The following is a 483,202-nucleotide window of genomic DNA, read 5'->3' on the forward strand; positions in this document are numbered from 1 at the left end:
ATGTCTTGATCCTGTAATATCTGTTAATTGTGACCATTTCCATCAAAATGTCATTTATCCACACATTCATAAGGATGTAATATCCTACAACTTGCATAACTGAGGTAGAACTAAAATAGCTTATCTTATCATCTGGTTCTGTAACTATGCAAATACCTACAGCAAATGTGCCATGATGGGATCATCATGGTGGTAAAGTTAATTATGCACATAACTGTTTTCAGGATCAAGAGACTAACGTGTAAAAACATAAACAATTTTAGATATTTATCTTACTTTTAGCTATATTTACTAGCTGTGATTTTTTGTGTTTCCTTCAGTAAGCACAGGAAGAGTAGACTAATAGACAGGTTTTCCTTTTGTTTCCAGTTTGTTTCACCTGTGGTTCTCATGCATTGCCAGCAACATTCCTTGTTCCCTATGGACAATGGGAGCATGAGGCTGGTCAGACTGGGAGAGCCAGGAGGGGCGTCTTGTCCAGTACCCACTCCTGGAACTGTGACTAGCACCAGGGGAGTCAAAAGGCACAAGAACCTCTTGCTAAGCAGATGAGCGCTCATCTGTGCCCTGTGTTGGAAGCCTCCTTTGTTTGTTAAACAGAGATATTGGCATGAAAGCTGACACACTATGTTGAACATTGCTTCTGATGTTTTTTGGTCAATGCTGTTCCGGGTATTATTGTTACCTCCGCACAGATCTGCTAACAGGCTAAATTGCACTATGGGGAGCTTTTTGGTATGTCCTAGGAGCAGCTTTTGTGCTGCTTGATCTCACCACCTCCAGCTCCCTGCAAGGCCCATTTCTCTGATGTTACAAGATGGAGAGAAGCAGAGCTCCTGCAGTGGCCCTGATCCATCGATACCTCGGTTGCATCCACCTCGCACCCCGCTGCCTGCCAGCCTGGTGGCTTTCCTGGGAGGGCAGCTACTACATGGGCTAAAAGCCACCTTTATTCTCTTTCCGTCCTCCCGACCTCCTCTCCCTGCTCCATGCTTGCCCATGGAAGGGCCACGCCAAGCCGTGCAGCCCTGGAGGACCAGAGGAGAGGCGAGGGCATCAGAGGACCCCTCATCCCCACCACACATCCACCAGCCATCTCCTTAAGAAACGGCTCCTGCTACAACCGCTGATGGCAAGGCGTTTTTCCCCGTGCCTGATCGCACCCTCAAACCGTCGAAAGGAGCCTGCGGGGGGCCCGTCAGGCAGCCGGCCGAGGCCGAAAGCCCCCCGTGCCGCCCGCCGCCATTTGGGGCCCGGCCGGCGGCGCCGCCTCAGGCCTGGGCAGCGCTGCCCTCTGCTGGCGCCGCCGCGAACGGCCGGCAGCGGGGCGCCATGGCCCCGCGCCTCAGGTGGGCCCCTTGCAGCCCTGCCCAGCCAAAACCACGAAGGGTTGAAGGACGACGGCTTGGGTCGCTGTCATAAAGCAGCTTTTCGGTGTTTCCCGACGGGAGGGCACCCCCCCCGTGCCCCCTGCCCCAGGCACGCAGCCCGGACGTGCCGTGGAGCTGCCACCGCCCCGCTCCGAGGAGCGCGGTTAATGGGAGAGCTCCGTCATTAGGCAGAACCCCTAATTTGGGGGTGGCGTAAAGCGTTTTCCCATTCCTGTAGTTAACCCGAAACCCCTAACACGTGCACTGCCTGTCTCTGCGGAAAGCTAGGCGTATGTGGAGAGTTGCAGTGCTCCACCGAGACCTTGGGGAGAATTTGTCAGCGCAGGACCGTGGACGTACACAGGGCCTGTTTCTTATTTCTGCCTCGAGCAGCCATTTGTGGCAGTGTCAACAGAGCACAGAGCTCTGCTGCCCGCATTTTACAGCACCAGCACGTTTGTATGTGCGAGGTGCAGGGAACTTGCCGTCATTGAGACCGATCCCTTCTCTTCATCTTCTGAAGCAGGGCTTTGGTTTTAACCGTATCGCTCCCTGTTCTTGTCACTCTATTTGCGGGGTCCCTGCAGGTGTGAGAATGCTGCATACCTCCAAAAAGTCAGATAACTTCTTCAGCCAAGTCCATCATCAAGGTTCCTGCCTTGCCTAGGGCACCTTTCCCTTCCTATGCAGAGAATAAAACAAGTGGAGAGAGGAAAATCTTTTTTTTTTTTGCCCAGCTCCAGCCTGGGGTGTGACCGCAGGAGCCACCAGTGCATTAAAGGGAGATCAGAGGAGAAGGGGAAAAGAGTCCTGCATGTGGTACACTGCTCCTCGAGAGCATCCCACAGCCCTAACCTACGGAGTGGTGAAAGAAATGTTCACCATTCCCTGCATTTTTATTTTCCTTCTCAAGGAACTTCATATAACTGGAGAAGGAGAAGAAAAACAACCTTCCTAGGTATTATTTCTGTACCTTAATTTTTATTTCAAAGAATCCAATTTATTTAGCAGCAATACCTGAGATTACACTCACCAAGCAAACTCTCAAAGGAAGCCTCACCATCTAGGTGTATTTTTCATTATACAATAAACTCTGAACTCCACCGAAGGTGTTTTCTCGTAATGTTAAACTCAGTGCCTGACAATTATTGTCCAGCTCCATTTGGTGCCAGAAGTGCATTCAGAGGAGAAGTAATAAATCCTTTCATGCTGTTTAATAAAACAAGAAAATGTGTTGCTCACACTTGGATGCTAGACTTTATTACACAAACACAGCTAAAAAAATAAATGGAGTATTTCCTGTTTAGAAGTGCCTACAAGTCACATGATGTTGATTTTCTCCAGGTGTTGCAATTCTAAATGAAATTTTCACTTAAGTTTTTCTTAAAGAACTAAGTGAGTTATTTCAAAATGCAATAATCAACATGTTGTTAAAGGTGCAAAACCATTGTAAAAAAAAAAAAAAGCACTAAATGTACTGCAATGAAATTAGATGTGGAACGTGATGGTTGCCAAACTATACAAGATATTTGTGAGATACTTTGCCATCCACTTGAGTGCTTCTCTGAGTTTCCACACAGGAAAAAAAAAAAAAAAGACAAAAAAGAAAAAGAAAAAAAAAAGAAAGAAAGAAAAGAAAGATCCTACAAGGTCTGAGAAATCCTTTGAACTCATCAGTTGATTTTGTCTCTTTGTAGGGAGGTGGAGTTATTCTCCACTCTGGTGGCCTGGTCTTGGTTAAAGGCATCACCGCTATTGTAAAATAAATGCCTGATAAAAATAGATGTCTACAGCAAGGTGCTCAGCACTAAGTGGAAACAGGTCCTTAAGCAGGATTGTTTGATCCTTCATTTCCACAAGCTTAAATGAAGGAAAAAGTCACCCACACATTGTCTTTTCATAGATAAATCCTATCTTTTCTACACTACTTTTACTTGCATAGCCTGTGTAAATGATCACTGTGTAGTGATGCCATGAGGGACGTGACTAATATCAGTCACACACGCTTCATTCCTCCTCTCATCTGCTCTCTGTTGAAAGACTTGTGTGGGTTGCTCTTACCCCTTTGGGGATCTGGGGGTGGGGGTGCATTTTGAGGTGCTCAGTAGTCTGTGTTTCTGTAGATGACAAGGTTAAAAAGTGCTCCTTACATTTGGAACAAGAAGCATTAGGAAGGAAGGACCTTTCATCTTTCTGGAGTTTCTCCCACAGCTTCTGGACAGCCACCAGAGTTGGGACTTCTTCCCAGGGCAGCCCTACCTGCAAGCTAAAAACTCCATACACCGGAGAGACAGCTCTCACCCCACAACTGTGGAGGGGTCTAGATGAGCTCTGGGCCCCAACCATCTGTTGTACCCATTGTAATTTTTAGATATGCTATTATATGAATTTAGCACTGCATCTTTTGGATTCAACAGCTGAAGTTGAATCTTTCCTCTGTTAAACTTGTTCCTGTCTTTGCCAGTGCACAGTGACTGAGCACACTTATTCCAATGCTGTTAATGGCTCCTGTTGATGCTTCTCTTAGGAAAAATCAGATCTCCACCTTTGGGTGGCTACACCTTTTCTACAGAGACCAAAAAAGCCTGCATAGCCATAGGAGGCACTGGTGCTGTGAATCTCAAAGAACACTCTCCTTAAATATCCTCCAGAAATTCTCCTCTATCTGAAGGAATGACTGCGAGAGACATGGTTTCACATACAATACAACATATCAGAAATGACTGCTGGGGTGAAAAAGTTTCCAAATGACCTGAACTTTGTAACAAGCTGTCAGGGCGCATGAGATTTCCTTATCAGCTTGGCTGACTGGAGCTAGTACCCTCACCGAAAGTGGTGGGATCAGCCCTGTCCGCTCACCCCTCTGTCTTGTGGGCTACTGTCTGCAGTTGCATGGCTGTGTAGTTATATGAATCAGAGAACATACCCATCTGAAAACTATTAAATTTTTTTTCTTTTTTCTTTTTTTTTTTTTCATCCAGATCTGTTTGCTGATGCAACTGGCCGAACAGCCAGATGATTGCTGTGTTAGGAAAGCATGGCAGGGGCAAGAGGTGGGACGTGCCTTTTTAATAACAGTGCAATCATCAGATGGCTGAAAGTGCTTGTGAAACCATCTCAGAGAGTTTTGCAAGATTTAGCACTATGTGCATCTCCCTACATCCTTTTTTCCCCAAGGTCTCAGTTCAACATTGCATTTAGATGACTGAATTTTGAGCTCATGAGTGTTTTCCAAGGAAATTCATATTTAATTTCAATTTAATTTTATTTTAAACTTAAACTTAATGATAAGCATAGATCTACTTGCATGTGCAAAGTTAGGTATGTGTTCATGTTCTTCGCTGAAATGAGAATATTTCTCATGAGGAATGTCATAATTGCATGTATAGAAAGGAATTGATTTTTCCTAATGGGTGTGTTGGTGGGAATGCATCTTCCAGTTATGAATTTATTTGTCTCATTAGCTGAGAGATGATTTATTCATACTTTCTCATTACTGACAGTGGCAGGTTTCCTCCCACCTGGATGTAACTCAGGGCTCAGAAGTTTCCAGCTAACTCACTGCAGATTTAGTGAAACCCTCCCTTACCAGAGTTGGTCCTACAAAGTGCTTGTTCTTGCTTAAAATTTTCCAAACTCAGCAGACTCATGTTTAGGCTCTGTATTTGAGATCCTCAATGTGCTTCAGGGGTAGTGAGCTCCCCACGTCATTTCCAGTGAGACGGAAAAAAAGGAAAGTTACATGAGTGCGGGGAGCAGGAAGGCACAAGCACAGCTCTCAACGTGTCTTCCTCACCATCAACGGGATCTCAGCATGATGCAGAGATCATGTCTTTGTCCTGGCGGGGCTCGATGAGAGCAAGTGAGGTAGGCAGCAGTGACAGTAATAGAAAAAGAAAGGTGAAAAGACTTGGGATTTAAGAGGGATTTCAAAGACACTCCAGGAATACTAAATATTGGGTATTACGCAATTAAGTGAAACCTTCTGCTGGTATAAAATATATTAAAGAAATCAGTCTGGGTTGAAGTGTGATGCCATGCTGCTTACATTATATATGAATAGTAATTGGAAACAGGACATCTGCAGAAATTAACCATTAACTGTTGAGCACTAAAATCTTTAATTGAGTTTGTAAGCCCTTAATGGCACAGTTAACCTTAAACATAGCTCAGTGCACGCACTACCTGGTTAACACTGGTTAATAACTCTAACAGCTGATAATATTTCACACCCATGAGAGCTCCAGATTAGCAAGAGACTTGGTGGAATGAGCTCAGCTCACCACTCTTTTGGACCACAGATATAACAGCTTAACCTTTTTGCTGGAATGAGTCTTTTCAGGTTTTCCTCCTTCCAGAGCTGCGTGTGATGAGAGCACCCCTACACGTATGGTGCTGTGAACTACAGACACCGCCGTGTCCTCTGAGCGAGTCACAGCATGGCAGCAAATGGAAACAACATGGGTAGTGGTGGATAAATCCTTGACAGATGGAAAAAGTGGCTGTTCCTTGCTGTTTCCTTGGCAGGGAGTGATGCTGTGAATAACCCAAGGAGGGCAAATCTACCCCAAGGTATCGATGGGAGATGGCTATGAGAGATCTAGGCTGTGAGGAACAGCCTGCCAGGCTGAGGAGTGATTTGGAAATGTTAAAATACCACCCTCGACCATGAAGCCATGTGCCAAGCAAATCCTAGGAATGTTGCAGCCCAGGAAGTCCGGTTCAGGACATCAGATTTCAGGAGTGTGGGCAGTTTAGATGGATTGGTGCAAGCAATAGAACTAAGGAACAGGTGGAAGCAGAGCTGTTGAAAAAGCACCTCTTTGCCAGCAAAGCAAAATACAATTTGACAAGGGGATCCATGGGTGTCACTTGGCACTGTCAGTGCTAGGTTTCCTAGTTCAGAGGCTTGTAAACAAGGAGGAGCTTTGTTACTCGCAACTTCTAACACATTTCTAAGCAAGTTAAATCCAAGCTTGTTCCAGAAGCATATGCGAAAGAAAAAAAAAAAAAAGGCAAAACCTCTGGGCATGGGTAGAATGATGCTTTAGATGAGACTCAAAATCCCAACACATTCCAAAACATTTTTTTTACCATCTGAACAACAAACTCTATTGCCAGGAAAGACCGATGCAATTCAGGCGGGAAGCACCGGATCTCCTGCCAGCTGCAGAGAGCCGTACCACGTGTGTGCCGCCCTCCTCCAGAGCTGGGGGAGTCCAGCTGACGTTGGCTTGTTTTGAGGGCACCCTTGCTCAAACACGGGCAGAGCTGCCATGCTCTGCCCTCACTCCCTGCTGACAGAGCTGGCAGCGGTGATGGGAAACCCCTGCGGCAGAGCTGCCTACGTCCAAATGTCTCTGCAGCAAGGCACGCTTCGTAAGGTGGAAAATATGGGCCTGTGACCGGGAAGGAGTTGAACAGCACAAGGAGAGAGGCAAACAGACCTTGGAGTCTGTGTGCTTTGTGACTTGGGGCTCCTGGAAGCTATGTCTGTTACTCTGTGCAGGGAGTTCCCTGAATTAAAAATTGCCACCAGACGGAGGACGTGCTGCTGAGATGCTGTGCTGCATTTGTCCTGCCCGTACAGCCTTCCTGACAGCACAGCCCGAGGACACTGATCCTCGCCGTGCGCTTTTATGGCCACGACCTGCAGCGTGTGGCCACGGCCGGGCAGTGAAAACCACCTTCTTCCTCAGCTCACTCATTTTCCGTAATGAGGCACAAAAAAATCATGCTTAATTGTATGAATCCCTACTTGTAACGTTCATCAGCTGTTGTGAGCATCACAACAACTCTGGCAATAAATAATTTTTAAAATAAATAAAATGAAAAATATATATTTTTTGTATGCTTTTATGGCTCCTAAAGCCTCACCATATGCAGGTACAGGTTGAACCTTTGAGCCAACAGCTGCCTCAGAAACCCACTTTGCCTGTCCCTATACAACAGGAATCCTCTGACCTCTCTTTTCACCTACAGAGAAGTTTTCTGACCATGATAAATAAAACAGAAATCAGTGCAAAGTGGGGTTTTGCGTTTAGTGCAGATCTCCCTCCGACGCAGAGGTTCAGGCCCTCCAAGGCCTCCGTTTTGTCACGTTTTGCAGATTTGTCTCCCAGGCACCCTCAGCCTTTACTGCCGCTGACATTGCTTCCTGTGGACTTGCGGTACCTGCCGGTGCCGATCTCTTTGCAACCATTATTCCTTTCCTATTTTCCCATGTGTTTTTACGGCAACTTGTGCTGATTTTCTAGGCTAGCTGGGGTATCTGGGGCTGCTTTGTGCCTTTGTTGGATGTTTTGTTTTTCTTTCTTTTTCCCTAATGGCAGTGACTTTATTACATCCCAGCCTGTGTCTCCAGGCCTCATGCTCTGGGATTCCTGTTTGGTTTCCTCGCGGAGCAGCCCTTTTCCCTTACCATTTCCCTGATGCCTTGTATTGCGTTTTTATTACAGCAGAGGCTGTGTCTACGGGTCCTTCAGGCTATTTGTTCTGAGACTTTTATTGGATTCTCAATAAATATGTTTGCCATTGGGGGTCCTTAGCTGGTTTCCTTACCTATTTTATTGAAGCTGTGCTTCCAGACAAAACGTTAACCAGCTATTTCAACAGCAATCTGGTTTCTCTTCTGAGCCCTTGCACGGTTTCTTACATGTTTGCCTTGGCTGAGTTACATCTCCTGCTTTTTTTGATGTTTCCCTCACATTCGGGGCCTTGTGTGCAGGCAGTCTGGGTGTTTTTCTTCAGTCGTCTCCATTTGGCTTGGTAGCACAACCGAGCTCTTGTGGCGAGTGGCAGGTGGAAGGGAGAAGACCCTCTGCAAGACTGAGAAACCCAAGATTTCAGCGAGTCAAAGAAAGGCAGATCATAGGCCTGCAAAGAGCTGCTCCTTAGGAAGCTGGCAGGATGGGTTTTGCTTGGGATAGGCCTTGCTCCACGGGGGTACACTGGGAGTGAAGAAAGATGGAGTTGGTGTCTCACAGGCTGTAGATTTGTCATCCTGGGGATTATCTGTTGGGGACACACCATGGTGTGACCTCTCAGGTACATCAGCGGGGTTCGCAGTTCCCTTTTCCTCCCTAAACACAACAGTTGCACCCATGCACTAGTTCCTCGTGCAACGAGGTGGAGAACGTCTACTGCTCCCTGGGAGAGAAATCACACAGCCTGAGCTCAGCTCTTTAAGACTTCAGAGAATCCACACAGGAAAGAGCCACTCTAAATGCTTTAACGGCAGGAAAATGTAGATCACAGTTAATGCTTTATTAGACATAAAAATCTACCTATCATTCAAGTTGTCTTTCCTAAATGAGGTACATATCCTGTGTGTAATAAAAGGTAATTCCAACGAAGCTTTTTCCGGTGCTAAGGGCATTTGTAAAGTCCTCTCTCCTCTCACAAACACATGCTGCAGCTTCAGTCTAACTCAGTTAAAAGAAAAAAAAAAAAAAAAGCAAGATGCAATTTCACCTGAAACCAGGATTTGCTTCTTCTGCTGCTGATAGACATCCTTGACTTACTGGGCGATCTGACTGAACCATACCCAGGTCCAAAACATGACTGGAAGGATCACAGGAGTCACAGCTAGACACAACTACTGGGACACCACCCCTTGGGGAAATGCTCATTAAAAAAAAAAAAAAAGAGTTGTTTTCCTATTTTGCAAACAAGAAAAGAATTTGAACCAATCTACCTACAGAAATTAAAACAAGCTGGAAATACCTAAATTTTATCTGCTCTATTCAGATCAATGTTGAGAGCTTCATGGTCAGCTGTTAGAGACTGCTTGGCCCAGTAAATCCAAGGCTCTCGAACACTTCCTCACAAGCCCTTTCCTGCAGAACCAGCGGGGTTGGTGCTCGCTTCCCCCAAGTGACCCAAAACCAAGCTTTTGCCTCCCACTGGGAGGGCCACGGGCTCTGGCACAGCAGAGGAGGTGACCAGGAGCCATCCCAGGCACCTCTGTCCCTAGAGCATGAACTGCACGGCTCCCCAGGATGGTGTTGGTTCAGGAGGGATACTGGGCTCAGGAAAAGCTCTCCCACCCTCAAAATTGGATTTCTTTTGAAGGACCCATCACACCAGCCTTGTCATGCTGGTCCTCGAGCTGCTGGGTAACTCCAGGCACAGCACGAGGTCACTCCTTGTCCCTCTGTGAGTGAGGACAATGACACAAACCTCGAAGAGGATCTTCTGTCATGTTCCTTATTGTTTGGAGAACCAGAAATATCTAACATAAATTCACACAGAACAGAGTAAGCCCATCTTGCTTCACGCTAGAGTTTGGGGAAACCACAAAATGACAAGGATAACATGCCTTCCTCCAGGCTGCACAGACCATTAATAGTGCTGGTGTGAATGTGGGACGCTGAATATTTCAGCACAGCTGGGGAGGCTATCATAACTGATAGGTTATAACAAGAAACATCTTTTAAAAATTATCAGAACTACTTTCTGCATTTCTGTGACTCTTTTGTTGCAAAGATTTTTGTTTCATTTTTCTTTTTCTTTTCTTTTACTTTTTTCCTTTTGTTGCAAACGTGCAGTTGGAAGATGCATCACACGTCTTGGTGTGGTGTTTCATACCCCTGTGGGACTGAACTGCCTGAATGCTTTACAGTAAAAATATCTCCCCCCATACCATTACGGTTGACTAAAATGTGGGACAAAATAACAATAGCAATTTTAATTTTTGTTAAATGAAAGCAGGTAGCTCTATTCTTAAGGGCACAGCTCCCATTTATGAGTTATTTTAAGCAAACAAAAGGCTCACTCTCTAAGCCAAAAATAGTGGATATTTTTTTCCACTCTTAACAAAACTATAATCTTTTATTATTGTGGCACTTAATGTATCACGAAGCAAAACACTCAAATCCAAATTTAGGTATCAGACACCAACATATGTACCTGAACCTGAGGCTCTGAACTGTGTTTATGTAACATCTTTCTGCAGTGACCATTCCCACCGCTTGGACCTCTGTGTCCGGAAAGTGTTGGGACGGCCCAGAGCTGGGATGCCGACTATAACACAGCCCTGAGCAGCTGCTGGGAACGGCTCAGGAGTGAGGGCTGGACAGGGATGTCCCCCCTTAGGCCCTGGGCTGCAGCCACCTGCTTTCACGCTCGGCTGTGACATTGCCCTCAGTGCCAGAGATTTGTCCTGCAGACGTTTCATTTGCTTGTACAGACACAGTCAAAATGCTGAGCATGTTCAACTTTGAAACATGGGCATAAGTCCTTTTGGGAACGATGGCTTCTAGTGTTCTTTTTTTTTGTTGTTTGTTTGTCAGGAATTACTGTTACCTGACTTCAGTCTAAGCTTACTCCCTATCAGACACCAAAGTTTCATGATACACAAGTTGTGCAGTGGTACAGCCAGCTGGGATGACTCGATTATGTTAAAATTCTGCAGACACGCTTTGAGAGCTGTTTCAACCTTTTTGAGGTGTTTTTCCTGAAGTTCAGTTTTCTTTTTGCTGCAGATTTCTTGCAGAAAGACACTTCAGGTGGTGTGAATTAGCCTAGCTCCAGAGGGGCTTGGTCTCGAGACATGTTGTTTGGTGCCTTTGTGGCCTCCATGAAATCAATAGCAAACCTCAGATGTGTTTTAGCGAGGGAGGGAGCAAGTCCAACACCTCCATCACTGGGGAACAGGAAAGCAATTCTGAAAGAACTCTAAGTTTTGCTTACTGAAGAAAATTTGACATGAACTACTGAATAGGCAGAGTCCCATAACTAAAGGCATCCTGAAATGCGATAAGGCAGTCAGAGGAGAACTTACTGCTTTTCAAAAGAGCACACTGGAACTATACAAGCAGAAAATGTATTACTTGATAATGGATACGCTTTTTGGCAGAAATATCGTGCGAGTCTACAAGGTCATTTATGTTCTGCAATAGTCGCTTTATAATGAAGGGGAAAAAACAGTAATTAGATCCCCATGCTTCAGGAAGGCAACAGATCCCTCTTTACTGGAAGATTTCAGATTCCTTTATCCTCCTGTGAGTCTCCAAAATCCTCGCGTTTCTGTTAGATTGAGATTCTTCTCCTTGTCCCTTCCTCCTTTTTGCCCACAGAAAGAGGCACACTGGACTTTTATCTGCTTTTGTCTGAGCCGAACCACTCGATTTCGTTCTTGTGCAGCACCAGCAGCTGTGCGTGACACTGGGCGGTTTCGGAGCGCATGGGAAACGAGGAGTCCATCCCACAGATTATCTGTGACACTCTCAAGAATTAAAGTAAACACTGCTATTTCAAACAAAAGAAGAAATAGCAGCTGCTTTGGGCTGGTTGAAACAGAAGAGGTTTTGCAGGATGTGATGGAATTTAAACACAAGTGTTGCGGGCCTTGGTGTGAGAGTGGTGAGGGAAACGGAGCCTGCCCTGGTCTCCAAAGGAGCACGCACAACCCTGTGTGCGTCCACACATGTGCCCCAAAGATCTTCCTGTAGCAATGATACATGCTGGAGGTATGAACTGGAAACCTGACTGCATGCACAGTCAGCAGCCGGGCCCCTCCAAGGAGGTCTGACCAGCCAAGTCCTCTAAAAATAAATAAAATAATAACATAAATTTGGATAGCCTCTTATTCTGCAGCTTGTAGTTCAGTCCCAGCTGCCCCTTTCTACTGAGTGGATGGCCTCGTCGCGAGGGTTCCTGAGGACCACAGCTGCCCCTGACCAGGCCATGCCTTGCACATCTCGTGGGCTTCTCCGCTTGTGAAGCTGCCCAGTTTTTATTCCTGTTGCTTGTGTGCCCAGGCTCCTTGCAAGTAAGATACTAACAGTGTATAAAGATGCACATAAAAACAGACATGAATCCATTGCTTCTTGCATGAATTTGAGCAGAGGGTGAGCAGCATGGCATGCACGCTAAAGTGTGATGTTTTTACATGTTAGGTGCTTGTTAGATGCCAGCAAAAATGCTCTGGTTCTCTCCCCTCTCCAATACCAATGGATGTGCACGAATACAAACAAGAGCTGCCTGTGCCCTAACACAACTAGCCTTGACTTTGTAACTTGACAGTTACAAAGCTGCCACTCCATTTGTCATTTACCCTTTTGCTATCCATATGTAAATGTTATTTTATTTATGTATTTATTTTAACCTTGCTGCTGCATCTTTCATTTATTTCCATTTCCTCATTTTGACATCGGATAGTTTGGGTTTGGAGCAATTTTTGCTTTTTCTTGAATTTCTTTTAAGTTTTCTGGGACCAAATTGCCACCCTGTGTAAACAAAGTGGTAATGCTGAAGTGCTCATGGGTCTCATCATCTGCTCCAGCTTTTTGAAGTGCAACGAGCGTGGGCGAGACAGAGAGGGACAAACCTACACTGCTTTTATTTAATAAAATCGCCTAGTCTCTGTGTACATCAGGAGTATCACGGACTATATATGCTATATACAGAAATAGTATGTATGCATATAGTATATATAAACATATATAGGTATGTAAAAAAAAGCTTGTTGCATAGATATGGTTGTCCCAGTAAAAACAAATTCCTGCCAATATGTCTTAGTTCTCTACCGTAAAAATAAATTATGTTGTTACAAGGATGCAGTTTTGCTGGCACAAACCATATCCTGTCACCGAAGGTTTTGCCAGTAACGTATAACCCCAACCCAAAAGCTGTGCTCAGCACCATGGCACTGTGCAAGGCATTTTGTCTGCTATCTATCTGAAGGCATGAGCAAAAAAGCAATACAACCTGCAGCGACTTCATCCCTAACGGGCTGAGATGCTCTTGTCGAAAGCAGCCATGTAGGGGTGTGAGCAGTATTAGGCTAACTTCTGCCCCCAAGCAGGCCCACCCGGCTTTCTCTGCATGGACGAAGAGCTGCGAATCCTCCTTTGGGGGCTGGAGGCTGGGCTGCTGGCACTCGCCGTGCCTGGTAGCCCCATGTCGCTCCTCAGTTTGTGCCCTGTGGCACCCGTGCAAGCCAGGGGGGCCCGATGCACTAGGAGGAAAGGGCTGGTGCCGGCAGGGGAGTTCACACTATTTTCCTCTTCTGCATGATACCATTTTATGAAGGAGCCCAGTACCTAGTGCGGAACACAAAACCTCTCAGTGGGTACCTAACTCATGGTCAACATAAAGGCTGGCCCTGCAGGCCGCCGCAGGCCGAACTGACTCCTGGTGCGGCACAGCAGCCTCCTGAAGCGGCCCGGGGAGGAAATCCGGCAGCCACAGAACTAACCGGCTGCTCCTGAGGGCCTGTTGCTAATTACCATTACTGGTTGTTAACAGCACTAGAGAAATATTGAGAGCGCCCTATATATAAAAATATTTTCGTAGTGGCTAGGGTCATAAATGACTGTACTAATTTCGGCTAAAAAGCAGAAGCCGAGGACCGGTAGGTTTGCCTGGGGGCCCCGTGCGGTGCCGCGCAGATCAGGCCGGGGCCGCTGCAGCCTCGAAGGCACCGTTCGGGGAAGAAAGGTGAGTGCTGGTCCCAGCCTGCCCAGCCTTCCCCTTGCACCTCCAAGTTATCTGCAGCAACCTTTCTTCCAAGCTAAACAAAATCAGGGGCTTTTAGGAACTTAGAAATGTCTGCTTAATTTCAGCGCCGATAAGCCCCTGCTCCATCTCATTCTTAATGTATCAAAATTAAATGTTTTAAACATATTTATCTAGTTGCTATGGCTTTGCCCGGTGTGTCAGACACTTTATCCATCATATACGACAATTGAATAATATTTTTATTTTTAGATACGGATCGCAGATCCTTCTCATCATACTGGTCCCTCCCCCTCCTCAGCCTCAAGTTTTGAACTCATTGGAAAATCTGTTCCATAATATGGTGGGTAAATGAATTACAGTCACAGATGGCCTCTGGAGATTTCATACATGCTGCAATTCATTTGTTCAGGAATGAGGAAAAAAAAAAGACCCCTGTCTTGTGAGGGTATTATCGGAGACAGCAGATCAGACGCTGTAATGCTGCCTTGCACTCTGGATTCTCCCCATTTCCTAGGCTTTTATGACTCGGCATTTGCTATTCCTGGGTTTGAAATTTTGTAAGTGGAAAGTCAAATTCCACAATGAAAATGATTGAATGCACGGGACTGCAGCATTTAGAAGTTACAATTTATTTTTACAGTCCCAAGTGAAACTATTGTGTGCTATCGCAGAGAGATGCTCAAGAACTGCAGCCTTCTGCTGGGCAGTAGCAATTAGTAAAAAGAACTTAAGTCGCAGCTGACTGCCGAGAATTAGTCGAACTCTCAGCCTGCCTTGAGATCCTCAGGAAGAAAATGATAGGAAAAAATAAGAAAAAAAAATACAGAAAGCAGTATATAATTTTACTGCTCGAATGTCTTGCTCAGTGTAAGTCATGAAGCCTATTTGTAGGCAAGCAGTGGGGTCAGTGCTGGCTTTTGCCTCAGAATTCAGGCCAGCAGCTGCAGGAGGAAGGGATGGGATGTCTGATGCATCAGGAATAGGGAAAAAATTCATCCCACAATAACTACAGAGAATTCAGCCCCAGAGTAAAATCAACAAAAATTTCTGTTTATGCAATGATAAAAAAAAATAGTACTACAGAGTAAAATTTAGTGTGTTTAAGTATCTGCACTGACACACTGTCACCCCCTTGCAGAGCCAGGTTGGGAGTGGGAATACTCACCTTTTCTGAATATTTAGCCTTTTCTGAGTGACATTTTGTACCTTACAACCCCCTGAGATTAGGCCTGCTGGATGAGTCAGCCTGATGGGCAGCTGCGGGAAGCCTAATGAAGACATTTTACCGAACATCGGGTAAAACAGCTGATGCTGCCATTGACGCGGAGAAGCAGCTGAGAGGCCCCTCTCTGTGCCTGGGCTTGCTTTGGATTTGGAGAAAACCACCTGAAGTCTTAAACTTTGGTCTATGTATCTACGAGCAGGTGCCTAAGGGGAAGCTGCGCACCCCAGCGGGGTTCCTGGCCTCCTGGGGACCCCACACAGGGCTGGACATGGGGACAAGCTGCCTATGTACTGCTCTCCTTCACTCGTGCACCTCATCCGGATTGGGCAAAATGGGAGGTTAAAATGCTGGTGGAGGTTAAAGCCGCCGTGCTTCCAGCCAGAGACAGCTCCCTGGGCAGCTGACAAGCAGTCCGCGTCTGCTCCCCGTCTCTGTTTGCACTTCATCGAGTTATCTCCTCGCAAGCAAAGAAATCCCAGCTGATCGAACAGCATGTTCATCATCTGGATTTCCCCGGTATCTCTTTCTGTATTAATGGTGCCATAAAAAGCCCACCAGAAAAGCTGACGGAGATCTGTTCTATCTTCCACTAAAAGCTTTTGCAGAGCCACTTTCAGATCTGAAGTGAAAACCAAACCAAACCAAACCCCAAACAAGCACAACAACGACATGCACTAACCCAAATCTTTTTTTTTTTTTTTTCCTCTGCTCAAATGTCAATCAAGGAACATTAAACAAAAAGATTAGTTCTGCCCTTATTTGTTTGTAAAACACAGAGCATGAAATATTTAGCAGCATTGTAATGCAAACCAGATGGGAATAATGCAGGCTTTCAAGGCCGCTGCCGAGCACCCCTTTCATGCTGCTGCAGCAGCAGGACGGCGCAGGCAGCCCATTAGGACAATTTATGAACTGGACCGCCACAGAGGGAGTTCTAGCAAGAGGTCCACAGCTCGTACAGAGCAACCCTGATAACATCTGTTAGGGTTATTCATCGAAGAGGATTATATTACAATCCTTCTTAATACCACGAGTGCTACAGTAAAACCGGATGAAACTTCAGTTTCATTTGCCCCAGCAATATGTGTTTATCAGAGCGTCTGTCTGCAGTTGGGAACCGAGGCTGCATTCGTGGTATGTCAAGGAATGAAGTTTAGAAAGCTTGAAATATTAACCTGGGAAAAAAAAAAAGGCTTTTAATCTCTCACGACCATAATGCTCAGGTTCAACACACCATCAGCCCTTTTTCCATAGCAAGCCACTCCCTGTTAACTCTCCAGGGCTGAGATTGATTTTATTTAAATAGTTCTCACTCGGTAACCTTGCTCCATCCTCTTTTATTTAAGACTTTGCTAATGATGTTTTTTTTTCTTTTTTCTTTTTTCTTTTTTTTCCCGTAGTTTATCTAATCATGTAATGAACACTCACATCCGAAATGACCTCATTATACTGGTGGGGGCTTTTTTGTGGATACAGTTTAGTGCACAGGCAGAAGGCAGAGGAGAGCTCTCTATACGGAGAGGTTTTAGGCATTCTGTAAAATCCCTGCTGACCACAAGCCAGATTCTTACTGTTGTAAATTGACTTAGTTCCAACAGCTTTAATGCAGCTACCCTGATTTACTCCACTTAAGGGTCTTACCTTATTATTTTTATTTATTGAACTTGCCACCTTTTGCTGTTACAACCTAAACAGATATTTCTATCCTCCAGCAGTGAGGTTTCTATCTGAAACAGGTGTTTATCTAGTAATATATGACTTAGGAGATTTATAACTGCTCAGAGTATTTCACTGTCCTCTAAAAGTGTTTATAATAATTCTCATTGACTGTACCAGCTCCCGCTGATCAGCTGTAGAGTTACTTGCAGCCTGAACCTGGTCAACAAAATATTCGTTTACCATACAAGAATGAGCTATTTTGTTTATTTTTAAGCACTTCTTTCTCCTCCCTGCTGGAAGACAGTCTTCCCTGGTCTATGTATGGTGTCTGGGACAAAATAAAGTCGTTCCAGGTGTCCTTAGTGTCCTTACCAGTTCCAGAAGAACTGGCCTAATACACACCAAGAAACCTCCACAAAACAACAAAACAAAACAAAACAAAACAAACAAACAAACAAAAAAAAACCCTGCAAGATGAAAATATATTTTGCAAAGGAAAAAAAGAAAAAAAATTTTGTTTGTGCACTGACTGCAGCCCTTAGAGCAATGTAACTGCCCCCGCTTCATAGTTTTCACTTGTTTTACCCCGCTCTCTTCTGGGAGGGATTTGAGCTGCTGGTCAGATCTTGACACAGCTATGGTCAGCTGAAGTGTTTGCATGTGTACTTTTGGGGGCTTAGTGGGAGACAGCTCATGGGTAGCCACAGGACCACATCGCACAAATACCTGAGAGATGTCACGAAGACCTGGATAAAGATCAGTGTGTTCATAAAAGCGACAGGGAACTGAGCCCATAGGTTAACCAAAAAATCGTAGTGGTTTCCCACTCCTCCAGAAGTAACTGCTTGTGGAGCCCTTTCATGTCAGAGAACTTGGCAGACTCTGTCTCATAAAGATTCAGGAAAGAAAACAGCAATTACTCGGATGCTAATGAGAGCTGTGCATCCGCACACACACGTTGCGGTGATTAGCCTTCAGAGAAGTCAGCAGCAGCTAAAGTAACACACTGCTCGCTCACTGGAGGTAATTCCAGGTTTGAGGTTCTGAAAAAATTCCCCTTTGTCTTAGCAGGTTTGGGACTGAGGGGAACACCACAGAGAGGGAGTGTCAGAGGCTAACGCTGTAAGAAATTATATTGAATCATAATATGGTTTAGCAAATTCACATTTTCATTGGGTTCTGAAGAATTCTATTCAAACAGCAGCACAGTCTTATAGAAAAGATGACATCTTCTATTAAATCTTACAGGGCTAGAATGAAGCAGGTACTTTCAGCACAACCTTCCTCCAGTGGTACCTGAGCAGAGAGGCAGACAGCAGCAAATTTTATCCTTGCTTCACTTGTTCTGGGTGTTTCTAGGTCAGTCCAAATACTCTGATGATAAGAAATAAGCACAGTGAAAATGTGAAACTGCCCCCCAGAATAACTTAAAAGTCCTTACAAAGAAAAACATGTTTATTTACGTCATTATAACTGCAACATCAATTTCTTTTTTCATTTTTTCATTACAAAAAAAGGATACATGCAATAAAATAAAATACTCTGATGTTATATCCAATGCAACATAGTTCATTGCAAACAGTGGAGCGTCACAGAAGTCACAAGGCAAGGGCTTGGGGTGATGAATTTCCAGTCTCTTTATCCCCCTTGCCAACAACAAAACCACATTGTATTTTATTTGTCATCAAGGGATAAGCTTTCAGAATAATGTGGCCTGATCGCAGGAGGTCCCAGCTGCCATTTACCTATCCAAGAAGAGTCCCGTGGTATCAGATTCTTTTACTTGGGAAAATACGCTTCTGGCAAGGCTTAGGAATAGGCAGTGTTTTTGCAGGCAGCGTGCAGAAATCCTGCCACGTTACACCACGGTCACGGCACGCAGCACGGGCCTCTGCTTCACAGGTGCACAGAAGCCCTGGCTGAGAGTGACTCGAGCCCCCAGTGCTGCTCTGCGGAATGAAATCAGGCCATTTTCCACAATATTGCACCGTAGGTTTCTATTATGCTCATCTGCCCACGCGGCTTCAACTGATTTAACCTGGTATTTCAGCTGTGGGGTAAGCCCAGAGCACACAGGAGGCGCCCACAGCCCAGGAGGGAACCCAAAGTGCTGTCCTGAGGCACTGAGAACATAACCTCCTCCCCGGTTAAAAGTCCCCGTCCTTCGTTAGAAAAGGGCCTCGCTCTGCCACTGCTATTCACACATCATAGGCTCTTATTTTTAATATTTCCTGTGAAATTTCACGGGACTGCTCGTGAAATGAAGTTCTGAACGGTGTGAATGAAGTACGGAGTCAGGCCCCGGACTGGCACCATTTCTAGGATAAACTCCTTTGACTTGCAGTCAAGACTTTTTAGGAAGTGCTACATAACGCAGTCCAGGCTTTCAAAAAAATGACCTGATTTCTTTCCGCACATCTTACGTGGAATAACACTAAAGACGACTTAGCTCCAGCAATTCAAATAAAAAATAAACTCAGTCTTTTTTATGCAGTTAAATTTTTATATGATTTCATAGAGAGTCAGTATACAGAAGCTTCCAGCTCCTTGAGATAATTCTAGCAAATAGGAGGACATGTATGAAAACAAAGAGCTTCAAAACTACATGGAAATCTGTAGAATAAAAAATATATTTATATATATTATTTTCCAACACAAGCAATAGGCAGTTTAGAAAAATATGAGTGTTACAGTCTTTCTGAGTCAACAGTTGTAAAAAGAAAGGATTCAAAAAATAAGTTTAGCTTTTCAAAAAGCCACGTTTTTAATAAGAAAATAGACTGGTCCGCATTTCCCTGAATAAGCCAGAAAGGTTAAGGAAAGGTCCAAGCAAGACGAGGAGTCTGACTTGGACTTGATATCAGCTGTGATAACATGCACATGTACAGAGACAGCTGCTTGGCTCCAGTATTGTTTACCTTAGAAATGAGCCTAATTTATCACAAATGTATTTTAAAATCATAAATAACATGACAAAAGTGGAACTGGTCCCTGCAATGCAAATAATTGTATTCATATAAGCAAAAAGTGACATCAATCCAGTTATTTTCTTGTGACACTTAAAAGGTATTTTGCAGGCAGCGGTTACATTGAACAGCACATGTATAAACACAGATTATTATTACAGACTCTGCTATCAGCTACTACACATAAACAAGAGGAGATGTTCGTGCTGTAATTGCCTCTAACATTTTTGTTCTACTTGGATATTAACATTTACAAGAAGCTGGGCTGGGGACGCCTGAATTCGAGCCAGGGTTTCAGCAAGCAGAACGCACAGGGTTCACGGGAAGTTGTCTGATCCTCTCCACTACCAGCCCTGGACCCGCAGAGGAGCTCTGAAGACTTTAAAGCCATTCACAACATGAGTTCCTGTTGTGAACAGCCTTGGGTTTCCTCAGCGCCCCGGAGCAGGTGATGTAACATGGGACATAATGGTGTAATTTAGATCTGTATCAATAAACCTCTAATTCTGGAGAATTCCCATTTTAGTTCCATGTCACTTCTAACAGGATACCACAATATTTGCTGACTTTTATATTAAAAGCAGAGAATGGTTCAATTACAGAAAAGTTCACCGCAGGCTGTGCTTAATAACTTTAATACATTCATTAGAAGTTCTTATTAATTTTGTTCAACGTGAGAGTAAATCCCTTCATTTTGCCATAATTTTTGTGACGCACGTGGGATATTTATGCACCCTTGAAGGGTGTCTCAGCATATTTCTTTAAATTTTCCTCTAGCTTAAGACTAAACAAAAGCACAAAAACTGATGGAAGCAAGATTAATGGAGTGCTGGTGAAGGGATCCAAGAGTGTTTATAATCCAGCCTTGTTAATGAAATTGGGCCCAGGACAGCCAGCTGTTTTGAGAAGTGAGGACAGGTCCTCTGCAGAAGCACTGTACGTTGGTTATATTGCTAGTAAACAATAATGCAGTTTCTGGGTCTCCTACCACTTTTCAATGTCAATGCGGTGTTACATCTTACAAAAGCAACGACAGGAAAACGCAACGCCCGCGTTATTGCTTGTGTAATTGTTTCACAGTGGTCCAGCACAGCCCGGTAAACAGAGAAGAAGGTAAGAGGCTGGGAAGGTAGCTTGGAGGCTGGGTAGGTGGAAGATTCCAGGATGTTCTCCTGAAATCACCCCATAAACTGAGTGAGCACAAATTAAAAGGAAAACACTGAAACAATGACTCCAATCAAAAGCAATACATCCACTGAGACAAAACAGTTGGGGTCTCAGAGCAGGACAAAGAGGGGTCTTCCGATTTCCAGTAAGCCACATGTACAAAATGGGGGTTGGTGTTTGAGAATGGAGTCGTTTAGTACCTCCAGCATCCAAATACCTTCAGAAACAGCCAGTGCTCAGTCCATGACTCCCAGGTTAAACTCTTACAAGGTCTGATCTGGGAAGGTGATGGGAAAATCGTCTTGGGTGCTTTTCATCTCGGAGGCTGAAGTCCTAACTCAAAGCTTATTAAAGCTCATTAAAGCTTATTAAGCACATACCTCTAAACTTTCCCAGCTTTCTTTCCAGACACAATTTCTTTTAAAAGCTGCACTTGAGAGTTACATTGTGAAGTGGAATGTCACCTTTCTTTAAGTAGGACAATAATTACGCGCCCCATTACATGTATACACACATACATATATTTCTTAGCAGTGGACAGTACCATACAGAGGTGTTCGTATCTGTAGCGAAACCAAGCCTGTGGTGTTCAACGCCTATTGGACTTGACAAAAGAAACAATTTAATTTTGAAGGTGGGGGCCACTTTAGGAACAGTACCAGCTCCTAACCCCAAATCTGAGCTGGAGGCCTCACTGCAAAGCCCAGATAATGGCGGATGGCACCGCAGCCTCCCCTTGGCTTCCAGCCTCTCCCAATTCCCCTCCCTTTTTTTAACATATAGCTTATGATTGAACAAAACGGAGTTAAAATAAATAGTTCGCTAGAGGGCTTGATGAATGAGTTGTGAAATCAGCTTGCTAAGTGTGACCATTTTCTTTTTCTTTCTTTTTTTCAACCCAAAAAAAAATAAAAAAGAAAAGAAAAAAAGAAAAAAAACTGTCCTGGCTTATTCTGATGTCTAACAGCAACATTCAAGCCTTCTGGGCAGCTCTGGGGCAGACACCTTTGAGCACACAGCCCTGGGCCCAGTGGCACATGGCAGTGCTCGTAGAAACAGCAGCAGCACGAGGGTAACAGAGCCGAAAACACCAGCCCTCCGCGCTAATTAAGGGGAAATTTTCTGCATGCAGTAATTGGATTACCCATCAAAACCTGCTTGGAGAGAAGGAGAGAAAAAGGGTCTGGGCAGGCTCTGAACAATGCTAATGGCAGGGCTTTCATCGCTAATAACTGTTTGTTAAGCGACACCTTGCACTCTGATTTGCAGGTGTGAATGTTAAGGACGGTCCCTGAGCCAACACGGAAGGCAGATGAGGGCAAGACATGGGCAGGAGACTCGGGAGAGATGGCAGCAGATATGAGCCCCATCAGAGAGCTACAAAGGCTGTTTTGCTACAGGGGGTGGTGGAAAAAGGCAGAGGATCTGCAGGAGGAGCTGCAAGGGGGGAACGACAAGGCTGGCCACTGTGGGACCAAGACTCTGACCAGGACGTTGGGCTGGAAGAAAACAGAGAGGAGGCAGAAGTGAGCGCAGGTAAGGAAAGGGAATGCGCTGCGATTTGTCGTGCAGGCTTCTGTTGTGAAGAGGCAAAGACACAAAATGAAAGGGTCAGGCTGAAACCGAGCTGTGCTGGGTGTGGGCATGAAACTTTCCAATAATCCTTGGCAGGGGGGGCTGAAGACAAGCAGAGTTTGGCAGACGGAACGAGAAGCCTAAGTGCTGCAGCAAGACCGCTGCAGGGAGAGAGGAAAGCTGAACAGGATGGAGAAGTGGAGGAGTAAAAAACAAGAAAAGTGGCCAATAAGTGTTTCAATTTGTTGAAACCAGACCTTATTTTTTGCTATGTGTATCAATGAAGAATTGGCTTTGGAAACATTTAAGAGAAAGGTGACAGGAATGACCAAGTGCATGGGTGCCTTATGAAAAGCAGAGAAGACTGGGTTCATTTACTTTGCAAGTAAACAAAGCAAGCAGACATGATAAAAGAAGGGAAGATAACAAATGGTCTGGAGAGGGTAACACTGGTCTGTCTCTTTCCTTTGATTTGACACACTGGGGCCAGAGAAGGAAAATCAAGCAACCTCCACCAATTTGAAACCAAATTCAGTGGGATACTTTTTTCACCTGGCAGGAAGGATGTGGAACTCATTGCCCTGATGGCTTGGGAGCCAGAAAGCCCCTGGTATTCAATAAGGCATCGACTAGGCTCATCCCCAAACCCAGAAGACTGAAGGCCACACCTCACAATTACTTGGAAAGGAACAAAAAAACTCGCCTACCTCAGTTCTATAACGAACCTCTAATTCCCAAGGATCGAACAGAGACCCTCATTATCTTTCTCTCCACAATAGCATTTCCTGTGTCTTTTCCTGGCACGTCGGCGCCTACCACCTACAATTAATCTGTCACTGAGGCGTTTGAATTAGCAGTTCCTTCTGTATTTGGTGAGGAGAAAGAAGCACCCCCAAGGCTCAGATCTCAGCTAGAGTGATGCCCTGAAGGAAGCCTCCTCCACGGTCAGTGAGGTGAAGCTGGACAATGCTGACGGCCACTGTCCCAGTTTTGTCTGGCAGAGCAGGCTGGCAAACCTTTGTTCCTGTGTCATTAGTCAGGGTTGCTCTCATTACGCCAATCCCACCTGTTCGCTTCTTGCACCGAGATAACAGGTTGCCTTTTGAAGGCTTGATGTCTCCTGCTGCTGCCATCGGGATTTGGTACCTTCAGCACAGCAGGTTCACCTCACCCACGGTCTGACAGGAGGAGGGGGGATGGCTCACTGATACAACCAGCTCACATCTGGCGCTTGCTGAAGTAGGATAGGCAACAAAGGTGCCATTCAGGCTGCTGCTCGACTTGGTATATTCCTGACACATCTTCACTTTCTTTCCAGATCTACTGATATGTTAGATGCATTCGTATTTCAGATTGGATAGACAAATTAGAAAATAATTAGAAAAAATAACTGTATGACAGTTTGACTGTATGCTTTATATATATACAGTATGACTGTATGTTTTATATATATATTTTTTTGAAAAAGGTATATTCAAGCTATATATATATTTTTATTTTTTTTTTTGAAAAAGTTGTATTCAGGCATCTCAGCTTTGTTTCATTTTACCATTGAGGAAATGCAAAATGAACCCCTAATTGTTGTACATACTTCTGCCAGTCAAAAAGTGACTAAAACCTTCTACACAGTTACCCAATATCTATGACTAATCTGATCTGAACCCAGTATAGCCCATTTATAATTGTGTTTAAAAATGGCAAAAATAATAAGATTGGTTTCTGAATGAATCATGATGTCTCTACCAACAATATTATCTTTAGTATTTTAATAAACTGGCTTCTGAGAGTTGCTAAGCACTGACAGCTAGACTGATGCAATAAACTTGTAATGGCTCAGAACAGGTCAATGATCTGAGCACTACTAAGAATATCCTTGCCAGCCCCCAGCGGCTCTGGAAGAAGCTGATATAGTTCATTGAGTAAAAGTGTTTTCAGCTGCAGGATAGCAAATGATGCTATCCAATGGACAGGAAAGACTCCAAAAGCAGCTTTTACAGCCAGCTGGGTACATAACCTATGACCTGGGAGACAGCTGTGATGCCTGGCGAAGATATATTTGTTGGGGTATTTATAATATTTCTTGAAAGTCAAAATACTGTATACTAGGGTGGATAATAAATCAGTTTCAGTCTGTAACCTTCTGCTGACATGCAGAGGCTACCATACGTACATTTGGTGGTGGCCATTTTTTTGGAGACATTTGTTCTTTCTGAGGTCTTTGACTCCCAGTGAAGAAGACTATGGAGAAATAGAAATTCTAAGCGTATCCAGTGATCATTAGCTGTTTTTATTAGCTAGGTTAATATCTCAGTTAATATCTCAGTCAGGGCAAATAAGCTGGTACTCGGTTGAAATGATTATCACTCTGCAGATCCTGTGCTAACTGATGTGATGATTTTTATATGCATATAGAACTGAACACTTTTCACAAAAAGATTTCTGGAGAGGGCATATATGAATAATATTTAATATAATCTAAATTGCTAGTTGAAATCAGAGACATGTGGCACAATAGCAATTTTCTACTTCACTGTATTGCAGTCATGGAAAATTCTGTTGAAAGCATCTGGCTACAAAATCAATTACAATTTATAAATTAGGCTTGCTTTCACTCCGAAGGCTGGGTTTGAAGTATGCCCTCGGGGCTGTGCAGAATTCTTACTTTAATGCTTTGGCACCCGACTGTAGGATTTTGCCTTCAGCACTGATGGGTCATTAATATGGTTAATCACCTACTGGGTCCAATAAGGCAGGCAAGAGAGCTTGGACAGAAGCACAAGAACTCTGCTCTGAGAACAGGCTGCGTATCTACGTGCAGTGTAGGCTACATGGCCTGAGCCAGATGCACAAACAATTTATAAGCTCAATCATTTTCAATCTATTTTATAGGGCTTTCACACTCTCCGACAGTGGCTGGATCTGCATTAAAGCAGTGCAAGCACTCAGGTGTAGACACTTATCTGTTTTGCACATCCCAGGTTTTTGGCAAGGGATGTTTTAAGACAGCAGCCCCAATCTGAAGCTGAGCTACAAAACACCTCAGTTAAATAGATGTCAGAGGTGCATGAGCATTTTATAGGCACTAAAGTGAGGATATAATCCCCAAATCATCTGTGATCAATGATTCAGGAATGAAGAACAGTGCTCAAGATTTTAAGGACTGATTTAGAAACAGTATGATTTATTTTGTGTTTCGAGCAATCTGGCCTTTGCTCTGTTTCCTGGAAATTGAACTGAGCATTTTGTTTTCATTGTTCCCACTACTGACTTAATTAATATTTATGCACACCTCCAGCTATCAGTATCTTAAACTTTTCAGAAGAAAAGTTAGAGAATAAAAAAGAAAGTCAACTTTGGACTTACATTTCAGGCTTACTTTTGCTATTTCTAAAATTCCTTAGAAAAATAAAGGGAGTAAAATTCCTTAGAAAAAATTTCATCTCATTGGACAGGTGAGGTCAATAAAAAGCAGTGAAATTGTTCTAAGTGAGATGGAAATCAAAGTCTTGTGCTTCAAGTGGTTTCCATTGCAAAGATATAGAAAGATTCATCACTTAAGTGAGATATTCAGATAACACGAGTTAAAGAGAACAGATTTGCTGTGATTTAAAGCAAAAAACTGCAAGATAACAAAGGATTTAAAGAAGAAAATGAATGTAACCCAGCAGCACAAGTGTGTTTCTCTCTCTCCCTTTTTTTTTTTTTCTTTAAATCCTGCCACAACACTGAAACATCAAGGTGATGATGCAGTTTTCTGTTATGGTCCTCTGTGTAACTTTTTTTTTATCCAGTTGCATGCTTCCGTAAAAATCATCCAGATTAGAAAGGCTGGGCAGAAAGAAATCTGATGTGAGATTATGTGCTTTCACAGTAGAAACTTGTGTATGCCCCTTCTGATTTTCTCTTGTGGCTATATTTTTACTCATTATTTTAAATTTCTTTTTTTGCTGGCATATATTTTCATCACATGGAGAGGCTCAGCAAAACTCAGAGAAGTGCAACATAGCTACACCAGAGGAAAGTGCGTGCACAAGCACACGTATACACAGCCCCATACAGCAGGTTTTGTCACTGCCCCTCTTCCCCCACACTTCTTTTCCGCTGGAGCATTTCATTAGAAATGGAGCTGTGCCTGATGATGATTAGCTTCTTGCTGCACAGCCACCGGGTTCTTCCCCTGGGGCTGGCAGCAATGCTTAGAGAAGCGTTGCGGGACTGTGCATGGCTCCTGAGCAGCTAATCGGGGGAGTGGAGGAGGCACGTCCTCGGCCTCCAGAAAGAACAGTCGCAAAGAAGGAATTCGTTTACTCTGCTCTCTGATGAATTATAGCTCCTCTCCATCTGGCTCCTCCATGAAAGAAGTGACAGGCCCTACCTTCCCTCACTTCTGGTTTAGCTGTGAATATCTTTAGTTCTCCCTCAGCATACAGCCTTTCCCCCCACCTCTCTGTTCCTCCCCCCCGCCTGCTCTCTTACTCTCTTCTGCTGCCTCCTGACACTCAGGCTTTAATTTGCTTCAGTTCAGATCCTCCTCACACTCCCCTTGACCTCTACCTGAATACCTTCACCTTCCCTGCTATCCTTTGCTCTTTTCCACATCCTCCTCTTCACTTTTTTTTTTTTTTTCATAAATCTGATGTTTTTATGTAACTCTAGCAAAACCAGGTTAGTTGGAAGCATTACTAGGAAGACAGTGCAAGAGTGCTGATGGCAAAAGAGCCTCCTCAGAACGCTGGCAGAGTCCCTGTTACTTGCCCCATTTTAAATCTTACTGAAGAAAGGGTGTTTTAATATGCAATAGTATCAATACTTGAGCAGGGAGAGGGAATCAAAAAGATTCAGAAATGTTTCCTCTTTAGAGACTGTATTCTTGTCCTTTCTGTTATTCAAGAGAGTTCCTTTCTTAGGCTTTGTAAGTTGTTGGACCCCTCTCTTCTCTATCTACTCTTCTTTGACATCTGCTTGTTCCCCTTCACTCTGTGCCCACAATGAGCTCCTTGCTGCTCTGCCTTCCTATTCTACTCGAGTTATTTTTATTTAACAAAACATTCATGGGTTTGTTAAAGAAAAATGACTTCCTCCTCCAATTTCTCAGCTACTAAATAATTTACCTGTGCAACAGATTTAATATTATTTTGGAACGTATTTGGGAAACACCAAGTACCACATGCTGGTATGGACAAGGCAAACTTCTGCACCAAAGCCAGGATGGGAAAAATAACTGTTTCTTCTGTCGGTGTCCCCCCCCACCCCCCCCTTATTACTGAAGCTAAATGAAGGGAAAATAAGGTGTTGCTCTCGGAAATGGCACAAAATTTTAGAAATTACCTTTCCTTTCAGGAATCAATTAGGTAAAACACCACCAAGAATGGTTTCATCACAGTAAAGCTGAGGTTTTACATTAAAAGACAATGTTAAAATGTACATTCAGAAATTTGATAAATCAGGCATAAACCTAGGTAAATAGATGATAAATTGTTATCACCTTGGCGTTCAACCTATATAGAAATCCATGCTTGCCTGCCTTTGATACAGTCAGTTCACATCACAGCAAAACATTAACACATTAACATAAAAATAGACTATGAAAGAGATTTGTTTTCAGGGAGGTATTATTAAAGTAGTTCTGACTTTTGCAATGCTGACATTGAGGCAGGTTGTATCCCACTGTTCAGGCTTTATAATCCATTCCCAAATGAGTCTTTATAAAGTTATAATAATAATAATAATATTAACAATAAAATCTCCACTGCTTTTTTAAAGACAAAATCACTGATATAAGGTTTTGTTCAGTGCTCACAAATTTGTTCAGAAAATTATGACCTGATTTTACAAGTTCTCTATATAGATGTAACAAAAAAAAAGTCTTTTTTTTTTTTTTTCCAGCTTTCCTCCTGCTGTATTCTACCTCTCCTGATTCAGGTGGGCTGGAGAACACAGTAATTGGAAAAGAAATCTGGTAAAAAAAAAAAGAGAACAGGAGAAGGCCCACCCCCACTTCTATTTAAGTCAGCGGAAAATTTTCCATTACTTTCTGCAATACCTGCATCCAGATACTGAAAAAACAGTTCAAGATTTTAAATAGAATTGTCCCAATTTTCCTCAGGCTGAGTGTCAACCCCTGCATTCCAACACAATTCTGTTCTACCTGCTCCCCCGTTCACACTCTGGTGCATGTTCGCATCTTCGCATACTTGCTGACTTTGGTTGCAAACATCAAAAATCTGATTTAAAAAAACAAAAAACAACCAAAACAACCACAACAACACCACCATTCAGTGTTCCTTGCTGAAAGATGGTATAAACATAAACATTGCAGGATTATCCCCAAACAGTGGATGAGTGGATGGAGATGTTAGTTTGACCACAGATATGCATTTATATATACTTTTTATATATATATATACACACATATACATAATCTCTATATACACTTTATAAATATTATAACAAAATATTGTAAAAATATTATTTTTGCTCAAATACTTGATTAATGTGGACTAATCTTATGCTGCATTTATGTGATATACCCAGTTGATAAGATGGCCCTATTAGAAGCCCTAAAGTCTACAATACTTGCAGTTGTTAAAAGAAAAAAAAAAAAGAAAAAAAAAGAAAAAAAGGAAAAAAAAAAAAGAAAAAGAGTCTGTATTTCTGAGTCACCTCTTGCCATGCCAAGAAGTTAGGTTGGAGGTGGGCCCTCGTATCTCAGCATCAGGTTGAAGGACCGAGCAAAGTTGTTGGCCAGCGTGCAGCTGTGGGTGTCCTCTACCAGGGGCAGGAGGAAGGCCAGGAGCAGAAGGAACAGGAGGAGAAGTTGCAGTGGCAGTGCTGCCCAGCACACTCGATGCAGGAAGGAGCACACTCCAGAGCGCTTCTGAAAGACATAAACCAAACAATAACTCAGACTGCACTGCAGTATGCCTCAGTTCCTCTTACACCTTCCCAGGCACATCTTAAACTTTTATGTGATGCAAAAGAATGGGAGAAAACACAAAACATTTATTGTTGAACAGCCACAGAAGAGATGCACACAAAAAAGTTACATCACTTTTCCTTATGCTGGTGCAAATCAGGAGTAGCTCAGTTAACCTCATCAATTTAATCTGGATCAACACAAACAGGAGAGAACATATCTGGGGCTACAGAATTCAGGAAATATTAATTAAGAAGCAGGATCTCCACTGGCAGAATTCCTGGATATCTCCTGTCAATAAGAAGAACTGTGTGTGCTTTGAAGAAAAAAAAAAAAGAAAAGAAAAAAAAAGCCCAAATATCAGCAATCTGTAAAACAGTCCTGAAACATATGACTCAATAACCCATTAATTTCATCAAACTTGGATTTATACTCAGAACACAGAAATAACACTTAATGCTGCTACAGCATTAGATAACAACCTACATCACAAGTATGAGCACAGAACATCTGCTGCAGTGGGATCTGTGTTTTTCACAAAAGGAAGTTAATTCGAAGGAGCTTAGGTTGTGTTCAAGCCTCAAAGGATATCAGTACTATAGCAAAATCAGGGCTCCTGGCCTCTGCTGGATGTATGACTTAACAGGCAATGCCTTTGTCCCACTAAAGCACCATCAGGAACAGCCCATGGGAAACATCAGCAGAGAAGTTGAGAAGGATGATGGTAAAGGAAAGCAATCACTCCTTGTTATTTCTAAGGGTCTCTTCTACTGCTTTCTAAATTTCCCAGTCTCTTGCAGCTCTATATAAATGTTTACAGAACTGATTATGAAGGCAAATATATTGTTGTGGTTACACATCACAAGACACTTGTGTTGTGAAATCCTCTTTCAGATGCAGTCGGTTTCCTTCCATTACATCAAATGGCTGATGAGATTTAGTTATTGTATTGGGCAGAGGTAGAGGCAGCAAAGCAGGAGCTGCTTGCTCTATCATTTCAGACCTGCACAGTGTCTCAGCTGGAACTTGCTCACCGACCCCAATGAAAACTCAGGTCCCTGGGCACTGGAACCGTCAATGCGTAAGTGTCAGGGTGCAAGTGGCACTCTGACTGTAAGCATGCTTGGGAACTTTCCTGGGTACAGCTGGCATTTACCCACCCAATTAAGGCTTCACCATCCTGGCTGGATCACAGGAGTCATCTGTTCCTACTGTGTTCTCTTCTCAAACACCAGCCAAAGTACGAGGCATAACTACCAGTACTGGTGGCGCTTTCCCTTCTCAAGTACTGGAGCCCAGACCTGAAATCCTTCATCTCCTCTGCAATTTTATTTATTTATTTTTTTTAATTAACAGGTGTAGTTCTGTTGATGGAAGACCAGATGGGAGTTGCATCTGCTCTGGGACAATTCAGACCACACTCCTTCTTCTACCATGAAGATGTAATAAAACTTAATGGAGATGTTAATGGGTAGGACCCTGTGACCTGTGACTACTCCACAGTTCATTACGGCTATGAGTCTCAGAAAGGTCCTCAAAAACTCAAACCGGGGATCAGAAGCCCAGCTCTAAATGACACTCAGCTGTGTCAAGGACAGCCAGTCTTTCTAACAGCACCCAAAACCTACTTTACAGCTATCCATCCACTCGGGTTTGTCTGGCACCCTACGATGGCCCCACTTCCAAAGGCACTCATGTTGTTCCTACCCCAGCTCTTTTCCTGATCCAACGTCTGATTCAGAGCAGGTCACTGACTCCGCCCTGAGCTCTAAAGCAAAGGCTGTTAATGCAACTTTAAAAAATAAGATGAGATTGAAATGTCATTTGTCAAGTGTGCTGTTCTAAGATCTATGGGAAGGAGCTGTAAAATTGTACTGCCTTTCAAAGTTTATCCTGCAGAAAGAATTAATATGAAATGGCCTTATTAGCAAGCTATCGTTTGCTCCCCTTGGAGCTTTCTGCAGGGTAAGATACTCAGGCTAAACACAGCAGATCCTAGCATTAGAAAAATCAGTGGAGGAACTTGTGCCTGGGGGCAGAACTTCAGAGAAGGAGAAATATTTTGTCTTTATCCGCTGTTTCTCTCCCAACTCTTTGCTGGGGTTGTAGGCATTTGTGTTTGATGAACTTTTGTCTTTGCTGCCCAGCTTCTCTGTTTTGTTTGATCACACAGCAAGGTCAGAATCTGTATTTTTGATTCCATTTGTTGCCATGGAAATGCCTCTCCTATCACACACATGGCATTACGATGGCTCTGCAGGGCTGAAGATGAGGCACACAAGCGCTGTGAGAGTTTGGTGGTTACAGCAAATTTGCAATGATAAGCCCTTAATATATGAGGGCCCCAACCTGCACACACCGAAATCCATGGGAGATTTACCATTAATGACAGTGTCTGCAGCAGGATTATGCACAGAGACAACTAAATAAAGTTGGGATTGAGAACTACTTATTCATGGAGTTCAAATGATACCCTTACAAATGGATTCATTACTTACACATCCGGGTTCTGCTATTCTTGTGCACATGAATCCTACAGTAATTCTGTTGCTTTGGGCTGGCTGGAACAATTTCTTTTTTATTATTATTATTTTTTTTTATGATAGCACTGCTAGAGTTGTAATAATTTAAGGATAGAAAATTTTGAGAGTGACAGTAACTTTGAAGAGGGGAGATGATACAGTTGGAAAAAGCTCAGAAGCTTTCAGGCACTGATTCCCTCTCCTGGGTGTGAACAAAGCAGCACTTCAATTTGGCTAAGGCTTTTTAGGTCTGTACTGCAAGTGAGATGCTTTCAGGCTGCAGTGACCTCAGAGTACAGCACCAACAGGGAATTGAGGAGGCCAAGGTGAAAAACTCTGCTATGCTGGACTTGGAGTGATCAGGACTGTACAAGTCTACCTGGAGTCAGGACCACAGTCCCAACCCTTTAGCACATCACTGTGTGTTAGAAAAGGACAGTCTGCACAATTCCACCTTTGCAAAAGTCAGTTCGAACATTTCATTTCCATGTGAGATCAAAAGTGGGAACCACAAACCTTGCTACACAGTGGATTTCCCCTTCTCCCCTCATTTCAGCTACTGGTATTAGTACAGTTGCTACCCAGCACCCACGGTGTCTACAGTGTGTGTGTCAGATCTAGGCTTCACAAAATACTCTGAAACCAAATCCTCCTCTAAGGAAAACTGGCAGAACTCCACTGAAGTCAACAGAACTTTAATTTCCACCATCTTAGAATAACAGCTGGAATACCTGGGTACCGAGCCAAAGCATTAAGACATTTTTTGAAACACACATGGAAAAGGAATAGGTCGATATTTAAAATGAAAATATACTTTTAAAGTTCACCATCAAAGATAAGCGCCTGTTCCCTGCCCCTTATCCCTCAACGTATCAGGAGAAGCATGGATTGTCAAGAGGCAGACAGCTGTGTTTTGTGTAATGCTAAATGCATGCTTGTTACCAAATGAACTGCACTGGCTGTGAACATTCACATTTGTGCTTGATTCATGCTGGGGTGTTTGAATGACAAGCATCGGTTTAGATCTAGGGAGTCCTCAGCACTTAAATCTGTTTGCAGTTAATAACTCCTTACCCAGCGCACCATGAAAAATCACTTGGATGAGAAACAGCAGAAAAGCACTTTAGAACTTGCTACAGAATATTCCTTTATAAATTGCTGAAGTGCTTTGCTAAAATTCAGTGCACTCCCTGGTTTGCTGTTGACCACATTCCAGGACGTGCAGAAACACCCAGTTAATCTGGCTCTATGAGGAAGCAGAGGAATACAGCATCTGATATCATTCTCATTAGTGGGTTTTGGCTGCTGCTTGTATGTCACAAGCATGTCCAATAAAAGTCATAACTACACCACTGAATCAGGGACTCAGTAGAGAAGAAAGATCAACTCTGGATTTCTTCCTCTGACCGTAGAGCATTTCACTGAGATACCATCTGCGGAGATGCACTGCTATCTGAAAACTCCTGCTCTCCCCATGGATAAAGGAACCAACTCCTTCATATTCTCCGCCTCCAACCGCTTTCAGCTCTGGCACTTTCCTGAGCCTATGTAGCTTGTCTACCTTGTTATCAGTAAATCTTTCTTCCAGGTACCTTATCCAGCTTCTCCTTGAACCTATGCAAAATTTTAAAGTCCAATATCCTTCAGCAAGGAGTTCCATGGGTCAACTACTAGAGGCATGAAGAAGTCAGCCTTGAACCTAGCTCCTAGTTCTTTCTTGTGGAGAATCTGTCCCCACCTAAATTCTCTGCACCGTGCATGACTTGAAAGCCCCCTGAGCCCACTGCTCAGACAGGATGAATCCAGGCCTGTATCTCCCCAGTGGGCAGATCACAACATAATGGGCTTAACCTATAGTAACAGGGACAGAGGAAGAACACCTTAATAGGAAGAACAGACCTTGGAAGGGATCGCCTACATGGGTGTGATTTCTGCCACCTCGTCATTCCTTTGAGTACAAGCAGAGCTGCCAAGAAGACAGGAACAGCAGTTTACCATACTTCTAAATAGAAGCATGTCATCATCATGTGCCATCGCTTTTTTTTTTTGGTAAAGCAGTTGCCTCTGGGAGGCCATGGCTTTCTGCCACTTGAGATACCACTAGAAACAAACATAGTTGCTGCTTACAGAGGCAGGTTACTGCCAACCAGAATAGATCAGCTCCAGGGGGAGCAGAGGCTACTCTCTCAAACCAAAGCAAATTGGACTTTTACCTCTGTGTGAGACCATTTATAGGTGGGCTCCTCATCAGTTCTCAGTTCAGAGCCGTGAATATCCCTCTCTGAGATAAGCAATATTGCAAATCACAGCTTGTCTCTTCAAGAGAAAAGGACTTTTTTTTTCCCTCCTTGCTGAGGTCCCAATTTGGGGGAGTTGGATACCACTGCCCCTACAGAGCTGAGCATCCAGCAAGCTGTAGGACAAAGCTATGGCTCACTCCCACACACCACAGCAGAAACCAAGTGTCGAATGCTGTCAGTCAGGCCTCTGCAAAAGGACAGTGAGCCACTGGGTTCAGAACCATACTTTCCTAAACATAAACACTGCCCAGGGTAGGCAACCAGCAGTGAGGAATGAGTGAGGATGGCTGGGACCCTTCAGAGTCCTGTGCTTATCTTTCTCCATCTAACAAAGGGCTACCAGAACGTTTGTGCTGAAGGAGGTTAACTGAGGTCACACAAGCAATTTCAGCTCTGACATTTTCTATCTTCAGTTTGCTTGACTTTGTAACCTCAATGTTCTTCTCAATTTTGAAGAGGATAAGTGTATGCATGTAAATAAGTAAGCATACAGGCAAATTACAGGCTTTTGTTTTCTCCCTGAGGGGAAATCCTGAGTACCTCAACACGGATGGATGGTTAACTAGAATCTCTGATGAAGGCTTGATTTAAAAGAAACGACAAACACGGAAAAGCCAGCAGTTCAGATCTGAGATTTCAGCAATCACACATGGCAGATATTTCAGATTTTCTGCTGCAAAGTCACTTAGAACTAAGTCCGGTGCCATATGCCGCTGTGACACAAACAGATTTACAAAGGTTAGCTTCTGCATGCATAAACAACATGCATGCTTTTAGGATGAGCATGCCACTGGACAAGGGCTACAGCCTGATCCATTAAAGCAGCACTCATTTCTATAATTCTCCAGGCCTGTATTTCTATAATTCTCCAGGCTTCTCCTTAGCAAGCATAAAAAGTCCCAGTTTGGTCCCAGCAGTGGAAGCTGATTTCTCTTTACCCAGGAAGTGTTTGATGTGGGGTAAAAGACAGAAAGCACTGTGGAAGACTAGTAAAGCAGTAGGTAGGATGGGTCACTAAAATTTTCTTAGTTCTATGTTATGAGAATATGGTGGGCCAAATTTCCAGCAGGGTAATTTCGAAGCACTTTTTCACACCCAACAGCAAGGCAGTGAGTTACACTGAGTCCCTTAAGTATCACAAGGGAAGCATTTGAAAAACTTTCAGAACAGGGTAAGAGGTTTTTAAACCAGTGCTACACAAATCCGTGCTCTGGAAATCCAGTCAGTATCAAGGAAGGATGGTGGTTCTTTACTTTGATTTCAATCCCTGACAAAAAATACTTCTAAATAACTTTATTAAAAAGATATTTAAATCAAGGCTTTTAGCTTGCAATTTAAAATCTTAGCTAAAGTAACTGTTCTAAAAATCAGCTAGCAAGATACTTGAGGTAGTCAATTTCAACTTTTTAGAACAAGCTTTTCCCATTTTGTAAAATAACATTGATTTGCAGTGTATTTACCTTTAAGATATATTTATTGGCAGTGAAATAAAATCTTTGCAGTTTATTTTTTTCCCTTAATCCCAAAGCGTTATGTTAAGCTACAAAGTTGTTTCTATTTGTATGCATCTATTTGTATCTATACAGAATATATATAGTTAGAGTTTTAATTCTGAAGTATTAAGATGTTAGAAAATGGTGAACAGTAATTCATCTTTACTAGACGATGAATACTTTAATCATGATTTGTGTCAAGTAAATCATGAAGGGAAAATGGAATAATTAAAACCACAAATATACCAGTAGCTTAAATACACTCATAAGCAACATGATTTATCCAAACATACTTTGTACTTAAAAGCAATTTTTTACTACTTTTGGAAGAAGAGTCTTAGGCAGCTAGTAAACTGGATTACGTTTTTGTTATGCCTGAAAGTTTAATATTAGACATCAGTATCCTGCATTTATATAGGAAGGTAGATAAGGAAAACAACTCCCAGTTTCCAACTTCCACTCAGCCTTGCAATATGAAATTAATTAAATTTGGCATAGAAAGAATAAAAACTGAAATAAAAACAACATTTTTCTGAAGCTGTAGAAGAGTTACTAAGGTCAGACATTGGTCTATCCCATCAAAAATGCATGTTTCCAGCCGCTTTACCAGTGACTTCCCTCAGTTCAAGATTAAATTTACCTGAAATTTCAGTCATCGTGCATAGTTTGAATATTATTTGTATTCTATTTAAATCACTTTAAAATGTGATTGTTTGTTTTAAAAAGCCACTAAACTTATACAATGAGATATTATTATATTTTTTCTTACTGTGCTTTTCACAGTAGTTTAAAAATATTTTTTGTGTGTCTAGTGGAAATTGGTTTTATTCTGCTGTTGTCAATAAATCTCTCCCTTGATACCTTTGAATTAGTAAGTAAAATTATATCCACTGAGAAACATCATTCTAAGATATCTGCTCAGTGAAAATCTGCAAATACTTCACAAAGTGGTAGAATAATTGAAGGACACATCTTTTTAACAAAGAAGGGGCCATCAACCACATATTCAGCCACGTTAATGTCAACAGAAGGTGAGAACTAGGCGTCCTGGGAAGCAAAATGTCTTCTCCACCTTGCACCACCACCTCTTTAGAGGGAGAGCATCAGCAAGGCACAGAAGTAGAAGAACCAGGCAAGAGACAAACAAGGAGTCCCTGTTTTCTAGCATTTGTGAAAGTCTGCAATGTGGATTGTTGAAAAACCCAGAACGTACAGAAATAAGTGCAGCCAGGCAGGCAGTCTCAGTTGCAGTAACCTGAAGGGAAGGTAGTGGACCTGTTGGAGAAGGAAGGTGACGATGCTGTCTGGCCAGCATACTGAGCAGCAGGTCAGAATTAGGAAGAGGAACGGTCAGGATTTTTCAGCTTTTTTTTTATTATTATTATTTTTATTTTTTTCCTTCTCCCTAAGAAGTTTCCTTTCTGAGCAAACACCACTGCTGAGTGATGTTACTCCAACTGGAATTGTTATTAATCTGAATGGTGAGATGCTCTTCTCCCTGTGTTTGGGCCATATTATAATTCCTACAGCAGGCAGTCACAGCTGTATAGACACAGTGATGGAAAAAATATGGGCCATTTCTTCAGAGAACAAGAAAGCAAAGTGTCACAGCAAAACATCAGATCCTGACTGACAAACTGGGCTCTAGCTCTTGGCTCCCCCCACAGCCCTGAATTTGAAGCATTTTGGCTTCATCTTGGCTGACACCTAACCTTTTTTGTTCAGCACGAAAACATTTGCTTAGTCAAAAGAGATAAGAAAAGCTGAGGAAAAGATACATTTTACCAAGTCTTTTCCATTTTACTATTAATGTACCTGCACAGAAGATTTCAAGTGATTAAAACCCAGCAGGACTACAGGAAAATAAACAGTCCACATACTTTCAATAGAAAGGCACCATTAACACAAGCATGTACATATGATGCTGAGCATTTTTGTAATATGAGTTTCTGCCTTGAAGAATTCCTGTCGTACCTGCACTTGGATGGAGCAGAACGCGTTACTGTTTTCTTCCTGACAAGCTGTGGCAAGCTCTTGCTTTGCACAGTTTCCTGAATGGCTGCATTAATTTGATTGACTCCAGATCAATGGTGTTTCTAAATAAGATTAAATTACAGGCTCCTTCTGTCCATGTGTTATAGGAGATTATTCTTAGCAGAATCTCAAAGGAAGCAATTAGCTGACCACTGATGTAATGAATTCTAATTATTTTGTTTGTACAAACAATAAAGCCAGAATCATTTTGTGTAGCAAGGAAGTGTAATTACTCTGAGCACTTGAGAAAATAAATCAAGCAGTGCTGCCTAGACCTGTAAATAATGAGCTTTTGACTTCCTATTTTTGTTAAGAATGTCCGTGGAATATTTTCAGTTAACTCAGAGCCAACCTTTGAATGTAACATTTATCATAGCTATTATTGAGCATTTGCTTGATTACGTCCTTGAATGTGCTAGGTGCCCTGCAGAAATATCCATCTACATTGCCCTGTCACTGGCACCTGCTAAAAATTCACTACAGCCAGTGCAATTTCCTGCAACTGTTTTTTGTTAATCAACAAGAAGCTGCTCACATCCCAGTCATTAGGCCACGCTGTTCCTTAAGGGCACCGGTGGCTAGGGGCACGTCCTCAGCGAAGAATGAATGATCAGAAAAAAGCTCATTAATAAACATGGAGTAGGCTCTATTCTGGCCAACATTTTGCCACGCAGGCTAGAAAACGAATAAAACCAGAGGGCAATGCAATGAGACTGGCTGCCCCTGGGTCTTCCCATTTTCCAGGTTGATCTGTTTCTGCTGCAAAATATTCATAACTCAGACTTGGAAGACAAGCAGAGCCACCGGGGACCTCATGTTGTAGAAGCAGAGATCAGTCCAAAATACCAGAAAATTTGGCACCTCCCATTGCATGCCAACTCACTGGATATTTCAAGTACAGTGAAGCAGCCCCCAACCAGGTGTCCTTTCTGCAGATACTAACTCCTGAGATCAGCCACTCTGAGTGGTTTCCTTCATCACAGATTTGAAAGGATAGTCAAAACATACAAAAATATTTTGCCTTATCTTTCTTTCATTTTTCACACTTTAAGTGTTACATCTGATTTTAAAATAAACTGCAAAGCTCCCAATTCTGCAATTGGTTTGCTTTTCCTCTTCTCTCAGCCTGAACAGTGATGCATCCACAAGGGATCAACGTTATCTTCTGGTTCTCCTAAATGGTGTTCAACCACGTTATGTCAAAGCAGGCTCACATCCTGATAAGAGCCTTAGCCTGAGTGAAAGAGACACCTCTGCTTACAGCACTTGGATTCTGATTGTAGACACAGTTTAAATCCAGAATGAATGCTCTGAAGTCTGCAGAATCCCACTGAAGTGATTAAGGTGTAAGTTACAACAACATTTGTACTGGCTGGGGGAAAACTGCACATAACGTTGGTGCAATGGGAGCCATTTCCTTTGTGCTTATGCGTTATTTCAGTTCTACAATCCTTCTCACCCCGAGCTGTTTCTCTTTGTGTTCAGTAGCTATTAAAAACTCAGAGAATGCTTTTTTGTGCTCTTGCTGTAGGCCTAATTGAAAAATGTTTGCTGTCTGCCATTATGTTATTTCAGTATCCTTGAAAATTAACAGAAGACTTCAGTCTCTTTTAGAGAGGTTGAGGAACAAATACCACCTACCCCAAGGCAGGTGGGAAAGATGAATTACAAAACAACATCTAATTGCTCAGTGAAGATGGGCTGATGTCCAAAGGGATTTTTTGTTTGTTTGCTCATTTGCTTTGGTTTGTTATTGTTTTTGTTTGTTTGTTTGTTACTTTTTTTTTTTCCTCACTCCACTCCTCTCCAGACAACTCTAGCCACCTGAATCATATGAAAGCAGAGAATTCCTTGGTCAGTCTTCTGGACTGTCCCTTTAGGCCTCCTCTAGGGGAAGGCAACACTACTAAATGTTCCCTCTACACCGAGTATTAAAATGTCACATTGTTTTTCCAACCTGCAAAATTCTGTCAACTTTTACTGCATCACCAACAGTACTAAACAATTAATGCTGAGCCAGGCAGGCAAGACTGGAAAGTCTTCGGGGGTTTTCAGGAAGGCTGAACTGTAGACAAAACTACTCAGGTGATGTGTGAAAACTACCAGGAATAAGTCACTATTTCACTGGGGAAAAACATGGGAGTTGCTTCTCCACATTTGAGCACCAAAGGAATATCTCTGAATGAAGAAATCTTGACTTCTCACCATACTAGAGCTGCACTGTATTGCACTTTAAATATTGGTCTTTTCAAAAGAGGTGTTGCAACAGGAGAAATCAAGGGCTTGGTTTAGTTTAAGATGATTATGTGATTATGTTCATGCAACACTTTATTCATCCAATTTACCTTGTGTTGGGCAAATAGAGCCTTATTCTATTCCTTCTGAAAACACAGTGAAAGTGAGATAACAGTGCAAAGTAGAAGCTAACTCTCTGTAAACTGAGCAAGGTCTGACATAGAGGAAGGACTGTTCAGCACTGTCCAGCTCAACAGAAACACTCCCTGACTTATGAAAAGTGGATCAGAAAAGCTTCTTAGGTTAAGTAAGAAGCTGGCAGTATTTTGTTTTCTTTAAGCTTGTCCTTATCATCTGCTGTACTGCTTCTGTTTCTTATGTCATCACTTCCAAAAGAAACTCTTCACAGGAGGAATTTTGCTGCTTAGAGTAAGGATTTAGTCTAATAACATTAGGCAAATCTCTTTACTTTCTGTTTTTCTTGCATTAGTAAGAAAGTCAGCTCAATGATCCAAAGTAATTTTTCTGAAGTGTCTAAAGGAATCAGAAGTCCCATTTTCAAGGTTATTTAGTCACTTGGTCCCTAAATCCTTTGGAGAGAGATATTAAGTGTTCCTTAGTATCTTTTGAAAAATGAATTAAGTTCATATAGCATAGCATATAGGAGATGGACTCTATGGATAAAGGAAAAAATAAAAAATAAAAAAAAAAGAGAAAACTTCCTTTTTTTAAGAGACATTCCTGAAATTATTTGATTATTAAGAATCTTGCAAAAAAATAAGTTAAAATTATTATCTGTGAAATGTCTGATAAAATATATTTTTTTTTAGTTTAATGATAAGAAACTCTCATACCTTTCTGGATCTGTCTGGTTCTTCCAAAGATCTCATACTCTGTTAAAAAAAAAAAAAAAAGGAAAAAAAAAGTGTGAACTTAAGATCCCAGTGGAGCCTATAAATGAGTATTCACCTTACACGGGATGTTTCTTTAAATTCATGGTCATCTGGATAGAGTGAACCAGCAGGTGATTTTTTTTTTAATGACCTTTTTAACACATATTAGGCAGAAAGCTAAAATGCTTTCAGGTTCTTGACTATTTGAATCAGATGAAATGCTCTCCTACCAATAAGTTTGATTTTACTGACACCTATTGACTATACTTATACTTACATGAGGGTTTGTTCAAAAAAAGCATTACACATTATAATCAGTGGCAATGAATTCTAAGAAATATGCTTTTGATTAACAGAGGTCATGAATACCTTCTGTGAACTTTAAAGGATTTTTGTTTTAAATAATTTCTGGATTTGAAACCAAGGTTTCCTGAAGCAGAAAATTTGCTGGGGTTTCAATTTTTTCAGGTGTTCACGTTCTGTATAGAAAGTGCCAAATGCACAACTGGAAAGTCAAGTACTCTGATGAAGGTACTTTGAACAGACAATGTTAAGTTAGAAAAAACACTTAATAATTATGTATGTTTATGCTAAGAACATGGGAATACCTTTAGTATGACTCACAATATCTTACATATTGGGATGAATTTTGCCATCCTTAGTATGTCTTAAATGTAATAACTCTATAAAGTCTTTAAACATTTGGTTCACACATTAAAATATACTGCATTTGTCCTTTAAAAATACCTGTCCTTATCCCATTCTACATCCTTAGCTCATGAAGACAGTTTCAAAAGGGACATAGATAGGACAAGGTCCTCCTGTGCATTGTTACTTTCTGAGTTAGTTCAGTCAGTGGCTATTCTGATCACCGTCTTCTAGTAGGAGAGATGCAAATAATGAACAGTAAATATATTCTTACCACAGGAACTGTTCAAAAAATAATTCAAGAGAACACGCTGCATAGAGAAAGGGCAAAAATGCTAGAAATCCATTTGCCCAGAACAAGGTATATAACCAAAATACTCACATGCAAAAACCTCACCATCCCCAATTGTGTGCATTTTTGACAATGGCCAATTACTGTTCTGTTTGGAACCTTCCACTTTAAGAAATATTCTGAGCATTGCTTATAAAGTGAAAAAAACTAGTGTGCAACTTTTATTTTAATACAAGAAGGTTCATGCTTATGTTTATAAATACATAGCTATATTTGTTCTGTCTTTTATGGCATTTACTAAGGAAGGTTTTAATTAAGCACACATAAGTGTACAGCTGAATTGGAACTAGCAATTTGCAGCAAACTGAATGAGCGAAGGCAGAGATCAGCAAATTGAGTGCTGTCACCTACCGGCAAACTCATGTACTCTTTCAGTTGAGATTTGTAAAGCATCCATCGGTAACGCAGGTCCTCCAGACCTTCAGAGTCGCCAATGGCAGGGTAAAGATGAAGAAGGTCCTCAAAGTGACGCTGACCATCAGGCACACGAGCCTGCAGTTCCTGCAGGCAAAGACAAAGTTACACCAGTAACTCGGAATTCAAGAAGATCTTACTTTTTAAATCTAACACTTTAAAAATCAGTGGTACTAAATCAAACTACTGGGTATTCTGGAACAGCATGTTTATTTCTATCCTTGTTTTGTTTGTTTGTTTGTTTGTTTGTTTTGTTTTGTTTGTTTGTTTTGGCTTGAATTAATGGTCCACTCATCTGCAGGACCCCTGCAGCTTTGGATATTTTTGTTTCATTTCTTACAGCATGTTTTGTTAGTTCATTCAAACAAATTTAAAACAGTAATGTCAAATACCAAACCCTGATTTTAAATCAGCTTCTTTTAATGAACATCTTTGCTGTACCACGCTAGAAATGTTCAGTCCAACATCTACAGGCCAGGCTGCTCCTTTCCCTTCTACCACTTTGGCTGTGGCAGATCTTTCTTATTAAGAGCAAAATACTTGTCCTAAAGTCCTGAGCTTACTAGTTTCTCTGTAACACTGGAGTCTCCTAACGCAGGAAGCGTAAGTTTTTTTGTTTGTTTGTTTGTTTTTCATTTTTTTAAGATTCTTTATGGAGATGCTTTTATTTCAATCTCTGTCTGGAAAACTAACCTCCAGTTTGCTATGGCGTGCCTTGATTTTCTCTGTGGAAGATGAAGTCGTAGCAAGAATTTTGGACAGTTTGTCGTTTTCTCCTTGTAACCACTCTTCAAAGTCATATAGGAGGTGAAGGGGGCTACTTATATTTTGTCCTTTTCTTATCCTCTCCTAGGTTACAGAACAACAGCAACAAAAAAAATCCATTACTGTTAAGTCAGATGTTTCTTCTGAAGGCCTGATTGCAAGATCTCAACCTCCAAGCTTATAACCCATAGTATCAAATGAAGCCAATGAAATTGTTCTTGTGAAACTGATAATAAAGGCAGACTCAAACTCCCCCTCTCACCTGCTTATGGTTGGGATCTAAAAGATGGAATGCAGGTCCAGAGATGTGTCTGCTGTCCACAAATGCTATTTTCTTCTTCTTCTTATCAGCCACTGGTCTATTTAACTGCCACCTTTTGAGAAGACTTGAAAACACAAAATCAAATGTATCAGTGCAGTGAGACATCTAACAGTGAGATGCACACATTTTGACTGGGGTATGGGGGACGTCTCTAGTGAAATAACACTATTACAATTTATTAATATTACAGTTATTTCCAACATCTTTTTAACAAAATAAGATAGGATTGTCTCAAAGCAGCACCAGTCCTCTAGTTCTAAATTGTCATTTGAGTGTTTTGTTTTCCTTCACTGGGTGGAGTGAGTGTCCAAAAAATATACTTCCTTGACAATACATCTCCCAGTCTGGAAACAGCAAGAAGTAAAATTAGGCCTTCCTCAATTTAGGTCATTTTTATGCTTATCCTGTCACTACGTATGAATACACACACACACTCACAAGTAGCACAGTATTAAATTTTAATACGGACTAACAGGCCTGAACAGCAGTTTGACATTGCACCGTGAGGGCAAAATAAATAAGTCCACATTTGCCAGCTAAGGGAGGGCTTTAGCTCTGCTTGGACTCCTGCAGGTTTGCAAAAGTCACAAGCTGTCACAGACATAGTCTCCTTTGAGGTATCTCTGGACCAGACAGCAAAGTGAATGGGCATGTGAGGAACAACAGCAGAAATCACCCAGTCTATGTCCTATTTCCTTGGACATGGACTGCTGGACAAGGGTGAGCCGGACCCTAAGGAGGCACTGCCTGCTCCAAGCATGAAAAAAGGCAGCTTCAGAGACTACTCTGGTCCTTGGATTTTCTAAAATGATTTTCTTCAAAGTTGTGATTTCCAACTTACAAACAGTGAAATAAAATCTTATCCTGCTTCCCAGCACTGTGACATAGTTGTTCACTTTTACAGCACAGAGCATAAGGCACCAAGTATTTCTGGTCATACAGCAGTGAGGAGCAGACCCTTGAAGGGACTTGAGGAAAACATACACGAACACTTACCCAGTTGCCATTTCTTTCAGTGATCTCCAAGACTCCTTCAGCTGATCCAGCTCAGCCTGGACATAGGCGGTCTCCTCTGGGGAAGACTTCTCCATGACCAGCTGGCCATGAGCTTCTACAAGGTGCAGCTGGATCTCCTTATCTGGAAACTCTGCTAGCCATCTCTGAAACGCACAGCCCTTACAGTTACTTCTAGGTATCCTGGGTAAAGCAGAGGCTATGTCAGACTGAAGGCCATGTTCAGTCCAGGACTATGCTGGTTCTGTTGGCACTAGCTAGAACATACCTAGCGGGAAAAAAGATATTCTGAGGATTCTTGCAAAAAGCCAACATAAGTCAAAGAGCTGATGGCAAAACTTAAAGGGCCTAAGCTGTCAGTGCATCCCTTCTGTAGACTTCCCTTGAGATATTTTAGTTTCCCATATGAAGATAAAGGCTGCCAGCTAAGGTAAGCTGGCAGAGTGAGTCTAGCATGCAAAATACTGCTACATAGGGAAAAAAAAAAAAAAAAGCAACTGTGGAATTGCTTGGTTCAACACAGTATAAGGATAGGTAACATGGTAATGTTCAATGTATTGATGCATACATACAGACAAAGATAGGTATAACATTTCAAAACCACTAGTCCTTTGATAAAAATTTATCCATTTCTACAGTTGTCTATTTCTCACTGTTCTTGTCTTGTACCTAGTTCCATCTCCCACAGCACGGGGCAAAGCAGGGAGGCAGCAGCAGCAAAAGTTATCTCAGGAAGAACAAACATCACCACTCTCCTCAGCTTAGAGCCCCTGGCTATAAAACCCCTTCTCATAATGCCTGAATATTACTTATTCACTTTGCAGCATCTTACACTAAAATGCCTTTCTCACCTCGAGGTCTGCCATCCTGCTCTCAGTGATCTGCTTTCCATCAGCACCTTGGTAGGAGCTGATCTTCTCTGTGGTTGCTGTGATCCACTGCTCGAGGTCAGAGAGTTTGTCATTAAATGCCCAGTGCTTCTGAACATGCTCTTCAGTCTGCTGGATCATCAGCTGCAAATGATAAAAATATGTCAGCAATAGAACACAGACAAAAAGCACTTTTACTGCTAGATCTAATGCTGTGAGTGCTAACACAGAATCTCATGGGCAGAAAGGACACAAACAGCTGTTAACGAGACACAAAAAGCTTTTAGTATCAGTTACGTAGAAGACACCTAAAAGCTCGTGCAGACCTGAATTCAACCACATGGGGGCATTAAGCACTAGCATAGCTCCTTTTTTTTCAGCTGAAACAGAATAAAGGATACGATTTTTTTTTATACCTCAATCATTATTAAATACACCTTTTACTATTTGAAACAGAAATGACTGTATATACTTTTTTTTTCTTTTTCCCTCAAAAGTCCAGTTCAATGATAAATGAAATATTCAGATTGAAACTAAAATTCAACAGTGCATATTAGGGTAACACTTTATTACACGTAATTTTACGGTGCTCTGCATAACTAAGGTAATTTCATAAGCTCTTCTGAGCCTGTTTGGAAAGGTCATTTTATAACTACATTTACAAGCTACAGAAAGTCTCAGGTCAAAGCTAGTACTTGTGAAAGTGCAACACTTATCAACTTTCAGGTCACAAAGCTACACAAGAAAAAACAGTTGGTTTAGTACTACAGCTCTGTCTAGGAATCCATGAACAAGTCCAAGCACCTCCATGATAATGTAACTATCAGATCTATTTGTCAGAAATCTCAGACCCGCTCCAGAAATAATTTATCTATATAAAAAATACACGTGGAAGGTAGTCTGTGCCAAAGGGAAATTACATTACAGATAACCAGAGAATCCTAGAAGAGTTATCAAAGTCATAAGAATGTAGTGCTTTCTTCACCTGAAATGAAAATATCTGTCTTTCATAGTTTATAATCTCATATGCTCAAAGATTTTATGTATTTATTTCTTTATTTTAAATGGGGCAACTGGTAACTCCTCCTGCAACCAAAAACTCTTCTGTACGTTACCTCCAGTGATCTCTTCAGGGCCTGAGCATCAGATAAAAGTTGATTCATTTCATGCCTGTGTGTCGTGTTTGACTGAACCAGCTTCTCTACCTCTTCCATTTGAATTGCAAGCTCTGCCAGGTCATCTTGGATCATCTGCAGTGGAAAAGACAGACTGTGTAAAGGCTATGTGCTAGATGTGGTGTGGCCCTTTACCAAACATTCACTAAAGGAAATTTCAGTTGAGAGTGTGAAGGAACCAAAAACAAAAACAAAAAAAGGCATTAAGAAAATTAATTGTTTGTTTGATGTCTAGAAGTAAATAGTTCTGAAAGAAATGGTTGGATGTTCTTACATGTCGCCTCTTGATAACAAAGACAACAAGATGCTGAGAAGCTGCCAGAAGACACATAATACAATCAGGTAAGTACTGACAACTTTACAGTCACCAAAGGTGAAATGGCATAGTATATCTGAATCACCATAGGTCACCATGGCCAAAAGGAAGATTGATGCTCCCTCTCTTTTCCCTTTCAACTCTTCTCTCCCCTTTCCCAGCTATCTAGTCCCACTGAGCATGTTGGACCCTTTGCTGAACCAGTTCAAAACATTAAACAGATGGAAAATTATAATATTTTTTGCAATGGTTATTATTTTCCCTATCTTAGCCAGCTGAATTAGCACTTGGTGTAAATCGGGCAAGTGTCAAAGCTGTGAGAAGGTAAACAGCAGGAAGAAGTGATGTGAAGGGAGGTGAGACAATGAAAACTCCCTGCTTACGAAGGGAGTTAGATTGGTTCAGTTTATCTTAGTTTCATTCTCAGTGGTTAGCAGCAGGATACATTCTCTTTGGTGAAAAACATAGCTCAATTTACGGGAAACAGTCCTGAATTTCTAACACTAATAAAACATGACCAGGAGCACAATTAACTGAGGATATCATGGTCAAGCATTGCTGTAAAGTACCTGGAGTCTCTGGAGTTGTGTCTTTTTACCCAAGAGGTTTGTCTGTGGTTCATTCTCCAGATCTAATTTGGCTTTGATGGCAGATAATTTCTTCTGCAACGGTGCAAAACCAGCATCGAAGTCCTTATGTTGCAATATCAAATTCTAGGAGGAGAAAGAAGAAAAAAAATCAGCATTCAGTGTACATCCCTTGGCATTATCTTTGTTAATGTCCATTTCATACGTAGAACAAATACTATGCCACACTATGCAACAGGCCATAAATTTATTTGAATATTTGATTAGCCTAGGAAAATAGATTGGGCACAACTGGTTCATACTAAATTTATTTCTATAAAGCTGGCTTAGTAAAAAATTGATCATCATCTTTGTCACAGGCAAAGTCTGCATATGGGCTTTGAAGCTCACCTGGAGTTTGCTTTTGGTTTGTAACAGACTTTTGTGTAGTATTTCTCTCTCCTTTGAAGCTTCAGCTACTTCTGCTAGGAAAGATTTAGCTTTTTCCTCACCAAGGATATTGTTTAGCAAATCTTTCTTCAGCTGTAATGTCATCAACTTTTCTTTGAACTGGGAGCTTTCAGCTAGAGCAACCTAAAGGAAAAACAATTTTTCCAGTGGAATCATAATAAACAAACAAACAAAAAAATAATAACATAACTGTATTATTCTCACACAAGTCACACAACCAAAGCAGTATGACAAATTCAGGTAAAAACAGCATGCTGGGCCGACAAGGGGTAACAGAAGGTACCTGGACAGTGCCCAGTTAAAGGAAAAGTCTTCCTGATAATGTTAGAAGCACCAGGGCTGCATCCATTTTGTGAACAGAAATAGAGGAAAGCTGAACTATGGAAAGAGTTGTCTGTGCAGAGGAGAGGCCTAAACAACCAACAGAAAGGACAGCTTGAATGCTCATCCCAAGGGTAAACTCCATCCCTGTTCACAGACACATCTATGCTGGAGATTACAGGGATGACAAAGTAACAAACGCACCTTTCCGGGTGCATGCAGAAATCATGCATTTTAATCCCACAACTACATTACTACATGCTCATTACAGAGTCCACAGACTTCCTGTCCAGGGAGATTTGGGTTAAGGCTAAACAGTATTATCAACATTGTTAAAGATACCTAGCACTTCAGTCTATTCAGTTGACAACTCCAATTAACCAGGGAAGGGCAGAAAGTAAGACATTTTGCTACAGCTCGAGTTGAACTCTGTGCTGTGGGGTTTCATATCATACAGGAAAGACCCTTCCAGCTGCTGCTGGTTGGCAGCTGTACACAGGCAGCTGCTGGCATAGCTTGGACAAATACATACCAAGTATCAGTTTCCGAATTTAGTAACAGGTTTACTACCTCAATCTGAGCCAGCAACGGCTCTGGAGACTTCAGGAGCATCTGGACGGAAGGCTTCCATTGTTCAAAATCTTGCAGGGGATTTTGGAAAAGTTTCCTCAGTTGAGTTTCCGTGTCGGTACTCATTTTAGATGTCTTCCCTCTAACACTGCAAGGATAAAGTGACAAAAAAAAAATTACAAAAAAATCCAAGTCCAAATATCCCATTCATCGAGGTATGAATTAACACAGTCTTTGGGTGTAAACCATAAGCTACACAAAAGCCTCAGCCTTTTTTACTGCCTGAGCCTGGTGTTACATACTGACAGCTGTTCTGTCAATCAGAAAGGTCTGACAAAACTTCATTTAGATGCCCCAAGACACATTTTTCTTTTGTACAACTGTGTATTAGGAACTACTTTGTGTTTTTAGCAGTCGGTCATTTCTCCTTGTATGCCATCTTTCTTGGCTGATATCAACAGCACGATTTACCAAATTATATTACCAGAGCAGTCTCATTGACTTTTTGGAGGAACAAGCCAAGAGTATCTAGAATTTAACTGCAGTTGTCTGTAGTTTTACATGTAAAAATTGTATTAAGAAAACTGTGATCACCCTAACTTACTTATAACAAAAGGAAAATACATAATCATTTTTTGTCTTCAGATCTAGATTTTTAAAATTTTGCAGAACCACATTTGCAGAATCTCTTGTATTTATATACATTTATATATATGATTCTGGAAAAATATAAATATATATATATGTATACACATACCTACCTACCTCTGTGTGCGTGTATGTGCGTATATATATAAAACTAAATCGGCACACATTTATTTAGTATCCAGGCTTCTCTTACAAAGGCTTATCCAAGATACAGCTGAGTAACAAGGCCTAGCAGAGACACACCCCATGCAGCTGCCTCCTGTTTTTCTAAGCTTTCCTGACTTCCCAGTTTTCTGAGTCCTGTTTGACATGGCAGAATGCAGCCCAAACTGCGTGTGCATATGGGAACCATATCCCGAGAATTCACGGGATAAGTAGTCAAGAACAATGCCACAGGCTTCCAAGGTAATCATGATTAATTCTGCCTGTCCATAAAATCAGAGAGAATAATCTTACTCGTGTCACCGGGACGTCACAAAGCTAAACAAAGACAAGTTTGCAGAAGCTGAAAGCTCCGCAAAAGGAAAGCACTGACATTACATGTCCCTTGCCATTTGCTCTGCTGCCCCTGCCAGGCTCAGCGTGAAGCTGCCAGACTTTGCGAAGAAGCTTTGGAAAGAAGCTGGAGAAAGAGCAGCTGCCATTTTCTACTCAGACGCAAGTTCTGCTTTCTCTGCTTTTTTTTTGACATCATCTACTTGCTAGTTTTTAAACTGAAATCCTTTTCCATAACCCTCCCAGCTAGGCAGCATACTCTGCACTGGACAGAGGAAAATAAGCTTGTATACAGTTAAAAAATACCACGAAACGACAAAAACTGACCTTTCTTTTCCCTCAAAAAAATGATCCTTTCTTCTAGTTTGCAAAATTTGCTGCAGCTTCTTTACTTCCTGATTCCAGGCAGCCTGGAAACGGAAACACTGAAGTCTAGGGAGAGGCTAAACTTTCAGAGTTTCCAAACCAAGGCAAGTTGAAAACAGGAATCATGCATGCATGCAGCCAGGAGAAGGGGAATAAACTCTGCCAAGTAATTGCTAAGGCCGATGAGTCATCACAGCAGACTCAAAAAGGAAGGGCCATAATTCTTCTGAACCGTTTACTACTACAGCTCCTGTCCTGATTTTCTAGTTGCTGTCATGAAAGGCAAGCAAAGTACATGAATTATTATTATACAAGACTAAGAAGATCAAATTAGCTGCCAACAATCTAATTTTCTTCGAACCGTATACAACATCAATGACACAAGATCACTGCCTGAAAACTTCCAGAAACCTACAACTCCTAGCAAATGGCTAAAATTACAGGCTTACTGAAATGTGGAGGCAGATGTAATTAGGAAAAAAAGAAAAAAGAAAAAAGAAAAAAAAAGGAAAAAAAACCCACTTTTTTTCCACCTGTCACCTACAATTATATGGCTTCTTTCTTTTTTACTAGGCTCCTCTCAATCCCTTCAATGCCTGAGAGATTGCTCCCCCCCTCCAGAGTCAGACTTCTCTCTACCTTTGATAGTCCCGTATGGCAGAGACAACACTCTCAGCGTGTGGCTGCACATCTTGGGAAAACTGTAGCAGATCCTTAAGCTGAGCCTTCAGCCTCTCAATCTTCGACTCTTCTGCAGCCAGAACTGCTCTTGTTGCCTTAATCACAAAAATAACAAACAGGTCACACCATATGTACTGTCTGGAACATGAAATGAAGTGCTAAGGCTGCCTCTCAAGGTATTCACATTGCTAACCAAAACTCCCCCTTCTGATGCCTTTATTCCTGGCTGTAATGAATATGAAATTTGATAAAGTAAAAAATATTCTCAGGAACTGTTTTGTTCCTGCAGGTGCTCTCTGCTCTCCTCACTCTCTGCCCCACTGCCTACCCTCTGGGATCTGATCTGCAGGGTTTGCTGTTTGAACAGTGAATCACAGCTAGACCCAGTTTCAGTTCACTGATTGCACTATATAACAAGATGCATATCTGGAATAATCTTAACCACCTCTGTTTGCAGGAACAGATCTTTCTGAAACATCCATAAATATAGAGCTTAATTCTATGCTGATGTAAGGAAACTAAAACAACAAAAAAATGTAGCTGTAATTGGATCAAACTGATCTGTATTTAGTGGATTTTTTTTTTATGTATAATTTTCCCCATCTAGTCCTGCTGACTTCTAGACATATGAATAGCTACGGAAAGTATTTTGGAAAGAGATGATACATGCAAAACCAACCTTTTAAGAGGAAATGACTGGTAAAGATTCTTATGTACTTTATGTGCAAATAACTTTTTGCACTCCTTTTTCCAACAGATTGATTTTGCTGTAAATACTGGATTATTACAAATGTAGGATTTATTTTAAAAAATAGATGTGTTTGATGGTAGGGGAATACATGTACCCACCTTACACAGATGAAGGATATAACATAAAAATGGCCTTCCAAAAACCCCCAAAGTATGTGTACTTGTAGGGACACATTTGTATGTATATGAACGAATGTATATATTTGTATATGCAGTGAGGCATTATTTTTCCTACTTCTTTATAAGTAGAGCAAATTGTGTTGTTTGTTCTGTATTGTTCTCCTTTTGCATATTTTCCCTATGAACTCAAAATGCAAAACTCCAAATCATCTTCCAGTCCTCCTCCCCACTGTGAAGACTGAGATAAAGGTTAGGGTAGTTGATTCCATGGTTGGTATTCACACTTTTGTCAGTCTGTTTCATATACACTACTACTCTTTCCTTATCACCTGTAAACAATGGCACAGGCAGCTGGATGTGACTATGTGTGTTCAATCTATGACTGCATTTGATACCTTCTGTTGTTAAGCATTCGAAGGACAGCAACTTACATTGCATTTTCTCCACTGAGCTACAAACTCATCTTCAGTCTTTTCCCTTTCCCCAGTGTTCAGTTCATTTTCTAGTTTCTCTAGGTCTCTTTTGAATTCCTGGATATCTGCTTCTAATTGTCTGGCTTGGGACTTGTAGGCACTTTCTGACTGTTGGATCTTGAGCAATCTTTCCTCCTCCTCACTGCTCAGCAGTTTCAACTTCTCCAAGGCTTTTTTCAGCTCTTCGAGTTCATCCTTCATTCTCTCAGCTCCCAATGGGGAGGTATTCTGAATCACCTCTGCACATTGATTTTCAAGGTTTTTCCATTTCTTCCCACCACTCTTGATGGCTTTGGTAATTTCCTGCAGAAAGAAGTTACATAAACATTAGCTGTAGGAATTGGAAACTAGGGAAAAGGTGAAAGCAGTAGGAAAACTAGACCACTTCTCCTAGTTGTACATATTTTCTTCTTCACTTCTTATTTCAAGTTTGGTATGCTTTTTTTCAAGAGACCAGAAGCCCGGGTTGGTCATCTGACTGCCTTCTGAGTAATACTACCTGCCATAATTCTGAAAATATTGGCTTGATTTTCAGAAGTGCTTGTCATCTGAGGTCCCTGATGGAGAAAACAGGAGCTGCAGGCAAAAAAAATCTATGAGATTTAAAGCTGAACAGTTTAAGCCGTGGTATTAAAATATTAAAAACTGTTCTCAAAACTGTTGTTTTTATCACCAGCTCTAAACGCTCAAGACCTGTGTGCCCTCAGGCTCTATTTGGAACATATTTACCAAATATAATTTCACTTAAAAGTTTAAAAGGGCAAGCTGCTCAAAGAATCACATAATTGTGGAAGAGCTGGCTTTAAGGAAAACAAAACAAAACAACAAACACGACCACAAAACAACAAACAAACAAACAAACAAACAAAAAAAAACCAGCCTGCAACTCCTGATACCATCAGGAGAACCATATATACTAATGATTTTCAGACCTGCAATAACTCTTCACCAACATTACAACAACTACCACCTTATTTTGTTTGTGTAATTCTATTCTTAAGTACATCCTTGTGGTTTGAGAAACATATAAAGGTATGGAGAACACACAGTCCTGCTTCATTGTCAGAACTATTTCATTTAAGGACCTTCAGTGCCTTTAGCTTGTCCTCTGCTGAAGACTTGGTTGCTTCCCCAATGCAGCAGTTTAATCTTTCTGTCACACCATTCAGCCACGATTGAAACTGGTTGACGTTAGTGCTGTACCGCTCGTGCTCGTTGGTTATCTTTTCAAGCAGTTTCACTCTACTCTGTAACAAGAGACATCAGAAGCAGTGAGGACGGTGCTTATCTGGCTCTTTTTCCTTTAAACTGTAACGCAGAATTTATAAACAAGAGCCCCTTTCCATGAACCCCGATAGCACTTGGCCTGCAGAGGAATTCATGGTTCATCTCAAACAGCAGGACACGAGGGTGCATAAAGGCTTGTCCCAGTTGTCCTGCAGGGTCTCACTGCCTTGTCCCCCCGCAGACAAACTGCAAGGTCTTCTCTGGTGATCTCCTAGCCTCCCCTTTCCAAAACTTCCGATTCTCTCATTAGAAAAAGAGAAGAGACAGAAGTCCATTTCTGGTTTGGACTTTGGGGGACAAGCAGAAATGATCCTCATGCCAGTTAAAAATAAAGTTGAGCACACAACACATTAACTTTATTGATCTGTCAAAATGAGAATAAGAGAAATTGTGCTATAGGCACACAAATTATTTCAGTGATCATTATTTAAACAGGCTGCAAAGAAAGTGTCCATCACCTTCAAAATAATCCTAGAAATCATGTAGCCCAGGAATATAATAATATAATATAATATAACAATATTATTTATTTATTTATTTATTTATTTATTTTCCCCCACTGTTTGCAGATCACAAACCATGCTCTGGTGCTAGTGCAGAGCCTGGAAGAAAAATTAAGTCTATGGGAAGCAGGCTTGATTTTCTCCATGTATCCAGAAAACAATAATCCCCGAACTTAGCGGGGCCTGCACTTCAGGAGTTGCTCCCCACTGATCCAGCCTGGCACCACTCACAGGGCAGAATCACATCGCTCAGTCTATCCTTCCTTGTCAGCTGAGGTTTTGTGTTTGCCGAAGGATATTTTACATGAATCATAAGCAATCTTGTTCTGTTGTTTCACTAATATAATATCCAACCAAGTACTATTTCCTACAAATCAGATTGATTTTTTCTTGCCCTTCAGCAGTTGGCGTGAAATGCAATTGTGTTACGCTATGGGGAAAAAAAAAGCCCTCTGTGGAATACACTTGGTGCTTGTAGCAGCACCCTTGACAGGCTGTGCTGTCATCGACAGTAGGGTGAGTTTCATTTTGTGTAATATGGAATTCGGAGTGGTGGTCCCACTGGGCCTTCGCCCTTAACCTTGGGACAGGTTACGGCCACGGCGCAGCACCAAGCTGCCACTCTGCAGGTGGCAGCACAGCTCTCTTTTCCACGCTGACTTCTCACCTCTGCTGACTTATGCAAGCACAGGTGTGGGTGACAGACCAAAAAGCAGAATTATGACTACAGACTTCTGTGGCTGAGATGTATCCAGCAAAACTCTGCACCTGTTTGCTGTGTCCCCTTGCCTTGATTCTCAAGTCTGCAGAGGTGCATGGAGGTTAAACTTTGGCCTGAGTTAGGCACCTGAGGAGTGCAATCGTTATAGTGGTGTGTTGGGTCCAAACATCAAACTGAAGTACGTGAGCCCAAGTTTATTGTTTCCAGGGAATTAGGCTAATGTAGATAGAAGCCCCAAAGGGAATGAACCAGAATAACAAAGCAGAGCTATTATTAAACTCAAAGGCCTGGTGATAACATATAGAGGGTTAAAAGGGAAGTAGAAATGACCCACCCTGGCATAGGCTATTCAGTCAAAACAAAGAAGTGCATGGTCCATAAGGAAGAGATGACACATACGTGGACAGACTGTGCTAGCTGTCAAGCAAAAGGCTAACAAAAACTGGCTGAGGTCCCCCTACCAAGATGTTAGGCAGGTAAATAATGGGGAAAATGATGGGAAAACTAACATCACTTGCTTCTGTTAGATTAGCTGTTTGGGGAGTAGGGCAGCGTTAAACTCCATCTCCACATACTTGGTTAACGTGAGGAGATATATTCAGCAAGGACTTGGCCCTGGAAAGAATGAGAGCATGGCAGGAAGAGAATGGGTCCACCATGGGCTGCAAGAGGAAGAAATGTGTCTGGGCAGGATCCGCTCAGCCCTGGGTATTCACAGAGGGTGGATGGAGCCATAGGAAACACTTTCCCCTAAGGTCCCCTTACAGCCAGCAAAGGCAACCAAGCCTCCTCTGGAAGGCAATTTAGAGCATATAAAGGAAGTTCCTGCTCTAAATCCCTCTCCCAAACTGAGTACAGAAAGCTCCTGTAACCTCTCCTGCTGCTTTCAGTCTTAGTAGCTCTGAGGTACAAGAGAGCTGGCATTATAAATATCTAGGCTTGAGTTAAAAGAGACAACATGGATAAAAAGCAGTGTGTTCAGACATATTTGATATATTTGACTAACTACCTTTTCTTATCATCTTCAGTCATAATTTATGCTAAATCCCACAACCATCTACATCTGCATATTGATATTTTATCGGGCAAGGGAAAGCACTTAGGGAATGGCTGCCATATCTAAAAATATCCCTGTTGATGTAATTAAAAGAAAATGATGACGTTCTAAAATTTGGAAATAAGGGCACATATTAGCACTACGAGGAGGAAAAAAAAAAAAAAAATGTTTACTCATACCAGAGAAGCAAAGCAATGTCACAAGAAAACCATTAAACTGTTTAATAATCTCTGTCCAAGAGCTTGTATTCGATAGGGCTGGACAACTGCACGAGATCTAAAAATGCTCTTCAACACAAGTGTAATCTACAGATCCCAGGATTCCTCCTGTGGCAGGCAGCTCAGGCATTCAGCTGGCATCTGCAATTCACATTTAGCCTGGCCTCTCATCACGTGAGGGGCTGAAACAATCCCCTTACAACTCCTGCATCTCTTTCATTCATTCCTCTCTCCCGGTGGAAGAGGTGGCAGGGCTTCCTTAACTATTGTTCTGCTTTCCAACATGCCTTTAATCTTGGCATTACCTAATGGACTCCACATTTACCTCAGCTGCAAAATCCGAGTCTTCCCAACCCCTTTCTTTATTTCATACCTCCTGAAAGGGATTTTTAGCTGGATTTTCTCACCCCATCTTTCTGTGAAATGTGGTATTTGTAACCAATGCCAAAGAAAAGCTTTTTTCTGGCTGGAGACATAAAAACATATTTTATGTACTGTGAGACACTTCCTGATCTCATTTACACCAGCATGTTTCCAAGTCAGTCAGAGAAATTACATTATGTAAAACCAGTCTCAGAGAGGTCACATTCAGGCTTTGAGTACTCAAATCACTTGTTTGAAAGAACAGCCTTATTAAAATGTCTAATGACTGTCTCCTGCTTCCAAGCCAAACACAAATCTTGGTTAGGAGGGACTGAATGAGAATTTTAAATGGCAATCTAGATAGAGAACACCTGAATTCCAAGAAACCTTCTTATTCATAAAACCAATTGCCTCATAATGAAGAGACAGACCTTTAAATATAAATAATCAACATTGAGTTGCAAGTCTGTTGGTGGTTTTACAGCCTCTCTGCAGCAGCTGCAGATACAAAATTTCTTAATACTCTGTTTTCTAGAAAGACTTGCCAGCTGTTTTTTCTTTTTTCTTTTTTTTTTCCTGTTTTCAATTTTTTAAACAGAAAAAGTATCTATAGAGCAAGCAGAGTAAATGGTGTGAGCACCCCAATGTTGTTCTTCCAGAGTGATCCAAAACTAACCTTTGTTACAACAGCACCCAGGGAGGGATAGCGTACATTGCTCCAGCTCTGGGCTGGGTTGTGATGTGGGAACAAATAGAAGGCAATACTATGTCAGGGCCAGATAGAGCAAATGAGATGGAAATTATCTGTATTTGCATCACTTAAATCCAGCCCATGGGTTTGTTGGAAGCAACTATGAGGCGCAAATTAGATTTTAAGAAGCTCTATATGCTATATGAGTTTATATTTCAAATATTCTTTTGAGTATTTCTATTGATATGAGTTAGGAAGCAACTGAACTCTTCTGTCCACGTGCAAGTCTCTGCCCCTTAGCCGTGCCACATGGTCCAATCCTGTCTTTATCCTAGTTTCTTTACCCAGGAACAGGGTCAAAGGAAATCACTGGCACTGAAAGATGAATTACAGCATCTTATACCAGCCTAATAACTGGTTAAGCTGGAAGATTAGCATCAAGCACAAATTAGTATTTGTGTTTAGTGGAGCTCAGATCCTGGGACTGGCCAGCTGAGTTCAGTGTCGGGCTGCAGCTGACTCCATCTCAGTGCTTCCCAGTTCTACAGGTAGAGAGTGCAGCTCTGGATCTGAAACCAATTCAACAACCACCAACTAGTGCTCAAGCTCGTGATATTCCCTGGCCCTGTGAATGCATACTTTGTACCAGGCAAAAAGATCAGTGATGCCCCAAAAATGCCCCAAGAGATGAGGAGCAATTCAAACTTTACATAAACCTAAACCAGTGTTGACCAGATCACAGCAAGCAGCTTACAATCACTTTACAACAACATACTATAAGGTACAGCATGAGAGCATCCCAATTAACAGCTTATTTTGGGACATGATGACTGTTACAACCAGCCCACTGACTGAAACAAAAGGGATCCTCAGCTCTGCTTCTTTTTGCAGTCCTACCAGGTAAGCCCACCAGTCAAGAAACAGATAGTAAATGATACTGCATATTGATGAAATCTGAACACCTCCCGTTGTTAATAGGTGTACCTGAGCTTCTTCCCTGATTCCTTCATACTCCACCCTCATTTTCTTCTGAACATCCTCATCAACGCTGGGATCACCTATCCTGTTGAACAAGGAAGCAGCTTCTTCCAGCAGCCTCTCCAGCAAGACTGACTGATTTAAGACATCATTCAGTAGAACCTGAGCGTGGCTCAGCTGCCACTGCTTCTCCTTTAAGCCAAGCTGCAACTCAATGTCAGGCTCCAAGGTCACCCTCATGTTGTGAATCCATGCGTAAAACTCATCCTGGGCTTTCAGGTACTCACTCCAGTGCAGCCAGACCCATTCAATGCGGCTGTTGGGGAGAGCAAGAGAGATGAGTTAAATGAAATCATGGTGGGACCAGTGGAAACTGGCAAGCTCAAAAGGCATTCAAAGAAAAAATGCTGAGAGCCTTGTCCTTTAAGATGTTCTGATTTCAGAAGGTCACAATTTACTTTCCAGGTCCTCCCTACTCCGTGGGGAAATACAAGTACAAGGAAGGTATCTATGCCTGGCAAAATTCATTGTCCAAGTCCGTGAGATGGGCTGGCTATGAAGGGAGAGTGAGCTGAGTTTCCACTAACTCTCTCCCCACTATTTCCCTCCAAACCCCCAAATGCTCGTGGATTAGCAGCGATTAGGATTAGCAGTGACTGCTACCTGCAATCCAGGCAGAAGACAGGGGCAGAATCACTTTACAAAAGCACTGGATGAAATAACTTGCGTCAACCCAAAAAGCAGCCTTGTGCAGAGTACACTCGTCTTACCTGTGACAGTGAGTGATGTATATGGCTGTCTCTTCCCACAAGGCTTTAATGTGTCTCAATTTAGATAATACTTCGCGCTTCTTATCCTCACTGATGCTACGAAGAGCAGCATCTGCCTTCACAAGAATCAAGTCCATTTTCAAGCTGCCTTCTGGTTCCAGAGCACATATTTTCTGTGAGAAAAACAAATGAGACTGAAAATTTGAAAAGAAAGCAAGCATAATTGATGAAATTTAACTTTTGCTTTTTCTAGGAATCCTATAGTCCCTGCTGCAAAGTTTTTCCTGAGTGGAAAGTAAGAAATTTTCTTCAGATTTGTTTTTTCTTAACCATCCTAAAGGACTGAATTGAATTGAAAACCATGTAGGAATTGAAAAACATTTTGTTAGCTAAAAAGTAGCAATCTCCACATCTCCATTCTAAGCTGTACTATAAGACATCATGAAGTGTATTCAAAAGGCCTCCTATTGCAAATAAAGTTTGGCTCAGAAAACAAACCAAGAGAAGCTAACTAGTGGAATTTCCTGTCTGCTGCCAAATTTTGCTTTGACCCTAAATTGCTAAGTTATGAATTGCTGAAAAAATGTATCTTGTACAAATCAGAAAGCCAAGAATTGAAAGTTAAGCCATCTAATCTGAAACAAACTCTCTTTCTTTACCTGAACACAGAAAATTAGCACAACTTGTGTACAATATTGCAGAATAACTATGTCCAAACTTGGATGCCAGCTTTTAGCACTATTTTATCCAATCCTCTGATACCATTGGATTGGCTTTTCCTGCTGTTCTTCCACAAACTCCTGGCATGCTGCAGGCTCTCCAGTTTGAAGGAAAAGGCTTCTGTTTTGAAAATATGGAGAGGTTCAAACTTAGCAGCTACTTTTGGAAAGATAAGGCCATGGGATTTGTTCAAAGGAAAAAAAAATAAACCAAGTCAGTTATTGCAAAGGTGAGACCAAATCACAGGCCTTTGAACTTCCAGTCTCACATTCTGGGAAAAGACTGCTCTTCTTGCATGACCATGGCACATCTGCATGTTACTTACGAGCAGGTGTTTCAACCAACCATGTGATTAAAATAATCCAAGAAAGCAGGTCAAAGGGTAGGCTAGGAAAAGAAAATAAAAGCCACATCTCTCACCCAACAGGAAAAATTTAGAGGAAAGCTGTGTTCAAAGCCTGACATTTTTCCAGCACTTGAAGTGAAAGCAAACAACAGCCAGAGAGAAAGCAGTGGCTGTACAGGCATTTTTCAAATCTGTTTAAATGATTGCTATCGTTGGCTGACATTTTCATTAATAAATTAACAGAAAGTAAACCACAGGAAGGAAGCATGAAAAAAAAATGCAAGCCAGATGCAAAAAAGGAACTGAAAAATGATGACAGGATTTAAAAACAGCCAATAGGTGAAGCGGTGAGCACATCGTGAGAAGACAGGCAAGCCAAGCCCACCAGGAAGGCAGGATGAGAGAGCAGGAGGTGGATAACGTACACACAAAGAGAGAATAGACACTTGTTTTTCTTTAGAATGACGAGTTTCTGAAGTCTGAATTAACATAACTTGATTTTGTGCAGGTTACAAACTTCCACATCACACAGAAGTCAACAGGATTCAGTTCAGCCATATTAAATCACCACAAACGTCTAAGCCTTACATCTCTGCCATGACTGCACCCCCTTTGCCAGACTACCACTCTCCTTACTCAAGTTCCTGTGCTTCCCGCATATTCCTGGAGACTGTAGGTGTCAGTTTCCCAGACAAAAGGAAAGAATGAAAATTATTTAAAGGCAGAAATAAATCCATAGCCCATGAGGAAATACTTCAGATTCTCATGACTGACATATAAATCTAGCCATCATCCATCACTCCATGAAGAGTCTCTAAATTAGGCCAGAGGCAAGACCCAGCCTTCAGTGAGCCACAGTTAGGGAAAAAGACCAACGACATTGCTATGCCATTGCGTAAAGTATCTCGCTCTCTGTGTAAGCCTGCAAGGTTTCCTTAGAGCTGTTAAACTTCAGAAGAGGCTGTCCAAACATTAGTAGATACAAAACCAAATACTGTTGGGTAAATAACGATGGAAAAGATTTGGCTGATTGATTTAAAGAACAGACTAGTTAGAATTGAAGGTAATGCAAGTACAAAAATAGTTTCAGTGTTAATCACAGAAATGCCACCACTCCCTCTAATCATGAATGCTATTGATGGGACAAACAGGAGCGTTTCATTTTTTGAGATTATAAGAGCAAGATAACATCTAATGAAACTGAAGTTAATGAATGCAAAATCACAGTAAGAGAGCTGGCACAATCTGCAATGGGATCTCTGTGAGGGAGTTATACAAGAGATTAAGCCAGAACAGAAAAAATGAAAACATTTGCCTTTTCATTAGATGGATTATGAAGGGGAGCTGTAAAGCCTCTTATTACCAGGTCTTATGGAAAAGGACAAGTAGATTACTCTGGAACAGCCATTACTAGGACACCTGCAATCTTTCTCTACCAGTGTTAGAGTCCTGGAGGAGATGGGACACTGATATCATCCAATTCTCCTGTATGATACCTGACTTTTGCAAGCAGCCACTCAGTCGTCTTTTCAGCATGCACACAGAAGTGCACAGACATTTTAACCTGCCAAACCTGCCGCTCATCTTCTGAAATAATCTGAAAAGCTTGGAAGCCTGTGATAACAGATTGCTCTCCTCTTTTTCTACAACGTCTGTAAACATTTTGCAGATGGAAAATAAGAAGCCTGTCCACACAGGAACAATGTTCCATCAGCCATGGGTAGCTGAGAGTTCCTTAACAGAAAACTCCAGAGCTCACAGCGATAATTGCAACTGTTAGCATCTCTGACCCATTACATCACTCTTCCCTTACCTCTGTCTCTCTTAGTCTGGCTTCTAGGGCAGATCGAGGTCCCTTGGTGTTGTCATTGATCCTCAGTCTCTCTTGGATGGCCTTCATCCAAGCTTCTGCATTCTCCACGCTACTGTCAAATTCATCCTGTAGCTGCTGAGTCATTGCATTCGAAGAAACTGAAAGGGTAAGAAGCAGGAAAGTTATAAGTTTTTAGGTTAAAATCTAAACAGGATTGCATTTAAGGGAATCTAAGGAAGCAAGGAGGGAAAGCTAATGATCATGTGGCTTTCCTTTTTAATAATAATACAAAAAATTCACCCATATAGCAGTATCGTGATTCAGTACAGCACAAAGACGACATTTGCACTGCAACTTCCCCAAATGAAAATCTACCAGGAAACAAAAAAGAAGGCAGGGAGTTGTGGGAGGCTCCATTACAGTAAACAGATTTAATTCAAATCTTTCAAATGAGATGAATCTGGTATTTGTGGTATATTCCAGACTGGCTACAGAAATTACAACCACTGTGTCTCTTCCCAGAGCCTAGTCAGTACAAAACTCTCCTGATGCCCTTCCTAGTTCATGTATGGTGCAGCCGACAGACACCAGACTAGCACAGCACTTGGCACATGCTTAGCTTGGATGCATATAAACCTTTTAAAGCTGGTGAAATCAGCATCAGATGCTTAGATGAAATCAGCATCAGTTAACTTGTTCTGCAGAGACCACAGAGAGGTTATCTGAATGCATGCTCAGTGTCTGGGAAAGATCCACACAATGGGAATCAGCGAGCACCTGCAAAGACAAACCACGAGCAAGCCATCACGTTGGAATCTCAGCACTTACAAATTTCTTCTTTTGCCACCTCTCCTATTCCATAGGAGGCTCTCGTGTGCTGCACCAAGCTTCTAATTTTCCCCTCCCTCCTTTGTTCCCCTTCCCAAACAGCAACTGCATGCAATGGTTGCTGGCTCTCTTGATGCATTCTCGTGTCTTCTCTGTTCAGCCTGCAAGCTCTCTGCTGCCCAGACGGCTTACCTTGTGCCTGTGCAACAAGGGAGAGCCATCCTCGGCTAGCCCTTAGGCACTGCCATACTAAACTTGACTAATAAGGACGAATCATAATGAAGCCCCCGAAAGTCAGCTCTACCGAAGTGAACAGAAAGATAACAATAGACATTAAATGGTTTTGGATCGCATCCTACAGTTACTGCCAGCCAAGTGTTCAATGTTTCTTGTAAATTAAAATATTCTTCCTCTTTGTTATTCAACACTGAAATATTTTCTCAGCACAAATCATGAGAGTTAATTACTGAATCAAGCTTGCTGCACAGAATTCAATGCCAGAGCAGCCCCTTCGGTTTCCATGAGATGATTCATGTGGAAGAAACCGCTCAGCGTGAGCTGCAGAGCGCGGCTCTTGATGAAGCCGGACCAAGGGAGTTCTGTAACCATTTCAACTCCTGGCAGTTTCATCTTTACACAAAGGAGAGCCATCCGGTGCTTGTCCACTTGCAGAAAGCTTCTCACCATCCTGCTGATGTTCTTGTCCATGATGTAAAAGGACTCATGCCATATTAGATGTCTTCCCCTGTAGCTCCCAGTCTATTTTGTTCCACGTTAGAGCAGAGGAAATGAGCCATTTGTGAATACAACACTGAGGTCTGGCAACAGAAACAATATAAATTGTTGCTCCACAGCCTTGAGTAGGCTTTATGCTCAACAGCAGTAGGCTTTATGCTCAACAGGTCACAGTAGAGAAGAGAAAGAGAGAGAACTGCGCCTACAGATGAGGGCAGGTGCCCTGCCTGCTACCCTACTCACAGGGGCTGCTGGAACAGAGGATGGTGCAGACGAGGGGAGCTGCACCGACATGAAGGGGGGAATTCCTCTTGGAAGCAGACAAGGCAAAATTCAAAGCTGTAACTCTCACAGCTAGAAGGCAATTTTAAAAAAAAGTGTGACCTCACCTTGAAAAGATTAAAGAATAGAACAGGATGTACTGGATTTAGTGAGGGTGGTGTGGTATGGGGCAGCTACTCCCTCTCTCAAATAAACCATATGATAGGATATATAATTAAAGCTAAAATCATCGTCGTACGTCACAAGAGTCCTAAAGGATGAAGCAGGTTCATGGAGCAATGTTATTTTCAGAAGCTTGCTAGATAGCTGTGTCTTTCTCCAATGCCTGGTCCAGAGCTGCTGTTTCCCAGCTGTCTAACTCGCAGACAAGAGCACACGTCTCTGCAGCTGACTGGTCAGCTCACTTGCACATTAACATTTCTCATTATATCCAGTAGCCATACAGGGAACTGTCCCCTAACACTTCTCGTGTTAAATACATACGTTTCTGGGCAAATGGTGTCTGAACGCAGGAGTGTAAGAGGTGCCGATTCCAGGTAGAATAGCTTGTGAAATGAAAACTCCCGGTCTGTTTGCTGGAGAGGCTCCGATGAGTACTGACATTCATTCCCTAGGAGAGGATCTATTCCTGGTAACATCCATATCATATTTAAAATTGGCTTCAGGACTCCAGTCAGGGACTAGCCCATAGAGGCCATTTTGTTATTCTAGTCCCACTCCCTACACAAAGCACAGGGCAATCAAATAGGCCTAAGAAACGCTGGAAAACCTACTGTCATCTTACATGAAGAAAACCCTACTCACACTCTCCCCTCAGGCTGCTGTCCTCTGAAAGCGAGGATTTTCTGGCCAAAAACCAGCGACACAGACCCCCATCCCACACGTAGGCAGTCCCTGTACGCAGCCAACAGGAAGCCATGGAAAATGTTATTTCCATATTAAGATCACCAGTGTGCAAAGGAAGAGAAGCACTTCGTTACTCCAGCTGCCTGCATAACATCATTTACTGATTTTTACCGACTAATTCGTATAACGTAGCGCTGTAAAGACAATTAAATTTAGCATGAACTTTCACCCAGTCTGCAGGCGGATTTCACGGTGGGTTTGAGCTGCAATATGGGACAGGTCTGGGGACAGCCTGTGGAGAACGTGCTCTCCTGCTTCCTCTGCACTGGGCAGTCCGTGCCCAGCTGAAGCAATCGGCTGCAATGTCCTGGGGACTTCTCTCTCCGAAGCCCTCACAGGCATTAAAGGCATGGATGAGTTTCTACAGGGGAAAAGTATATTTTCTGACTTACTTGGAAGGAAGAACAGCTGTTAAAGCTACCTGAAATCTGGCGATGCCTGTAATTTTTTGAATTTTAACTATTTATTTTTGCAAGTAGTCCTAAAGATGGATGATTACTGGATGTTATGTATCAAAAATACAGAAACCCATTTCTTCTGCGTCATTGTGACTAACTGATCGAGCAGTTCTGCAGGTGAAATACAGGTCAGTGCAAACACTACAAAGCAGACATAGCAGCTCCTGAAGCAGCCCAGTGGTGCAACGCCAGCACTCGCAGACCAGCCTGCAGCAGCAGCAGGCCACTGGGGCCACCTGCGTCATAGCACAACAGCCGCTGCCCCAGGGCACAGGCACCTGGACCCACTGTGCCAAGGAAAGCCTCCACTTCAGCACAGGTGTAATCCCCTGAGCAATTTGTACAGGATTATTTTTGTCACAGTCTTTTACAAAAGCATGTAGTGGCTCAAAACAGCATTTCATTTTAATGCCACTTGAATCACTGTATTAATTCATACTGTGGAAGGCATATTTATGCTGCAAAAAAGCATTTAGCTTCTCTATAGATATGTTACTAAATGAGGGTAATAACTAAGCATAAGAAATTCTGGCATAGATAATGAGACACTGAGCAAAACCCACTTTTATTTCTCCAAATGCAATAACGCAGTCACTTAGTAGAAGTAGGGAAGAAGCACGTTTCCAGGTGCTAAGCATAACCGCCTGACAACAGCTCCTGCAGACTTTACATAAAGCATGTTTATGTTTCAGGAACAGGAAAATATAAGGCACAGATCAGCTCCAGAGACCTTAAGCCCAACCTCTTCCACAGCAGTAGGCTTCCTATTTCCTCTAATCTCCCTCCATGGCTCCAAAATGCAGCTTGGCAGTGCCTGGACAGGCACATGCGTTTCAGTGCTGTAGAAGGCACCATGCCTCCGCCCAAATATCCCAAAGCAACGGCAAGTCGCCAATCTGCTCAGCTTCTGAGCTGTGGCCTGCCCGTGTTAGGCTCAGCTGATGACAAGAGATACGGAGGCAGCCTTGCACCAGCCGTGATCCTCGAGCTGTCTTGGAGAGGACAAATTAATTAGCCAACTGCTCGGCGTTTGTAACTCCTTGAGCCTCAGGTACGTGGAGATGCCTGGGTCTCCATGGCAGACCCGAAGCACTGAAAGGCACAAACCATCCTCCGCGTGATCCACTTGTGGGGCCAAATTCCTCTGAGCACTTCCTCCTTAACTGCATCTACTTCAGCATTCATTCTAGTGCATCTAATCACTCTCACTAGGGTACCATGAGACTGACCTATTTAACATTTGTAATTCACTACCAAGAGCTCTTATTTTGCAAGAGCACTGTCTTTTTGGTGGTATTATTCTACTATTTTGCAATGTTTCATAGCGTACTTTTTTCTCACTGCCAAGTCATGCAGCTTTTTTTTTTTAAAAAAAAAAGAAAAACTTCTTAAACATTTCTTACAACTACTCCCATTTTAAATGTTCTTTTAAAAACCTACATTTATAGAACACAGGCTCTTAAATGGTTTCAGTATGTCTTGGCTTCCTATATTCATGTACTACTCGACTAGTTTCCAGAACCCAGTTCTTACAAAAATAAAAGGAATGAACAAAAATGCTGCAGGAAATTCAAATCACTCACCATTAGGGAGACTGTTTCCCAAATTTTGAAATACTTCAAACTTATCATAACCTTTTCCATTTGGTTCCGGGATTGCACGTGAAAAAGATTTGGAAAAACCCCACTTGGAGTGTGTTAAATTTTATACAAACGCATGAGTGGGGAAGCAATTGTGGTTCTGGGAATTGTTTGGATCCTGGGATAATTTAATAACTCTTCAGTTTCTCTGGATATTGTAAAAGGAGCTCTGAGAAGGTGCAGAGCTGGGAGCTCTGGCTGGCCTTTCCAGAGCTGAATTATTGGTGGTCCGCTCTGGGAGGTGCTGTCTGGAAGCAAGACACCAGTAGCAGATGCTTTGCCAGGGGAGGCACACCCACGCACAGCAGAATTAACCTGCCTGAGTAGGTGCAGATGCCCTCCAGGTTGTAAATAAAAGGTGTTGTTATTTCCAGCATAATCTTTTAGAGGCTCAAAACATTAATCCTATCACCTTGGCCATCTTCCAACACAGCCCTTTCCTGTGTTATTTGCAGTGAATGTTTATGACAGCCAGCAATTTTTTGCCCTAATTAAAGAGCTAGAGAATAAATAAAGATTTGTTGTTTTTTTGTTTGTTTGTTTTTTGAATAAACACAACCATAGGCAAGTTACAAGCATCCCCTTCAACCAAAGAATGCAAACATCATGAGTGCATGCAGCATTCAAGCATATCATAATCATTTCTTTTCCCTTACAAAAGGATCGATAGGAATCCTAAGGCTAATGCATGGAATTCAGCTTCAACATGATCACACCAGAAAAGTTTCTATTTGATTAAAAATAAAAATAAACTTAAAAAAAGGAGAGAAAAAAAAAGAGTTTGTCAGATATGTTCTGAACCAGGCTAACTCTGAAAAAGCCTAGTTTTTTCAACCATTTGTTTAGAAGATTAATTTCAGACTTTGGTGAGAGCCAAATGGGATGTATTTTTGCTTTACACAGCTCCTCTGGAAAGTATAGATTCCCAGATCTAAGAAGTTATTTCTTAAAATTTTGATCCATTTTTTTAGACTAGTTCTATTTTTGAATGGAATAATCATGTGCAACTCAGGCAGACCTAGGTGCTGGGGCTATCCTTTCACATCTGGGGCTATCCTTGTCCACTAAGGGCATCTGCAAGAATGATGTGCAATAGATCTGACCAGGGCTCTTTTAATTTTGTCATTTCAATCTTCAAGTCATATGGGATGAAAGAGATGTCGTAAGAGATGACTCAATTGCAACTCTTTGCCCCCTCCCTACACTCCATGCCCATGCATTTCTGTATTCCCAGGTCAGTCTTGGAGACAGGCTGGTCTTCCACGACTCAACTAGATTAGAAAGATACAGCGTTTAGTCCTGGTCTAGAGTTCATTCTTACCACGACAGAGAGAGCGAGTATCTTTATGAGGTATCTGTTCATTTTAGATTTTGATCTTCTAGCCCCACATTACTGCAGCATTAAACAACCATTTTGTTCAGTCGGTACTCCATGCCCTTTATGTTACACCTCAGGTTCAAAGGTTTCTTGCCTATAGGCAATAAGGAAATCCTTAACCAGACAAGAATGAAAATAGTATTTCAGATACTAGGCCTGTGGTCTAAACACTGCAGAGAGTGGTTTCAACCTTTTCTAATACATATCCGTAGAAGTTTCTCTACAAAGATGCAGATCTCTGTTTAGTGACTTCAGACCTAATGGCAACAGGCTTGCTTTTCCTGGTCATCTTTCACAGACTCTTTAGTTTGGGAAATCACAGGTTAAACACCTCTGCTATAAAACTTCAGCAGAGATTCTTCAGATCCAGGGTGTCTGCTTCTGAAATTGCCAACAGAGTGCATCTGCTGCCCTGTGAGTAATCTCCATCTTGTGAACCCCAACCCAGCCCTTGGAATAGGCTCAGTTTAAGCTTTGCTCAGCTCCTGAAGAGTTTTACCATCAGTCAGCCAAAGAAAAAGCACTACAAGCCAACAGCATTAGTCTCATGGTCTCTGGAGGCTGGAATTTATGTTTTTAATTATTTTCCATTTGTCTTCTACAGTCCACATGATCCCAAAGTACTGGGTGCCAGTCACCGCACTGATATACTGACTAATAAACCTCTGCGATGTCTGGATCTTGGCTAGAGATTGGTGAACGATTCAGAGTGAAAAATATACCTGATAAATTGTTCCTCTTTCACTGGTCATATATTGTGTACAGACAATGTAGTTTTCTCAAAGGTATGGCTATTCTTTACCATTTGCCAAAAAGATTCTGTAAATTAAGTTTGCTCCGTAGGCTATTCCCAAGTAATTCTTCCTTGAGACTCTTCATACCCCAGCTGCACCGCTTAGTTTTGGTTCCCTGTCACTACCCTATTGAGAAATTGTCATCTTCAGCTGGCTAGCGGTGGCTCATGTCACACAGAAGCTCCCAAGGGCCATTTTCACCATCAGGACCCCAGTGGGACCTTAAGCCTGGGTTAAGTACAACCAGCATGCTTTCACAGCACCCTGCAGTGGCCAGAAATGCTCCACAGTTAGAAGGATAACACCTCTGTCCCAAAGAGATTACAGGCAACGTGTTAGAAAGGGATCAGCAATGAAAGTGGGGCATCAGCGCGTGCTTCGACTGTAGTTTGTGGTTCGACTCAGCCCTTCCCCTGAAGGCAGAGATCCTCACACATCCTCCGGCCCTGCTAGGGCAGGCAGCCTCAGCAAGGGCCTGCAACGTGGTGGGACTCCGAAATGGGGCTTGCACCGCAAGAGAGGATTCACGGCACTGAACCTCAGGCTGTCTGTGGGACACCCTGAGCTAGGAGTGTGTCAGCCCTGCGATTCCCTGGGAAGCCAGGGTGAGAGGGGCACTTCCAGGCAGGGATCCACGCCAGAGGTGGACGACTTCCTTCTGCGGGAATCCCATATCCTGAAGAGACCTGAGTCATGACGTGGGTGCTCAGGGCTGGAGGCTGTCAAACTGTCTCAAAGTCTGCACCCTTTTCTGCCTCCTTCCCTCTTTCACATAACTGTTTCCACGTTTGGCTCTAGGGGTTTTGTGCCTAGAATTTCCCCCCTCAAACATGTTAAATCTTATTCAACCATCAGTCAAATACCTCTGCCTCTGAGTGATGAATTGTGTCCAAACTGGGAGCATTAGGCATAAGACCTTTAAACTAATAAACCTTGTATGTCAAATATTTAGTAGCAATATTTGTTAGAAATAAAGTTATTTGCAAACACTAAACAAATATAACTCTATGGGCATAGTACCCTTAATCCCCTTCAGAAGAACAGCTGAAGGGCTAACTCCCCAAAACATAAAATTTCTCAGATCTATTTTTCAAATCATTATCACCAGGATGATGCTAATGAGATATAAACATGGAAAAAGTGAGATTCACTGGAATAAAAACTGGCTGAAAGTAATTAGGACAATCCTACTTTTAAATACTGTTGATACTTTTAAATACTGTTAAATAAGTTGTTGATTAAAATAAATGTGAGATTTCCATAGTATCAAAGTAAATGACAATGGAAAAAACTTCTTATTTTAATTTTACCACACAAGAAGAGCTGTTTATATAAAGAAAGAGAAAAATGGTCACTGCAAGAGCTAAACCATTGAAATGCTGTCAAAGAGACACATCAGGGTAAGTAAAGTTAGACCCAGCCCGCCAGCATTTTGGACATAATTTGAAGTAACATTTGCACTAAGCTGATAATGCCAGGCTTTATACTGCAAAAAGGCACTGGTTTGTGTTCAGACAAACCCAGGCTCTGGGGCAAACAAGGCCTGCCTATGTTCTGAACAATACACGGTTGGAACTGCCAGCAACCTTATCCCCAAGCTCGTTACTCAGAAACAAAGTAGACCACTGCAGATCTGTGGCTCTAAATTAATTCGGAGTGGTTGAGAACATTTGGGGAATTGAATAAAACAGGCTGTTTTCCCGTGACTCATTTTTGCCTGAACTCTTGCAGTTTCCATGTCTTTGTCACCCTCCCACTGCACGCATTCGCCAGGCGCTGTGGGTTACAGACCAAGAACGCATCTCTGCTTTCAGCTGCAGGGACCACTCCTAGCAGCTGCTGAAGCTTTTGTTTCTGCAAGGAGACCAGCGCCTCGACAGCACACGTGGAAACTGGGATTTCACAACTGGGAGGAAGCATGCCTCCTGGATGAAGCAGCGCTGCTGTTTTCGCAGCCTCATTAGCCTGACTGAGGACTGAAGTCCTATATTTATAAACCTAAAGGGGATTTCAACCTCCTCCTACTGAGGTTAATTAAAAACCAAACTAAATGTAAAGTGGCAGCAGCAGAAAGCTGTGTTGGTCAGCCGTCCACCTCCGGTGAGAAGGACCTGAGCTTATTTAAAGCTGCGATCACACGTAATTACCTCTCTGAGCAGTCAGGGTAAAGCCGATGCTTATTATTCTCACTCTTACATCATCCAATTTTAATCACCTTTTAGAAATGTAATATTAAAAGAAATCAAGACTCTTTTTTTTTTTTAAATCCCCTTGTGAACATCAGAAAAGATTAGGCAGCTCAGCTCTATTTAAACTCCACTGGGAGCTCAGGGCCTACATCCTCGTGGCAACTTTGAAAATCCCACCCTAAATACGATGGGACACATCTCTGTGGCTGTCAGCCACCAGAGATCTAATGCAGATACACGTTCAGAGCAAGTGGTCACATCAGCAGAGGATTTACACGCACACACTGGCGCATTTGACATACACACACTTCCTGAGTGACGTGGCAGAGCACTGATGATTCTCAAACACTTAAAATCAGGAAAAGAGTGAAGATATATTTTTTTATAACCCAAGTAATTTATAATTCTTCTACGAGGAGTAATATAATTCATGGCACAAACTTAACTTGGATCTAAAAGAGAGACTCTTTCCTCAGAAATCTCCAAGGCCATCTTTTAAAGATGTTATTTTTAAAATACATTCCATGTCACTTGAATCCCTCCCCCCCACACACACTATTTCCCCTTTGAATACATAGTTCATGGTGCAGCAGAGCATTGCTAAAGGTTGATACGGGCAACATGGGGAGCAAGTTATCACCTTCCCTGAGGAAAATGCACGAGACTGTGACAGGACCACAGCTAAGCTGCAGCCCAAGAGACTCACAGTAATCCGAAGGTTTGCACAAAGGGCTCAATGAGCATAACACAAGCGACCATGCAAGATGGGAATTACACCTCCTACTTAAAACATAACTTTGAATTTCTTTAATCACTTTTTAATTTACCGCATACACCCAGGCCATGTTTTGACATGTCAAATACTGTGGTCTTTAGTTCCCAAACTTCAGGGAAGGGATCCCAGCAGTCCCAATGTTGGTGAACATTTTGAGGCTATAAAACCCGATATCATGTCCTGCATGTCAGCAACGGCCCCAGCAGACGCTCTCTATTAGCTTCACTGGCTGCCCCTTATCTCCAGTCCCCGGCCCTGTGGTGAGCACCACAGCAGGGATATTTTCACTGCTTTTTTTTCCTGCGCTACATGAAGGAATTCCTCATCCTGGCCTCAGAATAATATATTCAGCCACTCACGAAACAGTTTATCTGGCTGTATGTCATCACATAGTGCTCTTGTCCTCTCGGCCACCGCCCTGGGGCACTTCCACCCAGCAATAGATGAAGCCCGGGCTTTCCCTGGAGACAAGTGCGCGAATGGGCTGGTCTGCGTGAGCCATGGGCAACCATGCGGGTGCTGCCCGAGTGCTCGATCATTGCCCTCCCCCAGCAGAGCACTTGCTTCTATCTCCTTTTCATTACAATCCACATCCATGAAATGTCAAGGCACTTAATAACTTTGATGCTTCTATCTCTCTGGCAAATTTAACGGAAAGAAGAAGTTCAAGAAGTTACTAGGAATCAAAAGAGAAACATAGGCAGCATGGGCTCAACAGTCACACTTCCTTATGAAATAAAAGTAACAAATCCCACAGAAACCTTACCAAAATCCTGGGAATTCTGGAAAAATGATTGGTAAAAGTCTGCGGAGATTTCCCTGGTGTTCCCCTGCAGGTTTGCAGCACCTGAAGCTCAGCTTGTCCGCCGCTGGGTTTTCGGCAAACAGTTCAGCATGGCTGGCAACGCCAGCAGGGTTGGTGCAAAGAGAAACCAGAGGCTTCCTCCTCACTTGTGTCAGAGGCAGCGCAGGATTTCCTCTCTGCCTCCTGCCGCATGGTAGGAGTGAAAGAGGGGATGAAAGTATAGAGATAAAACAGTCCAGAAAAAAAAATAAAAATAAAGGGAGAAAACAAAAGAAAACCATCATGGTATGCTGCCACTGTTTCAAAGGTAAGATTTAAATAGCAATAATCCCCAGAAACTATCAAGAGTTCAGGTCATCAACTAATAAGCTGGTTAATTCTGGAGGATTAATGCTTGAAATTGTTATGCCTGACAAATGTTTGCTGAACAGGAGTGAGTCCAGAATACTTGGCATGAAAACAAAAAAACAAAGCAGCAAGAAGCAAAAGTGCAGACAGGTACGGATCAGCGCCAAGATTTTTTAGAAATCATTAGCTCAACCTCTGACATAATTATAACTTTATCTTTCACTTTTTTACTCTCAGTTCCCCAGTCCCTTCACAGACTGACACACTAATCTGGATTCTGCTCTCAGTTACAACGGTGCAATGTAAAGAAGAGGTCAGATGGTATTTTCAGGCAATCCCGCTGCAGGCACAATTTGGCTGAATGGAGTAATTTCGTATGCATTAACCATCTCTCATGCTGGAGCACATGATGAATTCTCCATTCCTGATTCCTCCAAACTGTTGGAAAATATTAAGCAGCATTTTCCCTCAATTGATTATGATTCATTGGGGTATTCCTGCTGTTAGATATCATACAAATTGAAACCCACTGCAATTTAACCATCCTAATAACGTCAATCTAGTTAATATATGCCAAGGCCAAACCAGATCTCACTTAAACTCAAACTAGTGTAAATCCAAAACAAGTGCACGTGGCCAACAAATCTCTCTAGTTGTACAGTTGCTATGCGTCCAAATTTGTGCTACACTGATCGGCATTCCTAAGAGTACAAGAAACATAAAGATGAAGGGTGGAGAAATTGGTGAAAATGAAATGCAAAAAAAAAAAAGTTGGTCCAAATTCTACTTCCAAATTACAAGTTAGATACAATCATGACCCTCTCCTTCCTTTTCAGTGGGCAGAATCAGTCACTACACACAAACAGCATGGGGAAAAGCTGAAGACAGCAAAAAAAGTTGGAATGAAAATCTAAGTAGAAGAAGTAGAAGAATCTAAGCGGAAGAACAACAATGGGATAGAAACTGTCCATCAGGCTCAGCCTGCGGAGTTGCTAATACAGAGCATTACCTGAAGACCAGTGGTGCAAGCTAGGCCACATCCATCTGCAATGGTGACCCCAGCGTAGCCAACTGAGCCCAGAATTTTGCCACCAATGGTAAAATGTTACAAGGGAGAGAAGAGGAGGAATGTCTTAGGAGTTGGTGATGATGCCTGTGTATTTCAGAGAGGGAACTGCTATACCAGTGTTTTTCCAACTGGCTTGTTAGCCTTTTGCTAACTTGAATAATCCTCAGAAATGATAAGAACATCTAAAACCATGTCAGCCTGCAGACTAAATGGTGCAATGGATGAATGTGAAATGGAGAGCAGGTCCACATATCCAAAAGTCAAATCAGTTTCATTTTAGGATGTGTTGCTGTTTGAAAGGCAGAATTTAAAATGCCTACAAATGAACCTCTTTGCAAGCTTCTTCCCTATTCTCTCTCTCCTTTAGTAAATCCCATAGTTGGTGTGCATTTGCCATAGTCCTGTTAAACAAAAAACCATAACAACAACAACATTACTAGTTTTGAGGAAACAAAGCATATATATGGCTAACGTCAGCTGTACACAGTAGCTTCTAAAACACAGTAAGAAGCCTTCTCTTCAGATGACAACCTAGAAAGCAAAGGAGCCCAGCAGCTGCCCTGGTGACTACAAATAGCCACAACCCGGAGGCAGCAATGAATGGATTAAACGAACAGTCAGAAATGCAGCAGTCACTGTAAAACTTTCAGTAAGTTAGATCAAAACATAACATATTTTGAAAGGAAACTGCAGCTTCAGAAAAACACTCCAAATGTTCCTACAACAGCTAACTTGCCATTCCCTTCCTTCCCATCTGAAGGATGATATTTTCAGTTTAGCAAGGGATGGATGAGTTTTTCCCATCCCTCAGACCCACTATGGTTTTTGTTGTGTTAGGAGAAAGCATTTGAATGGCACCTTCTGTAGCCAGATATCTCCTTGTTAGGTCATGGATTCAACCATATCATAAATAAAATAAAATAAAATAAAATAAAATAAAATAAAATAAAATAAAATAAAATAAAATAAAATAAAATAAAATAAAATAAAATAAAATAAAATAAAATAAAATAAAATAAAATAAAATAAAATAAAATAAAATAAAATAAAATAAAATAAAATAAAATAAAATAAAATAAAAATGTTGGATGACTTTAGATTTCCTGACTGTCTGTACACACTGCAAGGAGAACATTTTTGCAAATGCAGTGCAACCCATGGAGTCAAAGGCCTACACTGTCCCACTGATAAAGTGACAGCTCATGATACTCATTGCAAAGTAAGCTTTTGCATCTTGGCACAGTTCGTGATGTGCCAGGACCACCAACTGTTGGGTTACAAGGACTACAAACTATCAAGTGTTGTCAGAGATCTGACAAAGAGCTATGAAACAAACCCCTGAGGAAGGAAAAGGAGAAGCAGTGTGAAAGATTTTCTTCCAAGAAGACCAACATGACTGTGGCACATGTTTCTACTATTCTGCAGGAGCTGAGGTCCTAGCTGTAGGTGACACAGGTAGAGCAGCAGCAGGATCCCTGACTCACAGAGGTTACCACTGAGGCAGAAGAGGCAGAGCATGGGTACAGACAGAGGAGGAAGGCGCTGGAGCAACAAGGCAGTGTTAGTTGGTGTGAAGAGTCACAAAGAGAGCAGCAGCAGCCTAAATGCTGTCAAATTTCCACAGACATGAGTTTTGAGGAATCTGAGGGATGGTCATGACATGGATTTAGGAATGATTACACACGATGACAAGAAGTGCTCCAGTGAAAATCAGCCGGCCATCAGTTAGTTAGGCTGGCCAGAAATGGAAGCTGGTCTCTCAGTAACAAATGAAATGTAGCATGGGGATGTATGGGAATGAAAACTTCTATCACGTGGGAAAGGCCTCTTTTAGCTGTATTTTAATTCTGAATTATAGTAACATTGGGATAAAAGGACTTTTCATGCAGTTGATAGTCCCTAATGAATCTCTTTTGGAAATGCTGTGAAAGGACTTTCCAGAAAAGGAACACCTACACCGAATATTTAAGTTGTCCTAAGTACAGGGCTTGGAGGTCATGGTGGGGTGGCACAGGCAGGTGTCGGGTTGTAGGTCTCCTTCTGGTACAATTTCCCACTGTGGAAATAATGAATCATTAAGCAGAAGCTGATCACTCGGCAGAGCCTAATAATTCAGATGTCCCACCTCCAAGCTGAGCAGCTGAAAGATGAGGCTAAGGCAGGCATTACACTTTGCCCCATTCAACAAGAAAAGAAGTATTTTGACTTTGTTTCTTGGCACAAAAACCAACCAAACAAAATACAACACAACAACCCCCCCAGTACACACACCAAACCAAACCCTGAAAAATGTCAGACCTGATCTGAGCAAGATGTGGGTTAGCTGTTGGTATAGTTGCTTAACTGAAAAACTCATCCACTTGCAAATCCCCAAATTAAGGTGTAACCTAAAAGAGCTTCATGAATACCACGGTGATAGACAACACAGGAAGGGGACACTGCAGAAAACAATTACATGTGGAGCACTGAAGCTGGTTATTAGCATTCAGATAAATTCCACAGCACTGACTAACAACAGCTATTCAACACGAGCAAGACTAAACAAAAAAAAAAAAAAAAAGGATGTGACTTTTAAAGTATTGGGATTAAGAGGGTTTATGTAATTACAAAAATGTTTTTAAGCACCTTCAGCTCTTTCATCACGTATCAAATGCTTGCTCTGCAGCCCCAAACAACACTAACAGCTCGCCTCCATAATTAAGTTTTCTCACAACACCCAACGGCCGGAAAAGCAAGCAGCAGAGGTGCGAAATAAAGTGATGCTGAAAGCAAGAGCATCTCTAGGGCTGCTGGTAGCTCCTGTCCCAGGCAGCTCCAGCTAAGTGCCATCAGGGTTAAGGATTTACAAGCATTACAAGCGATGCCTCTAAGGGAACATCTGAAGAAGAGAGATTTTGCAAATTAGGAGAATTTGCAAAATTTGCAAATGCTGTGGACAGCCAGGGAGGGCACAGCTATGACCACACTGCGTGACCTTGTGCCTGCCAGGCAATGCCAGCGACACACTCCTGCTCATTACTTCGTAGGGCCATAGCACCACAGAATATCCTGAGCTGGAAGGGACCCACAAGGATCAAAGTCCAACTCCTGGCTCCACTCAAGACTTCCCAAAAATCTGACCATGTGTCTGAGAGCATTGTCCAAACGCTTCTTGAACTCCGGCAGGCTCGATGCTGTGACCACTGTCCTGGGGAGCCTGTCCCAGTGCCCGACCACCCTCTGGGTGCAGAACCTTTCCCTAACACTCAGCCTCCCCTGTCCCAGTTCCACACTGTTCCCTCAGGTCCTGCCACTGGTCACCAGAGTCTACTTCCCCATCTTTCTCTTTCTTCTTTCCTCTTTGTCTCCCTAATCATTAATTTATTGACTCTACAACTATACACGAGCTTCTCCTCTGGCCTGGAGCAACCGTTTTGGGGATCTCCCTACCAGGACCATTTTTCTGCCAAGGACCTGCAGTGCAGTACCGGGGGCTTGGTCCCAATGGCATTGCATTCTCACTAAAGTGAGAAGCAGTTATGCCTGGAGCAAGATTTGAAAATCCAGAAAATCTGGATAAAGAAGTTATTTCTACACTGGAAGGGTCTTAAAAAATAATGGAGTAACTAAGGACCAAGGACACAAGGAGAGGGAGAAAGGTTCTGTAATAATTTGAAGCTTGAACAAATGAACAGAGAGGCTTGAACTTATTTTCCTTTCTATGAGTTCAAAGGTGTTTTTTGTAACCTGGTGTCTCATGCCAATAGTATGCACCCTCTGCCATAACAACTAACGCAGTCGGCAGGTCTATAATCTGGGAACACGGGAAAATTCAAAGCTCTGGTGAAGCCAATGGCAACATTGCCACAGAGCCAAGATTTCTCCTGTGGACTTAAAAGACAAGCTAGCAAGATTTTTTTTTTCTTTGGGTGCTCTCTTTATCTGGAGATCTAAATTAACACAAGCGGTTCTCTGGCATTTACTGAGCTAGCATTATTAGCTATGTACGCTACAAAGAGCCCGTGCTTAGCCTGCTCACTTCCACCACTGCAGCTATAGAGTGTTCTTGCTGACTTAAACACAGAAAATCACCTGTATTTGTCATACACTGTCATCTGCCATTCATATAACCGCTACCACATTCCCACAGGGCCTCGAGAGCACTTAAGCAGAGAGACATGCATCAAGAGAAATCAGTCATCTAAGTTACAGGAAACGTACAGCTTGGGGAAGAACCAACGGCTTCAAAGATTGGTTTCTTTTATTTACTCATAGAATTTCCTCACAGGGTGCTGCCTTTCCATCTGACAGACTTGAAAACACAGCGGGTACATCAATGTCTGTTCACTTTCCATCTTCAGCTTCCATGAGCTTCTTCAGGCAGTACTGACAGTGGGGTGCAAAGTCTGGATAACGACTAGATATTACGCCTCTTAAGCTATTCCTCTATCAGAGACAAGACATGTTTTTCTGCTAGGATTGCCTCATTATAATGGCTGGAAAATAAATGGCAAGCACGTAATGCTTTAACCATGTGTCACTGCTATGTAAGGTGGAGAGAACAGTCAAAAGTAACCCTTACACTTTTTTTATAGTTTAACTTTTTATTGCTGTTGTGTTCATCCAATGGAGTGAGTAGGTGAGTCACAGAATCACAGAATGGTTTGGGTTGGAAGAGACCTTAAAGCCCACCCAGTTCCACCCCCCTGCCATGGGCAGGGACACCTCCCACCAGACCAGGTTGCCCAAAGCCCCGTCCAGCCTGGCCTTGAGCACCTCCAGGGATGGGGCACCCACAGCTTCTCTGGGCAACCTGTGCCAGGGCCTCACCACCCTTTGAGTAAATAATTTCTTCATAATGTCTAATCTAAACCTACCCTCTTTTAGTTTAAAGCCATCCCTCCTTGTCCTATCACTGCAGTCCCTGATAAAGAGTCTCTCCCCAGCTAGTTCCTCCCCAGAGTCAGTGTTCAATAATCTTGTAGAGTAAAAGCTCTCATTTTGGTTTTTAAATCCACTATGGGTTGTTTACTCTGTCCTACCCAAGACACCTCTGACCTAGACCTAGCGCTCACAACACAGGTGCCTCACATACCGGACATGCCCTGTGAGATGCTAACCTCCCCTTTCACAGATGGGGATACCGATGCTCTCAGTAGGGTCTGTCTTCCCAAAGTAGCCTCTGACAGGTGGTGCCAGACCCAGCGACACTTTAAGCACCCAACACCACTGGTCCCACTTCAAACCTGACTGTACGTGCTCACCCAACACCACAGAGCAAACCTGGGGCATTTCTGAGTCAGTCTAATGCATTAACAGGAGAACGATGACCGCGTGCTCAGCAAAAGCCAACTTGTACATGTGGGAGTCATGAATTACGGCCTTGAGGTCTGCACTTCTCACTCAGCAGAACCACACAAACACTTTCAGGAGAATTCATGAGAACTCAAGTTGTGTACGCCAGCCTGGATCAAAACAATACTTACAGATACACTTGGTCTCAAAAATCAAGTATTTTCAAGGAGTTTTGAAGAGCATCTCTCACTCCATTAAAGACAACTTCCCGAATATTCTTTTAGTCCCACGAGGTATGACAGTGAAGGAGATTACAAGCTCCTATTACTCTCCAGCAGTGGGAGGAACGTGTCTAGGAGAGGAAGCCGGCAAATCGGGCTGCTGGTCAGACTTGTCACAGCTCCTGATGAATTCCTGCCCTGCTGGGCAAGCAACACAGCATTGCATGCTCCAGTTTGCTCAGCTGCCCCCCAAGATGCAACAACACTCGCCTGCCTCAGAGGAACCCAAAGGTGGGTCCGATTGCTCTTCTACTAAAGCCAGTGGTCCCTTTTAATAATTGTTATTATTAACTAATATAATAGGGGTAGCAGTGTGAGGTCCTACATATACTACGTCTAGGATTCACTGGTGACAGGCACTATATTTGTATAACAGAGATATTAGTGCTAAGTATAACAACTCTCCCAGCACAGGCTACCCCACATGGGCCTCTCATTCGTCCTGTGCTCTCAAGTATTGCTGTCATCATTCTGAAAAGGCTTCCTGCATATGACAACAGTAAAAATAGTTGTTTCATCTTTTTAATACCACTAAAGAAGCACCAATCAAGAATAAAACAAGGAAACCACAACTCGGTATCTGATTTCAAATTTCAAATTACAAATTACAACCTCATGGTTGTCCTCGTTTCCTGCAATCTCCTTCAGTTTCTCCCAGTGCATTATTTCATGCATCTGTTCAGTGATATCCCAAGGCTGAGATGGCAACTTAATCCTCAGCCTTTTAAAGTCAAAGCATGAATCCCCCTGAAATCCCTTGCTGTGAAGGACTTCATATCAAGCCCATGTCTTCAGTTCAAGTGTAACATAGAGAAGATCCTTGCATCAACAGACATGAAATGTCAGCCCTGCCAAAAGAAACTAGCAAGTCCACATCATGTTTAAAATCACCACGTTTTTTCCTTGTAATACAATTAAGCCATGTTCAGACAGATAGAGACATCAAAGATTGCTTATTAACCTTGCGTATGGGGTCAATGAGAACGTCCTTCCCTATCAAATAAGTTTACTACCCTTATCTTGACATTGAGGTGGGGCAGCTTTGGGCAGCACAAGTTAAACACCCCAGAGCTCACAGCTCCATGACTCATTTCAGTTGCACGTCAGCATGTTGCGGAGTCATCAATTCTCATTGACACCAATCACTTACTTACAAGATGCACGTGCACACAAATAGTAAGGGAAAAAAAAAATAAAAATCTTGTTTCCAATAGAAATTATGTTGAAAGATGAAGGCCAGTTATCTTTTTGGAAGATGCAGGTGCTAGACCTAGAGCATCTCCCCAGGTAGGGGCACCACTCTTCAAAGTCACATACGTGGAAGTGCAGCTGCATCCCGAGACTGAGCACCCACAAGTGTCCACAGAGGTTTTTTTTCAGGATAATTTAGGAGCTACTGAGAACTGGAGGGAAGAAAAACGGCTTACACAAAAAGGGAAAGTGCTCTTTTCCATGAGGTCAGTGCATGAAGGCCAGACAGAGGTCATATGCGCGGTGAACTCAAAGACATAGTAAAAGTCTTGACCAGGATGGGAGGGAAAGAAGGAGCAGTGAAATACGAGACTGAAGGAAAGAATTGAAACTAACACAAGAAAGGGCAAATGCCACGGCACCACTTCCCGAAAGGCAGCAAGTTCTGCCTTCCTTGGGAGCTTGAGAAGGCTCAGGATCTGATACTTCACGAGGAACATGAAAACAGCACCGTGTGTAAGGGAAAACTGTTTTCTTATAGCGAGCCCATCAGCTTTGTGAGGTTCCACTTCCCGACGGACAGTTTGCAGGGAACAATGCTCCCGTGACTCACTGCAAGTTTGCTTCTCCTTGAAATAAAAGTTGCCAGGGGACTGCAGCGGGTTACATTTCCTCGCTTGCTCACACACTCGGCAACCACAGAGACCATGCCAAGCCAGCGTACGTTTCAACAGCTCACGGATTTGAGACACTTTTAGAAAAAGAAAGAAAAAAAACGGAAAGGCGACCAATGGGCTTTTAAAGCGTTGCTGCGTTTTTTAAAATTCCTTCCCCGAAACCCAGCCACTGTGTACAAAGGTTTTCAGATGGCACGCAGCCTGCCAAGGGTGAACAACTGACATCAGAAAGTAGCAGCAAGGGGCTGGGAAGCTTATAGCAGTGATGCTGTTTTTCATTAATGATATAAGATAGCCAAGCCTAGATCGAAGGCGAAGGGAAAGGGAGACATTCATTGTTTCGACAAACTTGTAAAAGGGAGCACAGCCCTGCAACCCTCATTTGTGCAATTAATCCTTGTGTATACATGAACGGTTCCTGTCTGTGAACACGACACGAGCAAAGCTCTTCCCAGGAATTAAGTTTTCCTGGATTAAGACCTGAGTTCACGTGGGTCGAGCAAATAAACGTTTGGAAACGAAATCGATGGCGGGAACAAGCCCATGGGAAACCGAAGCCTTACTGCAGGTTGGGGCTGGGGGTCATACCACACGCTCCGTGCTGTCATACATACTGCCATACCACATCCTGCACGCTGTCATACCACAGCGGTGCGGGGGCTAAAAGCGAGGGCAGCGGCTCTCTCAGGCAGCCCGGGATCCCTTCTGATCGCCTAGGGGAAAGGGAAGGGGGTCGGGGCACACCCGGGGTACCTTTAGCAGCCGCGCCGAGCACCAACAGGCGGTCACAAACCGCACCGGCGTCCTGGCCGCGACGACCGCACGCTGCCGAAATGTGACAGCGACCGGCCCGGGGCAGGAGAGCCCGACACCCGCGGGGCGAAGCTGTGAGCCGCTGCCGGGCGCTCCCACCGGGCTGCCGCTCCCTCGGGGACGCGGCTTCGGCGCCGCGGTCGAAAGGCGCTCGGTGGAAGCCGTTACCGGGGAGCTGTTAGCCGGGGAGCCCCGTGCCGCCGGGGGGCCGTGCCTCCGGACCGTTACGGCTGCCGGGGAGCCCCACGGAGCCCCGGCCGGGTCTCGCCGTCCCCCCGCTCCCCCCGGGCTCCGTGCGGCGCCGCAGGCCCGCTCCCCGCTCCCCACTCACCGCCGCGGCGCCCTCCGCCGCCGCCGCGCGTCCCCCGCGGGCAGCCCCCGAGCAGGGGCGGCGGGGCTGCTCCTCTCGGCTCGTCCTGCGCCCGCCTCGCCCTCGGCCGGGCCGCCCGGCCCCGGCGGCCAGCGCGGAGAGAGCCCGCCCCCGGTACCGCCGCCGCCACCGCCTCGGCTCGGCCCGGCCCTCCCCGCCGCCGCGGCCCGGCGTTATGTAAGGCGGGCTGCGGGGAGCCCTGGCGGCGGGGGCAGGCCCCGGCCCCGGCCCCGGGGGCAGCCCGGCGGCGCTGACAGGGCCGGGGCAGCGGCAGCAGCCCGCCTCGGGGGCCCTGAGGGGCCGCGACCCCGCGCCCACCCGGCAAAGTTTGACAAGTCGATTAGTTGGAAAATACAAGGAGATCGGACCCCTTCCCTCCCCTTCTCCTCACCTCTCGTTCTTTAAGCCTACAGGCTTTGTGCTGCTCGGCTAGTAATAGCTAAAAGGAAATGCGCTAGGAAATAAAACGGTGAATTTCTCACAAAATCGCATTTTGGAGCTATGAGAATCACCAAGCACCCCAAGACTCGTCACGCAAACGTGAACGTGCATTTAGGTGCAGGGCAACCCACGGCCAGGCTCCCGGAGAAGACCCCCTTTCTACCGAAGACAGCAGGCACGGCCAGCACTTTGCCAGCTGCCGTAACCGAAATAACCCCAGGTCGCCGCAGGCAGTGCGAACAGGGATTCACCTGGATGCACGGAGAGTTACAGCTGGAATCTGAGAGCAAAACAAAGCCCAGGGAGCAAAAACGTGTGCGCATCAGGTGATTCTGTCTGCTGTAACCAATCCAGGGAAAAAGTCTATTATGTATGCCCAAGTTAGTCTGGAAAAATCAGTTAGAACAGAAAGAAAGCAGTGGTGGTGGGCTGCCAGCCACGGAGCAGGCTCTGTAGCCAACCGAAGGCAGAGGAGCGAACATTTTGTACTCAATCTACCGCAGCAAAGTAATCATTGCATCAAAGTATGCACTGAGCCACGGGGAGGGAGGGAGGAAGAAAGAATGAACAGCTTCTTCATATCTGAACAATAATATAATGTAAACAAACCGAGCGTGTGAGGCTTTTCTCTATTTCACAAGGCACAAAAATGTACTCCTTGACAGAGGCTATCTTACTGCCCCCTGCTGCCGAGACCTCGCATAGTTATCCGCATAACGAAGCAGAAAAACAGGCCACCAGCGATAAACGTCCCTGAGCCACACATAGCGTTACTGCGGCCAGGAGCCTCAAGACACACGGTTCGGGAGTGAGAGGCGGGTGAGCTCCAGGAGTCAGCGGGAAGCAGGGGCCGAGAGCCCTGCCGTGCTGCCAGCCCCCCCGATGCCAGATAGGTTCAAGCAGGCCAGCTCACACCAGTAACGTTCCCTGCCTTTGGGGACTCACTTCGACCCACAGCTGGGTGTCCAGGATGATCAGCTGGCCACGTGCCAACCCAGCCTTACTTGGAATAACACCATATTTAAGTTGCTCCCAAGCCGTCAGGAACCCCTGTCCCTCAGTGGAAAGGTGAATGGAAATTTTGCCAGAATTTTATGGTGAGGCACATACTGTTTTGTAGCTGGTTCTGACCTTGAAGCACTAATGCCTGGGGTGGGTCCTGTACTGGCACACTTTGGGGTTATTATGATCTTTTAAATTGTCACTGGGGGGGAACTGAATGCTGTAATCATCCTGTGTTTGCAGACAAGCTTGTCACCTGATGTGGAAAATCTCATTTATTCACTAGCATGGTTTTGACTTACTGCTTACTTGAAGTTTGTATCACCAGTGTGTAAAATTGCATCTGTGCAACCACTTGCCTCACAGTACATTCAGAGTCAATTACATCTTAGTAAACTTTAGAATAGTGAGAGGAATTGCACACAGTCCAGAGGGCTGAACTCTACAGGTAGATGATACAGAATAGAAAATCTTATCTGTGAATTTGCCTTGGGAAAACTGGCTCAGTCACTAAAGTACATGAGCAATCCTTACTGGCAGCGATTCATTTGTAACAAAAATACACCCCCTAAGAAATGACTTTGTGCACCTAGATCTTTTAAGTTCAACCTAAAAACAGTCCCTTGTGTTCAGAAAGCTTGCTGATGGTGGACAACGCATCATTGTACTTAAAAACTGCCTGCATTAAGTTCTTCTTTTGCATTTCCCCATGCGGAGGCTTTCATGGCTCTGATTTTACTACCTTAAACAGCTTTGTACATGCTGAGTTAGAAAGACCAATATACACAGGCAAACAGCAGGCATTAGGTAAATGAGCATTCAGTGCATTACCCAAACAATATAAAGCTGCCCACACACCGCACCTAAACAACAAAGGAGAGGATAGAATGACTGAAATTAGAATGGAAGGGTGGGGAAGCTGCTGAAAAGGAAAGAGCAGCAGCTCTTTTTCCTTGGAAGAAAGGAATATGTATTTAGAAGCCATTTGTTCAGCCTCTAAACCAAACCACAAATGGTTGTCAGTGAATATGCAGCATTTTCAGACATTTCCTGTGATGTGCAAAATGCCCATGAGACTGGGTGGGAAGCACCAAATACTGCTACTGACATGCGAAAGCAACAATGGCGTTGGCATGGTTTACTCTGCAGGAAGAACTGCATAATATCTTTAGGCCAGCAGAGAAGCAATTATAATGCTGCAGGGTAACTGCGCTCTCATTAGCGTAACACACCCATTTATCCCTACTCATAACCAACAACGAACAAGTACTACAAGATATTAAGATGCTTCCCTTTATTCTTGCTTGGGTACAGCAACATAAACTTGTTATTCAAATAATGAGTCATTTGGCAGTCCTGTGGTGGGAGGAACAGCATTTATTGGGAGAATAACATTCGTGTGCAGCATACCAGTGACATGTGTCTTTGGCATGAAAGGTTTTAACCCTGGTAGTTCTCAGTTATTTTGTTTGTTTGTTTCTTAGTAGTTACTAGAAGTTGCACATTGCTTGACAGAAAGCTTCAGTAGGTGGTAGTTGCTACAGAAGATCTCTTTCCTCAGTGGGTGAAGAATGAAGAGACGTAATAAACTCCAAATGCTGACATCAAAGCAATGTATTTTCAGAAGCACCAGGGGAAGGATCCCATCAGTTAAACAGGCTAACTTCTTGCTCTGAATTCATGCAGAAATCATGCAGACTCGGCATTTCATTCTCCCAGCTGAATATTACAAAGTTTACCTTTTGTCTGACCAGGCTCCACATCCTGGGCACAGACTGACCACCTCTGCAGGGAAGCGGGATCTTGTGATAGAGGATCAGTTCCCTCCACAACACCTACAGTGCTCAGTGCCAAAGGATAAAGTTACAACTAAATGTGCTTGCAAAGCACACTCACCTGGAATCAGCAGGTCACCTGAAGAGCTATACACCATAAGTTTTTCTTCAAACAGTTCCTTTAACGCAGGAGAAGCACCACTGAGCAGAACATCAGCAGTCTCTGAGGCAGAACCCAGAGCCACAAGTCCCCTTGCCCCAGGGGACATCCTCAGCAGCAGGCTGTGAATGCCAGCACCGTTTGTGCCCCTCACTCCCTGCCCTGACCTTTTTTTCTAAACGTTGCCTGTAACATTTAACCATGGGCAAGATTAGCAGATAGGCAGGAAATACAGTTTCTAAGTTTTGTGCTGGGGACAAAATGTAGACCAGATTGAATATACTTTGTTTCTTTGAGACATCTTCGCAGCTGTCAGCTACTTTCTTTGCAATACATTTTGAGATACACCATTCTGTGGTTGTTTTTTCTTTCCCCCAAGTGTCTTTAAAGAGCTTGGTGACCTATTTAAGTTAGGAAGAAAAGTAAACATGGAAACAGGAGGCTGAAAAGTGGAGGAAAGTATAAAAATATATTTTGAGAAAGGAGTGGGTAAGTAGGGGGTGGAGAGGAGTGGTTTCTCCATTTGTAAACAGAAATGGAGAAGCTTGCTCAGAACATATGCCTTTCCAGGTGAGATAAGAGCGGGATGAAGGTGGAAGTGGGAAGCACCCACAGCTTACTGCGTTCAAGCCAACTGCAGGGCTGCTCAGGCTTGTACGCTTTGGAGCACTGAACTCAGGGAGCACATGCTATTTGTGAGTCCCGTGCAATTCTCTAAAATATGAGAAAGGATCCGGAAATCAAACGAATTAGTGTTGTTATATTTAAACCAGAAACCATTTCTTACCTGTAAAACTTCATGTTCTTCACCTAAGAAACTTTGATTAATTGATCTCATTTAAACAAACAACATAGGCTTGACATCCACGATAAACTGGTGTAGGAGTAAAGACTTAGACAAGTCCAAATGTCTTCCCACAGCTTGAAATGAAAAATATTCTCTATTTAGCATGTGCTTCATACTTTATTTAGATAGAAAAAACAATACACAGATTTCTTCTAAACAAATACATGAAAATTCATTAGGTTTATAAATAGTCCTATATATAAGCAGCATTCAAGGGACTGGAGCACCTCTTGTATGAGGAGAGGCCGATAGCTGGGACTGTTCAGCCCACAGGAGGCTTGGGGGGATCTCACCCATGGGTACAAACACCTGAAGGGAAGGTGCAGAGGACAGAGTCAGCCTCTTTTCAGTGGTGCCCAGTGCCAGGACAAGGGGCAACGGGCACAAGCTGGGACACAGGAGGTTCTGTCGAACACCAAGAAGCATTTTGTTGTGTGGGTGGCAGAACACTGGCTCAGGCTGCCCAGAGGCTGTGGAGTCTCCCTCTTTGGGGGACTCCTCCAAAAACCACCTGGACATAGTTCTGGGCAGCTTGCTCTGGTGGCCCTGCTTGAGCAGGGGTCAGACCAGGTGGCCTCCAGAGATCCATTCCAACCTCAAACATTCTCTGCATGTTTTTTTTAAGCCTCAGATTTTATGTAATTACTGATTTATGCTGTGAACTCTCCACAGGCCAAAAAATGTCTAGTGACTGTATTACAGTAGTACCCAGAGACCTCCAACCATAGCCAGATTCACGGTATGCTGAGGAGTCTCAATGTACCTGGAAGACTAGATGATCTGGAGAAGCATCAACCTGAACACACCAGAAAGCAGAAGTGGGGTATGTTGACTTGTGCTTTGAAACTGCAGAGGACACAGCACCAAAATGGAAGTTAATGTTTAGGAACATGCAGTGTTAACTTCTTGCAGTTAACTAACAGCAATGACACAGACATAGTAGGAGACAAGCCAGGGGGAAGAGTCAAGACCAGTTGGGGATTCGACAGGACTGATCTGAAGCCATATCTCCTGCGTCCAACTCAAGTGTGATGGATTATTTCCTTGCTCCTCTTCCTGCCTCGTGTTTTTAAGTTAAATAGGGATGTCAGAAGCTGGCTTTAAAAAAATTCTCTGAATTCCTCAGTATAAACAGCAAAGACAACAGTGGAAATATAACATTCCACAAACTTATTAAAATTAATGACAAGTAATTACATTTGATTCTCCTTGCTCCACTCAGACTACAAATGCAGTTTTGCTATTTTGATTTCCCTGAGCCTCAGCGGTCTGGAGTTATACTTTCATCTGTACCAGTCTCTGCTTCTAGACATGCCAGCTTTGTGAAGCAGTTTGTATTTGGTCTTTTAAGGGGCAGGAAACATGCTAGGCAAAATGATTGTCTACCAGTGTTTAAAATAGTTCTAGAAGTCCTTAATTTTACTTCCCTCCCTGGCACATGGACCTTAGCACAGCAGCCTAGCATGAAACTACAACAGAGCACAGATCAACTTTCTGCAATCGAGTGTCTTAAATTCAAGCACAGAGATAGAAAGTAGCTGCTCAGACGTACCTTCATCTCTTCAAGCTTCCCACAACTTGAATCAAAAATGAGTATCAAAACAAATTTCTAGACTAAGAGCCAAAGGGCTACTGATTGGGAAGGGAGCCCAAGGATGACTCAGAGATGCATGCTCTACTGCATTCTGCAGAACTCTACTACCACAAAAAAGTGATTATGCTAAATATCAGGGTTTTTTTCAGGCTGTTACTCATAGGGTGCAATGTAAAAAAAAGAAACTGCTCATTTTGGCTCAAAGAAAATAGGCCTCTGTATAAGCCCAGTGAGTGTTACAATTAAATATCATATCTTTTCAGTACACTTCATTTTTAAATCCTATAAGTCCATAGGTATGTCCAAGGAACCTGCTAACCAGTGTGCCACTCACGTTTAGCCCTTTCTGTCCTACTCCCCTCCAGCTTGTTCATGGCAGAGCATTTTTTTTTTTTTTTTACCCAAAGCTCTTCTATTCCTGTTTTTATCCTGCGCTGCTCCAGCAGTACCATCATAAACCCTCTACTGGGGTTTATGGAAGCAGACCCTAACCCAGTCCACAAAAAATTCAAAAACACAGGGACAATACCACAGAGGAAAAAAGTTAGCTCAGTTTAGTTTGCACATATACAAGTAATGTTCCCAGAACATCATACTGCAGCCAAACATGGGCAGCTTTCCAGGCACATTTCTTTCGCAGAGTTCTCAGGGAAGTTCCAAGCCCTCAAGTTCCACACCACAGCTGTCTTCCGAGAATCAGCACATTTATCATTTACCTCATCCAAATTTCGGTTCTTTAGTAGAACAAAGAATTGCTCAACACCCACAAGAAATTTCAGTCAAAACAATTCAAATTGACAAAAACTTAAATCCACGTGAAAAGATGTACACAAGCAAGGGAGATTTTATTCTGCGCAATACTTCAAGTAATAGTGGGACTAGATTTTTATAATGTCATTGATCATATTGGTTCATTTTAGTTTCTCACTTAAGCCTCACTTTCTTCATTCCTGCAATGTCACTTCTGCACTGCCACAAACATGTATAGCTGAAAATTAGCCTCAGCATTTCCAGAGCTGAGAATTACCCTCAATATATATATACATTTACAGAAGTGAGCTTATTTATGCTACATGTAACAAAGTTAGATTGCTAACAGTAACAACTGAAGACAAATGTTTAAACAAAAAACTTCCATGCTCCCCAGAATTTAATACAGATTTGTCAAGCAAAGATTAAGGAACAGCAATTCACATGATTTATGCTCACAGCACAAGTTAGATTGCAGTTCTTTTTCAAAGGGAAGTTATAAGTAGTCAAAAATCTGTTAAAACATGTAAAAAATTCCTAGAAAAAAAGACAAAAGGCTGTGTAACAAAAGTCACAAATCTTTATTGAAATGTCACAGCACCAAGTTTATACTGCTAAGGTAAAAACATATTTAAGGTTCTCTATAACAACTCCAGGTACTTTACAGACATGCTGACATGTGCAAAACACTTGAATTTTTATTTGGAGAAATTTCTCATACAGCTGAAATCCCCATGTAATGACATGTTGGGTAACATCTGCTCTCTCCCATGGAAAAGATCATTTACCCACTGCTGTTATTAAAGCTCGGGAAATGTTTTTTCCAATAAATGTAGTATTTCTTACAATGAGACAGAATTACTTTGCTGTAAATTCTTTTTCAAACTTTATGTAGAAGAGAAAGAAATTGAAAAGCAGAACAGATTTAATCACCCCAGGGGCAACAGGCATCCAGTTGCTACAGCCTGCCATTTTACTGAAGTAACTCAGTTGGGGACCTTGAGCATTCAGCCCTGACCTGCCAGAGCCCCCTCGTGGACAGTAAGTAAATGCACATCAGAAATCTTGCCTCTGCAGCTGCACATTCTCAAAACAAACCAAGCCAACAAAAGCACTCCTATCATGGTAGCTGTGCCATGAACATGCTCTAGGGCTTTACTAGGAAACAAGAATTCCTTACAGGGAAAAGATGCCCTAGGGTTTTCCCATGCTTATGAAAGACCAGACGCCACTTCCAGCATTTTAAGTACATAACAATTTGTAAAGATTACCATATGTAGTTAGGCCTGATGCTCAGGGCCCACGACCCTGTTCTTCAACACTGGTCAAAAGTGAACACAAAGAAGAGGAGATGCATGTATTAGAATCCAAGTCTCTTTCTATTACTCAATTCCAAAAGCAGACTTAGCAGGAACTGGCATATATTGGGAAGTGTTATTGAGTCAAGCTTGAAATCTTCATAAAGAGTATCTAGTTTCAAGGTCTGCATTCAAGCTTGAACATTCTATTTGTTAAATGCTGGGCTCAAACGTTTTTGCTTTGATTACCAGCATGACTTCTCCCTGCCAAAGACATTCTTACATGATCCAAATCAACTCATTCAGATCACATACATCATCTATCTGTTAAAACTGACTTATGTAATTCCATATATATCCTTTGCTTTTGTCAATTATGAAGTGGACTGTTAAATTTTAAACTAATGCAAACACCCTCTTGGGAGTATCCTATGAATGCATAAGTATGATCCAATTATTCATCTAGTTCAGAAACAAACTTGCTTATAGGTCACCTGGTTAAATCCAGAACAAGTTAGATACGCTTCAGATTCTAAAATATCAGTCCCCCATGAAACTTGAGTTTTTACCAGAAAAAAAACCATAGCATTTCAACAGTTCTGCTGCTTGTTGCGCAACATCTTCAAACTAGTACATCTCCCAAATAATTGGGAACTGTTCACAGCTGCTTCTTCAGCATTCACAATTTAAGGATGCCACACAGATTTTAACTGTGCAGGCCAGAACTGTAGGTGCATTTTAAGCATTCCTAATGCTCTCAAAGTTTAGGATATGTTAATGCCACCAGATGGTGCCCTGATTGTATGCCTCAAATTATTTACCTGGCATTCAGAACAGGACCTCAAACCATCCCAATTAAGAAGCTTCACAAGATAAAACCACTTAAGAGCTCAACTGTTCACACACATAAGGGGCTTCATTTCCAGCGTCTGCCACAAGTCAGGAAGACGCAGGTATCCAGCTTTGAAAAGGAAGAGAAACTGTAATATTCTTAGATGTCTAACTGCTTGTGTACTACAGAAGAACCTCAAAACCACTGACTCAGAACTCATTTTGCTCAGCTGCAGAATGCCTGGAAGTAATCTTATTTGTGACTGTCTGTTTAAGCCTTGCAGTTTGAGTATCAACTTTTATTGCTCTTTTCAAAAGGAGGTGATAATAGGTCTTCTAACAGGAACATCAACAAAACATCAGGAGTCTCATAGAAGTCCCATTAATATTTCTTCTCAGCAGGTAATTTAAATCATTATCTGGAAAATATAAGAAGTTTCACTTAGACCAACAGCAGACTGAACCAGATAACAAATAGTTATTTCTGTTAGTACAGAGTACACAGGCTAATTGTTCAAGTCTTATCAGCAGTGAGAACTGTTTATTCCCTTACACAATGCTGCACACTTTGTAACACAAACATTTGACAGTACTAAGTGTTTTTTTAAAATACATTCTGTTAAGTTTAGCATTATCTCACATCATTGCAACAAATAACCATGAGTTCAGGTACTTCTGTTTAACCCAGCACACACGCTTTGGAGAAGCTTTCCAACATTTATAGCAGTTTTTAAGTGTTCAGCAGAAGTTACTCTATTTGCTAAACAATATCAGACTGCAAAATTGCTCTTACTGTTGATAGATCAATAATGACACGGGATGAGTCATTATCTCCGTGACAACAGAATGTGAGCTGTTAGAGGAATATTGCGCATGTTGCTGCCACTACTCTTACAGGCATGCCTCGGCTTCCTCCCGTCAGTGCTCTCTCTGCAAGCCTGGTCTGCCCAGAGTACCACCAACCAAGGGCATCTCTTCGACTACAGAGGATTAAGCTGCAACTGTGGTTATGTTATTCCCAGAAGGAGCATAACCTCACAAGGCTTTATGACACATGAGTTTGATGTCCCTCCTCCACATTTTATTTATTAACCGTCCCCCTGTAGAAACAGCTAAAATGATATACAGGAATGCAAATAGTATCAAGTTTCCTTCAATTTTTTAAATGATTTTTAATTAAAGACTTTGAGTTAACTTTAAGCATAGAAAAAGCTTTTTGTTTTTAATGAGTTTTCATTTAATTCCCTCTGGAATCTCCAGAAACTTAGAGGGGCAGGAGCATTTTGGCCAGATTAAAAGTGATAAAGTATACCACTGAGCCTCTTACACATAGGACTTATTAAGCCTCTGACTCTGTATAACATAGCTATATGACAAATAGAAAACCATGATCTTTGTTGAATTTACTAGTTTTAACCAGTACGAACCAAATACCATATACATAGTAAACAGCCTTTTTGTGTTTTATGCATTGTGATTAACAAGCATTAACTCCTCTGTCTTGAACATAAGAAAATAAGGTGACTTCTTATGTGCTACTGAAAAACATACTCCCATATATACAATATACTCCCAATATACAATGCTCATCTGCAATACAGTATGCAAACTTTGCCTTCAGATTCTCGTTAAGAAGTACCTTTTCATAGCTATATATACACTCAAATGCTACAGCAATGGTCCACACAACCGAGGCACAGAAAGCTGAAGGGGGCACAAGCTGAAGGGGGAGGGGTACGTGTGGGACTTTTTTCTTTAATGAGCGCAAGTCATACAAGTGGCTATTAACACACCAAACTTCCAGATTCCAGAACCACAATTTAAGTTAATGGGAAATCAAAAATAAACTTTAATTTATTATTTGCGAGGCACACTGCGCTTTTTAAGTACGAAGGAGCGTTTCTCCATACCTTTTCCCACTTACCGCCCGGACGCCGCTGCCGCAGAACTCTCCTGTGCTCATCTCCAAGCGCTCGGAGAAGAACCAGGGAAGGCCTCACGGCCCGCCCAGGAGCTCCTCGCAGACTGAGCCGCTGCCCGACGCGCCCCGAAGCCGGCGCTCCCCCGGCTGACGGGGGCAGCTCCGCACGCCTCCCGCAGTGCCCCTGAGCGCCCTCAGCTCAACCGGCCGCGGCTCAACCCCCGCCATGCCCGCCCCCCACATCCACTCACGACCTCTCCCGCCGCCAGCACCGGAAGCGGAAAAAGCTCCCCCTTCCGCCCTGCCCCTGTTAAAGCACAGGGAGACTGGCCAATGGCGGCAGGCTAACCCGCGGGCCGCGGACTGACGGCTGATTCCGTCAACGGCGCCGCGGCAGCGCTGTCCGCTCCACGAATTGCCGCACAGCGCTGGTGGGCGGGACAAAGCTAGCTGGAGCGGCACGCTTCTGGCTGTCGGATTTGATTGACAGCTGTTCCGCCTATGAAAAGGCGAAGCTCCCGCGCGACCTCTTCCCCTCTCTGCCAATCAGCAAGTAACGCTGACTCTGGGCCGGCGCAGCGGGGCGGGGGCGGGCAGTTGGTGCGGGCGGGCGGCGGGGCAAGATGAGCGGGCCGCTGCGCGCCGGCCTGCGCCTGGCCGGGAGCGGCTGGGCAGTGCGGGGCTGGGCCGGGCGGCGGCGGCTGAGCCAGGCGGCGGCGGCCGAGGGCGGCGGGGCCGAGGGAGGCGGCGGCGGCTCGGGGTCGGGCTCGGGGTCGCGGGAGGCGGTGGAGCGTCTGGTGCGGGCGCACCCGGTGGTGGTGTTCATGAAGGGCAGCCCCGCGCAGCCCCTCTGCGGCTTCAGCAACGCCGTGGTGCAGATCCTGCGGCTGCACGGCGTGGAGGACTACCGCGCGCACGACGTGCTGCAGGACCCCGACCTCCGCCAAGGTCAGCGGGGCAGGCCGCGGGGAGGCTGCGGGACGGGGGGGGGGCGGCCCCTGGCCCCTGCGTAGGGAGGGTCGTTCACCAGCCGGCAGCTCAGGGCCGGCGGAGGAACCCCTGCTGTGTACAGGGGCTCTTCGGTGCCTGGCTGCAGCGCCTGGGGTTGTACAAAGGCTGTACTCACCTTTGGGCGCGGGGGGGTTATTGCTGCTGCACATGGCTTCCTGAATTTTCTGAGCACATCTTCTACTGCTTTTGGCAGACGAGCAAATCCAGGCAGTTTTCAAACCTTATTACGTGTCCCAACTTACTAATCTTAAGGTTTACTAAAACTGTTTAATAAGGAGAAAAATTAATTGTAGGGTTTACCCAAACAATCTAAAACCCGTGAAGTCGAGCCATTAGTATTTCTCTCTTGCTGCTGTGAGCCCTCAAACAAGCAGCGCTTTTGTCAGCGTTAACCTACCGGGAGCTGAGTTGCCCAGCTGTGTGCAGAACCAGCTGGAGTTATTGATGGGGTCGCTGGGTTTGCGGCTGGGCCTGGGCCGTTGCACAGCGAGGTGAGTGCAGGAGCCAGCAGGAGGGATGGACATTGATGTGAGCGGTTAGGGAAGGACACAGCTCCCAGGGCCAGTGGGCTGCTACCTTGCTTCACTTCCGTTACCTACTGCACCCTAACCAGCCAGTGTGCGCTAATTTCTGTGGCTGGCAGCCTCTGACAGGAGAGGGCTGGGCTGCCGGAAGCTGTAGCTCGGAGGGTTGCCAAATGTGATCCAACAGCAACTGTCTGAAGGCCTTCTTCATCTCTCCTGGCCTCAGGTGTTGAAAAGTCAGATACCCAGCATGTCACACTTTCCTGAGCAAGGAGAATATGGCATGTGTGCTGGTCACCAGCTATGCACTTAGCTGAGGATAACGTAAATGTTTGCGCATATTCCTGTTCGCAGCACTTGTATTAAGAGTTGGCTGCTAGCAGAGATGGTGCTTCAGGCGTGTTTGAAGTGCTGGTTGGTTTCTTTCCTGGACCTAGCGGAACATGGTATTTTGAGGTTGATATAATTCAGCTGAACTATAAATGACCTTGCTGAAGCTTGCCCTTTGCTATAATAGGGCAAGCTGTAAAAACAGCTCCATGCCCTTACTTTTTGCCTAAAAGCACTCTCAGATCTGTAAAATAGTTGCTAGTACCTCTGTCAAGTGATTTATTTATTTGAATGCAAGCTGAGGATACGTTTCTCTGACACAAATCCTTCATTACCAAAGCTGGTTTAAGAGACCTTAATGTTCTCTCTTGGGCTGTGGTTCCACAGCAATTCAGGTTTCTCTGAGTTGTCTCTGCCATAAGCGACCCTACTCTCAGCTGATACATATGGCAGGGCTGGTTCAGGTCGCTAAGGTGGTAGAGAAATTTGGGATTACTTTCTGGAAGAGTGGTGGTTTAAACCAGTTTGAACTGCTGTAGTTCACCCTCAGATTATACATTACCTAAGTACTGGATTCTGCCATGAGGGTGATCTTGATCTTTCCTCCCACCCTTGGACTAGCTCTTCCTCAGTCACGCTTGCACCAGTACTAATGATGTCCATGAAAATGTGTTGCATTTCTGTAGAGAGTGTGGTAGGAGTGAGACTGGTTGCTTGAATCAGCTCCCTGATGTGGTTCATTGTTCATTAGTGCTAGTGCTGGCAAGAGAAGCTGAGATTTGGCCTCTGGAGTTGGGGAAATAGGGGGGGAGTGCTCTTGGTACCTCTTGCAGTAGCAATTTGCACAGGTTGTGGCCTCACAGTCGCCTTCTGATATGCTGGTTCAGCTATTCAAGCTTTAAACTGGGGTAAGGTTTTACAACAGTGTTTGAAAAGAGAAGCCTGCAGCTTCTGAAGCACAGAGGGAAGCGCTAACCTCCAGGGAATGGGAAGGAAGTTCCTTGCAGTGTCTGCACTGCCAAAGGGTTCATCGCCAAAGTGCATCCTCGGTGCAGCAGGCATAGACGGGGCTGACTTGTGTCAACACTACTGAACCAGTTTTGGTAAATGTCATGTTAAACTAAGGGTTTATTTAACAGACTCAGTTTGTAATCTGGTCGAGCTCCAGCAGACAGACAGTTAAAGCAGCTTCTGTCATATGTGAAGGGCAGCACACAGGGCAGTCCAGCTAGACTGTGTTCACGCTTTTATCTGTAGTTGAGTAGGGCCTTGAAAGTGCTATCAGTGCCTGGTCCTTGAAGAAAATATTTCTGTAAAGGAGTAATGTTACCCTGGAGTGCTTATTAGCAGAAGATTTGCTATGTGGTGCCCTTGGTTCTCAGCTCATGTTTAGCATTACAGTATCTTAACAGAAACAAACTTTATTTATATCTACAGTGGCTCTTTTGAGAAGGGTTATCCCTGAGCATGACTTTGTGTTGGGACTCAGTTCTTCATTGCGGCAGTTATGGGTTAAAAAGTTTTTAGCATAAAAGGATTTGGGGGATAGTTTGAGTACTTTGGAGTACTCAAGGCCAAGGAATGTTTGAGAGAAGTACTACTTTTCTTGAACATTGAAACACAAGTTCAGACCAAAACTTCTAACTTTTGCAAACTGTATCTGAATGAACAAGAAAGGTATTCGTGAAGTGCTAAGGAAGGTGGTGATGCTGGAGATCAGGTTAGATGGTTATAGATTAGCTGGTTCCTTTTGCCATTGATACACCAAACTTGCTATTTTGGGCTTTTTAAGCATTAGGTGTTCATGCACAAAATATTAAGTTAAAATAAAATCTCTTAGCTGATGTTGTACTTTATAGTTAGGGATACTTTGTCAGCAAAAGTTTTTCTAGATTGCTGTTATTTTTTTCAGAACCACTGGTATGTGACTTACCGTCTTTTTTAATCTTTTTTGAAATAGTGGCTTTGCGTGAAAGGTAGTTTTAAAAGTGGCAAACTTGATGTACAGATTTTTCTGTATATTTTTTTTCCTGATGCCTTTCAGTGCAATTTGAGATTTGATTTATCATCTGGTCAGTTAATAGTTTTGGATGGCTTTGTTTGTCTTTAATGAAGTACGGTTTTTAACTTTAGTTCTGTACTTCATAATTGTGACTGTAGCTAGCTCTGTTTGATATAGCGAGTTCTGAGAGACTTCAACCTTTGTGCCCCTCCCTTGGGCTGTAAGGTCTGGCACTGCAAGATAAAGCAATTTAAAATTTCTTCGGCTTCTAGAGGAGTGAATGCATCTTCTTATTACAGCAATTTAAATTATAGCTGTATGAATTCAATAAAACATGAAATGTTTTAAAGTTCCTTTGGGAAATATAAAAGGTAAAGGGGTATAAACATTTCTCAGTGGTTTTCAAGATTTCCCACCTCTTTGATTGAATGAAAACCATACTGCTTGTTTCCTGGGCAGGAAGGGAGACACTACATTTTTCCAGCATGTTTGAAGTCGGTGTAGGAGCTGACTTTGTATCTTTCAACCCCCTGCCTTGAGTTGGAATGGGAACAAAGCTAAATTTAATGTAGTTTTTCTTTTAATGTTACTGTTATATAGATAAGTTATTGCCACAATGGGGAAGAAATGAAAATATCAGTAGTTCTGTCAGCTTGAAGCAATTGTATTCTGTTTAAAATTCCATTCTTTTTGGAGGGAGAGAGGAAACTTTTAACACCTTTGTTTTGTCTTTATGCAGGAATAAAAAACTACTCAAACTGGCCCACCATCCCACAAGTATACCTCAATGGTGAATTCGTTGGTGGCTGTGATATACTCCTCCAGATGCATCAGAACGGAGATCTTGTAGAAGAGCTGAAGAAGTTAGGAATCCGCTCAGCACTTCTGGATGCAGAAAAAGACCAAGACAAAAAGTAAAATGAGCGAAAAAAAGATGCTGTGACAGGAATAAGGAAAGTCTTCAATAAGAACTTGTTACCAGTAAAGCCTTATGTACTTCAGCTCAAAGAAGGCATCTTTTTGAACTGACACTAAGATTTATCAGTGGCTGTCTCTTAGCTCATGGTAAATGTAGTGATCTCAGTATTTTGGTTTATGGATATTGTTGTGAAAATTTGAGTATAACCACTGCACTGTAAGGCATACATTTGTGGAAATCATGTTTAAAAACAAGTACACTTCTAAAAACATTCTCTTGATTGAGGGCAGGAGTAAACCAAAACAATTTTATTTTTATGAATTTTGAATTTGTTTCTTTGTTCTTTGTTACATGAACCTATGCAAACAGTGTTTGCATTCCCTTGTTCCTTTAAAAAAAGTGTGAAGTAGTAGTGCATCTTCTTTTGTATAACTCCTGATAAGACTTCCTGAGAGCTTGTAAAATTTATCTCGTATGATATAGGAGGAAACAGTCTTCAAACAATATATTAGAAAAGATGATATGAGAGTGCATGAAATATGCTTTTATTCTAAAGGGTAAAAAATAAACACACTAGTACAAATACATGTATAATGGTCGTTATTACTTTGTAACTTTCTGTTAGCTTTTAAAAGATTGCTAAGAATTGTGCCTAAAGATTTTATGAAACCTTTTCTACCTCTTGCAAAGTGGCTTTCCCCTCGGTTATATACTTTGTGTATTGGAGTTCTTCTGTGTCACAGCTAAAATGTGGGAATTTTTTAGGACTTCAGTATTCTAGCTTACAACATTACAGCAGAATACTTTGGTAACTACTGCATTATTCGGTAGTTACTAAGTTATCTTTTTAGATTTGTTTTATTTCCAAGTGTTCCCTCTGGAGTGCTGTTCTTCATAGAATATGGTCTTCAAACATAGGATAAACAGGTGAAATGTTTTATGGAGATAAGATAAAAAGTGCAGCAGAAAGGCTACTGAATAGATAAGTATTTGTTGGAAGCTCTCTGAAGTCTTCATATAACTCTATAACCCTGTTTCCCTAAGTAAAAACACAAATCATCTTAAACAGTGTAGCTTCATCTGTACAGCAATACTGCTCAGGTTAAAAGCTAACAAAGCTGTTTCTAAATGCAATTTACTTAATATAGAGCAGTAAATGGCTTGCATGTGAATAGGGAAGTGATTGGAAAAACTGTGTTATATAGATTGTCTACAATAGTTCTTCATTTTAAGTGACTAATGAAACTGGTACTGCTTTTGATGTGAAACCTAAAATGCGAGTAAGGAAAGAAAATGCCAGTAGAAGAGGAGGTCTGGACTGTAACTGGTAGATGAGAGATATCATGAAAGTTCCAGTTCTCTCTCTTTTGTCCACTTGAGCAAGCAGTCTAGTGGACAAACTATATACTTGTACAGCCTTCACAGAAAATTTGAAATGTGCTGGTTACAGTAAATGCTCTGTATAGTTTATGTGCAGTCACTGTCTCCTGGATTAAATGCAGTATGTACGTTCTCTGTGTATTCTCTTGTTTATGAAAGAGCTGCTCAGCTCCAGTACCAGTAGAACTGACTCGAGAATGAACACTGATTATGAATAACATATGCTCAGAGGCAGTCATTTGTGATTGTTAGTTATGTGTATGAGTGCAACAGGTTTTTTTGTTCATACACAGTATCACATTCATGAAATGCAAATCTCGAATTCAGCTTTACGTCTCTTGGAAATCTGGTTAAATGAGCTTTCTTACAGCTAATCTTTCATGTTTTTTGCCATTCTGAATGTAAAATGAGGTTTGGAAAAATAAATGAATTTCAAAAGCTCTTGGTTATTCATGTTAAAAGACCAAATGAAATGAACATACACTGTAGACAAAGACTAAGGTAACTTGATGAAAAGCCACTTATTTTCTACTTCAATGTTTAATTATTATTAGTCTGGCTACTAAATCTATTAAAAAAAAAAGACCAAACAACCCCCCCAATCTGCTGTTTTGTGGAGCTTTGTTCTTTATTCTGTGAAAGTTCAGTATTTTCAGTATTATCTGCTACTAGTTTAAGATAAAGGTATTTCTAGCATTGTCAGGTCTTCTTTCTCCTCTGAAGAGCATTTCCCCTCCTATCCCCCACAGGCCCCTGCTGTTATTGAAATTATGAATAGTTTTTTTGCTTTCTCTACTTTCTCCCTTTTTTGTTCTTAATTACTCAGTTAAAATTTTGTATAATGTGTAGTAGTTTATATCAATCCTTTGCTTAATTAGAATGTCTTGTATTTAGCAAGTATAAGGAAGAGCAATACCAAAATGTGTGTGTAACAAAGCCATAGGAACAGGCACATAAAATATGGCTTCTGCCTGCATTCCTCCACGAGCCAGGCTCTGTGTGCATGAGCACTTTTTACATCTTGCATGCTTTCTATGTAAATACTCATGTTAATCTCATTGCAATAAAAAAAAAAATCAGTGTCTACTTAAATTGTAAAGCTTTAGATGCTTGTGAAGACACTTATTTTGGGAGTTGATTGAGAATTTCCCCCAACAAACTAGTTTTCAGGTTGATCATTTTAGAAAATTGGCACTAGTCTGTGCTCTGCTTAATCAGATGATGATTCCAATCAGTGGGTGTCCTAAGCTCCTAGTGGGTGGTTTGTGCACGAAGAGTTCATGGCTGGGAGGATATGATGGGGAAAGGGTGACTCCCCAGAGGAGGATTGATTCCTCACATGAGGCAGCAAGTGGCAGGACCCTGCTGGGCATAGCTGCTTGTGCTACCCTGATTGTGGAAGAGGTGATAGTGCTCAGGAACATGGCATGGGAAGGCTGCCTGGGAAGCTGCTGAGAAGGACAGCTGAGAGCAGGCAGGGCACTGACCTTGCCATCTGTCTCTGGAGAAGAAAAGCAAATATAGCTGTTCCTGAGGTTTGCCGATGTATGACTGCATCTCAGCACAGCAGGCATCAAGGTGTGAATGGGCATTGCCACCTGAATGGCATCTCCTGATCAAGGTAGGTCATACTGAGCTGCCAGCTCTAGCGATACCCCGTGAGCCCCATTGCTCCTCTGCAGTGCTCGTGTGTTATACCGGGTGGGTGTCCTGGCTGAGTGCTCCTCCAGTGAGATGCGTCTGGACCCAGTTTGGCTGTGTTGAGTTACTGAGGGCTTGTGATGAGATGGATACATGTAAACCATTATCTGTTATTATCATTCTATTACTATGGGACTGTAGTATGAATGATTGACAAGCTGGCGTTCTCTACTTTGATTGTAATTACTTGTCTGAGGATGCCTGTGATACTGCTGTTTGGGTAAAAGGCTGAGCTAAGTGAACCAAGCTGTTCACCAGATCATCAAGGTAATCCTTTGCATCTTGTAACTCTTCTCACCTGTTGCATATAAAGCAAGGTGGTTTGATTTAAGCAAATGAGAACAGTTATATAATACAAGCAGTCTGATTTCAGAAAGGTTAAACCTCCACTAAAGAGGGGTGGGTTTTTTTGCTCTTGTTGAACTGATGGGGCAGATGGAAGCAAGTTATGAATGTTATTTTATTGCCTTGCTAATTTTCATTTGGAAGAACTCAAATCAGTTAAGCTGAGAGTTGTTTCCCAGAGAAAACAAGCTGCTACTGGTTCCTGACGCTCTAAAGGATTACACTGTAAGTGAATTTTCTGGCATCAATGTCCTTTGCTTTGCTTTAACATTGTGGTCAATATTTTGTGTTTCTTGTCTATCATAAAAAGAGAAGAGTAAAACATCCTGAAGTGTTTGAAGTGTCTTTATTTGGGTCTGTTAAGCCTTATTCTTATGTTCTCAGTGTATTCTTCAGAAAGGTGGGCTAGAAATATCCGGTATTCCCCCCCCCCGAGACTGTTAATGATAACAAAGTGTGGGAATGTGAAATCAGAGAATCATACTAAGGGAAACCTCTCCCGAGCCGACACTAGTAATCCAGTCAAGGCCTTTTCAGTGCCTGCATCTAAGAATGGTAATAAAATGTAAACCTGGCAGGCTGAACAGTAAATCCCCGTCTAACCTGGTTTGTGCCCTTACCCCCACCACCCTTGGAGAAAAACAGATCTCCTTACGACAGGTTTTTCAACATCCATAACACGGGACTACATAAGAAAAAAATGCTCATCGGTTACAAGACAGGCAGCACTTGTTAATGTCTCTGTAAGCAAAGGTGGAAAGACAATGAGGAAGGTTAAAGAGGGTTTGAAGTTTCGGGATTATTTATAGTGCTGTCTGGTGAGTCAAGGTTGCTTTTTTTTTTGTGTGTGTGGGTGTTAACGCCTTTTTGCTGTGAGGCTGCTTATTCCATTGAACGGCGCTGTCTTAGTGCACCGAGATCTCTTACGTGGCACACTCCTGGCTAACGAAGCTGCTATTTGATTTAACTGCTTGAGGCCTATCCCCATGCATCATTTATGAAAACCAGATTTTAGTTACACAGAAAAAAGGATTGAGGTAGTGAAGGGTTCAGTTTCTATTTTCAATAATTTGCTTTGAAAGGTATGTACAAAACTTCACATCGTAGATTCAGGCTTTATTTGATTTAAGCTAAAATAAAAACAAGATCTACATTGTTGGCACAGAACCTGTGCTGTTTTGCCTGGGTGTGTAACTTCCAGGTAGTCTTTACTGCTTTTTAAAAATGTTTCTTCTTGGGAAACATCTGTGTTCTTGTACTAGAAGTATCAAAACCAGAACTATGACTTATATCCTGATTGATTTAGGACTGGGGGAAGATCTTTGGACTTATAAACTCTGCCTTACCATCCAGCTTCTCACAAACGTCTAGTTTCCCTGGAAGTAAGGGAGTTGGCTAGGAGCAAAGGCAGTTTTGGTTAGAAAGACCATTCTGTTGTATAAAACTCGTAGGGTGTGACTGAGAAGAAAGGTGTGGTGTTGTATATAAAGAGCAAAATTCATGTCTTCTTGGTTTTGAAGATCACTTCTGATTAATCAGACACCAAAAATGCTTGCAGGGTTGCTGCTGGCTTGTGCTCCCCTATCAAGAAGAAAGAAAACCTCTTAAAAACAACTTTTTTCCCCTCAAATATTGGAACATTTTAGGACCTTTCAAATCAGAGTAAATAAACACACTAGACTTCTTTAAAGACAGAAGGAGTCACTTGAAACTCGTTTCTCTAACATTTGAAATATGTGCCATAACTTCTAAAGTATTTTGTGTAACTGAAATACGTGCAGGTGATGATGATTTATAGGGCCGAAGAAGAATCCAAGGGCCAAGTTCAATATTCATTTTGAAACGGCTTTGTAAATTAAAGAAGTTAACTGTAACAAGTCATGGAGGGGTGATGATTTTTTGTGTAGTTGCAACAGTTCTATGCAAAAAGCTCTGAGAATTCTCCTACGTGTATACTGAGACACTGGTATGTATGTTTTTGTAGTTATATCCTGTTCTTTCTAACGTGAAGCTTGCACATTAGGGGGCTGACTGACTATTTTATAAAGATGAATAAAATGTCGAGTAAAATCCTTTAAAATTTTACTTAACGTTTCATGGTAAATTGAGTCAGAAAGGCTTTGGAGGAGGATTGAATTAGGAAGAATCATTGAATTACACTTTTTACTTGTTATATAAGCCCATTCTTCAAAGCCCAAAGGATTCTTACATACAATTTAGCCTCAGAGCAGTGAAGTAGGGCACTCAAATGTTCATTTAACAGGCCATTATAAGCTGCAGTACAGAGAAGTGATTTGCTAGTCATACTATGATAGCTACAGAGCTGAGAATAAAGTTTTGGAGTCTTTTCTCTTAAATCTATGATCTAGTGAGTGAAAACACACTATTAAAGGGTATATTAACAAACATTTTATAGTTTTAATGTCAAATCCACACTACAATATGTATTTTTGAAATATTACTTGTCAGCCAAGTTCTCCCGGTTGAACGGTAATACTATGAAACCCAATGTTTTGGGTCTTACCCACCATTTCACTTGTCTGAAATCTAAATAGCTCTTCAAGTAACTAGTTTTTTTCCTTAAAGAAAATATAAGTAATCTTTGACACATGGCATATCTTGATTACTGCAAAGAGAACTTGGTCCAGGTAGACTGGGTACGTGTTCAGACCCTCAGAGCTCAGAGGAGACCGCTTTTAGGGCTGGTTTTCAGGAACGCCTGGTGCTGCTGGTTTAGGGAGAGGCAGGGTTTGGGATGTGCTCTCCTGCAGCGCTCCGTGCGTTCAAGAACCCGGCTCTGGGCTGGACTCCCGGTAGCCGAGCACCGAGGCCACCCAGGAGATGGTGCTCTTGAACCGGCAAACGGCACAGCCCTGACCCAGAAGCATCCTTCAACGCAGCCCTCCCTGTTTTCCTTTTGTGTTGCACGTTATTCTTTGGGATTCCCGTTTTCTTTGGGGAGAAGAATGTGCTGGTGTTAAGCCCGGAGTGTATTCCCATCTGATCCATAATGCGATTCCCAGGCAGGTGATCCTATGCCTGCGTCTGAAATGACGCTGGTGCTCGAAGGAGGCGTTTTTTCCCTGGACTGCGTGGCTGGCAAGATGCTAGAGCCGAGCAGGGAGCAGCTTCGTGGCTGATTGCCCTGACTAGAGCCTGGGACGTGCTGCACCCAAGCCAAACATCTGCCGGGTGCCGGCTCCATCGCTACCACGGGTGGTGAGCAGCAAGACTGGGTGCAGGGGCTCCCCACGGCCTCCCTGCCACCCCACGGGACAGCCTGTTCCTGCGGACACGTGTCTCAGAAAGGTAAGGGTGGCTCTGTTTTGGCGAGGACCCAAGTAGGGGGACGTGGTGCCCTTTGGCTGCTGACCGCCTTTGACGCATGATGCGCATGGGGACGCGAGAGGCTGAGCTGCTGCTGGTGCCATGCAGGTGCTCAGCTGTGGGACACCCTTCTGCCCAGGCTGTTGAGGTGGGAAGAGGGGATTTGGATGGTCTGTTGAGCCTAGACTGTCTCAGTGGGGAGTGGCAAGAGGTCAGGTGGTTGCGGTGGAGTTTTCTGTTGATTTGCTATCCTCTTATTGCGTCCAGAAGCTATGGATTTGGCCAGAAAAGACCAGAAGGAGCTGGATGAGAGCAGCAGTGGTCACTGGGCCTTGGCAGAATATTTAATAGAAAAGTTCAGTAAAAGCCTCTTCCCCCACTGCAGGAGGGCAGGGTCTCAGTTTTTTTTGCATATGTGGCCATTGATTGCGGTTTCATGCAATATAAATACACCAAGACTTCTACCTGTTTTCTGTCTGGAGTTACCAAAAACAGGTCTCTGTGCATTCAGGCAGGCAGCAAGCTGGCTGCTGGTATTTGGATGGTTTGTGAGGCCTGGCTAAATGTTGTTGTGTTCTGCTACAACAGCATTTTGAGTTTGCTCTGCCCACATCTCCGTGGCTGAAGGGAGCGCGATGGTGGAGGAGGATCATGCCACCTGTGTGGGATGGCCGACCCAATGGGGAGTATAGGCTGGGGTGTGAGGATTACCTGTGCTGTGCTGCATGCAATCTCCTCTTGCTAAATCGTTAACAACAATTCAGTGTTTGGCTTTAGCAGCTGCAGGCAGAGCACTGTGAATTGTCATTGTCTTTTTCATGGAGTTAGGCTGATTTCTTTTTTTCCAACCACTTGCTAATAATAAATGATTTAAAGCTCTGCTGACACATCTTGGTCTCTTGCTGCCTGAGTGATCATTTGGCAACTTGTGGAGGGGGAGCTGGGCAGGGATGTGGTGGGCAGGCTCTTGTGCCCAGCAGTAATGAGGTGTGGCAGCAGCAGGGAACAAAAAGAAAACTATAAAGAAGTTTCTACCCATTTAGGAATAAGCATAACAGAAACAAAGTAGGCTGAAGCAAGTCTGCTCTGACACCTTTACTTCTCGTGTGGGCTTGAGGTACAGTTCCATGTGCTTTGCTGAAGAACTGTCAAGTTTTATGGCTGGGACTGGGTGTCACTCAAGGCCAGGCCTCAGGATTGAGTACTGTGAACAGGGTCTAGGCCTCAGACCACAACTTCAGCTCTATCAACATGTTCCTGTGCATCTCTACCTCAGAAAAATAACCTCTTCCTATGTATTAAAGAGGTGTCTTGGCAGGCACAAGGCTGTAAATAACATTTTGTTTTGGGGACTGTGCACCTTGCACTAAACTCTCTTGGATAAAATAAAGCACTAAGGATAAGTGACTCAAACCTAGGTGACTTCTCTCCTCTGAGACTCCAAACCATCAAGCTATAATGTTTCACTCCAGAAACGTTGCCATTCTTCCGGATCCAGGGACCCTGCTCCAACAAGAGGGAGAGTGCGTGCCTTCTTTCCTGGTGTCTGGGTGCTTCCTCTAAGGTGGGCAACACTGGCTTGGCCTCCCTTGTGTGCAGCCTCTCCATGTCCAGAAGCAAGTAAGGCAGCTTCCATCACCGTCTTATTGCTGGTGTCGGTTACGTGCTCCAGGTTTGCCAGTTTCTGCCTGGTTGTTGCTTTTGGCAGATCTAAGAAACGTGTAGGTGCCTATCTACTCAGCCCAGAGCAGTGTCATAAGTAGGTATGAGCTTTCAGATCAAAGTTCCCTTTTTAGGTGCTTAAATCCTGACTTTTTTGGTCCTTGATCTTAAGCAATGTGCAGGAAGGAATTCAAGACAATATCTGAAGCTGCTAGCAGTCATATTAACATAATATAGTCCAGTAACTCAGTGAGAGAGAAAGTACAGAAATGTGATGGTGAAATTTGAACTTCAGAAGAGTCAGATTTCGATAATGTTGACAGGGTTAGTCAAGAAAGATCCTGAGGGAAAAGTGCAGGAAGAATAACCCTTAAAGATGCCATGAATTGAACTTAAGAACAATAATAAAGTCTGGAGGGCAAGTACATTGCTAACAAAAATAATACTAGGCAGGCAAGGAGTAAACCAGTACAGCTGAATGGCAGGCTTGAGAGGTTTTTTTGTTGTCTTTTTTTTTTTTTATCTAATGGGAATCCTTTCAAATTTGAAAATGTAAACTTAGCTTTCTTATACATTGGTGCGTTAATTAGCGTAAATACTAGATGAGGGAATTAAAAGGAAATACAAGTAGACTGCAAACTGCTAGAGGTATGAAATAAAAATGCTTTAGGTTTATTCTTATTCTGTCAAATGATAATTAATTAGTAGTTCAGAAACTGGATCACTGAAGATTAAAGGTAGAAATTAAAGAAGATAAAGACATTGCTGAGCATCTAAATGATTTCTTTGCATCAGTCTTCAGCGCAGAGAATATTAGAGCCATTCCTACTGGGATTTGCTCTTTTCTCATAATCAGGATGTGTCAGAAGAAGAGTTGGAACAAATCAATAATTTAAAAAGCAGTAAGTCACCAGCTCCAGATGGTACTTGGAAGAGTTCTGAAGGAACTCAGTATGAAATAGGTGATCTTTAGCAAAACATGTGCCCTCCCTAATTAAAAATAGCTAATCTATTGGAGGAGCGGGAGGTAACAATTACACCTGTAGTTAAAACCAGGATTGAGATTATCTGAGGAAGCATACCCTCTTTACCCAGCCATACATTTATACTTTATAAACCAGCTGAAAAGAGAATGGAAAGTGGGGAAAAAAACACAGTAATTTAAAAAAAAGGGAAGATGTTAACATGTTAGGATCTAAAGAGAAATGTTTCTGTAAATTAAAATCGTGCCTCATTCATTGTCTATTATAATTCCAGTTGGTCTAATCTAGTCAGGGACATGGAAGAAACAATTACTGAGGAGCATCAGGTACTGTGGCTAGTCTGCAGGATGTCACGGTGCTTGGGGATTGGAACCCCCCAGGCTGGGTGGCAGCACTGGCTGGGAGCCCTTCCTGCAGGCAGCACCAACACAGAAGCTTTGTGGTGAACACATACATGGGGAAAGAAAAACATCAACAAAACAAACAAGAATCTCCAATTTGTTGAATAAAGCCTGGGTCTGGCTCTCTGAATCCTCCTTACCTCTGTCAGTTGCACCTGATGGAAGTGTATGTATGTGTATATATATATATTTTAAAAGATAGATTTAATTAGCTGTGTAAAAGGAGGAGTTTGGTGGTAGGGAAGCAAAAAATGAACATGGCAAAGAATAACTTCAGGGAAAAAAAGACAAGGAAGACAAAAGACAATTACTTCCAAATTCCAGACATGAATGAATTAAGTTTTAATGTCAAGGTTTTGTAACAGTATCCTCACGTTTACAAGGAATGCTTGGGATGAGCTGGGAAGAAAATGTCATCAGAATTCATACCCTTAACCGTGTGTGGTGGTGTTCTTGTTTGTTTGTTTGTTTTTTAAACCTTAATGTTATGCAAATTGTGATGATCTGTGGCCTCCTCACTGTGTTCTTAGTTTCCATGCACTGGTGTAAAGGTACCCTCCTACTTTCATGCTACCAGAGAAGGTTGACTAAGTGCCCATGTTACCTGAAAAAAAAATGAGTCAGTGGAAAACAAGCATCTTTTTATAAAATAGAAATGATGCTTCTTCTGCATCATAGAATGGGCGATCTTTTAAGGTCCCTTTCAATCCAAGCCAGTTCCAACTCCCTGCCATGGGCAGGGACACCTCCCACCAGACCAGGTTGCCCAAAGCCCCATCCAGCCTGGCCTTGGACACTGCCAAGGATGGGTGACCCACAACTTATCTGGGAAACCTGTTCCAGTGCCTCACCACCCTCTGAAGAATTTATATCTGATGTCTAATCTAAATCTCCTTTTAGTTTAAAACTGTTCCAGTTCATCCTATTGCTATCTGCCTGAGTAAAAAGTCACTCTTTTTTTATAAGCCCCCTTTAATACTGAAAGGCTGCAATGGGGTCTCCCTGAAGCCTTTTCTTCTCTAGGCTGTGGACATCCTAAGCTCTCTCAGCCTTTCTTCATATAGGTGCTCCAGCCCTCTGAGCATCTTTGTGGTCCTCCTCTGGACCCGTTCTAACAGGTCCACATGGTTCTGATGCTGGGGGCTGCAGCACTCTGAGTGGAGTCTCATGATGGCAGAGTAGAGGGGGACAATCACCTCCTTCAACCTGCTGGCTGTGCCTATATGATGGGATGTCTTTTTCTCCTGTGGTCCCTCCCCCAAAGCAGGGCAGATCTCAGGACCAATGTGTCCTTGTTTCTGCTTCTTGTCCTTTGTTTTTGCCTCTGTATGTTCTCCTACTCCTCCCATTTCTTCTGATATCTGTTTCCATGTATCCCTCCTGCACTCCTAGGATCTCTCCTTCCTTTCCTCCCTGTCCCAGGTGTGTGAAGCTGCTGCTCCCTCATAGCACTGCCAGCTCACAGCTGTACTGACTCTGGTGCAGAGCCAGAGTCAATCAGGACAGCACTGCTAATTAGAAGGCATAGGATGCTATGCCTTGCTTTTGAGATCTGTGCATCTCAATGTTTGTGTGCTCTGTCACTTGGGAAATGCTGATTTTATGGTAACACTAAATGATACATACTAAAAAAAGTGGATTTACAGGCTTCTGGAATAGCCCTGCTGCTTTCTCTGTTCTGTACAATTATTTTCACATCAGTAGGCTCCAATCTACAGCATTTCTAGTGTTTCATTGGGCATTTGGTAGGGAATGGCGTCAGCCACAAGATGCCAGGAGAAGCGTTATATTTATGGGTGATAAACTAGGCCGTAGATTTTAAGAAGTCTGTTTCACCCTTTCATTTAAATTTTCTGTGCAGAGTCACAGAAGGGTGGAAAGGATGGTGCAGAGGTGCTCAGAACACCTTTAAATTAGCTAATTTAGTTGCAAAATCAGTCTAGCCATGGCAGCACAGAGCAGAGCTGGCTGATTCACTCAGCCTGCCAAGTCCCAAGGGTCCTGCTGCTCAGCTGTTCCAGGGCTCTTCTATTGGAAAAGTCTCCCCTCTGTTACCATGGGATGCTGTGGCTGGTGTCGTCACACAGTAATTCAGCTGCTTGGCACAGCAGTTGGAAAAGGTGGAGACTTGTTAGCTTTTTCCAGATTCAAGATCTGCAGTAGAGTTAAATTGCTAACCCTTCAGGCTTGTTAGGTTTGGGTCACTCCTTTCCATTAATGAAACACCCATAACTGTCATGAGCTCGAGAGAACTAAAACCTTGCAAATATCATGATCCACTTGTGCATCAGTACCATCAGCAAATACTTCTCGAGAGTTGATTTCCATGTCTGAGTATCAGACCAACCTGCAGTCATCTTGTTCCCTCTGCATCAGCAGAACAGCAGGCAGCTCTGACATCTCTGCCCACAGCCAAAACTACTCTGGGCTGTGCAACACAATAAGGTGTTGGAACTGGTGATGATTGAGCAATCCTCAAACCTACTTTATCGATCTTTAAGACAAAGAAAAATTTCCTCCTTAGTAAGAAATGACAATTATAGCCATAGTCTTGGGGGAAATCTTTGTGTTTGTTTTATTATCAATAACATCTGAACTCTCTTGAAATGTCTAAGTTGTGAATATTTGGCTTTGCTCCAGCTAGCAGAAAAACAAATATATTTTCTGATAATCCTTGCTAGAATAAGGCAAATGATAATGATGCACCTGGTGATTTCCCACCCTCCTCACACCCATAGTGGAAGTTTGGGTCTTTGAGTTGGTGGACAAACTGTTTTTCTTTTCACCTCAAAACAAACAAAAAGCCATAGGGCTGTGAGAGTAAAACTTCAGGTGGTTAGTTATTTCTAGTTTTCTACCTGGAGATGTCCAAATTGAAGGGAAGCTGCAGCTATTTTTTTTTCAAAGAGGTATACTGCTTTACATGGTCGATTTGATTTCCAGAACTGCTGAGTTCAGCAGGAACTCTAGGTGCTTGATTGATTTAAAAATCATGCTCAGAGTTTCTAAATTCAGGCAAAGCGCAGCAATGTTTTACATAGTAATTCTAGCACTGAAGATGGAAGTTGTTCCACATTTTAGAGGGATCCTCTTACTTCAGAGACTTCTGGGATTATTAATACTGAAATATTACAGTCCTTTCCACTCTGAGGTAAACTAAACTCCACCAAGAACTGCAGTGCCGAAGTTCAGCATGAAATGATGCAACCCCAAATAGGACACCTAATAGGTATCTCAATACCCTCTGCAGATTATTATTTGATGCTTGCTTTTTCACGTGGAGATCATAAACAGCACATGATGGAACTCTACAACCTTCTACCTAAAGAATATTGGGAACTGGTGTTCAGAAAGGATGACACAAACTTATTTGAATTTTACTTGGTAGGCAAATCTTCATTTTGTGATGTGAGTAGTTGGGTTAATGCTTCCCTCTGTTCACTGTCTTGCTTTGATTAGTGTTTGAAATTCAGAAGTCAAACTGATCATCCTTTTTTTTTTTTTTTTTTAATTTTATACTTCCGCTACCCATTGACCTTGTTCAGCTGCCATCTTGCTTTTTTTTTCAGTCTGGATGTCTCCATTTAGGTCTGAAAACAAGTTTACCCTGTGCTGGTATACAGAACAGTCCCAGGGAGTCCTGGAGACTGATTTCTGGTGACTTAACAAGACTTTGAATTCAAATCCTGGAGGATGGATATATAGATGGATGTATAAGTGGTTTCTCAGAGTTGATTTTTTTTTCTCTCCTATTAGTTGACTGCAGCTGAGCGATTCACTCAGTTAACTTTAGATTGGCTCATGAGATTGAAGAGCCTTACAGACACTTATATTTTAAATGTCTCCTTTTATTCCTTTATAAACAGACAGTTGAATGGTAATGAGTCTGAACCCAAAGTACCTATTTGCTTTACCACATTGAAGTATAACTGAAAACATCGAAAGTTTTGTGTAGCTGTTAGAAAGTGTTTTACTGTTTTTCAAGCAGTGCTCCTGCTTTGGATTATATATCCCATTGGAGCTCAACAAATGAGTATTACTTTTATAATAATAATAATAATAAAAGCCTGTATATACTTTCTGATGAAAATCAAAGTGGCACTTGCATTCTTTTGTAAGGCAATTCCATTCTTTTGTAATTAGGGCTGAGCAAGCAGTTCAGGAGACCCTGACCTCCTACAGCAGTTAATGCTGGGGCTGCAATCGTGGTGCCAGAGCAGGAACTGGGCGACCCTTTAGGCTCTATTACAGATTCTGTTGGAAATAACTCCTTGAGCTCCAAGGCTCAGGTTCTGTTTCCTGTTGCATCAACAATTTAATGTGTGTGTGTGTGTGTTTTTAAATCAATGAACTAACACTGATTAACCCACTGAGTAGGGTTTGTCCTTGATTGTGTTTCATCCACTGTGCACCAGTTAGAGTGAGCTGTGACGTTTGGTTTGTTTTTGCTGTCTGTGGGTCCTCCTTGAGAAAACAGGCTGTATGTGGTGGGACACAAGGTAGAATTTACTTTTGGTGTGCTTCTGTGTCACAGCTGACAATGGTCCCCTGAGGGCAGAATTGGGAAAACCTTGTTGTCTTCATGGAGGTGTCTACACGTGAAATGGCAATCTGTGCTTTGATCTCAGTCAGTGATAATTAATCAGTACTGCCACTGGGGTTCAAAGAGGTGTGCGGGCACCAGGAGAGCTTGGTTCAATTGCTTAAGCACAGGTGTCTGGTGCATTTGAGACACCTTGGAGTAAGCGGAACATTCATAGAGCATTGTAGTATTGCCACAGGACTTCTGTTGCTCTGGAGTGGCAGCTATGGACTCTACCAGATGCCTTCAGACATCAATTTGCTTGTCCTGTACCTACATGACACTTCAATCAAGGCTAGGTGTCTGCTTGAGAGAAAGCTGTTCTCAAGGATCTGTATACTGTATTGGTAAAATCTTCCAGCAGTAGGAACCTGGGCCTATCACTTACTTATAGACACCTGGACGAAGGCATCTTCACCTACAAATGAATGTGGTCCCTTATGGCTACAGACACAGATCTAGTTCCTGGAGACACTTGGAGATGAATATCTAGGTAAGCAGATCGAGAGGGCAATCTATTCAGCCTATTTTTAATATCTATTACAGGATGAAATGAATTGCCTTCTGAAAGTGACTTTCATCATATTGACTACAGAGAGACACCAGGCATATTAGCTGTTTAACTTACAGGTGGCTGAAAGAAAGTAGAGAGTATCTCACCTCTAGTTCAAATGTAATCCTTTTAACTTGCTAACTCAGAAAAAGTGTTCTTCAGAACAGCACAGGATAGGCTGTATGGGAAACCCATTAATGATATTCTGAATCTCAAGAGAATCTTAAATATTTCTAACTTTGCAAAATGAAATTGACTTCAAGTCAATTTGGAATGGAGACGAGCATATGATAAAGGCTTACTGTTTTCCCTTCTCCAGGTAAAACTTTACACCTTCTCAGCACAGAAAAACTGTGAAAATAAGAATACTTCCTTGCTCTAATCCCCTGGACAATTCTAGTCTTCACAGCTCTGGGTGGTGGTATCTTATCTCCTCCCTTTATATTTCTCCTTTCTGGAAAAATGAAAATAACACAGCTTCACTAAGGTTGGTCTGGGAGACATACAAACTATGAGGGCTGCCATGGGATTGACTGGAGAACTTTATTTTAGTGTGGGAGTAATGACATTTTCAAATTAAGGCTGGCTGGCTCAACACTCTTTATAGACTTGTATCTCATTTAGAAGCTTAAGTGAATTATATGGTCAAAGTTTTAAAAGGAGGTGGGAAGGAAAAAACTGGGACAACTGAAAAAGTGCAACGATGAAGGTCTGAAAAGTGCCATGGGGACAGTATATATCCACAACTCACCGATTACCCAGAGGACTTAGGGAAGTCATAGCAGCAAACAAGTAAATAGTGGCTGTAAACTGAGTTAACTCCAGTGGGATGAATTTTACTTATACCAAAGAGAATCCAGTTCTCCCTAGTGTGGGCTGATGGCTCTTGCTGAGATGGCAATGGTGTCCACTTGATACACCTTGAAACAATATTATTTTGCCTTCATAATTGTCCAGAATGTAACATTCTGCAGGTGCTTTGGTTAGTTTGTCTATATACAGATAAAAAGATAATGAGAAGGATTTGAACTTTAAATGGACCTCATTTATTCTTGATTTGCATATACATGAAAAAATGCACATTTATTTGTCACATAGTGTGCTTAGAGCTGTTGGGATGAATGAGCCAAGCAGATCCTGGCAGCCAGCAGTTTCCTGATGGTCACTGTTCTACGCTTAGCCATGCAGAGGGGCATGTGCTTATAAGCTTATCTGTATGGACTTCTAAGGGAACTAAACAACAACATGATACTACCAATTTGCTGTCTGTATTACTGTGATGCCTTGTTTCTAAAGGTCCTAAATGGCTTACAGCTTGTAATGAAAAGAGGGTCACAACAAACATGATGCCAGGAACTGCGCCAGGCTGCTGAAGCCCAGCACTGGCAAGGGATTCGTACATCAGCTCTCTGGCAAAATCAAGGACAGAGTCCAGATTCCTTGGTCACAGCTCTACATTGCAAAAACAAAGCTCCATAATAGTCGTGCATGCGCACGGGACTAGATAGTCATCTAGGCAGTCCAGGTGTACCACTATACTTGCTGGTGGTTATTGTAACCAAGAATGCAGTCTACTAAAGCTATTATCAAGGTTCACTCCGCAAATAAACTGTGAAGCCAGCATTTCTAGTTGCTCTGGGGATCTGCTAGGCTGATGTGGTATGACTGCAGCATAAGCACAGAGCAGAACTCCTCTGTTCTGGGGCCACCTAGGTACTGGGTTCGTGCCCAGTTCAAGAAAATGATATAATCTGATACCTCTTGTTGTGGGGAGGTACCCTGGCATCTAATGGTCAGCCACAAGTGGTGGTGGTTGACCAGCTCTGTTCCCTGCATCTAGCTTCTTATCAGGGCCTGGAACTTGGAATAGAGCAGAAATCATGGTACTGGCTGAACGCTTCTCAAGGTCCGCTAGGGGAACAATGGGGCTGATGGGTCTGTTAAGGTCAAGGATGATGTTTCACATTGACCGCCTGTGTCTCAAGCTTGAAATACTTTGATCTCAAATCCAAACTTACCTCCTGTGTGGATGGAAGAGAAGGCTGCATCCAGCTGCAATCTTGAGATGATTTGTGGCCCACTTGAAAGGGTTTGTCAATTTTCAGATGCATATTTCAGTGTATAATTTTGAAATAGGATTTTAGTCAGTTCAAGTTTTACTACTTCATTTTTATTTTTTTTTTAGTTTAAGATTGAGCCCATTCCCTCAAACTGTTGAGATCTTCAGTCTGTATTTAGTTGCAAGTGTCCTAAACATGTGGATGCTCATAGGAGCCTGCTTTCATTTACTTACTTTCTTCCCACTGAAAACAGTATTTTCTTCTGTTATAGTAATGTAAATGTAGCTAGCAGAATTTTGTTGAGACTTATGTTTTGTATTATGATAAAGAAACAAAATCAAAGAACTTTCTGACAAACTCTGGATGACAAAAAGTGTCACGATTAGGCCTGGATTAGTGAGAACACGCAGTGCAATGACCTTGTTGTTTGTCCCAGCACCATCCCCACTGGCTACTTTCCTGGTGGGCTTTGGCATCCCTTGCAGTCTTGCTGAGCTTTTCCTCTTGACTTATTGTGCAGCTGTATTACGATTTTTTTCAATATTCTCTTGAATATTAAGAAGTTTTGTCGTGTTTAATTTCTTCCTCCTGCGGGAAGGTGACCTTAATTTTCCTCCCCCTTTTTTCCTTACTCTGAGTATTATTAGATGTTAGCACAGATGTGTCAATCTTACCAGCTTATTTAACCTTCCATTTAGTTCTTCCAAATCTTTAAGGTGCCTTTCTTCCTATTTCCACTCTTCTCTATCTGTATATCACGTTAAGCTTCATGATTCTTCAGGGTACGGTGACATAAACATAGCTTAAATTGTAATAATGAGTTGAACGATGCTCCTGTGGCCCCAGGTTTTAGAGAGAACAAGTTCTGCATCTGAAAATAGGCAGATTATAGCTTTGGTTTTGCCTTAAAACATTCAAACCTATTTAATTTTTGCAGTTATTTTCAAAGTTCATTGCACTCTTTCAGATCATTAGAATCTGGAAGGCAAAAGAGCTAGAATTTTATTCTCGATTTTTGCACTGAGAAGATACATCTTCAATAAAATAATTTACTGTTGTTGTATGTAACTAGTGAAGCACGTGCTGCTGTTGCTGAAAGAGCTAGAAGAGAATGTCTGGTGAGTGTTGTGAGAGGGGAGCCCTGAGTCTCCCTGGGTCTGCGCTGCCTTCGCTGCCCTGTGGGATGTGACACGGGTGTCTGTGGTGTGTGACAAGCAGGGCAGAGCAGGCACATGCTAGGATGTGAGCTCTGCTGGCCTTCTCTTGTCTGCAGGATTTTTTTTTTTCTGTCCTAGAGAAGCTGCTGAAGGTAAGCATGCAGAGGGAAGGTGACAGTGATGCTTTTGGCGTCCTGAAGTGGGGGGGGAGATAATGTGACGGGATTGTGCAGTGTAGCTGAAGGTGTGATACTTTCTGATACTCCTGATGAATCCGTAGCAGTGGTTTCCCTTCTGCACCTCTGTGTTGGTGCCTTCATCAGCTCAGCCCTCCAAGCACTTTTTTTTTTTTAAACCATTACAGAAATCTCTTGCTTGTAAAATTCCATGGGCAGAATTAGATTGAAGCTGCCCAGAAACAAAGCGCCTCTGCCTTCACATCTGCTTTTACTGCTTCTTGTAATTCTTTGAGCTGATTTTTGCCATCCCTTCACTCCTCCAGGTGCTGTCACAGCTTTTATACATCAGCACAAAGCTCAGGCAGCCTCATCAATCATCCAGCCTGCTGCTGGGCAGCAGGTTCCTTGGCAGGCGCTCTTTGCTGGAGGGGGAGATTTCACTCAGTTTGGGCTGGTGGGAAGAGCAGTTGATGCTGGCAGTGCAATTGGAGGAAAATCGTGGTCCTGTGCACACCAGGGGTGGCCAGCTCTGTCACTAGAAAACACGATCCCTCTTTTTGGAACAATACTTCTGACAAGTGAACACTTTTTCACTATTAGTTTGGATCATGACAGGAAAATAAACTCTCCTGTGCAGAAGATGTTGCTTGTCCTTCGATTATGTAAGTTAATGCTTTGGCTTCTGGGCTCTCACTGAATGCTGAAAGCCTTCTTTTCTCTGTACTTTTCCAGCTCATTTGATAGAGGTATATTTTTTTAATATACCCTCTATTAAAAAAAAAAGTAATAATTACACAAATACTTTGTGCAGAGGAAGGTCCATGTCAAAAGGTTTAAGCTTTGGGTTCAATTTGGATGAGTGGCTGAAATAAGTTCTGAACCAGTGACAGCCTTTGAATTTATAAATATTAATGCCCATTTGGGATTCTGGTCCAAAGCAAGAGCAAGACTTTTATTCTGTTCAGGTTTCTGCCTCTCTGTTTGTCATCACAGCAAATGAGTCCTCTCCAGGCAAGCAGCAAGTGGTCTGACTAACAACCATGTAGGCTTTATTCTTTCATCTCAGTGGTTTTGGTGAGCACAGCCAACGTCTGTCATTCAGGTCAATAACTTGAAAAGGCATTTGATGTTTTTGAGGACACTTGCAAAATTTAATACAAGTCATCGTTCTTTGGGAATTTGTCTGTTCCAAGCTGTCCCAGGTTAATCAAAGGTGGGGTGCAATTTCAGCATCTGCCCAAAAACTGCACAGGGGCAAGTGTCCAACCATACCCAAGCATTTATCCGGAGAAGCCAATGCCCAGGATCCAAGTTCTCAAATTGGATGAATTGCAGTCTGAAAACAGCTGAAGGCATGACAGCAGGACAGGAATAATGCTTTAGTTACAATAAATAAAAAATGTGGGAAGAGGCTAATGTATTAAAATATTGAGAATATTTTTTTTTGCCATCTCCCTTGAAAAACACTATAGGATTTAGAACTGATATTGAGCAGATGAGTGAAACACTGGATTTGGGCCTGGGTATGTAATGAAGTTAGGAAACTCAAAGGGGATTTTATTTCTGAAAAATTGGAAGGATTCTGGGTGGAAGTGTCTGTGCCATGTGCAGTGTAAACAGGTATGTCTTTTCTGTCTGACGTTTGCTGTGTGCATGCTTTTGTGTTTATTTGCCAGTTCCTGCTCCAACACAGATAGTCATGCTGTAATCTCATGGTACCAGGCTGTCTGGGTGGGTTTGAGAAATTTCAGCTTCTGGTAAGGCTAGAAATATCAACAGAACAGGGTATTTTGTGCTAGTTTGGGATTTCTGTTTCTGGTGTCATGAAAGACAAGACAGACAAAATTTTACTGTTTTGATTCCTGTATACACTTGATATGGTTTTAAGCAAAGGACTGAGGGCATTCAGCAATACTTTATGCTGAAGAAACTCTACTTTCATCTGCAAAAAGGTGAGCAGAATTAGGAGCTTCCTTTCTTAACCACCTATGATTGAATACTGTTAGTATTTAATACTGTGTTCAATCTCAGATAATTGCTAAAGTGTGCTGAACTACTCTCTCAACTTATCCACAGGCAATTAATAATATTGATCACCTTACATTGACCTTGTGAGTTAATAACTGTTTTTTCCCTTGATTTCCCTTGATGAATAGTGCTTTCTAAATGCCAACATATACTTTTGTCAAGTTGTCAGATCACAGGGGCTGATGCTGCAGACACTGAAATGTACCTTAGTGCTTGCTGCTATGGCTGTTTTGTTGGGATCAGTAGAAATCCTTATGTCCAGACTGAGGAAAAAAATACTTTTTACAGGGTCTGGCCTAGGGAAAGCATTTGAAACACTTTGAAGTCTACAGGAATTAGCATGTATGAATCAAATTACTTTAGAACTGGGTAGGATACGTGTGGCTAAAGGTTTTGGGGTTCATTGCTCTAGGGGATATCTCGGGCACAAGGAGGTAGCAACACACTTTGCAGTCCTCGTTATTCATTCTGGTAGCTAGCTTAAAACAGAAATCTCATTCAAATTTCTTGCCAAATTCAACTGGTTGCTAATTTTGTTTATCTTCAGATGGGTTGAGGAAAATGAACATTTGTTTTGTTTTCAGAATCTAAATCACAGGAATTAGTGCAGTAAGACCATCTTGACTGTATATTTGCTTGGAAAGAAATAGGTTAAGGGAGGAAGATTCTAATTTTAGAAGCAGTGAAGGTCTGAAGTCATGACACTGATCAAAAAATCATAGAACAGCAGAGATTGGAAGGGACCTTGCAAGATCATCAGGTCCAATATTTTTCTCTAAAGTCTCTGTAGCACTGTGTTCACAATATCCTATAAAACAAGAACAACACTGTTTATAAGATAATGCTAACAAGCTGAGGATTAGGTAAAGCAGGGCAGCCTATAAATTAGAGGTAACCAGAACTGAGTTCTTCAGTTTGTTCAAGGCCAGTCCCAGTGCCATCTAGAATACCTAGAGCAAAAAAGACTTCTCAGGGTCCCTCCAAATGAGAAGTGATAAAATAGATAGGCAAGTGGAACAATTTATGTCTCAACCAAGGTGTTTGAAAAGATGTTGGGGGGGAAAAAAAAGTTTTATTATTAGAGGGAGAAAATAAGGCCTACTTTAAAAGGAACTGAGAGTAATGCCATGCCTGAGCAAGATGACTCAGGCTTGCTTTTAACTCTATGATGGTGACTTTTGGGTCCCTCTCATCTCTCAAGGGTACCATGGATTCCTCCTCCGAGTGAAAATCCATGAGAACCCCACCACATAACCCTTGCATCTAACAGTTATTGTTATACAAAAAACACATTTATTTAAATAAAAAAAATAAGCCCAAAAGAGGGAGAGCAAAGTGTATGGTATCAAGGTGCAATTGGACAGGGTGCTATATGTCATCTGGGTTCCCTTTTCACGTGAAACATTGGACCTGATGATCTTGCAAAGTCCCTTCCAACCTGTGTTGTTCTATGATTTTTGATCAGTGTCATGACTTTAGACCAACATACACTCACATGCACTCCTCTACAACAAAATTTTCTGTTGAGATCCCTATCAGAACAATGACAAAAACTGCAGGAGTGGGAAGCAGTGAATTTAGCAAGCAACATTCTGTCAATCTCTGAAAAAAGCTTGATTTTCTCTGTAGCTGAGAGTGAGAACAAATCTTGAATGTCTTGAAATGGTACTACCAACCCAGTGCCTGGTATCAATAAGAGAAGCTTTGCAGAACTGTATTATCCAAGAGATGTGTAGCAAGGGAGTTTGGAGAAGAAATATCCCCTCCTCGCATCAGTTTTCTTACATCAGTACTGAAGCCCATTGGCAGAGATGTCTGTAGGAACAATGTGCTGATAATCTCCCTGCCGTAGAGGAAACGGGGCATGTTGTCCTGTGATGGCGGCAACCCAGCACTGGTCTCTAGCACTGAAGTTTCCCCTGTAGACATGTATATCCACCCCCCTCCTCTTGCACAACTGGCAGCACAGTCTCTGTATCTTTTCAAAAAGTATCTTGACAAACCATTCAAACACCGGCTCCTCTGTGCCTCTGTACTTATTTATCCCCTCCCCGTTGCGTCTTTAGCTAAAGCAGATTATTGCAAAATCCACTTAAAAAGCACAGCAGTTTTATTCTGAAATATATCTAGAGGGCAGCAAATCCAGAGGGAAATCTCATCCTTCAATGCAAACAAAACCTCCTCTTTTATTTTATTTCTGAAAAAATCAAGTGCAGTGTTACATAAAACCTTTTATTTCTCTACACAAAGCAGCAATAATAATATCTCTATAAGGCTGAGATATAATCATACCTGGGAGCAAATTTTTAATTTGATTAATGCTTACTGTAGTGGGCAAAGATTCTGAAGTTCAGGTGTGAGTTATGAAGAAACTGCTCGGCCATCTAAAATCGTATCTGAAAGCAAATGTATTTTTAGAATACTGCTGTGCAACGTGGAATGCTCCTGAGTTATTTGTTCATAACTGTAGATGATGTGGAGGATATATTTAATTCAATATTAAGATGGTACTTCTGATTGCAGTTCTGTCATTCTTCATGTTTGGGTCAAGCTGTAGCTGGCTGAGCAGTAACTGGGATCCAATTAACTGTCAGCAATGAAAACCAAGGCTCCTGTCCATCTTGTTTTATTGTTTACTGCATTCTTCAGTACATTTTGAAACCCTTTGGGAAGTGTTTCTAGAATTACACCTACTGAATTTCATCACCAACATTTAGTGCATGCAGAAATAGGGCTGTCAGAAATCTCTCTTTCTCATCTTCCTTACATTTTATGTTCGGTACTTGGGTTTTGGTGTGTGGCCATAGAATGGTTTGGGTTGGAAGGAGCCTTAAAGACTAATTCTGATGCCACCGCCATGGATAGGGACACCTCCCACTAGACCAGGCTGCCCAAAGCCCCATCCAGCCTGGCCTTGAGCACCTCCAGGGATGGGGCATCCACAGCTTCTCTGGGCAACCCGTTCCAGTGTCTCACCAACCATCAAGTAAAGAATTTCTTCCTAATATCTAATCTAGATCTACCCTCTTCTAGTTTAAAGCCATTCTTCCTTGTTCTATCACCACACTGCCTGAAAAGGAGTCCCCTCAAGCTTTTCTGTAGGCACCCTTTAGGTACTGGATGGCTGTTATAAAGTCTCCACTGGAGCCTTCTCTTTTCCAGGCTGAACAACCCCACCTGCCTCAGACTGTTTGCATAGAAAAGCTATCACAAAATTATCAGAATGCTTAAACAAAAAATAAGTAACATTTTAAAATATCTATGCAATCAGTTTGGCTTCTTACCCTGCGCAGATTTTCACTTTAATTGTGGTTGGCAAATTGGCATTTGCATGTTGAGAGGTCCAAGTAGAGTCAAATTAGTGCTACTTTGTGTGGCCACTGGCAGTAACCAGAAGGAAAACCAGACAGATTCCTCTGAGTGCACTCGGAAATGTTTATGCCTAGGCAAGGAAGCTAAGCAGGGTGTCTCTCTTGAACCTCCGTAATACAATGATGTTATTCGAGTGTGACCTTTTGTACAATATGGGTTGCAAGTGGAGGCTACCCTAGCTCTAAGGGATCTGGGGGAGCGTTGCTGGGCACCAAAGCCCTGCGTGTGTTTCAGCATGCCAGGAGGCCTTGGGGAAGCCTCATTCATCTCGGTTTCTGAAGCTGGAAAATGGGGTTGATGAACTGATCTCTGTGTCTGATGTTTGCTTTTGCATCTCATCTACTGATGAAAACTGTGATATGAGATCTGTGTGCAATCATTATTATCAAGGGAAAACATTTGCAATGAAATAGGACAGGGCATATACAAGAGGGAAGAGGAATGGATCTGCATGATAATTTTTTTTTTTTTTAAGCTGGAGATCGTGCCTGAAATGGGAAGGATTTATGTGGTACCCTGCCAGCACCTATAACAAAGGATGCTTTAGAACACAGACAATTTCATTCTAACTGCATCTGTTTTGATGTGAAAACCCATTTTCCTGTCTCATATGTGGAGATTTTGCATAACAATACATTGTCACTAAAATAGTTGTTAATGAATGTACAAACAGCAGCAACTTCTTTAAATGCCTGTTATCTCTGAACATCCATAGGTTTCTTCTGCAGAAAGGGAAGATTCCCTCTATTCCTGCAGTTTTACTACAGTTTCCCTTTTGTCTCAGAGCTGTTCGCAACGTGACCACTCAGTGGTTTTCCAACGTAGCTGCAAGTTGTGAGGCACCGGTTCAGAATGAAGCACTGCAGGAACTAGCTGCCCTGCTACTAGTTAATGACAATATAAATGCTTTTTTTCTACCTTTCATTCTTTGTGTGTGTGTGTGTGTGTGTGTGTGTGAGAAGTCAGGAATCCAGAACAGCATTTCTGTGCCGCAGACAGGCTGCAGATGATGCAGGAACCAGCTCAGGTCCTTCTGAAGTCTGGAGGAGGCTTTCAAGGCACTCTTCAGAGCTGTAAAAGGGCTACTCTGCATCCCACTTGCAGACACATCTCAGCCCTGTGAAGTTAATCTGTTCTGGGCTCCTGTGGTGTTTGCTCGGAAATCTTGCACTGCCTTGGGCTCCAAAGATTAAATATAAACACCATTTACATCTGCTTAAAATCTGAACTGAACTTGAAATTTATGTTCAGTCCAGTGATGGCTGTGGCTGCTGTTAAATTGCTCCATTAACTATAAAGCAGAGTTTAATCTGCTGTGTTTTACTTTCATGGAGTGCTTCTAAGCACTGGTAATGTTCCCTTTATTGAGTTCCTTTAACTTTACAGGAAACTGAAGGTTTTCTTCTGGAGGGAAAAAAAAAAAGTGCAAGTCTTAGAATTAAAACACCCATGAAAGCAATGAAAAAAGTGGGAGAGAGAGAGAGAAGTAAGGATTAGCACTACCAGGAAGGATTAGGAGGAAATGGAGCAACTTGCTGTTGTCTTTTCCTTTCCAAATATCCAGCGTGGTCAAAAAAACTCCACTAAGTAGATTACCTTGAGTGCTCATGGAAAAGAGTACAAGTGCAATCCCAAAAGGCAATTACCTTTTTTTTTGTTCACGCAGGATTTTTCAGTTTATAACATGGAGTTAATTACCTACGTTTTCTCTCTTTTTTTCCTGTAGTAGTCCTTTGTACAGGTTTAGTCATCCTTGATGGCAGCTGTTCCATCTATATAGCAATTGCCAGATGATTACCTCTTTAATGTTTTCACTGAGTACTTTGCTGGTTAACCTCCTTAACTGGAGAGCTGCTTATTGATATTTATGTCTTGTCAGCATAGAGGTTCATTAAGCATCGGTAAATGACATGTTTTCATATCTGCTGACACTAGAAATGCAATATGATCAATTGCAAATTGACTTTAGTGCAGCAATAGAGTGCATTTAACACACATCAGTGGATCATTCATACAAGCAGAGCTGGAATTGTTATGGCTGTTTATGTCTGCCTAATATCCAAGTATAAATTCTCCCAAGTCAAGGAAAAAGCCAAGTAAAACAAAATACAAAACTCAGTGCAAGAAATGCACGTATCCCAGGTCAGTTCTTGACATAGGTGGATTTTGGATGACAGGAGGCTGAAGGTGGCGAAATGGTCCTTGTCACACCTCTGGTCTCCTTTCTAGACTGAGCTTAAACCCCAGTGCAAAAGGCCAGCAAAACAGCAAGTGTCCCCAAAGCGTGCCCATGCCCAAAGCTGGGAACATGGGGAAGAGTTTTGTTAGGTGTCCAGACTTTATTAAACAAACACTTTGTTCAATAAAAAAATACCATTGGGTTCCAATTTAACAAAACACTATGAAACAAAAGAAAGGTGTGAATGCAGGCAGTAGCCCTGGGAACATCCCCTGCTGATTTCCTGTGCCATGATGAGTCTTCTGTACAGTTATATTTATTTATTTATTTTTTACTGCTCTGCCACACTTTGCTGCTTGTCTGAGATTCCTCACCAGAAACTGAGAAAAAACAGTGAGGATTTACTTGCATTGTCAATTATTTTATGTACTGGGGGAAAACATAATGGCTTGTGGTAAAGTCTCTGGAAGGTAAGATCTTTACATACTTTTAATGGGGCAGATTTGGCAACCAAAATGGTATACGTAATTCTAAACTTTCTGACATACATCTGAAGCACCCTGGTCATTAGCTTATGTTTTCCTTCAGCTGGAGGACTCAGAATGTGCTCTGTGCTTTATGCTGTGTTAACCTCTTTGTTTTTTCTCACAAAAATGGATCTAAACTTCAGATTGTCTTTCTGGATAGAAAAAGTATGAGCTTCTGATCTAACCTGTTTGGCTGGTGAGCTTTATGATGAAATCTGTCAGAGGTGTATGTAGTCTTCCTGGCTATAATCGCTCCTACTGAACGTACAGAATGGTGCACTCTCATTTTGCAGCTGAACTGCTGCTTGTGTCTGCCTCTTCCCTGTGGATCAAACCCTGTAAAATAGCATTGTTTCAGCACAGTGAAGAGCAGAATGCTAAATTAATATTATGGCTCTGTAACAAAATGGCTTTGATGTAAGATTCCAATATCCTTACTTTGTTATGGAGCTATAATACCGATTTAACGTTCGTGGCACTGAACTGAGAGCGATGGATTTCCTAGGAGCAGAGATGTGGGATTCATGCTGAGGTACAGAGTCAGGTAGATGAAGGTAAATACCAACTCAGGTTTAAGATTATGAGCTGCAACAGGTGGCAGAGCCAGTGATTTCAGTGTGGGTCATGAACATCCTGAATACTCCTGCATCTCTTTTTCATCTCCATCATTTTTTTTTGCACAGTGCAAAGATAGATCCTGCCCCAGGGGAAACCTCAGTGCTCTGACAGCACACGCTGGTCTGTCTAACAGCCCTGTCATGGGAGCTGGCACAGGAGAAGCTGTGACCAGGGCTGGCTGAGAAAAGGCAGGTCCCTGTGCTCTGGAGCATCCTCCTCACTCAGTGCCTCCCAGATGGTTTATTTAGCTGAGGATGCTGTAGTTCCTCAGAATTATGAATCTCTCTCTGATTATAATTTTCATAAATAGTAGCAAGTTCAAACCAGGTGTGCAACCAGCTGCTTGGAGCATCCTCACCAGCAGACCTGTTCACCAGCACCACAGCACCAGCAGCATCACCACTGCTGGCAGGACTTGCCATACTTGCTGTATGTAACCCCCCTTTTCAGGTTTTATAAGTTTGTTATAAAATGCCACCCAGGGTGCGTCTGGGCATGTGACTGTTTCTTCCTGGAAGAGGTTCTTTGCTTGAAAATGAGTTTAAATAGACTTGGCCAGTAGAAAAACTCCTGAATGCGAGGAATAAAGGACAAGAAGATGCAGGGGTGAATACCTCTGGTAGCTGAGGCTGGCAGGATGGTGCCAGGCCCTTCACTTTCACAAAGGCTCAAAAAATGATTCATCCTCATATATCAGCACAGGAATTGCTAAGACTTTAGTGACACGTCACTTGTGAACTTGAATGTGTGCAAGGAACACAAAATGAAGCTGTTGTGAGTGTATTGTTTTGGATCCATTTAGGGTCCTACTGGCATATCAGGTGTGGAGACTTAAGTGCCTGTTTTTGGCAGATGATTTATTGCTCCTAGGGATGAAGCTCTGACCCCTTAAAAATCACATTTTCCCCCCTCTTTGCCATCAGCCCAATATAATGACAACGGAGTTTCACTTAAAAGCAAACAAACAAAAAACTTTAATTCAGCAGAACAGTTAGTGCTGGATGGCTACGTGAGTGCTTCCTTGTGAGCACCAGATTTCAGTCATGCTGATATTTTTCTATAATTGTCATTTACTGGGTTGAATATTTTATGCCTGTGTTTGCCTGCAAACAGTGTGTCTGAGCAAGACATTTTTTGAAAATGAAAAAATAGTACTTATTGGTCCCCAGATTGAATTTTTTTGTTTAAGGAGAATAATGAGAGACATAACAAAGGTTGGCAAGGTGAAGAACAAAGGGGCTGTCCAAGGGATGTTTGAATGTCTATGCAAAAAGTGTTGTGGTTTCACCAAATCCTTAGCCATTTAACCAAAATCTACTTGTATATAAGTGAGTGTGACATAGGGGAATGAGAAAGGAAGGGAGGAAAAGTAGGGTGTCTGTTTTCAAAGCACACGTACATTCCATTTAGCTTTCACCAGAAGGGATAGTATGTAAAACATGCGATGCACTGAGCCAGTAATAACCAAGCTGAGATTATGGGGAATTCTTACTCTTTGCTGTTTCTTTCTTACAATCAGTTAAAAAGCAGTTTTCTTTCAAGAAGAAAATTGGAAAATGCCTAAATAGATCGTTTATACGCAGCCCTGATGTTGGAGGATAATGCCCACTATCAATAAAATGCAAGAAAACAGGATTCCAGAGGTCTTTAAAATGATTTCTGAAAATCTGCCAGAGATCTTCTAGGGCCAGTCACTCTGAGACACCACAGACTCTGTTTCTGCTGTCTCTGGCCATCTGATTAGCAGAGCCTCTGCTGGGCCATAACCCAAGGACGTCCCTTTCCTCCAGCTGCCTCTGGAGCCCACGCAGTGTCATGGTGCTTTGTGGACAGGGAGATGATGCAACCGCCCATGAGATGCTCTACCGAAACCACAGTGGCCAACTAGGGCTGGGCACAGAGATGTCGTGTGAGCCCCCTCCCTGGCTTGATGTGGATGCTATAGATCTCCCAGCTGTAATCTGGCTGGGGGCAAGATTGCTGGTCCAGCCAGATGTGCAGGATGGTGCTGAGCAGGAACTGTGACAGGCTGTGGTCCTGCTCATCACAGCTCTCTTGGCTTTTACAGGTAGGAATTTGAGTTTCAAAGGTGCGTATTGCTACAAGGATGTGGAAAAAAAAAATTGACCAGAAACACCAATATGACTGTTTTTTCATTAAGAACGATAGATTTATTGACCGTCTAGACTGAAGTTAGTTTTGTATTCACACTTTAAAAGTTTTAATTAATTTGAAAGTTTACACTCTTGCCATCTAGCCATTCCCTGGTTAGTTTTATGAAAACATTAACCTTGACATTTTGACAACTTTTTTTTCCTTTCATTTAGTCTCATTTAAAGTTGTTTTCATTGTCTATGGTTTAGTGATTCCCTTGGTCTGCTTACACAACCAAAGCCCTTTGAAGAGCGACAGCTCAGCGTGCCCGGCGGCAGCTCCCAGCACAGCATTTAATTCTCAGTTCGAGCCAAGCCGAGCTCCTATTTTAGTGATACCGCACCGACCTGACACCAGGTTTTGCAGGCAGCAGTGTAAAATTTGCCTTCCTGCTTGCACAAGGCACTTGTGAGAACATGCTGATGCCTTCACAGCTTGCAGGGCTGAGGGATCAGCAGGAGGTGTGGTGTCCTCCCTGACTACGGTGCCTGAGGCAAGCTGCTCCTCTTGTCCCTCCTGCAATCGGGTACGTACACACACAAACGCACACGAGTCCTGTGCTCCCAGTTCAGTCTGTCTCTCTGATGTTGGAGGCCATGAGCAGTCCCCTGTGCTGGGACAGAATTGTGCAGAGTAAGAGGACGCCCTGACACTTCCATGTGTTTGCTTGGAAAATATGAGCTCAGCATCATTGTAGCAGAGAAATCACTGAGGAACTTAGTGCAAGATTTAACTCCTTTCTGCTCCAGCTTTCTCAGAATATTTAGTCAGAAACATATATAGGCTATTCAGGTTTATAAGGATGCAGCGGATGCTGTGAAAGTTGCACCAGCACCTTTCCACAGCTCAGGCCGCATAAACGCGTCTTGAAAGCCTGAGTCTTTCTGGCTTACCAATCTACTTCTGTTCAAGTGTTTTTCTCTGCAAAGCTGCTGTGGTTACTAATTCATTGGAGTTCACGAGGTGTTGAGGCAGGGCATTTGTGTGGCAGCAGCAGCAATTTGATAGACAAGCAGGGAGAGAGAGAAATTATAAATATGTTTCCAGGGAGACAGGGGAACTTGCTGCTGCTGTCTGAAGAAAGAAATAACCCTCACCTCTGCATCCTTGCACAGCCTGCCTTAAGGCTGCATTATCACAAGGAATTGTTCCAGTCCCGCAGGCTGCAAGAAAGTGATCTTTGAATTTTGCTGGAATGGGGAAAAGGGTCTTTGTTTTAGGAGAAAGCAGAGAGAAAGCAGTAACACTACCACAGAACAGACTCCCTTGGGTGCTTGGAAATGTTGCTGGTTGGAACTGCTGGGAGACAGAAATGGCTTCACAGAAGCCAGGGATTTAAACTGTGGTCATACCTGTAGAGGATCGACCTTTCCTGTAAAAGCTGCCAGCATGTTCTGCCACTTCTATTTCAAATATTGTCCAGCATGTCAAGGGCAGGGTGAAGGGAGTGCACCATTTGCTTCCAGCTCTGGGAGGTCAGGGTGGGGGTGCGAGATCACACGCCCTTGCTGAAGATGACTTTCTAACTCAAGCGTGAATCAGGAGCTAAGAACAGCAATGAAATCTTACAAAGTTAGGGCTACCCAAAAATGTAAAAGGTTCTGCCTCATTTAAGGTGAGGGGAAAAGAAGGTTGGGACTGAATTTTTAATAATATTTGGGACTCCAGGTCCCTCAGACAAGCAATGTGCGTTCTTGTGAGCATGAGGGAGAGCTGGGGAGAGTGCATGACCTGGTGTCACCAGCTCCCTCCTGGAGATGGTGACATGTTTATGGCTGGGACATGGCCCTGGTCCCAGGATGAGGAGAGGCAATGAGGATCTGAGGAACCAAACAAACACTGCTTTTGAAAATCTTCCCTCCTGAATAGCAAATATGTCTTTCTTGGTATAAAGTTGGAAGCTGAGAAGCAATATAAAATGTGGTGTGTTGGTACTGGAATTAGGATTTAGAGGAATCTGATGAAGTAAATAACACATAGGTCTCGAGATAAGATGAGCGTGACAAAGAAATTGATGATTAAGGCGACACTGTTGGGAATTCCCAAGCAGAAATCCTGCCATCGATTCATTGATTTCTTCTGACACCAAGAAAGAAAAAAGCCAGGTCAACAGATTGACAAGCGCTGTGGAGGGGGAGAAAAATAGCGGTAGTCAGGCAATGATCCCAAATCAAAAGGAGTTCAGAAGAAACAAATATCTAGGCTTGTTTATTTGTAACTGAACTTTGTAAACATGGACGTTATTCCCTGAGGATGTGACTATATTGATAACTTCAACGATGAAAGTTAAAAGGGGGATGGAGGGGGAAGCAGGCTACACTTAGTACTAGTAAATTATTTGCTTTGCCATAAGAAAGAAGGGAAAGTCTTCCCATAAGCACCTTGATAATTTCTGCAGCATCCTGAAGTAATGCCCTGTATCAGAAATGCAATTTTTTTAAACGAGAATCTCTTTTTTTAATCTATCTGAAGATTAGTGGTAGGGATTTACCATTAACAGTCAGTAACAGTTCATTAATATTATAAAAATCTAATGTTTTCTTGTATTGGTTTCCTTTTCTCACATCACCTACATCGGATTGCAAAATTTAGCCAGCAAACCATCTTTTCAATGTATTTAGTCCTCATTGTTCAGAACATTGACTTTATTTTAAGGGACTTGGATGGGTATTTAAGTCTCTGATATCTGATTCCCATCCCTCCCAGAAACTTGATGTTTGAACTTGAATAGATGGCTTAATTTTTTTTGCCTCATTTGCCTTTATATTTGGGAAGATGTTTACCAAACTTTATTCTCCTAATTACTAGAATCCCTCTTCTAGTTTTCAGAATGTTTGTGGCAAGTTTACATCCAATATCTTTATGTCAATTTCTGTTAAATTAGTTACTTTCCTTTCCTGTTTTTTACTTCTTGGATAACTTACAGGCTTCAATTTTATCTTCCTTTAATGTGTTTTACTGTGCAAGACAAGTCTTCTAGCCTTCTCTGGTGTAAGTGCTCCTGTGATCACCTCCATAAGCCCATCTATGCCCCTGTTTCAAACTGAGTTAAGTGCAGTATGTATATGGAATTTCTCTTGTGTTTTGTATACAAAGTTCCAGCAGGAAGTTCTGCAGTCTTGTCCCCTCAAAAATGCAGGAATTTTTCTGAGCCTGTTGATTTATAAAAATGCATCAGACAAACAGGCATGAAGTAGTGGTACCCTACGGCTATGTCCATCAGACTGTCCCCCACCTCGCGCACACAAGGAAGGTCCAGCTGAAAGGTCAGCATTTCGCTGGGGGAAAGCCTGCCCAAATGAAATATAAAATCAAACACTATGGTGATGCCAAAAGAAAAAAAAAAAGTTTCTGTATAGTTATGTTTTAATAAGAAACACACTTGTTAAGCAGGAAAATGCTTGAGACCACTGTTGGGTGTGGGGCACCCTGATTATGCTACTGTCCCCTGGATCTCCAGCCCCTTTGCCCTGTCCGTGTTCTGTCCTCTTGCAGCTGCTGGCAGCAAGAGTGCCTGTGGGAGGCCCACCTCGCCCAGCCTGGGGCCCTGCAGCCAGCAGGAGCACCCCTTGTGGTGTCCCAGCAGCCAAAAGGGATGAGCGAGTGACAGGAGGTCTCTGCAGCCAAGGAGGAAGGAGCTGGGGTGGAGGTTCAGCAGATGCAAAGTGTGCACCTTCTGTGTGTGTTGAGGGGGTTCTGCAATGCAGCTGCATGCACAGAATTACTTGGGCTGAGCGATGGTGCTGTGTCATCAGGGGAAGCCCCAGGTGATGTATTTAAAAGCAGTTAATGGGGCAGCAAGTAGCAGGGCTGGCCTGGAGCAAGCAATTGTTCTCTGGTCCCTGTAAGGCAGGTATGGCTCACCTTGCTCTTGATGTGGTCTGGAGTGGGCTAAAGGGAGGGTGTGAGGGATGCAAGTTGTCCAGTGGACATTTAGATATGGCTGGTATTTCTGGGACTTAACTGATGATGGCTTTTAATTACAAAATGCAATGTCAGTAAGTGTGTGCGGTCTTCCCTTGTGCAAAATTGTTTCATTAGAATACACTCTGCTGCAATTGCTGCTTTTTATTTAGGTTATAGGTTATTTCTTGAAAACTTTATGAAGACTATGCTCTCATGAAAGCTATTCCCTTCTTGCTGTGCATAAATTTCACTGAGAGGTTGTGAATAAAATGCATTTACATTTATAGTCCTTGAACTGATCTTCTTTTAGACTTTGATTTAAGCATTATCCCCCACACTGGAGTATTCTGTCGTGTTGCTCTGTTTCTAGTGGTCACAGTCAAAAGGCGTCTCCAGTGAAGACTTGTCTGTTCAGCTGAGCAAACCTCTTATGAAGAAAGCTCTAAATGAAATGGGTAAATTGCGTTTACACAGTTCTGTTCTCCAGATTTAGGAGACAATTTATTTGTGAAATAATATAGAGTTTAATTTTTTTTTCTTTGATTGTTTTTTAGAAGTTAATTGTGGAAAATGTTATCTAAAACTAAGGTTTTCCTGAAGTTGGCCAGAAAAAAATGGATCCAAATGTTCTTAAGCTTGAACAAAATATAACATGAATGGCGTGAGGCTGTGGAATGCCTTGGCTGGTTTCCACCAAACTTTAGAGGTACCTAAAGCGGTACCCTTGGGGAGGGTATTTAAAGCGCAGTTCCAAACTAGCTGCTAAAATTTTTCTCTAGTTTTTAACGTGTCTCTGCACATCTCATCTCCGTTAGAGCAACTAGTTCTCTTTCAGTCTGCATGCATAGAGCTAGGCAGCATGTCTCTCAGGGTGGCTTGAGTATTTTCAGTATTGTGTGTTAATAAGTTGCAAATAACTGTGAACAGCTCAGTGTTCCAGAGAAGTTTCTTGGGTTGGTGTTTTGCTGCCTGGAAAGGAGATCTCGGGTGCACTCAGATTGCTGCCTTGTGGCTGCTGTTTCAGACTCAGTAGCGCCTTTTCTTGATCTATGTAATCAACTGACACAAGCAGCATTGAAAACATGCATGGGTAGAAGTATATGTTTCCAGAGTACTCAAGTTCCTGCTTTTTTTTTTTTCCCTAATATTAAAAAAAAAAAAATAATGTCTGTGTGTGCTGGTACAGTATGCCCTTTATTAAGGTGTGATCCTAAAGGTTCCCATAGGGGTTGGATCAGGCCTAGCAACGTGTTAGGACAAATTGTGTTTTGATCCATCAGAGTCAATGGAATTACCCTGGGATTATTTTGTTTTTAACCACGTCTCTAGCTTAAAAAATTGTTTCTTTCTAGGGGAGAGGAAACTTAAGTTTTATCAGCTTGTTGATGAATGTCCTGCAAGGTGTAATTTCTCTTCCTTGGACTGTTTCTTCAGGAGTACTTCATTACTGTTACTCTCATTCCTAATCAGATTGCTCTTCAGTGCTTAGAGAGAGGTGCATCATTATGCTGACATTGAACAAACAAAACCCAAACCACAAGGTAGTATTCTGCCTCCTGGAGCCTGCTGGGTTCCCACATATCTGTGCTCCCAAGTGCCTAATACCAGCACACAGTATCTCAGGATGAAGCTCTCTGGCCACAACTAGCATAAAATTGTACTTTGCCCTTGAATAGGAAAACTATTCTCCTGTGGCAGTACTTTATATAAATTATGTTGCTAGGCTCTCTTTTCACCCCATCAGCTGTTTCTTCTCCCTCTAACAGAATAAAGGTCAGAAATGTTGACTCTAAATAGCAATTTCAAATATGAAAACTTGAACTCTTTTTGCGTGACTTTTTTCTTTTCCAGAAACCTTTCCTCTCTGTCAACATTGAGGCCAAATTCTCTCATAAAAGAACAACTACCCAAAGTCTTGGCCCCTATGTTTAGCTCTCTTCCAGGCCAAGCCATTCTTTCCTACTGAATTATTTACTTAGGATGAGAGTCATCTTTAATAGTCAGAGGAACATTAGAATCCAACAGGACTGTGAATTCATATTTTAGAATGTTTACAAGTGTGTGAGCATATTCATTTAATGCCTTCAGAGACTAAGGTTTTCATTACAACTTCAGATGAGGTTTACCCTCGTTATTTTTAACTTTTCAGATTGTAAGACACTTGTCTCAGCTTTTTTGTTCTGTTCAGACTGCATGGCCTTTGTTTTGTGCAGGAGGTCTTGGCAGTGAGACATAAGGTTTCCTTGTATGCACATCTTGTGTATGGTGGCTTTGGTTCTAATTTACATGAGTTTTGGAGTGGGGCATGGGTGGGACATCCACCGAGGCAATGCTCTTTCCACTGAAGACTATGGTGTGAAGGCTGCAGTGTCTTTGTGGTTATGAGTGTTTTTTTCTTGTTGTTTGTTTTTTATTTGCTTGTTTGGAACATTACTCTATTATGCTTGAGAAGCATTTAATAGCACTATACTGGACATCTTGCTCATTAAATCCCTCTCAGAGCTATTCCACTTCTGATGCAATCAAAGCTAAGCTGCACTAATGCTTCCTTATAGCTATAAAATTTTCAAAAACTTAGTTTAAATGATTTCTTCATATTTCCTCAGGATTTTGAGTCCTCTTTTTGGATTCCTTCTCAGAATGAAAGACAATGAAATATTTATTAAGCTTGCTGGAAAAACTCTGGAGGCAGGATTTATTAATAGTGAAAATTCATTATTGATGCTGTTGTTCTCAATTGATGGGCAGCTTTGTGCCTGCTTATTTTTTCTTATTTTTATTCTTTTAAAGAAGGCATAGCTGGCAGCTGCTTGGTATGAAAAATCCTTCTCTGTCTCCTGAACTGCCAGGTGACTGCATCCTTTGTGTTTAGAAACTGAACCTCATAACCTGTGTCTGTAAACTTAGTTCCACTTGCATCAACTAAGGCAAAACGATTTCTTCTTCCTGTTGTCTGCTTTTCACACGCTTCTCCCAAGGCTGCTTCAGGCTGGCCAAAATGGACTTTTCTTTTGATGTCTACCCTCTTTGTACTAACGTTTCACAGATGTATTTCCATTTCCTCTGCCCTGACATTGACTTCCCTCTGTCCCAGCACAGCAGTCAATGGTCCAGCACTTCCACAAATCTCTGATGTGACTGAGGTCAGGGGTATTATGATTATGCTGGGGGTGGAATTTTCTGTTTACAGTTGGGGTGATGGCAAAGTTCCCAGTACATATATTACCTGAGTTTCTAGATGTTTCTTCTTTACAGCTGCACTCACAGGAAAACTTCCAGTTCATTTTCAAAGGTTTTCTGAGCTGCTAGTCTTAACTTCAGTCTTAACACACACCTAAAGAATATGTGGCTGAAGTGGTGGCTTTAACAGTGAAGTGATGCAAACCCAATCCTTTGTGATGGCTAGAAACTTTAAGTGCAGTTTTCAAATTCTCTTTCTCAGGACCGTGTGGCTCAGAGAATACCTTGATGTGGTAGGGATAAAGGCATTCATGTTTAACATTCTCATTCATGAATAACACAGTCCTCAAACACTGGTGTTCTATACTTTGTCACCACTGCTATGTGTTTGATATTTCAATACATATTATGTTGTATTTAAGTACCACAAGTAATCCCATACAAAACTCAATGCTCTGAATTCAGAAAGTTTCAAAACAGTGATTCTAAAACCTACTCATGCCCAGCGCTCCACCAAAAACATGTTCTGAGCAGGTTGCCTCTTCCTATACCCTGCAGAGGGATGGGGGAGTGAATGCAGACCTGAACTCCACCTGTCCCTTCTGTAAAAGATAACAAAAAGCAGCACAGTCTGTCAGGTATTATTACTCACTCATATTTTAGATCCTTTTTCTGTCTTGATGTTTGGTACCTGGCTAACTTTAAATAGTTGGATGTCTGAGAACTAGATGGCTGGTTATACTCTGGAGGTCTCTGTTCACCCTCCTGCCTCAGGGAGGGAATGAGCCATCCCTTAGTAAATCTGAAATTGCAAAAGACCAAAGCCTTTATTTCTCATTACTGTCTAGATCTGCTTTGGCCTTTTTTCTCTTTATATTTAATTAGAATTTTAGAAAAAATATACTTTTGCAGCTGTAGTAACCACCCTGGAACAATTTTTGAGCCTTACCACTGATTCTCACTCAGTAACAGCTCTTTCCAACCTGCTGCAGTAAGTCTCCCCTTCCCTGGGCAAATAAATAGCTCTGAAAATATTTTCATGCCAAATATGCACAAAACTACAAAGGGTTAAGTGAAATTCATAATGACAAGATGCTCCTGCAGCATTGCTTGACCCGGCTCATTGGCAAGTTTAATTGGTGCTCTGAGCTCACCGTGGGCCTTCCGCCCACACCAGGCTTCAGCCAGCCGGAGCACTTGAGGAGCTGCGCTGTGTAGCTGATATCTCTGCTTGTTGAGCTGACATGTGAAAAGTTATTACCATATAAATGAGATAAGGTCTTAGATAATTGTGGACTGGAAGTAAAACTGAGCTGGATTGCTTGTGGCTTGAAATTTTAAGCGTACCTTTCTCTCTTCACTTTTTTTTTCTTTAAAGCCTGTATACCTTTTCCTTCCACCCATTAGCCTACGCTATAAATGATATAAAGAGCCCTTATGCTTTCCATCAGGCTACCAGATGTGAATCGATTTTTAGAGCTAGAAGTTTCATTCTGGTGCCTTTCGTTTCTCCCATGCTGGTTATTATGAAACCTGGATGCAGAGGTAATAAAATTGCTTTGAGGAAAATATGGATGTCAATCACTGACATAATCCACTGCAGTTATTTTATTCCATTTTCTTTCTTATATATATATATATATATATATATATATATATATATATATATATATATATATATAAAAGCTGATTCTTTCATTGTTCCTGCATGGTCTGGCAATACTGGAAGATGGCAGCTGAATTCAGATACTCCTCCGGTCCTCTTTGTGGTCTTGTGGTCGTATTGATTTACTTCACACATGTGAATGACTGATCTTTTTTTCCCCTAGCACAGAGGTTCCCAAAGAATGAGGCAACTAAGTGGTCAGGAGAGAGGTGTCTGCGTCCCCCAGGCTTGGGAATAATGGGGGTGAGAAGAAAGAAGTGGTGGTAGGCGTTGCCTTACATGTCTTGTCCTGGTTTGACAGTTTGCTCATGTGCACTTCTAGTGAAGACTGCAATTATTGATAACATAGTTGCAGGTTTAAGGAAGAAAAAAATATCTTAAAAGAGTAATTATTAAGCTACAGAATATTATTCTTGAGGAATATCATGGAAACTCCTGTTCTTGTCTCACTTAAACATGTATTAGGAGCATAGGGTGATAGCTGTGTATCACAGGGCCACATTTTATTGCTTCTACTGGCTATGCAGTACATGCTGCATGTAGGAACGGGGCAACCAGGAGCAGAAGGGCTCTTCTGCTCCCAAACCTAGGGTTCTTCTGCTGGAGGCAACTGTCACTCCTTTGACAAGTGTCTTTGCCTTTAAGTTAGTTATTAAAAGTTTTTCCTCCTGTTCCTTCAGATGTGAAGGTTTTCCAGATAGAATTATTCAAACTATCCAAGGAGAAACTAATTTCTAGCCTTAATACATTCATGGGCAATTTATAACCCTTTGATTAAATCAAGTAAATGACATAAAACCATAGTTAGAAAAATGATTTTTGTGCTGCATACATAAAAATTCCATGCACCGAATAATTGCATATAATATATAAATAGCTAAATTAAAGTTCAATCTGAATGCTATTGCATTCTTGGGATATAATGTAAAACTCTCACAAGAAATTTCTGAAACAGAGTCCTTCTTTAAGCAGCATCTTTCTTCATTTACAATGCTATTGTCCAGTACTGCTGCTTATGCTTGCCTCCCCATTTCATAATGTCTTTCACTTCAGTTTGATATCTTGCCTGCAGCAAGGGAATTGCTTGAGGGGTTGGCTATTTTTTTTTTTTTGGTGACTTGGCAGAACAACTAGAGGAATACTAAGCCCAAGGAGAAAAGATAAAGCTACACTTTGATCAACTAAGGTCCCTGCAGTATTACACACTTTAATATAAATAGATCTTTAAACTTGGAGAGATTTTGCAAGATGGGTCAGATACTTCAAAGATAACTATCTCCCTGTGAAGAATAAGGAATCCGTTCCTCTGGAATACAGCGAGCCTTAAAATACACGGGTCTCCAAGCACATGAGTCATCCTATGGATGTGAAACCATCCAGAGAATACTGAAGCACAGACAGGACATCTGATGGCATGAGAAGAAACGTCAAACAATTGACGCAAAGTGAGAGAATAATGAATGCTAAGATTAATATTTCAGCAGCCTATTTAAAATCATGTTATTACAGTGCTTGAGGCATTAAATTTGCTGGGCTGACTAGTGTGGGGAATCAGTTTATTTTAAACATTCTGCAATCTTAGAGAACTTGCAAAAGTTTTCAACCAAACTAATGCATTATGCATCTGAAATGGGCAGAAAAAAATGTGTAAATACTGAACACAACAAAAATTGATAGAGGAGTAGAAAAGATTGGAGTTGAAAAATGGATGCTCTTCTTATTTCAAGGAGATGGAATCATGTTGAGTTTCTTTTGCTTTTGCTGTTATTTCTTTGCAAATAAGAACACCTGGGAATTTCATCATGAGATTTCTCAAGGTTATTCAGGAAATATTTTCCCACTGGTTAATGATAATCTGCAAGGCAAAGACTAAATCATCAGTTTGTAGGAGGCCAGAAACAGAGGCAGTGGCTCAGTAATTCCAGTCCATGCTATTGATAAGCAATGAAGTGTACATCATGGCTTCTGAAATGGAGCAAGAGCAATAATACCCTCCACATGGGGTTACTTGCTGTGGATTCCCAGCTGGAAGAGACTTGTGGAAGCATAATCATAGAATAATTTAGGTTGGAAAGGACCTTTAAGATCATCAGGTTCAACCACAAGCTACAGTCTACCCCAGGTCCCAGCAGAAACAGCTCTCCCATCTTCCATGTTCCTGGTGTGAGAGGACACAGGAGGGGGCAAACATTAAAAGGCAGCCTGACCAGCATTCTTATAGGGCTTATTTGTGCTACAGCAAGGGCTGGAGCAGAGACCTGTTGTATTCATTAAACATAGGGAACAACCTCTTGCTGTTGCTACAAACTGGTTCTTAATGCTAAACCAAAAGGAGCTAGTCTCCATCTTACTTCTTATCAAGGAATGGCTTGGTTTTGCTTTTTCAGCCTCTAGGCTGTTGTGTTTGTGCATAGAGCCCCATGGTTTGGGTGACCTCACAACAGAAAGCCTTGGGCTTTAATCCTTCCCTCCTTTCTCTCCTTCTGTCCTCCTTGCTCCCTGGACGAAAGAACAAAACCTTCCCTTTTCCAGCTAAATAAAACAGCATCCTCAAAGGCATAGACAAAAAACAGCCTAACAAACAGCTAAAACCTGGGTATATGCTATACATGGTGTTTCATATGTTCTGTAAGAAACTTTTGCTTGCAAAAGCTCAACTTTAACCTATTTGCAGTGTTTACACTAGAGGTTTAAGTTTGGTTGCTAGACATCACAGTTCGAAAGAAAGGGGTGGGGGGGAAATCCATATTAATTATTGAAGAACCTGAGTGTGTCTGATGTCAAGGAATCTTCAGTGTAGCAGAGCTTGTGTGCTGGAAGTTTTAGATAACTATGTTTTAATGTCTTCCCTGTGTAAATAATGAAGTGAATTCTGTAAGAGACATGGCCTTGAGGTCACTGAATGTTTTCCTTCCAGCTTCCCAGTTGATGTCTCTGTAGCATGAAAGGGGACGTGGAGGTGAAAGAAGAAAGAGTGAAAATATTAGCTGTGAACCAAAACTTTGGTAACCATTTGTAAGCGCTGAGTTCAGCTAGGAGGGATGAAGCAGCTTCTGCCACAGAAATACCCATGCAGCAGGTAGTAGATGCTTTCTCCAACATTGCAGTGCTGGTGCCTGGAACCCCACCTCAGCTCCAAGCTGGTGGGAGGACTGTGGTGGAAGCAGGCAGAGCCCCAGTACATCATTCCCATGACATCTGCCTCCTTTATGTTGCAATATCTTACCCTCCTGGGAAATGGTGCAGGAAGCTGAAAACAGAGTCTTCATAGACTGGCATCAAATAGGAATATTCAGTAGGCTCTGTATCTATGGCAAGCTTGCTCAAGGAAAGCTTGAAATAGTCATAGTCTTGGTTGTGATGTACTATAATGAGGTGTTTTCAGGTTTTCCAATTGCCACACCTGTTTCTCTGTTGGCCAGGTGGCCCATTTGAAATCATCTCATCTGAGTTATACCTCCTTACTGTCAGCATGCATTTTGTCTGAACCTCTTAAATACAGCCCTAGAGTCCTATCCAACCTTTAATTCCTGAACACAGCCTACTTATTATTCACCTTGCTGTTAATTCTCTGACACAGAATTTCTTCAGGGTGAGATTTTTTTGAGTCTTACTTATGGAGTTCTTCAAAGCTTCTTGTCTAATCTTTTTTCTTTCTGTATTGGGGGACTTTGTTTCACAAACTTGTTAAGATCTGATTGTGGAACAAAACACTAGCAGTCATAACCACTGAGATAGTGAAGTCTCTGTAGCCTAATTAAAAGTAAGCTCTAACTGGAGCCTGTTTGGGTCAAACACCCCGGTGTAATCTCATAGCAAAACAACTGCTTTGTTAGTGGATGTCTGTAGTGTTTCAGTGACAAAGTAGATCAGGTTGTCCCATGTTTGATCAGCCCACATACAGTCAACATGGGGATTGCAGTCAGGATGGGTTGGTATGTGGGCAATCACCCCATCTCTCCACCAAAGCTGGGGGTAGGACATCGCAAAGGCACGCACCTGGGGACAGGCTAACATCAGGCTAATCTCATGCTGAAGCTATACAATCATCTCTTTTCATTGTATGCTTAATGCCTTCTGTTAGAATAAAGAATGTGACTGCATAAGTATTTATGTTATACCAATGCCTAATTCTGGAAGTTTAAAGCTGCAAAGGTAGAAATACAAGTCTTCCTTTCTTGCCTTTAGCTATCTTTTTGCCTTACTTGTACTTCTTGATGTAATGATCCAAAGAGTCGGGACAATGTATAGGTCTAGAATAGAGCAGCATGTGGCTTTTTACTGTTCCTATGATGTATTGCCACTTGCAGAAACTGCAGCCTGGATTAAGAGAAGAGAGAAATTGTTGAGTGTGACAGGTCAGGTGTAGTCCTGGTATTTGCAAAGAATTGTACGTTGGGATTCGAATTGAGCCATAAATCCTCTTTGGTTGCCCTTATAAAATCTTATTTCTGCCTGAAAAGCTCTCTGTTTAAAAATAACAGGAGACTGTGAGTATCTACCCCTCATCCCCAACAAAACAAAACCTCAAACCCACAACCCAGGGCAGTTGTGATCATTTCTGAAAATACCTGAAGTCTATCTTCTTAAATACCTGTTTTACCCTTGCACTAGTTGAGATTTCTCCAGTCATTGGGCTGAATGTCCAGGGGTCTAGGTTAAAGAGATGGAAAAAATGAAAATGCCCAAGGGAGTTTGCTGGGTGGAAAGTTTATCTACACACATAGATGAGGTTCAAGGTTTTACATAGGCAATTTCAGATGAACTGTATATTACTGGCTATTAATACACCTCTTCTATCCATTTACTTAGTGCCCATGCCTTTGGTACATGGGATCTGGATTCCTAACCCACTTTGCTTGGTTTGTTATGCACTGTTGAATGCTTTCTGTGGTTTTTATATTCACTTCAATGTTTCAGGAAAGGAAATAATCCAGGATATTTTTTCCCTTGTCTATTAAGTTATTTGTGTTGATAAATTAATAAAGGAGGTTTGAATGGGACGTGATAAGGTGGTGTTTTGTCAGAGGTAGCAGAGCTAAACTGTTACACATCCGAAATGTAACCCATAGCAGGGGACAAACATGTATTACCTATGTTTACAATAGGATTAAATCTAAACCAAATGTACTAAAATTAAACATAAAAATAATAAAATGGTCTTAATTCCTCAAATTCTCCAAATATAACTGATACTTGTCAAAATACAGCATTACTATATCAATAAGAAAAAGCTTATGGAATATCTGGATCGTGAAAGACCACTTAAAACAATATTAGGCATCTATAGCTTTATGTATCAATAAATACTTATGCTTTTAAGAGACCTTAAAAGCTATTGTAGGCTATGAAAACATTAGTTGCTGTCCAGAACAACAGTATCAGAAGCACTGATTCAGTAAAATGTGTAACACAAAACCCTTAGAGTAATAAAAAATATAATAAAAACTGCCAGTGTCGTAGTAGTTTAAAAAGTGCCTTCAAGCTTAAAGCCAAGACCACGTAGTTAGAATAATGACTTAAGATATGAGAAATTTATGTTCAGTTCTTTGCTTGCTTGTGGATTTTCTGCGTGACCTGTGTCTGTGGCGCTTGGCTCCTGCACGCTGGTGCAGATGCCTGGCTGAATCTCTGCTTTGTGAGGCTGCTGCCTGTCTGCTCAGCCTGGGTCACGAAGTGCATGCGTACTTCTCACTTCACTCTTGCAGGGTGTTAGTGGTATCGGCTCCAACTAAAAAGTTGGGGATTTATGTATTTAATTTTGCAAGTGTGATGGGCACAGACAATGACAAATGGACCGTGTTAAATAATGGTAACTCAACTGGACTCCAAAATAGGGGTGATATTCTCTTCCCACTTCCCACTGCAAAGTGCTTGTGGTCTGTAATGGGAGCTATATTATACCAGAGATGATTTTTCTTGGTGGTTCTGAATACAGGTTTATTTTCCTATTGAAGTGGTACTTAGTCATGCGAAATGTCTTTTTGCTTGAGTTCAGCTGGCTATTAGTCACCTCTCCTTGCAGCTTGCTGGCTTTATGTCTACGTCTGCATCTCTGGAGGTGAAAGATGCCACTGCCATGGCTGGGAAAGCTCTCTGTCAGCTCATGAGGTGCCATTCCTACTGAACATTCGGGGCTTGCTCTCTGCCGGTCACATCACACACAAGATGAAGCTACAGTTGGTAGGAGGTTGTTGAAGACGAGCTGCCTGAAATGGAGAGTTGGGATTAAAGTGTGTGTGTAGGTGCAGGAGTTGCAGGAAAAAAATATTTCCACTGACAGACGTTTCTGGGTTAGATCGGGGGTGCTTGATCACCAATAACTCAACCTGTTCTCTTACCTTGATGCTCACAGAATGGCAAAGAAAGAATGTACCAAATGGTTTAACACTTTAACACCAGCCAGTCATAGATGATGTCTAGAAAAACTTAAAATCCTACTTGCCTCGATGATTTCCCCAAGCAGTTATTTCCATTAAAATCTTCCACAGTAATTGTAACAACTCAAAATTCTGTAAGAGTTTTTACATATTTTTAGGATTTAAATTGCGGCCAGTGAGAAGCTGCTAAGCAGATTTAGTTGCACAGGAACAACACGAACAAAAGCAAGTTTTCATCTGCATATTAGGACTGCCTGGTTTCAACCTAAGGCTGGAGCTAATTCTTTCACATTTTTCATATTCATGACTCATTTTCAGTTGAAGCTGCCTGATAGAAATTCAAAACTTGCACTGTGTTTAAGCATATGCAGTAGTAAACAACTTACGTCAAAATAGTAATTAAATAATTTCTGACAATAATCTCTGCTGAGACAGACATGGCACTGTAAGAAGCCTTCCACCAGTTGTTCAAGCAACTTGTGGTCTTTTGTTCCCCATTGGGCTGGCCAATTTTAATTGGGGACGGAACACCAAGAGTTTTCTTGGTCACTCATCACACCTAGGTATGAGGGTGAAGCTGGAGGTTGCCTTAGGCTTGCCTACAAGGATGCTTGTCAAGAGCCCTCTCATGAGGCATCTTTCAGTTCCTTACCCCAATTTGTGAATTGTGCCAGTGAACTCGGGTTCATTACTTCTCTCTTCCACTTGGAAAGATGCACTGTACTTTTTCTTTCTTCAGACAGCTTTGCAGTCTGTATATTTGGAGGAAGGGGATGAAAGCAAATAGTACGAAGTATCAGAGCCACGTTCATACTGGTGAATTAGGCTAAAAGCAAAATTCCATCTTTGGATCCCACCACAAACCCCAGGGGGAGGGAGCCCAAGGTACCTGGTGGAAAGGTGGCAAGCGAAGAGAAAGGTAGGAGCTGGCAGACTGGAAATGGTTATTTCGGGTATGTGAGTTTTGTGATGCTTAAGTTATTCTGCCTTGTTAAAAAGAGCGAACTATAATGTGGAGAGTTGTTTCAATGTAATTGTGAAGTCTGGACTAGCTGGGCTCATGTGCTTGGGGTGACTTTATCGCTTTAATGTACAGCGGTAGCTGCTGGTGTTGGAGTGAAAAAATTTGCAGAGTGAAAGAAAATGAAGATAGGACACTGTGTAGAAATCTTGCATTGTGGAGGCCATTTGGGGATTTCCTCTGTGGAAGACTGTGCTGCTCACAATGCTGCAGCCTCCTGCTGCCAGCCACGACAGAGGCTGCTACTGAACTGAGAATGAATGCTGGGGCAGGAGCAGCTCCTGTCCCCAGGCTAGTGGCAGTGTGCATGGGACATTGCCACCCAGCAAGAATTGACAGACTAAAACTCAGTTCAGTGAGACTGTAAGAAGGTTAAAATGAAACTGGTGGACTAAACTAGTGATTAACTGTCTAGATGAAAGGATTGTGAAGCAATATTATATAACGTTTGCATTCCAAAAATATTTTAGTTGATGTCTCTTTTTTTTTTTTTTCTTCTTCTTCTTTCCACGTGTGTTTGTTTAAATACTTGCTGGCAGGCTAAATTTTTTATGTTTGAAATTGGGGTTTCTTGATTTGGGCCTTTGACCACTGTTTTGGAGGCAGCCCAACGTCTAGTTAAGCCTTCATTACTGCTAGTGGAAGGGACTGAGGGATATGAACTTGTAGGATATCCTACTTCAAATTAAGTGATGGTGACTTTTTTTTCCTTGCCATGAATAAGGCAAGCCAATAGGGAACTGTGGTGTGTTCTGAACATTTTTTTTTTCCTTAAATATTGAGATCAAGGAAGCTCCCCCAACCATTTATAAGCCCTTTCTACTTTTCACTGTCTTCCTTTCTGGATGTTAGCATTATTATTAGCTGATCACAAATTTCAGCAGTGAGTTAGCGTGACAGTGGCTTAGTCTGCAGGAAGTAGGTCAGGGATGCTCAGCACTCTGCAGGACCCTTTTTCACTCCTACTCAGGGAGAGAAAAATCTGAGCATGCAAGAAGCTAGAGGGATGATAAGTCTGTCTGGAAACAACACTTTCACTGGTTTGTACTCTCTGACTGGTCCGTCAGTGTGGTGTAAAGTGTGTGATTTGAGTGAAATTTGGTATTGGGAGAGACAGGAGGAGGTAGTTCTTGCATCCTTTGTCTGCGTCCATCCACCTGTTAGTGAAGTAACATTGCAGATCTGAAAATGCAACAGACACCCACGATGTGTCTGTGTATGTTTGAAAGCTATAGATTTATTTTGTGAAAAGGCTTTTCTCAGGTTGAGAAGCTGATGTGCATGTAAACAGAGGTAGCATTTTGGAGTCCTGAATATCATCTCCAGTGACACCAACTTGTTGCAGCTTTTGCTGCCCAAGCAATGGGAGGCATACAGCCTTAGGTTCAAATATCAACCTTCAGTAGAGAGTACTCCTGGAACTCCTCTGTCATCTTCCAAAAATACTAATAAAATATAGGGAACAAGAGAAAACAAAGGCATCATTCTTTACTTGGTATACTTCTCTGAATTTCCACTACTGTCTAACACTTTATCCAGCAATGGATCATCCCTTGCTTGAGGCCCTTCCACTCCAGTGGACTTGTAGTATGAAGCCCCGTGCAATGGAAATGTCTGGGCAATTGGCACTGAACCAGGGCATTTCCTCATAAAAGCTGTCATGAAGCCTCTCGGTTTATCTGTTGCCATGGGGACACCACTTACTTTCTTTGGAGAAATTTTTGGGCAACATGCAATGTAAGCAGGTATAGCTTTAGATGGCTGAAATTTAAAATAAACTTATTACAAAGCTACTTTCTTGTGCTTTGCTTGGCAAGCTAAGGCATTATTTATTCTTCTGTAGTACAAGCTCCTGGCAAAAACTATCTAGGACTGTGACTTCAAAATCTGGAGACTAACGAATTACTTCAGTAAAGATTTCGGTATGCCATTTGACACACCACAAATTGCTCAGCATATTTAATCCTATTAACGGAAGCTGAGAGATGTGATCCTTTTATGCTTAGAATCAACAAATGTTGCAGCTCAAACCATGCTTATCTCAAACAGCTAACTAAACAGGCACTGAGAACTGAATCTGATGGTTGGCTCCTTGACTTGCCAAAATAAATATAGATAATGCCATGTGTTCGGAAATTGCCAGAGTGAAATCCGGCTGCTGTTATTTTTTTTAAAGAATCACTAAAATGTTTGTTTTTTTTGTATAACTCTAGGCTTGTTTGTGGTTTCTCGCTTTTTTTTTTTTTTAAGGCTGAAGTATTAGCAACACTCTCACTTGCTTAATTAATGCAGAAGCTTCCACTTTTTTTTCTACCTCTAAGTAAGATGGAGACCCTGCTATTGGATGAGCTCTAATATTTTAAAGAAAATTATATTCCTTAAAAAATACTATATTAAATACTAACAAGGTTACAATGTCAAACACTCAAAATTTAAGTAATAAAGTTATTATACCTTAGGTGTCCAGGGCAGTTTCTTTCCAGCACTGCTGGGCACTCTTGCTGGGAGGCAATCTTCAATTAACTGTGTGTGTACACTTTTTCCCAAAACTTGATAGTACTCCTTTAATAAGAGCTTTCATGTATAACCTCTTAAGGATTTCAAAATGATTAATTCCTTGTTCTTCAACTGTATGATATCTTCCATTTTGTCTAAGGGCGTAAAGAACAGAAATGAGAAATTATCTGTGGAAGAGCTGTAGAAGGAGATGGTACACCTCCCTGCTTGGATACAGCAGAGGAACAGTGAGAGACAGAGATCTTGGCTTCCCCTGGCTTGAACAGGCATGGGCACTGATGTTTTCACCCCAGCTCCTCAGATGTGTTCTTGTCTCCTTGGCCTGTACTTTTCATCATGACTTTCATGGCTTTTCTCCTTTCACTCCTTTAGACATTGATCCCAGTCTTGCCTCACTTCCATACCAATCCAGAGTTCCTAAAGTTTCTTTTAGGATGTTTTGTGCTATGTGCCCCTGCCTCCATGCAATTCCTGTTCTTGTTGTTTTACAATTGATATTTGCAGGTTTCAGAAGTTAAAATGAGCCTTTGGACTCCTTTTCAATTGAGCGATATCACCCTCCTCTAAGAAATAAATATCCATAGAGGTCAAACATAATTAGTGTTGCTTCTTCTACTTTGAAATCTCCAACCCTAATGAAAGTAAAACAAATACTATAAACAATTTGGGTGATACACTTGGTTGTTATCTTAGTGTTTTTTTGTTTGTTTGTTTGTTTGTTTTTTTTAGGCAAATGTTATCTACATAATTAGGGAATATACTAAGAATCATAGTTCAGGTTGGAAAGGACCTTCAGAGGTCAACCACTCCAATGCTCTGATCAGAAGCAGGCCAGACTGGATCAGGTTGCTCTAGGCTATGCCCAGTCGTGATCCTGCATGCCTGGAAGCCTGTGGATTGCTTCAGAATTTCTGGGACACCCTAGGCCTGCTGAAGACTTAACTGTGACTCTGCTTTAATGGGGTGAAACAGGATACCCGAATGAGTTTTGGAGTAGGTAGAGGGGGAAAAACCACAGGTAAGCATAGGAAAGCGTACTGCAGCTTGCTCTCAGAGAAAAGACAAGAATAAACCTTAAATAAATGAAAAAAGTGGGGATGGAAGCCTGTGGGTTTTTTTTTTTTGGTAGGTGTTGTGATTTTTCAGGTGAAAGTACCTGACTCTGTAGGTCACGCATCATTGCCAAGGAATTTCATACCCTTCCCAGAAAACTTACCCTAAGCCACTACTGCAAGCTGTGGGTATTTCCTGAAGAGAACCCACAGTGTTTCTAATGCCTTTTGTTGCATGTGCTGCAAGTCTCCCATGGTGTGATGTAATGCAACATGGCATGTGGTGTTATAAATAGAAGGATGAGATCTTTCAAAAACCTGCCTGCCAGGCAAACTCACTTTTTTTTTTTCTTTGAAGGGTTTTCTAAGCTCTTAACTACCCTCCCTTTTTCCAAAAGGTACCTTTTGCTCTTGCACCCTCCTGCTCAGGTTACCTGGGTTGTGTTAGAATGGCTTTTTCTTCCAGTTTCTTTCTGTTGGTCAACAGCTCAACAAAGCCTCCATAAGGGCAATGTCTTGCTTCTATCAGCTCCTGCCTCTCCTTTAATCCGTGCCTATGCATTTCTAATTTGCTTGTTGCTATGGGCAAGATGTTAATTTTAGTAACCTTGTGTAATTACTCTGAAGTCACTGGAGTGACATACTCATGTACAGTATATCACCAATCACAATCTGTCCTTGTGTTGTCTTAATGCATTTTTTTGCTTGTTTTCTAACCCCCTGCCAGTAAGATCAATCTCTGTGGCTTTAACAGCAATGCTACTGTTAGAATAATATTCAGATGATGTTTTAAATAGGCTGTGGAGTCATAGTTACCAACATGACGATGCATGAGCAGATCCCTAGGCTTTCTGGCAGTGATGCTGCACTGCAATTTCATGGTCTCCAGCTTGTTCTGTGCTCTCCAGAAGAGTGCTGGGTTACTATATTTATACTGATCAGTTACAAATACTGCTTACCAGCATTTATTTCTAGAACTGTTTGGGTTTACAGACAGGCTTCTCCTGTGTGCCTGACCAAGAATAGTGCCTTTTAGCTGTATCTTGTATAAGAGCTGAAGGTCATATATCAATTGCCGTCTAGTAGTCATTAGTCTAAAACATCAGCTGTAAAGCAGGACTAATTGGGACCCCCCTCTTTTATGTGTTTCATATTCTAGTTTGGGACATAAAAGGGACAGAAAGGGCCTTTTTTTTTTTCCACAAGCAATTATTAGTAGTTGACTATTTGCCTTTCTTGTAGGATAGTGATATATTCTTCTGTGCTTCTTTGAACACAGTGTCAGAAATCTAGTGTCTTACCTGTAGTAGTTCAAATTCATGTATAACATGCCTGCAACTTTGACATGGTGTGATTGTTGCAAAGCATGTTGCTTCTGTTGAATAATGATAATAAAACAAATCAAACAAACCAACAAGACAAACAAAAAAATCCAAACATATTGTAGTACCTCTTCCTGATGTCTCAACAATTTCAGCCAACAAAGGGCGTGTTCGTACAAGAAGAGAGCACTTTGGCATTTGCTACCTTTTGGTGGAACTATGCAGAAGTGTGCATGCAGAAGCAACTGAGGTATTTTACAGAGGAGAGGCTGTATCAGACTTCACGTTGTTTCCGAAGTGTGAGGAGGAGCCGTCAAATGAACCAACAAATAACTGGCTTGTTTATTAACTTTCCACTGATAGTGAATCCATACAAAGGAAAACATTAAGCAGGGAAAATGTTAGCACATGAATGCCGCAGCGAGTTGAATCTCCACGCATTGTGTCTGGCTCAGTAATTTAGGCGAAAACAAAACAGATTCTGCCTAAAGCAACACAGCCCTTGTTAAATTTCACAACTCATGAAACATTTGAAGTGCTATAGTGTTACAAATTAAAAGCATGTTTATATGCTTGATTAGACGCAGATTAGAGAATAGTGAAGTCTTTTTTATTTACTCTTGATCTTTCCACCTATGTTGAAACATGATCCTTTATTAAACCTTACCTGCTGTTGTGCTGTCTTGCCTCTGGTTTGGGGAGTTCCCATTTGGATCTGCTGCATGGAGTGCCATTTTCTTTTTGTCTGCTTTAAGGGATGTTCTTCAAATCAGAATTTCTTCTGTCTTAATTTGTTCTCTTCCAGTTGCAAGAATTTATTTCTGTCCATGCTACAGAAAAGCAGTTTGATTAAGTAATGAAAACAAATGTTGCTCTTCCAACACAGAATATTTTTCTTCTAGATATAAACTAATGTGCTCCTAGAAGCACCAGGCTGCTTCTGAATATAAACGTTGTGTACCTTATCGGAAACAAATGGATCTACTGTGGGCTCCAATCCAACACATTCTGGACTTCAAAATTTGTACAACAAATTATGGATTTCTGCAACTGTTTAGTTGATAGCCAGGAAATAAGTGAGGGGGAGAACCAGGTGCTACAGTGTTGTCTTTTTTTTGTCTTTAATTTCCCTTATTGGAAAGAAAAACACCTCATAAAAGTACAAATACTGTAAGAAAGTGCATTTGCTTATAAAACCTACGTAAGTAAAGGACTCTTAATCACTGGTATCTTGTCTCTCATTGTTGACTGATAAATGTGAAGAGGGGACTAAACGAGCCAAGTGTGTACTTGTGTTTTTTTTGAATCCTTAATATTTATAAAAAATGAATTCTGTATTTGTGACCACATTGAAGCCTGGCTTCTACAATGCAATGGAATCTGAAATTAGGCATGGCTTTAATAATCTCCTGGGGTGAAAGAATAATTCTGCTAATTGCCTTGTAACATGACATAAAGAACAGTGGAAACACTTATTAGAAAGGTGTGAAGAAACCGAACACCACACCTTTGATAGAATCCAATAACAGGAAGTATCTGAGGTGTCTTAAGATGTCTCTAAGTTCTCCTATCTTCTGAACTACACCACTGCTTGCCCTTAATTGTGCAAGAAGCTGGTACTGGAAAGAAAAGAAGATATATCTGCAGATGGTACAATGATTTTGGATCAGTCAACTATCTCATAAACTATTAAGACAAATCCTAATGAAAAATTTTGCATCTTTAAAAAAAAAAATAAAATCTGACGCTTTCATAGGCTTGCTCTTCTACAACATTACTGAAGGATACCCTTGTACTGCAAATCCAAACCTAGGAGCTTCACAGCACAACTTTTTTTTTTTTTCCTTCTGGAAACACATTATTCCTTATGGTACACTTGTTCTCTTCTAATGTGTCGGGCTGCAGCCTGCAGTAAAGTGGCTTCACAACCCCTTTGAGAATGCTGGAAATCTACAGATGAATAAAAAAAAGGAATTACTTTAAAATCAAATGGTATGTTTGGGACAATGCAAACTTGGGAAATCCATTCTCAGTCATCTAGGTTGCCAGAGACTCCAATACATAAATTTTCTTGGAGGAAAAACAATTATGTAGTGATGAAAAGTAAATGAAGGAATTCAAGGCTGATGATATGTAGTGGCTATTTCATGTTTTTACCTCTGAACCATGGAGATGGTCAGAGGTTATCTTTTGCAAAGAAACATTATGGAAAGGGGGATACAAAAATATTGTTAGGAGCCATCTCTTGGCAAGTGCTAGCAATAAACTTCTGACTCTTCTGCTTTTTTTTTTTTTTTTTCCCCCTCTCCTGTTTCTGTATTGAGTCCCTGGTCATGCAGTGACAGCAGTGGTGGCAACTGCTGCAGGAACTCAGTATGCTTGTGTTTTAAGTGAGGCTGTTTGAGGTGTCAAGCATGACTGGCTGGCTGCCTGTGTCTTCATGGTAGTTTGCCTATGTACAATTGTGCTGTAGTGTGTTGTTTTTTTTTTTAAAGCTTTATTAATAGGGAAAGTCTCCATACTTGATCAAATGATAAATGTTAAGGACATATTCTACACCTTACTACAGTACACATGGTCAGCATCCTTGAAGTAAGTGATGAACCAGAAAATTTTTCATTTATTAAACCATGGTGTACATTGCAGCTGTGTAATGAAATTTATTCCTTGCAAAGCTTGTTTGAGAGCTGTGTTCTGGAATTTGTGTGCAATTCTTTCACAGTTGTCCTTCAGCTTAATGGTCTTGCAGTGCAGCTGAACTCAGCATGGAGTAGACATTCTTTTGCCTATAGATATCTTGAACACTGGAACAACTGAGATGTGAGCTTATGTATCTGTCTGTAAGCAGAGAGGTGAAGTGGAGTGTGTCTCTGCTCCAACCTGCTCCACACATGCCAGACTTCTCCCCAGTGGAAGTCAGTCTCCCACTACCTTTGCACAAATATTATAAATAGGCCAGCTATACTCAAAATAGTTCTGATATCAGAATAACCTTTCTATCAAGATTATTGGGTGCAACTGAATGAAACACACATTAGTTTCTTTTTTTAAGTTTCCTGAATTTCTTTAGAAATTGTTACTAAAGGAGCAGTTGTTTTATCATCCTGTAGATTCCTGATAGAATTAATTAGCTTCTCTCACCACGGAGAATCAATGCAATAAACTATTCTTGAGACCTATCCTGCCAAAGATAGGTGTTTAAAAATGTTCTCTGCATGAGTAATTGTTTTCTATGTTATCTGGAGAGAGAAATAGATTTACATCTCAGAAACAATTGCAGACTGCTAAAATTGCCCACTTTCAAAAGCCAATTATTTTTTTTTTCCTTTTTTCCACCTAAGAGTTCAATTTTGATATGGAAGCTATCTTGAGTCACAGTGATACGGGGTCAGTCTTATCAGAATACATTTTCTGGTCATTCATCACTGTGCTGTGTGGGTCTTGACTTCATTCCCCTCTGCCTCCCCTCACTAGAAACATGTCCTGCCTACTTATTTTCTTAGGCTTTGATTTTCTTTTTGTTATTTTTTTTTCTTTTTGCTATAACTCTCACAACAAATTTGGATGAAATTTCTTTAGTTTTCCCTGCTTCTCCTCCCAGAGTAGGTTTTTCCTGTGTCTGAAACTTCCCCTTAGGTCTGGCAGTGCTGCTCAGGGGTCCTGGGGTTTTAATGGTAGTCTGGGAATTACAGTTCACATTCCGACAGAAAGCCAACGAACCTGCTGGAGGATCTACTGGGGATTTGCCCTGTTAATGAAGGCTAACAGGATGGTGGCTGGTCACCTGCATAATAATAATGTCTACTCCTGGTAATGAAATGGGCCAGTTCTTGTGCTTTTCACCAGTAAGGATGGGACTGTGTTTCCTTCAGGTTCTTTGTCTCCTTTGTAGTTTTTAAGCATGGGAGACTGAATGTTGAACTGGGCTGGTGATTGAATATCATGAATGTTTAGTTCAAAGGAAGACCTTGCTAATGTTTGACTTAATGTAAAATTTATTTTGTGCCCATACACCTATAGGATATATAGAGTTGTTGTTTTGATCTGTGCATGTGCTACCTATAAATAACTTTGAAAAAAATGGTTAAATGCCTTAACTACTGTTTGGAATTACAAAACTGAGTACAACAAAAGTTCAAATGGCTTCTTCATCTCTTATGTACAACTCAGAACACAAACAAGTTCCCAGGCTTTGCTCACAAGAGACCAAAGAGTAGGTAAAAAAAACAGAGGAGGAGAATGCAATACTTTTATGTTCTTTAGCTCTAGACAAACCCACCTTGGTTAAACCAACAGAAGAAAAATGAAACATTAACTTCAAGGGTGGGGTGGGAAAATCTGGAGGTAGATTTGTTTAAATAGTTTTAATGAGAGAGATAATTTATTAACAAAAAAAAATAAATTTTGTTTTATTATACTTTATTATATTTCTGCTCCTCTATTTGTGACTGTGTGCTTTTGATAGGTGAGGTCCTTTGCAGTAAATAAATAAAGTACACAAATGCCCATAAATATTAGTGCTGGATAATGATTTCCATATGGTTAAAATAAAGGAGTATTTTTATCAACCCTTTCTGCTTTCAGTAAATATTTGCCTCCTGAGATGTTTACCATGGCATTTAATAATTTAAAAATATTACACTGTTAAGGACTTCACTCAAGGCTGACATTACAATAGTGAATACAGCAGTATAGAATAGATGATGATCTCTGCTGAGCTTTTCTCCAAAAAGCCAAGGTAGACTAATAAAACCAGGCAGCGAATAGGTAAATGATACAAATGAATTCCTGTTTGAAGCACAACCTGTGCCAGGAAAAGAGTAAAGTGTTCTTCTAAAGTATTTATTTCCTGCTTCATTAACTGCTAAGGGAACAGTCTTCATATGTGCAACTCCAGGGATTTTCTTCTAGATATCTCAAGTAAAAATTTCAGTGCTCTTTTATACTTTTATTATGTGTCATATGTTAAATGAGATCAAATACAATTTTACATTCATATTTAAAATATTAACTAGAGACTGTTCTTTTGTTTATTTTTTTATTTTTATTTTTTTTAAATCTAGAATATCTTTGCTCAACAGGTGTGTTTGAGAGGCCCTGTGTATGAGGGAACTTTCCCTAGTATTGCTTTTTGAGGAGGGATGCAGCATTGACTTCAGTGGAGAGGAGGAGAATGTCCCAAATGGCCTAATAATTGCTTTTGAAATTCACTTGTTCCAATTTTTGATTTCATTTTTCCTAGTATATCTCTAGCAGATGTGGACACTAGTGGAATTCATCTGGCAAGGCAGAATCCAATTGTTATATTTTTTTCCTGCTTTTAATATATGTGCTGCTTCCGCAAAGAAAATGGTGAGTGAGTAAATTTTAGTGACTAAAGAGATACGTATGTGTACAATCGTAACACAGAGATGAAGTTTATGGAGCTATAAAAGAACCTTCTGAAGGAACAAATAATAGGAAAGGAATACACAAACTGTCATGGCTTGTTATGAGTATAGCTGGGGAAAGCTTCCCAGTATCAGCTGTAAAAGTAGGCAGTGAGATCTGCCCAGATTACTGTCTGACATGTTCCTACAGGGGAGGAGGATGGTGATGGAAGCTGGGCTCACTTTTAAATAAGCACGCATACAGTCGGTATGGAAGAGATTTTGATGAATTTGTTTTAAAGAGAAGTGTGCTCATAACAGTGTGCTGTATTGGAAAACTACATTTTTTCTTGCCCAGATGGGGGCTGAATCCTTTTGGTGTCCTTTAGACCACAATGAGTTGATTTATGATGCCAAGTCTAGAAAATTATGTAGCATTTAAAGTCTCAGAAATCCCGGGACAATTTAATCTAAGAAAAGACCTGCTTGTGTAAGATGGAATTATTAAATGATTGTTCTTCCAGACTAATTATTAAATTATGTTCTTCCAGGCTCAAATATATGGTGGAATATACTTGAGCAAACAAATAAATAAATAAATATTGGTGACATGTCCACAGTATCTCCCACTATCAAAATCCTGGAATCCTATGCAGACACTTTCCTGAGCGTAAGACACTACCTCATGCACCATACGTTATTTCAGAAAGTAGGTAAACCCAAAAACTAAAAAGCCAAATCAAAGCAAACAAAACATCAAAACCAAAACCCTTGCACAGCAGTACTCTCATTTCAAGCATAACTTGGCTTCTAACATTTGTTATCATCATATCCCTCTGATGTTTGCTGAGCAATCGAGTAACATCGCCTCCAAATCCTGTCAGAATTTTCTTTCCTTGTCAGTGATCTTTGAGGGTCATTGTAGAAGAAATTGTATTTGCAGAAATGCTCTGGATCATGTATGTTGTACATTCCCTCAAACACACTTCGTGAAACTTGAACCTTGTTCCCCCTTGAGTTATCAAGCTTTTAATACACATCCCATTTAAACGATGATATCTGGAGTGATTATGCCATCAAGACATGAATTTTGGGCTGTGGGTACTTCCACATGTATGATGTTTTCTGGCAGTCATTATCTGAAAACTTTTTTTTTTTTTTTTTTTTACATAGAAGTCTATTGTTATTACACATCCTGATTTAGCTTGGCTTACACTCCTAAATTTTTCATTCAGTGCACAGATAACATTCGATGCCTTATTGTAAGACATGAAGAGTCCCTATGTATCAAACAAATCAACACCTGTTGAATACACCCAGCTCTTGATATGACTATTTTACTGGTGCTAGACTTGTCATAGTACAAATATAAATGTGTGAATTGATATGGTATGTCTGAAATTACTTTTTTTTTTTTTTTTTTTTCTTTTTCTAAAGAATATTCCTCTGGGGCTTTTATGCATGTCTGGTTTCATCAGATTCAGGGGATATGGAAGTATCACAGTCCTTACCCTACTTACAACATTATTTGATTTATAATAGAAGTTTAGGTTCCACTGATTCTTAGTATATGCTAGTATAAATTTAAAAATATCCACTGGGGGAGGGTTCAAACTTTAAATCTGTATTTCAGTTCCATTGCAGCATAAAATTATTAGTAAAATATAAATGTTATAAACTTTCACCAACCCAGAAACATTGAAGACAAATAGTTTGTTTTCAAGCATCTTAAAATAAATAAATTTTGAAGACTTAGGGATGAGATAGTTTTTCTTACTTCTATTTAATGTAAATGATTTTAAAAACAGATATATAATCAAGTGAGTTTGGTAAAGATGAGAACGATAGTACAGACATCAATACACGGTTCTAAAATTCTTTCCTGAAAATCAGGAAAATATATGTTTTAGATAAGCATATCCTTGCTCAGCGGATCTTTCGTGCTTACTAATAGGATATTGGTGAGATACCGTCTCTGATATTGCCCTACTTTTATCCACAGAGGCATCCCAGAGCACATCAGTTAAATAAGTCTTCCAGCTCTTACCTGTTTTTCACTTTTCAGACATTGATTAGCAATTGAGTTCAGTCCCCAGATGTACGTGTGTTCTTTTTGACCTACTAATCTAAGACATTTCTGAAATATTTATCTGGCTTTAGTAAGAATTCTCATGTAGATATCGTTAATTTAATGTGTCCGTATTACAAACTCTTAAAAAAAAAAAAAAACTACTTGAAAATATGTGGGATAAGTTATGAAACATTCTCCTAGAATAACAACATTTATGCATAAGGAAAAGAATATTTAAAAGGAAAGAAAGAGTGACCAATTCACACATTTTGAGGTGTGTCGGGAATTTTTAGGAGAATATTCAACAGCATATTCCAGTAGATTTACTGCTAGAAGCTAGGATAAGCTAGAGGGGCAGAATGTTTGGTGATTATATTGAGGTTTTCAGAAATTTTGATGCTACTTTTACCTGGGTCACCATAGGTGTTTTCTAAGATGAGGAGCTCAGCTAAAAGAGTTGAAATGGGAGGCCAGTTTCCCAGATGTTGTAATGTGAAGCTTACTCTGAGTTTTCCTAGGTTATTAATAGACGTCTAAATATATGGTATGCCAGCAGACTCAGGCCTGATGTAGGTGAGTGGTGGGTGGCTCCAGATAAACTGGAAAATCCTCAAGTTGGAACAGAAATTTCTGAAATACTTTCCTTTGGATTTGGTACTTAGCTCTTTGGTACATAGCTCTGTTTCTTTCCCTGAAGGAAACTTTGGGACTCACTATATGGAAAAATTATAGGAAGTTTGAATGCTAAAAGATGTAAAGTTGATAACTGAGGGCTCTCTGTGGACTGGAATGTGCACTGTGTCTATCAGCATGGTCAAACAAAAATGTATTATATGCACCTCAAATTCTTAAGTCACCAAGACTAATTTCATTCAACTTTCTTATTTTTGTGTTAAGATTGTCATTGATACTCCTTCTAGACGTGGTGGAGAGAGAGGTATTTGATTGATATGATTGATAGTGCCTATGAATTGAAACTGGAAGAGCTTATCATTCAGTGATTAGTTTCATTGTAAATTAAATTGTAAAATCATATATTCTTTTTTTTTTTTTACAATTATTCTAATTGCAAAATGCATCCTACCCCAATGCACCTTGGTCTTTAGTCAAACTCAAGCCTGACCTTGTACATGAGGTACCTTTAAAATGAGAAATGAGAGGGATTTACTAACAAGATAGGACACCCATTCCCTGCAGCACTGAGTGCTGGAGGGCGTACTTTTGGGGTTGGGTAGTGGAGAGGAGCAGTGCTTCGTGCAGCTCCTTTGTTCCATCATGGCCATATGTCAGACCTGATGACCAGAGTGCTCCTTGCCAGTAAGCACAACAAAGCATCTGTTCATCCCCTGGCTGAAATCAGCTGATAGTCAGGCATGGTGGAGTGAATCGTGATGAAAGTCAGACACGTACACACAGGTACAACAAACAAACAAGTAATTGAAAAGTTTTAAAACAATCATTTGGCTGAGTACAGCTTAAGTTATAAAGCTTCAAATTCTTTTGAAGGGAATTAAAGTTGGGAAGGGGAAAAATATCAAATTACCAGTAAGAGGAATGATTATGTTAATACCTTGTTGAGCTTCCAAGCATACCCTGTGGGATCTCGATGTTTACAGAGCACTGATTAAGCTCTTTCTCTGCTAGGTACTTATGTACTCAAAAAAAAATAATGAAAATAAATAAAAATCAACACAACTATCTTCCCTGAGCCAAAGCTTCTCAGTGCTTGCTAAACAGCACAGATGGAGAAATTTCTGGGACGGGACTTGAACTGAGGAAGCTAAAGAGATGGAGGACAGGAGTGGGGGAAGTCTTGATCACTTAAGAGGTCTGTGTCAATACTTGTTCTTTTGATTAACTCATAGAATCATAGAATATCCTGTACTGAAAAGGAACTAGCAAGAATCATCAGGTTCAACTTCTTGCTCCACACAGGACCACCCAAAAATCAGACGACATGTCTGAGAGACGTGTCCAAATGCTTCTTGAACTCCAACAGGCTTGGTGCCATGACCACTGCCTTGGGGAGCCTGTTCCAGTGCCTGACCACCTCCTCTATGAAGAACTTTTCCTGATATCCAGCCTGATACAATACCATAGGCTAATATTCTGCAACATTTCCTTCAACTTCTCTTCCTTTCTGTGTATAATCTAGGCCACAGATTCATATTTTTGTGATCTGAATACCATAAAGACCTTGTGGCATACGATTAAATAGCTCTAATTCCTGCTAGGCACAAAGACGTTTGTTTTGCACAGCTTTAAAGTCACTCCTGGAAGCATGGCAATATGCATACCTTCCCTTTTCAGGCAAATGCATACTGGATGCCTATAAGAACTCTGTCAGTGTTACAAGTGACCCTGAGCAGCTGGTAAGGGAGTTTTCGGCAGAAGCTCTGCTCAACATTTGTGGGTCTTTGTGGCTCTCAGTCCAGATGGAATCTGCAAAACATTCAGTTGCCAAACTCAAATAAGCCTTTAGTAAGCATGCATAAACCAGGACTTTTCTACGTTTGGAAATAGTGAAAACTTTGGCAGTTTTTCCTGGAAACAGGAAAACTCAATCCCCTTCCAAAATCAAGCTGTTTCTTAAAAGCAAGCAGATTATTATTATTACTTTTTTTTTTTTTTTTTTTGGAACAAGCAAAACTTCCAAGCGTGTCACCTTCAAGGAATGTAGTTGATGGTTTTTTGTTTGTTTGTTTATTTCTTACTTGTGCTCTTTCTATCTCTCTCTCTTTGAACATGGGCAACAAACAGCCATATGATTTTTCTGAGAACTTGCCAAAATTCAGGCCAAGGCAGAGATTCACTGGGGAAATTTCAGTGGCCCAAACAGATGCAAAAAGTGGACTCTGTGAAGGGATGTATGAGATACAGGCAGCACAACAAGTACTGCTTATACCGCATTGATATTGCCTCTGAAGATTAATGGATCATCTATTATAATATTTACACAAATTAAGTAAGCAGCCCTCTGCAAGATGTGAGCTCATGTCCATGAAATGGGGCTTTTAGGATTTTACTATATGCGCAGCCACTGCTGGAAACCTCGTGCCCTGCATAAATGGTAGGTTCTCCCATTGAGATCTTCCAAACCAATCCTGATCTTTTAAAAACGTACAAGCTGTAAAAGCAGATGGGAAAACCCCTAAAAGTCTGATCTTTAGCAGATCGTGAGGCAGCTGGTATTCATAAATAATATTTTATGTATCTCAGTGCACTGACACAGACTAGACCGCCATGTGCCATGCTGGCTGTGAAAGCTAGTTGTGTGATGTAGTTGGGTTGTCATCTTGGGTTAGGAAGATGGGCCTTCCTGTGCCATGATAGTTGGATTGCTCCCCTGGGTGGGCAGGACCCAATGTAGAAGAGCCGTTCTGGGCTTGGGATGAGATCTGGGCAGCCAAAAGAGAGGCTTGTGTGTCTTCTGAGATGCACCATGTTTGTATGTGTGGTAATATGTCTAGCGGGTCTGTGACCAGACCCCCCAGTTGGCTGCCCCAGTGTAAGAGGATTTGTGAGCACCAGTGATGGTAAGGAAGTTTTGGAGACATGGTGAAGATCTTCTCTTAGGCTGGAGTGGGAGTCTTCTGGGGATATTGCCTTGAAGACAAGATACACACTCGGTCTGAATGTGCACTATGGGATTCAGCGTAGTCAAAATCTGAGATTTCTCAGCATCTCTTCAGGGATGCATGCTTACAAATAAGGAATAGGGAGACCTTGTCTCTGAATTGTGGCTATTATCCCTTCTCTGACATAAAACCCATTTATTGAAGCAAAATATACACGTTATAAATGTCTTCTGTGGCAGTATTGCTTATCTTTTATTTTTCTTCTGTGTGTACAATTGTACCAATTTCCTGTACTCATGGGACAGTGATCTGCCTGAAAATTACCTGGCTGTTCAGGAGAGCTAGTCAGACTGTCTGATGTAGAAATAACACTGCTGCCTAGAAGGAAGGGGTATGCCTTGCTAATCTATATAATTACCAAATCTAGATTTCATCAGAAATATCAAGTAGCAAGCTAAGCAGAGTTCTGCCTCCATGATCACTAAGTACAAATCCAAGCAGCCACCAGCCTGTGTGTGCTGGTGTAGGAACCCCAGGCTTTTCTGGCGGTGCTGTGTGCTTGGGAGCCCTTCTCCAGTGATTCCCAAGGCTGCTCTTGCAGATCTGTGCCCTCCAGTCTCTAAGCATATCTTAAGGGCCTCCCTCGCATTCTGTACAGACAGAGGCTCAATGTGATCCATGTCTACTAACATCAATAGGAGCACTCCAAAATCATTTACCCATTGATTCCTCACCCCACTCGCTTATTCAGTTTAAATTCTTCTAGAGTTATTTTCTTATTTATTTTTATTAACCTAAAACCAGATCAGACTTTATCTACAGTTTGATTGCTTTCAGGTTAGTATTGGCACCTGAATGTAAACAATCTCATGTGTCCTGGGGGCAGGTTTGTGGTATATGTCACCCTGCTAAGCAGTCTCCAACAAGACTAGAAATTTTAAAAAGGCAAATGTAACTGGAAGCAAATATCAGCCTAATTATTTGTGATAACATCTGTCATGTATTTAAGGCAAGCCCCTGGAATAAGACAACGGTTTGACTTTTTTTTTCCCTCCCTTTTTTCTTCCTTTTCTCATACTGTTCTTTTGATATTCTTGACCCCTGTGGTCAGAATCAATGAAGACGTTGGAATTCCATGAAAAACACTGAAAGAAATGTGTAGTTAAAATTTCCTGTCATCACTGAGATTCTTCTGTAGGTTGACTTTTTCCTTTAGGCTGATATAGTTCAGGTTTTATGGTAAATCTCACCTGGATGGGTTCGTATCCATGCACATATCAAAGCATCAGCCTGAAGTGGTATTTTTTTGGAAGCCTTTTATAATGAAAAGGAGGCCATGCAGTTTTATTGCCACTACCCATTGAAGCATGGATCCATCAGAGCCTTTTATCGGGAGTTTACAAGTGCAGCGTTACAAATGAGTTTGCTGGCAGGAAGCTGACCCCTCGCTGTGGAAAGCAGAAACTAGTTGTATAATTCAAAACACTGACGTCTGGCCTGCTGGGATTTCCACCTGAAAAAAAGGCTGTCTGAAAAGGGCTTGAAGCAGATAACAGTGGTACATGCAGAACGACAAACCCTGCCTGGCAAGCAAAGCTCGGTAAACACTCACTTCATCAGAGCATCCAGACCTCCGCGTCGTGCTTGGAAGTTTTACCTAATAAGCTCCGCTTTTCAGCAAGGACTTGCTAATCGTTTAAAAGTCAGCATAGAGCACTTGCCATCTGGGATGGGAACTGGCATAGCCACATCTGCATAATGGTCTGCCAGTGCTGATAAGCCTTGCTCAAAATCAGGGCTTTGGTAGCTCAGCAGAGCACTGTAGGGCTGCAGTGGTCCAGACCTTCGCTGCCTTAGAAATGAGTAGTAGCTGGGGCAGAGAAGTTTGAAAAGGTCAAAATGAAATGTGTCAACTCTTAAAAGGGTTGTCCTTTATTTTTAAAGCAAGGCATTTGGGAAGATAAATCGGATTTAAAGGTTCTGGGGATGTTACTAAAATTATCCTTTCGGTGGGGAAAATTTGGGGGTGAAAAACATCCACCAGCTCTGATGTAGAATTGTAAGAAAGGGAAATATAGGAATTGAAGGGAAACTGGAACAGCAAATGTATTTCAGGAACAAAATAAAGACACGAGAAAAGGAAAAAAATAAAACCAGGCAAAGTGAAAACAGTAGCATAATGTGGGGACAAGCTTTTAGGATTAATAGATGTAAACTGAGGGAAAAGGCTTCACAAATTATATTTTTCACCATATAAATAAAGGGCTACAATGTACAGGAAAATTGAGAGGACCACCTTCACGGGTGGTAGAGCCAACGTGTAAGTCTATCTGCTTGCAGGGCACATACCAGTGAGATACATGGAACTGGGGGAAAGCTTTTTATCTTAGAGCCAGAAAATGTTCTTCTGATAGCCAGGCCTCAGTTTTTCAAGGTTTCATAACAAATAATCAAAATTGAATGAAGTTTTTGGCTGGGAGTTGGCTAGTAATTTCTAAGAAAAGATGATGGAATAGTCTGGTGCTTCTGACCTTTTCCATGTGCCACCATGCCTAGGCTCTGAATAAACTGCTGCACAAGCAAGCCTTGGCACAGTAGCTCCTGTCTGCTTACAGCCAACCCATGGATAAAGGTTCGCTGGACCTTTGTTGTGCAGGGCTGTTGGGCTGCAGTGCAATGATAGGTGTTGATGATTAGCATCAGAAATAAAACTTTGATGTTTCCTCACTGAAAAAGGGCATGTGAGTCTGGGAGGAGTACGACAGCATCAAGTTATAATTATTTCTTTCCACAAGTAAGTTGCTTCATTCTATTTTTCCCCCTTTTTTTTTTTTGTAAAAACTATCCTGAGTCAGCATTTTTCTAGGGCTTTTAAAGGCAGATGGGTATTGTAAAAGAACAGCAAGAAAATGAGAAGGAATATAAAACTTGCTTTAAAATGTGTATTTGTTGTTAATGTCTTCCAAAGATGATTCTTATTTTTGTCCACGTTCAGAGACCTCTGGGCAAAGTGTATTTGTCTGCATGTCTCCACATCTCTATGTGCTGAGCAGTACGTGTGATGCAAGCCCAAGTGTGGCACACCACTGACTGAATAGCAATGTCTGTATAATTTTCCTTGCACATGAGGCAGGGATTTCTCATTTCATACATCAGTAGAAGCTTGCTGCTGTAAATCTGTGAATACAGATAACCAAATCCTGACTAATGTGCGTTAGTACAGAGAACTTGGGTGTTGTCAAGTTTTGCTTTCAAAAGTTTCTTCACGGACCAGGCTGTGTGAGGTGCCAAGCATTTCTAGCCTGTGTATTCATGATGGGAGCACCTTTGGATGCAGGTAAGGTGCTTGCTCAAACCAGCTGTCATGTTGCTGTTTGTAGATGGACAGCTGCCCCCAGAGCCTCTGTGGCAGTTCTGCCTTCAACAAGGATTCCGGGTTGGGATTTGAGCAAGGAATTTGCTTTTGTTAATTATATAAACTGGATCCTCATTAGCATTGCTTCAAGACTTACAGAATCTAATCTTGCAGAAAACAAAAGCAGCTCTTATTCACAGTTCAGTTTAGACCACACCACGTGCTGTAGAAGTGGCCAACACAGATCATCTGCTCCTTCCCCGACTCCTGGAGGCTGGTGATGCTTTACATCATTAAAGCTGCATTAAATTGCACACTTCTATTCTGATCCTGGCATTTCTCATGGGCAGGTGGCATTTGACAGGTTTTCTGTTTCTAGTAGAAAATACCTATATACGTCTTGGTATTGTCAGCTGAGATGTTCCAGGACAAGTAGTTTTGTCTGCTGTTTGGAAGAGGTCACAAAGTTTATATCCTGTTTTGCAGGTTAGATATGGGTTACGAGCAGCCTGATATTCGAAGTGTTCTCAATTCAAATGAAGTGGTTTGTTTGTTTGTTTTCCATAGTGAAAGCTCCAGACTTTAAGCTGTGTCTCTATCAGACCTTCCCCTGCCACTGCTCGAGACTAAGGGCTCCCCTCATTTCTTTCTAGCTTTCTCTGACTTCAGCACCACCAAACCTGCCACAGTCTAGCTTTCCAATAGCTCTCTTCTGGGGCAGTGACTGCTTCCCAGCCACGGCATTATAGCCATAGTACTAGAGCTTTTCTTGTAAGCATCCTTTAACTATTCCTCTCTTTTTCAGCAAAGGCTTCTCTTTTGTCTCCTAGTTCTGAATAATTTAGCTTGCCACACTGATTTCACTTATTTGAGCTGTTTCTCCTCTGAAACATCACTGTGTTTCTCTCCTAACAGCCCAGCTATGCATTTGTCAGCTTATCTCATACTTACCGAATTTCCATTCAGGTACTTCTGGCTTATGATAAACAGGGACTAAGAGAGGAGTAAGAAGTGATTTATTCATGCTGAAGGATGTGTGGTTGGACCCTTCTGGGATATATTTAGCAAGATCATTGATTGCTTTCTGCCTGAGGAGGCAGGGTGATCATTCACCCCGAGGTGTGTAGTGCATCCCTTTCCATTGGTCAGCCATAAAGACCCTGTGGGAAGGAGCCATGGAAGGGTCTTCTTCTGTCTTCTACTGGGAACTAGTAAATAAGATTGTGCCCTAGCAAATAGTTGGGGCTGGTAGGACTGCAATATTTTCCTTTTGTGTTCATTCCTGAGATTCTTTAACCGCTTCTGAGAACTAATAATAGTTACTTAAATTTACACAACCATACTGAGGTATCTTCTGTTCTGTGCCTCCTTCATATTGTATCATTGCATAGGAGAGCACTGACATTTTTATCCCCTCTGTATAATCACAAGATTAAATGACAGCTTGATCTTGGAGCTTTCTGTATTTTGAAGGGTCATATAAAGATCCTTAAGAAACCAGCAACAATGTTGTATTTGATTACCAGTCAAAATGGATCTCAACTAATGAAAAAGGATGCTTTTAAACTAATTCTTTTTTTTTTTCCAAAGCTATGAGAACTTTTTTTTTTTTTTAGTGCACTTGAAATTTCCAGTCCATCCTTCTTCTCTTATCATATGAAAGTAAGCTGTTTTGATTACTTAGGTCTTTCTAAAAATTTCAAGTTATTTTCTTAATTTAAAATGGGAGATGCAGCACTGGGAACGTTTGTGAACAGGAATCCAGAGAATTACACATTTCTCCCAAAGCTTGCATCCACTATGTCATTTTGGACGAAGTATCCTGTGCTTCAGTTTCCCCTATCTATAATCAGAGTTAATATTTACCTTAATAGGAAACTTTAACTTCAAAATCTCAAATCACTATTGTGTTATTGCTTAGTGTAAAACAAGCTAATACACTTAAGAGGACTCATGTGCATGGAAGAGTTTGTGAACAGACTGTTCACGTTGTTCAAATGAAACACTTTAAAATATATATCTACTTTTAAACACACATTAAAATATATATCTACTATATATAGTATAGCATATATATAAAAATATATACACATTAAAATATATATCTACTTTTCCTACTAGTGTGGTAGAATGCAAAGGTATCTGCAGGGTCAGAGTTTTATAATGAAAATTACACTGAAATTAAAACACAACTTTACAGTTTACATTATGGCTAGAAAATTTTCACTCTGCTATGTATGATATGGCTCAGAAGGACACCAGACACTCAATGCTTGTTAAAAGTTAAATGACTAAAGGGAATGGTAAGAGAATGCATTGTTATTACTTGGAAAAGAGCCATCAGCTCACACGATACCTTGCAATTAGCAAAAAAGCCAAACTCCTGCCCTTGAGATAATGCGAGGTGGGACATCAGTTCAAACACGAAGAAGAGAGATGACTTCTATCAGGAAGGTGGGCAGAGGGCTGCTTTTCAACAGAACTGAGCTTTAAAGATTTCAGGAAAAGGCATGATGTGTCTGAGGGATAAGAAAAAATGCAGTGGGTTTTGATTGTACAAAGTTTAATTTGAGTTAATCATTGGGAGAGACCTTCAAATGCGAGGACAGTGAAGTAGGTGGCTGAGCACAGCAGTCCCCATCTCTGGTGAGCTTCAGGTACAGAACAGATAAACTGGTGTTTGTTTTAATTTAAAAGGTGTATTACATCCTGTCCTTATGTGTGCTTGGCAACCTCTTGAGGGATTTGCCTGCCATTTTTTTTTTTTTATGATCTTATAAAATGCGAGTCCTTGCTTCATATATTTTTCTTTAGGCTTTAGTCCTCTCTGATTCTATGAAGACTTTGTACTAGTTTTCCTTACGCTGCTAGAGACAGCTTTCAGATACGTGCACTTAGTGAAATTTCAGTTTGACGGTATCATCAGTGCTCAGTGGAGTTTTAAACACTGCCTGACCACCAAAAAACCCATTTCACTGAAGTGAGTGATACTTGGCTTTAGATATACAATGTAGGGCTGCTTTAGTGAAGATTCACATTTTTATATCACAAAAAAAGAATATTTTAGTGTAATGCTGTATGCTATGTGACTGATAGAGACAAGGAGAACAGTAACTCTTCCCTGGCACAAACTACTCTTTTCTGTCAGATTTTATTGTGCTACAACAGAGGGATTCCTGTGCAGCCCCTGACAGAAGAATTTCCTTTAGAGCTGTTGGCAAGTAACAACATTATTTGCAGCAACCGCACTCCAGCCTCACTGGAGCTTCAGCTGTTCCTGCCTCACCCAGGTTCCCATCCCTGCTAACCTTCATTATATGGAAGTTCTTATGTAAATGACGTGAACACAGTAAACAAGGCAACATGAGCTCAGTTCTAGGGCTAGTCCTATTTAACATCGTTATCAATGATCTGGATGTGGAACTGGAGTGTACCCTTACAAGTTTGCCTATGGTACTAAACTGGGAGGTGCTGCTGACTCTGGAGGGATGAGAGGCCTTGCAGAGGGACTGAGATAGATGGGAGCACTGGCCGACTAGCAACAGCGTGATATTCACTAGAGGAAAATGCTGGGTGCTGAACCTGTGACGTACAGTGCCAAACCCAGGCACAGACTGGGGACGAGTGGCTGGGGAGCAGCTTGGCAGAAAGGGACCTGGGGGTGCTGCTGGCTCAGCACCAGCCAGCAGTGTGCCCTGGCAGCTGAGGGGTCAACCTGCATTTTGGGGTGTGTTAAACCCAGACTACCGAGGTCCAAGAAGGTGATTCTCCTGCTATACCTAGTGTTGGTGCAGCCTTACCTAGACTATTGTGTGCGGTTCTGGGCTCTGCAACATAAAAAGGATGTTAAGGTCCTTGAAAGTGTCCTGGCCAGAGATATCCTGTGAGCAGAGGCTGAGGATACTTGGGCAGTCTGGTCTGGAGAAGAGGAGCCCCAGAGGAGGCCTCGTTGCTCCCCGCAGCTCCCCGAGGAGGTGAAGCGCAGAGGGAGGCACCGCTCTCTGCTCCCAGCACCCGATGGCAGGTGGCAGGGAACAGCACAGAGCTGTGCCAGGGGAGGGTCAGACTGGGCATTAGGGAAAATGCGTTGACCATGAGCATGGTCAAACACTGGGGCAAGCTTCCTAGGGAGGTGGTTGGTGCCCTGTGCCTGTCAGTGTTCAAGAGGCATTTGGACAGTGCCCTCAGTAATGTGCTTGAACTTGAAGTGGTCAGGCAGTTGGACTCTGTGATCTTTGGAGGCCTCTTCCAACTGAACCATTCTATTCTGTAGAATTAGTCTTTAACTTTGCCTTAGGTACAGATTTCCATCCCAAGACTGCTCCTGTATATAGAGTGAACAGCACATTACCATCGTTACTCTGCATTTGCTCATCTCCTAATGCCAATGTCAATTTAGACGGCCACTTTATAAGTGGTGGTACTACTCTCTTTGGATACTGCTCACTGAACAACCAGGAAAACTGGGATATTTTAACCCTCTGCTTGGCATGTGCATGACTGCATGGGAGGACTCAGATCAGGATCATATGCTGACTTGTGCTGCACAGGATTAGTTGATGGCTTAATCTTTCATTCTTTTGCCTTGGTGGTTTTTGTCTATTTGTTTGTTTTAATGCTAAGATGTTGGATAAATAACATCTTTCAAATGTATTTTCCTATTAATAATAACATTTTGGGAGGCATGCCTTATTTCAGGGCTGATATGGCATAATAGTGGAATAATAACTCCTGCAGAATACTGAGGAAGAGGTCATTTTGGAAAAGGTTGCCATAAATAGTTGTGATGAGAAAAATGACGTTAATGGGAGTTTACTAAATATTGTGGCTGAAGCAGTCACCTCATATTTGCATGAAACCATGATGAATCTCTTCTGTCAGGGCTATGCTAAGTTTGCCATTTAAAAGTTTTTCTCTGTATTATAACATTGCCACTTCCATCTGTTACAGGTCCTTTTTATTCATATCTTGTTTTATGCTAGTGAAAGGCTGGTGTTTCTCTTTCTTTCCATGTTGGGTAAAATGTGCTTTTTATTATTTATTTTTGACTAAGTCTTGCTCTTACTCATATTTTAATTGTACTTAATTCATTTATCCCCAATTCTTAAGTTATTCTTCACTTTCTAAAAAAGTTTTGTCAGTGTGCATGTCTATTTCTAAAGCTCTATACATTGTGAAATACTGCCGGGTATTCTGGAATGGGACCTGCTGCACAGAATATAAAAGTAGATATTCTTAGTTCACCACTTTCAATTCATGATGGGAACAATCCAATTCTGTTCACAATTACTATTTATTTCTTGCTTTAGGAACTCACCTGCATCATGCAATTAACTGGCAAAGCTGTTATATAATAAACGTATTCAAGGACAACTGTTCTAGAATACCTTCTCTGTATACGTTTTTACTGTGTGCTGGTGGGAGACATTCTGCAATAGCTATTGTGCTATGCACCCTTCTTCTCCTTTAATCTGGATTAACTCTCTCTCATATATCAGTCACAAGCGTGACCTGGATGTTGAGGCTGAATTCAATTGGTTCCATTGATTTCAATGCTAGTTGATGCCTTTGAAATATCTTTTCATAGTTTTAAATGCAAAAGGTATGGAAACAAGCCAAAATACTCAGTTTGGATAGTCTTCAGGTGTCTGACTTTTGAAATTCAAATGCAATTCAACAACCACATTTCAAAATTGCTCTTTCATTCCTCGTGAAGTGAAGCAGAACTCCCCAAGGTTCTCTGATCAAGACTTTAGCTATACAAATGAGCTATGTGCTAGAAAGCTAAATATCAACCCCGTGTCTTGGGCTTCCTCCCAGAACTCCTCTTATGACAAACCTCTTTGGGATTTCTTTAATGCAATAGCCCTGAATTGATGGAAGAGGAAAATCTAGGCATAATCTTGTTCCTTTATCTTGTCTAGCTCTCTAGCAGCTAGCTGTTACAGACACTTCCTTGACCCTTTTTCCATTTGGCCTTTGGTGTGCATTTGCAATTGTTTTGCCTTTACAAGTTGTAAGCACCTTAGTCTTCAAGGCAGTTTGATGATTGGTGACCGTTTTTGTTCCATCTGTGCTGTGGACAGACAGAAATGTACATAAATACATATGCAACGATTCCATCTCTCCACTTTTTGTTATGCTCTTGCTCTATTGCACCACCGTGCTCAAAAACAACCAACCAATCAAACCCTACTCAAACCAAAACCTAATAAAACAGTGAGAATGAAAGGATTTGTGCTTTCCCACTAAAGGAACATGAAGAACCACCCAATCAAATATCTGAGGGTTCTAAATCCCGAGTAAATGACAAAGGATTGTGATATGTATTAGAGGAACATAGCTCCAAATACTGTCCAGTTAATGCATGAAGGTGTACAGGGCTTAAGCCAAGTTCAGTATTATTGACAAGAATGACAAAGACAGCCTGATTTCAAAGCTGACATCTTGATTTAAAATCAACTTAAGCATGCTTAAGGCCCCCCTTGATAGTGCTGCTAGGAGGAAGGCAAATCCTGGAGCTATTCTAAATGTCAGCCTTGTATACTTGGGTTGCTTCAGCTGCCAAAACCTTGATGGCCACTTGGCAAATTGACATGATAGAAAACACAGGAAAGGATACAACCACAACTCAATTAAACCCACCAAATCTTTACTGACATGGTTGTTGTCTTCCTTTGTGCTAATATAAAAAAGAATGCAACAACAACAACAAAAAACTTCTGGCTTTTGTATTCACTAAACTACTGGTTCATCTGTAGCACTGGAAATAATCCAAGAAGGCATGGCAGCGGGGCTTTTCTGTTCTCAGAAACAAATTATCCATGAAAAACTTCCAGACTACTTGTTTGTCTCCCTGCCTTGTTCTCCTCCCCCTTAGAAATTGCAAAGTTTTTATCATCTCTCAACTGTCATTGTGTAGAGGTCATTTTAATTTTTTCTCTCTCTTCCTCTTTCCTATGTTCTCTTCAATTTAGAAAGTTCCTCTGGTACAATTTGTACCTCTCAATTGCTTTCAGCCAGAATTAAACACACAGCTTTGTACTGCTAATTTGTCTGGTACAAACACCTCACGCACTTGTCAGAGGGAATTCACTCCTTTGTTAGCTGCATTTATAAAACCTGTCTTGACTCATGCTGGAAGGTTTTGCTGGCCCTTTACCCTTCAGCAGAAAATGACATGAAGTCCTGGTTGAAGCATTTTATCCTACACCAGAGGTTTATGTTTATCTGTGCATGCTGGAGAGCTGGAATGGAAGCACAAATCCTCACCCACAGAAAATGAAAAAAAAAAAACCTTCAAAGTACAGCAAAAAGGGTGTTTCTGAAGTTGCTTCTCTAAGTGCTCTCTTGTCCTCTGCTGTGCTGTCTCAATCCTTGCAGAGGACTTGGCTGTATGCTCTTACACCACTGCTGTGTGTTTTGACAACCAGCTTGAAGTAGACCTCTAGACCTTCCATAACTGAAGTTAGGTTACTAGGGAATCCCATCCCTAACAGTTAAATATGCAGTTAGCTAAATAGCTAAGCTGTATTATCAGGCAATTTGGTCTACATCTGCTCTTAAGCTCATACACTAAACAAATGCTATTACTCACTATAAAGCGAAGAAAGGGAACTAAGCTAGATGGGCCAGTTGCTTTGCCACTCTTTTGTAAATCTCTCATGTAAATATATTAAGATCTTAGGAAATCAAAATGTATACCTAGCCATGGGAAGCGAAAGTGTGAAGCGACTTTCTGCACTCTGTTTTAGCCACAGAAATCCACCGCATGCATAACAAACTACTGGAGAACTAGCCACGTGCTGAACTGTTTCACTGATTGATTTTGTTTCCTGTATCTTCTCTCTATATGCCGGTGTGTGAAGAGTGGGACATAAACACATTCTCATGTGATGTCTGCCTTTTTAAGGTAGCGAAATTCTAAGTGGGAGATGCTAACTCTAGAAGGAAATGAAAAATTTACGTAGCCACTCAGCTAGCTTTGAGTTGGGGTAGAGGAGGAGTTCAGCTGTCTCCTTGTTTTCAAAATCTCTTGGATCAAGTTTGACTAGAATAGAACTCGTGTTTTTGAGCCGACTTACACTCTTATAATGTTAGCATAATCTTGTTGACTTTATGCAGTCTGTCACTAGTGTGATTATAACTTGTGAGTGCCCAGTGCATTGCTGGAAGTTGTATTGTATCCAGTGTGAATTCTGGAAAAGATAGTCTCTTAAAATATTGACAGGAAGTGGCCAACACTTACTTTCTACTTTTGCAGAAATTAAACATCAGAACTTTCAAAAAATCACAAATACTTTCATGTACTGACAGTCAGAAAGGACTGTTTGATTATCTAACGGTCATCTGAAAACAGTAATACAAATATCCCTGTTAAGCCAAAACACCACAGTTGGCCTGAGCTGTTTCAGCAGACTAATCATTAGAAAAAACAATCTGTTACCACTGTGTCAGAAGCCCAGATAATGTCACAAAACAAGATGTTCTGAAATAATCTTGGCAAGAAAACAAGGGTGGAAAGTGGGAGGAAGGGTGGTGGTAGTGCTGTTCACCATGGTTCCTATGTAGCCCCAAATTTGATGACTGCAAAGACAAAGAACATGTGAGCTGAATGTTAAGCCATAAATAAATAAAATTGAAAAATAATTCTCTTTATTGCAGCAGATTTCTGATCTAGTCATGAATGATTGAGGAGTAATTGAAAGCTGGTGCAGTCTGCTTGGCCATCTAACACAGACTGAGTTAGGCTGTTTCAGACAGTTCAAATAATTTTGTCTATGCAACTAAGCTATTGTCATGGAATACTAGTTATCTCTTCAATTTATAGCTTAGTCTAAAAGTTATTCTGGCAAGCTCAGGATCCTGTGATATAATGACATGACTCAAGCTGAACCTGAATTGGAGTGCACCTCAACTTCACTTGTTGCACAATGGGATGTTTGGGAATTGTCTTCTGAGACAGTTTTCTCTGCCACCTTTGTGGGCTGGCAGCCATGCTCTGAGCAGAAAAATGGGTTGAGGGACCTCAAAAAAGATAACTTTTGTTAATTGTTTCTCAAATATATTTGCTGGTGTGCGTTAATGCTTATTCACAATCACCAAAAGATGAAATTGTGTTGATGAAAGAGATTTCAAAGAGTTTATTTTAAGGAGGTATGTTTCTTTGTTTATGTAGATGAAAGTTTACATTCGTGATCTGAAAGTGATTAATAATCTTAAGCTAAAAACACATAAGAGAATAACAGAATGTTTTGTAGCAATGGTGTGCAAGCTCTAAGGAAAAGACTTGGTTATAACAAATGTAACCCGTTAAGTATCTACTACATCTCTTGAACTTGTGTGACCTCTAGCCCCGTCATGATATACCTTCTTATGCCTTACTGCTTCAGTAGGAGATCGGTCTTATTGATCTGTTTCTGCCATGTACAGAAATAATATACAATAGTTGCTGTTCCCGTTTACTTTATGGCGATTCTAAGGTCTTCAAATGGAGGGGCTATTTGCAAGGTTGTGAGTCCAGTCATTGGGTGCAAAGTTATATTTATGACAGTTGTTTACTTACCAAGATCCACATTTAAGTCTAAACACTCTCTGCAATAAATATTTTCTCTGCATCAGTGATTTAACATGCCAATTATTTTAGAAGAATGAATGAAAAACAGACTTTTGGTCAGCTTAATCTCTGACTCATCATTGGCTTCAGTAGCACTATGGTAGGGACTAATTTATCCTGTTCAGTCCCACTGCATCCTTAGAGCCCTCAGACAACTGTAGTTCTCTCTCTTCCTCCTGTAAGCCACGGAATAGCAGATAGAAATGTATCTTTAGTATTCTCAAGTAACTTATGTAAAGCCTTGCCTTAAGGGATTGAAACCTATTAGGTATTTGCTACATGCTATTTTGCATGAAGGTGTAATCTTATTTTCTTGAGAGAAAAAAATTTTGCCTTCTCTCCGGCAAAATGACCAGTGCCCTTTAGCTGCATAAGCTGTCTTCTGTGCTCTTTCTGATGGTCTAGGAAGACTTACGGGGCATGGAAGAATCAGGGGAAGTGAAGACTCCACTCCTCTCCCTGCTTTTCTACCGCATAGAAGCCAGGGAAGTCTAGCCAGCTCAGCGTCAGCAACAGGATATGATTAATCTGAAAGTGTTTCATCTCTCCCAATCAAGAAGCTTCTCTTATTGTTTCCTGGCTTCCACTTCTTCAATGCAGCCACTGAAATCCCCTATGACAGGGTTGTCTCTTCAAATAAGTATAATCTCATAAAGGCTGCTTTTCCAAATGAAATTGGATTAAGCGTAGATTTTTCAAGGGATACCCTTACTGACAGTCCCTCATACTACAACTGCTGATTCAGTCTGGTTTGCCATAAAAGTAATTACACTTAATCTTGGAAGCTTGGAGGCTGGTGTCCTTATGGCTGGACTGATCTGTGGTGTTCAGTCAGGCTTGGGCAGCACTCACCTGGTCGCCTCTTATTTCAGCTTGCCGCCTTCTTCGGGATCCTGTTTAAAATACATGGCTGATTTGGTCTCTCATGCATTGCAGAGGGAAAATCAGTAGAGGGCTAAAGTCTAGTGGCCCCGTTTTGGAGCACAGGAATGTGTTTGAGACTACAGTGAAGTGCAGGTAGTTGTGAACTTACAGGGATCAACTCTGGAGACAACAGGCTATGACTGCATTAGTGAGGTGCCTTGGGTAAAGCATGCTCAGCACAGTCACACTGGTTTGGGTTGGTCAGAGTACATACAGAACAAGGTCATATTTACTGTGCAAAGGGAGACAGACCCACAATTATTGCAACACTTAGTTCTTGCAGTGCTGAGCTATAGTGCATCTACCACTTAGCTCCTCTGCAAAAAACTGAAAAGCACATTTCTATTTCACACTTCTTCAGAGATGCAACATCTGCCAAAACCATCCCTTTTCTCATATGTAGGAACTGGATGTGCATTTCAAAGGCAAACATCAGTGTTACATCCCAGTGTTATTTATTTCCAAACTCCTTAAAGTTTTAATTGGAATGTAGAATTACTCTAACTTAAAGTGCACATTACTTTAATTCTTCTTCATTATGAATGTTATTAATATTGCATCAATTACACTGCTTATTCTAATAACAGCAACTATTGAAGTGGCAGGGCATCAATTACGCTGACTTACCACCAGTCACAACCATTAAGGTAACAATGTTGAATAGGTGGCCTTTTTAACAGGGTTATCTCACCGTGCCACTCAGGAGCTGATGATCATCAATTGTCTTGTAAGCATAATTTCAGACAATTCTATCTGACAGAAAAGGATTTCTGAGTGCCTGAAAAGAGCTATTAAGTTATATCCTGTTAGAGGAGCCTAAATCTCTCCTTGCCTGGAGCAATGAGGCTAAAGCTGGACTTTGCGGATGTCTATAGATGTAAATTCAGGCTGTGGCTCAGAGTCAGAGCCTGGCTCCTTCCCTTTGGTTAATTGCATTTTAGCACTGCTTTGCTATCTTCTGTGGAAATACAAATTGACAGTGTTCACCCAAGATGTTTTCACAAGTTTTCTGTGAGTAAGAACCCTGATGTTTTTATATCAGCCTTGCTATTATTTTCCTAGTTCCTCAAATCCAAGTAGAAAAATGTCATGCTTAGTTGTGGATTTCAGACCCCTGCTATTGTACTAAAGAGCTGCTCTTTCTAATACCTATTTTCATACAACTTTGAAGTACATGCTACTAAAATGTTGCCTTTTTTTGCAGAGTTTATAGCTTCTATACTTTTATCTAAAGCCTCTTGATAATGAATAGCTTTTGGAAAATCCCAGTTCTTGAATGAAAAATTAAGGGTCTCAATGTCCATATGTTAGAGTAAGAATGTAGTATGTAGAAGTCAGGGAACAGAAGTGTGAAAAGAGGTTCTAGAGTATGATTTCTTTTTCTCAAACAAAATGCAAAGAAAACAAAACCAGCCAAGCAAACAAAAAATAGAAGGCAAGTAAGAAACCTCAAAACTTTTTGGCAATGTTCTGGTTTATTCTGAGTCTGATCTGTGAATTTTGAGTGGGTTGGGTTAGTAGTGCCTCTCATGCAACTATTTTCATTTGCAGAAGTTGAGCTGAAACGTAGCTCAAGTATTACATATAATATCCCATGTGAAATGAATCGGTCTTACTGTGCCTTTGTAGAGGTTAAGAGTAAAAACACTTACCAAAGCTACTTGCTGTTCCCTTAGAATGTTAAGGAATTACCCCACACCAGCAGAGCTACAGAACCTACTAAGGTCTTCTTCCTGGCCTGATGCGGTCACAAAAGACGTGGTGGGTTAAGCTGATGCACTTTGATTCACAATTAGTGTGCACATAAGATTACATGCATAGTCAGGTGCCAGCTCAACTGACAAGTGGCAAGCCATTAATTCATCACAATAGATTTCATTTGTAGATGGGGTGAGTAAGACGTACTCAGAAGCGCAGTAACCAAGGTTTGCTGATACCACTTCCTAACAGCTACTTAATGTAACACGATTACTTGTGATCACTGTCTGTAATTGCAAACAGTAGAGCCTATCACCCCTGACCCTGTGTGCAACCTTGATCAGCAAAGGCAGCACTTTCTTTCCAAACAAACCAAACTTGCACTTATTTTTGCCTTAAATTTTTTTGTTTGTGATGCAGGAAATGAAGACAGCTCTAGCAGTACTATGCTTGGTCACATATTGTTTCTTTTGTTATTGCTGCTGCTATGAATTTTTATTGAGATCTCCAGGAAAATATATTACTTTCAAGTGCTACCTTTTAAAAGCTGCTTCAGAAATAAGAAACAAAATCGCCAGCAGCCTTTGCAAATGTTCAGTAGGAACTCAGGTCTTAGCTTCTTTCTGTAAATGCCTGAAACAAAGCTTGGTGTTTCTCAAGGAAATAAATATCCCTTAGTTCTCAGATCCTTGAACTTGCTGGCAATGTGGAAAATGCCTGACAGTCTACATTCGTGGTTCAGGAAACAGGACTTAAAACCATAAGGTACGCTTTGAAATGCAGCAGCAAGCAAAAGTTACTCAAAGCCTCAGCAAAGTAAAGTAATAAACATGATGACTCTGGCTTTCTTGTACAATATTTTTGGAGCTAATTTGAAGTTGTGCATTCCCAATGCAACCAAGGGCTTCAAGATCTTAGCCAGCATATTTTAAATGAGGCCCTTCCAATTGGGATGGTCCCACTGTTGCACTGAACTGCTAAATGATTGACTGCATTTACATCATTAACTTGCAGAGAACAGAGATAGCCAACTTAATAAATACAGTAATAAAAAATAAAAGTCTACAATTCTTGCTACTGTTGTGATCTTGTTATCCCACTGGGGTCACTCCTTATTACTCTGGTTTGCTTAATAGGAGTTAGACCAGAATTAGATCAGTATGTGTCCAAAGGACAGAAAGAATGCTGTCAGCTTTGGATAGGCTTTGGTGATTTTTCTGGTCAGGTGGGTGGGGTAATTTTGCTTCCAGCTTTCAGTGCATTTGAACGCAAAGTTGTCTTTTCGTTCTCCTCCTCTTCCTCCTCTTCTCCCTTCTCCTTTCTCCCTTCTTTTTCTTCCTTCTTTTTTATCCTTCTTTGTTTGCTCCTACACATCATCTTTCATGTAGATACAACTACCCCTTTGCCAGAATTGTCATTCCACAAGAAGATCAGGTAACTAATGGTAATCTGGAAAACTACCATCTCTCAGAAGAGAAAACCTCCTAACAAATATCTGCTTGTATTGACCTCTTAACAGCCACTCGGAAAGAAAAAAAAAGACTGGTTTGTTAAAGAACAAATTAATCAGGGCAGCTTTCAGAAGCCACAGAAGAACTGGATCTCTATGAGGCTGTTCACAGTACAAGCATAACAAATGCAGTCTGTGTCCCTTGCTGTTTCCAGTAATGTGCCCCCCCCCACCCCCACTTAAAAAAACATCTTTTCATGTGTGTAGCACTGTATTTGACAACTTGAGAGATGCTGGGGCTGAACAGTACCTGATGCTGTATGAATACTTGCAGTCCTTTCCACAGCTGTTCTACTTATAATCCTCTTGTTCCAAAATGCCCTTTGGGGGCGGGGGGGGGGGGGGGGGATGGAGGGGGAGACAGGAAAAAGGGAAGATGGAAGCTTTTTTTTTTTTTAATTTTATTATGAGTTCCAGAAATACCCTAAGGACTTTCACAGCCTGTCAAAGGCACACTGAAGCCTCTAGTGTGTGTATTGCCTGCCCTTGTAAGTAGCATGAAAGTATCTGGAGGTTCATACGTGGAAGACGGCCAAAGGACCCTTTAGGGTAGAGAAACCCCATCTGAGCACTGTCCTGTTCACCCTGCCTGGAGGAAAGCATCCCTGGAGTGAAATAGTCCCAAACTCACACCTGGGTTTTGTCTTGGAGGGATTTAGTTGGTTCCCAAAGAAAATCCTGGACTAAATTAACGGAATACAGCATGGTGATCGGGCAGTCATCTGGGAATGAGCAGTGAAGTTAATTTCTTTGAGACAGCAAAAAACTTATTAGTCTTTCCCTCCATCCATCTCTGAGTTTGTTTCCAGCAGTAAGAATGAAGTGTTATGTAAAATATAAGGGGTTTCATCAGTTAATTATTTATACACAGATATCTGGAGATTATTTAAGTTACACAAAAAATCAGCTCAAAAGATGAATGTTTTGTGAATGTTTTGTTTGTCTGGAAATAGGGTTGCATGAATGATATTTTAAATTATCTTCAGCTTTTGTTGTCATAAGAGCACAATACAATTTGCCTAGTACATTCCTTGTACTGCTCACTTTTGATTTTGCGTTTTAGTAGATGCAAAACAGCAACCATGGACTGTCACTTCATCCTCAACTCCATAAATCTCAAAGGAGACTTTATGAATGATTGGTTCTAGTGTCCTGATGCATTAAGAAGAGAAAGATGTCAAATTTAGGATGTCACTGCTACTTCAGCATGTCAGTTTTACTATTGCTCTAGCCGTGGTTGCCAGATATATTCAAAAATGCATTTACGTTTTTATTACTGTGAAATACAAGATAGTCTATCTCTGTAAGAAATTGCTGGGGCTTATTTAGTTTCACATATATATCCTGTTAAAAAGAGTAATATAAAATAACCTTTTTTTTTTTTTTTCTGCTGAGCAAAATGATGCTACAGGTACCACACAATGCATATTGTTCATTAATGAAGTCATTTGCTTTAGTTACGCATAAAAACTAGCACTCTGGTGCCTTAGCCAGCAAAAGGGAAAGGGAAAACTGGGAGTGGTGGGGAAATGCTCCAGGATGTGGCACACTATATCATCCTTTGCTTTCTGACAGAGGGCAGTGCAGATGATATGGAATAAAGTTGGTGTTCATGCTGGGTAGGGCAGCCACGTTACAAGCCACCTCTCCACAATAGGTTTTGATCTCAGGGGTTGGTTATACCTCAGCATTATTTGTGGAGAAGCAGGAGAAGTGCAGGAAGGAGAGTGTGACGATCATGTCTGAAAAAGATACAGGGGAAGAGAAGGAATTCAAGAAGAGAAAGACAAAGGAAAACAAAATAGAAGAGTGAAAGAAGAGGCAGTAGAGGTCTGGGAGGTGGTTTCTCCATTGAGCTGGTCGGACTCGGGAAGCAAGTCCGTGAGGCTCCAGTTCTGTCCCGGCAGTGAGAGTCTGCTCCACATTGTTAATGGAGGAGAGGCTGGAATAATGTTTATTTAATTGCAGTAGGTAAACATTTTTTGGAAGAGGGAATTTATGCAGGGTGGGATCCCAGTTCCCTATTAACGCAGGTGCTGGTATCTGTTTCTATGGTTACAGCTGCAAAGCACAGCTCTCTGCTTCTAAGTTGTTTGTAAGTGTATGAAACTATCTTCTGGGGAGCAGAAATTTCCTGCACTTGCTACCTGAGGTAACACCTCTCCTTTAAGAACTGTTCTGAAATAAAGCTAGGGAAAGACTGTTCTTCCATTTTGACTGCGATGGGGGAAAGCATGATTTTCTTACCTGCTGAGTAGGTGTATGTGATATAAATGAAACATAATGCAGACAAACAGAAGTGCGTGAGAGCAGGCTTGCTTGTTTGAATACTCAGCATATCTCCTTTTCCCAGGAGTATTTCTCAGTGAAACCCTTCTGGCCTCCCTCTTACTGTCATTCCTATTCACCTCAAAGTGAAGTGCCCTGGCCTGTCTGTGCTGTTCCCTTCCAACCTCGGGATGGTACAGAGACATGCTGGGTACAGAAATCTGTGAATAAATTCCTTTTTGGATTACCAGAGAGAGGGAACCATGAAATGTAAATATTGGTAGAACTGGTGACAAAGTGATGAAAGCAGCTCACTGAGCCTAGCTTGTTCATCCAGTGTTTTGAGAACTCCACTTTTTCTCTCCAAGTAATTGGTTCCCTATATATTGGATTAATGGTTCTCTTGTCCTATAACTTTTTCCAAAACAAACTGGCTTCCAAAAGGAATTCTGTTCCTTTTCAAAGACCTTCTCTGAATGTTGACTTAGAAGTCAGTCACTGAATATCTGTCTTTGGCATTAGGCAATTTGCCAACAAGAACAGAAGCTGAAACATTTTCTCTCTACACTGAATTTGAATTGAAAATGCTAGCACACTAAGGCATTGGGGTTTGGGGGACTTTTTTTTTTTTTGATGGATAAATATACCTTGATATGTGTCTCCAAGTTTCAGAGAATTTCTTGTCTCTGTATTTGCACTAAATCACAGTACATAATTTTCTGAGGTGCTCTTTTATATACATACACTGGCTTCATCAAAATCAAATTGGCTCATATAAAGAGGTGGTTTTATTTCTGGGATATAAGGCAGACCATGATATGGCTTTTCAAAGACATTAGGTTATACAAAATAAGTTTCATTATTTTGTTTTCAAATCTAATATGGGAATTTGTCATTGGTAGAAAGGGATATGACAATCTAGTCTTCTCCTAACAAGGGTTGCACAGAGTAATCACAAATTCTGTGACTCTAATGATTAAATTTAGCAAGCAGACACATACATACACAATTCCTGCTTAGATGTTTATTGAGTAGCTACTCTGTAATGTATAGCTTAATATGAAAATGTGTACAGGAGAATTTGTCTGAACTCAGAGACAGTTAAAAAAAAGAGATGGAAAAGGATTCCAAGGTATGAATTAGAATGCAGAAGGACTAAGGTGTGGAGTTGAGGGAAACAGAAAATGAGGAGCAAGGAACCCAGAAAGATGAGCAATACTGTACCGTTTAGTTACCAAACCATATTTCAACAGCATATTTTTGTAACTTTTGCATCTAAGTCCTGCTCTCCTTTCGTACTTCCAGAGATTATGAGGTTCACCTGAAATTTCAGATGCATAAAACGGTTTTCTGAGGTTCTACCTCAGAAATCTTTCTGCACAGGAGAGAAGGAGCTTTTGATTGCTGCCTCTATGCTCAGTCTCTTTAATGTCTGAATATTAATGCATGGTAAATGAAGCAATAAGAATATTATCTGGGAGTTTCAACTCTGCTCTCTTCTGCAGTGATGAGAAGACCGAAGCCTAGCATTTAAGAAAAGGCTTTCTTTTTCTTAAATGCACTGGAAATAACTACAAAATATATCAGCATATGTGACACTTGCCAATTGTGCTACTAGTTTATTTCAGTGAAGTTGCAAGAGGAAAAGATAACGTCATTTTAGGGGCAGGTTCATTCTTCAGTCTGCCAAAGAGAGTCTTTGGGACTTGGAGAATGTTCTTTATCTTCCAAATTTATGTTTTTCATTATGAAATGGGAGAAGAAAAAACAACAACAAAAAACACTTTTCTTGTCCTGTTCTTGTTTTGTTATGTATTTTGGAAGCTGTTTGCATGTTGGCTTCTTTTACCTCTGTCTTTATACAACGTCTAGCATGGGAGGACTGTTATTTATGTGTATCTGGAAGTACTTCCATGAATATTGATGTAGTACTAGGTTCAATAATAGAAATCTGCCCTTGTTTTTAACAAGAGTCACCTATATTAGGCTTCCGTTTGCTAAAAAACCAAATCTTTCGGAGTTTGTTGTAAATAATCTCTAATGAAAACAAACTGAATGATTATAGTCTAGATTCCCTTCAGAATGATTTCTTGCACGTAGGAAACAAATTACAGTGTATTAAAAAAAAAAAAAAAGATGCTTCCATTTGGGTAGAATATATCATGATTTAATGAAGACAGCCATCTGCTCCTGAGTAAAATCTTAATTAAGCAATATAGGAATCAGAACAAAATCAGCTATAAAGCAATTAGTATTTTATAAGTGTTGCCAGCAATGTATAGCAGCTACTATGTAAAAAGTTTCTTTAAATATGAATAGCTTTCATCATATTTTAATGTACTGATAGGGTTATAAAGCTTCCATTGTTTGTAGCTGATACAGATACAACAATGGCCCCTTGGTAGAATTTTAGATTTCACAGCAGCAGCTAAAGCCTTGCATTGAGAACTGGTATGTCCATTGTATTTTAAACTTATTATTAGTATTTTTTTTCTGTTGTTTTTGTTTGTTTTATTTTTGTGTTGTTTGTTTTCCTTAGCATCACATTTAACAAATTCTACTGCAATTCAAACAACTGAGGTGTTCAGCCACTCTCAGGAAAGCAGGGCTCATCACATGTAACGGTTTCTCGGGAAGACAAACACTATCACTCCAAATGCCACCCTCTTCCTCCTTCTTTACCCCAACTTTTGTTCCTGAGCATGATGTCACACGGTATGGTGTGACCATCTCTGTGGTCAGTTTAGGACAGCTGTCCTGTCTGTGTCCCCTCCCAACTTCTTGTACACCCCCAGCCTCCTTGCTGGCAGGGCAGCATAACAAGCAGAAAAGTCCTTGGCTCTTTTTAAGTACTGCTCTGCAACAACTGAAAACACAGGGGTGCTATCACCACTATTTTCATCAAAAGTCCAAAACAATGCATTGTGTGAGCATCTATGAAGAAAATTAACTTTATCCCAGCCAAAACCAATGGATGCGCTGTTTAATGAAAATAAAAAACTCAGTAAGCAGCACCGCTGTGCATAAGCACCATTTTACCCTCTTTCTGACAAATTTCTTTCTTTCATGTGTGATTTCTTTGCAGTGCTTCTAAAAATTATTAAAAGATAATATGCAAAACAGTAACTACAGCTTGCTTGGCAAAGATATAAAATTTAATATCCATGAGAACTTTGTCTTGCCTTTAAGTTGAAGTAACTGTCCAGATTAAAATAAATAAATAATAATAATAGAAAAATGAAAGGATAGTTATACCTTGGAATTTAGGTAGTCCATTTACAGATCAGCTCCTTGCCTTTTTCAGACCCTACAAAAGGGACACAATGAGACTAAAACCATGCGACTTACACTTCTCTTTGTTACTTCCCAGTGTCTGCTGAGTGAAAGCGACTTGGAATTTCAGAGCTATGGCAGCAGGGTTTTTATCTTGTTCTGTCTGTACAGCCTCTGACTTGCTGTGGTTATCTGGTTGTGGGCATTCCCACTACGGGACAGCCTCGTGCACCACCTATGTGCTGCCTAAGGCTGATGCAAATCAGCCACCAGCCAAGACTGGCCATGGTAAGGGATCAGGGCATATACACACTTCACACCTTCCCTCTTTGTTATCAGGAGTACTTCATCTGTGACTCAGACCAAAAGGACTCCTAATATTCCTTTTTTTTTTCCTTTTTTTTTTTCCCCTGTTCATTGCTTATCTTCAGAAACATTTTATTTTTTCTTTCCCTGAGCAAGAAATCTTCAGTTTATCCCCTGAATAAAACGCTCCAGTGCTGTGCTCAGATGGGTTGTAAAGACTGCAGGGGAATGTTTTTCAAATCAAATGTGAAACTACTCTTTTCACTTATACTCTTCAAATTAAACTTCATAAAATATCAGTGGGCTTTCTCATTTCAGACATAGACTGTGCAACAGCACCTCTTTAAGGTGAAATCCTCTGGGAAAAGAACTCAATAGATATCCCTTGAGGATGCTATTCTGCTCTCTCTAAAGAGCAGTTGCAGTAAATCTAGGAAGTCCTCAATAACTCTCAGCTCAAATTGATTCATTAGATAGATCCCCATCCTCTGTGGTTTGTGCACAGCTGCTTGGCTATGTATGAGAATTTTGAAAGGTAATCACACCTCTTTCTTTAGGCATTCAGCTGCAGTGGCGGTCAGAAGGGCAGAGTTGCCCATGCTGTTTCCCATACAGGTGCTGAATAGAAGCAGCTGCTATTGGGGGAGACATTTGCAAGGCCAGAGACAGTGGTCCAAAACAGCATTTCCTACTAGTAACTTTTCTCCTTTATTGTTTCCACTGAAGTAATCTGTTCTGCTGGTGCAGATACCCTGAAATTCTCTCTATATTTTTTTCTTCCTGTCTCCTTTCTAGTCCTCAAAATCAGAGAAAATATAGGTAGTTATGTTTATCTGGCCCTTCCAGCTCTCACTTTGTGACCTCTTTCCATCATATTCCTAGACCTCTACCATCCTGTCCTGGGGCTGTGACTGTTTGATTCCTTGGATATTCTCCTTTACTGATTTTAGACACAGTCTTGGCAGCTCTGAAGAAGCTCTTTAGTTTGCTGTTGCCCCATGTTGATATTTATCAAGAAGTTACACGTATTTCAGGTATCACTGTATAGAAATTTAGTATGCATCTGACTCTTTTCCTTCCTAAATAACTTTCAGGTTGGTTAACAGAACTGTGTCTTTCTACTATAATGTAGGCCTCAGTCTCCAGTTAGTTGACTCTGTCCATTTGTTCTCCCGTCTGAACAAAGAGTTTTTCTGATTTTTTTTTTCCTAATTTCCAAGGTATTTTTAAATAAAGGGGTTTAGATGCATCCATAGTAGAATAGAAGCGATATCAAGGTCACTTATTTGAACAGCTGAGGACCTTCTCACTACCTCAGCAAGCGGACTTATGACTAACAGAGGGACATCCCTTTGTGATGGGAAACAACTCCAGAAGGGCAGGAGGTCCCCAGGGCTCCTCAGGGTGCTGTCTGAGCTTGTACCTGTTGAGGAAGCCACCATCCCCTGGTTTTACCACGCTGTTCTGGGCCAGTGCCTGCTAGGCCCTCAGGCTGCCTGCCCTCTCTGCCTTTCTCAGCAAGTCCATGTCTCCACCCACTTCCTCCTCCCTTGTTTTTGCTACATGCACCCACTTTGCGTGAAAGGCCACCATCGTGTACTGGCAGGCTGCAGAGGTCTAGCAGCCAAATTTTGCTATGGACATGTCTTGCTTGATAGGCCTCTGTTAGGGATGGGATATGTTTTTGTTAAGGACAGGCCTAATGGGCATTACAGTAGTGTCCTCACAATCTGCTGCTGGCAGACCCTTTTTTGTCTTCTCTTTCTTGGTCATGGGGAAGGACTTTGTATCTTCAGGGTTTTATTACGGACGGCTCCTGTGGTCTTTGCAATTTAGTTAGGTCTGTTCCTATAATTACAATTTAGTCATCAGACTTTGAGCTGCTTTATCGTAGCACTAGAGAAACACAAAAATTATCTAAATGATACTTCCCTTGTTGCTATCATTTCTTTGTTCAATGTTAACAGTGCAGTTTTGTTACATAGAGCTCCTGACCTGAAAAGCCTGTGTCTGAATGATGGAAGAACCACGCAATATCCTAAATTGAGTACTAACAGGATGTGATGTGGCTGTTTCTCTGAGAAGAATTAGTCCTTGGTTTGGGCAGATGGTGCAGAGGCTGGTTTTAGATGTGAGGAAGCAGGGGCAGGTACTGATGGTGGAATGGAGCTGTAACTTGGGCAAGTCTTGGATCTTGGGAAAAAAGTTGTTGTTCAGACATGGCTAGCAAGAATGAGAGGTACTGGGAAACACGGTGAGAGAAGATTGCTGCAGAAGTCAGTTATCTGTGAAAGCCATAATGCAAATTTTAGACTTGATGCTTTAAAGACCAAACTTTTTTTCTTTTTGCCTGTCATTCCTCTAATAGCATTCCTCTGAGAGTATGTTCTGTTTTCAGTGGGACTACTGGCAGGTATTGCTTCAGGCAAAATCTAAACCTCGTAGTTGAGGTTCCACATCAATGATTTCTGCAGTTGAACTTGTACAGATTAGTGATTATTAGAGTTCTTATCTATATTTGTTGCAATTAGATCACTCTGCTATAGTCTTTAAAAATAACAGGATTTAAAACTGGATCGAGTAGCTATTTGCAGCATTCTTTTGAAAGAGACATCTTTATTGTGTATGTCTTTTATTTGCAATTGATGAAAAGGTTTTTGAGACATGAAAGACAGTCTAAATTTCAATTTTTGCAGCTCAAAATATGAGGAAATGTATGTTTATTGAGCAATCTTACCTGACATCTGCTGGACTGTGATTGATAATTTGTGCTGAGATCAATAGAAATGTCCTGTAATTATAATGTTAGTTTGCCTGTGAAACCAGGTCTGGCTTCAGGACTGAAGAGAGAAAGAAGGTGCCCACATGTCACTCTTGACATTTTCTCAGAAGTATTGCTGCCTCACTAGCTCACCTATCAAGCATGGTGAATTGCATTTCTTCTCATTGATTACTAGCTTTCCCGTGCTGCTGAAGGCATTGCCAGCTATTCCCTGACATGATGTAAAATCCGTTGAATGCTTTGGCAGGTACATTGTGTTAAGAATTGTATTTTTAAAGTGCCATTAAGCAGATGTTATTAATGTAGCTTTTTCATCTCATCTCTGAACTGGCAATATCTGTGTTTTAATATGTACATATGCATCAAAGTAGATGTGTCTTTATACCAATATTTTTCTATATTGTAATGATAGGCAGTTTTCAACAGAGTATTCATAAATGATTTTGAAAAGAGTTGGCTGAGAGAATGATTTTATTTATCATGTCACAAATCTTTAAAATCCACAGGAAGGGTGTTTCAGCCAATGGCGTTATAATTTTGAACACCTTTCTTGACCAGACTTTGGAAATCACACTCTGTCCCTGAATACCCTGAGGGTTACATATCCCCTTGTCAAAGATGGCATGGTCGTTATTCACTCATATAGTGCCAGTAGCATTCAGAGGCAGTAATGGTCTTGTAGTGATCCATGTTATTAGATTTCAGTGGTCTGACAACAATTTACCAAATGCCAATTTCTATATCAGGAAGGGCAAGCAAATAAACTTGTCCTGTCAGCCTCAGCACCAGCATGCATGCGTGCTTCCTGGAACATCTGAGGCATGAAAATCATCAGGGCTATTTCTGATTCATCTCCCTTTGAAATAAAAACAGGTATTTATGGAGAAAATACTTTGGGTATTCACTGGTTCATTCATATCACATCAGGGCTTCTGTACGGGACTCAGCTCATGAGGCATACACGTGAAACTAGTCCAGAGATTCCCTTCTCTAGAGCACTGGGGCATTTGCTACATGCTGGCTGATTGATTCACTCAGGTCAGTGGACATGTTCGTTCTCTCTTGCAAGTGATAAGCCCTGGCGCAAAGCGAGGCTGGTTGGATCTGGGCAGTGGTTGGAACCTGCAATGGGGGGCTATGTAGAAAAGGGCCGGGTGCCCTCTCTTGGCCATCTTCACAATAGCATCCAAAACCGAGACTGAAATAGCATATGGGAATGAAACAACCCGATTGCTTCAGTAATAGAAAAAGGCTTAAATGCTTGTGGCCAAATTAAGAAAAATGTTTATTTAAATGAAGGGCTAGGAGCTAAAGATAAGAATCTAAACCCACAGTGCTTCTCTAGCTTTGGGTGAGAAATGTTAGTCCATCCCAACGATAGGACTAATAGACCTCTCTACTGTTCCTTAGGTACTGATAATAGCTACAAGTGTACAAGTCAACATTCCTTAGCTTGGTGTTGTTATGGTCTTTCCTGTTTGCCTTGTGTCATTTATCACAGCTGTTTTGTCACGTAATTTACATTTTGATGAAACCCTGTGACTAGTTATTTCAACACGGTAGCAGTTGAGTGGAAGAGGTGGCTTTGAAGCATCATTCACGCATGCCAATGTGAGTGCTTTAGTAAGGCTCATTGGAGACCCCCTTAAATTTGTAAGGTTATTCATTTTATCAGCAACCCAACCTACCAGTTCAGAAACTACGGTATGCAAATCTAATAGAAGAGCATGTACTGATGGTAAACAGTGGTTTGTCTATGTGTAAGATAAATGATCATTGAGACAGTATTTAACTTTTGAATAAAAATACTGATTAAATAAAAAGAATGTTTGATCAACCTTTTGTTGGTCGGATAAGAATGCCTGTGATAACTTGCAAAGCTGCAGTGTAGCGAAGGAGACTTCGTCTACAGAAAGTCCTTGTCATACTAATAAATGAAGGTATTCTACAAAGGATTTAAAATATATTTATGGGGCTCATAGAAAAATGGAATTTTTTATTTTTGCTGAAGACCAGCCCTAGCTATTGACTGTGATGGAGCTCAGCTGGTTTATATCTGCCAAGGTTGTAGCCCCATCCTTTTCCTGAGCTAGACATCTTGGTAATTTATTGATGGATAAAAGGGAACATGGTCTAGAGCAAAACTGGTTCTGAGTGCTGAAGTTGTAACCTGCTGCTGTTCCAGGCAAGTTACCTCCTGGCGATGTAAGACAGAAAATTAAATAGCAAACACAATGTTAGGTGTTGAACATATATACTCTATTTCCAGCTTTACTATGGGCTTGCTATGCAACTTGAAAGATATCGTTAAATCTCCTAACTAATATAGTTATCTGAAAATAAAAAAACTCTCTCAGGGAAGTTTCTGCATCTATACGTAAGCCATGTTTTATGAAACACCCTTAAATGCCTACTAGAAAAGCACTATTTAAAGCTTTATTACTGGTTTGCTGGCACATTGTTGTGTGGCATTGATAAAGATATAGTGCTTGCCATCACAGGATATCGCATGCTAGTGGGATGATATTTGCATTTACATGGGTATGTCTGATATTAAATTCTTCACTATAGGTAAAACTCTGATGCTCAGTTAGGGATGAAACACAAAGCACCTGAATGCATGTGAGTCTTTTGAGGAAGTGCATGACTTTGGGTGAATTTCCCCTGGCAGAGAAGCCAGAACAATCTTTAGGCTGAACAGAACATATCTGGAGGCAGAATGCAGAACTTGTAGCTTTGGGCAGCCATGTGAATGAAGACGGAGGAGAAAGATGGGCCACAGTGATAAAAGGGGAGCTTACACCTGAGATATCTGAAGGGTCCAGGGAGGAGTGGTAAGCCATGAATCAGAATCAGTTGCAGTGCTCCACTTTTAATGTGAGCTTGACTCAGAGCCCTTGACATTCTTTGCAGATGGTGCTGCAAGTGGCTTAGTGGACCTTGTTGTAAACCAATTCTTGTTCTTCTACTAATTAAAACCAGAATGCATTTAATATTGAAATGCAAAATACTCCTATCATTTACTTGCATTCTTCTACTTGAGTTAGCAAGTCAAAACATCCCTACGTGAAATGGGACTGCAATATGCTCAGGCAGTATATATACAACAGTCATCAATCAGACAAAATATTTCCTGAGATGCATGATAAATAGCGAGCCATTAAAAGCCTTGGTGCTCAGAACAGACTGTGCAGATTACCCTCCCAGGCTACCTACTGCCATTCTGTATGGAGCTGTTTTAGCTTATAAACAACAGTGGACACAGTGTTAAATTTTTGTGTGCTTTTATTATTAATTAACAAAAACAGGACTGACATTTGAACATCAGCCCCATGTTTCCAAAGGTAGGTGGTTTTGAGGCATGTAGAATTGACTCTCCTCAAGGCTATACCTCATTAGTTTACTGATGTTGCATATCTGTGTATCTCCTGGAATGGAGTAGGTGTTTTACACACAAATGAAGGATGTGGGTGGAGGAGGGAAGAGGGCTGAATTATTCACTTTCCTGCACTGCAGCTTGTGTAATCATGTGTACCATGGCCAAGTGAATGTAAAAGACCATAAGTTTGAGGCTGGTATAAATTAGTACAGCCCTGTTGAAGTTGACAAATGTATCCTGGGCAGCTTCTGTGAAGAGTTAGTCCTGCCTTATATTCACTGTTGTGAACGACTGTAAAGAAGAATCAGGCCTGAGGTCTCAGGTCTTGTTTACACATACTAAAAAGCCATAGGAAAACAGGGGTAAATGACATGTAAGTAAAAGTCTTAAAATATTATTTTGAGATGTACAGATTTATAGAGAGGTATACAGGTAACTTAACTGCACTGAAGCAGACAGATATCAAATGGTTGCTCTTGGTGAGGACAGAAAATCAGGGGCACAGAAGGATTCCTGTTCCAAGCCATTAACTGCCTCTGTTTTTTGATATTTCATAGGAAACCTAGACTGGGAATAAAACTCTCAGTCTATTTGACAATTCCATGGGTTAAAACACAGTGCAAATGCTAGGAAAATACCACATGGAAAAATAAAATGCAGTTTCTGAGTAATTAATTGCTCAGCACTGGTAAAGCAATGTAACCATTTATTAAAATAGACGGGGCTTTGTGTGCGATTCACAGCTGAATTGCCTGCTAATTAAGAAAGCACTAATATTCGTTTAGATAATAGTCTTGTCAATAATTGTGGGTAAAAGGAAGCAAAATTTTATTAACTGAAAGAAAATGGGTTGGATGGCTTCTGGATATTGAAATCTGAAAAAAAAATTTCTGAGGTTGAGAGATATTGTTACTGAATGGTACCAGACGCTTCCTGTCGAGTGATTACATTCTATTAGACACCTGCCAGGACACTTTTCTCTCATCACTCATTATAATCAGTCATGGTTTTATATTGTATCTAATAACATGCTCTAGGGAATACTTAAGCATATTGTGAGGGAATAAAGAGGATGGGAATAAAAATATGATTGTATTATGTTGTTTGTTTACCTACTGGCAGAAATTCCTGTATCCATAATGTGGTATAAAAATAATTTTCAAATGTCTGTGGGCATCTCATTTCCAGAAAAATCAGTGAGGGACAGTCCAAATCCCAGATGGGTTTTGGGCTACATCCAGTAAAGGGTTTGGGTGTTGCAGACAATACCTGGTGAAGCATATGGCTGGCAGAGTGGGACTCAGAGTGGTTTGCCTGGGCAGATAGGGCAATCCAAAATGAAATGCCCCACTAGTAACAGTAAGTGCAGGGACATTCTGTAATACATCCTAATTTATAAGGCATCCTAATGTCTAATGTCTTAGGGATGCTTGTGTGCCTAAAACATCTGGGCTTTGCAAGAAATACATCCAAGTTCTTCAGGTCAAACAGGTACATTGCACAACCTTGCCAGATATCACCTTGATCTGAGGACATCAGACAGAAAATTATTTAGGGTGGCTTTTTTAGTTGCTGTTTTTTTTTTTTTTTTTTTTTTTTCCTGGCATACCCCCGCAGTGTTTTCTGGCAAAGACTTCCCTTTTCTCCATGCCAGAAAAGTCTACACGCTTTTTCTGTAGACCCTAGGGGTAACATTTTGCATATATAATCTTAGAGATCTATGATGTAAAATTCTGCTTCTCAGTGAATCATTGATAATCCCTTTATGATCAATGTAGGTGAACAGGACTCTTTTGAATGAAGTCTTACTGTACTGTAAAACAGAAGGGCAAAATAGAAGAATCCTGCCTAAAAATATTAATCACTCTCCTGTAGGGATCTTAAGGTAACTAGCTCAAGGTACACTTTTAGAGAGGTGTGTAGATATCAGTGACCTTCAAACTCTACATGGCACTGTAAATTTCAAGGTCTCCCACAACAGAAAGTCAGTGGAGGAATTAGTACAGAATGAAAAATGGTCATGTCTGCTTGTCTCCTCCTACTTCCCCATCTCAGACTTCTCCTTCCAAAATTACAGGAATTGTACTTAGTTGTAACATGTTGTGTTGTTATAATCAGTAAATCAGTTGTGTTTTGTTACTGGACTTTTTGCAAGTGTCAGTCTGGAAGCTTACATATCTTCTGTTTTGCTTTCTTGAAAGTCCTGTGCTGAGAGAGAGGATCATTGTAGCTCACATTGAATTACAGTGCCTCTTCTGGGAAGCTTTTTGTATGTTTGCAGTATTTCCCTTCTCTGAAGTTTGTTGTTGTGTTATTTGTATTTGGAACATTTTTGCTCTTGCAAATAATGAGCATAGTTAGTATGATAGTGGAGGAACTGGTATTCACGTAGTGTGCAGTCCTTCTTTTCTGCTTCTCCATATCTGCTTTCAGTCTGCATTGAGAATTTTCTGGATTCAGGAAGTTGTTCCTTGTGAGCCGAGTGAACTCCGTTCATTGAGTGTGACATTGATTGGTAAGATGTGACTTTTACAAAAGCAATTACCAGTTAACTTGGCTCTAAAACATTTTAGCTGGCAGCTAAGAGTTTTAATTTTCAGTCTTCTTAATGGAGAGCTGCAATGATTTGTTGAAAAATGACGGAAATCTTGGAAACCCATAAGGTTTGCAAAGTAAACACCCCAACGAAAGGAAATAAACTAGTTGCTGAAAAGCTGGGTCAAAGAGGGGACTTGATCTAACTTTAATTCAAATAGTAGTACATATTGCCTTTATCATCAAAATGTTATGAGTGTATGTACTGGTAGAGAGATTTCATTCCTGAATGCCTATTAATACTACGTAGCTTTAGATTGTGTTACTTCAGGTCTAGGCAACTTTTCAAGCTGAAACAGTTCTGTATTTAGATAGTTCTGTCAAAACACCTTAAAACCAAAATAACTTGTGTGCCCAATCCAATCTTTACAATAAAGTTCTATCGAGTATAGCATGAACCAAACCCCAGGATGTGCTGTTTATGAATTGGATCTTTTGGAGGATCAATATATATATATACATATATATATATATATCACATATATATACGTGTATATACATATATATATATACACACATATATATATCACAGTTTTCATTTTCAGGTCCTTTCCAATGACCACTTACATAATCACCTGTTGCCATTATGGAATCTGTTAATCTCTATGTAATATAGTGCATTATTAATGAGACTTAACAGATAACAACAGGTAACTTGCAGATATCCCTTTGGTGAGAAAGTGCTATTTGCCATGTTTATTCCAATAAGTAGTCACTCATTTGGGTTTTGTTTGCAATGTTGAAGCTGAGGAATGAAATTTCTCCTGATTGTTTATTTTTCAGCTTCATGCTAAATCAGGAGGTAGAAGTGTAGTCCTCTCAACCTTGTAGTGATAACTACAAGGACTTCTGAATCCAGAGATGAAGTCTGCTTGTCTATGACTGCACTAGATGATTTTTGATTACTAGATGATTTTTGATTACTAATGCTGGTGATTTTGACAGCCATGTGAATTATACATTGCATAACTGATGGCCATAGACTAAACACAAAGGAGGTAATTTGCTCAAGGGGATTAAGCTTGACATCTTAAAGAGAGAGTCCTTAGAATGAATTCAGCCATGGGTTCATGTAAGGGCTATCTATTGCTATTTATTATATGTAATTTCAATCTCTCTCTCTCACACACACATCTTTTAAATGTTTTAACAGTCTTTGTCCTAAACATTACAGAGGACCTGTCTAAACATTGTCATGACATTCAAGATCTTGCTAGGGAAAATGTACTATCCAAAGACAGGAAGGATCAGACTGATGATGATATTATGATTGTTCATAACAGTAAAACTGTCAGGCAGAGGTTTATCAAGACCATGGGGACAAAGTTTAGGCCAATAAAAAGTGCGCTGGATTAAGGCATTCTTGTATTCAAATCACTCTCTTCATCCTATACTTGGTCACGTTTATGTTAGATTTGGAAATTCTTTGGATCTTGCTGTGCCTCTCTATAGTGATATATCTCTCTGTAGTGCTTATAATAAACCCTAGTGATACTAGTGCACCATAAAAGTCTGATTTTACACATTCTGAAATTTACTTTGATTAGTGACATGAATGAGCATCTAACTTATGGCAAAACTCAACCGAATTCCCCAACAGTTTATTTAGTGAGAGAACAAAACTTTACTAAGTCTGTGAGACTCACCTGGTTCCTGTCCCAACCTGTGACTCTCATCAGGTTCATCAAAGTTTTTAGGGAATATGGTGGCATTCTGATGAAACAGGTCAGAGCTGCAGTATGACATGAATTTTGACCTTGTTTTATTTTATAACTTAGGACATTCTTAATCAATAGCCCAGCCACTTTTAAAAGTAAGAGGTGTGACTGCAGATGTTTTAAAGTTGAGCATTAAGACAAAAAAAAAATATTTCATTACCCTGACTCTGAAAATATTCTGGAAACTGATGAGCATTTCAGTAGCAGGGAAGTATGATATTAATGTTAAACTGAAAATGTCATGTCAGTGTCAGATTTCTTCTCTTTTGAGAGATCTCACAACAGTGTGGAAAAGCAGAATAAGGAAGGAGTGAGAGGAAGACATCTTCATCTAGAAAGAAGTTCCTAGCCAATAGACTTTTGTCAAGGATGTTGTTGAACATAGAAGAAAGAAATGAATCAGTGGAACTTGCACAGAAACTTGGGTGTCTCTGAACATTAGATGAATACGTACATTGAGCACAGTCCAAAGATATTCATGGAGGAAACAGGCTTGGTGAGGTGGGAATGGGAAGCTGCTATTTAATAGATCAAATCACTGGACCAGAATCTCAATTTTATGGGCTTTATTTTCATTAAACACAATTCATCTTTTATTTTTCTAAATACTTTGCTATAAGTGGCACTGTAAAAAGCTGAACACAGAAAATGAGAAAGTAACCCTGCTTCAAAGTGTAATTTTCGGCACATAATGCAAAGTAAATAATGACTTAATTTGTCAAAGATAACAAATTTATTATGCAATTTATTAATTTGGCTTTTTGAACTACAATCTTTCCTGTGTTTTCTTGTGTTGTTCACCATGCCAGGGCACTTTGCGTAGTACTTTGTGTTTTGTATGAGGACCAAGAGGGCTATCTGCCAACATCTCTTTTCCCCACTATCTCTCTACCCTGATTCCTGGGGCTGTCAGATCTGGGAACCTCAGTGAGGTTGGGTTTCTTTTACCCCCGAGAGCTCTGCCCCTCTTGACTCTCTCTCTCTTTGTCTGTCACCTAAAAATTTGACCTTAGACTGCATTGGTGTTGTATTTAGAGATTATTGTGGGGAGAACCTGATTTGAAGAAGTTGGCCTTGTTGCTCTTTTTTTTTTTTTATTTTATTTTTTTTCTGTGTCTCAGCTCTCCCTAGGAGGCTCAGCCAGTGGCTTGAACTCTGTGTGGGACAGAAATGTCTTTGTGAGCTATGATTATGTGATGTTTCCCTTACAGTGAGATCTAAAAACGATGGTGGATGATGATGATCCTTATGACACTGAGAAAGTCCTCCTCTATTTACCAGTCATAACCCCTTGAAAAAGAAAGAGAGAAAAACAAAAACCAAAAAAAAAAAAAAAAAGGAAAAGGAAAAATAAAAGGAAAAATAAAAAAGAAGATAGAGAAAAACAAAAGCCTCCCAAAAAACACATATCAAAACCAAACTGGTTTAAGAGCAGGGATGAAAGCTGACTTTCTTTTTGTCTTTTTTTGCCTTTTTTTGCTTGTTTTTACCACTTGGTAATTCCTTGGCCTGTGTTACTGTGTTACGATAATACATATACAAATGGCTAAACTCTGTACAGAAACTGCAGCTTTTACCTCACCTCTGGCTTAGCATTTTTCATGAGATTATAATGGGTATGAAAGGTATGAATGTTTTTATTTTTATTACCAAGAAGCTTTTCCTCTCTTTCACATCTAAAGTAGAAAATAAAGACAAGGAAAACTAGCCAAGCAGTTTTCTCTCTCCCTCTTAAATCACCTTGATGTTTGCTGTTCCAAACGGGCTTATTCCCCAGTTTTGCCTGGCTGTTTGGTAGGCTGGTAAAGAGATGAATGATGCTTTAAAAAAATGATTTCTGCAGAGTGAGTTTTCTGAAGAAAATGCTGAAAATGTCTTCTAGTCTCTTTCCTCTTGGATTACTTAATTTTTTTCTGCTATTTGGACTGCTTCTCAATCAAGCTCTTTCTTAGAATCCATTTACTCACAGTCTTAAGGCTCTGCCAGGGTCACCTCACTCTATTTTCATGTTCCTCCTAAAAGTTTCACCATCTTTTTGTATTTTACTGCGGCCTAAATCTCCATCTAGGCTCCCCATAATTTCCTATCCCTTGCTTTTAAGTCTTAGGCTTTACCTGTTCAACAAAGATCTTCTTCACTATTTCATTCCTGGCTCTTTCTCTTTTCCTTTCTGGTTCTTGACATCCCATTGACTCTTTTCTGGGCTGCCTTGTGTCTGCTGGCACCTCACCCTTGGCTGTCTGATGTGTACTGATATTAACAACCAGGCCGTCAGTGCTGTCTTTCATTGCTGGCACCAACAGCTGATACTAGATTTTAGATCTCTCCCATCTGTGAACTTCGATCTGATTTTTGGAGATAATAGTCCAGCCTCCTGGTGATTCAGAAAGGTGCTGTTAAAACTGCGTACAAGTAATTCATCTTCATGGCTATGAAAATAAATTTCAAGTCCAACTGTGTGATAGCGCAGAAGTAGTAGGAGGTATTAAGCCTTGTAGTTGATGCTTACTGCATGATATACTCACCCTTATTGTTGTGGACAAGAGCAGAAGGTAGGCTGGCATTGAGTGTACCTATTGAATACCTACACTACACATGTTACAATAAATAAATAGCTACTGAATGCTAGAGCCTTTGCAGTATAATAATAGCACTGAAATAAAAGGCACAAGTGTTAGTTGGCATTAGTCAGAGACATCATCCTAGTTTCCTGTCCTCAGTAGCAGCAGCTGTTCTCAGGTGACAATCAGACACTGCTGAAACAGAGCTGGTGAAAGCTTTAGGATGTTGAATGACTACAGGGACAGGAGTTGGACTTGATGATCCTTGTGGGTCCCTTCCAACTCGGGATATTCTATGATTCTATGACAGAAGTATGTAACTGGGAAAACTCTGCCATCAAAGTGTGTTAGAAGCTATAATGGCACCCAGAAATCTTGGGAGTATATTGAAAGTCTGGCATGTAATAATCTCTATATATTTAACATGTAAAATGTCAACAGTGGAGCACTGTCAACAGTAGCAGCATGGACATCGATGGGCAAGAGTGCAACAGGAGTGATAAAGGAGATACTAGCTGCCAAAAGCCACTGTCAAGGTGGTCAGAAGATGCTCTGAAAGCTGTCTCTTGATCTACATAATGGATTGCTATGTCCTAAAGCAGAAATGAAATGCCAAAAGATAGTGCCTGGAGAGTTTCTGCTTTTGGGAGCTGGCTCCATCCCCAGTGAAGGCTGTTTTTTTGTTTGTTTGTTTATTTTTTTGACTCCTCTAGGCACTGTCACCCTGGAAATGAGGCAAGAGCTGGGCCTCTCGTGGCATTCCAGTGCGTTTGATGCAGGTCTGACAGCAGAGACTGGCTGGTCCTCAGTAAATTCTCTGCCATCCTCTTTCTGCTAGACGGAGACATTTTCTTTCATAAAAACTATTGATCCTCCTACTTTGATCTAGTGGCCTTCAGGAAAAGGGTGCATTTCAGGCTGGTGGTTTGAGAAACCTCTTCATTATGTTCTGCACTCAGTGCAGGAGGGCAGCAGTGTCTTGGTAAAACTGCCAAATTTCTTTTGTGAAGAAGACAGCTAGCTGGCCGTGGCCTTGACTACAAGGTTCTAAAGAGTAATGCCCAAACATAATAAACAGGTTGAAATTATAAAATCATTACTGTCACAGTTTACAAGTTGTTAGTTGAGCTGTTTGTGCTTTGCTGATTGCTTTCATTCTTCATAGGAGTATGTAATTAAAATATTCATATTTAGATTGCGGCCCATTTAGGGCTGAATCCTGCTAGATGCTGAGCAAAATTCTGATAGTACTGAGAGATCTCAGCTGTCAAGGAAGCAAGAGTCTTCTGCATCTGGCAGAGTGCCTTAACATTGATTTGTTCTTATGTTGGGATAAAACTGGCAAGGAATAGGGAAGCAGTTTAGGGCTCAATTAACAAACAGCCTTTAAAAAATGTATTTCACTTTCTGCCTTAGGCTTTGCCTAGGGCTAGCCCTGTTCACAGAGCTAAGACTTAAAACTGCTTGTATACATAATATCCTGTAAACAGTAATTCTGCTCTAAAATACAGGCAAGTCAAAACATCTAAGAGACAGAAATTAATGTCACAAACACCTTTGGAAAAGGAGTCAATCAGGCTGCTATTAGGTCAAATTATTCAGTGGAATAAGATTTTTTTTAAGTGTTTGCCAACCAGAGCAAAGTAAATTCATTTTGGACTTGGGCATGAAGCAAGCTGGGCTGAAGAAGTCATTTGGCTATTGTCTGGGGCATGAGGAGACTCTTGTTTTGTTCTGGGTAGGGAGAATTTTGTGCATGGAGTGGTGTGGAGATCGAGCTCTCCTGCAGCTGGAAAATGCATTAGATCCATCTATTAACTATGATGGTGGCTACTTTTTTCCTGTGGCACTTCACAAAAGTCCAGAGGGCCTATGCTATACCTATGGGGAGTTTTGATTAACTCTCTTGTGTATTCTTACCAAAGGTTATGTTATGACACAGAGGAATATTTTTGGAGAGGTGTTTTTGAAGAAGCAATAGAAATCATCTCTGCAGAATGACAGTGGCTGGGCCTGTGGTCCTGTGACCCTTCTTCTAGGAGGAGCTAATTCCTAGAAAGAGGTTAGCACCACTGCCCCCCTCCCTGTCTGCAAATCATCTAGGAAGCTGGGGAATTGAGAGTCTTCAACACATTGCAGTCCTTGTACTCCTTTAATAGGGACAACTGCTATACCACCTTCGGGTGATTTTCTTCTGAGGTTTTCTAGAGGTCTTTATGGGCAAGATATGCATTCATTTGCTTTATCTTGCTAAATTTATTTCTGATTATCTGACTTTATGAGATCTTTTTGCTTCTCTTTCCATTCAAGATGAATTCAGCCAGTATTAAGAGAGAATAAATCCATCCACAGCAAAGTGGAAGACTTTGACTCACTTTGAGTATACATTCAGTTTGTCTATACAGACTTCCTAAGTTATTATGACAGTGCCAAAATAGGAGATCTACTTGATATGTTTTTGTTTTGTTTTGTTCGAGTAGAGGAAGACTGCCTGATCACACGCTTTCTTGGCTCCCTTTGGAGAAAGGTACAGTATAATCTCGGAAATGAAGTTGATTCAAAGTTTCTCAGCACTGCAAAAAAAACTGAATTTTGCTGCACCAAAGATGGAGCTTGGATCTGCTCCTGCCACGGGGAAGAAAGAGACAAGCCATGAGGATATGAAGATTTGTCACAGGGAAAGAGTGATCCCTGGGAAACTGTGCTTGCTGCTCCTGCTTCTGCAGGAGGAGCAGGGTGCAAGGTTGACCTTTAGGAAGGAGTCACACCACTGTTTCTTCAACAAAAGAAGTCACAGCAGCTAGTCCACAGGGGGCTTATACAGGCTACAATAATTTTGAGCAACGCCATCAAGCGTTCTCTAGGAAGTGCAATAATATCATGGCATTCTTTCTTAATGAGAGCGTCTGTGAAAGACAGAGCAAGGGATGTAGACTGAGGAACGGAAGGCATTACTGGGCAGGTCTCTGCCATCTCACTGTGGTCTTTGCGTTCGAGTCTGTAACAGAAGGAGCTGTTCTATCAGTAGCAGTAAGAGGAAAAAATATTCTACTAGGTTCTTACAAAGGCTAGACAATATATATGGAAATTACATTTCAATTGCGCAAACTGAGGATTAAAAAATAAGGCTTATAGGCTCTTTTTGTAAATCCTTAGTCCCTTTGAAAGTTAATTGATTGTAAGTGTCTGAATAACATGCATCTTTTATAAAGGGTTGATTAATGACTATAAACAAAACCAGGATCACTTAAATCTATCCAAATGGTAGTAACAAATCTAAGTACATGAAATGCTATAATAACTATCATGAGTGACAAATTCTTAAAGCAAACTTCTTTTGTGATCATAGTTGTGCTTTCTGGCAATTATTCTTGATGGGGAATTGAAACTGCAGTTATCTAGATTATGTAGATTCAGTTTTACACTGGAAATTTCATTTTATTTTTTAAGACATGATATTTAAAAACGCTATGGTGTTTCAAATTTCCACTTGAGAAGCTATCAAAATTTTAAGGAGGAGTCACAGTTAAATGTTACTATAAGTTAACGATGGATAGTAATTTTTTCATCTTTGCTGAGAAAGAATTTTCTCCTGCTGTCCAGGATATTTTAATGCTTTGTCTACTGTGGAAGTGAAGTCCTTGTTTTTCTTATTGTCACATATTTTGGTGCAGCACCTGCTGCTGCTCTTGATAGAATGAATCATAATCTGGTTTTACGTGTAGATCTCAAAACAGGGGCATTGACTGATTTTCTTTTTCTCAGTTTTATTTAATTGTCTACCCATATCATTTCATATCTTAAACTGATAAGGCATGAAATTGTCTACTAATTTGCTTGTGCAGTGCCTGGTAGACCTGAATTCAAGTGGGATCTCTCCATTTTATGTCCATCATAATTAGCTGTTCATGTTGCATCCGCAGGAACAACTCTTCCAAATTTGAGCTGAACTTTCAAACACTCTCACTTTATATGGCCTTTTCAGTCATAGCTATTTTATATGTTGCTAATCATGCAAAATCATGCAGAAATGTTGCATGTCTTTACCTGTGATGCTCTTCTCATATTATCTGCTCCTTTAATTTATCTCCTTTCCTCTATCATTCTGCTCTGAGTGTCCGTTTATTCCCTTCTCAATTAAATGGTTTACCGGTTTCTGTGGTATATCCCACAAAGTCCCAGTGGACAGCCTTTGCTTATTTTTTTTGTTGCTTGTTTGTTTTGTGTGTGTGTGTGCGTGTGCTTATTTGACTGGACCCTGTGCAAATGGACAAAATTCTGATTGGATTTAGTAGAGTTGATTGTGGTATGGATTAGGTCAGAGTTGTTTTGTTAATAATGTAAAGTGTCCAAAAAAACACATCATGAAAATGAAAGGAATGATTAAAAAGGAAGTCTCCTGGCTCTCTTGCAAAAGTTCCAGCAGGTTATTTCCAGTTCAGATCATAATTCCTTCAATAATCTTTTCCCTGGTGCTTTGATATTTCCAAATGCTGTCTCATTTAGAAACCAGAAGGGTAAAGATACTTGCAAATGAGACTGTATCTGATAAAGAAAAGAATCATTCCGACATTTCAGCTCCTCGGGAAATGATGGCTGCTGAGTGTGTGGGGAAGGATGAGCTAACAGTCAAAAAGCGCAGTTTGTAATCAAAGCCTGTGATTCTTTTCTACCTACATGACAAATTTCTTGTAAATCCCTTAATTTCTTTTCCCCCTTTCAGTGCCTGTAGAAAAAGAAGCAACACAACTTCCTTACCTTACAAAGAAAATCACGAGGCACATTTTTGTTTCTTTTGCAAAGCAGCTTAGTATTTATCTGTTGAGAAGCTGTTTGGGATTCATGGACTGAAGGTACCTTTATTCTTTTTTTTTCCTCTTCCTGTGCAAAAGCTCTGCACCTCTTGACCCCTCTTTCATCCACTTCATGTTCTAGTTGCTTGTCTTAATATAAGCAGTCTCTGAGTTGGCAACATTTCATGCAGGGGCACTGCACTACCTTCAGCTTCTCTGCAATTAATATTCTGTCCTGTCTCTTAAGCCCGGCCCTGTGTTCCTAATGTCAGGCTGGCTTTGTTTAATATGACCAGCAAGGTAGCATGTGTTTCCAAGCTGAGTCCTGCTGCCACTTCTGGAGGTATCTCCCATTAATCAAGAAGGCTACTTTGTCATAGTGCAGCTAATGTTATCACCAAACTTTAAGTACAGAGGTGGAATAATAATGGCTCCTGTTTCACTAAATGGGGTTAACACAGCTGAATAGCTTCCCTGATGGTTTATTATATTAGTCTTTCAGAACATTGACTGATTTGTTTTTATTACCAAGAAAGCTTTTGTCTTATGAAAATGACTTGGGACCACAGGTCAATGTTTTCCATGTCACATCTCCATAAGAAATACATTGCTTCATTATATTTTGTATTCTGCCACTGCAATCTGTATGTCACTTAAATTTATTTGTCATGATACCACTGCCAGGCTGCCATTAAATTGTTAAAGGATATTCAGGAAATGTTTTTGCAGTAACCTTTAGAGGAAGACATATGGAAATGGACTATATCTGTTAATTGACTTTTTGATGTGCAAACCTTCCAAAGTGTAAGGCCTGGTATGGATCACTCCACGTGAGCAGAATATTTAGTGTGATGATGTTCGTGATTTTTCTGTGAGGCAAAAGAAAACATGCTCTAAGACGCAAAAGAAATTGCTAATTACCTATTTATTTAAATTAAGAGACTAAAATGTTAAAGAATAAGAGTGAAGTCCATAGAAAGACCATAATATATCCCTCTCTTCTGTTCCTCCACGCTCATCTCCAAAAATAAAATGGTCTGTGATATCTTCTTGCCTGAATAACGTTTAAAAATTGCAACTCACAGAAGATGAACAGACAGTATGAGGGATACATGGAAAATGAAAACCCCTGATCAGTCTGAGAACTCATGGGCAAAGTTCCCGAGGTGTTTCAGGTTCATCTGAACCAGGAATCCCAGTCCTTGGACATGGCACCCCCCCATTTGGAGAAGGAGCTGTCAGAGAAGAGGCCACTACCTCTGAGCTAACAAGAGGTGATGGTTCTGAGACATGTCCTGGGGGACAAAAATGAGACTGCAAGCTGGTAGCTGGGAAAGATTGTGCTCTCCTGCTTCAAACACTATGATCTCTAGCAAGATCACTAAGTTAAGAGGTATTTAAAGTATTAATTGTTCATACTTCAGGCCTGCTCAGACTATCTGAAGCTAGAGTTCTTAATACTGATTCCATAGTAATACAAATACTTGAAGATAGAATAATGTAGCAGCGCTGAAGAAAGGTGCTCACTTTTTTGCTTGCTAAGCTTTAGTTTGCCCCAGTTCCCTGATACGATTTGGTGTGGGGCTTCACAAATGTTTGTGGCAGCATAAAGTAGCATAGGGACATGCTGTCTTCTGCCAGGCTAGCTGGCTTTCTGGAGGTGGCAGAAAGGATGAGCTTTGTGTAGCAAATCAGGTTTGGAGTTACAGTGGGAGCAGTAACCCCAGGAGGCACATGCTGACAACATGAAATAGGGGTAAAAGTAGGGTGAGGTTGATCAGACACGTACCTGTTGCCCAGACAAATATGCTTAAGTGAAAATGTACACTGGTCAGTGTGAGATATGTGACGAGCATAGTGACAAACAATAAAAAGGAAATCCACAGCCTAGGGAAGACAGAATTATTTGCTTTAAAGTAATTATGTCATCCAACAAATCTTGAAAAACAGCAACAACCACCACCTAAACAAAACAACAATTTTGCAGTTTAACCACTCACTGTTATTTAGGCAAGAACTGCAGCATAGTCTGAGCAGCCTAAAAAAAAGAGGCGAGGGAGCAACATCCAGGTATCTAGAAGAAATAGAAAGTTTATTAAATTCAGTCAAAAGACTGATGACTAAAACAAGCTTTTTGTACCTTCCCAAGCATTAGATTAGCAGGAGATTACATAGATAGCACTGAGAAGCCTGCATATGTGCATGCAGTTTGGAAGCTCTGCTCACAGTACCTCTCCAAATGTTAACCTGTTTTCATTCTTTTGGGTTATTGTCTGGCAAAGACAGTATAGAACAGGTCACAGGAGCTCTATAACAAAAAATATATGGAATGAAAATATATGGAATGCAGCTGTGGCATTATATGTTTAAGAGAGAAACTATTGAGAGACTAGAAATAAAGGAAGCCAATATAATTATTATTTCTGTGTTCATTGCTGTCTCACTAGGTGAAAACCAAAGCAAAGACATTAGAAAAAACTGCAGTGTACCTTTCACGGAGCTTTGCTCCTCATTGTAGTGTAGTTCAGTATCCAAAATTACATTTCTGGAAAAAGTTCTACCTATTGAATTTTCTGTTTTCATTAGAGTTGCTCTTCTGCATTATTGCTTATAAGCTTAGTGCTAACCAATGATTCTCAAAATATCTTGCTTTTCTAAAATTGGTTTGCTCTATGAAGCACAAGCCTATAGGTAGACACCTACAAGTTTTGCTTGAATTTTGGGGTAGCAGTAAGCCCCTAACCTGTTTAACCCTTTGCAGTATTCACAAGGCTTGTGTGAAATAAAATACAATGTAACAGAGATACAGAAGAGAAATTGCTTTAAGGAATATTTCAATTTAGTTCACTAACCATTAAGTATTGTTCTACTTTTGTGAACTTAAATCTCTACTGACACAAATCTTTTATGTCCTGCAGTGCAATTTGTAATACTTAGATAACTAATGCAGTTAGAACAGTTTTCATTAGACCTGAGAAAGTTTGGAATTGCTCATTATCTTTGAACAACTGAGTGCCCATTTTCTGCAATTCGAAAGTTTTTACATTTTAATAAATAAGTATTCTCGAATATATTCCTGAACTCTATTTTATCCATCATTGTTTAAAAGATAACATTGAAGTCATCTGGGATATATTTTTGAGACCAGTAATAACTGTCACATAGACAAAAAGCTATAGCAAAACCATGGCCTGAAATCTTCTACATATAAAATCTTGTGCCAAATTCAGGAGCTGGTTATGAAAATTATGTATACAGAAATTATGGCATATTTAACTAAAACAGAACGAAATGAAAGTGTTGAACATTTTCCTTTAAAAACACAAAAAAACACTTGGGGCCATCCTAAAACCAACCATGTTTTTAGGCTCTAATGGGCTGAAAAAATATGCGTTTATTTTGCTTAGAAATGTAGGTGGGTGCCACTCTTTCCAATTGATGTCTATGTGATTGATTTGACCACTGAGATGTCTTGGGGTTCAGATTTTCTCCTGCCAAAAAGATCTTTGAGCCCCTGTCATCTGCCAGGTTGAGCTGGGGACCCATTTTCCCTTCCTGATGTGATAGCAGCATGGCCAAGAGCAGACACTGAGGACCTTCCCGTGGCTGTCCACTATGCAGCCTCAGCCACCCACAGCCCAAACCTGTCCTGTGAAGTGCTTCTCACTTCTGTCTTGCTTATCAAGTTATACACACCAGCTGTAACTATGGCAGTTGTGTTCACATTCTAATGCACAAGGAAAGTAACCCTGCTTTAACAGCAAGGTAAACCACCAAAATTATCAAATCTTCATCAAATTATTCTGTATTATTCTGAAGATGCTGGAGGTTATAGTCCATACGTGTGCAGTAAAGAAACAATAGTTGAAACTGCAGTGATTTTGTGCCTCACTGATTTTGCTTAGGCTCTTACCTTCTGGGGACAATCTGGTAGTCTGAGTCTCTCCTTTTAAGAGAATTTTAATTTTTCTCTAAATGTGCCATGTAACTAAAAGGCTTCCCTAAGGCAGCAGAAGAGGTGGTACTTTAGATGGGGAAACTTGGCTTAAAAAAAAAAAAAAAAAGGCATTTGTCCTTTCCAGTGCTATTCCTAACTAGCTTGTCTCTTCCACCAAGCAAATCACCCAATCACCCACATTTTCCCTAAACTTCCTTTTGCAGGCTTGGGGACCTGCAGAATCCCTCCTTACATGAGCCTCCATAATTTACGTTTGCTCCATAATTCAAGTTCTGGAGGGCTTTAGTCTTCCTGATTTTGTCCCAAACCATGCATTTATACTTTTATTTCATTGCCTCTCCTTGCTTTCTTGTCTCATATGCTCACTTTTGGCATTTCGGGGAGCAACAAGGTTCTTCCTAAGCCAGATGACACATCTGTTCTTCTCTGTTCTTCTTCTGAGACCAGTTAACTGGCTTTCCTATTAAAAATACCCTACAAATAACATCTTCTCTAGTTTTTTTGTTGTTTTTGTTTTGTTTTGTTTTTTCTTCAGAAATGGACGAATCTGAAAAGAGAAAAGAGTCTGAAAGAGAAAACTTCAGTAAAAGCAATCTGACAAAATCAAAATCAAATGAACAAAATTATTAGGATAAAATGTAGGGCTACAATCTTTATCAAAATTGTTATTGATAAGCTAAAATGTATTTTCTTATTCATTTTTTTTTCTTCATTAATCTATTCTATCCCCACTATCCAGAGACAAACGTCATCACGTAACCAGAGAGCAGCAAACCTCCATCTACAGACCCCTGCAGACAGGAGTCTGTAGGCAATCAGTTTGGGAAACCTCTGCCCCAGGCTTCTAAATGATTCAACATTTGTGTAAGTCAGGCTCATTCTTCACTAAGAACAAAAATGGTATTATATAGCTAAATAATTTTTTAGCCATGTTCATTGTAATGCTAAGAGGTGCAGACATTATGTGAATTATTCACTAATACATTTTTTCTCTCTAATAATTAGGTAATAATAAAAAAAAAAAGTGTTTGTCAGCTATAAATATGCACCCAAACTATGCATGAAAAACTGTGTGCTGTTTGTGTTCTGCTGAAAAAATCCTTGCCGTGATAACGCATGGCTCTTATATAAGTATTGTAGAGGTTATGGGGTTTGGCATAGCTTAAACCAGTATTGCTAAACCCTTAAACTTCCATTACATTGGGACATATTCTAGTTTAATAATACAAATGACATGTAGAAAATACTACATTGACAAATAATGAGATGTTGTTATATTGTCCTGACAAACCTGAGTATTTCAGGCGAAGATAAATCTTAGTATCTGGCCTTTTATTTTCCTCAGCCCTTTTAAAATCTTCAGTGTGATACTTTAGAATGAGGGATATTATGTAAATTCTAACATATTACAAGGGGGAAAACAATTTGACTAAAATAGGTTAAGAGGTCTTATGAATTGAAACTAAAACAACTGCAGAGAAATCACTTAAGTCACTGCTGAGATGCATCAGTTTCTGGTAATGTATAAAAGCTAATTAACAGTGCAGTGAATTGGAGGTAATTCAGAAGGAAACATTATTAGATGAGAAAGTACAAAAGAAAGTGAAATGTATTTCATCTTACTGACAGAGAATAGGTAAATATCTACAAAGGTCCAGAAGCAACCTTGATAGCAAGGAGGAAGAGTTTGTCTGGAGATGTTCTCTGGGGTGCTGCGTCTGTAGGAATAATAGAATAAAATAACAGGTGGTCATGTTGTGAAGTAAAAGATTAAGGGCTTTTCTGTGCCAGTGTCTGGCAGCTATTGTGGCTGCATCCATATAGCCCCTTAACGCAAATAAAAAAATATTTCTACTGATGAGGTAAAAGCAGCCAGAAATACTTTCTTGAAAATATGAGTGAGGATTATCTTCTAGTTATACTTGAATAAAGAATATAATATAATATAAATAAAATAAAATATGGGCATAATTTAGAGAAGGGCTGGCAGTGCATAGAGGCTGCACTGTTACTTGGGCTTTGCAGCAGTATGACAGATTATCACCAAATCTGTGACACCCAAGAGGGACCATCCCAGCAATTTTCCCCATTGCCTTAGACAAAAGGAGCTTCCCTTTGCCAAGTTTGACTGGTTCACTTGGTAGAAAGTGCCCAAGTGGGACTCCCCTTGGGAGTTCCCATCCTGGTGCTAATCTAGAAGTAGCCAGGAAATAGAAAAAGGAGGAAAGACAGGATCAATAAAGTAAATGAGGTGAGAAAGCAACATGAAAGCAACAGAGACAAACCAATTAAAATGAAAAAGGAGGGCTAAATCTGCTCCCTGGCCAGATGTGTCCCTGGAGCCTCACCAGTGCAGTCCTAACCACAATGGATAACCTGGTGGAGTTAAGGCATTCCCTGAAACACAACGTTTCTATACAGGACATTTCAGCAGCATGGTGATGTCTTCTGAAAATCAGCTGGGTGGTGTGTGTTATCCAGCCTCCCCTGAAAAACCGGTACCTTAATGTTGGTATGGGTCATGATGAGGTTAAAGATTTTAAGTGCTAAGCCACACATACACCCCTGCAATTAATTTGACTACAGTGTACCGAAATCTAATTTATTTTCTTATCATCTCACAACCATTAAATTGCTAGGGTTGAGCTGTATAAATGCTTTAAAGAAAGGCAGCTTCTAGTCACTAAGGGATATGGCAGAAAATTTGCCTTTCAAGCTTCGTTATGTAACGCCAACTTATTTTAATTAGAATTTTGCTCTCAAAGTCCCACTTTACCTAAGTAGCACGATCCTTGAAACACAATGGAGATCTCTGATAGCACAGGCAATCTATCTGCTTCTCTCAGCAGGTGCTTGGCCTTTGGTGTTATGTCTCTTAGGCATGTGAGCCCCCAGCAGCTCCTTGCAGTGTTGTCTATTATTCGTGCTTACTCAGAATGGGTCTTGTTCTCTGCTATCAGAAGTGCAAGAAATGTCTGTGTAAGCATTGCACAGCTTTAATTCTCCTGCAGAAGAGTGGTCCTCTGGGAGGAAAGTCAAATAAACAGCAGCCTAAACTGTACTCCAGATAGCTGAAAACCAGGAACAGGACCAAACCCAATTATTTACAAGATGATGCTGATGTTAGTCTTTTCTCAGTAAGAAAAAACAAGTAGAGATGATTTTTTTTTTAAGTAAGTAAATTCCAGCTAATTAAAGGTTTCCCTTTCTTCCAATCTTGCTTGAGAGTTATTGCTGTATTAAAGTCTTTGGCAAACATCAAAAAGGTGTTGTGGTTTAACCCCTCAACGTCTATAGCCAACTGCATCATCTTCCTATGTTTTCTGTGACACATCCTGTTGCAGAACATGGAGACTTACTTGGGCAGGCATTGAAAGTAATTTCCATGCAAAACCCCAAAAGAAACTGTACATTTGTCATATCATGAAAGGGTAATTTGTGTATGTAGGTGACAACAATCCTGTTCTATTTTTTGTCCCAGCATTCTCGCACTTCAAACAGAGCAGACCAAACAATTTGTTTCCATGTAATTGTGTTAAGCCTACAGGCAGCTGAAATTCCTGATAATTGTGCTATGCTTTGTTATGATGATGAATTACAGGGTATGTTTCTGCCGTGCTCATTAGTCTGTCTTTGCAGTCCTCACCCTGCATGTGCACTAAGATAAATTAGGCACTGACCCTGAAAGGCATTGTTCTGATGAACCATATTGTTTTGCAGTACCTGTTTTGTTTTGTTTTTTAATTTTGCTTTTTGACATCAGTTGCTCTTTTGATTCTGAAAATGGGAGATATGATTTTTTCTTCACCCTGTTTTAGAGATTTGAAACTTTATAGAACATGTCATCCTTTAGACAAAAAACAGGAACCAATCTCAAGAATAAGTGCCTTACAAAAACAACATGACAATCTTACATATAGACATTGAGAACTGTTTTGGAAAAGAAGGAAAACAATCTTGGAGCAAAATAAAAGTGTTGTACCTGTCTGGAGAGAGGATATCACTGATAAATATTCAGGATTATATAGATTGGGAGGCAAATTTGAAGCTATTTAGGGAAAAAGGACAAGCAAGGTAATAATTGAGAAATTCAAACTGTTGTGAGCACTTGCAGTAGTTTACTGCGTGAAATGCTTTCTTCAGAGAGCAGACACTGCAGTCAAGTAAGAAAAAAAAATGTAATCAAGCATCTGCAGCACGTCTTCTTTCTCTCAGTGGACACTACTCTTTTTGCCAGATACGGCGCACTCATAAGATGTAGGATGGGAAGAAGCTCAAAGACCTTACTCATTTGTCTAAGAAAATCTAATCTAATAGAATAGCTAACCACTTGATGGATAAATTACGTTGTATACCTATGTATATTTACCACATCCATAATCATATGTACTATGGTCAATGCCTATGAAAATGCTGTGGTGGTGACCTTTTTAGGGAAATCGGTTTAGGGAGCTGATTTTTACACAATATTAGGTTATTGGTAAAATTCCTTTTTTTTTTTTTTTTCCTTAAATTATCTTTTAAACAAACATCTTTTTTTTTTTTTTTTTTTTTTTCTCCCCCTAATATGATATTGTGCTTCTGTCTGGATACAGTGCCTCAGTGCTTCATGTCATTTTGATGCCTGAAGTCTCAATTTGCCAATATTCTGGCAATTTATCAGTAAGGGCATTAGCAACAAAGTATTTGAAAACATCCGAACAATCAGAGGTTATTGGCTAACTCCATCCATGCTCCAAGTTCCTCCAAATTTGCCATCTACTAAGTTTGAAAGAAGAAGCTGAGATGTGAATTTTTAGCTTAAATATTATCTTGTGATAACACATGTAGATGTCTTGCAAACGAGAACTGATATGAAATGTGGAGTGAGTTAACTCATGACTGTCTAAAGCTGACTGTACAGATATTCTTTAAAGTTACTCCTAAGCCCTGAAATCACTTTTCTGTAACCCTTTTCAAAGTGTTTACTGGTACTTTCTGCTTGACCAGTTCTGAAGACAACAGATGCTACACATCCTTGTAATCTCGAGGGACATATATGAGTGTGCCTGTGATGTGATTTTCTCCTGTTAGTCTCCTTTTGAATTGCAGGATGGAAACCATCATAAGCCACTTCTTACCAGTGATGCATATACTATGGTAATAACATTGCCTTTCTAGTTAAAGCTCCTGTTCAAGTACCCAAATTCCAGATATTCAGCTGGCAACAGAAATACCTAAATTTGTTATGCCTACATGTAGGAATTTATTTGTGGGTTAGAGGGTTGCTTCAGTCACCCACACACAAGGAATTGCTGCCATTTCAGATGCCCTTGAGTATACGAAACATCACGATGGGTCTAGGACACCCATTGCCAGCCGGAGAACAGGCAGGTTACTCTCTCTAGTCTCAAATAGTACTGCCGCCCTCTGTGTGGTCCCTTATTAGAGCCAATAAAAATCTAGTGTGGAGTCACTGGATCTGAGTGAGTGATTCAGATAAGCAGCTGCTGGTTCACTGAGTTAGCGTAAACTGAATTGTGCTCTGGGTCACATTGGCTAGATATCTGCAGAGTATAACAGAGTATGAACAACTGATGCATATGTGAGCATTTACATGTATATAGCTGTATTTAGATATCCTAAGCACAAAATATTTTGAACAGTCGATAAATTAATTTTTTTTGAATTTGAAGGGATCATTGCAGAAGCTTTCTCTCTGTACTAATGCAAAGTAATCAGAGCAACTCTAAAGTATAAAGATCGCATGGGGAAGTATCTGTCCTATGGAAGGTTGTAACTGGATACTGAGGTATTTACCTTCTATACAAATACTAACATATAAGGCAGACCAACCAACAAATGACCTATCAGTTAGGTATCCAAAGGAGTCTATTGCTTTAAAACGAGATTTTAAAAAAATAAAAAATAAAATACTAGAAGACACACTAATGATTGGTGAGATATTTGAAGGAGCTAAGCAGTAACTAGACAAAACAGTGTTATCACTGTTTTTGATTGCTCTGATTCCAGTAGCTTTGTGAGAGTGATTTCCCATTCCTTGTTAATGAAGACCTAACAGAAAAGGTGCACCATTTCTTTCAGTAATAGATTTTTCAGGGACTAAAGGGCTGAGCTTTATGTACTGTTTCTGTGCTACAGGGCTGGCCTTATTGCACTGAAGACTGAGGTGCAGTAGCATTCACATGTGCAAAATTTAATTACTCTGATTTATCAAGCAATTATTTTTCCTACTAGTTTTATTCAACTGTGGGAGATCACATCCTTTCTTTGAGCAAAATGAGTGCATTTGCCCTAGGAGGCAATTTGCCATTCACAGATGAATTCTCTTTAATAGTGACTTTGTCTTTTTTTTTCTTCATTTTCAAATAAAATTACATTCTCAATTTGTTAGTAAATTTAAGTAGTTAATTTGTTAGTATAAGAGAAAAGCAAATTCTTTACTGCATGATGACACGGCTTCTGTGGGAAGGTGATTCCCACCCAAGCCTACCTTTTAGACCATCACGTTAAGCCATGGTGGTGGAAGATGGAAATTTTGTGTTTAAAACGGAAGCCTGGAGAAGGTCTTGTATCCAGAGTTTTTAGTTCCTGCATGAAAGCTCTTAACTCCTAATCTATAACATAAATTACAATGATCACTTCTACTTCTCACCCATTTAAATGAATAAAGGAGCTTTCTGCTTCCAAAGTAGTTGATATAAATGCTGATTTCCAAGAGACAGTTTGTAAGTGTTCAACATGCACAAGCTTTTAGTGCACAGTTTCAATGAAGGGGGCAGTTTGTTGTCTTGTCAGTATACCCATGATTAGCTCAGTGCTCAGTATATTTTCTGATGATTGTCTCTCCCATTCAGAAGCATCTAGCTCTTCCTTGCATCAAGGGTATCTGCTTTTTTTTTTTTTTTTTTCCATCAGGGATCAGATCCTTATTCTGAAAAATTAGCCTGGATAGGGGGGTGAGTTGCTACATTGTCCTGCTTCCACAGTCCTGAGGATAAAGACATGCCTTCTTTTAGAACCTTTAAAAATGTCCATTAAGCCATTAAGGATGAACCATCAATTACAGAATGATTAATTTTGTATCAGTCACAAGATGAGACTTGCATATTGTAAAAGATCTTGGGGATGAGAACTTGACAGCATCCTTCACTCCTTGTCTTTCCATGTACACTGAATATTCTCCAGTATTTTGATCATTTCACTTTTAACATTTTCCCATTGCCAACTTCTGTTTTCCTCATTTGTAGTTTCATGTTATCTGTTCTAAAGTGTTGTGTTAAATTGCTGCTTATATCTTCCAATTTATGTGGAGCATCTCATCATGTTTCCCTTTTTACCAAATTTCCTTTTACTTTTTTGCATTTCTGCTTATTGCATACATATAAGGTGACATCTAACAAAGCCAGTAACTTTGCTTTCACTGGATCCCTTTCACACATTCTGAGAGCAGAAAACAACCTAATTTTCATTAGAAAAACCATCCAGTTGGAACAAAAGTAATTAGGATGCAGCAGAAAATAATCCATGTGGACCACAACAGGAGAGAGATGTTCTTCATGTGTGGTTTTTTTTTTTTTAATTATTATTATTTTTCCTTTTCTCTTTCATTTTTAAATCTTCAGAGCTTTCACTTGACTAATCTGTATTAGATGCATGTGAATATCCCAGAATCACAGAAGGCTGAGGTTGGAAGGGGCTTCTGGAGATTGTGCAGTCTAAACCCCTGATCAAAGTAGGGTCAGCTACAGCTGGTTGCTCAGGGTTTTGAATATCTCCAAGGATAGAGAATCTATAGCATCTCTGGGCAATGTGTTGCAGTATTCAGCCAATACAGTACAGTACAGCAATACTGCAATGTGCAATGCGTTGCAGTATCGTATTTCACTTTGAGCCAACTGCCTCTTGTCCTTTCAGGGACTCATGTTCAGTATTGTAGCACAACATTGTGAAAGAAAGGTTCGGTAGTATCTTTAATAACACACTGAGCAAATAATTATGTTATCTGTTTATAGTGTCACAAACAGCCAGAAGAAGCCATCAGAGCCATGTCAAATCTCCTCCAGAAGAAAAATCTTAAAGTCAGTAATTTCTACATAAAGTCAAATAATTATCTGTTTCAAAACAGTATATTTCACAGGTACAACTCATATCTTTGAGTAGTATTAAATGAGAATCTGATACATCCATTGGTGATTTATTCCAGTAGTAATTTGCCTTTAACTAAAAATGTAGAGAAAAACAAATGATGAATTCACAGAAAATGAACCAGGAAGGGACCCAGGATACTGTCCTCCTTACCTGCCACTGAATCATTTAAGCAATTTTGATATATGTTTGCCTGATTTTTTCTCTGATAAACCCCAGGGATGGAAACTGAGCTGCTTTTGTGGACAGTTCTGGTTGTTCAAAAGTTTTTGCAGTGCCTGGTTTAAATTTCCCTTGTTGGTATTTAAGTGTGAAACTTCTTGCTTTGTCCCCAGTGGTCATGGAGAACTGCTTAGTGTCTTCATTTAGTCTACACAGCTACCCTTTTTATATATAAAAACTGTTAAATCTCTTTTCAGATTTCTTTCCTTTAGATAAAATGACCCCTTTAACCTTTCTTGAACAATGTGGTCTTGAATTCTATCATTCTTACTGCTATCTTAACTTCTTCCAGATGGCCTGGCTTATTCTTGACGAGCAGTGCTTGTAAATGAAAACATACTCCAGTGAATCCTGCACCAACCCTTGCAAACAGCCTTTCATTTAGGCAGTTTGTTTGTATTTGGCAGTGTTACTGGCACATGCTCAGATCCAATCCACTTTAATCCTCAGACCTTTTACAGAAGAATAGATCTGTCATTCCATAACCTCTGTTTTTGTAGTGTAATCCAAGTGTATAGCCTTTTTTTTTCCCTTTTTTTTTTCCCTTCCCCCCAAAATTAATCCTGTTTCTTCAGGAGAGTTCTCTAACCTCACAGGTTTATTTGGTGTTTTAGTCCCAGCCCTTATAGTGCTTGAACCTTCTATTTTGGTATGATCTCCATATATAATAAATATATTATATTTATATATATATATATATTATATTTATTATTATATATATATTATATTTATTATATGTCTATACTGTCGTGCAAACTATTTATGAAAATACAGTGTAATAGCCGACTTAGAATGAATTTCTTTAGATATTTTTTTCAAAAAAATCTTCTTTTTAAAGTTCTTCCTTGAAACTTGCTGGTGACTACTATCACAAAAAGGATACTCAGCTGACTGAAGTTTAATTTTGTTTTCTCATGGATATTTTTGTCTACTTATTTTCTACTGTTACATGTCAATAACGACACTTGATCATTTTCCTAAAAAATATAATTAAGTTTATTTAACATGATTTGTTCTTGAAAAGTATATGTTGGCATCTACCTACGTCTTTCCTGTCTTTTAGATGTATGAGAATGATTTGTTTGACAATTTCTTACAGGATTTTTCTGGAACTGAAATTATCTGAGTTTTGTTTTCTCCTTTGTAATGTCTCTTCTGCATTTTTTAGAATAGGTGTAGGATTTGATTTTTCCCAGTTCTGTGAAACCGTACTTATTTAATCATTTGTCAGCCCTGAGATAAAAAACTGGCAGAAGTAAAATACCCACCGAGTTTTCAGCAAGCCTAACTTTTTTTTGAAACCTCTATTTTACCTATTTTCCTGCCAGTGTTCTGGTTTTATTACTCATCTCTCTGCCTCTGATGCTAATTTTGTTAGCTGTAAGGTCACAGTTGGCCTTTTTAGTGAAGACAGAAGCAAAGATGTCATTAACAGTGACCTTCTAATGACTCTTGTTGAGTAATAGACTAACATTTTTCTTAAACTTCTACTACTAATAATGGAAATATAAAGTATTTTCTCCTGCATTTTATTTTCTCACAAGTTACATTTTGCCTTTCTGATTTTATCCCTAGACTGACGATACTCTAGTTCTACGATACTCTAATTTGTGCCCGTGATTTGTGGGGTTTTCATCTATTTATTTATTTATTTTTAAATAACGGCGCTACCAGCTCTCTGCAGTTCCTTTTTTCATTTTTACTGACATTGTGTAAAAATCTAGTACTTCCATCTCCCAGAGTTTATTGCATTCTGATGTACTCATCCCTGTGATTTATTATGCTTCTGTTCTTCTTGCTAACTGGCCGAGGATGGTCAATTCTGTCATCTATTTCCTGGTCACTCTCAGACAAGTTAATTTGCATCTGTTCATTCTCAAGTAGTTCTTCCATAGTGCCCAGAAGTACAGTCAGAAGACCTCTTCCTTTATTTAGTTTCTTCACCTTTTACAGAAACAAAAATGTCACTATGACATTTCAAGACTTTGTTGCCAGTGAGCTCCTGTTACCTTCCTTTCCCTGTGGTTGTCTGGGTAATGAAAGAGTTCCACCACAAACCAAAGCTGTCTGGTGCTCTTCAGGATTTTGCCGTTTTCCCAGAATATGCTTCATCCATCAGGTCTTTGACTAGACCCAAAACTTGACAGCATTATTTTCTAATTATCTTCCACATTTCAGCTGGTTTCTATTTGCAAATCTCCTACAATTCAGAAGAAAATCAATATACCCATGAAACAGGGAAACACCTCCTTTGTTTTCTTTTTCTGCAGGAGCTGAACAAGATACATATTTATTCTGCTAAATAATTGGGCAGCATTACAGCATTAAAATACTGATCACTTCTGAGTCAAATTATCTGTTGGTATAACTCTGATGAACTTCAACAAAATTTCTCCAGGAGAGAATATCACCTTTTTTGCCCATTGAAAAGGAGGAAAAATATGCAAATCTTTTTTATAAAATCAGAAGTTGTTTTAATTTAAATTTAAGAGCTCTCAAAACATTTGTGACATCTTTTCTGACCTCTGTAATTGTTACTCTAAACATTATATTCAGGATATTTCATAGACTTAAAATAATAACATTTTAAAAAAAAGGTTTATAGACAGGAAATGGAAAATCTAGAACAAAGACAAGCACTTATCAGATCTTGTGGGTCCTACATTAAAAGACAATGAGGATTTCCCCTTTGTATGATTAAATCAGATTTTAATAACTAGGTTCTTCTGCACAACTGCAGTCATTTTTTCATTACTAATGTAGAAGTTTTAAAAAAATGTTCTTTCTAAAGATGAATGGAGAAAAAAATTATATTATTATTGATTTCCTTAAACTTGTCTCATATGATGGATATACAAAATGGAAATATAGAAATTCCTTAAGCTGTGACAGGAAATACAAATCATGTGAATGAAAAGGAAGTTGCACTGGAATAAAGACATTTCAGAAGATAATGAGTTCACTACAAAACGGTCTTTATTAATAATTTTTCTATAACTCTGATGTCAGTGGAGCACCTGGTAAGACAGGGAAAAATGCATGTGGGTACATCACTTTTTTCTCCCACTAGTAACTGAATATGTAATCAGGCTGTTGGCAAACTGAGTGCAGTGAGAGGGGGAAGAACAGAAAACTCTGTGTTCAGCCTGGAGTTAGTTTTCTGATTAGTACAAATGGGAAAAAAAAAAAAAAGTCAACCATAAAAGGACCCATGTAACTGACTTGCTCTGATACTTCAGTTCTGAATTTTCCAGTCTGAATTATCATGTTTAGCTAAGGGTGAAGACTTAAGCTAAAGTGACTGTAGGCATTATCATCTACAATGATCAACATAATGTGTCTTCTGGATCTCAAATGTGATCAGGGAAAGTCTAATACGTTGTGTGAAGGAGAGTTGAACTCTATGGTGTTTCAAAAAAAAATTCTTTAAAAAAGGGCCTGGTGCCTAGGGAGAATTTATTAGGGCTGCGAGTGACCTGCTAACTGGAGTGACCTGTTGCATTCACAGACATTGTTCTCAAAGAGTGTGTTCACAGTGCAGCAGACACCAAAACTAAAAGCATCTTTGGAAATTTCATCACAGAACATGTGAATACATCCTGCATCTGTGTTTTTCATCTTTGTCCCTGTTCTTGTTTCCTAAAGTGCACCTTGTACCTCATGTGCACTGGAAATCAAATTTAAGAATTACATAATTGGCTACAAGAGGGTGGAGTGACTGCCTTATGGGGTCATCTCCTGCTGTGCTACTTCACAGTAAATCTGAATTGATTCCTATTTCAATGAAAGAGATCTCTAGAGGAAAATAGAACAGACTTTCTTTCCTACTTTTTAATGTTGAAACTGGAAAATATGAAGTCAATTCTCAGGTGAGTCAGGAAAATATCCCAAAAGAACTTTTTGATGTATTCACCCTACTTTACATTAAATTAGATTTTTTTTTTTAATTTCCCTAAGTTAAGCAATTAGTATTCCTTCTACTTTTTTTCTACTTTTTTTTTTTTTTTTTTTTTAATACAGAAGCCAGGTATAATAGTTACGGAAGGCATGGGAAGTATCAGACTTAAGGAACAAATGTAAGGTACTGGTTATAATTTTTTTTTCAGGTTAGGCTAACAAAATTGATAAACTGAAATTTACTTATTGCTTTATTCTTTATAACATCCCCTTCTGGTGGAAAACCACACAGCTTTCAAGTTTCTGATGAGTAAAATATCTGTATTCTGCGTTGAGTTGTACTATGCATAATATGAGCTCTAAAATTGTTAGATTGATAGAAGGGATTCTTTTCTTGCCTACGAAATTCATATCAACATTTTTAGCTTTCCACATCTTTTCTTGCTTTGTATCTAATAGATATTCTCTTATGATTTATTAAAAGCTATAGAACATGTATTTTGTTAAAACTATAGAGAAATCAAGTACTGTAACAATGAGATATTGTATAAAAGGATAGAGAAATATTTATGCAGATTCCTGCGGAATTTTTATATGTTTGCTGCATATAAATTAGCCCTATAACTTCAGTGAGGACAGACAAGAATAAATAAGTTCTGAGAACATAAAAAGTTAAAGTTTTAAATAACTTTGTGAAGGACAAAGCCAAAAAACTGGTAACAAAAAAAATATATTTTTTTCCTTTCTTCATCAGTTTAGTTATAAATACCCCAATAGTTTATGAGATATACATACCTGAAAGTGTGAAGACTGTGAGATTAAAAGCTTTCTAAGTGGACATGCTAGAGAAAATCTCTGTAAATTCAGTTTGACTGAGGGCTCTCTCTTTGTTCTGGATTTCATTACAAAAGCTTTGCAGAATTCCAATAAATAATAATTTATGATGTAAATTTTATATCAAAGTACAAATGAGAACAGAATTTGCTTTATTGTATTCATCTTGAAACTGTTTATATCAGAAATATAACTCTTTGTAATGATCATCCACGCAATGATGTTGTATTTAATGAGGATCGGTTGAGAGAAGTTTGTAGAGAAGATGTTTAGAAAGAGAAATACAACGTAATAAATTAAATATACTGCAGAACTAGGTAATTTCTCCTGATGTCTGTGCATACTTGCTGAATTTATTTACAGTCTATGACACAAAATATACATTTATGAAAAAAAGTTAATGGTTCTCTTCAAGAGAATGTATATAACATTACATTTTTAAAATGTTGGATGAACATTAAAGTTGCAAAAGCCAAGAAAAAAAAAAAAGCAAAGTTTGAAAATTCATGATTAGTGAAAGAACATGCACATCGTATGCTGCATGCATATAGTATGAGAAGGGGACTCTTATTTACAGCTTACTGAATATCATATTAGGGTTGTATTTAGTAGATAATGCTTTGGTAAATGGGACTTTCTTCAGAGATAATCACTCCTCTAAAATATAATCATTATTCCATTAAAAAAAAAAAAAGAAACACCAAAAAAAACCTACAACAACCCAAACCCTCAAGTTCTTACCCTGCCCCCACCCCCAAACCTGAAATCACCTACCTGTATTGGAAGTTGTAATCTATTAAATACCCAGAATTTTAGAAATGCATGGATAAAGCTTTATTATCTTTTCTGTCTGTGAAAACTACATGTATTTTTAAGACCATAAGGAGATAGTATATGGAGGAAATAGTATATGAAAATGATATGCAAAATGGCATATGCCCATGGTTGTATATGTAATAATAATACTGTCACTGACTTTGGGGATCTTAATCTTCCATCATATAACTATTTTATGGCAACTATTTGATAGAATAAGTACTGGATATATCTTTTGAAATACTTAGCAAAAAATAATATTATTATCTAAAACTAACTGCAGACTTAAATATGCACAGTTAGAAGGAAATGAGCCTAGGACGACCCAAGGAACTGTAATGGCTTTGCCTTCACAGGAGGTGATATTTTCTTCACAGGATGTAAAGATCTTTTCCATCCAATATTAGATGTTGTAAGACAGAGGAGAAAGCTCAGACATTATGAATGGAAACATATTTATTAAAAAAAAAAAAAAAGTGCAACTTTTAAAACATATTCTTTAATAGAAAAATCGTTCAATGTTTATGAAACTGTTTTAGATTTCCAATAGGTCTAAGCACGTGTCCGGAAAAAAAATAATGATTAAAATTCTATTAAAAAGGAGCGTGACACTCTTTGTGCAGGCAGTCAGGTGTCCAAACCCCCTGTCACTGGCAATAAGCATCACTGAGAACAGAGCTGCCTGAGCTGAGCGGCCACCTCGGGAGGGGTCACTGCCCAGGATCTGCTGATGGAGAGAGGCAGACCAAGAACGGCTATGAAACTGTATGGTGCTCTCTGGTGGCTTTGCTGAGTTAAGTCTTTCCAAAGCCTTCAGCCAAAGCATTCACAGAAGTTTGGCTCTAATCTTTCCCATAAATTTCAGTCTCAGAACTGCATAACAAGTTAATTCATTGGTTCCACTTAATTTTTAAGCAGCTGAAAGTATCCAGCTTTTGACCATTGTCTGTCTCAAAATACTTGAGTTTTACTGTTCATCAGGTAACAACACATTGTCCATTATATCTTCTGTGTTAAAACAACAACAGAGAAACAAGTCCTCTTACTTTTCTCCTGAAAAAAAATTGACAGTAGATTCTAACAAGATAGCTAAAAGAAGAAATTGTTTGTCATCATTTGTAGCAGAAATATAAAAAAGATTAATAAACTACCAGTTATGAAGTTAGGTACAGAATTTAGAAAAATGCTGTGTTCACACAAGAAGTTATTACTTTAACATAGATGGAAAATAGAAAAGCTTGAGCTTTTATGGCTCCTTTGAAACCGGTTGCTGGAGCACTTTGCAAAATTTAACTATTTAGGAGTGTTTGGAATTCTAAACTACCCCTGGGTAAAGTGTTCACATTACTGAAAGCTGTACAGCAACTGGAGTTTAAAATGGAGAGTGGAGAAAAACATATTACTTGTTTGAATCTGTAGGAATTATTTGATGTAGTTAGGAGGTAATTTCCCAAGCTGGATTTTGTCTAAAATTCTGCAGTTGTCACCTGAAGCTTATGGGAAGAGACACAGGATATTTCATGAGAACAAGTTATTGTGACCCTTGCATAATGCCTCAGGACAGATGATTCAGGATGGTTTCTTTTGACAAAGTGCTGGTACAGTATAAGCGTAGGTAAGAATGCTATTTATTGCAAGCTTGCCAGTCTGAAGTTTCTATATCTTGTTGTTCTTGTCATTCTTAAAAAATAAACTGTACAAGAAATCTGGTAGACTAAAGACAAGGAGAGTTACTCTTCAATGGGGATTGTTAAGGAACGCACAGGTAAGATTGCAAAAAGTTGTTTTGTAATGTTTGAAATTTTACTTCCTGATGACTTCATATAATGGTGGAGTTCTCTGATATGTAGTAGGCTAGTTGTGTAAAGCATTATGTCAGTACCTTGTGTAATCTTGTTCTGAGGATGAGGATAAAAGTACAAGCTAAAACCAAAAAACCAAACAGTGGTAAATTCTGGAGGAATAAGAAAGAGCAAAGCATATAAATACCTACTACATGAGACTATAATGTCTACAAGGGGACTGAAAAGCTAAAACTTTCTTATGAATACGATTTTTTTGACTTTAGACAGTGTTTTCCATCTGTGGATTGAAAAGCATTTTACTAATCCTAATGAAAGCATCACATCTCTTTGTGGGAAATACATATTATGTCTGGTTTGCATATGGGTAATGATGATAATACTAGCTCTCAGTTTTCAAATACTGCTCTCAAGTGCTCCCTTCAAAAGCTGCAAGTTGAAATAAAATTGAGCTGTGTTGATGAAAAGGAGGTAAAAATAACTGATTTTGGACAGAAGTCCTTTTAACCTTTCCAGATTGTTTTTTCCATGACAGTCACAAGAGTGTGCTTACACAGTGAGAATTCTCATTGTGTCTAGTTAAGTCATGTTAATTAGAAACAGGACTATGGACTCATTATGTTATTATATTCTTATTTATATGTAGCTTGGTTGATATATGGTGGTTCTGTTGAGTTAATGAGTCATGTGAGATGCAAACACACTTTCTTTTTTCGTTCAAACTCTTTGAAGTACATTACCATCCCTGCTGTGGACGTGCTCAGGAGAGGGCTGTGGTCACAGGCTGTCGGTAATGCAAATGTTGTTATGTATTGATGCTGGAACTGAGTCTTTCATATGTCTTTTTATCACAGACCCCAAAAATCTTTCCCATGCAATGCATGTATCAAAGCAGCTACTAATACAAAATACCTGCACTTTATTTATCTGTGGTTTATCAAGCAATACAGACTAGCATATGTTGAGAATGATCATAATACATTCATAATCATTAAGCACTGTCTATTGTTGAAGGTATGAAATTCAAGAAAAAATTAAAAGAAAGAACAACAAAATCCATCACATCTGTTCAAGATGTACACTAATAAAAGTCTGCTCCTACAGCCATGCTTGAGAGAAAGCTGGGTGCTTCAGGCAAGCAGACGAAACCGGATCAGAGTTGGCAGTTGGCTAGATGGCTTCCTGAGGTCCAACCTGAATTATTCTATGAGTTCATGATTTTTAAAAAAACTCTTTTTTTTTTTTTTTTTCCCCAGTAGTTGCTACCATTCCTTCCCAAGTTGGGATCCTTGGCAGCACTGACACTTACTGGGTCTTGAATGAGCAGTGCTATGTGGAAAATAACATACAACATTGAAACTGAAACATGGAAACATAAATTAAGATGTTCTCATGGATCAGAAAACGTTCTACTAGTTTTTACTTACCAGCTATGAGCTGGAAGTTGCCATTCTGGCCCACTAAGACACAGTAACTGCCATTAAGAGTATATATCTAATCCATACTGATGCAATGAAAAATTGCTGAGCTTAAACTGTTCCTTTGACAGCTTATTGGATGGTGACTTTTCATTTATGAATAATATGGAAAGGGTGGAGCAGTAATTTCTGAAATTGCTCCAGCCAGTTTTGTAAGAACAGGCCTTTGTCCTCGGTGAGAAATCCATTTGATTCTATGTGTCCAGATTCTAGGTACCTATATATCATGTAGCAAAAAATTAATAACTTAAAGAAATGTTTTCAGACAAATTCGTCAGTCGAACCTTAGTCCTGAAAAGTTAGCTAGAACTGTTTAAAAAGACAAATGACCAAATTACAATAATGTTCATCTTTTCCAAATTATTGCCAATTATTTGATCCTGGAGAATAAATCAGGGGAGAATTTGATCCAGGTAGTTAATTACATGACCTGATCAAGCTGCAGTTCACAATTTTCTTCCTTCCTATCCAATTCCAGGTAGCTTCTGCCGGGATTCCAGTCTATTTGCCTAACACCTTTGCCCTTTTCCATGTGTTTCAATGCTGTCACATATTGCCCTCCTCAGTCTACACCTCTCTTCTCTCTATCGCTTTTCCTGCATCATTTTTTTTTCTCTGATGTTTCCATTTCTTCTTTGCCCTAAGCCTTTGCACCACTACTTTGATCCCTGACCTGAGCTTTGATTAACTCTTTCTTCTTTCTGGGTCTGAGTGCATTGTATAATTTATCTTTTATCTTTAGGGGGATGAGGGGTGATTGAGCACTTTAGTTTTTTCAAGAGCTTATTGACCTAGCTCATTTCTGAGTGTGATTCATGCTTGGACCTTATACAGTTTATAAAAACCTGAGGGAAAAAAATGGCTCTACCTCCATGTATCCTGATGTCTTACTATAGTATCCCTTCATTCATCAACAAGGATGATGTCTACAACTGTATTACAGCCCTCCCTTAATGCAGCTGAAGGATCAAAGTCATTTTCCTTTGATGAAGGTGCTGTAGGGCAGCTTCTTTCTCTTCCTGGACAAGAAAAATGCTGCCTCTTTCTCAAGCTTGGCTTAGATGTTAGAGCACTTGTATAATGTAATCACAAGACTATTAAATATGAAGTTGTTTGTCAGTTTAGATTGATGTTGATACATGCATCGGCATGATCTAGATGCGTTCATGTACAAGTACTACTCTTTTTGCAGGGAACATGATCTGCTTAGAAGTCCAGGGGACTATCTGAAGGTAGTCCAATGGCAGCCAGTCCAGCTCTGCAGCATTAGAACTGATTCTATATCTGACAAAAGAGAAGTGCTTTAGCAGGCAGTCGAGCTTAATCAAAACCAAACACAGTTATTGAATTTCTTGCTGTTGTTGGTACAGTTAGAAGTAACCATGAACAGTTATTTTAAAATATTGCTGAACTGAAGCCAAAGATGAATCTTAAGTGTGCTGACTCAGCTTCCTCATTCTTATGTACAGGGACTTGTTCTTTAAGCATAAATAAATTTATTCTGCATATTAATACAGATATGCAGAGAGCACATCAGGATTTCTGCTTAAAAATAAAAGTAGCATAATAATTAAAAATGCCCATTTCCACTCCTGTTTTATTCTGTATTCCAGATTTGTTATTCTTAGAAGATTCTGTACTCTGGACAATGATAACTTTTAGTAGTGGGAGGAGGTGATTTTTTTTAGGATTTTCTTTAGGTCTTGTGATTATTTTACCATTTGATTAAATTGAACCAAAGACGTTGGGCAGGATATATTACTTAGTGCAAACAACTTGCCAAGATGCATAGAGGGCATTGGTTAGCCTAGGATTCTCTGAGCAAGTCACAAGGGAAAAGTACATTTGAATGTCTCTGGTGCTCAGGGACATGCATGTAATATTTAAAATGAATTGATCCTCATCTGTCAAAGCCTTTTTCATGCTAGAATAGTATGTGTGAAAACCTAAATGACAGTGTAAGACTTGTATGCTTGCTAGCATCCTGGCTCTTTGAGGGGTTACATTCAGCTCCTGCTGACTTTCAAGGGGAGCTGAAGATGCTCAGAGTACTTCCTGGGACACACAGACCCTCCCAGGACTAGAGAGGGTTACCCGTAAGACCTCTGCAATGGTAGTGTCACCTTCCGATGTGAAAATGACCCTTGGAATAAACTCCATTTTTTATAATCGGTAGCTGAAATGCCGTATTGCACAGAAAACTATAGATCCTATAGTGTTATTAATATCCTAAACTTGGGAACATACATACACACTGACCTCTGTTCCTAAAATGTAACTGTGAGTGCTGTGAGTATTTTGTACTATTTAAAAAACAGTGTATCTTCAAGCTGGAAAACATAAGGCAAGCATTTTTACACAAGGATTATTAGATCTGATGGAAGAGGGGTAATTCAGATATTCAAAATAACTTCTAGAGGCAGATCCACTTTGTAGTGTCAAAACATGGAAGTTCTTGATGCTTAACAAGATAGTTACAAATTTAATGACCACACTTTTGTTTCTGAAAGCAGCTACTGATATCTGGTATCTCTCTTTTCTATCTTTTTCTCTTACTGCCCAATGCTAAACTGGTCCGGATTTTCAGGTGCCCAGATGTCTGTCGATTTGACATCAGACCTTTTTCAAAGACTTCTTGGGCAGGGAACTCAAAAATGTTCGGGCATGCTAAAAGGACAGAGTCGTGATAAGTGTATTTAAAAGTCAAGTGTGAACTGAAAACAAGATGGGCATTGAGAATTCTGCCACAAAACACCACAAACTCGGTTGCACTGACAGTGCTGGGGTTGGTATCACCTGCCACAGTGGAAAATATGTGTTAGTGTGCAGAAAGCACTGCATACTGTGTTAGTGGTTGTTTCTTTCCATGTACAGGTGCTGCTCTTTACTTATGTGTACTGTGATAGATGCTGCAATGGTTTTAGTGTTCTTTTATCACAGGGGTACTGCATGCGATGCTTTGTCAGTGGTTTGGCTGGAAAGCAGCTCTTTGTTAGTGGGAAGGCCCCTGAAAAGAGCAGATACACAGCTAGGTTGCAGTTCACACAAGAGGGAGATTTTCCTAAGGACCCAGATGTGGTGCTGGAGTAGAGCTGGGGCAACTCAAGTTGTCCCTGAAACTTGCTGGACTGAGTGGTAGGCTAAGATTTCCTCCATAACACTTAAAAACCTGTCTTTTCACCTTCCTATCTGCAGCTTTTGCAGAGGGAGTGGAGCTGCTGAGTGTCTGGAAAGAGGACTTACCTTTCCACCCGCCCATCAGAGACAAAGGGAATTGCCGGCCTGTTAGTGCCTGAGGACATGCGAGCAAATGCTTCCTCTACCCGAAGATCAGCAGCCATAGCATTATCAAAGGGCAGGCAGATTTCCATGCACATATAAGCTTTGGATACTCGGATACAGCAAAATACAGAGTTGTGAATATGGCAAAGGAAAGAGTATGCAAATTAAACTTAGTGCTACAGCTTTTTCAGGCAAAGCCCTGAGCTATCAGTGATTTCTTAGGCAAGGATTTGGGATTTGCTGTATCTTGTGTGTGACTCAGAGCTCAAATGTGAAATGTAGTCTTTTTTTTTTCTTTTCTTTTTTTTTCCACATTTCACATTGTCAGTATATCACACAGAGGTGCATTGGCTCCAGCCTCTCTAATAACTCAGCTAATGGAAATAAGGGTTGATTTTTTTAATTTTATTTTTTTTCTAGAATGCAGTGTTTCCACTGATTAGAAAGAGCTAGGTTCAGCTCTGCTATAGAGAAAAAAGAAGCAACTGACAGTATTGAAGTGTTAATAATTAGAAAGCTTTAAATTTTTGTAGACCACCAGGTTCTACAAGATTTGGTGGCATTGAAGGTGGGCAGTATGAAAGGTGACAGCTGGACTGTAAATTTTTGCAGCTGGGGAATATCTTTGTTTTATGCTTGACTAACACTTAGCTCAGTGGCATTTTGGTCTACAACTGGACTCATTGTACAAATAAATGGGATGTTTTCTTTTTTGGCCCTGAAGGGAACAGGCATGTGCTTGTACGGCATGCATTATCTGAGCAAATTCAGACCCAGCATCACACTGTTACATCTGTGAGAGCTCCAGGTCACAACAAGCTTTCAACCAGCTCCTTCCAAGATGTTTTTGGTGAGTTTGTGGTCTTGCTGTGCACTGATGCCCAGGGGCACAGAAACCAGCTGGCAAAAGCCCTTGTCATCAGCCTCTCAGAATATATTTTCATGGGCTTCAGTGGGATTTGGATTAGGCTTTTTAGGCTGAAGTTTCCATCACTTGGTGCCAGTAATTGGGTCAGCTATTCAAAAGTGTTCAGCACTTATGATTCTTGCAAAAACCTTCATAGTCATGTTTTCCAGCAAGTCCAAAGACCTGGTGTGTTTTAGGCTAATGAAAGAGCAGCCACAAATGTGTTTGTTTCTATCTAGGGGATGCAGCAATAAATAAATGTTCATTCTCCACATATGCCCCTAATAATACTGGTAATGATAAAATGTTCTGTGGTACTGGTAAATGCAGCTTTCACATACATATCCTTGATAGATTTTGGAGCTTTCTAATACATTTCTGAAGGAAGTAGAAACAATTACAGTAGACAAATATACCAAATTTTCTTTCCCTCTTCCTACCTGTTTGTTTCTAATCAGCAGAAAGCTTCTAATTTCCTTTCCTCTCTGGCATGCTAGAAATTAACAGAGGAAGTGCACATGTTATTTCACTTTGCCAGAGACTGGCTTATACAACAGATTTTTACTCTGTAAGACAGATTTTGCTGTATTTGTGCTTTTTTCATCTCCCCCTGAGGAGCATTAACTCAAAGCAATCACAAGACACCCATCCTTGACTGCTGCTTCTTGAACAGTTATATCTTCTTTTCTTCTTGCTTCTTTATTTGAAGCATTTTTTTTAATATATTAATAGGGAAAAGCAACAATCAAAACAAAAAAATCTAAAGGCTGTCTCCTATCCAAAAATCCTAACTGTGTGATGTGAGAAAGCTTGAACATACAAAATACTTTTGTTCCTGTAGAATTTGCTTTCAAAAACTGCATCCTTTCTACTGAAATGAAGAAAGGTAGAATGCTCTGCAAAGTGCAGTATTGAAAAAGGAAGATGCGTACACACTTGGAAAATGCTGAGCTGCTTGGGAAGCTATAGACAGTGCATGTTTATGGAGCTGGTTTTTTAAGCAATCTCCAGAGCTTGAACGGATTACAGTGATATTTTAACAAGGCTGCTGGCATCCATCACCAGCTTTCACTTACTGAGAAGGCTGAAAGATGGAAGAATGTAATTATTTCCGAGTAAGCTAAATGCTAGTGGCTGATTGTCACAAGAACTTCGGTGCTTTAAACTTCTTAATCTCCTGCCAGGCAGACAGGTAAGTCTCGTGGGCTTCTCTGCCAGCCTCTGTTTTGGTAAGGGGCAAGGGCTCACAGGGGACTGGGATCAAAGGCAAACTGTATTTCTTAAATGTTAAATATGCAGTATCGCACCTTGTCATTTTCTGTCTGTCAAGTTACAAATTCACTACCTATAGGCTGAAATATTTCCGTGAAGATATTATTGCTTTCCTTAGCCAGGATCTGCCTATCATTCCAGGCTAATCCCTAACATATGCAATTTTTGTATACATTTATATGCTACTGGAAAGGGACACGTACATAAATCATCCCTACCTAGTGAAGTATCTCTGTTTAAACCTCTTTCTGTCATCCTGTAATTACTTCTAGATTGATTGCTATGGTTAAAGCAATGTTATTCCATGTGATAGATGTGATAATATGTATAGGACTAACCTCCTAAAGATGATTTTGGTTGAACAGCTTTCCCCTGAAAGTACAATTTCCTGAACTCAGATCTTCGGGCAGCTTATGTTACAGATAAGGTCTGCAGCACTGTAGAAGTACAGTGGTAAACAAGGGGTTTCCGAGCTCACAAGTGGGAATCTAACAGCATCAAAAATAGATATTTCTTTCTCTTTCGCCCTTGAAAGAACTGTTATTCTCTCTAAGTAATGGCACTGCTGTGCCTCTAGAGGTGAGGCTTCCGATTTGAAGACTTTTAGCATAAAAGACCTGATTACCATTTAGAAAAAACAGAAGACCTTTTGGCCATAAATAGGTTTTGTCTTAATGAAGCTTTTTTCTGTTGTCTTCTGAGAAGGCTTACCAGCTTTAAGAATTACTATGATTATTGAACGGCAAAGATTTTACATGTTTTTCTAAGTTTTGTTGTTGTTGTTTACAGGAATGATAGTCAGAGAAGAGAGTATTTTAGGCTAAAATATAAATGCATATTTCTTTTTTCTTTTTTTTTTTTTTTGATTTAAAATATGGTTGTTTACAAAAAGCAATTAATTTAAGTTCTATTTTCAATCTGGCTATGATAAATGAAACAAAGCCTGCTGGCAGACACAATTCTAAATAAATTTCTAAGAATAATTAGATGTGTAATTAACAGAAGACTGAGTTATTATCACTTTCTCCTCTGTATAATAATTCTGCATAAAAACATGAGAAATGGCTCTCATTAAAATCTCACAGCAGATCAATCCACAAAAGGGAGTGAAACATTAACACAAAGCATTCAAGATGTGCAAACACTGTGATTAATTAATTAAACAGAGATTGGCACAAAAAAAAAAAATCTAAAACCAAAGGGAATGATTAAGAAATCTATACTTCTTAAAAGATATGTTTTTACACCCCACACTTTCTTTTATTTTTTTACCCCAAGGAACTCTTCAAAGTCCCTTGTGAATCTATATTTGTATATTTTGCTTTTATCTTTTTGTTCTGAAGAATCAACCTAAACACCTGTGCTTTATTCATCTGTAAAATTTCAAAATATTAATCAGTGGAGTGAGTGATTATTTAGGAAGGATTCAGAAGTGCATGGCAGAGGGCAGCTGATGGGGTTTGCTTTCCTCAGCTAAGGGGCATTCTCTGTTGAAGTTTAGGGATTTGCTGCTCTGATTTCAATGACTTTCAGCAGAAGGCTGCTTATGAAGGTACCTCTGCTGGTGGCAAACAGAAGCAAACCAAAGAGCCGAAAAGTCTTTTGTGAAAAACAGAATAATTAGGAATGCTTTGAAGGGCTCTACCAGCCTTTCTGGTACTGAGATTCTGGAGAACAATGGTATTCAGAGTAGAAATGCCAGCAGTTATTTAAATCTTCGCTTGTGTCAAATTCCTCAAAATGCATTTACTCAAGTACTATGTGATATTATGCCAATACTCATTCTCTGCTTTTTAGCGTATTTAATATTTTTTAGGGCTTCTCTGGTTGCTGTGCAGTGTTCAGTCCAGCAAAGTTGTCCTGTGTGTAGTGCAGTAGTTAAGATCTCCAAGTGAATCCTACGAATATTCGGGTTATGTTACTTTTCCTAATGCTTGGAAGTCCCTACCTTGCCTTGTTTAAAATCCAGCTTTAAAAAAAAAAAAAAAAAGGAATTTTTTGTTCTATGGTATCAAATAGTAATGTCATGTAACACACACCCAAGAGCTTAACAGAACTGTAGTAAGACTAATTTAGTCAGTGTCTGTCTAATCCTTCATTAGCATACTATTATGTATTTTTGCTCAGTGGGTATATTGCCTGTTGAGAAATAATGTGAATATTTATTCAGCAGTAAAAGTGTTGCTGCTTAACTTACTCAAGAGCTTTTTTTACCATGAGTGAACATTTTTATCTAGAAAAGGATTTCAGGCAGATGATCACCCTTGGGATTCAATGAATTCATGCATTGCATGTCCTACCTTACTACATGGCTGTACAGAAAGATTGCTGTTCTTCTAACTAGATTCCAGTCTGAACAGAGGCACTGCAAACATGCAGCCTCCTCTCAGAAAACCCTGCCCGTCTTACAGAATGGGTTAATGTACACATGGATGCAGTTGATCTAAGCAGGATCACAGGTGCAGGTCCATCTTAATTTGGTGCAATAGACTAAGCAGTTTTTATAAGACAATGCCAGTCTCTTAGGAACAGAGTGCTTTGCTACCCAAGTCAGAGGAGTTAGGATCAGACCACTCATTTTGACCTGTAACTTGTGTTTGGTATTGATGACCCAGAAAAAAAAAAGAAACAAAAAGAAAGAAAGAAAAAAGTATCTGACATTTTTTAAATCTGTTGAGATTATTGATTTATATTCTTGTATGCTAAGAAGTTTATTTCTAAACAGTTTTTTTCTTTATTCAAAGAAAAATATATTTAGTGCATGCATTTTCTGTAGTGAATATGGCTGCACTACTAGCCAGGTATTCATATTTTTGATACATTTTTGATAAAGATGTATTGAAATGCTCTTAGTGTTAGGGTGACATATGGAAAGCAGTATGACATTACCAGTATATAGTGATTTTTAACTGGTGCTAGCAGTTGCGATGAACACTTATTACTGTGTATCTACTGTTACTAGCTTCAAAGATGTAAAATGTCACTGAAATTGTAAAATGTAGGTTTACTTTTCTGTAAATGAAATTAGAATCAGATCCTTTATTTCAGATTAACCTGTGAAAGCATGAACAAACCCAACAATTAGTAACCAACAGTTAGTAACCACAAGCAGTAACCATCTATCTTTCCTTATTCAGTTAGAGATTAAATTGGAGTAAAGTAGCATTTATTTAAAAATAAAGAGAACCACAGTTCTAAAATGTTTTCCATTTTACTGGCTTTACTTACCACTGGTTGTACAAATTTCTTACTGATGCAATTTTTTTCCAACTGTGATATCCTAGTCAGATTTGCACTGATGTAAACTAGAAAAAAAATAAAAATGGTTTTATATATAGAATATTGAAAATAATTATTATAGTAATATTATATTGAAAGTACATTAAAAATAGTTTTTAGAAATGTTAAATATGCTAAAAATAGATGTAACTGTGTGTCTATGCTCTGCCATGCTTTTGGATACTTTCTTGATAGAAGGTATATTTCTTACGGTTAAATTTTCCAATTAATTGTTGATGATGATCTGAAAATGCATTCACTGAAGCTCAAATTCTTATGAATGTATTATATGACATTTAAACTAAAAAGGCAAGAAATCAATTCAGTTGTTTGTGTTGCAATTGACTGAATAGTAATTGAGACACAGGATATTGAAAGGTCAAAATGAGAAACATTTCCAGAAAAATTCTTTGCAAACCATTTTCACAGGCTGTTAATTAAAATTTAACACATAATTGAATTATACCTTTTATTTCATACTTAATAATTTACAAGATCTATTAATATATTTGCATATATGTTAAAATTATTGTATCTTTTATATATAACACTGCTTTTAAAAATGTAATTCAGTTTTCAAATGACAGTGACTGGAGAAGGTACAGCTTACAATCAATGAAGGAATGGTCTCTATCAGGTATTTGAATATGACTGGGATGAAGGCCAATATTCTGGTAAGAAAGGAAGGAAAGAAGGAAGGAAGGAAAGAAGAACAAAACAGAAAGAGAGAGAGCTATTTCATTTGCTTCCAGTGGCAGGCAACTGTGTGTACTGGGGAGTTGAGTTCCCACGTCATTCGTTGAGAGCCCACAGGGGTGGCCCCAAGAAGGCACTTCCAGATGGTACCTCCATCATTTTGAAGCCCAAGGTCTTGCACTACAGGCCCTAGTTATCTGCAGCCCTGAACACCAAGGGATGCTGCCAGTCTGATTCACCTGCAGGAGCTCATGGGTTTGGTAGGACACTAGGTGCCCCTTTGCAGGGAAATGGAGGCTGACCAAGTCCCACTTGCTCTGGTCCTTAGGCTCACAGGACAGTCATTTTCTCAAAGAGGGTGATAGTACTACTGAAAGGATGGAAATGTGGGAAGAGGAAAGATAAATAGAGAATGTAATAGAAACAGAACATGTGCTTTAGTCAGCCTTTGAATGCATAATAAAAAGCATTTATATGAGATGAAATTCAAGCTTGTGAAAGTGAAAGATGCTGTACTTGCTTTCTCTAAGGGACTGAATTTTATCTAAACAGCTTTGTATTTTCTAAATTAAAAAAAAAAAAATCTACGTGAATGTTGACATCTCCAAACCTATGTTTGCTGCAATTTCTATTAATAATCTGATGGCTCCTCCTTATATGGCAAACAGCTTGATTTCTTTTTGAAATCAGCAGTTGTTGACTCGTTTCCTTTCTATGGTTGTTATATTTCATTGCTTTGTCCTTCAACTGCCCTTGCCTAGCACTTTTTATGAAAATTTCTCCAATAAAGCACTTCAACACTGTTTGGTGTTCCTCCTTGTAAAAATAAAGTACAAAACATAGTACATTAAAACAATACAATACAATAACTTGTTTTCACACTTTTTAAAGATGTCACTGTTGAGGATAAAAGCAGGCACTGACATGAAAGTAACGGGCTAAAAGGGAAAAAGATTAAACAATTGCAACTTATGTCAAAAGACTTATTTTACTATGCTTATGGAGAAAAATATTCATGTAGATTCGATAATTTCTTTGTAAGAATTTGGAAAATCTCTCCACCTTTCTCTGTCACCTTAGTCTAAACATTCGCAACTTTTCCAGCCTTTCATTCCTCCCAGGTACATACTCACCTCTAATCTTTTCTTTATATATTTCTCCATTTTCCAGTACTACTTACCTGAGATCTTGTGCTAGAGTCCCTATTCTATCTAATATTTCATAAAACATTATACAAATTCAAAGGATTTTTTTTTTTCTTATGCTCTTAAATGGGGCCATCTTTTTCCATGAGTTGGAAAGACTCATCGGTCACAACAGTCATGATACCCAGCTGTATTTCACCTCCTCCTTTCTGTCACACCATTTTGTTCAGAAAAGAAAAAAGGAATCCTGAAACAGTATGTAAGCCTACTATAGCAGATAGAGGAAGAAGTTCTCCCTTGTTTCCCTGCTCCTACATTTTGTGACTCATTTTCTAAGCCAAACACCCTCTCTTTGGTTCTGTTTCCTTTTACAGCCATTAATGTACATCTCCACAGACCCATAATTTCACACTTACAACCCAATGGTCATTGTGTGACAAACTACTCCCTAAAAAAAAAAAAAAGAAAAAGAAAAAAAGGACAGAAGAGTGAAAGCAAATATAAGGTTTTAATCTATAAAGGGAAGAGACTGATAAAAAAAAGATAATTAATTTTAAACACATAAGAGGCAGTTGCAAAGAGGAATGGAGGAGCTCTTTTTCTTTATTGTAGTGAAAAAGACAAGAAATATTATGTTTAACTTTGCATCAATGGAGCTTAGAAATACCCTTTTTATAGTCATGGTAGTGAGGCATTGGAATAAATTACCTTTCAAAAGCATGGAGACTCCAGAAAGGAGACTTGTAAGCACTGGTTAGAAAGTCGTTTCCTAAGACTAGCATGTGGCTGTGAGATAGAGGTAGGGTTTTCTCTTTCAATCCTGCTTTTTATTATTCCTCAGCACTTTGTTGCAAGCATGTAAACTTGTGGGCTGAAGGGAGTAATATCAGATATGAGCAGTGACCCATAAAAAAAATACATTATTTACATCAACCATTGCTAAGGAAACCTTTCTGGATTCGTAACAAAATACATTATTTACCTCAACCATTACTACAGGAAGCCTTTCTGGATTTATTCCTACCCAGGAACAAAGATGAGGTGCTATGAGAGATGGTCAGAAGAAATATCCAAATTGTCAGAAGAGATTAAGGGATAGTGAATAGTACTGATTTTATTTTATTACATAAATTGATGATCATATATGTCAGGAACAGTCTATGTGCATTGTATTATCTTAGTTTCAGTGTGTTTAACCTATGGTTAGTAGGCTAGGAAAATGTTTTTTAGAAAAAAACATTTACCTGGAGGTAGTTCAACTATAGGTTTTTTTTTTCTTAGAAATATCCTGCAGTGTCTTGTTGATAGGAGACTAAATGACCTTCATTTACTAAATCAATATTGAAATTCCCATATTCCTCTCTAAGCTGTACCAGGAGGATGAAGTAAACACTTGTATCCGTAGTCATATTGGATGAATTGAAAATGTTCTGTGATCTATGTCAAACAGCAGCTCTACTAACTGATCCAATGGTCCTTGCTGAAGTTTAAATATACTTAAAGCATCTAACTCTGCTAAGAAAATGAAGCTACACTGTAGATCTTGCTTTATAAAGCATGAAAGCAGAGTGTGGTGGGGCTAAACTACTGTCACAAAAGTTACTCTTTTACTTAAGATAACCTGTCCCCTTTTCACCGAGGCCCGGTGCTTGCCATTTAGATAGTACATGTGAGCTATAGGTTGGAGTTTTTTAAGGGGAGAATTATCTGTCTATGTGACTGCAGACTAAGGCATTTCTCACAGCCTTGCCCTTTAGCTTATCCTATCACTATAACAGAAATAAAGAGCTGATGTAGCTTGGGTCTTTGACAGTAATCACGTGTGAGCAGTTTGGCCAAGATCTGATATTACACTAAGTACCGGATCCCAGGGGGAGAAATCCTGAGGTCTTTTCATTTCTTAATCTTACCTGGTCAATGGGAACACAGCTTAGTCAGTGTTGAGCAAATGCCATGATCTGACTAAGGATTTATCCAACACAAGAACAATATCTTGTTTTGGATACAGTTTGAGAAGTGCTGTTTGTGTTACGAAACTTATTTTGGAAACAAGATGTTTGGAAATGTCTTGTTTTTCAGTTTACTGAGCCACAGAAGTCAGCAGAAACCCTGCCACAAACTGCAGTGGTCAGGTCCTTCTCAGGGTATGTCAACTTGGCATCAACCTTGCAAAAATCCTCTGCCGTTCCTCTAGGGCCATCAGTTGAGGCACTCTGGGAGGAATTTCTCAGGGACAGCTCCAGTTATCCTCTTTTATGGGCCAAAACTAAACGGCATCATTGTTGCTTTTCTCCTGTGAGTGAGTTAAATGCGACATCGGTGAAAGCAATGGCAAGGTTATGTCAGAGAACTCCATTCTGCAGTCTCAGAGAAACACGTACAGGCAATTCCTCTGGATGGTAGCTTTGGCTTACTGCATATCTTTTTGGATAGAAACGTATTTGCTCTGTCTGAAGTGCAACATGATAAAGAGGTAGGAAATAAGTAGTACATTTACACTATACATTTACATTATAGGAACAGAGCTTACGTGGGCAAGTACCTTCAACTGGAAGCTCACTTTTGAACCCATGCATTGGCATAACTAAGGGAGTCACCCATCATTTCAATGACTTCTTTGCCTGGAGAACCAGAGGGTTAACCCATCTTTGGTTTTCTGCATGGAAAGGCACCTCCCCACAGCTTCACCCCACTCCTGCTGTGTATGGGTGGGTTTCCCGGGGTGGCGGCTGCTGCTGGGGGCTTCAGCCGCGCCTCATAAAGGGGGGCAGCCCTCTTCCTTCCCCTGCTGCCTTAGCAGTGGTTTCACCCTTTCCTTGCAAAGCTTCCCTGCAGGATGGCTGAGGGCATCCTGTGGAGGGGAGCAAGTCCGAGGAGGAGGCAGGCAGGGAGAGCGTCCCCCCTCCGAGCTGCCGCTGCTGCTGAAGCCGTGCAGGAGCCGTCGGTGTGGCTCCCCAGAGTTAGTTGCTCAGCAACCAGAATCAATTAATATGCTTTGCAGAAAGTGCAGGGGAAGCCCGCGCTGCTGTCAGCGAGAAGGCAGGAGGCTGAGGGTGACTCAGGATCCCACCCCAACCTGACACCCATTCAGTCCCACCCCATCCTCTCCAAGCCCCATGTTAGCTACTATTCTTTATCCCTTTTTCTTTCCCTACAGTGATTTAGAGACTGTGTCCCCAAATCCTTCAGGCAAGGCAGCTCCTTGCTCAAGAACTCCCCTGCTTCAAGGGTTTTGCTGTTAGATCTCATTTGGGGTTATTTCTCAAGCTTTCTCCAATGCTTTTCTAGAAATTCTAATGTTCATGTTCACTGGGAAGGGAAAGGGACAGCTGATGCTTTGATCAGATCATTTAAAAGATTCCTCAGGATGAGAAGGGTTGTTTGGTAGCACACGGTTGGCAGCAGTAATGAAAATGCATCATGTGTGAATTGGGAAAGTTTTTGTCTCTTCCTTTATTACAGGTAATCAGCACCGTATATATGAGACCAAAGAGGTAGATTGTTGTGAAACACATAGGTAATAGAATGAATGAGGGGTTGTTATTTTTTCCCCCTTTCTCTGCATAGTAATTTCAGGGCTTCAGTAAGATATTGTTTTCTTTTTTTCTTTTTCTTTCTTTGATTTTCTTTGGAGTCCCTCTGATGACACCACGAATCTGGGAATGAAGAACTTCTTCGTGCTGATTGGAAATGGCATTGCGGAGCTGAAACTTAACTGGCGGAAATATATCTCCTGAAGAAGAAAATATAATGCACTTTAAGGATCTGGCTTCTGGTGAAAAATTCAAGCCTAGAGAAAACTTGTCCGCTTTGTTAGGAAGAATGGGTTGGACAATTTTCCTCAATTCCACAGGATATCTGAGTGCCATGCTGAGCTTAGTCTCTGCAGCATGCTCTGTGCTTCTCATCTCCTCCTGATGCACTGCATGGTAAGGCCTTTTTCTTTCCTTAATAATAATATTTCTGTTATGGTGAGAGCTAAAGATACTACCAATAAAAACCTGAAAATTAAAAAAATGTAAAATGCTAACAAAAGAACATTTGTCAGTATGGCTGTTTTCCAGGAGCAAGTGTTCTGATTACTGCAGCAGCTTTATAAGATCATTTCTGTCTTTTTCCCTTGCTTTTTGGCCGTATGTGTTCGCATGTGTGCACACCTGTGTTATCAGCTGCACTTGGACTGGAACTTTGGTAGCTATATTATGGATATTTCCAGGTTAAAGGGGATGTTTAAGAATTTGCTCTGACATTTCTCTCTCTTTTTCCCTCCCTCCATTCCCCTCCTCCTGCCTCCTCTTCCTCTCTCTGTCTCTGTCTCTCTGGGGTCATGGTGCTACACCTTCCCTGCACCTCAGTTGTGTACTGACCACTAGAAGGCAAAAATAGTAGGGAAAATAAATCCTGTATGAACATAAGAGTAGTTACAAATCTGTATTTTCTGGATAAACAAAAGCTACAGAACGGTTTTCAGAGTCTGCTAGCTAATGCAAGATCTGCAGGTACAAAAGATTTATTTATTTTTCCCCATGGGAAACAAGTATCAAATGCAGAATCAGATCCTGTTTTATGTACAGGGTGAGGCAGATCCTTTTACATGTTAGAAAGTCAAAAAAAAAAAAAGACCAATGTGAATTATGACAGTTACTTTTTATTACCTAAGTCACAGCAAAAGTAAGCAAACCCAGTATGAGATGTTCTCATATCAAGTAATTTCTGTCATGTACTAGTGGAGTGTCGGGAATGATTGTAAATGAATTCAGTGAATGTTGCAAGATTTTGTTCATTAACAGCTGTAATTTGCCTTCATCTTCCCGGATGAGAGGTGCTAGGAGAGTGTAAGGTGATGTTATTAACTAAATAACCGACTTACCACAATTTAGGGTCATTATTAGGAAATTGCCAAGCAGATCAGGAATTATAAAGTGAGTGAACTGAGACAGAACAGCTTAGCTTTCCAGAAAACCTAGTTTACTTGGATTCCTGTTTCAGTAACATAAGGTAGAACTAAAAGATGTAAGCGTGCCAATGGTAAATATATATATTTTCTTCTCCGTTCTGGTTGATCAGTGAATTTGAAAGAGAGAAAGGTGACTGCCCCTTGAGGAGCAAACCATGATAAGGGCCTGCCCCACTCTGAGGGCAAGTCGTACAGTGTTTTACAAGACTTAAAATGGGCCAGAAGTGGGGCTGTGTGGCAGGTGTCACAGGCACTCCAGCTGGGTATGGAGGTGATGGAGTCCTGGCAGTAGGTTCTGAGAGTGAGGAGGATGCAAAAAGCCAAAGCAAAACGCCGAGCCAGGCCAGACCAAAACAGCTCTCATGAACTGAGTTTAAAAGCTTAATACCTATTCAAAGAATCAAATTTTGTGTCAATTCCTGACACACCTTCTCCTTTTGCAGCGAAGGACTTCATAAGGTAGTTTTTAGAGAGAGAATGGAAATGCAGCTTTTTAAAATCACTGCAGCAGGAGGAAAGTGAGATGATACAAGGATATTCCAGTAGTTTGATAGTTTTTCAGAATGGTTCAGAGGAACCAGTCTTGATTTTAAGGAGTAAAGGTTCAAAATATGCATACATGTACAATGAAGTAGATTTTACCATCTAAAATACACAAATATTTTAAGAGTCGATAAGGAAGACTGAGGAAGGATAAGACAACAGAAAAATGTCATCTTCCAAACTCCATTGTTAAAAGAATCTCTTACTTGTGGAAGTAGTCCTCTGTGCTCTTTACATGAACAAGGGCTGCATCCTAAATTCAAATTTCCTACTGCAAATCTCCCCTCACATCAACAGGTCTATTTCAATCAATGGGACAACTCATATGAGTAAGAACTACTCATGTGAATAAATTAGAAAGGGTTTTGTAAGACCTGTCCCATTGATTGTCATGGCAACAGATTTATTAGGCTTCTGGCATAATTTGTAATTCCCTTCTAAACAGAATCATTTTTCCTTTTACTCATATGAATCCTTTTGCCTCGTAATTAGGACAAGAAAAATAGGTCAACTGCATTCTGAAAGATCGTACAACTGTATAGAGATGTTAGCGAAGAATTATCAGAGTATGCAAAGTTTACTTTTATTAGTGATCTCCAAATCCAAGAGGAGTGTATTCTTATTGGAATCATTCATTGTTTTATTTATTTCTGTGACTGTATTAACATTGTTACTAGGTATTATTGTCAATTGCTCTGGAAAGTCATTAAAAAGAATAATTTATATATCATTGAACTTATAAAAACATTCACTATTATTAAGTAAAAGGACACTTACCACAGTCTTCTACATTAAATATGTTCATTCTTTTAGTTAATGCATGACATTTAGCTCTTTTCTAGATCTAGAAATGTGTTTATATAGAATAAAAGCCCAATTTGAAGTCATAATCATAGCAAGCTTCCTACAGAATATATATATAGTCATATTAAAACATCTGGATTTTAATCCCCCATGCAATTTTGTGTGTTCATAGATGTCCATATTATTAGGATATATATTACATAAGTAATATTTCCTTCATTGTACATTGTAAAAACAGTTCGTTTTCAGAATACAATATAATAGAAATTCTTTTGCACTGGGTTATGCATTACGGAAGAAAGAAAAATACTAGAAAAAGCAAGCATAGTAGCCTTTAAAATGTGTCCAATACACTAATGCAGCAATAGGTTTTTTTCATTTATCCCTGTAATAACAACATATATATAGCAAGAACAGTTAATTATTTTCTAAGGAGTAGGTGATTCTGAGGAATATGCTTTTGTACATGATATGGGATGTTCATTGTGTTTAGCAGACATTTCTGTCAATGATTTACAGAGACAGACCTCTTTCTTTCATGTCATTTTTCATCATTTACTTTAAACAGTTGTATAACAGCTGTATTTGGCTTTCTGTGAATTCTAAAACAAGTGAAAGTAATTTTCTTTTATTCTGGATACTATTCAATAAGGGTCTGATGCTGAAAACACACATTTAATTTCAATCCATTGAACTGTTTCACTGGATAAAGTATGTGAATTAGAGCTTGAATCATCTGCACGATCAGGACAGTTATAGTGAGCAATGGAAATACTTTCCACGCTTACAACAACTACTTGTAATCAAGAAAAATGTATTTTAATAATACAAAACACAAGAAATTCCTGTACCTGGAATGCCTTGAGCGGTCTTGATACATGACCCATCAAAAAACTGATTTGCAAGGCCCACTAAAATAAAACAAACAAACAAACAAACAACAACAAAACTGAGTCTTAAGGTTTTGTTGCTTAAACATAAATAGCCATGGAAAGTATATTCATCTTTCAAGAAATTTCAGTTGATCAGCAACTGTGTTTTCCATAAACCAGGATAAAAAATTGAAAAGGCAAAGTTTTTTAATAACTGAAAGCTCTAAAAGCTCATATGTAATGAAATACCGATTTTGAAATGACCTGTTTCATTTTAACATTATTATTCAGACTCTCATTTTTGTAACAAGAAATTGCATATATGTCTGTTTTTTTCAGTGAAAGTTTGCAACACTTAAAATCTCTCTCTCTCTTTTTGCTCAGGGATTTTTATTTTTTTTTTAATTAATTTATTTATTTATTTTAACTAGATTTGTCATAGCTGTCCCAATATTTATTGTCTCTTACAGGTCAGCTCTTTAATTGCAAGCTCCCTGAAGGGCCATCTTCAGCACTACACATTGTATATCCCTATATTGCTGATACTGAACAGCAGTTCCTACCAGCTCTATGGTAGATGTAAGTTCTCATTGTGATTCCCTCTTTTTATTATTTTTGTGTCTCCAGTAAAAAACAAGCCTTTATTTGCTGTGAGTTTTACAGATACCATAAGAGGTAGTTTCTATTACAAAAAACTTTGAGAGGCCTTCAAAAGGCATACAGGCAAGAGGTAGAATTAATGAAGTATTAATATCCTTATTAAATAGGTAAGGAACTGAGGAACAACAACAACAACAAAAATGCCCAAAGCTATACTGGCAGGGAAGAGTTCTGAATTGAACCCAAATGTCCTCATTCTCAGTTCATCACTGTCCCTGCAAGGTTGTTCTTCATTTTCTTCATTTTTGCTTAATGACTTGCATTTGGACTTTTAAGTTAATATTAGTTGAAGTGTCAAATGTGAAATTACTGATACGTACTTCCTTTCCAGTGTGACACAGGTGTCCTAAAAATTCTTTTTTCTCTCCTGAGCTGTTCCGTTTGAATGTAACCATTAATTATGCAATTAACTTACTACAAAGGGAAATATATCCTAGATTGAAGAGAAAATTCTAAATAGAAATATACTAAATATCCCATGCAGATTCAGGTATGTACATATGTGTTTATGCTGTCAGAATTTAAGGATAGCTGTGAGGGCTCTGTAATAGCTTTGAGGGCAGAATCAGATTTAAACAGAAAAAAAATATACGGTTAAAACATAAAAAGACTAGTGATTTGTTTTCTAGAATTCACAGAGATCATTATGAATACAACACTTACAGAAAGATGACACAGAGAATATGATACCTAACAGAGATTCTTATTAACGATGGTCTGACTCTTCTGTCCAAGCTAATCTTTCAGCTTTTTTTAGAATATATGAGTGTTTTAAGTTCAAACACATAGATACTTAAGAACTTGTCATATGCTCCCTATTTTTTTATTTTATTTTTTTTTAATAACAGCGACTAAGGGATCCAAATACCTGTAAGAATATGAATATGGGATTTATAACAATTGTATATTTCCTACAACATTAATAGATCAAGAAAGTAAATCTAATTATTATAATAAGGTAATCATTGAACCTCAAAAGGTAAGGCAGATTTTATTTGGCTAAGGAACATTGAAAAATAACCACAGAAGTCCATGAACATGAATAAAGAATTTTATTCAAGGTAATGGCCTCAGAAATAAGAAACATAGGGAAAAATACTTGATGAGCTTTGATGACTAGACTTTGATGAAACAAGAAAGTGCAAAATAGGTAAACAATGTCTGGTGCAACTCTTTATGAGAAAAAGAATGGGAGAATGCCTGTTCTTGCATTAGTTTTAAACCAAGGTAGACAGAAAACAGTGGTGTGACTAGAAAGCAGCATGGTCTTCATGATTATAAATCATATCTTAATTGTTTGTTACCTGTTTAATGTGGAAATTAATGTAGTACATATCTTTAATATCTGACTTCTGAAAATTTGGAATTTATCACTTTATAATATATGACCATCTGATAATATATGACTCTAGATATTGAAAAGCATCAATTTCTACTTCAGGTGAAAGTGTGATAAATTTGATAAGAAAATTTAGGACTTCACTTTGACACGTTCTGAAACTTAGCAATAGTGTCTGTAAAGTGAGGTGCTACTGAACTAAGTTAAGAGTATCAGAAACTTCCCTTAAGGAATGCAAATTTGATGTTTGAAAACAAAGCCATTTAACCTGTTGGACTCAGAAAGCAGATGGCAAGAGCATTTATTGAGATCTGTGGCCTGTGTAATGTTGGGATTTCTTTTTTGTTTTGTGCCTAAAATTAAAACTGCTTGAAAGGATTTTGTTCGGGTATTCATAGCAAATTTAACTTTTCACTGACTATGGAAGCAGTAAAACACTTAATAGACGGAGACAGGATTTTGGAAGAGCTTTTAAAGTATTCTTGAAAGTGTTTTTTAATGGATGACCACAATGACCCTTAGGATAGTACTGTTTCTCTGCTGCCAAACATAATACTTGCTCTCTACTTGCATTAAACAATGCTGGAAATCCAAGCTTTCCTTAAGAAGAGGCATCCATTGCACTGATGTCATTTCCATTTGTGTTAGGTTCCTGTGTTTTCATTCCACAGCAAATGCTTTACATTGCATGAAAGTGCTTTGGACCTTGGCACAGCTGGATGGGTTCTAAAAACACTGCTACAAAAATGTCTGTCAATCTACGTTGTACCTGCTCCTCTGGAGCCATTCTGAGATATTGCATATTATAAAGGGAACTAAGAGTGAAATGCAATGTACCTGATAATATTTTTTTGAATACTACTAACATATATGAGCCTGTTGAGGAGGGCTGGTCCATTACTTCTGCTCCTGATTGTGATCCCTCAATTCCTGCATCTGCTCCTGCATTTTCTTAATGAATTGTAAGGGATCATTGGTATCTTTGACTCTAGTTGTCCCTACCCCAACACCAAAATCATGCAATGGATGTTTAATGCAGAAGGGCTCACAGAGCATCTGCTCCATCCGTTCATACTTACCACAGAATAATTCCTGACCTCCTCATTGAATTTTAGAAAGCTAGTAAAGAAAATTAGTGAAAACATATCTTCAGTGTTTCACAAGTGATAGAAGAAAATCACTAAAGCCTTACATTCCTAAAAATAAAACAAAATAAAAGAAAGAAAAAGGTGGATAGATATTACAAACAAAGTCCTACAATCAGATTCCTTTCTGATCTCTAACCTGGCTTTCAGTGTATTTATGAGCACATGCAGAAGGCACACCAAGTGGATATCAGGGAGATTTTACCATCAGAAACACTAGTGCTCCATACCTCACATCCTGTTCCTACCCACGGCCCTTCTCTGGAACCTCTCCTGGAGGTGCACCATCTCCCTGCAGAAGTCAAGTTAAGCGTGAATAGAGAAATAGTCTTTCTTCGTCCCTGCAGGTTAAGCAAGGGATTAGTACATGATGCAAATAGACAGAATCAATAAGCAGTTTCTTTTACAAAACAAGGGAGACCTTCCTGACATCCATTCTTTAGTGGTAATCCCAAACATTTTTAACAAGTTTCATGGATTATGTCTGATTCTTCCTCAGCCCTCAGTGACATCACCAAGAACAGGTCCCTCAGCTGTATTAATGTGTGCATAAATGGTGTCTCCCAGGTGGTTAAACAAATCAGATAGTACTCCTCATGACACGGCCGTGTCTTACTTTCTGTCTTGGTCTATGAGCTCTGTCAGCATGGTCTCATAGCTTCTGTCTGTCATAGATCCTCTCTACTCCCCAGTACTAAGCCAAGTCCTTGCACACAAAACTCAACTTTCATCTGTGTGCTAGCACAGGATAACTGATACTGCTTTTAGAAATATAATCCATTGAAATGCAATGAGATGAGATGCTTTGGATATCTGCTTTTTTAAGGAAATTGCAACCAGGTAGGACTTTTCCACTTCAGCTGCTTTGATTTGCTTTACACTTTGGGTGTGAAATACAGTGCATGAACACGTCCTCTGTGCTGGGGTAAGCGCTACCATCCTACTTGGTACTGTCACAGCTGGGCTGAATTGAAGAGGAGCCAGAAAATCTGCCCTTCAGATAGTCCCCATAGCCCCAGTTCCCCACAGACACACGCGGCTGGGCTGAAGCTTCTATCTGCTTCACACCTCTATTTCCCAAGTGTGGAGGTACGAAGTCCCCTCCCTTCTTCCACTTATATAAGATGTAAAGATGCTCAGTTCTTCTAGAAACCAGGTTACAAACAGAGTAATTCAGCTTCCAGATCTGTTCAGCAGGGCGACTGAACCTTGCTTGTGTGTCCCAAGGTGAGGATTAAACTGTTAATGTTTGTAAAAAGCTATGTAAATGCTCTGTATCATGCTGACAGGTCAAGTACTGCATTGCTCACTGGCTGCTTCTCCTGACAGCTTAAGATATATGACAAACAATGTCTATGCTTTTCAGCTGATGTTCACTGATGTATCTTGACTGGCTTAACTCTCTCAGGGTTTGGCCCTCCATCTTTAGCTCACTGATGGGTGATAACAGCACAGATATGCAAGGCTGCTTTCCACATAACCTTGGATACAATAAATACGTCAATTTATGTTTGTGCAGGACTGTTAACTCAAAAGAAACCTCTTGATTCTCCTGTAGTATGAGTGCAGTTCATGTCCTGAAGGACACATGGAAAGCAAAGAGGGGAGATGGATCTCAGTTCCCTGCTTGGCTGCAGGCAAGGAGGCAACAGCAGAAGTTGCTTCTGCAAAACGTTGACAGGGATGAGTAGCTAGTTTCACTGACTGCATTACCATGTACTTGGTCCTGTTATCAACATTACATATGGATTTTTTATGTTGATTTTTGGTATGAATGAATAATATTTTCATTATCTTTAATGCTTTTTGCGGTTAGGGTCATTTTTCACTAATCTTTGCTTATGTCTCTGTGGGTTTATCTGTATTTTCCTAAGCTGGAAAGTAATGCTTCGGCACATACAGGGTAGGGACTGTTCTCAGCACAAACTATTACTAAATGAAAACAGGACATCTAAAAGGAAGGGACTTTCTGTGAATCTTTGTTGTTATGTGATCCTCTTCTTTGAGGCTACTAGAGCTAATAATTCACTATGTGGATCATTTTCTGGGACTAGCAGGGATATGGGCTTGAAGCATATGCTAGCATTGATTAAGTTATGAAAAAGTATTTTTTGTTTCTGCCACTATTGCTTGTCTGGGCAGCTTTTGTTTTTAAAGCCTGATCCAATTCCTGGTGGAGTCCGTGAGAATCATGCCGCTGGTTTCTTTCACAGCTAGATCACACCACTGGCTAGTTTCACCATTGCCATCAGTATGCGGCTGTCATGGTAGAACAGACTTTGGTTTTGTACCTTCTTTCTTTACCTGATTTTTTATTTTATTGTATATATGTGTATATATATATATATATTACTGTTTCAGAGTAGCAACAGCCTGTATAAATGTACCCAACCTGCATTGATCTAGCTGGCTTAAGTAACAGGCAGAGGAAAGATGGTAGGACACGGGCTTCAGGTGCATGTAATGGGTGTAGCAGGAAGGTGGCAGTGGTTTCTGCTCTACAGGGATGTGCAGATTGTACTTACTGGGAGACTTCTGCTCCCACCTGGCTGCGGTGGAGCCAGCTTGGGCATGGTTAAGTGTGCAGCAGTCCCATGACTGCAGCAGAGATATAGCCCATGTCAGTTATAAATGACTGCAAGTTGGAGCAGGAATAATTTATAAGCCAGGTTTGGAAGGTTTCAAATACCTTGTTTACTGCATTGTTAAAAAAATAAAAAAGGGTAAAATTATAACAAAACAATGAAGACCAAATAGCTGTAAATCTTCCTTAGATGAGATGTCTAGTAAAATTCTAGCATTATAGTTTTGACAGCAAAATGACACAGAAAAACAAAAATTAGCATTTACAAGAAATCAGGAATGAGAAAAACAGAAGAAAGGCAATAGAGATTTGTGCTAGGAGAGGGATTGTGGCTCTTGAGAGCAGGCAATGTGCCATCTATGAAGAGCAGCCAGTTTTGCAAATCCCTGTTTTCCTAGTTAGCAATTACCACCTGGCAACAGCGAGGGAGAGGCAGCCCATGCAGTGCTTTGCTTGGGTGGAAATCTGGTGCTTTAATAAAATGTTTGGTAGCTCTGCACAGTGTCCTCCTGCAACATATACCTGGGGAGAGAGTGCTAATGAGCGAGGAGGTGGGAGATTTCGTATCTCTGAACCAGAATCTTTCGTGATGACCAAGCTCATGGTGGGTTCCTACTGGGACCTCAGAGGCCCTACCCCCCAGTCTCCACCTGGTGCTTTGGCCACCCAGCCATCCTGCCTGTAAGAGTATGTTTGCAGATATAAAAATGTTATTTCAAGCATTGTGTGGAAGTGTTTGTCCTTAACTGGATGTGAAGAGTGTTGAGGGTGACACAGTCATCATGCTGGTGGAGCACGGGTTACATGCAGATATCTTTGAGAAAGCTATTCTGATCTTATTTATTTGCAAATACCTGCATTTGGTGAAGTGCTGTGCATTTGTAAGTCGTGCACATTTTCTCCTCAGTAATGTATACTTTAGCCCCAGGGGGAATGTGGAGAGAGTGTCTGTGACCAGAGCGGATGACTTCATCAGGGGAGGGAAGTTGCCCAGCCTTACTGGCAGATTTTTCTGAAGGGTTTCCCAAGGCCAGCCTCCAGAAACATTACTGCAGAGATGCTTTTGACATTTATAGTCCAAGAAGCAGCAGAGTAAAACACTGTCAGTGGGTTTTTATAAATAACTTGGTTCTTAGATTATTAGGGAGGGCTTGAATATAGCTATGAGTTGTACAACCCTAAGCTTCCCCTTGGAAGAACTCCATCAGCCCACATCCATCTTTCTTTCCTTCCCAAGCACAGTGAACTGCAGCAATGCTGCTTTGCTCTGAAACTACTCGCAACCACCCCCTTTGCTGCACTCTCTAAGCAAGTTCCAGTGAAGAAAGGACTGGAGAAAGGATGAAGGAATTGGAAGTAACTGGGAGAAAAATAGCAATGGACTTGGGAAGGCAAGCTCAGGAGTCCTTGGAATGTTTGTTTTCAGAAATAAACCAAAAACTGTTCCTGGCTACAGCAGGCTTCCTGAAAATTTGACAGAAGTAATCTCTTATCCATAAAATAGATTATTCTTTGAAAAATAACTGGAATCTCTATTACCAACCTATACAAAATGGAATGTCCAGGTTTAAAATCTGGATGCTAGCATAGGTCCTGCTCTGATTATAGTCAAAAAAAGTAGGCAAGAGTAATTAGGATGCAGGCAGGTTTGCATCCCGTAGACAGATTTTCAAATAACAAAATGAATATAAATATTGAATCTATGGAAAGAAAATGTCCATTGTTAAAATCAAGCCACAAGCTTGCACCATGAAAAAGCTTTCTTCTTTGACACAGCTGTCAACCCCACTGAGATTTTAAATTGGAGTTTGTCTAGTGTAAATCTCAGTTTCTATTTAAAAAGCAAAGTCAGAAACATTAAACTTTTGTCTTGGGTTTTTAAAATACAGGAAAGCTAATATAATTGCTGTACTAATGTAGAGTTATGAGCTTTTAGGCTCTCCAGTTTTTGGCAAAGAACGGTTACGTCTTTTGATTCATGGGATAAGACATTTTGTTATATAAATTTGCCATACACTTCCTCTTCAAAAAAAAAAAAAAATCATCCTTTCCTCTTGCCTGGACCATTTGGCATGTCTGTATGGTTTGTAACTCACTCTAGAGCTGGCTGCATTTCAGTAACCAGTCACTTTGCAGAGTTTCTGTATGAATTATTGGAGTGTGTATAGCATCTGGAGATCTAAGGAGTTGAAAGTATGTTTCAAATGTTCAACTGTAACTTGAAAGGGTTCCTAAGATCCAGAGTCAGGTGTAACAGTGAACTGTCTATGAATAAGGCAGTGCCTACACCAAGCTCTACAGAAGTATCTGGGTAACAAAAGGATGTCCCCTGTCAGACCCGTGGCACAGGCAACACGGCTTCCAGATTCAACATAAAAAAGTGGTGTTAGCGGGTGGCATAAAGTCCGACCCTGTGAGAAGAACAACGTTCAGCTATGTTAGCTGTGTCAATGACATTTGGGAGAAGCAAGGGAGTGATAGAATATGCAAAATAGAGTTTAGCCTGAGTTCTTAAGTTAAGCTTGTATGAATGCTGTTAGCCAGCTGGGAAGTCTTTGGAGAAAAATGATTTCATCAAAGGAAAATCTTTGGAAGGTTTCTTCTGTATCTGGAGCAAATAGAGAGGAATTTAGTTTAAGGATGTTTTTCCGAGTTTTGTTAATTTATTTCCATTCATCAATGACATTGATTAACACTGCATTGACAGGACAATGTCATTCTTAATGCTTTATTCATCTCCTTTAGCAAAACAGTATGAATAATAGCTAACAAAGGAAATTTGCATTTTTATTATTATTATTTTTATTTTTATTTTATTTATGCTCCTCCTTGGTGTCTCTAGAGCCACAGATTAAGTACAAGTGCTTAGTGACCTCCTGCCCAAGACTGTAGGGCTTATGGGTGGATCCTCTTCCATGGCTGGCACTTGTACTGTGCGTAATCTAAGATGACATTGACCTTGGCAGCCTTATGGGAATATTTTCAGCAGGATGAATTGTTCTTGAGTGTTTTCCTCAATGTACTCTGCTACATGCCTGAACATTTTTTTCATCATCTTGAGCATATGTTCTAAATTTCCTCTCTGCTCTTTTTATTGTATGGTTTTGATTGTAGCCAACAGCAAAGGTCAAAAGACATTTTACTGTTTCTATTTCTGTGTTTCTGTTAAGCTGAATTAAATTGTTGGTGCTGTAAGTGACTTGTTAAAAAGCTTATGCTGCAAGACTTCAACTGGTATAAACTGAAGCTGAGCTGCCTCAGTTTAAACCAGATGGTCCAGAGAGACAATGTGGTCCAAAGGATGGGGTACTTACTGATCTGGAAACTGAGAAAAATATTTTGGCTCCCTGGAGCTTCAGTGGGCAGCTTCAGGAATTTAAATATTGTGTTGTATCTTCCTCTGTCTCATTTTTTTTTGTTTGCTTTTTTTGTGTGTTTTATTTTGTTTTGTTTTGTTTTTCTGGATGTGTGGTAGAATGACCTTGTATTTTAAGGTACATTGCACTTTCAATTTTTCAATCGTGGTCTTTTTTCCATCTAATATTAATCAGTAAAGCTGATTAATATTTAAAAAAAAAAAAGTAAAGTTCAATCTAAATTATAGATAGGTTCTGATACCATAATATCTAGGTGATCATATCAAGTAACTATGTTTGCCACTGTCCATGAGTTGTAGAAGTTATAATTTCTTAGTCCACAGTTGAACCAGCACTGAGTTGTGTACTTCTAGCAGGGTTCTATTTCTTTCCTACATGGTAAAGTGAATCCAGGAGAATTTTTTGGACAATAAATGATTCATATCACATTTTTCAGGCTAACATAATATATTTATTTTATTTTATTTTATTAGTTCTCAAATGGCCTGTGGAGATGTTTGGCCCAAGGTTGTTTTGTTTGTTTGTTTGTTTGTTTGTTTAGTTGTGGATTTTTTTGTTGTTTTGTTTTTGTTTGTTTGTTTGTTTTGTCCGGATATGTGACTCATGAAGTCTTGTAAGGCTTTTTCTATACTTAGAATTTACTTAAATGACATGAACTGGCAATATCTAAATAACACTTCTATGATTAGTGCTCTTTTCCCAGTTTTGCTTTGTGATTGAATCTCCTTCCTCTCACCAGAGCCTGAAGAATGTTGTCCTCTTGCAGGGCTGCCATCTTCCTTGGGTTTTAGCTGGTCTGAGGCCACAAGCTTCTTTTTTTTTTTTTTACTGATGTGCCCATTGCTCCAGTTACCCCAGCATACCTTGGCAATTCTTTACAGCATGAAATAGGAAGAAATGGGTAAACATCTCCCTAGAGAACCATTTGGCTTTAAAAATATGAGTGGAGCCAAACAGATACTTTACAAATGTGAGTAAAGTATCTTAACTAAGAAAGCATCAGTCCTACAGGAATGGCATAACAGATGTTAGAATAGAAAACAGGTCTGTGTGAACAAGTAGAGTATTTTGGGCAACAATTCATAACCGAATAACATTTTGTTTTGAAAATTAAGTTGAAAGAATCATTACCAACCTACTGTTTCTAGACATGTTGCTATTTATCTACTTATCACACCAGTTCGATGAGACAGTACTCTCACTATGTGTTATAAAGACTCTAGGACTTGCACACAATCATTTCCAATGACCAATTTTGTATAATTCAGGTATTATAAATATTTCAATTATTGTTACCAGACTCTTTATTGCAAGCAATATTTTTGAAGAATCTATTATATGTTAAAAAAATATCATGGCTAAATTTGGCTCTCAGTTCTAGAGGTATAAATCTGGATTATCTTTTCTTTTAACAATAATTTTACTCAAGTTCATGAACAGAATTTGGCTTTGTGTTCATCAAAGAAAACTATAGAAAAATATACATTTATCTTCCTAAATTCTTCAGATGAGTTACCAATATGCTAATAAATACTCTAAATGTATGAAAGAAATGAAATATTTTCAGTTTTATGTATGTGGTTATGTTTTGGTTTTATTCACATTTATATAGACATTGTTTTAAATTACTGGCACTACATTAGGGTATGTCAAGATGCATCATATAAATAGATACAACTTGCCATGACCTTGAGGCAACATGATGTGTATGTTGCATTATATTAGCTATACAAACATCTTCCTTATATAATACAGTATCCACTTCAGAGAAATAGCATGGGTGGTTATGCATACTGTACAGAAGACTTAAGCAAATCTATAGCCAGACCATTTGTATCTTTTCAAAGAGAATAGGAATAATCTATAGAAGGTGGGAAAAAAAGAAAAAAAAGAAAAAAAAAGTCAAACGGCTTTGCTCCATATGCAAGGTGACATCCTCTACAGAGCAATGGAAATCTCTGAATATCAGGAAACACTTTTTTACAGTGAGGATGATCAAGCACTGGTGCAGGCTGCCCAGCGAGGTTGTGGTGTCTCCATTCCCAGAGAGGAAAAGCTGGCTGGATGTGATCCTGGGCAGGCAGCTCTAGATGGCCCTGCTTGAGCAGGGACCAGGTCGCCTCCCGGGGGTCCTTGCAAACCTCAGCCATTTTGTGATTCTGTGATGTATCACAGAAAATAGAAATTTTCCCATACTTCTCTCTTCATTGCCCATCCTGATGGCCTTGCCAGACCATTTGGCAAGTTAATTGTGGCCTTTTCAATCCTGAATCCCATTTCCTTTCCATGCCAGAGAGCTCTACCATAGGCCCTGCAGAGGAAAGCTGTTACCTTGCCCATGTGTTTTCCAATATGTACAGAGAATAGCACAACTGGGAACTTTCCCCAGGAACACTGAACCTTGGCAAGATGAGCAGTCACCTCTGCTCCACACTGTGCTTACTCCTCCTGCAGATCAGAGGGGCAGCTGCTCCCATGGATCAATTGCCCAGCTCTCCTGGTGATGTGCAGGTCAACCTTTGGCTACTCACCAACCTTTCAGTATTTTTCCCCCCACTTTCAAATACATTGTTTTTTTGTAATTTTTAAGCTTCTCGGGCTAGGTATCATTCTTGCTGTCTGTATCTGGTTTCTAGCCCAGACATCAGCAGGGGTTGCCGCATGCTGCTGCAATATAAATGACTAATGATGATGATAAAAGGTGTGGGAGTTGGTTGCCTGCAGTGATATCCTACTTTGTTAACTTTGTTTTAGAAACTAGCTACTTCCTCTAATTATCTGCTATTTTATCAAAATTAAGTCTAACATTTTTAAAAAGTCAAGGCATTTTCAGCCGCCTCACTTTTGGAATGTCCACCCCAAGACTTTGAAAAAAGCTTTGAAATTTTCAGAGTTTGGATAGTGCTGCTGCCATGGTGCCAGTAGCCTTCAGCCTGAGAGGCAGGCTATTGGCACCTTTAAGTGTCAGCTGCAAATGTGTCCTAAAAAAGGCATTCAATAGGGAAGTGCTCTATTTTAAAATTTGCGCTGATATAGGTAACAATTACACACAAAACAGCATGTGAAAAGAACATTATCAAGGTTGCACAGCTCAGCGATTGAAGCTAAGAAATGCTGCAAGTAAAACCGTCTCTACTCCATAAATTTGCCACCTTGCACAGGTGCATCGGTCACAGACTATTTTTGCACAGGATCAGAGTCTCGCTTGGTGCGCAGAATAGATGACATAGTTTGTGAGTTCAGTACTTGCTTTTCTTCTCACTGTTCAATGCATGGCTCAAACTTTGCTGTGAAGGCAAAATCATTTCTCACTGGGGCATTCCACGGTGTTCCACAGTACAGGTCCTTGCTGTGTGCAGATGTTGACTTATTTACCTTTCCAGTGCCTTACTAACAGTTCTGGGTGTCATTACTCCCTTGTTCAGGCGGTAACCTAAGGCAAAAAAGAGCAAGTTTACAAGTATCCACAATTGTGGTTGCTTAATTAAGTTTTTTATTTGTTCGGTTGGTATTTTTTGAGTACCTAGCAGCCCATACTGCAGTTCCCCTGTTTCTACTGCAGTCGCCAGTGCTCACCACTCCACATATTTAAGCCTCCAGGCCTCATAAGTATACAGAACAGGGTTGCAACACTGAAAAGTGTGCTGTCAATGAGCTGTCCCCTTCCTCAGGGCAGCATCTCACTTCTGTAGACGAAAGACTGTTGATCCTTTTTGCACTCTCCTGCCACTTTTATATTCTGTATTAAAAAAAAAAATGAAGAATCCTACAAACAAAAGCTTTTTTCTTTCCTCTCCTGTGGCAAATGCACTCTGTACTGAGTGAAGCTGGAATTTGGTGAACAAAATAGTGCTCAGCTATAACCTACCTGATAACACATAAACAGAAAGACACTGAATTCATGCTGGATCACCTTTAACTGTGGCATTTTTGAATGGTCTTTGCAAATTAATTACACAGAGAATTTATTTTTGAAAAGCAAACTGAAAACGTTGTGCTATTCAAATTGTCATGTTGAAAACCATCAATGTGTCATTTCAACCTATTGAATTGCTGCATGGATCATTTAAGCAAAGAGAGTAATTAAAGAACAAAAAAATTACAATAGAGGTAATTTCTTTTGTAAAATCTATCAATTAAAAGCAAACACGTTTTCAGATGGACTAGACCTTCTCCAGTATTTGTACCAGGCCATCTCAGCTATAACAAAATTGCCAATGCAGTTCTTGCTTCAAAAGTGAAGATACTTGAGTATTTCACAGAAACAGTTGGTAGGTTTATGTATGGCTAAAACAATAAGTTTCCAAGCATCCTTCCCGTAAACAGCAAAACTAGATGAATTTTTCCCCCAAAATATTTTCTCTGTAACAAAAATAAATTCACACCAAATGGTTACAATTTTACAAAGCTATATATATAATATATATTATATATAATATTTATATATAATATATATATATAAATGAATGTAACTTTCCTAAATCAGAAAGTGTTAGTTAGCTAGAATTATTTGCAGTGTCCCTTAATCTAGCTGTAACTAATTTTTAGAATAAACATAACTGGAAGTAAAAATGGAGATTTTAGACTTTCTAGATAGTTGTTGTACACACAAACTAGCAGCTCCTTTCCAAAGAATCTCAAGTGTTATATTCCTCAAGGTTTTGGATGATGTTCCTGTACATTCTCGTTTTTTAAGGAGAGCTCACTTCTGAACTCTGTTTTGAGGAACTAATTTTAAGGGCAGTTCAATCCACTACAGGCCAAATGATCATCTGGTCTTGGCTGAATTTAGAGATATTATATAGCCAAAGAAAGACAAATTTTTGTAACTTTTCCTCCTTGTAATATTTCTTAAATGTCTTCTGAAGCAGCTCAGTTTTCATTCCAAGAAGCTGGGGTGTGAGGGCAGCTCTTCAAGTTGCTTATGACAGAGGTTATGTGCCTTTTGGCAGACAGTGGAGACCTGTCTTTCACTGATGTTTGAGTATTGTATTTTACCTTTTACAGGGCTACAACTTATTTTTGCTCCTAAAAGAGAGCCCCGGAGATGCCTTTGAAATAGAAAATGAAGTGTTGAGATCTGAAATGATAGGAGATATTTTAACATTTCATTCCTTCATCTAGCTGTTTCAGGTAATGCTACGTTTGTCTGGACAAAGATTTAAATTTGAGGGCTTTTAACAGTTCTTTTTTTCTTTTTTTTCTTTTTTTTTCTTTTTCTTTTTTTTCTTTTTTTTATTCTTTTTTCTTTTTTTTTTTTTCTCAGAATGGACAGTAATAAGAATGGATTCTGCAAAACAACACTATATAAGTTAGGACTCAAAGATTCCTCTGTATTGATCTATGAATTGATACCCATAAGATATATGCAGGATAGATATTGGAATATGCTAGCTTCCAGGGATGGTCACCTGATCGTTATGATGTTCTTCTTTTTTAAGATCAGGAAACATGGGCAAAGGACTAAGAGAGAGCTCTGACTTTAAACTTCAAATCTTTATTCTATGATAGTTTCTGGAGTGTGGGAAGGAGAGATCTAAGACTTCCCTTCCCTTCCCTTCCCTTCCCTTCCCTTCCCTTCCCTTCCCTTCCCTTCCCTTCCCTTCCCTTCCCTTCCCTTCCCTTCCCTTCCCTTCCCTTCCCTTCCCTTCCCTTCCCTTCCCTTCCCTTCCCTTCCCTTCCCTTCCCTTCCCTTCCCTTCCCTTCCCTTCCCTTCCCTTCCCTTCCCTTCCCTTCCCTTCCCTTCCCTTCCCTTCCCTTCCCTTCCCTTCCCTTCCCTTCCCTTCCCTTCCCTTCCCTTCCCTTCCCTTCCCTTCCCTTCCCTTCCCTCCCCTCCCCTCCCCTCCCCTCCCCTCCCCTCCCCTCCCCTCCCCTTCCCATTTATTTATTTTTTCTCTTTGAATGAAAAGTGTCTCTTTTACCAGCCTTGGTCTATATAAATCATAAAACCTGTGGAGTAGGGACAGTACCTCTTTAGAGTGCCTACCACACAGGCTTCATGATGATAACATAACCCCAAGAAGGGTTTTTGTCCTCTGTTGGTCCAAAACCCCTTAGCGTAACTACAGAAGTCACAGAGAAGGGCAAGAAAGATAACCAAGAGCATGGAATGGATTTTGTGTAAGAAACAAGTAGACAGACAAGGATTTTTTAGCCCTGAAAAAGGATGACTACAGGGATATGGTAGGAGATTTACTGTATTCTAGGTGGCCTGCAGAATAAAAAACAATTAAGCACTGTGTCTCAAATTACATAATTAGGAATCAAGTAGCAGGTTTAAATAACAAGTGGATGCTTTTTCATATATTCCTTAATTATCTTCTGAGCTCATTGCTAGAGGATACTGAACAGAAAAATAGAAGTTGACAGGAGTTCAGAGAGTAATTAGACAAATTTGGAGAAAACAGATCCATGAAGCAGCATTAAACCCAAAGATGTTTCCTTGGGCAGAGGAAGTCCTTGACCTGAAGATTTCTGGACTCTTGTTAGGTACAGAGGTGAGCATTACTGCATGCTCACACTGTGCACATTTGGCATCAGCTAATGGCAAGGGGATACTACGTTAGCCAGACCTTGGTCTGGCTCCATTTGGCTACTTCTATTCCCATTAGCACCACAGCACGTTTGACCAGCATGCAGTGGACATCTTACAAGGCAGTCCTGGGAAATCCGCACTGTGGCTAGCCCTGTCTGTCCCTTCCCTGCTGACAGGGAAGAAGCAGTGGTGAGACACAAAGACCAGCTTGGGGTTGGTGTTTGTTTTCTCTTCTCCTTCCCCATTGCAGCTGCTGCTTCTGGGAAGGAGCCCCTTGGGCTCTGCAGGTCAGGGCTCAGCAGATGCTAGATGAAGTTGGAACCTATGGGATCTCTTCCCACCATTGTGTCCACGATATATAACTATTATATTTCAGCTCTGTTTGTTGCTGTCCTGGAGGAGATCTGGCTTTTATCTCCAGCTCCATGTTGGGGTCAGCTGCACCAGCAGCCTAAGCGCAGTCATGCATCCATATGCCAGCCATGAACATAGTCCCTCATCCTCAGGAGTTAAACTGTCTGCAAACAGCAGAGCAGTAAATTGTCTGAAAATGGAGCACAGGCATTGTCAGTTGCTTTTTTAGAGCTGGTGCATTTGCACTCATTGCAGAGGGATTCATGCGAACAAAAGAAGCATAGACCCTGTCGTTGTCCCTCTTTTCTTGCTGATAAAGGGTACCAGGGATTGACCTCAGGAATAGTGGGAAGGCAGAAATACTTTTCTGTCTCAAAAGGTCTGAAAAGAAATACTGAGTATTTAAAAGGATAAAAATGGCAAGAGTGTGCTGCAGTACCAGCTGAGAGTCAAACGCTTCTGCTTCTGAGCATTATCACCAAGCAACCGAGCACAGTGCTGTGTATCAGGAAAATGGATTGTGAATGTGAAATAGGCCAGTCTAAATCAATGAGAATTACACTGAAATTTCACCACTGTTTGGGCCAACCCAGAAAATTCATCATCTCTGGCTTCATGAAATGTGGAGTTTGAATCATACATGCTTCCAGTACTGTTTAAGTAATTTTAAATGCTAGTTTTGATTCAAAGAAACTTTGTTCTTCATAGTGCATCTTACATCAAGGGGGAGAAGGATGGGTTAAAGGGCGGCCTTTGTTCAGGTTTGTTTCTTTCACAAACTGGGACTCTTGAAGCTTTATGAATCCTACTATGGGAGACCTTGCTGCAGGTGGAGCTGAAGACTATTTGTGCATCTGTGGATAGCATGCTGCTCACAGGCAGTAAAGGAGAGTCTCCAGCAGTGGCTTGGTATTTATGGATCATTATTCTGCTACAAATCATAGCTTTGCTCCTAAGATAGATATACTAATATCTAGATGGAGCACAGGAAGTTCCGCACCAACATGAGAAAGCACTTCTTCACGGTGAGCGGACGAAGCAGTGGAACAGGCTTCCCAGGGAGGTTGTGGAGTCTCCTTCTCTGGAGATATTCAAGGCCTGTCTGGACACCTACCTGGGCAGCCTGCTCTAAGGAACCTGCTTTGGCAGGGGGGGGTTGGACCCGATGATCTTTCAAGGTCCCTTCCAACCCCTACAATTCTGTGATTCTGTGATTCTGTAATATTCAAAATATCCAGTGTCTTTATAATAGAGCTTAGGTATCCTCAGCATGTCAGGATTGCCCATGGTCCCAGAGACATAAACAAGGAGAAGGAAGGAGAGAAAAGGCAAGTCCTTCACCTCTCCTCAGTCCTGAGCTGCCTGGGGAACAAAACCCGCTGCCAGATTAAACTGGATCCTACCCACAGTGGGGACCAGGATGAGCTCTGTTAATGAATTGCCTATTTGAATTCTGTCCTCTCTGAATAACCTCATTGCTGCTGAGTGCCCTCCTTTATTCCAGAAGAGGTCTCACATTGCTGAGACCTTTGGAGATATCCTGGCTGTGGTGCTATAAATAGAGTGTGTTTCCCACTGACTAAAACCTGCCAGCATAGCAGCAGTCTGACGTGGATTTGCTGTTTTGCTTGAAGGCTACGTAAGTGCTTGTGTCCTCTCTCTGCTGAGATGTCTCTTAGCTTCTGGCACTGGTTTCTCTGCTTACTACTGGGGATATATTTTTGAATCTGGCTCACATTTCTGATTTTATTTTTTTTTTCTCTATAACACCTCTCCCTGGGCACCTTTCCTTGCCTCCCCTCCCTTTTCTTTTATTGCAGGTTTCTGTTTTTCTCAGGTATTCTGATTGCTACTGTGTATTAGTTTCTGCTCATCCCATTCCCATTCGGCTGCCATTATACGTACTGCACGCTGTCTGTGCAAGCTGCTTTGGCTGAATGGACTTTAGTGAAGCTTTTTTATGGTCCCAAAACTGCCGCCTTGCTTTTCCTTCTCTTGGCCTTATCTTGCATTCACATGATGCCTTTCAGTTCTGTGAAACCCAGCTCTGCAAATAAACGCAGACAGGTGTCCCTGCACCTGCTGATACTTCTCTGAGCAGGTCTCGACTGGTAGCTAACAGCACGGTGTGTAAGTGGGGATTAGGAGGGGATTTATCCAGTCAAAATGGCACAAGGATTGCACATGGGTACAAAGTCATCACAAAAGTGAAAAAATGCCAATGTAATCCTTAGGAAAAGTACCCCGGGGCTGCTAACACACAAACGTGCCTGCTACCTTTGCCTTCCTCCCACAGGCCACTAGCAGCAGTGCAGTATCTGTTCAGATGCCCTGCTCACCATCCTGCCTAGGGGCTGTCCAGTATCTGAGCTGAGCACGCAGCTTTCCTAAGCCTGCCCTTGGAGGGAAAAGAGGTTAAAAAACCTTGTTAAGAGGAAAGGAACAAAATCCCACTTGCTGTGATGTACACGTGGGATTAAACCCTTGAGGAGCCTCTCCTCCCTCCTAGGTAAACTCAAGCACTTCTGTGTGTGATAAGGGAAAGTGTCAGCTCCAGCAGCAGCTGAACTCACACTCTGCTTTGTATGATTTCTGTGCCCCATTCAGTTTGCTAATCAAAACAAGTTTCTGCTGTGTTTCTTATCCCCAGAGGGTGGAACTATCCCCAGAAAATTAAAGCTCTCTTATCTGTTAATGTGTCATCACAACTAATAGCCTGGGGACTGTAAACAAGTTTAAATATCAAAACAATTTGGCTGGTGATTGTCTGTGATTATGTATTAAGAATACAAAATTTGTGCCTGCTGATATTCAAGCTAGATTGAATACAAGGAGCCAGATCCTCAGCTGCTGTAAATGGAAGCGGCTGAGCCGAATGCAGGAGGGAGGCTGCTCTGTGCCAGCTCAGCACTGAACCCTGGTAGCTTTGCAGAAGATTTTCTTCTTGTCTGTCAAAGCACCAGGGCACACACATTAGCAGGGGGCTGGTCAGGAGCGCAGAGGGCCCCCTGGACCATCCTCCTGGCGTGTTGGGATCTCTGCTTCTGCTGGCTGCGCCCTCAGCTCCCAGCCTCCTGGGGACCCCGTGAATAATGACTGAGAACTGAAAGGATTTCAGATTACAAAACTTTTTCAAGAGCGAGTCAAGGTGCCAGCATGTTCAAAAGCTGTCAGATATGTCAGGGCAGGTATTTCACTAGGGATGTGCTTTGTATCTTCGACGTGACAAACATACAGCAGTACGACAACAAACGTGAGCTTGCTGCTGCCTTTGCCAAAGCCCTGCCCGTACCCCGTCACCTTCAACTGGCTCACTGCTCATCCTGAGAGTGTGGAGAGCAGTAAGGGTTATTTCCTCTTGCTAGAATTGTTTTGCCTAGTCCACTGGGCTGCTTGCAATGACAGGCGTGTGTAACAGGTCCTGCGGATTTGTGGAGAAGTAATGGGTTTTATAAGACTGTTAGATTTGAAGTTTTTCATGTTAACATCTCCCTCTTTTGAACGTACCTGTATGGTGTCACTGTTGCTATGGTTCATCTTCTGACGTAGACTGGGCAATTCTTCAAGGCGTCCTACAGATGAGAAACTGAGGCAGAGGGAGACAAAGTGGATTTCCCCTAGATATATAAGAAGTCAGCAGTAATTCAAAGAGGTGAATATCAGAGATGTTTCCCCATATGCTATGAAGAATACATAACTTTTAGGGTAAATCTTTTCAGAATATACATCTTTTCAAAAGGCTGATATCAGGTTAATGTAGAATTTTGCAAAATGAAATAGGAAGCACATTAATTTTGATATGACAGGAGGGCACTTACCTAATGAAATAGTACTTAAATTGGAAGGGTAGTTATTAAAAAATTGGTAAATGTAGTGCTCACTATCCTTCCTATCTCTATCAGCAGTTCTGGTAAGGAGGAAGGAGTGTTTCTGACAAGCATGAAGTCCCATCAGAAAAAATATAAAAGGAGCAATGTGTCAAAAGAATCTTAAAACAAGAAAAAATGTCAAAAAATGAAATCAATTTCCAGAAGAGAATAATAAAGGCTGAAAAAAAAAAAAAAGTTTTCTTAATTAAGGTAATTACACTAAAAACATCAGCAACTATTTTCACAGTAGCAAAAAATACCCACAAAACCCAGCCAGCAAAAATTCCCCTCTGAGCACAAGATCTGTGAAGGTGAAAGGCTTGAGTCTGATATCAGGAGAGTGCTGCTTTTCTCCCAAGGTCAGCCCATAAATGTAGAGAAGTAATTTTGATTCTGGTCTCCTCACAGTTCAAAGTCAAAGCTCACCTTGATTTCAACAGTGCTATATTTGGCAAAGTACTTGTATAATTGTATTTGGTCCTAGTCTTGTCCTGTTTGAATGCTAAGCACCTGTTACTCACACCTGTTGTGGTCTCCCTTGTAGTTTGGGGGAGGTATAAAACAGCAAGAAATGTGGTCCCACTGGAGCAACCCGTCCAAGAAAACTGATGGTGCCAGCATCCACATTACAACTGTTTGGGGGTTTTTACTTCAGACCAGCATTTGCCTGGGCTTATGTTCCCATGGATTGAAATTCCCGCTGTTTTTTGTAGCACATGGGGAGCTCCTGGAGCACATCTTTGGGTATAGTTTCATCCAATATGGGTGCAGTTCATGCAGTCCCAGGCTGCATCGTAGAGCCAGATGCAGCATGTAGGCATGGCAGGAGCAATCTGTCAGAGGCTGTTGGAGACACAACCTTCAGTAAGTCATGCTGTGCATCAGCCCACTCTGCATTTGTTGCCACCTCATTGCTTTCCTGCTCCTCCATACTCATCATGCCCCAGTCATCTGCTTCTCCACACACATTTCACTGCATCACACCAAAGACCTTTCCCCTTGGTTAAGACTCCCTAGTGTAATAATCTGGCAATCTGAGTTGCATTGGTGGTGTTCAGATTTGAAACCACTCAATAGCTCCTTGCTAGTAATCACAACTTGCAAAGAACAGAAACGTGATTGCACGACCTCAGATCAGAAACTGTGCACCCTTGGGGACCGCTCTATCTCATAGAAGCCAGCAGGGGGTGCCTGGAAAGATTTTAATGTGGTGGTACCTCCACACAATACTTACACAGCTTCCAAAAAAAAAATCATCGCTCAAGGACTTCCTAAGCCAGAGGGTTTTTCTTTGTAACCATTTGCCTTTTATATGATTTTACTTTTGTGAATTATTCAGCTACTTTTTAGATTTATGTTAATTTTACAATCTATGGTGTCCTGCAGGAAAGAGTTTTACACTCTAATTGAGTGATGCACACTTTGAATGTATCAGGAAAAGACTGGGGATGTTAATAGTAGGGGTTAAGATGTCCTTAAGCTGCCTCTGCTCACTCTAATCCAAGAAACAGGATCATTGGGCACATGGTATAGGGACGCTGTGCCCAAAATGAGTGAGTTGGTGGGTGCAGCGTGTGTGCAAATCTGCTCCAGCTGAGGTTCTAGACATTGATGTGAGTGGGAAACTCTGCCCAAACCATGGATGCAGAGAGACCCATGCATTAATCAGTGTTTCTTCTCTGGCTTTTTTCAGAGACAGAAAGGCTTGACCCACAAAATTCTTGTTTTTTTTTTGTTTTTTTTTTTTTTTTTTTTTCTGTGGGATCCAGAAATGCTGAATCAAGTGTGCTCAGCTCTGAGGGAACAAGCCTGCAGAGATTTCAGACACAGCCCTTGCACCCTCCCCTCAAATCTTTGTGTTCCAGGCCTGGGATTTTATCTGACTGTATTTGTGGTTCCACTTGATTTTTCAAATGAACGGTGAAATGCAGACATTAGGCCAGAGGGCCAACCTCTCAGTTACTGAAGGGGAAGAGAACACGATATCCAAATGACTCACGGCTTTGTGGGTGAAGCAAGAGCTGCATGTCACAGTGTGGGATGTGGGTTTGTGGTCCAGTCCCATAAGGAGGGCAAATATGCCAAAGCCTTTCTGCTGCTAGAAGAGGTCCTGCAGGAGGAGTTGCAGGTGACAGTGTCTAGAGGAAATTGGGGACCCGAAAGTTTCAGAGGGCTGGAAGAGATCCAGGAGCCAGTGTGCTCTGGGAGGTACCTAGTGCCTCTGAAGCTTTGATCTTCTGGGACAGGTTACCAGAGGACCTGCTGGATGAGCATGCTCTGAGTGATGCAGCATCCCTCTCCTTGTTGCCTCCTGCTCCCGTTGACTTGTGTTTGCCATGGATACCCTCAGGTCGCCATCTTCTTCCTTGCTTTCTGCTGAATCACTTGGTGACACCAAGGCAAGCACATAAATGTTAATGCAAACATAAGTGTAAAGGCTGGTGGCACCTCCACAGACCCCTGTTTTTGCCTTACTCACTGCCAGTCACCTGTACATCACTTGTACCTGCTGGAGCTGCACCACAAAGCCCTTCCTAGGATGCTGCTGGCAGTTGCTGTCTTATATAAGAACATATTGGAGATGTAACAAATACGGATTTTTTCATCTAGACCCTCTCTTCTTCCTCCCAGTCTCTCTGATGGAGGATTTCCTCCCCTCTTCCAGTCCTTTCCGTCCTTTTGGTACTCTGGTTGCTGTGCCATGGCTGTGTGGCCCAGGACCTCGGTGGAGCTGCAGGTCTGGGCTCCCCCTTGGGAATCCTGCTGGGAGATGTGTGCCTCAGCACGTGGTGGCCTCCCCTCCCTGTCCATCCAAGCTGCTTGGGGTCTGGTGGCTTTGCTCCATGGGTTAAGAATAAATTCCTCCTGAGGGAGGAATTCGGGAAGAGCCTGTCCTTCCTTTCTTCTCCAACCAACCCCTCCTGTGAGCAGGAGCAGTTTGGGGGGCATTTTTCAGTAACTCCTGCCATGGTTTTCAGCAGCAGGAAGGTCACAGGATGCAGTGGGCAGCTGGGGAGACAACAGCAGGGCACAGCCTGAACCCAGCTCCTGGCAGATCAGTTTGCTGTGGGAAACCAGCCAGTCTTTTCCAGTTTTCTGGGGCAGTCTGTTTTGCCTGTTTTGTCCAATTTTATAGCATGAGATGAAGGTAGGCATGGATAAATAGAATTTATCCTTTTCTAATTTGAACAATCAAATGTTTACCCAGGTCTCAGCACCTGGCTGGAACACCAAGGGAGCTCCAGCAGTGCCTGGAGTCAGAGCTGGTCCCAGACTGGAAGGATTTTCTGTTTTAAGCAGTTCAGATGCTGGAGCTGCTGCTTAGGAAATGGCTGAATCCTCCCTGCAGGCAGATCAATACCTCTCAGCTCACTGCACTGCAAGGAACTTTTCATTGTACATTAAGAATGAGGAAAATAAAAGCCAAGATGGATGTTATTCTGTTTTTGCTTTTGTTTTGAATTATTTAGTGGGAAGTCACTGCTGTCTCCCCTCTTGTCAGGAAACAAAATGTCTTTGTCTTTGGTTGTTTTTCTTGTTAAAAAGGAATGAGGTCTTCCCAGATTTATTTATTTTTTTCTCTCACCCACTCACTCCCTGGTACTGAAATGTAAATCTAGCCTCTCTGCAACTTTCCAAGATTGTCTTCTGCATTCTTAACACAGACCAAGTCCCCCCTGATGTTGGAGGGAATCACACCTCAGTGGTACATTTCTAACCAGCTTATAACAACGGTGCAGACAACTTATATGTGCTAGAAATGGTGGCTGGCACATAAACAGAACGTGTTACAGAGAGTTGTAAGAAATCTCCAGGCTAGTTGAACTATCATTTTAATTAAGCATTTACTAAATAGCTAATAAAAATATTAAACGTTTTAGAGTGAATTCTTAATGTAAAATAAATTCTTAAAATAAAGTGTTTAGGCATAAAAATTCTGCAGTTGGTTCCACTGTTAATATGAGCTTAGAAAATCAACCTAATGATTTGTTTTGATATTTTTCTTCCTAATTCTAGATTATCCTGAAGGGGAGGATAAAGAAACTGACCACCAAGATGGTAATCACTAGTGGAAATGAAGAAGATAAAGGCAGTCAAGAAAAGGAAAGCAAAGAAGAAACCATCTTGGCAATGCTTGGAATTATTGGGACAATTCTGAACCTCATTGTGATCATTTTTGTGTACATTTACACAACGTTGTAAACTAGCAGGCATGCAAATAGAACAGATAAAACGGCCATTAAGAGTGACGACAAACATTGCTGACTATTGACAAGTTGTTTAATCAGAATTGACTCTGTATTATATTAACACATCATAAAAGCACTGCCTGCAGGCAGTGAAGGCTGAAGCACAATTAATTTAACAAGACTTCTTCACACAGTAACAAGCTAAACTCTTCTGTCCTGCCCTCTTCCTTTCGCTTTGGTTTTCAGTTTGGGGGAAAAATGACTGCAATTATGTAAGTTGTAGCTTTGAAGAAATCCACCAGGGTGATGTTGTTTTAACACAATTAAAAAAAAAAAAAAAAAAGGGAAAGAAAAGAAACTGTACACTATATCAATTAAAAATGTATACCGTATACCTGCAAGGATCGAACTCAAAGATAACTACATAGCACACATCACGTGTCCATTAGGTCAAATTATTTTTTCTCTTGGTTTTTGCTTTTACTTACATTGAATCTGACAAGCTTTTTGTTTAGAATGAACATATGGTGCAATCATGAAAAAACAATTCTATTGAGCAAGATCTGCCTAAAACTGATAAAATGTTGGGAGAAATACAGTATGTGGTTATTTTTCCTTTCTCATTTGCTTAACATCTGTGTCTGTTCATACCAATGTTTATAAATATATATTTTTAATAAATGTGCTATATTTTTAGCATGAACCAAACATTTGGAGACACTTGTATTCATGCAGCTAGGTTTTGTTTGATGAAGTGCCCTTTTTGACAATGGATGTTTTTCTTCTCAGCAGTTATATAGCAGTCTTGTTTGCAGCCCTCTCACTGTAGTCTGCAGCAAGCTCACATCATGCTCATATGCATGACTTGAAGTTGGAATGTCAGCTGAAAAGCATTGCTGCTTAATACGGGAAATAGCAAAACATCGTAAGGTGACCTTTGGAGGCTGGTTGCAGAAATAAGGCTCTATTTATAGTTTAAAACAAAAAGCAAATGAAAGGAATTTTGAGCCATCTCTCAGGATACTACAAAATTCACAGAATTTATGGCTTTCAGAATCTGTCACACTCTCTAAGGGCTTATAGTGAGAGAAGCAAGCAAAGGTTTATGTTGTTGAAAAGAGAAATATAAAGAGCTAGTAGAGAGGGGCTTATGAGAAATCTAGGCTGTAAATACAGAGTACATTTTAAATGTGAGGTTGATTAACCCTTCACACTTCTCTGACATGCTTTAACTGAGGTTGGTGAAGTGAAATTCTCTGACTTGTGTTTTTGGCCGGAATGTACAATAGATGGTCACCATTTTGCTTCAGAGTTCAGTACCTATAAGTGTAGGAAGCATTAAAAATGAGAGACCTCAATTTTGCCTCAAGCTGCCTAAGTAGTTGCTCATTAACTCTGACATATCTTCTGAAAACAAAAGTATGTCAATTACTTGTTTGCTGAGTTATGGCTTGAATAGTGCCCTCAGATGAACAAAGGAGATTGCTATTGAAGTCAACTGGAGCTGTAGAAAGTCTCACCCTAGAGTCTCAGTAATTTTAGTGATAAGTCATGTGCCTCTGGAACCAGTAACGAGCCTCTTACTGGTCTCCAGGTGGCTAGGACCAGTCTCAAAAGTACAGAAGTTCACTGTAAAATACAATAAGAGCAAGCCTGGGAGACCTCCCGTAAAAGAGGTATGTAGTCTCTTGTGGTATCACATAGTCAATAATAAAACCATTAGGAGGGAAAAGGTTAGTGAATAAATTAAAATGAAATCAAATACAAAAACTGAAGGAAAAAAGAGCAAAAATAATCATATTTATGAAAATATGACAGGGTGACAGAGGTGAGAAAAAGTGCAGAGTTTTGAACAAGCAGAAAACTATGCAGAAAGAGGGAGCCAAGCATGCCAGGGTGGTTGGAGAAACATTTGTTGTATCTGAGCACTGCTGGTAGAGCCACAGGTCTTGGGGAGAGTAAGAAACATTAGTGGTATGGTTCAGTGGAGCAGAATGAGGCCGATCATGCCCTTTTTTCTTTTTTTTCTTTTTTTTTTTGTTTATTTCTTTTGGTTTTGCTAATTCTTGAGAATTAGAAAACTCTTCTTTTTGTTTATCCTGACTGAAAAGTAAATGGCTAAAACATCTTTGCCTCCATCCTGTAGTTTTTCTTTTGGTGAAGCTACTACTGATTGCAGCATGTGGCAATGGCATTGTCACCAAGCCCCAGAACACACCTGCACGTTCTGCAGGTTCCTGGGCATGGTCCTCTGCAGATGTTTCTCTCAAGCATCTCCTCCTCCTTTTCCAGCAAACACCAAAGCAATGTGTTTGAGGCTTATACCCATCTTCTAGAGGGGAAGCTTGGGAAAGGGCAGAGCCAGGGCTGAGAGATGAGCTCTGATGCCTGCTATTTCTTTGCCTCTCTGCCTCAAGTGATAATACCTATCAACTTCTTGTGGGTATGGAGGCGCTTAATGAATGAATGTTCACTAAGTACTTCTTTTAATGTTGTAAATAAAACTCTACATTGTAAAAAAAAAATAAAATAAAACAAATAACACCCCCCAAACTCCAAGAAGAAACTTCTGCTGCTCATCGCCTTGTGCGCCTTCAGACATGGGCCAGAATCTTCACTAAGGCAGATGTGGCAAACAGCCTAAACATGCTTAAACTGAACTGGTAGACTTAAAACCCTAAGGAAATGGTGTTTACCCTTCCTTTCATAACATAAGACCAGTTAGAGGAAGAGTTTCCTGCTGTGGATGTGCTGTACTTTGCCTTAGAGTAAAGGATCCTCTTTGCCTTAGCATCCACAGCACAAGCTGGTGTCTGCCACCTTTCATCAGCAGTGTGCTGCATGCCTGGCCACAGCGCTTTTATTGCACACTGCAATAGGAAGAAAGCTTTATCCCATACCATAAAATGTTCAGCACTTAATATTTTAATTTTACAGGTTTCTGTTCACAGATAGTTCTAGAAATATCTTGGGGCAAGTACTTTTTAAGTAGATTCATTAAGTATTCATTTAAATAAAAATGAAGAGTTTCCTTCGAGGACAATTTCTTTACCTTTTATTTAGTATTCATGAACACTGATATGGGAAAAGTATGTTTTCAAGAATGACTGTGGAAGGAAAATATTTTATACAAGAACCTGAACGTGTGTCTATCCAGGCAGACGCTCACAGGCCTGATTTCGGCTGGATGCCAGCTGGAGCCAAATTACCCTAATGCCTTTTTATATGAGTAGTTGTTAGCATGCACCTGTAAGAAATATTCAACTAGGTAACGCATATATCATGGATTCCTTATAGTCAGTAACTACAGTATAAATAGTTGAATAAAACTTCTCATTACAAGTGCTGAATGGTAAAGCTGCTTTGGCAAAGAAAAAGCTGATAGTCTCATTCCTGGCTTGACTTGTAGGTGATGCAAATAGTTTCCAAAGTATTTTTTTTTATATAAAATATTATTACATTAGTGACGGTAACCTTCATGTTTCAACTTCAGTAGAAGAAAATGAATATCCAATATCTTAATAAGATATGAAAACAACATCTTTAGCTTTTGTAAACTGAGCATATCCTTGCATTTTAAATTTGTCTTACACAGTTTGATGGTTTGAATTATGGGAATGAAAAATGTTTTCCTGAGGTGAAATGAAGGTGTCATTCTCCTTGCTAGTGTCTGGTGCAGTGTTAGCACTGCATGGTGGGTGCAGAAGAATTCAGAAGAGGAAGAAAACTGTTTAAAGGCTATAATGAATATAACACAGAGAGGAGAAGGGAGAAAGATAGGCTATTGCTCTCATCTCTAGTTCCTGTAGCTGCTACTAAAAAAATCATAATCTCAGGAATCAGGTGTTCCATGTGGGAATATACCTTCCCATATATTGTCTGGCAGGGCACCTTTTACCCCTTTCCCTTGCAGCATGTGGCTGCTTGCAGCTGGGGAAGGGATCTTCAGGTACTGAGGCTGGGAGCCTCTTTGGGGTTCTGGAATCTTCTGGTTTGGTTTATTGTGTATAGGGGTCTAGTGTGGGGCAAAGTCTTATTATTTTAAGGATAGTCAGTAATCATCTTCATTTTATTTTCTGATGATCTAAGGGATCCTTAGCTAAGGATGAATTCCCCTACTCAGCTCTCTTCTGTTCCACAGGTACAATTTTGATTTTGTAGACATCCAAATACTAAAAAAGTTTCAGTCACATCATGAAAAAACTTTAGTGTGAAGCACTGCTAAAGTCCAAGTCCTTATATTTCCACTTAATCCATATCTTGGAGTTTATTATGAATACCCCAAGGTCTCATCCATGAATGTCAGAAAGTGTCGTCATTTCTAAGTGAGAAGTTGACATTTCAGAGCATATTGTGGGATATGCAAAGAATTTGATCCATAGCAGGGGATGGGTATAAAAAAACTCCAGGGAAGCAGCGCTGCAGAATCTTCTAATTAAATGGCTTGAGGTTTGGTTGGAATGCTTACTTTCTGGATGGCCAGTGTTTTAGAGGGAAAAATATATACATATTTTTTTCTTCCTTGGCAAGTTTTTGGAAGAAATATATCTAAGTGAAAGAAAAAACCTCACTGAAAAAGTTTCAGCAGCAATTTCCAACAGCAGCCTTCCAAATCAAACACTGACCGGGCCTCCAAGTGCCTCTGGATTGCCTCCCAAGAGTAGTTTTGGCAGCCCAGGAGCACGCTGCACATAGATGTAAGCACCTCTTGTGTACAGAAAGAATTTGCCATCTTTGGAGTAGCATGCACATGTTTACAACGATTTATAAGGATGTAAGGAACAGTATGAAGTCAACAAAAGCAAATACTGTTCACCTTGGGTTGCAGTAGATGCCCTGCACTGCTTCCACAAGCGTTTTGGAGGCTCTTCCCAGAGGCTTTTATAAACTGAGTGTAGATTTCCTTCCATACCAACGATCTGAGAGAAACAAAATCCACACAGCACAGAAACCACACACCACGCTTAAGACTTGTGTGCATCCATATACATTTATCTACATCCAAACCATCTGGTATCCAATAAGACTCTCCTTGTCTTAAACATTAGGTTTGCTTATTTGCATTTCACCTGGGGGCTCAGATGGTGAAAGGCAATTTGTAGGGCTGAAAGCACCCAACTGTTTCCAAGGAGGAAACTTTACATAATGTAGCTGTTAGCTTGAAAGGTACCTATTCATCCTGAAATATGCTTGTGTGGTGCCATGCTCAGAGCACATAGTCCTCCATGGGCAGTATCCCTCTGACAGACTGTACATGGCTTGGGTTTGGGCTATAGCTGGCCACCACAGCAGGGTTTTATACAAAAGTTTGGATCTCAGGTCAATCTCTGTAGCATGATAGAAGCTCCTGCCTTGTTCACAGAACATAGCTGCATTCACAACAATAGGATCTCTTCATCTGCAACCAGTACAAATTCAGGCTCTATATGCACCACTCCTGGCCCTCTTTTTGGTAGTAACAGAGCTTCCTTCCTCATGGCTGAGGAAAGCACCTTTGGGTTTCCCTAATTTCATAGAATAGGGAGCAAAGTCCCTCCTGCAAGGCAGAGATAGCATACTTTTCACGCTGACAACATTCATGCTTGCCTGGAGTGGTGATGGAGGCCCTTGTCCCTCCCATCATCCTACATTAGTGAAATACAAGGGCAAATGCAAGTTTATTGCCTGTTTTCTGGATTCTCTGCAGGCTCAGTCATCAGCTACACTCAGGCAGACTTGTTTTATGAAGCTGAGACTCTGAAATACTCACATGCCTCCAGGAGCCAGCTCCTAAGGAATAGATAAAAAGCCCTGAGATCTTAATCTGGCCATGATACCGTGAAGGTCTCACCATGACAAAAGCCTCAGTCAGTGTCAATCTCTGGCAGCAAAGTGTTAATGGACTAGCACTAGCAAGGGACACCAGATGGGAGATTCCATGAGCCAGAGTTTGTGCAGAGGAGACGGGCTGCTTTCCACAGGTACTTACCTTCTTGGAGCAATGGTGTTACCATGGATTGATATTGGTGGTGAGGTATTGTAATAAAATGGTTGTGTAGCAGGGGAATGATTTCTCACTTTAATTTCCTGCAAACAATGAGAGAAGCTTTATAAATAATTCTGGCTTTGTCAATTTAAGATATGAATTAAAAATTACTATATATGTTTTCAAATTTTTAATGTGCTGCCTTTTTTCCCCTATCAAGTAATTCAATTCTAGTTCTGCAGATACTATTTTTATTTCTATAATAAAGATGTCTAATGTTAAAATGTTGGTATTGAATGCAAAAGGAAAGAATGAAGACAACATTGTCAATGTTTTATCAATTTGTTATCATGGACAGAAAATGCAGTGTGTGTGTGGTGTTTTTTTTGTTTGTTTTTTTTGTGTTGTCTTCTTTTTGTCCATCCAGTTCACATTAGTAGTAGTATATTTATACTAATTTTGTACCATTATTTCTGGAGCCTAAAGAAACTGTGTGGGACAAAGATTCAGCATTTAGAGCAGTGCATTTTTAAACAGCTGTCAGCAAACAGAGAAGCATATGAAATGTTTACATTAATGTAAAAGAAAACAATGCCATACACATGTATTTTTTTAACAGTTTCCAACTCAAAAGTGAGCTCATACAACTATTATTCTTACACCCCTGCTAACATCGCATAATACATAGTAGGGTATAATTTAGATGCTTACTCTGCTAACACTTACACATGTGCATAACTCAGCCTAAAGGGTTTAATTTCTTTACAGTCAATATGCATATGTATTTACAGTTTTGGGGTACTGGCTGACATTTAGCTGACAATTTAGCTATAGCAACAATGCAACTAATCAGACAGGGAAAAATATGAATTTTCCTATACAATGAGCTATTTCTCATTGCCTCATTAACTTTATTTTCAACTGATCTCTTTGAGACTGTATGATTGATGAAAGTAATGCTATACCCTATATAATATAACCAATGAAGGAATCAAGGCAATGGAGGAATATTCAGTCTACATCTCCCATCAGAAACTAGGCATCTAAATTCACTAAACTGCTTTGAAAAATTTCAGTGCTGAATGTTTTGCATTCTCCTTTACATGATTCTTCATCAGTCAACAAACTAACTCATTAGTGGCTTTATATTTCTATTTGATTGTATAATAATGTTTACGTACAGTTTCACTGAGCTGTGCAAACACTAGCAAAATGGATTTTGCATCCTTTGATGCTTTTTGTTTTATAAACCTATTGCTATTAAATATTGATCTCCTGTTTTAAAGATCAAGAAGAGAAATGTAATTACATACTCACAGCAACATACAATTCTGAAAACCTCACTACAAGTTTAGGTAGAAAGTGTGTGGCCTTTTACACCAAACAGGCATCTTATTTCTTGAGCCTGTTCTTATGGTCAACCCCAAGTGACTCCAGTACTATTCTGAGTATAGAAGACCTACAAAACTAAGTTCTTTTGATTTTAGAAAAAAAAGGTTGACTAGTCAAACTCCTTGAAGCAGTGCATCACTTGGTCTTTGTAATGTTACAGAACAAGCCAAAAAATCTGATGACCATAGAGGGTGCTCAGTTCCCATCTGACCTTCCCCTGTGCGGCAGCAGCTTTTGGAGCACCTTGGCAGACCTTGTGCCTGGTGCCCTTCAGAGCTGAAGAAAGGAAATAATAGCTGGGCAAATAACTTTCTAAATTTTGAAATATCACCAGTGCAAACATGCCTGCTTTCATTGGTGCAAACATGTAAAATACCAGAGCTATTGGTGTAACTATGGCCAAACATTGGCATGACTCAACACAGAACTCCAGCTGTTGTGTTTGGACAACACCCAACTTGGAGCTTTGACCTCCAGTCATCAGGGATGCTGAGAAATCACTATTTCAACCTATCGAGTATTTCAACCTATTTATTTTTTGAGACGCTTTTTGACCTGAGCTGAAGCAAAACCCCTGGAAATTCTGAGATTTTTGATAGAATGGAATTTAGAAACAATTAGTTGTTGCAATGTAGTTTGATCTGTTTAAAACATATTTTGTTCTGTCTGTATTCATTTTCTTAAGAGAAAATTAATTTCCAACTGAAAAGTTGTTTTGGATTTAAATCAAAACTCCATTCCAAAATACTAAAATATTTTTCCCACCTTTTTCTGGAATGATTTTTCATTAGCATCAAAGAAATTCTGTGGGGAAAAAAAAAAGAGAGAGAGAGAGAGAGAGAGAGAGAGAGAAAGAAAGAAAGAAAGAAAAGAAATAAAATCTAAGAACTTTCTTGTTGAATTATCACCTTTTCACTGAAAACTACTTGTATTACAATGTTCAGACCATCTCTCTCAATCATCGATAGTCCTTGTATGTGTAGTAAATGTTACCAGATAAAGATCCCAAGTGCTTTTTGATTTATTCAGTTCTGTCTTTCCATTTCTCCACTTACTTTCACAAGGACAGAAAGTACCTCTCAGGGCCAAGCAACCCCACAACTGTTGCGTCTTCATGCCAGCTTCATGTTGTGCTCCCTGAGACAGCTGCCCCCAGATGAGGCACCCCCAGCACAGCCTGCTCCCAGGCAGGCAGAGCCCCCACCAGAGCACCCTGCACTGCTCAGCCCTGCTGAGCCACCCTGGGGATGCTGTCCCGTGAGAAACCAGCACTGCTCAGCAATAGGGTAGTGCCTGGCTCATAAAGCTTGCTATATAATTCAGCAGAGCGTTCAGCAATGAATGCAAATGTCTTTTTTGTTTTGTTTTGTTGTTGTTGTTGATTTTTGGTTTATTTTTGACGTGCATAAAACTTTCATAAACTGAGATCACCCCTCACCATATAACTCCTGTGCATCAGACCACTTCCCCCATGAGTTCAGGAGCACTTGAGTAGGGTGGAGAGAGAGAGAGGCCATGAGATGTCTAGTTGTTGTCAACAACTCTGTAGCAAATCTTCAGAGGCACAGACTTCAGCCTGTCAGCACGCAGACTCTTCCTCCCTGGACCTGGCTGCCTCCTCCCTCATGCTCTTCGGGGCAGTGAGGGGAGCATGCACATTTTTTCCCATCCTAATTGTGTTACATGCTCAAGCGGCTTTGTTGTGGTAAGAGCGACTGTGACAAAGGCCAGGACATCAAGGGAACACAGCTGCTGTGTCTCTGGGCTTTGAAAGGCTTCTGTCCAACCTCCAAGTCCTGCTGCAAGCAGTGGCCACCTTGTGCTTCCATGGAGCTCATCTATCACCCAGTGGTACCAGAGCTCCCTGTTTCATGGCTGTGGTTTCAGGTTTCAGGTTCTGGGGTATGATTTTTATGGGTTTTGTTCCAGGTTATGATTTCAGAGGGAAAAGGTGTCACATCTTTGTTTTTCAGTGTTTTTAAATGTTATACTGAAGAAGCAAAAATAAAGCAGTGACTACTGTAAAACAGAAAAGTAGTCAGTGATTTTTTAAGGTGTCCCAGTTGTCCCCACTCAAACACACCTGTTTAGACAAGTGGCTCTCAGAAGCTTTGAAGGACCCTTGTCAGCTCCTGGTATGTCCCTTATCTCCAGCAGTCACCACTGATTCAAGTAGACTGAAAGGTATCCTCCTGAATGGGACCATGCCTTCTCCTGCAAGGACATTACGTGATTCCACACTCTATTTTCCTGCACGTGTATATTCCTGTAAATGTTATCTCATTCCTTGGCCAAATTTGAAAATGGACCAGGTTTCTGCACCCTTGTGTTGCCCCAGAGTTCTGCCACCTCCATTTGGCAGTGTGGATGGGAGGACCACAGTCTAAAGGCCTGAGAATCCAGATGAGACTTTCTTTCTCTAGAATATGTTTCTATTTGACTTCAAGTACGCAGCTCATTTAGGGAGAACCTATGAGTCCGGCTCAGTTTTTAGGAGTCATTTAAATAAGTCTTATTGGACATGTGAGCATTTACATGGCATAGTATCATAAGAATTACGATAGTAATGTGTTTTACCCACAGTGCTTGGAGTGCTCACAAATCCTTGATGTAAATGCTGGAACACTTCCACCATCTCAGAACACAATGAAATATGAAAAGAATGACCAGAATGAACGAGGCTGGTCATTTAAATTGATCTGGACAGTGTTGCTTGTACTAAAAATAAAAGGTTCTAATGTAACCAATGGCAAAGGTAGGGTTGCTTTGATGCCAGAAATCCTGAAGAGGATCAAAATCTCACATTACTAAAATACCATCATTCTGCTTATTTTGAAAAGAGGGGAGCCAGTTAATCATTCTGGTTCTGCGACATCTCTATGTTTACCAAATGAGCTCCAAAATTTCACAATTCACCATTTTGTTCCAACCTCAAATATACCAAAGAGTCTGAAAACAACGATTCTTGTGCTGAAACTCCACTGCCTGAAACCTAAATAAAGAAAAAAAATCAATAAGCATGTGGACTGTTTCTCCATCAGCCCGTGCTGGGTTTGCAGGGGGATGTACTGAAGTGTGGCTAACAGTAAAACAGTCTGACCAGTACATTCAAATATCCTTTCAGATCAGTAGGTTTTTATTTATAGTCCTGATCCCCTGGACAGAAGATGGATATTTTTTCTTTCTACCAGATGGTTTCTTCCTTCTGTGTGTCTTTTTATTCATCAAGTCCTAGATGATAATGTTGTTGTTGATATGTCATTGCAGAGGAGTAGTGTTAAGAAAAGAAATGAAATAGTCCAGATGTAAAAATAAAATGTCAGTTTGCGTCAATCAATCAGGTTACACAGAGTAAAACGTATAGATCCCTGCAAGCAACTCACACATTTTAGAAACCATCATTTTCTGAGGAGTGGTAGCAGCAGAAGGATGTAGAGTTTGTATTGAGGGGCTCTTTGAAAACTACTGTGGAATATTTTTATTATGCAAGAGTTAAATATATTAATTCACTTGAGTGTCTTCCCTTTGGTAAGTAATTGCTTCTTTATGTTCATTACAACACACGCAGGGTGGTGTTTCCCAGCTGTCAGTCCAGCCCCTACTAAAGCTATGTGACTGGAGCTGAAGGCAGCATCTGGCTCCCAGATCTGAATCCAACCCTGCACCAATGTTCATATTTCCCTCGAAGAAAGTGTGTGATCCTGTTAGCTTTCTGGGCTGCCCACAAGCTTGGAAGTAAGAATGTGCTTAAGTGCTTCAATGGAGCTGGGCAACATCCTGCAGCTGCACTAAAGCACTCAGCCCAATTTGCTTTGCAGGAAGGTTATTATTGTCTCAAAGAAGTATTTTACTTAAATAGAAGAAGGGAAGAAATGTCACAGGGCACTCACTCATTTTCCTCTCAGTCCTTCTTTTCCTTGTTTCTGCAACTCCCTTCTCCTGGCTTGTGACATCAGCCCTGTCAATTCCTTATAAAACATCATTTCTAAATAGGCTTGCTTGACATTGCTATATATCTCAGATTTAAACTGAAAACCTCTTTCTTGCCCAGGGCCCTATTTTCTCTGCTGATCCCTTTTCTGCCCCCAGTGACACCAGCTGTTGAGCATCGTTTCCCACAGCCAAAACAGCTGCAGGGTGTTTTCTATCACATACCTGGTATGATTGCCCTTTCTAGCAGCCCTGCTTCTTCCCTTAGTTACAGCTTACCAGAAATGCAACCATAACTTGTAATAGCAATGCATTTGTCAACAAGCAGGTTTGTTGGGTTTTTGTCCCACCCCCACCCCCCACCCCCCCCTTCTGGTTGAAAAAAAGAAATCTTAGGGAATGAAAGGTCAGTGTCTCTTACAATGAGGCCTCTAAAGTTTTTGATGAAGCTGCTTAGAAAATGTAAATAACTTTGGTCTACTATCAGGTGTAATCCAATTCTTCCTGCAGTTTTTATCTTCATTTATAGAGCTAGTGACAGTGACCATGCTGCTTTCATGCTTACAAACTCACAGCTGATCTAATCAAACACTTACATCATCTATAATTATGATGCTCACCAATAAACCTGCCCATTGTGGTTCTGCATTTTTAAGCTGTTTTTGTCTGTTTGTTTATTTTCATTTCAGGGGATTAGAGAAGTTCTGGAAAACACAAGCATGTCTAGCAAAATGTCCTAGTGATCTTATGTGCTCCATCACAGTGGATGTGAATATGCTGGTTGCGAAATCCCTAATCAGAAGCTCCAAACAAAGGTAGTGTGGCTCTCTGAGCAGATTCTCTACCCTTAACATGACTAAAAGTAGGCTTCAAAGAAATGTTGAAAAAAAGCAGGAAAGTATGAGTCATCTGTAAAATGTCAGTTTGCATGCATCTTTCTGCAGCGTGTAATTATTTTTATGCACATGTTTAATTAATATTTCTTCATATTTCATCTGGGTCTGCATTTGTTTGTCATTCTCCTTGCTGGGTATAACATCAGGCTGTTAAAACGTCCATAGCTGTTGTAGCAGTGGGAAGCCCTTGAAGCACGATGTGACAAAATGGCTGCCCTGAAAAGTGGTCCAAGGAGGAGACTGCAGTCTGAAGGGTTTCTGCCTATGTCCTATATGTATGTCCTATAACACAGATCCGTCCTGTGCCCATAACCAAAGCTCCTCACCGGGACAAATATGGAGCTTTGTTAGCTGCCATGCTGGACCTGCTACTCCAATAGCCACATCTCCAGTGGGACCCCTTGTCCCCACCACTCTGGGAGCAGGAACCCCTTGTACAAGCACAGAAAAATGGTCCCAGAGCAGGAGGGTTAGGATTGTGTTTTGCAGCTGGGGGTTACTGGAGGTAGCTGACTGGGCAAGGACAATTCCCCTGCTCCTCCATGTTCCTTCATCTCAACAAGGGTAAATCTTTGAGCTGTCTGGGTTAGGAAGAAAGCAAAGTATTATGGCTCGAAGAAGAAATAATTGATAGTTAACTTTTGTCATCAGAAGAAAAGTTGTGCCTTAGACAAGGCTTCAGATATTTTTTCCTTTTCTTCCCCATTACCAAAGAGATAAGGACTCTGGACTCCTCTGGAAAGGTAAGTTGTTAAACTGTACCCTGAAGATATAGTTTGCTCATGAAGGGTAAAAGCAGCCCATGGCTCCCCTGTGTAGTAGAGCCTGAGACATGCGGAAGAAATTTTCTTTCAGTGAATCACAGCATTATTTTCAGCTATGAAAGAACTTACTTTTTTGTTGCAGATGAGCTGAACTCATGAAAATATGTGGCTTTTCCTTATCTAAATGAGCATGTGCCATTGGGGTCTCCTATGGCTGCTGCCCCTTGAGCAAGTGGTTGATGGCACACTGAGAGGGAGTCTGCTCTGCCCACTGAAGCCAAGAACATTAGGGCACCTCTGGCCAAGCATGTAAAACACCTTTATTTCACCTGCTGGTGACCACTCATGGTTAACTGGTATCTTTGATTACATTTTCTGCCTGCCATCTGCGATAAGAGATTCCTTTTCTGAATCCTGGCGTCTGATTTAACTCTTTTAAGAGTTTGATTCTTAAATAGCTTAATCCAGTGGTGTTAAACTAGTAACAAAGCTGATAAAATTATTTTAATTAAGTAATATCAGTTTTCTGTAAGATGCTTAAAAAGTATTGAGAATGCCTCTCTTTACACTCAATTGTACAATGAAAATTACCCACTTCAGCATATCAGGTTCTCAAGGAACGAAGCTAGTTTAAGCAGAATAAAAATATCATCTGCCATTTATTTCTGCATTTTCCCAGCATGTTTTCTGAGCACAGGATGCTAAACTGCTGGCCAGCTACACCTTGTGTTCTCTGCCTTCTCCACAGCCCCATTTCCAAGTTTTCTTTGCTATTCTCCACCCTTGTTTGCTGGTTGGTATAACCTTTCCTTTACAAGAAATGTAGAATTTTGCCTTCCTCTTGAGTGGCTGTGATATTTGGTGTGCATTTGACTTGGACATAACCTACGTGCTTTGGGGCATATAACTCTTTCTTGTATGGTTTCGTTTTCTAAAATATTTGGCATATTAAGGAGATATTGTGCCTGTCTTTACTCAGGATGTTTTTCTCTCCATTCTCTATTGTTGTCTGATAACAGGGGTCTGACCCTTTATGTGTGAAGTCCTTTCTAGTATTTCACTTGTTCAGAAATAATGCTTCCTCATTCTAAGGGTGAAAACGCATTGGAAAAAAATCATGCTTCCTGTCCTTTGACAAGGTGGGAGAAGCACGGAGCAGTTCTCTCACTTGAGTATCCCTGTAGTTACAGCTAGGGAGTTCAGTTTGAGGTGCTGCATCACTGCTACCAGAGCAATTTATACTCCTTTCATAGTGACTTCAGCTGGCCCATCTCTACCTATTTGCAAGATGAATGGTGTGTTTGGATCTCTTTTCTTTGAATTTACACAAAGTATCACAAGTAATGACTTCATCTTTCCTGGAAGAAGCCAACAAGCCTCTGGCAACCTGTGGTCTGTGCAGAAAGATCCTTACTCTCAGTTATATGAAAGTAAATCAGGAGTTTCATAACTACAGGATCCGGACAAGAAAAATTGGAAGCAGTCTTGAACTTGCCAAGATACAAGGCAAAAATAAAATCTTCTCCTGACTGTAGCCACAAGAGAAATGATCAAATCAGTATCAGAAAAGCTTTCTGACTTGTCATATGTACTAAGTTGTTACTTATACATCTGTGCTTTTCCATAGGTATATTTTATCTTTTTAGGGAAAAAAATATATATATATATATCCCATATTTAACAGTCTTTAATTCGAACTTTCAGTTTCTGAAAGGTGCTTGCACAATGCATGAAGCACCATTGTAATTCAATAGAGATCAGACACCATTATAGAGTTGAGTTTGACAAACTGGGGGAAAGTTAAGGTGCTGCCATTCCCCACAGAGATAGCTAAAAGCCAGGAGCCTTGATGTGAAATTTAGTTATTATGTGTAATTGAAATTTCTGAACAATATTTTGCATTTGACTCCATCTTCCATATATTTAGCCAAATGGACAGAAATTGTTCCACAGTTCCCAGGATATACTTGACAACAGAGGGAGCCCACACTGTACAGCTAGTGCATGTTTAATGAGGAAAGATCCAGCTGGTCTTTAAGACTTAGCCTCTTTGGCAGTGGTTCTTTTAATTCAGATGAATACACTGGTGGTTTCTCAAAAGTATTATGTTGAGCACTAACAAAATGCAAGCCTCTTGAAAATAAATGTTTTCTGGCACTTTTGAGATCTGCTGCTGCTTCCTGTGATGGTGCTTCCTATTCCAGTGACACTGATGGCTCTTCCTGGACAAAAGAAATATTTGTCAAGTTGTGGGATTTGTCAGGCCAGCTTTATGCTTCCCATTTGCTGTCTTCATTGCTGGTCTGAGTGTCCTTCATGGAGTCATAGGGAGGAGAGAGGACATCTCCTAGGTTGGTTGACTGACTGCATTTAAATTGTCCTGCCAGACCCAGCCGGCATAACTCTCCAGGGGCCTATCAAGAGTATGCAAAGTTGGAAATAACTATTGTGTTTCTCCTTTCTCTCCACCTGTTTTGGTTTGGGAGCCAAGGGGGTCATTTCTGTGAGATGTGAAGGCTGAGCTCCTTAGGCTTACGCTCCTCTCCCCAAGCACAGAGGAACAGAGCAAACAAGCAGGATCCATCCCAGCAGAGCTGCTTGCAGAATAAGGTGCCAGCCAGCCGTAGAGTGCTTTCCCCCATGGCATGAAATATTGTTTGAGGAAGAATCTGTGGAGGATTGCTTGTCATCTGATTGCATTATTTTTCAACTACATGAGCAATAAATATTTAAAGTCTGGTTGTAGGCAATGTAACACTCCGTAAATATGCAGTTCTGAATACAGAAGTGAGAGGCTGTTCTTTTCTTTTAAGAGGAAACAAATACATCTGTTTGGCATAAACTGTCCTCCTCCCCATTCTATAAGGAGGAATATGTTGAGGCAATTTTGAATGAATGAAGGTGGAAACTAAAGGGAGAAAATATTGCTGCATATTTATTTCTACCTGCTGGCTATCCCCTGTTCTTTTCCATTTGTTAGATTGAAGTGTTAGATCAAAACCCAGACAGGAAAGACAGAGACAGAGAGGGAGCTGAGAAAACTGAAGAGCTTCACTCCTGCTGCTTCTTGTTCTCTCTCTGCTCGTCACCACCATATTCTCTCCCATGGCACAGAAACTGCAGTCAGAAATGGAAACAGGCAGCAGTAAAGGAGTTCCTGTGAGGTTTCCTGTCTTCTCTACAGCATCATGTGATCTTCTACTATTCTGAGTCTTACATGAATTCTTGCAGCTGGTGTATGGAAACTGATACTGACAATTGGTGTGGTCCTGGAGATGTTTGGCCCATAACTGTAGTGAGAATAACCCGTGGAGAAGGTTGAAAGATAAGGTTGAAATGCAGTTTAATTATCATTGGACTTTGACTACAAACAGACTTTCAAGTGCAGAAATAAATCCAGACGTCTTCTGATGTCTTGCGTTATGATTAAACTAGATTTATTGCCTTTGAAAGAACTTTGAAAGGAAAAAATAGTATTCTGACTTTGACCAAAGATCTATTCTCTCAACTGATTTAAGTGGAGCAGTGAGAAGTTATGGCAGTGGGGGAAGGATCTCATTCTGCATATTGTCCTCACTAGCTTTTCTGTTTCCTTTCAAAAGAGTTTTCTATATTATTGGAAGTGTTTTTTTGAAGTGCTTTCAGTTGAGAAGTAACTTGATGATTTGACTCATGTGGCTTGTTTCCACTCTGAGAGGCATAGCTGGCAAAGATAGTCAAATGTAGAAATAATTAGTAAAATGTAATGGTGTGTACTTCATCTCTCACTCCTGCTGATTCTAAAATCCATTTAGAGAACAAAAACCCTAGTGGTCATCTCAGAATAAGCCATTATCAAATAACTGTTATCTACCAAGAGAAGTTTTCTTTTCAAAAAGCCCTGCTGAGGCTTAGTAGAATATTTATTATGTGGCTGGCAGTATCCTTCTGCCTGAGGGATGGACTGCAATTACAGCACAGTAAATATTTCATTAGAACAAAGCAAAACTGCATGGGAAGTAGCCTTCTCTTTATTTAAAACATTTATTAAAATACAATGTTAGAATCTACATGGGAATAATTCTTTCTGCCCAATCTACCAACTAAGCTGCAATTTTAGGTGAGATATTTTGTTATTACAAAACCTTGCATATTAGAGTAATCTATCTTTCCCTCTGAGAAAGATGGACATCTTAAAACGGACAGGTTAAACTTAGTGCACATTGATGTCCATTATATAATTCTGTCTGCATTAAGGAAGTAAGAGCGGGTGCAAGCAGAGTCTAGTCCCCTTACAAAGTCCTTTCTCTGAGGATAATGGTGTAATAGTAATTTAAGCGCAAGACCTAAACATAAATGAGTGCTGAAGTCTTCATACAAGAGGGAGAAGTGGTCATGTAAATACTGCCTAATGATACATGCAAAGAATAACGTTAGAGAATAATGTTCTATATTAAATACCTTCTGACTTCTGTCTGTTTTTAAAGATGTCCACTTCTCTGGACACTGAAAAAGGACACAAAAACAACTACTTTTTTAAGCATTTACCTTACTGTAGCAATTTTCTTAGTAAACGGAGAAGACGTCTAAGGCCATATAAGAAGAATGAGGTCCTGTTGAACACTAATCTAGCAATAACTCTTTTTCAGGAGAAGTATCTTTCTACTAGAGGACTAGATTATATAATCCCTCTAACACTTTATCTGCTAGAGGACTGTGGTGAGGCTCCAGGTCTGGAGCTAGGTCCCACAGCAGTAAAAGCCTTCTTGCCTCTTCTTCGAAGGCTGAGAGACTAAAAGAAAAAGATCATCTCCTTACTGTACCAGTCACAGGGAGTTCAGATTTTTTTCTGCCTATGTTTTCTGTGGTTATTAAAGAGGTGCTGCTTCCCATTCAGGCTTTCAGGCAATTGCGAACCTTTCCCATGATATCTTTTCTTTGAGTAGCAGGAATTTTCTCAGTCTTTCTCTCTCTAGGCTCCTGGTTAGTCCTTCCCTGCCAGCAACAAGAGCACTACCCACTTTGCTTTGAACAATTTGTAGGCTAGATGTGCAACTTCAGGGTACAAATCACTATCCCTCCACTGAGTGCCATGGTCACATAGGGTTGTGAGGCAGGCCACTCTGCTGAGCATCCCAAGCCAGCCTACCCTCCCTCCTCCTACATCAGAGAACAATTTCACTCTTGATCTCTTCCCTAATCCTTTACAAAGTTTCAAAACGACTTGATTAGACCTCTAAATGTACAAAACAGTTTCTCACAGTTAGTGTTAGATCAATGTTAACCTTATAGCACACCTTCCTCTCGGCACCAGCTGCTGTCTCTGCTGCTCTGTAATGAACTTCTACAGGGAACCGCCAACTTGCCTTTGGGCATTGGCATGTCCATGTGCACTCAGCACCAATGTTTGGCATGACCACTTGGTCACCAATTCCTTTTAAGTTTTGACCTGAAAAGAAGTAGGATTATGTTAGCAAAGAAGTGTGAACCAGTAAGATTTCTGGCCTCAGTTAGTTAGTGCAGGGTATTTCTTTGTCTCATTAGTGAGTTTTGTCCTAATATCCTGATCTCTGACAGGGATTTCTCCAACAATACTGGAAAGATGACACTGCAAAAGTTAATGTACAGTGAAACCTGTCCCTAGAGAGCCCTTACCATTCTTGATATTACATATGTACAGATATTGAAAAGATGTGTTGTCTTGTTTAAAGCCATGGCTGTTTGTCACCTTGACAAAGAGATCCTGCAGTAAATCTGCTCTGGGGCATAAAATTCATTGCATATGGCACAAGCTAGCTCCCCAAATGCAGCATCAGCTCCAACACCCAAAATGCATTTAGATTAGATGCTTTTTTCCTTTGGGTGGCCTCCAAACTCTGAGGATGCAACTTCAAAGCGTTCTGGTGAGACTCATAAAAATAAGCAAACCTATCTCAAATGAGTCTCCAAAATATACTCCCAGGGCAGTTCTCCCGTGCAGCAGGGCACCAGCCATAGCAAAAGGAGACTTAAGCCAACACATTGCCATGGGACTGTACTCTGTGCCCATCTTTGTACTTAACACTAATACATCTCGTGCTCCACGTGTGAATAGCTATGCCAGGGTTTGTGTAGAGTCCTGTGCCAGAAGACAAACTGTACAGTTCTGTCTTTCTAATGCTGCTTTCTTTCAATAAGATGGCAAAGCAATGAAATCCTACACAAATACATTAAGGCAATATTATCATATTTAAGAGCAATGATGGATAACTACGGATATGTAATGATCAAGAACAAAATAACTAAAGTAGTATTATAGCTTTAAGTTAGCAAAACATAGTAGAGATAGAAGAAAGTTTAGGTACTTGCTGCTTCCTGGAAGGTTTATGAGGATTTACCAATATGCAGATGGGCTTTGTTCTTCCCAGAGAGTGCTGTCTTTGTGGGACAATTGGCATATCTGCGGCAACATCCTTTAATGCTGCCTCTCACAAACTGCATATTTTTCCACTGTGGTGAGGTGCCATGACTAAAGCAGAATTTGCACCTGAACACAGTGAAGGTCATGTTCTGCACATTCACAAGGGGTAGATCTCATTTTCAGTCTGTCTGCCTTCTATCATCAGTATAGGAGAAGAGGCCTGGATTGGTGTTATGTTGGCGGCAGAGAAGTTGCTGAATAGAAAGATATGTGGATGCTAAGGATCCCAAAGACCCCTAAAACTCTCAATTTACAGTAATGCTTTTTATTGAGTGGTTATTGAAGATATGCATTTGTCATCCTTGTGTGATCTGGTACTCTTAAATTTTATAAGCTAAAATCTTTCCTGTAAAACAAGGCATGTGAACAGCTGGCTTCTGGAACAGTTCCCTGCTTTGCCTTTTTGATTGTGAATTTCTACATCTTTGTACTTGTCTGGATTTTCTTAGAAATTTTTTATATCCAAACTCACACGAAAGTCATCTGTCAACCAATTACTGGAGGTTATTCAAAGGTTGTATTTGAAGCACTCATTTGAGATATAAAGTGAGCATTTCATTCATTGATAATGGCTGCTGGAAAGAGGCTTGAAAATCCTAAAGGAACCATCAGAATAGATTTGAACTTCTGCACTGTGGGAACAGTGTTGTGAATTCAAAGTGTGACTTTGACAGAAACAGCAGATAGTTGTGCTCATACCTTCTGAAGTATGAAGGACGTGTTTCCATAATTGACTGAAGTTGCTTTTCACATGACTGACATGTTGACAGCAATTAATTATCTTAATATTCACTTGGAGTTCTGAGCCTGCACCAAGTGATTAAAGATACTTCTGGAAATTAGGGGATTTGTTTACACTCCTTCCTCTAATTGTTTGCTAAATAATTTACCATCATTGTGTTTCAAATCTCTGAGTACTGCAAATAGTACTTAAATAATTCGGACTAGCACAGAGGGAAGTAAATGCAAATGTGTAAAGAGTGTGTGGAATAGCAGAGGAAGGCGTGACCACCCCGGGCTCTAGAAGCAGAGGTTAAGAGGAATGTAAGCATTTTCCTCACCTAAATTGGAGGCAATAGTCTACAGATAGTCGGTGCAAAAGAGCTGTAATTCTTCAGGCAGACCTGCAGAATCTATCTTTATTATGTGAATGTTAAGTGGACTATTACAAAATTAAAGTCTGTAGCAACTTTTCCAAACGCTTACATTTTTGAACATGAAGTAGTAAAGCAAACTAGGTACCTTCAGAAAGCAAACTCTAGCCCCTTCACAACTGATGTCTTCTGCTGCACCCATTTTTTTCCCAGTGGCCCTCACCTGAAACTCATTGGATCTCATTCCATGTATTTCACTGTTTTCTTGAAGGTCATATTAATGTCTGCATTACTACTAGGTTGTTCTGTAAATGTGATAGATATCCTTTCACCATGAATTCAGCTAACCATATTTTTCACCTCTTTGTGTCCTACCAAAGAATGGCTCCAGTTTGTAAGCATGTCATGTATTGCTGCTGTTTTTTCTATTGAAAAGAAATAAAATAAATGATGCAGTAAGGATGCTTAAACAGAAATTGAAATTCTGAGAAAGAAATAATGATGGAAAAGTTCTGGCTTTGTGATTTCTGATCTGATTTTAGAGTTGGGAGTTGGAGGGAAACTCTGAGTCCCTTACAATTCTGTCTTCATCTTGCTTAATCCACCAGAACCTCAGTGACTTAGATAATCATGTGTGCTCAGTCAAAGGCTGAAGCCAGACTCACACTCATCAGAACTTCAAATTGTCCTATATGTAAGTATCACCTTTTTGTAATTACTATGTTCCTTCCCTTTTCACAGAAAGAATGAAAACCATAACTTCATACTGAAAAACACGGTGATAAAGTCTCCCATTAAAAACAGACCAGCACAGGCAGAACTGTGTCACTCAAAACAGAACTGATTCATCTTAAAATGAAATGCATGTTCTCTAAAGCAAATTTCTTACCCTTTAAGCACATGAAGGTTGGTACACAAGAGTGTTCACACAGACATATTAATAATGCCTTCCCTCTAGTTACATTTACAGGTGCCCTTGAAAGACCTGTCCTTCTCCTTCCCTCAAAAGAGAGCCAATGCATATCCCTTCCCTTATGAGAGGCACATACTTAAGTGCTGTTTAGTTGCACATCTTTTCTTGCATATTCTGCTCCTACTCTTCCAAATGGCTTTTTCTCTCAAACAGCTTTCCCAAAATCCTGTGTCAATATTCCAGCAACTTGTTTATGATGGACATTAAAGAAAATACTTGATTACCTATATTTGGCTCCATAGAGATAAGACAAATCCAAGCCACAATATTGGACTCCATAATCTGGCACCTCCTGTGCAAGCTTTGGAAGTTGTCACATCTCCATATGCCTCCACATCAACACTGTTGCATGCAGCAGGAGAATGCAAACTGTGCTTCTATGTGCTGGGAATTCACCTTAATACTTTTTCAATAGAGAGCTTCTCTTTGCATAGAGCTCCCAACCTTTACCGCTTGGTAGGTGATATAGCAAAACCCCTCAATTCATAATGATTTACAATCTCTGAGGTGCTGGTATTGCCCCAGGTGTAGCCAAACATATATCAGTATGTTCCTAGTTTGCACAGGTGGAAAGCAAAGGGCAAGCAGTTCATGATAACTTGTGTCCCAGCTGATTGTCATGTATTATCTGAACAGGGGAAGAGAGTACAGTGGTTTTAATAAAGATATTTAGCTTCGATGTTGAGCAATTGTGTCATTACGTCCATACTCATGTTATTAACCATGCTACCCAAATGTGCTAAACAACCAAAAAAACCCACTGCTTTCAGCCAGAATAATACAGGCATATCTTTCCAGTCATCTTTTGGCTGCTTTGAGTACTTGGCCATCATTTGTTCCCCTCTGCTGCACGTAGCAAGGCTGACAGCTGAGGACAGGAGTCAAGGCTTCAGTTGTCCAAACTGAGAGAGAAACAGCAGTCAGGCTTCCAGTCCCGAAAGGCTACTGGGAATTTCTAATTTCCTGACTCCATTAAAGCAGAAAAAGAATTCACACAGATAGCAGTGCCAGCCTTTGGAGACAGAACAGCAGGACAAGTTCTCAGCTCTGGTTGAATATCAAATAAATAAATATTCTGCCACAGAAACCTGCCAAACAGAAATATTGATGTGCAATGCACAGTTTTGTGCTTGCTAGCCCTGTACTTACCCATGATGTAAGCAAAACTATGCACAGTAATGGAAATAAAAGACACATACACTGCAGCCTGATTATTGTCTCTACTTTATAAGCAAGCACTGTACGTGTTCTTGACTTAGTACAGATTCTGAATGGTCAGGATATGGCAGACCTGAGGATAAATTCATTCTTTTTATGTGCAGAAAATAATGAAGCCCTGGAAGAACAAAATAGGGGTTTTATGGATGTTTGATTAAATACTGAATAGCAATATTCCGATTCCTTGAGCAGAGTTTGCTAGAGGAACTACGCTTATTCTCTTTCCTTTGCCTCCAGCTGCCTTCTCCAAAACATGAGTTGCACTCTTCGCTGCCCCCCCCCCCCCATCACAAAAGCAGTCTTCAAAGTATTTATGCATAGAGTGGTACTGCTGCCATCTGCTTGTTGAAAGACGTATCAGCACCGTCTTGTTATGAACACAGTTCTGCTTGTGTCCCAAATCACCTTTGTTTTCCCCAAGCCTAAATATTTAATCAGAATTTTTATCTCACTTGCGCTGTGTATCCACCAGACAACCCACCTACGCTTTCTCTTTTCCCTTAGCCACAGCAACACAAAACAAGTAACATGAACACTATAGTTTCCCATTTCATGATGGGATTAGAGCTACCTAATAAGATGCCAGCTCTGGCAGAAACATCGCCTGCAGCTGTGGCATTAATAGTGCTTCTCTCTCGCATGGATTCCCTGACTTCTACTAGGACTGAGCTCTTGCTGCAATAGGGACCTTCACTTGGCGGATTGTTTTTGCAAAGAATGTTTTTATCATCTCTGCTGCATTTGCCAAATTTGATTGCTCTTGGTCAGCCAGTTGCCATCAAGGGATATACAATAACATATATTTATTGTAAAACCTGATTTATTGTAATTCCTTTTTTTTTTTTTTTTTTTTAATGTGCATTTGAGGGATCATTGTTTCACAGAAGTGCCCTTCCTGAGATTAATAGCAAGTTTTGGTCCCTTGTGTGCAAATCACTGTGACTCAAAGTTTAACTAAAATCAAAAGACTCTATAAAGGACTGTTGCTTGCTCAGCAGGACTTCCCAGGATCTCCATTCCCTTTGGTATGTGTTGAGGTTTCTTATGCTTAGGACTTGCCTTCACAGATATGGCTATTTGATCAATGCTTCTGTGATTTACATGCTGTTGTGTGTATTTTGCTGTCTGTGCATCTACCAGGGGAATTCTGCTGTGAAAAATTTCTCTAGAATGATTTCAGCAATTTGTTCCTTATATTACTTTTCAGTTTTGGTGCCTCAGTGGTACCCTACACAAATAAATAAATATTTAAAAAATCTGGATACCAGCTTAGCTGCATTATTAGAGCACAAACATGTCCGTATGATTCCGTCATAGAGTGGGTATTGAGGGCATGCTTAAAACATTTAAGAGATGTCGTTTACAAAGTGTCTCACTGCTGAGCCTTTATGTGTCTGGGGATTTGCTACATGTCAAAATTAATACTAAAGAGCAACCTGTACCTTGGAATTATTGGAAAAGCCAGTTTACATATACGTTGGTTCTGGCACTGTTTGCACAATATATAGTTGTAAAGAAAGCTGGCATTTTCTAATTTAAGTTTAGCAGCCTTTAGCAAAATGCGTTGATCTCTCCTATGATACTCTTTTAAAATAGCACAAATTCTCTCCGTGTTTTAAAACACTCATGCTGAAAGTTTTATACATTGTAGCTTCCTTTTGGCTGCTATAAATGCCATTACAGCACCCAAAGGAACAGTGTGGTCTGGAAGCACTTCTAAAAGCATAACAACATAAGAAATATGTTAGATCATGAAGAAGAAGGAAATAATGAAAGCATCCCTCATGCGCTCTTTCTTCTCTGCCTCTTTTTTGAAACCTTGAAACATTTACCTGCAGGACATGGGTTCCAAATGAACTGCAAACCCATCTGACTGCTTATTCTCTTGGAGCTGTGCAAAAAGCTGCAAGCAAAACCATGTGCCATGGAGGAGCTCCCGGCCCAGTTTAATTTCTCAGATTGACTTTGGGTTAGTCGAGGGAAGCGATGACGCACTGTGGGGCATCTAATTCACTCGGGGAATTATTGCCCACTTAAACATGAAAGGTGGCTGGGTGACATCCAGATGGGCTTGTTATGATAAGCGCATCCACAGGCTGAGCACATCTAGTTTTCCATTAACTTGTTTGTCACAGAAAAGAAAGTGTATAGCACCAAATGATGCCTCCGGTTCTGCCTCTATTTGTGCTCCGGTCAAATTTTCCACAGAGCTAAAGCTGTCCTTCACTACAGGACCCTCAGGCAGAAAACAATATAGAAGTTGAAATAATCATTTCAGAGAATATGACTTTTTTAATTCTAAATGTCTCTGTTTCACTTGTATGCTGTTAAGCTAAAGGATTGCTTTCCTTCTAAGCTCTCATATGAGTAAAGCTATTTTTTTTCCTGCTAGATTCAGTGATCTAATGCATCTTTCACATGTATAAATGCTATATATAGCAACTGTGCCCCAAGGTCTTCCTAACTACAAGTATTTTGGTATGTACACTGCAGAAAGCTCTGCTTATAAAATTGTAAACAATTTAATAATAGTAAGATTTGTGCTCACAACAAGAGGTGCTAAATCACGTCCAAATTTCAAAATGGATCTCAGTAGTTTTGTGCTTTGTGTTAGGAATTAATTTTATCAATGGTTTCGAAAGAAGGAGTTTGAGATGGGCACCTAGAAAAGCATTGTAAATGAAACCAGGAATAGAAAAACAAACCTTTGAAGGAACTTGAAGAACTCATATTCCACAGACATCTTAGTGCTTCAATGGTCTGTTAAGTCTTTTTTATGCTAGAAAAAGTTGATGTTTCTGTCCCATCGCTAAGAGTGCTGATGTTTTAACAGTTAAGCCACAGAGCCAGCAAGGAGAGGGGATGAGCAGATGGGGCCTGGTGTGGATGCAGGGAGCAGGGTGGCTGGCAAGAAAAATCCACCTTTGCCACAGAGCTGCTGTTTGATGCAGCAACGGAAACAGGTGAGAAAGTCCTGGCCGTTCCCACTATTTTATTTGCAACCTCTTCTGTTGACCTTCACCTGGACTGCTGAATGCACTTGATACAACTGTGCTCTCACAAGGAGCAGAAAAGAGAAAAGAAATGGAAAAGCTAATAACACCACCCCATGCTAAACATTGGCTATTTCACAAAGCATCATCCATTGACGTTGAAACTAGTCAGATTGTCAGCTGCAGCTCCTGTTGTTCTCTGTGGTATGGTACTGTACAATCCCTTAAAGACAGTTTCATTTTTATTTCACTATTATTTTTTCTAATGGAAGCACATACAAATGCACAGAAAGGGTACCTCTGAAGGTATGTGGGAAAAAAAATAATTCCTGAAACTATCTTGTCAGAATATTTTCCCATATGCATTTCTGATCAAATACATGTCATGAAAACTGTAGTAGTAAGATGTATAATGTAAACTCTGGAAAGCTGCATATAACCTGTCTGCTCGTGCACACAAAACATCTCAATTACATTACAGACTGTACCTGGGGAAGGAGCAATGATGCTCTTTCCATTCCAGAATCAGTGCTCAGACAGAACCAAAAAGTATGGTATTCTGGATGTGATTTCTTACATGGCAGGGACATCTGCTGGTGCTAAAGTAACCCTGCAGAGCACCCAGCTTACCTCACAGTCATCCCAGCACATGGTCGAGGGGACATGGGAGCCCGTGCTGGAGCTGGAGCTGGAGCTTCCCAAATGGGACCTTGGGCTCTATGAAAAGACAGTTTTTAGGTGGGTAATCCAAAAAAGCCGGGTTTGCTTTTGCATAAGTATCATTTTGTCCTAGGTCCCACTCTACGTGATTTTATCCACTTTTGTCACTTACAAAGGCCAAACATGAATTATAGCCCCATCAGCCCAGCACAGATGAGTGGTGAAGAAGTCTGGCTGTACTCTTCAATAGACTGTGACATTTCTCAAAGGAAAGGTGAGAGCAGATAAGTCAATAAACAGCTGGTTGGGAGAATGTGCAACTACTCAGTACCAGACAGAATTGATTTGTTTCTGTCGTGTTAAAGTTAGAGGCTCAAAAGCAGATTTAGCATGATGAAAAATTGACTAGAAATAAAAAAAAAAAAGATATTTTTTTTTCTACATGCAGGAGTTTCCATGGAAGAAAGCAGAGCTTCAAAAAGAAACAGGGTTTACATTAGTTTTTCAGGGGTACCCAGGATAGTCCACTAGTCTCCAATTGCCACAATTTCATTCCTATCATGGAATCATCTCTGACTACACAATTTTATTTTTATTTTTTTCACATGAAATTAGACAGTTATGCTGCAGGAGTGCACCTAAAACACTCCAGCACCTGATGATTAATCACTACCTGTGATTAGTCTACAACAAAAGTCCCAAAACACATATGATATGGATTTTGGGTCTTCAGCATCAGCCATTTCACTTGCTGATACAGTCCCCCAGTCTGCAGTACTTCCTAAAGTAGCTACACCCATTGAACTTTGTTAAGGTCTGCATAGTGCCTGATAAATGGATGGCAATACGTGTCATTAGAGCTCTTTGAAAGACAGCCCTCATTCTGCAGGCTTTGTAAGCTTCTTACATACAGATGGCCCCATGGTGCTCATTAGAAATATCTCAGAGTGTGTTTGGTCTGTTTTACTGCTGTTCCTTTGAAGTCCACAGAAGTTTTACCAGTGACTTCAGGGGAAAAAAATTTAGGTCAATTCTTTGCTGTTTTCCACACAAGCAGCACCAAAAAGGACTTTCCTTTTATCTAATTCCATGGTAATTACTTGGATGTTGAAACATGAGGCTAGGGCTATGGGTGAATAATTCTTAAGTCTGAGTTTGAGATTTGTGCCCAAAAGGCAGGACAGAGACTCCCAGACTCTCAGTTGCACCTTTTGTTTGCAAGAGCCATAATAATACTCCTTTAGAGTGCAATGTTATGCAGATGAACTTATATAAATATTACATGTGATATAATCCTAGTTGTTTTAAGGAACCATGAAAATATAAATTGTATACTTACCCAGCTGCACTGAATTGTGTGACATGAATAAAACAATTACTACACAACTCATGTATGGACAGAATATAATAATGCTGGGATTTCAAACTCAAAGCAAAATCCTTTGCATTAACATCTTCAATAATTTATCACAGTAGGGGGAAAAATGAAACAAGGCTACTGTTCCTGTACCTGCAGAAGTCCCAAAAGGAAGGATGTTTGTAATGTGAGGAACATATCTAATCTGTTCCTGCAAATACAGCTTCTTTAATGGTCCTTTGAATGTTCCCACACAGCTGAAGATGTCTGATAGTGGTGCTGGGGTGGCTGAGCTTTTCGCTTCCCATTCTTCATCCTCATTCTCCACAGTTTTCTCATGCACAACAACACACAGACACATATTCAAAAATGGTAATGGAAGTTCAGAGGCATGAGTCACAACAGAGGGGGTTAGCTAGGCTCAGTTTTTATGTGAGCTTAGTGGCATTTAGGGGCATGTCTGTTAAAACTCACTGTGTTTGAAAGTCACTGTGACCATAAATTCTACAGCTAGAGTGAGGAGACCCTGCATAGCCCCATGTTCCCATGTCTGTGTAAAGAGTAATTTTATACTATATATTATATAGTATATTTATTGTATTATATTACATTACATTATTATAATATATTGCAAATGCCCCCTCCTTTTGCAGCTGGAGAAACAGAAAATTTTCAGATTAGATCAGAAACCTCTTTTATGTGATGGTTTGTTTTAATTTGTTTTTTTTTTTTTTTGTTGTTGTTTGTTTGTTTGTTTGATTTGGTTTGGTTTTGGCGAGGTGGGGGTGTGGTTGGTAATTTCGGTATTTTTTTTCCCCTCTTCCTACATAAGTAAACCTCCAGGGCCAGAGTGTCATGCCTGCCTCTGGCCAGAGAGCCCAGCCATGGGGAATGGGCCCTGCTTGTGTCGCCGCAGTCACCTCCTGGGACACTGAGAGCCTGTTTTGCAAGGGTTGAGGATGCGAACAAGAAAATGTTTGATATATTTCCGCACATACGCACACAAAACTGCAGAAAGCACGCCGCAGTTGTCACAAGGGGGCAGAAGAAGCCCAAGGTTAGGTCTGCTGCTCTGCTGCAGCTTTCCCCACCCTGGATTCCTGCTTTTACGATCAAGCTCGTAAAATCCTCTTTGAACTAAAAAGTAATCACAGGACTTGATACAGTTATAGCCAGCTCTGCTGTTATCTCAGTCTTGAGAAATGATGTTTGAAACGAGGGTTGTTTATAGTTTGATGAAGAGCTTAGCTTTATTGGGTAAAGAAATTAGCTACATCTGGGGAACAAGGAGCTCTGGCAACTGTGTGCTTAATACTGTCCTCAATTACTCTTCACTGCTCCTTTAAAACCCAGTTGCAAGACAAGTTCTGTTACTAAGGAAAAAAAAAAAAAGGAAAAAAAAAAAGAAAAAGAATATGCAAAAAAACAATACACTAACTTCTACAGGTGAAATACACGTAAAACATGATTGCCTCTCCCCAGCCCATCTTTGTATGTTCATCTTTTGGTTCTGACAATGAGAAGTCATTTATATGCATTCAGTTTTAACTATATACCTATCCTTGTTAGTTCCCATGAGACCATGGAAACAGAGTAACCATACAAAGCTCATGTCCCTGTAGTGTAATATTTTTAATGCATAGATAATACCTGAGCTTACACAGGTGGTAGTTCTGGAAATCTCTCTGTGAACAAAAATTAGTTCCAAAACTGTTTCAAATGACCTCAAAGAAGCATAATAAGACTGGTCTCCTCACTTTAAATTATATAAATTCATGTTTTTAAAGCTAAAATCCAAATGAGAGCCTGTTTCTTCCTGCCAGCGTCTCTGGATGTGATGGGCATACAACATCCCTGACTGCTTCCAGCAGCTTGGTGGAGCCAATGCAGGAGAGCATGGGCGCTGTTGGATGGAGTGCAGGATCTGACCAGTTCCAAACTGATCCAGCACTTCTGTAGTAAAGGATAATGGTTTAATTTGGAGCTCTGAGCTGTGACTCCTTTTTTTTTTCATATAGCTGAATAACTTAGCTACTGAAATATGCATTACAGACGTTGTAATGATCATTTTAGAAACAAATCCTTTTATCACTTAAAGAAAAGGACAGAGAGAACCCTTACAGAACTTAGCTGAATCCCCTGGTTAATGTGATACATGCCTACCAAATCAAATCAATTTATTAACAGGAAACTTAATTTACTGGGGAATGGAATAGCATAAGTAATAATATAATAAAATATGTGAAATAGACAACAGTGTCAGTAGGGATGAATGAATAATTTAAAATGGACTCAGCAACCAAAGCCTCTTGTTTGGTGTCATTCACAGGCTACGATGTGGTAAAGACACACATTAGACCTTTGATTATATATACCCTGAAATACCAAAGAACTTGGAGTTGAGTAAACTGCTTCGTACTGCACCAGTCCAAAGTGACATTGAATTCTCATCTGCATGAGCTTCATTACAATTCAGAGGTTGCCTGAAATGAAATCTTTATTCTTTTCAGGGATTCTAAACTGTGATTCGTCTTGCAAAGTACTAATGATGATGGTTTCCAGTTTCTCCTGGTTAGTTCCTGAACTAAAATTGCAGATGTCACTAAACCAAGAGGGACAGCAAATTCTTTGGAAGACATGAATAAACTTCAAAATGTCCTTGACAAATTGGAAAAATGGACTTAAAATAAGATGAAATTTAAAAGAAACCAAAGTGAAAATTAAAAGAAGCCAAAGAAAAGATTTATAGGTGGGATTAATTATCCCCTTTAATGAAGGGTGGGGAACAGCTGGGAATCATTTCTGAAGAAGAGAATCTGGACTGGTATGGGCCATAAACTAGTCTTTCATTAATCATGTCATGTCATTGAACAAATGGTTAAAGTCATCATGGAATGTATTACCAAGAGTAAAATTTGCAAGATATGTGAAATAGTTCGTTCCAGTGTGCCTTTCCTTGGTAAAGCTTCAGCTGGAATTCATTAGTTACTTTTAAGTGCTAATGAGGAATAGACCAGTGGGATCTGCTCAGTTTAAAGAAGTGAGGATGAAGAGTATTGACTCTTCAGCATAAGGAGAGAAGCAGAAGAATTCAAGGAATCCAAGTCTCAGATCTGGGCTTTTACAACTGGAAAGAGTTAAAAAAAAAAAAAAAAAATCTCATCTTAAAATCTATATCAGAAACTCTAGCAGGAAAGAGGGAAGAATATGATACAATATGATACAATAAATTAACAAATGTGTGTAAATTATGAAGATAGAAACTAAAAGTTAGCAACTTAGAATGTTTTCAATTGTATTTTAGAAACCAGGTGATGGCACATTAGAGATGAAAATCTTGCTAACTTCCCTGATGTTCAAAAACTAAAGCTTTTGGGAAGACCCAACAGTTTCTGTAGCTGGCCTGTGTGAGTATGAACTCAGCCCATGAGGAATGCTGTTTTAGAGTGAAGCTCTTCCTGCTTACCATACTACTGACTTAAAACTACTCCAGTTTATGTATGATAAGTGGGTATAATTATGTTGTTATTGGCAATTAAGTTCATTTTATAAACTATGCTGCTGGAAAGTTCCAGGTCATATCTTGCTTCTGAAGTTGTTGTTTTTGTTTTTTCATTTGTTTTGTTTTGTTTTCCTGATGTTATCTTTCTGTTTAGCTTTACTTTGTTAAATTATACTAAGGAAAGACTTAGGTGATCTATAGTTCTTACTGCTTATGGTTTTCTAAGTAGTTGCCTGTATTTCTAGAGCTGATCAGTTAAAATTCATTTTATTTACAGACTAAAAAGATGAGATACTGTTAAGACAGGTCTACAAAGTGACATAAATATATTCTCTAAATACTTAAAATATTGCTGAAAGGAGGTGTGGAGGGTTGACCTTGGCTGGCTGTCAGGTGCCCACCACGCCACTCTCTTGCTCCCCCTACTCAACAGGACAGGGGGAGGAAACAAGATGAAAAAAATCATGGGTTGAAATAGAGACAGGGAGATCTCTCACCAATTACCATCATAGGCAAAATAGACTTGACTTGGGGAAGATTAGTTTATTGCCAATTAAAAAGAGAATAACGTAGTGAGAAACAAAGTAAAAGCTAAGAGCAACTTCCCCCAGAGCACCTGAACAACTGTCCTACAAAAGTGATCCTATTGTGAGTAGGGGTTGAAGAGAGGACCTCTTGAGACCCCTTTCTGATTCTGTGATCTTGACAAGTTGAAAGAAGTTAGTTAATCAGTGTCACTTAAGGTGACTTTGCTATGGGGGCAAAACCCTGACCTGGGGCTTTATTTGGCTGATTTGTTGCATTTATTTGTTTAGTATTTTGAGATGGAGTCTTAGTTATTATTTATTTATTTTGTCTCTTTCTTACTTTAAAATTATTTTTTTGCAGTTGTATCATCCCTTAGTGTAAACCACTACCCATTTTTCTGTCATGAAGTTTTATAGTACTATCCATGTATCATTCCAGTTTAGTATTTACAGCATGTAATCAACAGCAATAGTAGTCTCTAGCAGACTTCATAAAGTGTTTTGCTTTTTTTGCTTTCTGGCTTAAAATTTCTGCTTTGGGGTTTTCCCTTTGACATGTAGAATACATTCATTTATGTTTTGTTTGTGCCATCAGCGTGGCTTCTGTTAACAGACGGACTGTTTCTAAGAGTAGCTATTTTCTAGTTACTGCATTTTTCCTCAGGTACAGACATCATGTATTCCAATGTTCTCTGCTGACCTCTTTCTTTTGGGCTGTCTACACAGGCAGTTAATGAGCTTGAATATTGCATTAAAGGCTTGTTGACTGCTCCCCAGAGAAGAGTAGTCTTCTGTGGATGGAGTAATAGCAGGCAAATATTAAAGTCTGTTCCCAAGATGTTCAGAGTGTGAGCTTTGCAAATTAGAGAAGGAAATCTATTCTTCATGCCATGTTGTAATGGTAGACAAGGGAGCACTGCAGCATCTTGGTGAGTCTCTGTGGAACCTCACCTCCAAGATAGGACAAACCTCATACCACCAGACACCACCTCCTTCCCTGCCCTCTTCTCTTTGTTTCCACAGGGAAAAATATCCTGAGCACAGGGACTGGGAGGGTTCCCAGCCTGCATAACCAGAGAAACAGGAATGCTGAATGTGATATGGGAAACACCAACCTAGCAATCTATATACAGCCTGTGTGAACCAGGCTTAGCCCGGTGGAGCCCTAGCTCATGACTAGGACTCACAGGTGCTGCAGAAACCCAGCCATACATAGGTCCCTTAATAGCTACATTTGCCTGGGAATTACATTCACATTAAAAAGAATATTTAAGGAAATTAACTTTATTGCATTCCTGTATTAGAGACACTAAACTCCCCAAGGCCAGGAAATTTAGATAAGCTATAAACTTTTCTGAACTAAGTTCAATTTTACTTCTCATTTCCTGCCCTTTTCATAAACACTCAAAACTTTCCCAATGCACTATCTTGCAATCGAGATGATGATATGCTTTAGAAAACAACCTGGGTTTTAGAGAGCAAATATTACCATGCTGAAGTGGTGCAATATAAAACTACAGCTGGCCTTACTGGGGTAGAAGGTTAACTTGAAACAGCTGTAGTAAACTAATGACCACCCCACTCAGGACAGGAAGAGAAGGTAATACACTGTATATCTATGTGTTTGTTGATATTAGGGAATGAAACCTCTTTATTGGAATAGGAAGGAAGAAGTTATTTTCTGCAAAAACTCTTCGCTCTTTGCTTTCAGGCAATTTAAGAAATCTTTTACGTTTCAATTTTAATACTGTTTGGCAAACTTTTAGTGTTTGGAAAGCTAAACACATCTGTCAGTTGATTTTTCTTTTGGAGGAAGCAGAATGTGTCAGGATTTGGTCACTGAAGAATGAAGAATTCCTACTCCTTAGGCACTCCCACAATTCCTGATCCCAAATGCAGCTTGCTAAGCTCTATGCATGCAGAAATAAAAGAAAATCAACATTAAGACCACAAAAGTATCTTAGCATGTTGGCAGTACTCTGCATTACATTTTAGAAATGGTACCTGAGAAGACAATGACAAAAATGTGAACAATTGTAACTTTCTGAGACAGTGGGATGGACCAATATGAAACAGCTGCCTTAAATCCTGCAACTAATAACTTGCTATGGTGCACTAAGCTGCCTTTCCAATTGAATTAATACTACTAGAGGAAGTAAAAGAGTTGAGTTTATATGTTGCCAGTTTATTATTCAAATCATTCATTGGAAACACTGAGAACAAATTCCAGCAACATCTAGGGCAGGAATAGTGCACACAGTTGTGAGATTAATACTTGACAGTACAGAAAATAATAATTTCTCTATATATCTCATGGAAAAATAAGAAATGTAATCTGAATCACAGACTGGCTAAATGATGACTATTGAGACATGCCAGGTCAGGCAAGAATGTACACTCATGCCACTTTTTCTTATGCATACTGATTTTTCAAGGTGTAGTGGTTCATTTTAGGCTTCAGTAACGTAGTTACAGTAAGTGCCGTTTTAAATTGCAGCTAGTAAAAGGTACAAGATACTGTCACGTGGCACAGTAAATAAATATTTAATTTGGATGCATAAAAGCTTTTTAATACCCAGAAATATGCTCTTAGAAGACTGTGATTGTAGACACTTAAAGAGCACTTTGAGAAAAGACAGCAAATGAAACAAGCTCCGACATACAGTGTACACCTACACATCTGCTCCATCATGTGACATTTCTAAATGGGCTTCCCTACAACAGTATTTGACAAGTGATGAAGGCTGGGTTGTTAAATCTGACAGTTTCTCCATCTGTATCTCCAGGACACTTTCAGTTAAAACGCTCTCAGCTTTGGGTCTTCTTGAACAGAACTCCTACTTTAAAAAGTGCACCAGCATGTAACACAAGTCCACTTGCTTATCATAACATAGTTTCTAGAAGGAGTCTAAGACATCTAAAGATGTCTCTCTGAAGCACCCAATAATGTTGGAGAAAATTATTCACCCCCTCTATTCTGCCCTTGTGAAATCATTTCAAGAGTAATGCATCCAATCTGCGGCTCCGCAGTGTTAGAGAGACGTGGATGCACTGGAGCAGAGCAAGAGCAGCAGAGAGTTTGCAGGGTGTCAGGAGAGCTGGAGCACAGGATATATGAGAACACGTTGAGAGACATGCAGTTGTTCAGCCTGGAGAAGACAAGATAAAGGGATCTTTGTGTCTACTACTACTTATGGAAAAACTATACCTTTTTGTTAGAAACCTCACCATCTTACATTATGGAAGACTATTTCAAATTGAAAGAAAAGCATTTGTCACTAGGCAAGAGATTATAAAAAGGATTATTTTTTTAACAAGTCAAGCCTAAACTTGAGAAATTTTCACCAAAGCAGGTGAGGCTTTGCTTAAGATTAGAACCAAATACTAAACCTTGGAGTAGGACACCTGCCACAGCAAAAAATCTTGTCCCTCCTGGAGGTATCTTAAAACTCATTCATTGTCTGGTTCTATTGGTGATTTCTTTCACTATGTGGTCAATGTATCTGGTTTGATTAGATCATGATTTATTTGATTTGATAGATGCTATGTATTGGTCCGTAAAAGATGCATCAGGTATGACAGGTGACATGGCTAGGAGGTCCATGAAAAACATTGATATTTCTGAGAGTTGTTCACATCTCACGTAGTGATGTACAGTTTGGGACAGCTTGCTAATGGGCTGCATGTTTTAAAAAGTAAAAATTGTATTTGTAGTATTTAACCAAACATACATTTTTCCCAAATACTTAAATATAGAGCCTCAAAGCATCTTCTTCATTACCTTTGTTTTAGGTTTATTGTCAGTAGAGGAATATGGATCATCCAGTATGAATGAATACACTGTATAGATGGTTTGGTTATTAAAAACCTTCATAATCCTGCTTCTTGTGGAGGTTGCTGTGCCTTGTTTATTATTTGTAAGCTCCTTAGGAGAAAACTTCACTTAATGCTGTGTGGGCTTAGATGACATATTCTCTTTTTTAATACATACATACATATATAAATTATAGGGCTAAAGCAAATTATTGGATTAGCACTTGTAAGGATGTACTGGGTGTATAATATCCTATTCTAGGCCTCATTTACAAAAGTGGTGCAGACTAATTAGAGGAAGCACAGATGAGAGTAACAAGAGGTCAAGAAAATCTCATGAGGTCTAGAGAACATGAGCTGTGTAGAAAGGCTGAAACATTTGGGGTTGCTTAGCTACAGAAAGGAGAAACGAAGGAGAAATGATAGTAGTTGCTCTATCTCTGAATGTTTGCATTTGAATAATATGGCACAAAAACATCCTCCAACTGAGGACAAGAGGAAAGTAATGGGTTTAAATAGTAGCAAGAAGAAATTATTAGGAAAGGCTCGCTAACAATTAAAGTAGTTAATAGGGAAACAGGTTGCCTGGGGAGTTTCCAGTTCTCCACCATGTGACCTCACCACTGGATGTTTACAAGATCCAGCAATAGTCTAGATTTGGCTTCAGTGCGGGAAAATTAACTGTGTTGTCTCTTCAGGTCCTATTTAGTCTTACTTTCATATTAACTCCATCTGTGTAGAGTCACTGGTACTTTTGCTCTCCATGATAGATGCTTGTGGGATTCTAAATGCATTGCATCTTTTTGCTGCCACAGTGGTAGATCTGACACAAAAGCTAGCTAGAAACTATTGCTTCTTTCACTGTGAAGGGTGAAGAACAAATTGGTGATATCTGTGAATGTTTTGCATTTCAAAGCAAAGAACACTGTGTTTTCAAGTATTCTCTTTAAATTATATGACTAAGAGACAGACTAAGCTACCCACAGATTTTCAAAAACATGGGAAATCAGACAATAGTTTGGTGTAGGAATGCATCCTACAGGCTAGTGCTCTGTCTGTCAGGTCTTCTAAGTTTGTTTTTTCTTTTCTCTGCTACAAGCTTCAGTTTGGGTCTAAGTTATGTAATTCTAAGACAGAGCCTCTCCTTCAACTAGAAAACAGAAGAACCTGGGGCATTCTTGGGGCAATTAACTTTAAGAGGAGCTACTTTTTGAACACAGAGCCCTGTAAATTTGAGTATGGTCAGAAGACATTGGATAGCATTCTCTGCTGTTGGTTCCTTGCTCACTAAACTCACTCACTGTGTATATCTCAGTTATGACTTGCTTTAATAATGATTAACATTAACAGTGACGACAGTTCTGTGTTATTCATACTGCAACTACAGAGACAGCTTAATTTTCAGATATTTGTCTAGCCTGGGTTTATCACCAGATTTCTTAACTATTGCTGGATACTTACTCCTGGCAACAGGACATGCAGTAGGAAGAGTCTGACCTGGTTTCCAGACTACATGGACTTGTGTATATTAGCAACAAAATTGTACATAGAAATTACTGAGACACAGAAAATTTTAAAACACATTTCTTCATTTTCATTTTTCATCTTCATTTTCAGAGTATATTTATATACATATGCAATTTAAGAGCTGTTAATGTGTTATGATGTAATTGCAATCCCACATGTGTTTAAGAGTTCTGAGGAGATAGCCATATAACTTCCCTATAAAAGTGCAAAGATATGAAGAATAGGGATCACCAGAGTCCAGCTTTTTTGTTGTATGAAGTAAATGGTAAGAGATAATATCATAAGTGAGCTCTGGGCAGAAGCAAACATCCCTAGTTACCTACCATGATTAGGCCTTGAGAGGACACAGAATGTCTATCATAAGCTCTGGTCTGTAAGTGAAAAAATTAATAATGGAGCAAACAGAGTAGCAAAGTGCATTTCAAGATATTAAACAGTAAGTACTAGTATTGCCATCAAATTGCTGTTACTAAAATAGGCATAGACTAGGAAAAAACAAACAAATCAAAAAAAAAAAGAGAAATTATATGCTAAGCCATAATTACATCGCTGAATGACAATTCTAGAATGTGACACCCTTGTGCCATATTTTAGATGCATAAGATATTTGCAGTGAGTCAGTTGGGACAATTCTGCCAAAACCAGTCAAAATCTAAGTGCTCATGGTGAATCCAGTATCCTATTAAAGAAAAATACAGCAAGGAGGAGAGAGGGAGAGAGAGAGAGAAGAGAACAATAAGATAATATCAGTTATAATGCAGAAAGCTCCAAGATATGCCACCGCAGAGGGAGTTTGCCCTTGTTGGAGACATTGTTCTCCATCTAATAATATCTGTGCTCAGTGTGGCTTCAAAGATGCAAGAGTGACATATTCAGGCAAGTGGAAAAAGAAAAATGAAGAAGAAGAAAAAGTTTTCTGCCTTCAGAACATTTGCTCTCATTTGCTGTTCCCAAAATCATACGTCAGTACATAGCCTATGTATCTATGTTGCTCCTGACATCTTATTCTCTCTCATTAACTGGCATAAATATTGTATGAATAAATTTATAGTACAAGGTTTCTTGGGAAAACATTACCTCACAAGCTGTCTGAAATGAGATTGACCCTTTTCTGCCAATCTTGCAAAGTCATCTCCTGAGAAAGGTACAGACCAGGAAGAGTGAGCAACAACATCTACTTGCACAGATGGGATGGGGGGAAGAACTGACCCAGGAGCAGACATTGCCTATGCTTGGATTCTGCAGCTGGCAGCAGCCAGAATGATGTGACTTTAGTCCTTTCATTTTTGTCAATGCTGTTAGCAAGATTTGGCTTTTCCAGGTTCTCCCCTGTCTAGTCTGTCCGTTTTAAGGAGGATCTTTGTTGCTCTGCTGTAGATATATATGAATTGTTTCACTGGCTGTTCAGCATTAATTGCTTCTCATCTAAGAGAACAGAGGGAAGGGAACCCACCAATAAACTCCTACACTTCATTCATCAAGCAGGGTGTAATCTTTGCTTCTCATATTAGAAGCCTCCTTCTTCATCAAGGAAGAGAAAATTTGGTTTGTTTCCACCCATTGTAGAAGCATTTGTTGTGGATTCCATTATAGGATCCTGCAGATCATTAGCATTTCCCTTTAATGCTTTTGCAGTCTTTTAATTAAAATAAATGAAGCTGGACATGATAAGCATTGGCAAGTGGGAGGGAGGAAAAATGATGTCTGCTTTTGTAAGCTGATTATTTTGCATTATTTAGACACAATAGTGCTGAAGTGTCTCATTCATAAAATGCAGTGGGAGGTATTGATGTATCAGGAATACTAATTGGATCTGCAGAAAATGAGGCATTTTTCACAGTTTGCACACAAGATGGCCACTTTTTCTATTTCTTTATTTTCATTTTAAAACAGGAAAAAAAAGTGACTAACATTTCTGATTGTTTCTGAAACCCTTACAACATTAAAACCATGACACTTCTTGCACAGTTGCAACATCAGCAGTGACAAAGCTTTCCTATTCCTGCCTCTCACTGCTGTCAGGCACTTTAGGTTTGGTCCATGGATGCCTCTGATCCAAGACACCAGGCTGTTATATTTGTTTGTTTGGTTATTTCTAAGGTAGAGTGGCAGTGGCATTCAGGAAACCTCTTACTGCTGTAAGTATTTAGAAGGAAAGTAACCTAGAGATAACTTATGGAATACATTAGGAATTAATGCAGCCCCCTAGGTGTCTGCTTTTCCACTTATTGTTTATTCTTGTTTGTATTATACCAGCTAAAGATAGAATAAGCTGATTCCTTGATGTAGCTTTTTTTAATCTTTCAATGTTTGGAGAAGCGAAATCTTATTTTTTCCTAATTGTATTTTCTAATGTAGAAGCCTCAGAACCTGTAAGTAATTTACAATCATTTTGAAGTTTATCAGCTTTACTTCAGCAATATCCATACAGATATCAAAAGCAAGATGAATTTTCTTGTGATACCCTTTGATTACAAAGTATTGTGCCAGAATGTTTGGAATGCACTATGAACATTTCAATGGGTCACAGCCAAGTGCATCATGGCAACACCCTCATTTCATTTATTATGCTGTCCTCTGCATTTAAAAGTTACCTGCATCTTTTAAAGAGGGACATTTGATTTTTAAAGTGCTGACACATTAAACACACAGCACATTGGTTGGGAAGATGTCTTCATTAGCTTTGCCTCACTGGTAAGCAAAATGAAATGGCTGCTGATGACCCATATTCAGCTCAGTTCTGAGTATCAGGGACTAACTCACACTGTATTAGAAAATTACCAGGTGACAGAAACACTGAAATTCAATTTGAGTATTTCACGAGAGTATTATTCCAGGGCAAGGGAGACAACAGGATTGCTCTGTATGAGGTGACTGGGAAGCTTTTTCCTATCTCTCCCCAAGCCTTATCAAAACAAAGCTGTCAGAAGGCAATCAGTAAGTGTGAAGCTCTTGAAAACTCGCTTCTGAGTCCTGACTCCAAGGCAGTCATTGGCAGTCCTGTCATGACTCTGCATTGGCACAGGTTCCAGGGTTTTCCCAGGAAAGGGGGGTGGAGACAATGCCTCAAGTAAAAGCAATAGGAAAAAAAAAAATCAAATTAGGCAGGTCTCATTGCCAGCTAACATTTCCCCGAATCCATCAAATTGATGGTTTTTGTTTGTTTGTTTGTTTTTCCTACTCCAAGGCCAGAGGCTGAACTCCAGCCTACCATGGGAGAGATTAATGCATCAGCTAACAGGATAAGCATAGCTGCAAGGGGACTTACATCCTAACCCTTTGAAATGTACATAGACCACCTAACAGATGCATGGCCAACCAGTGACAAAAACCTTACCAAAAAACAATCCTACTTCCTCTCTGGTTTACTCATCAGTGTTGCCTTTCTTTGGCAACTAGAAAGTTGATCCTAATGTGAACTTATATTACTTTTTTTCAACTTTCTCTGATTGCCTTCTTCAGTTTTTTTTTTTAGTTTTTTTTTTTTTAATATATATATAATACACCATGATTGTTCTCATATTTCATTTCAGTGTCCCTTTTTCTGGACTAAACAGACCCATTCCCCTCAATTTTCTACAAAGATTTTTGTTGTTCTTGCCTTCCTGCCACCCTCAAAACTGCTACAGCTCTTCTGAATTAAGTTTTCTTGCCACAGTGATTATCCCTCTCAGCTTCTCAGTGGCTTCCACACTACTCTGAATCATCTGCTGTACTTGTGCTGTCCTGTCACATTTAATGTACTTTCTTTTGCCATGTGTTGCATTTTGCAACTTATACTTTCTGTTCTTTTTTTTTTTTCTTCTGTATTTTCATTATACTTCTGCATTCACACTTAATTTTGTTATTTATTTATTTATTTTAATTTCAGTTCCTGGTGTAATTATGATGACTCTTTATTGCGGCTTCTATTTCTTTTCCTCTTTAGGGTAGATTTTTATTATGCATTAGTGTAGTGAAATTGTGCTCCCTTATCCTTCTGATTACCTTCCCTGCAGAGCCTTCCTAGAGACCCTGGAATTTGGTGAACTCTGTGTTTCTGATGCTTGTGGTCTTCATTCAGAATTTTTACATTTTCTGTTCCTTAGAAGACTGAAAAAAAAACCCTGTCTGGAACTGTAAAATTCCCCTTTTCAAGGACATATGCCCCTTTTCCGATAATTTTTATCAATATCCTAGTAATTATGTCAACAACTTTGCAAAGTCAGCAGGTTTTCTAGGATGATTATGGTTCTTAAATGCATGCCTACATTTCAGGTTCAGAACTGAATTCACATTGTGATTGCTGATTATAGTGTTTCAGAGCATGTGCAAAGTGTGTCAATGTCAAGAAATCAAACATGCTAGGACAGGAGATACACTGCAGGGCTCATTGCTTGCCTCTAACAGATTGGCTTATCTAAGGACAGGTGAAAAGTCTATCTGCCTGGAGTAAGAAAGTAGTTTTCATTTCCATTAGAAATGTTTTAGACTGTTAAAAGTTTTTTCATAGATATTTTTTCTTGGTGGAGGCAACTTTTCCTTTAGGGGTAGTGTAGGCTACTACAGGCAGAATCCTGGGAAACTTTCTAGCCTTACTGTTTGTGATCTTTTACTCATTCATTTGTATTGGCTACTGTAAAGTTAGGATGGGAATAAATGTTTCCAAAAGCCAAGATAATTATTCTCCTGAGTTTTTAATAATGTACTAGTATCCATTATTTTCTGGTTTTGCCTTCCTCTTAAACTACAGCCAGATCCATATTGAAAGTCTCTGTTCTCTAACATGCAATAAACTGATTTTTAGCCATTGTCTGAACAGGCAATCTCTAAAAAAATGGTTCTACAACAAAAAGCTTAGGACTGTAATTAGGAAGGGAGACTACATTATCTGTCCTGTATTCTAAAATTGCAGCAATAAAGACTCAGAACCAGGTCTGCAAGAGAGATTTTGATGCCTATGACATATTTGTATCTCCACAGAGGGTAGGTAACTCCCTACCAATTTCTTTTCCATCTCTTCCATCGCAGCTCTTCATTCCCAGCTTCTTTCTAGGCTGGGAGTGCCTGGTGCTAGCAACACTGCAAACACCCACAGCAGCCCCATCTTTCTTATGGGAAGAATCACCAGTGGGGTTCAGGGATGGGTCCAGGCAGATTAAGCTAGTTTGAGCAGCTGCGTTTCTCAGTCTGCCTTTGCTGCTGCTTCAGTTGCATTTTCAGGTCACATAAATGAGACAGAAAATGTTGATTCCTATAAAACTGACAGCAGCCAAGGATCTGGCGGGGGTTCCCTGAGAATGCTGGCTCCTGCAGGGCTGAGCACCTGTCCATCCCTCTGTGGAGACCAGGGGTTACAGTGTAGTGGAGAGGATTGTTTTGTCTTGTCTCTCTTTATATTCAGTTTCCTCTGCATTGCTCCCCTGTGTCAAAGCTATTTGAATTGCTAGCTTGTAATGCTGCAATGCCAGCAGTACAAAGACAGTCTTTTGGACCTTAGGAGCATTCTTGCCCGTTAAAACTAAGTTCTATATTAAGATAAAAGCCTGAAATGTTAAGAATTTCAGCACTACTACAGCTCTTCTGTGTGCTAATGATACTTTTTTTCAGGGGAGTTTTAAATCTAAAACTCTTTGGGGAGGAATATTGTGCCCACAGGTAATTTGAGGGTAGCAGCTGACTATTATTCTTGTGTGGGCCACTATAGGGATTCAGAACTCACATAGAAAGTTATGAACTTAATTTCCCTTTAAATTATTTGGCACTAATTCATTTTATCAGGTGGTTATGTATGACTGAGCCCTTCAGTATATAACATCTGCTGGTACTGGAAATTCAGAGGGAAAAAAAAAGATGTAACCCACCCTGAATGTATTAGGCCATGTTGCCTCCCCCTTTATGATTACTGGGATACAGTGAGAGGTTAGCAGGGATGCTTCAGCATTTGTGGGGAAAAAAATAAAAAAATAAAAGGGTTATTTGTCAGGTGAGCTGTCCTGCCAATGGGGTCTGGGACCCAGGCTGCTTTGCTCACACAGGAGTGCCTGACACACTGAGCTACAGGCAGATTCCCACAAGTTCTTTCTTCCTCACCCAGTGACTTACACATCCTTCTGCAGAGACACCTGCTTTCAGCATGGTTTGAAGAGCAGGTAGTCTTCCCACTCCCAGACTATTGTAGAAGATGTTCCTCCAGGGAACCAGGACCTGTCTGGTCCATCATGGGCTTGGTAGTGTCACTTGGTAGGTAGTTTCCCTCTTCTGGCTTTATCGCCTATCTTGGTATTTTAAATAGCGGGCCCTTTCCAATAGGTTATAAAGTGGAACAGTACTCACACATTGTCTTCATGAAAGAAAAACTGTGGCTCTCCTCTCAGGAAAGGTTATTGGATCTGGAGCCAGAGGAGGGATCAGTCTGCAAAATGGACTCACACACTCATGTTTCAGAAAGTAGTATTCACTTAACCACATATCTGAGCTTACTCTTTATTAGTGGCTGGTTCAGAGCAGCTCCATGCCCAGCTGAATTAATCTGGGTGCTCTTGGATCCCAGTCAGGTAAACCGGCAGCTTGAAAGATGAGGGCTGCACTGTGTTAAGTCACAGGTGATACTTTTTTCTCCTTTTTTTTTTTTTTTGGCTGCTGAAAGACAAAATGTTGTTAGCAAGCAAAATTAACATACTTGCTAATTAATCATTTGATTCCTGAATGAATGAAAAGGAAAAAAAAAAAACTCAAATGTTTCTGGAGGAGTTCCCTTTCAGTAATTCAGTCCAAGCAGACTTCACTTGAAAAATTCAGCATCCTTGGCCTCCTTTATGTTACACTGAACAGCAGGGGTCTGTCAGAGATAATGCACTCTGTCTTCGGACAGGATACCACATGTCACTGTGGCTGATTCTTCATTAAGAGAGCTAATTGCCCTGTGTGACTGCAACCTGCTGCAATGAGGCAACAGTAGGTTAATATTGGAGTTCAATGGGAACAGCATTTATATACATTGAAAATTCACCAAGAAGCCAACATTATGTTCTCTCCCCAAAGTGGAACTCAGTCCCCACCCCATATAAATGTAAGATTTAAAGGATGCAAAATTAAAATCGGTCCTGAATTGCCTTAGGTCTCTAAATAAAACATATGGTAAATAGAGTTGTACAGATACAAGCCCATTTAAAATCCTTTTCAGCAGGAAGACTCAATTGTCAAGTTTTGTTAGGTCTGTTTTGCGAAGCAAAGGCAGAATGTATGCACACATTCAGAGCAACGAAGGATTTCCTACTATGCCCCAGGAAATCTGACAAACCAAACTATTCTCTAATTGAATTATGTTCTGCTGTACTGAAAAATGTGGTCTTTTTAGTAAATGGCTTTAAGGCTAATTAAAGAGCATCTTAGGCTATCATAGCTTGTTTTTAAGAATAATGTTATACAACCCTGTTTGCAGTTTCAGCTGGGTGTTATACTGTGTGTCCAGAGCAATAGTAAATCATGACATAATCTACTTAAGTGGTCTAGATAGTCTTGATGGGAAAACTATAACAAAATGTCGGCAAAACAGCTATTAGATCTCAATTCAAACTCTCCATCAGCATTACTGGAAGACAGAAGGTCTAAAAAACTTGCTTTATAGAACAGCTTACAGAGCTGTTGTAAAAAATTTTCATCCAGAATGTATTTTTGGGGAAGAAGAAGGAGAAACAAAATTTTGTATTTTGTAGTATCATTATCAGGGATTGTAACAAATAATTTGATTTGTTTCTTAAATTATTTGCAGCGTAAACTGTACAGGATTGTGCTCACTGTGTTCTCACTGAAGATTGTTTTCCTTTGTCAAGCCTAAGAAATACAAAAAGTAACTGAACAGCTTGGAGATTGAGGATGTTGTGGTGATTAATATTTTTGTTGATGAAAAACTCCTCCTAAAAGTAAATTTGATATCAGCTTGGATGACTCTTGCAAACAGAGATGCTGCTCCAGTTAATCTAATGCTCTTAAAATTAGGGAAGCAGATGACAAAGCTGCACCAGAATTTTTCCTTTTCCTTTTTCCCTCAGGGTAAAGGGACAATTTCTCTACAGGTATTTCCACAAAGGCTGATTTTGACTGGCACTATCCCCCATGATAAGTTAACCAAATTCCCAGCTGAGGTCAAGAATAGTGGCATCTAAAGGAATCTAGCTAAGAATGCTCACAGATCACACAAGCAGGACAGCTGCCATACGAAGTAATCCTTTAATTCATTTTTCTTCTACCGTTTGCCATTTTAATCAAACTTCCAGGTGCTTAACATATACGATCACTTTCTATATTACCGATAAATGTATAGCATCGGCAAGCTATAATGATAAGAACTACTTTCCACTCTCTCTGCATGTAATAAACTCTTCATTCTCTTACCTAGTAGGAATTTTCATGTATCAAGAACAGGCAGTGATTTTGTATATTACTCAAATCTCATAATGGAATGATGCTAGTTAATTTTGTGTAATAGGAACTGAAAGTAGGTGAGTTTACTGTCCCCTGTATTGAACTATGTTTCTGCTAAATCCAATTTTTAATAGATAAAAAGGTTTTCCAAAAGTCAGCGTAGAAATAAAGAATTTGAAACCTGAACTACTCAACATTTGTTTTTCCCCAATAATTTTTCTGTAAGATATTCCTGAAGTGAGCAACTACATAAGACCAAAAAAAAAAAAAAAATCCATTTTTGAAATACCAAAGATATAAAGAAAATCATGCAGACGTATACTAATAGACCAATGAAAGTGCTGGTCATTTTTTCAGTGGAAAGATAAAATTAATGAATCTTGATGTGAAGAAATCCAAAGCGATAATGAGCCATTGCTCACTAAAATGTCAACTATGAGAAAAGGTGGCTCAGGGGAGACCTTTTTGTGCTGTACAATTACCTGAAAGGAGGTTGTAGTGGGGTGGGGATCAGGCTCTTCTCCCAAGCATCAAGTGATAAGACAAGGAGAAATGGCCTCAGGTTGCGCCAGGGGAGGTTTAGGTTGGATAATGGGAGAAATTTCTTTACTGAAGGGGTTGTGCAGCATTGGAACAGGCTGCCAAGAGATGAAGTTGAGTCACCTTCCCTTGAGGTCTTCAAGAAACTCGTAGATGTAGAACTTAGTAGCATGGTTCAGTGGTGAACTTTCAGTGCTAAGTTAAAGGTAGGCCTAGATGATCTTAGAGGTCTTTTCCAACCTGAATGATTCTGTGATCTCATGCTGTTATGTGTAATAAAGATGTCAGCCAGGAGGCTCTTGGAGACTGCTTAGTTGGCTGAACTTTTTGAATGTCACAGTAAAACACTTGGAAAGCTGACTGAACAAACTTTTTTGCTGTTAGAAATCCTCCTTGCTTTTAGGGGATAGACAAAATATCATAAGATTGGAAAAAGACAAATACAGTATCTACCAATAGTTCTCAGAAGGCACATGGTTGTCCCTTAGAAAATAATCTCTTCTCCACATCCCTGGTAGACACAGCCTTAGGAAATGGCCAGTGGAGCAAAGCTATGCCTCGCCTGACAGGATGAAATTCTCTTCACTGGATACTTTCAAGAAGAGATTGGGTAAAGGTAAAGTCCCTGCTTGAAGGGCCACAGGTGTAACTTGTATTTTAAGCAGCTACATGGGGACTAGACTATTTCTTGAGGTCCTTTCCAGCTCTATTTGCCCACCACTCCTATGCTCCATAAAATTAATCAAATACAGAAGATTCAAAGCCTTGATTATTTTGTTTTTCTAATGAAATGTTCTTCACTATAGCTGCTGCTGCAAATGCAGAGACAGCCCTGGCTACATTCATCAGGCAGAGATGTCTACAGAGTGTATATAAAATTTATCTGGCTGATAAAGATTAACATTATTTTGAATTTACTTTATGGTGTCTGACACACGCATCAATACCCTTTCAAAACTTTGGAGACAGTCCACAAAGAGACAATTCCATTATTTACAGTACTGAATTTTTAAACCTTAAAATGGCACAGCCTCTTTTGGATTTTTACTTGTTTTAGTTAATGGGCCTCTTCACATAAAAGCATTTTTGGCAGGCACTCTAATAGTCAGTCAAGTAAAGGACTGATTTAAAACAGCTGTGTTTTTTTCACCACCACCTGCTGCAACAATGCAACTTTATACTTACCAAGCAGCATACAGTTCACAGTGTGAATGTATGTACTATTGTTGTTCTTCTTCTGGAGTTTAAAAGCCAAGTGCAAAACTAATTCTTCAAGTAGTTCTTCCATTGGCATATGCTCATATTCCCACTAGCCCTGGTTTAGGCCCCTGTATGAAGCTGAAGTAATAAACGCACGGTGAAATTGTTTAGTCTTGGAGAGGAAACAGGTGCACGGCAGAGGGACTACAGAAATCTTACAGCAAGAGCATTCAGCATGTAAGGACTTAAATTTCTGTTATTCTGCTTTTCTAGTTGGTGTCAAAGGTTTTCCAATACCATCCAATATATGAATTCACTGAATTTTCACTCACAGTGATGAAAAACGTCTATGAGATACAAGAGAAAGCAAATCGCAAGGGACAAAACGTCTTTATTGTGAATTGTTGAATGGTAAATACGGGGAGCAAGGAGCAGAGGGGTTACAAACGAAGCTGTAGCAGCTAAGTCACGAAGAGAATCAGAGAATCGTTAAGGCTGGAAAAGACCTCCAGGATCACCCGGTCCGTGTTAAAAGCACATGTCAGAAATCCCTTTCAGCTGTGGCGCTGAAGGAGCTGGCTGAGCAGTTCAGAGCCCGGGTGCCGGTTTCGCCGGGCTGCAGCGGGCGCTGAGCTCCACCTGCTCCCCAGCGCCTTAACCGGGGACCCCCCCGGCTCCGCACCCCTCCCCCGGGGGCTCCTCTCCCCGTCCCTCCACAGCCTCCCCCATCCCTATCGCCCTGCCCAGCCGGCAGCGGGAGCCGCGGGGCTCATCCCCGGCAGCTCCATCCCGGGGGAGGCGACGAGACGGGACCGTGGGGAGCCCCCCCGAAGCCTCCCGGCCCCCCACCCGCGGGGGCGTGCCGGCACAAGCCAGGCGGGGGCCGGGCCGGGAGCCGCCGGAGCTGGAGCTGGTCCCGGTGCCGGTCTCGGTGCCGGTGCCGCCGCTGCTGGGGGGGGGGGAGGCGGCGCCCGCCCCGCGCCCCCGCGCCCCGCCCGCCCCCGGCGGCAGCAGCAGCGGCCTCGGCACCCCCGGCAGCTCGGCCGGCAGCTCCAGCCCCAGCACCATGGACCTCTCCTTCATGGCCGCGCAGGTAGGAGCGTCCCCTGCCCCATCCGCCGCGGTAACGGAGGGGAAAGTCCCCTAAAAAACGGGGTGGGGGGAGTTGTAGGGCGCTGCACCTGTTGGTGCTGAGCAGCAGAGCCCGGGCAGGGGTCCCCTGGTGGGGGGCATCTCCTCCGGTCCCCCCCCGTGTGCCCTCGCATCGCCCCGCGCCGGGAAGCGGCATCTGCCTTTCCTCCCGATGCCGCCTATAAATAGAAATCGGAGATGGGATTTTTCGGTTCTTTTCCTCCCATCCGTGTTACGCCTGTGCACTCAGCCGTGTGTTTGTGAGTTGTTGTCTCCGCACGCTTAATCTAGCGTGGCATAGGTAGGAATACCCCTGGTTGCATGACCAAATCGTTTCAGGTCACACCTAATTTCTGGGCTGAGGCTCAAGGGATGTTTGTAGATATTGGTGTTCAATGTATTGATGCTCAATATAGTGAGAAGAACCTAAAGTCCGTAAGTCACCCAAAGACAAGACAAAAATCATTGTATGAATCCAGATGAATTAGGTTTTAAACAGACCAACAGTAGTAGTACCATGCTTCAGGAAAAAGTCATACGTATGGAGAATCCATTTTGCGTCTTTTCTGTGATAACTTATTGTCTTTAGAATAGAACAGAATTGTTCAGTTGGAAGGGGCCTTCAGAGATCATCTGGTCCAGCTGCCTGACCACTCCAGGGCTAACAAAAGTTCAAGCACATTACTGAGGGCACTGTCCCAATGACCCTTGAATGCTGACAGGCACAGGACACCAACCACCTCTCTAGGAAGCCTGTCTTTACCCTCATGGTAAAGACATTTTCTCTAATGCCCAATCTGACCCTCCCCTGGCGCAGCTCTGTGCTGTTCCCTTGTGCTCTATCACTGGTTACCAATGTGTGCATATAAACACAAATTTGTGCTTATAAATAACTGTATATGTATTATTTTTGTTTTCAAGGATTATAGGGATCCAAGGTTGAACTTTATCCAAAAAAAATGTCACCCACTATTTAGAGGTGGAGTGGGGGCCAGACAGGCTTCTCAGCACTGCTGCTACATGAGCACATCAGCTGGAAGTGGTTGGGGGAAACCAAGTGTGATCCTTGCTGTGTTGATCTGTTTCATTAATGCAAGGGCTGCTTACTCTTCTAAGTCTACTTCTGAGGGGGCCTCAGGCTCCACTGAAGGTAGCGGTGAGCTGAGAATGTCCTCTGTTTGGGGGTATTTCCAAGAGGAGCATTTTTATTTTTATTATTTTTACTTTTTAACAAAAGCCACAGTAGGGAGCAGGAAAGGAGTACTTCAAGTGGTTTGAGGTCTTCCTAGTAACTGCAAGGAAATTCAAAAGAAATCTTGTGTGTGTCAGGCCATTTTCCTGTGGTACTGCTGAGCACGGCCCGTGAGCTCCCTGTGTCTGTCTTCGGTTCCCTAAGGTTCCGTGTCCCTCTTCCACAGAAGTGAAGGTAAAGCACGGTAGTGGCTTTTACCAGTGATCGGAGTGGTCTGTGCCAAAGCCAGGACTAATACCGCCCTTTCTAGCTTCTGCCTTACTCTTGTTGTCACATATTTTACCCTAATTCTGTGTATTCCAAGAGCCTCAAGGCTGTGTGCTTTACTCCTGTCAGAGAAGTTCCCCGTGTAAATACATCTTATGCTTACTGAGGTTACTACTGCAGTAATTTACATTGAATTATGTGCATTTCTGCCTGTTCCTGTGGGGCTGGCTTATTTTCCTGTGTCTGACAAATGACAAAAAATAATCCTTTCAGCATTATTTTGGTGAATTTGGGGAATCTGCTTTTGCAGACAGGGCCCCTGATGGGTGCCTGGGGCTGGGCAGGTCTGGGGGCATCCTCCGAGGGCAGTTTGTGTTCTAGAGTTATATGAGAGGATTTCTGAGGGAAAGGCATCCAGTTCTTAGGTTACTGCATACCATTAATGCTATGTTTACCTTTGCTGTTCCCCTGTCACAGCACAGGCCTTTTGCACCTTTCTTTCTGACCTGAGTGGCACTCTCCTTTCCTGTCGTTGCAGAGTGTCATTTCTTTAAGTTATGCATTGCTTTTCTTTTCCTTGCTGTACCTTTTAATCTTTTTTGAATTGTTTGTGGCATCTCTGGTGATGTGGTCCACTGAGGTGACCTTTACTTAAGGATGCGTGAGAACAGAGAACAACTGACTCGCGTGCCCTGCTCCTAAAGATGCTCTGCTGTCACTCTCATTAACATCCCTGTGATGTTAAGCAGGGCTTGCATTTTGCCTCATGAATGCCAGGTACATTAATACTGTATGCCAAAATAGACAGTGTCTAAACTGAGATGTTTAATGGAATGAAAATACTGATTAACTCTCAGGTGAATTTAGTTCCTACAGGATACTATTGGCTAGGTTCCTGTAAGTCACTTTTGTCATTATGCTCATCACAACTTTGCACTGCTCATCACGGACCCAAGTCAGCTTTGCTAGATATCTTGAGAGACCCCACAAATGTTCTGTACCTTAGAGCCACACTGATATATGCACAGAGACAGAAGAACTGCATAAACTAGGTTAACTCTTTTTTGGTGTGTTATTGTGTGTTATAGAGGCTGAAGTGCACTGAGTGTAAAGGTAAGGCCAGGTAATGCAACAGCTATCAGTGTCTTTTAGTAAAGTTTTGGTGTGTTTGTTAAATGTTCTGTGGTAAGAGCTTGTAAATCTGGATAGCTGTGTCGGTATGCCTACCTCTTCAGACACCTGAAGCCTGCTTTCTAGAAACACTAGGCATTTGAAGCTGTACAAATAAACTGGGGCTTTAATCTTCAGCACCTTCTCTCCTCTTTTTTTTAAGCTGTCTGTGATACTGTTTGTGCCTTGGAGGCCCTGAAACCATTCCTTGTGCCAGCAGGAAGATTAATGAAGTGCCCTCCGAATGATATATGAGATGCCATAGAAAGGATAACATTTTGCTGATAAAAAATGTTGTTGTGGAACAGCAGATTGTCAGAGTAGTAATGCTAACAGATTTGTGTAGTGTGGATACAACATGAGGGTTTGGTTGCCCAGCTTAAGCGCCCGTGTCTGAACATCTCAGCTGTAATACACTTGTTAGGCATGTCATGAAGAACGGCTTTTGACTGTAACAATTAAATCCATTGTTAAGATAAGCATCTGTGTTCATCAGTACTCAGGTGTGGAGGCTTTTGGTGTCCTCTGTTCTGCAGGTGCTTTAATTGATTTCCATAAAGTCACTTGTGGTAATAAGGATGACTTGTGTATAAGGAAAGCCTATTAGTATTTTTTTTTCAATTTAAATCCAGATTTTAATTAAAGTAATCCTGTGTGCATCAAAATCCTCTGCCAAAGACATTCAGCTACTGCTGAGCTGTGCAGCTGTATGTGTGGCTCATTTCAGTGATTTCAGAGCGCTCTTGTAGTCTAGGTAACCTCAGAAATAGCCTCTTGTCTTAGGTAGAGGCTTAAACTTCCAGCATAGGAGCCTGATTTGGGGGATTTCTGGGCACTGGGTCCAAGCTAAGAGCATTCAGTGTTTTTCAAGTCTTGCTGCATATTGCTGCTTCTATCAAAATATTCAACAGCAAAGCAGGGGTCTGGGGTTTGCTGTCAGATGCTCAGTGGTGACTTGTTCCCCTCCCTCCTTCCATATATAAGAACTGGCTAAAGCTTTTCTGCTTGGAAAAATGTAACAGTGAAAATTGCATCTGGGTTAATAACATTGTGAGCAGGGCTGAAACACGTATTCAACATGAAAAATAGAGACACACAAAGGGGAAAAAAAAAAAGGGAAGCTACAAAGGAAAAAATGATGTCATTGTCTTCAGTATGGTACAAATCAATACAAGCTGAACAGCACCTGCAGTCAGTGACAATTATCTGTTTTCCAGGATTCATGTTTGCAATTTAGCTTTCCCTTAAATGATTTCTGTAATTTTTTGTCTCATATTGAAAATGTGAAATGGACTTTAGCTTACAATATTTTTACAGTTCGGTATATGTACATGCAGTAAAAATATTACTGTAAAAGAAAAGATAAATTATCTGGCAATTACATACAGAACAGAGAAAAGCTAGTAAGAGCCTTGGGAGCACGGTCACTTCTGTGGAACTGTTTTTAATCTTATTCACACAGAGTTCACCTATTTATCTATTGATTCTCTATGCTCTTTGTAAACAACCAAGGATTTGAAATGCAGTAAATTGAACTCTGTGTTTAATTTCAATGATTAAAAGTGAAGTTTTAGTGATCTTTAATTTCCCTTGTGGTGCTGCGGATTTTTTACTGTAGGTATTTTGAGAAAGCATGGCTCTGGCATATTTCAGGGGTGGAAGAAACAAATAAGCTTGGTACAAAAAGCAAAACTACTTAATATAGAGAATTTAAACTTCATGGGTTTTGTGTTCTGTATCACGCTTTCAGGATTTCAGGTCTGAACAATGATCATTCAAGTTACTTTGGGTTTTTCTTTGTCTTGGTAGTGGTTCAGGTCAGTTGTTTTCCCCAAAACAGGTGACTGGTTCTTGGTGTACCTTGAAGAAACCCTGTAGCCACCTATAACCTTGTCAGCATAACCTTGTCACGCCTCCATATACAAAATATATTGTTATGAGCTGTGTAACTTCTGGAAAGCACTGGAGTACACACAGTAAAGTAAATTTATCTAGGATGCGTTCAATTTACTATTCACATTTTCCAGAAGATGTGGGCTGTCCATGTCTATGCTGCAAAATTGTTGTGTATATGGGGGGTGTTTGGCCTGGACATCCCATAGCTGAACAAAGCTGCTGTATTTCCAGACATCCCAGATGCAGATTAATTCCTTTCTAATTTGATTTCTGGATGCAAGAGGAGGCACAACTAGGATCTGCTGTACTCTGCTATACAAGCATAGAGAACCAGAGCACAGGATAATCCTATATATGTTTTCCCACTTTTCTCTTACTGTATTCTCCATCTCAGGGGTCAAGAGGCATTGAAAGCCTTTATTTGCTGGGTGCTCTTCCTACAGCAAAGTATTCTGAAGGCATTAAAACCAAAAGAGTTTCAATTTGTGGTTTTGGTAGGTTATTTCCACCACCTTAAAGCAGAATCCAGGATACCTGCTCAATGTGAGCTTGTGTGTGTTCCTGTGTGCACATATATGTGCCACTTTAAAAAGTGTGATTGTCCCGCCCTCCCCTTCCCCCCTGCCCCCCACCGCCAAAAAAAAAACAACAAAAAAAAACTAAGGCAAGACACAAGATGAATTCGTGAATCATGATGTAAAGACTTGTGAACCTGTCCTTGTCAAAAGCTCACTTGATTATAATCTTTGGCAAATGAGACATAAACTCTTTGATCTGTAGCATCGAACATTAATAATGTTTGCTAGGAGGATGTAGGCTTTCTCTTACATGACCATTTCAGTGCCCACTTATGTACAGAATAATAGGGCACTAACTGTTACTCTCCCAGATCTGCTTTCTTCCAGAGGTTAAGGTAGCTTTCTGTGACCCCCTTTAATCCTCCAGAATGTCTTGACCTATAGTAAATAGAAATCAAACATCTGGAAGCTGAAAGAGCAAGTCAGAGTTTAACTGAGGGTGTCTCAGATGCTCAAAATTAAAGTTCTGATGCCTTTCTGTGGTATGGCACAGGCTCAGGGACCACCTGCATAATCGAGGTGTTGTAAAATTTTATTCTATGTGCGGAAATCAGTGGTATCTTCATCCAGGATGTTGCTAGCAGTTGAGGTGAGAATCATTTTCTGGAAGAGTCTTTCTGCTAGCTGCTTGGTGCAACCACATTAGATTTTTATGGGGAGAGGTGAGGAATGAGAAATCGCTGCACCTTTCTTATCACTGCAGTGACAGTGCACACTCCATTTCCAAGTTTTCTATAGCAGAAATTTCTGTGCCAACAAAGCTTTTGAAAATTCTGCAGAGGTTTGAGCTTGTTGGTTTTGTCAAGTGTGGGTACCGTACTTTGGGACAGGCTGCTGTTTCAGGATTGCGCTTGTAATTGCTGTCAAAGATGTTAAAAACAGTAATTCCAATCCAACAAAACACTTAAGCACTTACTGCACTTGGAGCATGTGTAAGTTGTTCCAGTAATGTCAGTAGGACCATGCACTTGCTTAAAATGAAATATCTCAAAACCTGGCACAGAAGGGGTGAGAATGCTTTGCAATTCATAGGAAGAGCTCCTTGAAGAGCAAGAAGAAACCCATTATTGGTCATACTTTTAATTCAGGGAAGGCTTAGGCTACATGTTTTGGCATTGCTGTACTTCCATCGATTAACAACAGGTCCAATTTCTCATAGGAGATGTGGCAGAAAGGGTTGTAGGGAGGGGAGGAAATGGCTCATGCTTGTATTTGTACAGTCTGTGTGCATGTTTGCATAGGAAAGGTTAGGAGATATCAAAAATAAACTTGTGTTCTATGTGCTGATTAACCGTGAGACTAATTATATGAAGTGCTTTGTTGTTTTTTTGTTTTGTGTTGTTTTTAATCCATTTACACGATTTTCAGCGGATATAGACTAAAGAATTCACGAAGAGTGCGGATCTCAGGTATTTCCATCTGTGCTGAATGCGAAAAGGAGGTTTGTAAGATGACTGCAAATGAACACATTCACATGCATTACAAAGATGAACCAGCATCAACAACATAGTTGATGGTGGCAGCAGCAGCTGGGGTCCTATTGTACACAGAAAATAGCTACAGATGGCAGGTAAGACCAATAAAGACTGAAACAGTACTACATTCATATCACACATCTTGCTTGTTTAGGTGCTTGGTATTTATTTAGCAATAAGTGTGCAACCTTGTGATATGCTGGGCAGCAATGCTCTTGGAAAACTTGATGAGAGCTCAGTTTACTGAGTAGTCCAATGGTACTAGGTCCATAGACTAGAAAATCTGGCTTGGATATTGATATATATATTCTAAAGCTTGTTTTTCACTAATATATGCTGAATTTCCCAGTTTGTTGATGAGCTGTGAACATGAAGTGTTGGGAAGGTTCTGTTTTAATTGTTATTGGAAGTGATATGGATGCTGGCCATTAGGTTAGGAACAGTTAAATGGTTTAATCTTGTTCTTATACCAGGCAAAAGTAAGGGCCAAAAACCTCCAAATGAATCAAAGGGTTGCATGGGATTTAGTAGAGCAGCCTGATGCTTTGGTGACCGCTGGTACACCATCAGATTAGATCATTGCTCAAAGAAAGCATTAGTGTCTTCAAATAGAGTGCAGTGAAGTAGAAAGCAGAAAATTTGAACAGTAACCCAAGTAAATTCAGCAGAGACCAGCTCCATTAGCTTGCTACATCTGTCTGGTGGGACCTGCTTTTCTTGAAGGTATTTTCTGTAACGAGTTGCATTATCTCCCTAACCCAGTGAGCCCTGTTAGAGCTCTCTGTGGTTTTGGCAGGCTCCTTGGCTTGATGACTGTGTAGTAACCTAAAATGGGTTGGTGTTAACCCCTTCTGCTGTTCACAGCGGTGATGGTTTTTAAAGTTGTGTTTAGAAATAGTGATGGCTCTCTGGCGTTCTTTAGAGCTTTTTTTTTCTTCCCCCCCCCCAGCAGTTGCATACTCAAATGTGAAGAAAGGTCATAGAAAATTTGGTTGTGAACTGAAGATATTTGCTTCACCCATCAGGGGCTTTGACGACTACTTGTGCCAGTAGATAACTCAAAGATTGTTCCGTTTCAGTGGGGCAGCAGCAGTGTCAACTCAGTGGGAGCCATGGCAAATATGATGCTGACACTGCCTATGTAAGTTGTTGACAAAAAGGGTCAGAATGAGGTGTGTGACCTCCTTGCCATGTATTTTGGTGGTGCTGTCCAGGCTGTGCTCTTCTGTCTCCCCTAGTGCTGGAGTGAGCAATACCTGACCGTACACTGAGCGTTTAAATGGGAGAAAACTTCATGGCCAGATGTGATGCCAGGCACAGCAAACGCTCGTTGAATGAACTCTTTGCAGTTTTGGAAGGATTAAGGAGAGGCAACGCTGGGTGTGAGATCTCTCCCTCCAAATACAAACATGTCGTGTAAAAACGGATGCTTTTAGCAGCAGTCCCTGCCCACCCTTTCTCTCGCTGGCTCGCACGCCCGCGCAGCACTTTCAGGTCTGTCTCACAGCACCAGGTGCTTGAAGTGACACGTACTCTTAGGATGTATCTTTAGTTTTTCTATTCTGAGCTCTCAATTCCACACTCTCAGAAGCTGCCAGAACCCAAACTTGTCAAGCAGCAGCTAATTAGAAATCATTAATGTTACAGTCACTTAAGAAATGCTCAACACCCCTTTGCAGCAGACTTTGGGAGACAGAGTTGGGTATGAGGCCAATTCTCATTGTTTTGCAAAGAGATTATCTCTAGTGTGAAAGCATGTGTTGTGGGTATTTTGTTTCTTATTTTTTGTTGTTTTGTTTTAAAATAAAAATAAGCTTTTAACCTCAGCTAGTTCTATTAGTTGCCAATCTTCTTGTAAACCTTCCAAATGTCAGGAGAGGGGGGAACGGTTTAGGGATAAGCTGTGCGTGGTTAAAACAAAAACTTCCAACTTCCACTATGATTTTTTTTCCTGTCAGATCAACTGGATGAGCATTTGCAAAACATGGGGAATTGTGCTGAGCCTTGAGATGTGCTGGGAGTGATTAAGAGCTACAAGCCGTACAGAGTTGCTACATGGCAGCAGAAGGGACAGCCACATCCCTTTGGCTGATGTGTGAGGTGTTGAGATACACACACAGAGAGGAAAAATAACAACTGAACAGATAAGGAAACAAACATGTCAAAATATAAAATTTTAAAGGATTTCTGAATGTATAGCTGAACCCAAGGACTTGAAACAGCTGTTCACACTTAAATTCTCTCAGTCACAATTAAGTGTATGCTTAAAGTATGTGAGTAACCCTCTGAACTGCACCTCAGTTTAAATGAAGTATATAATTAAGTGCCTTGATGATGTGCAATAACTGTCAAAGCATTCTGAGGAATCATAATAGCTTTTCTTAAAGCTCAGCTCCACTTAAAGTAAAATAGATTGCTCCTTTCCTCTCCGTCTGTCTTCCTCTGCTTAAGTTTTTCTGGACTCAGGGGTTTTCTCCTACCTTTTCTCTAGTATGCATGTATAAAAATCTCCTTCCAAATCTGGTCTTCTGTCCTTTTTGGGTATCCTCTTTCTACAACTCTCGTATCCTCCATCCTTCCATCATATCTCATCTATTCAAATCCTGCATAGATTTAAGCTTAGACTTGAAAACTTTGGGCAAAAATTAAATATTTCTCTTGTGTGGGGACTGTCATCATGCCTTAACAAAGATTTATGTGGTTCTGAGAGGGAGTAAACGTGCACAGGGTTGTGTGTATCGTTTCATCATGTGTTGCTAGAGCTCTTTGAAGAGATGGCCAAAAAATACATTGTTGTCTACAGAACTGCAGAAGAAGTAACTTAAATTTGGGCAAACATGTTTTCAAAATACATGTAGAGAAACAAGTTCTAAAGGTCAAAATCTGTTGTCTTGACAATAATGATGGTTCTGAGTATGATCCTGGGCAAACCTCATACTCCTGTTTGCCTGTATTCCTTATTAACAGGTACTTGCAGATCTTTAGTTGAATCAAGCTAATAAATTACTACTGAAAAGGAGCATGTTTGTAATATTATTACTTGTTGAAGGTGAAAGTGGAACAGAAGCAAACTAAACTGCTACAGAATCACTGAAAGCGTAAGCAACATAGCAGAAACCTTCTTAATTGTCTTACTAAAGACGGATGCGTGTTGGTATGTCTGCATAGCCTTTCTGTGGCTGTAGATTACTAAAATAGTGAGTAACTGGTGAGACGCATTTGCAAACACTCTCATCTGTCCTATATGTTTTCCCCCAAAGATCTGGAGGAAAACATTTTTCAAATATGCGGTTATTAACATTAAGACATGGCATATGGGTGCTGTTCTGTAACAGAATCTAGGCTGTGAAATGGTTCATTCGGTGTTGGTCTCCGAACCTCCTGACTGAGCAAGCTGTGCAGATGGGCAAGGCAGCAAGATCCTGAACTGAGTCACTGTTAAGGTGGCAGATGTTTTATTCTCCCGTGTATTCTCTGGCATTTCTCACAGACATGAAATGGAAGCAGAAGAAATAGAATTGCTGTGCTTTCTCTCCATTGTTCTCTAAGGTAGTTTTGCAACTCTTTTTTCCTGTAATCTTATGAAGTGTGAGAAGAAACCTGACTTCTATAACTGTGCTTTTTACTTTCACAGGTAACCTTTACTCAGGCAGCTGTAATTTTCAGCATGGGTAGTTTTCATGGTGCATCTCTTGCTTATCACTTTAGTGTACATAACACTGTTAAGGGCGCTTTAAAGATGAGCAGTCATTTGGATGACTAAATGAACAGCTCTGCTTCTAAAACATTTCTCTCATGACCTCTCATCTGCATAGTACACAGTAGGCAGAAAAGGAGGGCACGTGGAAGGCAGAAAACAACAAGCTGATGTAAGCTGCTCTCTAGGCTGCAGCAACAGGAACCCACTGCTGTTCAACAGAGCCTTCAGGTATCAGTGTATGTCACAGGGAACACTGAAGAAGTGAAGGGAAATGGAAGACAGCCAGCAAGGGTAGTTTTGGCCAAACTCTGATGTCTTTCTTGAGCATGCAGCATGGTATGATTTGAATTGATGCAAAGAATGCCGGCCAGCTTCTGGGAGGCTGTCTATTATTTCTGAAAGTGTTGGCTTAAGAAATGGCATCTAGGTTATTAAAAATCTTAAATTCAACTCTAGATGAGAATAAATGGATTTAGGAGGATCTCTTCTAAAATAAAAGCTTGTCTTGTCTAGCTACATTAGATATTAGGAAACCAATTACACATTTCTACACTTTTTAGCTTTGTCTAACCAAGATTATCATTTCGTCAATACAAATAGATTTAATAACTTTTTATTATTTGTTCTTGTTAAAGAAGAAAATATTCCATAGCTTATATACCACTATGGAGGATTCACCTGGACTTCACCGCATCCATGATATATTTTTATCTTTTTTTCCCCTCAGACTTTGTAACATTTAGGGTATGAGTATATTTCCATACTTATTCTAGAGATCTCCAGAGCTGTTAAATGTAAGTGATGTTCAGTCATGTACCCTCCTTTTGGGTGAGGTATGACTGAGAACCCTCACCTGAACACTGACCATCTGTGGCGCCTGTGCTCTGGCCTGACTGTCAGGGCAGCAGTCGTGTCAGGAGAAGAACTGTACAGAGAAGCCAGTCTTGATGAAAAATCATGTCCCCACAGGTGACCAATTTGGTTGAGGTAGCCTGCCTATGCTGGCTTTCTCTCCAAGTCTCAAAAAGTATATATCCAGATATCTGAAGCTTTCTTGTCCCTCCATGCTCTCATGTGTTGTCCCAGAGGTGTCCCACACTATGCCGCCCTCCACTCCCTTTTCCACTCAAAGGCAGGATCTGTGCAGCAAAGACAAGCTGGGCAGGGTGAAAATGCTGACCAAAGCTGTCCCAAGTGGGACAAAAGAAAGGCATGAAGGATTTCTGGTGGGTTGGATTGTGTGGATAACATGGAGAGAGTGACTGTGAACTGCTCATGGCCAGGCTGAGCCACCTGGGCATGCACAGCAGGAGGTTACAACCAAAATGTGTCCATCTACTATGGGTGGCTCCAGGCTAAGGCATTATTTCAGGGTGGCTGTCCAATTGCTGTCTGCAGCAGTTACATACCGCTCGCTCACTTCAACTTCAAATGTGATCTTCATTCACATGATCTTCAGAGCATTTTGTGAGCTTCAAAGCTTTTTACAGGGGACATGGAGAGGGAGACGACATTCCCCAGTGATGCCACAGAGGAAGTAAGACTCTTAATGAGAACTGATGCCCATTTTGGAGCTTTCTCAAGGGGAAAGCTTAAACTGTCTGTGAGTGGCAGGAGCAAAGCGGTAATTTAATTCCTTCTTTTGCCACAGGTATACAGTCAGGTGTCCCAGAAGGTAACACTCTGATCATCCCTGGATTTCTTCTAGATATAGATGAAGCTTACAGCCTAGCCTTTCAATACTGGACTTATGACTATCAAATTCTGTGATTTTATTATTAATTTAGTTATTTATTTTTAAGTATGGTGTCATTTCCTTCAAAATGAATTTAACAAGTGATCTTAGGCTTGGAAAAGCGGGCTTGTCAGACTGCACTGTTTCAGCAAAGGCCTGGCCAGCTGGCAGAATGGGGCACACTCTTCTCCAAAAATAAGCTGCATCTCCGAGTGCCGATTTTGACAGATATGTTTAAGAGCACTACAGCTCATGTATGGCTCTTTGCCTGAGGATCATACTATGCTCCTGTCAGTCCTGGTAGTCATCCCATTCCCTGCCTGTCACACAGGAATAACAGAGCAGTGACAGAGGAGATGCTGCAGCCATCGCACCTATTTACAGCTCCTTGCTCACTGATGTGAGAATAAACGAACTCGGTATTCATGCAGTTGCATGATTAGCAATTTATTTTGAAAGTTGGTCATTTGAAAAATACCAAGGGACAAATAAAATAGCTCTGTCAGCAATTTCTGTGCAGTTTGCAACATAGTGCTTGACTTCAGGGTCTCCCTTTCTGTTAATTTAAGATAGTTCAGGTAAAGGCCACATCCTTACCTGGTGGAAGTATATATTTCTCTTCTGAGTGGATTTGTATGAAGATGGGATCTAGCTCTCCGAATGCAGATACACAGTGATTCTTGCCTATTGCTGCCTTTTTATTCCCTGGTTTTATTACCAGCTCTGGAGAGAAGACTAACTACCTTGCATGTAGGCAATTGGTATTTACTGTAAAAAGGCTTAGTGAAATTGTATTTGGGTGGATGTTTAAAGAAATAACAATTAGAGATTGCTTTTGTGTTTTGTTAAAAACACAAAAACAATTTGAAAACATAAATGTTTTCTCTTTTATAGCCAGGAAACAAATGCTCAAGCTCATATCTTTCAACATTGCATCCCCAGATATGTGGGCATGAAACTGACTGCAATAGCTTATTTAGTTTCTAAATATTTATTAAAGTCAAACAGTGGCTGACCATAAACGATTTCTAATCAAAGCTGTACATCAGAAAAGTTGACAGGATTAAAATTTGTGCTCTGGTTTTGGGGCTAAAGTGAGATAATCCCAGATAAACAGAATGCTGACCAGCTCCTAATAACCCACACAGAGACAATATTTGGGGATGTGGATGTTGCTGTATGTCTGTCTTTCTGTTTCTGCTTTCCTCCTCCTCCTAGCTGTGGAAGGGACCACACACAAGAAACATTTCATGGCATGAACACACAGTCTGACCATTGGTCATTGTCCCTTAGTAGCTCTGGCTCTCAGAGATGTATTCCAGTACAGTGGCTGCTGTGAAGGGCTTTTGTGAGCAGGCTGACCTGCAGTCAGTGTTCATTACTGGGATTTACTGGTCCCTTAGCATCTCAGCTATAAGTGTTCTGAAGTATGTGGGAAACTGTGTGATTATAATCTCAGCCCCCAGTGGGTGTTAATACATGGACAGTGTTTTGGGGGGATGTGACTTTAGAGCTGCAGTGAAACTTTCTATGATTCTTTGTTTCCCCTCATTTTGCCAGGCTTCATCCCTGCTGCTGCTGTCACCTGTCCTGATGCAGCCTTGCACCCAACACCTGGGTGACAGCAGCACGTGGCAGTGCTTGAATGTCTTGGTCACCATTTGATCCTCCTTTGCCCAACCTTTGCTGTGGCTCTGTGTGATGCTGCTGCTCCTTTCCTGCCTGCCTCATCAGCTAGTGTCAAAGAAGTGTGGTGCTTGTCTTTCAGAATCACTAAGGGATGTATTTATTTGATGACTTTAAAGCGTCATCCTATGTAGGATCCTGCACATGGATTCGGTACTTCCTAATGCAGTTCCACTGGTTCATAGTAGCAGAGCTCTGCATTCCCCTAGAGTCACCAGATTGCAGCTTCCAAAATGTAGCAGCCTCTATGATTGTCCTTTTTTTTTTCCTCGCACATTTTTTCCTCCTATATTTTTCTAAATAATCATAAAGCAGACATGTTTTCACAAATCTAGGGTTGCTGGAACCAGCACTTCAGGCAGCACAGCTTCCATTCATCTTTCAAATATGCTACCGTTCCTGCTGCAAGAGCATTCTTGATCTGGGTTACATTTCTTTTTCTGGGTCCAAATTCAACTGTGAGCTATGCTGCCCAAACCCAGCACTGGATTTTTGTGGCAGGAACTGTCAGCAAAATCCTGACTCCTCCTGAGTTGGATTTTTTATTTTTTTTATTTATTTTTTTTTAAGTCTATTTCACAGAAGTCACTAAATAGCCCCCAAATCTATTCTTTGCAACTTTATCACGTTTTCCAAAGAGACAGGTTGATTGGAACGATTGCTGTTACAGGCTGGAGGCAAAACAGAGGTAAGGCCATATGTGCATTCACATCACGTAAACCAGATGCCTACCAGTGTGGGTCTGTGCACGCTCTCCTTGCTGCCTGGGAAAGCCCAGAAGCGACAAGATGTCTCCTGACCTTATTGCTGTTTAAGGACAGGATTAGCCCTGGCCTTATTGTCAACGCACAGGAGCAGACGGCTCCATGTTCGCATGTCACAGGCAGAGCAGCGGCCCTTGAGTGCTAAGGAGCATGTGGGGAAGGAGGAGTGGGTGGAGGGTGCAACTGCTCTCCATCTGCTGCTGCCCACCAGCGTGGCTGCTCTCGTCTTTCAGAGCAAAAGGAGTGTCTTTATCCGTAAAACAGAAGGGGAGCCCAGGAGGAGTGTTTCCCATACACCTGCTCCCTCGTGTTGCTCCAGGGACTTCTCAGGTCCTCATCTCTGCGCGTGCAAATTGAGCACTCTGTGCTTAGGTCAGACATAAAGCATCAGTGGGAATAACATGTGCTTTGTCTGGGTTAAGCACATACGGCCAAGGGAAATCTATGCACATATTAAAATTGTCATGTGTCTGAGACCCATAGAAGAATTGGAAAAATATGCAGGAATGGTGAGCAGGTGCAAGCCTGTTTGCTCTCTTCCAGCAGGTGTGCATTTTGACAGTTGCTCTTGGGTTTTGAGGTCGGCCCTTCTTGCTTCCCACAAACTGTTCAGCTACTGCAGAGTCCTCAAGTGAAAGACAAATGGGCCTTATACACATCTGTGGAGGGAAAAATGCAAGCTGAGGAAAACAGCAAGTGACTGATCAACACACTCTTCATTGTCTGGATGCAGAGCAAACTGGGAGTGTTATAAAGATGTGGAAAACTGACATAATTAACCAATGAAACAAACAGTCATTTTAGTCTTAATTTCTGGCCTTGTCTGTCTCAATTAGTTTCCGGTTTTCAAAGGAGGAGCATTTATAGCATAAGTAAACTTTTGTGCTGACTGTCTTGTCCATCGCTTTGTATTTTCTTTCAAAATGTCATCTCCTAATCCCAGCTGGTTTATAATGACCTCTTCCATTATCCACAGAAGTGCTGTATCCCACATATCCCGTTAATATTGCATGTACTTGCTCACACACAGAAAAATCACTTCATTGTTTTTTCCTGAGCACCTTCTGAAAATGAAAACTGTCCTTTTTTAGAGTCAGCAAAATACCAGGCAAAGGCTGAACTGCTGATACCCAGAGCTTTCTAGTTGTAGCTCCTTGCAATCTTTGTCCATCTCCCATTCATTCTGACGAAGAATTTTCAATTAATTTTCATAGTTCCTATGAGATACTTATTAGTCTCTAGAGTCAGAGTAATAAAATAAAATGCTTTAAAAACATGGATATTGGAATATTCAGTCAATTGGACACATTTTGGGAAGGAGTTTCATCTTTTCACAGATGTGGAGAAAGCTAGTGTAATTATTCTCATACTTGCAGCCATACATGTCTAAAAGCTGTCAGTCTGCCAGTGATCTTCCCCAAATGTGCTGCCAAATCACTGGGTGTTTATCATCCTGGTACTGCATGTCAGGTAGCTGGACAATTTTCCTCTAAGCAATGAGGTAGGTGACACAGGAGCCTAATACTGTTCTGGGGTGTATCTTGTTTTGGACAGCCCTCTATAATGCCCTTCAAATTAGGGGTAAGGCCAAACAAATAAAGAACAGTCAATGAAAAATGAAGATTGATTACATAACTATATGGGGTAACCAGAGAACAACTCTGAAAGTGCCTAAGAGTGCTGGAGCTAGTAAATCCTGCTGGTCCTTCAGTTTTAGTGCTCTCACCTCAGCAACAATCAGAAGGAGCTCTTAAGCCAGCAAAGCTGGTAGAAAGAGTAATTCCTTTGTGGATATCCTTCTTTGTGCAAACTTTCTTTCACTCAAACAGTTCAAGTTCAAATGTTTCTTCATTCACTTGTCTGGGTCGTCTCACAAGTACCCAAGTCAGCCCTGGGAGTGGGAAATAAACAGAGTGAATCCACTCCGAACTATCTGCACAATCACCCTCCTTTCCCTCCTTTTCTTTTAGCATGGCCCTTTTGCTTTTTCACCTTAGTTAATAAATAAATAAATAAATAAATTCATGCTGCTGCCTCTGCATCTGTTTTCATATCTGCATTTCAAAAACATGAGTTTAGATGCAGTTTTTATGCATCAGTTCATCACTCTACTCACGTAGTCAATTTCAGGTTGTTAGTCTTTGTTTATACATTTCACCCTGTCACTTAAATTGCAGTTGTCTTTATACATGTACGTCAAGGTGGGACAAATATTGTATTCTTTCCAGGACTTCTCAAGTCACAGTTGTTGTAGCTTTTCTGCCTCTTCTCACTCTGCTCCATCTTTTAAAACAAGTTGTCCAAGTGAACAGCAAGCTCACATTAACCAGTTGGAGTCTGTAGTTGGCTAAGTGAAAGCTGGGTTTATCTAGTTTATGTTTTCAACAAAGGTGTCAAACCTTAGGACAGGAACTGAATGTCTGTGCTGACTCCCGCATATGTGGGATATAAATGAGGGTATCTCAGAAGAGATGGCTATGGCTTTGAACTAATGTCAACATCTCTGTCTTAGATGTCAGATATTTTGGGAATGTTTTAGGGTCCAGTCTTGCTCTGGTCCTGATTCATTTATTTTTCACTATCTCTGTGACAAAAAGATGGAGGTTTAATTCTTCTGAAATCATAATGCACATTAACAGCTCATTTTTTATTCAAATTATGTTTACCCTTGCTGGTAGTTTCTTTTCCTTCATGCCCTTTTCACTTGATAGACCAAGATGGCCAACAGATGTAAAGGGTATCAGTTGGAAGACACTTTCTAAAACATGGCTTTCATGTTTATTCATTCAGAGCTCCTACTTTGACCTGACAAGTATTCTTTCCTTATATTATTACAGTACTCTATGTTGAAATGTTTTACTTTTCACTGAGATCTGTTGTTAATAGCAACTGAAGCATTCATCTTAGTAACACGTCTCTTAATCAACAAAAGATCATGCTAACCTTCTGAGTACATCAATATCTCCATAATTCATTCCACCAATGTCAAACTTTTCATGCACAAAATATCTCATTTGCATTTCTAAAATAAGAATAAAAAAAAAAGCGTCATCACCAAAATTACATTAATTAGTAGAGTCCTAAAAGGAAAATAATATGTATGAGATAATATTTTAAGTCTGTCAACATGTACTGGAGTCATCTTGCTCAGTCTATAGATGCTCACGTGCTGTTGGCAGATGCTGCAACCTTATCTTGCTTTTTCTACTGTCAAAACAGGAGAGCAACAGGGATCAGCTGTGGACTTTTCAGCCTGGGGATGCCAGGCAGGCTTTGACCAAAATCATGCATGGGTTAAGCAGTTGAGACAGAGGAAAGGCAGGAGAACAGGTATCAAGTAGAAAAATTAGTGATAAGAGTAGAGCTTGATGAAGTAAGTGAGGGAAAATAGAACTGTAATGGAAGCAGGGAAGGAGAGATGAGTGAGAAACAAAAAAGGATTCAAGATATGATTAAAATGCAAATAATCTTTGCTCTGGTTCCTCAGTTTGATTTCTTCACCACACCCAACCTAAATAACTTGGGCAATATTATCTATGTCTGTGGGTCATGCTTAATTGTAAGGCTGTTTGTTCTGACAAAAGTCTTTTGGGGAATGGAAGTTTTCTTTTTTCTCTAGCTTAATGCCAAGAAACGATAATGCTACAAAGAACTGACATGAGGTAATTACCTTTTGTAATCAGGACCTTTCCCCTGCAGTAGCCCAGGCATGATGTTTTCTGAAGAGAATGGGCATGCCCTTGTATTTAGCCCCTTGGTGAAAAGTGTTCAACATCAGCCTTTTGCTGATATAAAGTAAAAAGAAAAAAGAAAAAAAATCTGACAGAAGTAGTGGAACAGCTTGCTGGATTTTGAGTTTGCTCAGTGTTGTGAAGACACCAGTTAATTAGGACTGCTGAGACATAAGCTATAGACAAAAATGATTTAAAATGAACATTAGAATATCATCAGTCCATTACAGATCAAGGCAGTTTTGGAGTTAGAGTTGAGCTGAACACTGGTAATCCATGATTCAGAGGATTTTCTGAAATTCATCAGCTGGTCTTGTGTTAGACATGGAGCAAATGCAGAGAACCCTGAAGGATGAAAATTAAAGTAAACAAGAAGAGGCAAGAAGAAACCTAACGTATGAATCAAAGGCAAAGATTAAGGTCTGCAAAGAAAATTAGTTGTGCTTTTACTTTTTCTCCTGCTTCATTGTGTAAATAATCAGATTTGTAACACATCTTTTCCTGTGCTGAAACAAATTCTGACTGGATGGTTTTGCTGCTGTTCTCTATGTTGAGCAAATTCTTGCTCACAAAATATCTTGTTTGGAGTATTCATAGGTCATGATCAACTGGCAGCCAAAGCTTGGTGCCAAGTAATAGGTAAGAATTTTCTTGGCACAAGATGCACTGTACTTTTCATTGAAAGATGCCAATTCAGTCTGAAGGCAGATATGACCCAATGATATTTTCTAAGCAATGAGTCATACACTTTCATGCTTTCTAGAAACTTTTTATTTTGCTTCATGAGGTCAGAAAGACTGGAATGAATTGTTAATGATCCTTCTATTTATTTTTTTTTCCTTACGGTACAACTGTAGATAGCTTGAAACAGAAGGGATGAATAATAATCAGATTTACAGGGAATGTGGTTATCTATGGACAACAGTACTGTTGGTATTTTCCAAGCTGGGCATTTTTACTTTGTGGAAACACAAGTGCTGCTTGCACAGCAGGAAATGGGTCCTAATGGAAGGAGAGAAGCTAACCCTTCTCCTATGACTTCGGCAGGCTAGTGAACAACCCCATCTCCTTTATGTGCTAGCCCCATCTATCTTTGGGGCTAGCACATAAAATCCAGGCTCTGATTTGACCTTGGGGATGGTGGCACTGGTTTCGTAACAGTGCTGAGAGTAATTTGTTGCCTGGTGGGAAGTAAAATGTCACCATGATCAGAGCTGCAACGTAAAGCCTGACATCCGTACTTTTGTTATTTGATGAACATGTTTAACATCAGTGGTCACCTTTATGTGCATGTGGGTGTTGAGGCATTACTCCCTCTTTTCATGCTGAGGCGTTGTCAGTCCCCAGACGTGAAGGAGAGAGAAGATTTTTTTTTATTATTGTTTCCTTTTCTTTCCCTATTTGAGTGATAAGAGCAAAAAGCCACTCTTGGTATAATTGGTTGAAACAAGGTTCATGAAAGTAGTGCTGCATAATTCAGTCTCCTATTGTTTCCAGACTCCAGCTCCATTTTGATGTGTTCTCATCTGAGCTGATAAGATCCCAGTTTGGATCTTACAAACATGGCCTTGGACTAGGGAATGAGTATTCATTTCCCATCTCATTCTTTCTAGATCTTGCAGAAAAAAGTTGAAGTTGCCAAGGCCCATTATAAAACCTGACGGGATTTGTAGCTGAAGTAATTAGACTTCACTTTCTTTGGAGGGGTTTTACTCTGGGCCAATGTGAAGTACACACACAACAGACTGTCTTCCCCTGCATTTATTTGTAATGTACCTCTTCCTCATGCCCCCTTGCATACCTTTGCCTCTGCTCATACCACTACCTCCTGTTATCTTTACATGTGATGATCTGGTAAAACTAGGCAAGGAAGTGTAGAGGAGGACCACAGTATGACAGCCCAAGCCACAGTCAGGAAGGCCATTACTTCTACATGCAGAAGCTATAACAGGCACCAGCATAATCTGATGATTATTCCTCTCCCTGTTAGAATTACTGAAACTGCATGGCACAGTCTGGTTCTCTTATCTTCACTGCAGTATCTAAATATCCCTGTTGGACTAAGCAGGGTGTTGGACTTTGTGAATATTCTTTAGCTCTGTCTTGTCAGTTTTGCCTGCAAGTGTATAAACCCTGCAGCCCTCTGAAATTGGTGACATGATTGTGTATGACAGTCATTAGTGGGTGAAACAGAAATCTGTCTGCGAGCATCTGCTTTGAGAGAGCCAAATATAATTAAAGTTTAACCATGCTGCATTTGCTCTTTTATTTACTTTACTGGGACCCAGTCCTTCTTAGAGATTGCAGCCACATTTCAGGCAATCCTTCTGAGGAGATTTGACTTGCAGCTTTTTTGTTTTTCATTTAATTGTGTTTGTATCACAGGATTCTTTAGAAATTCACTTCAGGGTACCGAAACTCTACTTTCTTGAATATCTTCTAAATTTTTCCAAGGGGAATCCTCTTTGGTTTCAGGTAGTTCCGAAGGGGAAAAATCTATGTTGCTGTCCCTCGCTCTTGTATTTCCTAACATAAATGAGGTGAAAAAATTAGAAGGATTTTTTTTTCTTTGGGGAATTCCCCCAAACTGATGTTATTGGAAAGGAAAAAAAAAAAAGGGAAAAAAAAAAAGATTAGTATAAAACTAATGCAAACAGGAAACCAGTGGCTTGATTTTTGCACGCATATGGCAGGCATGGATGTGCCTTGCATAGATAAAGACTATCCAGCAACAGATGCTTGCTTACACTGTGTTAGATCTTTGTATAAAGAACCAGTGGTAATTGCAATTACTGGTTATAGTAGTTATAGTAGCAAATGAATTATACAGTAATCAAAGTGTCCAGACAAGACTGGGACCTCAGTGTGGTGGGCTTTGTGTAAACTAAAACTAAGCAAAAATGCAATGGAGCTCAATGATTGATTTCTCAAAACAAACAAAACCCCAACAAATGCTTCACAAAATCTTTTGTGAAGAAGTGAGAACCAAAAAGAGATAAAAGAAGGACAGTGAAATGTAAGTTTCTTAAGGTACTGACTCAAGCAACAGTAAGGACACAAATAAGATTTTCTTGATGAGCACAAGCCTGCTTGCCCACGGCAACTAGTATGTCTCAGACTATTCTTTTCCTATTGGGTGGTTGTTTGTGGCCACTAGTAGTTCTGCTTTAAAGCTGGTAGAGACTTTCCACTGGTTTCTACAAGCCCTCTAGGTTGTATGGTATTGGGATGTGGTTTGGAATTGGCCTGAAACCATATCATATTCATCTTTTAAATTCTGTTTGTTTTGCTGACTTAACTTGAATTCATAGTAGTAATCTAGAAATAAAAGAATTTAGAAAGACTTGCAAGTTTCCCAAACAAGCCAATCACTGAATTTTGTCGGTTTATTGGTTGGTTTTGTTGTTTGTGTGTTTTTTACTTACTTACCTCTCTAGGCCACTGGTCCCTGAACTGAGCTGAAGCTTTTTTCTATGTAGCTGGTGGCAAATTTTTAAGCTGGGCAGTCCTCTTCGCTGTTTTATATATTTCCATGATGTTGTTTTAGAAAGAGGATGGATTAAATGTGATTTTATTCTGCAATTAATTCTATGTACTTGCCAATAAATAAGTAATGTCTTGCCTTAACTTAGAGGAACTTCAAGTAATGGTAAACCACAGATGAAAGAAATTATATTCTCCTTTAAAGATGTACTGCAGAGATCAATTTTGTACAGTCTCTACAGTCGGGGAGCGTATTATGTGATATTACTTCATGGTTTCTAATTTATCTTCAAGGGAGAACTGGATCAGGAAATGAATGTGCCAAGGAAAGCACTCTGAGCATCATCCATGCTTTTAAGGAGTGTGAAAAGGTCTCACAGAAAAATTGCTTAAAATGTTCTCTTGTGTACAGGGCTACCAACAAATACGTGGAAAACATTATTTTATTTAGGAATGTTTTAAACTTTCTAATTGACCTCATTTTAATTTGGGTGAATACACTAATCTATTTATTATGGTCATATATTTTTTTATCTGGGTCATATATTTGTTAACTGTTTTTATCCCTTTGAATATGCTTTCAGTGCACAATCATTCGTATTACAGAAGGACTCATGATTTTCAAGGCACTTTCAAAATGAGCAAATGCAGAATTAGTTAAAAGAAATGACAATTTCATTTGAAAAATCCTTCCCTTTTCCTCTGCCATTCCTTGTATTATTAATTTATTGTTTCAGTTACCTCTGAGATGGGTCTTTGTAGATAATTTTAGATGTATGTGTGACTACTACTTTTTGTTTCAGCTTTAAAGTCTTAAATGTAGTAATGGAAGTAGGAAATAAGTTTCTATCAGCATCTGACAATATAAAAGTTTCTCATATAAGCTTGCAAATGGTCAGGAATTTGAATGGGTTTCCCAGAGAGGTAGTGGAGTCACTTCCCCTGGGGGTGTTTAAGGAAAGTTTGGATGTGGTAGTTATAGACGTGGTTTACTGGGTAGTATTGGCGGTTGGGGGACGGTTGGACCAGATGGTCTTGGAGGTCTTTTCCAACCTAAATAATTCTATGAATGGTCTGTGTGTGCACTCCCTCAAGGTTAATGTATTTAGATTCCCCTTTTTTTCAAATGAAGAGCAATGACTGTCTTCCAAAGGGAGATCCTGATACCTAGTTTAAATTTCTAAATTTGCCTTCTTTTGGATGAGTGGTAAATTTAAGAATGTTTTAAAGGAGACTGCTTCTGTGGGTATGAACCAGATGGAGTGAACCTCTGTCTCTTTTCTGCTTATTTCTTGGGTCATCTGTTGGAAACCTTTTTCTTTGTGACTTTTCTTCCTGAGTTCTCAGTATGTCATCGTGTTATGGATTTGTCCATGCAAGCCACTTAGTGGTATGGGATGCATAAATGTCCTGGAGATATTTTTGAAGTAGAGCCCTTCAGTACATCATTTCAGAATAACAGTGACTAAAGATGAGAGGGATGCTTGTACTTTTACAAGTACAAGATATTTACACTGTTGTTTCTGAGAGACTCCCATGCTGCCTATTAATATCCCTGTGTTGTATTTTTGACGAGTGATGCTCAAACTGAAAAAGGCTTGAGCCACTGTGCTGAAGACTTTGGCACTGATGGTCTGAGTCCCTGTGTGGGTAGGTGGATATCATTGCCTCCTTTTGCCTGGATGGTCTTTTAGCTTTTTGCATTCCAGTAGTTAAAGTTTATTGGACTCTTGGACTACTTTTGGCTAGATAGGTTATTTTAAAATTGCATGTGTAGGTGCAAGATACCACTGCCAAAAAAAAAAAATTGTGTGTGGTCATATATGTGCTTGCATGTGCAAGTATCAGTGTAAGGGTATGTGCCTGTACTTGTCTCTCTCTAGTCTGAACTCTGTCTCCTAAAACACCAAGGTATCCCTAAGCTATTTTGTTGTTTTTTGTTATCTGAAGTTCAAAGGACTCTGAACTTCAGGTTTGAAGAAAAAAATGTATTTTTATTTTTCCTGACAGGCTTTAGAAAAAACCCTGCTTGAACTTGGAATGAGTCCATTTTCTGATTACTTTTTGACACCTTTCACATGAAAGACTTTTCAACTGTTGCATTGCTTTGGTGGAGGTTATTCATTACGTGTACCAGGGTTGTGTCAGATTCAGGGACAGTTATCAAGCTCAGAGACAATAACATTTCTCTGTTATTACGCATGACTTAAGTTGCTTGCACTTTGAAAACATTGCTCCAAAGATGTCAGGGGAGTGCAAACTTGTATCTCCTATAAGGCTTGGGAGGCCACCAAACCACTCCACCTCCCAGAACTTTTCCACTTCTCCCAGCTAGTAGTGATTCCATAGTTCAGACTCCACTGAAAAAGAAAAAAAAAAATAAATAAATAAAAAAATAAAAAAATAAAAATAAAAGAGGGGAAAAAATGCAAGTCCAATAAATTCCAAAGTGCAATAAAATGTAAACTTTCTTTTCTCTGTTCCCTGCTCACTGTTCCATAACACAGAAATAAATGAGCAAGTTTATAGAAGTCATTTTTGGGTAGGAAAAATTAATTCCCAAGGAAAGCTGTTACATATTCATGTCTCTTAATTATCCCATGCAGCCCCACAAACTGCAACAGTTCAAAGCACAAATATTGAATTGCAAATAGAAGTATGATAAATTATACATTGATTCGTGCCCATCTTGTGCATATGTATATAAACAGTCACCAAGGAGTGCCACTTTTGCATACACATATACAGACTTACACTTATCTAGAGGAAAGGAATCAATGTATAATTTATTATATTTTTCTGTAGTATACTTTGAACTGTTTGAACAGTTTTAAACATAACACAGATGGCTTGGCTGTTCTGTTTTGTTTGGCATGATGAAGATGATCATGATAAAGATGTCATCAACTGCTATCATCATCCCTTGATAGTCTTAGTACATGAGTAAAACCTAGGTTGTGAGAATCCGCGTTTGTGAAAACATATGGAATATTTGGCTCTGAGGAAGGCTGTTCTCACACTTTGATGAAGGCTTCTGCCCCTCAAAAGAGACAGTAAATGTCCCATATGGGTGCTCCTCTTCTACTTGAAAGCAAAGTGATTGAATCTTATTTTAAGTCTTTTGTAAAGTGTGTTTAAACAAAGCCTGTTGACTATGCACCAAAGTGGATGAAAAACACATTAGAACTTTTCCTTGGGCTCTGCTGTGGGAACAGTAAATCCCAGAAGACGGTTGAAATGGTTGCCTGGTGGCACTTGCCTGGTTCTTAAGCACTCAGGACTTGCAAGTGATTAAGCTTTTAGCCTCTTCGTGATATGCAACTGTATTGGGTTTACGTGGCAAGGTTTTGGTAGCGGGGGGCTCCAAGGGTGGCCTCTGTGAGAAGAGTCCAGAAACTGCCCCATGTTAGATAAGGGCCAGTTTCAGCTGGCCGCAAAAGGGACCTGCCCCTGCCCAGAGCCAAGCCAATAAGTGACGTTGTTTGCACCTTTGAGAGAGAAGATTTAAGAAAGGGGAAAAAAAAAAAAAACTGCTGTGCAACAGCAGCTAGGAGAGTGAGGAGTGAGAACCAGCCCTGCAGACCCCAAGGTCAGAGCAGAAGGAGGGCAGGAGGTGCTCCAGACATGGAGCAGAAGCTCCCACGCAGCCTGTGGAGAGGCCCCTGGTGGAGCAGGCTGTCCCCCTGCAGCCCACGGGTCCCACACGGAGCAGATCTCCACGCTGCAGCCCGTGGAGGAGCCCCTGGTGGAGCAGGTGGATGTGGCCTGGAGGAGGCTGCGGCCCATGGAGAGCCCCCGCAGGAGCTGCAGCCTGTGGAGAGGAGCCCACACAGGAGCAGGGGGTCTGGGGGGAGCTGCTGCCTGTGGGGGACCCGTGCTGGAGCAGTTTGTTCCTGGGGGATGGATGGACCCCGTGGTACGGAGCCATGTGGGAGCAGTTCTTGAAGAGCTGCTGCCTGTGGGCAGCCCCCGCAGGCTCAGTTCAGGAAGGACGGCATCCCGTGGGAGGGACCCCACGTGGAGCAGGGGCAGAGAGTGACTGTGAAGGAGCAGCAGAAAGAAAGCTTTAGGGACTGACCGCAGCCCCCAGTTCCCCTACGCTGCTTGTGGGGAGGAGGTGAAAGAGGATGGACGGGAAGAAGGTGGTTTTAGTCTCTTTTTGTTTGTTTGTTACTCGCTGCTCTAGCTTGCTGGTAATAGGCAATAAATTTTATTAATCTCCCTATGCTGAGTCTCTTTTGCCCGTGATGATAATTGTTGAGTGATCTCCCCTGTCCTTATCTCAACCCTTGAGCCTTTTTCATCATATTTTCTTCCCCTTTCCCTTTAAGGAGAGCGAGTGAGAGAGCCCTTGTTGTGGAGATCAGCTGCCCAGCTGAATAAAACCACCATAGGAACAAATAGTTACCTTTGGAAGACTGATCTCTTATCACTGTGAGTTCTTCCTGAAATACCAGAAGTTAGGAAATTGTCAACATCTTTTACATTCCAACTTTAATTCTCTTGTGTATCGTATGGTTAGTTCACTCATGACACAAAAATGCAAGATAACAGGATTAATTTTCAAGCACATTAGCATGCTTTCATTTTCAGGTATAAGCCACTCCTGAAGCATTACAGAATAAGTTGCAGGGTATGTGCATTCTATAGGTTGTTCAAGCCATATGTTGAGTTGAGCCTGGTATGCCTGACGGGATCAAGAAGTATGGCAGCCTGCCAGACGTTGGTATTCTATCAAGTGAAGTGTATATAGAAATAATCTTTGGCAGTCCTCCTTTCTTCCTAGAAGCTGGTTTGTATGCTTTACTTGACCTTCAGGCCTTCTGCTGCTTATAAGGTCTCCAGACATGAAAAGGACTAATTCTGACAGTTTTTTCTCTCTCTTTTTTTTTTTTCTTTTTTATCCATCTCAACTGGGAGACATCATTTTTTTTTGACTCTCAGGCTTTTTGTGTATCTTAAGCTAGGTACCAAGTAGGCAAGCAAAAGTATTTATGAAAATAGCCTTGAGACATGAGAAATATACCTCAGCATACCTCAGCCCTCCCCCCATTTTGTTTTTCAAAAAGTGATGCAACATGAAAATGAAAGGGAAAAAAAGAAATTGGAAAAAAAATATTGAATGAAAATCTCTCCCCTGTTTTGTGAAGGACTCAGATAGCTTACATAAACCTAAGGATAGTAATCGTTATAAGTTGAGACTATTAAACTGTTTTAATTTCCCTTTTAAGGCTTTCTCTTGGATGCCTGGAAGTATTTTGCATGGGTGAATTATCTCTGGAAGTCATCACAGAATTATTTTTTTCCCAGTGCGTATGCATTATGATGAGGGCACTGGCCTCTTATGTTATCATATTTGAGGATAGATTCCAGGTGGCTGTCTCCAAGGTGCTGAAAATGAGGCATTTATATCCTATCATTAGGTACAGCAGAGCTGCAGTGGTAGTGATTACTTCCCTCAACAGGTAAATGTATCCCAGCCTGTCTTTGTAGAGCAACCATCACTGTGTAAAACACATCAGATGTATAATTTGAAAGCTTTTGAGTCTGCATGGAGCAGTAAATAATTTCTCTGATGAAACAGAGCTAAGCTATATTATGCCTGTTGGTGTGGTATAGCTAAACCTCAGCCAATTAATTTTTCATGGGCTGTGTAGCAAGGATTGGATCTAGCATGCAAGAATTTTATTCCTACTGGATTTTGGTTTGAACATGGTCAGCATATGCAACACAGATGAATCTGTATGCAATTATTTTTTCTCCAGAGGAATAAGAGGATGTCCAAAATATCATATCCTTCTAGGTCTCACCCCCCCCCCAAACATCTGCCCCTTAAAATTCATTTAATTTTTTGTGAGAAACATTCTGATTATTGAATTACACATTCATTTACAAACTCGCTGCTTTTTTGTCCATGCCTCAAGTGTAATGATTTTTCATCTGAAACTAGTTTTTAGTTCTGAAATTATGTTGTTGCTGTGAGTGACTACTAATTCCCATTCTCCCCCATCACTATGCGTATGCTCTTTTCCAGGGATTAGCCTAAGCGTCTTGTTAGGATAAGGGAGAGGGAGAAGAAGGAAAATTAAAATATAAAATAAAATATGGTGGTCAGCCCCTTTCTCTGCTGCTAAGATATCTTGCCCAGAATAAGAAATTGGTCACAGGTGAGCATGACTGCAAAGATCACAGTGGAGGAAAGTTTTGTGCAACCCTTTTTCATATTGAGAAATGGGATTAGACGTCATTTAGTTTTTATTATATTCCCACTCTTTAGCTCTGTGGTTTTCTGCTTACACCTCATCATTTGGCTTTTCTATTTGTGATGGGAATGTCTTTTCCTCTTGCAGATATGGAGTGTCATTACAACCAGCTTGTGTTACACTTCTTTTCCTCCTTACCCTCCAGCATACAGACAGCCACTTCATCTCTTGTTTTAAAAACAACTGAAACTTCCACTGTTACTGCGTAGCTGTGTGCTTGCTTCCAGCCAGCAATATCTCCTTGTGTCTTTATAGTAAAGCTATCCCATAAGACACTCTGCCATGGGCAGTGTTCCTTTCTTTTCACCAAACAGTAATTGGCAGCCTGGATCAGAGCAGGAGACCATACAAGTTTAGTTAAATCCAGTAGCTTGGCTTTGAAGTGACCACTGCCAGAAATATCAGAAGGAGGTGCAAGGAAACCTCCAATAGGTGGGATATTCAGCACCTCTTTCTCATCCTGTATGATTAGAGAAGAATTAAACTCTGAAGCTTGGTGTTTGAAGTCCTTCCAAAACTGTGTTTAGTATTAAACTGACACAGCTCTTGCTCTTATCTCTAAAGGAATTCCTGTTCTCTCAGAGGTCCCTAATGTGACTACGTAAGGTGCAAAAAGGTCATCCGTTCTGCCAGTCTTGAAAATTGTGAACAAATTTGAATAGCTTCTACTCATGATAACACTTTAAAGCCTCCTACTGAGTTTTTCTGTATTGATAAATACTTGCCCCTCTGGTTCCCTCTGTTCGCATTTTTTCTTCTACGTGCATGTGCACCTGGATGCATGAATGTTATAATTGTATGCAAATAGGACCCAGGCATCTTCTGTTTCTCTAGCATAGTGTCCCCAGTAGAATGTATTGTATTACTGTATTACAATATTATCCTCTATTATATTACAGTAATGTGGAAGGTCAGCAAGTACTGCTGCGTGAATGGCTGTTCCTGACACATCCAGATAGTTTAAAGCACGTCATACTTGACTTCTCTACATGTTTTTGTGGTATTCATCGCCACCTCCAATTTAGAGTATACAGATTCAAATCTAGGTCACATATAATTTAAATCCTGAAGCTTCTTCATAAGGTTGTTTGGATTTCTGTTCAACCCTGAGCAAAGCTTGCTCTTTTCTTTGATGCAACATTGTTGGCATTGGCTGGAAGAAGAGGAGGAACTCTTGGAAACAAACATAGAGTGAGAAACTCCTCCTCTTTTTCCATTTGAAACTTATCATTTGTCAGCAGTAATAGGCTTTTTTGTTTGTTTGTTTCCAGTCTTCCAAACCTGGAAGTTGAGATCCAACAGTCGGTTGACACTGATAATAGTTTAACGATCATAGTGTCCTTTGAAATAATAAAAGCTATTTCAAGGAGGCATTAGGCAGGTGTAACTTGTGGGAATGGAATTGCAACTTGTTTATTACTAACATATCTTGGATGCTACTTATGCAGAAATATGAGAGTGAAAAAAAATCAGGGTAAAAATACTTCCATGCTTGTTATTTGCATTGTTTCTTGCAGCTGGTTCAGCAGAATATGTTTGCACAGATAGGTGCTCCAGTCTGCACAAGGCATGTTCACTTATAAGGTACTTGAGGTGTGGCTGTGCTTAGAGACAAAGATTTAGCTGAGCTTGGTTCAATTACCTTAGGTAAGGCAAAGCTGTTTCTACAGCCAAGAGCAAACTCAGAATTGAAATGCCTGCTGCAGCTCTGGTCATGTTGGGATGTACCTTTCTGAATCACTAGACAACTGTTGGTCAACTTGAGACTCTCTGTTGGTCAACAGTGAGGCTGAAACTTGCACCTCTGGCATCTGAGATACTGCTGATAAGGAACAACCTTGAACAGTGATCTCATCTAAGAGGATGAAGACATATCTAGCCTAGCAGAAGTCAGGAAAGCAGTGGAGGGAAATACGCAGGTCCTAGGAATATGGTGAATTGGAAGAAAATCAGAGATTGACTGGAATAGAATAGTAGGATTAAAAATAAAAGGTGAAATCCTGATGCTTCCAAATTAGAGTGAAAATTTTCCATTGCTACTGGTAGGGTGAACATTTTGACAAACATATTTTGAAAATAAACAGCAGTTTTTCCTAGGCTTGCCAACCTCACACTGTGATTTCAGGGTGAAGCAGAGATCTGAATTAATTAAAGTGCAAATTTGAAGTTATCAGCATAAAGCAATTGCATGGATCCTCCCCCTTCAGAATTAGACCTATTTAATTGTGTTAAATAAGATCGCCTTAGGTGCCCTTTAATTTTAGCTGTGTGGGGTTTAATGCATTTTAACTAATCCCCTTGCAGAGAACATCATATAACTGTCTTGAGTGTCCCTGTGTACCCAGTCCTTGTGTTGCAAGTAGTAGAGTCATGTTCTGGCAAATGATGGGTAGAAGAAATTGGTTTTCCAGATGTTACCAGTAAATAAATAATACCAAGGACTTCTTTATTTGCTTAATAGTACATGTCTTAGATGAGGAGAATACATATATGCATGAATCTGTGAAAGGCAAGAGACTTATTGCGGGGAGAATATTGTTCACATGAGGTATCCTTTTAGTGCAAAACATTTGTTTAAAAAGAGCTTAAGAATTAAAATATGATTCTTTGGTGAACCTGTGTATTGCTGCCATCTTCAGCAAAAACTGCATTAGTCAGATTGACTTGTGATTGCAGCTAAGAGGTTTTCAGACACAAATATACACTCCAGTGATCACACATTGCCAGGCCAGAAGGTTGTACTTTTCATTTTATGTGTTCAGAATATGCCATCATGTAAAAATATGCTATCTAAAATTTAACCTGAAAGAAACTCTGAAAATTTAGATAGTCCAAAGTAATAACAGGGAGTTTACAAACTAACATCTAGGCACATTTCACACACTATCCCATTCTCAGAGAGGTTTGTAGCCAGGGTCAAGGTCCAGCGTGTCTGTTAAAGCTGCTGCTGAGGTTTCCTTTTCTAGAAAATAACTACTGGAAGATTTAACTTGCTTTCAAATCTCTACGCTGAGTCTGGTTTCCCCCTTACATCGCAGGAACAGAATGTTGCATTTTTCTAGCTAACTCCAAAATTATGTCCCATGATTCTCAAAGAAGCAGAGCAGTATTATTGCTAAATGATGGATTTTAAGTGTTACTACTTAAGAAAGCTATCCCTTTTGGAGTATTGGTGACTGGGACTTGACTTTTTTTTTTTTTTTCCTTCATATGAATCCTTTTGGCTATAAAATAGGATTTTTCTGCTAACTGGCAAATGTGTCACTTAACTATTCAAGAGCCTTGTTCCACTCCTCCTGACCCTAGAGCATCCTCTTGGATGCCAGCAGGAGACATTCAGAGCAGTGGGTGTTCTCATTACCACTTGGCATTTTGCTGTTTGGTTTTTCTGCCTGTTGTTATTTAATGATTCGAATCCTTTCCCCACCACTCCCAGAAGTCATTTAGCAAGAGAAGTAGTATGAACGCTACTTAGCATTGTTGACATAGTCGCTCAGGAAAGAGTTTAATTTCAGAGCCAAGCTACAGCATTCTCCCTCACCATCTGCTTCTGCCTTGTCCCACACTGCCATGTTTCCCAGTTAAGCCTTTTCTCTGGTCTCCTTGCTCAGTGATTTTAGGGAGGGTGGCACAGGTGCTGCACAGCTTTGCCCAAACTTTAATAACCCTCTGAGAATAAGAGGCTGCATGTTACTTTGTAATGTCAGTGACAGGGGTGAAAATCATAGCTGATGTAAATCAGCATATATTGCTTCATGAAGGCATGGACAGACAAGTAGAACAAGCACAGAAAACATTGCAGGCTTTCTATCCTTAGCCTTATCAGGCATTTCACAACTCCCATTAGTGGTGGGAGGGGATGTCTCACAATCTTCAATGCAATACCTCAAATAATACTGCAGAGGGAAGATACGGTACCTTTGGGGAGAACAAAGGCATCAAGACTAAGGATGAGATTCATCTCATAAGGTTAATATACCATAAGGATAAATTGCCATTTGATGTTTTTCCCTGTGCTTCCCTCTCCAGTGGAGAGCTGGGTATATCTCTCACGGCTGATTTATGTGATGCTAATCACTGGGCAACCCTTACTGTTAAGTGGCAGTAAGAGGCCAGATTGAGAACGATGCGCAGCTTTAGGTGAACTCGGGTGGAAGCTGACAAGTTCATAGCAGCAAAATTATTTGAGAGTTATTAAATCCAGAGCGTTATCGTCTGGCTTATGAACTGCCTCAGCTCAGAACAGCAGGAGGCTCTGAGATATTAAGGGGTAGTGTCAGATATTCTTTTCCTGTTGTGCTCTTACTCTTTCCTGAGCATTTATGGCCAGTGTTGGAGCTTACAAGGGAGATGGGCTTTCTGTCAGGCACTTTATAGCCATTCCTGGGTTCTTACATGAGGTCATTTTAGCAATGAAAAAGAGAGAGCGTGCATTTAGAAAGAAACAATTTCTTCAAACAGAAAATCAGCAATAAGGTTTATTTCCAGATCTGTGGGTAAGTGCTACTGACCTACAAACAGAAAAATGGGAAGTCAGTTCTACAGAAAGAGTCTGTGCCAGGTGCTGAACGTCAGTGTTTTATGTCAGGTCACCACAAGCCTTTTGAAGATTCAGATGAGCTGTTTCAGCATGTGTTCCTCTCAGATGGTGAAAACAGCTTGTTTGAGCCTTACATGGTACGAGGAGACTCAGATTTGACGTCACTTGCAGCATGGTGTGTAGCTGCACTGCAACACGAGTGCTCCCTGCCCCTCTGACAGCACCATGTGGACTAGCAGTGTGGAAGCTTTTCAGCTCCAATAACTCACAGAGGGTAGAGAATGTGTGGCCCAAAAATCAGATTGTTCTGATGAGTGATAGTTCTCATGATCCTTCCAACATCGTGGGCATGTGCACGTACACATACACCTGTATGTCTTTCACAAACAGTCACCAGGATGGTTACTCTAGTTGTAAGACATTGCAGAATTGGTCAGCCTAAAGACTGATGCCCTTAAAATGGCTTGCTAAAGAGGCAAGCATCTCAGATTGAGCATTTTGTTGCCACTGTGGTAAATTATGCCCATTGTTTTCTATGTAGATCTTTAACTTGTGTCTCCATAGTTGTTAAATGTCAGCACTTCTGCATGTATACACTCGTCATAAGTGTTTGGTGTCAGAATTGCCTTTTATGGCAAGGTCTACATAAAAAGGAATCCTGATTAAACTAAGTATTTTCCCTATCAAGTCTCAAGACATAAAAGAGGCTGGAGGAATTGAATTCAAAACATCAGGCTGGGCTCATTGCGAAATAGAAGTTTTTGTTCTCTTTAAAACACAGTGTTGAAACTGGAAGCAAAAATCTTTGGTGCAGGGGGAATATTTCACACTTGACTTTTGCAATTTCCTGTCTGGCTTCTTGTAAACTGTTTTTGCGTAGTCATTTGTGCTCTCAAAGATAATTTTATTTGATGTGGATTGGGCAGTATGACCTAACTGTTGTAGTCTTTAATCATTCTGTTTCATTTTGAATGTGACGTGATATTTTCTAGTACAAAGCTGTTCAGCACTCAGCTTTGAAAGAGAGACTGCCTTGTATTGCTGTAAAATGATTTGAATATCAAACAAAAAAAGCTACTTTACTGTTGAGCTTAGAAAATTCTTTGCTCTAATTTGTAGATTACAGCCACCACAGTGGGAGAAGAGAGGTGGTTTATCCCTGAATCCTCTCCTGCTTAGCAGCCTCCATAGCACACCTGCAGACAGCCAGGAGGGGTGTAGTTTGGTATCAAAGGCAGCATCAAAATGTAATCCAAGAGCTGAAGGACACAGTGTTGAAAAACACTGATTTTTCTAACCTGGTGGGTATTGGGCATGGTAATTTAGCATGGTATAGCAGCCTTCTGTGATGTGGCTGAAGGAAGGCTAGGTTGGTTCCTCCATTATTCGTAGGCTGTGGTGACTTCAACAGTACTGTGCTGCTGCTAGCTGTAATAGTACTGCTACTAGTACTGCACTAGCAAGTATTTTTATCTTGTTGTTACTGAGCAAGAAAACCCTCTGGTTTCAGCTGTAGAGGAGAGAGAGACCTAGTGGGAATGGTGAAGAAAAATGATGCCAAAAAACATCTGCAAGTGAAGAACTGTGAACTTTTCCTGGTATCGTTGACAAATCCACTAAGAACACCAAAGTAAATTTATTCTTCCCCAGTAGACATCTGGGATGGGAGAAGTGTTGGAAATCTGTCACTTCATTGCTATGCAGCCTTTCATAATCTAATTTGAAGTTTTCCATTGCATAGATTCATAAATCCTTGAGATCTATAGAATTATTAGAATGTATACAATTATAAATCACACACTGCAGGTATGTTTTGCAGCGAATTTAGAGCACTAAGTACACTTCATCTATCTAACTGCACCAACTTTTGCAATTCGTATATTTGTGTGTTTATAAATCAAGGGTTCACTTCTGAGCCAAACACAAATAGGGAATAAATTCCTTGTATCACATCCTCACTGTGCTTGCTCAAGGCCTTTGAGCAATATGAGTCCATTGCTCATAGTCACAAAACAATCATGGCGCTGTAAAATTATGCTTTGGTATGTGAGTACATTGTGGATAGTTATACCTGTTATTTTTAATTTCATATAATTGTGTAGGTTGACTTGGAGTCTGCGTGTTAGCTCTTACATATATTACGTGCACTATACATAGTTGTCCTGCAATAATATTGACTCTAACAGAAACAGAAAAAAAAAATCCTGTAAAGTGTATGTGATATGCCTGACAGCTTAGCACCACGTACATGAAATCTCAGTAGTTTTGCAGGTTGGCTGGTGCTTACTCTTTTTTGTAATAACTTTGAGAGCAAACAAATACAAGTATTGGCTTTCAATCTAATTTTGCCATATCCTTCTTCACAGCTTCCTGTTATGGGAGGAGCCTTTATGGACTCACCAAATGAGGACTTTAGTACAGAGTACTCCTTGTTTAACTCCTCAGCCAATGTCCATGCAGCTTCTTCCATGCAGAATCCACCCGAAGAGACATCGCGGTCTTCAAACGATGCCATATTGTTATGGATTGCAATCATAGCAACAATTGGAAATATTGTGGTTGTGGGAGTGGTGTATGCCTTCACCTTCTAGGATGTCTGTCACTCTGAACACTGGAGGAGAGGATAACTGCAACACTATTTGTCATGTGTATGTATGTACGTGTGTATATATACATGTATATCTATATAAATACGTATAGGTAGGGACTTTGTTGGTTAAGTGCTACCACAATCATGGAAATGAAATGCAAGTTAATCATCATGAATCTTGATGGCAGAAGTTTGGATGCAATTGCAAATTGTATGGAGGTGAAAGCTTTAATCAAGAACTGAGCAAATATAAGTTTCGTCTGGAAATGAAAGAGAGACCAGTGTGGGTATAGTGGATCCAAAAGAAACTGAGATTTATACAGAAAGTGCTTATTTTCTACTGCTTAGATTTTTCTAGCAGCTTTTCTGGGTTTTGTCAGCTTTTTCTGTGCATTTTTTACTGTGGTATAATGTTGTATGAAATTGTTCTGTGTTATATTTGCTGACCATCTTAGTTTTCTGGATGGAGTAAATGGTAGGCGTTGGCTCAGTTCTGATGCAGTACAAGGTCATCGCAGGTGTGTCTTGAGCACTTGCATACACTATGCTGTGTTCAAAATGTGTCTAACGCTCTGACAGGCAGATGTAAGCTATTAACACTTGCCTTCAATTATCAGTTACTAGATGTGACAATCTAGGAATTGATGCTCAGCACGCCTGCTGTTTGCAGGAGGAGGCACAGCTATTGTAAGGTGTGACTGGTCTGCAGCCCCTCTGCTTCTCAGAGGAAGAAGGGTGAAACCCGTTTCTGTGTAGGGATGGGATACTGGACTACAATGACAACAGTAGTTTTCCTTCCAGGAAACAAAGGACAGATATCATGCTTTCCAGCATATTTCCTTGTAATCCAGGTTTTCCACAGAAGTTATACTTTCATAAGCATATAGTCATAGCAAAGGTACATTGTGAAGCCAAATAGTAAGCGATGTTTCTGAGAAAAATAGATTTGGAAGAAAGATGAGACTTCTGTGCTCACAAGGGAGTGAATGCAAGTGTTGATATGTGCTGGGCTAGAAAGAGCACAAAAAGGTAAAATGTGGCAGATATACAAATACTTGTGTTTCAGTCTTAGTAAGTCTCTGGCTTCTGGTGAGGCTCCTGGAAGTGGCTCTTATGTAGCCTACATTAAGTAAGGACTCCAATTATCATTTGGATTTGTTCTGTTGGGGAACAGTATTTCCACTGCTTTCTTCCTATCAGCAGTTCCTTTTAAGAGCTGTATCTTTTCAAAACATGCTGTAGCCCTCTATGTTACAGAGATTAAAAAATCCTGAGGGGGGGGAAATCATCTCTGTTGGAAATCTTTGTCTTCCCTCTAGAACAAAACAAAATACGTAAAATACCTGAACTTTGAGATAGTAGTAGACCAATTCTTCCTCTAAGTCTGCATGTGCTGTATCAGTTTTCTGCCTCATACAACTAGTATGCTAATTCCAGAAAGCCTCGTCTGAAGGCACAGAGACTATTTTTGACACTTGCCTGCCACTGAGCTTGAGGCTGGGCTAAGAGCTGGCAAATATAAAGGGAGGTTTGGATTTTCCTTCTTTTCTCTTTAGACCCATTTTCCTGCAGGGCTGGTGAGCATTTACATGAATCAAAGCAGCATGCCCCAAACCAGTATCTAGAATCGCTCAATAGTCACTGTGTATATTTTTTCATGTCTTCAAGAACTTGCTTTTAAAGCTGGAAAGATGCAAACAAACAGATAGCAGGAGGGAGAAAAGGGACTAAGTTATTCTGGGGATGAGAAAAACAACAACAACTCACCTGAGGAATGGAGCTTCTGTGTTTAGGTATTTCACTGGTTGGAGGTAGGTTTTTGTGAAGATGTTTGAGAATAGAAGAAATCTGTTCTGGGGGGAAAAAAAAAAAGTTTGAGAAGCACACTTTTGGAAACTCAGATGCACAGAAAGCAAAATCTGTCTAATAAAATAGCTATAGTCTTAAGAATGATACAGAAGTAATGCTATTCACAGTCCTAAAATAGCTGTTTGCCCCTTCATAGGCAGACAGAAATAATAATAATAATAATAATCAGCCACAAAGGAGCTGAATAGGTTTTGTACTTCTCCTGTTCTTCTATGCCTCTTTACCCTCTCTGAGCAGAAAGTAAACTGTTAAGTGAGGCTGGAAGGCTGCAGAAAGGTCTCAAAAATGGAATCATGCAGGACACGATCTGGTATGCAAACATGCAAATATTACTTAAAATACATTTTTCTGATATTCTATTGCCTTTGTAATTGTATCAGTGGACTTTTCTTATGTTTTTTTCTTCAACGTTTCAATAGGCTCTCTAATTAGTCATGCCAGATCCTGCAAGCATTATTTGTGCACGAAGCGCAAATTTTTTTTCACCATGATTAAAAACCAGTTTGACACTATGGTACTTGCCCAATGGGATTATTCTGCTGCTAAATAACTTTGCCGGTGGAGTGCTTTGTTTAAATTTCCTAGAATATTGATCTAAGTGCAATTAGCAATGTTTACATTTCTTTCTCAAAGCACTAGACTAAATTCTTCACCCTTGAAGAAGCGCGTTACAGAGGGAAGAGCAAAGAACCACCATTCTGCTAATGAACCTGAGTGATGCTTTTGTGTTGCTTTTCCCAAAGAAAGTGTCCTACTTTCATGTGAAACTGATAGTAATTGCAGGAGTGTTGGAAGACAATGAGTTCTGCCTCCCTCATCCAGATCATCATCATTAGAGGATGAGTTGTCAAAAGCAGCCAGACAGAACCTTAATTAAAGTAATTGGCTTGACGGGGTGACATGGAAAACAGGGTGCAGGCAGCAAGTGCAAGCATTTCCTATCTTGTAGGTAAAGAAATGAACTGTCCAGTTAGTTTTCTGCTGCTGAAATATATTGTCAGGTGATAAAAGATTCCTACATTAAAGTGAGCAGAGCTGGCTCAAATTATGATCTCCGTTGGTCAGGATAAACACTGTATCTTTCTGGATATTGCATTCTGACTTGGTCTACTACAGCCTCTTACATCTCCTAGGAGGCTAAGGAAGGCTAAAATTCAAGCACTGAAAAAAAGGAGACTCATCCATCATTAAGTTCAGAGAGACCACAGGGGAGGGGAGAAGAAATGATAGATGTTTCATAGGTGTGGTCCTGTGAAATGTGTTATTACTGCTTCATTATGTGAGTGTATGTTATATCCTGAACTGTCAACATAGCTTGACTTAGAGGACTGTAGCTACTCCTTTCCTTGGAGCAAAGCAGCTGGAGAAGTGCTGTCACTCACTGAGGAGTGATGGGTAAGTCCAAATGCATTCGCCCGAGCTGTTCCATAAAAGCTGAAGAGGCTTCTGTGCTTTGCTGAGCATTTCGTGCATCAGCATTAGAGCAGGATTCCACTTGTAGATCTATGCTTTAAGTACGTGCATCCAGCACAGATATAACAGTTACAAGATCCCGATCAGAGTTTGTTCTGTAGTGGGCAAAAGAAAAACACTTCCTACCTGCAGTGTTAGACCCCTAGCTATGTTGTAAACATCATCCTGAAAGCACAAGCCATACTGCCTTTGCTCTGCAGTTATTAGTGATCCATGGGATGCAGAGGAACAGACTGGATGCCCTGACAAGTCTTTTCTTGCCATGACCCCTAGGGATCTACGACAACATGTCAGATAATCAAACTGTCACTTAAGAATTTTGTTTTTTTGCTCTAAGCAGCCAGCAGCTCGACACAGCAGCTGTGCAGCCACCACAGCAAGGAGACTCAGATTGGTGCTGGCCTCGATGATCCTTGTGGGTCCCTTCCAACTCAGGCTGCTGTATGACTGTGATTCTGTGAGACTGAAGGCTGAACAGTTCTGGAGGTAGGTGCAAAGGCACATTAGATGGGAGATGTGAGCGAGGCCACTCCTAGAGCCACTCCTGCTATATATTTACCTCCAAGGCAAGGCACCTGTTCTTGTCCACAGTATTAATATCCCCCTAAAATAAAGTGAGGGAGCAGCATGTATTGCCATGTCAATGCATTTGCAAAACAGAACAGATTTTGAAACTGATGCAACAGTAACAGAGGGACTCAACAGCTACACGTAACATATTTAGCCATTTAAATGGGAAAATGAGCTAATAGTTACCTCAGAAGTAATGAAATCCACTCTCCAACCTCCTTCTTTGCAATGGGACTTGAGGGTCATCAGCATCCCACCAAACTGCTGAGCAGCCTGTAATAACAAGACCCCAATCAAGAATGAATATAAGCAGCCAGCCATTCTAGTCTGAACCCGTACATCCATTTGGAGCTAAAGGGAAAATTTGCCTTTCTTTCTGGGACCCAAATTAAAACAGCAGTCTAGTCTATAGGGAGTTATGCATTTTGTCTATTATTAGAAGCTTTCTTTTTGTTATTCTCGAACTATTCCAGTTCTTAATATCCTTTTCACATTTCTCTGCAGGCTGCTGAGAGTTATTAATTTCACGTAGCTCTGTCCATTTATACAGGGTAATTTTGCTGGGCTTCCTGTGGCTAATCACAGAGTAGAATCTGGAAAATTATTCATTTTGAGGCTGATTTCCATTATTAAGAGAAATAGGCTGAAAATCAAAATCACAGATCAAAATGCTTCTATGCTTTTAAAGCACTTAGAGCTCTGGATAACTGGATTTCATCTGGCTAACGCTCAGAAAGAAAAAGGGCAGTCAGGTCTCTGATGGTAATGTCAGACATCAGGGTTCTGACAAGCAGAGCTTAGCGCTTCATTAACTCCTCTTCTGCCCCTCTGGCTTTCTGGATGCACAGTCTGAGTGAGCTAACCATCAGGTACAGCGTGTCCCTCCTGTCTTACAGCTTGCTTATCCTCAGGGGACCAAGTGCATTTATGCCCTTAGCAGAAGAAGAGCTGAAGATCAATATTCTATTAGGTATCTTGTTACTCAGTATATTGGTCAGTCATCGTAAGATCGAGATAGGAATGGTTTAAAAAGTAGTTAGCCCTTTGCTCCTGATCTGGGAACACACTTAAAAAAAAAAATCAAAATATTCAGAGGTCTTAAAATTTCCTACTGTTCTTTATCTGATTTTTGTCTTTCCTCATACAGCCCCTCTTGGCCTTTTACCTTGTCTTTCCGACTCGAGACAGTGAAAATGAAGTCACCACTATCCTTGTCTATGGGGATGTAGGGAAATCCTAGCAGGTTGGAAAAAAAACCACGTCCCATTTTACTTTTTGGCTGTTCAGGCACAAAGTAGTAGGAAAGATTCCAGTTCTCTGCCCAGAAATCTCCAGGGAAATATGTGCCTTTGCAGAACAAAATGCATAGCAATTTTGTCCCATTCTGGCCTGTACCAGAGTATTTACACTGAGACAATATGGCTAGATCTACAGTTGCAGTAACCTGTTTTAGGAATTAATGCAAGGCAGACAGGTAATGGAAATAAAATGGTAATACAAACCTGTCGTGTCTAATCATCTCAACGGAATGCTTCAAAGGCAGGTTTACCTGAGTGTCATCAGCAAGCTTGGTCTGTTGGTACCAAGGTAAATGCCCTTTTGTATAGGCACAACCAGTGTTTCCATCTTTTTCAGAAGTCTTTGGATCATTATGCTACCCACTCTTATCTTTGCAGTGCAGGCTTCTAGCAAAGATATTTTTCAGTTGTAGAAAATACTGAGGAAGCTTCCCATGTGGATAGAATACATAAGATTAATGCTGAAAAGTGCTGATTAGTCTCCCTGCTAAAACAAAAAAACACCCAGGTTTCTTACATAAGGCATGTTAAAGAGTCAAGTATCATCTGTACAGTAGAATCACCTCATTTTTTTCTGCAGCTTTATGCCAGTAAATCTCAGAATGTCTTATTATTATTAACCACAATTAGCAAAAGTCGAGAACAGAGACAAATAATTTTTCAGGAATGTCTTAAATGTCACTACCTGATCCTTCAGACTGTGTCATTCCTCTTACCTTCCCAAAATACCCTGATGTGAAGTCTCATCCATCCCTTTAAAATCTCTCGGCACCATGTGTCTCCATGCCTTTATTTTATTTCTTCCCTTGTCTTCTCCATCTTTCTTCTCCATCATCTTTTCATTCCCTGGCATGAGAGCACATAAGCAATTGGAAGCCAACAAAAGCAATTGGAAGTCAACAATGTTCTTCAGCCCTCCTTAACCACCTCTGTTGACCTTCAAAGGAACACAAGACAAAGATCAGTAAAATAAGGTCCCTTTCTGTAGGTAGATCTTAATCATTATATGCCTTAGCAAACTGCAATGTATTTCCCCCAAGCAGAAGTGAGCTGTAGCCATTAATCTTTGTAACTCTATCATCAGTATCCATACAACCCTAAGGTACCTTTTAGAAATTCCTATTTTTTAAATTATTACTGCATCAGTAATTGAGCTTTCCCCGCCCCAAATCGCTTTCATTTCTTAGCAAATCTTAATCAGCATTAAAGTACTTAGGGTAAGGGAAGGGGGCTGAAAATGGGTACTGAAAAGCACCACAAAAGGTAGAAAAACCCCGTGTGATTTACTGTAGCATCACAGCCATGAACCACTATTCTAGTCAGTAAAGAAAAAGCACAATGTGCTGAGCCATGGGTATTTCAAATCTAGTCACACTTAAAGTTCTCAGATGCATGGTAAAGCTGCTACAGTCAGATTGAGCATTTCCAAATCTTTTTTGAGCAAAATGAGGTGTACCTTAAGAACTGCAAAGTGTTGAGCAACCTCCTCATCGGTCCATGCTTGTTCTGGTATTGTTTGGCAAGCCTTCTGAACAGCAGTCATTAAGGTTACGTTGCATTTCTTGTGGAGTTCAGTCCTATTAATGAGTGAAAAAGATTAAACTATTTACAAGATTTAGGCCTAAAACTCTTTTCAGTTACTGCCTTCTCAAGAATGGTTAAAGTTCCGGAGCCTGCAAGTTGCTTTGTCCAGAGGGACCTTTGCCTCCACCTGGAGACAACTGGATTAATAACACTTGTATATAACATGTGCTTTAGTGGAACATCTTTTAGGACTAGCTCCAGGTTGCTGTTTTTTTATTTTAAACACATCTAAAGATGTCCACACTTCCCTAATAATAAAAAAAAAAAAGAGCAGAACACTATTTTTTTAAAAGAGAAGGTAAAGAAAACAAGACTGAGTATTTTGATAGATATGCTAGAAGGGTATTTAATGTAGCGAACAGTTGCACTATTTTTTCTATTGTATGAGCACCTAACTGAAGAAATATATGTTCTTTCTCCAGTAAAGACCTTTTCAGTTATGAAGTTGTAAAGTTGGGAAGGAATAAAGTGCAAAGCCTCAATGAAGTTTTAAACTAATGTAAATAAATCCAGTAGCTAGCTTTGTGAGGTAGCTTATAACATTTACTTTTCTGTTACCTCATCTCAAATATTGCCTAATTGTTCGTGTTTTGTGTTTTTCCCCATGATAAACTAAATAGTGATATTTTGAAAGCATCTGTACTTCTCGCAAAATTGCAGTTATTTGGAAGTGTCATCCTTCAGCTCATGTAAAACAAGTTTACAGGAGCCCTTTAGAATGCACTGTTATTTTTCCATAATAATTCTGGACAGTTTAATTCTCTTGTTCTTTGTCTCTGCTACCCTGTTTTGTACACTAACAGATTTGCAGGGCTTCTTTGTATTGTTTTTGTAGTATATGGGTTGGTTTACAGAAAAAAAAAATTGCTCTTGTAATAATTGTTCTTGAAATGTGAAACTATCTGTAAAGAGAAAAACTTCTTAAAAAAAATACCCGTTTTCTCTAATTAGCAAGTTTAGTTAACAGAAATGTATTCTTTTCTGCTCCTGTTATATTCTTACACAGTTATTGACTGCTTTCACTATGTATGTACTTGGTACTGGTTTGTTCTTTTACTATGATGAAAATGACACGTTTTGTTAACATCAGATGGAAATTGTGTTTTGGGATAAAGTTCTTCAAATTGATGGCAATGTGCGATTTTTCATTTTATTCTCTTTAGTTGACAGCATTTAAAAATCTGTAAATGCATCAGTTTAATTACTGTTACCTCCAGTGATATACTGACACTAATAACTTGTTGCAATTTAAAAATCTGCATGATTTGTCAGCTTTTGGTAACAATCTCTATTACATATTTGGCACAAAGAAAAGACAAGGGAAAAAAAAAAAGAGGAGTCTTAACTTCCTCAGACTTCAGCTCAGAAGCCCTCATACCATGAACCCTTGTGAAAGTCATTACTGTCCCAGCTCACTCCATTTAGCATGACCATACTGTCACAACATGCAGCATGGACATTTTTCTGATTGTGGCCCCAAACTCCTGCAAACTCCAGTCCTAGGGCAGCCATTCAGAAGACTTCTGGGGATTTTAGTTGGGGGGGAGAGGGCTCAGACCTCACCGCAGGTTCTTCAGCAAGTTCCATAAAGACAAACAGTGGAAAGAGGAAGAGAGGAAAACATTTGGTTGTGCTAATGCAATACTACATGTAGATTAACACCTGCCTCCGTTACGATTACCAAACGGGAACCAGTGAGCCAAGTACACTCAGATTGACTGAGGAAATGACAAAACAACATGCTAAGTAACCTCTCATGCACAGTTTTGAATAACAATTTGACTTACCTTTGAATGAATCAAACTCGGAACATCACAAAGCTGCCTATGCCAATCCTACTAGTGAGTCTGACAAAATTTCATAGAAATCAGACTTTTTTTTTTTTTCCTATTCCCAGTCTTTATCAATCTAGCCACATAACATATTCCAGACTTTACCCATCAGAATGCAAGGAAGTGCAGTTACTACACTACAGTGACATCTAATTATAAGTCACTTTTCTATTGCTATTTCTATTTTCTATCAGAATCATAAAATATCTGTTCATTTTAGAATTCTATGATTAGAAATGAGAATAATTTAGAAATGGAAGAGAATGTCCTGTTGAGCAGTCAAGGAGGAAAACATCAGTCATGTAATAAAATAAAGCTTCAGCTATGTGTGTTCAGATCAATAAAACCTGCTCAGAATTTTGGAACTATACATCTACATAAACAACCTGGATGCTAATGTACACTAATGTAAATTCTTTTGAAAAAAGACTAAGAAGGAGAATCAGTCTTTTAGCCCAAAGACATCCTGCCCACTATACAGTTTCATCTGCCATATTTTGCTTTGTCAAAAGCTATGTTAAGGTTTTATCAAGGCTACAGAATAATTAATTTTGGAATAAATTTGTGACTTCACTGCAGCATATATACTGCTTTTACTGGGACTGATGGAGTACCTCTGTAAACAGCCTGCTTTCCATTTCAGTGCCTGCTGTGATAAAAGAAACATTGCAATCAAATGGGAGCTTGAGTTTTGCTTTGTATTTCTTGTTACAGCTTCATCTTGAGCTAAGCAAATCATCCACAAAGTTTGTATTATAGTTTACAAAGCTGCACTTTGTAATTTCAGTATATCGGATCATCTGGATCTCAATTTTCCTTTACATATTCAGATAATCCATGCATGTTAAAGGAAAGAAGGATGCTTGTTTTATGAAAAAGTTTGTCCTATAATTTCTATTTTGACTTACAAAGATTTTATGCTTATAAATGCTAGTTGGCTACAAATGCAAGGCCTACTGGTCTTAAGTGGCTCCTTAAAGCACAGGTAAAGTGACCTATTCCCTGGGCCTCCAATGCAGTGAGCAACTTTAAACAGAGCTGTTCTGTTTTCTTGGCAGATCAGCTCTTCTACCAAGCACCTCAGATTTTATTTTTTTTAATCTTTCTACTCTATCATTTCTTACTCTGTGCTAATACCCAAACTCTTCTGATCTCTGGCAACATTTATTACTTGAAAAGAAAATGGTTAGGGTAAATATTCCTCAAAGTCCTCTGTGATAATAGCTAATGCAAAGAAGGTACTTACAAAGTACTTATTTCTCTCACTTTCTGGGAAATCAAAGTACCCATTAATTCCTTTGAAAGCCTCACACTTTTGTTTGTGTTTCTTTTTTAATGGCCTATATAACCACACAAGTTTCCTTTAGCCTTTCTAGTTTCTATTGTCTTTGCAAACTTCCCTTGTAGTTTCTGCTCACTATTTACTGGCTTGGTTTTGTTTCAGATGGGACCCATCTTCTGAAATACATCTTGACTGGACTCTCTTAGAGTCAAACTCAGACTATGACCATGTAAGAATTTTCCTTACCTTCCTGCTTTCTTTGTAGAAGAAGGTGTGAGAGCTCATTCTTCAGGTTGTCGTCCCAGTTGCCTCTCTTCTGATTGTATGGTACTTAAGATGAAAGCTGATTTTTTCCATCTTCCAATTACAATCTAGACTTCCTATCCTTCAGGTAGATTTGGAAAAGGAAATCCATTCTAAATGTGTACAAAAAAAAAACACCTCACAATATTTTGTCCAATTTCAAAATGAAATAACTATGACAAGTCAGAGCATTTTTGTATGGTATAATGTAGAAGTGTAGTTGTAAACAACATTATACTTTCATATTCTAAAACTTGCATTATAATCTTGCCATTGAAGTAACTTTTAAACATAACAATAAGTAAACAGAACACTGCACCAAAATTACACTGAATTTCTTCATAATCTAGTGTCTCTTCTATGAAGAAAATGTTTTGTTTGTTTTTGTTTTTTTTTCATGTTCAAGCTCAGGGGTTATGAATGCCTCCCCCAGCAAAGCTGATTTATGTTAGATGTGAGCCACCCTTACTTTATCACTCAACAACCACCCCTTCTTCATTCAATGCTTGTGTCCTTACCATGTGTTAATTCATGCTGAGCAGGCAAGAGCTGTCTCAGAAACCAGCTGTGCAGAGAATAGATGACTTAGGAGTCTAAAAAGCTCTTCTTCAAACCGACCAATTACTTGAGCACTGTAGGAAGTCATCACAAGCACTGCAGAAAACCACAGAAGGGCTGCTCAGTTGAGAAACTTGTGCACTTCTGGTAGGATTGGGCACAGCACTGGGCTGGGACCAAGGATGGCAAATGGGCTGAGTCCTTTCAACGTGGGGCACACACAGCTGACCTGGAAATTAGTGCAGAATAACTACGGCTTGTAGGCTACCCTTGCTTATCTGTGCAGATGAGCCCTATGACTCAGTCCAGAGACATAGGAAGCTCATCCTTCAAATCTGTGTGGTACATGACATCCATTGTAACACGTCCAATTCAACAGGAAAGAATCACTGGAAGAAAATAATGTTAAATCAAGTGTTGAAGCATTGCTTTTCAAAAAAGGCAGAGTAAATTTGGCATAGAAGTGACATAACGTCCCTCCTAATCTACTTGAGTATTTCCTCTCTGGCATAATACAAGCCAGGGAAAATGCCACCACACAATATTAGCCACATTAGATTTCCGGAACGTAAAACCATTCAACAACTGGAAATAAATAAAACCCTAAACTTTCATTTTTACTGCACTGCAGGTCTCAATTGTCTATTGTATGCACATACCACATACAGAAGTGTACTGCAAAACCAAGATTAAAAAACAAACAAAGCAAACAAAACCAAAAAACAAGTTCAGAGAGGCAAATTTTGCCTAGAAGCTTTATTCCCACTGACCCCCTGAAGGATAGATTGTGCTTTTTGTGGCCTGCTGGAAAGGCTACAAGTCTCTAGGAGCAATTCTGTGACTGGCACTTCAGTGACAAGAGTGACTATAGAATAACTTATGCTTGGGATATGGTCAGTGGAGTTCACTTTTCATTCCTCATGCACCTCCCTTGTAATGTTGCAAGTTTTTCATGACCAAGGGCTGCAAGACAGGACTTTATTTTCATATCCAGTGTAGTATCTTGTCAGTGCAGTCATTTTCTTCTGCCACATTATGTAGCATACTTACAATCATGTTAATTTATTTCTAATGCATTCAGCTCTCTCCAGTGATAAGAATGTACTGAAAAGCCGCCAGAATTGATATCTCAAGTCTCCACTTTTCTGTGAAGAGTGTACAAATAGTCTTCAAAACTCTTCTCCCTCTCTAGAATTTTTAATTTTTTATTTTATTCAGTTCAAGCACAGGAATCCATAACCTTCAGCATAACATACAGCAATGAAAGGCTCCTTGTCCAACTCCTATGTGAAATCCTTCTGGCCAAGCCTTGTTTCCATTGCCTGGCATAGACATACAAAGAATGCTTCTGGGCTGAGAAACACTTTGCAGCCAGAAGACTCCAGGCCCTCACCTGTCCAGACTGGGGAGCTCATTAAAGCACATCACAGTTACTTTTTAGCTTGGATGTCAGGGAACTGTTAGGTTAGGGAGAGAACAGTATGTTCCCTAGTCTTGCTTGACTACATGGTCAGGACTTCATCCTTTCCATCTTGACACAGAACAGGGGAAGCACTGTTGTGCTTTAACCTGGCAGGCTGCTAAACACCACAAAGTCATTCACTTACTTGCCTCCCACACACACACCAGTGGGATGGGGGAGAGAATTGAAAAGAGAAGTGCAAGAACTCATGGGCTGAGATAAGGACAGTTTAACAAGGAAGAAGGAGGGAAAAAAAATGAGGAAAGAAAAGAATAGAAACAAAACCAAAACAAACAAGCAAAAAAAAAAAAAGGCAAGTGATGTATGATGCAATTGCTCAGCACCAGCTGACCAAGACCCAGTCAGTTCCAAAGCGATGGAGCAACAGAAGCCTCCACAGCCAACTCACCCCAGTTTTATTGTTCAGCACGACACCATGTGACATAGGATATCTCTTCAGCGAGCTTGGGCCAGCTGTCCTGCTGCATCCCCTCCCAACAACTTGTGTACCACAACCTTCCTCTCATCAGCAGTGCAGCATAAGCAGTAGAAAAGTCTTTGGCTCTCTGTAACCACTGCTCAGCAACAACTAATACATCATTGCATTTTCAGCATTATTTTCATCCTAAATCAAAAACATGGTACCAAATCAGCTACTATGAAGAAAATTAATTTTTGGCTATCCCAACCAAAACCAGGACAAGCACTCAAGGCTGGGTATGCAACCCAAGAACTAATTATTACTGTATCACCTTGAAGTTTTCAGATGAGAATTTTAATAACATAACTCATACCCTGAGATTCAGCTAATGACAGGATCCACGTGGTTAACAGTTCGGGTTAAACAACAGAAATGTAGTCATTTCTGCATCAGATCTTGACACTGGATGAGAAGGTAAGTCAGCTGGAGAGTTCTGCATATCATACCCAGTCTTATTGGTTCCTACTGTGCCATCTGTGGTTCTTCTTCTCCTGATTGGCTTGAAAAAGAGTTATTGCTTGGCTCTAGATATTTGAAGTGAATCATTGTTTTCATACAAAAAGAAGCGTCTCCCTCTCTGAATCTCACTTCAACTCAGGGCAGATGTCTAAAAGTTAGTATCCAGTCCACATCTCTTATTGCTATAGGTAAAATTGACTAGAAGTCATAAATGCCTTTCAATTTTTTTTCAGATGCATATTCTTCAGCTGGAAATCTGGGTAGTATTTAGTGGGAAACTTGAAATAATTGCAGTGGCTATGTTAATAAACCATGACTGAAAAGCTGCACATTGGTGCTTTTCATCTTGTCCTTCTTAAAGTAGGAGATCACTGATTAGAGGAACAATGAAAGACTCAGCTTCTCTTCTCCCAGCCGACTGTCCTAACTGCTAGGCCACTTACATTCACTGTCTCTCACCCAGTTAATATTTAATTAGGGCTGAATGCTAAAAAGGGACTATGGCAAATAGCATTCCACAGCTCGGTGTGTGCAGCTGTCACCTCAGAAGTGTGAGTTCACAGCCACACATGGAGAAGAGGAGCCTGAACTGCTCTCCTCTAGATTTAGGTAAGTGCTCCAATGAAACTGAATATTGAGGGGGAGAAGGAGAAGGAAAGAGAAAGGGCATGAAATTAGTCTGTAAATATTAATTATTTCTGTCCAGTGATGCTCTGAACCTCACAGATGAACCCTATGGTTCATACAGCATGGGATGCCTGCCTGAGACCAGCACACAAGCTATCCTTTGGGCAATGTCCCAAAACAAATTTAAGTCATCCCAGATTCTTGGTTAGACAGCTTCCATAGCAGAGATATGAGAACTTAAAAAGATGGAAACACTGATGACAGAATTCAGAAAGCAAACATTTTATGGAACCATCCAAATCATTTTGAAGCATCAGTCTTATCTGTTGAATGATTTATGTACTTAAACTTCATTAAAAAATCTGTAAAACAACTACAGGATTGGTTTGCTTTCTGTCACTGTCAAGATCTAGCCTCGTGTTTGTTCTTTCACATATTGTTTATAACTGTTTATGTGAGTTACCTTCTCAAGCTGGAAGCCTTTCTAATAATTAGATTCAAGACAGCATGTTTTTGAAGTAACAGATTTTAGTGTCTGTTACACAAACTATAGGGTTTGGTTGATTCAGTTGGTTTAGTGCAATCTATTAGGCTGTCAGAGGATGACATCATAGTTTCTTTGGTTGGACTTCCAGGGAAATAAAGGAAATTTCTGAAAGAAAGCTCTTCCAAATGGCAGAATTCTGTTGTATTGATAATTAAGTAATCCTTCTGTAATAGTCATTTACAAAATACCAGTACGTGTAAACCTTGCACAGCCAGTGCGTTAGTTTCGCTCCTTTAAGAGCTAAAGAACATTTAACTTGGATTTGAGACATTCATAGGTATTAAGAAGTGTTCTTCCCTATGAAATCAGTGGCAAAAACCTTATCTGCTTGCATGGAAAAACAGCCTCTAAGCCTCTACTGCTTAAGCTTCCAGCTGTGATGGACATTCCTGTTCTTTTTAACCCTGACCTATGAAGTTACCTCAACACATTACAATATCTAAGAATTTTTATTCTATGCTGATTTGTTTCCCTGCCTCTTCTCTCCTATCTTCTTTAAATTATGTCATTGTACACACTACTACAAGTACCTTGCATTCTTCTGATAATTTGACACTGGAAAAGTACATTGGTTTCCTTGAACAGCTGCAAAGTTGAGACACAAGGAAGGCTATGTATGGTTTTTGTTATCAATAATACTTCAAAGCTCACATGATAGCCTACACTGATATTTCTCCTTTCTTGTTTTGGAGATGAGTAGCTCTGACATAACCATAACTATACTATTTTCCTTCCTTTTCTGTCAATAACAAATACTGTTTAATGCAATTCGATAGCCCTGAGTTAGAAGTAGAGTTCACTACTGGAATGCTACTTTATCTACTATGAACTAATCATTATATCATATCACCATTATCATCATATCAGTGAATGATGAATCTGTTTATTAATAGGTTATAAAAACAAAATTACTCATATTCCATCTGTCCATCAATATATGAGAAATTCAAAGTAGCCACACAAACACACACCACTCCCTTACTTCATTCTTTTTCCTAAGTCATAAAGGATACAGTTCTGTCAGTTGCTTAGAGATGAATTACAAACCTAAAACAGATATTAAAATAAAAATGTAGCTCATTTCTTCTCCTAGATATGACTTGCCACATAGTGTAGCTTTGAAAAAATACTCTTCCTAAGTACATGAAACTCAGTTACAGAAAAGATTCATAAAATGTAGGTGGTGAGAAACATTGTTTGGAAATTTGTGGCCTATTTATACACAAGTTCAAGTTAAATTATAGAAGTATCCATTGGCTTTAGAATCCTTTTAAGAATTCCTGTCAAGGCTTTTTGAAAGTCTATAACATAACACAACCTTGAAAGTTTCCTTTCTTTCCTGCAGCTTAAAAAAAAAAAAAAAAAGCAGGAAAGTTATTTCCAAGACCTGCTGAGAATCCTTGGAAACAAAGGCATTAAAATTTAATTTCTGTTACTTAAATAACACCATCATTTATCAATTTCACTAAATTGAGCAATATTTTCAGTAAACATCCAAAAGATAATCTTACTCATCTGTTTCACACACATTTTAAATGATTCTGCCTAATACAATATTGGCTCCAATAGTGTCTTTGAATTAGACCACTAACAGTAAGCTCAGTCAGACTCTTTATTTCACATATAGCAAAGAAAATGACCAGCAGGATGATGACTAAGTGCAAGCCTGGGAGAAAAACAATGCAACAATTTCTAGTCACCCAAGTTATCATGCTTTAGCAAAGCCAAAAGCCAGGGGAGTTTGAAAATTCTAACCCCCTAGTATTGGTGTGATCCTTGTCAATATTTCCATTTGCAGAATGATGACTCAACTTTCCCTTTTTGAACCGGTACGTTAAGAGAGTGAATCTCTCCCTCTGGTCCTTCTAGTACTTTTCCTCCTTTGCTGTGTGAACCTGCATCCCTGAAGAAAACAAAGGGAAAGTTCCCTGCATAAGCGTATGAGAACTACTGCTTGGCTGATACATAAACGCCTATTGTCCTTCTCTGGTTCTGGATTTTTAAAAGCAGTACATCCCAGGAGCAGGGAACCTTAAAAAATATTTGCTGGTTTTATGTTTCCTGTCACCACCCTTGGTCATTGCTTTTCAATGAGTGATATTGTGTCTCAGCAAGGTATATATCAACAATAGAATGTTTCCACTTTCTGGTGTTTCACTTTAAAAAAAAAAAAAAATAATAATAATAAAATACCTAAGTGGACATTCAATCTTTATTTTTTTCCTTTCCTTTTTATTTTGTCCCTAAATTATACACAGTGCTTTTTCTGTGTTGCTTCAAAGTGCAAATGCTTAACTCATCTCCTTGTAAGAAACAAAAGGGAGACAAATAAAATTGGTGTGGTTTTTTTTTGTTTGTTTTTTATGTATTTAGACTCCAATTTACATTATAGGATGCCTGCCAGTCATACCTAAATTGTCACAATTTTTCCCTTATACATGCAAACTTCTTGTTCTGTTATCTGATAGGATATCTGAATAGGTTCAGCAAAGGACAACAAGAGAGAGTAAAAAAAGTTTGTGTTTTCAGAAAAAATCTGATAAAACTAAGGGTCTCTAGCTGAAGATCTGGAAAAAAAATAAAAAGAATTTATATTTGATAGTGATCTACAAAGCTATGACTGGCACAGAGAGATTTAGTAGGGATGAGCTGGTCACCATCTCTTCCAACACAAAAACTAAGGACCAAAAAATGAAACTAGCATAAAACAGGTTTCAAACAAATTAAAATACATGATTCTTCACATAGGAGGTGGTCTGCCTGAGGAATATTGCAAAATCATACTATACATCCTACTGTTTGGAGCACTCCTTAAGGAAATGAGAGACCAGGTTGAATCTCTACAGTTTCTATAGGTGTCAGATACAGGCACAACTTAGCCCAGGACCAAATCTCCCAGATCTAGAAAACTAGAGTGGTGTATTGGTAAAATAATACTAATTTGAAAGTTAATGGAGCCATAACTGCTACTCTTCCAAAACAAACAAACAAACAAACAAAAAAGTATCTAGAAATGCCCAACAACTGAAGTTTTTACGCATTCCAGTATCAGTAGAAGATTGTGATTAATTAAGCCGCAAGATCTGCCTTCTCCCAAGTATTTAAGTCAGGAAAACAGCAGTTAACTAATAACATTCCAAAAAATACAAGAAGAAGATATATACTTTGCAATGTATCTTGTAAGTTGTTTTTTTAAAAAAAAAAAATCTTTTTCATAAAATTTACATAAAAGGTCTCCTAAAACAAGTGACTAGCGTTTCCCTAACATGACCGTAAGAATTTCAAGCAATGAGAGGAAAATTACTAATAATTAAATACATAAATAATCAGATTTCACAGAAGACTGTGATTTCTGCCCTCACTTTCTGCATATTTTTTAAGGGTGACACAAGTGGAATGGAAGGCAAGTTTCTTCAGATAGATGTTGACTGTAAGGAACTTGACTAAGCGGAAATGTCTGAGTAAATTATTGTGAAACGCGCAAAAAACTGTTAGGACAACAAAGCCACATGCTACAGCTCAGAATTAACTAAAAATAAATTGAGTCCACAACATAACAAATTATCAGAGAGACAGATGGCCAACAAGAGGAAAAGCATAATTGTTTCCTCTGGGGATGTATTTCTGAAAGTAAGCACTCAATCTAGTCCTGGCTTTGTAATGGAAAAAGGAATTCAATAGCATGGAGGAAACCCAGGAAAAATCATACAATGGTATACTGCAGTATTTAAAGCTTTAGCCATATTAGGGAAAGGACCAGTGACGAAAACTGTTCTTTAAGTAGGTGCTGAAAACAGACAGAGGAAGTTTGGTCTGCCAGAGGCAAGAATCTGGGTGCTTGGAGAACTTGGTTCTCATCCTGTCCCCCCCATCCCACTGGCTCTCCTGTTTACTTGAGCTCTCTGAACAAGACATTGTCTCCCCTTGTTTATATGGTACTTCCAAAAGGATATCTCTGTCTGGGAAGGATCATGATGTTCATCACCTTCTGAACCAGAAGAAAGTTGACAAAATGTTTTTCAAATATTATTACAAGAAGTCAACATAATGTTATAAAAAATTTGCTCTGAGAGACTGTTATATGGCAATAGTATAGATTGTCGTTATCAAAGAACACGGTACACCTGTCAGTTTAATTTTTTAAACACACCAAAAACATTTATTGAATTCTATAATTTCATTAAAATCCTGCCATTAGTTTTTTTCCCAAAATTTCCCAGAAAGCCACTGCTCAAGTTCCCTATGTTTGTAGAGTTGACCTTTGACCAAGTTGAATGAGGGTTTGCCCAAATTAAGGAAATATTTTGTTGGCATAGATGAGAATTGTCCTGGGAAAGACTCCAGCCCAAGCAATTTTGAGCATGGATAATTATATGATTGGAACTGCCCCAAGGATTAGTTAGGTCCCACACTAGTCTGGAGAAGTCTGTAGGTCTTCCCAAGCAGAAAGAATTTCATCTATGAAAGCTGAGATTCAAACACATTTTCTTAGGATCATTGTTTAAAAGCAGACAAATCCCAGAAAATTCTGATGCCAGGAGGAGCTAGGCTAAAAAACATGCTACAGAATTCAAACTCATGCTGGTATTTCTCCATCATTTCCAATGCAAGCTCTGATGCTAATAAAATCTGTTTAGCTTTTCTGAACAATTAAGTATTTCCTTAATAAATTGCTTGCCGGAAGAAGGAATTTGGCCAGAGTATCAGTTAATTAAATTGGCTGGGTACGGTCTCATATATGGGGACAAATTCTGCTGGCTGTAAATAACTCACAAGCAGCCACATGCCACAGCATGACCCAATATTACCATCTATGCTAAAGCTGGGCAAGGAAGAAGCAAGGGAGCTGGATACCTCAACTATATATCAAAAATATCTCCTTCGAGCAGAGAATTTCACAGTTGAGCAAATGCAGCTAGTCTCCACTGTCCTTTATCCTTCCTAGATAACCTATGGGTCTGACTGAGCAACTCTTTGCTCAATCAGATATTGACAGGACAAGGGGGGACGGTTTTAAACTAAAAGAGGGGAGATTTAGATTAGAGGTTAGAAGGAAATTTTTCACTCAGAGGGTGGTAAGGCACTGGAACAGGTTGCCCAGACAGGTTGTGGATGCCCTATCCTTGGAGGTGTTCAAGACCAGGTTAGATGAGGCCCTGAGCAACCTGATCTAGTGGGTGGCATCCCTGCCTATGGCAGGGGGATTGGAACTAGATGATATTTGAGGTCCCTTCCAACCCGAGACATTCTATGATTCTTTGATCCCCCTGCTGCAATACCTCTTTTTCCAGAGGAAGTGCCCTGGGGTGGTATAAAAACTTGGGGAGGCGGGAGGTGGGGTCAGTCATTTCCTCTGCTTGCTGTCTGGCACCTCTCATAACCAAGCACTGATATTTCCTGTCAGCAAGGAGAGCTCCGGACTTCATCATACTGGGAGAAACCTTGAGTGTTTGCTTCAGTGATAAATAACATTCAGGATACTTGAAAATATGAGCTGATGAGATATTTAAACTCATTAAAATACAAAACCACATTGAGGGAAAACTGTTTTGTGCACTTCCTTGTACTTGCCATAAATACTCCAAGGCTCCTCAGGGCCTGGACAAGCAAGGGGAAGCGCATACCTTTCTCACAAGTGTACGTCCCCTGGTCCACCATGCGACAAAACACCCTTCCTGCCGAGCTGTTTGCCTCAGCAGTTGGAATTTATCCCATGCTTTTAATTTGGCCATAAACAAAGGCATTGAAATCACCTCGCTCATCTCTGGGTGTTGTTTATACTTCGTCGGCTATAGAGAAGGCTGGCTAGTCCGTCTGGATTTCTTTCCCTGCTGCTTTGAAGGCTGATTAATATACTCTGCTCTGTTTATTGGTACCAGTACACGCCTCAGAAACAGGGAGTTGTGGTGTTCATGTTCATTAGTTTGAATTCATGACAGGGGCAGAGACAACCCCAAACAAACTGACATGCACTCTAGTACCTTTTCTAAAGAGTTATAAAACAGCAGTGACTACCAAGAGGATCCAGCACCACCTCTCTGTGAATTCAGCAAGACCAACACAACAGGAAAATGTACCCATGGCATTAGCAGTGTGTAGGACACTGAAGAGAGCTCAGCTCATGCTTAAGCACTTCAGACCAGGTGTTGAAAGCCCTCAGCAGTTCCAATAGAAATATTTTTGTCTCAACATTTGGGAGGCCTTTGCATCCAGTAAGCTGAGCCACTGCAGAAGGCTGACCGCTTGGCAGAGGCACAAAAAAGCCTTTTCTATTAAGAAGCTTGTGTGAATCCCTGCACATACACAAATGCACATGCCAGGAATTACTGCAAATACTCAAACTCTGATAATTCTGAGCTTTATTTTGAGCTTTGTAAAGAGAAACAGAATTCAGCATGCAAATCACTATATTAGTATTAAAAACTGGTCCCACATGCCAGTGGCTGCTCCAAGGCACATCTGCCTCTATTTAGTTTTGCAGAAAATTTTGCAATAATTGTCATTTTCTAAGCATGAGAGAGCAGGAGAGTGCTTTCTCTTTAGGGAATTTAGGAAATTACTCTCTAATTTCCTAGGAGAAATTCCCAAGCAAAGAGCTTTCTATCCACTAATGGACAGAGAGAATCTCCAGATCTCTGGGTAATTTTATATGTCAGAAGCTAATCCTAGCACAGTTTAGGCATACTCAAAGACTTTTACAAGAGTAACACTGGCTAATTCATCCCAACAGTCTCTCTAAAAGTGGCTACCATGATACCTCCAGAGCATCCAGGCAAAGCTGTACTGCACATTGCAGGGGTGATGTCAGATAAAAGACACAAGTAAGACCAGCAACACACCTTGAGAAACGATCTATAATATCTATCAATCTAGTACAACAGAGTAGCATTTATTAAATCTTATTATTGTTGTCACAGAAACATGCAAGATCACGCACTGCATGAAAGGATGTGTTTTCCAACTCAGCATCCATTGGAGAGACCAGATGGAAACTACATCACTTCTGCTGCTAGGCTTTACAAAACCATCAACAGCCAGTGGGAGCATGCCCACCCACATTGTACCAGAGTCATATCTGCTTACCCAAATTCTCGCTCTTCATTCCAGAGCACAAAGGCTAAGGGAAAGCTTCAAGTGGTTCAACATGGTCCATTGGGATGCAATCAGTTTAGCAGTGGGCTCTGAGGTTAACAATGTGACTTCATAAAAAGTCCCTTATTTCTATTGGACCCAGATATGCATAACACATGACTTGCTGTTCTAATTTTAAATGGAAAATTTAAACATGGGTGCTTACGTATACACTCCTCTAGCTGCATCTTGCCTGTTGCTCACTTTTACAAGAGCTTTTTATAAATTACAACATGCTTGAGGCTTTTGATTACTCAGGAATGCTTTCCATTACAGCTGTCCTCAAGCTCTGTCCATCTGAACAGCCTCAGTAACCCTATGTGGGCTGTTGCTCTTATCCATTCCATTCCTTGCTTCCTAGTCTGACTACATCCATGCTGCAGAAATAACCTTTAGTTTTCCAAAAGGCACCAGATAGTGTGGTCAAAACAAACAATCCGACCAGGGACCTCAAACTGAGCCCCTGAACTGAGATTTCCATGGTGTTTTCCAGCCCAGTCAGACATCGCTTAATGTCAAAATGCCCAGCACAAAATATGTACTTTCTTTGACAACAAAGTATAACAGATAAAGTTTAAGAGGAATTGTTTTAGATTTGCCCACATAGAAAATAAAATATTTATCAAAATAAAAATGTTCTTTCTGTAAGTTTTGATTGCAGGAATTGTAAATGAAAAGAAAGAAAGAACCCTAAAACCGTCTAGAGAGTTCTTAGAAACAAATTCAAGTCAAAAACATTTACAATGTATGATTATTTTTCCTCCCGGTACATACTAGATTCATTCATGGGGTTGGATTTATTTGAAGCTATTTAGTAAGATTATACAGATATATAGTCCAATCTAGGAAATCCCTAGACTGCTGAAGTTGGGAAGAATTATCTACATATTTACTGTTTTTATTTTCATCTCTACTTTAACATCATCAACCACTGCTGTGCAAAGAATAGAGGTCTGGACAGACTTTTGATCGGAAGCCACATACCACTTATGCTCACAAGTGCATCCCCTTCCCTGGCTGCTCCTGGGCACTCAGAAGCCACCCCAGTTCTGTGGGCACATGGCACCAGCCCTGGCTTCTCGGGAGACATCAGCAACAATCAGGTACAGATACTGCTTTTGGGTATCAGAAAGAGTAGTATCACAGTGGCATGGGAAAACCTGACTGTAGGTGGGTGCAGTCTAACAGCTCAATCAAGCGGTCTTATTAAACCATCTTAATGAAAACTGGCTTATTTTCATCTCTCAATATAGAGCCTTGTTTATTTTTTTCTAGCAAGGCACTATTACTAAACTCCATCCATAAATTCTTCTTACTTGGAGTAATCTCAGCTTTCCTTAATTTATGCTGAGATGATCATAAATTGTCACTGGAACATTCTGGCAGCCAGAGACTGCTAGCTTGGAGGTGCCCTGCCTCAAATTTACATTTACATAAACATTATGGCACATAGATTCCCTGTGTCTGACATGAACGGGCAGACTATACAGAGAAGACCCTGCAGATTTTGGAGGATTTTTTTCCAAATCACTCAGACTGACTGAACTGCATGACCTTTCTTCACAGACAGAGCAACTTGCACTGGAGAATATCAAAACATTTAAAAAATCTCAAGTCTATAGGAGATGGCCAAGAACCAACAGTGCAAGGGAGTGGTGAGCAACTTTCCATCACAGAATATCAAAACTGCCCTTATGACTACCCATATCTGAAGTAGAACAAGATTATACTGACACTATTTAACTCTGAGCACACTCCAACAGCCCTCAGGAAAAATATTCTGTTTGGATGGAAAAGCAAAAGGTGGGAACATGGATCAGCAAAATAAAGTAGGAGAATACAGGAGAAGGGAGAAGACAAACCTTGGAAAGGGGAATGGAAAGAAACAGTGCACGGTCTTTTATAGACTGGATATATAGAATAGATATATAGATATAGATATATAGATATGTATAATAGATATATAGATATAATAGATAGATAGATAGATAGATAGATAATATATAGATAGATAGATAATAGATATATAGATAGATATAATAGATATATAGAATAGAATAGACAGCTATTCTATCCTGTTTCCTGGAAGGGACGGCCCTTACCTTCAGGTACTAAACTGAAGTGTAGAATCATCCCAGGTTTTTTAATTTTTATGGATGGGAAATAGAAAAAAATAGTGCATAACATCCCTCTGTTAGCTGCAACACTGAGGTGACGTTATGAACTTACACATCGTACTGAGAGGCCTGAAGTTAGTTAGAGGAACATGGGCCTTCATGTTTTCAATCAAGATATCTGCATCATCAAAGAGAGATAGGAAATATTCATATGATGGAGGGACTCAGTGCATTTAACATAGAATAAATGTACACCTCATCTTACTGGGCAAGCAAACATAGAGATAGATAGGAAAGCATAACAATAACACTTTTTAAAAGCACCAAAGCCAAATCAGAAATCCTAATTTCTGGGGGGAAGACTTGGCAGAAGGAAAGACATACTTATTTTTGATCATTCATAGTGAGACAGCAAAAGTGCTAGAGAAAGGTGATTTTTGTGTTCTTTTGTTTGTTTGTTTGCTCGTTTTATAATCAAAGGCACAAGTGGAGATGCAGCTACAATAGTAAATGTGCTTCTGCTACAAGAATTTAATTTACTCAGTCAAAATGGTATTGAAAAAAAAAAAAACCAAAAAAATCACTAACATGGTATTTTACTCCCATGACGCGAGTTCACAGTAAGAGCAATTGCTAGCACAGATCTATTAACCAGTCTTTATTATCAGGCACCCAGCTGCAGATGTAACACAGATTTCCGTTGAGATGCAAAACATTTAGTTTGCTCTTAATCAGATTTTCCTTTAAAGAAAGAAATGAGTAAGTAACAAAAAAAAAAAAAGTTCATGAACTCAAACCGATGGCGCAAATGCAAAACCAAAATCACTTGAGCTTTGCTGAACTTCCAGATCTGAAGTTTATTGTATGATTTGTAGCACTGCTGAGTGCAGCCCTGACACTGACAGACCAGAACCAGATGGGTCTCAAGCATTAGCACTGGTGATTGCAAATACATTCAAACTGCAGCTACCCACAAAGCAGTCTTTGCAGGAGCAGAAATAGATCTCTAGCGACTGTAATAAACAGGGTTTTCTTCGTTTTTTCACTTCTAAGATTATTTATCATCTATTCAAAAGGCTACTTCTGCTTTCTGAGAATTTGATATATATTGATCGAATCCCAGACCACAGAGAACTAGCCTTAGCTAGTTCACCGAGTGCAACTCGATGTTGCAAGCTTTATAAACAGGCTCTGAAGAGAGCCTGAGGCCTGCACACTGAAATCCTTCCTTTTGCACTCCATAGAGACAAAAAGCCCTACATGTGTCCAGCCCAAATACACCAGATTTAGATAAAACCATCAGATAGGAGAAAAACTCCCTTGAAAAAAGCTGTTACAGGCTCAGGTATCAGTGTAGCACATTTATCTGATACTGAAGTGTCTGAAAAACACTATTTTAAGATGAAGGATAGTTTGAAAATAAAAGGGCTACAACTAGCTAGACTATGCAGAAGGAATTTTCTTTCCCTCAGGCCTAGCTCTAGCATATCTGCAACTGTTATAAACTTTGAAGCTCTCTTCTATGTTTTTTACTGAAATAGGAAAATATTAATGACTTCATAGCTATCACTTGCAGGTAGCATGATAAATTATTTCAATAGGGTTGTGTCAGTCTTTAGCTTCGGTACATGCAAATTGATTTTATTTGAACACTTAAGTCAGAAAGGCAAACTGTGCCCTGGAAACCAATTCTTCTCAATGCTTATGAGGGTAGATATGAAGTGAACATGTTTTTCAACTGAGCTTTTAAAAAAAGTGTCATTACCAGCTTTTCTTACGACAAGCAGTATAAGGGGGATGCTCAGGCATAGCATCCTGAGCATTGCTTTGGAAGCAAATTGCTACACAATCCAAGTGACTGTATGTGATGGTAATTCACCCTGTAATAAAGCGGAGAAGTGTTTGAGCTCCTACACCAGCCAGATTCACAGCAAGACACTTTTCTGTCCCTGCAGGCTCTGCAAGTTCTCTTTTTTGAAAATATTCTCTGAGAACTTCATGAGAAAAATGGGCACTGATGTACACCAAAGATGACGACTCAGGTGCAGCATGCTATTGCCTGGCCTCCAGTGAGACAGCCCAAGCAAAAACAACAACAGAAGGATAAGCTACTTCTAATAGAAAAGCAACAGAAAGGAGTAACAGTCACAGATATGACTTAATGCCAAGGATACACCCACATCCATTATAAAGTTTTTCACTGATAATCTACAACAAAAACAGGTGAATGTGAATTCATCTGCAGCTGTAAACCTGTCCCAGTGTTCATCAGAGGGAGCTGAGCACGTGCTGAGGAAGGACAAATCCTTCAAGGGAGATGGGAACCTGTATCTGCCTGTTGCACGGTGGGCACTCCTGTCACACCGTAACTCCTACCGGTTACACCAGGATTGCTGAGCACTATCAGCTCTGTGTGACATAACACTTTGGCCATCACAGAGATTTTTGAAGTGTTAAATTATCTAATGTTTTACCATATGGAAGAGGCATAAGGAATATACAGAACACAGATGAACGATGAATGCTGTACATGCAATTTGCTACCAAGTACAGACCATGTACATTGTCAGGGTCAGTACTTAGAAAACTGAAAGACTTAAGATAAACTTGCACATTTCTTCTAGAACATGACATCCTCCAGAAAATCCACCCTTTCCCTGTAGCTGTGCTATATTTACTACAACATAGTACCCCAAAGCACTATAGAGGAGCTCACGAGTCTAAAGGAATCTCTTCAGACTGTGAGGGTGTATTTGACCGAGATGGTACGGCCAGTTCTCCATGGCTGGTGCCAAGATCTGGCCTACATTAACACAAGTTAAGCCAAGTATCCACAAATCCAGTCCTCAGAAAATGGAAATTCTGCTAGCACAGTGCTGAATGCTGCTTCGTTGGCAAACATAACGAAGCAACATTCTGTACCATAAGCAAATTTAGAAGCTAATAACTCTTCAGGCTCTGTACATGCAGGTAATGGGTAAGGAATGTTTCTGTTCTAACTGTTGCTGATATGAGCAACCTTGCCCTGCAGAAGAACTCCCCAGTGCAAAGCACAAAATAATCTTTAGCACTAAATCTGATAATAAATCATTTCGGAAACATTCTTGTCCACATAGGAGACTATTGCCTGAAAAATCTCAGTCAAAGACTACATGCTTTCCAGTTGATATTGAACTTGTGGAAATAATGAGTCTGTGAATATCTATTCTATGGATTGTATTTTAATAATGTTGGAAGAAAACAGTGTCAGTTAGTTTCATAGTTTGTGTAAACCACAAGGGCTGCACCAGTCTGGATGAGATTATTGTTATACACACTTTGTCATGTTTTCATCACATGTTTATGCCACTCAAAACTTGACACTAACTGTAAAACAAAACAAACAAACAAAAACACATTTTCTGCTCAATAACACTTCTGAATTGAGAAAAAGAAAAAAAGAAAAAAAAATCACCAGAAGCTCTGGGACAGTTTCTGAACAGAATTGCACACTTTGTCTTTGGTGTTGCCAAACAACAACAAGAACAAAACTACCCAAAGTAAGGTTGAAGAAAGAACCCAAAAAATATTGGTGGCAGGGATGGGGGGATGGGGAACACATCATAAGACTGCCAAAAATAAAAACTAAATATCAAAATCTGGTTATCCTGAGGCAATATAATTTTAGGTAATAATAATAGTAAAAAAATTAAAAAAAAAATTAAAAAAAGCTTTAAAGTTCAAGAATCCAAAACAACTTTTAATGTAAGTAGTAACTTAAAACAGGTTATTTTTAGCATTTTGGAAAATTTCCCCTTTCCTATTTTTCTTCTTTTATTCAAAGCAAGTAATTCATTGGAGATTGGATACTGATTTGGTTTTATTTTTAGTAACTTTGGCTTGCCACTAAAAATTGCATGCATAGCCAGAGTAAAACACTTAAACCCTTGTCCCAGAAAACACAGGAACCCCTCAGATAACAGCAAGTGACCATTTTCATATTAAATAATAAAATACTCTTCCACAGACCAGTAAAGATATGAGCTGCTATAATTCAAAGCCATTATTCTCAAACTGGGAGACGTTCCCAAATGTCATAGGGATCCTTAAGAAAGTTTTTGAGTACAACTCGATTGAAAAGTGAGTAGAGGAGGAAGAGGAGAGAAAAAGCAAGAGATGCAAAATATTTACTTTTTTTTTTGCGCCCCCCCCCCCCCCCCCCCCCCCCCAAAATGTGAGAGAGGAAGGGGGACAAAAAAAAAAACTTTTTTTTTTTTTCCTGGGATAGCCTGGTTGAAGTGCAGTGCTACAACATTATTTTTATTATCTCACTTCTAAGTCTCACATTACTAGCAAAACATAGTACCATGGTCAACACCTTAAAAAAAAAAAAAAAACACTAAAGGAATTCTGACAGATCAAAACTACTGTGGTGCAAAAGAAACAACCATGGAGCATGGAGTAAGTTTACTGATGCTATATATACTAAGAAAGCTGTTCATGTTTGCTAGCTTTAAACAAATTAATTAAAAAGTGTGAAAATCTTCATTTAAAGGCTCCATGCGTTCTCCTTGTAATTGGAAACGAACCAAGGAAGCTGGCAACCTGTTGCTCAGGCTCTTTCTTGAGAGGTTCTTCACCTCACTGATCCTCCTAGAACTTTCTGCTTTATCTGCAAAATTGCTCTGACAGGACTTCCTAGGAGCATTCCTATACTTCACATCCCAGGTAAAGCCTGGGGTGCAGCAATGAACACCAAAAACGCAAACAAAGCACACAGCTCTTTCCCATTAGAAAAGGATTCAAGACTGAAATTGAAATCATAGCTCTGGCTTGTCCTTTAGTAAGCAATGTTGTTGCGGTATCACCTGTGGCATCTGATTTGGGGGATTTCTCCATATAGTGATGCTGAAATATCTGAGGTCTGCCAACCAGTGAAGCAGAAGATGGTTCGTCCAGCTACAAGCTTCCAATACACGGAAGCAGGCACACTCTCAGCCATGGCTTGCTGCCCCTAGTAGCAGCAGAATTCCTGATGAAGAGCAGAGTTTCTCAAGCAGATAATTACTAGAGTTATATTTAAGTAAGCGTCTGTCCTTGTTGAACGCAAGAGTCCCAGAGCTTCTGGTGTTTATCTAAAGAAGCTTGTCTAGGATGTTCTCAAGGCCTGACAGACCTCCTAAAATGGCAGTCAGTGAACATGCCCACGGAGGCTTTCACTCTTTCAATATTTATAATTTAGAAACACACAGACTTTGGCTTAGAAAAAATATTTGAAAGGAGAGATTGGTAAATAGGGAGAAAGGATGGTTTTTGTATCATCCCAGTAAAAAACAACAACAGAAAAAAAAAACAACATTAAAATCAGCTGAGCATTTGGTTCAGCTATCAGCTTCAGATATAGTTTTAATGTATATCTACAGATGGAAGACTTTTCATGACTTCAGTTCTTCAGTTGTAATCTATTCCTTTAAGCTTTCTTTTTGCAATAAAATTTACAATATGAAGACTTTTACTTAATATGAAAACAAAATGAGTAAAGCACTTGAAGTCATAAAGCAAATGCAAACTGAACTTTTTTTTTTTAATGACCCAGTTATCTTCAGCTTCTTCACAAGTCACACAGAAGTCTTTGTCTCTCCAATTCTCCATCTTACTTAGATCAGAAAAGCAAGCGAACACTACACTGAAAAAAACAAGAAACGCTGCTGCATTAAACCAGCTGGAAGCTGATTTTTCAGGGTTGGCAATGAACACAAAATGCAGTTCTCAACTCTTGTCAGCATCCTGAAAGTAGGATCCTGAAACCCAGGTAAAATTTATGAAAAGTTTTTTTTAAAGGGTTTTAAAACACCTATTATCCCCAAGTTTGTTATAAACCAGAACGTGTACATGCAACTAAAACTGAGAATATTCTCTGTTCTCTGAGTTCTGTGAAAACATAGAAACAGATCCAATAGGACAGAAACTCTTCTGGAATTTTAATTTTTCAGGAATAAAAGTTTTCTATTTAATTTTTGTTCCCCTCCTAAAATCAGAATTAAACATTATCCTGAGATTATTGGAGCAGGGAGATGTACAAAATGAGTGAAGGCTGCCACAGGATCTCAGTGACCTCTGGATCCCCACCCCTCTACAGTTGTTACCCCACTCCATGTCTCAGGGCAGGTGGAGCATAAGCCACGACAGCTCTTCCTCCCCATGTCACCTCACCCAGCTCTGCTTCACAAGTGTTTGTACCTCACGTGTGTTATGAGACTTAAATTATTTGAGAGATGAAGAACAGCCAAAACCCTATTTCTTTTTCCTTCTCCCTCCCCCACAGCAACATATACAAACTCTCTTGGCTCTCTCCCTGCACACACCTTTCAGGGCTTTTAACCATAAATATTTTATATTCATAGGGAATTATAAGTAAAATCTTTTCATGAGGTTGCTAACCATCACTTAAATTCCTTTATAGTTTCATTTTGAAAAACAAATTTGATAAACGTACTGCAGACTACCGTTAATTTTTTAGAGGTGTGCATTTCCTCAACAAATATCTTGAACAAACTCACCGCCAAACAGGTCTGCATATGAAAAGTTACATTTCCCTGCATAAGTTGCATTTTCTTTATAGTATTATTTAAAGAGCAGTGATGGCTATAGACTTTCCATTACTCACTGAAGTAACAGAGTTAAAAGCAAACAAACAAAAATTTAATGGAAAATACCCCCAATTTTTTCACAGCTAGCTCCCATAATATAATACTGGCAGAGAAAGGCAAGGAATCAGGGAGGCCCTGTGAGGAGAATCATGCATCTTTTTGTTTGAAAATTTAGATTTTAAACACTAATTTTCCTTTGTCTGTGCCCTTGCTGGAAGGCATTTCCTACCTATCCCCCCACTACAGACCCCTTTGAGCTATTTCAATTGTCAAAATAGGAGAGGTGCCTACAGAGGGAACGGTGCATCCTGAGTGGGGTATGGTTGAAGAGAAAAAGGCGAGAAGGGTGGGAGCTGGGAGGGATGGAGTTACAGCAGCAGAGGCATCACAGAATACAGAGGGAGGAAATGAGCATAGAACAAGAGGACACGGGATGTGAACAGTTTAGAAAAGAGGTGGAGCCCAGGTGAGAAGATCAAGGCTGACAGGAAAAAGAAAGGAAGTATCCCGTTCATCTTATAAACTATTACACATAGGTTTTTCCCTTTTGGTTTTCGCTATGAACACCAAGCAATGCAAGAGCAGACAAAATAGTCTAGTTAGCAGTTCTGATTTTGACTGAGTCTCCCTGCTATTTTCTTCTTCTTCCCTTTCCTCCCTCTGTGGTTCTGTGGTTAAAAGTTGACAAACAATCCTGCCAATGCCAACTTCATCTTTGCATCAGCCTTCTGCTTCATTGGTTTCTTATCCCTCTAAAAGTATCACCTCACCAGCTCTTGAAGAAGTTCCCAAGGTGTCACCTTTCCTTTGCTCAGATGACATTCAGTCAAAACCCCTTGAGTTATTACAGTTGATGCTTATTTGGCAAGAGATTAGAATAAAGATCCTACTGCATTTATAGAGGTTTCTTTGCTGCAGTGACTGATAGTAATTTTGGCCGTTTAACGCTTGCAATGTTTTATGGGCTTCAGGCATTGTGAAGTACACAGAAAACAGGCAGGATTTGTTTCTCCTTTAGAAATGAGCATATGCAATGTTATTTTCTCTTTGTTTTTTGGATATTACTGAGAAGGGAGAAAAAAAAAGATAAAGCAAGTTTCTGGCAGATGGATAGAATAAAATTTCTAACCTTGGGACTCTTCATTGCTCAATACAACAGTGTGAGCCATGTGGTTATTGAGGTCAATGGACTATTACAAAAACACTGCTTCATGTAACAGTATTACAAACATAGATGCTTTGCTAGGTGAAAAGGACACCAGGGCTTTCAAAGGCCACAAAGAATTGCATCTCCCTTTGCCTGTATTAGCGCCCTGTGCTTCCACACATCAGCTTGTCCAGAGTAGAAACAGAAAAGTGAAACTTATCTTGAGCAATGTCACTACAAGGCCTGAGTGTGACCCAAATTACTATCAAGGTCCTCTCACCCTCAGCACTCTCTGCTGACTCATATCCTTAGCCTGAAGGACAGCATCCTCCCATACCCATTCCTCACTGGCAACTGAGGCCACCACAAGTGTGGTGCTCTTCTATCCCAGCAAGAGGAACACCACGCTAGGGCCAGGTGTCACACTGCAGAGTATAAAACTAGTATAAATAATATCACCAATACGGCCCCTAATACACGTTACTGGTCATAGTGGTTGAAAAAGCAGTCCTGTAGGGACAGCAGTGTAGCGTCCAACATTAGTTATAACATTAGGTTTCAAAGCAACCTGTTACTTTCTTTTGACACAGCTTTTCTGTCATGCACTCTCACAACAGCGAACTAATATTTCTCATTTTTATTTTTTTCACCTTGATCCCACTTGTGTTAGGTGTTCAGAGCTCAAAAGACTTCCATAACATCATCACAGACATTAATAACAGTTTTGCTATGCACGTACGGTAAGTATGGGTTAAATTTGTCTTTTACCTTTCTTAACTAAAATCCAGGAGCAAGGAATTTTAGGATTTCCTTGGTGGAGGCAGCTCTGCAGAGGCTAAACCTCCTTTCTGCTCTTGCTCTTCAGTGTCCAGAGAGGCAGAGGGTCTAAATTCAAAGCTGTTTCTACCTTGCCTTCTTCTCAGAGGGACACTCACTAGAGAAGTAACACACAATTACCCATTTCCAACAAAATCCACTGTGTGTTTCTCAAAATTAGCCAAGCATAAAGACTAAATTAGTGCAGCAAACTTTTAAACTGTCGAGCCAGAAGCCATGTGCAAAACAGATTCCACAAATTGGTCTTTTACACAGGCAATTCAGGCTGGCACGTCTATGAGGCTGTGCTGGAGGTGCAGACGTATGCATGGAAGCTTAAGAGTTTAATCAAGGTCATCATTCCCCTATTAAAACAACAGAAAAAAGCCCCAGCAACAAATTTCTAAATGGTGTCCAGCAGGGGTTTTGAGATGTGCTTCATAAATTATTGATTTCAATCTCTTGAGGAAAAGCAGAGAACAGCTTCATAGCAAAATTCAGAACTTTACTTTCATTTCCTGAATTTATTTCTGCATTAAGAGAGAGATAATTTGTTTCAAATGTACTGTTTAAAGTGTGTTTGCAAATGCAGAACAGATACCAGATAACAAGCAGCTTTGTTCTAGAGCACTGTAAATGCACTTTCAAAGATCACTTGCTATGGTCATCTGTATTAAATAATAACTTCTGTTTAAGCTTTAAATTTCATCAACTTGAAACAGCTTATTACTGGCATGTCACCACAGTCCTTCCTTACTAAACATCATCTTTTTCCCTCTCATTATCTGATGATGAGTTTCAACTGTCTTTAATGACAATGAATCATTTTCCAAGCAGGATGAAATGATGCAGACTAACCTCTTACAACAAACCACTAACTCAGTAGAATCATAGTTAACCCTCCATGTGACTTCCCACACAGCCCCTTCTCTTTTGCTAGAACTGGTCGACCAGCTATTATGTAAGCGTATCACTTCAGGGGGATTTTCCAAGGAAATTCTGCCAAAATTTGAGTGAATAAATATTTTAATAAAATAACAGCAACTATTCTGTCTCACATACACACATACTCTCTTCTATTTCCCATTCCAAGTCTTGCCCATCTTTCTACAAGTTAACTTATGGCAAAATGTGGCAATGATATATTTTCCAACCCCATTCCAGTATTTTCAAAATTGGAGAAGCATTGCATAGCTAGGAGATTAGGGTGAACATTAGGTGTACGTTTGATTTTACTGGTCTGTAATCTTACAGCATAAATGGGCTCCAGTGACCTCTGGGAAGCCAGGGAGCAGTGATGTACAGCAGCAAGTAAGCAGTCAGGTATGAGATTTGTATGGCAGTATAATTGCCAAAGACCTCTTAATGCAAAGCCACAAATCGAAACAAAGGAAAACAAAGGACTGGAAAAAGTGGGAAAGCAGACAAGAGGATCATCAGTCTTTGCCAGCAGTCTTACGACAGTAAGCTGTTAACGCATCATCAGTTCCATACAATAGAAACATGCAAAAGCAGGGAAAAAAGTGTGATACATTCTGTACAGTACACTGAAGACTAATTGATTGCGATGTGATCTACTCCTTTACCTCCTGGCTCTACAGTTTGCTTAAATACACAGTTTTTTAAAATAATAATAAACTACACTTTGAAGACTGATCAATTCATCCCTTACTAACTGTTCTCCAATACAGTGGAAAACCTTTGCCCAAAGTTATTAACCGTATGGCACACCCATAATTCAGTAGGCTCTGTGCTTCGAAGCCTGTTCCCTGCACAAGGCATATTGTCTGGTTTGTCTTATCATCCAGCACAGAAAGCCTGCCCAGTCTGTAGGACAAGACATATTGCAGAAATAGAGTTCACCAGTTGTTTTAATTTTTTCTCTGGTGCTACAGATGTTAGTGATGCTTGTCCTAGGACTGCAGTCACACTATATTTACTGACAGGTAAGCTCACTCTACTATGAGGTCAGTCCCATCTCCTTTTTGTCCTTGTATTTGCTGTGGAAAAACTCAAGCCCAACACTCAGTAGAAAGAAGACATTTCAAAGCAAGCAGCAGGTTTGTCCATCCCTCCCAGGGACTCACACAGCGCTAGTCTGTGCTGACAAACACAAAAGTGATCTCCAGCAATCGCAGTTTGAGGCCTTATTCCTGTTGCTCAGGTGACAGACACTCACAGCACACCCAGCTGAGGAAGAAACTGGTCTGCAGCATGCCTCTTTATTCACCACTGCTCAGATCAAGCCCAGCTCCAGGCACAAAGCAGGCTGTTGCCTAAGGCAGCATAGCGGTGATGCCTCTGACATTTGTTTGCCTCCAGCTGAACTGCGAAAAGGCTGAACGTTGCTTTTAGGAGCATAAAGAGAAGGATACTTCTAGGAGACTTAGCTCCTCCTGTTAAATTACCAGCTGCCACCCTCTCCAGACCATGGTCTTTGGCATTGTGAAGTTCAGCTCTGCATGCACTGCTGAGCCAGTTCTGGGGTCTGTCCATCTCAGAGATGGATACCAACTTGAGCAGAGTTATATCTGCAAGCATATGATGGCAGGACCTGATCAGGAACACCTGTTACAAAAACCAGTGTTTGCTGTGGAGCAGAAGGAGTTACTAGAATTGTAACAAGATCCCTGAAAATCCCAAAGCTGGGTCGTGTATTTCTACTCCACAAAAACAACCCAGTAAGTAGAGAGAGAAATCAGCTCCAGTAACTGAAAGTGTCTGCTTTAGAAGAATGCTAATAACAACACCCAGGGAGGAAAAAGAAGAAAGGAAAGTCATTTGGATCTCTTTTAACTTGGCTCAGTCACCACCTTCTTTCAGGTTCCTCCATAGCTCAGAGAAGCAATGCTCCCCACCCAGTCTGGGAGCACCATCCAGCCTGGCTGTTAGCATCCAGGGACACCAAGTTCACAGAGGAACAGGACTCAGGAGGTTTGCAGAAGCTGCTTTCTTCAAATCTAGCCCTGCGTCATAATTTCTTCATGCATGAGGTAGGGACAATACTTAACCACTGCACAGATAAGCGAGGAGGATAAATTAAATTGCGCTTACAGAGCTTCCTGGAATAGAAAGTAAGAGACTGCATACAAATTAAATATTATACAGTATTTGTTGTTGTTTCTCCACTGTATCAATCCTTTTTATGCATTTTTCAAAAACACTCACTTAAAGCATTCCAAGAGAATAAAAGAAAGGGGTGTTTGGTTTTTTTTTTGTTTATTTTTAAACTGGACTCTATATCTTCCAGAGATAGCTACAGGGTTTTCAGAATAAATAAAGTCAAGGTGGCGGTGGGGGGAAGGCCCACGCTGAACTACTTGCAGATAGCTTTTGGGTGAAACATAAGCTGACGTTGCCTGAAGAGCAGCTTTACTCATTAATTTTGAGACTGTGTAATAAAATTGAGACATGAAGGGATTTCCAGTGTTTAGAAATACTCCAATTCTTTTGCCAAAACAAGGGTAAAAATGACAGAACCAAGAATCCAGCATATGTAATAAGCCTTAACTTTGCCAGGATCTGTTATTTGAAAAGAAAATCATGACAAGATTAGCAAGGCATATGTCAGGCTTTCCTTAAGAAAATTAGTGAAGGTCTTTGTTTACATCATAAGTGGACACAGGAATTCAGATATGAACTGGACCCTTCCCAGAAAGTGGGGGAACACACTGTTCTATTGCTTGCTTCCTCTCATCAGATATGAGATTTATATCATTAGATATGGATTTCTATGAATCAGAAGTCAGAACACAAACCCCAGGCCTCTTACAATGCATAGTCTGCTGAAGCAAGTTAATGGAATGTCTTATCATCTGTAATACTGAGTAATATTTTACCCACAATGACTCTAGCAGGCTGCCACCCTTCTTTGATACTACAAAATGTGAATAGCGGTGGATTCCTCTTGGCAAAGGCCATGTGATAACTGACTTTGGAAGCCAGCACATTAATAGTCCTTGCTCTCTTAGATTCATTAAATGAGCTAAAGTCCAGTTCTGCTCTTTGGTTTCACGTAGATCTGAACCCCTTCTTCTTCTTGGTCTGTGCTTTGAAGGCATCAGCCTTTGTCTATCATCCTGCAGTGGGCTGGCACTGGAGACAAAACTCCCATGGTCTTGTGGACGTCACATTTTTCTGAAGAATTTGGATTTCTAATTTTGGATCATCTGATGCAGGCTAATGCAAACATTAAAAAAATGGGACCGGGGGGAGGTTAAGAAAAAATAGAAACCAAGGCGTCAGAGAAAGCTTATTTCTTTGTAGCAACTTAACCAATACATAGCCTCTAGGAAAAAAAAAAAAAAATGTATCTCTTCATCATATTTTAATATCTGCATACAGTAAAGTGGACAGAGATCCAACGATCATGTCAGGCAACTACAGATTTGCACATTAGAGAAAAGGAGATGCATGCACTGGTTTGGAAATGACCGTGGCACTGACTTTTGTGCACAAATAACCCTCTGGACTCTGACGTAACCGCTTGTGTAAAACTCAGGAGCAAAGAGTGTGCGACTCTCCAGATGCTTTCTGGGAGATGAGGCTTATTTTTACTACTGATATTAATTTTCCAAGTCGCATTAAGTGGCACTCAGAAAAAGATCACAGACACTTTCAATTTGTTGAAGTATAGTCATCTACTATTTACTTATGCATCTTCTTCTAACAGTATTAAAATAGCTGAGAAATTAGTACATTAATTTATCACTTGTTCTGAAATCTCATTTGTTTTTCAGGACATTTATTTATCTTGCTCACTAAGGAGCAAGTGTTTCTATGTCTCATGGTTGCCCAAATGTAAACAAGACGTTTCTAGGAATTTACAGAACTGAGGTAGAGCTGGCTGTTAATCCACTCTAAAATAAGATGAAGTAGCAACTAAGGGGCCACTAAAAATTAGCATAGTCTAGAATTTTTTACCCCAAATGGAACACACCTTCATACATTCCAAAGCAGTGCATGAACAAAGGAATCATTACCCAGCCTTCTGATCTGTGCTGGCTGCAGAGTTTGGGGGGGAACCTTTTACTTTAAGTTTTCTCAAAAAGCAGATAAATTGGCTGAGAATAACAACCCAGGTGCCCACCTAGGAGACAGGCTAAACCTAACTGGATGCTTGTCCCAAAACATGGTGATTTGATACAAATGTTTTCTTCTCACTACACCATGGTCTTCAAGAGGAAGGACAACTCCTTAAGAAAATGTTTTCTGTAGGTAAGTTTACAGCACAAAACTATTTGCCAAAGAGATTTGTTTGCAAGATCCAGGTTTTTATGAAGTTATGTCAATAGTTTCTTTATTTTCTGTTCTGTGTATGAAGTACAAGGGGATGTAGGGTGAAAGAGACTTAAAACCCTAAAAAAACCACCACCCTAACTGCATTCTAGAAATGGCCAGTTGTCCCCATAACAGAAGGTCAGACCTGATGTGCCTTCTACCAGCCCAATAACTTCTGCATTATACTTTAGGAATCCATTCGCCTTTACTCCTGTAATACTTCTCAAATCCAATGCTCTCTTCTAATATATTAGTACTTCCATTACAGTGTTTTTCATAAAAAAGGATAAGTAATTAACTGTTAAAAAAAAAAACACAAGGAGATCCATTAATGTTCATGTTTTCTGTTCTTAGAGCATTTTCAAACCAGTTTGCCTTTTTGCTGTATTTCCCCTTTGGCCAAAGCCCATATGGAGAAAAACACTGGGACAATGCATTCTCTTTCATTCCTGCAAAGTGAAAAGCTTGTGTGTTTCCTTTATTTATGTAGCAAATGGATTTTCATTTTGCTTTCAGCAAACAAGTTGCTTCAGTAATAGAAATACACATTTGTTTAGATTTTGAATACACTTGAAAAGGGTTTGTTATATACTTTTTTTTTTTTTTACAGGAAAAGTAATGGAAATAAAATACATTTGCCCTATCAATCTGTAGCAGGTTTCATGTTCAGAGCTTACGGCAGCCAGTCTGAGATCCGTTCCAAATGACCTCAATGAGCACAATCTTCATTATCTTCAAAAAATTGTGCTCAAGGTATGATCTTCATACCTGATAAAAGTGATTCCTGCAAGTGTACAACAGGTGCAAAATGACAGACTGAGTTGGGAGTCAGCTTTCCAAGCCTCAAAACCCCATCTGTGGATACTTACACATGGAGAGAATGAATCAAGCCCTCCCACCTACTCTCTAGTGCAGGACCTGTCCATGTGAGCCACCAGCCTCCAGAAGGACAAGTGACCAGCATACTAGATTCCCCAACCTGAGCTAAGGAACAAGTCTGTTGTTCTCAAATGGCTGAGCTTTTAAGAGCTTGGGAGCCACAGGGGAACTCTGACACAAGTACTGTTCTTCCTGTATCTTTCTCTGATCAAAATATTCCTTAACCTACATCCCTTTCTTGCAAGCCCCCTGCCTTCTGTGGATGCAAGTTTTACAAGTATTACTTCCCCTTAAATATAACATAATGAAAGGTGATGGCTACTATCTACCAAAAGTGGTAGCAGTTTTCATGTCATGACCATTGCCCTTCATAGAAGAAAGATGTTAAGTAGTGCTGGCAAAGGATCCAAGATCTACTCCTTTCCTCCATGTGCCAGTTGGCCCTGTCACATTGTGGAATGACCACAAGAGCAGTTTCACACTATGGATATTGAGTATAGCTTCCCTTGCTTATTTTAAGCCTCTTGTGTTTGTGACCTTTGGGTGAAACAATGTGTTTCTTAGTAAATCCTAATTAAATCTGTAGCTCAGAAACAGTGAAAATTTGGATGAATTTCAAGCATGTAGAGGCATGATGAGATATTTATTCAATGAGCGTCAAATGCATCTGTGCATTTGGACTTTCCTTGTTTACCTGTATTTCGGTTCATTCTACAAATAGCTGCATATTCAACAGCTGTCTTCATCCTCCGTGCCATGGCACTGAGTATAGACACAACTCCACAGAAGTTAGCAAAGTCATAACACCTCCTGTTTGAAAACAATGGAGGAAGATAATTACACCCCACCACCACCTCAATGCAATTGAGAAAAATCAGCAAGAACCTCAGCTATCCTAACACACTGACACCCACTCCAGAACCACTTCTTCTAGTGACCTACAAGGGGCTGTAACACTACAGTTCAAGGCCTGGAAGGCCTTGAAATTGTTGTTACAAGTCCATCAGGATGTTAGATGCCAGGATCGGAAAAAGCCTACCTGAATTTCCAACCACTGCTCTCAGTCTGAAGCAGACACTAAATTCTGACATTTCACCAGTGTGATGAAACTCTTCTTTTGTATCCCACTATACCAGTGAAGCAAATACAGCAAAACTACTCACCATGGAAATGAACTACAGATCTCTACATCACCATACAATTCCAAAGGCAGACATGAATTTATTTTACTGCCGTAATTCTACTTTTTAACATTCTTGATCTATTATTTAAAACAACCTTCCACACTACCCTTAGTCAGACATCAGAACATAATCCCCTTAAAATTTTTTCTTTAGTCTATAGGGACCTATTCACCTGCTTTCCTCCCCGCAGTTGTTCTCAACTTAATGGTTGTGCCTTTATTCTGTTTACACATTCAACTTTCATCTTCCGCTTTCCCTTGATAAAAAAAAAAAAAGTCTAAGCCATGAAGCAAAATTTTTGTAACTAACTTCCAATACTAAGTGTTATGTTCAAACAAGTGCCAAGGAGAACTGAACAGTTAGCTGGTCTAATTAAACTCATTTTGGTCCAATTAACTGCAGTTATGTTTCACAGTTGCTCTGCGCTCTTTGTTAAACTCCTTTTTCAGGCCTATATCTCTGCTCAGTGAGACAAGAATTTCACTCCACTGATTTCCGTTAGGAACAGCTCTCTTTTACCCTCTAGGCTTAATAGTATTCATTGACCTTTCAAATGTGACCAGATCAACTGGAATCCTCTTTCTTGCTTATCCCTGTGCAATACTAACCTCACATCTTGTCAGATTTGCCAACTGCAGCATTTTCAGCTGAAGCACTTGTAATGTAGTAGGACATTTGAAGCTTCCCTTATTTAACAACTAATTATCACAGAAGGAAGAAAGTGGGCAAAAAGAGAGGCAGAAATTTACCCTCACACTTCAGCTGGTTCTCCCTGGGCACAGAAACTGCACAATGACTTCCCTCTCCAGAAGGAATTGAGAACAAGAACCAGCCTAGTACAATGAACATTTGCAGCCATTTTAATTATAATAACCTTGTATCGTTTGCATTAGTGACTGCTAAGGGTCCAGCTCTGTTAAAGACTGTGATTTAGGCAGCTGATATTAATCATTAGGTATAGTATCTTAATGCAACAATGGTGTTATGTATTAATGAGTATTTAATAACCATAGCAATGAGATCTTAAATTGGTTGACAACTTGATCTTCAATTTTAATCTTGATAAAATTCATAAACTCATACACAGTCACTGTCCTCAGCTGACACAAAACCAGATTTCCACGTTTACCATCACTAGAGACTCTGTCAACTTAAATGGAAATAACTCAATCCCCTTTCCCACTGGAAACCCATCTGAGAACAATTCCTCTTGCAGACCATAACAGGACTCTAGATCAGCTGAGGATGGTCAACATGAGTCCCATGGGCTAGATCTGGCACAAGAGGCAGGTAGCATTCAGGAACATGAAACAGAAGGCTTCCTGCTTTAGACAAAAACAACAGGAAATTAGCCGTATGAAGTCTCACGACTGTATTGTGGAGTTCTCTTGATTAGCAAATCCTGCTAATCATCCCATAACATGGAGAATTCAGCCAGCTCTTTAAGTTATACAAATAGGAGCAGCAATTGTTGCGACAAAATCTTAAATTGATAGAGAATTTGATCTTCGATTTTAATCTTGATAAAATTCATAAACTCATACACAAAGTCACTGTCCTCAGCTGACACAAAACCAGATTTCCACTTTTGCCATCACTAGAGACTCTGTCAACTTAAATGGAAATAATTCAATCTCCTTTCCCACTGGAAATCCATCTGAAAATAATTCCTCTTGCAGCCCATAACAGGACTCTAGATCAGCTGAGGATGATCAGCATGAATCCCATGGGCTAGATCTGGCACAAGAGGAGCCCAAAGTACTTGCTAGCAAGTCTCAAACATTTAACAGATACACCATCATAACAACTTGGGGGGGGGGGGGCTTCCAATTAGTTTCTTGCTGTGGGTGGGCACGTCAAGTTAATAAACATTGTGTTCACTGTCTACAGACATAACATTCTCTAAGACTTCAAGATTTATGGAAGCATCCCAAAGATGCATGGCAGAAAGAAGATTCAACACACTATTCCTTACATTCCTATTTGTGGTGTTCTTCATTTCTTAATTTCTCACTTAACTTTTCCTTTGTCAAATAAGAAAGATGTTACCATTGACTCCCTAAATAGGCTCCTTTCACCTCCTACAGGGAGTAACAGATGTATAAGAATCAGAAGGAAACAAGATTATACATAGCAAGATAAAGCAGCTCATATGGATTTGTAGATGTATTGCCTTAGCCTGCTCAGATTTATTTTCTTCCCATCAGGTTTTCAAAGGAAAAACAATGCATCTAAATTGGTTTCCTGGTGTCACCATAAAGAGCTCAGATCCAAGAAAAACTTTTGAGGTATAAAGGATATTTACACTGTTGTCTAGTTTTGACATAAACACAGATATCAGCTTTTTTTTTTTTTCTTGATCTGAGCAGAGGATTGGAAGCCAAATTATTACACTTTGGTTTTCCCAGTGACTTCTCTTGTGATCTCACGCTAATTTGGAGCTAATTTTTTACAGCTAATCTATGAACACCAGAATAGTCACACTACACCCACTGATGCTGAGGGTGCAGCTGGAGTTTCACCATTTGTCCCCTCCTGCCAGAGGTCAGAGAAAGCACTTATGCCTGTGTGAAAGAATTAAATTCAGCTCATCCATTTCTTTTAATTCTACCTGGCGAAAGATTTCTTGTTGCAGCACCAGAATATTTTCTAAAGCCAAGATCCCAATTTTCCAATAAACAAATCAGAGATTTTGGGGAAAAAAAAAAAAAAGGAAAGGAAAAAAAGGTTATCTGTTCAGAATTGAAATGGAAGCAAAATGTACCAACTTCAGGCTCTAATTTGAGAAGGTAACTGAGGCATTCAGCTTCTGTGTCTCCATGTCTCCTGTCCAGCCTAGGCTAGCTCAGACTTTTAAAGCAAAATCTCATAGTCCCTGAAGAGAATTGGGTCTCTCCTTTTGTACTCTACAAACGCAGAATTTCACCCGCTTCTTTTGCTGAGGTACAGTGGGCTAGTCCTGTGGGCATGTTCCTTGCTTGAAACAAGGCCCAAACATTTCTGCAAAACCTGAAACTATGGCATTAATGGTAGAAAGGAGGAAGAGGAGATTGCCCTCCCTACTTTTGCTGGCAAACTGCACCTATGAGATTTGCATTGAAACTTCAGATACTCTGATTCCAGCTCACAGTGTCTAGGCTGAAGCCTTTACAGTCAATGAAATGAGAAATACCAGGCTACAATGTTAAATAACTTTAGGCTGATGAAAGTTGTTTTGACCTCTCAGAAAGAAGTTTGCTCACTCCCTAGGTTTACTTCTTTCAGATGTACCTAAGCAATATTAAGATGGCATTAGAGATCTGGGCTATATGCTGTCTCTCAGCCGTGTCATCACTTCAGTTGCACTACTTATGAAGCAGCACACAGATTCAAGAAATCCCAGCTTGGCTTTTACCCAATTTTAACTTCTTCTTGTTGGTTTAACAACCCCCACAACATGCACACTTTTTTTTTTTTTTTTTTAAATTTGCTCAACTATAAACATCTTAGGTTCCAGGCAGCTTCAAGAACTGTCAGCAAACTAATGAAGAAAAGAAGCCTAAATAAGGAAACATGTGCTTCACCAATACAACCACAAAAAAAAAATCCAGCAGGGGGAGGAGGGGAAAAATCAACCTTACTATAAATTGAGCAGGGTTCCACTTTCCCCCCTCCCTAAGGGCTTTAAGTGAGTCACCTTCTGACCAACTTACCATGAAGTAGGTTGACATTTTATATCACTCTGAGTTATCTTTTTCCCTTTAAATCTTTTTATTTGTTGGTTTACATGAATGTGAGGCTAACTTTGTAGTTCCTTTGCATGTTTAGCTTCTCATTCCACATCGATTTCATGATCTTCAAAACAACTCTGGTTCTTACTCACTTTACCAGGAATTATTTGGAAGAGCTGGTACACTAAAGCCGTAAAAATTGATGAATCAATTTATTCAGCTTAGAACTTATCAGCATGATCTGTTTAGGAAAGCATGTTTTAATGGTTGCTAGTGAGGAGAAGGAAGACATCCAAAATGGAGGCAAAGTATTACTCAAGACCATCATAAAGCAGTCACGGTGATGATGACCTGTCCTGCTCCCTGCAGTGGAGAGGCCCACTTTCACTACACGGTGGAAGGCCATGTGTCTGCGATGAGATAAACTCACACAAAAATGGTAGTTCCAAATCCAAGTGCCACACACCTGGGTTCAAATATAGATACAATAAATATAGATTATATAGATATAATCTAAGAGGTGAAGGAGTTAGAAGCTTGTTTTCCCTAATGAAATTTAATGTTTGAACACATTTTTCTCTCATGTCCAGGAGCTGAGGCTCTCAGGAAGACACTACTAATCCTGAAACTAAGGAAAATGTCAGCAACACTATGATTATAAGAGTTCTTTTTTCTCCCTCTATACTAACTTAATTCTGTATACTGTTCTACATCCTTCTGCTTTTGACATTTGAGGGAGAACAGAAAAAGCTAGATCACCTCACATTAAAATGTTCCATTACTTGCCATTCTTTATGTTAGAATCTTCACTAAATCTTATATGAAAGCGGAAAAAGAAAGATATGCCTGAGGTTCTTTGGGCTGGAGACACCAAGCATACCAGGTGCTATAGCACCTATCTGGTCCTCAGGAGCTAGAAATTGCCACAGATATGTTACAAGGTTTACTGTGAGGTGACTGAAATTCATTTGGCCTCTATCCCCCAAATTTGCTAGTAGGCAGACAGCACTACCAGCTGCTGAATAGAACAGAGCACGTCTTGTTTCCAAAGCGATGACTAAATCTTATCAAGACAATCTTGATCACTGGGATTATCAAGAGGGACCCAAGACTGAATAAAACAGAACTTAGCTTACAGGCACTAGAAAAAGGTCTCCTTTATAAATCAACAATAAGGAGTTGATAAATTTTTATTTTAAGTTAGGCAGTTTCCTCAAGTCATAATTGGGGAATAGAATTAATACCTAGTGTCACTAAAAAAATGTTGCTTTAGTCCCTTTATGATTTGTGGGAATTTAAGGCAGGTTTATTTTCCTTTCCATTGGCTAAATCAAACTCACAGAGGGCAACTCATATCTGCTGCAAGAAGAGATAATAAAATACAAGTATATATTTACACAAAGCAAATATTTTTCCGTGGTCCACTATTACTTTTTAATACAGTTCCCTCTCAGCTGTTTTCTCCTCCCTTTCCTCAAAAGTTAAGCTGGACAAAAGGAGGGACCTCAGCACTTGGTTCATATTTGCCAGACACACAATTTCACCTGCGCTAGAGTGTATAGAAAAGATTACGTACCTGGGTGAGTGGGTGTGTTTGAGTGGGAGAAGAACTCAAACAAATACTGCAGGGAGAGCCCTACCGGGAAAGGAGAGGGGAAAAAAAAAAAGGAAAAAAAGTATTTGTACTAGTTTAATAGGCAGTTGTACTGAGAATTCCAATCTTTTCTGTTGAACCACACGAGAGGGAATTAACAATTACCTGCCGTTCGAAGTACGAAGACTGTAAACGGAGAAAACTGATGCAACTAAAACTGTTACAACAGAACACTTGTGAATTTAAATGCAGTTCTCACCTCTCCCCTTCTTGGCTTATAAAGCAGTTTCCTCAAGACCTTGCCTTAGGAAAAGGCATCTTCCAGTTAGAGGCCAAAGCCATAAAGGCAAGTTCACAGCCCCAGACATCACCTTGAGCTGGTACTGTCATTGATTTAACTGGCTGAGCACATTCACAGCCATCCCAAAAAGACAATCATACCTAACTACTGCTACTTTGATTCGATGAAACAGAAGGTAGCTATTTCTGCATCACTTTAGCTTTAAAACTTCACATTTTTTATTCAAGTTAGATCATTTCTACTGTAACCTATATGGCTAATAGGTAGGTAACTGACATGCCAAATACCCACGTTAAAATCTAAGCCATGCTACAGACTTCTTTCACAGACTTGGGCAAATTTCCTAATGGGAGATTTGTTTCCTTTACTTGTAAAAATGAGAACAGTAAGATTTTCCACCAACCTTTGATACTTTCTTTAATGTGGATCGTACATCTTTCTGGCTAGGTATAACAAAAAATGTACATATTTATTATAAAACCCTTTAAAGTTTATTGTTCCTAAATGCTACCAGTGTGAAATAGAGATATTATTACAGGACTAATTTATGAAGAATGAACATTAGTGTAACTGAAATAATTTTTTATTATTATTTTTTTTTTTAATTGGAACCACTGTTCTGTGTGTTATATATCAGAGACATACTAGTGCCTGCCTGTGGGCTAGTACATATTATTACACATTTTCAATATGCCTCTGAAGACAGAAATTTAGAACATCAATATTTTTAATGTTATCCAGGTGCATGATCAAGTGTATATATATTATATATACACACACACATCCATCTGTGACCTAACATGGAGCATGCAAATATCGCTTCAGTCACGAAGAAGCTAATTACGTCTCCTTATAAAATCTACCTTGTGTTTAATCCTGTAATACACAAGCAATAAATTCTTAGATAAATGTTTTGATACAACTGAATGTCTCAGAGTTTTAGCTTAAGAAAAAACAGCTGTGGGACAGAATTTATGTCTTTTGCTTGCTACAGTTTGTAATTACTCCCATGGAGGTCAGATAGAAAATGCCAAATGATGAAAACCAAGTCCACCACATTTGAAGAGAAATGTCAAGGCAGAATGCAAGCAGCCTTTCTGCTGTTACGCTGATGGGTAACAATTAACATAAGCACTACTGCAGATTTAATTTAGGGTTAGATATCAATGAGAACACATCACTGAATTGTGTTCCAACTTGTGTTACACACATGCCATTGTTGGACATATCTTATTCTACAGGGAAACGATCACCCTTTGGCTTCTCTTAATCCTTCAAATTTTCTTCAGCACAACATCTTACCACCTCAGTTTTTGTATACATGAGAATCTGCCAGGTACACCAAGCTCCTTAGCTGAAGCAGTGTATGCTGCAAATTTCAAATGAGGTCTAGGAGTTAAAAAACACATATCTAGAGAAAAAATATTCTTCAAAACAAAAGGAGATATAATAATTTAATAGATTTCTGATAACCACGCTTTATTCTTTTTTACAGCAAGCTGTCTTTTGCGATGCAAGAGCATCAATGAAAGGCCTGTTTCCTAGTGTCTTCGTTCAGACCACTGATGGGCATAAAAATTACTTTAGCAGAACCCTCTCAACAGAGATCATTGATTTATTAATATCCAGTTTCTCAACCAGTGGGGAGAAAGAGTGGTACTTCTACAAAGAACATACTACAGAAACTGCGCTAAAATTGTCAAAATGTCCATCCATCACATGGAAGCTGCTTATTTCATTCAACACGTGCAGGATGGTCCTATTTGTATTAATGTTATGATAACATGGTACCTCTAGCATTTGAGATCCCACCAACAGCAGAATTTGTTAAGAAGTCATCACCCATTTTCTTTTTAGTGTGTTCATTTCTGTGTGACAGATTACTGCTGTCTGCCTCTATCTTCTTTAAAATTGAAGGAGTTAGATGAACATCTGACCACAGTGAATTTATCCTATGGTCAGCACATTACAAACCCAAGAACTATCAGAATTTTTCTCTTTCCAGCTACTGATGTAAAGGATTTATAAAGAGAGAAAACTACAGAAAATTGTGCTATATTATATGAAATGCATCCTTAAATAACACCTGCAGAAATACTGTGTGAGACTAGCACATTAACATTTCTTGCAGAATTTCAAGCAGAGTCACTATGTATGAATAGTACCATCTGACCCATCCCACATCCCTATGGTTTATCCTCAGTCACATGGATTTGTCTTTCTGCAAGGAAGATTGAAACAAACAAACAAACAAAGCTTTAATAGAAAAACTCCTCTTAATGACATATTTAATTCCTTGTTAATTGATTATACTTACTTATTATCTGCAAGTTAAGTTTCATACCCCAAAGCAGATCTTTGTCCTCATTTCTTGGACACTGATCACAGTAGCTCAGCCACGAGCGTCTTCCAGCTTTGATATTATTATTCATTCAGCTCTAAGACCCTCCCCTCACACATACTTTTCTGTTGCAACTGTCTAAAATTTGCTTTTAATAAATTACTCTTTTCCATTTAGTTGCAACAGTGATTATTTTCCTGTTACATCTCTGGCTTTTATTAATAATGTGGCCACAGAGCTGTATGTGGATGATCCAATGAGCACTACCTAACTGCACTATTGGAGTAATGGAGAGTAGAGGGAATCGCCAGAAAAGTCTTATACTAAATGCCACATTTTCCCCCAAATCTGCCCCAAAATGCCCCAAATTTCCCCCAAACTACTTTTTCCAGTAGTTAAGGATGAATCTTAGATCCACTGAAACTTAACTTTTATTTAAGTGTTAACCTAGGGCACCATATAAATTTATTTACTTTCCTCTAAATGAGGACCAAAAGCTCTCAAAGTTAAGGTTCTGAAATAAAGGATGAAAAGACATTCTGAAATTCTCATCTGACCTGATCTAAATTTAAAATGGTAGGAATAACAAAGATTATCTTAACATTTTGTTATCTTAAATTCAAAGGATCCATGGTCACCTAATCTTAAACAGAACATTCTGTCATTTTACCCCTGAGTTATATTGTAAATATTAAATTAAATTTGAAGTTAAAAATGAGAATCACAGTTAAATAGTCTACTCAGTTTTTTCCACAGTAATCTTGATTCAGTCAAAGAAATTCAGAGCTGTTGCAAGAGCTAGCTTTTCAAAAGCCACTTCAAATGTGGCTGCCCTGAAGCTTCTCTGATAGTAGTGCTTTGTCAGGTCAGACCCATGGTTAGCTTTTCACTCAAATGTTTTGTAATACTGACTCACATCATCGAACTTTTCCTTAAGTAGAATATGTGCACAAATGCTTTGTATACTTTGGGCTCTGGTCAACAGGGAAGTCAACAATTTGGGAAAACTAAGGTTACCACATCAGCTTTCTGACCCTTCTGCACAGACATACAAGCTGCTGAGTCATCTCTGGAACCACTCAACCTTTTCAGACCCCCATGTTTCCAGACAAAAACAACAACATCTTGGTTTTGCTCAACCTCCAGAGCTGTGAGCTGCAGCAGTTCCAGCTGTGATCAACAAGCAGCCTGGATATCCCTTCAGGATGGGCAGGACAGACATGATTCACAACACTATCTTCCCTAACTCAAACTAATCCACCTATTTTCAGAGACCAAGAATTAGTAATAATAGATTTTTCTTTTACTTAACCTCATCTCTTGGTAGAGAAGAGGTATTTTTGGATTCATTTTTTATTTTGTCCTCTTTCCTCATTATTTAGTTTTGATACAGAAACCAAAAAGTACCTAGTTCTCTATATACAGGGCTAAAATATGTTCCCAGCAGGAGCAAAACTCAAGAATGGGGGAGAAACACGACAACACAACCAGACACACAGTGAATAAGTGATAGCTTTCTAATATAAATTTGCCTTTACTTTGAAGCTTGCAAACACACTCTGAGGAAAGTTTGAACGACTGCCTCTGCCAAGGGCAACAGAAATCTCTAACTGCAATTCACTGTCTGCATGATAGAAAAGTGGTTGTGGCTTTTCACTTTTGCAAAAGCTGGTTAGAAAATCATTCCCTCACATTTAGGACTTGGACTTGAGCTTTTGGTGACCAGTTAGTGCTTTATAGAGAATGGATACCAGCTGCTGTTGCCTTAACCCTCATGTTCCCATTACACCAAAACAGCAGTAGCAGATTAAAGTTTGAAGGAACTGAAAACCTGTACACATACACAAGCCACTCTAATGTTCACTTGGCATTTCAAGTGAAAGTTATGTCATTGGTATAGACATGAGTAATATAAATGAAACAGAAGAAATCCCTTTCAGTCCTTCTCACTCATCAAAACATCAAGTCATCTTCACCCACCTCTGACATTCTTCTCAAGATCATTACAAGGAAGCCAACAGATGTCACTACTCGCGGAGAAAGCCACAAGCTAAATACTACACAGCTAGTAGTCCTGACCTAGCAAAGCCTCAGAACCTAATGAAGACATGCAGGCAAGCCAGCAGTGCAAATGCAGCAGGGACTAGAAGCTGCATCATCTCTGTTGGGTTATCAAATACAGACTGAGATTAGGTCTCTTTAGCTTTACTCTAGACTTGCCAGTAGACCAAAGGAAGTCTTGAAATTGAGAGCAGAAGTCTTAATTTCCATTTGAATTCTTTAAAATCTGGAGTCTGATCTGATTCTTAAAGGTATTTGGGATCACATTCCAGATTTTGTACAAGTCCAAATTAAAGAGCACAGGAATAGAATCAGAATAATGGTTACAACAACACAGTGCTAAGACAAAAAGAATCATAGTGTGAGCATGTTTGTAAGTTGTTTCCCAGTGTTTCCCAACCGTATATCTAATCCACACAGAAAACTGCTGAGATACTTCTGCCTACATATATACACATGCACAAATCTGCATACATGAACACATGCTTTTTAATAAATATATTAACCCTACTATACCACAAATTAAATATTCCAGTGACAATTCATAACACAATAGCAACACAGAGATTAAGACTATCAAAATTTTAGATGAGTACTTGCTGTCTTAAAAAAAAAAAAAGATTTCTTGCAGTTTGACAGTAAATACTTTTATGAGGTGAATAAATCCAGTCAGGGTTTGCTCCAATGCAACATTTACAGGTTATCATTGTCTTGTCATTTGGTACTGTTGGCTCAGCCACCAGAAGCATTAAAGGAAACTCAGGAGCTTCCTGTTAGCTGTTTGAAACAGGACAGACAGTAGCAGTACATTCTGCACTGTTTGCCAGTAAGGCAGCTGATCCATTTCAAGCTCTTCTAGCCACTTGTACAGCTTTTACAGTCCTGGACAACATGTAATCATTTGTCTCTTACATCCCTCCAAGACATATGCAATTAGCTAAATACTCCTTGCTGACTGGAGTGGAGGGCAAGGTCTCCATGGTTCAACACTCCAGGAAAAAGTTTCTCTTCCTAAGGCTGAGTCCCTCAGAAATTGCCTTCAGGGCTATAGTCGAAGTTTTTCTATTCAGACTTGTTCAACAAAAGTGTTTCATTTTTTTCTACCCAGTAGCTGCAATTACAAATGCAAAGCAAAGTTCAGTTTTGCAGACTTCACTGGAAGCATAGTGGCACTACAAACTCAGAGTCCAGCCCAGCCTCCTTTCCCATTCCTCTTTCCCCGCAGAGGAGGTTCTACCTTCAGTTTAGCTTGAGATTGCTACATATCTCTGTCTTCAGCACTAGACTGTTATCACTATAAATCATTCAGAGTTTAATGGGTGTACTAGTTTAATATCTTGAAACCAACAAAAGCCAATAAAATTGTTTATCATTTTCTCCAGGAAAGTATTTGGGGGGCTTCAGACATCCCACAGATACTCTGCATTTTTGTAGGAGTGGTTCAGTGACCCATATCCAGGTAGTACAACTACTCTTGCTTATAAGAAGAATTTACTGCCTATTGCTCAAATTCACCACAGGGTTATCAAAAGAGAAGTCTACAAATTGTTACAAAGACCTAGAAGAACAGAGATGATTTAGTGCAAGTTAACTGGAAGAGAGTAAGCGAAGATCAATCTCTTCCTAAGAAAGACAACACAATCAAACATACAAACCCCACACACAGAGCACCACTGAAGTGAACCACTCAGGGAGACTGATGTGCCACTAGCAGAAATGTTTAAAGTTGATCTAGTAAATATGCTTCATTGGCAGAGCAGCAGCTCAAGAAGCCTGTTCAATGGTCACTTTTGCTGAATATTTCTTCTCACTGAGTTCAAATGAAGTTCAGCTAAGCTGCTCTCCGTTTCTCCAGACTTGCTTCCTTTCAAATATCTATTCAAAGCACACAATCAAACGATTTCACATATATGTGCATCTACCACTGCACTGTTGTGTGCTGAACTGCTATGTCCATGCTAAAGCAGCTTTTTCTCCCCAAGATTCAATGAAGATCTGTGCACCAGTGAGAAAAGCACACTTTTCACTCTCCTGGAAGTGTGCAGGCAGAGCGCTGAGTGGAGACTTATGAGTCTTCATGGCCAAGTCTGTATCCAGCTACAAGTTTCTTACAGCATCTTTCTTTCATGCATCAGATTACTGGGAGATGGGAAGCAATCTTCTGAAGCACAGATATACTGACCTGCATTTTATTTGTCATTAAACAGATGCTACTTTTCAGGCACTATTTGTCTCCCACTAATTAGCATACAAAAAGGAGAGATAAGTGGACTGTGCCAGAACTGAAGTTAATAACAACTTAAACGCTTCGCTTGAAACGCAGACACTTTTTGAACACCTCAGTCATAGCAGATGTCTATCAAAAATGTGTGTTTTTCACACCTGTTGTTGGCTAGCCTACAGCCAATGCATATTTGTAAACTAGTTTTCTGTCCCTTATTAATCAATCCCCTGAGATAACCAGGCAGGCTACCAACTGTTACTGCATATTCAGTAGACTTTTCTTTGTCTTTGCCAAAACTGCTATTTTTTCAGGAAGGCCAAGCCTGCAGGTTCCATCAGTTCCATCACAATTCTTAACACGTTTGGGGGACATCTCTAAATAAGAATTTCAGAAATTTTTACTAGTATGAAATCTTTTTTTTTTAAAAAAAAAAATACAATTCCAGCATCATTCAGAACATAGGATAAAAAAAATAGTGAGAGATCCATGCACTTCAGAATGAGCTGAGTTGTGGATAACCCCTGCTGCGCATCCTCAGCTCAGTTTTGCTGAGAAATCATCAAAGATGCAGACCTTCCATGCCTGGCTGTAAGATGCACAGTCTCAAAGCAGATTTTTACAAAGTTTGTCATGGCTGCCAAAGTGACCTAGGTATCCTAGGGTTCAAGTGAATGCAGAAAGCATCATAATGGTGTTTAGACAGACATCATCTAGGAAGGAAACTTGTGCAGTCTATTTTCAAAGTAGTCTGTGTTGCTGTTCATCCTCACCCGTTGTGCATGGCAGAAGCTGTCAGCAACATACCATGAAATCCCATATTAAAAGATAAACATATTACAATAATCAATTTGGGGGGAAAACAGGTCACAGATACCATAGGTGTAACAATAATCTGAGAGTCCTGCAATCCCTAATGAGAAAACTAATTTTCCTCTAACAGCACAAGATCAGGCCTGCAGCATTGCTCTTCCAGTAGCAAGACCACCTCCCCAAGATGGCTTCTACTTACTTTGGTAGTTTATTCTTCCACAGCAATTCTCATATCCTCACAGAATATGGATGATAGCTGGGATTTTTTTTTTTATTATTTTATTTTTTTTTTAATCCTGGTTTCTTCAATAAGTGAATAGAATACATCTGAGAAAGCGATATCAGTGTTTCAGGAAAGAGTGGTAATAATTTAAAATGTTGTCACTTCTAAGGGCCTCCATTGTCTCTATTTCAGTGGGGGTAATGTGTTGAGGTCCCTTTCACAGGTTTAAAAAAAATAAGAAATACAGCTTCTAGATGCCCCTCATATACATTTTGTATCTAAATGCATGTGTTTCCCTGAACAGCTGGTACAACAAGCTATATTTTATTTTTGCCTTACAGAGAAGTCATCATGCAAGATTACAAGATTTGTATAGTTAGAGGAGATGCTCATATTTGAGTAGTACTGAAGGATACTTGAAAAAAATATATTGCAGCCCTAGTTATTGTCAGACCACATATCTCAGTCATAGCTTAAACTCTGCTAGAACAGACAGCAGTTAAAGTGGGAAATACATTTCAGAATGAACTTATTTTCTACTCGAAAGACGATGCTGAGGAATTCATTTAAAGTGCCTTTTGGTCTCTATGTTGTAATACAAGTACTGATTTTATATATATATATATATGAATTGTTTATATATATATACACACACACACACACACACATATGAATTGTTTTTCTGTAAGCAAAGATTGAAATACAGCTAGTGAGTTTCCAAGTGTCCTTCCTGGCATCTCCAACAATAAAACACATGCTTTATTATTACTACTCTTAATTCCAGCATTTTTAAGCTAATGTAGGTATCATTCGTGAGCACTCTAGAAACAGCTCAAAACGTTGAGAGGATGATTCTGATTTTAGGTCAAGTAGCTTACATCCTTTGCAGCCCTACTGAACTCATAACAAACCAAATGTCCTTGAAGACTGGACGGGACTTCCATAGACCACGTAGACCATCCTCTTTCCTCACAACCAATAAGATATACCCAATCCTAAAGTGATGAAGGCTTCCTACAAGTGCTTCACTTTCTTTTGGATTAGAAAGATTTTTCTGATGTTCAGCCTAGATCTCCTTCACTGCAATTTACATCCATGATTTATTGATAACCTAAAATAGGAAGAACCTCCCATGCCTCTTTAAAGCATCCTTTACTTACTTGAGGGCTCAGGCATCTCCTAAAACTGAAGAACTCCAATTTCTTCATTTTTCCTGTCTAGGGCATTTCTTCAACTCAAATTCAGAGATCTGACAACTCTCATTGCTTTCCTCTTGCTGGTCCATTGCTTTCCTCTTGCTTCAGCTGATCCATATTCTTCTTGAAACAGAGCACCCAAAACTAGACTCTACTCCACTTCAAGTTTTACCACTGCATGGATAATGAAATAATTTTCCTGCACAGGTCTTGCAAGATATTTTCCTTAGCATAGCCCAGGATATTCACATTTTCCACACAATGTTACTGTCCCATGTTTCTTTAATATAACACTATTCTTCTTGTCTTCCTTCCCCCACCCACCCTGCCACGAACCTACAGGCTAAATGGGAATTTTATTCAGCCAAATCACGTTTTCATTGTTTTTGTGTGTAAAGAGGATGCAAAATATAGCCTGAAACTTTATAGTCAAAAGATAGGGCTATTCTGCTGAGTTTTCCTGTAAGATGCACTACCTTGTTATAGAGGTAAATAAAATTAATCTAAGACTTTTTGTTCTTGATAAATCTTCATGGCTTATTCTCAAAAATAGATTATTTAAAAGGTGGTTTTATTAAGCAAACCACATACCAGTTCATAGACAAAGGAGATCTCACTGCCTTCCAGAGAGTCTTCATTTTCTGAGTGCTTCCTCCTTGTCCCTAATAAAGAATGCCACCTTTCAACCAGGAATAAATCTAACCACCCTACCACTCCAAAAAAAAAAAAATCAAGTTGAAAAAAACTGCCAACTAATAAAGTCTAAGTATGGTATTTCTCTTTGGAGTGCACTCAGCTGATGCTACTCTTGCAGAATTTACTGTAAATGGAGGATGATGGGTTTACCCTGATATACACTTATGGGGTTAAAAAAAAAAAAAGCCATAAACAATACTTCCCTGAGCCAGTATAAAGGCTTTTTTCTCCTCTTTAATTAAAAAGCACAATACACATTTCACCCACAAGGAGGAGGAAAAAAAAAAAAAAAACACAACACTTTCTCAGTACCCCACAGTTATCAACGGACCTGGTATTCCCACCGATTTCTGTATATCTTCTTTTACCAGGTTACCAGTAAAGTTATCATATAAATTTTCAAGAAATAAATCTATTAAATAAAAATAGAAACAATATGTGAATGCTGGAAAGGGTACCAATTAAACAGATGGGAGGAGGAGATATTCAAGAAATGCTGGAAAGCATGAAAATCACCAGGAATAGGTTGAAAATCTAAGTTCTCAGAGATTAACCAGAGAAGCCATCATGCAGGGTTCTAGGAGTCAAACTTCAGAAAGAAACTTAGAGAAGAACTGAAATTCTGGTAACCACAGAGGTAACACCAGATAAATAAGTAGAGAAACTGCAACATTTAAAGTTGTGAAAAGTTGAGGTAGATGCCACTATTGTAAAATATCTTTACACATGTGAAGGATCAGCTAAAGTTTCTTTAGACATATAAATGAAATAAGATATTCCTGGTCATACTCAATATTTGAGGTTTCTGGATGATGCACTCAATTTACTTAAGAATAAAATAAAAAAACACAGGCTAAAAGGAATAAACACTGTCACATATAAAAGTACCCTTCCTCTTATTTGTGTATAAGTGTAAACAGGGGAGGTGTACACATATTAGCATGTCCCAGGACAAAACAGAAAGACCACAGCGAGCACGCATTTATTTTAAGGGTACTTCTCACACCACAATTAAAAGGCCTCAACTTTTGAGCTCTATAAAAATCTCTATAAAGAAAGGAGATCTCTTTTTTTAACACTAAGACACATCTTCCAAATATGGGTTTGTATTCCTTCTTCAATTCCATTTCTACTTAAAAATCTAATTTGGCAAAAAATATGTATCATTTCCATTTATACACCACTTCTGAGTACTGCATTTCTTGCAAATACCACAATTCTCATCACAACCCTCCAAAAATTGCTTCTTGACTGTAAAGGATGCAAAGCTGGAAAAGAGGGAAAAATGTTGTGAGATACAGAAAATGATGTTGTAACTTTTTTTTTTCCCACTGAACTTTAGAAGAATGACTTATGACAACACCCTTGAAGAAGCACGTACTGCTCTATTCCTTAGAAGAAAAATAGCAGCTTTTATTCTCAAGAGGATTGTCAGCTCATCCGCACGGAAAATGCTTGGTAAAAAATAATGGAACTGCTAATTTTTACTAATGACGTTCTTTAGCACAAGTTAAAGGAAAACCAATCTTTCTAAACTAAGAGGCAGAGAAAGGTGTTAGTTTGATTTCTGGAAGAAATTCAAAAGCGGAGTTCCTGAAGGTAATTAACCTGTTCTTACACAACAGCATTTTTAACAGACCAAATGATACCAAAAAAATACATAAGTATATATATATTGGTATGTCACACCTACTGTTGCTTAAAGCTCACTGGCAGATCTCCAGTATCATTGGTAATGAGAACTGTCCACTGAGCATTTATACTCCTTCTGAGGTTTCTTACATACCCTTCAGGTCACTGACCGAGAAAAGAAAAAAACCCTCTTGATAATAGATTTGAGAAGAGGGAACAAAAGAGTCGTGTTGAAGATGTTTGTCATCTTTTTTGTTACAAACTGGCCCAAAAGAAATTATGAGCTTACATTGGTCCCAGGTGAAACATACAAATGGGAAGACAGTCCAGCCTACATCATGGCTCCTCTCTTGAAGAGTCATAATGATAGGGAAAAAAAAAAGACTTGGAAGGAACTGTAGAAGTGAAACTTAACAGGTGAATTCAGCCACACTCCCCCTTCGTGACGTGAAGCTGTTTAATGTAATTCTTGAAAATATGATTATTAGATGTCTAAGAAGAAAGGAAATGATATAGCTCCTTTTGGTAGTAGTAAGAAAGTGGTCCAGTTCTATTCCAGAGGTGGATTTTTGTCCTGTTCTGACACCAGCTGGGGAAAACAATAATACACTGGAGAAGGGTTAGCAAATATCATGAGTTATTAAAATATTGGGTAACCTACTACAGACTTCCATATTTATAGTTTTTCAAATGAAAGGTCCAGAAATAACTTTATCACAGAATACAGCTACCTACATGGAGAATAAAACTTCACTGAACGTTTCTCCAATGTGGCAAAGGTGTAAGAGCTTCAATGCTTGGAAGACACACGGGGTTTGAAAAAACAATAAGAAGGATAACCTGTCAAGCACCAGAAAAACTTTCCAAAGATTCTGGTAGATACTCTCATCTTTAGAACTGCCAGAATTTCACAGAACAGCACCCAATACTCTGCTAAAGGCAGGGTGACTTCAATGTTAGATCTAATTGCTGAGGGCTCTGTCTAGCTGAGTTTTAAATATCAGCCTGGGAGGGCAGAGGTAGCTGGAAACTGAAACTTTACCCCAGTTAGCCTCAAAAATGCAAGGTGAAGAATGACTGCATCCTTTAATCTGCTGGCTACACCCTTACTATCAAGTATTCTGCAAAATTTCGTACTTGAATGAACATGGTGCTGATTCACATTCAATCTGCTACTCATTAGGATCATCCAAATCTTTTCTTGCCCACCCCATCTACAGCCAGTACAGAGGTATGGAGTTATTTCACCCCATATGCAGGACTCTGCAGTTGTCTTTGTTGAAAGTAATGTTTCCTGTCAGCCAGCTCAGAATCACTGAATCATATAGGTTGGAAGAGACCTCCAAGATCACCTAGTCCAACCTCTGTCCTAACACTAACTCCTTCAGCCTATTGAGGTCCCTCTGAATGGTAGCCCTAGACTTTAGCTATGAGCTACCGCCCCAGTTTCATGTCATCCTCAGGCCTGGGATGCATACTCTTTCCCATCATTCAGGTTGCTGATGAAGACATTAAACAGTGATGGAACACCACTCATAACAATTTGCCAGTTTGATTTTTGAACTACTGCTGCTACTTTTTGAGCCCAGTGATCCATCTAGTTTCTCATGTACTCTGTAGCCCATTGATCTTGTTTGTATCTCCCCAGTTCAGTTACAAGAACTAAGAAATTGTATCAAAGGCACTGCTAAGGTCAAGGTAAACAAGATCCACTGCTTTTCCTTCTCCACCCAGCCAGCTACCATTTCATGAGAATTGGTAATCCAGATGATCAGGCATTATTTGCCCTTGGTGTACCAGTGTTGACTATTCCAAACCACCTTCTTGTGTTTCACATGCTTGGAAATGCCTTCTGTAAGGACTTGTTCCATAATATCTGCAGGGCAAAAGTGAAGCTAAAGAGCTTGCAATTTCTCAGTTTCTGGCTTTTGTCTTCAGTTCTTCTGCTACAGTAAACACAGCTTGACTCCCCAATAAGCATTTATCTCAAAGCATTTTGAGAAGGTTGTTGAAACAATAAGCTATATGAATCTATTCTTTTGACCTCACATAAGATCTAGGTGAGGACAAATATTAGTCTTCATTTACCTGTTTCTAGTCATGTTGGGTATATGTCAAAAAAATATAAACAATACATGATATATTGTTTGACTTTGGGAAAGTTTGATCTTGGCTGCTACGAAATCCAAAAAAAAAAAAAAAAGGAAAAAGAGACTAAACGATCTTGGTTTTTTTAGTCCCATGTGAAGAATATGGTTTCAAAGTCCTAACTCTGTTGGTTCTGTCTTACTCTTAAATCAGCCTAGCAATGGAAAGATAGATTTGTAAAAGAAATATTAAGAAATGACTGCAGTACAAATGCAAAGACATTTAGGAAACAAGCAGAAGAAACAACAGGGCAAGGGTTAAAAGAGTGATGTGCAACAAAAGACAGGGCAAAATTAATAGTCTTAAAACTGGTAAACACTGAAGAATGTGCTGTTCATGCCAAGGTCATGGCAGAGATGACTCATTAGCTGAAGGCTAGTTCTCTGAGAGCAGAGTGATGGCAACAAGTTAATAGCCCAATGTTAGTGCCATTTCTCTTCCTGTTATTCAAACCAGGATACAGATTGCAGTCAGAAGATACCCAAAATAAGAAAATAAAAGAAAATGGGCAGAGACCTCACCTTGATTTCTAACGGGTAAAACCGCAGACTGTGATGGCTGTAAAGAAACATGTTCAAACCCAGATTATCATCAGGAAGGAACCTGGATGATGATGAGTAGCTCAGTAGCTGGTGTTTCGCATTTTCCATGTCATATACAAATAATCCTAATCACAGCAATTCCAGGTTGGACGAAGCCCTGGGCAACCTGATCCAGCTGGTGGCATGCCCATGGCAGGGGAGCTGGAACTAGATGATCTTTAAGGTCCCTTCCAACCCAAGCCATTCTGTGATTCTATGGTTCTTCTTGTGCACACATGTCTAGGTGTTCATGAATATGAAAGGTAGAGTCAACTTACCCAGAAATAAGAATAACTTTCTCCTCCTCTATAGTTTCACACAGACTTGTTACAACCCAATTGGCTTATGTCCCTTTCTGCACCATCACCCATAATGCAATAAATGCTTAGGACGAGGGAAGCCAATCATGTTATTGCAGAAACTATTACTTCACACTGAGAAACTGCTGGCATTCAGAAAAAGCAGATAAGGATTCACAAATATTACCAGTTGTAGTAGGAATTATTTACTGCCAGTCATTTGTCACTATAATAAGGTTAAAAAAGATTACAGATTTTTCATATTCAATCTACCTGGAGCTATTATTCTTGTATTCAGTTACTATGATAATCAAATCTCTGCTATCCTTATCTTTAAAAAAAGATAGTTTGGTTTTTGCTAAATGATGGTGACCACATTTGTTTAATTGTCGATGTGCGTTTGAAGCCCAGAAAGCCAACCATATCCTGGGCTGCATCAAAATCAACGTGGCCAGCAGGGCAAGGGAGGTGATTCTCCCCCTCTACTCTGCTTTCATGAGACCCCGCCTGGAGTGCTGCGTTCAACTATGGGGCCCTCAGCACAAGAAGGGCATGGATATATTAGAAGGAGTCCAGAGGAGGGCCACAAAGATGATCAAAGGGCTGGAGCACCTCTACTACAAAGACAGGCTGAGGGAGGTGGGGTTGTTCAGCTTGGAGAAGAGAAGGCTCCAGGGAGACCTTACTGCAGCTTGCCGGTACCTAAAAGGCGGTCTACAGGAAAGCTGGGGAAAGACTCTGTCAGGAAGTGTAGTGATAGGACAAGGGGGAACGGCTTTAAACTCAAAAAAGGTAGATTTAGATTAGACATGACGAAATTCTTTACCCTGAGGGTGGTGAGGCACTGGTATAGGCTGCCCAGAGGAGCTGTGGATGCCCCATCCCTGGAGGTGTTCAAGGCCAGGCTGGGTGGGGCTTTGGGCAGCCTGGTCTGGTGGGAGGTGTCCCTGCCCATGGCAGGGGGTTGGAACAAGATGGTCTTTAAGGCCCCTTCCCACTAAAACCATTCTTAGATTCTATTAATTTACATTGAATTATTTTAGATGCTTTCTGGGTAAAGTTGTTAGTAATACATTCTCATATTCCCCACAGGCAGCACCCAGATCAGCCTGTGGTGCTGAAGAGTCGCTGCCCTTGAAACACTTGTCAACACCCTCCTGCCAGAAGCAAACTTGTCTTTCATTTTTCTGGCTTTAGACAATGTCCAGTACTTCCATTCTCCAGACTTGATTTTAGGAAAAATCAGTAAAATACTTACAGGAAAGCATTCTTGAATCCATTTTAAAATCCTTTACTAAACAAGCTGCATGGAAAATGCCATAAAAGCCACAATTCGTGGTTTGTATACTTGGTAGGTGTGTGGATAAACCCAATACCTACCTCTAGGGGAAATAAACACATACACTGCACATCACCTTTTGTGAAAAAAGAACAGGGGAGAAAGCCAACAGCACATTTGGTTCTACAATTTTCTCAATACTTAAAAGAGCAGCCCCTCCTTTTATGCAGGTATTTCATATAGTCATGAGTTACCCTTTTTCTAATTAGAGGTACAGTACTTTTTAAAGCAAAAACTAAAACAAAAATCTAAGACAAAAGTACATACATAAGGATGAAAGTAAACAGCAACCAATATAAAGGCACATACAGAAAGTTTTACAAAAACAAGTTGCCAGATTATTTTTTGTGTGTACTACAGATGCGTCAACAGCCTTTCAAGTACTAATAGGCTTGTGTTATAATATTTGTACCGAAACCTTCTTTTCCCTTAAGCTCAGCCCATGCAGATCTGAAAGGCTATAAAGACTGTCCTGGGAATCTGCATTATCTTACTAGGGCTGTAATTCACCAAATCTGGAAGTCAGTGGAGCTTTCATGTAAAAGATGCAAGACCCAGACATAAACAGAATATGTTAATCCCTGAGGTATATGGCTGCTTTTGATTGAAAATCCATTAGCTCTAATAATATGAACAGAACAATCAACACAGTATCTCAATGGAATCACAGCATTCTTTGTTTTGGCAGATTTTCACAGGCAACTTTTTTTTTTTTTTTTTTTTGGTGCAGGACTTACTCCATGCTGCCATTTAAGCTTATGGGAAATAAACTCTCCCACCCACTCATCAACACCTACAGTGAAGTCATGCTACAGAGAATCATAGTGGATGTGACTCTGTTCTCGTCCTTCCCCTCCTTCATCAAATTCAGTGATAATTGCTCCTGTGTCACGTTGCTTCAATCTTACCACTTCTTCCAGCAAAAAGCAGGTCACACAGCTACCCTTCCTATGTTCATATTTGGGACACTAATTATGCTTATCAAAACAATTCTCATCAGCTACCTTAAACAGCTATCATTGTTCTACATATACATGCACCAAACAGACCATGGTTCCTGTGTTTGCATTACATCTCTGTTAGCAGAACTTAATTGACCAGTACAAAGGAACTCAGTATACATACATACATATATATATATACGACTAGACTCACAAAATTTGGCCTGAGGAGCTCAGGAAAAGAACCTCATGCACCGGTAATATTCAACAAATCCCAAAATGACTGAGGATGTGCATGGAGATCAAAAGCCTACTGATTCTCCACGTGAAAGTGAAATTGTGTTGAAATTCAACAGTTAATTTGGGGGTGTTCAATCTAAGATAAAGAATATTAGAAAAAGACTATTTTCTTAGCTTGTACAACATATAGCTTAGAATATACCTTTACAGGATTGGATACAGATAACAGAGTACCTCCTTTGATAAGTTCTCGGTTTTTGACAGAAGTGTTGGAGAGGATACAGAGGAACTCGTAAGTCTTAAAGTTTCTGATAAGAATAAAAAAAGAATTTATTGAGGAGAAACAGCAAGTTTCCTTCCTGAATGGAGGAGCTTAATTTGAGGCACATCTGTAACACTGTTTACAGGAAAGCTTCAGTAACTGCAAGGATAGGCGCACTACCCAGTACTTCAAGGCTGTGGATTTTTTTTTTCCTTTAATCTTTTTCCTCATGCTAAGTGATTACCATCAATCCCGCCTAACATCTGCAAAGGAAAGGGGGAAGAACACTTGACACAAGAGTAGAAAAGTATAACCTAAACCATAACATCCTGCTGCACTGTATCTCCAGCTAATCCCAAGCACTAGCATGCAGTGGCACTCTCCTGAGAAACTTGGTCAGGTAGAGCTGTTTGGAAAACAGTAGAGATATGCAATCTTAATGCTATTTGTTTCCAAGTGCGATAAAAAGCTATAAAATTACTATTCAGTACAAGAGAGATGCCAGGCACTACTGTAGGGATGGATCTATGTAACGACCACTTACTTGGGAAGTCACAAGGGAAGACATTAGATGCCAGCTCCCTGCGAAGGCAATAATCTTCTCCATGTAGATGCAGCCAAATTATGATCAATGCTAAGGAAGAAGCAGGACCTAGAGTTTCAGTTACAATGATGCTTCCTCCAGTACTTATGGTACATACAGGTTAAAAACAAACAAACAAACTTCTACATCTTACAGATAAACACTCTCATCCCAATAGTACTACCTGCTAGAGCATGCACAGACTTGTCAGGGATACAGAAAAGCAGGGTCCCTCGCTTTCTCTGTTCATTCTAATGCCATTCACTTGGTATCATTCAATGCAGACTGAAGCCCTGGTTATTCAGCTGAGAGTAATTTTACTGCTAGGAGAGCACCACTACCTTCAGGTCTCTGCATTTTCCTGTATATGCTCACAAAGGGCTAGGTTGAGATTCATGCCGCTGCTTCTAAAGATGAATGTTGCCCCTCTCACCGAACTGAGGAGGTCTGGTTCTGACTGCCTACCTGTACAATACCACACAGAGAATCCAGTTTTCAAACATTTTTTCCCCTCTGGTAAGTAAGTCACAAATGTTTCCATCATCATCTTTGAGTCTCTGTTGATAATCTGTGTGTCTATAATCCACCTCTGTCTCACGATAAGACTTCTGAAACTAAGCCCTTTTTTACAATCCTCAGCAGTTCACACAGCTTCTAAATATTGTCAACCCTGGTTATGATAAAAATAAAAAATAAAATAAAATAGTACAATAACTCTTTGATTGTGAGAAGGAAAGATCATTTCTACATGAATTAGAGAAATAAGTTTTTAAACACGTTTTCTTCTGAAAAGCCAAAAATATGCAGAAACGAAAAGCTGTTCTTATTATTCCAGAAAGAAAAATGACCAAAAGGGGGCGCGGTGTACACCAGAATACATGCCAAGCCGCTGAGATTCAGTGTGATACACAAACCTCAATGCTGACAGAGAACTATCCAGATACAATTTATCTCTGAGTATCAGACTCAGCTAAGGCCAAGGAAAGGGAAACCGAAGAAGAACCTATGTCAAGAAGGTATCCAAGTCTCTTCAGTCACTGAATTTAATCATTAAATCTTGTGCAAGACAGTGAGTTTTTACAGGAAGCAAATGCACACACTCAGCTGCAAGAAGAGCTTCTTTGCACACACGCACAAAGAGTTTTAATAACCCCTGAGGCAGATGTTGTTCATCTGAGCAGAGGTTCTTTCACACGCATGGTCAAGAATGCAAGTCCTCTGCTCATCAGGCAACTCCTGCTCAAACTCCAGCACTCGAAACTGTAAATCCCCGTCAAAAAGCAGAGGACTACTGTCCTCTTCCAAACCCAGGGACACAAAGACAGCCATAGTATCAACAGTAAGGTGGGAAAGTGCAAAACACACTTGGAAAAGGGCAGCAAATAATCAGCTAAAATCACTAGACAAGATGTCCTCCCCCAGAAAATACTGGCAATAATCATGAACAACTACCAAGGCAAGCAGTACTCCCCATATATTTATTTACTTACCATTTATTTTCTTGAATTAATAGACTCTAATATTCAGTATATTTTCCTTCAACTTCCTAGCAAAATCTTGGCCAAGATTTCCTAGCTAAGAAAAAATGCTCATATGTAACCAGTTCATGCTGATTAAAGTTTTCACAATTACTAGTTATGACTCTCAGCTGTGGCATCTTGCAGCCATTCAGACAGTTGTTCTTTAGAAAAATAGAGAGGGGAGGGGAGGGAAAAGTTCTGTTGTCTTTCTGTATTCAAGATATTCTAGTTTTATGCTTACATACTGAAGTTTCTACATGCTATCTCCTGAAACTTAAATACGAGGAGAACATTGACTGCAGTATTACAAATGGCCAAGTAATTTAACTGCAGACGAAGTTGGGGGCATGTGCATTACCTCCCCACACCCCTGAACCAGCCACCATTCCTCCTTTGCAGAGGCTGGTCTCTCAAAAGCTCTTGAGATGATAAGAGGCATGTTTCCCCTTTCAGAAACAAGTGTCCATAGCAGGCTAGCTCCTGAAGACTGCAGAACTCCACTCACCTACTCCTCGAGAGGCTGTCCACATTCCTCGGGTTTAATGAAGTAGATCTCACTACAGCTGGGTTTTATTACACTGCTACAAATGAGCTAGCAGAACCCCTCCTATGAATACATGTTAAGTTAATGTTTAAACTCTACCCACATCCAACCAAAAAAAAAAAAAGGAAAGAAATTCCAGTTACAGTTCTAAAATGTTTATTTGGATACAGGACAAAAATATAAACTTTTTTTTAAAAAAAAAAAAAAAGAAGAATTGAAAAAAATTCAGGATGAAGACCTTGGAGATTTGAGTGCTGAGATTACATGATCAAACTAGAACTGTTGCAGGGAAAGCAGGAATGGACCAGGGGAAGGCATCGTTGGTCAAAAAGTTTTACTGAGCTTGTGGCATTACTGAAAGACAACTTACTATTTTCTAGCAGCTATTATAACAGTTTCAGAGAAAGAAAAGGAACATGAGTGGAAAGCAAAGCAGTTATTCCTGTTGGGAAAAATGCAAGTGAGTGTTGTCCGAGAATTATAAATGGAGAATGAGAGGGGAGCAGGGGCCCAATACTTGTTCTAGTAGATACCTTTGATCACAAAAGACCACATATAATATGAATAGCTCCAAGAGTTTTCTTGAATTTTTTACTTTCAGAATTAGCAATTTGTGTGAAACTGAGTAGACTGATCTCTTCTCTGTTCATTTATTCTCAGAATGAAGATGCATCCTCTGTGTGGGATGCTGCAACCACGGCTGCTATTTCAGGTTTCAGTTTAATTGCATAAATAGAGGAAAAACAGTTATGCCTGTTATGAACAAGGTAAAATTAGATCTGTTATGATCTCAAATTCAGAATAAAAGTCATTGTCATAGGAAAAATGTTCTTCTCTGCTCTTTGGGTATAATTCTGCTTCTTACAGATGTTTCATCCAAAACTTGAAGAAATTTTGGTCCTATATAAAATTTTAAGTGGTATTTGGAATTTATCTTAGTTCTTAGCACAATGAGTAGCCAGAGATTTCTGCTGAGGAAGAGGAACACACAGTCTTCCAGAAATATAAACGCTAAAATTCTTCTCTTGAATGGGAAGAATGTAAGATTGTAAATGAGATATTTGTTCTTTTCTGTTTTAAAGATTCAAGTCTTGCAAGAACTTAATTTATGTAACCGTTGATTGTGTCTAACACTGGTAAAAGTAATGCACATGACATCACCCACAATAAAGGTCAGGTTTGTGTATGTGTGCACACATGTTTATGCACACACATTTCTGGAAGCTGTTGTTCAAACACATGTAGCTGTTTTATACACGCTGTGTCAAATCTTTATTTTAACTTGATTTGTATAGTTTACCACCCATAGTCAAATAAGAGTGGTCACATGTTGGTTAGAGTAGACAAGCTTTGCTTCTGAAATAAAATATAGCAAGGCAGAAAATCCAGGAATATGATGTCATCAAAAGGGGATGAGTCTATTCTGTTCAGGGAGGGGCAGAAAACCAGAAGTTAGACTCATTCATACAACAGAAGGAGCGTGACTGTTCTCTGAGAAGTGTTGCACTCCCTCGCTTGTACCTGTTCAGTGCTGAATTCGCAGTCAAGGTATGTGTTTCCACTTCTTTTTCATATGAAAAGTTGTCATTTAAATTCAGTACAGAGTGCTGCTTTTTGAAACCACTTCTTGAATTCTTAATATGTTTCTGTTTCAATTACAAGAGTACTAATGTTATTAGCATTCCAGGAACAAGGAGAAGTAAAATTATTATTGCTGATGTGGTTTGGTAACTTGGCAGGTTTCACAGAGGTGTAGCATTTCCAAAAAAAAAAAAAAAGAAAAGAAAAGAAAAAAAAAAGTTTTATATCAGAGTTCCCAAGATGGCAAAGACACAGGGCTTTTCCCCTGCCACAGGGAAAATTTGGTGTGGGTTACCCAAGGGACGTGATTTATTCTGTGCAGAAGGCATCTGAGTTGCACCATTGTTTCACCTTATAAAAGATCAGAAAGTGTAAACAATCAACTTTATTTTCAGCTGAAATATTACCTACTAAGTAGTAAGGAAAAAGCAGAGGCAATTCTTTCCTGTACTCCCTGTACTTTTTTTTTCTTTTCTGTTTATTGTTTTGATTGTCAACTTTGTGACTCAAGAAATGTGGATGTGTGTATACCTTACACTTCTGACCTGTCTCATCTATACTGACTAAATGGAAAAAAAATAAATTTTGAAGTTATTTCTTGTGTAACATAGGAAGAAAAGTTTCAGTTGACATTTGAACATTATTTGTTTCCTTCTAACATTTGTATTCAAATGAAAAAACACAGTAAGAGCATGATTTATAAGATGTTAAATATAAATACAAGCTTAGAACTGGAGTTGTAATTAGGATCTTGTAACAGAAAGACTAAAGGTTGAAATATATGCTATTCTTTTAGCTGCTAATTTTCTATTACTCGGTATGTTAAGCAGCAATTTGAGCACAATAACGGTAATAACAAAATAGCCATGCAACCAAGAGAGTTCAGTTTGTCATTAGAAGCCTTGGATTTGATACATTATGTGTAATCTTACAGATGCTATCTCCTAAGATTAGAGGATATTCTTGTCTTGAACAGTGCACATACTTTCTTAGAGAGTCTTGAACGGAGCTAGAAAAAAAAAATTATTTTTACCGCAGAATCTGTAAGAATGAAGCATCAGGATATTGTGTAATATCAGTCATATGAGTTCTATCTTGTCTGTTCTTTTCTGGAAACACGCAGTCTTTAAGAAAAGAATGAAGAGAAGCATTTTCACACTTCAGAATCAGTCACAGACTTCTAAATATATCTGTCTTGTTTTCAGCGCAAATAGTACAAACGCAGAGAGAAGAGATAAATGTCCCTAAGTCAATAAAGACTTTGGAATAGCCAGAGCAGAGTCATCTCCAGAACAGTTCTGTCAGTTTTCCACCGAGCCTTGTACATGCTGGAACAGGATTAAGTGCGTTACTCAGAGTTACCTGAACATTTTGTACTGCCAACCCATAGAAAAAAACCTGCCTTTCCTCCTGAGTTAGAGCTTCCTGAATTAAGGATCTCATCACCGCACCGGAACACAGCTTAAAATAAATAAATAAATAAATAAATAAATCTGAGCTATATTCTCAGAGTAAATATTGCAACATTCAAAGTCCTTTCCCAGACAGAAAATGAGGAATTTGGGAGAATTTTAGTACATCGATTATGAAGAGTCTAAAATTCACTGCCTAAGAACAGTCAGTTTTAGATAGTCTGCTTTTCATGGAAAGAAGGGAGCAAAAAGCTCTTAGAAACCCAAATCCCCCCGTTTTCAAAGTCACAGTAGGAAAAACGTCTTACAGCTAGTCCAGGGAAACATGTTAGCAAACAGAGCTTTGCTTTCAAAACAAACACATTCCTTCCCAGTAGCTAAGTCAGCAACAAATGTACACCTGAAGTCATTAGCAATGCTAATCAAGATGAAGTTTAAAAGAGAGAGAGAATAAATATTTTCTGTCAAAATGTCGTTTAGTTAAAACCTTCATTTTTTTCTTTAAAAGTTACACATACGCCAGGCTTGTTCTCTTGTCATTCATGGTTTTTAAAACTCCCCCTCTACTCTCCACGCTTTTGGGTTTCCCCAGCCTTATCTAAATGTTGGTCTTTCTTCCTCATGTACTTCAGATTTTACATACGCAAAGATGAAAAGCTGTGTCTCTGCCTGGCCAAGGCAGGACTGCCAACAAACACAGTGCCTTGAAGCAGAGGCAGAAGCTTTCCTTTGCAGCCGGCATGGCTCTGGGTGAAGGTGCAGCTGTTGAAGACCAAACCCAGCCTGAAGTCTCCAGCTGCCAACCCATACGCTCATCTGCCAGCAGGGCAGCAGGCAGCTCATCTGCTCAGCCAGTTTCTCCCCTTGGCTGGATGCCCCTCTCCAAATTTCTGACCCTACTGTTCTCTGTTCAGCCACACCTGATTTTATCTCTTGATACACAAAAGAAGCAAAGTGATAACTGCTTCAGCCATTCCTTGCTAGCCCCCAACATCACTGAGGCTGCATTTCCCAGGGGGGCTCAGGCTTCAGCAGCAGTATGGACGAGCAGAGTTGCCACTCTTCTGCTTCCTGCTTCTCCCCCTTGTGCTGCTGCACAGTGTTTCTGATCACAGAAAGGTTAAACGTAACGTCAAGGGATTTTTGCTTAAAGTGGACCTATTTCCTGAGCTGATGTTGCCATATGAGTAGTTTTGAAACTAGCAAAAAAGCTGTGTCCTATGGCACAAAAGTAGGAACACTGGTGGGGCAGACTGGGGGGAGGTGAGGCAGCAAGGCTTTACACTCTTATTGCCAAACAAGTCCTCACCTTGTGAGACCAGATAGCAGACAAGGGCGAGCTCCTCTCCTAGCACAGCTGCAGGAGGGTCCATCCTTTGTGCGTGTATCCCCGTCAATAACATTAGCCTTAACCTGATAGAAGAGTAAATACGACACAGGCTCAGGGTACAGTTTCACACCAAACCCGGTTCAAAGACTGCAGCCCCCTTACCGAGCTCCCCATGAGGTCAGGCTCCCATAAGGGAAACAGCAAGATGTCCCAGCCAGCTCTGGAGAGAGGAGAGGGCAGCCCTATAGCATGACAGCCTGGAGATGAGTGGGAACAACCGCAGTGGGGAAACAGGATGAGCAATGCAACAAGAACACTAAACACAGACTGCAGGCTGCTGTCTTCCCATAGACAAAGTTGCACCGGCTGCCAACCACAGTTGATAGTATGACGACATATCATTCACTTAGAAGTAATACTAGCACGATGGGGCTGAGGAACCCTGGTCATGGTCCAGCACCCCATTGCAAGCCCCAGATATCGATGAACAGACACCAATGAGACACAGACCAGAAAAAAAAAAAAAAAAAAAAACAAGGAGTAAAGTTGCCTGCTAAAAACATGCTATCTTTAGACTGATGATAAGCATGCCCGGAGCACTCTAACATTATGGAAAAGCAACTCTATAACTTCAGCAAAATGTTTCAGAACTATGCAAATTTGCCAGAGTGGTAGATTTGACTTTTGCTGCTATGCTATATTTACCTCCCTTGTATGTTAACTCCTCAACTCAGTTCAGCAAGGTTGGGCTTGTTTTTTTTGATCCCTGAAACAAAACAAACAAACAAACAAACAAAAAATCTTATCATTCAGATTTGCAGACCCGCCAGTGCTGATACGTGCACACTCAGGTATGTCAGTGCAGTGACAGCATTGGAACAAAGCCAGACCTCAAGCTCTGGCTAATTTCAGAGGATGGAACTGCCAAAATGCAGAAATCCATTTCTCCCTCTCACATTATCTGAGATAAACTCAGTAATAAGGACAGCAAGCTATGGTCTGAGGTTGAAGTGATTTTTATATTAATAGCATTTACATGCGCATGTCCGGAGGCAGAACTGGCCGTAGCTGGTTTTCCTCCTGCAGTGTTCCTGCAAGTTGCCTGGGAGTTGCACCCCTGTGAGCCTGGAGGGGTTTTTTCCCTTTGTCATGGCTGCGTGATCTACCAGCTCACTGACTGGCTGAAGCTCTGCTGCTCTGAAGAGCCATGGGGCATAAAAATGGGCAGCACATTCCCTCCAGAAGGGCGGTGTGAGCCATCTGCCCACACACATGCAGAACACCCTGCAGCAACACCTTCCTGATGCGATGGTAAACGGCTTGCAGACAACAGGCAGGCCAGAAAACTGGGAGCAGTTCATCAGAGCTCCTGAGCCTTTCTACAAAAAGCAGCTGTGAAGCTGACATAATTCAAAGGCGCACCTGATTCTTAAATAAGTGGGAGGACAGAAATATCGAAAATATTGACACTAGGTTTTAGCTCAGGTCTGCATGCACCTCTTATCTTCTCCAGCAGTCTTTCCCTAAAACAGGCTATATTCTTCACTCTATTATCATAGAATCATCATCATATATCCATGAATGGATTGGGTTGGAAAGGACTTTAAAGACCATTTACTTTGAACCCCTCTGCCATGGGCAGAGACACCTCTCACCGGACCAGGTTGCCCAAAGCCCCATCCAGCCTCGCCTGGAACACCTCCAGGGATGGGGCACCCACAGCTTCTCTGGGCAGCCTGTGCCAGTGCCTCACCACCCTCTGAGTGAAGAATTTCCTCCTAACATCTAATCTAAATCTCCCTTCTTTTAGTTTAAAACCATTCCCCCTTGTCCTATCACTACCTGCCCATGTAAAAAGTCGCTCTCTATCTTTTTTATAAGCCCCCTTTAAGTACTGAAAGGCTGCAATGAGGTCTCCCCAGAGCCTTCCCTCTCCAAGCTTTATATCCTCAGCTCTCCCAGTCTTTCTTCATAGGAGAGGTGTCCTTCTATTACAACCAAGGCTGCTAAGTTGGTTTATTTCTTCTCTTTGCTTGGGCAAGGATCATTTTTCTAGGATCCTCAAGGATCATCATTCTAGTTAATGCCAAAATTTCCAAGTGGTGAGGATCTGGGACTATCATGGCAGATAAACAAATAAAAGCAATTATCTTTTTACAAGCCTTCATTCTTTGTAGAGATTTACAAGTAACAGAATCAAGTAATGAAGAAAGAAGTTTAAAAGAACAAGGCCACTGGTTTAAAACTTGAGAGCTTTCTAGATGGCTCTACTCTTTTCTTTTATCCTTGGTGTTTTTCAAGTTTATTTTCAAAGTTGTACTATTTCACCCTGATCAAAACAGTCCTAATGAATCAGAGAAGAAGGCAATTCATGAACGGCTGGGATATTGTTCACAGCAGATTTTGATTTATGACATCCCTGTTAAAAAAATATATATATATGTATATATATATTGCATAATATATGCATTGTGTACTCTTAACTTCTACTTACATCATTCCACTGAGAAACCTTTTTTTCATTAAAAATATCACCTTATAGCCAAGAAATTCCAGCTAGCTGGCTCAGCAAAAGGAGCATTTCCCAGAACTAGAAGGAAGGGGAAGTAATGAAGCGGAGTCATTTTTTCAGGGGTGTTTCCTGCAAAATTTTGGAAATATTAGTCTTTTTTTTGGAAATGCAAGACAGCAGTTTGTTTTCTTTCACAACAGAGTTGGTCTGCAAATTGGCATTTGAACCATGATTACAGTACAGAGCAAGACATTTGGAATTTCATTCTGCTACACTTTGTGTTGTGGATCACTACAGACAGCTTTATTGTTGTATTTTGCACTGCACTTTTGAGCCTGTTTAAAAAAAAGCGGGGGGAGGGAGAGAGAGTGAATACATTAATAAGTTTTGTCTTGGGATAAATGAAATATCTGGTCAAACAGCTTTAAAAAATTTGAAGAAAGATTTGACTCTAAATACCAGAATTTCAATGTTTGGACTATTTTGAAGTGAAGTAAGAGCAGAATCCAAACTGTGTAAAAGATCTAGGCTTTATGACAGTTTGAATGAAATTCCCATACGAAATTCTCATTACTTTGGTATATATCTGACTCAGACAGGAATCCTTAGTCATTATATGTCTTTAAACCATTTTCCATTTTGGGAGATTAAACCTCACTTTTCTTCCCTCCTTTCCTTCCCTCCAGCCTTCCTTTCTCACAACTAGCAGCATTTCTCCTATGTTTACTTCAGCACTGTTATGTTCTCTTCCAGAACTGGCATCCTCTCACTTTCTCTCCACTTGTTCCTGACCTGACGTTCTGCCATGAGCTTTTTCTGCATACTGCAGAAAACTATTGCCTGCACTACCACACAGTACTTTATGTGCTGTAGTGGTTGCAAAAGTAGAGGTACACAAGTCCAGAGGGGACATGATTCACTTAAATAAGAATATTTTTCAAAATTAACAAATCTGGTCAGAAGAGAACATTTCTGTTTCACAGGAAAACTGGAAAGAACAAAAGAAAAAAATGAAATTCCCATCTAGAATTCAACAAGAAATCTGTCTGGGAAGGGGCATCACAGATTAGGGATTTTGAATGAGGCCTCTTCCCCTAAAACAGGTGACAGGGAGATATGCTGTAGTGAGTTGTTCTCTTTCATTCTCACTGTTTGCTGGGGCTGTTCCACATTGCAAAGATAATAAACTATTTAGATGGCCACACAGAGCAAGAGTGAATCTGGGTCTCATGCTAAGCCATTAGCTTCTTGTCAGCATGTCTCCTCCATTGCTCAGAATCAGAAATTACATCTTTAAAATCTTTCCTGTTAAATTTTCCAAATCATTTGTGAAAAAAAAAAAAAATCTTTCTTTTAGAATAAGTTTCACCAGAAACTTTCTGTTTTGATAGTCCTTTCAATAAAAGAAGACAATTCCCCTCTTCTGATATTTAGCAAAAAAAAAAAAAAAATCTTACCCCGCTGCAGGAATAGGGGGGCTGACCCATGGTAAGGTGTGATCAATGAACCGCTAACACTGAGCAAACATGAAAATGTCTCTGATCTTGTGTCAGGCTGCAAAGCCACCCAGTGACAACCTAACACCATGTGACTGCTCCAGCCTAGACGTATTTCTGCGTTTGTTAGCTTGGGGTACAAGAACTCTCTGAAGGAGCTGTGGCATATAATAAAAGAATCTCTCTGACAAAATCCTTACCATATTTTTGTGTTGACACCAATATTCCGGAAAGAGCAGATAGACAAATTTTCCTGGTAACCACCTGTGCTCAAAACCCATGGATACAGAGTGAAAAACAGACTGTCTGCACCAGATTCCAGCAAGTCTCTGACATCTCTCGTTGCTAGCAAAGTGGAGACAACAAAATAACACATGGTTTAATTTTGGAACACTGGCAAAGCATGAAAAGGCAAAAGCAAAATCATAATCCAAACACTGGATATCATAAGTTGGCACTGTAAATCACACCACTTCTCAGCTGGAGAAGTATCTTGAGCCTTCCAGACCACTCAGAGTTGAAAGCTGCATGAATGTTTGTACAAATTAGTTAATCACTAAATCCTTATCAACATTTATTTGAATCCTTAATTCTGCCAATAGAAACATGGTGCATTTCCACATAAAAATTGTTGTCATTGGTGTTCTGGGTTTTCAACTGAAAAACTGACTGCTTTTTTTTTTTTTTTTGGGGGCGGGGTGCATATCCAATTTTATCAGCTCTGGATGTCAAAGTAATTGTAACGCAGTCTGAGGTTCACTATAGTTCTCTCTCTCTCTTACCATTTTAAATATGTATGTACATCTACTTTTGAGATTTCCTCTGTGATAGACTGTGGTAATTTTTAACCCTGATATCTGAAAAGTGACCTCTTAAAAGTGCAAATGCTTCATCTATTGGCTAAGTCAGGAGCAGAAACATAAAAATAATATGAAATGACTGTCCCAGCTGCCCAAGTGACAGCACAGCAGGACATGTTTGACCTAGGAAGGGCAAGGCAAAATGGCTTTCCGAAGTTCATCACTGAACTGAAGAAGTTCCAGACTTCCTTCTCCTTGAGGAGGGAATTCACCAGTGCTTGCACTGCCATACTCTGCTTTTAGGAGTTCTTCAGAGGGTATAAAAAGGAATGGGAAGGGAAGGGAAGGGAAGGGAAGGGAAGGGAAGGGAAGGGAAGGGAAGGGAAGGGAAGGGAAGGGAAGGGAAGGGAAGGGAAGGGAAGGGAAGGGAAGGGAAGGGAAGGGAAGGGAAGGGAAGGGAAGGGAAGGGAAGGGAAGGGAAGGGAAGGGAAGGGAAGGGAAGGGAAGGGAAGGGAAGGGAAGGGAAGGGAAGGGAAGGGAAGGGAAGGGAAGGGAAGGGAAGGGAAGGGAAGGGAAGGGAAGGGAAGGGAAGGGAAGGGAAGGGAACAAACATCAATTATTTTAGTAAAGATCACCTGCTATTTGGACAATGAATGTCATTCTTGTATTGCCTTCCATGACAAAAATCAGTAATGCTGGAGATTGTCTACTGGGATGGTCTATTAGAGAAGTCAGGCTTTTCAAGAGATTGAAATTTTAGTTAATAATTTAATAATGTAGGTTTGGGGATAGGTCTATAGATGTAGTCAGATGTTCTGAATTAAACTGAGACTGTCTTAAGAAGCACATGTGTAGAAGCGCTAAATTAAACAACCTGGATAAATATAATCTCCACTATATTCTACCTGTTTAAAATGAATGCTGTAAATTTAATTAACCATTATATATTTAATCATACTTTCTAGCCTATTCTGTTGTCAGAGCCTGATGTGAGCCTTTACTAAATGAAGCTGTCTACATATTATTTTGGTGGAGAGAACCCACTGAGAGAACTCAAAACATTCTGTTATAAAGAGGACAGGTTCTGACTGTGATGCCCTCAGATGGTTGCCTGCACTAAGGAATCCGCTCCTTGCACAGAGCCATGAGTATGTGACTGAATGATAGAAAACGTAGTACTAACTGCAATATTTACAGCTCCTGGTAGGGCTAATTATCTGTAGTTGCAGACATAATATTAGTTTAAAACATCCTTTAGGTTGGTGCACAATGCAGCACAGCCTGAATCAACTCTAGAGTAAAATTAATTGCCTATACGGTAAGAACTAATGAAAGCAGCAGCTGTCCAAGAAATTGCTATTGCATTGTAGGCACTGCAACCAGTCAGCCGCACATACTTAGCCATGGGAGACAGGGTTTTCTCAAAAGCCACGGTTGTGTGATCCAGTGGTGCAAACGTGCAGGAAGCACTGCATTATTGCAAACGCCACTGACAACTCTATAAACATGTTAGCAATTGGCAGCACTAGAGATGGCAAATCTGCCTTTTATTCTAAATTGCTGTTACAATGTTCTCAATGTGCTAGAAGGAAAGTGCTTTCAGGGCACAGATCCAGTACATCTGAAAGTCAAATCTCACCATTAAATAGTGCAAAAAGGGAGCAACACTGGTAAATACTATTTGGCCATTAGGCCCTCACATTTTGCCTAGTCATGAGAACTTAGTGCTGCTAACCAGGGAAAAGAGCTGCATTTCAACTGATAGGAGAAAGGAGTGGCTAAGCAGAGCTGAGGAGGCCTGGTAGGAGCGATGCAAGAAACCACAGAGCTGAAGAGGACATCCATGTACTCCTCAGTGAGGGAGACTTAAGTGGAGTTTTGTACACTGCCGAGCAAATCCTGTGTCTCCACTAAAGCAAAGCAAATAGAGGAGAATCAGTTGCTCCATTTTCTTGGGGAACACAAATGCTTCAGAACTTACATTTTTTTCCTTTTATTATTCCAACTCTGTTGCTTTGTTGGTATAGTCCAGTGCTTTCTGCAGGATATTCCCACTGATTTCTGTAGTGAAGATATCAAGCAATTTATGTCACTGGTATGCTTCATCTGCGCTCTCCTATTTTTCAGTCACATAACTATTTAATTAGTTGAATCCCAAGACCAGTTCTAAGGACTATCCTAGGAACAGTTCTCCCAGCCCTCTCAAGAGCTGTCATTAGCCAGCTGAAAATTCATGTCTGTCTTCTCCAGCGTAGCTGTTTTCAGCATGGCACTTGCAATAGTTTTGATCCATCTGGGTTTCAGAAAAGCTTGCTTTCTGAAGCAGGAAATGCTTACTTTAACAAAGAAATATAATCTTGCTGTACAAACTACAAACTCTTGATAAAGTCAGAAGCATTTTTCTTTATCACTGGATGCAGGTTACCTCAGCTATTCACCGGGCTCAAGGTATTGTCTGCCACTTGCTTGATAGCTGCATTGTACAGCGTGATACCATCAGACCTGCCTTTTCACATGACATCAGACTCCTGCAATGGATATCAAACACGTCTCACAACATTAGCGCACCAACATCTTTGTATTTTGCAGTGGTGATGGGGTACAGCAAGTCCTTCTCATGCAACAGAGAACTCCCAAAGCTCCTGCAGTGCTTACGGAAGGAGATTCAACCTCCTTTGAACCTATCACAACACGGCAGAACTTTATTTCACTTCATAAAAATGAGAAAATTTATAGTCTCTCTTTCTCTCTCTCTCTTTTATTTTTTTCTTTTTTTTTTTCCCCCAACTTTCACTCACAGTTCTCATATGGGGAATGCCAAAAAGAACAGAACAAGATACCCTGCCAACTTTGCAGAGTGAGTTTGTGGTCAGTTTTCTCCTGTTTGAATATTTTCTCTCACTGTTGTCACAACATTGTGAGCAAACACACAGAGCGCACACAGAAGTGTAAATTCAGCCGTGACTTGAGAGCATCGTGTAAGAGTAATGTGCCTTGCTGTAAAAGAATCAGAGAACATCTTGGTTCACAGAGACACAAAGCTACTCCTGACACTAGTCCTGGAGTAGAGTTGCATTACCTCCAGTAGTGCAGGGGTCCATGAGGATTAAGCTCCTGGAGAATTAAAGATTAAAGAGACTTGAGAACTCCTAGAATGTAATTCACTAGTCACAAAGAGAGAGGGAAAGAATTGCAAAATTGACATTATAAACATTTCAGTTGTTGATATTTTCCAGAGACAGAAGAATCACATTCACAACCCTGCTTCAACTATTATTTAGGTACTTATATTAATTTGAAATAGCTTCATCAAGAGGAATAGTCTCAATCAACATGACCTTGTGGTATCTTAGTATACAGGCATGTAGATCACCTGAGTTCAAGACCTTGTTCCAAGTTAGGCAGAGCAGAGACTTGGATATAGGTCTCCCATCTGCCCAATGACTATGAAGACGGCAACAACTTGGCTTATGCTTGATTAGCACTTAGATTTAAGAGCATCATACACTTTGCTCCTTCCTAGGCATATACCATGTTGAGAAAGCTGAGGATGGAGAAAAGAATAACTTAGTAAGTCAAAACAGCTTAAACCTCCTCAGAGATGTTTGAATTTCTCTGCAGCAGACACTGAAATGTATTCTGGGAGAGCGAGAAAGGAAGTGATCATTTCTGTTTTCAGAGTAGTTTGATCGTTTTTGAATCCATCTTCCTTCTCTGCTCACTAAGTGCTATGGTAAATGTTGCTGAACAAATACAGAAAGTTTTCTACTGTGTTTGCCAATCAATCACGTACAAAAGAGAAGGAAAAAGCTGTTCACCATTGTTGTGGTTTAACCCGGCTGGCAGCTAAACACCACACAGCCGTTCGCTCACCCTCCCCCCTCCCTCTCTGGGATGGGGGGAGAGAAACGGGAAAGTGAAGCCTGTGAGTTGAGATAAAGACAGTTTATTAAGACAGGAAAATAATAATAACAATAATAATAATAATAGTGATAATGGTAATAGTATTAACAATAATAATGTGTAAGAAAACAAGTGATGCACAGTGCAATTGCTCACCACCCGCTGACCGATGCCCAGCCTATTCCCGAGCAGCCGGCCCCCCCACCCCGGCCAGCCACCCCTATATATTGTTTAGCATGACGTCAGATGGTATGGAATACCCCTTTGGCCAGTTTGGGTCAGCTGTCCTGGGTCTGTCCCCTCCCAGCTCCTGCTGCACCCCCAGCCTGCTCGCTGGCAGGACAGAGCAAGAAGCCGAAAAGTCCTTGGCCTGGTGTAAGCACTGCTCTGCAACAATTAAAACATCAGCATGTTATCAGCGCTCTTCTCATCCTAATCCAAAACATAGCACCCTACCAGCTACTATGAGCTACTTAACTCTGTCCTAACTGGAACCAGGACAGATATCCACCCCTTATTCCATACCATTTATGTCATGCTCAGGTTACACTCTGTCCAATACATTCTAATTAATCACCATTTTCATCTATGATATATAGCAATCATGGTAGTGATGACATACATTATTATATAATAATTAACATACTACAATTCAACTCATGGGCTATTCTCACCCAGTATCAAATCCCCTTGAGGTACACACCGGACCTCCCCATTCTTTTGCATTACCCACCAAGTGCATCCAGGTCCCTGAGCAAAAGCAATTCCACGAATGGGTTTGCCTTTTCCTGAGGCAGGAGTAGCCCAGACTGTTTTACCCAGCATGTTTCTTACGTGCACTACAGGAACTTTATCCCCTTCTACAGTGCGTAACAGGTTTGATTGGGCAGGTCCAGCTCGGTTGGCAGATCCCCTGGTATTGACTAACCAGGTGGCCTTTGCCAAATGTGTATCCCAATTTTTGAATGTCCCAGCACCCATTGCTTTCAGTGTAGTCTTCAACAGTCCATTGTATCGTTCAACTTTTCCAGAGGCTGGTGCATGATAGGGGATGTGATACACCCACTCAATACCATGTTCTTTGGCCCAAGTGTCTATAAGGTTGTTTCGGAAATGAGTCCCGTTGTCTGACTCAATTCTCTCTGGGGTGCCATGTCGCCATAAGACTTGCTTTTCAAGGCCCAGGATAGTGTTCCGGGCGGTGGCATGGGGCACAGGATATGTTTCCAGCCATCCGGTGGTTGCTTCCACCATTGTAAGTACGTGGCGCTTGCCGTTGCGGGTTTGAGGGAGTGTGATGTAATCAATCTGCCAGGCCTCTCCATATTTATATTTCAGCCATCGTCCTCCATACCAAAGAGGTTTTGACCGTTTGGCTTGCTTGATTGCAGCACATGTTTCACAGTCATGAATAACCTGTGCTATAGTGTCCATGGTCAGGTCCACCCCTCGATCACGAGCCCATCTGTAGGTTGCATCTCTACCTTGATGGCCTGAGGTGTCATGGGCCCATCGGGCTATAAATAATTCACCTTTATGTTGCCAGTCCAGGTCCACCTGAGCCACTTCAATCTTAGCAGCCTGATCCACCTGCTGGTTGTTTTGGTGTTCTTCAGTAGCCCGATTCTTGGGCACATGAGCATCTACATGGCGTACCTTTACAACCAGGTTCTCTACCCGGGCAGCAATATCTTGCCACAATGCCGCAGCCCAGATGGGCTTGCCCCTGCGCTGCCAGTTGTTCTGCTTCCATTGCTGTAACCACCCCCACAGGGCATTTGCTACCATCCATGAATCAGTATAGAGATAGAGAACTGGCCACTTTTCTCGTTCAGCAATATCTAAAGCCAGCTGAATGGCTTTTACTTCTGCAAACTGACTCGATTCACCTTCTCCCTCAGCAGCTTCTGCAACTCGTCGTGTAGGACTCCATACAGCAGCTTTCCATCTCCGATGCTTTCCCACAATACGACAGGACCCGTCAGTGAACAAGGCATATTTCTTCTCATTTTCCGGTAGCTTGTTGTACAGGGGGGCTTCTTCAGCACGAACCACCTCCTCCTCTGGTGATATCCCAAAGTATTTCCCTTCTGGCCAGTCCATAATCACCTCCAAGATTCCTGGGCGACTGGGGTTTCCTATTCGAGCCCGCTGAGTAATCAGTGCAACCCACTTGCTCCATGTAGCATCAGTTGCATGATGCGTAGAGGGGACCCTTCCTTTGAACATCCAGCCTAGTACCGGCAGTCGGGGTGCCAGGAGGAGCTGCGCTTCAGTACCGACCACTTCCGAAGCAGATCGAACTCTTTCATATGCTGCCAATATCTCCTTTTCAGTTGGAGTATAGCGGGCTTCAGATCCTCTGTATCCCCGACTCCAAAACCCCAGGGGTCGACCTCGAGTTTCCCCAGGTTCTTTCTGCCAGAGGCTCCAGGTGGGACCATTCTCTCCGGCTGCGGTGTAGAGCACATTCTTTACATCTGGTCCTGTTCGGACTGGCCCGAGGGCTACTGCATGAACTATTTCCTGCTTAATTTGTTCAAAGGCTTGTCGTTGCTCAGGGCCCCATTCAAAAGCATTCTTCTTACGGGTTACTTGGTAGAGCGGGTTTACAATCAGACTGTAATTTGGAATATGCATTCTCCAAAACCCCACGACACCTAGGAAAGTTTGTGTTTCTTTTTTGCTAGTTGGTGGAGACATAGCTGTTATTTTGTTGATCACATCCATTGGGATTTGACGGCGTCCATCTTGCCATTTTATTCCTAAAAACTGGATCTCTCGTGCAGGTCCTTTAACTTTATTCTGTTTTATGGCAAAACCGGCCTTCAGAAGGATTTGGACTATTTTCTTCCCTTTCTCGAAAACTTCTTCTGCAGTGTCACCCCACACAATGATGTCATCGATGTACTGCAGGTGTTCAGGAGCTTCCCCCTGCTCCAGCGCAGACTGGATCAGTCCATGGCAAATGGTAGGGCTGTGTTTCCACCCCTGGGGCAGCCGATTCCAAGTATATTGGACTCCCCTCCAAGTGAAAGCAAACTGTGGCCTGCACTGTGCTGCTAGAGGGATGGAGAAAAATGCATTAGCGATATCAATTGTGGCATACCACTTGGCTGCCTTTGATTCCAGTTCATACTGGAGTTCTAGCATGTCCGGCACTGCAGCACTCAGTGGTGGCGTGACTTCGTTCAGGCCACGATAGTCCACTGTTAGTCTCCACTCACCATTAGACTTTCGCACTGGCCATATGGGACTATTAAAAGGTGAATGAGTCTTGCTGATCACTCCTTGGCTCTCCAGTTGACGAATTAGCTTATGGATGGGACTCAGGGAGTCTCGGTTGGTGCGATATTGCCGCCGGTGCACAGTTGTGGTAGCGATCGGCACTTGCTGTTCTTCAACCCTCAGCAACCCCACAACAGAAGGGTCCTCTGAGAGACCAGGCAAGGTAGACAACTGTTTAATGTCCTCTGTCTCCAAAGCAGCTATGCCAAAAGCCCAGCGGAACCCTTTTGGGTCCTTGAAATATCCTCTTCTAAGATAGTCTATGCCAAGGATGCACGGAGCATCTGGGCCAGTCACAATACGGTGCTTTTGCCACTCATTACCGGTTAGACTCACTTCAGCCTCCAATACAGTTAACTGCTGGGATCCCCCCGTCACACCATAAATACAGATGGGCTCTGGCCCTTTATAGCTTGATGGCATTAGAGTACATTGTGCACCGGTGTCTACCAAAGCCTTATACTTCTGTGCGTCTGACGTGCCAGGCCATCGAATCCACACAGTCCAATAAACTCGATTGTCCCTTTCCTCCCCCTGGCTGGAGGCAGGGCCCCTCTAGTCCTGGTCAGAATCTTCATTTCTGTGTTTAAAGGACTGCCTGCTGGAAGTTGGAGCAGCAAACCTTTCAGAGAACTCCTTTTTCCCAATTGTTTTCCTTTGCAATTCACGTACCCGTGCCTCTAGGGTCGCAGTAGATTTTCCATCCCATTTTCTCATGTCCTCTCCATGGTCACGTAGGTAAAACCACAGGGTGGCGCGGTGTGTGTGCCCACCATATTGTCTTCCTTGCATAGATGAACGTTTACCCCTAATAGCTGAGACACTGGTTTGTACAGGTGGGGAGGAAAATAAACTCTCTTTAAGTTGGTGGATCTCTTCAGAAAGTTTCTCCAAGGTATTCTCTTTTAGCTGGTGGACACTAGTTCGTTCAGGTGAAGGGGAAGATAATCTTTCTTCAAGTTGGTGGATCTTTTCAGAAAGTTTCTCCAAAGCATTCTCTTTTAGCTGGTGGACACTGGTTCGTTCAGGTGGAGGGGAAGATAAATTCTCTTTAAGTTGGTGGACCTCTTCAGAGAGTTTCTCCACAGCTGAGACACAGGCCTTTAGGGAAGAGGAGAGATTTCCTTCGTACTGCCGGAGTATTTTAGTCACTTCATTCACTGTGGGATTCTCCTCCGTTTTCCAGGCTAGTATTGCCAATGAGTTGGCATATGATGATGGGGCACTCCGTACAAACTTCCGCCACATGGGTGGTGTACACTGGACTGCATCTGGATCTGTGGATGTTTGTGCGTCATCTAGGTCCTTATAAATTACTTCCCGTACGGCCAATTCCCTCAGGTACTGAATTCCCTTCTCCATGGTGGTCCATTTGCTTGGTAAACATACAAGTTCTTCCTTGAAGAGATACCTTTCCTTCACAGCTGACAGGAGACGCCTCCAGAGGCTGCGAGATTGTGCTCCATCTCCAATTGCTTTGTCAATGCATGCGTCCCTAGCAAGGGATCCCAGCCGCCTGGCTTCCTTGCCCTCCAATTCCACATAATTGGCTCCCGTGTCCCAGCACCGGAGCAGCCAGGTGACAAGCTGCTCGCCTATACAGCGACCAAAATCTTTTCGCACATCTCGTAGCTCACGCTGGTATAGAGTCCGGGTAATTACTGTTGATTTTCCGACATCCTCATCCTCATCTTCAGTCTCCTGCACCTTTGATGGCTGGTATGGAGTCCGGGTAGTTACTGTTGATTTTTCGCCATCCTCATCCTCATCTTCAGTCTCCTGCACCTTTGATGGCCCAGCCTCGTCTTCACTTCGCCCAGACTTAGCAGAAGACTGTCTGCGTTTTAAACGACCTGAGCCTCTATACCATTTTTTCACCTTGTCTACAGGGGCAACTTGCACTGCCACAGCTCGTTTCTCTGACCCAGCCACAGGGTCTGCCACAGGGGTTGGAATACCCTCTGCGGGGTCAACTTGCACTGCTACAGCTCGTTTCTCTGACCCAGACACAGGGTCTGCCACAGGGCTTGGAATACACTCTGCGGGGTCAACTTGCACTGCTACAGCTCGTTTCTCTGACCCAGACACAGGGTCTGCCACAGGGGTTGGGATACCCTCTGCGGGGTCAACTTGCACTGCTACAGCTCGTTTCTCTGACCCAGCCACAGGAGTGGGAGCAGCTGCACGAGCTGGGGCAGCTGCAGGAGCTGGGGCAGCTGCAGGAGCTGGAGCGGCTGCAGGGGCTGGAGCTGGAGCGGCTGCAGGGGCTGGAGCTGGAGCGGCTGCAGGAGCCGGAACGGCTGCAGGAGCTGGAGCTGGAGCAGCTGCAGGAGCTGGAGCGGCTGCAGGAGCTGGAGCTGGAGTAGCTGCAGGAGCTGGAGCTGGAGCGGCTGCAGGAGCTGGAGCGGCTGCAGGAGCTGGAGCTGGAGCGGCTGCAGGAGCTGGAACTGGAACGGCTGCAGGAGCTGGAGCTGGAGTAGCTGCAGGAGCTGGAGCTGGAGCGGCTGCAGGAGCTGGAGCGGCTGCAGGAGCTGGAACTGGAACGGCTGCAGGAGCTGGAGCTGGAGTAGCTGCAGGAGCTGGAACTGGAGCGGCTGCAGGAGCTGGAGCGGCTGCAGGAGCTGGAGCTGGAGTAGCTGCAGGAGCTGGAACTGGAACGGCTGCAGGAGCTGGAGCTGGAGTAGCTGCAGGAGCTGGAACTGGAGCGGCTGCAGGAGCTGGAGCTGGAGCTGGAGCGGCTGCAGGAGCTGGAGCTGGAGTAGCTGCAGGAGCTGGAACTGGAGCGGCTGCAGGAGCTGCAGCTGGAGTAGCTGCAGGAGCTGGAACTGGAGCGGCTGCAGGAGCTGCAGCTGGAGTAGCTGCAGGAGCTGGAACTGGAGCGGCTGCAGGAGCTGCAGCTGGAGTAGCTGCAGGAGCTGGAACTGGAGCGGCTGCAGGAGCTGGAGCTGGAGTAGCTGCAGGAGCTGGAACTGGAGCGGCTGCAGGAGCTGCAGCTGGAGCGGCTGCAGGAGCTGCAGCTGGAGCGGCTGCAGGAGCTGGAGCTAGGTTGCTAATAACATCAATTGCAGCTCGATAGGCACAAGCCAGACCCCAGCACGCTACAGTGATTTGTGTCACTTTGGAACTGCCAGAGTCATGACACCTTTTTTTCAAGCATTCTGCCAGCTTTTTAGGATTTTGCAGTTGTTCAGGGGTGAATGTCCAAAACACTGGAGGTGACCACTGCTCTAGAAACCTGCCCATATCCTCCCACACTCCCTGCCACTCGCAACTATCCCGCCTCAAGACAGATCTCCGGATGAGATTCCTAAGTAGTTGTTTAACCCTCCACAAAATCTGAAGCGCATTCAGGAGACATAACAACAAGAGCAGGCTGGTCTGAGTATCCCAAGGATATTCAACATCTCGGAGAACCACCGTAACTAACTCGGGGGATAAGAGGGTGGTGGTGAAGGAGAAAGGGAGAGTGAACAGGTAGGGAAACATGTCTTCCCCTGTCCCCTTCACAGATTGGCTCCCTAACGAAAACAGGCAATAGGTGTAATTGCTAATAGTTTCCGAGATATGGGTTCCAAAGTATAGAGTCGACGTCAGTGCTGAGTACAAATACCAGGTTAAAGTCGTGACCAGATATTTCATCATTTCATAAGCCATTGTTACACCGCACAGTACCATAACAATCTTAAACCAGGGCCCGGAAAGGATAAACAGTGCAACAGGGAGCACATACAGAAAGTAACGCACCATAAAACTCAATTTGGAATACAGGTACAGCAGACTGGAGATTAAGGCAATCAACATCGTGACTAGCAACTATTAAGCAGGTCCAATACTTATACCAATTTTAGTTTAACACACTCTGGTCAGATTTGTCGATATCTCAACCCTTCGGGCCCCACGTTGGGCGCCAAAAAGACTGTTGTGGTTTAACCCGGCTGGCAGCTAAACACCACACAGCCGTTCGCTCACCCTCCCCCCTCCCTCTCTGGGATGGGGGGAGAGAAACGGGAAAGTGAAGCCTGTGAGTTGAGATAAAGACAGTTTATTAAGACAGGAAAATAATAATAACAATAATAATAATAATAGTGATAATGGTAATAGTATTAACAATAATAATGTGTAAGAAAACAAGTGATGCACAATGCAATTGCTCACCACCCGCTGACCGATGCCCAGCCTATTCCCGAGCAGCCGGCCCCCCCACCCCGGCCAGCCACCCCTATATATTGTTTAGCATGACGTCAGATGGTATGGAATACCCCTTTGGCCAGTTTGGGTCAGCTGTCCTGGGTCTGTCCCCTCCCAGCTCCTGCTGCACCCCCAGCCTGCTCGCTGGCAGGACAGAGCAAGAAGCCGAAAAGTCCTTGGCCTGGTGTAAACACTGCTCTGCAACAATTAAAACATCAGCATGTTATCAGCGCTCTTCTCATCCTAATCCAAAACATAGCACCCTACCAGCTACTATGAGCTACTTAACTCTGTCCTAACTGGAACCAGGACAACCATTAACACAAAGGAAATCTCCAGGAAACAGGAAGACAAAATGGTAAACCATTTATTCAAGTCTTAATTTAAACTAGGGAATTGGTTGCTATGCACACATCACCGTCAAATACTCAGTTCTTGATGCCCCCACGGTTACAGACCTCACTTAGTTTTATTGCCAAAGACAATATTAGCATTTCAAATATTAGCAGAAGTTTTAAGGAGTAGTGGTAGTGGTGGTGCTGAGGGATTTACCGTCTTATTTTATTCCTTTGTCCAACCTGCACCTTGCCATGACGAATAGGCATTTTTGACTATTTATTTGCTTATACCCTTCCTTGTGACGTAGGCCACTTTTTAATTTAACAAAGCTCTGATGCAGCCTTTCCCTGCCAGAGGAACATTCTCAGTCACTTTATCATCAATAGCAGTTCTTTTCGGGGATGCTTTCTGAAATCCCATATCCATGAAAGATTTCCATACAAGAGGAGTTGTACAGCTCCAGAGAACTGCTCTGTAAGCTAATACATATAGCAAGACCATGACTAAATCTTTACAGCACCTTGTTAGTCACACCTAGCCCTTGTGCTCATCACTGACTGGGTGTAGGTCATGTAGCCTCACGACAGCTCATGTAAGAACTTTTCACAGAAAAAAAAGATTTCTCAGTGACTGAGTCCACTCACATTTGTAAATTGCTCTCAGTGATGTTATTGCTAGTGAACAATACATTAATACGTGACATTTATAAATGTTACAAAAGGAGCGATATATCAGAGCTCTGTGGCATTACCTTTCTAACTAAACATGTGTTTTCTCTCCTCCATGCTTCAGGGAAAGAGGACAAAATATTTCTACAACAGAAATTACAATTTTAAGAGTTATTTCTTGCTGAATATTTCTAGCTTATGTTGTTCTTAATATAGTTATGAAAAGTTAAAATACAGATGTAATTTAAGTCAACTCTGAGGAATACAGCATTCTCAGGAATGAGGAAGGTGTTATGAACATGCAGATTTTAAAGAGGTCAGAAAGTCAGCAAAAATAGATGTACTAAGGCAGGTTTGTTTTTTTCTTCTGTTATTTTACCCATAGATAATACCTTTTTTCAGAGGAAAGACATAATATCAGAAACAAAAACCTTTGACTCTAGCTCATCCTCTTCAGCTGTTGCCAAGGTACCACAACTTTACATAGCATTCCTAATGTCCCAGAAGATAAGAAGCAGGAATATTCCTCAAAACAACATTAAGCCAAGGTCTAATATGCTAAACACTACATCAGACTACATTTATTTCAAACACAGAAATTTTAACTATATTTTAAAATTTTAAGTATTTTTCCATACTTGAAAAGCATAAACATATTTCTTTTTTTTTAAATTATTATTATATTCTGAAACAAATCAGCAGCTTCTCTTTTTCAGCTCTTAAAATCTGGACTGTTTTAACAGACTTATTCCCAGGAGACTCTTTTCTTTATCTTCTTTTGCTGTGATTCTGCATTTCATTTTACAGCCACAATGCTCTATTTTATAGCCCTTATAACACCGTATTAAGCCCAAAGATTTGCTAGTTTCGCAGCGGAGTTATGTCCTCCACCCTCCAGTCTTTGTGCTAACATCAAAAGGCAAAGGGACCCCAAAAGTGTCTGGGGCTCTTTCAGGAACTCCAATGTGTTTCACGTGGCTCCAGAAAAACACAACTTTCAGAGACCTTGTATCATATACCATCCTCAGGCAGACATCCCAGACACACTGCACTTTCCAAAATGCCCATATTAAAGCACCCAAATGGCCTCACAAACACCTGGCTGTTGCTGTCTGTCAAAATCACAGATTTTTTTTTCTCTTATGCATCTCCCCTTCTTCACTAACTTAATGTTAGTGAAGCTCAAGTCTCTGAGATCTCCTTATCTCTCTCCACCTCTCCCCGTAGCCATCTAAAGAGATAACTGAAGCGACCCAAAGATTAGAAAGGTAAATGTGACAGTACATATTTTCATGCTACACAGATAATACACACTTGAAACATGGCTCCAACAGCCCATGCATCACACAACAACCCAGAGAAGAAGATGTAACTGGGCACATGTCAAACACCAGCATCGCCCCTCAGCCCCTCAGTGTGCAGGCTTTGCTCCCTAGGCACTCAGGCTCCCCTCTGCCCCCACTGAAACCCCCAGTTAATACAAGTCAGCTTTTCCTCCCTTCTCCAATTTGGACAAGCCACTGCTGTGTCCTGATATTAGCAAAAAATTTAGCAAAAGCCAGTTCACACCGTGCTTTCACCAAAATGTCCATAGCTTCCTAAGGACATTCACTTACTCACTGCCAAAATTCTACTTTTGTTTGTGGGCCTGAATCCAACTGGAAGTTTCAACTATTAGCACAAGAAGCACAAATTAAGGATCTTAGGTTGGAAGGGATCTAGGAAGGTCTCTAGTCCAACCTCTTGCTCAAATCTAGCCCAGTGATGGGATCAGACCATGCTACTAAGGGCTTTATCCTGTTGGGTCTTTAAAACTTCTGAAGGTGACAAGCTTGAAATTGAATGATTTAATGGCTGGATAAACTTGATGATCCTGCTGTTCTGATCCTAGACCAGACTCTAATGTTAAAAATCACTATTTCTCATTTCAGATTAAATAAAACTATTGTAACAAAAATGTTCTTTCAGAATGGCAACAACATCGGACTTGTGTGACATTTGTATCATTTTGGAGTGCATTGTTAGTAGAATAGTTTCTAAAACAGATAGTATCAAATCAAAGGATGAATACCACCACTAAATCTGGACTACACACACAGTGTTCATAATGATATTGGCCCTTTTCCATATACAATTACCCTGTGTTCAGTAATTCCCACTGATCCGGTTCATATTTTCCTCCTCCTACCAGCTCTCACAGAAGTGTAGCCATTCTGTTCTGCTCTTCATCTCAGCTATAGTTATTTTACCCATAGATAACATATTCTCATATTCAGTCAGAATTATCACAGTTATTGATGTATATATAAAAGTTGAAATAGAAGCTTTGAAAATAAGCTTTACAGAGAAGGAACAGAATTTATAAGGAGCATGTCTTGCCTGTGTTTTAGTTGACAACAAATTCCAAGAATAAGGTCCATCACAGAAGATTACAATGATCTTCTAACATGCCTTTGACTTCTTGCTGAGCAAAGCTTCTGCTTAGGCTATCCCATCACATGTTCTTCAGGCCTGCTAGACCTGTAGGTGTGCAGCTAAAGGAATATGCATTGAGATTGTTATGCCATACATGACACTAAATAAAGAAACAGTAAAACTCCCTTTTCCCTGCAAACAGATATTGTCCTGGAAGGAAAACCTCCAAATGTGAAAAATGAAACCTACCTCTCCTTGGCTGGCAAATATTTGTGACCTGTCAGATGGTCTCAATTGAGGCAATTCAGAGAAGTTGTGTCACCTCTTATTTTCTTGAGTCCATCAATTTTAACCCTGTATGTTGGCTCTTGAGAAAACAGAAGCAATACTTCCACAGTCATCAGGAAACAGGCTTTCTTGTAAGCACCATGCTGCAGAGAACCACCCTTACCTATGACATCTTTTAAATTATTGTTATTTCTCATTTCAGTAACAGCAGATGTGTTGGACAGATACCTTTGTATCTTCTTATGCCTCTGGCAGCTCCTCTGTTGCTTTTACTATAGCGTTTATACCAGCGTGAAGAAGTAAGGCTGCAAAACTAACAGACATCAGCAAGGGATACTTGGCTGCCCAAGCTGGGCTCAGATATGTTCAGGAGGACAAAACCTCACAAAAATACATAGCATCAAAACAGGCTTGGCTCTGCACAGGGATTTACAGGAGAGACCACGGCAGGCCTTGGGTGTTTCGTTATTTCTTTCTGTAGCTGCTCTGCCTTCTAAAAAAGCACCATCTCTAAAGCCTCATATGTCAGAAGTGAGCCAGTGCCCCTCTCAGTATGCAGCCACTTGCTCAAAGCTGTGTTTGTCCTCCCAGCTTTTCCACTCCTCTGTGCCACCATCATCTGGCTTTATATGAAGCTGTATATATCTGGAAAATCATTTGGCCACTGGCAGCACTTAAATCAGATATCATAAGATATTGTTAAGAATGTTGCTGACTTCAGTCTGGAATTCAGCTGGGAGGCATATCTAGCCTTTACAAGGCCCTTGTTCTGAATCTGTATCACTGAAATGGAGTTCTGTTCTGGATACCCAGCTCCCAGGCACTACCACCAAATAGGTCTTACGCAATTGTTTCCAGCAGATCTGAGAGCAAGGGACAGTCATTTTGGGGAATAGCAGAGGCATAAACTGACAGTATGCAATCTCACGAGAACTTTAGTTTACATTCTGAGATCATAAAATCTTACCTGAAGTGGCCTACAAGAGTCCTGAGGCTGAGTAATCATCAGTATTATATTATTTTATTTCAGGGAACTGAAACAATCCGGATGTGGAATAATCCTCTGCAATAGCATTTGTCCACAAGCTTATGTCCAGGTAATGCTGGCTTATTTTAATTAAATACCTTTCCTCTGAGTTCATTGCATGTATCCAATTAATTTAATACAGGAAGAAAAATGGATATCAGATGTATCCTGTAAAAACACCAAAATGGTTGTAACTGTTATGGTTTTGGAGTAATGATTCCAGAGGCTGTAGTAAGATGCTGACAACAAAATCCTATCCTGGAACGTTTGCATTTTAAACAGTCAGAAGGAATAAATCGACAAGCCAGTCTCAACTTCTTACCACTGATGAAGTTTTCATGTAGACATACTTCTTTCTTTGTGTGATTCAAAGCTAAGAAGCAGTAATTTGTCTATGAGATTACTTAATGACGTTTCTTTAAGCAAAGCTACAATAGTAATAATAGTATACATATTTCAGCTTTTTCCATTTAAAAAATTATTCTCTGTTATCATGACCACTTATGCTGATGCTAATAAATAAGACCTAGAATAACTAAAACCTCAAATCTAAGTGCCAAGATACATCTTGCTGCTGAACAAAGCAGAACAAGCCAGGCAGCAAGGTTTCTGGTGACAAGAGAGCTTATTCTACTGTCTTGGCAAAGGGAACGTTCACGATTCGCCTTGAATAAAAGTGAATTACACCTCCCTTCGTCCTGATAAAATTTTACTAGTGGATGAGAAGAAGCCTTACGCTGCTCAGAGAAGTAGACGTGTCTTAAGAGGCATGGGCACAGTATGACACAGCAGGAGGTGATGCAGTGGTTCCCTGCATTCATTCCCAAGTGATGTGTCAGCAGTTAGCTGACCCTGCTGAGAGAAACTGTGAATAAATGTACATAAATAGCCAGGAACCTAGCCGTTCCCGAGCAGATACGTGTGTTTCTCTGCACAGTGCCACTATGCATCATCAGAATAAGCAGATGTGCCGGGGTTCCTGCACTGCTTGCTCTCCGTGTCTGTGAGGCAGGCACAATTTTATATTCCTCTGAGCACCTTCAGCAGCAGCAGTGCTCCTGTGCTCTGGGGAGAGGTTTGGCAACAGATTGCACCAGGCCCTGAACCACAAGGCCGCAGCCTGCAAGAAAAGTTCTTAGAAGCCACAGGCAGGATTGTCTGTGTTTCCTGTACGTGATGGGATTTTGTTTGAATTGATGCTTTTTTTGTTCTAATTCAGCTTGCCTAGTCGAGAATGCGTGAGTTTGTCCTCAGCACACAAACACGTGGTGACTGTGACAAAACAGGCAGAACATCGTTGCATATAGAAACCAGTACACAAAGACCTAAAACACAGGCTCCCAGCAGCATCCCAGTCCTTATGTATATATTGGAGAAAAAACAGGAATGGTTGTCTGGACTTCCAGAGTTCAGAGAAATCCTGAGGGAATGACCAAATTTTCAAATTATTCCCAGACAATTTTTTTTTCCTAAAAATAGAGAAATCCAAATATGGAAGCCCCCAGATGCTTTGGATTGACTTCACTGGGATATGGGAACATTTAGCAAAGACTCAGAGCAGGATGGTGATCCCAAAAAGTAAAGGAAACTGGAAATTGTTCTTGTCTCTATGAAATGCTGATTAACTATATAGACTCAGGACAACATCAGCAGCTGGCAAGTGCTCACACTGAAGACACTTCACTGAACTATGACCACATGGATGCTCAGCCCCTTGTTTTGGTTTGAACTGTGTCTACTCTTGCTTGAGGGCAAAAGAAGTGTTGTTTGTTGTAGGAAAGCATAAATTAGGGATGGAAGCATGGATGCCTGCAGTGACTCATTTCAGCTCTATAATCCTAGCTGATGTAATCAGTGGGCAATTTGACCATACCAGGATGTGGCTATAACTTACAAATAGGAGAGATCATAAACTATCAGAGGTTGAAATATTGCATCATGCTTGTAATTCCAGTACCTTTGTAGTCAGAAGTATTCCCATGGGCAAAACAGTCTCTCGGGGAATTTTTATGCCATTTTTTTGCCAGTTAACTCAAACATCTCATCCCTAATTTGGATACCAAGAAGAAATTACTCCATGAACTATTAAACAAACATTGAATGCTCTGGCTCAGCTTAAGCCAAATAGCCCTCTTCCCCCCCTTCTTAGTCTCAAATACCCTTGTTTACACCACGGGTTACACTTAACCCAAACTGATCCTGCGGCAACAGGTAGCCATGAAGTTTGGGGTCATTTGGCAACAGTTTCTGCCTGCTTGTCTGTCCCTTGTTCTTTCAGATTATATCTCACTGTATCTTAGCATTGAAACAAATGTTAGCATAGTACAAGAAAGGTTTAATACCACTCTCAGAGGTGTTAATCAGACCATGAATCTAATAGCTGCAGGGCTTCATCCAGACCCAAAACAGGTTGTGAAAAAATGTTAACTTGATGCATTTCCCCATTTGGGGAGTAAAATGCTTAGCTTTCCTCAAGCTTATTCATATCCAGTAACACCATTAACTGAGCTCTGACTTTTTTTCCTGTGCTTGTGTTTTTAGCTCACAGCTCGTGATCCTTAGAGGGCTTTTTGTTTTGCTTTATCATATTCTGCTTCTCCTCCTTCAGTAAGGACCATCCATAGAGTCCAGCACGTACAGCAGTAACATGAAGACTTTCCATCCTCACCTGACCCTTATTCCAAGTTTTCTGTACACTGTGCATCATCCTTGTCTTGCTGCTCTTCTCACACCTGTCTTCTGATATGCTCCCCCCAGGATGGTACATACAAGTCCATCCTTGATCAGTAGGACATCCCACCATGTTCCAGGCAAAGCCAAGGGGCATTAATGACCGTGCCCAGTCCTCAGAGCTTTCAGGCCATGGCACTTTAGACCATCACCTTTTGGGGTCCCTCTCCCCTCTCCAGCAGCACAGCAACTACAGTTTATTACCACCTTTTTCCTAGCTCGTCCATGAGGGTACATTATTTGCAGCATTGGCAGGATTGGGCCATTGTCCAACATATGACTGTGTCAGCCAACCTCAAAGCCCTCCTCTGTTGCTCAGGTCAGTGTTTGAAAGTGACACAGGGCTGGGTGCCACCTGCACAGGGCAGGACATGGCTGTCTGGAACACAGAGCACCCTGCAGCCTCCTGCTACTAAAACATTGCCATTTATGCCCAATGCTATTAGCAAAAAAAAAATATTCTGGAACAACATGAAGCAATGACTGACAATGTTTTTACGTGACTGTCAGGCAGGAAGTATCTAGCTGTAGGAGGTGAACTTCAGCAGAGACAAGTTCAACCCACTACAGCAGTCCTTCATAATCTCAGTAACAAGTGGGTTGCTTCAGCTGGGCAGTGTTTATATCATAATCACCAGATAAAACCTTTTTGAGGATCCCAGCTGAGACATTAAAACTGCCTTGCATTGCACGGGAAGTGTTTGTAGAGGCTGTGTGAAGGGATTACATTTATTTTCACTGAATTGCAATAATAAGATAACGGCAAATAGACATAAATCTCTTTTCAAAATTGTGGCTGTGTAAATCATAATTTATTCAGCAAGCACGTAGTTTAAATGACTTTCCTGTGCTATAGAGAATAGCCCCAGGCAATCGTTTAAATAAGGTATGTAATGATCATTTGTACATTTTATACTGTTCACACCCACATTTCTACCAACGTTTTACAGAAGTGCTTGAGGTAAGGACCAAGGAGGCAAGTCATCCAGGAGCCCCACAGCACGGGACTTAGTCCCTGCACACTGTTCTTAGACCCTGGTAATGTGATAGAAGTAATTTATTTTAAAGAATTCTGGGGCTTTCCCTTCTAAAGCACAATCATCTAAAAGAGATGAATTAAAGGAAAAATATCAATCAATAGGCATTTTTGAGCAGTTATTTGCTGTAGAATTAAATCCTGGTTATTGTTTTTCTATTAGTCATAACTGTGACGGAGGGCGTAGAAATTGTCAACTACATCATAGCCATTTTGACTTTGAATCACTAATTAATGCTTTATTAAATATATGTGGATATCCAACCTGAAAACATTTTATAATACACTTAATTCTTGCCACCAGTTCATAGCCTGCTATCAGCAGAAGCAACAGCTTCTGCCAGTAGTATTGCCCAAGATCTTCTGTTCTCAGATGACCTTCTGTTGGTCATCCATTAGAATGTCCTATGTGTTTTTACAGCATGAAGTGCCAGGAGAAGGAGCTACAAAGATAGCAAAGGGTCTGGAGGACAAGACATATGAGAAGCAGCTGAGGTGCCTTGGTTTGTTCAGCCCAGAGCAGAGCAGGCCGAGGGGAGGCCTCATGGCGGCCTGCAGCTCCCTCACGAGGGGAGCGGAGGGGCAGGCGCTGAGCTCTGCTCTCTGGGGACAGCGACAGGACCCGAGGGAATGGCATGGAGCTGGGACAGGGGAGGGTCAGGCTGGATGTTAGGGAAAGGTTAATCCTGCCCAGAGCAGGGGGTTGAAACTAGATGATCTTTAAGGTCCTTTACAACCCAGGACATTCTATGAAATGTTCTGCACCCAGAGGGTGGTCAGGCACTGGGACTGGCTCCCCATGGAAGCAGTCACGGCACCAAGCCTGCTGGAGTTCAATAAGTGTTTGGACAACACTCTCAGATACATGGTTTGGGTTTTGGGTGGTCCTGTGTGGAGCCAAGAATTGGACTCGATGATCCTTGTGGGTCCCTCCAGGCTTGGGATATTCTATGAGACACAGAAAGAGAGACTTGAAGCTACTCTTTGCAGTAGCTATGTTAATCCTGTGTGTTAATCACAGCTGTGTTAGCTGAGTTACTGTGTTAATCTTCTCAGAAAAGACTGTAAACTGATATTTAAGATGATTGATTTGAACAATTTGATAAATGTGATTTGAGGAAGAACAAATTAAAGAACATATGGAGGCTCTCAAAATGGCAGGGTTTTATATAACCCGCCATTTTGGTGTTCCGGAATTAGGAGAGGAAATCTTTGTTCTTGTGTCTGTGAGGTCAAGGAGAACGGGGACATTTCAGAAGCCCAGAGAGAGTAAAAAAAAATACCTGTCATTAAAAGGCATAGAGTGCAGGACCCAGGGACTTACAGACCTGTCATGCTCATTTAAATTCCTGGAAATAGGTTAAAAAATAATAATAATAAATAATCAATATACCAACATATAGAGGACAATAAAGAAAATTAAAGTAATAAGGAACTGCCAATATAAGCATGTCGAGAATAAGGTTGTGTCAAACCAATCCAATACAGACTAATGGATAAATCAGAAGCACTAGATGAGGCATATCTAGGTTTCAGTGACTCTTGGTATTATCCTACATTGTACTGAAATATGAACAAATAAAATCACAGAAACATGCAATGTATATGCAGATGCCTGGAAGGGCTCAGACAAAAATTTACAACCTGCAGCAGTTGTTTGCACATGGAAGACGAATGACAAACATAGATCAGAATATTTCCAATGTTGTATAATATGCACTGCATATGGTGTTTGCTTTCAATATAGAACAAACAAATCCATATCCTCAAGACCTAAAAGCTCCAGATAACCAGTGTAACCAAACGCATATGTCACTGGACAGGTGTCTACAATGTGTAATGATAGATAATAAACTGGTTCCACCAGCCACCAGCCCATTCTCCAGATGCTGGTTGAAAACATTCAGAAATCTAAAGGATACAGGTGTCTCAAGGCTGAGGTGGTTCTAATAAGGACAAGATGGATGAAGAGTTAGGATACATGCTAGAGGATCGAGATATGTTCCTGCGGCTAGATATGGGCTTGAAAAGTTTTGGGTTTGGAAAGATAAACTTGGAGAATGAGAATATTTATGTTACTGTCCAGTTTATGCAAATATTGTCCTTTACTTAAGTTATGAAAGACTGGAAATGTGCATTGCTGTCATTTTGGTTTGTGCTCATTAATCTATTTTTGAACTGCCCTGTATTTCAAAATTCTCAGTCCCACTTGCCTGTTCTATCCAGTTGACCTGTACTGCCTGACAACTGTGCTATAAATTTTATGGTAGAGTCTTTGTTGTTGCCTCTACTGTAGGTAGTGAAATGCCATCTTGATCTTTGCTTTTGGTTCCCAAGCACTACAGTACTTAATTCAAAACAAATACACAGAATATGGCCATCATTTTTCAGGAATTCTGAATCTAACAGCCAAATGTCTATGTGCATATCCAGCACTGACATTTATAAAACAACAAACGCAGTAACTAGAAAACAAATGAGAACCTCATCCTTCCAGGAACTACAAATGTGTCCCCTTTTCACTGTCTTTTCACCAGATGAATCAGACAAATATTTTAGTTAAAAATACATCTGAAAAGCTTCCAGCCAAACCATAATATAAACTGTGGTATTTTAAAGACCTGGAATAAGAAAAACAGTTTTACTGTCACCTAGTCTAGGGAACTATACGTGCGTACTGGGAAACCAGTCTTGTACTTGAGCATTAATTATCTCAGAAACACAGCAATACAGGTAACGCAGTTAACATTTTAATGTCACTAAATGAAACCTGGACACTTAACTACTGTTTAATCCTAGTGACATTTAAGCACATATCTGACAGTTAGGCCCTTAAATAGCTCCCTGTAAGACCCTAGACTGTTCTGAATATTTACAGTATAGCACCTGGTTTTCAGATTGTACAGTTGCACCCAAATTAGCTCACTGTAGCCAGATGGCCACCATCTTTGCGAACCTGCCAACCCACCTACCATGGTAGGAAGGAAGGAAAGGAAGGAAGGAAAAGATAAAGAAAAAAAAAATGTAGCTCTAGTGAATAAAGGCCAGCCAATGTTCTCTTCCAGCTTCAGTTAACCTGCTTGTTACAATGACAACTGTTGCTTCATCCCTTCTGTTTCACCCCCTTGATTGATCCAAATGCACAGTCCATGGCAGTTTGCTTTTTAAAACCCTCTACAAGCATGCAGGGTGCATACAGAAAAACAAGCCAGAGAATTGTGAGCCTGTTCAATACCACATTTTTAGGACAGTGGTAAAAGCAGAGCCAGCTTTTCTCATTGTGTCTTTTGCAGCAATGATCTCATTTCGCGTGTTTTTCTTCTTCTTCTCTGCACAGAAATGGTTACCATCACAACTGAAAATGTTACACAACTTTACAAGCTTATGGCCACCGAGGAGTTCACAATCATTCCAGCAGATTTCCACAATGATTCCGAAGTTCATCAGCTGAATGGATACACATGTATAAATTCAGATGCATGGCTATGGCTACAGACTTTTCAGCCTGGATTCCTTTGGTTTATATTTATTCTGGGAGCAATAGAAAATGCCTTTGTCCTTATCGTACTGTGTTTCCACAAGGGTCGCTGCACAGTGGCTGAAATTTACCTAGCAAACATGGCACTTGCTGACCTACTGCTAGTCTGTTCTTTGCCTTTCTGGGCCATTAATATTTCTAATAATTTTCAGTGGCCTTTTGGCCTGTTCCTCTGTAAAGCCGTCAACACAGTCAGCAACATGAATTTTTATTCTAGCATTTATTTTCTGACGCTAGTGAGCATTGACCGCTATCTGGCCTTGGTGAAAACCATGTCTCTGGGACGGATGAGGCGAACTGTCTGTGCCAAGTGGAATAGCTTTGTAGTCTGGATGTGTGCGTTGTTCATGTGCTCACCTACGATGGTCTTCCGAAAACTACAGTATTACAAAGAATACAACATCACAGCCTGCTCTCTTGCTTATCCATCCCCCTACTGGCACCCTGCAAACAACTGCCTGCTGAATATTGTGGGCTTTGTGATCCCACTCTGTGTAATTACCTATTGCACTACCCAGATCATCAAGGCCCTACGAAGTAGTGAGTTACAAAAAATGAAGTTAATCCAGACAGAAAGGAGAGCCACCATGCTGGTCCTTGCTGTGCTCTTGCTGTTTGTCATTTGCTGGCTCCCGTTCCAGATCAGCACATTCATCGATACAATCTGCTCCTTGGCAAAAACTTTGAAATGCCTTGAAGAAATCAATGACATTGTGACCCAGATAGCTACCTACTGCGCCTTTAGCAACAGCTGCTTGAACCCAGTCCTATACGTTATAGTCGGGAAGCACTTCCAGAAGAAGGCTGTGGAATTCTACAAGAACTTGCTCCCACAGAGGTGCAGAAAGTCACAGTCTGTGAAGGCAGAAAACTCCCTGGACACTTTAAGAACTTCCATTTCAAGTGAATATCCAAGGAAAAAGTCTGTTTTCCCATTACCACGGTAGCACAATTTGTTCATAGTCGGGGCGGGGATCAAACATAACAGTCTCCACTAATATCCATCTGCTATGGGTCCACAGAATAAACACGTGGTAGCATTCATCATTTGTGGGAAACCAATGGTTTGATCTTAATGCAAACTTCATACAGAGAACTGTTTCTAATGTTATGGACATTTTTCACATTTGAATCATTCTTTGTAGCATATTTATGGTTTTCATGGCTGAATTTTATTTCTTGCATGTTTCATTTGAAATGTTTATATTTCCATGGAATATAAGTGTCTGAATGCACATACAGTTGTCTTATTAGAGTCCCAGTATAGAAGCTATTGTCAGGGTTGTGCAACTACTTATGGTACCCATACAGTTTTGTTAGACTATGTTTTTATAGGAGGGAATCATATTTATGTAAGTTTAAATGAATCCTGTAGGACTATTATTCAAACAGATTTTTAGGTGTGACCCTCTTCTGGACTTTTCCTTTCCCTGCTCCAAAGCAATATGGGTTGCTTGATTTACAAGCTGTGCCTTTTTGCAACTGCTCTGCCTCTGCTAGGTGCAGATTTACATCTGCCTGTATGCATGGAACATAGCTCAGAAAAGGTAATGCAGATAAGGGAGGAAAACTTCAACCAACTTAATGAAGGCAGTAGAGTTTTCTTTGTAGCAGGAGACTCTTTACTCTTTCTGCCACAAGGTAAAAAAAACGTTCACTATGGAGAGCTCTTTTGGGGTGGGTAAATGTTATCTTCATTTATACCTATATGTCAGCTCAGAGACTAGTTTTTTAATGTTCACAAAAACATAATTAATATTCATGTTATTTAATGGAAATATAAATGCTCAGTACAACTGGTATAATCTCACAAGAAGAAACAGAATACAGAGGAGAGCATCACCTAGCTACCTTAGAAATCTAACTGAAGCTAATAGGAGCTTTGAATATTCAGAGTAATCAAAAATGGTATTTTCAGACCCTAATACTACCTAAATTTTATTTATAGAGTTAATATGAGTGATTTTAATACAAAATATCAATTCCTAAATTAGACTGGATTTAAAAATCAAAGGACTTCACACAGAGGAAACTCAGTGTACTGAATAGTCAGTATGCACTTTTACTTATGGGAACCTTGATCTAAAATCAACTTGGAGTTGATCTAAAAGCTTCTGAAACTCAGAGCCTTCATGTTGTTTCCAGTTGGAGCACTTAAAACTGGAGCCTTACAACTCCCCCCCAAAATAGAGTTTGGTTAGATCACTAAACTCAGACTGTTAATGCATGGCCTTTAATCATCAGAGCTTGAATGGAGCAATAAAGTTCCATTCAAGCTGGAAAGTCTGTATTAAATCTTCAAATAATTATACCAAAGAAATGCTCTAGAAGCTTGTGGATGTGCTATTAAAACTATGGTATGTAGATGACTGTAGATGATTTATTGAAAATTTCTATATGTTTTATTTAATCCGGTATAATCCTATATCATAAGTATTTTTAGAGTTTGTTCTATATATTGTCCTAGATGTGTATGATGAAACACTCCAAGCCTTTCTGTTATTTCCAGTATTATCAACATTGTCTTGTTCATGAGCATATTGTTCACACAACCTTTAAATTAAAGGAACTCCATTCAGAGGTTATTGGGGCAATGGAAGAGAATTTTGAGTATTTGGTACTGAGAAGTAAAATATGAAAATGTTATGACTTGTCAAGAATACAATATTAATTTAAAACATGTAAATACATACATGTGTTGTTTTGCTGTGCAGAAAGCATGTACAACAGAAAATAAATGACTTTAAGATATTAAATTTGCTGGCATTTTTTTTCCAGCCTGAGTCCTTTTACCCATAAATGACTTCTGAGAAGTGCAACTGTTGCAGATACTTTCCTTCACTTCCTGTTGTACCAACAGAAAGTGAGTTAAAACAACAGAATTTTAGCTACTTTCAAAGTTTGGGGTTGGCTTTCTTTTCAGGGCCCATCTCTGCATGGTGCTGAACACCCTCAATACCTTTGGAAGTTAAAATCTGAATTAAGGCAGCTAAGGATATTGAAATCATTTCACTAGCTTTTCTCTGCACCCTGGTAGCCTAAGCTTCCATGAAACAGCAGATACTCCTTTTCTTTGTGAGGACCTGGGGTACACAAAAACCTATAGTGCCCTCCATAGCTGTCTGCAGGATGGACCTCCTGCCTAAAACCTTTGCTCCGCTATCAAAACAAACAGATAGTATCAGCAAAGCAAATTCCTTACATTAGGCTCTGCAGATTGTAGAACGCATAATGTTGATTTCCAAGTTGCAACTTTCTAGAGTGATCCCACACCGTGTACACTGTGTAGCATTGGCACCTATAATTTATGCAGGTAGGAAAACAAAAAACAAACAAACAAACAAAAAAAACACCCTAGAAATGAATATCCAGTGTAATGTCCAAGCTACATCTTACCTACTGGCAGTTTATGGTCACACTTGCATGCTTTGCTCTGTCCCATTCTCAGAGAAACCAGGGAAAACGTGAGACACGTTCCTGGGAAAACAAGGACAGACTTTATCCTCAGGATCTCATAGCTGGGGATATCAATTTGTTACTACTTCACTTTTTTACTCTTCTATATCCTGTCCACCTCCCACAGCCTGTCTTCCTTCTTACCTGAGGCTGCCAACTCTTTCATTTAGACTTCAGTCATGCAAAAAGATAACTCCACATTCAGTCTGATAGAGGTGGCTGGGGACCATTGCCAGAGGAACAGCACCTACCTCAACACTCAGTTGACATTTCCGGGATGGAATGATATGGAATCGTTCAGTTGGAAGGGACCTTCAAAGATCATCTGGTCCAGCTGCCTGACCACTTCAGGGCTAACCAAAAGTTCAAGCGCATTACTGAGGGCATTGTCCAAATGCGTCTTGAGCACTGGCAGGCACAGTGCACCAACCACCTCTCTAGGAAGCCTGCCCCAGTGTCTGACCACGCTCATGGTCAACGCATTTTCCCTAATGCCCAGTCTGACCCTCTCCTGGTTCAGCTCTGTGCCGTTCCCTGCCGCCTTGCCATCGGGTGCAGAGAGCGGCGCCTCCCTCTGCACTTCCCCTCCTCAGGGAGCTGTAGGGAGCAACGAGGCCGCCTCTGAGCCTCCTCTTCTGCAGACTGGACAGCCCAAGTATCCTCAGCCTCTCCTCACAGGATGTGTCTGACCCGGTTTTCTGCCCTCTGGACACTCTCAAGGACCATAACATCCTTTTCATATTACAGAGCCCAGAACCACACACAATATTCAAGGTAAGGCCACACCAATGCTTACTATAGCAGGAGAATCACCTCCTTGGAGCAGCTGGCTACGCTGATTTTAACACCCCCCAAAATGCAGGTTGCCCCCTCAGCTGCCAGGGCACACTGCTGGCTGATGCCAGGCTTGCTGCCCACCAGCAGCCCCAGGCCCCTTTTTGCCAAGCTGCTCCCCAGCCACTCGTCCCCAGCCTGGGTCTCGGTCCAGCACTGCTCCATCCCAGGTATGCACAAGAATAATTGTCATCTTTTTACTGTCCTTTTTTTTTCAAGTGGATTATTGGCTTCACCTGAAAAGCATAATTAACAGTCTTAAAAGGAGTTGGCACAAGCAGCTGATGCTTGTTGTGGGTAGGAAAAGGTTGCTGTTAAGGAGGGACTTTGTTGAGAAGTCAGGAACTCAGTTCAGTTCTCCCAAATTCTTTAGCTGTTTATGTTAGCTATCGGATCATCCTTTCCTTCTGTTCCTCAGTCAGTACATTGTAGGTTCCCGGATTGTACTTGCACCTTCCATATTTTGCTGTTTCAGCCTCTGTAAGCTGTAGGTAGTAGGGCTTGATTATAACTGTTATGTGATGTTGGCAGGATCAGTTTATTAGTAATTGTAATCACCATGCCATTAGTTTAAGTGGTTACAAACCACTGTCTGTAGTATACATAAACAAATCTAGTCAAGCTAAACCAAGGTCACAAGGTCACATCACAAAACTTCTCTCCTGTTCCAGAATAAATGATCATTCATAGAAGATAACTATATTGATATACAAGGCACTTCAATAAAGAAAATCAAAGTGATAATTGTGCCAAAAAGATAATCTGTTCAGATAATTAAAGGCTCCAACTGTGCTATGAGGAAGAAGATTCTAATGGCTGAACTGTTGAACCAAGAGCCAGAACTCCGAAGACCTTTTTTACTCCTTCCACTTCTCTACTCTGTAATGTGTGTAGTAACTGAGCAACCAGTCTTACCTCTGCCTTCATCAATATATTTGTTTAATCTTTCTGATCAGAGAGGCCCAATTAGAGATTTCTAATTCCCTGTATGGCCCTAGAGAATGTGTACTTTTTGTAGGGAAGTCAACACAGATGGGATGGCTGAAGATCATGTTAGCTTAAAACATAAACTAATGCGCCCTGAGTATCACAAGTTGAAGGCAACAATAGATGAATGTTTTAATTATGTATACAAATACATTTTTCATTTAATTTTTAATTCTGTATACAGAAACAGATCCTTCATATTTCTTTCATTTGCAGTCCACACTATCTGTGTAAAGTGTAAAATGTTACTAAACCAGTATATGCTTTTCACAGGTTGAAATGAAGACCCAAGTCGCAAAGAAATAAAAAATTAAATCCACTCTTTTTGTAAAGATACCACTTACATGGACTTTTTCTAAGATGTTTAAGAACTGAGCCTATTCATTTCACAATTTCCACCAAATGTATAGAATCCTAATTTTATATCTTTCTTCACTGCTGACAAAAATTTATAGAGATGGCAATAAAAAAAAAACAACAGAAAATATGAAGCTGGATTTACAAAGAGGAGTTGGGCTTTGATCCCATTTTGAAATGATGAGTTTAGTAAGACTATGTATTTTATCATTTAGATTTTAGATGCAGCTGCCATTTGCTATTCAGAGTCTATGAGAAAATGTGAATGTTGGCTGCTTTTATAGAGTTAAGTCCAAGCAAGGCTCAATTCCAGACTTCTTTTTATTGCTCAAAGGTTCTTCTTTATGAAAAAAAAAAAAAATCTAAACAAAAATCCACTAGTGTAAGCAAAGAGGAAATTATGGAAAGTCTGTGACGAAGATCTCCTCTTCTATTGCACTTACCTTAGTGAGTCAGAGTGCGTTGCGATGTTTAAAGACTGATCTCCTGTTGGTTATTAGGACTCCTTAGGTCATGTAATAAAAAAAAAAAAAAATGTGTTTCAGGTCTTCGCCAAAACAAAAGTTTTAATCAAGATGCCAAAAAAATATTTTGACAGAAGTATATAGCTTCATTTGAGATATATTTTTACACTGCTTCATTTATTTAGTAAAATAAATTTATGTTGAAATAAGATGCTATTTAAATAAAAAATATTTATATCCTTTAAATCTTCAAATTAAATGTGTTTTATTTCTTATCCCATAAGATATCATAGTGCAGCCTTGCATGGTCTTTGATTTTAACTCACTTATCAACCAAGAAAGGACACAAAAGAGTAAGAATTCAGAGAGATGGTGCATTTGTGGGGTCACTAGCCAATGGGAAGAATGCTTTCATATAAGTAAATAATATTCCAGTCCCCTCATAATTTCTCACTGTTCTTTAAAAAGAAGTTGAAAATACCTATTGTTTACACATACGTACTTAAGAGAGATTTTGTATTTAAAAATCTGATATACTGATATATATCTGTTTTTTCTTGTTGTTTTTTCTTTTTTTTTTTTAAATATTGCTCTAATAAGAGGACAATTAAAATGAAAAGCATAAAAATAAGTTTATAAACAATTAGTCTCAGGCTACAAACACTGAGGTGATCACGCAAAATGTGGATTCTACATGGGTGCATGTCTGATAAAATACAGCCATCATCATACACTCCTGAGAAGTAACATTCACAGAAATTTGTGTGCTAATCAGCGATAGTGGGGTGCAAAGGACGTCAGTTTTCAAAAACAGAGGAAAGATTTAGTGGCTCCAAGTTTCAGCAGCCCTTCCCAAATACCTCCTCTGCTCTAACCCCAGCTCCTTGGCACAGCCCATCACGTATGCAGTGCCACCTTCCCTCCCCAGGGCTGGCCAAGGAAGGAGCTCCCACCACACTGAAAACTTAGTACAAAGTTTGGCTTTGTTTGTATTGGCTCTGAGAGGGTGGTTTGGAGCTGTTGATAAAATTGCTATTGTTGCAGACATAGTTAATTACACAAAGGAACTTTTAACTGCCACCAACCTACAGGTCGACGAGACTTTCGTTTATGGTTACATGAAAACAAAATCCAAGGCATATGGCTTATATAATTTCACAACAAGAATGAAATATCTCACATGCCTTGAAAATTACTCCAGCTGACATTTGGGAAAAAAAAATAAAAAAAATCCTAAGGCTTTCTGCCAGATTATAACATCATACACAACATGCTTAGCCAACAAAACACTCAGGCAGCACGACAGCATTCAGTCGTGCCTCAGGACGTATCTTTGAATTCTCTCAGTAATCACTGTACTGCTATTTGCCAACTTTTCCTGAATTTGAAGCTTCACCTACACTTCCAGGAAAGACAAGGACAAGGTATTTCTATCTGTTTTTAATGTTCTGACTTTATTAAAAGTATTTCAAATATATTCTTTTGTGCTCTCGGTTCTGCTGTGTGCAGTCTAGTAAGAGTTTCCCTTTCTCTTTCATTGTGCAGCTGACTTTGAAGGTCCTTCTAATCTGTAAAAATATGTTGCTTCACTTTACGGAATCTCTGTATAGCTGAATATACTTATCGGATTGCAGAATTTTCTCTTTCAAAGTAATCTTTACTTTAAAAATTTTTCCCAAAACTTAAATGTTTCTAGAAGACATGATCCTAACTAGGAATTATTTATTAATCGTAATAGTAGTAATACAGTCAAAGAACATGGAAACTAATCTGAAATGAGTTCAAAGTAGAAAAAAATGTCATTGTTTGCATAAAAGCTGGAATACTGGAATGCATTAAGGCTATAAACTGAAAACCATTCTTGTGGCTAATTGTCAATCAGCTTTAAATACTTCAAAACACAAAAGAAAATTGCCTTTGAAGAAGAAACGAATTAAGCAATTGCAAATGAATTGCATTTTCTTTCAACAAGAAATCTGGAGCTATAAGTTCATGTAGGTTGTGGCTTGTGGTAGCTCTAGGGCTTTAGCTAGTAGACTTTGAAGAAATTTATCCCAGTAACACAAGCTCTACAGAAACTTCATGTACAATTGCTACCTGAACAAGTCAGATTTAGCTACGGCTAAAATCTCAGTTGCAATGACAAGTAAATATTCCCATAGTTTTTAATATAGTCCACCATGGATGAATTTGGGGCTGTAGCACACAGATGCCATATGAAGTGCACAAACTGACTGACATTAACTGATAGCAAGAAAATATCAGGAAATGGGCAAGCAAGGAAAACAAGCATGTCTTTTTCCTCTGCATTTAGTAACAGTAATAATTCTGTTTACAAAAGGAAATGTTTAACTAGTGTCTTTCTACATTGTTTTTGACATGTATTTTTGACATACAATGATACAGATTTTCTTCTATTACCATCCCACCTTAACCAGTCTCCTGCTATGACAAAGGTTAGACTTCTGCCCCCTTGATGCTGATCAGTCATTCATTTACTCTATGCACCTTCTTTGCAGTTTTAGATCCTCCCAAGTTATCTTAGATTGCACGAGATGTTCAGTGAACTAGGTAACACTGTGACTGCTGTGAGGGAAGGTGTGTAAAGCCATGGAGCTGTGCTAGCTTGAATTGCAGCCCAGCCCCCTGACAAGCCTGCCAGCTTGAGCATGGTTATGACATCAAATAAAACTTGACTGTGCACTTAATTCTACAATGATGAAAAACGGTCTGTGCGTTAGGTACTGATTTGTATGAAGTGGAATATTAGTACTCCTTTAATTCCTTTCTCCACCACAGAGATATGTACTGCATATTGCCCAGTCATCACTGAGGCTGTACATACACGTAAAAGAGACAAACCGTGACCTTAAATGCTCTTTCCAGAAGCTCTATCCTTAGCTATCTTTGGTGTAAAAACTGAAAGAGCAGACAAATAGTTGTAAGAGGAAGTTAACATTCAGGATAACTGATTGCAAAATACCGTATTTTTAAAAAAAAATATTCTTTTTTTATGACTGACACGCTTTCCTTGCATATGAAATACAGAAATGTAAGATGTCACCACAGACTCAGTAACCTCTTGCCTACTTAAACAATTCTAAGAGTCAATGCCTGTAATAGACAAGATCCAGGTAATATGGTTGTGCATGACAGCACTGGGAGAATAAAGTCTCTGCAGGAAGCAGCGCTGGTAATTTGGTGGAGTTTCATAGGGGTATAACGTTTTATCCATGCTCTCATTCCTGCGCAATCTCACACTGAGTTACCATTACCACAGAGAAGCAGATGTATTTCCAATGCTATAAAACACTAAATGCTTTGGAGTCTGGGGTTGTCTCTTTCTCCAGCTGAATTCAGGTGGAATTTTTTGAACTGGAGCTGCCTCTGTTTAGACAGGAAAAGCACAATGAATTTGGAGCTGCAGAGGCATTCCCTCCAGGCAGGATTTTGAGCACATGGTTTAGGAGAAGTGTGTGTTTTATTATTGCAACTGCTGACATTTGAGGGCAATAAACTGTCTAATCTAGCAGTAATTTTAATCCCAAAGTTTGGGATGGAGGAACTGACAGAGAAGAAGAGAATGCAAATTTAAGCAAACAAGTTACGCACACAGACAGTGATTAGCAGTCCCAGACATGGCAAAACTGGCACCATCCTGCCAAAGTTATACATAGCACAGAAGAGAGTATGAGAAAGGGCAGGACAAGTTGCAAGCCTTGCATCATGTCACCAGCAGGACTGTCCCTACTCTCAGGGAGCTGGAATTCTGGTATTTCTGTTGCTCTCACCAGTCTGGAGGAGACATACAGAGTTACTTACACTAAACTGGTACACGCCTTCCTCTCTGCAACTTTAAACAGTGGCAACAAAGAGAGGAAATTTCATGGGATGTAGAGGAATTTCCATTGTTACCAATTTGTGAATATTTCTCACCATTGCCCACAAGAATCATGGATTGATCTAGCCTATAAAATCAATGAGCACTAATAAAGAATTTCCAGCAGTTAAATGTCTGTTGCAACTTTTAGAATGTTATGGCTCTTTTTTGCAGTCCTTTCCTCTCACTTCAAAGATGTTCTACTGTTCATTTCAGAATTTTGAAAAATGACTGAAAGTCCTCTACTGAATGTTTCCTTCTCAAACCAAAGTGAAAACAAGAGCAACTTAACCAGCTGCCCAGACTTGAATGACTGGTGGGAAATTGTTTACTACGTAGTACCCAAGTACATCAGCGCCATCTGTATTATCGGAATGCTTGGAAATTTGCTCGTTCTTGTCATTTACTCACTGTACAAGGGCGCCCTGAAGACAGCTGAAATCTACCTTATGAACCTAGCTGTTGCTGACTTTATCTTCCTCACATGCCTCCCTTTCTGGGCAGAGAATGTCAGGAACAAGTTTAACTGGCCATTTGGCAATTTCCTTTGTCGTAGCACCAGTGCATCCGTTCACCTAAACTTGTATACCAGCATTTACTTGCTAGTGGCAGTCAGCATGGATCGCTATTTGACTTTTGTTCATACCTTGACACACGGAAGGATACGGAACAAAACCATGGCCAAAGGGATCTGCTTGCTCACCTGGTTCTTTGGAATCCTTGTCAGCATCCCAATTTTTACATTTCGGACTGTGAAACACTTTCCCCAGTGGAATATCTCAGCATGTATTTTAGACTTCCCCGACCCGTTGTGGGCAACAGCCGAGCGCCTGGTATTCAGCATAGTGGGGTTTGCATTGCCATCTATAGCAATCATCTTCTTCAATTTCTCTACCATTCGCTCCCTACAAGAACACACAAGGGAACGAAGAGCACTCAGGACACAGTGTTGCAAGAATGACAAAGACACGAAGGCCACCAGGCTGATCTTCATAGTGGTGCTGATGTTTCTTTTGTGCTGGACTCCATACCATCTTTTTACATTCCTTGATATATTATTCCAGATGGAAGTGGTCAAAGGCTGTTTCTGGGAAGAACTGCTCAACTTTGGTGAGCAGTTTAGTTCTACTCTGGCTATCACCAACAGTTGCGTTAACCCTATAATTTATGTCTTTGCTGGGAAATATTTCAGACAAAAGGCCTCAGAAGTTTTTTCACAGTTTTTCCCCTGTGGTTTTTTTTTGAGCTGGGTATCACTCAAAGAGAAGTCTTCAGATTTCAACATGTTTCCAGCCAAAATTAGTATAAAATAATGATTTTCAGTTCCATCTTCATTTTGATAATTCAACTTATTTCAAATGGCATTAAAAGTGAACATGAATTGCACTGATCTAGTATTCACGGACTAAGTTAATTATTTATTAAAGTAAATCACTTCACTGATTATTTGCCCCAAGTTTGTATTTCCTTTTCTGTGTTACCCATCCAAATGCATAACATGTGATACCAGTATTTTATACCAAATGATCTAACCTGTTTCATTAATTACCAGTGACTGGAAAGAAAAGCTCTTTGACAGTGTATCAGAAGTCTGGTTTCTTTACAGAACACTATACATTGAAAAATTTACTACACTGTATCTATGATGACAACTATTATACCACCAATAACACTATGCAAAATATTATAATGTGTATTACAGAGCAAATATGAGCTTAATCTCCAGCTGACAACTGCAATGATAAAACAGCTCCCATTATTTTTAACAGTATTTTAAATGGTTTGTATTTTCAATGTAGCATATAGAATGTTTGAAGAACCGTTTGTTCATTTCAAATGTATATGGTGCATAAATATTGTATAAGACACTGTACCACAAAGGAAGTGTACTTGAGTTGTAATAAAAAGCAAAACAACATGGTATCATTCTCAAACTCTGACAATTTTTTGGATCCAGTAAAATGTTACATAACCACTCATGAAGTAGGCAAGGATTCTTTTTATTTTCTGTATATGAAAATATCATTGATGGCCATCGATACTCTATTATTTTGGAATATTTTTCATCTGAGGCAAATCCTTAGATACACACTTATATTTTTATGAATCAAAAATAGTAAACTGCATAACATCCCATTCCACCTTAACGTTCTTCTTTTTCACATTATTTTGTCTTTTGTCTCTTTCCCTATTCCTTTGGGCAAGATCAATATATAGGTCTGTGATTAAAAATCCTTGCTTCTACCATGGTATTAACTCTATTAATAGTAGTAATAATAATAATAATATAACAATATGCCAGACAGGAGATAAAGAAGGAGGATTTTTTTCCGTCACAGCCACAGTTGTTGAACAGACAATGCAGCTGAGATATCTGTTCCCATAACTGTAAAGCAAATATATGTGCAGACACTGGAAGAGGAAGAAATGAGATGTATTTATAGGGAAGTCTGTCCAGCCAGAAGGATACTGAGTGCAGAAAGGGGCATACAAGCATACCGTTGTATAATGTTTTACTTACTTATTATAAACCCTGTTCAGACTTGTACTCACTGTAATGGTGTTTCCATTTTGAATATGGAATTAATTTCTTATTTTATTATAGAAATCTACGCATTCAACATGACAATAAGATTAATGCTCATTTTTAATGATTTCTCGTGAGTTAAAAGTCTACTTCCTGCAATGATGGGTTAAGTGTAAAGGGTGGATTAAAGAGATCAGTGAGGAAAAATCATTTACAACTTTATTAGCTTCACTCTTTTGTGACCTTTTTTTATTTCAAATAAATGTTAGAGTTAGACATTAGCAATCACAACGGTATGTGAAGTCTGGTGAGTCATCTGAGATAAGGAACCTAATTCCAGTCTATTGTAAAATACTGAACACACCATTTATTTCATACAACCCCATCTGAAGCCTTAATTCAAATAAACTCCCAAACAGAGATATAGCCTGAAGGAAATAAATAAATAAATAAATAAATAATGGGGAAAAAAATAAGAAAAAAAAAGAAAAAAGTGCATAAACAGAAGTGCCATTTCCCCAACATGCACGGGAAACCTTAAAAGGGAAAAGTATCCTGTATGCACTAACTCTTGTCCATGTTAAGCATTGTACACAAATAAAGGGAGAAACACTTCTTGAGCACTGTGTTGTTTTTATAACATGAACTTATAGACTGAAAATCTGACTGAAATCTAAAATTAATGAAAAGCGGCCCATATATTTCAATACAAATGTGACAAGGACCTTTGTGAAAGTGCTGCTTCTATTCTCCTATGAAGAAAGGCTGAGAGAGCTGGGGATGTTCAGCCTGGAGAAGAGAAAGCTGCAGGGAAACCTCGTTGCATCCTTTCGGTACTTAAAAGGAGCTTATAAAAAGATGGACAGTGACTTTTTACATGGGCAGGTAGTGATAGGACAAGGAGGGATGGTTTTAAGCTAAAAGAGGGGAGAATTAGATTAGATGTTAGGAGGAAATTCTTCACTCAGAGGGCGGTGAGGCACTGGCACAGGCTGCCCAGAGAAGCTGTGGATGCCCCATCCCTGGAGGTGTTCCAGGCCAGGCTGGATGGGGCTTTGGGCAACCTGGTTTGGTGGAAGGTGTCCCTGCCCATGGCAGGGGGTTGGAACTGGATGGTATTTAAGGTCCCTTCCAACCCAAGCCATTCTATGATTCTAAGAAAATATTTTTCATACATAAAGTAAAAAATTGATCAGCTTCTCTCATTGCTGATTGTGTGAGTTGTATTAATATAGAAAAATATGGACAGCAAATGAAATTTACTGCACAGCAAATGCAAAATTCTATATTTAATCAGAAATTATCCACTGCCCAGAAACAGGCTGCCAAGTGGGAGACTAATAGCAGTTCAGCTGAAAAGGATCCGTGGATCAAAATTTGAACATGCCCCAGGATTGCCATGCTGTTTCTGCCTTGCACGTGTACATTACAACAGCTAATGGACTTAAATTGCAGTGAGGGAGGCTGAGCATTAATCAAAGCCTTCTCCCAGTAAAGCTAGCAATGGGTTGCCTTGGAGATAATCCAGCACCTCAGCCATGGAAACCTCTGAGACCACCTTTGACAGGCATCACGGGGGATGATGTCAGCATAGTCAGTTCTGTCCCAGCACAGGGGGGATTTTTAATGATGTGCATCCCTCTATAGACTCTTTCTCTTGTGGTCAATAAATAAAGATTCCTCGTTTGCATTTTCAGGGCTCTTCACCTAACAGCTTTCATCCAATTCTGAAATACCAGCCTTTACAGCCAGTTAGCCAGTACTGCCAGACTCCATAGCCCATGGGTTGTTCTTTCCAAATAAACACTTTTTTTTATCTTCTTTCATGTTTGTCCTCACACTCCCAATAACCATTGCCAAGCATTTATCATTAAAACAATTCTGTGTTGCAATATCCATCTTCTGTAGGCATGATCCCAGCACCATGAGAGCTTGCAAAAGTTATAATTTAACTTAGTCCCCTCATCCATCTACATTGAATTTTTGATATTTTATTTGACATTGATATTTTACGTTTTAATCTTAATTTCTCTAGGGCACAAACTTTTATTACCTGTGCAGACGTTACTTAGCACCCTACTTAGTCCTAGTTTACGTGATGGCCGTCCCACCACTAGAGTAATAAAATGGCATTCAGAATTAATTGAAACCCGTATCAAGGAATAACAGAGCCTGGACTTGGATTTGCAGTATCAAAATGTTTTGGTGAGCTATTTTTTTTTCAACTTCACAAACTTTAACTGTAAAAGTAGACAGTTGTCATATTGGGTTCTGCCTTTAACAGCAACAAAAACAGGCCAAAACCAGCAGATCCATTTCTAAAACTGAAGCTATAAAAAAAATGCATTAATTGCTAGAAACAAAGACAGAAACATTTTCAGAGATTTGTAGCCACAAGTGCGTCTAATTCGCCAAGAGTCATCTTCCTGGGAAGTGAGCTGTTTGTTATCGCTCTGAAGATCATACCGAATCAAGCCAATATGATAACTCTTAGATAGAGGAAAGCAGTTTGCACACAACACAGACATGCTGGAGCTTCCAGCAGCCTGACGATCCCATCCTCACGGAGATGCTCAGACCCTCCGTGGTTGCCCGTGACAAAGGTCACAGAGCAAGAGGACCCACTTCGCTGCCTGAGGATGGCTTTGGGCTAAGGGCAGTGGGTGTCAAGGAAGCTGCTTGCTCATGGTCCTAGTCTGGCTGTTTGTGCCCTCCCAGCAGCAGGAAAGGAACACCACACAAAGTCTGTGCCAGGCCGCAGGACAAGAATCACGCTGGGGAAAGGGGGCTGTGGATGGTGTTTCATGGTGAGCAGAGAAATATCTCTGGGGCTGGGAGTCAGGAAATGAAGGAAAAGACTGAAGGGGAGAGAAGAAAGCAACTAGCAGCATCTCCTTCGGCCACTTCCCAATGTGTGGAGGAGCACGGAGGTCATGGTGAGGGAGGGCAGGAGACAGGGACTGGCTGTGACTGGATACACAGCAGGAACCAGTGTGTGTACAAAGGCGAAATGGCTTTGACAAGGAACTGGGAAAGAGCTGGGACCTGCTAGGCAAGGAGGCCTAAGAGAGGAAAGGAGAGGCAGATGGGACAGATGGGCCTCAGGATGGGCCTTGGGATATTTCGTTCTCTTTAACACACACACACACACATACAAAAGCCTACTGATGAAATTAAAAATTTAAATGCATTAAAATAAAATAAAATTTATCAAATTATGAATTTAAGGGCCAGGAAATGTTTAACCTAAGACCATCCCTAGAATCTCAGTGTGGCCTCCTTCAGTGTATGAGTTATAATACAGTCTCATACGACTAAGCTTTGACTTTCCAACATTGCAACTTAGCCACTCTGATTTAGCTTTGTGTCACTCTGCCTTATGTGGGAGAGAAACACAGTTACATAAACCAAACAGTGCCCTCAAGAAACTAAACCGTCTTGTCTTGTATACTAAACACAAACTATAGTATTGGCAACATACATCTCGCCATGAATTTAACTGAAAGAAATCTTTGAAACAACATATAATTAAATTGAAGAATCTTCCGCCGTGAGATTGTATGGAGACAAACAAGTCTAATAATCAGAAATGGAATGGTTAGACGAAGTTCTAAAATAACAGCAATTAGAAAGAACATTGTCATCAGTGCAAATATACAATATAACATTTCCCTTTGTTTGTTACACAGTAGGAAGCCTGACAAACAGTAGAAACCACCCTCAGTCATTGGCAAAGAGAATTCAAAACAACTTAGTCACAGAAGAGTAAGACAGGGCTTTGGGTCCAGCGTGAGGGCAGAAAGAGGGCAGAAGAACCGGGGATTCCAAAAAAGTCCTGCTCCATCAGCTCAGTGCACAGAGGGAAAAGCTGGAAACACAGGCCCCAGGCTGGACAAGGCAACAGCAATTTATTTTGCTCTAAGGGAATTTGAAACTTGAAGGCAAAACCAGCTCACCTGAGGAGAATACCAGCTTATCTCAGTTATTCTGATGTGTTAGCTGATTTGTTCTTCAAGTTTTCAGTAGTTACTGTTCATTGCTGAGCCTTTTTCACACATGCCTGAGGGTCAAATCCTGAGTATCTGAGCCTACTAGAGAAGGGACCTGCCCTCCTCTTTCCCTAGAACCATTTCTAGCACCATACAACACACAGCCCTTACAACTAGTATGATTTTCCTTGGTGGAGAATGGATCCATTTAGCCACAGGTGTCATACCCTACTTTAATTTTCTCCAGAACATCACAATGCTTAACATCACACTGAGCAACAGAAAATGTTAGCAAAGCTCTGCTCCAGTGCAGGAGGCAGCACTTCCTCCTTTCTTTCCTTTTTTGTTGCTGTTGCCAAAAAAAGGGGCATAGTCTTGCTGGATGAGTTCACTCTGCAGGTGCTCACCAAGACCCAATCTTTGACCAATTCTTGAGTTTCACCTTGGTAACTAAGCATGACTTGAAGAGGTCCAACTGCTTTTCAGGGTCACCTACCCATGGGCAGCAGTGGTAAAAAGGGCAAAGTCTGCTTTAGAGCTTTACTTCTCAATTTCAGAGCAGTAGAATCCCATCCACACAAACTACTTTGGCTATGCTGTTATCACAAATACAAGAAACCCCTTGGGTCACCAAGCTGTAGACATGGGAGGTTACTAAATGATATAACAGAAAGCAGTAAAAAGGGCTTAATTAATTCAAAACTTTCTACCTTGAAAGTAGAAGTGCGACTGGTTGCAATTAGTAGTACAGGAAAACATCTTAAGAAGCAACTGCTCAAGAAATCTTTCTTCTGCCATCTTAATATTGTGTACTCTTGGTTTATTCCAGCAAAATCTTCCCTGTCTACTAGCTATATTTTCTTACAGGAGATGAGGCTTATTCTCCATCATCACTCTAATCCACAGCTACAGCTGGGAGAGATATTTTCCTCTGGGAAGTAATTCACACATGGAAAAGTTCACATTTGTTTTCAAGCATTGCTATTTATCTGTTTCAACTCCTGCACAGCAAATCCCCAGCCACACACTAAGAATAAAACCAGCCACCATCACTCCCTACAGGAAGAGATGGGATAAGTCTCACATCTATCACGCAAGACTAACTCAACAGATGAACTAGGTCCAAACCTTGAAAAAACTCTTCAAATTGTCACAGTAACTTTTTGCTGTATGGACAAATGTACATGTCAGGTAGCTATGGAGTGAGAAATGCTCATCATTTAGCACCGAGAGAAGGATAAAAAGCAATATTTAATCTGTAGACTCAAGCACTCCTTATCTGAGCAACAATTTTTTTCTATGACATTAGAGGCCAAAACCTCACCTGATGTACTTCACAGTAAATTGAAATTAATGGACCAGTCCTGACCAGAGATAGTGACCTCGAGTCTGTATATCATTACACCACTTTAAAGTTATAATAATTTTTCCAAAGTGAAAAAATATATAATAGGCGACACACTTTGTGCATTTTAGTTTTTCTGCTATGCTTTTTAGTCATAAAGCTTCTGACAAAAACCTCTCTCACATGGCAAAACTATTGGTGTACACTGTAGAAGTTATGTGGGGATTTGATTTTTTGCATGACAAATCATGATAAAGTGAGATGCCCATTAAACACCTTTTTGAAAGAGATACGTAACTTGCAAAGGAAAACCAAGATTTGATACTAAATCTAATAAATGGAAAGGCAGCTGAGACGTTTTTAAAAAAGAGAAAAAGCAAGAAAAAATATAAAGATCAAGCTGCCTATTTTACAAAACTTTAGTCAGTCTTCACAAGAAGCACTGAGCTTCCGAGGGAGGCCTCTTGCCAATTTTTCGTAACACTTATCTGCTGGTTGCATGCCAGCTTCCCAGCATGGATGCCAGTAATTCACACACAGCAAGAACATAAAATCTCTCTGACGTGGCAAGTGGTAGTCAGACAATGGGTGACAATGAGTCTGATGGGAATTAACGCCCTACAAATATCCTTATGTTTTGGGCATTATTGTAGAAAAATAGGAATCTACTGGAAGAACCCAAATTATTTGTGAGAGGATGTTATGATGGTTAGCACGGTTTTGTCTCATTCTGTCTTGCCTCAAACATTAAGATCAGAAGGGCTGAAAAAAAAAAAAAAAAGAGATCTGCAACTACAGAAAAACCGCTTTGTGTAGTGCCATCAAATACACAACCAGGCAAACTTTCTTCTTGCTAGGGTTATGGGAGAAAAGGAATACCATGGGTTTTTTTAACAGCTATTTCACAGCTGCTAAGCAATAAACCATCACAATCAGGCAGCCACCTATCATGGAAGAGGCTATCTTTGCAAGGGGGAATTAAACGTAGCAGAAGATTAATGTGACAAAGTGAATAGCAGATATATGGGAACATATGTAGAGTGCCATTTGTCAACGGTAGCAAAATCCCTACAACCAGTCCTAGGGGTACTCTTCATGTCTTGATAATAAAGGAGAGAGAAGTAAATTCAAGCTAATGGGAAAGTACCTACAAGAAGCAAGTTCCAGAAAATAAAGTTTCTCTTTTATTATGTGACTTTTAGATGTGCATACTAGAACTGAAGCTTTGCACATCCTAAAGCTCAAGGCAATTCCTTGCTAAATTGTCACTGCAGATCAAGAGTAACATTCAGGTGCTCACTGATGCGTTGAAGACACACTCTCCTTGTACACATGACCTTGTTCACACCAAGGCTTAGTATCATTTCTCAGGCCTACCCGATAGACACACTTTAGTAGCCCACGGGAAGAGGTTAGTGGTCTAACCACCAGCTGTACAACATGCTCTCAACTTCTCAAAACCACAGAGCTCCAGCTCAGATCCCTGCTATCCCTCCTCAGCCCTTTGGCCTTCTGCAAAAGCTGTACCAACACCACTCTGTCTCAAAAAACTCCACGCTTGTGCCTTAGTCATCTGAATACCTTTGACCACATTATTACTGAGAGGAAGCCTTCATGATAAAAAAATAACAGTTTTCATCTCAGCTATAGACCTTTTTATTTATTTATTTATTTATTATTGGAGAAATCCTTACTTTCCATAATTATTTCTAAAATAAACTTTCCAAACTGGATATCTGAATGTTCCGGTTTCCAGAGGCCTGTCAGGAACCAGCACCTCTCAAGTGGAAATAATTCACCTTACCTGCTGCATTATCTCTCATTAACATCCCTTTTGCCCTGAGGACCAGTGGCATCAGAAAGACTCCAGAGAGCCTGCAAGAAATAGCACCAGGCAGAAAAGAGAGCCAAGTCCTCATTGCGGGTGCAGATGTGGTAGCTTGATACCTGGGATATAACTGAAGCATTGTAGGCTGCTGTAATCTCTACATGAAAGCTGTGTTTGCCCTAAGGGTATCAGAACTCACCCCAGAGTGACTCTAGACAAAACACCACAGCCAAAGAGGTACTATTGTTTTGGTGCTGCTGCAATCAGCACTGTACACAGCAGGGTCACTGCTGCCAACGAGTTTGAGGTCATCACCAATAAAATGAGGTTTAAAAATTTCACAGGTGTCCTGTGACACCTAAAAAAACAATAGGCATACGCTATTCACAGACTGTAATAACAGAGGTTATCGAGTACTTCATATAGACGTGAAAGCCAAAACCTCACCTGTTGTCTATGGGTATATAGCACTTCAAGTGTGGTCCCCACAATATGTGTCTTGCTGGTTGTTCTTGTCCTCCCCATGTACAGTATGCACAGCATCTATAGGTTTGCATTTATTATTAAAATATTAGACAAATAAAAGAAGCATTCATATGTTTTACAGTTAAAATAACCATTTACTTGGAAAAGAAGCTCAAAAACCTAGTTATTTTAAAATCAAAATCATCTCTTCTTTCACATTATGGCAAAAATCAAATATCCTTCAAGTATATTGCACATTATCCTAACAATAACAAGTGCTGTAAACAGCACGTGATTTCCCTGAGAAAGTGCAAAAAGTAGTACTGATCTCTTTAGAAGGGGCAATCTGTAGAGCACACATGTAAACCAGGGGCTCATTTTCAGTAGAATAAAATTAGATGTGTGAGTTTGGACCTGCACAATTCTTCCTGCCTAGCTCTACTCCCCCCAGCTCCGCTTCACTTCCAGGTATTCTGCAGAGCCCATCCTGTTTATTCTGATGAGTCGCAAAAGGTCTGGACGAGTTATTTTGGGATACTGTCCCAGACTTTAGGGTTACTGATGTGAAACACAACTCCCTTCGTGCATCGGATTCTTTGTCTGTTCTTTTTTCAAATTCTAACTATTCAAACTAATTTTAGTAGAGCGACCATGTGCCCCAATTTTAGGGAAGCACTTCCTTTTCCAGTTCAATATATTCTTCTCTGGTGTTTTGGACAATACTGTGTCCAGCTGAGCCTGGATACAGCAGCTGGGAGCAGTGCAAGAGAGGTACCTGCAGTCCCCGGTCACTGAGGCAGATAGCCTGCAGCAGCAGATGATAGCAGATGATGCCCTTCACCAGGGCTCCTTAGTCCAGCCCCAGAGCTTCTCTCCTACCCCACAGCTGGGAGCCCCACAAACAGCCAGGCATGTTTAGCACAAGCTGGCCCAGAGCAGGAGAGGCACTGCAACACTGCAGTGAGGTACCAGTCCAGGGGCAGAGAGCTGGGGGGCAGGAGCCAACTGTGCAGGACTAATGTCACAGACTAGACAAACCACCTTTCTTTTTGGAAAAATTAGTATCTTCCTAGGCACCCAAAATGTTTTTTGTTGTTGTTTGTGATTGTTTTTTTTGTGTGTGTGTGGGTTTTTTTTGTTGTTTTGTTTGTCACGAAAGTCAGCTGGGAAATTCCTTTGTTTGCCCAGGGTTACTGCTATATGAATAGATGCTTTCTGCACATCTTTCAGCAGAAAAAAAGGGAATGCAAGATGCATTCAGTTCTCTGAGCTTTAAAAGGTGTGAGAAGAAAGACTGAAAGGCGCTGATGCTGTTAGTCCCACTTAGAGTAAGGTTAATAACACTTACTGAGCATTAGCAACAAACTCATTCCATTGCACTATGCTACAGGAAAAATATCATCTATTCTGAGAAACATGAGTGTGCGTTATCAGAAGCTGTTAGCAAAAAACAGAGAGAGAGAGACAGTTTCACAGAATCATTTCTTGCTGTGTTTTAAGTTATATCTGACTTGCATGTTATACCTTAATAATGCACACTTTAAAGAGTCAATTAATTGCTTTGCTTTTCCTAGACTAATTCTCTTATTTATACAATTTTAAGTATTATTAATGTGAAAGGTTGGTTTTGAGAAACACATTTTATTATGCAGCTTACCTAAGTTGACTTCTACGCTTCCTTAGGTGATAGAACAAACTATGACATTAGAAAACCTTCTCAGCACAGAAAGAAAGTTATGTCCAAAGGTATATCCAACAATAAAACTGTAGTAAAAATACAGAACATATTAATGAAATCCTTTATCATATGCTGCCAACACACATGTGATCCAAAGTTTGAGTATCTTTTAAGTCAAGCATTTAGAAAGGTCAGATTTGTTAACTGCAACAACAGTGAAGGACAGCAAAAAAGTTCAGCGTTTGGCAAACGATGCGTGTATTGTCCGAGGGTCGGTTGTGCCAGTCAACTGAGTCATAGCTTGGCTGCGAGACCAGGGGCTGGTGGTAGTGGGCAAATCACATGTGTCACTATGGGCTGCTCCGTCTGACATTAGCTCAACAACTATGTCTTCTTGGTGAAAGAAGCTAGGGAAGGAAACAGCGAATCAGAAAACTAGAGGAGATAGTCTCTCTTATCAGTCTAGGCACTGAGAGAAAGCAGGAAAAAGACTGAGTGGCCATAATTATATATAGGCATGTAATCAAAAGTCCCCCTCACATCACAAACCCATTAAGGAAGGAGAATGAAGGTGGAGCAGACAGTGGAGTCTGTTGCATTTGCTTGCTCTCTGCCATCTGACTTTTCAGTGTTAGCTGCATTATTTTAAGTAAGTAGTTTCTGTATATATGTATACACATGGAACTAAAATTAAGATAATTCTCAGTGTTCAACAAACCATTTCTTCTTCTAAAAGAAATCAGGAAGAAGCTACAGTACTATTTAAGACAAATATTTTCTAATTATTATGGTTTGAAAACAGCAGATTACTGTTTGTAATATTTTAGTGCATTAACTCTTCCTTCTTCCACATATACATTACGATAAATACACTAATTTCTCTTCTGGCAAATTTGCTTGCAGTAACTACTAACATTACCAAGTGCAATTACTGTCTGGTACTGAGTTATAACAAGACTGAACAGTTTGATCAGAGTTGGATTGAACAATTTCTAGACAGGTATTTTATTTGAAAAATATAACCACTTTTTAATTCACCAACTATCTACAAAGGAACATGTTTTGTTTGCTTTAAGTGCTCATTGTTTAAAATTATCCAGCAAAGGGTATGTACTGCATCATACTACAGGATTCGTATCACCCCATTGGATGGCCTTCTTTGAGCAGAAAAAGAAATATCTACTAGTGAAAATGATTGGTGAAGCAATATAGAGCTCCATGAATAGTTAATTTCTCTATATCATTCTAAATTGCAGTTGTAATTCATATAATTATAATTATACAGCTGTAATTTATAACGTGTATAACAGAACTTCAAAATATATCACAAGAAGTCTCTTGTGATGGAGCCTGGACCATTGCTTCAGTACTCTGTGGAAGGAACATTGTTCCAAATCAGTTTTGACCTATGTGAACTGACAAGCTAGAGGCATACTTTGTGCACAGCCACTGTGGGCATGCTCTTACTGGGGAGGTTGTGGGAGCTTCTTCCTGCTGCTCAGACCTCCCAGTCATTAGCACTGACCAGTGCAACATGTATTCACTGAATTAAAGGGTGCAGTACCGTTGGCATAGCCTCCTTGTCCCATCCCAATTCCTTGCACACCTTCATACAAAGCACAACATACAGGTTGTCATGGCAGCATCTTAGATTAGATGCTACTATTAACTAAATGCGTACTAATGGGCAAGCCAGGTCCCCAGCTATGTATGCGCTAATGAAAACCATCACCAGAAAGAACTACCTATCTCAGCTGAAGAACCACCAACAGATTGTATACGGAAGATGCCACTGGAGTTAATGCACCTGAAGAAATATAAAGGGAAATTGCACTTAAAGAGGAAAACAAAGGGACCAGAAGCAGGATTCCATAATGGCTGGATGAACCTGAAAATCCCTGACTCATTCCAACAATTAAAATGCTTCACTCTCCTTGATGACCTGTATTAGGAAAAAACACTGAAGTGTCAGACAGCTCCTAACATGACCTACTTTGTCAGGGAGCCCTTGTCAGAGAGGTCAACAAACCCCACTCGTTTGCCCATCCCTCATTTGGTTTGAGGGAGGACTGAAGAACAAGACAAAGTTTTCCTATAAGGTAATGGTTAAAGTAAAAAGGCACTTGTTGGAGATGCAGAGAAGTATATCAGAGAAGTACAGCATTCATATTTTTCCTTTAAGAGTAGACAAAAACTCTTACTCCTTCTTTTCTCTGGCTATTGCAATTACTTTCCTGTTCAAACCTATTTTGGTTGCTCTAATTGTTCTGGAGGACTCAACCTAGTAGGCGAGGCAGTAAACACCTGCACTCCATTTCTATCCTCTGAAAAACATCTGTATTGTCCCATTCTTTAATTTGCTGTCTTCTTCCTGAGAAACTACTGGCCCATGAATAGACAGCAGAGCTCTGTTAAAACACAGAAATTAAAATTCAAAGAAGAAGCCTGTGATTGAAAGCAAAGCGCGCCATCTCACAGGTACTTATTTACCAGTCCTATCCTTTACAGTGGCATACTAGTGCTTCTACCTATCACAGACTGCCCCAAAAAGCACTTACCTAAGACTTGTAGTTATCCGGAGATCCTCAGCATGCCTATTTCTTTCCATGGATGCAGCAGGCAATGTGACACTGCTCTGTGTCAACAAGGTGTTGTTCCACATTATGCTGAAATCCAACCAACTGGTGCAAAATGAGTTGAATGAATTCCAAGCAGCTGAGGATATTATTGCCTTCCCAAGGGTGAAGTGACAATGTTGTCAGCTCCTCAGAAAAGGAGGAGTACATATTATTAATCAGCAACATTTGAGATGCTTCAGGGCCAGCATCAGCATACCACAAATGAACCACAGTGGACAGCTTGTCTTTTAAATGAGAAGTGCATCTGAGGCCTCAAGAGATGGGATGGAGAGAAGTAGAAAGAGTGCATGCATGAGTGTACATGAGAGAGGATCCAGAGGGACTGAGATATATGCTACCTCACATGGTAACAAGAAGGTATTAACGTCCTTTCTGCAGATGTACACTCAGAAATACTATTGCCAAATGAGAGAGAGAAGAAGATCTGTCAACGGCTGAACAGGCTCCTAAGGATGCTTACACAGAATTTTGTGGTAACCTAAACTGTTTTGCATGACTATTGCTAACTGCATATTTTATACGAGGTAAACACATCAAATTGTTTATTCTGAATATTTCAAAAGTGTTTTCTCCCTGTTTGCAAATCAAAGAAGAAAATACACTGCTAAACGCAATGTTAGTAATCTTCTGAGGTCTCAGCATCATGGCTTATGAAAATTTTGTAACTGAACGCAGATTGCTTCCAAACACTGCGTACTTAGGGGTAAAGCTCACATTTACAGAATCACTTATTTGCAAGAAACCTCCTGAGAACACCTAGTCCAATGTCCCAGCTCAAGCAGGGTTAGCTAGAGTATGTTGCCCAGGATGACAACTCCAGAACATTTCTGGGCAACCTCCTCCAGTGTTTCACCACACTTCCAAAAAATAAAAATAAAAATAAAAAATAATAATTTTTAAAAGTGTTTTCTTACATTCAGATGGAATTTCAAATATTTTAATTTGTGTCCAGTACCTCTTGTTCTGCCACTGGGCATTACTCAGAAGAGCATGGCTCTCTCACCTTCTTTCCCTCCTATCAGGTATGTGTATAAACTAATTGATAACATCCCCCTGAGCCATCTCTGCTCCGTGCTGAACAGTCCCAGCTTTCTCAGCCTTTAAGTTATAGTTGAAGAGTTCTTGCTGTCTTCTCCTTTTGTATCCTACATTTTTAATACATATTACCTTTGTTGCTTGGTTACTCTCAAACCTTCCATTGCAGTTTTTAAAAATACATTTATTGTCTTCCCCTGCAGTCTCTACACAAAATGAAACAATCAAGGAAGCAGTGTTTGGCCATGCAGAGCTGGATGGCAGATGTTTCAAATACCGTGAAGAGTTCACCGACCAGCTCATCACTCCTCAAGCCTTTGGCTGCCCTATCTTGTGTGTAAGAACAACAGACTTAAGGCAGAGCTGGCTCTGTCTTGCCTAAAACTGTCCCAGAATTATTCCAAAGTGTGCCTGATGGTTAAACATCAGTTATGCTTTCAGAATTGCCAGTGTTTACACAAATAGATCAAATAGATACATAAATCATGGAGCAGAGCTCTTGAATTAAACACCATGATTCAGTGACAATGCAAGACTAACAAATGACTTTCTGTTCCATTTCCCCTGTAAGTTGCTGACAACTCCTCCAAATGGAAGCAGATATGCACATATATGATTCCAATACCTGTGCAAAACTCAAAGCTCCAAGATGGATGTGAAACACAAATTTGCTTGGCATGAAACTACACTCAGTAAGTATTTCCACTCTGTGAGATGGAAGGTGGTGGTAGCTATTTAACTGAATGCCTTTCCAACCAAGCGTGCTAAGGAGATGTTCCTGGACACGCATCTTGCCTGATTTTCACATCTACATGACACTGGTCAAACTGCAAGCCCTGACATGAATTCTGACTTGGTATTCTTGGGTGACCAGAAGCTGAGTACCGAACCCACATTTTAAGAGAATTGGAAGCTTTTATAGGTGACTTAAGGGTTAAGGCACCATTTGGAATTGGAGAGGAAAGCTGTTGTGTAGACATCATCTCATCTCAGCAGCTGAAGCGAAATGAGAGATTTCTTCAGTCTCACGTTTAGCACACAAAGGGTGAGCCCATAAGCAAAAAGACTTATTTTCTGTGAGGAACATTTGAGAGTAAAAATTTGAAGCTCAGGCTTCTGTACTAAGTATTTGTCTTGATTCATGTGGATGTGATCATGGAGAGAATAAAAAAAAGGAAAAAAAAATCTTACAGATAAAGAGCAATCTAGCCTGAAAATAAAAGGTCCACCAGATTGAACAAAAAAAAAAAATCACAATGGGGGCTATAGTTATAAAAGAGAATGTAAAAGGATGAAAGCTACATCATTTTTCTGTTACATCAGAGAATGATGTGTTTTGTATGCTCAGGAGTTTTGAAGCCAGCCCGGCCCAGATCCCCAGTGGCACAATAGCATTGTTTTCTCTAGTGTGTTCTTCTGGTTTGCATTTATTAAAAATATCAAATGAACGTCTGAATGAATGTCTCATTTATAACTCATGGCATGCAGACACCCAGGACTCCTCTACCTTATACGCTTTTTCAGTGTCAATCAAAAACATCTCTCAAAAGTGTTTTTATAAGGTTAATAGCTGGGGCAGGCTCCCTCATACTGTGTGTGGATGAACAGCAGCCACTAAACTAAGAGGCACTCAGAGCTGGGGGTTGTTACCGCTCTTTTTTTCTGACGTTTTATCACATTTGACTCAGCCACACAGAATGTCAGTCACAAGTCTTGTCGGTGGCCTTGACAAGACAGTCAGTCCCGAAATGGCTGCTGCCACCCACTCTGGGCCAACCCTCCCTGGGCACAGACACTGCCTGTGGGCTACCACCGCTGCTACCTGATGGAGGCCTCGGCACAGAGCCACAGGCCAGGGTCACCCACGGGCACCACAGAGGTGACTGTGACCGAGCAGGGACTGTCGTAGAGTAGGATGGGAAGATCTGGAGAGCTACAGTCCAGCTCTGAGCCTCAAGACACGGATCACCAAGTGGCACATGCTTTGTCTTGTGACGAAAAGCGCTGTTGATATCCTGGCCCTTCTCCCTAGCTCTCCCACGAAAGCCCATGGCCTCTCTTCTCCCTTTGCCTTGAGCAGAGGTGAAACCACCACAGTCTGACCTGAAACCCAGCTTTCCCAGCTCCCGTTAGTACCCCAGGGGCTGTGTCCTGCCCCAGTTGAGCAGACACCTCAAAGGGAGTCGTGCCTGGCTGCCTGTGACCACAAAACAAAGAGTACCTCGAACACATAATCCAGGATAATTGTACAAGAAGAGCAAAATTATTCTGCCCTGAAGAGCACAGCTAGAAAGCCTTTACCACAGAAGTACCTGGATAAAGCTGATGCTCTACTCCACCCACATATCAGGGAATCTGCTTCCCAGTGGCTGAGGAAATAAACGTGCTTACCTTGCGAGGAGTCAGGGAGGCAGGACTGCGTTTGCAGGACTTGCCAGAAGGCAAGCTCTGGTCCTTGGGTAGAACTGGGTAGAGAAAACTGACACAGGATTTTTCTGAAGGTTTTTCTGAAGATTTTTTCTGAAGGGAGAAAAAGATGTACAGCATGTACAGCATGTACAGCGTGCCCTGCCCATGGTGGGCAGACTCCTTTGCTACATGGCCTTGTGAGCTATATGTTGGTAGATCCTCAGTGATCCTCTCCAGACTGAGTGCTCCTCTTTTCTCCATGTATACAGAAAAACAGAAGAAAAAAATGCCTTAGGGGATTGAACAAGAGAGGCCAAGTAACTGTATTCTGCTGCTGCAAACTTCTGGCACGATCTTGGGTCTAATTATTTAAAATCATCTATAAAACTCATGCTCAAGCACTCTGCACAGGAATTTTTCCAGTAGAAATGTATTTAAATATTCTGATTACAGATACAGCCAGAGTTGCTTAAAATTGGAATAGACTGACAGTTGGTTCACATCTGTTTCTAGTCCATCATTTTCCAAACCAGCCTCAGTACAGGTCATTATGTGGCATACACCCTAACATATGGACACAAAACATGACAAAAGAGGACTTTTTATCCAAAACTGCAGTGCTTGGAATACTCACATTCTCTTTGCCATGCCAAAACTGCAAGCCATTCATTATTATAGTAACAAGAGCCATAACGGTGTGAAAAGATTTGCATTGTTGCTATATTCTGAGTATTATTATCTTGTTGAAAAAATAATATGGCAAAAAATTTATTTTCTTAGTGAGTTTTATTGTTATTTAGCTAGATGCAAGCTGAGGCACAGAGACACAAAGAACTAAATCCTTCGAGCTTCTCAGGTCCAATAGCACTAAGTGAAAGACTGCCCTATGGCTGGGGTTTCAAAGCCTCACAGGAGGCCTGGGGAGAGCACGCACACACACATACGTGCATTAAGGGGAAGGAACCCTTCACACAAACTGTCTGAAATTAGGGGGACACATACGAGCACGTGAGCTGCAGCCCAGTGAGATTTTCTTCCCTGGCATGGCTGTATGGACAAGAAACAGCTGCTGAGCAGCCTCTCCTGGTAGACATGAATTACTGCTTTTCTGGGAGACAGGTTTAGTATTTTGTTCCTGCTGCAGTCACTGCAGCAGTCTTTCTCTCTATCATTTTACCATGTTGACAGTGAAAATCTTAATGGATTTACAAATGCCATCAAACAACTCATCCATTAAGTTGAATGATAGCTAAAATCTAAGAGTTTCTTTCCGTGAAATCATGTACATGAGAAGGTGAATCAACCTGTTGCTTTAAGCAGTCCATGTGTCATACTCCACACACTTCTGTACAATTTCTGCTCTTTTTATAGAATTTGAAATCCCTCTTCAAGCAAGCACTTAAGCACTCCTTCTTATTAAAAAAAAAAAAAAATCGAGCCTTGAGAAGAAACTTATAAAAAGCACTTATAAAAAAAAAAGCACTCCCTTCTTATAAAAAAATCCTAAGGTATGTGTATTGCTAACTTAAATTCATCTTTGCTTAATTGTTCTGCTGAATCTAATCATCATGCAAGATTACTCACAGTCAAGCCTTGCACTTAAATTTTTTTTAATCTGTAGAATTTTTTTTTTTAAATCCTGTAGAAATAGTTATAGCATATAAAATGCACTTTCAAAGTTATGTTTGGTGTAGGCAAAGCAAACTAAAGCCACCTCTGTGCGTATTTTAATGTTAATGAGTCTTTTGCTTGTCTCCAAACTATCCTTTCAATACTTTTAAAATCTACCACTTAAACTATTATTACAAGTGGCATAAAAACTGCACCAGTATCATCTCATTAACACAGTACAGTATTAGATATCCCAGCACAAATGGAGATGCAGGTGGAATAGAAAACATTGTTTCCAGATGCTGAGCAACAAGTCCTGTCTTGGTATGACAGGTAACGTTTATGAGCACTCCTCAGCAGTATGCTTACGGGAAGGTGAATTCCCTTAAATTCCTCGCAAAGACCGCATGAAGAGACAAATGTATCTGATCTTGCTGAGGCCAGAGTTTCCCAAATATTCATATCAGGGACTCTGCTGGTTTGTCCTGCCCAGCCTGACCTGTCCTCCCCTCTTGTTTGTTTTTACTCCTCTAGCTGAGTCAGGGTGGCTGGATCTGTCTACATGTGATGAACTGAATCAGGAAAGTGACTAAAATCCAGCAAACTATTAATTATCCAACTCCTATTCTAATTCACGAGGCATGCACAAAGCCAGCTAACCTGGCACAGCTTGGGAGGCATAGCAGAGCACGGACAGAGTAGCTGATGGACAGGTGGGTGAAGGACAGCTTGAGACACTTTGTGAGCAAAATGTAAATGCATAGAGAAAAAAAAAAGTCTATAATTTCATAGGAAATACATAGACACAAGGAGATTTTTATTCCAGGTAAATCCATAACTCCTGGCTTTTAATCAGAGATTATATTTTTCTGGAGATAACCATTTTGTCTTCAATTCCTTATATTTCCATATGGCATTAAGACTATTAACAGGTTTTTGCAGGTTACTGAGATGAGGAAAAATATTTGATTTTGGTGGAACAGCATCTCAAAAAAAATCCTATTTGTCAAACTACTTAAAAAATAAATAAATAAATGAATAAATAAACACCATTTGTTCAATTACTGAGTAAACGGGAACTACAACATTTTCCAGATTAGGAACTGAAAAAAAAACGTCCAGAGAAAGTTTAAAGCTGATGTAACATTGTCATTTAGGGTAGGCATTGCTCTGCAGGACTCCTTTGACAACAGGCTATCCCAGGCAGCCAGTAAAGCACAGACTGTTCTTTGGCTAGACCGAAAGCTGGTAAACAAGAGCAATCTTTCCTCAGCCAGTTACCACCATCTTCCCTGACTGTCCTCTTCAGTGAACTGAATTTAAGGGAAATCATGCCCTGAACTGCCCAAATGGCACACATGCATTTTAGCAGCATCAAACTGTTTGAGTGGAAGCTGTGCAACTAACATGCATCGTGCTGATGTGTTCCATTAATGGAAAGAATAACATCTCCTAAAGTTAACATGACATGGCATTGTCACCATTCAAAGCTGTAGTGCATTTTTTTTAATATTTTCAAATATTCTTAATGCAGTTTACAGACTGTCTTTATTATAAACATGTATAACTATTTTTAACATTGCAATACAAAGCAATTATCACTGTGCTTCGAGAGGCCATGTCAATGCATATGCCATTTCTAAATAAGCCTTTAATTTTTTCTCCACTGAAGGAGGACCTAATGTATTGGCGGTGGTTAATGTTGTCTTTGTCATGTGAAGATCCATCACTTCAGCTGTGGGTGTCTTGGAAAAGAGCGCTACTTAATTTACTGTGACACTCCGTGGCCTTTGTGAATGACTGTAGATGATCCTATGACACATTATTTTCTTCCATAGCAGGCACTTTTATGTTTGCAGTGTTTCCTACTGGTATGATCAGTTTCTTCTCAAGGCTTAACTCCAGCATTTCAGTATGAAGAACTGAGAAATTTCCCCCTTGAACATGAGAAAACTTGAGGAAATTACTGCTAACCTTCATGAAATATCTTAATTGATGCAGAAAATACATTGTCTATTACTCTTTCTCACAGACCTTAACTTGCTGTGACTAATACTGTCACAGTTACAGTCCATGTAAGGGTGTAAATTTGCCCCACAAAAGGTACACACGGTAGTACCTAAGATTGCACTTAGCTATCGATCTTGACAGTGATTGTCCAGCACCACCTGTCCTGGGCCAGGACAGCTTTAGCACTGTCCTCTACACAGGCAGTTCCTATGTTACAGTTGACACCTGGGATGAAGTTTTATGTATAGACAAAAGTAGAGTTGCTGTTTCTTATGTAAACGAGCTATTCTGAAAACACATTTCAATCATTTTCACATTGCAGTGGTAGCTGACACTTCTGAAAACACTGCAAAGAAATTCAGGATTTTCAAACATCTTCCGAACGTCATTTCTTGCTGCTTGAATTCTAACACAGTGGACTCGATCTTAAACAGAAAAGCGATCTGAAGAAGGAAACAGTTTTCAGCAAAGCAAATGCAGATTCAGTCATGTGGAAGTTCCCCTGGAGACTAGCCAGTCTGTCAAATGCTCCTAGTTCGTTGCCTTACTCTAAGCAAGCAGGTTCTTCAATTTTCCAACAGTAAAGATTTTGAAGGAGTCTTCTCTTTTAGTTCTCCTCAAACTCTCACTTTACCCTTGTTATAAATGGGGAAATAGTTGTTGTTTTGTTGCTGTTGTTGTTTGTTTTTTCATTTCTGCAGTAGACTCCTAGAGCTTTCTTCTGCAGCTGAGAGCACAGGAGAAGGTACAAGCAGGAAAGCACACAGGGACCAAGAGCTGGCTGGCCTGCCACCCCCGTTGGTGCACATTACAGACATGCCTCTTGTGGTTCTCAGGGCACAACACCTGCACTTGAAGCCAGACCTCGGCCCGCACTACCCAGCAGGGCATTGCCAAGCTGCTGTGGCTCAGGAACCACTGTCACGCAGTGCCAGAGTTGCATTCCTCCTGCATCCATACCCATGCTCATCCGTCCCAGTGCTTGGTGGCCCTGACCTGGGACCCCAGGAGGGAAGAATGCTTACACTCATAGCTTCCCTCTTCAGCTCAGGCGTCTTTGTTAGGGCAGATGAACTGCCCTTTCTCTATATTAACTTTGCTGCAGACATGTTTTGTGCGAGCAACAGGTACGAAGAACTGTCACTCAGTTGACACTAACAGGGCTCCTGTGGACCTGTTTGAATATCTGCTCCTAAGTTGGGTGAGAAAACAAACAAACCATTTTTTCCAAGCTTTCAATGTTAATATGAAGAATCTGCTCTTCCTTTCTCTCTTTTGCATGGTAAGTCTGAATTCAAGCAACTGCCTTTAGGATAGCTATACTGACCAAATAATTCAGACATGAGCGCTGATCAGCAAAGCTCAGGAGTGGCAGAAATAAAAATACTGCTCACCTTTATTCATCAGCCTTACTGGCCTTTTCTGCATCTTCCCAAGTATCTGTTTAAAACTGTTCCTAGGGCTTCACACTTAATAGGAAGCAGCAACAGAAAAAAAAATCAGACTGAGGACAAAAAGAAGATGGTTATGATGAAAATCATATTTGAAAACCTTCTCTCTCAATGTCATTGTGGATCTTTGCATTAAATGATATGAGAGGCTTAAGGCAACGGTGTAGAGGCATTAGCAGTTAATGTAGTGGGACACGCTCCTTGTAATTGCCTCCTGTTATTTCCGCAGCATCCATGGGGTATTTCAAAGAGACAGGGCCGAGTTTGTAATTCTATGTCAACAGATCTTCTCGAACTTGAAGGTCATTTTTTTGAATGAATTGTCAAACTACATTGTGTTAATAAAGAATTTACCTGGAGGTGCATCACCTCTGGTCTGATGAAGGAAAAAGGGGCTACCTGGTACTAAATTGCAGCTCTTATGAAAGGAAAACACTAAAAATACAAAGCAGTGCCCTGAGACAGGACTTTTTGCTGGTTTGAATGACATTCAGACAATGAAGTAAGAAGGGTTTCTCCAATGAACTTGATATAATTGCTGCCCCCTCACTTACCTGTGCCGAATTTGGCCTGCTCAATATTCCGAGCAAAGTAAGTGCTCAGGAAGCAGAAATGAAATGGAAAAGAACTAAAAGAGTATTTGTCATTACAAGAAAGTACGAAATAGATCCTAAAGGCCAAGCGAAAATGGAACTCAAGAGCATCTCTGAAGGTCTCATGCTAAAAATAAATACCTTTAGTGCTCTTGAAGATACTTCTGGCACCAAGTACACGGAGATATGCCATAATAACTGTGAAGCATTTTATTTTATTGAGTAATTCCAGGAAACACTTCAGATCTGTTAAACATTACTAAAAAGATAGATGATGCCAGGAACTGTATTTCCTAATAACTTGGATTCCTATAAAGGACCTGTTTATACAATTGAGCACTACTTTTTCCATCTTCCCATATTGCTGTTTTGCTTTTCTGTTAGCCTTCTGCCCCCAGTACCAAGTGTTCGTACAAACATCTGACACATACACATACTCACCCGTATCTATCATTGCCGGGTCCATGTGCTGTCTGGCTTTCTATCAGCTGCAATGGATCCAGATCTGTAAAATATTGGTCATATCAAAACGTAAACTCAGCAATACCCATGCCATCACCTTGCAAACACTCTCATAGCGCACTCTGCAGTGTTTCTCCTTGATTGTTCAGCATCCTCTTCAGCACGCCATGCCTGCAACCTTTCAAGTCTCTTGACCTGCCATTTGCCCAAGGACTGCAAGAGTCAGAATAAATAGCATGGCACCGTCAAACTTCCTCAAGTTCACAGCTCTTTTCACTTAAAAACAGCCATAAACCTCCCTCAGACCGTATTGTGCAATCAGTAGGAAGCATTTTCAGCCTCTGCTGACAGAAGAGGTGAATGGAAAGAATTGAAAGAAGTGCTCTGAGATCAGTGGAGCTGATGGAATCACCAGCAAATATCCAATATCAAAGAACTGCCAAGTGCTAAGGCCTACAATGAAGCCAAAGGCCTCCTATTGAGATAGCTGAGACCTGCTGAGCATTTGTGCACATTTACCTTTGTGCCCATGAGCTACCATGGACCAGGTCCTCATTCTGCTGAGTTCTACAGTGAGGGACACGAGGCAGACCATATCCCCAAAACTTTTTTCCTGCCTGAAGGCACCTAATCTTGGCCTGTAAGAGCCAAATGTGAAACTCAAGCTCCTACTAAAGAATGAAATCTACACCAGGGGAAATAATTACATAAATGAATCAGTTATATGCAGCGTAATTCTGTTCCCTGTCTCAGAAACAACTAAGGAGCTTGAACTGTTCCCCTGCCTGTTGGGCAGCAAATACTTCATTGCTGCCCCTCAGCACATTGTGTTCATCTGATCACTCTGTTTCAGAACAAAACAGCTCTGGAAACTGAATTTATCTGCCTCAAAAAGCAACTTTATGCAGCCTTTTGTAATGTATCATAATACTGTATGGTTTTAAACACTATTTGCTACAAATATGAATTGTCAGAAGAAGAAAAATATCACTTCATAACACATTTGAAAGATTGTTTTTTAAAGAAAATCACTATCAGTAAAGTACAGTAATTAAAGCACACAGTAAGGCACACTTCAGCCTGGCTCATCCTCAATTAGCAATGCAGTTCAAGGACAACAGCTAACGGTGGTCCTGGTTGATGTGTCATACTGGTGGCTTCCCATAAATTCTCAGCCGGTTGAAGCGTCACAGGCTGTGGAGTCAGTCTCTTCTGCTCTTGGGACTAACTTGGAGATGGCAGGAGACCGCCTTGGTATCAGGAATAGATCTCCTTTGACATTTTCCTTGAGTTGCAATTCCAGTTGTGCCATTCTGGATGGTCTCCTTACAGCACATACAAGCAAAATGAAGCCTTGTATTCTGATAAGGTGGGTACAAGCTTTGCAGACACAAACTTAAATTATAGCAGGCTTAAATTCAGAGAAGCACAAATACTTACTAGTAGTTTTCATATAATTGCCTTCTTACAAGTGACAGCTAAGCCCCAAAAATCTTGGGAAGTACTGATTGCAAATCATTTTGTAACTTCATCACTTTTGATCCACGAAAGAAATATTGGGTACAAATGAAAAAAAAAAAAAATCCTTTCATTTTTCATACCCTCTCAGGACGATCAATGACTAATTCCAAGATATTCCCTATTTCTCCTCTACGGTCCATGCTTCTCTGCAAAGCATTTGTTAAAATAGCTTTGATCACTTGTATGATAAAAGTTTAGAAAAGCAGAGAAGATTCTTGTCCACCCTGGTTGCAAACACCACCAAAATCCCTCTCTCCTCACCACCAGGTTATCTAGAACTTTCTTAAATTAAAACAAAATTAACAGCTTTTATACCAAAATAATACAACTGGAAGTTAAATAACAAAAAGGGGGGAAGGAGCTGCACAGGGTAGAAGTCAGCTTTCTTCTTACTATCTGACCAAATAATTATTCAGGCATTAAATAGCAGGCTTGTGTTTTTATTGATTTTTTAGACTATAAAAATATGACAAAACACAGTAAGAACGCAGCACTGCCACCAGTATTTAATACTATCCAACACTCAGCCTAAGGTCTTTCAGATGCTTTTAACTAAGCACCTATGAAGCAGGCATCATACTGGGATCCTGAATGAATGATTTTGCATTTTCCACAGTGTTTGGAACCTAATAGAGCTCTAAAATCTCTTCTGAATACAGGGATAAGGAATACAAACTGAATAAGGAAGCCTGGGAAAGAATATGTGAAGCCAGAGTTAAAGAGCATTTTGTTGATATAAAATAAGGGTGGATTAAAGCTGTATTAGCTAAGCCCATTTATTTCCCAGCTTTTCTCTTTGTCCTTGCTTTCTCTATGCAATTTTGAAGATTCATGTTCTCTGGTTTGGTGTTGTGTTTTTGTTTGCTTGTTTGTTTTAAGTAGAGAACTTTGTTTCATAGGTAAAAAGCTTTGAAAGTTAACTTTTGATATTTGGGGAGAATGATTTCTGTATTATTTATATTCACAGGTAGAGAAAACCAACTCAAGGAACAAATTAAGGTATTTATTTATATATTGTTACAAAGTTGTGTGTTGTTTTTTTTTTCAATTAAACATATTTAACAGGACAACCTATTTGCATTCAGGCCTTTCAGCACTTTAATAAGCTAAAATATACATATTTAGTGCCATATAAATTATGGTCTAAAAATAATTCTCAAACACCTATTGAGGAGACAAGAGCTTTAAGCAAAATAACTCAAGTTGAACATGTCAATTCCCTTCAACAGTGGTTTCTATTTAATGATGTTACATCCTTTACACTTTCAAATTATATACAAACAATACCACAAAGCTACTAGAAATGCAAAAATGTAAAAAATGTACACAAACATATACACAAACCACTGTTTCTGTCTGAGCTAACTCACTATTAAGAAATCCAGTATAAACGCATGATTTGTATTTATGTACTTAATTCGTAGAGTTTATTTTTTATTTTTTAATTGTAAACAAGATTCAGCAGGTACAGCAACTTAAAACAGTTGTCAGAAGCTTAAATCACAAGGTCTGGACACTGAAAGAACTATGTGGAGTATGGATCCAAACTGACTTCAACACCCACATCTTTTCTGAAAGTGTTTCTATTGCTGTGAGATTTAGGGTACTTGAAAGTATGTAACTGTTCTAAACAAATTTTTGGATTTCACTGCTTTACAAAAACATATGTTCCAATATTTAAAGTAAAATCAGCATCACATTTGCAGGTACATGGATCATGTTCAGTAAAAATATCTTGTTCATAGCCACTTAAGAGCTTTTTGGTTTACTAAGAAACCTTTCTTGCCAGCTCAAAAAAACTGTAAATGAGCAAAAGATGACCACAATTAACCACTTACTGAGAGAATAAAAACATGCACATCCATTAAACACATATGAACTCGCTGGTGACTGACCCAATGCTTATCAATATGCAAGTAAGCACAGGGTATATTGGATTGCTAAAAAGCTGTGGTATTTACAAACCGTCAATTGATATCTGAAAGAAAATGGAAGCTGCCTTTGCATGAAAGTGATGACTCGTTGCTTTCAGTCATTGTTTAGATACTTATGAAGCAGGGATTTTTGCCTGTTTCAAAGAACGGCTGTCTCTCACGTAGTTCTTGGGCATTCATCACCATGTTATCTGAAGTGCCAGGATGCATAAGAAAATCCATGTTGACAGTTCTGGGCCTGTTATCTGGAAAGTATCAGGCTAAGTAATAGTAGTAGCACAGTAGTAGGGTTAGTTCAACGTTACCGAATTCACTTCTTTAACATGGTCTGTGCCTGTTTACACACACTAAAACAATGAGAAGGAGTAATATCTGTAGCAATTGATTTCAGTAGAAACTTCAAGTGTAACAATTTTTTTTTTTGGAAGATCCCATGCTAACAAAACCACAGCAACCTATAGGCTTCCATTTCCAGGAAATATGTCCAGAGTCAAACTGTATTTTGTGTATTCAATGCCTTAGAAGTCTTACTGTACTGAGCAGAACTTTTGATGTATCCCTTTTCATGGACAATATGTATCTTTTGATTTAAAGCACAATCCTCTCCCCTACACAATACATTTTGAAATGTAAAGGTTAGTTTGGGGGAGTTTTGAGGTTTTTGGTTTTGTTTTTTAATATTTCCAACACCACAAGGCAATGTTACAAATGAAAAACAATGCTGAATATATATCCAAAGATTAAGAAACTATTAAGAAACTGCTTGCAAAAATAAAAAGCTAGGGAAAAAAAAAGATTTCTCTGAATAGGCTCAATAAAATGCAAGAAGTAAATGCAAGAGTTTAAATGGTGAAAAGTAAAGTTTAATAATTTGTACAATCTGTATTGCCGACAGTGACAGACACTATAAAATGTTTTACCTTGACAGCATGCGCTCATATAAAAATATATTCTAACTGCACTGCTGTACAATCAGATGATGACAGACAGAATGGAAAATGAAATGAACACTGAAATGCCACTGCTCCTTTTCAGCAATGTCAAAAAGGAAAAAAAAATGCAGATTTATACTATTACAGTATATTCCAATTAACTGGATGAACCGAACCAGCAGAAGTGATGTAGTATGGTAACTGTAAATGAAGATGATTCATTGCTACTTACTTGCATTGACTCATCACCACTTCTTGAGAAGGCAGTCAGGTGCCAAACTGCAAACATGGAACTCATTTCTGTGCAAAATGCTCAGCTTTGAGCTCTTACTGAAGCAGTCAGCAAATAATTATTGAAGAAAAGTATGATCTGCAGCAAATATTTTTACATCAGAAAGTATTTCAAGTTGCTCAATGTGCAGGTATTTGTCCCCTCAAAAACATTCTCCTGCTTACAACAAGTCCTTTAACCAAAATACCCAGGTCTTCAAAGAAGATTCCAGTAAATGAAAGCCAACTTTGTAATACCACTTGCCACCCAATGCAAGAACTTGTTTGTAAATGGATTTTTGTTTTATTAAAAATAATAAAGCAAACTGCGGTGGTCTTTCCAGCAGAGGGGACATTTTTAAAATCATTTACCCTCCAGACAGATTCTTTGGTGTCCAGGAACAGCTGGTATAATATCAAGATGAATAAGCAATAACTATTTTCCTTTGTATGCTCCTATTTGTCCTGTGATACCCACCAGCGAAGTTTTTGCTAGCGGCAGGTTTTAAAAAAAGGAGGCTATCTCCTGATTACCAGTAGAGATTCAACTCAGACCAAAAGCATCTGATGTCCCTCTTTCAGTAGACATTTGCCCATAGCACATATGTAGGAGAAGCACAGGACTAGTACAAACTAACTTTCCAGTTGGTCACCCAAAAATTTAAAATTCAAAACGAGTAGTTTTCTGTTCAAAAAAGTCTTTTTACTTTTTATCCTCCAGTTTTTGCTAATATAAGGAATAAAGGATTATTCTGGCATAGCTAGTGTCTAGCCTTTTAATTTTCTAGAAATGGTGCAATGTCAGTTGCTTAATAAAGCTCTAGGGAGACCCTGGTCCCCTATTAAACTGTAAATAACGTCAGTATCCACTTTGATTTTTGAAGATTTCTTTAAAATCCTCTCACCTATCCCCAGTTCAAATTAAGTGACACCAAATGCTCATTGACAAA

The 483,202-nt window shown here is 40.4% G+C and overlaps 6 protein-coding genes and 2 long non-coding RNA genes across 39 annotated transcripts; 5 read left to right on the forward strand and 3 right to left on the reverse strand.

Annotated features, from left to right (window-relative positions):
• Nucleotides 1–18,156: 18,156 nt before the first annotated feature.
• Nucleotides 18,157–83,376, reverse strand: SYNE3 (spectrin repeat containing nuclear envelope family member 3). 5 transcript variants are annotated; one of them, XM_080594271.1, is made up of 18 exons: nt 83,129–83,376; nt 61,624–61,781; nt 58,745–58,917; nt 57,981–58,290; nt 53,242–53,403; nt 52,115–52,459; nt 50,772–50,908; nt 48,624–48,771; nt 47,673–47,855; nt 47,265–47,408; nt 46,320–46,454; nt 45,187–45,348; nt 44,318–44,481; nt 43,262–43,385; nt 42,928–43,083; nt 42,172–42,321; nt 40,782–40,820; nt 18,157–29,304 (listed from the first exon to the last, which is right to left on the reverse strand). In XM_080594271.1, exons 2-18 carry the CDS (start codon nt 61,765–61,767, stop codon nt 29,110–29,112), a joined length of 2,871 nt encoding a protein of 956 aa, XP_080450397.1. In that variant the 5' UTR covers nt 61,768–61,781; nt 83,129–83,376; the 3' UTR covers nt 18,157–29,109. The 5 variants fall into 5 exon arrangements, with proteins under 5 accessions (XP_080450397.1, XP_080450399.1, XP_080450400.1 ...); XM_080594273.1 differs by lacking the exon at nt 83,129–83,376 and adding an exon at nt 82,828–83,064; XM_080594274.1 differs by lacking the exon at nt 83,129–83,376 and adding an exon at nt 82,398–82,556.
• A 10,273-nt stretch (nt 83,377–93,649) lies between these two features.
• GLRX5 (glutaredoxin 5) lies at nt 93,650–99,823 on the forward strand. The gene is made up of 2 exons (XM_080594285.1): nt 93,650–94,003; nt 97,662–99,823. Exons 1-2 carry the CDS (start codon nt 93,679–93,681, stop codon nt 97,838–97,840), a joined length of 504 nt encoding a protein of 167 aa, XP_080450411.1. The 5' UTR covers nt 93,650–93,678; the 3' UTR covers nt 97,841–99,823.
• Nucleotides 99,824–99,964: 141 nt separating this feature from the next.
• On the forward strand, nt 99,965–263,562 carry TUNAR (transmembrane neural differentiation associated intracellular calcium regulator). Of its 25 annotated transcripts, none has more exons than XR_013951978.1 (6): nt 100,851–101,492; nt 104,291–104,576; nt 235,260–235,554; nt 239,272–239,380; nt 252,914–253,039; nt 262,682–262,698. XR_013951978.1 is itself a non-coding variant. In XM_080594296.1 (5 exons), the coding sequence occupies exons 4-5, from the start codon at nt 235,516–235,518 to the stop codon at nt 262,865–262,867; spliced, it is 225 nt and encodes a 74-aa protein (XP_080450422.1). In that variant the 5' UTR covers nt 101,747–102,085; nt 199,820–199,949; nt 204,587–204,711; nt 235,260–235,515; the 3' UTR covers nt 262,868–263,562. The 25 variants fall into 25 exon arrangements, 15 of the variants coding, with proteins under 15 accessions (XP_080450412.1, XP_080450426.1, XP_080450420.1 ...); XR_013951979.1 differs by lacking the exon at nt 100,851–101,492 and adding an exon at nt 101,741–102,085; XR_013951980.1 differs by lacking the exon at nt 100,851–101,492 and adding an exon at nt 204,587–204,711 and having other exon boundaries at nt 102,125–104,576.
• A 47,155-nt stretch (nt 263,563–310,717) lies between these two features.
• Nucleotides 310,718–356,385, forward strand: LOC308196597 (uncharacterized protein C14orf132 homolog; the record flags this gene model as incomplete). The annotated part of the gene is made up of 2 exons (XM_080595735.1): nt 310,718–311,143; nt 346,028–356,385. Coding segments are annotated over 2 exons (651 nt in total), but the record flags the coding sequence as incomplete, so codon positions are not given.
• A 27,659-nt stretch (nt 356,386–384,044) lies between these two features.
• Nucleotides 384,045–410,976, reverse strand: LOC308195618. 2 transcript variants are annotated; one of them, XR_013951674.1, is made up of 4 exons: nt 410,839–410,938; nt 410,451–410,535; nt 385,290–385,405; nt 384,045–384,500 (listed from the first exon to the last, which is right to left on the reverse strand). It is a non-coding gene; the product is annotated as an uncharacterized lncRNA (long non-coding RNA). The 2 variants fall into 2 exon arrangements; XR_013951673.1 differs by having other exon boundaries at nt 410,451–410,976.
• A 1,467-nt stretch (nt 410,977–412,443) lies between these two features.
• On the forward strand, nt 412,444–446,331 carry BDKRB2 (bradykinin receptor B2). Of its 2 annotated transcripts, XM_080593394.1 has the most exons (3): nt 412,454–412,572; nt 436,275–436,341; nt 443,375–446,331. In XM_080593394.1, the coding sequence occupies exon 3, from the start codon at nt 443,377–443,379 to the stop codon at nt 444,520–444,522; it is 1,146 nt and encodes a 381-aa protein (XP_080449520.1). In that variant the 5' UTR covers nt 412,454–412,572; nt 436,275–436,341; nt 443,375–443,376; the 3' UTR covers nt 444,523–446,331. The 2 variants fall into 2 exon arrangements, with proteins under 2 accessions (XP_080449521.1, XP_080449520.1); XM_080593395.1 differs by lacking the exon at nt 436,275–436,341 and having other exon boundaries at nt 412,444–412,572.
• Nucleotides 436,351–449,082, reverse strand: LOC308195619. Its single transcript, XR_013951675.1, has 4 exons — nt 447,845–449,082; nt 447,283–447,384; nt 446,972–447,052; nt 436,351–440,985 (listed from the first exon to the last, which is right to left on the reverse strand). It is a non-coding gene; the product is annotated as an uncharacterized lncRNA (long non-coding RNA).
• Nucleotides 449,083–450,403: 1,321 nt separating this feature from the next.
• BDKRB1 (bradykinin receptor B1) lies at nt 450,404–456,695 on the forward strand. 2 transcript variants are annotated; one of them, XM_080593713.1, is made up of 2 exons: nt 450,404–451,097; nt 453,728–456,695. In XM_080593713.1, the coding sequence occupies exon 2, from the start codon at nt 453,781–453,783 to the stop codon at nt 454,864–454,866; it is 1,086 nt and encodes a 361-aa protein (XP_080449839.1). In that variant the 5' UTR covers nt 450,404–451,097; nt 453,728–453,780; the 3' UTR covers nt 454,867–456,695. The 2 variants fall into 2 exon arrangements, with proteins under 2 accessions (XP_080449839.1, XP_080449838.1); XM_080593712.1 differs by having other exon boundaries at nt 450,407–451,097; nt 453,770–456,695.
• Nucleotides 456,696–483,202: the final 26,507 nt, after the last annotated feature.

Source organism: Anser brachyrhynchus (genome assembly GCF_964034855.1).
Source record: "Anser brachyrhynchus genome assembly, chromosome: 5".
Taxonomy (NCBI): Eukaryota; Metazoa; Chordata; class Aves; order Anseriformes; family Anatidae; genus Anser; species Anser brachyrhynchus.

Coding starts and splice junctions, on each gene's coding strand:
- TUNAR (XM_080594286.1), top strand. CDS start 100,765: ATGTATGACTGCATCTCAGCACAGCAGGCATCAAGGTGTGAATGGGCA. Junction 100,843..262,681: donor AATGGCATCTCCTGATCAAG/GTAGGTCATACT, acceptor TCCTAATTCTAG/ATTATCCTGAAGGGGAGGAT.
- BDKRB1 (XM_080593713.1), top strand. CDS start 453,781: ATGACTGAAAGTCCTCTACTGAATGTTTCCTTCTCAAACCAAAGTGAA.
- SYNE3 (XM_080594270.1), bottom strand. CDS start 62,308: ATGCTGATTTCATCTAAGCATCTGATGCTGATTTCACCAGCTTTAAAA. Junction 44,482..45,186: donor GCAGGATGGCAGACCTCGAG/GTGAGAAAGGCA, acceptor TGTGCGTTTCAG/AGATGGCTAGCAGAGTTTCC. Junction 40,821..42,171: donor AAGAGTACATGAGTTTGCCG/GTAGGTGACAGC, acceptor TTTTTTTAACAG/AGTATGAGATCTTTGGAAGA.
- BDKRB2 (XM_080593395.1), top strand. CDS start 443,377: ATGGTTACCATCACAACTGAAAATGTTACACAACTTTACAAGCTTATG.
- GLRX5 (XM_080594285.1), top strand. CDS start 93,679: ATGAGCGGGCCGCTGCGCGCCGGCCTGCGCCTGGCCGGGAGCGGCTGG. Junction 94,004..97,661: donor GGACCCCGACCTCCGCCAAG/GTCAGCGGGGCA, acceptor GTCTTTATGCAG/GAATAAAAAACTACTCAAAC.